This window comes from Ictidomys tridecemlineatus, chromosome 4, assembly GCF_052094955.1.
Source record: "Ictidomys tridecemlineatus isolate mIctTri1 chromosome 4, mIctTri1.hap1, whole genome shotgun sequence".
Lineage (NCBI taxonomy): Eukaryota > Metazoa > Chordata > Mammalia > Rodentia > Sciuridae > Ictidomys > Ictidomys tridecemlineatus.
The window spans coordinates 145598099-146085685 of NC_135480.1; the positions used below are offsets into that span (position 1 = coordinate 145598099).

Sequence of the window (487587 nt, forward strand, 5' to 3'; positions counted from 1 at the left end):
ATGGATTTTCTTACAATACAATCATTATGTTTATTTTATCCTTAATTCCATCCAGTTGGCTACACCTATAATAGTTTGACTTTTGATATCTTTGACTTGGTGATGGTGTGAAAATGACATGAATTCAGTGGAAACTATCACTCAAATTTTGAATTTTGACTTTTTCATGGGTTTGTGATGTACAGTATGCCCCATTCTTACAATACTGGGCAGTGACAGCGAGCCACAGAGGCTGATTTTGAAAATCAACAATTTAGGGAGGAAAAAAGGCAGGAGAGAATTCAAGGCAAATGAAACATTAAATAAACATTAGATTCCTAGTAATTTTGAGGCAGAAGGGGGCCCAAAGATCATCCAGTCCTACTTTTCATCCTTTGCAGCTCTTCCTTGCAACCTGTTCATGGATTTTTTAAATGTACTCCTTACTTGATGAAGCTACCTATTCCAGATACTTAGCTGCTGTTGACATTTACATGCATACACCTCAAAGCAAAATCCAAACAACATACCCACATGAGCAGATGATTCAGGGTATAAGAGCAATCCATCAAGGCAACAGTCCTCACCTACTACAAGGTTGTGGCGTTTGTGATTAGGGTTCCAATGCCTTACAAACATTAACAACTCCAAAATTTTTTAAATGCAAAAGCCTTGAGAGCATTAAAAATTTAGGCAAGTAGCACTATGTTATTTTGGAAAAAAACAGAGGAAGCTAAAAATATGAAAATGGTGATACCCTTACTTTTTATAATATAATTGGTCCTAGAAGGAAAAAATAAATCCTGTATCATGTCAAAATTATTATGATGGTACTCAACACAACATACAGGGCAGAACAGAAAAATGGTTAAGTGTGTGACTAGAGTGGCAATATCAATATTGTATGCCAATATGAGAACACTAGAAATACATTTAGGAACTTAAAGGCTGAGCCTGGTAAGCAGCTTTATTGTAAGCCTGTAGGCTGAAGGTAGTTCAAGCTCAACAGTATCAGTGAGTATTATATGAGCAGGTGCAGACCCCACAGCCACGTTACCTCTCGGCAAATTTGAAGCAAAACTAAAATTGAACTGTGTGATAGAGAGAGCATTACAAATCAGTGAGAAAAAATTAATGTGTTGAGACATCCAGATAAATACTTGGGACCTTCACTCTTCACATCAAAATTAATTCCTTATAAATTTTTTAAAGTGAAAAATAAAATGATAAAAAGGAAAATTTTAAGATTTTCAAAGTGGTAACGAGTTTTCTAATATGACACAACATCTGGAAGTAATAAAAAATTTTACATGAGAAAATATCATCAAAGACTAAGATTATAAAAAATTATAATTCATGTCACAGGTGAAAAACCTCTCTTCATAATATATTAAGCTCTCCTTCTAATCAACAAGAAGAATACCAGCAATTCAATGAAAAATATGAGCAAAATACGTGAACAATTTGCAGAAAAATATAATAGGTCATAATCACATAAAAATGCTCAATCACAAAAAATACAAATTCAAATTAAACTGCATATTATTCTCACCTATAAAACTTGGAGACCTCAAAAATATTATCATACATTCTTATTCATTGATGGTGAGTTGTACATTGGTAAAATTTTTATGGAGGGAAATTTGGTACTATCAATCAAAATTGTAAATGTGCAGTCTTTGACCTAGTAATTCCATTTCTAAGAATTTATCCTTCATATATATTGAGCATATGTATAAGGTTATTTGTTGCTTCATTGTTTATAAGATCAAAGATAGAAAGTCACCTGATTGTCTCTTATTGTCAAACTGCTAAGTGGCTATTTTCAAAATGAGGCAAATATTTATGATCAGATATGAAAACACCATTAAGATATATGGTTAACTGGAAAAAGCAAAGTGTATACAACATTCCTTGATATGAGTTCATAATAGAAAGATAGTCATATTATACATGGAAATAGGTAGATTTTTGCTTATGTATATTCAGATTTTTGCTTGTATATATTTAGAATACCCGAAGGACAGCCAGAAACTAGTAAAAATGGTTGTTTCCTTGGAAGTGTACCTGATGCTGGAGGTTAGAGGTAGGGGAGAGAGAAACTTTTTACTGTAGTGCAGTTTTTTATCTTTTGAATTTACCAGGAATGCTAGTTATTCAAAATAAAGTCAATCAAAAAGTCAATTCCCTCAGAATAAATCTCTTCTTCTCTTACACCTGTTTGTTTTTCTTGCTCTTTTGCTGTCCTTGCATATTTTTATTACTAGCAAAACCATTAGCTCCTTGAGTGCTACAATTCTGTCTCCATCATGATTCCATCCCCAGCATTATCACAGTGTCACAAAAAGGGATTTTTTTTTAATGATGTTTTGAAAGATGATGAAAACCCTTTTCTTGGAATAAATCTGGCCACCTTTAAACAAGGCTGTTAAATACTCTTTCATCCAATCTGGGGATACTGCCTTGAAACATGTCCTTACCATTTAAGAGGATGAAAGAAAGGGAAATGCTGAAACTGACTTAAAGATCTGTCTGGACTCCTGCGCACTGCTGCTAAGGAGAACCCATGTGGGAAAATGTGATTGTGTCCATGGATGAGAAGGAGATTATTTAAACTCTTATAGGATCCATATTCTAGTTAATTCAGTTGATTTCTTCCTGGCACACATATCCTTCACAAGGGCAAGGTTGAGTGACATTTTTATTAGCAATAATCTCTGCCTTCTTCTGATTATCTAGAGATTTAAGACCACATAATCATCCTCCACTTCAGAGTAGGGCAAGAGGAGGAGGGAATAGGCTAAGAGGCCCCAAATCCCTCCTAACACTTGCTTCTTCCCTATCAGCAAGATTAGTCAACCGCGCACTGTTGACTATGCTCAGACCTAGCAGGCCAGGCAGGGCCGAACTGGGCTTTCCAGGGCCTGAGGAGCAGCATTTCTGAGAGCAGGGCCTGGGACCTCAGGGGCACTTGTCCAGGCAGGTCTCTCGGAGACAGTAGCAGTGACCAGGCTAAGGACCCTACGACAATCAGGGTAACAAGCAAGAGATCTGACTCCATCAGCCATGCTGAAACAGACTAACAAGAGGAGAGGGTCTTGGAGCTACAAATCCTGGAGTGCTCTGGAGAGTGAGGACCCTCCAACTACAGGTACCAACCAACACCGCAGGAGCTCCACAGGGATTCGTTCAGGCTCCCACGGCAGCATCACGCCATGGACCGAGGTCAGATATAACTACTACATCGAGGAGGACGATAGTGGCGGGGAGGAGGAGGAAGAGTGGAAGGACAACCTTGCCAAGGAGGACCAGCAGCCAGGAGAGATCACCACTGCACAGCTGGATGGCCATACAGACACTCCAGCCCACTTGTCCATGCTGAACGTGAATGTTGGCGGCCACAGCTACCAGTTAGATTACTGCGAATTGGCCAGCTACCCCAAAACACGCCTGGGCCGCCTGGTCACCTCCACGACCCGCAGCCGCCAGCTGGGCCTGTGTGATGACTATGAGGCAAAGACAGATGAATACTTCTTCGATCGTGATCCAGATGTCTTCCAGCTCGTCTACAATTTCTACACATCAGGGGTTCTGTTAGTGCGAGATGAGCTGTGCCCTCAAAACTTCCTGGAGGAGCTGGGCTATTGGGGCGTGAGACTCAAGTACACACCACGCTGCTGCCGAATCTGCTTCGAGGAGCGACGCGAGGAACTGAGCGAACAGCTCAAGATCCAACGCGAGCTGCGAGCACAGGCTCAGGCGGAGGAGGCTGAAGAGCTCTTCCGCGACATGCGCTTCTGTGGAGCACAGCGGCGCCGCCTCTGGAACTTCATGGAGAAGCCCTTTTCATCTGTGGCTGCTAAGGTCATGGGGGTGGCCTCCAACCTCTTTGTGCTCATCTCAGTGGTGACACTGACACTCAACACCGTGGAGGAGATGCAGCATCAGGCAGAGGAGGGCACAGGTGGCGACCCGGGGTCCATCCTGGAGCACCTGGAGGTGCTGTGTGTAGCGTTCTTCACGCTTGAGTACCTGCTGCGTCTTATCTCCACACCAGACCTGCGGCGCTTTGCGCGCAGTGCCCTCAACCTAGTGGACCTGGTGGCCATACTGCCGCTTTACCTGCAGCTGCTGCTCGAGGGCTTCACTGAGGAGGTTCAGGGGTACAGCAGGGGCTCAACACATGATCAAGACCTAGAGACGGTGGGCCGTGTGGGCAAGGTGGGCCAGGTATTACGCATCATGCGCCTCATGCGTATCTTCCGCATCCTTAAGCTAGCTCGCCACTCCACGGGACTGCGTGCCTTTGGCTTCACGTTGCTCCAGTGCTACCAGCAGGTGGGCTGCCTCCTGCTCTTTATCACGTTGGGCATTTTTACCTTCTCTGCAGCTGTCTACTCCGTGGAGCATGACGTGCCTGGCACCAACTTCACCAGCATCCTTCAAGCCTGGTGGTGGGCCGCGGTGAGTACCATGACCCCTGAGTTTCTCTATTCTCTTTTGTATCCAGACACTACTCTTTTCATCCCATCACAAAATGGGAATTGATGTTAACAAGTTGGAAAGACGTAGACATTTATAGTCTAGTAAGTAACTAAACTTGACTTGGTCTCAAGAATCTTTAAATCCTGATTTAGTCTTAAAATTCTTGACAGGCAGATTTTAAGAAAGATTCATTGTGAGTGTGGGTTGTTTCATTGTCTTCGTTTTTATTAATTACAACCTATGGATCATCCAATATCCTAAATGGTTTATAAAGTTTATGTCAGGGATGTGACAGTTACAATCACCATTTTCTTAAAAAAAAAAAAGGCAAGGTAGGGGAGAAAAATAGGAAATTGCTTCCGTTTTCAAGGGAAGCTGTAGATTTATGCAGAGGAGTGAGATTTGACTAAATCTCTAAAATTCCACTGCTTTTGGTTCTAGTTAAATATATGTGGAAAGAAACATCTAATATGACACTAGTTCTAAGTATACAAAAGTTCTTTCAGAATTACCTATACTTTTTCCATTGTACAGCTAGAGGACAGGTACAGAGAGTTTGGGTGCAGACACACAGCTCTGGGTTCAAAGCTAGAATTAAAACCCTGTGCCCTTTGCACACCCTGCACTATCTCTTCCAAACTTTAGTTACTTTGCATACCTTGCCTATTTGTACAGCTAATGTATTAATTATTTTTTCATTGTTTTCTTTTGTATTTGTCTTTTTATACTATCTTATGCCATTTACTCAAATATCTGTGTTTCTGGTGTTCTTGATGTATCCCTGAAAATAAATGCTAACTAGTTCTTCTCAGCCCAATGAATAAACTAGTATAAATGAGAAAGAACTAGATGTAGTCTTTCCTTATTAGAGTAGTTTGCAATGCCTTTAAAGATAGTAAGCAAATATAAAAAGGAAGCAGATATTTTCAATATTCACTTTGTGTATGTTAGAACCCACAGTCTGGTGTGAAATTCTGAGATGAACCATCACAGGGCTACCAACAGTGTAGTATAACATGATGGAAGATTTAGAGCACTGGGTTCTAGACTCAGATCTGCCAATAATTAACTGTAACCAAATGAACTTCACTCTATCATTCTCTCTGCTCAGTTTCCACATCTCTAAAAGAGGAAGTGAGACTTGTAGAGCTCTGCAGTTCAATGAGTCTTTCTTCCCTTGAAAGCAGAGAGCTTCATATGTATACCGGGACTTACAAGCTTTCTTCAATGACAGGATGACATTAGGCTCTTCTAAATGAGCTTAGCCAAATGCCACTCCTCTGATCATATTCCAAGTGACGAAAGGTCATCCCCATAGTAGATAAACCGTGGGTACAGATGGAGCTCATGGAGAATGATTTGTCCCGAGCAAATGACATTTACTTTGGAGGTAACTAAGGCAGGAAGGCAAAAGAGAAAATCCTCATGATGATATAATACAAGGTTTAGAGTCAAATTTTCAGTTATCTAAATATCTTGGCTCACAGAGGTTGGCATTGGCCCTAAGGGACTCTTTTATATGACATTTAACCCACATGTTTGCTTTAACTTTTTATGTATTAATATAAACATTTTTATTAGTTATGTCATTAATATTGAATTTTTACTTTTAAAATATTTCCAGAAGTGAAAAAACCACTGATCCACTTAATTTCCTGATCTGTTTAAGGTACTCTGAAGTTTAAAACTTTTAGTTATCCCCTTTTATGTTAAACTGAAATCATTTTACTCAAGATAAATGTTTTCCATAATTTTACAATAATAATTGAATTACCATTCAATTTTTATCCATAATAAATTTACCAATTATGCTTTTAACAATATGAGGTTTTTCCTTTTATTTTTTTAGTAGCCATTATCTTTATCAGACACTATTTTCAAGGACTAAATTTTGCACATTCTAACCTTTCCATTTACCAACAGCCTTCATCCACTTTTTGAGATTTATACCAGTATAAATAATTATGTGTTAGATAAATGATAGATAACTTGTGTCTTTTTATTAAGTAAATCTATGAGCACAATAGAAGTAATTCCCCTTGAATTTTAGGACTATTCATTCCCCCAGAGCTGATGTTATTAATCCTGTTCTTTCCTGTACTTCTGATTACCTTGTACATTGTGTACTAAAGGTTCTTATCCTCACAGAGCAAGGAGGAAGGAATGCTGTCAAGATGATATACACAAAGATGGCTTGGTGCAAAGTGAAAAGATACAAAACAATGGGCCAATTCCTCATTTAACCCATAAAAATCCATCTTATTCACTCACTGTGCAAGAAGTTACTGAACACGAATGTGCCAAGTACTATTCCAAGCACTAGGGATACAGAGTGATTGGGGAGGGGATGAAAAGTCTTTTCATCATAAAGCTTGCATTCTAGTGGACAAAGACATCATAAATAAGATGTTGGTGTGTCTTGTGTGGTAGGATCAGCCAGAGAACAATTTGGGTGGTAGAATTTCCCTTTAATGGTATAGTCAGAGAAGGCCTCTTAGAGAAGGTGACATTGAGATAAAACTTGAATGATGAGGAGAAACTCACCTAAATACACATAATGAAATAGATGTCAGAATCTGACCAGTGGAATCCCAAAAGCAACTGTGGATCCAGTGGTCTCCATGTATTTTATTGATCAAACCATCTCATTATTTTAGAAATTTTGAGCACAAACAAGATAAATGTGTATTTCGTTATCTATAAATAAATGATTTATTTCCACAGTAATAATGTCTTAGAAAACACCCCACAGTCCAGAAGCTTAAAACATCAAGCATTCATTTAGCACATCAGTATAAAATTGAGCAGTTTAGTCTGACTTTAACTGGAAGGTTCTTCTCATTTGGTGTCACTTGTTCTCATGTCTGATGGTCAACTGTATGATAGATGGGAGTGGGGAGGCCTGGGCTGCACATCCCTCATATATAGAATAGGAATATGTGCTTGGCTGCGGCAAAGGGCAAGAGGAAGCATACCAGCCCAATCATGAAAGTGCTGTATTGCTTCTGTTCATATTTGCTTAATTTATTTAATTGTTCATATTTGCTCAATCCAAAGCAAATCATATGGCTGTACTCAGTCAAGAGGCCAGGCAGTTTGGCCCAACCAGAAGAGGAAAGCTCTGTGAAGTTAGGTGGCAAAGAGCTTGACTATGGGGCAATATAACAATTAGGCCCAATATTAACGTTATTCTACCTCAGCGGTATATTACTGCTCAAATATATTGCACCCATCAGAAAACATACACTCACAAAATGACAATTTCAAAATGAGGTTTAAAAAAATTATGATTGATATTGTGTTATGCAACTCCAGAACTATATTCCTTGTGGAATCTTTGTCACACATGAAAAACAGATTTTCTAATCCATTCTCCTATGTTTTTTAGAGTTTTCTGGACAACCCCAAACCTGACTTGCTTATAATAATCTTCCCTTTCTCTATGCCAAGGACCCTGAAACTTTCCTCCTTAATTCTACTTGGAGTTTTAGGAATACAGTCATTTTCATTATTGTGAATTCTCCTACAGCTGCAAAACAAATCCCTCATGGGCCCTTTCATCTGCAAAACCTGATGCATGAGGATATAAGATAGACTCGTCTTACTCGTCTGTCAAATGGAGATTATTTGTGAGTACTAATGTAATAAGAAACATATGTAAACTAGCCTGTTCTAAGACTGCAATAAATAGAAGCTACCATATCTGGCTAGTTGGTAGTCTTTATCACACAGAAGCAATAACCTTTGCTGCCAAATTTATTTTGGGGGAAATCAAAACAGAAGTGATTCCTTTTCTACTGGGGAAAAAAAAAGACTGTAAAACATATAAAAGGGTCAGTTGTTCTGTCAAGAGAGAACTTCCCAGTGTGCAGATAAACAGGCCATGCCTGGAACAGCTCCAGCAATTTGGGGGTTCTCTAGGTTGTCTGTGAGTGAGAGATGTATGGAACAGATCAACAAGGACTGTCAACTCTATGATGAAGCTGTAATTATTGGCCTTTTGTGTGGGTATATTTTTAAGTAGAAAAGATCCATTGGACTATCAACAAACCATTTCATTCTGAGCCTTCCAGAGCAAGTTAAAGTTGTAGAAACTTAGGATGTGAACTCATTACTTCAGAAACTTCTGAAAAGAAAATTTATCTCATGCCAAGGGACCAAATAATTGCACCCAGAGATCTTGCTCTGATCTTTCTGTTTCCTCAAATATGTTATCCTTTCCTTGCAAAAAGTTGGCATCTGCAAGATCACTGAAGTTTAATTTAATAGATTGCTTTGAGGAGATTCATTTGGAAAAGTGAACTAGTCAGATTATAGTGTGGAAGACAGAAACCAAGGTGGGTATTTGGTATAGGGAAATAGATACATAGGTATTAAAAGGAAGAGCAAGAATAGCAACTGCAGAGAATAGCTGTTGCCTTAGAGCTAGGAAAACAAATAGGAGTAGGCAGTGTAATCAGAGCTTTGGAGCGCAGAGGAGGGGCACTGTGTAGCTGATGCACAGATTTTTAAGATGGCACTGGAGGTTGGTATGAGAAAAATGCCATAGGTATCTGCTTTTACTGGAGGGATGATAGAAACCAGCAGCAGCAGTTAAGATCCTTCTGACCTCATCCCACCATCCAGGCTCTACCATGTGCCTCCACTTGGTAGAATATAACCAGAAGACAGTAGGTAAGGGAATCCCAGTTACAGAATTACAAAAGTGTATGGAAAGTGTCAGGCCTGGAGTTGAGAGACACCAGGGAATGTCTGGCACAAGAGGGGTTAGAGTTCTCCTAGCTCCTTCAGAAACAGCACAGGAGCTATAAATGGGACAAGGGCTCATAGACAGTTAATGACTTTTGATCTTATGGGTCCCTGATTTAGAAATGGTCCTCTTATACATCTTCAAAATATGCTCTTCCCATTGTCCAGTATAACTTATGTGGAGCCTGATGGAGTTTTAGAGGGCAATGAGAGGTACTGAATAAGCTCAGGATACAGAGGACAGCATACTGGGTACCTTCTTATGGGTAGATTAATAGAGCCCAGACTTGAAATGGTTTTACTTTCATGCACACATGCCTCCTTATTGTGCCACTTATGTACATGTTGGAGTATAACATACAGATGTAAAATATACAGGTGAGTGTTGTTCTCTTCAAGGTGATTGCCCATGAGATCATTCTAACAGTGCTTCCGCTAATCAAAACATTCTTTGAATTCCAATGAGGAATTACCTTCACAGATTGTGACATGTACATTTGCTTCTTTGTAATGGTACTACATATTTGCCTTTCTTGAGGCTGCATTCAGTATTTTAAAATTGTCAAAAGACATTTTGAGTTTAAAATTAGTACCTAGAATTAACCATCAAAGTGGACACAACCTTATATCAAAGTCTTGCCACAAGTATTTTGTGCAAATTATAATCAAAACAGGATTCCAAACATATTTCTTACAACAGTAGCATGGGTAAATATCATCTTTGAAACTGACTGCTTTGAAGGACAACATGCGCTGAAATATATAATAATCTTAGGCAGAAAAGGCCAGTCTTAACCACCTTCAATTCTTTGAGAAAACTAGAAAGCATATTATTTTCAAAAATTAGTTTTATTCCCCGAGGTCACAATTCCTAGATTCATGGTGTCAAGACTTTCTCTATGCCTATTTTTAAAAAACTTTTTACTGGTGCATTATAATTATACATAATAGTGGGATTCAGAGAGAGACATGGTAGCACAGTCCCGTAATCCCAGAGACGCTGGATGCTGACATTGGAGGACTGCAAGTTTGAGGCCAGCTTGGGCAATTTAGCAATATCCTCAACAACTTAACAAGAACCTGTCTCAAAATAAAAAATAAAAATTGGGGATGTAATTCAATGGTAAAGAGCCCTGGATTCAATTCTTAGTCCTGGGGGGTGGGGGGGAGAAAGAATAGAAGGAAGGAAGGAAGGAAAGAGGGAATAAAGGGATGGATGGATGGATGGATGGATAGATTCTCTGTAATATATTCATACATGCATTATAATTTAGTCAATTATTCTTCATTGCTTCCCTTTAACTTCTTTCCCTCCTTTCTCTCCCTGGTCCCCCTTTTCTACTCTGATGGTTTCCCTTATATTATCACCCACCCCACCTCATTTTTTTTTCTTTTTTTTCCTCTAGCTTCTAATATGGGAAAATATACAACTCTTGACTTTCTAAGTCTGGCTTATTTCACTTACCATGTTCTCCAGTTCTATTTTCCTGAACATAACATAATTTTGTTCTTCTTTGTGGCTAACTAAAACTCCATTTGTGTATATATAGCACATTTTCTTTCTCCATTCACCCATTGATGGACATCTAGGCTGATTCCATAATTTGGCTATTGTCAGTTGCGTTGCTATAAACATGGGTGTGCAGGCACCACCTAATTCTTTATGAAGGAAACACATTCCTTTTTCGAAGTAGAAATCCAAATACAGTCGTTGTCAAGTTTTGGAGGAAAATTTGTCCTCATAATGTTTGGCAGGTCAGGGTTGCTGATTAATGAGTAAGCAGCTGGGGGAAAGTCACATTCTGGCTTTGGGGATCCAAAGTTAAGGAAAATATGTATGTTTTCAGCAGAATGATAGTTTTCAGTTTACAGAACGGCAGGGTCAACCAATTTTTCTGGCTATTAAGTTGACTTGCAGACATTTTGGTCATGTTTCCAATCCAACTCCTACTAATGTGAGAAATCACTCCATGAGGTCACCTGGGTCAGTTCTGGGCCTTCAGGGTTTAATGTCCATCTAGGGAGAAATGGTTTGGCATATGGAACCTGGATTTTAAAAGAAGTTCCTACAGCCAAGGAATCTTAATTCCTCCCAGAGCAAGGAACAGATCAGTAATTGAATCAAATTAGCCACAAAATAGACAACACATAAATTAACTGTACATTTTGAAAAAATTCTTGGGAACCAATCGCACACAGCCTCCTAGCAGAAGAGGTCTTTTCTCTAAAATTAGAGAGCCAAGACACAATAGGCACATCAAATATTTATTCGTCTTTAAGCCAATTTTCTTTGCTTTTGACTTTTCACTCAAAGTTCAGCCAAAGAAGAAACAAAACACCAAGAAGTTGGGGCTGGGGCAAAGCAAAGCCAGTGTGGGATTAATCAAAGCTGAAAATAAGCACTGTCTTGATTATTTTCCTTCCTCTGTGTCCTCCCTCTGTCTCCGACGACCCCTACCTCCCCGCACACACATCCTGGATCCTTGGGTGTTGGTTCATTGCAAGGACTCCCAGTTGGATTTTCCTAGATGTTTCATATTCTAAAGCTACCCCCTCCTACCGCTCACCTCTGCACTCAAACTCTCTTTAGCCCTCCTCCAGGGGGTGTGAGTTAATGGTGTCAGTGACAGATGAAAATTACTGCTCAACTCACACACCTGAGTGTTTTTTAACTTTTGATGTGGTCGGTGAGAACACACACACACACACACACACACACACACACACACACACACAAGCATCATCACAGCCTCTCATCACCCTTTTTACCCAGAAGTTAGGAAAAGCAGATTCTCTACAAGAGCCAGAGGGCACCCCTCCCCCTAATCTCCCTCAGCCAGCAATTAGCAGAAGTTAGGGAGGAGCCTGTTTCCACAGCCTGTGGATCTAATGAGCTTAACAGATGTAAAGCTCCTGGTAGAGAGCATACTTGGTCAATGTTGGTCTTTGCCACCCTTCGGCTGGGATGAGCTTTCAGATATGGGGTCCCTTGGATTTGCCTACAAGCCCTAACATTATTATTGCTCACACGTTCTATACCAGGTATTCCTTCATTTCCTGTAACAATCCTGTAAGGTGAGTACTATTCTCCCCATAAGTCAAAAGTAGAAACTGAGGTAGAGAGAGCTTAAATGACTCGCCCAACTCACATGGCTGGGAAGTGGATTCAGACCCAAGAAGTCTAGTGTGGTACCTGTTTCCTTAACCTCAGCTACATCATCCTGCCTCTTCTATGTTTGCTTGTTTTCTTCCCCTACAGGAAAGGCAGCACATCCCTCAGCAGTTCTCTCATCGGAGATGGAGCTCTGAGCCCTGAAACCTCACCGGAGAGCATGCTTTGTCTCACTTTTTTTTTTTTTTAAGTGAGGATTGAACCCAGGGGTACTTTACCACTGAGCTACATCCCAAGCCCCTTTTATTTTTATCTTTAGAGACAGGGTCTTGCTAAGTTGCTGAGGCTGGCCTTGAACTTGAGATCCTCTGGCCCAATGTCAGGATTTGCTGAGATGACAGGAATGTGCCACTGCCCCCTGATACACTTTGTCCTTTTGATGGGCTGGACAGAGCTGTGATTCTTATCAGCTTCATCAGATTTTTCAGCTGACTCATTTCTCCATTTCATCCTTATTGGTCAATCAATCACACTTGTAAGTTCAAACTGACCCTTACATCTTCAAAACAAAAATGGTTTCATTTCTAGGCTAAAGGCCACTTCAGAATGGTCAGTAGGTGAATTTGTATGATTACTGCTATCTCCTGGAATATTGTGGCAACGACTGTACAAATCAATGGAGCAATAAGTACCACCTGGATTTGTGCAAGGCAGAATTTACAACTGTGAGCAACAGCATGGCTTAAGAGGCTTCTAGTAACTTGGCCAACAGTTTAGGGACCACAGGAAGCACATGAAGCATAAAAAAAAATGGGTCCCCAAGGGATTTTTCCCAAGGTTTTCTCTGGCTATACTAACTGATAACTAGTCCCATGGGTATCTGCATTTTAAAACAGAAGCTTGTTAACCTAAATAAATCTCTCATTAGTGGGATTTAAAGCAGTGTGACGAGTGGTAAGAAGAATTTCATGTGGAGTGTGCATAATTTGGGTCTGTGAGGTCTTCCAACAATACCTTCACAAAATAAGAAGTGTTTCTCTGGACACTTGCAATTAAGGTGCCTTCATATAAAATATCTCCATTGAACTATATAACAACTCTGAGAAGTGCTCTAATTGTCTTCATTTTTAAAGATGAAAGGGAGACAATGGAGGCGCTGAATGCCATGATAGTGTGTTGAGTGCTATATATTTATTTTCTAAAATTAGTCTTCATAAGAATCATGGGAGTTAGGTGGTACCATCTAAGTATCTGAATGTTTTGCCCAAGGGGTCTCAGCTGGGAAGAGTCAGAGTCAGAATTTGAACACTGGTTTTTACTGGCTTTAAGTCCAAGCTCATTTCTAATACATTCGTGATCCAGGCCAACCTAGGGAATTCCTATCCTGATGCTGGCCCCAGCTGGGGACAGGGATAAGGAGATAATGACCAGCATTTATTAAGCACATTCTGCACCAGGAACTCAACATATGTTATCTTAAATTCTCTTTACAATAACCCTTTCAAGTAAGTATCTCTACCCCCATGTTATATATGAGTATCTATGGGAATAGTCAGGTTTCAGACCAGAGACTTAGAGCTCCATAGCTTGTATTCTTTCCATGGCATAAGTCCTATTGGCAGACTTTCTGATACCCTCTGAAGCTGGCTCCATAAGAAGCTGTTACATGCCCCTAGGTAACTGCAGGGAGATAGAGGATGCCCTCCTGCCTGTTTCTGTCATTCTCCTCCTTTGTAATACTAACAGTTCCATTCTGCTTTCCCTCCATACAGGTGAGCCTCTCCACTGTGGGCTATGGAGACATGTACCCAGAGACCCTCCTAGGCAGGCTCTTTGCCTTCCTCTGCATTGCTTTCGGAATCATTCTCAATGGGATGCCCATTTCCATCCTCTACAACAAGTTCTCTGACTACTATAGCAAGCTCAAAGCTTATGAATATACCGCCATACGTAGGGAGAGAGGAAACGTGGATTTCATGCAGAGAGCCAGAAAGAAGATGGCTGAGTGTCTGGCTAGAAGCAACACACAGCCCACCCCAAGGCAATAGAATACTTCATAGGATTTATCTCTGGTAGATTCCAGGAATTTTAAGACTTCATTTGCTCCCTTTGTTATTATGAATGGCAGCAAAAGAACATGTGGGGCAGACATACACAAAGGCATTCAGTTCATAAAATTCTATCTCTAGAAATATTCATTTTGGCCAGAATGCCTCATTTTCCTCATGCAACTGAGTTGCATGCAAAAACCTAACTTTTCCAATGATGCTGATGTTGAAAATGGTTTGAAAGGAGCAACATGTTGGATTTGTCTTTTAGCTTCTCTTGGCATCCATATTTTTGGAATTGAGTTCACTTGAGAGAATTTTCTTAAAGAAAATGAAGATGTTTTTGTTCAGTTCAGGGAGACGGAGTGTCACAGCAGGAACTATGTGAGCTTTGGAGGTAGACCAACCTCTCAGTCAAAATCCCAGATCTACCAAACTATATGATTTGAGCCAAGTTACCTTAACCCTCTGAGCCTCAGTCTCTTCAGTTATAAAATATAGGTAATAGCAACTATCTTGAGTATAAATATGTAGATTAGAGACACTTGTAAATGCTCAGTGAATGATAGATGTTTAAGTTGTTGGAGTGGGTATTGTCTAATAAACTCTAGAACAGTGGTTCTCAATTAAAGGCAGTTTTGCCCCGAGGACATGTGGCAATGTCTAGGGATTTTTTTTTTTTATTGTCCATACTGTGAAGGACAGAGAGGGAGGCTTCTGGCATCCAGTAGGTAGAGACGAGACCTAGGGTACTGATGAACACCCTACAATGCACAGGACATCCCCCCAAACAGCAAATTATCGGACCCCCAATGTCAATAATGCCCAATTTAAGGAACTGGTCTAGACATGGTGTGGGAGCCCCAATTTGACCTATGAAATAAGCCCGAGTGTGTTAATTCCCTCTTCTTTTGAAAGGAGCCCCTCATTGTCCTCATAATCTCAGGCTTCTGGCCCTTCTCCTTTCCACAAAAGTGGGAAAAAAATCAAACTTACCTTTTGAGTAATTGCTCTGAGTCAAGACTGAACAAAGGGCCTTTACTCTGTGCTATGTGTCAGCTGGGAAACTAGGACCCACAGTGGGCCACCGTCATTTATCTCCCTGCAATTTTCTCCCTCCATAGGTCTATTGGAAATTGAAGTCTTAAAATTAAAGGCCTGTCTGAACTGAGCACACAGAGATTGCCCCTGTAACTAGAGCTTGCCCTGCTGTCAAATTTGTCTCCGAGTGTGACTGGGCCTATACCTGTGTCATATAAATAAGACTAATAGTTGCTTGTCTTCCAATGACAAGCACTGTCGATTGTATGCATAGTATATAGTATAGTATTTGCCCTTAACATAACCATAAATAAGATATTCTATTCCTTTTTTATTTAGGAAGCAATTTGGCTGCATTCATACAGCTTGTAAATGGTAGAAGTAGATTTCAAGCCTAGATCCATCTTGTCCACAAGGCACTTGCTCTGTCTAAACTTGCTCTCAAATTGCATCAGCATCACCCACAGGGCTGCTTAAAGCAGAATGCTGGATCCACCCTGTACAGGTGTCTCAGGCAATAGGTCCTGGTGGGGCATGAGGATTTGGGTTTGCATTTCTAACAAGTTCCAGGTGATGCCACTGGTCCAAGGGAACTACTTTGAGAGCCACTTTGCATTGCCCCTTCCATGAGACCATGATTATGAAAATAGGATGCAGCTGACAAAACTACCTCTCGATCTTCCTCTTAGCCACATGTTCTCATCATCATAAATGAATTCTCATCTGAAGCTGTACGCAGAAAGGCTACTGTTGCAAGGTTGCTAAATAAGTACAGGTAGCCAAGGCATCTTTGTTTTGTGCTACTACAACAGAATGCTGCAGAGTAGTGTATAAAAAAAAACAAATATGTTTCTCACAGTTCTAGAGGCCAGGAAGTCCAAGATCAAGGTTAAGGGCAGGTTTGCTTGTTGGGAGAGGGCTGTTCTTGGCTTCCAAGACAGTGCCTTACAGTTGCATCCTCCAGAAGAGGAACACTACAATGAACATGCCACAGACAAACTCATCAAATGCTACATGAAGCCTTTTATAAGGCATGAGGGAGGAGCCTTGTGGCCTAATTATCTCTTAAATGTCCAACCTCTTAATACTGTCATATTAGCAACACCTAAATTTTGGAGGAAAGTCCTTTCAAATCTTGGTACCAGATAAATTTAAATTTTGTATAAACCAAAAATACTTTTTAGTAGAAACATGTCCAAATATTGCATATAATATATACTTCTCCTAAAAAAAATATTTATCTGAAATTCAAATTTAACTGGGTCCCCGATATTTTCCTTTCTAGACCTGGCAATTCTATACTATTGCTTTTGATAGACAGTTTCCTTATATGGGTGGAAATTACTCCCAGGTCCTAAACCCCACCCAAACATGAGCCCCTCAGCCAAGGGAGGCTTCTCTTCACTCTTGCCAAATCAAAGAAGGAGGAATTTCAAATCAGTTTTCTTGCCAGAAACAAATTATGCAGTTGCAATGTGCGGGAGATCCAGAGGACAGCTTATATAAATGTCTGTCATACTCAACATGGCAGCTGCCCCTCCTCTCCACCTCCCACTTCCTGCTCCTTCTGTGGTCCTGAGGGGAAGAAGGGTTTATTGATGAAGATGTCTTCTGGGTCTGAGGGGCACAGTGAATAGGAAGGGCCAATTTGCATCACATCTCCCTCTGCTGGAGGCCCAGGAAGAATTTCTCATACCTACCCAACAGAAGAAAATCTCTGAGCAGGAAAAAAAGTAGGGACTAGTAGCAGGAAGGGACAGGAGACGTCCTAATGGCAATGATGGAATTTTTCAGGCCCCCAGGGTAGAGTCTAGTAAATGACAACAGGCCACCTCCTCCCAATCTCACTGGCCACATCTGCTCAGACAGCTGTGTGCTGCCTCCCTAGGGAGTAAGACTGACAGACAGATGAAGTTAAAATAAAAGGAACATTTCATGAGCTTTGCTGTACATTCATGCACAGAGCCAATATTATTTAGTATACTCCTCCAACTGCCCTATGAAGTAGGTTTCAAGGCGGTCACTTACAGAGAATTTGACACATTGAACTTGGTCTGGATTCTAAACCTGACTCTGCCACTTACCATGAGGTTGAACCACATGCATTTGCCATTTTCATCAAAAATGACCAAATACTGGCAATTTCATCTGGTATAGCCTGATAGAGTGTCATAACAATTTCTCTAAACCTGTTTCTCCATTGTTAAAATGGAAATAATAATAGTGTCCTCCTCAGGACTGTGATGGTCATTAAATGACATAAAATATATTTAAAATCTTTAGCTGTTTAGCACATGTTATATACTAAGTAAATATAGATCATCATCATCATCATCATCACCATCATCACTAATATGCTAGCTGCATAAGAAAATCCTACAGGCCCAGAGAGAATTCTGTGTCATTGAGGAGTCTGTGGATGAAGACAGATTTTGAATCTTGTCCTTTGAACACTCTGCTTAAGGATCCAGGTCAATGTGTCCAAAAGAACTCTCCCCAAGTGGAAACATTATGCACTGCCTGATACAGTAAATCCTAGACATCTTTGGCTGCTAACCACTTGAACCGCAGATAATATACTCAGAGATGAATTTTTTATTGAATTTCATTTTTAAGTTTAAACAGGCATTTATGACTAGAGGCTACCATATTGGACAATATGTACATATAGGCCTTTCTTCTGCCTTCATGGAAGTATTTGTTTCTGAGGTCAGGAGAGGTTCTTATCTTTTAAGGTGAAATAAAATGCAAAAAAAAAAAAAAAGAAAGAAGAAAACATAACATGTCCTCCCTCTTGTCCCTCCAGGCTTGGGAGTAGTAATGACCTCCCACTGTTGCTAGTCCCTGAGTATCTTACCAATCCTTGGTGGTTTCCTTTATCCTGACCACACCTCTGTATATACAATCTTTATTAAATTCTCTTCAAGTAAACTCCTTGTGTGTGCCATCTATTTCTTGCTGTGACCCTGATTAATACACTTTGTGCATTTTAAGAAAAAATACGTTGTTTTGCCACCAAAAAGATGACATATGCTTATTTGATAATCATACTTCTCCAACACATAGCCCCAGACTCAGAAACACAGTCCTCAAATTTAGAGGCCAAGAAGCATATCCAGCTCACAGATGATTGGCAGGACAGTGATAATTGGCACCTGTAAGTGCTAATAAGTGATTTTTCCTTCCTGTCAAGGCCTCAGGCTCTGCCCTCTTTAGGAGCTGAGCATATGAGGGTATTGTGTACATAAAATCAATCGGAATAGGTATAAATAGAAACAGAAGTTTGCATGCCCTCAGAGGACATCAAGAAGCCATTTTTGTCAGGCTCCTACCTTCATACAGGTAAAGTGTACTCAAACTTATTTTGAAGGTGATATAACTGAAACCCAGAGAATTTTAAAATGCTCAGATGTACCTGTTTGCCATGCTGCCCTCCCCTTTCCATGTGCGCAACAGCAACCCCATCACTCTTTCCCATTTTTGCCATAGTTCTCTAGCAAACAACATAAATCTGTCAGAATTGACATTCAAGATCTGTTTTCCATTCTGGCATGTGCTCACTGTGTGGACTATTGTCATGCTATCCTTAATAAATACCTACTAAGTTTTAATAAGTGAACCTCAGTTTCTACATTATAATGTGGAGATTATTCACCTCTTGTTGGGAGGATTATCTGAGAGAAAAATGCAAAGTACTACAATATCTATCCTCTATTAAGTGCCCAGTCCATGATACCTCTTATTATTTGTTGTTTTTTTTTTTTTTTATAAAGAGAATGTAGATACTGTCGACCATCCAGAGTGTTTCCTTCTTTGGTGGTCATCAAGGTCCACGGTCATTAGACCATTCAAAAATACTTTAGTTTTCCTGGAATTTATCCATAACCAACAGCTTTTCCTCACCACATTCAAGGGATTTGTGGCCAAGTAAGTTGCTTTAACCAAACAAAAATGAGTAAAAGAGCCATGTATTACTTCTGAGTAGAGGCATTTAATTGATGTTTCTCTACCACAGCCCTCCTGGTTTTTGTGATTGTGGAAACAGATGTCAAGATAGAATAAACATCAGCTAAAAGCTCTGAATAGCAATGATGAGCAGAAGCTCAGGCTGACCCTCATTGGACGTGAAATGTAAATAATAATACAACTTTGTTGCATAAAGCATCATATGTTGGAATTATTTCTTTTTGCAGCCCTAATCTAATCCATTTTGATAAATACCTCTCTCTGCATCAAGATTCAAGGAAAACTGAAACTTCTCTGTCTCATCACAAAAACGTGACCTGAAAGATTTGTATGTCTTAAATGTTCATGTTCCCCAAAGTAATTGTCTACATCTCCTATATAGTGCTGGATAATAATGCTTTCTAAAATGTATGTCGGACCTACTGCATGCCAAGAATTTTGCTGGAGACTTTAGGCAAGTTAATGTGTACACTTAGCAATATGAATGGCATAAAATTCAGGCTCATCCTCATGGTTGTCATCATAATTACACAGTTCTTACGAAAACTCAGGGAGGTAGAGACTGCTAATGTTCCCATTTGACACAAGAGGAAACTAAGGCACAAAGCAGTTATGTAATATGCTCAAGATTTCAGAGGCAGGAAGTAATGCAGCAAGACTGAGCCCAGGTTTGCCTGAACCCAAAGTCTTGTCTTTTCCCCACTGGGTAATGAGGACCACTAAACTCTGTGCAGTACACTTGCATGAGACAGCTCTGCCTCCCACTGGTGGGGCAGGTGCCTCAACATCAAAAGGGTCCCTCTGCTTCCACCACTCACAGCTGGTGTAGACTAATTTGTTGAGAAGGGAGAGAAACGGGGCTCCCCCAGGTCAACTCATCCATGGAAATTAAAATTTGGTATTCAGGAGGAAGATTGTGTTTTTCTACCAGCTTCCAGATTCACTACCAAGAGGGGTTTCTCCCGCCTCCTTCATTTTCTTCAAAATCTCTAGGCTCATGTGTCATTTATTTCTATTTCATAAGTAGCATGGGAAAAGGGGCCAGTGACAAGCTTTCCCTGCTCTGTTCATCCCCCTAGAGCTGCAGAGCCCAAGCAGGGAGGAAGAGAGAGAGCCCAGACGCGGACAGACCTTCCACCCGACCTCCGCACACTAAACTTCCTCCAGGCCATTTATTTCATTAAAGCACAGGATGCTCAAGGGAACCTTGGGAAAGGGGACAATTTCATTTTTCCTATGTCTCGGAAATTAAAAATTCTTTCCAAAAAATAATTTGCTTTGTTCTTTGAGAAAGCTGAGAGGAGAAAAGAGGTCAACAGAGTGAGAGGTAAGAAAATGAAAGACAGAAAAGAAAAAAAGAGAAAAGGTGGGAAAATGTAAAGATACCTAGAAAATGGAAAGACAGATTTAGATGGAGAAGGAAGAAAAGAGAGCAAAAGTAGAAAACCAATGAGGCTGGTTCTGTGCCTTCACTGTAGCCGCAGTTTATCCGAATTTTTATCTTTTTCTAAAATGTTAATTAATACTATATTGAAAGTCACCAGGATAGGACCAATGTATGGCCAAAGTGTTTTAGAGAGTCTCTTCTTTGTGCTTCCACTAGTATCCCCAGAAAAGCCTGGGGATTCCATGATTTCCACACATCTGGATTCATGTCTGTGGTTCATCTTAAATGACATGGGGCACTGACAAGGGGACACTTTCTAGTTCAATTCACTTATGTTCAAAATGCCATTCTTGCCCTTAGATTTTACTCAATAAATGGATAATGGATCCATGCGCCAAACACTCTTCTAGGCACTGGGTTACAATGAGCAAAATCCTCTGCCTTCATAAAACTTCTATTTTAGAGGAATAAATTAAAAGGGAAATATGCAGTATCTTAGCAATAAGCATAACAGAGAAAATATAAACCACAGGAGGAGGATAAGAAATAATGTTATTGGGGTGAGTCACAATTTCAAATACAGAGGTCAGGATGGACCTTATTGTGAACAATGAAACAAATGTTGGAACAAAACTTCCGAGGGGGCGAGGCTTTAACTCTGCAGGCATCTTGGAGAAGCACAAATACAAAGTGCAGATGCTCTGTGAGAGCACACCAAGGCATTCGAACAGTCCCACAGAATGAAGGCTGTCCCATCCACTAGTGACCAGTGCTTAGTGCTTAGTGTGACGAGGAGCAATGAGGTAGCCACAGGTTATGTGGAACAGTAAAGAGATTGGAGGATCAATAGAGTGTAAGCTGTGCAGCAAAAGACTTGTTGAAGTTCAGACATTATGGGAAATGAACTGGAAAAAAAAAAAGTGGTGACCCAAAGGTGGAATGTTTGACACTGACTTCATGGAAGGGTTTCTATTTTCTCAGTGGCACCATCTGGAGACAGACTGTGGGAGTGGCTGAAATAGCGTAGAAGACAAAACTGAAGGGGAGGAGATCAAGGGTATTGGAAATATAACTGAGTAGACTTTAAAATCCCCAAGAATTTGAGAAGAATGCTGTTGGAGAGGGTAACAGAAGCCAAGTCCTATCCTTCCAGGAATGAGAGGGAGAATCTAGAGGTCAGTAGAGGAGTGTGATCAGAAGCAAAAAAATATCTGATGTCTTGCAAACAAAATTGGCTTGGAGCAGTTAGAAGAGGGAAGCAGAATGTCTGGAAGAAGCAATAGGAGCTAGGAGAACAACTACTTTACTCCTGGCCCAGAAAGTAAGGGGCCTTTGGATAGAAATCAACCATTCTTTAAGGGAACTGCAAGGATGGAAGGGACTCGGGGAGAACCAGGTACAAGTTAAGTTCATCATCATTTCACTAGGGAACACAACTAGTATTTAGTGGACAGGTGGGTCAAAGATGCTGTGTGGCATAGAATAGTTTCACAAAGCAGAGCCTGGTGCCATCCAGTAGAATCCTCATTGCAAAACATTAATACAGTTAGGACATGAGACCATTCAACATGCTAAGGAAAGGTTAAGAGTATAAGGGGAGGGGCTGGGATTGTGGCTCATGGTAGAGCACTCACCTAGCATGGGCGGGACCCAAATTCGATCCTCAGCACCACATAAAAATAAAGGCATTGTGTTGTGTCTATCTACACCTAAAAAATAAATATTTTTTTAAAAAAGAGTATAGGGGAATTGCTGATTATTGACACTAGGTTCCAAGGACCACAGTAGAAGAATGATAGAATTTGGGAAGAGTAGGAGTTGGAATCACAAAAGGATGTCAGAATGAAAGTCTGGGAGCTGAGTGACCACCCAGTCCTCCTAGGTTTTGTATGGCGACTTTCCTTGACATGAATGGAGAAGCAGTGAGATGGTTCTGCTGGCCTCAGGGCAGGTGGCAGTAACAGAGCGGTGTGTATAGAAGGTGGGAGGGACATGCTGTGTGGTTCCACCTCACCACACTTGCTGATGGAGACAATAAGTCAAGACAAGGGGCAATATTTCTGCAGTACTCAGAACTTGACATTCCTTCTTAGCCTTGGATACTGGAGGAAAACAGGCCTTCCAAGGGCTTTCCCAAGTCCTCTTGATTCTGCCACATCTAAGCTCTATAATCTTCTGGGCCAGTTCCATAATTTTTTAATGGGGCCCCGTAGGATCTATTTCAAGGATTAGAAAATGTTTGGAAACACCTAGATGATCTAGTCAGTGTGTGCGGTAGGTACTTCCTACTGTGAGGCCCACAGCCTGTGGCTTATACATTTCTGAGTTCAAATTCCAGATCTGCTTCTTCATGCATGAACTAGATAGGACTTTTGCCTCTGTTTCCCTTGTAAGTAGGATTGGAAAAACCATATCAGGTACATAGGACTTTCGTAAATAATCGATGAAAGGCTAACGTAACTAATGTAATGAGCTATTAAGCTTTGCTTTCTTCTTGCTGGAGAAACTCCAACGAATTTATAAAAAGTATATATATTTTTATTTTTCTCTCTACTTCTACTGATTTCTAAAGTGAACCACCTGGCCCCTATGCTTTGGGCTCCCATGTTTCAGGAAAAATTAGGTGTTTCTTTGAGAAATTGTCAGGGCTGCTACTCAGGCCTTTGGGAGGTAGAGAACATTAAAGGATAAGGTGAGATCCTGCCAAACCAGAAGTCCACAGAGACTAGAGTTTGGCATTGACATTGGGCTGTGAGTGACCCAAGCCCAGGAGAAGAGAGTTGAATTCCATAAGATAGAAGGAAAGGAGGCCAAGAATCTTCAAGGAAGTAGCAGGGGCCTGAATGGACTAGAGAGTATGCAGACCTGCTTCTGGGATATTATATACAAAGTCTCCCCTTCTCTCCCAGCCCCAACACTGTGGCTGTTTCTGCAACCTAGAAGTCAAGAGCACCATGTCATATGTAGAGCAAGCATGTGGCATTCCCCCCAACCTCTCATCTTGTTCTTGGCTCAGAGTGCAGCAGGCCACCTGTTCAAGATACAGTCAGATAACTTTTGAGTCAAGGTTGCACAGTTGTCCCTGGAGGTCACCTCACCCTTTCAGCATGAGGTGGTGGCAACATCTTGCAGTTCTGTGCCTTGCCAGACTATGCTGGTAGCTGGGTTGAAGTCCCTTTGCATCTGTTACCTTCTGCTTCCATTTACCCTCAACTCAGCCTCCAATTTCAAACTCTTGCTCTTCCCTCATTCCTTGTGGCTTAGGGTCAATCATTCAGCTAAAACTTTATTAAAGTTCATGAGATTGTTGTGACTCGTATAGATAATTTAAACCCTTGAAATGGTTGTGACAATTAATAGGTGCTAAATAAAAGGAGAAGGTAGTTGTGATAGAACCAGCAGCAGTAATGTTAATATACTCCAGACAACAGATAGTGTGCCCAGAGGCTGGCCCAGCTTTAATCAGACCCTGGGTGGAACACCTACAAGAGAAAGTGTGACATTTATACACATTGGAGTATTACTTAGCACTAAAAAAGAACAAAATCATGGCATTTGCAAGTAAATGGATGGCATTAGAGAAGATTATGCTAAGTGAAGTTAGCCAATCCCCAAAAAACAAATGCCGAATGTTTTCTCTGATATAAGGGAGGGTGACTCAAAGTGTGGGAGGGAGGGAGAGCATGGGAGGAAGATTATTTCTTGAAAGGGAAGAAGGGTGGGAGGGAAAGGGAGGGGGAAGGGAATTAGCAAGGATGGTGGAATGTGATGGTCATCACATGTATGAAGATTTGAATTTGGTGACAACATACCTTATATACAACAGAGATATGAAAAATTGTGGTATATATGTATATTAAGAATTGTAATGCAAAAAAGTACATGTATAATGGCATAATTTGGCGTGAACATGCGTTATATCCAGAGTTATGAAAAATTGTGCTGTATATGGATAATAATGAGTGTAATGCATTCCACTGTTGTCATGTATTTAAAAAATAAATTTAAAAAGTGGCCCAACCACCTCAAAATCACAGTTCTGTTGTTTTGCAAAGACTGCCCTGGCAACATTGAGTTGGTTAGTCCTCTAACTCTCTGCCTTTGTTTCTGTATTTTCAAGTGAGAATGGTCCCATATAGCTTAGGGGAAAATCTTGAAGTTGGAAAGATATTCTCCAAGAACATCCAGCCCAATCCTTTCTCCTCTGCATCCCATTTTAAAGAGAAACCATGGAGGCCAAGAATGTAAAGTAGCTACCTAAGTAGAAACATTTTAAATCTACAATGTAATGAATACTCATTCCAAATCCATGAAAACTTGGTTTTTTATGTTTATTTGTGGAATGTCCCTTTTGCTTGGTTTATTAGTATAGATTAGGAAGATTGCAGGGTAGGTACACAAATCCCAGAAATGTGGTATTCTCTTCCCTTGAGAGGCTTGTGATTTATTGGGAAAATTAAATAAATCCAGGCCAAAAGTATATATATATATATATTTTAAATATACAATGTTTGAGAAATTATCAAAAAAGGTGAAATATCTATATAGTCAAATGATGATAGCCAGCCTACAAGATGGCCCCAAGACACCCATCTCTTGACATTTATACCTGTTATAATTTAGATATTAGATGTCCCTCAAAAACTTGTATGTGAGCCAATGCAAGAACTTTCAGAGATGAAATGATTGGGTTATGAGAGCCTTAACCCAGTCAGTAAATTGTTCCCCTGATAGGGATTAATTGATTAGAAACTAAAGGCAAGTAAGGTATGGCTGGAGGAGGCGGGTCAATGGAAGTGTGCCTTTGGGGTATATATTTTGTATATGGCGAGTGGAGTCTCCCTCTGCTTCTGGATCCGTGTGAGCTGCGTCCCTCCACTACACTCTTCAGCCATGTTGTTCTGCCTCACTGTGAACCTCAAGGAATGGATCCAGCTGTCTATGGACTGAGACCTCTGCAACTGTGAGCCCCCAAATCAACTTTTCCTCCTCTAAAATTGTTTTTGTCTGGTCTTTCAGTCACAGAAGCAAAGAAGCTGACTGAAACAGTGCCCTTGTATGGTCCCCTCCCACCCTGGACCAGGGCTGGTCTGTGTGACCAATAGAAGATAGCAAAAGCCATGGTCTGAGGTTAGGTAATAAAAACTGCACACTTGTTCTAGAGGAAGTCAGCTGCCATGTAACGAGGACATTTGAGAAGCCAGGGGAGAGGTCTATGTACTGAGGTATCCAGTCAACAGTCAGTTAAGAACTGAGCCCTACCCACTACCCCCACGCCATGAGTGAGCCTGGAGGAAGACCCTCCAGCCCTAGAGAACCGCAGGGACAGCTGAGAGCAGCCTCATGGGAAACCCTAAGTCAGAACCACCCAGTTAAATCTGATCTGAATTCTTGCCTCACAGGAAGTATAACACACGTACATTATTTTAAGCTGCTAAGTTTGGGGTGATTTGTTGTATAGAAATACATTGCTAACATCTAAAGATAGACCATCATCACTCTGTGCGATGTGTAATGTGATAATAGAAGAATAGGTAGCAAAGAGTTATGTAGCATCTCCAGCTAGGCATTATGCCTGCATTGGGCTTCAGTTGAGTTTTCTAGGCTTTTCTTGGGCTTTTCCCTTGGGAGACAGAGGGTGACACACACTGAGAAAGAGGATGTAGAACCCTCAGAAGAGCTTATCAAAGTATATTCATGGTTTCTTTCCAAAAGTGAGATCACAAGGCTTATGTGTCCCTGCAGAGATGAGTATGTACATGAATTTCAGGATGCGGTGAGATCCTAGGTCACCTCTGCCTTCCACATGCACCTGAGAGGGAGGAAAGTTCCAAAGATCCCCAACAACAGGTGGGAATAAGACAGTTTCTCTGGAGGAGGGCCTTGAGCAGCTCCCACATGGAAACCCAGCTACTTCTGTGAACCTACTGAAAAATGCCCATAGCACATATGGGGGGCACATCAAGCAAGTCACTGCTCCACCCACAAAATGAAAATAAACTACTCTCTCAAAGAGATATAACAAAGGTCATATGAGGAAATGCTTTTCAAAGTACAGAATACTGTGCAAGTTCTAATTGTAATCATGAAAATTCAAAGTGAGATCTTATATGTAAGTCCTTAGCATAAGGCCAGGCTGGCAGTGTTAGTGGAACAAACAGTGGGGTTTGTTTTTACTGACAGGCGCACTTTCAGCAAAGTGAGAAAGAAGCATGTCAAATAATGGCAGCGAGGGTTGTCTGACTTCTGGCCTGTGTGCAGACGCCTCTTTCTTGCTAGGAAGCCCCATCGATGCCCAACCCACCTCCTGCCTCAGGACTCCCCCACAGGGACAAGAGGGCTCTCTGCAGCTCTGCTAACTACAGACAGGATGTGCATCACAAAGCAGAGGGCAAGTTAGCAACGGATCAGGGGGATTTGACAACTTCCCTTTCCTAGCATCTTGGAGGCTGAGACAGCCTACAGGATAGTGAAGTGATAAGAAACAGGAAGAGTGAACTGGCAGGAAGAGAAAACACAAGTTTCCTTTTATTCCTTTGCCCAGGGTCTGGATGCAGATATTAATCTTCAAGTCTAGGATTAATGGGGCAAGGCAATACACATCTGCAAACAGCTACGTTTCTCTTGCCTTTAAGGTAAGAACCAGAGCTTAAGGTCTTAGGGTTGAAATGCATCCCCCTAAAAGATGCTGAAGTCTTACTCCCCAGGTCTAGGAATGTGACTTTATTTGGGAAGAGGGTCTTGGAAGGTGAACAAGTTAAAACAAAATCATTAGGGTGAGCTCTAATCCACTATGACTGTTTCTATATAAAAATAAGAAATTTAGATAGAGAGGTAGATAGATATGTGTAGGGAGAATGCCATGTGAAAGGGAGAACAGAGGTCAAGATGATAATCTGCAGACCAAGGAATAGCAGAGATTGTCCTCAAAGTCCCAGAAACTTGGAGAGAATCCCGGAACACACCCTTCCCTCGCTACCCTCAGAACCAATCCTGCTGATGGTGATCTTGGACTTCCAGCACCTGAACCCAGAGACAAATTTCTGTTGTTTAAGCCACCCAGTTCATGAAACTTTGTTCCAGCCACCCTCCAAAGAATACATGATCATTAGACGTCATCAGAACAAAACCATGAGTTTGGACAATGGACTTGGACATTTACACCGCACTGCCACTTCCTAGCATCATGATTTGGGCCACTCACTTACCTTATTGAGGCTGAAGTTCTTTATCTGTAAAATGAAAAATTCCTCTAGCTCTTACAGATAGTTGTTGAGAAGCAAAGAAAGTAATAAATGTGAAGCATCCAGTTACAAGGTGGAACTCCTACCACCCATGCAACAGTGGCAGTGGGGTTATGATTAGCAGAGGTAACAGCACATCTAAAATTCCTTCACCCCTTTGATCTACTCCACTGTCACAAGCAAAACAGAAGGACTAACTTCCTGCCAGTCTATGAGGATGCCAAATACTGTGAAAGAAAAGACTTCAAGACACACTTAGCTGCTGCAAAACAAATTGCTACAAACCTAGCAGCCAAAAACAATATGTATTGATTATCTCACAGTTCCTTAGGTCAGAAGTGCCAGGGGATTTGGCTGGGTTCTCTGCTTAGACTTTCACAAGATGGAAATTAAAGTGTCAGCCAGGCTGAGGTCTTACCTAGAAGCTCTATGGATCAACTTATTCCTTGATCTTTAAGGTTGTTTAAAAAATTCAGTTTTTTGCAGTTATAGGTCTAAAATTTCCCTCTTTTTGCCAGCTGTGGATCAGGAACCCCCTCTCTGTTTCTCAAGGTCACAGGACGGCCTTTGACAGGACCCCTCCATCTCCACAATGAAGAACTGTTATCATGTCAAATCTTCCTTATGCTTTGAGTCTTTCTGACTTCTGCCATTGGCTGCTATTAAAGGTTCTGGGGATTAGATTAAGCCCACCTCGATAATCTTCTCGGTTCATGTTCATAACACTTGTTAAAGACAGGAAGGAAGATTCTATTGAAGAAGGGATTATCAAGATAGGTGTATACTACTGGGTGGGGTTGCATAAGGGGAGGGAGATTGAGCTCAATTCTGAATACAAAGAAAACTGGAAATTTATAGAAAGGAACGGTGGATGGAAAATTACTAAGAGGAACCCTTAGTAGTAAGGAGAGATTCTGGCTAAACTAACCTAACAGGATTCTTCTGAAGGCGACCAGGGAGGTCAGACATTACCTAGGGGATAGTAGAAGGTGAGAAATTTGGTCAGATTTGTAGATGATCAGATATCAATGGTAGGAGATTCTAGCTAATTGACTTAGCAGAATTCTTGTTTAAATCAGGCTTTGTAGGACATGGCCCAAGATCAAGCTCAAAGGAGCCTCACCGGAGTTTGGTCAAGGACAGGCTCCTTGTAGAGGTAACACGTCATGGGATTGAAGGGTTGAAGGTCATGGGATCATCTTAAAATTCTGCTTTACATACAGGGTTCTATCCCTGGCTCTGCCAACAAATGGATGAGTAACTCTGGACAAGTTCCTTCTCGTTTCTGAGCCACTAATCCCTTTTAGTTCTAATAGTCTATAACTTTCTCCATGATCAAATCACAGCTTTCACAGAAGGTATGTTCACTTTGAGGATTACAAAGAACTTTAAAAGAAACCTTAGCTCTCCGAAGAATTGTGAAAACTTAATGCAGGGTAATTCAATCTTCAATGCAAATTAGAACATCTAGGAGCCTTAAACTTACTGGTGCTGGGGTCCCACGCTCAGAGATTAAGAACTCCAGGAAAGACATAAAGGAACAAGAAGAACATGTCTTCCCTGTGTGCAAGCGTTCAGAGAGATGGGTGGGAACCTTCTGTTTACATTTCCAGGGTGGTTGAGGGAGTGGCAGTTGGGCTCAAGTGTGCATTATAGTACAAGCCATAATTACAAGTCACATAATTTCAGTTCTTCAGGGTTTCCTATGGTGCCTCTAGTGAGCAAAGGACATAAGTTAGTAGATGCATTTTCTATGAAAGTCAAAGCACTGTGTCCCAAACACCTAGCTCTCTAGGGTGTGCACATCTTGCTCCAAAGCTAAAGTATAGGTTCTTTTTCTTCAAGAAAAAGTGGATGGAATACATCTTTCTAAGTACCTCCATTTATATGTACATGTGCTTGTATGTAAGAATATGTACATATATGTGTGTATTTCATATGCATATATACTTCTTTTTAGAATGTGTATTAACATGTATACATAGAGATAGAAAGATGAAGGATAATATTTCATGCATAACCAGTACGATAGTACATCATTGCTGATTATATTCTCTGTCAAGGTTTTAGTGTACAGATTTTTTTCTTACAGATTTTAATATTATAATATTAAAATATGCTAGGAAGAAATGTGAAAAAGTTTCTAACGGACCAAAAGGTTATTGAGCATCCTTTTAATAGAATTCTAGGTATTTAAAGAACTCTTCCAGGGTTACCGAATTCTAAAGAGGTCTATACCTTTCATTGTCTTTGCCTGTTTTTCAAAATTGTATAGACAGAGACAGAAGTTAACTTCTGTAGGTCTGACAAGATTCTAGTGACTTTCATTAATAGAAATTCAGTCGTTATTGGATAAAGATCCAGTTGGTTATTTTTACTCTGTGGATGTTGACCAGTTTTATACTTATTAAAAAAGTTCCTGCAGTGTTTCCATTACAAAAATTTTCTATAATAATATTTTTAAAAGGCCATTTTTTTCCTTTGAAGAAAGGGGATCTGGGAATGCAGCCTCTAAACAGGGAATTATACCACTGAGGCAGGGTATCAGTGAGGCCTCTTAGAATATGTGAGAGCAGGTCTTTTACAGGAACACAGGGCTCAAATAAAGTTCAACACAAACAAACAGAATGAAGCAATAAGGGAAACATCCCTTTCTTATTTTAAAATTCCCAAAACTCTAGATTTTTTAACCTAATATAGCTGGAACATGTCTATCATGATAAAAACTAACCTTTACTGGGAAGAAGTTCTTTTTGAAAGATATAAAAGATTTTAAAATATCTATATCATGAGCTGACAACTCTGTTAGTGTGGGTTCTCCAGAGAAGCAGAACCACAGAGTGTACATACAGTTATAAGGGGGGACTTACTAGATTGTCTCACAGAATCAGAGACTGGATAGTCCCACAGTGCTTGTCTGCAGGCTGGAGAGCCAAGTGACTGACCAGTCTGCAGGAGCTGGAGTCCGATGATGCAGACCCAGTCCAAAGCAGAAGACCTGGGAGTTCCAGAGAGTTGCTGGGACAGTTCACATTCACAGACTGAAGTCTGATATCCACACCAGCAATGGCAGTAGCAAACATTGTACCCACTCAAGAACGACTGGGGTCCCCAGCCTATGGGACAGTGCCACCCATATTCTTGGAGGGTATTTCCACCGTGGGTCATGCACATACCAGTCATCTCTGGAAACACCCTGTTGGGGCTCAGATATGAGGTGTCCCCCAAAAGCTCATTTGTGAGATAATACAAGAAAATTCAGAGGTGAAATGATTAGATTATGACAGCTATAAATGATTAGATTATGACAGGATTGATTCATTGATATGAATGAATTGGGAGGTAAGTATAGGCAGGTAGGTATGGCTGGAAGAAATAGGTCACTGGGGCTGTGCCTATGGTATTTATATCTTGTCTCCAAAATGAACTCTGTCTCCCTCTCTCTCTCACTTCCTCCCTCTTCCTCTCCCATTCCCTCCTTCTCTCCCTCTCCCTCTTCGTCTTTCTGGTTGCCTCGGGTCCAGAGCTATGGAATTGGCTGATCATGGACTTAACCTTTGAAATCATGAGCTGAAATAAACTTTTCCTCTTCTAAGTTGTTCTTATTGGGTCTTTTGGTCATTGTGAAACAAAGCTAACTAAAACACACCTTCACTGTCACATCCAGACATGTGACTTACCAATTTCCTAGGCATCTTTCAATCCAGTCAAGTTGACAACCAAGATTAACCATCACAACAGCATTTCTCCAAAAATCTGGAAGTCCTTTGATATAAAGTCTACAGAAAGTATTAATTCCTCTAAAGTTGTTGTTTCGGATAAGGACCCCCAGAAAAATTTACAAGGATCCAACCAAAATTGCCATCACTCTGACTCACAGCTTTTAATTGACCCATAGTACATTTTGCCCATTATAATACTAAATTCTCTGCCCAGAAGCATTATTATTCACTAGTTTTGAAAATTTGATATATGACCTCAAACTGAGCATGCTTAAGAATACCCAACTCAAGATTATAGGTCAGTATATAGCCATGGTGGACATCAGTGTGGAGGTTCCTCAAAAAACTAAAAATGGACCCAACATATGATTCAGCTATAACCAATCCTTGGTATTTTACAGAAAAAAAACTAAAGTCAACATGCTATAGCAATATATGCACACCTGTGATTATAGCAGCACAATTTATAATAGCCAAGTTATGAAACCAGCCTAGATGTCTATCAACAGATGAATTGTTACAGAAAATGTGATATATTCACAATGGAGATTTGCTCAGCCATAGAGAATAATGAAATTATGTTATTTACAGGAAAGTGTATGGAATTGGAGAACATCAGGCGAAGGAAAATAAGTCAGATTCAGAAACTCAAAGGTCATATGTTTTCTCCTACATGTGGGAGCGAACAGAAAAAAGGAGAATGGTGGGGAAATCATGAAAATAGAATGCAGACAAGTCAGATAGAGGAAGGAGTCAGGGCAGGGAGGAGGAAGTGAGGAGGTACTGGAGAATAAAATCAATCAAATTATGTTCTATGCATATAGAAATAAGCCATAATGAAATATGATATTCTGAATAATTATAATTATTATTCATTGATAAAAAAGTTTAAAAAGAGTCTGAACACCTCTACATGAATGAGTTTCCCAATAAAAGCCCTTTGCTATCTTTGTTCAGGGAGACAGATTGCTTTAGGACTTATTCCCAGTGTTGTACTTACTTGCTGTAAGTAATAAACTTGTCTTAAGTTTATATCTCCTGGCTTTGCTTTTAGGCTTTGTATTTATCAAGGGGTGAAAAACATGCTTTTTTTGTTATATTAGAAGGTCTTGTATTCTTTAGGCAAGAGTTTGCTTAATTTGAGAACTTTACCTTTTATGAAATATTTTTAGTCTTCCCCTTATAGTTTTCAAACAAGTTTTCCATAAGTGAAATGCTTTTTACCATCTCTCCATCTAAAAATAATTGTGTGTATACCTGTGAATGTATATGTACATGTGTGAGAATTCAAAACAAAATTATGAAGTTAAATTCTGTTACAAATCATCTACAATATTTTCTGTTAAACAATGCTAATATCGGATGATTAATTCCATCAAATCTTTTATTGACAGATAAAAAGAAACTTTTACTACTACTTGCTTAAAATGCCTCAACTTTTTATATAATAAATACTCTTTTCATTTTTCTCTGTTAAGCAAAGTGCAATTTCTATTCATTGTGAAATTTGCATACCTTTAAATAGTATTATTTTTTTCTTAACTGCTTTGGTTGTAGGACTAATTTCTGCATCTTCACCTAATCCTGCATCGATTGTATGCCTTCATTTTAAATTAAAAAACATGCATGTGGGTATATGTATGTGTATCTGTTTAACTAGAAAACGGATTAAATTTTATTATAATAAAAATAAGGAAAACTAGTTGGGTGTGTAGATCAGTGGCAAAGCCCTTGCCTTGCATATGCAAGCCCTAGATTCAATAAGATAATAAGTTTTACAAATTAATCCTGTGTTAGTCATCTTTTTGTTGACATGATCAAAATACCTGAAAACAATAACTTAAAGGAGGAAAGATTTATTTTGGTTTCAGTCCATGGTTGACTGGTTCCATTGCTAAGGGCCTGGGGTGGGCAGAGCACCACCGTGGCAGAGAGGGTAAGGTGAAGTGGAGCTGCTCACCTATGGTAACTGGGAAGCAGAGAGAAAGTTGGGAGGAAGAGGCTGGAGACATGCCATACCCTTCCAAGGCATTCCCCCAGTGACTACCTCCAACTAGGCCTCACTTCCTGCAGCTTACACCACTTCCCATGGTGCCATCGAATTATTAATCTATCAAGTTGGTTGCTGGGGCAACATCTTTAATCCCAAATACTTGGGAGTCTGAGGCACAGAGTATTGCAAATCTAAAGCTAGCCTCAGCAACTTAGGGAGACCCACAGAAACTTAGCAAGACCATGTCTCAAAATGTAAAAATTAAAAAGGACTGGGGATGTAGCTTAGTGCTAAAGCACCCCTTGGTTCAATCACTAATACTGAAAAAAAAATCTATCAATCAATTAATCAGTTGATAAGGTCAGAGCCCTCAAAATCCAATCACTTTCTGAAAGCACTACCTCTAAACATTGCTAGAGTCGGGACTAAGCCTTCGAGACAAGCCTTCCAGACCAAGACTTTTGGGGACATTCCAGATCCAAACCATAACAATTCCCAATCATAATTCACATAAGTATCATTCCATTTCTTGCTGATTGCATAAAATATACAAATGACCTGCATTGCTATACTCAATACATAGAAAAAAAAAACTGAACTGAAGCAAGCTACTGATACTGACTGGTTCAGGGATGTGTTGAAGGGCTATGCCAGAAAAACAATAGGGCCTAGCCCACACACTACAATCCAACAACCATATATTAAGCAATGTTACAATTAAACCCTACTAAAACAATGCATTTGTACTTAATGGGAAAATACGCTGCTTCTGTTAGTAAATTTAAATTAATTAAAACTAAATATAATTTCAAAATTTTATTAAAATTGAAGTTAAATTTTATTTTAATCAAGGCTAAATAAAAGTATCTACATTCCAAGTGCTCACTATCCATGTATGGCTAGTTGCCATTGTATTAAATAGTACAGATTAGAAAGAGGAGAAGAGAGATTTGGGGAGCTGCCAGGAGGTGCCCGAATTTGGGAGGATGGAACAAGTATAGGAGAAATTTTTAAAGTTTGCTGTGTTATAGTCTCCCTTTGCTGTTCCCCCAGGAAAATATAGAGAAAATTTATATGTTTTCCAAAGCCATCAAATAAGTGGTTGCTTTTAATTCAGGCATCTATAACAGACACTATAGACTAGTCAGCTTAAACTAGAGAAATTTATTTTCTCATAGTTCTGAAAGCTAAAAGTTCAGGATCAAAGTGTTAGTAGGGTTGGTTTCTGGTAAGGGCTCTCTCCCTGATTTGCAGTCTTTCTCACTATGTCCTCATATGGCTTTACTTTGTGTGTGTAGACAGTGAACTATTTGGTGTCTCGTTATAACTAGTATAACAACCAAAATAATTAATGAGGGAAAAGTCTGTAAGAAAATATATTGCATATTTCACAATGAATAGCCACAATGGGAATTAGAGTTTCAACTCTGGAATTTTTGAGGACACAAACATTCAGTCTATAACAGCTATTCGAACAAACAGAAACAGTCATAAAATTTTATTTTATTTGCTTAATGTGAAATGTTTTAGGAGTTTTTGTTCTTGAAAGAACTTTGTGGTCTAGAGAGGTGGACCTAATATGAATTTAGCATTTGTTCTATAACAAATTTAATATCTTTTCAGCATAGAGTCAAGCTAACTAATATGTATCCTCTAATCACCACATTAGCAAATTAATTTGATGCAACAGTCTTATATAAAAAAAATACTAGTTAATTTTGTTCATCTCCCTCATCGCTTTTATCCTAAAAGTGATATCTAAGCTCAGGAGAGATTTGTATCACATCATGACATTGTAAGAGACCAGAATAAACGAGCTCAAATGTGCTTCTTTGGCATAAGGTTTATTTGGAATTAATTATTTTAAGAAACAGCAGACAAAGCAGAAGTTCTGAAAACATCGTAAATTTTCTTTTTATAAGGAAAATTGACATCTATAAAGAAAAACTCCTTTTGTAAGAGGATCTCCATTTCTGAATCAGAAAGAGAAAAATGACTCTTGCCGCAGTCTGGCTGGGCACAAAATAACCCAGCCACCACAAAATCCTGGTAGATTCCAACAGCAACTCTTTATTCCCGAACTCTCACCCGCCCTCCACACGCACACACGTTCTGGGAAAATACACTCCCTCCCCCCGGCTCTGCATACCAAATCTCTCAGAACCCATGGGACCTCAAGGAGTGGGCGCCTGAGGCAGCAGGATACATCCTATTCCCAGCAGGATCCACCCTAAACCTGGAGCTGCCCTATTCCCAGCAGGATCCACCCTAAACCCAGAGTCACCCTAATCCAGCAGGATCCACCCTAAACCTGGAGCCGCCCTAATCCCTGAGCAGGGTCACCTTTCAAACCAAAACTCTCAAACATTCATGCAATGTCACTGCAAATGACCTAGGTCCAAGGCAAGCCCATTTCCACAATGGAGAGTCCTCCCTCGAAGCAACATTGGGTAGGCTGACAAAGAAATTGCCATGTGTCATTCCTACTTGGCTATGGCTCTCAGCAGACTTTAATCACAATATCATCTTATTAATGGAAATGACATCAACTTAAATCCTCATAACTGACCTTATTCTTACTTACGTGCTTTTTCTAGTAACTTTCACATGATCTTGCCTCCCTCCATCTTTTTTCCTTTTATTTAGCTGAAGATGATATTTAGGCCTGAATTATAAGCTATTTCTTGGGGCTATTTACTTTCTGTATTTCTCCTAGATGTGTATGAAATTTACATGTAAATAATCTTTTGTTTTTCTCTCTTGTTAATCTGACTTTTTAACAGAGGCCCAAGTTGAGAATTTACAGGGTAGAGGGAAACAATATGTTCCTCACCTTCAGCAGTGGGGAGGGATCGGGTGGGCATCCAGCTCTGTGGTTGTTTCTCCAATAACATCCTCTGCAAAGTGACTCATCCCATCTGTTCTTTGCTCCTCATCTCCTATCTGAAGGGATTCACTGCTCAGGTGCCCTTGTCCTCAGAGCTCCAGTCTGGTTAACATGGGCTGCTCTGTGCTTCTTCATGCCCACCACAGGGCCTTTGGGGCAGTTCATACTCATTTTGGCTGCTGTCTCACACCCTCATAGCATTATGGGAGATTGGATCAAGGGTACAGAATTAGGCTCCTTTTGCCTAAATGTGCCACTGTCTCCATTCTGCTTTGACCAACGCCCTCACACCTGGTGCATTTGCAGCCTCCTTCAAATATACAACAGAAATTGAGATGTTTCCTGTCCTCAGAGATCATCAGTTTTCTGAGTGTTCTTTTTCCCCCTTCAACCTACTTGTTGGGAAGTCTCCACCCAGCCTAGTAGAGAGAATGTTGATTTCCTCTTCAAGAACCTGCAGCAGTTGTTGCTCACCCTGACCTCCCTCATGAAAACCTGTTGAATCATCCTACCTGACCCTAGAAGAGAAAGAGTATCTACTGAAGGGTAAAAATAATGACTTTCATAGGTCTTGGTTGGAATGGAGCCCTGTCAAAAAGATGGATTAACAAGAGAAAAACAATAGAAAAGTATTACCAGGTATTTCTCATATATACATGGGAGACACTCAGAGAATGAGTAATTCTCCATGAGGTGGCTGTGAATTTGAATCAATGTAACATCATTCACAAAGAATAGTAAATTTTTAAGAAGTGACAAAACAATATGTTAGCCACTAACAAGCCCCTAAAAACAATCACATATGCTAGCAGGGGCTGGGGAATAGCTGATGCCCCTCCAAGTGAGTATTAACACTCCTTCAAAATTGGTTTTTGTTGCTTCAGAAAAGGTCCTTCAGAGAAACTTGTAGGGGACCAACCAAATCACCTAGGTGTTCTGACTCACTCTTTTTAGGTGACCCAGAGTAAATTTTGGTCGTTTATCACACTAATCCTCTGCCTAGGATGGGATCCTCTGCATTATTTTTGAACATGTGAAGTGTAGTATACTTAATGCTCAGGAGCATGATCACCTCTATATGCAATGACCCTGCTTTCTTATATTAACATGTATAAGGTTCCTTAATAAAAGCTCCTTGCTTTCTTTCTCTGAGCAGACACTGCTTTGGGAATCATCTCCATCACTATCCTTAACTTGCTGCAAGTAGTAAACCTTGCTTTACATCTTTACTCCTGGTTGTGTTTATTGTTTGTGTTTGCCCTCAACAAGAGTGAACCTATTGCATTCGATTAACAAAGGAAAAAGACTTTGAGTCTCTACAAGTGGCAACTTGGAGAAAAGGCAAATGACCATACGATAAAAGCTAGTGGTGGCTGTCAATGTGGATTCCATACGATAAAAGCTAGTGGTGGCTGTCAATGTGGATTCCTCTGGTACCATTTCCAAGGTCAATGAGGATCTTAAGCTGTCTTTGTTAACCTTGTTCTCCCTGGTAAAGTGGTGGTCTGATTACCTTTTCTACTTGTAAATCTATGTCCTTCTTTTAGGAAATAGAGGGGGAGGGAAAAGGGATCTCCTGCATCTGCTTCTTGTCTTCAGCTGAGTAATCCTTCATATTTTGGGGAGAGCTATTTTGGTTCCCACACTCTAATCCTCTGTTTTGCAGAAAACCTAATTTTGAATCATCACATATTTCCTCATGGGCACCAGCTGTTTTCTGAGTCCTGGGGACCTGGCCTCAACTCCTCTTATTTAATAAGGAAAAGCAAAGAGAAGAGTAGAAAGAACAGTAAAATGGAAGTCTGCACGTCTTCCACTTCCATTCAACACCTGTCAACATTTTGCTACCTTTGTCTTTAGGGCACTCTCACACTCTTTTTTCTCATATGTGGGCACATTACTTTTTTCTTTCTTTTTAAAAAATGTAAAGTCTTAGATTCACATAAAAATTTAGCCGAACCTACAGAGTTCCTATATATCCCTTCACCCCACTCATCCACAATTTTTTCCTATCACTAACATTTACATTTGGTGTTGTACATTTGTTGCAATTGATAAGCCAATATTGATACCTTATTAACTGAAATCCATAGCTTATTGGGGTTCATTTTACTCTTTGTTTTATATAATTTTATGTGTTTTGACAAATACATAATGCCATGCATCCACCATTAGAGTACTGTACTGAATAGAATCATTGCCTTCCAAAATCTCTGTGCTCCATTTATTCATTCCCTTATTCTCCCCCTCTAGCAAGCACAGATATTTTTCATCTCTATAGTTTCATTTTTTCCCCAGAATGTTATATCATTGGAAAAACATAATATGTAGCCTTTCAGAACGGCTTCACTGACTAAGCAATATGCATTTAAATTTCCTCCAAATCTTTTTATGGCTTCCTAGAATATTAGTTTTTATGAATGAAAAATATCCTGTTGTATGGATGTACCATATTCATTCATGTATTGAAGGACATCTTGGTTGCTTCCAGTATGGACAATTAGAAATAAACTGCTATAAGTTTTTGAGTGTAGATTTTTGTGTGAACAAAGTTTTGAACTAGATTAAGTAAATACTTATATGATGGCTGGATGGTAATGGTAAGACTGTCCTTAGCTTTTTAAGAAAGTGTGACACTGTCTTCCAAAGCAACTGTACACTTTTCATGCCCAACAGTGATGAATAAGTTCCTACTGCTTCCCATCCTTGCCAACATTTGGTGTTCTTGGCGGTTTTGATTATAGCAACTCCAGAAGGTGTCTGGTGATATCTCACTGTCATTTGCATTTGAAGTTTCCCCATATTACATTCATAAGATGTGGAGGCCAATGAACATTTTAAGCTGTCCCAGTGGTGAACCCATGCTCTGCCTCGTTGACAGGGGAAGGATGCCTTTCGTCCTTGCAAATCTATGCTCTGCTTCAGTTTCTATTTGTCCCAAACAAGATCCTTCCCATTAAAAAGAAAAAAAAAAAGCCCTACATTCTGAATTTGTCCGTTAGCTTTCTTATGACATCATTTAACCTACTCCTCTCTCACATGTGCTTCTGATAAATTGGAAATTGAATCCAGATACTAGTTCAGATTCAGTTTAAATAAAATACTTTATAGATGATATGCATGTTAAATGTAGGAGTATCATAATAGGAGATATTCAATGGCAGGTTGCCTTGCTACTAATGATACTAAGTTAGATTACTTGGTTAAAGAGGCCAAGAAAAAAGAAAAAGCCTCCTCTTCCTAGCTCTACAACTAATCCTGAAATACGTGTATAAACATAATCAGTGCATACATATAAATCAGTTTGGAGAATGACAAAGCAAACAGAGCAAATATTGGTGAATATGGATGAAGGATGTATAAACTATTCTTGCAATTTTAAGTTTAAAAGCATATATCCTCTCCTTTCCTGCAAAACCCACCACAAATACAGCTGTTCTTATTTTTTTTAAGAGAGAGAGAGAAAGAAAGAGAGAGAGAGAGAGAGGAGAGAGAGAGAGAATATGAATATGAATCTTTTTTTTGTTAGATGGACACAACACAATGCCTTTATTTTTATGTGGTCCTGAGAATCAAACCCGGATCCCACCCATCCTAGGCGAGCACTCTACCGCTGAGCCACAATCCCAGCCCCAGCTGTTCTTATTTATTCTGTTTTCTTACTCTGCTCTGAAACTCTAGTGGCTAGGAAACTGCTCCTAAATGGGAAAACTTGGTTATAATCCTCACATTCGACTAGGAATTACTGACACCAAGATCTCTCTTGTAAAGTTATAGCATGCTTTTAAATTGCAAGAAATTTGAGGTATGATCCTTTTGACATCAAACAAATAGCCTATTCTATTCCCAAAAAGACTTTAGCATCCATTGATAGTCTTTCCCTGACTTAATTGTTACAGTGAAGTGAGCTTTGCTACTAATCATCAAAACCGAGCTTTGAAATTAAAAGGAAAAAAAAAGAATAAGAAGAAAAAACTCCTCTTTCTATGAAAATGCCAGTCTTTTAATATGATATCTATGCCTTTCAAGATCTGATTTTGGAACTCCAGGCCAAGAATTTTAATTCATTCTTAAAAGAACCCAGTATCTGCACTTCCCCGGGGCAGTGAGACTTGGCCTTTGTCCCAGCAGCGGAAAGAATGCAAAACTAAAAGCAGTTATTATGGGTTGGGGTTGTGGCTCAGTGGTAGAGCACTTGCCTCCCATGTGTGAGGCACCAGGTTTGGTCCTCAGCACCACATAAAAATAAATACGTAAGATAAAAGTAGTCACTGAAAAGGAAAAAATGCATCATGGAATATTTCAAATATTATCTTGCTATATGTAAGCATCATCCCTTCCTAATCGTGGTAGTAGAAAGTCATCAATCATTGCTAAAACTAGGGGCCACAGTTTTATGATAAACATAATATTATATAATCTCACAGTATGTCCTTTAAATGAGTTACTAATTTAAAAAGAAAGAAAAGGAAGTAGCTTTAAAGTTGAGGAGGTAGGCCCTCCTTCACCAAATGGTCAAAGTTAGCATTACCAATATTAGAATCAGATTGAAAGCTAGTACTACCTGAGACACTGAGGACACAGAAGCCCTTATGTGCTATTCCAGTCCAAAATGCAAACTCTGAATTTTATTGGGCAAACTCAAGTTGAGGGACATTCTAGAACAACTGGTCTGTGACCTTCAAAAATATCAAGGTCAAGAATGGCAAAGAAATGCTCAACAACTCTCCTGGATTAATGGAAACTAACAGTGTGCTCTGATCTGAATGTTCATTGTTTCCCCCAAAATTCATATGTTGAAATTCTTACCCCAAGATGATGGTGTTATGTGGTAGCATCTTTGGAAAGTAATTAGGTCATGAGAGTAGAATCCTCATGAATAGAATTATTGCCCCTGTAAAAGAGACCCAGGGGATATCACTTCACCACTTCTATCTTGAAAGGACACAATGAAATCAAGATAAGGATTCTCAATAGACACCAAATCTGCCAGTACCTCAATCCTGGCCCCCAGTACTATATTTCTGTCTTTTATGAACTAGCTAGTCTGGGTATTTTATTAGAGTAGCATAAATGACATAAGACAGAAACATAACAACTAACTGTAATATGTGATCCTGAACTAGAAAAAAAAAGATTTAAAGGACATTGAGACAATTGGAATATGGATTGTAGATTACAATCTAATATCATATTCATGTTAAATCTCCTGATTTTGAGAAATGTACTATTATTATGTGAAACAATGTCCTTGATTTAAGGAAAGACACCTAGAAATATTTAGAGATAAAGGGGCAATCTCTACAACTAATTCTGAAACACATGCATAAACATAATCAGTGCATACACATAAATCAGTTTGGAGAATGACAAAGCAAACAGAGCAAATATTGGTGAATATGGATGAAGGATGTATAAACTATTCTTGCAACTTTAAGTTTAAAAGCATATATCCTCTCCCTTCCTGCAAAACTCACCACAAATACCACTGTTCTTATTTCTTCTGCTTTCCTTACTCTGCTCTGAAACTCTGGTGGCTGAAAAACTGCTCCTAAAGTGGGAAAACTTGGTGATAATCCTCACATTCAACTAGCAGTTACCGACATCATGGTTAGAACTTGCCATTCTAGATCTCTGATTTTTTAATCTGCATTAATGTGGATTAGGTCTCTAAGGTTCTAGGATTCATTGGCAAGTTGTCAACAAAGAAACTCTTGGATGTTTTGTTCACTTCATGGGATTTTAATATTCACACTTCCAGATAACCATTATCTCCTAGTCTCCACTCTTTTTTCCCCTACTGCCTCTGTAGCTCCCAGAGTAGGTACAATCTGTTGCTTTTGAGTTTCTCATCCTAAATCGAATGAGGCAAAGGAGTGCAGTTTGCTTCCTGGTCACTAGGAGAACCAATTTTATTTATTACTTGGGTAAAGTAAGGCAGAATACCCAGGACTTCTGCTGCTGTTTGGGGAACCAAAGAGAGGTGGGAAATGGTAGTTATCTGCTAGAGGGAGCTACTGAATCCAAATCATTTCTATCTAGCAACTATTTCCCCATCTCATAATATCCAGGTGGTTCTCATTTATAGGCCTTGTTCAAATTATTAGGCTGAAGGTATCTCTGTTTGAATAAAAATAAGAGAGAAATTAAACTCCTGAAGTTCAGCACCATTGACCATGGCCATAATACTACTTAGCTAAAGAAAACAGAATAAAACCTTTAAAAGCCAGGAGTCAGTAGCATGCTGCCAGATGGAAAAGTGCAGAAGAGATCAACTCTTATCCCAGACCTTTTCATCCCAAAAGCTTTAGTGAAGAATTTACAAAATCCTGAAACTTCTCAGAAATACTCTAAAATATGGAGAGAAGTAAATGAGTGACATATTAATATCTAGTTATTAATGACTAAAAAAATCACAGATTTAGTAGCTTGAAATAACACAAACTTTATATCTTGCAGTTATGGGAATAAAGATGTCTGGAATTGGTTTTGCTAGGCAAAAAGCAAAGTGTCCTCAGTGCTGCACTCCTTCTGGAGGATCCAGGGAAGAATCCAGTTCCTCAGCATTGCCAGCTTCTGGAAGCCACCTGTTTTTCTTGGTGTAGCATACTATAAGAGACATATCATAGATGCTGATGGCCAGAGGCCCACCCAGGTGTCTTATAAGGCACATACTCCATGTTACTTAGCAGTGCTACAGAACCTGCTCTTGGGATTTCCAGAATGGATATATTTTTTATAAACCTTACAACAAAGTTTATCCTTAGAATAGCATAAGCTACCTTCATAAAAGAAACATCTGCTAACTTATCTGGTCTGAATAGAGGAGTAAAAAAGTACCAAGTATAAAGCAACCCCTAATCTCTGACACCCTGTCAGACCTCCTGTATCTGGCCCAGGATACCAACTTGCTCCCACTATCCATCTCCTTAGACCACTTCTAGAATGAGCTGCTTGAGCATCACACAGGGCCTAAGACTTCTTGACATGAATTGGACCAAAGGGGAAAAGTCAACCCTGGTGTAGTTGACTAAGTAGGACCTAGAAGAATGCCTAAACACAATAGCTGGCTCCTGATTCCTTCTCCACCTCCAAAGCCAGTGACATTGTATATTTAAACCTCTCTGCCTCCTGTCTTCCTCTTTCACTTCCAAGAATCCTTCTCATTACCTGGGGTCCACATAGATAATCTAGGATTTTAAGAGCCTTAAAACTACCACAAGTTTGGAGGACTTTCAAAATGGCTGAATAGAGAGGGTTGCTTTCTTGGCTGCTTTGTGGCATGAAACCAGAAAGCAGACAGGCAGCTTCTCAACAAGGTGGGAAAAAAATGTGGGGGGACCTTACTGGAATGTAAAACTTGACATTCAAAGCAGATTAGGGACTCATATGGTTGGATATAATAAGGAAGAATTCCTAGCACAACAGACTCTACTGCAGCCAGAGGCACCAGTCAGAGTGGTACCTCCACAAGCAAACTAGAGGGAGAAAGGAATTAAAGTAACCCACATTTTTAGAAGGTCTGATGTGTGTCTGGTAAGGAGAGTTTAGATTGAAGATTCAGCCCAACTAAACTGAAAGGCGAACTGCACAATATCATTGGGCAGGAAAGAAGCCACTATCTCTACCAGTAGTCTGCAGACAGAGGAACCATTTTGCAGCCATGGCGTGGGGGCCAGCAGCTGAGGGAGCTGATTCCTTGCAACCCCAAGTTTGGCCCGCAATACAGGCCTGGAAAACCCACACTGCACGACACAGAATGTACCTAAGTGACCAGGATAAAATCAAAAGTGAAGAGAGGTTTACACAGGGGACAATTGATTGTAGAAACCCATCCAGCTCCCCTCCAACCCCTCCAGTCTGGCTGCTTTCAGGGCAAGAATTTAAAAGGGAAAGGACAGGAGAGATTGAGATGGAGACTGATCTGAAGACCAGTAAATGTGGGGTCTACAGGTGACCTAGGGGACTAAGAATTTGTTCCTTCACCACATGAGTGGAACCCAGGGGAGATTCCAAGGGAGCAGTCCTCCAGCAAGGGCCAGCAATTGCTGGGCCCTGGAGGTGTACTGATTTAAAATCTCCAGACCAATTGGCATTCAGCAAAAAACCTGGAGCCCATATATGCCTAACCCCCTCCCCCAGAATTTCCACCTATGGGATTACCTCCCTCCAGTAATGCACCCGGATGTTGGGGAATCACATTCCAGATTATCCCACCTAACATTGCTGAGAAGAGAAGCTGAGAATCTTTTGAACTCCAGTGGAAACAATTCTTTTAACTTTTCATGGAGATTGATATCGTGCTCGCTCGCGCTCTCTCTCTCTCTCTCTCTCTCTCTCTCTCTCTCTCTCTCTCTCTCTTCTTTTTTTCTTTTCTCTTTGACCTTAATGGCTCATGGAAATTTACACAAACTCATATTTTTTCTCATTTGTAACATTTTTTTGAAGCCAATTATTTTTTATGAATCAGTTTTTTGAGGTCAAGGATATTTGATTAGTATATTTCAGTTTTGACTTGTAGTCTTTAATTTTTATTTTTAATTTTTAAAAAATTTTACTTCATATATATTTTTCTCTCACCTAATTCCCTTGATTTGCTTTCTCTCTTTTCTTCTGCTAATGGCTAATCTTACTTCTATCTTCTCTCCTCCTCCCTCATAATTGTCACATCCTTTATCATTTCTGTCCTCTCCCTGTTCCCCATTTGAAATTATAAACCCTTTAAAACATGTACTGTTTTTATTGTAGGCAATAACTGATCATATCATTTCTATTTATTGTGACAATTAAGATTATAGACATCATAGCAGGAACTATGTGGTTTAATTCTGTATATTGTTTGCATTAGTTGTTATTATTGTTTGCCCCTAAATGGTGAGGTACTGGAATTTTCAGAGACACTATAAATCCACAGGGTAGAAACTCTACTGCCTTAGATCCATATTGTTAGATGGGTAGACACAAAAATAACATGAGAAAGCAAGGGAACATATCACCCCAAATGAACAAAGATACTTCAATAACAGAATCCATCAACATCACAGTAGAAAAAAAATGTCTGAGAGGAGTTTAGAATATACATAGTTAAATTGATCTGCAAGGTAAAGGATGATACAAGGAGTGAAATCAGAGAGAAAATACAGGACATGAAAGATCACATCAATGAAGACATAGAGATTCTGAAAAAAAAAATCAAGCAGAAATCCTCAAAATGAAGGAAGAAATAAGCCAAATTGAAAATTCAATTAGAAGCATCACCAACAGACTAGATCACTTGAAAGACAGAGTTTCGGGCAATAAAAACAAAATATAGAATCTTGAAAACAAAGTTGACTGTGGAGAAAAGATGGTAAAAGACCATGAACAGAACTTCCAAGAATTATGAGATAACATGAAAAGACCAAATTTAAGATTTTTTGGGATATTGAGTAAAATGAAAGATATGAAAAATTATGCTCTATATGTGTAATATGAATTATAATGCATTGTACTGTCATATACAACAAATTTAAAAAGAAAATTTATTGGGATAGATGAAGGCTTGGAGATACAAACCAAAGAAATGCATAATTCTTTCAAGGAAATAATCTCAGAAAAAATTTCCAAGCATAAAGAATGAAATAGAAAACAAAATGCAGTACACTTATAGGATCCCAAATATACAAAATTACAACAGTCCCACACCAAGGAACATTATTATGAAAATGCCTAACATACAGAATAACCATAGACTTAGAGGCTGCCAGAGAAAAATAACAGGTAACATTTAGAGGGAAATCAATCCCAATCTCAGTTGATTTCTCAATCCAGACCACTAAAGCTACGAGTGATATATACCAAACTCTTGGAATAATATATACAAGACTTTGAAAGAGTATTGAATGATCAAAGGAGAGCAGAGGAAATCAGAGATGAAATAAAAAATACTTAGATGTAAATGAGAATAGTGATACAATACAATATATCAAAATCTCTGAGACACTATGAAAGCAGTGCTAAGAGGAAAGTTCATTACATTGAGCTCTTCTTTAAAAGAATAGAAAGTCAACAGATAAATAGCCTAACATTACATCTCAAAGCTTTAGAAAAAGAAAAAACAAATCAACACCAAAAGCAGTAAAAGACAGGAAATAATTAAAATCAGAGCTGAAACCAATGAAATTAAACAAACAATTCAAAAAAAATCAACAAAACAAAAAGCAGATTCTTTGAAAATATAAATAAAATTGAGAAACCCTTAGCCAACCTAACAAAGAGAGAAAACTCAAATTATTAAAATTCACAATGAAAAAGGAAATATTACAATGGACACTAATAAAATACAGACAGCAATCATAAACTATTTTGAAAATTTACACTCTAATAAAACAGAAAATCTTGAAGACATCAACAAATTTCTAGAGACATATGACCCACCCACACTGAATTAGGAGGACATTGAAAATTTAAACACATCAATTTCAAGCAATGAAATTGAAGATGCTATCAAAAGCCTACCAAAAAAAGAAAAGCCTAGTACCAGATGCATTCTCAGCTGAGTTCTACCAGATCCTCAAAGAAGAACTAACATAATTCCTCCTCAAATTATTCCATGAAATAGCAAAATAGAGAACATGTTCTATGAAGCTAGTTTCATCCTGATGCCAAAACTAGACAAAGAAACACCAAGGAAAGAAAATTTCAGACCAATTACCCCAGTGAACACAGATGCAAAAATTCTTAATAAAATCTTGGCAAAATGCACACAAAAACATATTAAAAAGATAGTGCACCATGATCAAGTGGGATTCATCCCAGAGATGCAAGGTTGGTCCAATATATGGAAATCAATAAATGTATTAATAACATCAATGGACTTAAGTACAAGAATCACATGATTATTTCAATAGATGCAGATAAAAACATTTGACAAAATACAGCACCACTTCACATTCAAAATACTAGAAAAACTAGGGATAGTAGGAACATACCTCAATGTTGTAAAAGCTATATATGCTAAACCCAAAGCCAACATTATTAAATGAAGAAAAACTGAAAGCATTCCCTCTAAAAATTAGAACAAGACAGGGATGCCTTCTTTCACCACTTCTATTCAATATAGGCCTGGAAACTTTAGCCAGAGCAATTGGAAGAAAGAAATTAAAGGGATACAAATAAGAATTCAAAACCATTGCTATTTGATGACATGATTCTGTATTTAGAAGACCCAAAAAACTCCACCAGAAATTTCTAGAATTCATAAATGAATTCATCAAAATAGCAGTATGTAAAATTAACACCCACAAATCAATTGCATTCCTATACATCAATGATGAATCAACTGAAAGAGAAAGTAGGAAAACTACCTATTCACAATAGCTTCAAGAAAAAAATATTTGGGAATCAATCTAATAAAGAGGTGAAAGACCTCTACAATGAAAACAACAGACACTAAAGAAAGAAATTAATGAAGATCTTAGAAGATGGAAAGTTCTCCCATGTTCTTGAATCAGCAGAACGAATATTGTCAAAATGTTTACACTACCAAAAGCACTATACAGATTAAATGCAATTTGTATTAAGGTGCTGATGATGTTTTTCATATAAATAGAAAAAGCAGTCATGAAATTCATTTGGAAAAATAAGAGGCCCAGAATAGCCAAAACAATCCTCATTGAGAAAAGCAAAGCAGGAAGCATCACAATAGCAGATCTTAAATTATACTACAAGGTTATAGTTAGGGGGCAAAAAAAGCATGGTATTGGCACCAAAACTAACATAAAGACCAATGGTACAGAATAGATGATTCAGAGACAAACTCATATAAATACAGTATCTCATCCTAGACAGAGGCACCCTAAACATATATAGGAGAAAAGATAGACTCTTCAACAAATGGTGCTGGGAAAACTGAAAATCCATATGGAAAAAAAATGAAATTAGATCTGTATCTCTCAGCCTGCACAAAACTCAAAGTAGATCAAAGACCTAGGTATTGGGCCAGAGACCCTATGCCTACAAGAAGAAAAAGTAGTGACCCAACACTGCATCATGTCATCCTAGAAACAACATTCCTGAACAAGACTCCTAAAGCACAAGAAGTAAAATCAAGAATCAACGAATGGGTATCAAACTAAAATGCTTCTTCACAACAAAGTAAACAATCAAGAATATGAAGATGGAACCTACAGAATGGGAAAAAATCCTTGCCACCTGACCCTCAGTGCATTAATCTCCATGATATATGCAGAATCAAAAAACCTAACACCAAAACAAACAAACAAAAAAACCAATAACCCAATGGGAAAAAAAAAACTGAACAGACACTTCGCAGAAGAAGAAATATAAATGGTCAACAAATATATGAGAAAATGTTTAACATCACTAGCATTAGAGAAATGCAAATTAAAATTACACTGAGATTTCTCCTCACTTCAGTCAGAATGGCAATTATTAAGAACACAAATAATAATAAATGTTGGCAAGGATGTGAGAGAAAAAGTACACTCATACATTGTTGGTAGAACTGCAAGTTGGTGTAACCTCTATGGAAAGTAGTATGGAGATTCTTCAGAAAACTTGGAATGGAATCACAATATGACCCAGCTATCCCACCCCTCAGCATATAATCAGAGGACTTAAAATCAGCATACTGCAGTGATGCAGTCACATCAATGTTCATAGTAGCTGAATTCACAATAGCTAAACTATGGAATTAGTCTAGGTTCCCTTCAACAAATGAATGGATAAAGAAAACATGATACACACACACTATGTATATATACATATGCACACACACAAAGCAATATTACTCAGCTATAAAGAAGAATAAAATTATGGCATTTGCCAGTAAACAGATGGAACTGGAAGCTATCATGCTGACTGCAATAAGCCAATCCCCCAAAATCAAAGTCCAAATGTTCTCTCTGATATGTGGCTATTGACTCACAATAGTCTGGGGGAGGGAGGGGAGCCTCACCAGATTGGACAGGGTGATGTGATGGGGAAGCAAGGGTAAATAGGAATGGGAAAAACAATAGAATGAATCAGACATAACTTTCTTATGTTCATATATGAGTACACAACCAGTATAACTCCACATTATATACAAGCACAAAAATGGGTTAAACTTTGTGGATATATAATATATCAAAATACATTCTACTGTCATGTATAACTAAAATTACCATAAGTTCTACCGATTAGACCAAGGATATCTTGGTGTGGGGGGGGAATGATATTCTGCCCATCACAATTAGATCTCAGCACTTTCCTCTTCTAATTGAAAGGTTAGTATATTGGCTAAAAGTAGAAATGTGTAAAGGTGACACAACCAAACTGAGTCAAAGGGCAGGGATGCCCTCTGCTAAAAGTGAAGGAGCAAAAGATTTGGAGCCGGAAGGGATCATCCCATAGACTGGGACATATTCTTCACCAAAGCAGGTGAATCTCTGCATGCAGCCTTTCTTATAATACATGAGATCTGTCCTGCTCAGATACTTTAAAAAGGCCACCTGTTGCCTCAGTTAAGTACTTCCCACTCACGACTGCTATGCCCTCTATAAAGCCATGGCTCTTCCATTCTGCCCATTCATTCAGGCTCAGAAAAGTGACTATAATCCCCAAATCATCAGCATTCAAGATTTAACTTGAATGAGTATAAAACTTAGTTTTGTACCCTCTAGGAAGAAGCCAAGATGTAACCTAGACCCACACTAGAGACACAGAATATCTGCACATGTGAACAAAGCAGGGAGAAAAGAACTCCTTGGAAACCAAAGGAAACTACATAAGAGAGAAAGAGGAAATAAGGAAGAAAGGAAGAAGCAAAATTAAATAAGCATTGTATATTATTGTATATTATTTCCATCCTGTGGGTCACCTAATAAGCCAAAGGAAATTCCTCATGATTTATTTTCCCTGCAGAGTAACAGCATGGACATTTATTCACTTAGGTAAGAGTCTCCAAGTAAGAGTCCAAAAATTAGAAAAATGAGATTAAAAGAAAGATTGTAAGGATAAGCAATAAGAGTATAAACACATTAGGAACCAAACCAACTATAGAACAAATAAAGTAGGGGTAGCAAGGAGCCAAACAATACTGAAAGTAAAAGGAAAGACGGGATAATCACAGTGGATATATATTAAGAGAAAGATACTAAATCAATTAGAGAGATACTACTGATATAAAATTAAACAAAGATAATCAATTATTAATATAATTGGTTCCCTGAAATGGAAAATACACAGAGCAAAAAATATATAACAAATATACAAAATACATAAAGAAGATTCTTTGAACCAGTGGAGTACACCATAATTAAAGAAATTCTGGACTTGGTCTACTTAAGTTATCAAAACTCAAAAAAGCAAGCATAGAAGCTGGGCACAGTGGCACATGCCTATATTTCTAGTGCCCTCAGGAGGATGGAAAGTTCAAAGCCAGCCTCAGCAACAGCGAGGAGCTAAGTAACTCAGTGAAACCCTGTCTCTAAAAAATACAAAATAGGGCTGGGGATGTGGCTCAGTGGTTGAATGCCCCTGAGTTCAACCCCTGGTACCAAAACAAAAACAAAACAAAAAAAAAATCAAGCATGTAGATGGAAAAATAAATCATCTACAACGGCTGAAATTCAGCCTGGCTTCAGACTTCTTAACAGAACAGTTTTCATGCTTGAAGACAGGAAAGAGGTTTTATAAAATTTGAGAGGAATGTGTGACCCAGGGGTATTATATCCAGCCAGGATATTATTCAAATATAAAGACAAAATGAAGATATCTTAATATATGAAAGATCTCAGAAAATGCGCCAGCATACGGTAACACAGTAATTACCTGTATTAGCATCCAACTAATGAAGAAAGAATTTAGAAGAACTCAGAAATGAAGCTGCAAAAATAAAAGGATTAAATATGGAATCCAATTAAATACAGAGCTAATTATAAATAGCTGTGGGAATAATGGTTACAGACAAAATATGAATGTTAAAAAGCTAGTCAGTTAATATACATATGCACACATTCCTACAAATACACAGGCCTACATAAACAGACCTAACAAAACCCTGAAGTTTGGAAAAAGGGAGACAGGAAGAATAGGTGTTCAAAGGTTACGTTTTATAATAGAAAGAACTTTAAAAATACCGCTGAAACTCTAATCTTTATCATAATTCCTTTCTAAAATATAATTTTTCAGAAATATTATCTCTTGCAAATGAAAATAAAATTATCCTGAATTCTGATATTTCTTTATTTCAACTTATTCCCATTCTTCTGTTGACTTACTTACACTTTAATCTTTTCCATCTAAAAAGAACACATAGAGCATGATGTCACTTTTTTTTTTTTTACAAAAGCATTCTTACCAGTTGGTCTATCTATCTTTTCTTCAAACTGAACATGTATGTATTTTGAGTATTAATATCAATAATGCATATTTCTGGGTGGCATATTTGAAGTGAAGACTTGTGACATTAGTCTTCACACTTCTATGAATTATTTGCATTCTCTAAAATGAGCACACCTTTTTTAAAAAATCAAAACAATAAAAAATGATTTTTCCTTTAAAAAGAAGAAATGTCAGGAAACAAATGAACTAAAATGTTATCAATGATAAATCTGGGTGGCAGGAATGTGGATGATTATCATTTTATTCTTTAAATTTTTAATTTTAAAAATTTTAAATGAAATATCTGGATAGAGTTAAGAAAAAGAGATTTGGGACCCCAAATCAGTGGCCATTTCCAGCATTTTTCATGAGTAAAGGTCTTAACACAGAGACCCACATCTGGACAGGTGTACCTTCATGGACCACAGGATGTCACCAGATGTTTAAGGTCAGATACCTCACTAAGTTTTGTCTTTGATTTAAGGCTTAAAAAGCAAGTTTTTTTTAAGCATAAATATGATTTTTTATGTGATTTTCCTATGGAGAGGATGAACAGACCAATAAATACTAATCATGCAAGGAAAGAGAACAGGTTTGTTCTATTCACTGTTGTATTCACATCTAATGCGTAGCAGACTCTTGATGCATCTTTACTAAGGGAGTAAACCCAAGATTTTGTCTGCTTGAAAGTTAGATTCATAATATAGATCAGTAAATTGCCATGTGGTTTATGCACTGGGCTCCATGGACTTGGATGTCAGTCTCAGGCTCTCTCCCTCATCTCAGAGAGAATGACCATCTGGATGTGACAAAATTATGACTCACAGTTTACAAAGTCAACAATCCATGATATTTCATGACATGGCCAAGGTTATGTCTCCCTGGAGCCCAGAATTAATCACAAGTTGATGTCCTTCCATAGAGCATTTTTCAAACTGCAAGGCACAGAACCAATGTGCTATGTTTACTTTATTTGTACTTCCTTGTATATATTATGGTTTAAATATTAAGTGTCCCCAAAAGCTCATGTGTGAGACGATTCAAGGTTTAGAGGTGAAATGATTGGATTATGAGAGCCTTAACCTAAATCAGCAAATTAACCCCTTGATATAACTGAGTGGTAACTGAAAGGCAGGTAGAGTGTGGGCTTAAGGAGTTAGGTCTACGGGCATGCCTTGGGGCTTCTTGTCCCTGAAGAGTGGAGTCTCTCTCTACATCTTGGTGCAATGTCCTGAGCCACTTCCCTCCACCATACTCTTCTGCCTCCCCTCGAGCCCCAAGGTGTAGAGCCAGCCTCTTTTGGACTGAGATCTCTGAAACTGTGAGCCCCCAAATAAACATTTCCTCCTCTAATTGTTTTTTTTTTTTTTTTCCGTTCTTTTGGTCTCAGCCACAAAAAGCTGACTACAACAGTTTAGGATAGAATTATTTATTTTGACAATTTTGATTTATCTTTGCTGAAGTAGGAAGCTCCTAGAAGGTGAAAGGCAGTCTATACCACATTCCTTGTTGTTGCTTCTTGGAGTTGCAACATTTGGTTCCCTCACTCAGTAGGTTACTTATGTGACTTTGGTATTTCAGAAACAAAATCAAGAATTATCGGAAGACTTTACCGTACAGGGTTTGTTTCTTTGTTTTTTTTTTTTTAATTTGGAAGTGGAAGAAGTGTGATTATACTGAGAACAAAAGAGGAAGAGGATGAAAGCTGGTGCTTTGAGTTAAGAAGGTAACAATGGCATCATCATCTGCGGGAGAGAGAACACTTCCTGAGCCTAGGAAGAGAGTACCAATCCAGTGTTTCTGGTAGTCACTACCTACACTCAGAGGTCCTAATGGAGTATATCTGCAGGATACTTATAGCACATGGGCTCTAAGCATGCAGCATTAAAGGTCAGAGTGGAACCAGTGAGATGGCCTCCCTGCATCCTCCAGGGAGGAGCGCCTATCAAATGACAGATAATCAGCCTCAACACAGCACCACTGGCAATGACAGTGACCACCACAGACCTACAACCAGGCTCCTTCTGTCACCTGACACCAGGTTTACTAAGGATTCTTGTGTCAAATCATGGGTTGGAGGTCACAGCCCTAATAATGACTTAGGCATCAGACTTCTTATCTACTCTGACGATAGGTTCAGCTTATCTAGGAATTTTTTTTTTCTTACAGTGTCGCTCCCATTTATTTTCACCAAATAGGGAATATCTATGCATATGAACAAGAACTGAAAGGGGGTGTTAATTTGGTAGGACTATAGATGGTTTTCCCTTTTCCACATTTGCTTTAATATTTTTGTACTTTTTTAAATGTTGGAATATCTGGCAAAATAATATAAGCATTTACACTTTGGCCCAGAAATTCTGTTTCTAGGAACCTATCTAAGAGGCAAAAATACAAACATAGGCATCAGGCCACTTATTACAACACTATTTGTGAAGACCAACGAATGGAAATAATAAATGTTCACCCATAAGGTAGTGATTGATTAGGACCATGGTACAACCACTAAATGAAGCACTATGCACTGTGAATCAGAAAGAGAAACATTGTATATATAAACTTTATTGTATACTGTTAACTGAAAAAGAACAAAAATAAGAAAAGTATGCCTGATATGCTACCATTTATATAAGAAAGGGAGAGGAATTATAGATACGGACAAACACATCAAAAGAGAAGAGCAGAAGAATAAATCAGTTTTTTGAATGATTACTTATAAAGTGAAGACAAAAATGGATATACCTTGCTGAAGGTTTAGCTTTATCCATTTAAATATTTTATATAATTTTAGAACAAAGTATCTCAAAATTAGAACAATTTTAAAATTTAAAACCAAAATAAAATAAATCTATGTATCTAGTTGGTATCATAATCCCTGAAAATAATTATTTCCAGTGGCACGGAAACACAGTAATTTGTTTTGTTTTGTTTTTTATTTTTTTATTTTAGTTATACATGACAATAGAATGTATTTTCACAGAATATACATATATAAACTATATCTTATTCTATTAGTTTCCCACTCTTGTACATGATGCAGAGTTACCCTGGTCTTGTATACAAATATAAGGCTAAGAAAGTCATGACCAATTAATTCTACTGTCTTTCCTATTCCCCTCCCTGCATTACTCTTTGTCTAGTCCAATCTATTTCTATTATTCCCCTCCTTAACCTCTCTTGTTTTGGGATAGCATCCACAAATCAGAGAGAACATTCAGCCTTTGGTTTTGGGGATTGACTTATTTCACTTAGCACAATAGTCTCCAGTTCCATCTATTTACCTGAAAATGCCATAATTTAATTCTTCTTATGGCTGAGTAATATTCCATTGTGTATATATACCACATTTTCTTTATTTATTCATCCTGTGAAGGACACCTACATTGTTTCCATAGCTTGGCTATTTTAAATTGAGCTTCTATAAACATTGATGTGGTTGTGTCACTGTAGTAAGCTGATTTGAAGTCTAGACTTCGTATAGACTGAGGATTAGGATAATTGGGTCAAATGGTGGTTCTATTCCAAGGAATTTTCTAAGGAACCTCCCTACTGCTTTCTGTAGTGGTTGCACCAATTTGCAGTTCCACCAACAATGTATGAACGAACCTTTTTTTTCTCACATCCTAACTTACATTTATTGTTGCTTGTATTCTTGATAATTGCCATTATTACTGGAGTTAGATGAAATCACACTGTAGTTTAATTTGTATTTCTCTAATTGCTAGAGATGTTGAATTTTTTCATATATTTTTTAAACATTAGTTTTTCTTCTTCATAGAAGAAGTTCAGTTCCTTAGCCCATTTATTGATTGGGTTATTTTTTTCTGGTGTAAATCACTGTAATTTGATTGCACATTCTTAGTGAAATATATCTGAAGGACAAAAATAATTACAAAAAGATTTAAAATTTTTTCAGTAATCATGTAATTAGTGATAATATTGACATTGTTATTCTGGAACTATTACATATATACTTGTAGGGAAAACAGGTAAGAAATTATATCAAAGACATCAAGAACAAAAATTTTCCTTAAAAGTAAAAAGATATACAAATTTACAATCAGATGTTAAGATAAACCCTATATGCTATAGGTAAATTGATGATATATTTTTCTAAAATAATACATATTACTTAATTCTGTATACTAAAAGAACCTTAAGACAAAGACCAACATGGTAATATTACACACTTTTAAATATAAAACTGTGCATATAATCTATGGTTGCACAGGCTAGTTCATCTCTAAGGACCCTAAGATTCAAAATAATATGTGACTGGGCAACTTGCTATTATATGCTCTGTTTGTCTCTTAAAAAAATAAAATCCAATAGCATTGCAAACCCATATCTCAACCTGCTGTTCCCAGGAAAACAGGATTAAGAAGACAGAAAAAACCTGGCATGGGTACTGCAAACACTTCCTCGGGTCTATTAAAGCACAAGTAACACATGGGGTTGGAATAATCCCCAAATCCCCTGTGAACTCGGTCACTGAAGACAGATATTACCTGGGGGTTCCATCAAGAAGGGCAATGTGTTCATATTCTCAGCTGTTTTTATTAGAGTCTCAACTATCACCCTAACACTGCTTGACCTTGACTTTGAGTCATGCTTCTTTCTAAAGAGCAGAAAGCTCTTTTTACAGCAGATGATAGTCATTGAGAAATACACCTCTGCTACTCAAGAGGAATTGAGGCACGGGAAACACCAAGAATTGTTTTGACTAACAGTTGTCAGGCACTTTGTAGCTGATAAAATATTTTTCATTAGAGAGTTTTGTTCATCTTAAAAAATCATAAACAGGAAGTGATACAGGTAAGGAGTTATGATCAGGCCTTTATTTCTCTGATACCCAGAGAAATAAGTCCTCTTGAGGAACTATATATCAGGAGTCATAAACTCACACATATTTTTTTACATTGTTGTATATGCAAACTAAATTGCTTAAGTTCCTACTACTTGCTACAAATTATTTCAACTAATAAAAACTAGAAAGGGGCAAGGTGTGGTGGCATAAGCCTGTAATCCCAGCGGCTCAGGAGGCTGAGGCAGGAGGATCACAAGTTTGAAGATAGCAAAATCGAAGTGCTAAACAACTCAGTGAGATCCTGTCTCTAAATAAAATACAAAATAGGACTGGGAATGTGGCTCAGTAGCGGAGTGCCCCTGAGTTCAATCTCTGGTACCTATCCCCCCCAAAAAAATAGAAAATACTAGAAAGGGTCTATTACCTTAACTACTTTTCACATGCACACATGCACATGCATACACACAGATATACACACAGAGTCCCACTGGACTAATGGAATTTAAATCCCTCATCATATTACATATTGGAGAATCTTTATGCAAACCTGAGGTAGGAAGTTAGGTGAGTAGGTAGGTAGAAAGGCAAGAGTTAGTGTATCTATTTTATTGATGAGAGAATATTGCTCAGAAAAGTTAATTTGACCTACAATTTTTGCATTTACTCCAATTGTCTCTCTGTATAGGTGCTAGTATTAGGAAAATTTAATCTCAAAATGTTCCACAGAGTTAAATAAAATGAGCACAACATTCATTTGGAAAAATAATTGCTTGAATATAGTCAAGGAATATAAGTAGGAAAAATAGAATAATGATTAAAAGAGGCAGATTCTGTAATCAAATTTAAAGTATTTACAGGACAATAAAGAAACATATTGGTGGAATTGAACAGAGACTTGGGAAATAGAGCCCAGTTTATATGGAAATTTAACATGATACAGTTAGGGATTCAGTTCAATGAGAAGACCATGGATTATTAAATAATCAGTACTGGTATAATTGGTCATCTATTTGGAAGAGAAGAAAAGTAAACTCATGCATGTCTATACACACAAAGAGAGAGAACACTCAGTACCATAAGATTAAAAACCTAACTTAAATATTTGTTGAGTAAATAAATTTATGATAAATTATTTGATACAAAACCTTGCAAAAATATCAGAATGACTACATATGTAGTTTAGAGATAGATAATGCTCTCAATCAAAATTTAAATCTAAATACTCAAAGAGGAATGATAAACTTTTTAAGATAACATATGATAAGATTAATATTTTAAGAAAATATGTTTATAATGCTCACCAAGTAAAACAGGTATCTCAGGTGAATAATGAGTCTTACACATTGTTTAAAAAACTGTTGGGCACAGTGGTACACTTATAATCTCAGTTACTTAGGAGGCTGAGGCAAGAGGATCCAGAATTTGGGGCCAGCTTGGACAACTTAACAAGATCCTGTCTCAAAATAAAAAAATTAAGAGGACTGAGGATATAGCTCGGTGGTAGAGCACCTCTGGGTTCAATTCCTAATACCAGAAAAAAAAGGAAAAAAGACAAATAACCTAAGAGAAAAATAGGAAGCAAAATAGTCTATTCAGAGAAATGCACCTGAAAATTGACAACATATGAGAAAATGCTCAAAGTGAAGGACATGCAAAAATAATAAGCAGTAATATTTCACTTTACATTTGTCAGACTGACAAAAAGCAATTCCATCCATTGCTAGCAGAGGTGTGAGAAAATGAAACTCTTATATTCATATTTTTCTAAGAAAACATGAGTTGTTTCTGAATGTTTAGAAAGCAATCTGGGAACTTCCACTAAAAATTAAACATACATTTCTTTGGTCCAACAACTGTACTTGTGGGATTCTGTCCCATCTAAATAAAACCACTGGTGTGAAGGGGCACATAAAGTGGTTTACTGCAGCATTTTTTTTTCAGTAGGTCTTTCTTTTATTTTAAATTTTTATTGTTGGTTGTTCAAAACATTACATAATCCTTGACAAATCATATTTCACACTTTGATTCAAGTGGGTTATGAACTCCCATTTTTACCCCATATACATATTGCAGCATCACATCGGTTACACATCCACTGTTTTACATATTGCTATACTAGTGTCTGTTGTATTCTGCTGCCTTTCCTATCCTCTACTATCTCCCATCCCCTCCCCTCCCATCTTCTCTCTCTACCCCCTCTACTGTAATTCATTTCTCCCCCTTGTTTTTTCCCCCTTTCCCCTCACTTCCTCTTGTATGTAATTTTGTATAACCATGAGGGTCTCCTTCCATTTCCATGCAATTTCCCTTCTTTTTCCTTTTCCCTCCCACTTCTCACCCCTGTTTAATGTTAATCTTCTTCTCATGCTCTTCCTCCCAACTCTGTTCTTAGTTACTTTCCTTATATCAAAGAAAACATTTGGCATTTGTTTTTTAGGGATTGGCTAGCTTCACTTAGCATAATCTGCTCTAATGCCATCCATTTCCCTGCAAATTCTATGATTTTGTCATTTTTTAATGCAGAGTAATACTCCATTGTGTATAAATGCCACATTTTTTTATCCATTTGTCTATTGAAGGGCATCTAGGTTGGTTCCACAGTCTTGCTATTGTGAATTGTGCTGCTATGAACATCGATGTAGCAGTGTCCCTGTAGCATGCTCTTTTTAGGTCTTTAGGGAATAGACTGAGAAGGGGAATAGCTGGGTCAAATGGTGGTTCCATTCCCAGCTTTCCAAGAAATCTCCATACTGCTTTCCAAATTGGCTGCACCAATTTGCAGTCCCACCAGCAATGTACAAGTGTACCCTTTTCCCCACATCCTCGCCAGCACTTGTTGTTGTTTGACTTCAGAATGACTGCCAATCTTACTGGAGTGAGATGGTATCTTAGGGTGGTTTTGATTTGCATTTCTCTTACTGCTAGAGATGGTGAGCATTTTTTCATGGACTTGTTGATTGATTGTATGTCCTCCTCTGAGAAGCGTCTGTTCAGGTCCTTGGCCCATTTGTTGATTGGGTTATTCGTTTTCTTATTGTTTAATTTTTTGAGTTCTTTGTATACTCTGGATATTAGGGCTCTATCTGAAGTGTGAGGAGTAAAGATTTGTTCCCAGGATGTAGGCTCCCTATTTACCTCTCTTATTGTTTCTTTTGCTGAGAAAAAAACTTTTTAGTTTGAGTAAGTCCCATTTGTTGATTCTTGTTATTAACTTGTTATTCTTGTGCTATGGGTGTCCTATTGAGGAATTTGGAGCCCGACCCCACAATATGTAGATCGGAGCCAACTTTTTCTTCTATCAGATGCAGAGTCTCTGATTTGATATCAAGCTCTTTGATCCATTTTGAGTTAACTTTTGTGCATGGTGAGAGAAAGGGATTCAGTTTCATTTTGTTGCATATGAATTTCCAGTTTTCCCAGCACCATTTGTTGAAGATGCTATCCTTTCTCCATTGCATGTTTTTAGCCCCTTTATCAAATATAAGATAGTTGAAGTTTTGTGGATTGGTTTCTGTGTCCTCTATTCTGTACCAATGGTCCACCCTCCTGTTTTAATACCAGTACCACGCTGTTTTTGTTACTATTGCTCTGTAGTATAGTTTGAGGTCTGGTATCGCTATACTGCCTGATTCACACTTCCTGCTTAGAGTTGTTTTTGCTATTCTGTGTCTTTTATTTTTCCATATGAATTTCATGATTGCTTTATCTATGTCTACAAGAAATGCCGTTGGGATTTTGATTGGCATTGCATTAAATCTATAGAGAACTTTTGGTAATATTGCCATTTTGATGATGTTAGTTCTGCCTATCCATGAACAGGGTATTTTTTCCATCTTCTAAGATCTTCTTCTATTTCTCTCTTTAGGGTTCTGTAGTTTTCATTGTATAAGTCTTTCACCTCTTTTGTTAGGTTGATTCCCAAGTATTTTGTTTTTTTCTGAGGATATTATGAATGGAGTGGTTGTCCTCATTTCCACTTCAGTGGATTTGTCCCTGATATACAAGAATGCCTTTGATTTATGCATGTTGATTTTATATCCTGCCACTTTGCTGAATTCATTTATTAGCTCTAATGGTTTCTTTGTAGACCCTTTTGGGTCTGCTAGGTATAGAATAATGTCATCTTCAAATAGTGACAATTTAAGTTCTTCTTTTCCTATTTTTATGCCTTTAATTTCTTTTGTCTGTCTAATTGCTCTGGCCAGTGTTTTGACAAATATGTTGAACAGAAGTGGTGAGAGAGGGCATCCCTGTCTTGTTCCTGTCTTGAGAGGGAATGCCTTCAATTTTTCTCCATTCAGAATGATGCTAGCCTGAGGCTTAGCATAGATAGCTTTTACAATATTGAGGTATGTTCCTGTTATCCCTAGTTTTTCTAGAGGTTTGAACATAAAGGGATGCTGTACTTTGTCAAATGCTTTTTCTGCATCTATCGAGATGATCATATGGTTGTTATCTTTAAGTCTATTGATGTGGTGAATAACATTTATTGATTTCCATATATTGAACCAGCCTTGCATCCCAGGGATGAATCCTACTTGATCGTGGTGCACAATTTTTTTGATGTTTTTGAATCCGATTCGCCAGAATTTTATCGAGGATTTTTGCATCTAGGTTCATTAGAGATATTGGTCTGTAGTTTTCTTTCTTTGAAGTGTCTTTGTCTGGTTTAGGAATCAGGGTGATGTTGGCCTCGTAGAATGAATTTGGAAGTTCTCCCTCTTTTTCTATTTCCTGAAATAGCTTGAAAAGTATTGGTATTAGTTACTCTTTAAAGGTTTTGTAAAACTCTGCTCTATACCCATCCGGTCCTGGGCTTTTCTTAGTTGGTAGTCTTTTGATGGCTTCTTCTATTTCCTCAATTGATATTGGTCTGTTTAGGTTGTCTATATCCTCCTGACTCAATCTGGGCAGATCATATGACTTAAGAAATTTATCAATGCCTTCACAATCTTCTATTTTATTGGAGTATAAGGATTCAAAATAATTTCTGATTATCTTCTGTATTTCTGAAGTGTCTGTTGTGATATTGCCTTTTTCATCCCTTATGCTAGTAATTTGAGTTCTCTCTCTTCTTCTCTTCGTTAGCGTGGCTAAGGGTCTGTCGATTTTATTTATTTTTTCAAAGAACCAACTTTTAGTTTTGTCAATTTTTTTCAATTGTTTCTTTTGTTTTGATTTCATTAATTTCAGCTCTGATTTTAATTATTTTTTGCCTTCTACTTCTTTTGCTGTTGTTTTGCTCTTCTTTTTCTAGGATTTTGAGATGAAGTATGAGATCATTTATTTGTTGGTTTTTTCTTTTTTTAAGGAATGAACTCCAAGCAATGAATTTTCCTCTTAGAACTGCTTTCAATGTGTCCCATAGATTCCGACATGTTGTGTCTGTGTTTTCATTTATCTCCAAGAATTTTTTAATTTCCTCCTTGATGTCTTCTAAAACCCATTGATCATTCAGTAACCTATTGTTCATTCTCCAAGTGATGCATGATTTTTCCTTCCTTCTTTTATCATTGATTTTCAGTTTCATTTCATTATGATCAGATAAGATGCATGGTATTATCTCTACTCCTTTATACTGGCTAAGAGTTGCCCTGTGACATAATATATGATCTATTTTTGAGAAGGATCCATGTGCTGCTGAGAAAAAAAATGTAACTGCTTGATGTTGGGTGGTATATTCTATATATGTCAATTAAGTCTAGGTTATTAATTGGGTTATTGCGTTCTATAGTTTCCTTATTCAACTTTTGTTTGGAAGATCTGTCCAGTGGTGAGAGAGGTGTGTTGAAGTCTCCCATGATTATTGTATGGTGATCTATTAGACTCTTGAACTTGAGAAGAGTTTGTTTGATGAACATAGCTGCACCATTGTTTGGGGCATATATATTTATGATTGTTATGTCTTGTTGGTGTATGGTTCCCTTGAGCAGTATGTAGTGTTCCTCTTTATCCCTTTTGATTAACTTTGGCTTGAAATCTATTTTATTAGATATGAGTATGGACACTCCTGCTTGTTTCCAAAGTCCATATGAGTGATATTTTTTCCAACCTTTCACCTTCAATCTATGTATGTCTTTTCCTATCAAATGCTTCTCCTGAAGGCAACATATTGTTGGGTCTTGTTTTGTGATCTGTTCTACTAGCCTGTGTCTCTTAATTGGTGAGTTTAAGCCATTAACATTTAGGGTTATTATTGAGATATGGGTTGTTCTTCCAGCCATATTTGTTTTTTTTATGTTACTTAACATGGTTTGTTTTTCATCTTTGATTACTTTTCTCCCCCTTTACTATACTACCTCCCACTGTTGGTTTTCATTGTTATTTTCCTTTTCCTCTTCCTGTAATGTTTTGCTGAGGATGTTTTGAAGAGATGGTTTTCTAGCTGCAAATTCTTTTAACTTTTGTTTATCGTGGAAGGTTTAAATTTCATCTTCCATCCTGAAGCTTAATTTCGCTGGATACACAATTCTTGGTTGGAACCCATTTTCTTTCAGTGTTTGAAATATGTTGTTCCAGGATCTTCTAGCTTTCAGAGTCTGTGTTGAAAGATCAGCTGTTATCCTGATTGGTTTACCCCTAAATGTAATCTGCTTCCTTTCTCTTGTAGCTTTTAAAATTCTCTCCTTATTCTGTATGTTGAGCATCTTCATTATAATGTGTCTAGGTGTGGATCTCTTATGATTGTGCACATTCGGCGTCCTGTAGGCTTCTAGGATTTGGGATTCTGTCTCATTCTTCAAGTCTGGGAAGTTTTCTCATATTATTGCATTAAATAGATTGCTCATTCCTTTGGTTTGGACCTCTATACCTTCCTGTATCCCAATGACTCTTAGGTTTGGTCTCTTTATGTTATTCAATATTTCTTGGATGTTCTGCTCATGGTTTCTTAACACTCTTGCTGAGCTGTCTATGTTCTTTTCAAGTTGAAATACTTTGTCTTCTTTGTCTGATGTTCTATCTTCTAAGTGTTCTACTCTGCTGGTGTTATTCTCAATTGAGTTTTTAAGTTGGTTTATTGCTTCCTGCATTTCTAGGATTTCTGTTTGTTTGTTTTTTATAACCTCTATCTCCCTGTATACTTGATCTTTTGCTTCTTGGATTTGTTTATGTAATTCATTGTTGAAGTGATCTTTCATTGTCTGATTTTGCTGTCTAATGTCTTCCTTGAGACTCCAGATCATCTGAAGCATGTATATCCTGAATTCTTTATCTGACATTCTATCTGCTGCAGATATTACCTCTTCTAACGTTGAGTTGACCTGCATTGCTTGTGGTCCTTTCTTTCCTTGTCTTTTCATACTGCTCGCATTTCTTTCTGCTTGGTGAAACTGTTGTGTTATTGACTTTTCCCCCTATATATTTATATTGCTCTTGTATAGTTGCAAAGTCTCTCTTGAAGGCACGGGTGGTGGCTCTGCCCCTCCTCCAATTGGGACAATGTGCCTACCATGCCAGCAGGCAACTGGGCCTGTTCTGCCAGTCGGTTGCAGGTCTGCCTACCTTGCAGGTGCAGGCAGCAGTTCTGCCCCTCCACGGGCCACTGGGCCTGATCTGTTTGTCGGTTGCAGTTCTGTCTACCTTACAGGCACGGGGGGCGGCTCTGCCCCTCTGCGGGTTGCTGGGCCTGTTCTGTCGGTGGGTCGCAGGTCCGCCTACCTAGCAGGCAAGGGCGGCGGCTCTGCCCCTCCCCCAACCGGGGCGATGCATCAGCAGGCCACTGGGCCTGTTCTGCTGGTGTGTCGCAGGTCCGCCTACCTTGCAGGCGCTGAGGCGGCTCTGCCCCTGCGTGGGTTTCTGGGCCTGTTCTGCCGGTGAGTCGCAGGTCCGCCTACCTAGCAGGTGCTGGGTTGGCTTTTCCCCTGCGCGGTTTGCTGGGCCTGTTCTGCCTGGTGGGTCGCTGGTCCGCCTACCTTGCAGGCGCTGGGGCGGCTCTTTCCCTCTGCAGGCCGCTGGGCCTGTTCTGTCCGTGGTCACAGGTCTGCCTACCTAGCAGGCAAGGGCGGCAGCTCTGCCCCTCCCCCAACCTGGGCGATGCATCTACCACGCTGTCGGGTGCTGGCCCTGTTCTGCTGGTGGGTCGTAGGTCCGCCTACCTTGCAGGTGCTGGGGCAGCTCTTCCCCTGCGGGGTGGCTGGGCCTGTTCTGCAGGTGGGTCACAGCTCCGCCTACCTTGCAGTGCAGCATTTATTTATACAACAAATTTCATTCTGCAGTTACTTTATGCCTGACACTCTTTTTAAAAATGTTTTATTTGTTCCTTTCTTCTTCTTTTTATTCTAATTAGTTATACATGATAGTGAAAAGCATGTTGACCACAACATACATAAATGGAGGATCACTTCTCATTCTTCTGATTTACGTAATGTAGAATCATACTGGTCATGTAATGATATATGCACATAGGGTAATAATGCTTGATTCTTTCTATTATCCTTTCTACCTCTGTGCCCCTCCCCTCCCTTGCCTCTACTCTGCCAAATCCAAAGTACCTCTATTCTTCCTTCACCACCCCCCTTATTTTGAATTAGCATTTGCATATCAGAGAAAACATTCAGCCTTTGGTTTTGGGGGGTTGAGTTATTTTGCTTAGCATGATAGTCTCCAGTTCCATCCATTTACCTGAAAATGCCATAATTCCATTCTTCTTTAAGGCTCAGTAATATTCCATTGTGTATATATACCACAGTTTCTTTATTCATTCATTTCTTGAAGGGCACCTAGGTTGGTTCCATAGTTTACCTATTGTGAATTGAACTACTATAAACCTTGAAGTGGCAGTGTCACTATAGTATGCTGATTTTAAGTCCTTTGGTTGTAGACTGAGGATTGGGATAACTGGGTCAAATGGTGGTTCTATTCCAAGTTTTCTAAGGAATCTCCATACTGCTTTCTGCAGTGGTTGCATCATTTTGCAGTCCCACCAACAATGTATGAATGAACCTTTTTTCTCACATCCTCACCAACATTTATTGTTGCTTGTATTTTTGATAATTGCCATTCTAACTGGAGTGAGATGAAATCTTAGTTTAATTTGCATTTCTCTAATTGATAGAGATGTTTAATATTTTTTCATATATAATTTTTGACCATTTGTATTTCTTCTGTGAAATATCTATTCAGTTCTTTAGCCCATTTATTGATTATGTTATTTGTCTTCTTGGTGTTAAGTTTTTTGAGTTCTTTTTATATCCTGGAGATTAATGTTCTATTTGAGTTACATGTGCAAAAATTTTCTCCCATTCTGTAGGCTCTCTCTTCATATTATTGTTTCCTTTGTTGAGAAGCTTTTTAGTTTGAATCCATCCCATTTATTGATTCTTGATTTTACTAAAATGAAAACTACGGAACACTAAACAAAGAAATTAAAGAAAAACTTAGAAGATGAAAAGATCTCTCATGTTCTTCGATAGGCAGAATTAATATTGTCAAAATGGCCCCGTGCAACAAGTAAAATCAAGAATGAATAAATGGAATGGATTCAAACTATTTGTTCTTTTTAGTTATACATGACAATAGAATGTATTTTGACATATTATGCATACATGAAGTATAACTTCCCATTCTTGTGGCTATACATGACATGTGGAGTTTCACTGATGCCTGGCACGTTTTTAGGAGCTAAAAAATAACAAAAAAGCTAGAGATTCTTAAGTAAATATTATTGGGTGACATGGACAATAAATAATTTTAATAAATAAATAAAGTTGGTGGGTATATTAGAAAAAATATGTGCTTAAAAAACAACCAAGAGTAGAGCAGATAAGGGTAAGAGGAGTTAGGAGTGTTGATATGGGAGAGCAGGTATGAGCTAAAAGTTCAAATAGGTGGATAAATGAGTCAGTTTAGGCTGCTATAACAAATTATGTACTGGGTGGCTTAAAAAACAGCAATCATTTCTCACAGTTCTGGAGACTGGAAAGTCCAAGATCAAGACCAGTCGATTTCACTTCCTGATTTGCAGAAGGCTATCTTTTTTTAAAGTTTTTTTTTTTTTTGTAATTTTGTAGATGGACAGAATGCCTTTTTTTGTTTGTTTGTTTGTTTGTTTGTTTATGTGGCACCCAGGATCAAATTTGGTGCCTCACGCATGCTAGGCAAGCGCTCTACCACTGAGCTACAGCCTCAGCCCAGAAGGCTGTCTTTTTGTGTTCTCACATTGTGGACAGAGAGAAGAAGCAAACTCCTTCCAATCTCTTCTCAAAAGGTCACTATTCCCATCATGTGGGTGCCCATTTATAATCTAATTACTTCCCATAGGCCCCACCTCTGTATTCCATCACATCAGAATTACAGTTTCATGGAAATATTGGAGGGATATAAACATCTCATAGCAGAAGGCCTCACTGAGAAGATAGTTAAGCCAATGCTTGAAGGAGTTGAGGGACATTTGGGTAAAAGAGCTTTCTAGGAGAGGCACACCCAGTGCAAGGCTCCAAGGTCAAGGAACATCCAAGAGACAGCACTGAAGGGACAGAGTGAGTTAAGTGGGAGAGCAGGATGAAGTGAGAGAAGAAATGGATTGTGGGCACAGAGGTGGTATGTAAGATGTGGGACCATTGGAAAGACTTGGGCTTTTTATTTGGTGGTAAAATATGGAGTAACTGCAGGGTCTGGAGCCTCATGATCTGATTTGTCTAATAGGATCATTCTTGCTGCTACTGGAAATAAACCGTAGTTTGTGAGAGAGAATGAATGATGAATGCTCATCAGCAAGGACATGACTGAGCTACACCATTGTCTGGGAAAAATATTATTTGAAGTATTATTGAATAAAATAGCAACATGGAAGAAATCCAGACAGTACCTTTTTAAAAACCAAGCATAATATAACCACAATTAGATACCTCCCTCACCCTGTCAGTGCCTGGGATTGAACTCAGATCTTGCTAGCAAAGTGCATGACCATTATGGTCTACATCCTTACCTCTTTAAAAATTATTTTGATTCAGGGTCTCGATAAGTTGCTGAGTTGCTCAGGCTGGCCTTGAACTTGCAATCTCCCTGCCTCAGCTTCAAAAATAGCTGGAATTGCAGGCAAGTACCACCATGACTGGTTGACAATTACATCTTTATGTCAAATTACATATGTGTGCATGTCACTGTGTGTTTGCCCATACACATTCTCAGAGGAATGGTTCCCTAATCTCTTGTCAAATTTTAGAAAAAATCTGGGAGTGGTGAAGATCTGATGACAGATCCATGGTCAAACAAGTTCAAAGGCATTGAAGTACTCCTGCCTTGGAAGTAGGGAGAGGGTTCTATGTATTTCACACATACAGATACACACACACACACACACACACACACACGGTGAATTTTTTGGTGATCTTCCTAATATTATTTACCTGTAATCAATTACTTTTAAATACTTTGTTTTAACTTGAAAATACCTTGTAAAAACCCTATATTCCAAAATTTTCTTTAAAATTGGGGAGGAATTATGGAATAGTCTGGTCCAGAAGTCACACCTTTTCCTTCCTCGAGACTTTATGAATAACCAGTGGATTCTAAGCCACTTTCCAGACAACCCACTGATAAGGTCAGCAATTAATTTTATCAGTTGTAAATTACTAACATTAAATTACCAACAGGAAAACAAGCCAATATTTTTTATCTCTCCCTCCTCCCTTTCTCTCCCCAGATGCAAGGAATAGAGAGAAAGGTTTGTTCAAAGTGATAGGGAAGCAATTAATTGAAGTGTTTATCAGTAGGCACTGTTTCATTTAGGCTTGTCTAAAAGTGAAAACGATTCCACCACTCCTGTATTGTAGTTAGCTGAATATCTTCACTAGGAAAAGTTGTCAATTAAAGACCAAACGAAGCTCAATGAGTTCAGTAAACTAACTAGTCTTCTTTCTCTTTCCATTGTGATATTGAATCAGAGAAGTAAGACCTTCCAGTCATGCATGAATGATGATATGTTGGAATTCTACAAATCTGGATCAATTTCACATGCCATATTTTACAAGACTTGGTAATGTAGTTAACACATGGCACCTGGATGCAAAACTCAACTCACACTTTTATGTACATCTCATTTCATTCTGAACATAACTCTTGAGATATAGCTAAGGAAGGCATACTCTTTCTACCTACCAAATAAGAAAATCAAAGGCCACAATGGGTTAGCGAGCTCTTTGTTGCTGTGATGAAAATACCTGACAAGAAAAATTAGAAAGAAGAAAAGTTTATTTTGAGTTCATGGTTTCAGTCCATGGTCTACCAACTCCACTGTCTGGGTCTGAGGTGAGGTGGAACATCATGGTGGCAGGGCATGGCAGAGAAAAACTGCTCAACTCCTGGAAGCCAAGAAGTAGAAAGAAAAAGGTAGGCACCAGAGACAAAATATAAATCCTAAAGACACATTCTCAGGGATCTAGTTCTGCTAACCACATCCTACTGCCAACAGTTACTACACAGAGAGTAGTCCTTTGAAATTATTAACCCATCAAATGGACCAACCCACTGATTAGATTGTAGCTCTCATATCTAATCATTTCAGCTCTCAACATTCCTGCATTTTGTCTCACACATGAGCTTTTAGAGAATATCTCATCCAAACCATAACAAGCAATGACTCTCCTTTGAATGTTATAGCCATACCGTTTCCTGGTTTGACAACTCAGAGATTTGGGTGCATAAGTCTTACTTTCGTGTTCTTTTCCCCAAGGACAGTCAAAATAAGAAGATGTGTGAAGTGAAGAACTAGCCACGAAGATGATGCTCATGAACAGGATATTGACTATCAGGGCTACAGAAAAGCTACCAGATTGAATTTGCCAGCTCATGACTTCAAACCTGAGACACAGTTCCTTAAATTGAAAGTTGAAAGAATAAAGAATGACTAAATAAAATGGGAATATTTCCTACTAAGAATTCATTGAGAATGGATTCAGCTGTAGGTGCATATGATCTCAGAGGCCTATGTATTCTTGCACAAAGAGCAGGAATAATCATAGTACACATGAAATTTTAATCCAAGGAGAGAATCCTAGACTTATTCAGGAGAGTGGGTGGGTTGAGGATCTCATCTAAAATGTCACCAGGTAGAAAGCTGAATCATTCATGAGAAATATCTGATAGAAAAAAAAAGGGAGTTGTATGAAATATTAAGAAGGTGTAATCTTATTAGAAAATCTATGGGCTGAAACAGACTGACAAGAAAGGGCATTTGGGTGAAGAACAAGGAAATATAAACAAATTCTTACTGTGGCAGATACTTTTTATTAGAAAAGCTGCAGAAAATATTGAGAGACATACATCTTAAGATTGAGGAAGATTAGAAAAGAACTGTTTATTTAAATAAGGCAGGTCTGTAGACCCATAAGAAACTGCAAATCAGTTAGAAGGAAAATGGATATTGGCAAAGTTATAAAAAATGAAAACCATAAAGGTTAGACAAAATTCCAATTCCAATTGTTCCTGATCTCTTCCAAAATATATATGCAAAATAATCTGTGAAAGTTAACAAAGACAGGATACAGGTAATGTTAAAATTTCAACAGAGTGGGGAAGGACAGATTTCAGAAATTAGAGATCATTGCTACGCAAAAAAAAAAAAAAAAAAAAAAAAAAATTCTAGGAGTATTTAGATAGTGGTTTGCCATTTAGAATGGAAAGCAGTGATATTTTGGAGCCAGCCTAAGAGCAAGGTAGGACAAAGTCACCTTATTTCTTCTTGTGACATAGTGACTGAATTGACAGAGAAGAAGGATGCCAAAGACTTGCCATTAGACTCTGACATACTCACATTATATCAGACAAAGTAGAAACAGGGGTTGGATATTAGTATAAAGAGTTAAATTTGTAGCTTATTGGACTTCCCCCAGAGAATTCTGATTTATGTAGGCACGATAACTTTATAACAGAGGATAGTTATCTCATTGGTGTTCCTGGGTTTGGTTCTAAGTCCAGTCTCAAAAAATTAAAAAAATTATTAATAATAACTTGAACAAAGCCAGAGAAGCAGTGGTGTGTTGAAGCTGGCTTGTAAGAGCTAATATTTACATTTTCGGAAAGTTTGCAAGCAGGTAGACATAATGCTAATAGTTTGTATTATCATGATGGAAGGATTTAGGCTACAGAAATTTAAAAAAACACTACAAACCAGGGATTTTCCTTTCCCCTCACATCAACAATTGATCAATAAACATTTACTAGCATACCACTTCATAGAAAACAGGCATGTTAGTTGGGATTTTTTTGACCAAAACTAAAATTAGTTTAAACAAACAAAAGCCCAGAGATTTGTTGTTTCAAGTAAATTATAAAATATAAACCTTTTGGAGAGGATATGATTTGAATAAACCCCTAGAATAAACATCTATAGCCACATAACAAAAACTTAAAACTATCCTTAGCTCCCAGAAATGTAACCTCTAATCATAAACAAAATTCAAGATTTTCCAGGTCAGCATGACCTAAAAATTCCTAGTCAACAAGCTACAAACAATTAAGTATATGTACCACTGCTACCCTAAAATGAGAGTAAGCTTCAAGTAGTCAATCATGACAAGAACAACGTACTTTATCATTCATGCTTTATAACTTGTGATGTAACTTCTCTGAACTGAGTTTTCTTGTATTGCATCCTGTACTTTCTCTTATTGTGTGACAATAAATTTAACTTTTTAAATATAGTTTTGGTGTCAGAAGTGGGATGCACAAACTTATCCATGAGAAGTCTCAAAGTCAATGAGAAATCATATACTGGTACCCACAGAGCTCATTTGCTTCATTGCTAGTCTGGAGTTCTAGGATAAGTATTTCTCAGGGTCAAGCTCTATCTTTTTGAGATCTATTAGTTATACATAAAAATGATATTCTGCTAATTTCTATATGTTGAAGTTTAGATAAGTTTCCCTTCTCTGGACAACAAAGTGGGAAGGCATCTGGGTTTTCCTGGGTCCCAGAGCAGTGGCTTCTTTGGCCAGACTTCTCATAATTTGAAATCTTAGGAAACTAAAAGTTAGGATGGGTTCTTCCAAGTCTAAAGCATCTGGAAGTCCTATATTTGGAGCTCTGGCTGCTTACATTTTTAAAAACTATAGATGAGGATTTTGTGCCTTCTTGTAAACTTCAGGGACCACTCATCATAGAAAGGGACAAGTCCATTATAGGAAAGAGGCTAGCAAGCCTCTCCAAAATCATAGCATGCATTATTTGACTAGTAATAGAGGCTTCTAAAACAAAATAATTCTATAACTCTTCCTAAAAGAATCTTTAAAGTGCACTAATGAGAAGTTAAAGGTTAAAATTCAGACTGATTCATTGGATGCCCTTGCTAATCCCTCTGTTCCTCTCTACATTTTATTGCCTGATTATTTTGAATACAGTAACACTTTTGATTCTTTGCCCTTTCTTAACTTCTTCAGAAGTAAATGTACTTTAAGATGATATTTAAGTGCAGTGAATGTAGTTTAGTCGTAGAGTGTTTGCCTAGCATGTGCAAGGCCCTGAATTCAGTGCCCAGTCAACTTTCTTTCTCTCTCTCTTTCTTGGCTTCTCTTTCTCTCTCTCTCTCTCTCTCTCTCTCTCTCTCTCTCTCTCTCTCTCTCTCTCTCTCTCTCTCTCACACACACACACACACACACACACACACACACACAGAAACACACATATACACACACACACAGAATAAGATGTAACAAACACCACTCATCAAAACTTAAACTTGGTCTCAAGGCAAACTTTAAGTCATTGTAAAAGATTTTTTCAGATCCTAAAATAATCAAACTAAATTTACAAATAAATTTTATGTCCTTTTTAATGCTTATGCTCCCAGAATCCCTAATTTGCATCAATTTGTCTACACAGAGAGTCAATGCTGGTTGTACTAAAAAAAAAATGACTTTAAAAATAGAGTAGAAGAACCCACCAGAGATTTTGATCCTACCAAATATATCTCTAAGGAAAGAATAAAAAGAGGTAGGAAAATAGGACAAATATTTCTTGAAATCATCATTGAGATTTTCCTTCAAGAGTAGATTGGGTCATAATCCAGTGTCGCAAACAGAAAAAAAAATCTGCATACTATGTCATATGCACTTAGAAGAAATAGTTACACAGCACTCTGATCTTAGTAGCTGATATGATAAAGTGGCCCTGTCATCTCATTTTGTTAATAGACTACTTATAGAGATAAACTATTTATTGAAGAAATACAAACTAGATGGAAATGATTCCCTAAGGAGTTACAACATTTAGTAGAACATTTGCAGAGAGCACTAGAACAGATAAGAAACCATTAATTGAACTTACCACAATTCTAAGATACTTTTCCTAAATTTAAAAGACCTTTACCTATAATTCATAGGATAAAGGTACCTCTTGTTTTGGAAGCAAGACACTGGAAAATGGATTCCTTCTTATTAAAAGTTTGAACTATGTGACTGGCCACAAATGGGAGGCTCCCACCTCCCCTAGGAACTGTCAGTGTTGATGGACCTCTAAGAAAACTCCAAGTAAACTACTTTAAATAATTGCTTTAAATCAGCAAGTTGATAATAACTCAAATTTGTACTTTGTATTGGTTGATACTAAGTAACACACTTTATACCAAACCTTAAATCCATAACAGCCTCAGAAAAATAAAAAAAATTCATTGGTGAGAATGGATTAAAAAAAAATAAGAGTTCCTTTGCTAGAACTCATAACTGTCACTTTTGTCCTACCTCTGAAAGTCATGTTTTTTCTGATATGACAGTGCCCAGGAGATCTCCTAGATCCAGAGACCTGTTTTCTAAACTAGAATGTCAAATAACATTTTCCTTAGAAGAAATAAGTAGAAATTCCAGATTCATCAGACATTGAAGCATTATGTGTTCACCTGGTTCAAATTTATAATACTGATGATACTTAAATTCCATAAAAATATAAATATTATAAATCTCTTAGAAATCCCTGATATTCTACAGACCTCTTTTACAAATGTGGAAAACATTTTTAAATACTAAACTTGTTAAAATTTAGATTGAGCCATGCACAGTGGTGCATGCCTATCATCCCAGCAGCTCAGGAAGTTGAAGCAGGAGGATTGCAAGCTCAGGGCCAATCTCAGCAACTTAGTGAGGCCCTAAGCAACTTAGCAAAAACCTGTCTCAAAATACAAAATAAAAAGAACTGGGAATGTAGCTTACTGGATTCAATTCCTAGAACAACAACAAAAAGATTGATCTTTCAAAACCAACTCTTATGCTTTCTCAGTACTCCTTAAAACCCAAAGCCATAAGGGCTCACTCCTATTGTAGAAGATTTAAATTAATTAGAGGCTTATTATTCCTTGTACCAATCCTTGCAATACTGCTATTCTGCAGTATTGCAAGGATTGGTACAAGGAATAATAAACAGGATGGGAATTTGTGTCAGATCTTGAAGCTATAAATAAAATGGTCATTCCAAAACTTCTTATATTATCTGATGCAAAATACCCTACTGGCAAACATACTAGCTGAATCCAAATGGTTTGCAGTAGAGGACTGAGGTTCTGTTCTCTTTAGCATTCCTGATCAAATATCAGGATTTATTTGGAAAAAAAATCAACAATAAACTTGAACATTAGCACCCCAGACATTATTGAGACTCCTTGACACTTCTCATAGGTTTTATATCAAAATTTTAAAACTCTGCAATTTCACAGAAATTCCATCCTGACTCAATATGCAGATGACTTGATTCTTTGCCTTTCATGAAAAAAGAGCTCAAAAATTGATCTAATATATTACTGAAACAATTGGCTTTTAGGGGCTATAAAGCTTCCTGAGATAAATATCAACTCTTACAGGAAGAGGTGCATCACTGAGATCATGATTTTTCCATAACACGAATCTTTATGTCTGAGGAAACAATAATGCTACTCAAGATTATTCTAAACTAGTGACGATAAGAGATCCCCAAACTTGAAGGAACCTTGTATCCAAATGACCTCTCTGCTCTATGAACTAACTAAAAATAGCACTCAGGAACCTCTTCTTTGGAAAACAATACATGAGAAAGCCTTTACTAAACTTAAAACTGTTTTACAAAATCTTTCCCCCAAAGCTCATGGGTTAGATAATGCAAGAATTTTCAGAGGTAAATGGAGAGCATTAATCTAATCAGTGGATTAATTTGCTGATATGGATTAATTAGGAAGTAATGATAGGCAGTTAGGGTGTGGCTGGAGGAGATGGGTCACCAGGGGGATGCCTTTCCTGTTTATATTTTGTCCCTGGTGAGCAAAGTTCTCTCTTTGCTTCCTGAATACCATGTTCTGAACTGCATTTTTCCTGCAGGCCTTTCCACCATTATGTTCTGCCTCACATTGTTCCCAAAGCAATGGAGTCAGCCATCAATGGACTGAGACCTCTGAGACTGTGAGCTCCAAATAATCTTTTCCCCCTCTAAAATTGTTTTTGTCAAGTCATTTGTTTACAGAGATGGAAAAGCTGACTAAAATAGAAATTTGTACCAAGTAGTGGGGTCATTACTGTGACTAACTTTGGTAAAGATGGCGCCCAGACTGCTTCTCTTCCGGGAGCTCAGGTCCATGACGCACTGAATGGCGCAAAAACCGTCACCTCCAATCCCTGTAAATGGTGCAAACTTTGAGTGGCACAAACTTTGAATGGCGCACCTCCCATCCCTGAAGTGGCCGAACGCTCAGCAAATGAAGAAGTAACAGCACACTCACCTTACTCCTCCTCATCCTGTGTTAAGCCCATAAATATCAACATCCTGTTCCTGTTCCTTCTCTTACTCTCTCTCTCCTTCTCTCACCCTCTCTCTCTCCTCTCTTACTTTCCCCCTCCCCTCTCTCTCTCTTACTCTCTCTCTCTCTCCTCCCTCTCCCCCCTTTCTCTTTCTCTCTCTCCCCCACCCTTCTCTTCTGCGACTGGCTGCTACAGTCCTGCTAATAAAGTCTCGGACAGGTAAATGGTTGTTTTGGCTTGTTGAGTTTACAGAGCTTTTCTATAGTCCTTTACACTAACCTAACCATGTGGTTCAGAAGCCTTTGGAGCTGGTTCATGATGGGATGAATTTTGAAAAAAATTTAGAAATGAAAGCTTTAGAATGTTGTAAATTGAATGGGCAATTCTGGTAAGATCTTTAAAGACCAGAATATTGATAGATCTGTGAAAGGTAAAGAGTAGGCCTATGAGGTTTCAGAGGAAAAGGAGGATTCTACTGGAAACTGGACTAGAAATCATTCATGTTGCATTCTGGCAAGAAGTTGTCTGCATTTTGCCCATGTTCTGATACTTTCTGTAAAGCTAAATTTAAAGGTGATGGACTAATTAATCTGGTGGAGGAAATATCAAGCAGCACAGAATTCAGGTGGTGGCTTGGATATTGCTGTTGACTTTTAGTCAAGTTTACTGTAATAACCAGGAGTAAAAGGCAAAGTATAAAAGTTGAAAAACTTGGAGTTTGGCCAGAAAATTACAAGGAAAACTGGAGTAAGGAAGTTGTATTTGTTAAAGAGATTAGAGTCACTAAAGAAAGGCTGAGTACTTTACCCAGAAACAATAGGAAAGATGGCTTGAGGGCATCTCTTGGATTGGAAGGCCACATCCATCTCTGGCTCAAGGCTATAAAAGTAAAAATTCCTTTGAGAAGAATGGTAAAAAAAAAAACTTCCTATGGGTCATAGGAAGTTTATTTTACCATTCTTAGCCACCTAAGCACTCAGTCAGCTGCAACCATGGTCATAGGAGGCCTGGCTACTGCTCAAGATTGTGGTGGACCTTGGCAGCAACACTGTGGTGCTGGTTCTGCAGGATTACAGGATGCTGGAAATAGGGGGTCACTGAGGCTTCCACCAAGATTTCAAAGGAAGGTCTGGGAGACCAGACAAACTGCAACATGGTCAGAGTCCCTGAAGGCTGCCCTTGAGAGAGTGATATGTAAAAATGCTAGAAGGAAGGCAAAGCTGCAGTGGAGACTCCCAAGATTAAGAGATGCCAGTAATGTAGGACATCTGCCAAAGAAAGTTGCAGGAATTCAATCAGAAATAAGCCAAGAGGGAGGCAATGTAGGCTTCAACCAGCAAGGTCACAGGAGCAGAACTACATAAGCTCTACATAAGAATATCACCATTCCATGTGCCTACATGGAGATTTAGGACTTATTGGTCCAGTTGAATTTTGATCTTCCTTTGTTCCCATCCCTTCTTTCTATGCCCTTATTTCTAACTTTTGGAATGGAAACGTTTACTCTGGCCATTATATATTGGACATTTGTAACTTGCTTGTGATCTTGATTCTCACAAATGAAAATTCACCTTGATTATCAGAAGACATTTTAGACTTGCACTTTTGGGTAATGCGGAAACTGTTAACTACTGGGACTCTGGGGAATGGATCAAATGTATTTTGCATTGTTAGATGAGTTTTCAGGGGGCTAGGGACATCTTATAGATTTATTTGCTCTCATTCATGCCTGTTTATTAGCAACAGACAAAACTATATCTATACCAATAGCAAGTATAACTTTTGGTATGATTTTGATATGTTATGGAATAGGTGATTTTTAACACCAAATGGCATACCTATAAAAAAAAAATGGGCTTCAGGTTGCTGATCTTCTTTCTGTTTTAATATGACCTTCACATAGTGCTATCATAAAAGTTGAAGCTCAAACAGAATATCAAGAAAATGCTAGGGCTAATATTCCTGCTAAGGCTACAACTGAAAAGGCATTTAACATACCAAAACCCTGTAACATGAATAAACTCTATAAAGTTTGTCGAAATCAATCACTTAGGATAATTTGTTTAATAAATAATGAGATGATCCTGAAATGAAATAAGAAGATTGGCATAATAAAAGATATAGGTTTAATTCAAGATGAAGACCCATGTGAGACTTAGATGACTACTGGTTACTTCCAGAGTCCTTAAAACTTCCTTTCCTGAAACTCTTGAATTCAGTAGTGCATCATGGTACTGACATCATGACATAAACAATAAAAAAATACTGGTAGGGATTTTGCTAGATAATTGCCAAAGTGGCTAGACAGGTAATACAATCAACACCTGACTTGTTAAGCCCATAATTCTGGGTTAAGTGACCCTCAAGAAAAACTCTTCCACTTGTAGGACAATTTGAACATTTGTAGATGGATTTCATTCACTCACTCATCAGTATGGGTGTTATGGTTTGAATATGAGATGTCCCCCAAAAGTTCCTGTGTTAATGCAGGAATATTCAGAGGAGAATTAACTATAAGAGCTATAACCTAATTAGTAGATTAATCCATTTTATGGGTTAATAATTTGAAAGGACTACAAATTGAGTGATAACTCTAGGCAGGTGGGGCATGGCTAGAGCTGGTTGGTCACTGGAGGTGTGCCACTGGAGACTATATCTTGCCTCATTGTCTCCTCCCTTTTCCTCTCTGATTCTTGGCCAGCATGAACAGAGCACTACTCCTCTTCTATGCCCTTCCACCATGATGTTCTGCTTTACTGTGGGCCCAGATCAATGAAGTTGGCCAACAACGGTCTAACTCTCTGAAATCATGAGCGAAAATGAACTTCCTCCTTGAAGTTGTTCTTTTCAGGTGTTTTGGTCACAGAACAAAAAGCTGATTATCCACGTGTACTTGTAATAATATGTGTATTTGGGGACACATAGGAGCTTTTCTGTGGTCAAAGGTTGATGCATTTATTATAGTAAAAAAGTTATGATGAAAGTAGAGATCATAATGTCAAGTGACATAAGCCAGACTCAAGAAAAAAAAAAATCTCATGTTTTCCCTCTTATGTGTAATCTAGGGGAAAAGAAAGATGACAAGAAAGAGGAAGGGAGAATATTAGAGAAGAGGAAGGGGAGCTGGGAAAGAAGAAGGGTAGGGCAGGGAAAGAAGGGTACAAGGGGGATAATATCAAAATATTCTATACGTATATACCAATATGCCACAAGAAGAATCAATTATTCTATATAACTAAAATGCACTGATCAAAAATTATTAGAAGATATTTTTTGACTTTGGGGAATCCCAACCAAATTTCCTGTGGTAGAAGAGCTCACTTTACTAGAAAAATTGCAAAATAATTATATATGTTATTCAAACACTATGACATTATCATTGTTCCTATTCATTCTTATGAAAGGCTGAATGTGTGTATAGCATTCAAAAATTAAAATGGGAAAACCTAACTGAAACTCCAAGATCAGCTTGGCCTAAGTGTAACCTTTATCTCATATAATGTGCACCTTTGGGAAAACATAAATTGACTTCTTATGAAATTGTTACTGCATGAACCCATGCACTTAATGATAGAACTACATGTTCATTTAGTTCTTATACACTCTGATATGGCCCAATATTGTGAAGCACAAATTCAATATTTCAACATCCATTCATAACAAGTAAAGAAGCTAAGACCCTCCATCTGATGAAGACTTCGTGTCCCACATAGTAGAATCCAGTCGAGTATTTTGGAAAAGGTATCAATGAAAAAACTGTACTTGAGCCTAGTTGAAAAAGACCTTATTAGGTTCATTTAATCTCTTATACAGCAGTTAAAGTATAGTTTCAAACCATAGGTCTATACTTCTGACCTGAAAAGAGCTCCCTAAGGCTCTTATATTTATCAAACCATCACAGACTTTAAATTAAAAATACCCAAGGGAAAGTTTTCCCTAGCAGGAGAGAATAGACAACATGATATGGACAATTTTTTGCTGAGTAGCACACAACCATACCATTAGACTCCCTTTCATATTTTCAGAACTTATTCTGACTTCCGGTAGTCATTATTTTCCTATTACTTCACAAAGTAACATGAAATATTTGAATTCATATTTTTACTTCTGTTAAGGTCTTTTATGGCTCATAAATTTTGTTACTGGTAACTTATTTCTAGGTATAGAAAACCTTCATGGTACTGGATTCTATCTTTATTATGGTCTCAAACTCTGTACTCAGATCTTTTGGTTTGATTCAGATAATGGAGATCCCAAATGGAATCATGAATAGAAAATGACAATGATGCTATCATGTACACCATTAAGAAACTTACTGAAACCATACTTTGGTTCAGTGGAAACTGGGTAAATGGAATGCCTCTGTGGTGGCATTATATAAGGTAGATAATAGTTTCGTACAGTAGATAAATCAATACTCATGAAATATATGAAAAGATCAATTATCTTTGTTGATAGAATTAATTGCTTATCAAACTCATAAAAAATGTTTTATGTTGCTGCAAAATCATTCAAAATGGCAATGTGCAGATGCCAACATGCAGAAAATAATTGTGATATTCATATTACTTTTGGTTGGGGGTAATGAGATTCACCTTAACACCTTCTATTAATAATATTGGGTTGTTCATTTCATGCTGTGATAATATATACAAAGGTTTTCCACTCAAATTGACTGGATACTGTCGTTTGGGTTATCTCTTACCCCAAATAACAACTTTCTAAATGTTAGTCAAATTTTTAATTTTGGATCATTTGTAGCTAGAATACCACCCCATAAATAAGTTTCTCATGTACTTCAAAACTCAAGAAGTTCTTATTTCATTCTTTTGTTATAGCATTCTTCTCTCTCCTGAGTCACTGAATTAGAAAAAATCTCTTAATAATATATTTTAAACTCTAGAAAAAGTTTTAATTATACCTTAAATTCTCTTTAAGTGATACTATCTGAAGTGAGCAATTTAGCTTCAGGTATACTCCAAAATAGAAGAGTTCTCAACAAAGAGGAGCTTCATGTTTTTGCTAAATAAACATTCTGTTTTATGTCAATAATTCAGGAAATGTAGTCCTGAATCTCAGAAACCTTAAAAGTCAAATCCATATATTCCATCTAATAAGGAAAGCCCAATTGGCTGACCTGTTTAAATGGTTAAAACTTGTTTTCTGAGAATCTTGGCTTGGGGTATTATTCATACTCTTGGTAATCTTGATAATATCCCTTTAAATTGTATTTTGCAAGAGGCTTAAATGCTTGTCAGAAGTCATTGGCTCATCAAATAATCTCCCTGAGAATTGAATGAAAGAAACTACAAAAACTTAAATCATCAGAAAAACAACCACTAGAATTCTAGCATGAAATCTTTACAGGAACACAGAAAAAGAAAATACATGCATAGAATAACAATCGTTAGTCACATTCTTAGTTCAACTGAGAAAATGACCAAAAGCAAGGAGATTGTTAAAGATAAATCTTTTAGAGACCAAGGTTTGAAGATAACCCTAGAACAAACATTCAGTCACATATTTAAAACTGTCCTTATCTCCAAGAATAGCAAGTACTGACCATAAACAAAATTAAATTTTTCCTAGGTCTATGTGAGCCTTCAAACTCCTAGCCAATCAGCTGTAGACAAGTGAGCTTATGTAGCACTGCTACCCAAAAAGGAGTATGAGCTTCAGGTAGTCAATCATGATAAGGAGCAAGGAATGTACTTTGCCATTTGTGCTTTATCAGCTCTGGAACTGTTACACACTGAGCTCCTTATCACTTTTGCTTTGAAGTCTCCTAGACTGAGGCTTACTTTTTCTCTTACTATATGACATCAAGCTTTTTAATTTTTCTAACTTGATTTTTGGCAAACTGAAAAGACCAGGTTAAGTCTGGCTTAAGGAACAGTTGGAAATTAGGCTTGAATGATGTCAAAAAAAACCCAGTTCCTCTCCCTGCCTTTACTATGTTCCTGTTTTCTTCATTCTGTAGTAACTTTCATCACAGCAGCCTTATAACTCTCCTGGAAAAAGGACCCCTCTTTCCCAATAGTTTAAGCAAAAGATCCAGTCACTTTGGTGAGGGGAAAAGAATGCTCTAACTATTCAATCTTGGATCACATTCCCATATCTGGATATAGAGACTGAGAGTAAGGAAGTCTCTGGCCAAGAAAAAAAATTATGATGCCATTATCAGAATGGTAGATGGATGCTAGGGGTCCAAAGACAACATGTGTCCACCAAGTGCATTTCCGTGATCTGTGAAAACAATTGAGGAATTAGAATTCAGCTTGACAAGTATAATCTTAGGACAATTACATTAATGGACACAGAATACAAAATTAAGAAATGCAGCAGCTACGCTATAATCATTTTACCATTTACGGAATACTGTATTCAGTTCTTGCCATTGTATTTTACAAGGGATATTAAATATCCAAGAGAAGGCTGATGAGGGTTTCCTAAAATGGTATTAGAAGATTTTGTGAAGAACAGTTGAAGAACTAAGAGAAAGTTTGTTTTGGAGAAAAGAAGACCTAGAGGATATAGGATTTGTGTTTTCAATTACTGAAAGTGATCACTTCTAACAGAGATCCTATGTGTGACTTTAGATGGGAGAGTCACAGGACCAAGGGCAGATTTAGGCTCAAGATAAGAAACTACCCTTTAATCATGAGGGCTACCCAACAATGGGATGGGTTGACTCGTTTTAAAAATTTTTTTATTTGGTACCAGGGATTGAACCCAGGGGCACTTAGACCTTTTTATTTTTTATTTTGAGATAGCGTCTTACTAGGTTGCTTAAGGCCTCACTATGTTGCTTAAACTGGCTTTGAACTTGCAATCCAACTGCCTTAGCTTCCCCAGCTACTGGCATTAGGGGCATGCACCACCATGCCCAGTAGATGGGTTGACTCTTAAATCAGGGAACTGTCTGTCCCCAAAAATGTTCAAATAAGGTTTGGATGTCAAAACTTCTGGAATGTTGGAAGAGTCTGCTTGGGATATTATATAGTGGAAGAGGATATTACATGAAAGTTACACTTCAAAGTCAAAGGCAAAAATCACATATGGCCAAAATTGCCTTGAAACTTACCTATTAAGTATGGTATATGAATTGTGATTTGGGTCATGTGATATATATGTAAAAATATATAATTAACAATATAAAAATGAATGCAATCTTTTAAATACTATCATCATACATCCCTGTGAAAGGTTGCATGGGATATGCACTGGTCCAAGTCTCCTATTTCACATTCACTTAAGGGCACACATTGATGGAGTGTAACAGGAAATACATTGTTGACAGTACCTCACTCTTTCCAAAGCACATCTAATTGAAAGATCTCATTAATAAAGAATTTAGCTAGCTTTTGTATGCGGTTCCTGGTAAACACTTGGATTTCCCAATCAATAGAAGTGTCTTTGTTAGTCATGAGCCACTTGGAGCACATGAATTTATGGGAAAAGATAAGGTGACTCTGGATGGGAGCTGGTTACCAGAAAGATCTCTGACATAAAAGGGATGAGATATTGGGCCTAACCTCCAGGAAAGTAGAGGCTGGGGACTGAATTCTGTCACATGGCCAATGATCCCATCAGTCCGCCTACATATTGAAACCCCGGTAAGAAGCCTGCACCTTGAACTGAGTGGAACTTGCTAGTTGGTTAACCTATCAATGTGCTGCATGATGATGCACCTTGGCTCCACAGCAGGGTGGTATGAAGTCTATGTTTGGGACCCTCTCACTCGCTCCAGGTTTATTCCTTTGAGACAGTCAGAGACCACAGGGACAAAGGGTAGATACATCCCCAAGGCTTTAACTCATGACCTATTACCCATTAAAATACCACAAAAACCAATTATAGCAGGGATGTAGAGAGACTTCCTTTGATGAAAATCTCTGACTTCAACTGGATCTGCTGGTGCCTGATAGGTAACTAATAGGATAAAGGCTTGACATCCTGTCTTCATGTGCAACTGTCTCTTTTGCCTTAAACTTTGGGTCACATTTCCATTCAACTCAGCATACAGGGATGCTAATCACTTACGGAATGTCTGTTAAAAACTGCTAGTATGAGGTTTATTAGCCTTTTTTTATCCTGGTGCTGAGGCTTGATTTTTTTATGTTACTGGGTAAAGGGGTGCTTTACCACTGAGCTATAACCCTAGTCCATTTTTTTTTTTTTGAGATAAGTTCTTGTTAAGTTGTTAAGGCTGACCTTCCTCCTGCCTCAGCCTCCTGAGTCCCTGGAATGCTTCTGTTTTACTAGTTCTAAATTTATCTAACAACACCCCCTCTCTTCAGACCCAGAAAAACCCCAAAACCCAGGTAAGAGTAACTATGGTATTTTCAAGATTTGCAGGAGCTTTCAGCTTTTACAACATCCTGTTCCAGATCTGCTGGAGCAACTCCTAAAAGTCACAGTTTTACCTTTCACCTTTCAGGAACAGTGGAGCCTCACAAGCAGTTCACCCTATGATACTACAATTCTAAGCAGGAGCAGTCACCTCAGGAAACCAAACTGCAAACCATTCAGAATCAAAACCCTGCAAACTAAAAATGGAGATTGTCCCCTCAAGCCATAAGACTTCTCCAGAGCCACCTGACAATATTAAAATTGAGATAATAATTACTCAGACCATAGGCCACACCAGCAACCTAATAAAAGCCTTGTCCCTTCCTTTATTTGGGGAACAACTTCATATCTCTTTCCCTAGTCTGTCTCCCTTCTCCTTGAGGTAACTCCTCCCCACCCCATCCCCTTTAAAGCTTTGCCTGTGTTTTGTACTTTTTTGGCTTGGTTTCATTTCTATTGCCACTTGTCAGAAGTCTCCAACTCTGGTATATGGTATCACTTTTTGTGGAAATCTCTGAAACTGTAGCCAGATTCAGATGTTGCTGTCATCTGAAGTCAGAGCAGTCTTGCTGTTAGTCATGACCTTGAGCCTGTGGGGTCTGACAATAACTTTGAGTGATTAGCATCAAATTTGTTTGATAATATACCAGTTGGTGTCAGAGCCACTCAAACTTGAAGAAATATGGGATACAACTGTACAGCATTTCCAAACTTCAAAATTTTTATTTTTTAAAGCAAAGAACTAGATAAAATTAATACTTATATCTTGGCATGTACAGAAGTTATTACAGGAACTTAGGCTGCTTTTGCTAAATGCAATGATTTTTCACTTAGGCCTGCAGATATAAATGGGTAACTGAAACGGTACTCTGAAAGGATGACTTCATCTTGAATTGTCTCCTTTATTACTTTAAACTTTGGGTCTGATCCTGCTCAGCTTTTTAGTAGACGTGTTAACATCTACATTTAAGGAGTATTCATTTAAAAACTAGTAATACAAGGTTTATTAGCCCTGAATTTACATAACTTATTTCGTCCCCCTTCAATACTGAGAGATTTGCAGAGACATTTGACTCAGCTTTTATAGCATCCTGTTTTAGACCTCTGGATTGGTATCTGGAGTCTTCAGGAGTTGTGCTACACCTTCCTATAAATCACCCCATAATGAAACTGTGCCCCAAAGCAGAAGTGGTTATTTCATGGGAACTGAATTTCCCCCTTCCAGGTTCATGGTCTAATAAATATCCTGAGCAGCAAGTAGAAATCACCCCCTCAAGCAATAAACACTTCTCTGGAGCTACCTTATAGAATCAGAACTGAAGTACTGATCAACTGGAAAAGCAGTCTGACCAAGACTGCTTATTATGCCTAACTCTCACTCCTTGTCCCAGTTTTTTCTCTATTTAAACCTTAGAAACTCCTGTCAACACCTTGAAGTTTGGGCTGAGATGCTGGCTGCCAACTTGTCTTCCCAGCATGGTCATATAGGTTAAAGTTCTCTTCCTGTTTTGCACCATTACCTTTTCTGTTTGGTTTTTGGAGTGGCCACACGTGGTTTGTTGGGACCACAGAGTAAGGCCTCTGACTTAAGACTCTGGTAACAAGGCTATCCATTGATTGTCTCCTTTGTTGTCTCACTTTATGAAATTTATGCTCAAAAGAAACAAAATGGGAATCCAGAATTTTTGAGCTCATGCAATTTCATATTACTAACTTATGACACCATGGAATCCATCACTAACCAAGGCCTAGTGATGAAACAGCTTGTCCACAGGGAGGTTTGGCAGGCTAGGACAAGAAGGCAGAGCCCCTGACTAAATCAGAACATGGGCTAGGAGACACTGATAATCACAATAAGATGAGCATGCTCATGGCCTAGTGGCTGAAAAGTGTTCAAGATTTTTCCTTTCCTTTTTTTTCAGAGAAACATGAATAAAAAATATCCATTACCAATTCCATAGAAATGTCAGGAGAAGGGAATCTATTTGCAAGATATTTCAGGGCCACAGGGACAATGCATTATTTTCCTAGTTCCTTCAGAAACAGCCCTAACAGCAGCGGTATTCATCCCAAACACAACATCTATTCAAATCCTGCCTGGTACCCCCAGAGATGTTTCCCTGTTCCCTTGACACAGAAGGGCAGAGAATGAATTCTCAAAACAGAATTGGGAACAAAGGTGGAAGGTACAGGGACATTGTCAGCTGAGCATAAGAAAAGACCTTCAGAATGGATGGAGTGTCTTAGGAGACAGATCACTTCCTGTACCAGCAGGGACAAGTCAATCAGAAGATGTGCACATAGGCAAGGAGCAGAGACACCAGATAACATCAATGCCTCTGCAGTTGCGACAGTGTACATTCAAAGAAACTCACTGTACATTCAAAGAAAAGTCAGGGAAAATAATCCCACAAAAGGCTTTTCAGTTGTGTTCTTACTACTGATATTTTTTAACAATAAATCCCACAAGAGTACCTCCTGCATGATGTTATTTAGGGCAGTTAAGGGAGAATCTGGAATTACTGCAATGCAGTTTAAATTCATTATCTAATGCTAATTAAAATGATCTGTTTTGCTGTCACCAAGGAGAATCTTGTTAGGGAAACTGATGAGCTGCATCGAGCTGAGCTATCCCTGGGCTGAGCACAGACACAGGCTCACAGCCCCTCACTTCCCGTGTCACTGATAATTTCAGGCGAGGGAGAATTAACCTGGCAAAACACCCAGCCTCAGGTAGGTTGAGAATCAGCTGGGCACCTGAAGAGCATTCCACTGGGCAGCAGACCTGCCTCTGACCCTCTATGTCAGTCACTTTGGGGCAGCCACCTAACCTCTCTGGGTTGGGCTAAATCAGTCAAACCTTAGATGCACCTTAGATTCATCAAGGGAACTTTTAACAATCCTGTGCCAGATCTGCAAAAGATAACCGAGATAAAAATCTCTGGAGGCAATGTCCAGGTAGAAGTATTTCAGAGTTCTTCAGGTCATTCTAATATGCAGGGAGGGTTGCTCACTACTGCATTTAATGGTCTCTAAGGACCTCCATTCTGTGTTCTTGTGCCCTCCCCATTTCCAAAATGAAGGAAATCATTGGCTTACTTCTCTCTTGCAGTCATTGGTTATGAGTATCTTTGTATATGCCTACCAAATAGTAAGGGTGAGCCTACTATATATTCATTTGCTAAATGAATGGTGCAGAGGATTACAATTCAATATGCAATTCACCTTGGCTTTCTGCTTGACTTTGAGTACCATTTAACCACTTTGCTTTTTACCACTTACCAGAACAGTAAGAGTTATAAAACTTAAATAATGTATTAAATTCATCTTTTAATAACAGTTTATCCCCAAATAGGAGTGACTTAAAGAAATGTGGTCTTGGACGAGGACCATCCACATCTCCAGGGACCTTATAAAAAATGTAAAATCTTGGGCTGCAAACCAGACCTACTGAATCAGAAACTTTGGGGGTACAGAAATCTGTTTAACAAGTCCTTCAGATGATTTAAGAACCACTACCCTAAAAGAATTTGAAAATTAAGACAGTCTAAGGTTGGTATAGCAATTCCATGAAGTTAGGGATCCAGCTGTTTGCTCACCACTTTCACCCCTAGGATACAAACCTATCCACAGGATCCAATAGCTGTTGGAGTTCCAACCATTACATTCAGGTTGAAAAGACAGAAAGAAAGGCATTCAGACTCCTTTAGCAGGACTTTCTGCAAAGCACAATACTTTCTCTTATATCTCACTAGCAAAAAGCATTCTCTGTGGAGAAAGCTGAAAAAAAATCAAGGCTCTGTTTCTGAGGTTTTGAGGTAGTAGTTTCTGCCTTAACTAATCGCCCAACAATAATACAGAAAACTAAACTAACTTGTGAGTGCATTTTATGTGTCTAGTACTGTGTTAAGTGCATGATGCAACACTATTTTGTTTCTCCTTTCCAACTTTATGGCGGATTGATTCTCATTTTATAGATGAAAAATCTGGGACTTGAAGAAGTTGGTTAGTGTGCCTAATGTCACCTAAATAGAAAGTGATGGAGCAGAATTTCAACACAGGCAGTTTATCTCCAGAGCATGCATTTCTTGGACTCTCGGGTATGACACTCTGATGAAAAGTGTTGGTGGAGGAGATGAACATTTTGCTAATGACTGATAGTTTATATCTGTCCTCATTACAAAGAACAAAATTGGTTTCACCATCACTTGGTAAAGTTGAGCTTGCAAAACCACCCCCATTTCACTTCAAATGGCTAGCTTATTCTATGATACATTTTTAAAGCCTTTTTTCCCCCCTCCTTGTATTGAACACTGAACCAAGGGATGCTTTACACTAAGCTACACTTCTAGTCCTTTTTTATTTTGAGACAGGGTTGCTAAGGCTGACCTCAAACTTATGACCCTCTGTCTCAGCTTCCTGAGTTGCTGCCAAGATGTGTTTTCAGATCACTAAACAGGTCTGCAGGGAGCCTACATATCAAGAAGCACAGTGTTAATGCAAGGAAAATCCAGGGTTTCTGGAGACTAAATTTTTAGATAAATTTTCTTTAAAAAATATTAAATTATAAACACAAAATTAGAAAGTGGTCTTTGGAATGCCCAGCAAGGGAGGGACTATGATGTTTAGGATTGTTGGCATCATGGGAAACCTGCCTCCAGCCTAATGTTTCCTTTCCAATACTGTTTGCAGAAAGAAAAAGGACCAAGGACAGGATGCAGGTCACTGCAATCAGGCAATGGAGAACTGTTTATTCTAGGGACAACACTGGAGGTAACAGCGGTCAGTGGTTTCCTTACTTTCATTTTTTTTTTAAAAGAGAGAATTTTTTAATATTTATTTTTTAGTTTTCAGTGGACACAACATCTTTTATTTTTATATGGGGTGCTGAAGATCAAACCTAGCACCCCGCGCATGCCAGGTGAGCACACTACCGCTTGAGCCACATCCCCAGCCCCGTTTGTTGTTTTTAACAGCAGAACCCTGTTACAAAAGGAAGTCTCGCTCTAAATCTGAACACAGTAAACAGATGTAATTGGGGACATTTCAGTTGGAGCCCAGGTGATGGATCAATACCTCCATCTGCTCTGCCCTACGCAGCTCTTGCTGCACCTAGGGGAAAGCCGGGACTTCAAGTCTCTTACGTGAAGTACCACCTGAGATTTTCCAAGCTTTCCTTCTTATGGAGGAAAGACCAAGAAAGATTAAATATCTCGTCTTGGGTCACCATTGGCTTATTGGCTAGGTGATGACTAGAATAGATCTGTTCACTGTATCAAAATTCCCAAGTCAGATTCATAAGCTTTTTATCAGGCTGTCTCTCATTTTATCCCAAATGTAGTATCTATAATATGACAGATTCAAATCATGGTATTACCTGCTGCTATGGGAAAAGTCAGAAAATCTCTCTCACCCTTGCAGCCCAGGTTGGAGAGGGGTGTATACTCCTTCAGCTCTCATTAGCAGAGGCTACTGGCCTGAACTGCCCATCCTTTGTCTCCTTAGTTCATTCTGCACCACTGGCCAAATTCTTGGCATACCCAAGGGAAGGCAAGAGGCAGAATGAAGATAGTGGGTGCATCTGTACCACTGAAAGGGTCATGAAGGTGAAATACATCCATCCCCCAATTCCCAGGACCCACTGGGGAAATCATGACAAAATCTACAGATGCCCAAATTCCTTACATAAAATGGAATAGTATTTGCATATAACAAAGTGCATTCCCTGTTACACTTTAAATCACCTCTAGATTACTCATCTAATGCAAAGTAAATGCTATACAAATTCTTATATTGTACTATTCAGAGGAAAATGACAAGAAAAAAAATCTGTGTAATATTCAGTAAAAACACTTGTTTTTGAATCCCTGCGTAGTTGCATCTACAGAGTTGACTTTATATTTACAAATTACGTATACAGAAGTATGATATCTAATAAATTAAAAAAAGAAAACAGATTTAAAGAGATAGCACATGAAGGACATAGTTATTTTCTGCATTTGATTTTTATTGATGACTTAAACATGGGTTGCAAACTTATTCCTCTTCACTTGCTGAAATTTTATGTCTTACTTTATTTCTGATCTTGGCAGAAATTTGCTTTAGGAAGCTTTTTGAGAAGCTTTTTAACTTGCTGCTCATTTTCACAGAAGTAGCACTACTTTCTGCCCACTTACAACTTACAAAAAACTTTCCTATTGTGTTGTCTGCCTTTTCTTTCACAGCTTTTTCTTGATTCAAGCAATTCTCAACAAAACTGTTTATGGGCAAAATTACTTGATGCTGTCTTCTAGTTAGAGGGGAAGTTCTTCCATCAGTCTCACTTTGCTTAATTATAAAATTTCACTAAAAATTCTCAATCTGGTAAGAGGCCTTAATGTTATGCAGTAACTAAAATTGTACATCTCAAAAGCTTTTCTTAAAGACAAACTAAACTTGAAAATGCAATCTGAACGTAACAAAATAGCTTTCCACAGAATAGTAACATCATGATTGCAGGTGACAACAAAATAGCAACTGGAGTCTGCCTGTCCTACTAACGAAAGAGGCATCACCTAATGTTATCAGTTGAAGTGAACAAATTTCCTGGGTTTTATTGTACTAAAACTTTACAAAACATAATTATATCTAAAGTGCAATATAAAAACAAAAAGCAAGTTTCTAATGTCAAAAGTACAAATATAAACTGAAAGATTTATGTAACTCATTAATGAGAAAACAAGGAAGGTAAAGCTAGTTCAAAGGAAGATAACAACAGAGTAAAATTATACACACAAACACACTCACACATAGACACATTCAATGAAAGATAGACTACAGGAGTAAGAGGTCAAACTTAGATCAACTCCAGGTAATATTCCACTTATGGCCCCTCCCTGCAAAGAAAATTGTCCTGTGGCTCTGCAGATAGTGCTTTAGAATGTCTATATAGTACAAATCTTTTTGTTTGGATTTTACATAATTTTACCTAGTAGTAGAGGTTTTTGCTTGTTGTTCTTTTTGTTGTTTACTCTATAAACCACAACCATGAAATGTGAAAGCAAAACAAGTCAGGGAAGGTCTGGGGATGTGACTCAAGCGGTAGCATGCTACCCTGGCATATGCGAGGTGCTGGATTCAATCCTCAGCACCACATACAAATAAAGATGTTATGTCCGCCAAAAACTAAAAAATAAATATTAAAAAATTCTTTCTCTTAAAAAAAAAAAAAGTCAGGGAATATCTGATCCATCTACAGTCAAAAATCTATGAACTTCTACAAGTTGCCTCACATGTACAATCTTATTTGATTCTGACCTCAGCCCTGAGACTTTCAGGTATTATCCCTACCTCCACAATTAGGAAACTGGAGTTTCTGAAGACTAGGACTTGCCCACATTCCTGGTCAGAACCTGGGCCAAGCTGCAAAGTCAGAACTTCTGAAAGCAAACTCTAGGGGTTTTTCACCTTGCTCTTAACCACTCGCACCGCAGGGAAACCCTGTGCAAATTAGGGACCATAGATGCTTTGTTGTAGATGAAGAAACTGAAAACCAAGATCACCTGCCTAGCAAGTTGGCAGAGTGCAAGTAATTTTCACATTCTCCAAGAGTCCAAGGCTATTTCACTTAAAAATAACCACCCAATTAGCCCATTCTCCTGGCACAGACTCAAATTAAATCTCTGGAGGCCACGACCACTACACAACTGGAAGCCCCCACTTCTTTGCTGTACATAACTTGTTGGACTAGGTAAGTGACCTCAATTTATCCCTTTCTCCTTCCTAAGGAAAAAACCTCCCTCTTTCAAGTCTAGCTCTTGGCCGTCTTCTCAAGCAAGCTGACTTCACAGGAAGGTTTTATGGCAGGGAACAGCTAAAGGTGCTATTCCTGCCAGTCACTTGCATTTTAGGAAACTATTTGGGCTCAAATATATTCAACCTCTGCTTCCTAACCTGTGGGCAGAAGTGACTGCAAGGGGCCTGCAAACCTTTTTTTTTTTTTTGGTATCAGGGATGGAACTCAAAGACACTCGAGCACTTGACCACATCCCCAGCCCTATTTTGTATTTTATTTAGAAACAGGGTCTCACTGAGTTGCTTAGTGCCACGCTTTTGCTGCGGTTGGCTTTGAACTCCCTATATTCCTGCCTCATCTCCCAAGCTGCTGGGATTACAAGTGTGTGCCACTGTGCCAGGCCAAACCTTTCTTAATCCTAGCTAAAAATGACAGCTTAGCTCATGTTTGACTGTGGTATGTATAGGGGTAGGAGCCTTGGAAATATTCAATAGTAAAAACTTGAAGGATCAGAATTTTGATTTACAAGTTGTCATAGGGGCCTTTGGGGTAACCCCCAAATCTCCCATGGTTCTACTTACCCATAGGGAAGTCTGGCCCTGAGAGGCAGTCCTGACTGTGCCAGGCCCAGCTTAGGTACTTACATACAAACTTGTTTAATCTACAAAGATGTGAAATATTATCTTCATCTTATAAATGAGGAAACTGAAGCAGAGAGGTTATGTAACTTGCCCATGAAGCTGGCTATAGAGTGAGGCTTCAAACCATACTCTGTTCCATATAACCTCTCATTTTACCTGATATTCATCTTCCAAAGAAGTGTAATTCATGTGCAAATGTGTTGCAGAAGACAGTTCATCCTAACCTTGCTCACCTCTAAGGAGGGTTCAATAATAAAAACTCTAGAGGGGTGAAAAACAAAGCAGGCTTACACAGACCCTGGAAAACACTTAAAGGAAGGAGAAAGCAGAATATTGTATTTTATCAACTGTAAATACACTTTTAACTCTAAGGTCCACAATTATTTTATGTATCACTAATGAAAAAAGTTGCCAATCAAACAATGGTCATGTTAATATGCCACTGATGTCACATTAATATACCACCTGATTTATTAAAATGTGAAAAAAATATGCAGAAACAAATTTGATGACATGCAGAAACATATAGGCAGGCTGCTCCAGACCAGGGTCTGAGGAGCTTGGGATTCTGGGAGAAGAAACAACATTTTTCACTATTTTTATCAAAGAAGTTCCAGAACCCTCAATGTTCCCCACCAGATCCTGATTTGATGTTATTTATTTATCAGAGTACCATAAATTAACTAATCACTGTGGCTATAGGAATGGTGTTGAGATTAGGAAGACCTGAGTCATGATTCATGGGCTAAGATAAGTCTCCCCCAAATAAGATCAATGTTGAAACATGGGAGAACCACCCCCAGAGAGATGCCAGCCAGAGAAACACATGTCTATTGGATTATTATTACCAGCAGAGTGAATTTGATCAGATCTATATTTAGAACTAGACTTAGATATTGAGCAATAGATAGGGCAGAAAAGTTGTTTTGGTAAGAAAAACCTACATCTTGTCTATTTCCTCAAAAATGCTTTCCTGCTGTTATACTGGTCTTTAAGATTCCCATTACTACCTCCAGCTGAATGCAGCAACAAGGCAGTTACATCTTCACTGCTAGATGTTTCAATCTGAATATGAGTTTTAAACGCAAAAGAATTTCTATCTAAAAGGAAAGTCTGTTTTCAAGCATCTGGAAGTCATTTAAATTTTTAAATACTCATAATGCTTAATTATAGTCATCAAGAGCACAAAGTCAGATGATTCTCATGACCTCAGACTCCTATCACCTTCCATTCAAGTAGTTGTCACGTATCAGGCACTACTAAGAGCTAATCATTTCCTACCAAGTTATGATTAACTCCCTAAAAACTGGGAAGCTTGGGCCAAAATTCTTCCTTCACACATTCTGCAGCTCTGTCTGTCCACTTCCATTCAGCAAAGGCACGGTCCAAGCTTACAATTGGATTAAACATTTTTATAAATGAATGAAACATTTTCATTTTTATGAAAGACTCCAAACACCATTCTTTTATAGGGACAGAAGGAGAAGCATTAGCATTGTATTCCAAGACACCATTTTGAGAATATGTACACAGCAGTGTCTGCACACTTTGGAATGCAGAGCAGCCATCTAGTTACTATTCACAAAAGACAGGTAAGTCAAAGAGCACACTGCACCTCCTGTTTGACTCTGTTCATCTCAAAATCTTAAAAATCAGAGAATAAAGTTTGGAGATTTGGGGTACCTCGGTGGTGTTTCAAATTTAGAAAAAAATGAAGATAATTTTAAGCTTGTTTCCTTAAGTTAAGCAATATGAGAGGCGACAAGAGCTTAAGTGGTAGTATTTTATGTTTGTTTAGTTCATTAGTTTTGGTCTAGAAATAGCTTTTGTTAACTGGCTCCCTTCTAAGCGCAGCAGCTCTGAGAGCTTGTGTTTTCTTAACCATTATTCCAAATACACACACCTCCTAATCCTTACAAGACTTACTCATCTGCTAAATTAAGATATAACTTTTCAAAACTGCCCTGAGAACAAAAACAGAAGTGCCATCTCCTATTTTAAAGCACCAATCCTTTGAGTTTGGATCATATCCTCCAAGGGGTCCTTATTCCAGTATGTGAATGTTTATAATGTCAGACCTACAGGGAAAATGGATCTTCCTTCCTTCCTTCCTTCTAGACATCTGACCCTTGGAAAAAAAGAATGGAGTTGATGCAAAGTGAAGACTATAATAAACTGTTTTCAAATTAAGAATATTCTCAAATCCAATAAGCTCTTCCTTGGAAAACAAGCCCCCAAAACAAACCAGTTCTGTTGTTTTTAGTTTGTTAAAAGTCATTTTTAGACAGTTGCTTAAAAATGGAATATTGTTAAATTTATTTGTTCCTCCCAGAAAAAATCAGACATAACTAAAAAAATTAAAATGATATAAACTCACAGGAACAAAGTAAACAGGAAAGAAGCTATCAGTAGGTGAGCAATGGCAACAGTTATCTGGAAGAACAGAAAGCATTGGGGAAAGTGGCAGAATGGAAAGCTGAATAACCAGTGCATGCAGAGAAGTAAGTCAATTCTCAGCATGATGCACCCGGAATCCCAGGTACAAGATGTGCCACGTCCTGGTGGAGGAATCTGGGGGGCTGGTCCAAACTTTGACCCTCCACACTGGCAGAATCTGGTGGCATATTTTGGGGAATTATGCTGGTCCAACTGCACAAGATGAGAGGACTCCACGTATGAGAAAATGTAAGAGAAACTATAAACTATAATGAAAGCAACTTGATTCATTAAAACTTGCACACTGAGTGCCAAGCAACTGGAACATGGGCTGCAGGTGGTTTGCTCTCAGGAGGGTACAAATACTGACATCTAGAGGACTACAGCAAAACAGCAGGATCCACAGCTAGAAACCCACACAGTACATCCTACAGCAGAGAACAAGAAAAGCCTGCCTCCTTCCCATGAGTTTCAGTGTCTACAACATAAAAGGAGAGCCAGAAACCTCTCCTGCAAAGCCTCAAACACCAAGACAAAAAAAGAAAAAAGAAAAGAGCAGACAACAGAAAAGGAGCAAAGCAAAGTAAAACAAAACAATCAGAAAATATGACATTCCCAGAGACATAAAGATACTGACTACATCCAAGAAATGAGACATTTTACTGGAAGGGCTGGCAGACAAAGGGGAAGAAATAAACACCTCACCCAGAAAGCAAAACAAAAAACCAAAGAAATAAAAAAATAGGAGTAAAGGAGGAAAATTGGAGCTTCAGACCACCATTCAAGATCCAAATACAGGAACTCCTGAAACAAGGACAAATGAAAACTGGGGAGAAAAGGTATGAAAAATCCAAGAAACAATACAAAATCATTTCCCAGGATAGAAGTGCTTGGTTTTTCTAATTAAAAAGTTTACCAAGGGCCCAGCATGAAGAATGAAAAGCAGACATACATGACATACCACACAATCTTGAAATACAAGAAGGCTGATGATTTTAAAAATAGTGTAAATTTGAAGATTAGTCTATCCCTCCCCAAAAGGCCACATATGAAACTGGTAACATGGTACTGCATTTCCGCACATTCTGTGTGCAGATTTGCACACACAAAAAACCCAATGCTTCAAATTATTTTAAAAAATTAATTTAAAGCTAGAATTCTATACCCAGCTAAACTAGATATCTGGGTATGAAAGTAGAATAAACCTTTAGACTTGGAAGGGCTTTACAATGTTACCTCACATGTATTTTTGCATTTGGAATGTATAAGAACCTGTGACCATTCAATTAAATGTGTTGAGCAAGAAAGAAAAATGCATGGCATCAAACAAACCAGAGAAAATGAAGGCAAGGAGCGAGAAGATGCTGCTAGACATACAGCTCATTCTTTAGGACATCCAGAAAGCTGGGGGCAGGGGCGGGGGACAGGTCTCTAACAGGAAATGGAAATGTTAAATTGACTGACATGTAGTATTCAGTTAGATTGCATGCTTTTAGACATAAGTTTCTAAAGATCCAATTCACAATTACCTAAGTGAAAAATGGGGGTCTATTTTCTTATATAACCAGATCTTCATCTAGCACAGCTTCAGCTGATTTATGTAGCAGTTAAATATCATCAAGTTATAGATTATTTCTAGCTCTTGCTCAGTAACTGTTAGCTATCTTTTCTTTTGGTTGCAAGATGTTGCAACAGCTCAGGCACTGGTTGCACTGAAGGGACTCTTCCTGTGGGGCTAGGGTCTTAGAAACCTTTCCCAGGAACACCATCTCTTTCACAGTTCACTGGCTGAGCTCCTTCCTAAATCAATCACTGACTTAAAGAATGCAGCCTCAGGATTAGTTTACACCAGTGCTTTTCTGCACAAAACAAGGGAACAGGTATATAGTTGGGCAAGTAATCTCACATTTATAACCCACTTGAGACACTAGTTGGAAAACATGGAACAGGATAGCTAATCCACATGGAAAGAAATAGAAACAAGGGATCTCACTAGGCTAAAGAAAAGAGGAAAATGGCCATCCTGTAGTCGTTAATGGAGCCTATGAGGGAAGTTTAAGCAATTCTGGTTATAAAAAAAAATAAAAAATTATGTAAATGAAAACAAATGAGACAATGATTTATTCTAGGAAAAATAAAATGGCAGAAGAAATGAAAGTTCACTGCTTGATTCAATATTTAACAATTTTTGTAGATGTAATATCATAAATCTTTTGACTGATGTAGTTCTATTGGGAAGTGAGAGGAAAGGGGAGGATTAGTGGTGGTAAAGTTCTTAATCTGTATTTTTTTACCATAGGAAGCCAGAAGACAACATCTAAAACTGAAAGATTAAAAATAAACACTATAAAAATACGATATTTAGAAACGGCACAGCTAATAACAAACTAGAAGTCATTCTGGAGAGGATAAGACAGGGATATTGAGGAGGGGGTGGAAGAGGTGGCCACTTTTTATGTTTTACAAAAGTGCTTTTTAAATTATTTACGTTATTTTATATTTTTACTTTCAAAGATGAAAAAAAAATAGTCCTGCCCCTAGCCTCTGAATGGGCCCTTTATACGAACATAAATCACAATGTATTAGTAAAAGGCAAGCTGTAATGTAGCCTTCTCGCCATTCATCTCCTCACACAATGCCCAATTCCCCCAGCTGCCCCACCCCATACCCTGAGACTCAGAGGGTGGTAGTCAGGAAGAAAAGTGTGAAAAGTTATAGGTATTCACTCTTCTGTTCTTTGAGAAGAGTTCACACACCCTGGCAGGAGAGAGGGTAATGAAGTCTAGGCAGCTTTATGTTAGGAGTACTACTGGGACCCCACAGTCTGGATAGGAAAGCTGCACTCACTTCTCCAGGAGTGTAAAATGCAGTTGACAGGCATGACTGGGTGTCCTGTTTATCAGACTGCTTGAGACAGAATCAAGACATGTACTGAAAGCAGCATGGCTACATGAGCCCCACTGACCTACCTGCCCTTCTAAGTTCTGCTGTTCAGAGCCAACTATAGTATTAACATTCAGACATGCTTTGCACTCAGACTTCTGCAGTAGAACAATTTTGTATCTTTTTGCCTTTTACTGTATAGACTTTTGACTATTTTAGTGCCAATCCAAAGGTAGAATGTCTTATCACAAGGAGCTTATTTACTTATAAGACCCAAATCCAGAGACAGGGAGATATTCCCAGTGACCCTTACCTTAACACTGTTATCCACTGTGATCCTCTAATTCATCTAGCACATTTCCTGTAATGAGCTTAATTTACCGAAGTAACTTTCAAAGAAAACTTAACATGGAACTCAATCCACAGAATAATTAGAATGCCCTCATTAAAGGGTCCCCCACGGCTTCCTACACTTCAGTTCAAAACCATTAATTCCCATCTAACTGATCCCACCAAAGACACCCGTTGGCTCTTCTTTTCCATATTCTGGCTTGCTTTGGCACCAATGGTCCTCTCAAGTCTCAACTGCTCCAGGAAGCCTAAGTACATGCTCATTAAAGGTGTCTTCTCCCCTGAACCAACTCATTCAACCTCACTTTATACATATTTGGTCCCACCATATAACCACATAGGATTTCTAAACTTTCTAAGTACTGCCACACATTGTGATCTGCTTACTACTCAAAATGAGAGAGCTGTAATTTAAAAAATAAAGACCATTTTTAGAAATAATTTTATATAAACAGATTCTTATACAAAGAAGAAACAAATGTACAGAGCTCCCAAATTACAAAAAGGTGACTCTTGCCATTCTTTTCTGTGCTGGGAAGAGAACAGAGAATGGGAAAAAATTATTCCATTGTTTTTTTTAACTCTTTCCACCTACGTGGTCAGTTTCTCAAGTAGAGTTTCTATTCCTTTGCTTTTACTTTTGTTTTTTTCCAACGTGGGAATCAGGCTTTTCAGCCCAGCTTTGACTTTGTTTGCAACTTCTTGGTCAGAACTCTGCAGAAGACTGAAGACAGAAGAAAAATTAACAATAGTTAATTTAAAAAAAAAAACCCTAGATAATTTGCAATACTACCAGTACCCACAATATAAAATATTTCACTAATGTTGAGATGAATCTTCTAACTATATACACTCTAATTTTTTTTTTGTTCACCAGATGAATAGGGCCAGTAGTCTATATATTCTAAAACCATATAAGAATGTTTTATAATCTTGCAGGTAGAGTCATTCAAGCAAAGACTTAAATGACTCTGATTATCACAGTATTTAATTATATCCTGCCTTAAATTATTCTACATGCCTTCTATCTTTTCTTTACTATCTATATTATAAGCTCAAGAGCAGAGTCCCTGTGTTTTCTTTCCTCTTTTTAATTTTATTTTATTAATCTACTCATCTTCTTTACTCAAGAAAAGAATTAACCCAATTGAATGCATATACAGGAAGCCTAAGTGGGTTCATGAAAGGTAAGAGACAGCGAGCCTTCTCACTGAGCTCTACAACATGCAGTTAAGGAGAAAGAGTTTCACTGCCTGAGTGTGAAATGTTATAACTACACAACTAAAAGCATGATATTTAAATTCTCTAGGATTTAGTTTCCTGATATGTAGAATGGGATTTACAACAGAACCCAGGGTCAGCACACACTCTACCACTGTGTTACACTTAAACCCCTACAGGGTTCTATTTTGAGTGTCAAATTTTCTTGTCACTTAGCAAACAATAAATGTTACCCACTCAATAAAATAATCTGAAACCTTGTTTAAGTGCTCTGCCACCAAAGTGAATAGAGCTTGGAGACTAGTAGCAGTAGGCCCATTCCTTTTACTGGGGCCATGTTATAGGCACCTCACCACAGAACACATGCCCGAGTTTTCTGTTCTTCCCCTGCTTCTTCAGACCACATGTAAATGCTAGCCTCTGAAACATAGTCTAGAAGGAAATTAGTTGGTATTTTCAAAAGTCCCAGAACCCAATAACTTTCATCATGTCAGCAAAGAGGAGGGTCAGTTATTAGCATTAAGCAGCATTCCACTGCTGGTGGGAGACAAGCAATAGCACTACTTGCCATCTGAAAAATTGAAAATGATGAAAAGTGAAGTACCCTTTTAATGGATTTGTGACTCATTTGGTGTTTTAATTTTATTGGCTAAATAGTTACATAATGTATACCACTAATACAAGATAACATTTAACACAGTAAACATGATGACAGGCATTTTATATGCATGGTTTTCATAACAGCTTTAGAATTATTAGTAATCTCATTTTCAATCAAGAAAAACCAAAAAGTTCAATATTTTCCCCAAGGCTACCTATAATCTGGGTCTGGAGGCCAGGCAGCCTATCTAGAGCCGAAGCTCAGCTTCCCTGAGTTATTGTTCTGCTGATATGATTCTCTCTTTCCACTCAAAATAAGTCTTTTTAATTTGCTATAAAAAGGTACAGCACCGAAAAGACAAACATCAATAAACAACTACAACAACGAAACACATCAAGATTTCCAAATCACAAGTTTTAAGTAAAATATAAACAAGTAGGAGATTTTATCAAATAAATAAAATACTGCAATATTCAAAAAATAATAATTGTATTAAGTTACATATAGTTCAACTTCAGTTTAGAACCTCAAGTCTTTCATGTCTTCCTGTACTAGTTCCAAATAGTACTCCACGATAAACCTGTAGTATTCTTATGTATGAAATCTACTCAAGAGGAACTCTAATAAAGTACCTTTATAAATTAATTTCATAGTATCAATGAAATTTCTATTTAATTGAGAGTAATGAAAGAACGTGTCAGTAGGTGTTAACTTTCTGAATGTATGGTAAAGAAATTAATAACAAAAAGTTCGTGTTTCAGCTAGTGAATTTTGACTGTTCAACATCAACTAGAAAATTAACTAACATTAATGAGAAATGAACATAATGATCTACATGAAACACTCATGTACTTGGGGGTACTAATCAACCAGAAAAAAAAAAGGGAGGCTTTTATGAATGTGTGTGTTGAAAGTATATGTGCACAAGATCAAATTATATATTGAAGAAACATTTAACTTTACATCAGTAAAAAATATTGTTAAACTGCAAAGCGAGTACAAATGAATTATGGTAGGAGATTCAATACAGGATTAGTATCTGTTTTCCAAAACCATGGCAGCACAGCAGGAGAAGAATCAAAAGTGACTGCCTCAAAGTAACACACAAATCTTATAAAACAAATGCTTTAAACAGAGGGTTTCATATGGGCACAAAAAGCCTGGAAATTCAATGACCTGTAAATTATTAGAAAAAAATTAGCATACAGATTTTAGAAACAAATGCTTTCCTAATCCATTTAGAATCACTAAAAACAAAGAAAATTACATGTAAAGTCAGGCATGACTTAAAAAAAAACATCAGGTTTGTTAACTGCTTCCTAAGGGACACAAATTACTTACAAAATTTATATATATATATATATATATAAATATAAATTATGTTTTGGTCAAAACCATCATATGATGCCTTGTGAGTGTCATCATTTTGTGATCATCATCATTTTGTGATCTCTGATATCCAAAAGATGGCAGTAAAAGAAATCCTAAGGACAACTGAAAAAGCAACATTTGCTTTCTAATATTTGATCTACTTGTCTAGACTATGGACTAATTAGTAAAGACTAATGCCAGATTACTAGGAACAAGTATTAGAGCTGTGAGGTAAAGGGGAAGGAAGTGTACCTTTGTATGACTGGGTCCTGAGCACAGAAGAAACACGATATACCTACCTGGAAAGAATAATGGCACCTCGATTTATACTAGCCCAGGACTTCAGGTTCTTCATACCAACATGTTCTACCAGTGTTTTTGCAAAACATCCTATAAAGATATACTGAAACTTAGTGAACTTCACTTTTTTTAAGATTTTAAGTTTTCATATTGGGAAAAAAAGCAGTGAAAGACAGCTTCAAATTACTATTCTTATAGGGGGAGTAAGAAGTGGCAGCTCTACTGCTATACTAGTCGCCTCACTAGCTAGAGAGATGTAATTTTCGTCTTAATTCACGCACCACCTTTTTCAGACAGTTCATAGCCGAAACTTTTCATCTGGTAGGGAAAACGTGGCTTAAATACCACATGGAATGTGAATACAGTAAAAAAGGTCAGGTTAAAGACAGGACTAAGAGGGGAATAGTATACAACATTTTAAATACAAGATGCTGTTCTCTTTATAGATGAGTTTCTACAGAACAGCTATAAGGCTTATTTAAAAAGTGCCAAGGACTGGCTTGCCCTTTGGTCACACACATTCAATGCCAAATAAACAGGCAGCTGTCCAAAATTCTCTGATGAGGATAATATTCTTCAGCTTATTCTTTTCTCAAAACTAGAGATTAAAAACCAGGCCTTTTCATTGGGGGTAATGCTATACTATCTGCCAGGAACAGAATGGCATTCAGGGCAATGACCAAGTCTGGTTAAAAATCTGAAGTAGCAGAGGAGGAAAGAGAGAAAGCATGAGGGAGGGTGGGAATGAGGGAAAAAAAAAAAAAAAACTATAGGATTCTCGGACACAAGTTTTTATTCACAGACATCATTTCTAGACACTTAACAAACTTCATATGAACTTACTGGGCCAGTGTAAAGTTCAGTGATGTCAGGAATTATAGAAATTCCACATAAGACGCAAGAAAAGGACAAGTTGCATGGCTTACCTTCTTTTCCATTTTCTTTCATCTTTTTATCTTGTTCTATTAACCATTTCAGAACTAGATGTCCTGCAGGATGTTCTGCAACATGAAGCTACAGGGGATCAAGAAGAGGCTAATTCAAATATCTGTTTTCACCCACACCTTGGCCCAAGATTCAACCTATATAACCACAGGTAGGTAAGGATAAAGTCAAGTTTCAAGTTCCACAAGGCTTAAGAAGTCTTTATCTAGAATATTCTTATAGCTAGAGGCACCAGAGATAGGCTGAAATGAACTTGGTTATGCAAGAATGCAGCCCCTGCAGGGCATGGCACATTTGGCTTCCTGAATTCAAGTCCAAACCACACCACCCAAAACTACACTCAATGGCAATTCTGTAGTTCTGAGGTGAGAATAAACCTCTGAAACAGAATACCACAGCAGAAACACTGAAACCTAATTTTGAATGATGAATGGTGTTTAAATACATGTGACTACAATGATCTGAGCAGGTCAAGAAAAACTGTTTTAGCTCAACTTGACTCCTTTGTAAGGGCCACACCAATCATTTCCATCTGGGGACTCTGCGTATGAAGTATGGGAAACAATAGCACAATCTCCTTACAGAGAAACTTCCGCTACACACTGCTCATTCCCACTTGGTAATATGAACTGCTTCAGGAGGGCAGAGGTCAGGGCTGCACTTCTCCTTCCCAATTCTATGGGTCAAAAGTATGCCATACACTAAATACAAGGCATCATTTTCATTCAGAACCAAATACATATTTGTACAAAACATTTCCAAATGCCAGGCTTTGGTCTAGATGATTAGAGGGAATTAAAGCTGAATACAATATAAATGCTGCTATGGAAAAGGATCTCAACTGTTCACTCAACAGCACCTCCCTTGTCAGCTTTCTTTCCTGCTAACACCTCACCCAGCCACCCGCCTTCTCTAAAGCTCCCTTTTTACTTTCAGGGGATACCTCCTGACTGGTCTGATGCAGTTCTGTTCATCCAAACTGCTTCTGCCAGAGATTGGCCCACAAGTCAATGTGATTTAGTTCTAGCCAATAAAATGTCAAGAAAGACTGGGAACTTGCCAGACCCAAGAGGAAGACTCATTGCTCTTGCTCTTTCCTTCCTGCTTGGGCTCCTGATGTGTGGACTTGGGCTAAGGTTGTGAATGCTAGCAAATGCAATGCAAGAATAGCTGCAAAGATGTTAGAGTGAGCCAGGAAGGTGGAATCTGGCATTGTGAGGCACTACTTTTATTACGGTAATTAACTATCTAACTGCTACCAAGAGGCAACTTATCATTTAAACCAAAACACTCCTTTCTAGAGCAACTACCCATAGTACTAGTTAAAAGTCCTTGGACATAGACTAAAATTCAGATGTTACATTTAGTTCCCATCACATCCTGAACATAATTCAATATGAGAATTGACTTTTACTACTTTAACACCTTGCTTATATGTCTCACCAATGGACACCAGGCTCTAAGGACAAAGACCCTGTCATTTCATCTTTGAATACCTTTTTAAGCATTTAGAACAGATTTATTCAAAGCAAAGAACTTAAGTAATCTATTTTTTTTTTTTAATCTTAAAACTGTAATACTAGGGATAATAATGGAGGGCCACTGTGAGGATTGAGATCAAGGATTTGTAACTCTAGGCGACAGCAGAGGCCACTGACTCAGAAAACAGTAGGTTTACCATAAATACGTTAGAGGCTTTGGGAGCTTATAAACCAGCCCAACACAAAGGCCCAGTATGTCCTGGCCTCTGCCTTCTTCTTCCTCTGCTTGACAATTTCCATTCCCACTCCACCTTCCTATTCTCAAACTGCTGCATTTGTGCTCCCTCAGCCTGGAATCTTCTATTATTTTTTGATGAGCTTCAGGTCTCAGCTTAGCTTTCCCTACCTTCAGAAAACCTTCTTGGAGTAGGTGGCTCTTACAAAATTCCCTAAAACCTGTAGTTGTCCTTCACAGTTTTCACTTAGAATACTAAGATTTTGTTTTTATTCTGTAGCTAACATGAATCATTATACATTTCTAAGAAATACAAGTACTGTAAAGGCATGTCGTTTTGAATTCCCAATTTTCATATGTACTGTCAGTGTGAGGAGGATTAATTGTTGTTAAAACTCTTTGGAGTGATGAACTGACTTGAGTTTTTATAGCCCCCGCAACTTTCGTGCCTCTCTTAAAATAGCACATTACCTCTCCGTCCTTGCCACCAGGATGTAGTTCTGCTGCCGCCAAGCTGGCAATGGCATTCATGGCAGGCTGAACATCTCCAATGGCAGATCCCAGAATATCAGACACCAACACACATGCAGACTTATCTAGCACCACCTCTTGGGCGTGTCCTTGCAGGTAGCTTAACAAAGCTGGAGAAATGGATTCTAAGAGCTCACGACGACGGATCTCTGTGTCTTTCTTACTATAGGAATATGTTGAATGAAGTATTATGGTTAAGAAAATTAGCAAAGGAAATAGTAATCTTATTATCACAAAAACCTTAGGCAATTATTTTCTGTGTCACAATCTATTGTAACTGTTGACAATTCTACTGAGCATATAGACAACAGGTGATTTGAGGCTGGGAAGCTTAGTTTATGCAATACAACAACAACAAAAAAACATTCAAACAAAAGCCCAAACTACCAGACAACAATGGATTATTCCATAAGCTAACACATGCTTAAGACTACTGAATGGACTCTACTACTTTCCTTGGGTACTCAAAACCAGAGTAACAGTAGTTCTGAAAATAAAGCAAACAAAAAACAAACCATGCACCTGAATACCCGCTATGTACCAGGGCTCAGAGGTGTTCTTTTGGCATGACACTTTTATTTCCTTGTCAAGTTAAGAACTTTAAGAATCTGTCAAAATTACTGGATTAAAACAAAATTCACCTTTTGGGTTTTTTCAAGAGATAGAGTAAGAGAGTATGGATGTGTGACTGGAAGTATAGACTACTCTGATTTCATGAACAGTCAAAGAAAGGAAAGAAGGACTCAAAGCATTCTACTAATTTTTACCTGTGTGCATTACCATCTCCTTTTTGCAGAACTTCAATGATTTCTGGTACTGTATGTGCAGGATCTCTTGGACTCAGTAAATACAAAAGGACCTTCCTTCCATATTTGTCATTTACTATGTTTGGCAAGGAACTGATAATTTCCTATAAAATTATAAATTAAAAAAAACCTTTATGTATATCTATAAATTATGGTTGAGATTTGAATGGTAATGAAGAATAGACATATGACTATTTTCCCGTGTATTTAATGGAAAATGGAGTGAGTTCTGAACTGTCACATTAAAACACAAAGAGATTCACGTTTGGAGCATAGAGTCAATTCTCTACTGTCACTAGTATCACTAAACAATCCATTTACATTAACTGACCAAGACCAAGGACTTAAAACCTATTTAAAGTAGTTATCTTCATTCATTATGCCAATATTTCTTAGGCCTATTCCTAGGGACAGTTCTTGCTTGAGTCACTGAGTAGATGGTTAATTTGTAGCTGCACTTAACCATAGCCTCAATGAAGAACATCCTTCTCAGAACTTCTCTGCTGAGACTATGTGAGGGAGATACAAAAACTGTAAAACAGAAAAAAAAAAAAAAGGATAAAAACCTTTAAAGTTAGGTTGCTCGTTCATGGTAAATGAAGACTATTTAATTATTATAGTAAAAAACAAGAACAGAGTGGGAAGGGAAAGTAAATCCAGAAAGACTCCACTGAGTAGTTACAAATTACCCTGTATGGCATTTTCAGTCAATATACACAGGCACAGGAACTTCCTTTTGTAGTGGCTGCAATCGAAGTGACAAAAGCAATGTTGCCCCATCTCAACTGAGGGCCTACGTAAATCTGTAAATCTGATGTTTTCAGAGACAGAAAGTCACTGTTTAAAAATTCCTTTATTCTTGATAGAGAAAACACAAAGAGAGAACATCTGCTTTCCCCCACCCTTAACATTCTTGTTTCTTGTAATAAACTTTAGATGCAAATGCACGTTTCTCAGTACCAAAGATTCTTAGAAGTGGCTGAGGCCAAAGGAAGAATTCAGTTCCATTGGCCATGTTTACAAATGAGGCACTCAGAAGAGAGAAATGACTTGCCAGAGGCCATGTAGAATCATTACTAGGGCCCTGACCAGTCCTAGTACCCTGACTCTAAATCTAGTCTCCTTCAAAGAAATCATACAATCTTTTTTGAAGAGGACTTATTTATAAAATCATATTCAGGTCTGCTCTTTTCCAATTTGTCTATTTATTATGATAAAATTACTAATTTTAGTGCAAGAAGGAAACTAAATTAAGTGAGTTATGAACCATGAGGCCACAATACAGAAAAAGTCAAGATTCCATGGTTGATGATGAAACTCCAGATTTCCATGTATTATGTTCCTTTTTAAAAAAATCCCAAGCTTCCCTCATATTTTTGCATAAAAGTATGTTTCTGATAATTAGTAATAGTAGCTAACATTTGTTAAGTGCCACTAGGAGCCAGACACTGTTGAAAGCTATACATCTATCATGTTAAATGACATTCACCACAGTGCCTATGTTTAACATGACTCCAATCCTCACTTAGCTCTCCTAACTACTTCTCAAGAAGTTTAAGGTCACATCATAATGATTCCTACATAAAACATACAAGTTTCCAGAATAGATTCAATAAATCTAACCACCTCAAAATGGATATATAGTTTCAATCACCCTGAGAAAATGAACTTAAAATTTCCATAATGCAAGGGAAGATGAACCAAAAAAATTTCCAAACTTATTGTAGAATAGGGAGCTTTTTTATATGTGTTTTTGATGACGGCATTCGATGCACCATATGGGCGGGTAGGGGGGACCTCTAGTATATCCTCAGGTATCTGTTTTAAACTTCCATCAACTCGGACAAGAAGATTCGTCTTTTAAAAATCTGCTCTTTAATCTGTTAATTCATTTCAAGATAGGGTTGAGAATGATACAATGGTTGGGTCAATTTCCACAGTCTTAACAAAAACAACAATCCTTTGCTGTCTGTTAAAAATAACAGAAACCTCTAGAGTTAATACCTTTAAAACTTGGGTGACATAAGTGTCAAAATAAAGCATGGGGATATACAGTAAACAACTATAATGGTTACTACTGGACTGACCTAATATATGTGGCTTGGGCAGAAAAAGTTTTGGAACACAGAAGCAAGAACTTCAAGAAACGTATAAAATCCATGCAAAAATATATTCAAGGACTAGACTCTGAATTCACTGATTTTTACTGCCTTTTGGTTCATAATTAACAAATTTAGAATTTAAACTCATGTTTAATTAAAATCTTAAAAATATGTAATATTTATAACACAATTTTGTGAAACTCAAAACATTTACTTAAATATGTAGTATTTAATTCTCCATTTTGCCTTCACGACACTTTTTCCTACCTCTGAAATTATACATATTTGAAAAATACAAAGAAAACAGTATGTGAGTGTTGCAAATCAGAGATTTCTAGATCATTGCCTGGAGAATACCATTAACACAGATAAACAGGTAGGAGATGGCTATGGCATAGCTGATTGTGTGCTTAATTTGATCTCTGAAGTCTTCAAGTCAAGTTAGAAGCCTTTGGCAAATCCTTTGACCTCCCTGCCCATTAATTCCCTTATCTGTAAAGGAAATGATCCACCTACCTGACCCATGGGCTATTACCATGGCAAAACAGAAAACTATTCAAGCTGCTGTAAAAGAATTATTTTCATATTTAAAACACACCACTGAATATATAGCTTCCCCAACTATAGAGATTAAATAAAGCTAGTGGAGTCAAAGGTTTTCACTCTCAACGAGAAATGACAACAATGACAGTTTGATTTTCATTTGGCTTAGCTTATGCTTTATAAGAGTTAACTTAAGAGAAAATACAAGAAGGACCATTTTTTGTAACTTATTTTTCTTATGCTTCAAAAAACAAAGAGCACGGGAAAGAACAAAAGACCTCCCTCCTGTTTCTTGAAGTTCTAGTTTCTTGTGTTCCAAAACTATTTCTACCCAAAGACACCTTTGGTCGGTCTGAACTCCAAGTGTTAGGCCCCTGCCAGACTTCTTGGCACTCTTGTTTTGCCTATTCTCTTTTAAAGAGAAAGGGTAAAGGTCAAAATCAAAGATGCACACAGGAAGGAGAGTTAGAGCATACACATTATTTTCTGTTAAGGACAAAAATGCAAAAAGACATAAATTACTGAGAAGCTGGTATATGTTTCTGTGTGGAGACAAATAGAAATGCAAGCTACATTATCCATAAGAAGCTAAAATCTAGCAGAATTCAAAATAAACTTAAATAATGAATACCAGCTGAAGTGTTGAGAAGATTGTATTACCAGGCAGTCTAAGTGTTTTGTTACCAAAAAAATGGTGTTTTTATATCAAAGTTCATGGTTTGGCTACCCTCAAAACAACAACAACAACAAAAAAAAACAAAAAAAAACAAAAAAAAAACAACCACCAAAAAAACAGCAGGTCCTGTGTAATTGGGCATAGGGTTTCAGTCAGTTCTGAAACACAAAAAGTCCCAGAGACTGGTTGTACGACCATGTGAGTATATTCTATACTACTTGAATGTATCCTTAAAATGCTTAGATGGCACATTTGTGTTATGTGTATTTTATCTTAATTACAAAGAAAACAAAAGCAAAATTGGGAAGGTCTATCACCTTAGAGCTCTCATTATCATAGGCTTAGGTGAGTGGTTGCCATCACTTTGGACAGGGCAGGTGATCTCCTTATTGCTCAGTCCCCTACCTTCTTTCACATACTTGGTCTGCCTTATTCATTTACCAGTTTAGTCAATGGACATTTTATCTGTTTGTGAGCCCTGTGTCAGATCACAATTAACTACTAAGTGAATAGGTAGAAAAACCAAAGAAAACAGTAGTTGACAGGATGGGCAGACCAGATCTGGCTGGGAGATCAAAGACTGATATCTAGTCTTAACAGAAAACAAAGTTTGATTATCAGACTATGATTTTGATGTGACATTTCAGCAAATCCAGATACTCTAACTAGAATGCTTAGCAACATTAAGCTTTCTTGGCTATTTTTAAAAACACTGTACAATACAATATGCAGTGATTTTTTTTTTAGTGGCTGGGTGGAAAATACTAAAACATTCAATGTGTAGTATATTTGTCAACTCAGCAATTCTGGTAAGTGAATGCCTTCACAGACTTTTAACGTATGCAGGAAAATAGACATGATTATTAATGGAATTATCTGCACTAGCAAAAATAAATAAGAATTTAAAAATAGTTTATTCAAAAGAAAAAACTAAACATCTATCACCAGAAAAAGAAAATTACCCATATGTCCATGTTTGATAGAATACTACCTTGCATTAAAAAATAAATGACCAAGGACAAAGGTGGGCAAATTCAGGTCTTGTTCAAATCCACCTTGCAGCCTATTTCTGTATATCCTGCAAAGACTAGATTTTGCACCTTAAAGGGATGTTAAAAAGGAAAACCAAATCAAACAAGAAAATAAGACAGACACCATATAAGACCCATAAAGCCTAAAATAATCACTATCTGGCCATTTACAAAAAAGGCTTGCTGACCCCTGATGATGAAACTCACAACATAGTTCAGTTACAGCCATTAAACAGCAACTGGCTAATGTACTTATTTCCTTTTCACAAAATATTGTTGTCACACCAGGTGTGTCATACCAATGACTTCAGGGTAAGTGGATCAAGTTTTAATAAATACGTATGTTTCAGAAGGTAAAGCAGGTAAGAATCAGTTTGTATCCATTTTGAAAAGTGGAAGGCTATCTGACCAGGCCATGATTTCAACCTGACATTTCTGAAGTCTGAGTACTTTGAATAGAGTGCCTAACAACACTTGGCTTTCTTGGTTATTTTTAAAAAGCACTGCCTTCTGCAACAGGTTTTGTGATGATTGGTGGGGTGGGGAAATGCAAGAGCAATTAGCATTCCAGTTTTATCACCAGCTACACAGTTTAATGATACACAGAGCCTGTTGAGCTTTTGTCAGTTAGAAGCAAGAGATCAGCAGTCAAGCCATGCAAGGAAAGCTGCCCTAAGAGGGACAGTCATCAAGAATGTGAATTAAATAGTTGTGGGAAATGGACTGATAAGCACAAGGAATTGAAACTGTTTTAATAGCAACTCTGAGATTAATCTTTGGAAAAAAATATTTAAAGAGGTGATTCTGGGAAATTCTGAAGGAAGTCTGGTTTCTCCTGAAATCCATTTGGAACAGATATGTAAATTTTAGTTGTGAAAATATTAAACAAAAGCAAACTTTCAATAGCCCAGCCTGTTTCCATTTTTGTGAAACAACTTTATTCATTAGCCAATTCTATGGCCTCACATTTCTGTCACAGGAATGAAAAACAATCATTATTGATTGGAGTCAAAAGGGTAATAAAGCCACAAGGAACATGTCAAAATACTCAGTCTGTGACATGAAAGTCTTGCCAATTTGTTTCTTCCCACAATCCTATCTCAAAGAAAGTCATCACCATCTTAAAATAGTTAAGAACAAAGTTGGAAAATGACAGCAAGGGCATGAGAAATTCACACTGGGACCTAGAGCTGGCATTTAAGAAGAAGAAGAAAAAAAAAAACCTTTTTCTTTTCCAGTGGCTGATATACTTTTTCTATTGCACCCAGTTCTACTGGTGCAAATGGGCTACTAAGAGAGGACACAGCACCACCACCTGACAACAGGTAAACTCTCTAGATAATCCATGTGCTTCTTCTCTTCTGCCAAGAGTACCATGTGTTCCCAGGATTTCTCCAAGATCCCCATAGTTGTGTACCAAACACAAAAGTATGTATAATTTTCAGATGAATAACCTGTGTCTATACAGACTATTTTATTTTTAAAACATTTCCAAGTCTGGTCAGTGCTACCAATGTTGTAATTTCTTATCCCCACCCTTGTAATCTCAATCATACCATATACTCAATATCAACTGCATTCCAAAAATAAAGGAAAAGAAGATACAAGAGGATCATAGAAGCAGAAGTCAGAAAAAGAATAGAGGAATAAAAATAGTTTAGAAATTCAACTTTAACTTTTGGAAAAGAACAGTTTGGTTTTTCTTATGTGCATGTTAAAGTTTAGAGCTAATAAACTGTACTTGAGCATAATCACTTTATGGCCATTAAGCCAGATTAGAGGAATTGCTGAAATGTAAAAATGAAGTTAACATTTTAATTTTAGTCCTAACTTTTAATCTAATTATACAAAAGCTTTCATGAAAGTTTTAACAAGCACCAAGACTAAGTGAGCTTTATGAATTTTCCTTCTCTAACAATTTCAGAACAAATGTATTAGTAAACTGGATAACTGTAGAGAGAGTCCGTCCATAGGAAGAGAGTGTTAAATTGACAAATTACTACCAAAACTAATTTCTGATCAAATCTAAGCACTGCTTTGCTGATTTTTCATTTTTTAATCTCTAATATAGTCTTAAAATACAACAACAATAAAAAAAAACCTATGTTACCCTAATCCAAAACAAAAGTCAAGTCTTAACCACAGTCTTTTAAATATTTTAAATAGTATTAATATCAAGTTACAAGGTTATGATTCATATAGGAAAAGAGCAAATTTCCAAAATAAGACTTAGTTGAGACAACTAAAAAAATACTGGCCAAAGTACAGGTGAAAACTCTTTTTAACACTGCATGTGTGAAATCAAAGTTATATACCCACAACTGGTATATCAATGCAACTTAAATCTAAGACCATCAGAATTACGTACCGAGATGATTATCTGCTTCACAAGCTTAGTATCATCAATACAATCAAATGCAGCCAGTAAAACCAAATGAGAGTATTGGCCCTGTAAAAATTGAAAGGTAGTAAAACTTAAAAAAAATGCAAAGATTTTTCCTCTTACTCCATCTATGGAGTCATTCCATAAAGGCTACCAACAGGGACAATTTACCTAACACAATATGAATAAAAGCCATTCAAATGCACTTTCTTTCTTATCAGGACCTAGTTAATTACATTCTTAAGAAATGATTGATTAAAAAGAAAAAGAAAAAAGAAACAGAAAAGCATATCCTTCATTGCCAAAGAGCCCCAGACTAACCAGGATATAATACCTATCTAAATAGGTATCCTGTTAATAGCTATCTGAAAATCAAACTTAAAAGAAAGTCCAAGTGATAAGATTAAAACTATGTGTGTGTTGGGGGGGCGGGGAGTTATCACACAGAGAATATTAAAATCACACACAAAAATACATAAGCTTACATGTAATTGCACACACACACAATTCATAATACATGACAGAAAATTCTAGAAGGCAAAATACTGTAATGTAATAATCATCTCTAGGATAAAGGATTATAATCGTTTTAATCATGTATTCTCCAATTGTATTTAGATCACAAATTTTCTTAAAATAATCCTCCACAATAAGAATATAAGTAAATACAAAACAAACTATAAAGGTACACTTACTTAATGATATGAGAATAAGGCAAAACTTTTTGCTTTAAAAGAAGTATGGAAGCAAGACCCATGTAAATTCACAATTGTGGCTTTCACAACAATCTCCTCTTGAAATAATACAATTATTTCTGCAATGCTGATTGTCCTCCAAACATTTAAAGAACTCTTACTTTACGTATAAAACCAAACCAAAACACTGTTTTAAAAGCTTGTTGCATATTCTTGTTAGTATCACGGATGATGATATCAATGTTGTATGTGTCTGTCTTAATTAGGGAGAATCAATTTTTTATAATAGCCAGCACAGATTTATAGCAAGGTCTGAGAAACATGACATTGTTTTAATTAGAAACAATGAGGAATTTGCTAAATACACAGATGTAAAAACAAACTGGAGAAAAACACCAAAGATCTAACATATTTATGATCTAAAGATCAACAATCAACTAAAACAGCAAAAAATGAAAGTCCTTTTACAGAATGGCTTAAAAAGTATAATAATGCCTTAATGTTTACAGAGTGGCTTAAAAAGTATAATAATGCCTTAATGGAATAATTAAGGTCAATAATTAAAACAACAAAACACCATTGTCCACTTATCCTATAGACAATGTTGAAAACCTCTGATAACAGACAAGTTGAGGTAAAGCAGGCACACTTTTATGTTGGTGAGAATGCAAAGTGGCTCAACTTTGGAAAACAAAGGTAACAACTACAGATACACATATATTGAAATAAGATGGTCCCTAAGACAAATTAAGTGAAGGAGACAACAAGACATAGTACAAAATCATTAGTTTCAGCTTTCTGAAGTCATACACCCATAAGCTTGACCAAGAGTACAATATTTCTGGGTAAATACAGAAGAAGTCTGTAGAGAATTGAATTTAAAAGGCAGACATACTATCTTTTGAAGGCAAAATTACATTGATCAATGATGATTTCTGTTCAAATTATATGATTAATATGCATAGATGTTATATATATTAACAGTATAAGTGAGCAATAAGCAATTCCATAATCATATTTGGAGGTTTTAACATGTTTTGCTCAGTAGCTAAGAAAACTAAAAAACAAAATAGCAACCAGTAAAAACATTGATTATTCTAAACAACACTATCACCCACCTTGATCTAACAGTTATAGAATACCACAAACAACTTCAAAATAAATTCTTTTTAAGACACAATTAAACAAGTCTCAATGTATTTAAAGGATTAAAATAATAAAGAATACCAAGAAATCCTCAATATTTAGAAATTAAATTACATTTCTAAATAATGGATGGTTCAAATCCATGAATTATATTATTAGCTCATATCATCATTTCAGAGGTTATTTTAAGAGATTAAAAGACATTGGATTATCAATTTCTATTATATCCCAATGTCATAGTAGGATTAGGTTCTCAAAAAAATTAATTGTTGCATTACCTAAAATAACAAAACTATAAAATTAAAACATTCTAATTAACTTGATTACTTAAAAATCTTTTACTACTACTAATACAGTTTAGAACTTTCTATTCATTCTATTTTTACTCAATTCTAATTTAAGTATTCAAATTAAAATGTCATTCGTGAAGATTAAATTACTTAATAATGACTGAGGAATCAGAAAATATTCTTATATTGCAGAAATAGCTCAAGAGAGCGAATACCATATAGAATGCCTTCTGAATGGTTTCAAACTTAACTTTTCTAATCTCCAACCCTATAGAAGACAATAGATAAGTACACAATCACCAAGCATTACCTTTATGTTTGAATTAGGATTTGCTATATTATGAAGTCAGCACACATTATAGTTCCCACTGGATTTTTCATTGAAAAAAGTAGTTGGTCATGAAATATTTTTGATTCATCACTTAATTAGAATTTCACTGATGAATTAAGTCATTAAATATATAACTCAAAAATTAAAATTATATTTACTACCACATATATTCTAGTTATAGTGTCATTCTATAATAACAATGCAGAAAATATCTATAAATATATGCAAACACTAGTTTTGAGGCAATTATTTTGTGTCCACTAATTTCATTATAAGGTTGTCACTACATCTCCAGGGGATTCTAAGGAGCAAAACCACCATGGCTACACTGCAAATTTATTCTAAGAAAAAAAGGAGATGATTCTAATTTTGCAGGTGGTAACAAACACTGATACTAAGTTTCTGAATGGCAACTGACATTACTTACCTATAAATATAAACATAGATACTTTAATCAAGGCAGTAATTTTCACATTTTATTAACATGATTCAACAAATTCATTAATGAGACCTAGTAAATATCAAGTCTTAAAAAAATATCTAGTAAAAATGAGGAACTGACACAATACAATGTTAAATTTAAAAGAGGACTGGGGGGTTTAGGGACCTGGGAATGCAGTTCAGTGAAGAGCCCCTGCCTAAGCATGTTCAAGGTTCTAGGTTCAATCTCCTGCACTTCAACAACAAAACAAAACAAACAAAAAAAGAGGAGAGAGAGAAAAGAGACATGTGGTCCGAATTCTAATTTTTACAAATAATCATTTGAAAATATACATACAAAAGACTATAATAAAACAATTTTCTTGATAATTTTTTTAATTTTTCAATTTTTCTCTAACACATAAATTCATTTTACTACTAAAATTAAAAGAAACATGTACTTTTACTGTACTTACATTAGCCACCTTTTCAACATAAGTCTTCATTGTTTTCACAATCACTTTCCTGTCCTTAAAAAGGAAACATTGCCTCAATGAACCTTTAGTAATAGATTAAACCTATTTCATAGTTAAAATTTTTTATATATTAAGATTTCATTTGAGTGAAATACTTTTCTTTAGTGAAAATAATAATTATGCAAACAGAATGAAAAATTGCAACATACATAATTCCTTTCAGAGTAAATCTTAGACTTACAGTTGACAGTCCATTTAGACATAAAGAGGGAACCCAAAACATGTAAGTTGCAAGCAATACAACCCTACTGAACCAGTTTTTACAGTAAGACCTGAGAGATCTCTTATCCAATGTCTGAAACATCTCTGCAAGAGTATACAGATAGTACCCAATATGCATTTGTTGATAAAAATTAAATGTGCATTAATGAAAAGATAGAATATACAATTATCTTTTGAAGGCATAAATAAGTTATTTCCATTAAAATTCTGTGATTAATATGGATCTTTATCTTTTTTTCAAAGTACTTAACACTCAGAGTAATAACACAAGTGTAACTGTTTACTATCTTATCTCCATCACATATGATCATTAAATGAGAAATAGAGTCTAACAGATACCAAAATCTCTTGTGCTTACTTGCTTGACAGACTCTTTCTTATCTTCAACAAAGCTCAAGGTTTCTACTAAAGCAGAGAAGAAATACTAGGCCTAAAGATGATAAATACCTGTAAAGCCTTGAAACACAACTTGATAATAAGATGCTTATGCATAACTGGGGAAAGACTAGAGGGAACTGACAATCAATGAATAAGCAAGTCCAGCCTGCAGGGAAGACATGGCCCTGACTGACAACATTTACCTTGGGTGTGCCGTGCCACAGACAGTGCATGGCGACTCGGGCACCATCATGTGTGTGTGCCAAGTATACCACTGCTTCTCGGATGGCTTCAATCAGTTCCTAGGGAACAAATGCTGTCAGGGCATTGGTTTATTTTTCCTTCTTTTTGCTGTTTTATCTGTCTACAGAACAGTCAGGCACAGAAAATAAAAGGAAGAGAGCACAGGTAGCAAACAATTTAATTTTAAATTCTGTAGACAATCCGACAAAAACACAACCTCATTCTAGAAACATCCTTTTCTATCAAAGCAGCAAATATTGCTGGCAAGCAATTTTTATTAAACAACATATCTGACTTTTACCAATGTCTATTTAAAAAAAAATGTTACAGGTTATATGGGTAACATAATATATTGTAAATGATTTTCCAAGAAAAAAATGTCTAGAAGGTGGTAGCAATAAGGGAGTTTCAAACAGAACAATGAAAATAAATAAAATGCTCTTCCTTAAGAGACATGTATAAAATAAATAGAATCAAAACTCATTCTAACAAAGACATTTCCCTGTTTTTTTAGTTTATCACTAGATTATCTCCAGAAATCATATTGATTCTTTATCATAAACAAACAGCATTTCCCAAAGAAAAATTAATCTCTATATTATAAAAATTTAGACTAGGTCTTCACCTATAAACGATACTTTTGTAGAAAAATCATTTAGTTTTTTTATGAGGTAGCTTAGCTTAATTTAATCTTTAGCATTTATTTTCAATGTATACAGTTTCTTATTCATATCTTCAAAGTCTAATAAGCACAAGTTGTAAATTTACGAGATCTGGCAGCTAACAGCCGCAGGGCCTCATTTTAGCCTATTCCAACTTTAAACAAAATACAAAGCCTCAAGCCAGGAAATGGAAAGGTAGTTGCCTAATTTCATCAATAAGGAACAAGCAATTTCACTCTGTACTATCTTACAATCCTTTCCCGGGATAAATCTCTAGAACACAGATTTCATCCATCATACCTATCCAGTTAGAAAGTCATGTATGTATTCCAGTTATGCTTCCAATATCCCCAATGATATATTTTTAAGTCTCTCATTTAAAAACTGCCTCCAGTGCCAGAAAAGATCCTTTATTCATTACTTTACATCCCGTTCCAATTTTTTTTGTTCCTAAAACACACTCAACACTAAAAAGATAAATGCTTTCCAGCACTGAATATATTCAAATGATCATTTTGCCAGACAGAACATTCAATCCTATCTCAGGAAACACACAAGTGTGAGATACTGTGTTCTGTGGGAAACAGAAATCTCCCAAAGAGAAGATGCTGCTATGGTCACTTCACAATGAGCTTGGGAGAAACCGACTGTTGAGAAATTATTTTGCGTGCTAATTGAGAGGGTCAAAATTCCTATGAATATGTAATCTGGCATATTTGTTAAAATAAGCCAGATTCATTATTTTAGTTATGCCGTGTAACTGAAAATGAGGACAAAATGGACAATGAGCTCACTGAATGACAAGGCAAGCAAAGTTCAGGAAACTAAATGATGAATTCTCATTTGTATTCACTTCACTAACTTGAAGGGCAGTGCAATTTACCTTCACTCTCTGTTCTTTCTCCTTCTATCATTTAAGGTCCAGGTTTTCATGGGCCATTTAGTTTTACATTAAGTATCTTCCACTAACCTTTTAATATCAGCAAGTTTTTTTTTTTTTTTTTTTTGGTACCGGCACAGTTGAGTTTAAAAACTACCTAAATGCAAAATATTCCTCCCAAGTTACTTTATTTTTAGAAAATCTGGAGGATATCCTCTGGTTTATAATTAAAATATAAAAATTCAATTGTATTAATAAAACTAGAGTCAATTCTATCATTCTTCTAGACAAAAAGTAAAACAATTAGCAAGCTTATTCAAGGGAAGTTTAATGAATCATCTATTCTAAATAAGAAAGCAACTCTAAAATTTCCAAAGAAGTGTGTATATCAAAGCAATGTGTTAAAATATCTACATGACTTTTTTTCTACACTTTGGTTTAAAAACAAAACCAAAGAACTTACTGATCTGAGTTTTGGGGGTGCGTAGGTAAAAAAATCCAAGAATACTTTATGAACCAATGAGTGCTTAATCACAGCTTCTCTGAAAACAGAAAACAAAACAACAACAACAACAAAAAAAAAACCATCAGATCTGGCAAAAAGCCAAACAGAGACAGGCAATCTTGAAACTAAAATAATCTAAATAAGATGGTTTTACTAAATATGAAATTGATTGTATGTTTCAACAGTACTAAGATTTAAAAAAAATTATAATATTGACCTAAGTACAAATTTCAGTGTTTTATCAACAAAGATTATATCATCGTTCAAAATTTGTTCTACCTTTATAAATAACAACTCTATTTGCCTCCCTCAGTTCTGGAAACATGATTGGGAATCCACATTTAGACCTTTTTTTTCTTAAGCTGTTTTCTTTCTGAAAGCACTATTCAAAATACATTAGTTTCACAAAATATTAGCAGAACTGAAACCTGAATGAATCAAACAGTGAGAGAAATAGCAACAACCATATTTTATCAATGCCCCATAGTGTGACATTTGGTGAATTCAGGTAAAAATGGAGGTTGATGTTCAGGCACCAAAAACATAAAGTTCACATACTTTACCCAAACAGATAACAAACTATTCTGCTTTTATGGGCAAAGCACTGTTTTGAGTTCTTTGGAAATATTATCCCATTTAATCTTCATAAAATTTTATGACATATATACTATTAGTATCCCAATTTGACCATATGGATACTCATAGAGAGGTTAAACTGTCTAAGGGGGAGGGGATAGCAGGAGTCACTCATGCAGTCAAGTTACACTCCCAACAATTGTGTTATGTTATCAATTCTAAGAAGGCCATGTACATAGGCTTGTAAGTCTTAAAATCCAATTTAAATAACATTACGTTTGTGAAACTATTCACTATAACATAATAGTCCATAAAACAGTTTTTTGAGAATAAATGTTTTGTGGCCTAAACAAAGTTTATAAACCATTATTATGTTGTCCTTTTACAGGATGCAGTATCAGAAAGAATGATGCCCTTTCATACTAAGACAGGCTCCAAACAAAAGTTTTTACACTTGAATTTAGGTCAGATTAATAATAGTAAAGAGGAAATACCCACCTTTTTTGGGGCAAGGGTTATATAAAACTTTCCTCCTTCAAATATCTTTTTCAAATGTATTAAGAAAATACAAAACATCTTTCTTACTTTTGGGCCATTGGAGTTAGAATCTGTTTCATTTCATCCATAATAAGCTCTAATTTTTCTGGCTGTACCTCCAATACTTTGTCCAGAGTTGGGTGATCCGATGACTGTAACAAAAGAAAAGTCAAACCCCTCTGAAATTAATGTTTCTTCATTTCAAACAAAAAAACCAATTATACCTATTTTCAATAAATTTAAAGTAAATGTAAGGTGTTCCATATGTGCATAACTCAAGCTTTACTGTACACACACTCATGGAATAATTCTTGATCTGATTCTGAGACTGTACAGATGTACAAATGTCTAGTCATCTTTGGTATCCATAAGGAATTGGTCCAGAAACCCTTGTGGACACAAAACACTGAGGATGCTCAAATCTCATGAAATGGCATAGTATTTGTTTATAACCCTCCCCCACATATGTATATGTAGTAATATTTTATATATAAATATATATATAAATAAAAATACATAAAGACCCTTGAGGATCCCTATATTCTTTAAATCATCTTCAGATTACTTATAATTCCTAATACAATGTAAAATGTAAATGCTGTATGAATGGTTGTTACAATTGTTTAGGGAATAATGACAAGGAAAATATCTATGTATATCTAGTATAGATGCATTTTTTAAAACATATTTTCATTCTGTGACTGGTTCACTACTCGGATGCAGAACCCACAGATACAAAGAGCCACGTTAAACCATCAATCATGCCAACCAGCCAACAGACACTTGCTAAGACCTAACATGTCTAATCACAAGATCAAGTAGATCACAAATCTTGCTGTCCTGTTTTTTAGCAGATGCATAGTCCTAAAGTGAGGTATTACGAAAGTAAAACAACAATAAGTTCAACTCAGGAACATAATTGCCTAATGCAGGGAAACCAGTAATCAATCCATATCCCTCAGATAAACATACATTAATGTCTCATGGTTTACAACAGACCTTCTAGCTGTCCTAGTCTTGGATTCAGTCCCTGCACTCTATCCAAAGTGGACTGTCTCTACTCCCCCCCTTCTCTAGACCATCTGGAGAAGGGAAATGAAACATCATGAAGAAAGGTGGGAGAAAGCAATAACAGAGAGTCCAATGCCCTTCAGCCAGAGCTGGATAGAGAGTGGTTCTAAAGCTTGGCTAACTATTAAGAATCTTTGACCTCAGTCTGATTCAGAAATGAAAGTACTTAATTAAGCATTACACACAGAGCATTAGGAATAGAGCAACAAAAGTCGTTTCATTTGAAGATTTAAAGATAACATCTGGAAGAAAAAAATTTAAGTGTGATCACTTGCCCACTATATTAGAGACAAAATCATCTACAAGAAAAGAGACAGTCTATTAAAGGAGCATCCAAAGTAAAAATGCCTTCTGAAAACAAGGCACTAGAAGTTAAGGACAACATACAGAACAAATAAACACAAGAAAAAGCCTTATGGAAACATCACCTTATAAAGCTGAAATGTATTTCCATAGAGTTCCTCGGTCAGCATGTTCCGCTGCTCCAAAATGGCTTTGTCATTGTATGCATACTCCACAATAGCAGATGCTTCTGCGTGACGCAGCATCTTTCTCACATGGCCTTTAAAACTTCTGATTATTTCGGCAATCTGCGGTTTACTCCTAAAAATCATGGGGAAAAAAATAATATGTGTGTGTGTATGAGATAAAAGGAAAAATCTAGATGACAATAAAATATAATTTACTTCTCCTGAGGCTGACTAATCACTCTATGTATGTGTGTGTCTGTGTGTGGGGTGGGATCTCATTAAAAATAAAGAAAAAGCTTATGAGCAGGAAAATCTAATTGCCTTGTATTTCTACTTCAGGCTTTTAAGTGATTTAGTAACCAGACTTTCTAGGACTGACACCTGGCTCAAAAGACCCTGAACAAATTCTTTAACCTCAGCCTTTCCATTCATATAGGTGAAATGATGCTGCTGTGAGGATTAAATGAACTAAGAAGCATCAAGCCCTGTGAGCAGCACATTGTAAGTGTCCAATAAATGTCAGTTCCTATTAAATTGTTGAACTTGAAAAAAAGTAGGGTAGGGGAAAAAAGAAGCAGTAAGTCAAAGATGCAGAAAGATAAGAATAAAACATATTCTAGGATTCTCTTTTAAAACAGGACTTATCCTAATACAATTAAGCTGCTGATAATCATACATTTGTCATGTTACACCTTTTTTCTTGTTGGTTACCACATTCTGGGACATTATTACACCCAAAATGATTGGCCAAGACAAACACTAATTCCACATAAATTTAGGAAATCCTATCTTGACATTTTCTAACCCACTTATCCTATTTCAAGAGTTTACTCATTTGCTGCTCCAACTTTCTACCCTTTAAATACTGCTGATTAATTACAAGTTAATTATTCCATTTCTAATGGAGCTTCAAAACACAAAAATAGTCTCTTAAGAATAGGAACAGCAATACCAAAATCTCATATTAATTTCAATAACTGTTTTCAAGGTGGTATACCTGTAAAACTTCAAAGGCATTGTGGAGGGCTATTAATATGACCACAGACTTCATAAGTAACACTTGAGCACAGTAAAAAATAAGAAAAAATGTATTTTATAAATAACACAACTTACCCATACATGAGAAATTTCTTAACAATATTTCTGGAATATTTAGCTTTACTTAATTCAACCAAGTCACCTGAAAAACAAAATATCCTATAATGATTTGATATCCTCATTTCAGTTTTCCAAAAACAAGGGGAAAAGCTAAATAAATGCACAATTCTATGACTACAACTGTTTGTCTCAGGCAAAGAACAAATAAAAACAACAATGATCCTATAGAGGGTACCTCCACAGAATTATTTTCTAGGAGTCTTAGATATTCCAAGAGAAAACAAGTGAGTTATTTACAATGATAACAACTTCAATATACAGCCAGTACCTCGTAATTCTTCAAAGGCCTGTTTTCTCTGTTCTTCATTACCATGCTGAATGTAACACTGGATCACACGAGTTGAATCATGTGCAAAAGCAATCTGCAGGAAAAACAGTTGGAGTCTTTAGCCTAATTCTCTCTGAAGAGTTGTATTTCTTTCTTATTATTTGTTTTGTTGCTACCTCTTTGAAAATTCCTTGTTAGAAAAAAGTAGCATATTCAAAGATTAAATCAAATTTTTGACTATTTGGGCGTAAAAATACTTATATTAATCATGCAAAACATCATTTGAGGTTTTGTTGCCTATTGTACTTGATAAGTATAATTAATAATGAAACTGAGGCAATGATAATTAACCCATTTTGCAATATGCCTAGCATTATAATTAAATCTACACCAAATAAAAATCATCTAAGGATTATATAGATTTTGTTTTTCTGACAGTTACCTTCCCTAAAAGATGGATATTCCAGTATAAAAACTTTTACTATTTTATGATTTTTACATAAGTGATCTAAGAATGTTTGGCTTTGGGAACCAAAAGTAGATATATAAGATCAATATAAAAGTGTTGCAAAATAAAAAGATGTAAAAACATTGCTACATATAGGCAATCACATTATAAAATTAATCCTATTTTCACATTCTCCAAACCATTCCTTCTTACAGATATTGGCTACATTAGATTGCCATTAAAGAATTCATTGATGAATTTTCCACAATAACATCCACAAAACACCAGTCATGCAAGACTGTTTTGAATATGCTACATTAGTAATCTATTTTCAAAGTGTTGTTTACTTTGTCTATCAAAATTTTTAATGTCAAAAAATTAAACAATGGAGATACATCTCCAACATAGACAAGAGATTTTAAAATTTCTTTAAGGTAGATTTTAGACATCTCTAATAAACCTCGTTTTTAAAAATAAAGTTGTTTACAATAAACCTTGTTTTTAAAAATAAAGTTGTTTACCTTACTATATATACTGAGTATCTACTATCTGACCTATACAAATGCTTTAATAATATTTTCTTATTTAGATTTCAAAACAATTTAAGAATGAGCACTGTTCCTACTTTATAATGAGAAAGGTAAGGTTACAAGAAGTTAAGGAACTTGCTACCCACCCCTGTGACCTTGCGGAAAAAACTACTCTGAGACCCATATGTATCAAATGTACAAAAGGAATAATGACTAAGTTAAATGAAACAATGTGTGCATGCATTAGCACAATTCCTCATAGTAAATAATAGATAAATAGGTTATTATTACTGTCCAAAGGTACAAATGGTTCAATGAACAGAGGTGGAATTTGAGCACCAGACTAACTCCCAAGTACATTACCATGCTACAATGACTTAAGGGTATTTGACAAAGAATTCTGAGTATAAAATATTTATAAACTAAGGATAAAAGACTACAGACAAAGCTGAGGGGCTGGCTATTCCATCCTATGGATCTTACAGAATTAATAAGAAAGAAACAGCTGAAGACTAGACATTTCAAAACATTTCCTCATGCTGTAATGTAGCATGTTAGACCTATGCATATGGGTTGGCAAAGACTATCCCTTCAGTCTCCCCTCAAATTATTGAAATATATTGCCTTATAATCTAAGAATCAATGGAACTTTATTACAAAACAGGATTGAAGAGCAACAATATAAAAATACTTAGACCCCAAGTGACAATGGGTTGCAATTAACACAGGCTCACTAAAAATATTACATGAAATTACCTTTGGGCTATGTGTATATAAAGTGTCTAATGAAACATAAATGAATTCTGTATTCAGACTTGGATTCCATCACCAAGATATCTTCTTATGTATATGCAAATTCCAAAATATGAAAAAAATTAATCCAAAATTATTCTGGTTCTAAGCATTTCAGATAAGAGCTATGCAACCTGTATTAATTCTTATTTAGCCAGTGTTATGAAAGACAGTTGAAATTTTTAGCCAAATAAACTGGAAACAATAAAAAGTTCCCCTGTAATGAATGGTTAACTGCCCTTCCCTAAGAGTGAGACAACTCTGATGGCTTAAAATTGCATGCATGAGTATGCACTACTTACAGTTTTAATTTTCCCTTGGATCAACTTCTGCAAGTCACTCATCAACTTTACTCTTTTTTCTTTGTCACAATCTTTTCTATAAATGAGAAGAGGGAGAACATACAGTTAAATGAAGAACTTATTTTAAACATATAGAATTAAACACCATACGAATATACATTCATCAGGTTTAACATAATTTTCTATTTGAAGGCAGCAAACCTCTGACATTAAAATTACCATTCCAGAGCAGTCAGACAAAAGTAATTTTCTCAGAAGCAGAAACTCATCTCACAAGGTATAATTTTATGGATCAATCTAAATCTTAACAACCAGAACTTTTAGAAGGGAAGAAAATAATAAAATAAGTCTATGATACCAAATACTTACGTATCTCAAAACCTAGCCAATAAGAAAGTATCCTTCATTTCTCAGAAATCCAAGGAAAGATGTCAAATCCATTTTGACTCTCATATATTCCCATAAACATATCTGACACTGTCCTAATGACTCCACACACTTCTGCATAAGCAGACACCCAAACACTGATGCCTCCTACTGGAATGTTACAAGTACTCCCAAATAACATAAGTGCTACATCATTTATTTTAGGACATTTCTAATTATAAGGCATGTTGTTACTTCTCCATATAGCCTCAAAGGGACTAATGAGGATGCTATTAGGTACATTACCTTCTTAAGATCTCCCAAATCTGCTTTGCTCGAACAACAATATCATAGTTGGTTTTGTCACTGAGCTGCCTGCTCTGCTTCAGTTCTTTCTTCTTCTTTTTGAAGTCATCCCATTTAGGTTTCTTAGTTGCTGATTCTAGATGTTATAGAAATTATTTTCAATTACATTTAACATTCTGAGTACCACAAACAAATACAATTTAGATACAAAGGACAATCATTAATCAGGATGATACTCGTTATGGAAGCTAGAAGGTGGGAAATATTTATTTATTTATTTATTCATTGCTGCCTTTTTTGATCAGTTTATATATTTTAAATGTGTTTAAAACCAGTCACTTAATAGCTTTTTATTGATTCTTAATAGGGTACCTGGTGAGAAAAAAAAAGGATATTAAAAAGATTATAAAAACAATTGGTAAATTTTAGCATCTTTTTTTGACTGTAAAATAAAATTCTACTTTAAAACATTAATGTCATTGGACTTTATAATGAGAACACATTGTTTCCATGAAACAAAATTAGTACAATAAAAACAATTAGTCCAAAATAAAACAGGAAAAATCCTAAAAAATTCACTGTTCAAGGGCTGGGGATGTAGATTAGTGGTAGAGTGCTTGCCTAGTGTATGTGAGGATATGTGTTCAATCCCCAACGATACAAACAACCTCTCTTCTGAGTAAAAATGCTTATTAAGTCAACATAATTCTTAAAACACTACTGCCAGATGGGTACAATTATTATCCCCATACCCACTCTTCTGTGTTGAGGAAACAAAGGGTTTAGAAAGTTAATTATGTTATGTGTCCAAGGCCATTCAACCATAGTGGTAGAGACAGTATTCAAATCCAGAGACAACTCTTCACTGCTTTTTACTTATTACAATGCATAATCAAAATTTCTTTTTCTACAAACAGAATGATGCTATAAATGTCGGAATTTAATTTTCTATGATAATTTTTCTTTGGTCTTCAAAATTTGAGTATCTTATTAATTGAACCAAAAATTCAATAAGGCTAAACAAAAAAAAATCTTAACAAAATGGGTATCATTTACATGAAAGTCCTATAGGTAAGACTTTGGAAATTAGTTATTATAAATATCTTTCTCTGATATACTCATTTCAAAAATCTGGAAAATGAAAAAAAAAAATCCCCAGCAATGCTAAAAATCTAGGTAAAACAACAGCTTATTCTTTCTTGCCCCTTTCCCATGTATGGTTTAAATAAATCTTCAAATATTCAGAATCTTTCTGTTTTAACATTATACTCTCAGCACTTTTCAATGAAACTAAATATTCATCAAAAACCTAACTTTCAATGATTATATACAATTTACTACAATGTATTTAATTACTTCCTTTACTATTTGTTTATTCCCTGTCTGGTAATGGAAGATTAGTGGCAATGAAAAGCATATTTACAATTAACAGTAAGGCATCATGTACTACACAGTAGGATAATTACTGATAATTATTAATTTAATTTCACAAACATTTGGGTACTCTTGACATGCCATGCTGGGTTTTCAACAGATATACAAATTCTGAAAATGTCTAGTACCCCATATCTCTATTATTCATATAAAAATATGAGAAAATAAAATCAAGAACTTCATTTAAGACGTTAAGAATATGTCTCTCAAACAGGGCCATAGCACAGCAAGATCTTAATCATAGAATGAATGTATATATATTTCAAATGCAGGTATCAAGAACTTTATTAAGGAGAAGAAGATTTCAGATTTACTACCCAGGCTAGGAAAGAAAAGGAAAAAGAAAAAAGAAGATGGAACAGGAACTATGGGGAGTGGAGGAGATGCAAAGAAAGGTAAACAGAAAAGAAAGAGGCTGGAGTGGGAAAGGAACCTGCAGGCCTGATGAAAAACGAAGAAAGGTAAACAGAAAAGAAAGAGGCTGGAGTGGGAAAGGAACCTGCAGGCCTGATGAAAAACGATGAAATTTCCTTCCACTTCTTCTTTCTCACCTCCCTGTCTTAAGACAACTGTCTCTCTAATGAGCAGCCCTTGGGAATAAATAGCAAAGTCCAAAGATAGAGAACTGACCTGAAAAGGCAGCTCACAGAAAATAAGCAGTTTTAGAATATATTTTGTGTTAGAGAAAAAGACTAAAATGCACCAGAGAAATTCTCATAAAGGTGCAAAGAAGGTATACGTGTGTCTGTACATGTAACCAGCACAGGACAATGCACAATATGGGCATGTTGTACAACAAAGAGCAAAGCCCTGGGTCAGAAATAATCCCTTGAAAATAGTGAGGAAAAAACTAGTAGTCTGTTTTAATGACAAACAAAAGCCCTGTCAACACTTCTACAATGAACACCTCATCCTAAACCAATTAAAATCATGTCATGTGTGCACTACACCCTTTCTGAAGTTGCGACTAGACTTGGGCCATCTAATGGGTTGACTGTATTAGACTGGGCTAAGCTCTGTAAGGGCAGAGTCTATAAATCCCTTGTTCACCAAGGCCTTTTTGCCAAGGATGACACGTAGCTAGGACACAACTGGTTCTTAAAGACCAATTTTTTTGATTAGTTGGGAATCTTTACTGATGATGGTGATCATTCTGCCCCACCTCCTAGCACAAAGATAGAAAACTCAAAATATTTGTTGAATGAATAAATGAATTAAAAAAATAATTTTGGCCTACAGAAAGGAATGTTTTATTTAAGGTTCCACTTAAGGAGCAAGAAGTAAGGTCTCTAGAACTTGTCCAGAGTCCCTGTGCACAATGGTCCAGATGTTACCTCTGGCAAGGAAAGGCTCTGCAAAGATTATGCTAGATGCTGGGTGTGGTGATGCATGCCTACAATCCCAGCGACTTGGGAGGATGAGACTGGAGGATCACAAGTTTGAGCAAGTCTCAATAACCTAGAGGGCCCTCAGCAACTTAGTGAGAACCTGTCTCAAAATAAAACTCAAAGGGCTGGTGATGCAGCTCAGTGAAGCATCCCTGGGTTAAATGCCCAGCACCAAAAAAAAAAAAAAAAAAAGAAAGAAAGAAAGAAAGAAAATAAAAAGGACTGCTAGAGGAAATGGTGCTTACCATCACTTTTATTGTCTGGCTGGAATTTTCTCTTTTTGTTGAATTTATTTGCCTGCTGAAATTTGTTCTTCGGTCCTTTGTCCCCTTGTTGTTTATTCTTGAATTGTTTCACACCCTTTTTCCCAGGTTTTGTAGCACTTTTCTCAAAATTCTTAGATGTGATTTTAGGTCCACTATCCTTAACTTTTGGGGGGAATGCCTTTGAAGAACTAGAATCTAGTGGTGACAACAAATAATTATTACCTTAATTATTCTAGGACAAGATTTCTTTTATCTATTGTATTATATCTGCTACAAAGAATTATATGCTCTCTAGTGGAACATAATTGTCCTACTCACAAGTATACATTTATATACATTTACTCTTCTGAATAGAGTAGAATTTAAATAATCAAACCAGAATGTGAAAACTTCATTCTCTGAATATAAGTTCTTGATACAAAACCTAGGAAGTAGAGAAATGTACAATCAGAACCATCTATACTTCTACTACCGAGAGATAACCACTGCTGTTGGTTTATTATATTTCTTAGTGTTCATCTTTATAGACAATTTTCAATAGTACAATGATATAACAGGTGTCTAAGAATAAAATTAACATGCTTGAAATTTAGAGAGCATATAAATAAAAAATTTAAAATGTCAATTTCTCAAATTTCTAGTTTCCACTGAGAAAAATAATCTTAAAACCTATAATAAAATCATTCGATACAAACATGGAATCAAAAAGCCTGCAAATTAAGTACCAATCAAGTGAAGTGCAAATAGCAACAGCTACACCTTAAGACTGTTACAAGGAAATAAAAGACTTCTCAGTAAACATTAAGTTCACAGCCCTTTTCTATTTCCCAATACTGACACCTGATGGAATAAGAAAGACATCACAATTCACAATTCTGAAGCTTCAAGTATTTGGTTAGTCAACAGTACATATTAACCAACCTCAATTTACCAAACATTAAAATAAAATATATAGTGAATGTGTCTGCATAAAATGAAGCAACAGCAACAATAGCTGTGAGAAGGGGTCTTTCAAGAGTAAAGCACTCCTCAATTATTCTTGCAATTTTATAATTTCTAAATTTCATGAGAAACATGCTAACTCATAAACAATAACACCCATTTCTTCCTATTTCAATCCTAATTCTAGTATATGAATGCAGACTGGAATCTGCTACATCCTTCCATCCCCTCAATTATAATGGTCAAAACAACCACATAAGAAGGATGTTTTGGTACAGCTATCTTACCTCTGGTTTTATGAAATCTGTTTTTTCCTTGCAATGACTTTGTACCCTTTCCTGTGAATTTTTTTTCCCTTTTGACTTCCATCATAGCAACTCTGGAAGACAAAAACCAGAATGAATCACTGAATTGCTTATAATCAAATAAAAGTCGTTTAAGTAGTAATAGCCGTATTTAGTCCTTGAGTTCAGATATAGTATAAATATCACCCAGGTAAAGCACAGGTACCCACACAAGTCTAGCAATTATACAATCACTGTTTCGAAGACTTTAAAAATGACCAAAAGGCCAGGAGTAGTGGTGCATGCCTATAATCCCAGTGACTCTGGAAGCTGAAGGAAGATAATCACAAGTTTAAGGTCAGCCTGTGCAATTTAACAAGACCCCGAGCAACTTAAGACCCTGTATCCAGTACCAAAACCAACCAACCAACCAACCAACAAGATACCAACATAAAGAATAAAAATACACACCCTGGCTATTGTGTTATGTATCTGTAAGCAACATTTAGCAACAGCACTGGTTAAAAACAGAACATTAAATATAACCTGCATTTTATAACCTGAGAAGACTTGTGATGAATTATTGGCAATATTACCATTTGATTTCTTAGTCTCTAACCTTTAGGAAAAAACAACAGGCTGTATTTTTCACATATCAAATATAATGAAAGAAAATAAATGATTCTCTGAAAGATCTCTATGTTCCCAATGTAGTTAAAATAAAGGTTACTGACCAATGTTTGAGATTGTTTTAGAGGCACCTAAGTAACTTACAGTGAACTCCAAAATAAGATTATGTTAAAATATTTATTAATGTTTCATTTAAAAGAATATGTCCAACAGATAACATGTGAAGGAAATCTCACAGTGCACAGGAAAAGGTTCCTGTAATATCAAGAACTAATTTCTCAAGATACTGATAGTGTAAGAAAAACACATTCTGGATTGAAATATATTTGAGAAATATTAAGTCTGTAAGAAAAGGCTTTTCGAATTCTTTAATTTGGTAACATACTATCCATGTTCAGGTAAAAGCTAAAATATGTAGCATTTTCCAAATCTAGTTGAACCACTTTTTCTTGGAGCCATCTTAAGGGAACAGTAAGTTTCCAGGGTATGCTCTAGTTCCAAGAGTAGAAGATGCTGTTCTAATCTAAATTTTACAAATAAGATTCTAAAAATATGGATGGCTCCTGATTTATAGAGCTTCCTCAGGACATGTAGGACTGCAGGGTCACTATCACTTGGCTATCACCATCATACCCATACCAGCATTTCTTAGCTCTTAAGTGCATGTGGTTTTCCAAAAACTCATTAAACATTTTCCCTGTGTATTGTTTTAATTTGTATTTTTAAATAATTTTAGTTTTACAGAGAGTTGAAAAGAGTTCCCACTTATCATTTGCCCAGCTTACCTCAAATTAACATTTTTTTTTACTGTGTTGATTTATCAAAACTAAGAAATAAACATTAACACTACTAATTAAGCTAAACACTACTAATTATGTATTCCACCATTATTCTGTAATATCCTGTTCCAGGATACACTAAATTTAGCCATAATGTCTCCTTTAGTATTTTGCAAAATACGCCTCATTCGGGTTGGACTGATGCTTTCTAATGATTAGGCCGAGTTTACTGATCCCCTCTCAACCTCCAGTGTTGGGGATTGAACCCAAAGCAAATATTCTACCATTAAGCTTCTGCTTCAACCCTTTTTTGAAACAGTCTAAACCTGGACTTAAACCTGGTGATCCTCCTGCCTCAGCCTCACAAAGAAGTACTCTCTTCATAGTACCGTAACAAGAGGCACAAGACATCAATATGACTTATTAGTGATCATGTTAACCTTGACCACTTTGTCAAGTAGTGTTTGCCAAGTTTCTTTAAGGTTAACTATCTTTCACTTTCTTTACTCTATTAGAAGCCATTACGTCTAGCTCAAACTTAAAGAGAAGGAAATTAAGCTCCAGTTCCAAGAGAGGAATAGCAAAGAATTTATAGACATATGTTAAACTACTACAGCAACTAATATTTTGGGCAAGATATTTGAAACTATACAAATATCTGTGTCTTCTTAAAGTTTTGTCCACTAATTTTAGTTTTCCTCATTAATTCAAATTCTCCTAAAGAGAAGATTTGTCATATCTTTTTCATCTATTTATTTATTGGTACGCAGGGGCACTTGACCACTGAACCACATCCCCAGCCCTATTTTGTATTTTATTTAGCGACAGAGTCTCACTGAGTTGCTTAGCAACTCACCTTGCTGAGGCTGACTGAATTTGCTATCCTCCTGTCTCAGCCTCCCAAGCTGCTGGGATTATACATGCATGTACCACCACGCCTGGCTACTTATTTATTCGTATCAATATGGTCTCGGATATTTATTCTATTCCTTAGGTATAACCCAATATCAACATTATTTTATTGCTCAAAAATAGCTGCAGCTTTGGCCAATGGGAAGTATTACAGGTTGCTTCTATCCTTCTGATATGGTCTGCTTTCCTTTTCTTTTTAAGCCTGTCTTTATTTCCTGGCACTTGCTATAGACTCATATTTTCTTTGTCCTTCTTGAAAGTAGCCATTTCTCCATTGAATTCTGGTTCCTTTTATTATGAATGGTATTTAAAAACCAAGAACTAACTGCCAAGTGTTTGCCATTGCTGGGGTCATTTCTTCTAGGTCTTTTCAGCATACAAAACTGGATAATAGATATGCATTTATTAACTCATGTATTCATATATACCTATATTTCTATATTTGTTAAAATAATGTAAAGTTCATAGTAATGTTTCCAACTCTGGTCAAATACCAGAAGTTTTATTCTGGTACTCCCCATTGTTCAATTTTAACTTCTTCCTCTAAGAAGTCGGCTTCCCGGGATCTATAATTTATTTATAAATTTGTTCAACCCTAATATAAATGTAAAGTAGGTTCAATATTCCTAAATTGTATCCCATGAATTAAAAAAATATACTAATTATTGCACTGTTGATGTATAGTTCTTGTCTTTTCCTCATAAATACTGTTTTCTAAAGTCTTTAAATCACCCACCGTCTTCAGTGACATTATAGGTTTATAATAAAATTCATTTCTCATTATCTGCATTCCTCCCCAGAAATGCCAGTTGATTTGTTAACCCTCCAGATAGTCAAGTTCACTTTTCTTTTGTTTTAGTTGTAGATTGACACAATATCTTTATTTTTATTTGTTTATTTTTATGTGATGCTGGGAACTAAACCCAGGGCCTCAAGCGTGCAAGGTAAGCGCCCTACCACTGAGCTACAACACCAGCCCTCAAGTTCACTTTTTTAGTGTACATTTCTGGGGGTTTTAACAAATGGATAGAGCCATGCATCACAGTACCATACAGAACAGTTTCATCACTCTATAAAAGTGCCCTACTGTACAGCCACTCTGTAATCAACACCTGCCCCCTTCCTTGGCTGCTACTAATTAGTCCTTCTGCTGAGGGCCATTGCCAAGTAGGAATGACGCATCGAAATCCTTGCCAGCGTACCCCATGTTAAATGGACTTGCCTTGGAAATTTGCTGTGACCTTGCATGTGTGTTTGAGAAAGGTGACCCTGCTCAATGACCAGGGTGGATCCAGGGTTAGGGTGTATCCTGCAGGTTTGAGGAAGTATCCCGGTCCTTGGGTTTAGGGCGTTCCTGGTTTAAGACAATAGGAGTTTTAGGGAAGTTGGAGGTTGAAGATTATTGCTGCTGGGAGTAGGGCATGCCTGCTGCCTGAGTTCCTGCTGAGTTCTCCTGGAGAGAAAGTATTTAGGACGTGTATTGTGCGGGAGATTGGAAATTTCCCCTGAGCGTGTGTGGAGGCTGGTGTGAGATCGGGAATAAAGAATTGCTGTTGAACCTACAAAGCTGCGTGGTGGTTCGTGATCTTGTGCCAAGCCGAGACATTAGCATTTGGCATCCTTCATCTGTTTTGTCTTTTCTAAAATGTCATACAAATGAAATCAAATAATATGTAACCTTTTGGGTCTTGCTTCTTTCAATTAGCAAAATACATCTGAGTGTTGTACTTTATAACCAATCACATTCCAGTGCCTCTCATAATTATGCCTTTTCCTCTTTCCCTCTATTACCCCATTTAGACTTTTGTTCTCTCTTATATTGTTTTGCCCTTATATCCAATCTGCCGCATTCACTCTGTTTCTTGATTAATCTTCCACTAATACACTGATTTCATAACATTTCAATACTTGCATAGCTTGAAAATTTCCCACTGCTTACAAGGAAAAAAAGTCTCAAACTGGCATTCATAACTACTCAAAATTTGGTTCTAATTCACCCCCAATACTACACAAGAACCAAACTTATTCCCAATTCTTTTTCAGGATCAGAACTTAAAAGGAATTCTTTCTATGAACAGAATCCCCTACCCATCCTACAAATCCAGCTTAAATGACATTTACTTATACATTCTTCATATGGTTTCCCCTCTTTCCTTTTTATTCTATGGATACATTTTATGGCCACATTTTATGGCCTTTTCAAAATTTAACACTTTAAATTTATTCATGGATGTTCTACTTTTCCTCTACAGAAACTTATTGAATACCTACAAACCACTGCTAAAAAGCTGTTGGGCTGAAAAAATACTGGGACAGGGGGACCACGGTGTGGTCTAATGGACAAAAAGCAAAAAAAAAAAAACCAATACACAATGTATTTAAAAGTGCTGCAATATAATTATATACAAAGTGTTAAGGGAGCCAGTGGCTGAGAGCCCAATTCTCCCTTAGCCAAGCAACAGAGATTTCCAGGAGGTAGAGGGATATCTGACTAACTTTTCTTCAGGGCCCTCAGTAGGCCCAGCAATGCATTTTGAAAGTGGTAAACATCTAATATCCAAACTCTACATATTGGCATTCCTCAAGTCTTTTGTCCTCATGAACCCCATTATCTCCACACTTGACCCTAGATGATTTCATCCAATCTCCTTGATTTCAATGCTGAGGACTCTCCAAATCTGTGAATCAAACTATTTACCTGACAATTTTGACCATGTGTTTCACAGGCACCTTATACATAATACCTCCAAAACATAATTTCCTGTATTTCCACTGCAAACCACCCCTATTCTCCCCCCACCTCAGCCAATGACACATAATCTATTCCATAACTCAAGCAAGAAATTTACAATTATTCTTGACATCTTGCTTTCCCTTCCATGTCACAATCCATTAGTAAGTTCTCTTAAATTCCCCGTTAAAATAACTTTAACTCCTGATTTCTCTCTGCTACCACTACTCTTAAATGCAGAACGTCAAAAATGTCCTAATTGGATTTCCAAATTAAATACAATTTCTAACGAAAACCAAGGCTTTTCATGCTTTTTAAAAGCTTCCAATGTTTTCTTCACACAAGAATACAAATAGTATAGAAACAAACGCTTTGCAAAAACTCATGCACCCTTTCTCTTAACTTTATTTTGTTTCACTGTTCTATCTCTCATTTAGGGACAGACCGTAATTGCCTCTGCTTAAAGTACTCTAAGATCTAAGGGCTGTCTCTCGTCCTGCTTTAGTTCTCGGATTAAGCATAACTTCTTGAGACTCCCTTATCCCTCAGCGCCTACAACTGGTCACGGTACATTCAGGTTGTAACCTCAGCACCCAGCACTAATCGAATGCAGAATGGATGTCTGTCAAACATGGTAAGGAAGGCTGACGGGAAATACCACAGGCCAAGACTTTAAATTAAAACTACTTCAGTCTAAATCAGCACTCAGGGTAACAAGGTAGAAAGACAGCTCGTAGCCCTGCCCTCCTCTCCAAGTTCTGCAATCCCAAACTCCCAGCCCACAAAAGGGTCACAGAAAACTGCTCAGCGGGCAAGAGGTCAGCAACCTATGCCCTCGCTAGGCGTCCAGGGACACCCTCCCGACTCCAGCGCGGAGCAAGTGAACCCCTACCCCTAAAAAGAACTCGGGAGTCAGCAACACTCACCCTGCACGTGGGTCAGAAGCAGCTCGCCTAGTCAATTCCCGACCGTCGTTTCCGGTTCCTCGGCTTGCCCCGCCCCCTGGCCCGCCTTTTGTATTCTTCCGCTTTGGGCGCTGGGGTTAAGGGGTGGAGCTTAGCGGGAAACACGAAAATTCCTACTCTTTATTGGTCCGTCTTCGTTACAGCTCATCTCCGGGAGCTAGGGCTGCGCCACACACGGGTTTTGGCCCTTGAAAGGATCCGTCGGGCGGAGGGCGCGTCAGTGGAGTCCGAAAGTGACGTAATTAACCCCGTCGCGTCCGTAACCCGGGAAGATACGGGATTCTCGCGAGGGCTGACGGGTTGTTGAAGACGCGGTCTGACGCTGCTGAGAACAGTGAACTAATCTTAAAATATCTAATCTTTAGAGTGTGTTGATTTACATCTTTTTTGAGTAGTTCAGCTCCGAGTATAGACATATATTTTAGGAGTTGGCTTTGAATTGTAATTCTCCCCCCCTTTTTCCCATTTTCTAGCTGTGTGGCTCTGGGCGAATTGTTAATTTTTTTTTGCTTGGTTTCCTAATCAATAAAATAGAAATGCATCACACATGCAAGACGCTTAAGACAGTGAATGAGTTTGAAAAGCTCTCTATAAATGCTTGCCATTTTAAAAATATTCTCGTGTCTGAATCCTGCATATCCCTTTTCTACTTCAAAAAAACAGAATATTATCCCTATTTTACAGACGAAGAAACGGACAAAACAAACTTATTCGTATCAATTAACAGAACTTTATTCTCTTAACAGTTCTGAAGGCTAGGATTCTGAAATCAAGCTGTTGGCGAGGCCAGGTACCTTTGAAAGCATTAGGGGTGAATTCTTTCTTTCAGCTTCTGGTGTTTCATTGGCTTGTAGTGGTATGACCCCATCTCCATCTGTCTTCAAATGGCCCGCTCTTCTGTGTTTGTGCCTTCTCTTTCTGTTATAAGAACACTTTCATTGGATTTAGGGCCTACCAGAATAATCCAGAATGAACTCCCAGTCCTTAATTTGATATACAAATAAATATAAATATAAAATATTTAATATAAAAATAAATATTTTTTTCCAAATAAGGCCACTTTTACAGGTTCTTATGATCAAAACATGGACCTATCTTTTGGAGACCATGCAACTCACTACAAGTTCCAATGCTTCAATTCTGGAAAATTGAAGTATTGGAATTTGATCCCAGGTGTATAGAGCTCAAGATTTTGCTATCTTCCAATTCATTGTTTCTTGCCTTTGATTCAGCTTGAGACTAAATGAAAGCAATCCCCAAGATTGCTTTCAAGGATGGGTGTCATGCTTACTTCCCAGGCACTTATCCCACTCCTTAGCAATAGATATTTAATAAGTACTTATTGTCTGCTTTGTTACAAGTATCTTTATATTTCACTTTAAGTCTCATCAAAAAATTTTTGAAGTAGGTCTTTTCTCATGAAAAAAGGGGAAACACTATCTTTGATCCTGTGAGCCTGACTAAACTGAACATGGCTGCCTCTGGATTGTGTTTTCTAATCCATTAATTCTTTGGTAAATGCTCAAGAGAAGAGAATATGGAACAAAATTGCAGGAGATCCACCAGCAGTACCTGTGGGTAAATAATGTAATAGTGTAGGATATTAAATACCTTGAAACTTCTGATAAGCAAATTATGGTCTACAACATGTACACTGAGAAAAATAAGATATCATATCCCATCTATGTATGACATATCAAAGTGCATAAATGCATTGTACTGTCATGTATAACTAATTAAAACAAATTTAAAAATTTAAAAATCAAAATACATCCTACATCATTATCCTGGGAAGGAGGTACATTTGTGTCTTCTACTCTACAGAAAGTACCATCCTTAGCCTCGTAGACACACCCAAGTGGGTCCCTTAAAAATAATACACCAAAATCAGACTTTTTATTTGCCTTTCACCAGGGAAAAGAAAAAGTTATATACCCAAAGCCCTAGGTTGTTATTAATAACATTCTTACCAAGTCTTCTGTGCTGTCAAAAATTTGGTTTGGGTAAGGTTGTTGTTATTTTGTTTGTTTGGAGCAAGCAGAAAGTGTCTTGCAGTGTTACAGAATAGCACAAAGAAGATGTATCCTGTAATTTTGATTTTAATCCAGTAGGCCCACCAATTATTCAAATATCTACTGATCTAAATGTAGACCACTATGTGGATTCCTAGAAGCATAAGATGCTCTTCTTGCATGTGGAATACAGTTAGATTTAGAGTAATTAGATTTATATACATCTAAGAAGTTAGTGACAGTACTAGTGCTATGCAATTAAGAGCATTGGCAAGTGGATCTGACTTACAATTCTAAATTTGTGTGGTAACAGAAAATAGAGTTGACTTGTGTGGACCTCAGTTTTTGCATATATAAAATGGGTATAATAATGCTTATCTTTTGGGTTGTTGTATGGCCCCAAAGTGGTAATATACATGAGATTCTTAGTCAATAGTAAATGTTGAATGATTCATGGTAGAGAGAATCAAGATATATCCACTAGAAATGCTTTTGACTACAAGTGATAGAAAGTTCAGCTAATAGTGGCTAGAGCAATTACTTTCTTCACACAACAAAAATTCTGAAGGTAGTTGATCTAATTCAGTGACTCAATAATGTTATCAAAGTCCCAAGATCTTGCAGTTTCTATCTTCAATTACCATCCTCAACATGTTGACTTTTCATTATCACATCTGTTGGTTTCTGACTGCCAGATGTGCTCCTGAGTTTCAGGATTTATATCAGAGATTGGGGCTAGGGAATGAGAAAAGGGATGAAATCTACTTTTTGTCCTCCAATATGGCTCTGTCCTCACTCCAGTAGGAAAAGACCCAGCAGGGACCTCCTTCTATTTCAGTGCCTAGAACTGGCTCACCTGGCCACTTCCAAGATAAAAAGACCATCAGATATAATATTAACCAAAAATTTGGATTACATTCTTTTTAGAGTACTCTGATAAAATTAAAGGTCATTTGGTAAATATTCTTCCATACAGCAGCAGAGATTTAATGTATAACTTAAGCAAACATGGTTTAAAAGTTAAAATAACTGTAATATCCAAGGTGATGGATCTCAATCTTGATAGCATCTCAAATCATCTGTAGATGCTTTTTATAAAGATATTAGTAATTCTCATTATTTTTACGATTGTAAAAATATTGGTATTGGTATTGAGAATTTGGGAAGTTCCCCAGGTCTTGCTAATATGCAGCCAAAATTAAGAGATACTTGTTTAATAAATGGGGTTAAAGTTTTTGATTTGATTTTATAACTAACTTGGGAATTAAATATTGCAACCTCACAACCCCTCTTTTTATTGCAGTCACTAAAATTAAGAATTAAATGTGTAATACACTTTTTTGTGTAAGTATAATGTCTCAGACATAATTGTATCTTTCTTGTTGCTTATAGTTTCCTATTGATGAAATACTATTAGATATTGAAAATTTGAAATATATGCTTCCAAATATATTCTGGAAGATATTTGCTTCTTTTTTCAATTCCTTAGAATTTTGCGCAATTTTCTATTTTTTGTAAAAACAAAATATGTTAGTGTCAGCTCCAACATATTCCCCTCCCCACAATCAGTTCTAATTAGTGTATTTTTAACTAATTAAGGTTGTTTTTCTATTCCCAAATGCATAAGCACATATAAAGGGCATGTTGTTGATATAAAGCATAAATAAGTTTTTTGGCAAAGATTGGGTTTTATTTTCAGGATCTATTAGAATGATAAATCCATGGAAACAGAGCAGTTGCCAACAATTTTTCTCTTAGTAAAAAAGAACTGCTTATGAATAGGGTACATTATGCTTTTTCAATATCATAAATTTGCTAAAAAAATGCAAATGCACTAATATAGTCTAAACATTAATTGAGCATTCGTAATGTTCTGGTTGCTGTCTAGTAAACACAAAATTAACCTCACCCTAATACTCTTTCTTTGGTGACTCGCTTGAGAGCAGCAGAAAAATTGTATGGCCAGGATAAAAGTTTATCTGATTGTAGGTAACAGAGAAACAAAATAAAAATTAGTTAATATCCCTTAAAGTTCACAAATTATCATTTATACATAGCACATTTATATCATACCGTCGTAGTCACGTACAAGCTGTTTTTTGTAATCTAGAACAAGAACAATTAACATGTTTACGGCTTACCTTTTTGTTTAAATTTTACTTTCAGGCTCAATATGAGCGATTTCCTTTGGAAAATAACAATTAGTTTTATCTTGTGATTTCCTTAATTTATGAACAATAAAGACTGCATAACTAAGATATATTTTATTAGGCTAACAAATAAGAAACTTGTCTTTTCAAATATGAAAAGAATAATCAGTATTTTTCTAATTATTCTTCCCATTTTGCTTTTAAATAAACTATAGAAATTTTAATTTGGTCATTAGCATAATGACCTAATCCTACCTATTTACCTACTCAACTTACCTCTTCCTTTTTTAAAAAATATTTTTTTAGTTGTAGATGGACACAATACCTTTATTTTATTTGTTTATTTGTATGTGGTGCTGGGGATTGAACCCAGTGCACACATGGTAGGCAAGTGCTCTACCACTGGCCACAACCTTGGCCTTACTTCTTCCTTTTAAGATTAAGAAAAATATTAACTGACTTATCCAAACTCATTTTATCAGTTTGAGTTCTCCAGAAAGCAAATTCCAAGACAGAATTAAGAGGCCCAGAGATTCATTGTGAGAAAAACGAATGAAGTGCAAGTGGGTAGGGGAAAGGAGTCAGTGGGGAGAGTCTCAGACTGTGATGTGCATCTGACAACTGTGGAGGGAGAGATGAAAGGAAGATGTGTAAAAAGTCTTCAGACTACAGTAAAACTCTCAGAAGGTCTTGGCTCGGCCAGCCTGGAACTCTAGAGTAAAGATTTCCTTTGAGAGGAGGATATTCATACTTGCTAGGAATGACCTCCTTCTACTTCCCCTGCACAGTCATTGGAGGGGAGGAACCCAGGAAGGATATGGCTTCAGTACAGTGCTGCCGTGCAGCTGGAAGTCATGGCAGGTAGAAGCTGCCAGTCAGCTGTTCCTCTCACAGCAGATCTCTCTTGAAAGGAGATTGGAGCAGGTCACACCCAGGGCTGCCAGAGTCCACTCCTCCCCTCTATGCTGGGCAAGCAAATTCCTCCTAAGGGTCATTGAGGATGGCAAGTGGGACCATTTCTACATCTATCCCTCAGTTCCTAGACCCATGTGTGCTTATTAGGACACCTCTGATATTGATTTATTTATTCTTTTCTGGAAGATTGAACCCATTTTTGAAGACTATTGTCTTTAAAATTCAGCTGTATTTTCAGCAGGCCACTACAGTGCTCTACCAGGCCAGCTGCCTCTGGTGACACAATATGTGGTATGACCTGTGAATCTTATGCCCATAGGACCATTCCTGCATCTTCTCTGCTGTGAGCATAAACCCTGTTTGGAAGTTTTATATCTATGGATCAAGTATTTCATGAGCTTCTGTATACTGATGCTGGTGGAGACTCTGTGGGTAGAAAAGGCAAGCCTATACTTGCAGCACTTGGTTCCTACAAGGAGAAACTGCTGTGATTTCCATAATGAAAGGAGTACAATGTCATTAACTTTCCACCAAGTGGCCTGTTGGTCTCTTTGGAAAATAGTTTCATATGAGGGGCTCAGCATTGTTTTCTGTGGTTGGAAGGTTCTACATTTAGAGGAAGCAGCAATTTTATTTGATATGTTAAAGTGAAAGTTTATGCTGTTCATTCCCTGCTTGTACCATTGTGGTCACTACATTCATGTACCCATCATGCCCAACTCTGAAGACTGACTAACACCAACTGGCTGACTTGTCTGCTTAATTATTCAATGTCTCCTCCTCAGCGAACGCTTCTCAATAGATGTTAGCATGTGAAAACGTCTGTTTTGTGTCTACTCTCTTACGACTCCTAGAAGCTTTACTGAAGTGGCCCATCCCTGAATCTTTATAGAGTTTGTCTCCTGCCCTCTGAAACACATGTTTCTTACCAAGGTCTCTTGCAGCCCAGCCATCTCTTTATTGATGTAACAGATCAATGTGATATGCTGTGGGATGTCCAGATGGTCCACATTTCTTTGGACTATATTAAGACAGAGGGTGGGCGAACTAACATAGCCCTAGTGCAAAACTGTAAATGAATGTTGCTGTTCATTCCAAGGAATGTGAACTGTTTCTGATCTTATTTTCCATCTATTTTTTTCATTCACTTTTACCATCTGTGATGGCAACTCGAGCATCTCACCCTTGCTCAGCGCTGGGGCACTGCTTTTATCAGACTTTGGAAGTCACATGACAATGTGTTTGCCCTATCCTTCAGGGACCTCCCTAGGATGCTAAGTCCATGCCCTTAGAATATAACCCCAAGTCAATGTATCCTCGAATGTTCACTTTTACCTGCCAGACCCTTGGTAGAGCACCCTTATAATCCAGTCCCTGGCTACCCTTCTACTTTTAAAAATGCAAGCTGGGCAATTCTTGAAAGTCCTTTGTGGTATAATATCTTTCTCCCTCATCAGTCCTAGCATGCCACTGAGATTTAATCCTAGTTACAGGCCTGGCAACCAGGAAAGTTGATGGGGGCAACACCTGGTCAGAGGAGGGCTTTGCAATGCGGGGATAAGCCTGTGCAACATCTTCCTATTTGGGGGTAGTCTAAATCTTGCAAAGGAGGGAGGAGAAAGCTGTGTGTTCAGGGCAGTCATTAGAGCCATATTCTCTCTATTCCCTATTTCAGTCTTAAGTTTGCCCAACTAGGATGCTGATCTCAGTGCAACATATTACTTTGGCTTAGCATTTAAACTGGAGCTCCATGACTGTAACTCTTGTGCTTGCTCCTCATGTTGTCCTTTATCTTAGAAGGAGTTAGGATCCCATTTCTAAACTATTAAAAATGCCTCTGGCTCTCCCATTAGACTTTAGTCATAAACTGCATCCTGCTTTTCATTATCAGTATGTAGAAAATCATCCACGTCCACTGCCCTTAAATGCATTGAATCCCTCACCCTGTAACTTTCGCATGCCTGAATTGTCACACTGGCAAGAGTGTTCCTTTACAGCAGTTCCTTTACAATGTTCCCCAGGCCATCAATGGTAAAAAATTTAGCAACAGGAAGCAACTTTGTGCTTTGGATCATGTGTGTCTCATGTACCCACACATGGATTATAGTCCCCCTTTCTAGGTGGGTGGGGAATAATCTACTCTCAAAATTCCATCTTACTGCCAACTCTCTAATTGAAAAGTGGGCTACTGACCCAAGTAGCCGTTTCTCAAAAGAAGATATACAAATAGTCAACAAGTATGTGAAAAATGCTCAACATCTCAATCAGGGAAAAGAAACCCCCCAATGGGATAACATCCCATCCTAGTTAGAATGGCTATTATAAAAAAGATGAAAAATAACAACTGGTGGCACAGATGTGGGATGAAGGGATCTCTAACACACCATTGGTGGGAATGCAAATTGGTGCAGTCATTATTGAAAACAGTATGGATTTTCCTGATAAAATTCAAAATCGAACTACTATATGATCCAGAAATCCCATTACTAGATATATGTCCAAAATTAATGAAATTAGTACACTGAAGAGACATCTGCACTTCCATGTGCATTGCAGCACTATTTACAATAGCCAAGATATGCAATCAGCCAAGGCATCCATCAATTTAATGCTGGGTAGAGAAAATGTATATATACACAATGGAATATTATTCAGCTATAAACATTCTGCCATTTGTAGCAACATGGAGGAGCCGAAGACATTATATCAAGGACATTATGTTAAGAAATGTCAGGCATAGAAAGACAAATGCCACCTGTTGATCTCATAGAAATAGATAGTAGAATAGTGGTTACCAAAGTCTGAGAAGGGTGAGGGGAGGAGGGAAAGAGAATGGAGGGTTAATGGGTACAGATTGCAGTTTCACAGGAGGAACGACTTTCAACATTCTATAACACAGTGGGGTAGCTATGGTGGACAACAGTTAATTGTATATTTAAAATTGTTGGTAGAGAAGATTCTGGGTATTCCAAACACATAAAAATAATAAATTGTTTGAGGTGATGGATATACTAATTACTCTGATCATTACACATTATGTACATGTATTGAAATGTTACACTGTACAATTATGTGTCAATTAAAAATAAAAATATATTTTAAAGAAATAATAAAAAATCTCTCAAGGATAAACTATAGACATTCTAAAGAAATGTTGTCATTTTGTATACTCAAAACTTGCACTTTGGTGATACTGGGTGCATCCCAAGATTGGCTCAAACTGTACATGAGAAATAGTTTTGGGTCACTTAGATTTGGGGGTCTTTCTTAACACTATAAGCATCAGATAAACCTGAAATTGCCCAGGATATACTTGAAAATGATCCGAGAGAGTCCATGGGGGCAGGGCAGAGCTCACAGCAGTCCACCCAACAGGTGGAGCATGATCTTCTGAAGGCAGGATATATACGCCTTTCAACCAACAGACATTTGATTTTCTATCCTGTGACTTAGCATCTTTTTAGACACCAAGGATGCTACAATCAACTGAAGAGACAATAATCTCCATCTCAAGGAGATTATATTCTAGCAGCAGGAGGAAGACAACAAAAAATAAGTAAAAAACATAATATGTTAGATGGTGTTAAGTGCTATAGAGAAAATTAAATTGGGAAGGAAGGGATGCAAAGTCTCTGGGCCTAAAATTGAGAGAGTGAGCCCTGTTGGTACCTAGAGAAGCAGTGTTTTAGGCAGCAGGAACAGGTGTAAATGTCCTGAGGTACAGGTGTGTCCCACTTGTTTGAAGAACATGAAGAAGGCCAATGTTGCTGTAGGAGGCAATGAGATTAAAGAGTTACCCATAGGCTTGATCATAGTGTCTTGTAGGATTCTATGAAGAATTTCAATTTTACTCTGACAAGGAAGATATGAAATTTATGATCTGAGTGTGTTTTTACAGGATAATTCTGAGTGCCATGTGGAATGAAGTGAAGAGGGCAAGGTGGAAGAAGAAGGAAAGGAGGTTGTTTAAAAAATCTGAGAGAAAAAGCTTGCGGCTTGGATCTGGAGGAGGAAACAGAAGTTGTGAAAAATGGCCCAGAAGAGACAGAAAAGTAGTGGGACCCAGGTAAGGAACCAGCACCAGCGCTGACGGATCAAGGGCAAGTGGAACAAAATGTGAAAGAAAATCCGTGATCAGTGTGTTAGGAGTTCCATGAGTTTACTGGGATCAACTCCCCTTCAGGCTTCCAGTGGGCAGAGCGATGGTCACCCCACAGCCTTCCTATCTGTGTACACCTTGCCTTTGAAACTATTCAGGCACCATCACAAATCAAAATGCTCTTCTGAGGGAAGAGGGACCTTCCCCACTATAGAATTCTGTGATAATCAGAATTCAAATACTGCCAACCACTGCCCCCTGCTGAACATTTCTAAGAACGAATAATAATAAATAAATAAATGTGTTTCCACAGAACCCAGCTTGAGCATTATCACGCAGTGAATCCGTGAAATATGGAAATTGACAAGACTAAGCACAAGCAGGAGGAAGAAATGGGGAAGATCTCTTCACCAACCCTGGAAATGCCACTGTGATTTGCTGCGACTGTTTCTAATTGCAAGATAAACAGAAGTATGTCCAGGAAGAAGACCATTGGCCACCAGATGGCAGTATTATCCCTGAAATGTCTGATAGTACTGAACCACAGGATTCAAAGTGAGGCATAATTATCTTTTCTAAAGCCAGGTGCCTACAGCTGCAGAGGTAAGGGGTGAGTGTAGTTCTGTCTGTTCTCAGGATTCCCCCACAAAGGATGACTTGAAGGATTCTGTTCTTCCCACACCTCAGTAGTTCAGTACAGGGGTTCTAAGGCCTGTGGCAGTCTGGTGAGGCCTCTGAAGTCCTTCTCACCCTTGTGTTCTTAAATGCATAAAATAGAACGCATTGAATTACAAAAAAAGCCAAACATACTGAAACATGGTTGTTAGAATATTTAAGAAAATGTCAGCAATATATGTGCATCTTTATTAAGGCAGTAATTAATAAAACCCAAGGGCAGGCCTCCTGTCCATTATAATTTTGAAATAACTCTGACAGGATTTCAATATATCTACAATTGTTTATTATGTTGGTGGCCTATGATTTTATTTGATAAACTGCTTCATTTTAGTTAGAGTTTAATAAAAATAAAGACATATTTTTCCCCCTTCTCTCTGCACTCTCTCTGTCTCTCTACTTCCTTCCCTTCCCTGTCCAGTTCATGGATTCGGTCTTTGGACCTCTTGAATATTCCAAGACCCTACGTTCAATGCCTTTTAATGGATCAGTTAAATCAAATGTGGCTTGAGAATGCCTGGACACAGGTCCTTATTTAACTGCAGCCTAACTTCTTCATATGTAAACTAAATGAAAGCCTAGGTGTGAGCATACTTGGGTAATGTGTAGCTTCAGCCAATAACAGCCTCAAAGCTTCATTCAGCACAGGTAACCAACTGGTGGCCCTTGTTCAAATAAGGCAAAGGCTGTTTTATAGTGCAGCAAGCCTCTGGCAACCTCACTTCTGTTTCCTGCATTTCCGTTTTCTGTCTGTTGATGCCCTCTGACCATGTGGCACCCTGTAAGTCTTTAAACCTGTGCAAGTTGTCAGAGTTTCTGGATTCTAGAATCATGAATAAAAGCAACGTAAGACCTTTAAACTAGAATTGTTATAATTCTGTCTTTTGAGACATTTGTCATTCATTTTGCCAGTTGAAGGAAGCAAAGCCTCATTCAAGCTGGCCAGGTTGGAATGGCTTAATTAGAGGGATGTGACACATCCTTTCCCTCTCCATCCCTCTCGGGCCCCAACCCCTCCTGTTCACAGCCACAGCTCCTCCTCCCCCCCTCTTCTGTTCTTGTCATGCCTCTGAAGTGCTAAGGTTTCCTTCCCACATTCTTTTCCTCCAGGCTCCCCTTTCTTCTTTTCTGACTGAAGCCAAAGCCACTTCCTGGAACCTCTTTGCTCCTCCATTTATGCTTTATCCAAAGTCACTCGGTCTCAGGAATACTGCCCAGTCATTTGCCCTTTGCTTCTCTTCTTTATTATCCCTCCAGAGGTGGAGGAAAAAGATGGAAGATGTGGTCATTGTTGAAAGCCAGCCAACTCCAGTAGTTAGAGTCATAGAAAACATGGAGCTTCTGCATCTCTACATTAGATAAAATATCCTTCTTTGTCCCCCATTACTTTCTCTCCCCTACTCTGCTTTATTCCTTTTTAGCTCTTTTCTTTATCTGACATTATTTACTTGTATACTTACCTTGTTATTTTCTGTTTCCCTCACTAACATGCAAGCTTCATAAGACAGGGATTTAGCTTTTTAGTTTCAGTCTCCCTAGTGCCTAGCACAGGGTTGGGAATGTTGTAGGTGATGAATTAATACTTATTAAAGGGATGAAGCAGATTGAAAAGGAACAGTAATGTCAATAATTCTCAAATTTCACTTTTTCAGACTTTTTTTCCCCCTCTATTGTCTTGCATTGAATCTAGAAGTACAAAATCACCATGGGTGGGTTTCATGGGGTGATTTCAATGGAGTGTAATGTTAGTCTGTAAAGGTTATTTCTTAAAAGTTAGAAGAGTGAAAATAGAAAATGAGTTTTGGCAATTGTACAAATAATACAAGATGCATACATATTTTAATTTTCTGTAAATACAGTTTGCCTTTTATGCAAACTAGATAACATTTAATGAAAACAAATGTTTCCTTCTCTTTTTGAATTATTAAAATAACTGAATTTCGTATTGTCTCTTTGAAAAATGCTTTTGTGGGTTATGAGTAAATTTCTATTAAATATTAAATAGAATAGATGTACATACTTAGCTAAACTTACTAGAGAATATGACAAATGATATATAAATATAAATATAGAATGGAGTGAGAGACCTACATATAATTAACTAACTTTCCTTGAAACGGATGAAAATTGGTATTTTTATTATTAATAATTTAATTTTTCATAAATTGTCTTACTTTCTTACAATGTACAAATGAGTAAGGATATTTAATTATTTTTCCTTTGTGCCTCATGGCCCAGGCAAATCAAGGTGTAGTTTACTGAAGAAACATGCAAATGAGATCACTGAACTGATGCTGGTGGGACTTCTGGTACCTACTGGGTACCAGGATACTGGTATCAGTAGAGGGAGCCATGGAGCAGCCAGCAAGGACAAATCCCAGCACAGTTACTGCATCCTGCCCCATTCTCTGCCCTCTAGAATTTACTGGACTAGTTTAGTATATCAAGACCCTGTGTGAGTCCTCTGAAAGATATTTGGGGACTTCACTAATGGTATGCTTTCTGACAATTGGAGAGATGCAGGCTGTTTTAGTCAGCTATTTTTCTAGTGGCAAAAAGACCAAACCAGAATAATTTTAGAGGAGTAAAAGTTAATTTGGGGGCTCACAGTTTTAGAGATCTCAGACCCTGGATAGTAAACACCATTCCTAAAGGCTGGAGGTGAGGTAGAACATGATGGCAGAAGGGTGTGGCAGAGGAGAGAAGCTGGGGACATGGTTCCAGGAAGGAGAGAGAGAGAGAGAGAGAGAGAGAGAGAGAGAGAGAGAGAGAGAGGCCGCAGTCTGGCTGGGCACAAAATAACCGAGCCGCCACAAAGCCTTGTAGGTTCAAACAGCAACTCTTTATTCCTGAACTCTCACCAACACTCTACACGCACTTCCTGGGAACACACTTCCTCCACCAGGCTCTGTGTGCCAATTCTCCTGGAACCCCCGCGAGAACTCAGCCGGAACTCCAAAGTAGCGGGTGCCCAAGGCAGCAGGATCTCCCCAAATCCTGGAGCAGAGTCACCTTTCAACCATTCCCTCTAGCAAAATGCCAGGCATCATTCCGACTAAACTATGGCTCTCAACAGAGAGAGAGAGAGCGCCTTTGCTTCCTCTGCTTAACAAGGACAAAATATATGCCCCAAAGGCAGGCCCCCCAATGACCCATCTCCTCCAGCCACACCCTCCTTGCCTTCAGTTACCATCCAGTTAATCCCTATCAGGGGATTAATTCACTGATTATGTTAAGGCTCTCATAGCCCAGTCATTTCACCTCTAAACCTTTTTATATTATCTTACACATAAGCTTTTTGGCAACACTTAATTTCTAACCATAACACAGCCTAAATGCAAATTAGGTACATTCAGAGCACTTAAAAAATAAATACTGTCCTATCATTAGTTTACAAGCTACATCATCCCATCTTTCTATGAGCAAGCAGTCTTGATCACAGTGGAGTATAAACTTGTTTTCATTGAATGGGTTAATAAGAATCGGAAGGTTGATTTGGGCAACTTTGGGCTGCTTTGAATAAAGAAGTATAATGTCTAGAATAAAATGGATGGTGGGTTTACTCTTCCCTCTGTGCTAGGCATGCTGCCTGGAAAATTGTGCTCAGTTTAGAATATCATGTTTTAAAAGTAGATACAGACAAACTGGACCACCATAGTCAGAGTGGCAAGGATGCTGAAGATGTGGGACATGATATGTATAGAAAGTACAAACAAGACCTGGGGTATTTAGGCTTGAGGAGCAGGGGGAGGAAGGGGAAAAGTATGTTGCTCACATCCTGCAGTTGACAATCAGAAGACTGCATGGTTTGACAGCAGGTAAATTGCATCTAGGAACAAAAAGCAAAAGGGAAACAAGTGGAATTAGGTTCAGCCTTCTGATCAGAGGGTTCAGTCACATGTTCAAAAGTAAAGAAATGTTATTAGGAGGCAGTGAACTCTCATTTGCCCCAAGTGTTCAAGCATAGATAGCCACTAGCACCACTTTTCATGGATTTGGGAAAGAAAACTCAAGGACTGGATGGGTGGTAGATGGGGTACAAATTTATCGCATTGGTGAGAGTCTATTACACAATTTTTACTAAATCCCTAGAAAGATATAGGTAACATGATTTGTGAATCCAAGTTTAGTCAATTAAAAGGACTATTATTCATTCTGATACTATTTACTTCTTGCCATTTCTAAAATTTGAAATAAAAAAAATCAAAGGTCTGCTCAGTGATCTTTAATCATGAGATGCTATGAGTCTAGAATCAAATTATTCAGCATAGTTATTTATGGTAGTATCCTAGAATGGGTTAGCACATGTGAGGCTCTGGTTTGCTTTGCCCACCCTTAATACACTCACTATCAATTTCTGGCTTTTTTTTCACACTTTCATCATTAAATATGTACCCTTAAACATTAAATTTTAGGTTTTGCATGTATTTGGACTTCTTAAAAATGGAACCATGACTACACTGAAATTTCATCTCACTTTAGTAAGAATGACAATTATCAAGAATACAAATAATAAATGCTGGTAAGGGTGTGGGGAAAAATACACCCATACATTGTTGGTGGGACTGCAAATTAGTACAACTACTTTGAAAAGCTGTTTGGAGATTCCTCAGGAAACTAAAGATGGAATCACTATATGACCCAGTTATCCCACTCCTTAGTATTTATTCAAAAGAACTAAAATCAGCATACCATAGCAATATAGCCACATCCATGTTTATAGCAGCACAATTCACAATAGCTCAGTTATGGAACCAGCCCAAGTATTCTTTAGCAGTTATGAATGGATCAAGGAAATGTGGTATATGTACACAATGGAGTTTTACTCAACCACAAAAAAGAATTGAAATTATGGTATTTGCTGGTAAATAGATGGAATTGGAGAACATGCTGCTAGGTGACTCAAACAAGACTTAGAAAGACAAAGGTTGAATGTTTTCTCTCACATGTGGAAAATAACCTGAAATAAAGAAACGAAGAAGTGAAGATAATCCCAGAAAAATAGAAGGGAGATCAATGGAGCAGAGGAAGGGGATTGAGGAATAGGGAGGAGGGACAGGAAAAGAGAGAAATGGTAGAATAAAATTGACCAAACTATCCTATGTACATGTATAAATATACCACAGTGAATTTCATCTTTGTGTCTATTAATAAAGCACTAATTTAAAAAACTCATAAATAGAAGGAAGATCAATAGAATAGAAGAAGGAGACTGGGGTGGAGATGAAGAGAGGGAAAGGGGAAATGAAGTAGAACAAATCATTCCATGCTTGTATGATTATGTCAAAATGAGCCCCAATAATATGTATTACTATAAGGCACTAATAAAAAAGAATCATGAAAAATATGTCCTTTTGTAACTCTCCTCTTTCACTCAACATTTGAAAAAAGAGGGGTCCAGATTGCTGTGTGCAGCTTCTAGTTTGTGGCCTAATTTAGGCAGAGTTTAGCATAATCTATCAATTTAACTTTGATGGACACATTTTCCAGTTAGCTATTTAAAAAATGCTGTCCTGAGCCGCCTATTTCCTGTCTCTTCATGTAGACTAGTGAAGAATTGATCTAAGTTGGATATTTAATGTGAAATACAAGTTTTGTGAAAGTCAAATGTCTTTGCCACAAACAATCGCCATAACCATTATTGCCCAGTAGGGACCCATGATGCGATTTTTTTCAACCTATTAACAAAACCAGGAAACCAACTATCTACAAGCATCAGGTATGTTATTTGAAGTATGAAGAGGTCATTTATCAACATATCACATCTCCCCTCTGCTTCAGATTCATCTGCCCAAATTGGAACTCTTCTTTTTTTTAGTGTCCAGTAGTTTCATTTTTTTCCTTTTAATTGTTCCTTGGAAATAAAGTAGACACACAAACAAAAAATGTGTTAAACATAAATTTGTGTTTTAATGTAGTTTAATGAATAGCTTATGTGACCTCCTATCCATGGGTAACTAATGCCTATGTCAAGAAATACAGGTTTTCAGCACCTGAGAAGTCCTTATGGGTCCTTCCTGATCACATACTTCCCTCCCTATTTTTATGCTCATAGCTTTCTTGTTTTTCTGGTGTCATGTAAGTAGGCATCCCTCAACACTATACCTTAGTTTTTGCAATTTTTAACAGGGATGAGGGCATTGAAGCCAGGGCCTGTGTGTACTAGACAAGTAGCTTGACCACTGAGCTATATGTCCCTCATCCAGTTTCTGACATTTCTGACCTTTATGAAAATAAAATCATAGGAATCACTTTTTTCTAACTTCTTTTGCTCAACATTTAAAAATTATGCACATTGTTGTATATAGCTGTTTGTTGATTTTTAGTGCTGTATGGGATGGCATGATGTACATTTTCCATAATTTATTTCTCAGTTTTTCCTCATTGATCATTTTTCCTAGTCTTTCACATTGTGAGAATGTTGTTCTGTATATCCTTCTCCATTCCTCCTCGTAAATCTATTCTGATATTTTCTAGAAGAAAGATAGCTAAATCCAGAGTAAGACATATCTAAAACTTTACTGATGACATTATTTTCTGATATGCATATACAAATTTATACCCCATCAGTGATTCGTGAGAGCTCGTATTTCACCATTTTCTCAATGCCATCTGATATTCTTAGACATTTTAATTTAGCAAATCTAGAGAGTGGAGAGTGACATCTCCTTGTGGCTTTGGTTTTTTATTTCCCTCTACGTTAGTGAAAATGAGCACATTTTGATTTGTATTCCCTCATTTGTTAAGTGTTTAACTCTTTTGTATATGTTTTTTTAATTCATTTTTCTGCTGAACTGTAATCTTTTTATTTGTATACAGGCATTCTTCATATACTCTGAATAAAAGCCCTTTGTTAGTGTCATGTGCTACAATATTTTTCTCACTTAATGGTTTGCATTTTCATTCCTTATTGGTGTCCTTTGATAAACAAAAGCTTTAATATTTTAAAAGTCTGTTCATTAGTGCTCTCTGTGATCTATTTAATATTTTTATACCTCAAGATTACAAAGATATGCCACTCTGTTGTCTTCTAAGTGATTCATTGTTTTGCTTTTAATATTTAAATCCTTAACCCTCTAAAATTGGTTTTTGAATAGGGTTCAAAGTAGGAATCAAGATGCACCCTTCTTTCCCTCCCTCCCACTGTTCCTTCCTTTTTTTTTCCACTTAAGAATGAATATTCTTAAGTTGTTACAGCACTACTTATTTTAAAAGGCTATTCTTTCTCTATGACTTTGTAGTGATTCTTTAATTATAAATTGTGTGGTCATTTGTGTGTGAAGCTACGTCTGGGTGTTCTGTTCTGTACAACTGGTCTACCTGGCCATCCTTGCAGCACCTCTGTGCCTCAGTGTCTTCAGCAGTTTGATTAGTCTTGACATTGGAGAGAGCAAGTTCTGCCATCGTTCTTCAGGAGTGTCCACACTGCTCTTTGCCCTTTGATTTTCTACCAAATCTTCAGTAATGAAAACACAGATCCACTTAGTTTCTTTTCTTTATCTCCTTTGTCTTCCTACTAATTTTTTGCTCGTCAAAAGTCCTTATACAAATCTATTTTATAATAACAGATCTGCTTATGTAATTCCTCGTACTTTCAAGGTCTGACAAGTTGAATTTTCAAAAATTTACCCTTGAGTTTCTTTCATTAAAAAATAATCTTTCTACATAGCTAATTGATGGTAAAAGAATAGAGAATAACTATCCTCAATGTCATAGCATTTCATTTACAAATGAACTCAATGAATCATTCAAACTAACTTTACATTTTGTGTGGATTTAAATGAGATGACATAAAACAGCAGAGTGACAGACTGCCAACATGCCTACATCTCTATCACACCAATATCAACTTCAGTTTCTTCGTTGAACCTAGTCACGACCTCCTTCTCTTCTCCCAACACCTCCTCCCTTCCCTTTTAACATTTGGTCTCTTTTCTCTATATAGCCAGTGTTTTCGTATCTTTTCTTCTTCAGTTTTCTACCAAGCTTCTATTCCAAGTATCATACTAAAATCCGTATTGCTAACAAAGCTTGCAACTCTCCTAATTCATTTAAACCATCATCAACATTTATAAACTAATATATATATATATATATATATATATATGCTATCTTTACATAAGAATATTGACATTACTTAGCATTAGGGAAAATGGGATAAATTTTGCAGAAGTCTGTGCTATTCTGAGTCAACTTATAAGAATGCTACACTTCAACATATAACTTGAGCATCCCCAAGGAAATACTGATAGAAGAAATTTAGAGATTAAGCATCTTATTCTTTCAAACAATGTCCCCAAAGACAAAAGTGGAATCTCTTAAGCATAAGAAATCCCACCATCCCAAGCAGTAAAGCTTTAAATATAAATTATATTAATGTACCTAATCTTGAAAACATTCTTAGCAACAAGGAGGCAGGAGTGGGGAGGACCCACAGGGGAAGATGTGAATAATGATATATTGATGGTGTCTGAGTAGCGTGTAAGGCTAATAACCATGAATTCTCAGAGCTGCCTCCTTTTGATTAGAAGTACAGTTCTTTCTAAATTCCTCAGACCTACACTGTAGTTTCTAGTAATTAATTTATTCTTTCTGGGTACCTGTGTCAACCAGAACCTTTCTTTCTGCTCCTTCCCAACAAGAATCTAAGTAAAGTGACACAATTCCTGGAAAGAAGCCTAGGTGCCAGAAGATGATCTAGAGGAATCAGGGTTCTTCCTGGTACTATTAGAGTGGTACCACTCAGTGCCACATTTACTCCATGTATTATATTCTCTATTTTAAGAATTAGAGCTTGTATTTAGTTCTTTCTGTTAGTTTTTCTTTGCTGAGACAAAAAAAATTGGATGAGAACAATTTAGAGGAGAAAACATTTATTTTGTCTCATGGTTTCAGAGATTGAGTCCATGGTCAGCCAACTCCATAGCTTTGGGCCTGAGGAGAGGCAGAACGTGACTGAAAAGTCTGGGGAAGGAAAGCTGCTGAGCTCATGGCAGCCAGGAATCAGAGAGAGACCGAGAGAGCTCTGTTTGCCAGGGACAAAATATTAATTCCAAAGGTACAACCCCAGGGACCTACCTGCCTATAGTCACAACCCTGTACAGTAGACCTTTTAAATTATTACTCTGTCACATGGATTAATCCACTGATCATGTTCCAACTCTCATAATCTAGTCACACCACCTCTGAACATTCCTGTATTATCTAAACCATGATGTTGTTTTTTTGATTTCTTGTTATTTGTTCATATACCTAACATATTCCCTTATCACAAGCTTTTTTTATGTTTATTTTTAAATTTTTGTTCCCACAATTCTGCTTTAAATGGAATATGAAGGGCTCATCAGTGTGAGTTCAGATGAGTCGGAGGATATAGGAGGGATGAGTTCCAGAAATGATCCCTGGGTTCTTACAGGACAATCCTTAGTTTTTGTGGTTTGCTCCCCTCTCACCAGACAATTCTCTTAGTCAGGATCATACTTTTAAAATCCTAGGGAGAAGTGCTCTGTGTGTGTGTGTGTGTGTGGGGCTTTTCTCCCTAGGTTGCAGGCCAGCAACAGTTCTGGGATTGGAAGAGGAGGAGAGGAGTGGAAACTGACTGCTCAGAGCCCTGCCTCCTCTTATTCAATTCTCTGCCCCTTTCAGGCAGTGGTGACTGTGCCCATCACTCTTTGGATATTGGCAGAGAACATCTGGACAATTGCAGGGATTTCTGCAGCAAAGGATCAGTTAATGATTGCTCCAAATCACCTAGGAGAGAGGCATGTACAGAATTTAATAAGCTTTCCTCCAACTTTTTTTTTTGCACGATTGCCCCGGGTCACCCTCTTTCTGAGCTGCAGCCATTTATCTGTGCTAGCATAAATCAGCACAGCTTTGTCTCCTTAGGGGTGCCTCGTACTTTTTCTTATTGCTAATTTCTAGAGCCTATGTTTCTTTTTGGTTCCAGAACTTCTCCAGGATTGATTGTGGAGGAAGGCCAGCAGCCTGAATAATTGATTGTTATATCAGATTCCTTGGACTGTTAGAAATTGCCAGAAATTAGGTGGCTTTAAAAAACAGAAATTTTTTCTCTTACAGTTCTCGAGGTCAGGAGTCCAAATATCAAGGTGATAGCAGTACTGGTTTTGTCTCTACTAGTTTCTGTCCTTTGCTGGTAATCCTTGGTGCGCCTTCACTTGCAGATGTACTGCTTTCCTCTCTGTCTCTGTCTTCACATTGCCTTTTTCCTTATGTCAGTGTCGTCTTGTAAGGATATTTGTCATCAGATATACAGCCCTCACAGAAAATCCAAGGTGATCTCATTTGAGGTCCTTAACTCAATTACCTCTGCAAAGATCCTTTTTCTGAACAAGTTCACCTTCACAGTTTCCAGGTGGATGCATCTTTTGCAGGACTGCCATTCAACCTACTTTACAGCCATCTTGGCAGGAGCTGAAACCTCTAAAGGAAGCTGGTTCACCTGTCTCTATTTTCATCAGTTCAACCCAGCAGGGTATTTGTGCATCCTAATACTACCTTTGGCCCTAGTGAGACAAGCATTCTTGAGCTTGGGTGACAAATTCCCCTGGTACCCACCAAAAGGCCCCTCTTCTCTTTAAATTCTCCAGGAGGTCATAAGAACTCTTGTTAAGGAGTCATTTCTCAGCCTGACTTGCAGAAAGCCATGAATTTGTCCCGGGCCCTTTGACCTTCTCTCTCTTCTGTCAACCTTAATAGAGACTTAATAGACATGCTGAGCAGGGCCAGAGTATATAAAAATCTATAAGCCATTAGCCATAGCTATATTAAACTAATAAGAATCAATTCCCACACTTGCCTTCAAAGCATGCTGGGCTTTAAAAGTAACCTGAAAAGTGACAGTCTGCAGCTGAGCTTATGATCAGAGGGGGCTGGCCAGGAGCAGTCAGTTCCCCAGAGCTTACAAATTGTCCAACCCTTAGGAGAAGGCTCTTGGCTTAGCCTTCGGAGGATGATTAATCCAGAGTTGAGGCCATTCCTTAACACCAGAATGAAGGCCCAGGAAGGATTTAACTGGGAATTAGTAATGGCCAAGCTCCTGAAGTAATTGGGCTTTGAAAACCCAGAGTTTTGCTTTTCTAAATGGCTGCAGGTTGCATTATGCCTATTGATCTTCCTGAGCTTTCGCAGCCTGTAAATGATGAGCCTTTTAGAACACTCCATGACTGAAGGGCACACAACTGTGTGAACAGCTCATTTCATATTTTTTTTCAATTCATACAAAAGATGCTGTGGCCCAAGCCCTCTAGGCACCCATCTCAATACATAAATATGCCAATTAAGTTAAATGGAGATCCTGCAGGTTAAAAGTGCCTCATAAAAAAAGGAGGCTTTTTCCAAAACCAGAAAGTTTATCCACAGAGGAAATGCCAAATCATAAAAGTGGGTTTGTGCCAAACCATGAAGGTTAAAAAGAAAGAAAGAAAAAAAAACCCCACTCATGGCTTCTGGGAGCCAAAAGATAGTTTACCCCCAAAGAAAACTGGGAAAAATGCCTTTAAGCTATAAATTCAGAATTGCAAGCATCTGCTAATACTAAATTTTCTTGTTCTTTGTATTTTCCCAGGGAGGGAGTAGGGCAGGGAAGTTAGAGAAAAAATCAGTCCTAAAGTTGAGTTGATAACAAGAGTGTCTCAGTTCCCCACCAAATGTCATCTGGTGGATGTGTGCACAACAGTGTCCAATGTGCTACAGCCTTGCTCCTTCAGTAAATTCATTGCACTCAGGCTCAGCAGGCTGAGCAGGCTCAGCATCAAGACAGAGCCCGTCTGGCCCTGCCCCACATCAAGTTAGTGAAAGTCTGGTTTTGGACAAGATCCCCAGATGATTCTCATGCACATTAAAATGTAGGAAGTCCTACTCTAGAGTAATTGATCAGTCGGGTACTCATTATCCCACCCCTGAGGAACACAGGCTATTTTGATCCAATCAAGAGCACTGAGTGAGTGGAGGTCTCAATCCAGGAAATGGGCTGAAGGAAACAGGTGCATTGGTTTCCATTCAGCCTCCAGTTAACTCGAGGGTGAGAATCTAAGGAGATGCTCCCCTATGGATTGAAATACTCAGACTCAGCATTGTACATCTCTACCCCAAAACTGGTCTACCTGGGTCTTCTTTAACACACATCTTGTTTTAGATCTTGCATAAGTAGTGGACAAACAAAGAGTTTGGCAGTTTTGTGAACTACAGGTGGTAGTAGTTAAAATGATTTTTACTTAAATTTTTTTTTTGTTTTAATTGAGGCAGGGTTAGCTATATTTCCCAGGATGACCTTGAACTCATGATCCTCCTGCCTTGGACTTCCAAGTAGCTGGGATTACAGGTGCATACTACTGGGGTTTTTACCTTACCTTCTTAGCCCTCAGATGTGCTTTATTATTGATTGAACACTGTATAATTCTCCAACTTTTCTTCTACTATTGTTATGGACAAGGCTCATAGATATCAGACCCAGCTATGTCAACATTATCAAAGATGCTTAAGCCAACACCAACCGTCTTCACTTTGCTCCCTCAGCTAATGGGGGCATCTCTGTGGGGGGATCTTCTTCCTGCCGAGGAGGGTGTAAGCCACTTGAAAACGTAAAGCCTAAAATAATTAGTGAAGAACAAAATACAAAGAGAAATGTATTTACAAAAGTGAAGCCCCAGATACACCCAGTTCACACAAGAGCTGGAACTAGACAAAGGAAAGATGGCTCCAGTGGTTTATTTAAGGGGGGTACATCAAAGGCAGGGATAAGGTTTCAAGGGCGGAGTCTTGCTTTGTGATGTTTTATAGTCAGCAGGTTGATTGGCATATTGGCAGGTCACACCCGCCTCGGGTGCTCTGTGGGTCATGGCGGAGCCAGATAGAAATTCACAATGTCCCTGGGCAATTGTCCACTGGTCATTCCCAGATGCCAGATATTTCTATCCACGAGGCTTCAATGTGTGGTGACCCACATGCAACCCATGGATGGCTTGTGATGCTCAGCCATTGCTTCTGTGAGCATTTATTTATCACCTATTTGACATTGTCTCATTGCTCTCAGATTGTGCCCCTCTCCTCTATTTTCTTTTCTTTTCCAAACTTTACAGTTAGTCACCAACAGCTGCCTTCATTTCCTTAAGACCTTACACTCCTTATATCTCCTCCATCTGTCTCTCTATCCCCAACTCTCTAAAGAAAAAAAGTCTCCCAAATCCCACATCTCTTTGCCAAGTGCAAGACAGAGATTCTTGACCATCCATTAGAAGACAGGAACTAAAGAGAATCTTTATCCTATGCCTTCTGTGATCCTGCATTTTATTTGCTCTCTTACCCCTGTAACTTCTTTCTTCCTCTCCTGTCTCAATTTTGTCTGATTGTTTATCTTCTCCAGGAGCAGACTTTTAAGTTTCTATCCACAGACAGATAAGAGCTATTACTTGAGTAGATATAGTGTAGGGCAGGCCATGTGTTGGTCACTTAGCTAATTTATAACATACTTTCAAACAAATTTCTCACTCCTATTTTAAAGATAAGAAACTCAGGGACTGAAAGAGTTAAATAACTTACCTGAGATTCCAGAGCTGGTAGTGGGGATCCAACTGTACCAAAACATAGCTGTCAGGAGTCTGTTGCCCTTGGAGGGGAATTCAGAATAATGAGAGCTGGAAGTACTGGCTAAAGCTTGGGGACTAGGAGTCTTGAATGGGTGATGCACTTGGTGTCAAGGGCTGAAGGAGGCTGACCACAGGCAAAGTCTGTTGGAAGAGTCATAGCCAGCACTGCTAGGCTGAGGCAGTAAGCTGGGGAAGGGCTGCTCTACCAGAGCTGTTACTGAGACAAGGAAGAACAGAAGCCTGAGTTATTCTGTCTGTAAGTTCTTGACCCCAATTTGACAGTTTTCAAGTAGGTATTGTTACCATTTGGTCCTGTATAGTGAACACTACTGAAGGCTTTTTCTATACCTGCATCTGTCTAGGAGTAAAAGGGGTAAAATCACATTCACTTCACTGCACAGTCGTTGATATCAGAAAGACCTATCTCACCGCTGGTTAGGTGGCCTTCCTTGTATAGTGATATATCTCTAAGAACCTCACTTTCTCATCTGTAAAGGGAGATGATGATGACATCTTGCTCATTCACTTGATGCAAATAAACAGTTTATGCTTGAGATGCAATTACCCATCAGAAAGCCTCCCTCAAATGTTTGACAGGCTGGAGGCTGGGAGCAAGGGAATAAGACACAGTTTTTGTTCTCAAGGGCTTCTAGTGGAGTGGGGGAAGTGTAGGGAATAGGTGTTGAATTGGGGAACTTAACTATTTTACCATATTCGTTTCCTGGGATTCCTGTGGGGGAAACATTTATAGGGTAAATGTGTGAGGTGACAGATTCTATCTTTATCACTCTGAATAGCAGAATGAAAAAAAAAGGATGGGAATTGTGGGGAAACAGATTCCAACTCACAAAAATATAGCTTTTTAATAATAAGACTCGTCAAAGGACAATGAAGGAGTGTGTTTCTTACCACTGGGCTTGTACCAGTTAAAGACGAATGGCCCCCAGTAGGAAATGCTGAAGAAAGGAATTCAGAGGAAGGAATGAATGGATCTGAATTTGTGTTGTTTTTGCTCCTACCCATCTGCCCAGCATCTATGCATTAGAGACTCAAGGTCAGAGCATTGTCCTCCTTCTCTTTTCTTTCATCCACTCCCAGTGACCATTCTCTCACTTCTATCTTTGTCTGAGGTTTCTCTCCTGAGCTGCAGATATGTGTGCCCTATTGCTGATTGAACTTGGATGGCTCCAATTCTCCACATCCCAGATGGACCTATGATCCTTCCCCTCAAAACTTGGCCCTTCTCCAATCTGTGAGTAAGGACTCAAAGGCATTTCACGGGCATGTCACTTTCAAAGGAGTTCCCTGCTGGGTTGCAAAGGAAATGTGAGAGAAGGCACTGTCAGTAGAGGGAGATGTCAGATAAGAAAAGAACCTCATAGGCCCTTTCAACATACTTCTAAATCTGTTTTTTCTTTTCTTTTTTTTTTTTTTTAAAAAAAACTCTGAAAAGAAAGGTTTTAAAAATTGTTATTTTTTTTTGAGCTCTGAAAAGATTAATGCTGCTGTTTTATAACCTCTGACAAGTTTTTTTTTCCTCCCTATAGTGAGGCAGTTTCTTTCTGTTAATTTGCCTTATGCAACTGAAACAAATTTTGCATTTGGGTTTTAACATACACAATACTCAAAACCACACACATTCAATCTGGCTTCCTCTGCCTCCTTGCATACAGAAGCCACCCCACAAGGCCCAACCAGAGTCCAAGCAAGATATAACCAGAGGCAGATCTGGACAGGAAGACATAGGCAGACCCAAACCCCAGGTGTAGCAAGACACTCTCTGCCAGTGCTTCTCATTGCTGTAGGCAGTCCTGTAGGCACAGTGTTCTAGCCATAGCAACTTGTGTGGTCAGCCTCTGTCGGATCCATTTTTCTTCATTATTGGATTTCCGTATTATTTTGCACAATTACATTTTGTACTACACAACTATATATAACTTATCCTTTGGAATTAGTTTAAATCTTTTTGTAAATGGATAGGATGGATGAATGGGTGGATGGATAGAGTGTTGGGTGATACTCTTTTCAGCCACCTGAGTAAAAGGGTATTGATAGATCTTTACCATTTCCATTGATTCCAGTTACAATTTCCCTCTCCTCTTCCTCTAATTCAACATCTCTTTGCTCTCCTCTTGCTCTTCCTCTAATTCAACACCTCTTCTTCTCTCTTGCTTCCTATGCCCATTCTGCTTTTCAACTCATCTCTGGTCCAGGACAGGGTTTGGAGTGACTTCAGATTTCACATAATTAGAACTTCCCAGAGGAATCTCCTTAAGCATGTTTCAGAAATGTTAGGTCAGGCTTAATCTCTTTGGTCATGGTTCCTGCGCTCATTCCATTTCCTTGTTCACTCCTGGTCTTCATTCTGGAAAATTCATCTCCACCTTATGTCCAGCCCAGGATGGTAGGAGTCTTGTTTTCTCTGAGAAATGAGACCAATGTTCACCAAGGTATTTGGATACAACCATTTTAAAATGGATACAGCTTCTGGAGGTTGGGAGTCTTGTGCGGAAGACTGTCAGAGAAGAAAGAATCCCAAGAGCTTGCCCCTGGTGAATAGGGTCCCATGCTAGGAAAAGCTAACACTCTAGGAATAAAAGTAATAATGCACACATGCAAAACCTCCATACAATCACATTTCAGTCATACCATTAACCCTCACATGCTCTCACACATTTACTTTCAAAGGGGAGAAAATCTTCAGCAATTAAGCTCTTGTCATTTGAATATGGCTTCATACTAAAAGGGTTCATGCGAAACACAGCCTGGATCAGCCAGTTTCACAGTAGAGCTTAACCACATTTTAAGAAAGAGCACTATCATTCTGTAAATGTGTATTGAGTACCTACAGCATGCAAGGAAACTAAATGGCAAATGGAGTGACAGAGTGGAAACATGCAAGCCAGTCACTGCAGACTCTTTAGGCACAGCACCAAAACAAAAAGATTTATTAAAAATCACAAGATTTTGGCAAAACAAAATCACGAGATATGGTGACTCATGATTGATTTTACATGGCATTCAATGCCATCACATTAATCAGGTTGAATTCTTTTACAATGTACATGGATGTATCATGAGACTCAGCTTCTAAAACAAAAGACAACTATGAGTACTGACTCTTCAGGAAATGTAGGTATCATTAGTTGAGTTCATTGCTGGGCCATCAATAGTTAGAAAAATATTTATTCCTAAGCCACTGGAAGAAGAAGCAGGTCAGAGAGGGAAGCATTAAGCACTCTGGGGAAAAGGGAAAATGCAGAAAAATGAGGGAATCAGCCAAGATGAATGCCAGACAACTTTCCCAAGAATGTGGCCAGAAAAGATACTGGGCATTCTCTTTTGGTTTATTCACAGTTGCTATATTTTAACACAAAGCTAGCTATGCATTACCCATGTTATAAATGAAAAGAAGAAACAGCCTACTCTAGCCCAATAGTGGTTTAGCAGTCCTCAGTCTTGAATACTTCAGGACCTCATTTTGGCTTGACCCTTCTCCCATGAAGAGTCTATCTCAGATTCTTGAGTTGGCAGAGTTTTCATTTCCGCCTCTCTGGGTTTGGCATTGGTAATGCTTCCTCTTCTGTGCTTAGCTTTGTGGTCTGCTTTGACATCCTCTTTTGTGGAAACCTGTCTGTTCCCTCCCTGTTTCTAAGCTTAGGTAGTTAAATATTTCAGTTTTGTTCTCTCCTTGGAGCCACACTCATTGTCTTACATATTTTGACAGCGCACACAAAATTGCTTCACAAACAATAAAGCAATGTACACGTGTTAATTGGTGTAATTACAAGTAGCTGTTCTAAGTATCTCCAGATGACTTCTAATCACAATTCCTGTTATCAGGTCAAATGTGAAATAAAATTGCCCTCCTTGCCTCTGTGATGACTGAGCCATTCAAGCGCAACACTGTTATGACAGCTGGGAATCATCTGAAAATGAGTTTCACTTCACTTGGCATGTCAGATGGTCATTTAAAAACTGGGTTCTATTTTTTTTAATGTTAGAATTGGTTCACATTCAAGAAGCACATGACCCCTCCTAGAGAGGGGCTCAGGCATGCAGCTAAGGGTGAATCTTCAAACCAGGAGCATGGGGACCTGGTGACATGACAAATCCTGATGGAGGCATTGCAAGGATGGTCAGCCAAGAGAGAGGCATTTGCAATACGAAGCCAATTTTGACAGGAGACAGGTGGTGATCTTGGCAGCTGATTAACTTCAGAGCCAGCCAGTCAAAGACCCGTGGGTATGCTGGCAGGAGAGTAGGGCCTTCCCAGAAGTGCTAGAAGGGAGGGGATGATGGCAAGCAAATGCATTGGTAATGGCAAAGTTCCATGGCATCCCTGGGAACTTGGGTAAGAATGCTTAGGCATAAGTGTTGAATCTCCTACCTTTATTCTCCCAGGTTATCTCCTGTCACCTCATAGGTCAATCCACTCAACAGGCATTCCCAGACATATCAGGACTCAATTTGGATTCCATTTATCACATCTACTATGTAATAAACAACTGCTTTCTCCTTAAAATATTTATCATTAATTTGGTGGCTCTTAGGTGAAGCTACAAAAATTCACTTCTCTTCATGCTGTTGAATTCCTGTAGATGTGGAGTAGAATGTAGGGCATAGAGTCAATTTTGCCAAAAGATGGAGAGAGGGACGGATATGTATGCATTTGCATATATACATGGAAGACTGGACAAGAAACTAAATACAGTGGTTTTCTCTGGGGAAGTGAACCGGAAGGCTGGGAAATGGGAGTCCAACCAAGATGTCATTGTTCATACTTTTTAGTTTTTTGGATTTTGAACCATGTGACTGTATTGACAATTCAGAAATTAAATTTAAATGGTTCCCAGCATTGCAAGCATCTGTCACCTTGTTTTTGAGGGTTATTGATGTGAGGGCTCTCACTTTCTTATCATCACCACTCATCATCCTGATAGTCATGCTGTTTGGGGATGCAACATTGTCATTGACTGCTAACAGGTACATAGAGCCTTTCTGGTTTTAGAAGAAAGATTTATTTATCTTCTTTCACCCTTTGTCCCTATCTCTCCTTCGTGTGTGGTTTACTATTACTTTCTGTGGAGAATCTGGTAAGAAGAAATTTGTACTTGTCGTGATCCCAGTCCTAGAGTTCAGATTCAGGAATAGATGTTAGCCCACATATAGTCTATAAGGACCAAGTTGTGGTCCTAAGTCAGCCAGAGTTGGAGAGCATGAGATGCCACACACACTGTGAGGCAGAGATTCTGATACAGGGACTCAGCTACAACACCACATTTCTTACTGTTCCTCACACCAAAACTCTGAGGAAGAGCCATCTAGATACTCAATGTATCTTCTCCCTTTGTCACAACCCCTGATGTGGCTCTTGTTAAGGTCACTGAAAAGTTCTGTGTTAATTATTCCCATGATCAAATCTCTGTACCCAGAATATTTAACCCCAGAGCAACATCTAACACAAATTGTTCGTCTCTCTTTATTGAAACAGTTTCTTCTTTTGTTCCATGTCAATTCAGGCCTCCCACCTTACTGGGTAAAACAGTCTTTCTTGCTGATCCCTTCTCCTTCCTTTATCTTTTTTTTTTCGGGGGGGGGTTAGTGAGAATTGAACTCAGAGTCAAGGACCACTCAACCCCATCCTGAGCCTTATTTTGTATTTTATTTAGAGACAGGGTCTCAGTGAGTTGCTTAGTGCCTCACTTTTACTGAGGCTGGCTTTGAACTCCTGACCCTGAGCTGTTAGGATTATAGGCATGCAACTTCGAACTTTTAAATGGTAGAGTTCTCTGCTCCTGGCTCTCTACACTATCTTCAAAGTAATCTCATGCAGGACTTTGCTTTCATTGCCATCAGTATGGTCTCAACTCTCCAGATAAATCTTCTGAGTTCCAGATGTACATGTCTGTCTGCTCCATAGCCTCACGGATGGCAAATGGTCATCTCAACCTCAGTGCTCACAACTGGACTCTTGATTATCCCTACCAAGCATGCTCTTCCTCTAGTCTTTTATATCTTAGTAAATGGCACCAAATTTCTCAGATCAAAAACCCAGGAGTTGACCTTGATTTTTCTTTCCCTCTCCTATTGACTGCCAATCTATCAGTAAGTACTGCTATTACTGTCTCCAAAATAGATCCTGAATCTCATCACTTCTCAGCATCTTCACTACTAAAAACCTCTTCTCAAGGCCCTATCTCTCATTTGTCCTGTTGCAACAGCCTCATAACTGATTTTCCTGTTTCCATCCTTGCCCACGTACAGCTCAATTAGAAAAAGTAACCAGAGGGAATTGTACACAGGAGAAATCTAAGCATATCACCCTCTGCTTCAAACTTTCAAATTACTGTTTTCTCCACCTGAGTACTTTTTCTATAAACCTTTCCAAAGCTGGATCCTCATCAGTGCAAGTATGAACACTTCCGTGATGTTTCTCTAAGCACTGTTGCTTAAATCCCAACCTCCAAGGCATTCTACATCCCATTTACCAGCTTATTAATAGAGTTCATCATTTTCTAATAACGAAGGGTATGCCAACTCTTCACCAACTGAGAGACTAGAAAGGACATTAGATTTATTTTATTTAGTTCCTGAAGTAAGTTATTTATTACTATCCAGCTTTACTTATGATAAAATTTAGACTTAGGATAAACAAAGTTTCAGTGGTTCTTGTCTTCCCTCTGTGATCTCTTCTCTTAAGAATACAAGGTGCTCAATAAATGATTGCTGGTGAGTATTGACTGATGATTTTTTGTTCCTTTGAGGGTAAGGAACCAGGTCTTCCTGGTGTTCCCAGGGCTTGCATCAGAACAGAGTGCTTGGCAGTCAACAATATGCTGATAGGTAAGCTGATGTGCTAAACAAGATCAAAATTGTGCCCATACTGTTTTGAAATTATAGCTCTGGGGTTCAGGCTTAAGAATATGATAATGACTTTTGGTAAAAGAGGACAACTTTAAAAAATCAGTTGTAGTAAGAGTCCCAACAGGAGATTTCAACAGAGTACATTTTCTTGCTACTTTGAGTGTAGTCCAGCATTATCAGGGAGCTTATTAGAAATGCAGAATCTCAAGAAACACCCCAGGCCTACTGAGTGATGCTCTGTATTTTAATAAGATCTCCCAGTGACTTGTGAACATTAAAATTTAAGTAGTATCTCTCCAGGGACCACTGGAATCTCCATGTCCTGTCCTAGTTGAACATCAACTTCTTTGACCATGAGGACCAAACAGAAAGAGAAGCACACCCATTTCTCATCTGATCATTACTCAGTGGGCCTGGCCATTTGAGTGGCCAGAACAGCCCTCCACAATTGTTTTCAATTTGATTCTTGCCCATCCCTTTCTTAATCCCATGTTCCAAGAAAACTTGGAACATGGGATTCAGATCTCACCTTTGTTAACTTCTCCATTCTTGGTTGAACATGGTCCTGGATTTTTTTTGTCTTGATAAATATATATATATTTTTACTCTAATTTATAGATTTCCTCAACACCTGGGACACAGTGCTAGCTTCCTATGGAGCCTCCAATAAATAATTTACTTTTTTCTCCTCTAAACTGTGTCCTGATAAGTTACCTTTAAGTAGAATATCCATTAATTGACCTTCTTTATTAAGTTATAATAACAGTGATGAATTCTTTTCAATGAGTACTGTATATTGCAAATATTAAATGAATGTATTTTTATTTCTTCCTTAAATCACCACTTTGTTCTTCCTTTCTACATCCTTTTTGATCAAGGGCAAAAGAGGACAAATGCATGAAGAAATGAGTGAGATTTCTTTAGTAAGACAATACACTTATAATTAAATGATAGACTAAAAGTGGATTTTTCAAATTCTTTTCACTTATTAGGGACTCCACCAATCAAGCAGATGTCACTTTATATCTGACAGTTAGATTTTGAGGCAGCTGCCCCTAAGTAGAAGAATGAGATTATAAAGTAGGGAATAAACGGTTGCCCTTTCTACTCTTAAGGAGGGAGAGACTGGTGATGGGGGTGGTCAAACACGTGTCTGTCTTCCTCTATCTTAGAAGCACAGCAGCTTTAGAAAGGATATCAATGTGTAACTAGGAAGAGAAATAAATAATCCATTTCATATGATAATCACAGTGGTAAAGTTTAATGAGCCAGACACTGTGCTAAATGCTTAATATACATCATTTCATTCAATTCTCACAAGAGTTCTATGTATTATTTCACTCAACCCTCACAAGAACCCTATTATTTTTTGTTTTAGCAGATAAAGAAACCGATCATAGAGAAGGTGAGCAACTTACCCAAATTCACTAAACTCGAAAATGGCAGATTGAGAATTCGAACACAGGTGTGTCTAGCCAAAGAGCCCAATCCTTCAGCCACCATGTTATAAGGCCATTTTCAGCAATAGTTGATCAAGAATTTAGATGACTTGCCTCCCTAGAGTCTCTATTTCCTTGACTCCCACCTCCACACTGTCACAACAAAGATCTATCAGTGATGCAAACCCCATTATGTCATTCTTCCATTTTAGAAATGCCAAATGGCTTTATGGTACCTGCCTACAGGATGAAGTCCAAAGTCACTTTGGCATATGTTATGGGGAGGAAAGGTTGAGTGGAGTCAATGGCTTTGTGGTACCTGCCTGCAGGATGAAGTCCAAAGTCACTTTGGCATATGTTATGGGGAGGAAAGGTTGAGTGGAGTCATGAGATGAGCACTTACACAGTGAGCAGCTACCCTCCTCATTGTCCAGTTTCTCCCCCATCCATTAGTTCACCTTATCCTTTGTGTGACACCATTTCTTAAAATGGGGTTTATCTTCTCCACAAATGTATTGTCCAGTTTAAACAAGGTTTAAACCACACACCCAAGCCAGGACATATGATCAGTACAATAACATAGGGTCCCAGGCTTGGAAGGGTTTGTGGTTTCATGCTCTGCCATCACTGTCTTAAAATCCTTAATTTTATCTTTGAATTTGTGTTTGTACGTATGATGGGCCAGGGCAGCACAAACCAGGGGTTTAAGCCTTGGCTCATAGTGTGCTGCCTCTGTGCCACCTTTCTAGAATGCGTTTCATCCACATGTCAAACCTTAGGCTCTGTCTGGCTCCCTTTCCTTTTTCCTGCCCCTTGATTGCTGTGGCAGTCAGGTCATTTTGTGTGAAGGAGCTGGAAGTCTATTGCTGTATTCTGCCCACAGTGGGGTGGGTGTACTGGGCACAGGCACAGGAAAAATCAGGGTTGGCAGGTGTCCTGCTGTATCACAGGATGTGGCAAGACAATGCCAGTCTCTGTAGGGATTGGCAATACTACAATGTGTTCAATATGCAACTCTGTTGGGCCCTCTTGCCCACCCCCATCCAGGCTCTGGGAGGTTGCAATCTCTTGGAAGGTCACTTGTCCACGCAGTTTAGGGCAGCAGTAGGCATACAGAAAGGGAAGCATGACTTACCCACTCCAACAGCAAATCCACATCTTCTTTTTGAACTAAGTCTCGCAAATTATAGGGCCTGCACTATTCTATGGCTCTTTGATGAATTTCTTTGAATGCAGTGTCTCTCTGAATATAGTGGAAATGTCAAGTCATAATAAAAATGTGACATTAATGTTACCTCCAAGGGTGCTGAGTGCAAGACACCAACAATTTAATAAGTTTGAGCTTTTGGAATGACCTATGTTAATGTGTAATTTCATGCTTTTTTTTTTCATGGCAACGGAAGTTTTTAGGAATTCATTTGATTACAAGATCAATGTGAAATGCATTATCTGCCTGCCTTGAGCATGGCAAACTGTTGACCTCTCCAATTAAGTGGACTTGAGAGTGAAAATTAAATTACAATGAATAAATATTTCTTGAACATTTTTTATGTGTAAGTCCCTACACTAGGTCCTGTGGGGGATATGCAGGTATGTGTGTGTGTGTGTGTGTGTGTGTGTGAGAGTATGTGTGTGTGTGTGTGTGTGTGTGGTGTCTCTGTTTGTACAGAATAGCTTTATAATGAGGAATTGGCCCACACAGTGATGGAGGCTGAGAAGTCCCATTATTATCTGCCAGCTGCAGACCCAGGAAAGCCAGTGGTATAATAATTCTAGTTCACCTCCAAGGTTGAGAATCAGAAGAGCAAATCGTATAAATCTTAGAAAAAGGGCAAGAGATGACTCATGTCCCTTCTCAAGAAGGCTGGCAGGAAGCAAAAGGGATGGATTCCTCCACCTTCTTCTATTCAAACCTTCAACAGACTGGATGATGTTTAAGGCAGTCTACTGACTCTACCAGTTCAAATGCTAATCTCCTCTGCAAACACCATCACAGGTCTAACCAGAAATAATGGTTATTCTGGAACCCTTGGGATAGTCAGTCAAGTTGACACAAAATTAACCCCCTCAAAAAAGATGTGCTTCGAAGTCACTAATTTTCAGCTAGAACAGTAACATAATTTTCCGCATAAAATATAATAAATTAACACTTTAATATCAATCCCCATTGGTTCCAAATTCTGTAGCTACAAAGTTGAAATTATTAGTAATTATTAAATACCCTACGGAAATAAACTCTGCCCTAGGATTATATCATTTTATGCAAACATTTACTGAGAACTTACTTAAATTTTCAAAACTTAGATAAAAAACACAAATAGCAATTTTAAACAAATAGTTTAGGAGAAATATTACATATATGGAGATGCATTATTTGAGTAATTAGCAAAAAAGTCAGTTATTCTGCTACACCTCCTTCTAGTATATATCAAATTTGTGCTTCAGCAAAGTTAAAAATCTGTAAATATCACAGATTTTCAGGTTTATTTAAAGAAAAATAATATATCAGTTTTGGGGTCCTTAAATGTCATGGATTCTTCACTTATGCCCACTTTTATAAACTGATAATGGCTTCCTAGAGTGTTGAGCTGAGGCCACATCTGGGTTCAGTGGGAAAAAAGTTCTGGGCTAGATTATGAATGTCTGCCCTGGGTGTAGGTAAAGGCAGCAGTGGCAGCCATATTATATTTCTGTAATTCAAGGTTTATATTTTCTGCCTACCACACTGGAAAGACAAATTGAATAGTGTTAGGCTTTATTTCATAGTTCTACTTACTCTCAACTTCAGGGTAAACTTATTTGTTTAATCAATGTACATTTATTGAGTACTTTCAATGTATTAGCCATATGGTTAGCCTTGTGGGAAATTTAAAAAATGAAGGGAGTTTAAGTGTAATAGAAAAAGATGTGCGTGTGTATGTGTGTTTAGGGTACGAAGTGACAGAATATGGCAAGAAAGGCCTAGAGGAGAAGGGTCTGAGGATATGTTAAGATGGGAAAGCTACTTTTAGTGAGTGTGCAGAAGTCAGCACAGTGTGCCGGAGAGGCTCTACTGATCCGGAGCCTCGCAGTGTTGTCAGCCTGTCTGTGTGGACAGAGGGGAAGACTGTTTCAAACTGAGTGATCAGAATGAGCTCAGTACCAGAGTGGAAGCTGAACGCTCTGAGTGACAGACTGACTGATGAGAATAGGTAGCCACTGTTTATCCCAGCTCTCCCTACAGAGCCAGCGGGTTGCTTGGTGGCCTTCATCAGACTGTGTGCTCATGTGACATCCATTTCCATAAGTGTTGTCTGGGCAGGGGAAAACCTGCTTTTTGGAAAGATCATTTTTCATCCCCATTTGATGTATGAAACATAACAAAAGTCTTAAAGGAGAAGCCTCAGTGGAGTCACACTGTACATTTTGACTGTAAACCTAGAAGAACTGACGAAGGCTTATTATTTATTTATTTATTTATTTATTTATTTTTAACAACTTACAGAACCATCAACTGTTGCCAATTTGAAGGACATTTCTGACATCGCATTATTTCATTACATGAATAAGGCAAAAATTCTTAACACATTGCCCAGCTAGGAACTAGCTTTTATTTGTTGAAAAAATGGGCAAAAGTAGTGAGATTAAAATTGCAAATAGAAGTTCACTTCTAACATGCTTTTATGTCAGTCATCTCTACAGACATACATATGGATGTGAGGTAGAATTTTGTCAAATTTCTTTGAAGATCTTCAAAAATTAAAGCAAAGCTCTTGGCTTCGCTAGAATAATGATACAGCAGTCCCCTTCTAGCCACAGTTTTCCTGTTTGTGGCTTCGTTACCTATAGTCAACTGTAGTCTGGAAATGTAAAATTCTGTATTTTGAAAGAAAGGGAGAGACAGACCATAGTCACATAACTTTTACTATAGGGTATTGTTACAACTGTTCTATTTTATTGTTAGCTATGTTGTCAATCTCTTGTTGTGCCTAAGTTATAAATTAAACCTTTTTATAGGTTTGTGTGTAAAGAAATACCACAGTATATAGACGGTTTGGAACTATACATAGTTTCAGGCATCCTCTGGGGATTATGAAACATGTCCTTTGTAGATAAGGGAGGGGCTACTGTAAAGAGAAAAGAATTTCAAATATGTTTTCCAGGCAAATGCATAAAGTTGTAAAGAGCCAGTCCAAGAATCAGCAAGAAACAGGTTTGTCAATAAAAAATTAGTTTGCAAATTTTAAAGTTATGGAGCAATAAAACAAAACAAATAAATAAATAAGAATAAACATCTTTGAAATGTTTAGAACGCATAAAATGTGAAGTATGACCTTGGAGGATGACAGACTTCACAGACATTCCTTTTACTTATTGCTGGGTTGTTACTATCTTCAAAGCAAACCTACAATAGAGAAAGTGACTCTATAACAGTGAAGTAATGAAGTTCCAACCTGAGACAAAGCTATAAGCAAGCAAGTCAGCTTTCACTTCTCTTTCCTTTCCTCTTCCGCTCCCTTCTCTATTCCCACCCCAATACCTTGCCCTGGAGATTTTTATGGGCAGCCTTAAAATCTATTTTTAGCCACTATATTTAGTAAGTTTGATCAGGCCTAGTTTAAATTCAGTTCTGTGCCAATGATCCAGATTTTTGTTCACTGAAAGAACTTTTCCTTAATTGAAGGCATTCCCTCTAAAAACTGGAACAGGACAGGGATGCCCTCTTTCACCACTTCTATTTAACATAGTTCTTGAAACACTGGCCAGAGGAATTAGACAAAAGAAATTCAAGGGATACATATAGTAAAAGAAGAACTCAAATTGGCACTATTTGCTGATGATATGATTGTATACCTGGAAGACCCTAAAAGTTCCACCAGAAAACTGCTAGAACTAGTAAATAAATTCAGCAATGTAGCAGGATATAAAATCAACACCCATAAATCAAAGGCATTTCTGTAAATCAATGACAAATCCTCAGAAAGGGAAATGAAGAAAATTACCCCATTTTCAATAGCCTCCAAAAAAAAAAAAACCAACTTGGAATCAACTTAACGAAAGATCTGTATAATGAAAATTACAGAACCCTAAAGAAAGAAATCAAAGAAGACCTTAGAAGATGGAAAATGGAAAGATCTACCTTATTCTTGGATAGGCAGAATTAATATTATCAAAATGACCATACTAATAAAAGCACTATACAGATTTAATGCAATTCTGATCAAAATCCCTATGGCATTCCTCATAGAAATAGAAAAGGCAATCATGAAATTCATTTGGAAAAATAAGAGACCCAGAATAGCTAAAGCAATCCTTAGCAGGAAGAGTGAAGCAGGTGACATCACTATACCAGACCTTAAACTATACTGCAGAGCAATAGTAACAAAAACAGAATGGTATTGGCACCACATCAGACTGGTGGACCAGTGGTACAGAATAGAGGACACAGAAACTAACCCACAAAACTACAGTTATCTTATGTTAGACAAAGGTGCCAAGAACATGCATTGGAGAAAAGATAGCCTCTTCATTTCTCTTGGTGCCGGAAATACATATGCAACAAAATGAAATTAAACCCCTATCTCTCACCATGCACAAAACAACTCAAAATGGATCAAGGATTTAGGAATAAAAGCAGAGACCCTGAGTCTAATAGAAGAAAAAGTAGGCCCTAATCTCCATCATGAAGAATTAGGCCCCAACTTTCTTAATAAGACTCCTGAGGCACAAGAATTAAAATCAACAATCAATAAATGGGATGGAGTCAAACTAAAAAGTTTCTTCTCAGCAAAAGAAACAATCTGTGAGGTGAATAAAGAGCCTACATCTTGGGAGCAAATCTTTACCCCTCACACATCAGATATATCATTAGGGTATATAAAGAACTTAAAAAGCTAGACACCGGAAAACAAATAACCCAATCAATAAATTGGCCAAGGACCCGAAGAGACACTTCTCAGAAGATGATATACAATCAATCAACAAACATGAAAAAATGTTCATCATCACTAGCAATTAGAGAATTGCAAATCAAAACTGTTGAGAGCCATGGCCAGGTCAAGATGGTGCCTGGCATTTTGCCAGAAGGGGCGGTTCCTGCTGCCTCTGGTGCCCGCTATTTTTGAGTTCTCTTGGAGTTCCTGTTGAGTTCCAGTTGAGCTCTCTCGGAGTTCCTAGAGAGTTCGCATGGGTTGGTTGAGTTCTGGTTGAGCTTGCGCGGAGTTCCTGGAGGGTCATGTGGGTGGTGTTTGCGTGAGTTCGAAAATAAAGTTCGTTCTTGCTTGAATCTACAAGTGGCTCGACCTCCCGGTTATTTGTGCCCAGCCAGACTGCGGCACAAAACCACTCTAAGATTTCATCTCACTCTAGTCAGAGTGGCAGCTATTATGCATACAAACAACAATAAGTGTTGGCGAGGATGTGGGAGAAAAGGTACACTCATACACTGCTGGTGGGACTGCAAACTGGTGCAGCCAATATGGAAAGCAGTATGGAGGTTTATTAGAAAATTGAGAATGGAACCATCATTTGACCCACCTATCCTTCTCCTCAGTCTATACCCAAAGGAATTAACAACAGCATACTACAGGGACACAGCCACATCAATGTTAATAGCAGCAAAATTCACAATAGCTAAACTGTGAAACCAACCTAGATGCCCTTCAATAGATGAATGGATAAAAAATGTGGCATATATATATATATATACACACACACACACACACACACACACACACACACACACACACAATGGAGTATTATTAAGCAATAAAAGAGAATAAAATCATGGCATTTGCAGATAAATGGATGGAGTTAGAGAAGATAATGCTAAGTGAAGTTAGCCAATCTCAAAAAAACAAATGCTGAATGTTTTCTTTGATATAAGGAGGCTGATTCATAGTGGGATAGGGAGAGGGAGCATCAGAGGAATAGACCAACTCTAGATAGGGCAGAGGTGTAGGAGGGGAAGGGGGGAGCAAGGGGTAATTAATGGTGGTGAAATGTGATGGTCATTATTATTCAAAGTACAGGTATGAAGACCTGAATTGGTGTGAATATACTATGTATACAACCAAAATATGAAAAATTGTGTTCTATATGTATAATAAGAATTGTAATGCATTCCGATGTTATATATAAATAAATAAAAGAACTTTTTTCTTTTCTATAGGTTTATAGCAAAAGATAAACTATGACTTATATTTGCTAGTCAATGGGCTCTTTTACCTTAGGCTCTTTTTCTTACTGTTCTTTCCTAGAAGTCTCTTCATGCACATCTCCTCTTTCCTTACAAGTCTCTATTTTGATGCCACCACTTCTTTTTTCAGAATTACATATAAATGGAATCAGATAGTATGGAGTCTTTTGAATCTGGCTTCCTTCACTGAGAACAATATATTTGAAATGAATATATATTGTTATAATATCAGTTCTTCATTTCTTTTTATTGTGTTATTCCATCACACAAATCTTCTACAAACATTCTCCATATAGAAGTTATTTCAGTTGTTTCCAGTTTTTGGTGATTACAAATAAAATTGTCACAAAATTTCAAATACAGTGTTTAGTGTGAAGGTAAGTTTTTATTCCACCTTTGTAAGACCTAGGTGTGAGATTCCTTGGTCATATGGTAAATATTTACATAAGAAACTGTCAAAGTGTTTCCAAAGTGGCTGTACCAGAATTCCAGAAGCTCCATATCTTCACCAGCACTTTATATTGACAGATTTTTAGAGACTGTTAGCCATTCTAATAGGTATGTAATGCATCTCATTGTGGTTTTAACTTGCATTTGCACAATGATTAATAGGCCTGAGCATCTGTTCATGTGCTTATTTACTATTATGTCATTTTTATTTTGTGCAATATTTGTCCAAATCTTTCATCCTCTTCCCTTTTAATCATTAAGTTGTTTTCTTCTTCTTGGGAAAGTGTTCCATCACATGTTCTTTTTACATTTGGGTCATAATTTTTTTTTCAGATTTGTGATTTACAATAGTTTCATCCAGTGTGTAACTTGTACTCTCATTCTTTTCATGTGTCTTTCAAATATTATAATTTCTCAATTTTGATTATAAGTTATTAATTATATTCCATCAAAACTAATTTATCTCTTTACCCTTTTCCATAGAGTTTTGGGGATCATAGTTAAGGAATCCTCATCTAAATTGAGGCCACAAAGATTTTCTCTGATGTTTTCTTCTAGAAGTTTTATATTTTTAGTTTCAACCTAGGATCTCTTTAAAGCCAATGTTTATAGATATTATGAGATATGCAAGTTCCTCTCTAAATTGTATACTGGTATCAATGATTTTTGCATCATTTTTGGAAGATTTTCACTGAATTCTATTGAATTCTCTTTGCAACTTTGCCAAACATCAATCGACTATCTGCATTAGGATCTGCTTCTGACCTCTATGCTCTTGATGCATATGCCTGATGTTTATGAATATAAGCAGGGTCTTGAGTACTATTGTTTTATAGGAAGGCTTGCAATCAGGTAGATATCATTATGTTTACCTTTTTCAGAAAACTTATTTTCTTATTTGGTTACTGTTTTGATGTCTGCTACGAGACTCTCTTGAAACACAAAATTAGGGAGCTTGTTCCTACCTCATTCTCTGTTATTCTCCAGGACTGAGAACAGAGCCTGACACATGATAAAGGCCTAATAAATTCGTTGGGGGAAAAAGGAGGAATTTAAGACATATTGAAGTTGAGTACAGCAAGAGAATTTAGTATTTGGGGAAAGAAGGATCAACTGTTCTGTGCAAAGCTGTGAACATAATAGAGGATTGGTTTGTGATGCTGGTATGGAAGACAAATGATCTTTGACTATGGCAGTTTGATCATAAGCCTATTTATTTAGGACCTATGATAAGCTCTGTGGGGCTACATAGGATTCACTCATTCATCAAATGGTCACCCAGCACTCATTCTGTAACACTGTTACTGTTACAGGGCTGGGGCCTTCCATAAAACTGAGTCAGCACAGAGCCCCTGCCCCACTTCAAAGCCCAATTCTTGCAATCAGGTCAGAAAGATTTCAGATATGCTGCTCAGAGCAACAGGCATGAGTTTATAGGAAGGGAAAAGGGGAAAAGGAGCACTCTTAGAGGAAAGAGTGGGTCTTCTCAGAGAGGAAAAGGACAACATGTCTCCCCAATTTCATTGTGGGTCCCAGCAAAGTTTCCAGAGTCCCGCTCAGGTCCACTTTTTGATTATTTGAGTGACAGCAGTATGACATCAGACTTTCAAATCCCCACTGCCATGACCATTCTAGGTCACTTTGGCCCATGCTGGCAGATTCTAATTGGAACCCGTTTTTTTCAGAGTTTATGGTCAGGGGGAATTATTCTTATCTCCCTGAGGTCTGTGATCTGATCTGTGTAAGGGTCACAAAAGTCTGCCCTTCAGGGTAACTTGTGGTCTTATTGACATTATTTTGGGCCAACATTTCTCCTGCAGACACCTTGTAGTTTGCTAAGGAATGTAACACATCCTGTGGACTTAAGTCATGCAGGGCTACAGGTCAATTTCTTTTTAAAAGTGAAAGCATGTGGGGATCAACACAGTGGGCCCATTTTAGAGAATTATTTTCTTAATCTATGTTCCCAACACTCACATCTATCTATGCCCTATCATTATCACAGACTGGACTGTGAACAATGGCTTGTACATAAAGTATGAGTGGGGGGGTCACAGTCAAATAATGGAGTTAACCAGGTAGCATAAAAGGGGGGTCCACCCAGGGTTCTTACTGATGTAGGATTTCAAGTCCCCATGGGAAGCTGTGTGCCTCTGCTTCCTTTAAAAGAGACACTAGTTTCCTTCTGGTGTTCCAAGGCTGCATCCGCTGTTCCTGGGTTTGGGATACTGGCGGAGTTTACGGATGAACTCTGCTCTGGGACTCCCAGTAACACTTTACAAGCACCTTCTACCTCTTCTTCATGTCACTTGCTGCAATTGTGATGATATCCTCAATTGGACAGTTAACCATTTGGTGTCCAATTTCCTCCCATTACAGAGTTAGCTTCCTAGAGGCAGCAACTGTCCCAGACCCAGTCAGTGGTACACTCCTGCTGCCTAGCACAATGTGACCCCAGATCCTGTGACAGACCATTGGGGCCTGACTGAGGTCTAAAATCCAATTACCTGAGAGCTTTCCCTTTCTGTTGAAGTGGTTTTGTTCTCTTGTACAATTTTAGAAACAACAGTTAGATCTTTTTTTATTTTCAAATGCTTTACTTAGTATTCAAAATAAAGCGCCCCCCACCCAAGGTATAGAAGAAAAACTTTTATATTTTGTGCAATGGTGAATGTTAATTTTTAGTAACTCATTAATTTGTTGATCTTGAGATATTTTTATTATGTCACTGATGCTCAGATAGTATTGGGGATCAACCAAAAGAAAAAAAAATGAGTCTTCTGCTTTTGTTTTTCAGTAGGGTCCAATGATGTCCTAAAAATGGGCAGAACAGAAAGCAAGTTGAAAAAAAGTAATGTACTTAGGTGCTACTTTCCTAATAATTCCTATGGGTAACATCACTTATTTTACTCTTCTTCCCAATACACACACACACACACACACACACACACACACACACACACACCTCATTTATTGCAACAGGAAGTTAAAGTTGAAATGGGAGATGGAAAAAGGGCATTCCATTATCAAACACTTAGTTGAGCATCCATTCTATGCCAAATTCTTTAAATATTCTGTCATTTATTTGACATCTCCACTAGGATGCTGAAGCCCAGACACCAGGAAAGAGCCCAGTAAAGAAATAGAATCTGGACTTTACAGGAGAATCACCTGTTTAACCCCTCTCCTCTGCTTAATTAATGTTGTGGCTGACTGGGAGGAAAAGAAAAAGGAAAGTCATCTGCCCCTCCTTCCATAGCCTGTCACACGTGACTGGGGGGCTTGACCATCTTACATCATCACTTGACTTCCAACAAGCCCTCCCTCAGACCTTGTTGTTTGTGCCTTTATGCAAACCAGGGTTTGGCCCTTGCCAGGTTTGTCTCCAGGTGGTTTTCTGGTACAAGCCTTGTTCTTGGATGACCAAATGGAGGTGGGACTCAAAAGTTACTAATTTATGGGATGCTTTTCTTTTACAGGTGAATTTTCTAAAACTCTCCAAATAGTCTTATTCTTTTAAAAAATCCAAATGATTATATTTGGAATGAACAACAAGTCATCATCTATTTACCTTACCGAGAGAGTTGGAGAGCAGAGAACAGAAAGAAAGGGAGAAAGAAAGGAAACGAGCGTTTTTTGCACACCAGTTACATGAACTGTTAAGTACCTGGACATGTTATGTAAATTCTCACAATATTCCAGCAACATATGTGTTTTCATCCCACTTTATAGATGAGAACACGGAGGCTTAGGCAGGTTAAATAATTTGTCTCATGAGTCAGCATGCTAAAGAATAATCAGCCTGTTTTCTCTTAACCCCAGATCTGTGCCCCTGGCTTTCTTTAGCAACATCCTGTTAATAAGGATGGGAGAAAGGACTCCTGTCTTTCTTCAGAACTAGAGATCCATACCTCTCATGGGCAATGGCTTTCAGAGTCATATCATGGGTGACAACTTGCACATAACTAATAGCATTGTAGCTTTACCTGTTTTTTTTTTTTCTTCCTTGTATGAGGTCAAAAACACCTCCAAGATCAAAATACTGTTTTCTCATCTCTGCCAAAGAATTCTTGGTTTGGTTTCCTGAGTTTTGTCTTCTCTTCAAACTTTTCAATACTATCAAGACCTAAAGCCTTGAGGAGACATTATAATACGAGGGAAAAGTCTCTTTTTAGTAAGCAAATCAAGAGTAGCAAATATTTTTTTTTATAATTTTTTTTATTGGTTGTTCACAACATTACAAAGCTCTTGACATATCATATTTCATACATTAGATTGAAGTGGGTTATGAACTCCAAATTTTTACCCCAAATGCAAGAGTAGCAAATATTTAATAGTTTTTATTTGTGTAGTTGATTTCATATGTGGATTTTTGATTGGCTTATATTGGGAAGTATAAGAAAAGGAGGTTTTTTTCCTCAGAAACATTTGCTGGGCCCATCTCATTATGGCAAGCTCTTTGTATTGTACAAAATTCTGCATAGCTCCTAATGAGAGGTGTGCCTTCACTTACATGACCTCCATGTCAGATAAGCCTCAAGAACGTAAAGTAAATGGGCTCATGATTTAGGTTTATTGGAATAAGTCATTCCTTAGCGAATGAAAGTCGAAAGGGATCATCTTTAAATTCCATTATTGGCAATTGAGAACAGAGTGCCAGAGAAAGAAAGTGACTTAGCCTGAGGTCACACAGCTCATTATAGCTCAGCTGGGATGGGGATTTACTTCACAGGACCCTCTAAGACTCTTTAGGCATCAGTTTGGGATGTACTGCATTGTTAGATGGGTCATAAAACATCCAAATCCACATCAGAGCCCAAGTCTCCTTAGAGAGGAAGCACTAGCAACACTTTTCTTAGGGAAAGTTGGAATTATTCTGAATCTCTTTACCTTGTTGTAGGGGCAATTGAGATTTTATACACATGAAATGAATGGGAGCATTTCTTACCTAAAGAATGGATTCTTTAAAACGAGGATACTCCCAGATTTGAAGCCTGTTTGGTTCACCAGTGGTGTGATCTGAATGTCACAGCTCTTTCTTCACAAAGAAAAACATGTCCTCTCACCAGGCACTTAGCTATTCACATAGAGAGATAGCATCTTTTAAGTACACTTCCTTCATAAGAATGTGTGTGGCATCTTATATATGTCCATGTTTGTTTACTTGATGTTATTAATGTTGATAGAGGCAATCAAAAGCTTTCTTTATTCATTAGAAGAGTTTGATAGTTATAATTTCTTGATTTAAAATTTACAAAGGTAATGGTACTTCTGTTTGATCAAAGCACTTTTGTATATGTGTGGGGGAGTGAGCTTTACCAACATCAATGACAGAAAATGGCTTTAAGCAACAGAGATGCTTTATGGGTCTTCATTGAAGTACCAAAATGATCCTAATCATGGAAGGATTGGCTGAGCTATATCTCACACTGATGCAGAACAGCTAACAGATGTGATTGATTTTAAGAGGCCCCAGAAGAAGGCTCATGTAATTACAGTGAGAGGAACAGGCTGATAAGAATAAGTAATGAGACATATCCTTGATGACTGATCAGAACAATTCGTGTTTGTAGGAGTTTTATTAGTCATTCTTAATAGTACATATATTTCTCCTGATTATAAAAGTATTACATATTCAGTGTAGAAAAGCTGAAAAAGAGGAGAAAATATAAAGAAAATATTCCATAATGCCACTAGACCAAGATTCTCACAACTAACATAATAGACTATATCCCTTCGTTTTTTCCTATGTATTTATAAATGTAAGTATTTACCAAAATGATGTTTAAGTATTGTTTCTTTCTTTTTAACATAAGAAAGAATTTATCCTATATAATAAGATAATTCTTAAAAATTTTTCAGTGGCATTGAATGGATATAAGCACTGTTTATTTAATAATTACCCACTGTTGGATATTCATATTTTATAATAACATATTATTTCTTGTAAAAGTAAAATTCTAATTTTTTCAACTGAAATGCTGTAAAGGATATTCTGGTAATGCATCTTTATATTTTATCTACAATCATTTTCTTGGGATAAAATCTTAGAGGTGGTCTTACCAGGTTAAATTATATAAACATATTTAAGGTTCCTAACAGTTGGTATTCAAATGTGTTCCAGAGTGTCTACAAAATTACAAAATTCTTCACCTACAAAGTATTAAATTGATAATTTTATTACTTCTTTTCTCATCTTTAATATTTAAATCTTTGATGTAAAAATATTACAAATTATTTTTATACAAATCTCCTTTATTACTAGGCTTCTTTTTAAATTTCAAAAATTAGCAAGTAACATAAAGTCCTCCATTCCCATTCTTAGCCCATAATTGCCAATAGTCAGATCCTATGAAACCATTAATGCAAGTTCTAGATTTGACTAGGGCCCAACTAAAAAAAGAGGAAAATACAGTCACACTTTTAAAAAAACAATCTGTTAAGATATGTCCTTGGATTCTATGCAACTCATTTAATTGTTTAATGTTCAAAAATTGAACTTTTTTAGTTTTAAAATTTTTCTTCTAAGATACTTATACTCTGTAGTTCACTGCTTTTGTGATACTTGAAGATAGAGTGGAGGGGAATTAGGCATAGGGACAATGTGCTCTTTAGAATAGGCTCAAATCTTATTGGAATCACAGAAAGGGTAAGAGATGAGGTCATACTGGATTAGGATGGGCCCCAGATCCATGACTGGTGTCCTTACAAGAAGAGGAGAGGACACACAGAGAAGCACAGAAAAGAAGGCCCTGTGAAGACAGAGGCAGAGACGGGAGTGATGTAGCTCCAAGAAACACCAAGAATTGCCAGACATGGCAAGAAGCTGAAGGACACGAGACAGCTTCCTGTCTTGAGCTCGTGGATGCGTGGCACCACTGACACCTTGCTTTCAGGCACTGGCCTCTGGAACTGTGAGAGGAAAAAATTTCTACTGCTTTAAGACACCTAATTTGTGGCATCTTGCTGTGGAAGCTCTAGAAAACTAAGACAGTTTAATATGCATTACCAAATGCATATTAAACAGTAGTAGATTTACCAGGTAAATGCTAGATTCTAATCCCCAACTAAAAGTTTGGCTATTTGTTATATTTACCTACGAGTAAAATTAATTGTTTAGGTTTTACAAAATTAGAGCTCATTCAGACTTTAATTCCATCCTAAATAATGTGGTACAATATCAGTGAGTAAATGCCAACCACGTGATGGACACACAGGTCTGAGCTAGAAGAATCTAACAGGAACAAAGAAATGTCATTTGGAGCTGTACCACCACAACTTATGACTTCACTGTGCACAAAAACTTCCTTGATACAGCTGATGAAACACAGAGCTGTTGAGAGATTCGATTTGATATGAAGTCCACAGTGAAGCAGTTTAATGATGACCATTAGGAGTAGCACTTGAAGTTTCCAAAGCTTCAATTCTTTGATCAGCACTTCTTACAGTTTTATAAACCACAAAGCTCATCAAACTTCCTTTAAATTCAATCCCCTGCCAAACCTGGGTACAGCAGGCCTTCATAGGGATCCAAAAATTTTAAATAATGTTTCAAAATATTTTGGCACAGGATAACTAGCTGAGCTAGATCCAATAATAGCTCTATTTTTTCATGCATCCTTTTTATTTCTATTTTTTTGTATATCTTACAAAATACATAATACATGAATTTCTGCATAATACACACAGGTCTGTCTATGCATGCATATGTATATGTGTATATGTGTGTATAGATAGCATTTATATGTATGAAAATTATTAAGGTCTGTTATTATTATCGGAGTACATGTACACAATTTAAAAGACATATTTGATACACTGAGGGAGACATAAATTGCTTTTACTCATAGGTGCACATGATTAAAAAAATACCATGAATACCACATCCATGAACTTTAGGGATATAAATTTAATAAAGTTCATAAAAAATATAGGTTCTATTTTATTGCCAGAGCAATAAAATGAATGATAGCTCCAGAATGATGGGAGGCTGTCAAAAATAAAATGCTAACAATACAATCATAAATGGTCCTGGAGGGGAAGAAAAGGGCAGTCATTGTTACACCATGTGGTTGCATAGGGACTTCTCCCAGGAGTTCAGAGTTTAAAAGAATATTTGACAATAAAAGAGGAGGAGATTCTATCCAAGGCATTGCAAAAGGACAACAACCTTGCTACAAAAAAATAGCAGCAAAATACTGACATTCAGGAATCACTGAGGCTTGTAGAAAATATCAGGAATACAAGAATTTTAAAACAAAAATATGTTTTCTTTCAGCGTTTGAAAGAAAAAAGGGATGAAGAAATAGAGCTAAGATTTACTGTGGACTTTGTTGGTGTTAATTATTATATGATGTTTTCTCTTTTAGTATTTATAAGGTCCTGGTGAGATGATGATTATAAATGCTACTTTATAGATGATGAACTGAGGAAACTGAAGATTCTACACAGATTCTTTTTTTTTTATTGTTGGTTGTTCAAAACATTACATAGTTCTTGATATATCATATTTCACATTTTGATTCAAGTGGGTTATGAACTCCCATTTTACCCCATATACAGCTTGCAGAATCACATCAGTTACACTTCCATTGATTTACATATTGATATACTCGTGTCTGTTGTATTCTGCTGCCTTTCCTATCCTCTACTATCCCCCCTCCCCTCCCCTCCCCTCCTCTCCCCTCCCCTCTTCTCTCTCTACCCCCACTACTGTAATTCATTCCTCCCCCTTGTATTATTTTTCCCTTTCCCCTCACTTCCTCTTGTATGTAATTTTGTATAACCCTGAGGGTCTCCTTCCATTTCCATGCAATTTCCCTTCTCTCTCCCTTTCCCTCCCACCTCTCCTCCTTGTTTAATGTTGGTCTTCTTCTCGTGCTCTTCTTCCCTAGTCTGTTCTTAGTTACTCTCCTTATATCAAAGAAGACATTTGGCATTTGTTTTTTAGGGCTTGGCTAGCTTCGCTTAGCATAATCTGCTCTAATGCCATCCATTTCCCACCAAATTCTATGATTTCTACACAGATTCTTTAACTTGCCCAGAGTCACTGATGAGGCAACCTGTGTGTAGAATAGACATGAGCAGAACCAGGATACAGCAGGTTCCAAAGCTTGATCTTCTTTTCACTATACAAGATTGCTGGTCTAATAAAGTTATCTAGTCCTTCCTTTCTTCCTCCCACAAAATACTGCATGTCCATAATATCTTAGCTACTTTCTTTCCCCCCATTTTTTTTTATTGGTACATTATGATTGTACATAATGGGATTTGTTGTTACATATTTGTACATGCACAAAATATAACAACATAATTTGGCCAATATACTCCCCAGCATTTCCCCCTCCCACCTCCTGGTCCTCTTCCTCTATTCCACTGGTCTCCCTTTGATTTATCTGCTTCTTTGAATTGTGTCAGACTAAGTTCTTAATGAGAGAGGAATCATCAGCTCATGACTCTTTCCTTTGGTGAGTCATTGTACAACATCACTCCGTTTCTGAAATATACTAAGTGAGGAAAGATACAGGATAGAATAAGACTGAGTCTTCTTGGGAATTTCACAGATATGTAAATAATAGTGATATAACATCAGAACTACAATGAAGGTTTGAAGGGCTGCAAGAGCCCCAGGAGCCTGAAGCAAGTGTATGAGGTGTGCTGCTGCTGCTTCTTTTTGGGTAATTGTGATTGAACCCAGGGGTGCTCAACCACTGAATCACATCCCCAGCCCTTCTTTTTCTTTTCTTTTTTTTTTCTTTTTTTGAGAAAGGGTTTCACTAAGTTGTTCAGAGCCTTGCTAAGTTTCTGAAGCTGGCTTTGAACTTGAGATCCTCCTTTCCTAATTTCCTGAGCTACTGGGAGTACAGGCAAGCACCACTGCACTTGGCTCCTTCTTGCCTATTAGAGGCAATGAAGAAGAAAGGGTAGAAAAATATGACTGATGAGGATGAAACTCAATATAGTTCAGAAAAATAATGAGAGAATGAGATGATTTAAATTCACTCCCCTAGGTAGACCCTACTTTAAAAATGTAAATATTTGAAGGCAAAAGACTATTATCCTGGTTTGTAAAGCAACAAAAAAAAAAAAAGGCAAAGTCCAAAACTCCAGGCAGATGTTGGCTACTGCTCCTTAGCACTTTTTGGTTTTCCTAGAACTGATCATTAAACAGATGGTTTATGAGGATTTAGAAAGAAAGTTGTAACTTCCAGGATGAACATGGCATAAGTCAGCATTTTCCACTTTTGGTTCTGGAAGCCATCCAAAAATATGGCAAATAGAAAGATACTGCAGACCACAGATCTCATTTTCTTTAAAAATCAAGAGAAATATATAATGTGCAGTCTCCAGCTCATGTGTGAGGGCTATAAAAGCAGTTGAGACTAGTTGTAAACCATATGGAAAAGGGTCCAAAAGAAGTGATAAGGGAGTTAAGGGGAAGCACACCTTAGAAAGGGCTCACAAAAATACATTCCCTGCCCCAATGAGGAGCATTTTCTGAAATACAAAAGATACATTTCTTTATTTGCAACACCTTGGTGCAAGCAGGGATTTAGGCAAAAATGCTCCTGGAACCAGAACACAGTGGAACAACCCAAAGCACACAAGAGGAGCCATTCTTGTGAGACAGTATGAGTCTGTGGCAGCACATAAAGAGAGAAAGTATGAATTGAGGAAAACAGGTAGCACAAAGACTGTCAAATCTCTCCTTCCCACAGGAATTTCTTACTGCAAACAGCTGTCTAGAAAAGTCTCCAATCTTATGATGAACCACCATAACTCCAAGACAATAGGGAAATGGATATTTGTTTTTAGAAAAAGGTAAAGGGTGGGGCAGTAAAATTTACAAACTGGTAAAAAACACATATCAGGTAAATGATCCCATGCACAGATAAAACAAGTGAGTGAAATATACCTTTCCATGGTCTTTTAAAGCCATGACAAAACCCTTTCCTCTACAGAGGATTCAATGACCTTGATGAAAGATCATAATTCAGAAATAACAGTAACTCAAGGAAGGGAACAAGAGGGCTCCCCATGTGCTGAGATGGAAAAGTTTTTGAGATGTATGGTCCAGTGAAAGAACTGAGATATAGAAAACAGATACCGAATGTTACTAGTTATGTTACTGTCTAGGGTTCCTAGGTAACCCAAGGAACAAAGAATTGAAGAACAGGACACAGAGATAGCAAGCAAGAGTAGGTTTTTTTGCAAAAGTGACAGAGATAGAGTTCTCTGGAGACAAGGGGTCCTAGAGCTGGGAATCCAGTCGGGGAGTTTTGGCCTGTTCTTTATGTGGTCTCTGGAATGTCCTCATTTTCTTATCTCCTTCGCTGTCCATCCACTCCTCACTAATATTGATTGGTGCCCCCTCTGTCTGTGTGTCTGTTTAGTTTTTCTATTGGATCCCCTGCTTAGGAGCACAAGTACAGAAGTGTCTGTCTAATTGGGTCCCTTGCTTGTGTTCATGAGAGCTTTTATCAAGAAAGAAGTTGACCTCATCTGAAGACCCTCTCCATGCTCTTTTGTTCTGGCCCTGCCCCTGACCTTCTCACTTGCCATCTTGCTCTGGCTGCCTAAGCCCTTCTACATCTTCCTCAGGTATAAAAGCAGGAGCAAAATAAATAACAAATAATTAATTTCTACCATTACGGCACTTTCTAATTGCATATCCTTAATAAAACTGTGAGGAAATGCAAGAAACAATGAACTATAAGGTGATATAAGTGGCTGTATAATGGGGCAGATGGAAGGACAGGAATGGGATTCACACTGGAAGGAGACTTTTCATTGTATTTTTTTAAATATAGTTTTATTATGAATGGTGTAACTGTATTATAATTTTTTTATGGAGATAGAAAGCCATGACAACTAGAGATCTAGCACAGTCTCATTAAGAGATTAAATGACAAGACCGTGTCCAATTAGTTTCATTGCCTTTTCTTTTTAGGTGGGGTATTGGACTAAACTACGAGAGTAAAACCTGAAATTCAGCTCACCTGGACATCACACTTAACAAATACTGTACTGTATTTCCTATGGCCCAGATGGAGAAATGTGGGCTGCTTTCATGTATTCATGGAATACAGTGGGTGGATTTTGAGCTACTTCCATGACAGATCCAAAGGGTGTGGATTAGTTTAGGTATATTTTGAGGGATGATTATATTCCTTGCCTTTTCCTACTTAATATTTTCAAATAAAAATTTGTCTGTTAAATTTCCCAATGTACAAAATTCTAAGACTCATTAATATGCTATACAAAATAATTTTTTAAATAAAGAAAATATCCATTGGCTCTGGTAAGATTGATATACACCATATGAATGCATGAGTGGACCAAACACAAAGACTTGTATGAAAGCTGACAAAAATCAACTGCCTATTGGAAAAAGGGAGAAATCTGACTTAAACATAGGTCATGTGAAAATGTGATTTTTGGTTTTAATTGACTATCCCAAACTTTTAAATTACATTATTACAATTCAAAATGGCATAATTCCAGCCTATATGATAATTCAAACACATATGCTGTCCTGTATTCTATTTTGGAGAAATGTCTTAAAAGGGGCATTGATAACTGGAGTATTTCACAAGGAGAACTTAGAATTTCAAACTGTTCCAAAATCACTCTTAGAGGAAGGAAGAGTTGAAGAAGTTGGCCTACAGGTCAGGGGAATGGAAGAGCATCTGTCAGAGTTCTCCAAATATTTTTAACAATTTCCCTTTAGAGGTTAGAACTGGCCTGTTTAGTTTGAGTTCAGAAACACAAATAAGACCAATGAAAATAGTTTACAGGAAGTAAGATACAGGATCAATAACATAAATAATTTTTTAATAAGATGGTGAAGATTAGAGATGTTGATAGCCAATGATTGTATAATATATAATAGGTTACTTTACTAATCATTAAAGAAATACAGACCAAAATATTCAAAGCCTACTTTTAAAAAATTATTTTTGGGTATATCAGATTGACAGAAATTAGAGAGACCAATAATATAGTTTAGGGGAAAATTTTGAGAAATGTGTATGCTATTATATTACTAACATGAGAGTAAATTAGTGCAACCATAGATTGTAGAACTTTGACCCAGCATTTCCATTACTAGGCATCTCATTTGAAAATGCCTTCCACTATGCATACTCTATGTTCAAAGATGTTTGCTGCAGAATTTATTTCAATGGCAAAAAGAAAAGAAAATTGAAAACAATCTAGGTATCAACGAACTGGGGTTAAAGACATCATGGATTATCTACGTTCTGGAATAGTATAGATCTATTTAAAAAGAACAGCAACTCTGCTGGTACAGATCTAGAACTTATTACAAAGTGAAATATTAAGTTGCCTGCTAGGGTAATTTTGTAAAAACTACAATAATATTATTTTTTATTTTTTCTACTTAGTTGTACATGACAGCAGAATGCATTTCAATTCATTGTACATAAATGAAACATAACATTTCAATTCTCTGGTTGTATGTGGTATAGAGACTCACCATTTGTGTAATCATACATATATCTAGGGTAATGATGTCCATCTCATTCTGCCATCTTTCCTACACTCATAACCTCTCCCCATTCTCCCCTTTGCCCAATCCAAAGTTCCTCCATTCTTCCTATGCTGCTCCCCACCCCTACAATCACAAATCATCATCCATTAATCAGAGAAAAGATTTGACCTTTAGTTTTTTGGGTGGATTGGCTTACTTCACTTAGCATGATATTCTTAAACTCCATACACTTACCTGCAAATGCCATAATTTTATTCTCTTTTAATGCTGAGTAATATTCCTTTGTGTATATATACTACAGTTTCTTTATCCTTTCATCCATTGATGGGCATCCAGATTGGTTCCACAATTTAGCTATACAATGATATTATTATTTTTTTATATTTGCACAGAAAATCACAGGAAAGTATACTTTAATTGCTTTCAATTTATATGCTAACATGTTAGTTTTTGTAATTAAGAAAATGACTTTTAAAATGAAAGTCAATTTATGAGTTAGGGAGACCTCTATCACTGGAGTGTTTAGCACAGAACCAAGGAACAGTGAGAGGTAGGGACGAAATAAAGCTGAATGTGATGACCTGAGTCCCCCTCAATACTCGGAAGGTCCTGAAAATGTCCTGCTACCCCTCTCTCCTGTGACTCACACAGCAGAACCTCCACTGAGGTGAAAGAAAACAGGACATTTCAAAACTGAGATGAATCCAGGAGATCGCTGCACAGACCTTGTGAAATCCATTACCGTGGAGAGGAGGCCGTCCTTCCCAACACACCACACACTGCCTCTGCAGTGCCTTTCCTCTGCAGCACCGATCCGTTTTATTGTACTAAATTTGGCAGTGTGTGGCTAGACAGATAAGTACAGCCAGGAAGCTTTCATGGGGTTCAATACTTGATAATTCAAGCCTTTGGCGAGTGTTCCCATGAGCTGCTGGATTTCCCTCCTTCCTTAGTGGTCAGCTGGAGGGTGCTGCCCTTGAGTTATCCCCCGCTCCTCTTCCTAGTCACTCAGTGCAAGGATGGATTGGCCCTGCAAGTGTTATCACTGAGGACACCTGTGCCAACCCAGCCAGGCCTTTGGAAAGCTCTGTGTCCATCTGAGGGTGATGCTGGTCTCCTCCAGCTCCACCCTCTCAATACCCAGTCAACAGAGGTGAAATGGCCACTTTTCTTCCCTGCTTACTGTTTATTGGCTACAAACAACATTGTCTCTGAGAGAGTCTCCTCTTCTTTTGCAAAGAGAGGGGCCTGAAGGAGGCAATGTACCTGATGCCAGTGAGTAACGGGGACTACTGACAACCAGATCTTCACCGTGTTTGGCGAGAAAAAAGTTAAAAGCCAATTATCTGCCAGACCCACATTAATGGGTGGGACTGATAAGTGGTTTTATTCTTTTTGACTCATGGAACCCTTTTAGGGTAAGGATAACTCAATTTATTGGGCAATTACTATGTGCTGTGTACCGAATGAAGAGCTGATGTTTATTATCCCATTAAATCTATATAACAGTTCTATGAAGGAAGCCCAGGGAGACAAAATGATACTTCCAAGATCATACAGAAGGGACTGAAGAACTAGGATCCAAATTCATACTCAGCCACCACATCAACTTGTATTTCTGAATCAAAGCTCGGCGGAAGCCCAGTAAGTAACAGGGTTAAATTAGGAATTGACTTGTTTGAAAAATGTGGCAAGGGGAGAAGCCTGGGCTCTGGACTTTTTCTGTCTTGTATCAATCTGTTCAGGGGGCCTGAAAGGCTTTTGGAAGCAAGATAAATTGAAGCAGAGGTCTCTACTGTCCTCCCAGCTTGGACACCATGTGCATGTTTAAATGAAGGTTCCTCACTTCGCAGGAAGAAGCAAGAGCATCTTGCTGTGCTGCTAACACCCCTCACAGTCACCTGTCTGGGGCTAGGCATTGATTGCTGATTATGGCAAGCCAGGGACACATTAAATAAGCTCAAGGCAAAATCCTGAAGGGTCAATTTTTATTTGAAGATTTGTAGGGAAATTTTTTATATAACTGATAAGTAATATAAACCTTTTTATATCAAAATACGGTTAGATATAGTATAGACAAAAATGCTATTTTTTTAACCTTTTTTTTAATAAAGATAGAACATTTAGCTTCAAAGAAACTTCCCCCTTGAAGAAGATCACTTCAAGTTCATCTCTTAGCTTTTAGGAACAAATTCTCTGTGGGATATTACTGGAGAACACAAATGTATAGATTCCTTGAACAAGCATGCTTATATGGAGTAGGAATGATTGGTGCTCATTTCCTTACTTTCTGTTTTCAGCCTGGATAAAAGTTTGTGTGGGTCACCTCCTCCCTGGATCCACCTCATTCCCCTCCCCGGATCCACCTCATTCCCCTCCCCTCAGCTTTATCACAGCCCCAGGGACATTTCTTTCTAAGGGGGAACAATGATGAGGCTGGAAGTTCTTGCAAGGAGTAGAGGGGATACATTGGAAAACATTTTCCTTTTTCTAGGGAGCACATGACGCAGATCAAATATATTTAGTAAATGCAACACACAGGGAAACCTGGGAAGAGAGCTGGGAAGTCAGGGAGAGAACAGAGACTTTGGGGTCATGGGAGAGGTGAATCCCACAAAGGAAACCAAGCATTGACAACTAACTTGTAGGCAGCCTTTCTCCTCTTTCCCCTGCAACTTGAAGATCAGTAGGGGAAAGGAAGTGCAGAGATGAAGATGTTACCTGATGTTGCAATTAGCATTAACCAAGCAGCCTGCCTGCTCAGGAAAGGACTCTGGACTGTGACCCACAGTGGGGGACAGAATAATTCAGGCTATTACTAAGACTTAAGAGGTTGCATGTTGGGGGTGAGTTCTACCTCATCTATTATAGAAAAGACCAAGAAGGTTTACAAAGCACAGACCATCTCTCAGTCTTCCATGGCTCAATCTGATTTGCTTAAGCAATTTTAACTATTTTAGCCAGATTAGATAGGACACTATGGAAACCAATGTGTTTTCATCACATCCAGAAATATGAGAGTGGCATTAATATCAATACTTATTTCCTTGAAAACTGAAGAAACAAGTACTTTTGTTATTGAAATTAATTCTTAAAAGCTGAAATTTTGATGACAAATAGTAGTAAGTGGTGGCACTAGGTTAGGAAAGGGGACGATACATACAGGGACCCAACAAAGGTCAAATAAGAATGCCAGGTCATGGACAAGGCCAGTGGCACCATATGGAACAAAAAGGGATTTCCACTCTGCAAGGTAATTTAAAAAAAGAGACAAACAGAAAAAGGAAAGTTCTTGGAATTATTATACATTTGTGAGATCAAGTGGAGCATTCACAGAATACTTTCTTTTTTCTTAAGTACTTTTTTCCCTTGGCAGTGAGACTGTCTCAGTCTCTGATTAATGCTTGGGTGATGCTGCACATTTGAGCAGCTTATTTTTCTGACAAAACCGTGCAAGGACCACACCACTGTGTTGTAGGGGCCCAGAACCACACAGGCTAAGTGCAGCATCCTGAGTGGGGTTTGACTCTTCAAAAGGAGGATGACTCAAAGCACAGGTGACAACCATCCCTCCAGAAGCCAAACCATGAGCAGTGACAATTCCCATGCACAGATGTTCCGCAGGAAAAAGCTGTTCAGACCTCTAAAAGTAGAGAGAATTAAGAGGGGAACATTGAGCTCAGAAGGTCATGGTCATAGTTCATTTATTTTTCAAGGAGGCAATTTAACTTCCCACAAGGCTCTAGCAAGAGTCACACTGTAGCAGTCTTAGTTTCACAAATGCAGAATAAGCAAGAATAGAAAGGATATTGGAAAAAATATAACAAAATCTAGATGCTGGGTTTGTTTTATCTGTGGAGACTTGAAATACCACTTAAATTCCCTGAACCTCAGTCTCCTCATTTAACTGAAGGATGATAAAATCTATCTTCACAAGATTCTTCATATCAAATGGGGAAAAATGTCTATAGGAATGCTTTGCCAGCTTTAAATCATCTCACAATTAAAAGATGACATTATTGTTCATCATGACAATAGGTTCACTCCAAGAAGATTTACTTTAGTGAGTGTTCCAGAGGTTTTCAAGAGATGTAGTTGCTATTTGCATTCACAGTGCACCCAAAGGCTTAAAACCTCTTTTATCCTGCAGCAATTAGAGTATCTCTACGTTTTCCATTGTATTTGTCACATTAAATTTATTGGTCTTGGACTATAACTATTTCTTTTACTTTTTATTTTATTTTTCAGCCCCTGAAGTAGACTATGAGCTCCTTATAAAACTACTTTTTGTATCTCTGTAAGCATCAACATAGTACTTAGAAGATAGGACCTTTTTTCTTTTTTCCATTTTATTTATTTATTTATTTTAGAAGATAGGATCTTGATAAACACTTGCTGAATTAATGCACCAGTGAATGAAGAACTTCTCTGGAAAGCCAACATAGACATTATCTCAAGTCATTTTGAGGTTCACTTACAGGATGATTTTCAAAAAATTCCATAGGAATCAGGAAATAGGCTAGAGCAGTAAGGGAAGTCAATTTCGCCAGGGGGCTTCGGTAGTTATTATTGTTCTTAACTGCCAGTTGTCTTGCCCTAAGTTTATGGTAGTTCTTTACCATTCCACCGACTTGAGCCCTAAATTTATGGTAGGTCTGTATCATTCCACCCACTTGAGCCCACCTACTACTGCATGATTTGCTCTGACCAATTAAATACAAGCAGAAGTGACTGGTACCAGACCCAGGCAGAAGCTTTCTTTAGGGATGCTCATTCTTTCTCCTCTGAGACCAGCATTGTTACAGACAGAAGCTGCTGTGTCAGCTCAGTTACTGGGTGGCATGATACAAAGTTGAGCTAAATCTTGTACACAATGAATAAACCAGACCAGGGGAGAAAGACACCCATGTTGTCATGAGCCACTAAGTCATTGACAACGATGTCCTCCTCTTCCTCCTCTTCCTCCTCCTCCTCCTCCTCCTCCTCCTCCTCCTCCTCCTCTTCTTCTTCTTCTAACACCTTTATTTTATTTACTTTTATGTGTGCTGAGGATCAGACCCAGTGCCTCACACATTAGGCAAGCTCTCCACTGCTGAGCCACAACCCCATCACCAAGGCTTCTTTATTGTTACTTTGGCATGTTTTAGCCAATCCTAACTGATAAAGAATAATTTATCATTGTGATTTCAAGATGGCTGAATTTTGTTTTTAAGCCAGCTGTAACTACTAATGTGTGATTCTTGCTTCCTCAACAGCTCCAGGCAAATTACATCCTAGTTGGATCATAACTTGCTTATCCAGGGGGAATATATATATATATATATTTATTCCCCCCCAAGGGAGAAAAGAGCAAAATACTAGTGAAAGTTTACCAAAAAGACATTCATATCACCATCTGGGGAAATGGAAACAAGTCAAGGCATGAGTCCTTATTTCAGAGTCTCTTCAAGTAAAGGAAAAGAGGACTAACATTTATTGAGTGTCATCTTTGAAAATGATCCATTGATTACAAGGCATGATACCTGCTATGTAGCAGGCACTCAAATTTTAGCTCTTCTACTTGTCATTATTACATATATGCACTAGTTTGGGTCTCTTCACAGATATTCTCTTACTTGAGAGGAATGAACTAGAGTGGCTAAAAAAGCCTAGATTCAGGAGCTTTCTGAAAAGTTCAAAACCTAAAACTAACAAGCATTAATTCTGTGACCTTGTGCAATTTCTCATTTCCCTTAGCCTTACTTTTTTCATTTGTAAAATAGGGATAACAATATATTATTTATTGTTGTGATAATTAAATAAGTTGTTATATATAAAGGGCTCAGAACAGTATCTGGTTATGTAAGTACAAACTATGTTATTATCATTTAATTTTTATCACTCAATTCCTTTTTATCTCCTATGATATTATTTATCAGTGTGCAATTCTTACTTTATTTTTTTATTTTCAAATTTAGACAAATTCCTGATGCCAAAATTCAAAATCATACAACAATGACCATGTGGCAAAAGGAAACCCATTATTCTGTAGAGATCTATTTAGTATCTAATTTCTACCTTTACTCTCCAAAATCCTCCTTTGGTGACCAAATTGTTGATGCAGTCTTTTTTCATAAGATTATTCCAATTCCCCTTTTAAATATCTTGGTCTAGTCAAACAAATATGCTGCAGTACAAACTGTGTTCATAGCAGCGTGAAATAATCCTTGAGGTGTGTCCCCAAAAGTCATCCCACTGTTTATAGGGTTCAGAAATTCTAGTGCAATTTACCTGGATCCTGCTAGTACAGAATCTCTCAGAAAGCTGCATCTGAGATTTTAACCAAGGCCTTAGTCATCTTAAGGTTGACTTACAGGAGAATCCACTTACAGGAGAATTAATTTTTTTTTTAGCAGTGAGCACAGTTTTCTATTAAGTATGAATACCTCTACACAAGAGAGAGACACAAAAACAAATAAATTTAATGAGCTCAATATATAACATGATAGTGATAAGTGCTACAGGAAAAATAAAACAAGGAAGACAGAGAATAGATTTGTCTTTTTTCTCCCTCCATTCGATTTTCGATATGATGTGGCAAGGAAAAGTTCACTGCAAAGACCTAAAGGAAAAGAGGTAGCAAGTTACTCAGATTTTCTGGGGGAGAGCTCTCTAAGAGGAGAGAATAGCAAGTACAAAGCCCTGACAAAGGTCAATCCATACCTGGCTATGTCTGCCAAACAGAGGAGCAGAACAAGTAGATGACTAGTGAGGAGAATTAATTTCTGTGTTAGCTAGCCTTTTGTCACTGTGACCAAAATACCTGACAAGAAAAAGGTTTCAGAGTTTCAGTTCATGGTTGGCTGGCTCCATTGCTCTGGGCCTGAGGAGGGGCAGAACATCTTGGCTGAAGTGTGGGTTGGGGGAAGGCTGCTCAGCTCATGGCAAGAGGAAGGTGGCAGTGGTGGGGAGAGAACTGTCATTCAATTCTTAAAGCAATCTTATGGAGGAGCCATCATCACCCTCATTTTGCAATAATAAATCTGGTATTGCTGCACCATTCCTGTATGTGACTCACATCTATAAATCTTTCCCCTGTGTGAGCAGCAAATATTAGCATTGAAGTGTTGGGGATGGGAGATGTGAAGAGGACGTTTTGAAAATCAAGAGCAACAATGAGTTGAACAAACCTATGTAGATCTTTATCTTTGGTGTATATAATGATTGCTGCATACTTGGCTGTCCAAGCCACCAAAATCCTAATGTCAAATGTCTCTTAAGGGGAATAAAAATCAAAGATCTTTCTGTAAAGATAAAGTGACCTCAAGCTATTAAGCTGCTTCAACAAGTTCCTGCAGAACACTCTATCTCCAGGCTTTGCAATTTTTGAGGAACAGTCATTCCATTTTAGTTGAAGACAGTTTAGGATGGGTTTCCTTCCACTTACAACTGAAAGAATCTCTGATGATGCAAACAAGTTGTCCAAGGTTTCACAACTAAATGAGGTCACAACTGAAACCCAAATCTAATGAACAGCAATGCTCCTGATCTAGGCTATTACACAGTGTTTCCTCTTCTATTATGCTTTGGGCCACTTGGATGAATAGGGAACTGCAAATTACTGAACAATTCTGAAGGTTGAGTATGTGTATGGGGTAAGGCAGGATAGTGGGAGAATTAGAAATTACCTACTAAAAGGTAGCTAGAAAATCTCCTTGATTTCAACATTATCACTCTATGACAGTTTTCTCAATTGAGAGATTAGAACTAGAAGACTTGAAAATCTGATGTTCTAAGGAGCTCATTCTCCTCTTCTGTGATGGCATATCTCAAAGTCTGGCAGTAGGGTTCATGTGAGGTGAAAGAATGAGTGAGTGAATGAGTTGATACATAACAGATGGAAGAAAGTCTGAGAAAAAGCCTACTTACTACTATTGGTGTCTGAAATGTTCATCTATGGCTGCATCCCCCCAAAATGGACAGGTTGATCTCACAGAAGTACTGCTGATACATAAAAATAGGTAGCACCAAAAATCACTATGCATCTTTTCCCTTACCTGAGACCATAGTCATTCATAGTTATGATGTGCAATGAGGCTGCCTCAGAGGTCTTCTACGTTAGTCCTGGTGTGGGTGTTAGAAGGGGATCTTAGAACATGCCCAAAGCATCTGGTCTGTAGGAAATTTCCTCTAGAAAGTCTGTAGACTTGAACTTGATCTGGAGTGGGGAGAAAGAAGAGGGAAGTCTTTAAGTTGAAGGCAATTACCTGTGGGAGATTACTGAAAATGATATTTGTCGGTAGTGGCCTCGGTGGTCTCATGCCCAGCAAATGTTCTCTTGCTCTGTAGCATGCTGTCCAAGTACCAAAATGCAGTTTCTTTGGCTCTCTCACTATCTCAACCCAGAACATGACTGCGGATCTCCAAAGACTCTCCACACTCCTTCTCTTAGGAAATAAATTTACCTTTTCTGTTCTCCCATAGCCACTGGTCTGCAAGTTCATGATGGCATTTGCTGTGTTGTTACCAGGCAGCAAGTCACAAGTGAGCAAAGGCTGTCTCTGCTGTTGAATCAGAGCCCACTCATTTCAGCTCATCAGAGCCCATTGTACACATCTCTTTCTAATCCCATAGTCAGTGACACTGAACCACTGAAATTGGTGATCACCATAAATAATGTCTTCACAAACTTCCTGCCAACACAAAGGCATAGATGTAAAGCATTTATCAGCACACCACTGGCTCTGACTTACCTTTATGTGCTTACTGCAACTCAGACCATGGCTAGAACATGATTAGTATGTAGGTTCAGCTTGGCTAAAGTTCTTGGGCTGTGGGAGGAAAAGTGGGCCCAATGTCACTACATTGACAGCCCTCAATATGCAAGAGTACACAACCCACTGAACCACTGACAAATAATAATTATTATTTTTTTCTTTTTGTGGTACTGGGGATTGAACCTAAGTTTCCTCTACCACTGAGCTATACCCCCAGCCTTTTCCATTTTGAGACAGGGTCTCTGTAAGTGCCCAGTTTGGTCTTGAATTGCAATTCTCCTGCCTTAGGCTTCCCAGTCACTGATATTGCAGGCATGCATCACTGCACCCTGCTATCACTGAAACAGAGGGCCTGGTACCCTACATGGCCCTGTATGTGGGCACAGGCACCTGTGAGGATGATGGGGAAATGGAAAATCATCTGTCCATATTTCTCCAGCTTCATTACTCATTTCCTAGCCTTCCCCCTCCAGTAAGGGGCTGATGGCAAGCTGGCCCACAGGTAAAGCCAAACAGTGTTGCATATCACTTTATAAAAGCATATATTTGAAAACAACCTTTCTATAATTCTAGGAAAAGTGGTCAAAAACAGAATATTATAGGCTTAACATTCTTTTTTGTATATAGAAGGAGAATGGGAATGTTCTCGGGGAAACAGACATTGTCACAAAAAGTCTAGTTTTGGAAGAAGCAAGAAAGAAGAAGGTAGAGGGAGAGGAGGAGGAGGAGGAAAAAGGGGGAGAGAGAAAGAAAGAGTTTTCTAGAGAGGATCTCAACCTTATTTGTCCTTTAGAATCCCCAGGAAGCTTCTAAAAGTGCAAGTGACTGTATTATGCCCCCAATTGTGACTTATTTGATCTGGTGATAATTCTAGTGCCTGTTTCCCAAGGTCAATGGGTGATTCTATTGCGCATTCAGGGTTAGAGAACTACCTAAGTTAGCTGTTCTAGATTCCTGGCCAAGTAAGTGAAAGAGAAAAACTGCAAGGGCAGCTAGTACAGCCCTCCACCTGGCAGTGACTGAGTTGAAAACTTCTCAATTGCTGAATACAACCTGAGCTCTCAGAGGGGAGGCATCTGTACCATTTGCTTTGTTTGTTCAGTACCAATTAAAACCCAGCAGCCACAATCAGTGTAATGCAAATGGGCATCATTCCTGGGGCAGACTGGAGAGCTGTGGGCAAAGATCCCACTGCCTGGGTTTTAAAAAATTTCTGGCTGGACCATATTTCATATTTCTAATGCCTAGAAATTTCAAACATCCTTCTGTACTGCATCATAAAATAATGAAAGCAGATGGGAGCTGGCATCTCTCTGGGTCTCTTAAGATACACGGTGGGTGGGGGATGGATCAGAAAACTAATCTGTTGACTTGGGAGCTAGGAATATTTTCCATTATATGTGGGTTTTATTTTCCAAGTTAACTTGTGGCCTTTTTATGAGCACACAAGGGAAAAATATGTGTTTTTTTCTCCTGAGTTCATATTTCCAATTCTCATGTTTTTCATGTGGGAATTTCTTCTCATTTACTACTACCACCATCACCAGCACCAACACATGCATGCAACATCTGGAAAGACCTGCAAACACAGTGTAGCAAATAAGCAGTTTTACTACAGATTAAGTTTCCCTTATCCAAAACACTTGGGACCAGAAATATTTCAGATTTTGTTTTTAAAGACTTTGTTTGCATAATACATAATAAGCACAAAGAAAATACAAACACAAAATCAATTTATGTTTCATGCACACTTTATACACAGAGCTAGGAGGTAATTTTATGCAATATTTTTAGTGCATTTGCATTTTGACTGTGAACCCTCACAACACATCAGGTATGGAATTTTCCTCTGGTGGCACCATATCTGTACTCAGAACATTTTGCATTTTGGATTAGGGATGCTCAATCTGTATTAGCTGGTCTCTATGTATCCAGAATATAGAGAATGAAGCAATCCACGTCCCATCACAGTAATGTCCCATCCTGCACACTGCCTGGCTTGGAGAAGTACCTCCAAGAGAAGACCCCCTTACCGCTGGCCTCTCCTGTGTTCTTACTGTATCTTCTCTATTCCCGTTGGTCTCTTGCCTATCCTCCTCCTCTCGCCTCTCTCCTTCAGTTCAGGTCTAGGATCTTTGCTAGAAAGATTGTGGTGCAGCCTCAAGTGTTCTTGTCAGAGTTAGCACAGGTCTCTCAGATTCCAGAAGCAAGCGTTTCTAACACATACCACTATTCCCTTGCTACTGTGGATTCTTGCACACAGCATAACATAGATGTTTTGCTTTGATAAAAGTCTTTGTAACTTCCTTCTACCCTAACAAAAACTACTTATCCTCATGAAACATGCCTCCCTTAAAAAAAGAGAAGAAAGGGAAAAAAGGAAGCAAAGAGGAAAGAAAGATAGATGAGAGACAGAGAGAGGAAGAGAGGAGGGAAGTTGAAGGGAAAGGCGGGGAACCGCTGTTGTGCTGTTCAGTGCTTCAGCTTTGTATCTTAACATACTGTGCTCTACCAGAATGAACCATCAAGGCTATGCCAATTGATGAGTGCAATATGTAACTCTAAGAACTGGAGACACAAGGATCCAAGAAAGTCACACGAGACACAAATGGAACCAAAAATTTAGCATGAGAACGTGATTGGAATAAAGTGTGTGCACAGTAACATTTTGGTAAAAGGGATTGAACTAAGGGGCACTTGACCACTGAGCAACATCCCCAGCCCTATTTTGTATTTTATTTAGGGATAGAGTCTCACTGAGTTGCTTAGGGCCTCATTTTGCTGAGGCTGGCTCTGAACTTGAGATCCTCCTGCCTCAGCCTTCTGAGCCACTGGGATTACCAGGGGGCACCACTGTGCCTGGCTAACAATTTTCTTAATTTATTAAATTAAATAAAATTTTACATAACTGACTAAGAACACTTAGTGTGAGATCTACCCTTAACAAATTTTAAGTGAATAATAGATTACTTTTAATTTTAGGTAGACAGTCATAGATTATTCAGTTTGTGTGGTTGAATCTTTATGCCGGTTGATTAAGTAAACCCTATTTCTCTTTCTCTCTAGTCCCTGGTGACTATCATTCCATGGTTTTTTAAAATTTACTTTTTATTTATTTATTCTGTGGTACCAGGGATTGAACCCAGGGGTACTTAGCCATATCCCCAGACCTTTTTATTTATTTTTTATTTTAAGACAGGGTCTTACCAAGTTGCTTAGGGCCTTGCTAAGTTGCTGAGTCTTGCTTTGAACTTTTGATTCTCCTGACACAGATTCTGAGTTGTGTGAACTGAAATCTGCCCCCACTTTTAATAAAGTCTATGAATTTGACTATTTTTACCTTATACATGTGGAATCGTGCAAAATTTGTCCTTCTGTAACTGGATTATTTATTTTAGCATTATGTCCTTCAGGTTTATCTATGTTGGTATGAATTGCAGGATTTCTTTGTTTTAATTTTAAGACAGAATATAATCTATTATATGTACATACCATATTTAATTTTCACATTCACCTGTTGATGGACATTTAGGTTGTTTTCACATCTTGCCTACTGTGAACAGTGCTGCAATGAACATAGCAATGTTAATATTTTTCAATATTATTTTTAGTATTTTCTGAAAATTCTAATATCTCTAATCTATTCCAAGATCTTGGTTTCAGTTCTTTTGGATAACTACTCAGAGGTGGGAATATAAGATAGTTCTATTTTAATTCTACTTTGAGAAGACTCCATATTGTTTTCCAGAGTAGCTGCATCCTTTTTCATTTCTACTAACAGTGTGCAAAGGTTGAATTTCTCTATATCCTCAAACAATATTTGTGTTCTTCTTTTCTTGATGTTAGCCATCCTAAAGGTGTGAGGTGGTATCTCACTGTGATTTTGATTTGATACAATTTTCTGCAACAGCATGTAGGCATACAACTGTAGAAAGTCATATTTGTATAAAGATGTTTAGTCATTATAACTCTGGTTTTACTGGTTTAAACCAGCAAAGTAATGTGGATTATGCTTTCCATGTGCTTTGGATATATATTTTTTATAGTTACAAAACTATAGAGTTTTTGTTTGTTTATTTGTTTGTTGTATAGAAGATGGGGGAAAAGTGTGCACAATCCTTTAAAAGAAACCAACTTCATATAGTGCCTCTTTTGGAAGAAGTAAGGTGGTAAAATCTATAATTCTGTTAAGAAATTCTTGGAGAATTTCCCCTTTGGTTGGCTTCAGAATTGGATCTATCAATCAGACAAGAATGGTAGACATCTCTCATTTGTTCTATCCAGTGGATAGTTGCTGTTTTATTGGTGGTGGGGTTGGGGTGTGTACCAGGGATTGAACTATTGTTGCTCTTCTGATTGTAACAATTCAAGAGTTTATTCTGGGAAGCATATTTTACTTCTTGAAATTTTGTGGCTTGGTTGGTCTTGATACTGTACTTGGCATGTGGCTCAGTCTCAGCCAGTCAGAGCATCTTATCACCCTATCCTCGGGGAAGGACTTGGTTAAGTATCTGATCAAATGAGAGACAAGTTTAAAACTTTTGTTCAGACTATGGCAAAACACAAGTGAACACTGAGATAAAGGTCATAAATCTAGATTTTCTGAAAAGCACATCACTGCTGGGAGAGAAAAGTCTACTGAAGAATAGAACTGAGACAGTAGGCCTGGCTCCATCCTGCCACAAGCAGACACCCGGTGGAGCCCAGCCTCTGGCAAAGGACCACTTCTTCCAGCCAGCAGACTACTGTGTGAGGTCAGGACTGGCCCAGATCTGCCCACACTGACCTGCATGGGACCCAGGCTCACAGTCGGCCCGAATCCATCCTGCCACCTGCAGATATCAGCCAGAGCCCAGCCTCTAGCACAGGATTAACCCTTCTGACCAACAGACTACATCGGGAGGTCAGTCCTGGATCAGATCTGCCCCCATCAACTTTCTCATGACCCAGGCCCAGGGTAGGTCCAAGTTCTCCTCCCCCACACTTCTCCCATCTGGGAGCCCAAGCCTAACCCACAACCATCTTGGGACACTGCAGTCATTACCATAGCCTTCCATGCAGTAGCCCCAACCTTTTTGACAACAGACAGCAGCTGCATCTCAGAGCAGGCATCCCAAAGACAATGTAAGGACCACCTTTTCAGCCCCATCTCTGTAAGACATTGCATCCATCTTGGGGCACCTCCACTATTATCTCAAGTTACCTCTGCTATTGACATCACCACCTTTAGTTCCAGTAGCATACATTGAGGGACACCAGCAGGGTTTGGAAGCCCACCACCAAGGTTAGGTACAGGCACTCTGCACGGGTACTACAAGAATATAGGGTAGAAACTGTAATATCCCAAAACCACACTGCAATAAAGGAAGACACATAAACAACATGAAAAAACAAGGGAGGAAAGTGCCCCAAACAAATCAGGACACTACAATTAACAGAACACATGGACAGCAAATTTGATGAGATATCAGAGAAGAAGTTCAGAAGATTCATAATTTAAATGATTTGTGAATTAAAGAATGACCTAAAGGATCAAAACAGGCAAAAATTGATCATTCCAACAAAGTGATAAGAAAGCAAATACAGGGAGCAAAAGATTACTTCAAGAAAAAGATAGAGACTCTGAAAAAAAAAACCCAGTCAGAAATCTTTTAATTGAAGGAAACAATAAACCAAATAAAAACTTAATAGAAAGCATAACCAACGGACTAGATCACTTGGAAGAAAGAACATCAGATAATGAAGACAAAGTATACAAACTGGAAAATAAAGTTGATCACACAGTGAAGATAATAAGAAACCATGAACAGAACATCCAAGAATTATGGTCAGCATCAAAAGACCAAATCTAACAGTTATTGGGATAGAGGAAGGCACAGAGTTTTAAATCAAAGGAATGCACAATCTCTTCAATGAGATAATATCAGAAAATTTCCCAAGCATGAAGAACAAATTGGAAAATCAAATACAAGAGGCTTACAGGACATCAAATGTACAAAATTACAACAGATCTACTCCAAGACACATTATAATGAAAATGTAGCATACAGAATAAGGAGAGAATCTTAAAAGTCACAAGAAAGAGAAATCAGATATAGAGGGAGATCAATTCGTATCTCAGCAGATTTTTCAACCCAGACCTTCAAAGCCAGGAGATCATAGAACAACATATACCAAGCTCTGAAAGAAAATGAATGCCAACCAAGAATGTTATATCCAGCAAAACCAAGTTTTAGATTTGATGATGAAATAAAAATCTTCCATGATAAACAAAAGTTAAAAGAATTTACAACTAGAAAGCCTGTACTACAGAACATCCTCAGAAAAATATTCTATGAAGAGGAACTAAAAAGCAATGGTGAAACTCAGCAGAGGGAGGTATTCCACTAAAAGTAAATCTAATCAGAGGAGAAACCAAGTCATGTTAAATACCAAAACTAAGCAAAAATGACTGGGAATACAAATCATGTCTCAATAGTAACCTTGAATGTTAATGGCCCAAACTCACTAATCAAAAGACATAGATTGGCAGATTGGATCAAAAACAAAACAAAACTAAACAAAAACAAAAACAAAAAAGATCCCAAAATATGCTGCCTCCAAGAGACTCATCTCGTAGGAAGACATCCACAGACTGAAGGTGAAGGGTTGGGAAAAATCATACCACTCACATAGACTGTGGAAGCAAGCAAGGGTTTTCATCCTCATATCAAAATAAGTAGACTTCAAGCTAAAGTTAATCAAAAGGGATGAAGAAGGACACTACATACTGTTCAAGGAAATCATACACCAACAAGACTTAACAATTACAAATATATATGCCCCAAATAATTAAGTGTCTATGTTCATCAAGCAAACTCTTCTCAAGTTGAAGAGTCAAATAGACAACAACACAATAATTCTGGGTGATTTAACACACCTCTTTCATCACTGGATAAATCTTCCAAACAAAAGCTGAACAAAGAAAGTATAGAGCTCAATAATATAATCAATAGCTTAGACTTAACTGACACATATAGAATATTTCATCCTTCAATGAGCAAATTCACTTTCTTCTCAGCAGCACATAGATTCTTCTCTAAAATAGACCATATATTATGCCACAAAGCAACTGTAAGCAAATAATTAAAAAAGTAGAGATACTAACGTGCATTTTATCAGATCCTAATGGAATGAAATTGGAAATCAAAGACAAAATAAAAAATAAAAATTTCTCCATCACTTGGAGACTAAACAATATGCTCCTGGGAATAAACAATGGGTCACAGAAGACATCAAGGAGGAGAATAAAAAATTATTAGAGGTGAATGAGAACACAGATGTAATGTATCAAAATCTCTAGGACTATGAAGGCAGTTGGAAGAGGACAGTTCATTGGATTGAGTTCATTCCTTAAAAGAAGAAAAAGTCAACAAATAAATGACTTAACATTGCATCTCAAAGCCCTAGAAAAAGAAGAACAAATCTAGATCAAAAGCAGTAGAAGACAAGAAATAATTAAAGTCAGAGCTGAAATCAATACAATTGAAACAAAAGAAACAATTAAAAAATTGATAGTCCAAAAAAGTTGATTCTTTGAAAAAATAAATAAAATTGACAAACCCTTAGCCCTGCTAATGAAGAGAAGGAAAGAGAAAACTCAAATTACTAACATATGGGATGAAAAAGGAAATATCAAAACAGACACTACAGAAATACAGAAGATGATTAGAAATTATTTGAAAACTTGTACTCCAATAAAATAGAAAATATCAAAGGCATTGACAAATTTCTAGAGTCATATGATTTGCCCAAATTGAATCAGGATGATGTACACAATTTAAACAGATCGATTTCAAGCTACAAAATAGAAGATGCCATCAAAAGTCTGCCAACCAGTGCTGGGGATGTGACTCAAGTGGTAGCATGCTGGCCTGGCATGTGCAGGGTGCTGGGTTTGATCCTCAGCACTACATAAAAATGAAATAAAGATGTTGTGTCCGCTGAGAACTAAAAAATAAATATTGAAAAATATTCTCTCTCTCTCTCTCTCTCTCTCTCTCTCTCTCTCTCTCTCTTTGAATAAAGTCTATCTTTTTAAAACAAAAAAAGTCTGCCAACCAGTTCTTTTTTCGCTTGGTCTCGGCAGCAAGGGAGTGGTAGTGAAGATGAGGCAGAAACACTATTTGGAGGCTGTGGTGTGAAGCCTAGTCGAGAGCTGCCTGGACCAGGCCCGCTATCTCCTCTGGGACTATAGTTTGTCACATGATGACAAGAGCACTTTTGAAGAACAATGTCCATACTTTTTCCAGCTGTTGGTTCTGGATAACTCTAGAGTGCATCTCAAACACAAGCCACATTGACATCCAGAATACAGAAACTTCTTAATTGAGAAGCAAGAAATAATACGCTCAGTTTTAAAGAAGCAAAAATAGTCAAAAAGTATAAAGACTCCAAAAGTGTATTGTTGATTACTTGTAAAACATGCAACAGAATGGTTAAACATCTTGGTAAAAGCAGAAGCTTTTTGAAGAGCAGTCATACCACTCCTACCAGCAAATTCAGCCCCAAGAGACCAGAGAGACAGTCTCAAAGTTCTGCAAGCTTCACCTCTAATATACTTGGCTCCAAAGGCAAGATCCTAGCATTGATTGTCAGAACACCTACATCTGGAGGATCAACACCCCTTTGATCCTCAAAGAGAGTGAAAAAAGGAAAGAAAAAACACTTTTCTCAACTAAAAACGTTGTTTACTCAGAATGAATCCCCCCAATATTCAAAGGTTGACTTCAGAAATTTCTTATCCTCTCTATGAAGTCTTTTGGACTTTAAGAATAAGAATTTTTTCCAATACAATTTCTAAAACTAAGTTAATAATATGAAAAGTTTTTTAAAACTTATTTATTCTTTGAATACATGGAAATTAGGCAGACTTTTCTTGGCATTCTTCAGTGTAATAGGGAAAACATCTCATTAGTGTGAATAACTAAAACATCACAGGTGGCCATTGAGGATCAAAAAATACATGAAAGTTTCTTGTAAATACTAAGGATATATGTGGACATTGAATGATAGTATTTTTTCCTCCTTTAGTTTTAACAGTTTTAATTATGGCATTTTCTTTCAAAATAACATTGAGAGCTTAAAAAAAAAATCTACCAACCAAGAAAAGCCTAGGTCTGGATGGATACACAACCAAGTTCTACAAGACCTTAAAAGAAGAACTAATACCAATAATCTTCAGGAAATAGAAAAAGAGGCAACACTTCCAAACTCATTCTATGAGGCCAGTATAACCCTGATTCCAAAACCAGGCAAAGACACATCAAAAAAGGAAAACTTCAGACCAATATCTTTAATGAATATAGATGCAAAACATCCTCAATAAAATTCTGGCAAATTGAATACAAAAACAAATCAAAAAGATTGTGCACCACGATCAAGTGGGATTCATCCCAGGGATGCAAGGTTGGTTCAACATATGTAAATCAATAAATGTAATTCATCACATCAATAGACTTAAAGATAACAATCATGTGATCATCTCAATAGAAACAGAAAAATCATTTGACAAAATACAGCACCCCTTTATGTTCAAAACAGTAGAAAAACTAGAAATAACAGGAACATATCTCAACATCTTAAAGGCTATCTTTGCTAAGCCCCAGGTCAACATCATTCTAAATGGAGAAAAATTGAAGGCATTCCCTCTAAAAAATGATACAAGGATGCCCTCTTTCACCACTTTTATTTAACAGTTCTCAAAACACTGGCCAGAGCAATTAGACAGATGAAAGAAATTAAAGGAATACACATAGGAAAAGAAAAACTCAAATTGGTACTATCCGAAGATATAATTCTATACCTAGAACCCAAAAAGTTCCACCAGAAAACTTCTATAATTAGTAAATGAATTCAGCAATATAGCAGGATATAAAATCAACACACATTAATCAAATGCATTTTTGTATATCAGACAAATCCTCAGAATGGAAAACTATCTTATTTACAATAGCCTTACAATAAAATATTTGGGAATCAACTTAACAAAAGAGGTGAAAGATCTATATAATGAAAATTACAGAACTCTAAAGAAAGAAATCAAAGAAGACCTTAGAAGATAGAAAGATCTACCTTGCTCTTGGATAGGCAGAATACTATCAAAATGACCATACTACCAAAAGCACTATACAGATTTAATGCAATTCTGATCAAAATCCCAATGACATTCCTCATAAAAATAGAAAAAGCAATCATGAAATTCATCTTGAAAAATAAGAGACCCAGAATAGTTAAACAATCCTTAGCACGAAGAGTGAAAAAGGTGGCAGACCTTAAGCTATACTACAGAGCAATAGTAACAAAAACAGCATGATATTGGCACCAAAACAGATCGGTAATGAATAGAGGACACAGAGACTAATCCACAAAATTACAATTATCTTATATTAGACAAAGGTCCCAATAACATGCATTGGAGATAAGACAGCCTCTTCAACAAATGATGATGGGAAAACTGGAAATTCATATGCAACAAAAATGAAATTAAACCCTTATCTCTCACCATGCACAAAATCAACTCAAAGTGGATGAAGGCCCTAGGAATTAAATCAGAGACTCTGCATCTAATAGAAGAAAAAGTAGGCCCTAATCTCTATCATGTCAGATTAGGCCCCAACTTCTTTAATAAGACTCCCATAGCACAAGAATTAAAATCAAGAATCAATAAATGGGATAGATTCAAACTAAAAAGAAACAATCTGTGAGGTGAATAGAGAGCCTACATCTTGGGAGCAAATTTTTACCCTCCACATATTAGATAGAGCACTAATATCTAGGGTATATAAATAACACAATAAGCTAAGCACCCCAAAACCAAATAATCCAATCAATAAATGGGCCAGGGACCTGAACAGACACTTCTCAGAAGATGATATACTATCAGTCAACAAATACATGAAAAAATGGTCAACATCTCCAGCAATTAGAGAAATGAAAATCAAAACTACTTTAGGATTTTATCTTACTCCAGTTAGAATGGCAGCTATCATGAAGACAAACAACAATATGTAAATAATACATATTATTTACATATTGTTGTTTGTCTTCATGATATACACATGCACTGCTGGTGGGACTGCCAATTGGTGCAGCCAATATGGAAAGCTGTATAGAGATTCCTTGGAAATTGGGAATAGAACCACCATTTGACCCACCTATCCCTCTCCTCAATCTATATCCAAAGGAATTAACAGCATATTACAGGGACACAGCCACATCATTGTTTATGGCAGCACAACTGTGGAACCAACCTGGATGCCCATGAATAGATGAATGAATAAAGAAACTGTGATATATATATATATATATATATATATATATACAATGAAATAATATTCAGCATTAAAAGAGAATAAAATCATGGAATTTGCAGGTAAATGGATGGAGTTAGAGAAAATAATGCTAATTGAAGTCAGCCAATCCCTAAAACACCAAATGCTAGATGTTTTCTCTGATATAAGAAGGCCGATTCATAGGGGATGGGGGGGCATGGGAGGAATAGATGAACTCTAGATATAGCAGAGGGTTGGGTGGGGATGGGAGGAGTGTAGAGTTAGAAATGATGGTGAAAGATGATGGGCATCATTATCCAAAGTACATGTATGAAGACACAAATTGGTGTGAATATACTTTGTATACAACCAGAGATATAAAAAATTGTGCTCTATTTGTATAATATGAATTGTAATACATTCTGCTGTCATATAAAAATTGAAAAAAATAATAAAAATTAAAAAAGAATAGAACTGAGCTGAATAATAGAGAAGAGACCAGGACCAAAAATGAGTTTGTGTCTGAGAAGCTGAATCTACCCTCGTAACTTTCAGATACATTAGTTAAAATGTTTTTCTTAAACCATCTTTTTTTGGGTATTTGATCACTTATAACCAAAGTGTTTTAACTGAAATCAATCAATAAAAAAAGAGTCTGCATGTATATGTACTATGAACAGAATTCTGAAAAAATAGCTCTGTCTAGTTGATTAAGTCCTAATTCTATGAGAACTGAACTATACTTTATAACCAAGAGTTTATAGAAGGAGGTCAGGGGACGGGGAGGTACATGTCTGCAGGATTTGGCCATTCTGTCTGGATATGGCGAGCTCTGGCATCTGTGGATCAGCAAACTGAAATATTGCATACTTGGCCATACAGATCTGTATGTGTATGGGCCCAGATGCAGAATGGTATGGAAGGGCCAGGAGTTTGACATAGGTCATAAATGTTTTTAAATGTCAGTCTAGGAATCAGGCTTATTCTGAGAGTAAAAGCCCAATGGAATTCCTAAGCAGTAGATATAAACAGAAATGCAAAGGAAATATCAAGAATGAAAAATAGACAGTTGAAGGGTGATTTCTAGCCTGAAGTATCATGGAAAAATAAACAATGATAGGGGCACATGAGGGTCCAAGTATGATTGCTTCCGTCTTAGTAGTATCCTTGCAAAAGTTCTTTCTCTGTGACACTTTGTCCCGTACTCTTGACTTTTGATAAAAATTTGGTTTTATCACATTCTAATTTGAGATGTTTTACTTGATCTGCACAGTATTTCTCTGACCCAGTGATTATCAGAACCAAATATATTCTGGGAAAAGACTAAAAGGCTAAGATTTGATCTCTATAAAAGAAATTTTAGCAGAGAATTCAGAGTTGGGGCAGAATTAGCCTACGAACAAACTATCCATAATTTTCACAAAATTCAGTAACTTGTCTCTTCAGTTCAACACATTTTCTTTAAAGAAATATTTCTCAACAGTACCATGGTCAACAAGGCATTCCGGAGACTTAGAGTAGAAAGGAATAAGGCTTTTATTGCCTGTGGCAAAACTCTGCCTACATTTATTTCCCTTCCCTTATCCTTTACAAGCACAGAATTCTGGTTTCTGTAAAGAACAATTGACCACAGGCCATTCACCACTGGCATCCCTGATAGCATTCAATTGGCTCTGCCCTTGTCATGGATGACGGATGCATACCACCCTACTCATAACACTTTGAATGGATTTGTTTGGTGTCACCTCAGATGGCCCAGGTCTTATCTGACTAGAACCCTCAGTCATATGTTCTGTTCCAATGGTGCCAAGGTGCAGGCTTATCTGGCCTTAAATGGGTATAACTCAATAATACCTCTCTGTTCTTGCCCTGGGGCATCCCTGTTAACTCTGGGCATCAGACATGACATTCATTTGGTCTCTACACTTGCAAAACTCAGAAGTGCAGGCTAATTCATTCCTGAGGTATTAACATTGATCACTGGGGAGATAAGAGTCGGCATTTTTTCTCCCATCCTCTATGCATACTGTCCTGAGATGAAGTTCATTTAACCTCTTTACAATGGTCTTGAGATATCAAGTAATCTCTTGTTACCTGATACCATGTGGAGGTCAGCTTGGTAACATACTTACAGTAGCTTTTCTTTCTTCCCTGCCTCACTCTTATCATTATTCGTGTTTTACTGGGATTGTGTTCCTTAGTAAGGTGATAGCTTATAAATTTTGCCTAATACCCTGCTTCCTGGAACACTCAAGCTAAGACTATCGATACTTTATCCATGGTCCTAGAATGCAGATCCTCAAGATGGCATTGCTTATCAGTTTAATGACATTGCCTCATTTTAGGTGGTAAGTGGGCAGTGATAATCATCCACTAGATTCATCACCATTTCTAATCGTCTTGCTGATGGTTAATTAGGATGCTGGAAAGGTGAAAGGCGAAACTTTAGGTAATGTGGTGGCTTTGCTTGAAGTTTGGGGCAATGATAATTTCATGGACTGAGGAGTAGGCAAGCCTTTCTAACAGCATTGGAAATGTCACAAAAAGACAGTTATAATCTCAGAGCATCCAACCCTCAATTTAAGACACACAAATTCAGAGCACCTCTCTAGCAGAATTTAAAGAAATTTCTATCTCCTTAATGCTTCAAGACCTACTGTGCTGAAAGTCAGGTAATTTGACAGTCAAAAGTCACATCCTTGGCAATGAAACTGACCCATCCTGTACTCCAAACAAGACAGGAAAACAGAAACAGTAGAAGCCCCCCAAAGGAACCTAAATGTACAACCTTGAGAGGTGTTTTGTATCAAAGGTGAAGACCTGACAGGGAAAGAAAAGCGTCCTAAGACCTGGAGTGGGATAGTTGGGGGGACAAGACCAGAGAATCTTGGAAATCACTTTCCCATTATCCTGAATCCTGTAGGTTAATAGAAGTAGAATTCTCTACCTTCTTGCTAGAGAAGAACTTGCCTGGACACTGTATAACTTCTCCTCAAGCTTATGCCTAGAGAGATGATTTTGTTCTCCTTCAGTTCTGCCTCGCTGTCACCCATTGCCTCTAGGCTTAGCTCCTCACTGTTGTTGAGCTGATAACACAAGCATAGTCTGAACAATAAATATGATTCTTATTCCAGTAGAAGGCAATTTGTGTGCCTAAAAATCACAGAAGCTAGATAATAGTTTCCACAAAGAATCGGGGAAGATTTTATGAGAGTTGATTGTAAAAGTGCAAGACTAGGAAGGTAGACTATAAGGCAGGACAAGATTCATTGACATGGGCCTCTCATAGGATTCAATGTTTCAGGGAATGACCAGGAATTGGTCCTTATAGTCTGCTGGGATGTTGCTTTGAAGCTTGGTCATCATGATGGCCTGTAGTCAGTGAGATGATGACCCTACTTCTGCAGTACAATATTGAGGAAGGGATCAGAAGGCTCAGAGAGGTGGAAGTGCTAGGTTGTTTGACTATGGGAGACCTAAGAATATTCCACCTGGCAATCTTCACAGTTTATATAAAGCCCAGGAAGCCTTCCTTTCCCAAAGGTAAGAGTGAATGAAAAAGTGAGAGAAGAGTGGCATCTTTGAGAAGCTTAGGATGGCTGTTCTTAAAGAACAAAGATGGCAGAAGGTTGTGCTGCCATTAAATTATGCTCCTAATGATCACAAATTGGAAGGAATTTTAGAATGTCAAAAACAGCAAAGCAGTAATTAACTGTCACAGGCAAGAATGGCAATAATTACTATGTTGAGCAGTATGAGTAGAGTAGCAATCAGGGCACCTTAATCCACAGGGATCTGTGGTAGTTAACAATAGATCTCAGTGTTACCAGAGAGGTGAAGCAGATTAACAGTCAACTAAGATAGTGTTCAATTTGCATAACAACAAAAATTAATAGCTGGTTAGAAGAAGGATGACATCATATTTCACCGTGGAAAGGTTAGGTTTCTCAACCCATCCCCAGATACAAGTGATTTATGAACCCAGAGACCACTGGCCTATGACTGAAGTAGAGACCCAGTCCCTTGAGGAAGGACTTACTGTGCCACCACAAGCACATCCTTCTCCAGATAGACCTGGGTTTCTATTTCAGGGCAACTATGATGGGGGAAAGGAGAAAATGTAGTTTTTTTTTTGAGGAAAGTTATATAATAAAATCTGAGCTGATAGTGATACTGGAAAACTAGAAAACTAGAATAGTAAGTGAAGGCTCATGGAGAACAGGTAACAAATGGAGGTTTGAAAAAAATCCATGTCAGTATCCAGTGGTCTCATATTAACCCTATGGTTAGGTTCCCAGTCCCTGAATATATAATTCAGACTAATATATTCAGAGTCTGATAGAAGCCTTATTATGGTAACCTGACTCCGGAAGAAAGGTATATTAAGGTAGAAAAGCCACAAATAGAGAGCCCATCCCTAAAACTGGAACTTCCCCATCTCCAGGTAGGGGAGATTATCATCTTCAATTTATGGATAAGGAAATCATGTCTCAGAGAGATTAAATTATCTTGGCTAAGGTTTTATGGTTGGAATGACAAAACCAAGAATTGAACAATGTTCAGTCTGACTTTATAGCCTAATTTATCCAGTTCTTAAGTCTTTCCTATTTGGGGGTGGGGTGGGAGAGGCAATTTGTGTGCCTAAAAATTACAAGGAGGGGATTGAACTCAGAGCACTCAATCACTGAGCCACATCCCCAGCCCTATTTTGTATTTTATTTAGAGAAAGGGCCTCACTGAGTTGCTTAGCATCTTGCTTTTGCTGAGGCTGACTTTGAACTCTAAATCCTCCTGCCTCAGCCTCCTGAGCCCCTAGGATTGTAGGCATGTGCCACTGCGCCCAGCAAGTCTTGCCTATTTTGTGGTGCTTTTCTGTTCTTAAACTGGAATATATAAGACAATCTTGTTCAATTTCAGATTTTCTGATAACATTTGGTTACTCCTTTTAATTGATCCTATGTCTGTGCTCTTCTTAATATGAGAATCCTTTTAAAATTTTATTTATTAAAAAAATTGTATTTATACAAAACCCTTGAGCCAATTACTTTCAATAATGCTGATGGTGCCCATCATATACAGAAGGTTTGGAGGTAGGAATGATGATTCTTCACAACTGAGCCTTACCCTCAGGAGGTACTTTCCAGAATTTTACTTGAAGAGAGCCAAAGAATTAGTAGCACATAAGGAAATAAAATTAATAATTTTGTAGGCAACTGCTATTAGCATCAGAATGTAGTAACCTGGTCTACCAGGATTTGTTATTTGGAAGAAATAAGGTTAAATACTTATCACACTGTATACTAAGATGAATTCTAGAGTTAGATGTACATTTTTAAAAAATTTAAGAAAAAATATAAAAGTAGTAGAAGAACTTAACACCAGATGTAGAGTGGAAAAACCCTTTTCAAAATAAAGGACAAGAAAGAAACAATAGATGAAAATACTGGTGGATCTATTTACATAAAAAATTTAAAGTCCCTGTTGTGAAAGCCATCAGAAAGAAAATTACCAGGAAAACTGGAAATTCTGAAGAAAATCTTAATAGATAGAAATGATTACAATCAATCTATTTATTTATCTACTAGTCAACAAAATGTATTGACTAGATGATGGAGATGTGACAGCAAACAAAATAGCCATTCTTGGAGACAGACATAATATGGAAGGTAGCAGTAAGTTCCAGAGGGAACAATGAAGTGAGGAATATGATTAAGGGCTTCCAGGAGGGAAGGCATTTCAGTTTTTAATTGATGGAAGGTTTGGAGCCAAATCCAAAAAGACTTGGGAAAAAAAGATTTGGGAAAACTCCAAAGGACACTGGTTCCCCTCATTTATACTGAGTTGTACTTGATGGATATGGTCCCGGTAAAAGGCGTATTTTAACAGAAGCCACAGCCTGAGTCAAAGGAACAGATGATGAAAAGCGGAACAAGTGGTCTGGGGAGGATGACATCACTTTAGTACAGGGAGGGTTTTGAATGTTTGATGTTGTATAAGCAGTTCCTTGATTTGTCATTTCTGATTTGTGAGTAGTGGTTCTCAACTGGCAGTGATTTTGTCCTCCAAGGGGACCATTTGGCAATGTCTGGAGACTCTGTCAGAATTCTGGAGAGAAGATGCTACTGTCATCTAAGAGCTAAAAGCCAGGTGTGCTGCTAAATGTCATGCAATGTACAGAAAAACCCTTCCTTCAAATCATCTAACCCAAAATATCAATCATTTTAATAACTCTGATTTACTCAAAAGTAAAGAAAGGAAAGAGAAGAGAACCTTACCAAAGTTGGCTCTGGAGTATTCCATGTAGAGAATTTCTTATTAGAAAAAGGGACCAAGTAGATGTCACTGAATGTCAGGAATGTCTCCCTAATGAGCAAAAGACAAAAGACCCAGAATTCAACTTCTATTGTCTTCTGACTGAAGGGTACACTCACCTGATTTCTGTGACTCATGATGTTCTTTAATTTTATTTCAGTTGTTACACAACAGAATAAAATATAATTTTGCCTGAAAGCAAGGATAAAAAAAAGCTAGGGGGCTGGGAATGTAGCTCAGTGGTAGGGTGTTTGCCTAGCATGTGTGAGGCTCTAGGTTCAATCCCTAGACTGCCAAGAAAAATTCATATATATATATATATATGAATTTTAAAGCTATATGATGTTAAAAGCATTTTATCATTGGTAAGATGTTTAAACTGGCATTCCTAACCTGCCTTCTCAGCTACTGACTTCTTTCCTAATAGGTCCTAAGCTTGGAATTCTGGGAGCTTCATTTTACTTATTTATTAATTCTGTTAATTGTTGTAAAAACAACTCAACTTTGAAAAAAAATCAAAATCCCACCCTCCTATTACACTTATTCCCACTCTGAGAGTGTGACCCACCACGATCTTCTTGAGTGTTGTTAGAGTTCATGCTTACATGGATGCTTGCCATCCTCCACTCTGGGAAGTTCTCCTCTGTGCTTTGTTCTTGGCATCTACAGGCACGACAGGAAAAGGAAGTTCTTAGAAGATAAATGAGCATCTAGACCGGCAAGCCTGAAGTCAGTCCTTTCCGAGCAGGTACACCTCATGATGACATCACTATTCTTATAATTTTAGGGAGAATATTTTTCATGGACACTTCCTGAGTTGCACATGAAAGAATGATTAGTAGTTAACTCTATTTCAGAAATGAGAATACCTAGGAAAACCAGAGATGAAGCCATAAAGTAACAACAATATTACCTGAATTTTTGCCATACCCTTCTCTATAGACTTTCCAAGCATTCATTCATTTAATCTTCATAAGAATATAAGTAGGTTCTATTATTGTATCTATTCTATAAATGTGGAAATGAAGATAGTGAAACTCAAGTGTTCAGCCAAGTTCACAGAGCTAATAAGTGGAAGAAAAAAACCCAGGGAGTAGAGTGTCACCTTACAGTCAGTATGGTATACTTTAACTGTGCTTCCCTCTATGTCTGCTAAAATAGAACAGATCATCTTATTTAGGGCATTTTCAGAGGGGGTATAAGCCAAAGCATGATTATAACATTATTCCTCATCCACATATCACACATTGGTGTCAAAACACTAATAAATGCTTAGTGGTTTTTCAATTTTAAGATAGGAGGATGTTACCCTGGAAAGTGATATGTGTCACTGCTTATGTCCATTGGTAGCTTTAGTGAAGGACATTGTGAACTCCAACTCTAACAGGAATTCTAAGAATATCAGAATAAATAGATAGGAGAAAATCACCAAAAGAAAACATTTTTAAAAAAAAAAAAAACTTCCAAAAGCTGAAAAACAATGAGTCTTTTGATTAAGCATGTTAACTGTGAATGCTCAGCACAGGAATCTAAAAAAAAGATTCATACCAAGAACACTAGAAATACAGAGAAGGTACCAAACTTATCCCCAGAAAATCAGGGAACATGAAAGTGTTAGGAGCTGGAATGGTGTTGGACTTCTCAAACCACAATATTAGAAGTCAGAAACAAGCAAGCAAACAGACAAAAGTCCTGAAAATACTGAATAAAATTGTCTTCAAGTGAAATTTTCAACCTAGTCTAATGATATAAAGGCTTGATACAAAGCAAGTTCTCAAGCACCCTTTCCCAGAAGCTGCTAGAGAAGATTCTTTGCTGAAGAGATGTTGTAAAACAAGAAAGGAAGACGAAAGATTGATGATGGAGAGTCAAAGCAACAGCAGCCCAGTGACAGGGCTGGGGAGTAATCAGTGCATGTGTTCTACAGGACAGAGGTTTGCTAGAGGAAGGCATTCACAGGACAAATACCGATGAGCACCTGTCAGGTCCACTGGAGCATGGAAACATCCATGAGTTCAGGAAAACTCCAGAAGAAACAAAATTATATGAGAAATTAAGTAAAATCCTAGCGCATCCTCTTTCTCTACCACCTAACTCAGCACAGAATAACCTTTTCATTATATTATATTGCATCAATATAATGTAAACACTGGTTATTGACTTAACCAAATAATGATCTAGTTCTATCTTCCCTTATTCTAAATTCTGAATCTAGAAGAGCTATGAAAAGCAATAGACTTTTTAAGATTAAAGCTACATCATTCGATGGAAAAATGTGATCTGAATTGACATGAGTCTATTTACAGTCCTTATTTATCCCACTTGCTATCAATATTCATATGTTTTGTTGCAGAAATATAATGTGTTTCATTAGGGAGTGTTGCCTCAGATCCCTCTGGGGGTGTTAAGTAATACATCTTAATATGGTCTATGAACATATTAACTTTTTGAAGTCCTCCAGATTTTGAATTCTGAAATGCATCTGGCCCCAAGGGTTTGGAGAAGGGATTGAGGACCAGTATAAATTTATTGAGAGAATGAAGGCAGGGAGGGTACATCAAGAAGGGAAGGAGCTGCTCTGTATGACAGCTAAATTCTCAAGCAGAGTGTAAAGAATAACAAAATATAATTTTATACAGGAAAATGTAGGCACACAATAGAATAAACAGCAAATAGAATTGGAAGTAGTTCCCATGGGGAACAGTCCAAGGATAGAAAAAAGTGCAACAGAGAGCTACTATTTTCATTATAAGCCTTTTTATTATTATTTGATGTTTTAAACTATGTCTTATTTTGATAGAAAATAAAAAATAATTAAAAAAAAATCAATCACCCTTCCCTCAGGATCACACAGGTTAGAATGCCAATAAAATCAGTATTCATTTCCACTTTTAAAGATACATAACCCAGTATGAAACTTCATATCCATTTCAAGTATTTAGAGTTAGTATCTGGGGGAAAGGATACCCAGATACTAACTCTAAATATTCAGCTTAAAAGAGGCTCAATAGCTACACATTCATTAATCATTAATTATATTTAAAAAATTTCATCATAACAAAAGCACCTAACCATCTAAAAATATATAGGAAAAAAACATAAATATTTTTCCTGGGGACATCAAAGAGGAAACCTAAGCTGCTTTCTTTCTTACTTTCATTTCCAACAGTTCAATTTAATCACATGAACACAAGACTTCCAAGATCATTCCAGGCTGTTTTACAGCAGCATTGCCAATGCAGTTCTTTGCCTGAGCTTATTGATTTATTTTCACATAGGTTTTTTTTTTTCAGTGCCTATTTCTGAACTCCTAAATCTTGAAACATGTAAGAAATTACAGATGCGTTTCAAATTTTACTCATGTCACTTACCGGCATATCCTTTTACTTGGTGTGTATAAGTTGCATTATTGTTTACTATTTTGTCTTCATTGAATATCAAGATAGAGAGACACAATCCTGGCAATTTAAAGTATGTAAAACTAGAGTAAGGACCCAAAACACTCCTGAGAGAAGCCACTTTTAAAATTGGGCGGTTTTCTTCTATGCATGAATTGAAAAACACACTGCTGGAACATGTCCACTTTCTTGGTGAAAAGTAGAAAGTGTTCAGAGAAGTCTGAAGTGTGGAATTCGGTACTAGCCTGGGTTCAAATCCCTTCTGTCACTTATTATGTATTTGTTTTTGACAAGTTACCTTCCCTCTTTGAATCTCAGTTTTCCTTTTTTAAAATATTTCCTCCTTCTAATCCAGGTCTCAATTGTACACTGTTGACATTTGGGGCTGGGTACTTCTACATGTAAAGGTCTGTTCTGTTCATTGAAGGGATTCTATTCACTAGATGCCAGTACTCCAATCCCTGCTGTCATTGTAACAACTGAAAATAATTTCTAGAATATTGAAATGTCCCCTGGAGAAGAAAGCACAGTTACTGAGAACCACCCTGCTAACCACTCATGTCAATTGCAACCATCCATTATTCAGACTTTGCAAAGATATTGTTATTCAAAATCTTAGCACATGCAATCACTCAGTTAAGCACAAATAGAATACTAGATTTACAGTGGTGCCCCCCTTATCCTCATGGGTATGTTGCAAGACCTCATCAGATGCCTGAGACCATTGAAAGAACAAAACCCTACATTTACTATGGTTTTTCCTATAATTAGTTTATAAATTAGGCACAGTTAAAAATTAACAATAACTATAAACTAGAACAATTATAACAATATAATGTAAACAAGTTATATGACTATTTTTTCTCTGCCATTGTATCTCAAAATATCTTATTAGACTGTATTCATCCTTCTTCTTATGTTGATGTGAAATGACACAATGCTTACCTGATGAGATGAAATGAGGTTAATGACATGGGCATTATGATATACCATTAGGTTACCATACAAGGATCATTTGATCCCAAGCACTGCAATACTGCAACAATTGATTGGTTATACAAGACAACTACTAAATGACTAATGGGTGGGTAGTGTACATAGCATAGTTACACTAGACAAAGGGGTGGTTCACATCTTGGGCAGGATGGGGGGTAGCACAAGACTGCATCATGATACTTGGAATTATGCACAATTTAAAACTTGTGAATTATTTATTTTTGGAATTTTCCACTAAGTATTTTCAGACCCTAGCTGACCATGAGTATCTAAGGCCTTGGAAAAATTAAACCATGAATAATGAAGACTACTATAATATTATCTTAATTATTTTCAGTGATCACAGGGAAGATGAAAAATACAGTAGGGAAAGGTTATGTCTAAAAGAACAAACAGACCCCAAAGAATTTTTTACCTTCCAGAAGGCCAATAATTTAAAGAACTTTAGAGATTGTATATAATAAAACATCATTATATGGAAGAGGAAAGCAAAGGCAAAAGTACAAGGGTTATCCTGAGAGATTGCTGAACCTGCCATCTGCACCATATTGAATAATATGAAGCACACCTCTGTCCTTATAACTAGAGACTAGCTAATGTGTTATGAAAGAGTTAAGTTGAGAAAATAAAAATAATTGAGTGTAATAAAAAGTATTTTTATTTTCCTGTATAGAAGCAAATTTAGGGAAGATGAGCAGAATTTTTTTCTGTAGGTGTTAGCCTCTAACTCAGGAATCAGCCACCTAGCCATTTGATTTTAACCTTTTCTGGAGTGATAGTAACTCTCTAGCATCCTTTCTTTGAACAGCTTGATTCCCATTGGTTCAAAGACAATCACATCCACTGCCTCAGGAAGTGAGACTTCTTCAATTCTTCCTGGCAAAACAATGATCTTGTCTGAAAGGTGATTATTTTTCATTAGCTTCTGAGAAAGATAATAGGGTACCAATGTTGTTGCTGTTCAGAACCTTATGAAAAATAAGTTCAACAAATTAGAGGTCATGATAGAAGGGACAAAGGAGCAACATCTTAATTTCTTGAAATGTTTCTAAAGGAAAATAACTTGTTTTTCTTACTGCACAAATATTTAATTGTTTATTATAGATAATTAGAAGAAGATGCAGATAAGAAACAAAAATATGTACAATCCTACCGCATAGAAATGATAACTATTATGTTCTTTTGCATGCTCTTCAGACAAATACATGTGTGTATGTGGGATCTCAAGGCCTGTGTGAGCATGGATACACACGCAAATATACATTTAGTGGGGTTTTCATTAGTGGCTTCAAATTATTTCCTATTATTCTAGTTGCAATAAATATTAAAAAATCTGTATAACAATCTTTCATAAATTATAATCCTGATCCTTGTTAAATTATCCCTGGTCTTTTGAATTCAAAAGTAAATAATATTATTCACTAACCTTTCTTCAGAAGTACATTTTTGTAGTCATGTACTCTTTTTCTTTGATGTATTCTTTCTATTTAGTAACTTTGAACTCTTTTAAAAGAGAAACCCTGAGGAGAAATACATTATTACATTTTAATATATTTCTTATTAATGCCAAATATGAAAGGTGATTTCATTATTACACATATGCCTTTCTACTGCCAAAAAAAAAAGAAAATACTTTTCTAAAAAACATTTTGTATGTGCCAGCAGAAACACATATAGCACATTCCTTTTCAAGTTGTTGCTCCCTGAGACTTTTAGATCTTTGCTTAATGTATTTGTAACTGGGCAGAAGCCTTTAGTTTTTTGTAGCTTGATCCCTCTCCACATCGTAAACACAATGTACTACTATACATTGTCATGATTCGGTTGCACCTTATCGATTTCTCATCACATCTTTAAGTAGTTAGTGCATCTTTCACACCTTATCCTGTCTTCTGGGGCCCTGATCACTGACATGTGCCCTAGAAGTTTACTAAATATTTTCTTTATTTAACTTTTCTTTTGTGGTGCTGGGGGTTTAACCTAGGATCTTATGCATGCTAGGCAAACACTCCACCACTGAACAACACCCCAAGCCCTTAACTTTGTTTTCAAACTCAGTAATCTCTAATCTAAGAAAGAACACTAAAGAGAACTGTTTGAACATATCATCCATTGAGGACATTTATCCACACACAAGGATTCTTGGAATTTCATTCTATCATCATTCCACGTACAGAAGTCAGGTCCATGCGAGTTCTGTTGAGTAAGAGCTTTTCTCTCCACATTTACTTCCCAGGACAATCAATTCACCTACTCAGTTCTATCTATAGTTTTATTGCAGTTGCTTGTCCTGCTACACCTTTAGGTTTCCCCTCTTGCCTGAGTTCCAGCAATCATTTGTATATTTGTAGCAACATATCTGGTCATCTCCTTGAAACAGGGACTGGGGATGTAGCTCAGTGGCAGAGTGTTTGCCTGGAATTATAGAGGCTCTGGTTTAATCCCAAGTACCAGGGGGACAATCAAAAAGAGCCAAACTCAGCTTCTTCTTAAAAATTAATCATTCCTCTAAATTTATCCTAAAGATCCTTGCCAGTTCTTGTACTTCCATGATTCTGTTTTGGGGCATTGTCCTGATGGTGTCATTCCTATAGACAATTAGTTATTACATTTTCTTATTTGTATCTTTCAGATACATCTCATTTCCACCTTTTCTGTTTTGCCTGCATCAACTTGTCTAGTCCCTACTAGCTTCAATTTTAGAATTTAAAAATAACATTTACACAGTGGAAATAATAATTGCAGTGACTACTTCATGAGTTTTTCTGAGACTCAAACAAAGCATATTAAGACCAATAGGAGCATTAAAATTATTACTATTATATTATTAAATAATAATTTTCAATACAAAAGAGAAACAAAGATGAACAAAAATATGAAAATAAAAAATCACTTATAATCCCATTCTTCAGATATAGGCAGAGAATATTTCCTAGACATTTGAGTGTGTGTCAAAACTCAATGCAATAGTACTTCACAATCTTTTTTTTCAGGCAATATGTTTTAGAATTTTCTGAACACTTTTTTTTTAATTCATGGCTTACATTTTGCAAATTAGAAATTTGTTATTCTTGGGTTAGAAGAAGAGATAGCTTGCAGTTTGAGACATTTGTGCTGGTGACACCTTGTGCCACACTAGGGCCTGAAGGACTACAAAGAGAGCAAAGTACATCAATATCTCAGTACCTGGCACATTTATTGTGAAACCTGTCATCTTTCCATGAATTGTTTTATAACATAGTTTTTTAAATTGGCTATATAGCGTTTCATAGATGTGTATTAATTCATGTAATCAATACCCTATTATTGAACATTGAGGTTATTTCAAATTTCTCATTATCATAATAGTGTATCGACAAATAATACTATAATTAAATTTGGGGAGATATTTTCACCATTTCCTTCAAAGTTACAGGAGGTGGAACTTTTGGGTTTCCTGATACACAGTACCCCAATGCCTGCCACACCAGTGTTTCACTTTCTAAATTCTGTTTGTTCATGGCTTTTGAATTTGTCCATATAACACAACATCAGTGTGCAAAACTGCTTCTTTTCACAACACTGTTAACTTAAGACAGGATGTCAGAAGGGTAATTAGAATTTCTGAGTATGGCTGGAGAAACCAATATGATAGAATATTCAAGAGAGCATGAGGTGAATCATACATGCAGAATTTACAGTAAATAGCCTGAGACATGGGAAAGTTCAGGGGGAATCGGACATGTAATGAGGTTTTGGAAAGAGGATGCTTTGAATAATTAAAAGGATCATTTTGCATCCACAGGGAGAAAAAAATGTGAGTCTAATTGTTGTCACTGATGAACAAGAGTGTACTGTGTGCCTGAAAGTGCTAACACAGACCTGCATGAGTAGGTTGATGTATCTTCTGACTTCATCAGTTTGTGACCACAGATGAAGAATCTTAAGATATAGATTCTCAATGTTCCTTTACTACTAATAATTATTTTTCAAAATCATTCTGTATTGGGGATCAAACTCACACATCTGAGACAACTGCTCTATTACTTGGCTATACCCTAGGACTTAAACTGGAGCTGTTTAAAGTCTCCTTTGGTCCTAGCATAGTATGATCGAAAGAAAGAAAAATTTCCTAAAGTATATTCCAGGAGCCCATGAATATAAGAGCTTCATGATCAAATAATTTTGGAACTTCTTTGTAATATATATTCCTCTTACAAATTCAGAGTCATTAGCATATTAATGGCTTTGAGAAATTCTGCAGAAAAGGAAACTGTTGGCTCAGTTAAATCAAAGACATCCAACTTATTTGAATAGTTTGCAAGTTTTTTTTTTCACTGAATATATATTTATCTCCCACAGATAAATCCTTAGGAAACAAAGAAAACAGTTATTTGATAATCCTAGGATTCACTACAACTGCTTGACAAAGACATTTGAAAATAGGATGTACACTCAACCAACAATAGCTTTGACTAATACACAAGAGCAGTCAATTCCAGATGTAAGATACTAGGTTTTGAATCAGTTTTGCCCTCTCCCTTCATCTTTGGTTTACAACATTGTCAGTACATATAATTTTTTGCTACCCTGTCATTTCATGTGCCATTCTTCCAAAACTGCAACCCAGTAGGGAGATTGTCCAGGAATAAATGAACTTGTGTTCCTCCAACTGCTACAGTTTTCCCTGTGTGACCCAGTCCTTTTCCTATGAGTTTGGGATGAAGGATCTTCTCCTCAGATACCATTGAGGCACAAGCAAACTCACATCATATCCCTGTTTTGATCCTGCTTTCTTTTTATTAAATTGGGTTTCGAAAATCTGTGTTAATAGTACTATTAGTGGTGTCAGCTGTTTAAAATACAGTCTCTTTCTCTCCACACACATCTCTCTCTCTCTCTCTCTCTCTCTCTCTCTCTCTCTCTCTCTCTCTCTCTCTCTCTCTCTTGGCAGCAGTAGAATCTATGCTTTCAAGTCTACTGATAGACAGTAATTTTACCAGGTATGCTGTTGTTCTTTTCTCATTTGGGAGGTTTTAAATTGAACTACATATGTTAAAAATATGCTATAAATTTATACCTGTTTGGAAGTCAAATTAGTCTTAGTATGCTATACCATATAGCACTTAATTATCTTCTGTCTCAAAGTAGTGGAAAGAGCAAGAGTTTGGAAAGTGAAAGGGTTGGGTGCTAGTTCTGAATATCATACTCATTAGCTGTGATTATGGCCAAGAAACACAAGTTCTTGGAAATCCATTTCTTCACCTATAATGTGGAATAATAATAATGCCTATTCTTCAGTGTTATCTCAAGACTCAAATTAAATGAGACAGTGCAAAGTAATACATGTCAAAGAAAATACAGATTAAGGAAAACAAGAATTTAAAGAATAGATGACAAAACCATAGAACTGAGACTTAAAGGGAGATTTCAGACCCAAAGAAACAAATCAAGAAGCAAAGTAACATAATTACAGAAAAATACATAACCATTATCCAGGCAGACAATAAATTACATTCACATCATACATAGCTGTTTAAGAAAAACATTTGGCATTGTTCAGTGAAGCTGAAGATGCATTTATTTTATGACTAAGAAATATTATCCTTATTCCCTAGAAATATACATGTACACTAGAGAACATGTACTAATACATGCTTACAATAATATTGATGCTAACAAAACCGTTTATTTAGAATAAACTAGAAGTAACTATTGACAAGGAAATGAATGAGTAACTGATCGTATATCCATTCACTATGAATACTGTTCATGGTATGAATGCTACTTGGCAGTGACAAAAAAGAACTAAAGGAGCATGTTTTAACCTAACTAAATTTCACAAGAATAATTGTAAGGGGAAAAGGGCAAGCTAATAAAGAACGTATACTCTTCCTTTTTATTAAAAGTTTGCACATATCAGGTAAATTGCATTATTTAGGATGTACTAATTTATTTTTTTCCATTTATGTTAAATTCAAGATGGTAATTTGTGGGAGTGAAAGAAGGAGCATGGAATCTGGAAGAGGCATATGAGAATTGCAACATATAGTTATATTATTCTAGATCATAAGCTGGATTTGGAGGATATGGTTGTTTATTCAGTTATTTTTTGTACCTTATATTTACCCCCACTTTTTCTATTTCCACCAAGAATTTTTATTCAAATAATTTTTTTATTGGTGCCTTATAATTATACATAATAGTGGGCTTCGTTGTTACATTTTCATACATGGACATAGCCTTATTTGGTCAATTTCATTTCCTAGTACCTCACCTTTCTCTTACTTGCTCTGGTTTTTTTTTTAATTTCTTACATATATGACAATAATGGAATGCATTACATTCATAATTATCAATTCACAGCATAATTTTTCGTTTTAATCAGCTTTTTAGTCACTGTGACCCAAAGACCTGACAAAAACAATATGGAGAAGGAAAAATTTATTTTGGGCTCATGGTGGTTTCAGAGGTCTCAGGTCTCTATTGATGGCCAAATCCCTTGCTCTGGGCCTGAGATGAGGCAGAACATATTTAGGGAGGGAATAGCAAAGGGAAGCAGCTCAAACTGTGATAGTCTGGAGGCAGAGAACTACTCTTACTAGGAAAAATAAAATAACCCCCCAAATCATGGCGTCAGTGACCTGCTTCCTCCAGTCAGGCTGTACCTGACGACAGTTACCACCTTGTTAATCCATATTGATGGGTTGATCCACTAATTAGGTTAAATCTCTCATCATTGAATTATTTCACCCCTGAAACTTCTTGCATTCCTTTGCACATGAGCTTTTGGGGGACACCTCATATTTAAATCATAACATCCTCCATCTGCATCCCCTCTGTTACTCTATGGGCCTCCCTTCTATTTTCATGATAGCCCCTTTCCTATTTTTTTTCTCTAGTTTCTGTATATGAAAGAAAACATAATATTTGACTTTATGAGTCTATAATGTTTCCTTTAAGTTTCACACATTTCCCTGTAAATCACATCATTTTGTTGTTCTTTATGGTTGAAACAAAACTACCCTAGACTGGTTCCATTTTGGCTATTGAACTGCTATACACATAGGTATGTATGTATTGCTATAGCATGCTGATTTTAGTTCTTTAGTTTAGAAACTGAGGAGTGGTATAGCTGAGCCATATGGTGATTCCATTTATAGTTTTTTGAGGAACCTCCAGAGATTTCTACATAGGTGTACTAATTTATAATCCTACTGATATATACTCCCATTTTGCATATATATATTTGAAGATGAACCCAATACCTTTATTTACTTATTTTTATGTGTTTCTGAGGATTGAACCCAGTGCCTCATATGTACTAAGCAAGCATTCTACCACTGAGCTACAACTCCAGTCTTTGTTAGTAGATTTTATACTAGAAAATGTTAAATTGTGTTACTAATAGAAAGTTTAAGCTAATCAAAATGAATGCCAATAAAAAATAAAAATCTTATACAAGCCAACAGAAAAAAACTCTACTAGATATAGAATACAAGTTAAAAGAAAGTAGCATAATGTTAGTTAAAATCTCATAAGTCTAGAAAACTGGAATAGAAAAATCACTCAAAGATATATTAAAGGAAATTTTCCCTAAAATGAAAAACAATATGCTGATAGAAAGAAAATATATAAATGGATCATAGGAAAATTTTTTATTGTAATTATCATCTGAAAATATATTCTATCAACAATTTTTTATGTATGAAATAAGGAATGAATTTTTTGGGCATCCAGACAGAAATCATCTGAAAGAAAGGTGAAAGAAAATCAGATAGGCACTAGATTCCTCTATAGTCATATTTATGTTAGGAAGGCAACAAGAGAATTCCTATGATATTTAGAAGAAAAAATATAGCTGAAGAAAAATTAAATTCAGAGAGATGCTATTCCTGCATAAGAATAATAACTGGATTTTGTTTTCTATTGTGCAGAGATGAAACCCAGAGCCTTATGCAAACCAGGTGAGTGCTCTAGCACTAAACTGTACTTAATATTACAAGGACATTTCCAACATAAAAGAACTCAGCACATATAACACACATAAGTCTTTCTTCAAAAAATGCTTCACTGGAAAAGGGGGGAAAACATAATTAAAAGACGAATCAAAGGAAATTAGTAATAAGGAAGCTATAACAAAAAGACAGATGGTTGGAAATGAATCCATTTAATTATAGAACAAATACTAAACTATTTCATGACTTTTTATTATATTTGGTCAATTTAAGTGGGAATTACATTATACTTTCACAATATAAAAATGCATGAGCTAGCAAAAAGGGGAAAGAGGAGATTTGAGAGTGCTAATGACTTTATTTCTTTGAAAAGAGAGAATACAGTTTTATAACATGTAGAAAAAATATAATGATTCCAATTTCTTAATGTTTCCCAAAACTTTAGAGGAGTCCTTTAGGAAGTGATTAGTCTGTTGGCAAAAAAATATTTATTTTTAAAGTTTATCAATTTATCTTATCCTCATTTATTTTCCTTCTGTTATATTCAATTAAATTTGATTTAATGCTTTTATTTAAAATGCCACAGATCATATAATCTAATTTTCCTAAAAATATATTTTCTCTACCCACTCTTTTTTAAAATTTATTTATTTTTTATTTATATATGACAGCAGAATGCATTACAATTCTTATTACACATATAGAGTGCTATTTTTCATATCTCTGGTTGTATACATAGTATATTCAAACCAATTCGTGTCTTCATACGCATGCTTTGAGTACTTTGATAATAAAGGTCATCACATTCCACCATCATTCCTAACCCCATGCCTGCTACCATCCCCACCCACTCCTCTGCCCTATCTAGAGTTCATCTATTCCTCCCATGTTTCTTCTCCCTACCCCACTATGAATCAGCCTCCTTATATCAAAGAAAACATTCAGCATTTGCTTTTTGGGATTGGTTAACTTCACTTAGCCTTATCTTCTCCAATGCCATCCATTTACCTGCGAATGCCATGATTTTATTCTCTTTTATTGTTGAGAATATTCCTTGTGTATAAATGCCACATTTTTTTTTCATCCATTCATCTACTGAAGGGCATTTAGGTTGGTTCCACAGTTTAGCTATTGTGAATTGTGCTGCTATAAACATTGATGTGGATGTGTTCCTAGAGTATGCTCTTTTTAATTCCTTTGCATATAGACCAAGGAGAGGGGTAGCTGGGTCAAATGGTGGTTCCATTCCCAATTGTCCCAGAAATCTCCATACTGCTTTCCATATTGGCTGCACCAATTTGCAGTCCCACTAGCAATGTAGGAGTGTACCTCTTTCCCCACATCCTCACCAACACTTATTGTTGTTTGTCTGCTTAATAGCTGCCATTTTGACTGGAGTGAGATGAAATCTTTGAGTAGTTTTGGTTTGCATTTCTCTAAGTGCTAGAGATGTTGAACATTTTCTCATATATTTGTTGATTGATTGTATATCATCTTCTGAGACGTATCTGTACAGGTCCTTGGCCCATTTATTGATTCAGTTATTTATTTTTATTTATTTATTTTTTGGTGTCTACCTTTCTGAGTTATTTATATACCCTAGAGATTAGTGCTCTATCTGATGTGTGAAGGATAAAAATTTGTTCCCAAGATGTAAGCCATTTACACCTCACAGATTGTTTCTTTTGCCAAGAAGAAACTTTTTAGTTTGAGTCCATCCCATTTATTGACTCTTGATTTTAATTCTTGCACCACAGGAGTCTTATTAAGGAAGTAGGGGCCTAATCTGACATGATGGAGATTAAGGCCTATTTTTTCTTCTGTTAGACACAGGGTCTCTGGTTTGATTTCTAAGTCCTTGATCCATTTTGAGTTGAGTTTTGTGCATGGTGAGAGATAGGGGTTTCATTTCATTTTGTTGCATATGGATTTCCAGTTTTCCCAGCACCATTTGTTGAACAGACTATCTTTTCTCCAATGCATGTTTTTTGTGCCTTTGTCTAAAATAAGGTAATTGTAATTTTGTGGGTTAGTTTTTGTGTCCTCTATTCTGTACCATTGGTCTACCAGTCTGTTTTGGTGACAATATCATGCTGTTTTTGTTACTATTGCTCTGTAGTATAGTTTAAAGTCTGATATAGTGATGCTACCTGCTTCACTCTTCCTGCTAAGGATTGCTTTAGCTTTTCTGGATCTCTTATTTTTCCAGATGCATTTCATGATTACTTTTTCTATTTCTATGAGGAATTTCATTGGAATTTTGATCAGAATTGTATTAAATTTGTATAGTGCTTTTGGAAGTACAGTCATTTTGATAATATTAATTCTGCCTATCCAAGAACAAGATAGATCTTTCCATATTCTAAGGTCTTCTTTGACGTCTTTTTTTTCATCATATAGATCTTTTGCTTCTTTTGTTAAGTTGATTCCCAAGTTTTTTTTAGGCTATTGTAAATGGGGTAGTTTTTCTCATTTCCTTATCTGAGAATTTGTCACTGATAAACAGAAATGCCTTTCACTTATGAATGTTAATTTTATATCCTGATACTTCACTGAATTTACTAGTTCCGGAAGTCTTCTGGTGGAACTCTTAGGGTCTTCTAGGTATAGAATCATGTCATCAGCAAATAATGCCAATTTGAGTTCTTCTTTTCCTATGTGTATCTCTTTAATTTCTTTCATCTGTCTAATTGCTCTGGTCAGTATTTAAAGAACTAGATAAATATAAATGGTGAAAGAGGACATCCCTGTCTTGTTCCAGTTTTTAGAGGGAATGCCTTTAATTTTTCTCCATGTAGAATGACGTTGGCCTGGGGCTTAGTATAGATAGCCTTTATGATGTTGAGATATGTTTCTGTTATCCCTAATTTTTCTAGTGGCTTGAATATAAAAGGGTTCTGTATTTTGTCAAATGTTTTTTTTCTGCATCTATTGAGGTGATCACATGATTGTTATCTTTAAGTCTATTGTTGTAATGAATTACATTTATTGATTTCTGTAGGTTGAACCAACCTTGCATTCCTGGGATGAATCCCACTTGATCATGGTGCATGATCTTTTTGATATATTTTTGTATATATTCAATTTGCTAGAATTTTATTGAGAATTTTTGAATCTATGTTCTTTAGAGATATTGATCTGAAGTTTTCTTTTTTTGATGTGTCTTTGCCTGGTTTTGGAATCAGGGTGATACTGGCCTCATAGAATGAGTTTGGAAGTGCTGCCTCTTTTTCTATTTCCTGAAATATATTGAAGAGTTTCGGTATTAGTTCTTCTTTAAAGGTCTTGTAGAACTCAGCTGTGTATCTATCCGGACCTGGGTTTTTCTTCTGATGGCATCTTCTATTTCATCACTTGAAATTGATCTGTTTAAATTGTATATATCATCCTGATTCCATTTGGGCAAATTATGTAACTTTAGAAATTTGTCAATGCCTTTGATATTTTCTATTATTGGAGTATAAGTTTCCAAAATAATTTATATTATTTTCTGTATTTCTGTCTGTTTTGATATTTCCTTTTTCACCACATATGTTAGTGATTCTTTTCCTCTTTTCTTCTCTTCATTAGCATGGCTAAGTGTCTGTCAATTTTATTTATTTTTTCAAACAACCAACTTTTTGTTCTGTCAATTTTTCAGTTGTTTCTTTTGTTTCTATTTCATTGATTTCAGCTCTGATTTTAATTATTTCCTATCTTCTACTGCTTTTGGTGTTTATTTGTTCTTTTTCTAGGGCTTTTAGATATAATGTTAAATCATTTGTTTACTTTTTATTCTTTTAAGGAATGAACTCCATGCAATGAACTTTCCTCTTAGTACTGCCTTCAAAGTGTCCCAGAGATTTTGATACATTGTATCTGTGTTCTCATTCTCCTCTAAGAATTTTTTTAATCTTCTCCTTGGTGTCTCCTGCAACCCCTTGTTCATTCAGTAGCACATTATTTAGTCTCCAGGCATTGGAGTGGACTTTATTTATTATTTTATCATTGATTTCTAATTTCATTCCATTATGATCTGATAGAATGCAGAGTAGTATCTCTACTTTTTTATATTTTCTAAGAGTTGTTTTGTGGCATAATGTATGTTCTATTTTAGTGAAGGATCCATGTGCTGCTGAGAAGAAAGTATATTTTCTCATTTAAGGATAAATATTCTATATATCTCAATTAAGTTTAAGTTATTGATTGTATTATTGAGTTCTATAGTTTCTTTGTTTAGCTTTTGTTTGGAAGAGGTTGTTAAAGTCACTCAAAATTATTGTGTTGTGGTCTATTTGACTCTTGAACTTGAGAAGAGTTTGTTTAATGAACATAGATTCCCCATTGTTTGGGACATATATATTTATAATTGTTAATTCTTGTTGGTATATATTTCCCTTGAGCAGTAAGTACTGCCCTTCTTTATCTATTTTGATTTACTTTAGTTTGAAGTCTACTTTATTTGATACGACGATGGAAATCCCTGCTTGCTTCTACAGTCCATATGAATGGTATCATTTTTCCTGGCCCTTCACCTTCAGTCTGTGGATTTCTTTTCCTATGAGATGAGTCTCTTGGAGGAAGCATACTGTTGGTTCATTTTTTTCTTGGATCCAATCTGCTAGTCTATCTTTTGATTGGTGACTTTAGGCCATTAACTTTCAGGATTATTATTGAAATTATTATTATTATTATTATTATTATTATTATTATTATTATTATTATTATACATTATTTGTATTCCTGGTCATTCTTAAAAATTTTTTGTTATTTAATTCAACTTGGTTTCTCCTCTGGTTAGATTTTCCTTTAGTGTAGTACCTCCTCTGCTGATTTTCTTCATTATTTTTCATTTAGTATTCATGGTATATTTTACTGAGGACGGTCTGTGGTACAGGCTTTCTAGTTATAAGTTATTTTAACTTTTGTTTATTATGGAAGGTTTTTATTTCATCATTAAATCTAAAGCTTAGTTTTGCTGGATATAAGATTCTTGGTTGGCATCCATTTTTTTTTCAGAGCTTGATATATGTTGTTCATGATCTCCTGGCTTTGAGAGACTGGGTTGAAAAATCTGCTGAGATACAAATTGGTCTCCCCCTATATATGACCTAATTCCTTCTCTTGTGGCTTTTAAGATTCTATCTTCATTTTAATGGAAAAACAAATACAAGGGGCTTACAGGACACCAAATATACAATCTTACATCACATCTACATTAAGACAAATGATAATGAAAATGCCTAGCATACAGAATAAGGATAGAATCTTAAAAGCCGCAAGAGAGAGTAATGATCTGTGAAGTAAGGAATGACCTAAGTGAGCAAATACAGGAAAAAATTGATCACTCCAACAAAGAGATAAGAGAGCAAATACAGGTAGCAAAAGATTACTTTAAGAAAGAGATAGAGACTCTGAAAAAAACCCAGAAACCCTTGAAATGAAGGATGCAATAAATCAAATAAAAAACTCAATAGAGGAGCCAGGGGTGGGGCTCAGTGGTAGAGTGCTTGCCTAGCATGCATAAGGCATTGGGTTCAATCCCTGGTACTGCATTAAAAAAAAAAACTTAATAGAAAGCATAACCACAGACTAGATCACTTGGAAGAAAGAACACCAGATAATGAAGACAAAGTGTACAATCTGGAAAATAAAGTTGATCACACAGTGAAGATAGTAAGAAACCATGATCAGAACATCCAAGAATTATGGGATAGTATCAAAAGATCAAATCTAACACTTATTGGGATAAGGAAAGCACAGAGTTTTAAACCAAAGGAATGTGCAATCTCTTCAATGAGATAATATCAGAAAATCTCCCAAGCATGAAGAATAAGAAAAATATTAGTAGAAAATTAGTAGAAGCAGGATCTGAGCAAATATACTTGCCTCTCTATTCTGAGATTTCACTGATACATAGGAAGTGATGCAAATGAGAAAGAAACCTTAACCTGCACATACATTAGAAAGAGGTAGGAAGGGAGGAGAAGTCTTGGGAGAACTCCAAAAAACAGGAAGCAGATTTATAGCACAATATGCTGGACCTCTACATATAAGATATAAGGAAGATTTCCTGTATCAAAGCAGTTTGAGGGAAAAAGCCAAATGTCAAGTTTTGAGTTAGCAAAATGCCAAGATTAGAAGCAGTCCCAGGGGACACTTAACTGAGCTGGTTGATCCCTATCCCTTCCTCAGGAATATGGAATCTGTGAGGGTGGCATACTAGGCTTGCCCCAGGGCTCAAGTTCTTAGCTCTGTTCCTGGTGCTGTGCCTTGGGAGAAATCCTAGTATGGATATTAAAGCTAAAGAGATAAACCAAGATGAGCTTTGGCAATTTGGGGGATTCAATTTTAGACTCTGAGGGGAAAAAAACTATGAGGCACCACCACCCAAAGTTTCATTCCTGAGAATTAAACTCTGATGTGGGAGTAGGGAAGGTCCCTGGAGTGCCATTGAGTTACATATCTCCATGCATTTCATAGGGAAAGTTCCATGTTAACGTATCTTTCCCCATTTAGGCAAAGGCTTTGGCCAGTTCTTTTAAGAATGAAGTCTGTTAGGAGCAGAGGTGCCCATTAGCTTTTTGGACTAAGCAATCCAGTTCTTCATTTATCAACTAAGAACCAGCAACCAAGGATCTGTAGACATTCCTGGAAACTAATGGCATGATAAAACAGAGTTGGGGATGAACAAATAGAACAAATGGCTACAAAAGAAACAGAAAATAACTTTTTTTTAAAAAAAAATTATGAACCTTAAAAACCTAGGGCACATTTTATAGTCATAGACTTGACTTTCATGAAGTGAAGAATAAGGGAGAAATTCAAGATAGCGGAATAGAGGAGATTGTGTTCCTGGCTGATCTGTGGTGAAAAACTAAGAAAGCAGACAGGCAGCTTCTCTGCAAGGTGGGTGAACACACAGGGGCAGGGGGCCTTTACTGGAACCTAAAACTAGACATTCCAAACATACTGGGGACACAGTAGATTGGATATAATAAAATACAGAAAAAAATCCCAGCAGCACAGCTGCTGTCACAGCCAGACTGGAAGCTCCAGCCAGAGTGGTCCCTCCATGAGCACAGTAGAGAGAAAAGGGAATTAAAGGAACCCACAGTTTGGGGAGGTCCAATGTGTGTCTGGATACAGAGCATTTAGAGACCAAGAACAACAAATCTGAAAGATGAGCTTCATGATAGCTGTGTGTGGGGGGGAAAGAAACCACCATCTTTTGAGGTGGTGTGTGGAAGGAACCATTTTGCTGCTATAGCACAAGAGTCAGCAACTAAGAGAGCTGATTCTTGGAAAACCCGGGTCAGACCTGAAATACAGGCCCAGCGAACACATGCTGAACAACACAGAGTATGCTTAAGTGACCAGAAGAAAATCAACTGTGGAGAGAGGTTCACTCAGGGGACAACCAGTCTCAACAATCCAGCTGGCTCTACTCTTCCCCTTCCAATATGATTGCTTGCAGGAACTGCTGGAAGAGATGCATCTGGCCAGGAACTCAGAAGGGCAGAGATAGGAGAAACTGTTTGGAAACTCAACATGAGACCAGGAAACAGAGGTTCTGTAGTGAAGTAGGGAACTAAGAATTGGCTCCCCACCACATGAGTAGAACCCAGGGGAAATCACTGGGGTTATTTCCAGTGTGGACCAGCAAGTACCTGGTGCTAGAGGTGCACTGATTTAAAATCTCTAGACCAAATAACAGAGAAGAGCTTGGAACCCACCTAAGCCTCAACCGTATCTCCAGGAACTCTGCCTATGGGATTACCTCTCTCACTCCAGCAATCCAGATGGTGGAGCATCACACTGACCATGACCCCACCTAAAACTGCTGAGAAGAGAAGCTGAGACTATTTTTAACTCCAATGGAAAGAATTCTTTAACTTTTCATCAAGATTTTTTTCTTTTTGATTTTTTTCACTCTTTAATTGTGACCTTAATAGTATATGGACATTTATACAGTTTCCTATTTTTTAAAATCATCACTAGAATTTTTGAAGCCAGTTATTTTACATGGATTTTTTATTTTTTTTGGTGAATTGGGGTGTTCGATTAGTATATTTTTGTTTTGTAGTCTCTTAATTTTATTATTAATTTTTTTAGAAATTTTTCCTTCATATATATTTTTTCTCCTACCAATCTTTCCTTTGATTCTTTCTTTTCTTCTTCTAACAACCAATCTCTATTGTTCTCTCTTTCACTCATGCTTTAATCTTTTACTTCTGTCTTCTCTCCTCTTCCCTCATAACCATCATATCCTATATTAAGTCTCTTCTCTCCCTGTACACCATTTAAAAATGTGAACCCTTTTGCAAACTTGCTATTTTTATTGTAGGCAATAACTGATTATATAATTTCTGTTTATTGTAATAATTAACATTGCAGATGTCATCATAGGAACTATTTGGTTTAATGCTGTAAATTGTTTGTTATTATTTGTCTCCTCCTAAATAGTAAGGTACTGGAAACCTTCAAGGACACTATAGGTCCACAGGGTAGAAATTCTACTGCCTCAGTTTCTTACTGTTTGATGGATAGTCACACAAACAACATGATAAAGCAAGGGAAAAAATCACCCCAAGTAAACCAAGATACTCCAGTAATAGAATACATCCTCACTGCTGGGGAAGAAATGTCAGAGAACAAGTTTAGAATGTACATAGTTAAACTGATATGCAAAGTAAAGGATGATGTAAGACAGCAAATACAGGCAGCAAACAATCACTTCAATAAAGAGTTAGAAATTCTGGGAAAAAAAAAACCCAGAAATCCTTGAAAAGAAGGAAATAATAAACCAAATTAAAAATTAAATACAAAGCATCACCAACAACTAGACCACTTGGAAGACAGAATCTCAGGCAATGAACACAAAATATATAATCTTGAAAATAAAGTTGACTGCACAATGATGGTAAGAAAGCATGAATTGAACTTCCAAGAATTATGGGTTAACATGAAAGAGCAAATATAAGATATTTCAGGATAGATGAAGTCTGGAGATAGAAACCAAAGGAATGAATAATCTTTTCAATGATATAATAACAGAAAATTTCTCAAATCTAAAGAATGAAATGAAAAGTCAAATACAAGAGGCTTATTATAGGACCCAAAATGTGCAAAAGCACAACAGATCCATATCAAGTCACATTACAATGAAAATGCCTAGCATTCAGAATAAAGGCTGCAGGAGAAATATACATCAGATTACATATAGGGGGAAAACATCTCAGATATCATCTGATTTTTCAACCCAGAATTTCAAAACTAGGACGTCCTGGAATAACATTTATCAATCTCGGAAAGAAAATAGACACCAACCCAAAATTTTATATCCAGCAAACTTAAGCCTCAGATTTGAAGTTGAAATAAAAACATTCCATGATAAACAAAAGTTAAAATAATTCATAACTAGAAAGTCTACTCTACATAACATTCTCAGCAAAACATTCCATGAGGAGGAAATGAAAAAAAAAAAAAAAAGTGAAAACCAGTGAAGGGAATAGTCAAAGGAGAAACTAATTCAAACAAAAAACTAGAAATAAACCAAAATGGCCAGGAACACAAATCATATCTCAATAATAACCTTGAACATTAATGGCCTAAAGTCATTAATCAAAAGATATAGAATGGAAGATTGGATTAAAAACAAGAACCAACAATATGCTGTCTCCAAGAGACTCACCTCCTAGGAAAAGACATCCACAGACTGAAGATGACAAGATGGAAAAAAACAAATCACTTGCATGGATCAGGTAAACAAGCAGGAGTTTCTACTCTCATAACAGATAAAGTGGACTTCAAGCCAAAGTTAATCAGAAGGGACAAGGAAGGACGTTTCATACTTAAGGGAATTCCTTTCGTGCTTAAGGGAATTATAATCAGCGAGTCATAATAACTGTAAATATTTATGCCACAAGCAATGGAGCATCTATGTACATCATTGTACCCTTCTCAATCTCAAGAATCAAATAGACCACAACACAATAATCCTGGGTGACTTTAACACAACTCTCTCACTACTGGACATATCTTCTAAACAAAAACTAGATAAAGAAACTATAGAACTAAACAATACAATCAATAATTTAAACTTAACAGAAATATATAGAAGGGGCTGGGGATGTGGCTCAAGCGGTAGCGCGCTCGCCTGGCATGCGTGCGGCCCGGGTTCGATCCTCAGCACCACATACCAACAAACATGTTGTGTCCGCCGAGAACTAAAAAATAAATATTAAAAATTCTCTCTCTCTCCTCTCTCACTCTCTCTTTTAAAAAAAAAGAAATATATAGAATATTTCATTCATCAATAAGCAAATACATGTTATTCTCAGTAGCACATGGATAATTCACTAAAATAGACCATATCTATGCCACAAAGTAACTCTTAGCAAATACAAAAAAAAAAATAGAGATAATACCCTACATCCTAAGAGATCATAATGGAATGAAATTAGAAATTAACTATAGAATATAAATAGAAACTACTCTAACAATAGGAAACTAAATAATATGCTATTAAATGACAAATGAATACCATAAGAAATCAGAGATGAAATAAAAAAAATATTTAGAGGTAAATGAGACTAGTGATACCACATATCAAGATCTTTGAGACACCATGAAGACAATGCTAAAAGGAAAATTCATTGCATTGAGCTTATACATTAGAAAAATAGAAAGTCAATGAAAAACAGACCTAAGATTACATATCAAAGCCCTAGGAAAAGAAGAACAAATCAAAACCCAAAGTAGTAGAAGGCAGGGAATAGTTAAAACCTGAGCTGAAATCAATGAAATTGAAACAAAAGAAACAATTTAAAAAATTTACAAAACAAAAAGTTGGCTCTTTGAAAATAATAAATAAAATGATAAACCCTGAGCCATGCTAACAAAGAGAGAGAGAAAAAAACACAAATTACTAAAACTTGTGATGAAAAAGGAACTATCACAATGGACACTACTGAAATACAGAAGATAATCACAACTATTATGAAAATTTATACTCCAGTAAAATAGAAAAAAAATCTTAATAACATCAAAAATTTCTAGAAACATATGAACTAACCCACCTGAACCAGAAGGACATACACAATTTGAACAGATCCATCTCAAGCAATGAAATAGAAGACACCATCCAAAGCCTACCGACCAAGAAAAATCCAGGTGTGTTCAAAAAGACACACCAGACAGATTCTCAACCAAGTTCTCTAACACCTTCAAAGAATTAACATCAATATTTCTCAAATTATTCCATGAAATAGAAAAAGAGGAAACCTTTCCAAACTCATTCTTTGAAGCTTGTATCACTCTGATACCAAAACCAAACAGACACATCAAGGAAAGACAACTTCAGACTAATATCCCTGATGAACATAGATGCAAAAATTCTTAATAAAATTCTGGTAAATTGCATACAAAAACATACTAAAAAGATGGTGCACCATGATCAAGTGGGGTCATCCCAGGAATGCAAGCACTATGGAAAGCGTAAGATGGTTCAACCTATGGAAATCAAATTTTTTTTATTGGTTGTTCAAAACATTACATAGTTCTTGACATATCATATTTCATACATTATATTCAAGTGGGTTATGAACTCCCATTTTTACCCCAAATACAGATTGCAGAATCACTTCGGTTACACATCCACATTTTTACATAATGCCATATTAGTAACTGTTGTATTCTGCTACCTTTCCTATCCCCTACTATCCCCCCTCCCCTCCCCTCCCATCTTCTCTCTCTACCCCATCTACTGTAATTCATTTCTCTCCTTGTTTATTTTCCCATTCCCCTCACAACCTCTTATATGTAATTTTGTATAACAATGAGGGTCTCCCTCCATTTCCATGCAATTTCCCTTTTCTCTCCCTTTCCCTCTCACCTCGTGTCTCTGTTTAATGTTAATCTTTTCTTCCTGCTCTTCCTCCCTGCTCTGTTCTTAGTTACTCTTATTACATCAAATGACAAAATCATGGAATTTGCAGGGAAATGGATGGCACTAGAGCAGATTATGCTTAGTGAAGTTAGCCAATCCCTAAAGAACAAATACCAAATGTCTTCTTTGATATAATGAGAGGAAATCAATAAATGTAATACATCATATCAACAGACTTAAAGACATGAAACATATGAACATCTCAGTAAATGTGGAGAAAGCATTTGACAAAATATAGCACCCCTTCATGTTCAAAATACTAGAACAACTAGGGATAGTAGGAACATATCTCAACTTTTTAAAAACTATGTATGCTAAACCCAAGGTCAACATCATTCTAAATGAAGAAAATTTGAAAGAATTCCCTCTAAGAACTGGAACAAGACAAGGATGCCCTCTTTCACCACTTTTATTCAACATCATTTTTGAAACCCTAGCCAGAGCCATTAGACAGAAGGAAGAAATTAAAGGGATACAAATAGGAAAAGAAAAACTCAAACTATCACTATTTGCCAGTGACATGATACTTTATTTAGAAGATCCAAAAAATTCCACCAGAACAGTTCTAGAACTAATAAATGAATTCATCAAAATAGCAGGATATAAAATTAACACCCACAAATCAAATATGTTTATATATACAAGCGATTGTTAAATAAAAAGGGGAAAATGATTCACTGAAAGAGAAATTAGGAAAACTATCCCATTTAAAACAGCCTCAAAAAATATTTGGGAGTCAATGTAACAGAGGTGAAAGACTTTTACAATGAAAACTACAGAACTAATAAAAAAGAAAGAAAGAAACTAAAGAAGATAATTGAAGATGAAAAGATCTTCCTTGCTTTTGGGTAGGCAGAATTAACATTGTCAAAATGACAATACTTCCAAAGCATTATACAGATGTAATACAATTCCGATTAAAATCCCAATAGCATTCTTCATAGAAATAGAAAAGGCAATCATGAAATTTATTTAGAAAAATGAAAAACCCAGAATAGCCAAAGCAATCCTTAGCAAGACGAGTGAAGCAGGAGGCATCACAATATCGGATCTTGAACTACACTACAGAGCCATAGTAATAAAAATGGCATGGTCATGGTATTGTCACCAAAAGAGACATGAAGACCAATGGTACATAATAGAAAGTACAGAGAAAAAAACCCACATAAATACACTTAGTTTATACTAGACAAAGGTGCCAACAAACATACATTGGAGAAAAGGTAGCCTCTTCAAGAAATGGTGCTGTAAAAACGGGAAATCCATATATAGCAAAATGAAATTAAACCCCTATCTCTCACTATGCACAAAAATCAACTCAAAGGGGATCAAAGACTTAGGCACTATAGCAGAGACTGTGTGCCTAATAGAAGAAAAAGTAGGCCTAAATCTTCACTATTTTGGCATAGGATCTGACTTCCTTAACAAAATCTCTAAAGTGCAAGAAGTAAAATTTAGACTCAACAAATGGGAAGAATTCAAACTAAAAATCTTCTTTTCTGCAAAAGAAACAATCAATAACATGAAGAGAGAGCCTACAGTATGAAAAAAATCTTTACCACATGTACATCAGATAGAGCATTAATCTCTAGCCTATATAAAGACCTCAAAAAACTTAACACCAGAAAAGCAAATAACCCAATCAGTTATTGGGCTAAGGAACTGAACAGACACTTCACGGAAGAAGAAATACAACCAATCAACAAATATATGAAAAAAATGTTCAACATCTCTAGCAATTATAGAAATGTAAATCAAAATTACTTTAAGCTTTCATCTCACTCCAGTCAGAATGGCAATTCCCAAGAATACAAGCAACAATATATGTTGGTGAGGATGTGGGGGAAAAGGTACACTCATACATTGCTGGTGGGACTGCAAATTAGTGCAACCACTATGGAAAGTGTAAAGATGGAGATTCCTTAGAAAATTTTGCATGGAACCACCATTTGACCCAGCTATCCCACTCCTCAGTTTATACCCCAAAGACCTATAATCAGCATACTAGAGTGATGCAGCCATATCAATGTCTATAGCAGCTCAATTTACAATAGATAAACTATGGAAACACTCTAGGTGCCCTTCAACAGACGAATGGATAAAGAAAATGTAGTATATACACAGAATGGAATATTATTCAGCCTTGAAGAAGGACAAAATATGACATTTGCAGGTAAATGGATGGAACTGGAGAATATTATGCAAAGTGAAATAAGCCAATCCCAAAGAACCAAAGGCCAAATGTTTTCCCTGATATGTGGATGTTAATTCACAATAAGGTATGGGGGAAAATAGAGGTATTTTGGACTAAACTGAGGATGTGTGAAGGGCAGGAAGGGAAGGAACATGGGGGCAGAAATAATAGTAGAATTAATAGGACATTATGATCCTATGTGCATATATGATTATATGAACTGTGTAACTCTACATAATGTATAACCAGATGAATGAGAAGTTATACTCTATATATAATGTCTCAAAATGCATTCTTTTGTCATGTATAACTAATTAGAACAAATAAAAATAAATAAATAAAAAGAAGAATATGATTACTAGGTCCTGGGAATGTAGCTCAATGGTAGAGCATTTGAGTGGCATGTATGATGCTTGGACTTAATCACCCAAAACATATAATATATATCAGAAATCATAAAAATCCTATATATGTCATAAAATCACACATATCATATATAAATCATATAGATTACAAATTGAAAGAGATAGAAATGATGAAATAACAGTTTAAGATGAATGTAAACATTAAATACAAAGTGGAAAAAATGATTCACTGAACCTAAGGAAGATATTAGTGTTCAGATAATAAGGGTCTAGTAAGTATCGTGCAGATGAATAGTTTAAAAAGTCCTCATTTAGATACATCATGGTAAAATTGGACAACTATAAGGATAAAGAGAAAAATCTCAATTTTTAAAAAATTGAAAAGATCACACTAACCTCAAATGTACCAGAATTATACTGATACCAGAAATCTCACCAGCAAGGAGCATAGAATTAAACAAATTCTAAAGGAAATTATTTGAGACCAGCATTATATATCCAGACAAAAATTCATAAGTTATGAAGAAATATCAAGCATTTTCAGAAAAGAATGTCTCAAGGTTTTTCAATTATTTATGACAAATGACAAAATAAAAGGAATCAACATACAAGGAAAAAATGTAAGAAAAATGGAAAATAGAATTTGTGGCAACTTGAATATGAAGTAAAAGTGAAGAAATCTAAAAAGAAATGAAAATAAAATCATCCATTTTTGACAGGACGTTCTTCTTGGTATGACATGGGACTGAATTTCCTTTCCTATGAGTCCAATGAAACTAACAGGTTCCATAGTGAAAGACACATTTAGCATTATGATATTTAATATGCTTCACAGGGGGAGTTAAATATTCAGAAGCAGCCCACAGACTAAGCATTAAAGACTTGGCAAGTATTGTAAATCTTGACAATCTAGAAATAATGTAACCAAACAAAACTGGGAGTTGTATCCCAAGAAAGAAATTCCTGTTATACTTGGAGTCAATACATCATTCAAAGGTGATAATTATGGGGGAAAATATGGTCATTATGACAAAGTTATCATGGCAATCAGCTGAAAAAATAAAAAGATGTAAGCTCAGAATGGTTAGCATTGGCAAGTATGGTCAGGAGGAGTAGGGGTGTGGGGGGAGATTAGTTTTTATTTTAGACCTTCCTTTATGGTTTGATTCTCCCCTCACACACACATATGGTATTTAAAAGAAAGAAAAGAAAGGGGAAGTAAAGTCAGAATGCCTAAACATATCATTTTATTCCCTCCTTAATGGTCAATTTTCAGGATTTATTTAAACATTTGTAAAAAGCAACATTAACGTTATTGTTTTAAAATATCCAGTGGCTTCAGTTTACTTAAGCAGAAAGCTTAAGTTACATTTGTTTGCTAACTACCTGTTCGGATGCCATCCCTTCATAAACCAGGAAACTAAGTCCTCGAGAGGCACTGTCTAACTGAAGGACATGCCACAGGCAGGGACAGACTTGGGGGAACATGACTCTATTTATCAATGTGGTTGAACTAGTTTGGCTCAAAATTGTTACTGGAGATCTTCACATTATGGGTTTTCTCCTTTCTGAGAAGGGTCTGAAGAGAAAGTCCACATGCTGACTGACTCTATCTCTCTTTCTTCTCCTCCCCAACAGCACACCTGCTTCCTGTCTGTAACCCCAGTGAATTCTTAGCATTGCATTAGGGCCCCCCTTTGGACCCAGTGGTGCTCAGTTATCAGTGTGCAGAAAAGAGGTCTCTCTAAAACTCGGATGCTCAAAGAGTAAATAGGTCCAAGAGGAAAGAGCCAGAGATTTGAGTGCAAAAAAATCTTTGCAAAAAAGAAGAAGGCGGGGCCAGGAGGACAGAGCACAAGCAGAGCGACAAAGAGAATGACAGATGAGAGAGGTGCAAGTGAAAGCCGGGGAAAGAGAGAGGAAGAGAGCTATTTCTTCCTCCCTGTTTGTTTTTGAGATGATTCAAAGGAAGAAGAGTTCAAGAAGTCCAGAAAGCTGCCCTGTGCGGAGCAACGATATGCCCCTTTATCGTTGCAGAAGCTCCAAAGGTTGTCGACAGAAGGAAGTCATATGAAGGTTTTTTGAGGGAAACGCTGCCAAACTCAGAGTCTGGCCACTGGCAAAATACCACACTGGCAACTTGAAAACACAGAGGGCTTTTTCTCTGATGATGTTCCAAACTGCTCAACAACTAGGGAAGAAGAAAATCAAGGAGGCAGACAAGCTGTCTAGGGTTGGAAAGGATGCTGTGACCAACTTACAAAGTGAGCACTAAGAAATCTGTCATGTCCATAGAAGAAATTCCCTAATGTGTACATGTGTGTGCATGCACATGCGTGTACATGCATGTAAACACACACACACACAATCATTGAACATAATCTTGGCCAGTTTATTTTTCCTTTATTGGAAAGTTTTCCCCTGTTTAAGTATCTGACAGCAGGTGCCATGTCTACTTTGCCCATCTGGCAGAGTATCTGGCACATTGAAGATATCCGATCAGTATTTGCTGATTACTTTGCCAAAGGAGACATGGCAGCCACTGGAATTCAGTTTTCCATCTTAGTTTGGGAAGTTGTTTCCAACACGCTGCAGAGTTCAAAGAGAAAACATCAATCTTTGCTCTTCATTCTCTCTGTGCTCTCTAGTAGCAGGTAAATGGAGGGTAAATAGATAAAAGGAATTGCTGGGGCCGTCCTTATGTCTCCCTAAATGCTGCCATATCTGGCAACAGGAAGAGGTAGTTGAAAAATGTCAGGGGAAAAAATTAATTACAAGCAGTCGACTTTAGACTTTAAAATGGGCAAAAAAGTTACTATTCTGTCTAGCACACCTTTCTAAGTAATTCTAGTCTTTCAGTGACTGCAGTCAGTATGGAATTGTGTCTGGTAGAAGAAAATTGCTTACTTCCTTATTTCTAGACCAGTTTTTTTAATCTATTTAAAATTTATACGTATATGTATACACACATTTAAAAATTACATATATATATATGTCAGATTTATATAAATATTATACATGTATATCTTAAAATTCTCCTTTGAATTATTTGAACTACTGAACATATTAACTAATGAGGTCAATAAAATAATTGGCATATTCATTTCATATTTGTATGAGAATCATGATTTTACCCTTTTTGTGACATTATGGATTGAGATGGTTTTACCTTATTAAAAAAAAAAACATTTTAGGGAGATCTAAGATGACAGGCCAGAGGGAGGCAATATTCTGTGTCACACTGTGACCTGGGACTCAAGTAGTAAGAATACAGTTTCTCTGCAAGTGATATTCTGGCCCCCATTCAAGAAGCACTGTGCCTGTCTAGGCTCCAGGTCTCAGCATCAGAGTATATCTACCAACTACTTACCCACGCAGGACTACCTAGTAGTCCTGCGTGGGTAAGTAGTTGGTAGACCAAGTGACCCACAAAGAACTTCTGGCCACCCACCTGAGCAGAAATCACAGAGGCTGCTACCGCGCAGGACACCCAGCAGCTTCCCATTAGTCGAAACTCTGGCAGCCACTCCCGTGTGAACCCCCAGCTACTAACATGGGGCCCCATGGTCACCACCATCTTGGGACTCTGCAGCAGCAGAGACAGTCCTCTACATGCCACCGCCTGCCTGCACCCAGGAACTTCACACAGGCTGTGAAGACAGCTGGAACCAGTCACTGCATGTCATAGAGCTGGTCTCTGAACTCATTATCCAACACCATTGCCCAGCTAACCCCACCTGATTGGACACCCTGTCCTTAAAAGCAGGCACCTCCATCTTGGGCCACCTTCATCACCATCTTCAGGGGGGTGGCAATTCCCAATTTAGAATTCTGGCTGGAGTTCCAGCTCCAGTCTCTAACTCCCTCCTTCCCCCAGCAGCTGCCACCCCTGCACAGTGACACCCTGGTTACCTTTACCACCCTGAGGGCAGAGATACCAGCTAACAACGGAAGACCCCACCTATTGGATGAGAAGGGAAACAGGAAAAAAAGTGATCTCCAACCAAACCAATACCTGTTTCTTCCTTCAAGATTTTTTTCCCTCTCCCTCTCTGTTCTCCCACTCTCACATCCCCAACATATGTAAATCCAAGTACTTTGCATGAATTAGGATTTTGAGGACTGGAATATCTCAATAGTATATTACAGTTGTGTTGTACATTCTTTTTTTCTTGTTTCCCACCAATTTCTACCATTTTAACATTTTTTAATTTTTATTAATATAAATGTGTGTTTGTTTTATGTACTCTACTGTCTTCCCACTTACTTGTCTACCCCAAATTACTTCCTCTCCCTTCTTCTACTCCTAATCTTCCTCTTTAGATTTCTCTTATACACTTCCTAAGATATAACAGCTCTATATCCTCACTTCCTACCTCCTCAGCATATCATCCTACTCCTTACCCCAGGTTCTTTGACCACCATCAGAAACTGTAATGCTTTTACAAACCTACTGAGTATATTGCAGATAACAATTGAATTCACTATTTCTGCATATTGTGACCAAACTGTAAACATCTTAATAGCAAACATTTGTTTTTAGGGTGCATATTATTTATATTGGGATCTGTTAGAATTGTCCTTCACCTCAAAGGAGAGGTATTGGATCCCTACAGGGGCACTATAAGCCTATAGGGTAAAAACAATAATGCCTAGGATCCACAGTGCTAGAAGGGAAGACACACAATCAATATGAAAAGACAATGGAAGAAAGTTCCCCAAACAAATCAAGATACCACATTATTAGAATCCATGTCCAGCACAGCAGAAGAAATTACAGAGAAGGAGTTTACATTGTAGATGATTAAAATGTTCTGTGAATTAAAGGATGATATAAGAGAGCAAGTACAGGCACCAAAAGATAATATTGACAAGGAGCTACATAAACAAATACAGAAGGCAAAAGATTACTTCAATAGGGAGATAGAGGTTCAAAAAAAAAAAACAGAAATCCTTGAAATGAAATAAATAATAAACCAAATTAAAAGTTCAATTGAAAGCATTACCAACAGATGACACCACTTGGAAGACAGGACCTCAGATAATGAAGACAAAATATATAACCTTGAAAAGAATATAGACCACACAGAGAAATGGTAAAAAACCATGAGCAGAACATTCAAGAAATATGGGATAGCATAAAAAGACCAAATTTAAGAGTTATTGAGATAGATGAAGGCATAGAGTTCCAAACCAAAGAAATGAACAATCTATTCAATGAAATAATATCAGAAAATTTTCCAAATATAAAGAGTGAATTGGAAAAACAAATTCAGGAGGCTTACATGATGCCAAATGTACAAAATCACAATAGATTCACATCAAGGTACATTATAATGAAAATGCCTAACATATAGACTAAGGAGAGAATATTAAAAGCCACGAGGAATCAGATTACATAAAAGAATTACATCTGAATAGTATATAACAGTTGTGCTGTATATTCTTTTTTTCTTTTTTCCCACCAATTTCAAAAGGAATCAGATTAATAAAAAGGGAAACCAATTAGATTGTGTGCAGATTTTTCAACCCAGACCCTGAAAGCAAGAAGATTCTGAAACAACATATATCAAGCTATTAATAGCAAACATTTGTTTTTAGGGTGCATATTATTTATCTTGGGAAAGAAAATGGAAGCCAACCAAGAATCATATATCCAACAAGATTAAGCTTTAGATTTGATGATTTATTTCATTTTTACTTCAAACCTTCCACGATAAACAAATGTTAAAAGAATTCACACCTAGAAAGCCTGCACTACAGAACATACTTGGCAAAATATTCCATGAAGAGGAATTGAAAAACAACAATGAAAATCGGCAAAGAGAGGTATTACATTAAAGGAAAATCTAATCAAAGGATAAACCAAGTCAAGTTAAATAAAAAAAAATAAACAAAAACAACTGGGAATACAACTTATGGCTCAATAATAACCTTGAGTGTTAATGGCCTAAACTCACCAATCAAAAGCCAGAGATTGGCATATTGGATTTAACAAAACACCCAACAATGTGCTTCCTCCAAGAGACTCATCTTATAGGAAAAGACACCCACAGACTGAAAGTGAAAGGTAGGGAAAAATCATACCACTTACATGCCCTGTGGGAGAAAGCAGGGTTTTCCATCATATCAACTAAAGTAGACTTCAAGCCAAATTTAATCAAAAGGATAAAGAAGTCTATTTCATACTGATTAAAGGAACCATTCATCAACAACACATAACAATTATAAATTTATATGCCCCAAACAATGGAGCATCTATGTTCATCAAACAAACTCTTCTGAAGTTCAAGAGTCAAATAGACCACAACACAATAATTCTGGGTGACTTTAACACACCTCTTTCAACACTGTATAGATCATCCAAGCAAAAGCTGAACAAAGAAACTATAGAACTCAATAATAAAATCAATAACTTAGACTGAATTGACTTATATAGGATATTTCATCCTTCAAGGAGAGAATACACTTTCTTCTCATCAGCACATGGATCCTTCACTAAAATAGACCATACATTATACCACAAAGCAACTCTTAGCAAATATAAAAAAGTACAGATACTACTCTGCATTCTATCAGATCATAATGGAATGAAATTAGAAATCAATGATACAATAAGAAATAAAAGCTACTCCAATACCTGGAGACTAAATAATATGCTGCTATATGAACAATGGGTTGAAAAAGACATCAAGGAAATTAAAAAATTCTTAGAGGAGAATGAGAACACAGATACAATGTATCAAAATCTCTGGGACACTTTGAAGGCAGTACTAAGAGCAAAGTTCATTGCATGGATTTCATTCCTTAAAAGAAGGAAAAAGTCAACAAATAAATGACTTAACATTACATCTCAAAGCCCTATAAAAAGAACAAATCAACACCAAGAGCAATAGAAGACATAAAATAATTAAAAATCAGAGCTGAAATCAATGAAATTGAAATAAAAGAAACAATTGAAAAAACTGACAAAACAAAAAGTTGGTTATTTGAAAAAATAAATAAAATTGATAAACTGTTAGCGGTGCTAATGAAGAGAAGAGAGAAAACTCAAATTATTAAAATCCATGATGAAATATTATGACAGACACTACAGAAATTCAGAAGATAATTAGAAATTATTTTGAAAACTTGCATTCCAATGAAATAGAAAATGTTGAAGGTATTGATAAATTTCTAAAGTCATATGATTTGCCCAAATTGAATCAGGATGATATACACAATTTAAACAGACCAATATCAAGTGACAAAATTGAAGACACCATCAGAAGCCTACCAACCAAGAAAAGTCCATGACTGAATGAATACACAGCCAAGTTCTACAAGACCTTTAAATAAGAACTAATACCAATACTCTTCAATTTATTTCAGGAAATAAAAAAAAAAGAGGCAGCACTTCCAAACTCACTCTATGAGGCCAACATCACCCTGATTCCAAAACCAGGCAAAGACACATCAAAGAAAGAAAACTTTAGACTAATATCTCTAATGAACATAGATGCAAAAATTCTTAATAATATAAACTCTGGGAAATCAAATGCAAAACATATCAAAAAGATAGTGCACCATGATCAAGTGGAGTTAATCCCAGGGATGCTCCTTGCATATAGTTTCAACATATAGAAATCAATAAATGTAATTCATCACATCAATAGACTCAAAGATAAGAAACATATGATCATCTCAATAGTTGCAGAAAAAGCATTTGACAAAATACAGCATTCCTTCACATTCAAAACACTTGAAAAATTAGGGATAACATGAACATATCTCAACATCATAAAGGCTATCTATGCTAAGCTCCAGGTCAACATCATTAGAAATGGAGAAAAATTGAAAGCATTCCTTCTAAAACCTGGAACAAGAAAGGGATGCTCTCTTTCACCACTTCTATTTAACAGTTCTCAAAACACTGGCCAGAACAATTAGACATATGAAAGAAATTACAGGAATACACATAGGAAAAGAAGAACTCAAATTAGCACAATTTGACAACGATATGATTCTACACCTAGAAGACCCAAAAATTCCACCAGAAAACTTCTAGAACTAGTAAATAAATTCAGCAAAGAAGCAGGATACAAAATCAACAACCATAAATCAAAGGCATTTTTGTATATCCTAGACAAATCCTCCGAAAGGGAAACAAGGAAAACTACCCCATTTACAGTATCCTAAGAAAGAAAGAAAGAGAGAGAGAGGGAGAGAGAAAACCCTTGGGAATCAACCTAACAAAAGAGGCAAAAGACCTCCATAACAAAAACTGCAGAACACTAAAGAAAGAAATTAAAAATACTTTAGAAGATGAAAATATCTACCTTGTTCTTGGATAGGCAGAATTAATATTGTCAAATAGACCATACTGCCAAAAGCATTATACAGATTTAATGCAATTCTGCTCAAAATTCCAATGACATTCCTCATAGAAATAGAAAAAGCAGTCATGAAATTCATCTAAAAAAACAAGAGACCCATAATAGCTAAAGCAATCCTTAGCAAGAAGAGTGAAGCAGGTGACATCACTATACCAGACCTTAGACTATATTACAGAGCAATAGTAACAAAAACAGCATGGTATTGGCACCAAAACAGATTGGTAGACCAATGGTACAGAATAGAGGACACAGAGACTAACCCATATAATTACGTTACCTTATATTAGACTAAGTTGCCAAAAACATACATACATCGGAGAAAAGATAGCCTCTTCAACAAATGGTGCTGGGAAAACTGGAAATCCATATGCAACAAAAATGAAATTAAACCCCTATCTCTCACCATGCACAAAACTCAACTCAAAGTGGATCAAGGACCTAGGAATTAAACCAGAGACCCTGTTTCTAATAGAAGAAAAAGTAGGCCCTAATTTCCATCCTATTGGATTAGGCCCCTACTTCCATAATAAGACTCCTATAGAGCAATAATTACAATTAAAATTTAATAAATGGTATGGATTCAAACTAAAAAGTTTCTTTTCAGCAAAAGAAACAATCCGTGAGGGCTGGGATGTAGCTCAGTGGCAAAGCATCTGCCTTGCATTTGCAAAGCCCTGGGTTCAACCCCCAGTTCTAAAAAAGACAACAAAAAAGAACCCCACCAAGAAACAATCAGTGAGGTGAACAGAGAGCCTACATCTTGGGAGCAAATATTTCCCGATTGCACATCAGATACAACACTAATCTCTAGGGTATATAAAGAATTCAACAAGCTAATCAAAAAAACAAATAACCCAATCAATAAATGGCCAAGGACATGAACAAACACTTCTCAGAAGATGATATACAATCAATCAACAAATATATATTAAAAATTCAACATTTCTAGAAATTAGAGAAATACAAATCAAAATGCCTCTAAAATTTCATCTCACTCCAGTCAGAATGGCAGCTATTATGAATACAAAGAACAATAAGTGTTGGTGAGAATGTGGGGAAAAAGGCACACTCATACACTGCTGGTGGGACTGCAAATTGGTGCAGCCAATATGTATGGAAAGCAGTATGGGAATTTCTCGGAAAACTTGGCATGGACCACCACCATTTGACTGAGCTATCCTGCTCCTTGGTCTATATCCAAATAACTTAAAAACAGCATACTACAGGGACACAGGCACATCAATGTTTATTGCAGCACAACTCACAATAGCTAAACTTTGGAACAAAACTAGATGCCCTTCAGTAGATGGATTAAAAATATGTGGTATTTTAAATGGAATATTACTCAGTAATTAAAGAGAATAAAATCATGGCATTTGTAGGTAAATGGATGGAGCTGGAGTGAAGTAAGCCAATCCCCCCAAAACCAAATGCTGAATGTTTTCTCTAAAATAAGGAAGCCGATTCATAATGGGGTTGGGAGGGGAAGCAAGGGAAGATTAGATGAACTCTAGATAGGGTAAAGGGTGAGAGTGGAAAGGAGGGGGAAGGAGGTAGAAAGGACGATGAAATGAGGTGGACATCATTATCCTAAGTACATGTATGAAGACACAAATGGTGTGAATATACTTTGCATACAACCAGAGATATGAAAAATTGTGCTCTATATGTGTAATATGAACTATAATACATTATGCAGTCATATATAACAGATTAGAATAAAAAATATATATAAACTAAAAAAACAGTTTATAGTATTTTAGTAAAAGATTTTCAAGTTTTGGTTTGGGGATTTAATTTATTCTGTTTCCTTAGCACCTACTTCATGGGTTGCTCTGAGAATTAGTGACATGATGCATTCAAGTGATTACCCAGATGCTAGCTATTATTCCTTCTTTAATTCCATTTTCCTAGGGTATGTGAGTGGGACTATAGTAATAAATTTCCAGCAGGACATGGGGTGTGAATATAGACATTTGGTCAGATTGTCTTGCAGTGATTCTCCTTGACCCTAAGTCCTCCTTTCTACTCTTACCCCAGAAAACCCAAAATATTTATTCCTTGTATAGAAATTCATACATGCTGATCCAACATCCCTTACTGCCTTTTATCTTACTAATAAAATTCTTATATTACTGGGAGCAATAATGTTTCAACTAAAATACATTTTATAGGGTATCTTGCAGCTAAGTGTGGCTAAGTTCTAGCCTATGAAATGTAAGCATAACTGTTAGGAGGGACTTCTAAGAATGTATCTTTGAAATATTTCTTAATAGGGAAAGAAAAAGCTAGGAAAAAGCATTTTTGAGTCCTCCCCTTATAATTATTATTGCTACAATATGGATTTGTTGACTAGAGTTACAACAGCCATTTAGACTTTGGGGTCACCTTGGGGTGATGGGGAGACACAAGGAGGATCCTGGGGCCCAATGAATTTTATGGAGTAACTACACTGCCTTAGTGACACCCTTCAGATTTATGAGAGATAAAAAAAAGTTCTTGTGTGTTAAGAGGCAGTGTGAAATTGGGCCTTTTATTAACATTCAGTTGAACCAGTAGACAAATGTTGTGTTCTATCCAGCCCAATGAGCCTTTCAACCATGATAGACTTAACAGAATGGTGTGGTCTGAGAACTTAGACCAGTATCTAACCCTTTTGCTTTGGATAACTGGATTACTTGGTTACTCATGGGCTTCAAGTAGTATGTGGTACCAGGGGACTTGTGTATTAAAGTGAGGAGTCTCCTCTTCTATCTACACCTCCCTTTGATACAAATGTGTTTCTTTACTGAGGGTCTTTTCTCATTCAAGGGAAATTTTCAGATTATAAAGGACTATGAATCTCCAGAATAATCAGGAGTTTTAGAGAAAGGCTAAATATTAGTATATAATAAAAATTTATTTTGGATTTGTCTCCTCTGGGCATGTAAATCAATAGTACAGTGTTATGTAATTCTATAACTATAGTTATAGCTAGGTTATATGATTACACAATTAAATGATTATATTTTGTAGCCTTGCCTTTGATAAAGTCAATGATAACATGAGATTTTTACCTTTCAAAAAGTGTATTCCTTTATTATTTCTACCACACAACACTGTGAGGCATTATGGTCATCTCTGCTATATAGACAGGAAAACTGAAATTCATATCGACTAATTCTATCAAGGTTTCCAGTTTCTTTTTGTAATAGGTGATTAAGGGAGCTCTTGACTAATCAGGATTTTTTTGGTAGCCAAAGTAATTTTTAAATTCTCATTGAAGGATCTGTTGAAGTTAGAGGTTTTAATATATAAAAATTATTTTCAAATTATATTATTGATTTCAACAGTTTCAAAGTTAAAGAAAGAATATAAGTAAAATGGTTATAGGCTGGAACAAAATAAGGAGCTTTGTAGGAAAAAAAATTAAAGTGGCTATGAATTAATTCTGACAAGCAATATTTTGACAATTTAAATATGAAGAAATTAGGGTTATTTGGATTTTATTTTTCACCAAATGTCGTATGAGTATAAAATCTGTCCCAGGCTTTGCCAAACATCAAATATTTCATCTTTCAAACGGTTTCTCCTCAAATGTGAGATTTTGCTCATTAGCCTGGCTGTGCAGGCAACCAGTGACTTGATAAAATATAGAAGCCCAGTCTGCAACCAGTTTTGCAGAGCTCCCAAGAGATAGGAGCTAGTCAAATAGAATTGTTTCTCTCTACTGAGGGCTGATATGTTGCATGTGCCACAAAAATGTCACTATAGCATTCTGGTGACCAGTACAGTAGAGGAATGGGAACATAGGGAGGGAGAAAGGGAGAGAAAGGGAACATTCTGGGAATTAAGTGGGACAAATTATATTCCATGCATGTGTGATTATATCAAAATGAATCCTAATATTATGGATAACTATAATGCACTAACATTTTTTAAAAGATCAGCGGGTCTTAGCATCTGGGTCAGAGTGTGTGCCTCTTCTCCATGCCACTGCCTTGAGTTGCAGAGTTTGTTCAGCAAGAACTTACACATTCATATTCCCTTCTGCTTCAGAGAAATATCAAGCCATGAGTTAGGCAGAATGACCCAGATCACTCCACCCTTACAAAGCATCTTTCTTCCAAGGTGATCCAAAAACCACTCATTGACTCAGTCAAGTTTGCCAAAGAAATTTTATTGCTCATCAGTCTTAGCTGACTTGTTACCTCAAGTGACTGGCTGACATATTCCTGGAAGATTCTTCGTTATCAATGACTCAGTCATCCAGCTGGGAAGCCCAGAGTTAAAGTTGAAATTCAGATATACTTTTCACTATTATAGTTCCTTCTCAGAATTTTTGTTTTATTCCAAACTTCACAGACACACATGCACAATTGTGATGGACAGTCTTTAATGTTATACATAAAGATACTTCTTTTCTGACAGACGCCATGGACACTGCTACCACGGAGGCCGCTGTAGCTGACATTGCTGCTACCACCCAGAGGTTGACTAGAGGTCTTCTCTCTGGGCAGTGCTACCACCTCACCCCCACTTCTGCCACTGTCCCACTACAGCTGCTGCTGACCCACAGCCAGCTGCCACCATCTCCCACCACTGCCACTGCCACTACTACCTTCCAGAGGTCCACTGCCAGAGAGGCCACAGGTTTGGTTGCATGTGGCCACATCCATCTTGGGACTCTGGCCAGGGCCTGGAGGTACAGAAGGCCACTGGTTTGCCACCACTGCCACCTCAGGGTGTAGTCACCTCTGTCTGGGGATTCCGGCCAGGACCTAGAGGTCTAGTGTTGGGGTGCCTATGGATTTGGCTGTCCCTGAGGTCTTCTTGCCATGAGTGCAGGTGCCCCCATATTGCTGCCGTTTCACAGGGTCACTCCTTTGTGAGCATATCCCTGGTGTTCTCTCTGGAAATTGCAGCAGCATCGAGATCTTAGGAATGCAAATCTGTGGTTAGTGACTGGGTCTGAGAGGGCTGGTCCCATGAGAAGTTGGAGATAGGACTGAGAAACTTTTGAATGCTGACAGAGACAGCTGTTCATTTTCCATCAAGATTCATTTTTTAAAAATTTTTATTCTCAAACATCTCTACCATATTTGGAACAAGGTAGTTTTTATCTATCAGTTTGTTGAGGATAGTAATATATGAATGGTGTTTTGCAGTTTCTTGTATTCTTATATTTTTTAATATTTTTTTCATTGCATGTATTCGTCTTCTCACTTGTCTATTTTCCTGGATTCTCTTTCTACCTTTTCTCCAATCAATAGCCACTCTCTGTTGGTTCCTCTTCCACTCTTCCTGTGGATTTTTGCTTCTGGCTTCTCTCTTCCTCCCTCATAAACATCACACCCTTCACTACTTATGTTCTCTCATTATCTACCATTTGAAATTGTAAACCATTTTAGCCAACTTTCAATTTATATTGTAGGCAGTGATTGAACTCATCATTTCTGCTTATTGCAAGAAAGCAGTGGATGCCTTAGTGGGGGCTATTAGGTTTAAGACTATACATTGTTCACACTGGGTGCTGTTGATATTGGATTACCCCTTAAAGGCTAGGTTCTGGAAACCTTCAGGGACAATATAAGTCTATAGGGTAGAATCTGTATTGCCTCAAATCCATAGTGCTAGATGGGAAAACACACAAACAACATGAAAAAATAAGAGAACAAAGTGCCCCAAACAAATTCCAGGAAGGAGTTTAGAATGCACATAGTTAAACTGATGAACATAGTTCAACTGTGAAGTAAAGGATGATATAAAGAGTGAAATCAAAGAGAAAATACAGAAAGTGAAAAAGCAAATAACCCAATCAATAAATGGGCTAAGGAACTGAACAGATACCTCACAGAAGAAGAAATACAATCAATCAATCAATATATGAAAAATGTTCAATATCTCTAGTAATTAGGGAAATGTAACTCAAAACTATGCTAAGATTTCATCTCCAGTCAGAATGGCAATCATCAAGAATATAGGCAACAATAAATGTTTTGGTGAGGATGTGGGGAAAAAGGTATAGTCATAACATTGCTGGTGAGACTGCAAATTCGTGCAACCGCTATAGAAAACAGTATGGAGATTCCTGAGAAAACTTGGACTGGAACCACCATTTGACTCAGCTATCCCACTTTGGATTTATACCCAAAGGACTTAAAATCAGCATACTTCAGTAATACAGCCACATGTTTATAGCATCACAATTAACAATAGCTAAACTATGGAACCAACCTAGGTGCCCTTGAACTGATAAAGAAAATGTCGTGTATATATTCTGTGGAATATTATTAAGTTTTAAAGAAGAATGAAATTATGGCATTTGCTGATAAATAGATGGAGTTGGATAAAAATCATGCTAAGCGAAATAAGCCAATCCCCAAAAAACAAAAGCCAAATGTTTTCTTTGATATATGTATGATAATTCACAAATAAGAGGGGCACTAGGGAAAATAGAGTTACTTTAGGTAGAGGGGAGTGAAGGTAGGGGAGGGGGCATGGGGATAGGAAGGATAGTAGAATGAAACAGACATAATTACCTTATGTACCTATATGACTGAATGACAGATGTGTCTCTACAACATGTACAAACAATAAAATGAGAAATTATACCCCATTTCTGTATGGTACATCAAAGTGCATAAATGTATTCCTCTGTCATGTATAACCAATAAGAACAAATAAAAATTATTATAAAATAAATAAATAAAATTTAATTCATACGATGAATCACAGTTGAAACTGTAAACAAATCTGAATTTTTTAACATAACAATTTGGAAATTTGGAACTTGAAAATAATTTATGAACCTGAACCACACTGGTAAGTATTTGATTTCCCATTATTTCAGTTTTATAAATCTATAAGTTTTATTTTTTAAAAAAGATACTTGTTTCCTGAGCCATAAGAATCAAGATAATTTCCTTGAATTAAGAAATAGGGCTGACTTTACCCATTCCTTGTTTCAAGTGATTCACATGTAGAACAAAATTAGGGTGTCATTTCAGCTTTGGGTGCAGTTTTAGATAAGATACAGATATTGGCACTGAGCTCCAAAAGAGAAGTTAAATGGTACATGTCATGGACTAAAGTGAAAGGAACTATTTAGCTTAGAGATATAAGAGTGAGGGTCGAAAGGTTTATAAAATGTGGAAGAGAAAGTGAAAACACAGAAAAGTCCTCAAAGACCCCAGTCATAGCTCAACAACTTCATTGTACAAAGGAGAAATTTGAGACCCAGAGAAATGATATGAATTGTGAATTTCAGGAAAGCCATGAGTTGAGCCCACTATCCCCCATGCAAGCATTTTCTCATTCCTGCGCTTGGACTCCCTCATGAAGATGACCTCCACTTTGTTGGAACAAGAGGCTGATCCAAGTTGCTCTATCAGTCAGGACCCAGAATGTCTCATATATGTGCTGAATGAACAACTGCACATTGTTTTCTTGTCCTTGCTTTGTGCAGAATAATTCAACCACCTTTTCCATCATTGACTACTATTCAGACCAGCTGAGGAATCCTCATGCTGATTTATTAGTCTCTGCTGGGCTGTGTTCCACACGATTTTCAAGCAAAGGAGAGAAAAGATTTCCATCAGCTAGGAAGTTGCGTGAAGCGCAGAGGTTAAAACAACATCTTCCCTGAATAATACATTTAAAAAGTCACCCAAAGCATGTTATTCAATCTGGCACCCAGATTTAAAGATTGCCAGATGGCCTACCCAGGCCTCTGAGGAAGAAATATCACAGTGCTCTTCCCTTCTTTTTCTTTCCTTGTGCAGATAAGATCACAACTGAAGAGAGAACTGCACATTCAATTATGCCAATAACTCAAGCTAAGATGCTCAGGCTGAATTCTCCCTGTATACCTGAAGACAAAACAGCATTTGCATCTGTAATACCAAGTTTCCCGAGCCTTTCAAAGAAACAGGGAACCTCAGGGAGAGACTAAGAAAGAGGAGGGGTTTTAAGTTCCTCCCAGGGCAAGCCTTTGGGATCTAAGTATATGAATGGCATGATAAAGCCCAATCTACTAAATACACTATCTCACAAATGCAGGCTGACTTTCAATTTCAGGCAGTCCCAGTATCACTCTGCCTTATATTTGCTTTAATCAATTCAGTTCAAAGATTACGCATCAGTCACAAAGTGCTCTGTTATATCTTGTATTGCATATGATAAAATTCCATGGCAAATATGACCAAACACAGTCCTCATTAACAGTAGGTTAGTGAAGGAGAAAGACACAGGCCGTCAAAAGTGCCAGCTACTGCCAGTGCAGGGCATTCGGGTGTCCTTAAGTGTTATTTCATTGCACAACAACCTTATGTGGTAAGCTAGTATTATTCTGTTTTATAAATGTGGAACTTAAAATTAGGTAACCTTCCAAGAGTCACTGTTATGGGTTGAATTGTGTCCCCTCAAAATTCATATATTGAAGTCCTTATTCCTAGGACCTCAGATGTGACCTTATTTAGAAATAGAGCTGTTGTAGATGTTATTAGTTAAGTCATACAGGAGTAAGGTGGGCCCTGATGCAACATGACTAATGTTCTTACAATGGGGAGAGTTGTAGACAGGCATGCACATAGGAACACAGAGATCAAGGTGATGCATCAGAAGCTGATAATGCCAAAAATGCCAGCACATTCCAGGAGTTAGGAGAGGCATGGGGCATTCTTTTACCTAGCCCTCAGAAAGAATCGACCTTGCCAACATCCTGATCTCAGACTTCCAGTCTCCTGAGCTGTGAGACAATAAATTTCTATTTAGGACCCTCAGTTTGTGGTACTTTGTTACAGTGGGCCTAGCAAACTAAAGCAGGACTCCGCAAGCCAATAAAAAGTGAGGCCAGAATCTGAATCCAAGCCGTCTGCACCAGAGTCTGTGTTCTTCACTGTTTCACTAGAGCACTTCCCAACATCAGACACTGAGCTCTTCCCTATACAGAAGACAGGACAGACACAAGAATGGACATATAGAGATTCTAACCTATAGAAGGACTCTGACCTACCTAATTCAAATGTTCACAGAAGAGGCATTTGTTGAGAACAACTCTGGGGGCTGAAAAAGCACAGAGATGTGTATCTCCTCTCATGGAACTTAATCCAGTTGGATCTCTGAACAGCCAAACCGAAATACACTGAGTTAGGAAGGCTTTACAGCAGCAGTGACATGTTAGTAAAATCTGGAAGGATATGTGGGAGCTGAGCGAGTAACAATGAGGAGAATAAGGCTTTGAACAGAGAAAGCAGTGGATCTACTATTACAGAATCATGAACTAGAGGCCAGAGGCAAGAAGATTGAGGAAATATAGATTCTGAGTCAATGCTGTAAGACTGGGTTGATGCCCATTTGATTTATGCTGCAAACATCTAGACAGCAGCCGGGGGCTAGAGCCTGCTAAATTTCCTGGCCCAGACTGCCCTCCTGTTGACATTTTGACTGGTCATTCCTCATTGCATCTCTCTGGCTGCCAAAGCCATAGATCTAAACCTTAGCTCCTGAGGACCATCTCAATCCTGCTAAGGTTTTCACCTCAGCCTGTGGAGGACTCCTTGGCTTTGTGATTGTTGTTTGAGGAATCTATTTCTTCCCTCTAGTTCAATGTATCTGACAGCGAGAAACCTGAATCAGTCAAGCCTGCCCTGGGTTAGGCAGGTAGGGCAGGTGAAGGGGCCAGGCTACTAGTCTGGGTAAGGGCAGGGAGGCAGGCCGATATGGGTTGTTTTGTGTGCCCGTGAAATTCACATGTTGAAGTCCTAAACCCCCAGTACCCCAGAATGTGACTGTATTCAGGGACAGAACCTTTAAAACAATAACTAAAAACAAAATGAGGGCTTTAGTGAAGGCTCTAATTAAATATGAGTGGTTTCCTTATGAGAGACAAAGGACATAAACAGTTACAGAAGAAAGAGCTTGTGAAGACACAGGGGGATAACCGCCATCGGCAAGATAAGCAGAGAGGCCACAGAAGAATCAAGATGCTTTGATCTTGGACTTTTCCAGCCTCCAGAACTGGAGAAAAGAAATTTCTGTGGGTGAAGCCACACCTAGTCCGTGGTACTGTCATGACAGGCATATCCAACGAATCCACCAGGGATACAGGAAAGCAAAGGGAGGCTTTTTATCAGGGAATCCTCTCTGCTGCTGAGACAGCTCTGGTTCCTGGAATGAAGTAAAGACCAAGAGACGGGTCCTTCTAGGTGCCAGTCCTGGATTAAAGCCCCAGCTGATTGAGGCTTTTGGAAGGGGGAGGGCTCTTGAGAGATGGGTCCCCTGTGTGTTAGTCAGCATGTTTCCACTATGACCAAAATACTTGGCCGGAACAACTTAGAGAAGGAAAAGTTTATTTTGAGCTCATGGTCTTGGGATTCACACCATGGTGGGCCTACTCCCCTGCTCTGGGCCCAAGGTGAGTCAGAACATCATGGAGGAAGGGCATGATGGAGGATTGCTGCCCTGTTGGTGGTAGAAGGAAGCAGAGAGACAGGGAAGGGGCCAAAGGGAAGATGAACCCTTTTAAGGCACAACCCTGGTGACCCACCTTCTCCAGCCACACTCCACTTGCCTACAGTTACCACCCAGTCAGCCCATTCAAACTAGTATGAACTGGTTAGGTTGCAGCTCTCACAATCCGACCACTTCACCTCCAAACCTTCCCGCTTTAACACAGGAACTTTTGGGAGATATCTCATATCCGAACCCTGACACTATATCTCGGTCCTTCCTCTCTTGCGTTTAGGACTATGTCACAAACGGGCTATGATTTCGAATCCCACCCCCAACACATGCACATACGTGCTCTCCTTTTCTTAAAAGCTGTCATCTACCTTAGAGTTCAAGGTTGAAAAGTGCCTTGGTGACTGAAAAGATCAAATTAATTAGCACAAGAGTAAGTCAGTTGATGGATCACTCAGGGAAATCTTCCCAGCAGAAAAGCAGGCAGCATTGGGGGCTGGAAGCAGAAGTAGGGCCCACAAGGATGATGGATGTGGTATCTGTGTGTACACACATGTGTATATTTATGTACGTGCCTGTGTGTGTGCACCTGCACATATGGCTGTGTGTGGGTACATTACTATAAGAATGGTGCCTAAAAACACAGAAGATTTATAAAAACTGCTTAACATTGTTTTATTTACCTTCAGCAGGATCCTTTTAGAAGCATTTTAGTTGCACTCACACGTGTGAGCCACTGGACTTCCAAGGATTTATGAAGATTTCTTTTGTGACTTCATTATGAAGAAACTTCTTTCCCAAGGGGTCCATTCATCAAGAAATCACTGCAATGTGCTTTCTGCCTTTGGCCTTGCCACAAAAGCCCTTTCAAACAAATTGTGCACAGCTGCAATACAGAGCATGCTGCCTGGAGCACACAAATTAAATTAAACATCATTCAGTAAGTATGAGAAATAGGCTGTCAAGGCATCAGAAGGAAAAGTGAAAAATTCAGGCAAATTGTCCCAATCCTTTCTCGATGTAATCTGCATATTTGGAGTTACTGGGATCTGGATGGAGGGGGACATTTCTCCAAGATAGGAGCTGTATCTTATTCTTTTAGAATACCCCATAGCATCAAGCCAAGGACATAACAGTACTCAGAAAATAATGTATTGTGGAATTTTTCACATTATAGCTGTATAGTTGTTATCTTGATGATACAGCCTCATTCCTAGGTAATAAGCACCACTTCTAGGTTCAATACTAAACAGTTTCTGTCATTGCCTTACTCAATTTGCTGGTAACCTCTTGCGTATTTATTGCAACTTTACTTTCACCTAACCAAGTGTGTGGAACAATAGTTGCCCTAGTAGATAATGTGGCTTTTCATCAAACCTGAAAGGAATAATAGCAGTAATTAGCATTTGGATAATGCTTTACAGTTTACAAAAGGTTTTCAGATGCTTTATCTTATTTAGAGTGAGTCAGGCATGTGTTTGATCTCTCTGTCAATTTTGCCTGTGCAGTATCTGTTCTTCCTCTGAGAAATTCTGAAAAGTTCTTTTCCATAATTCTGATCATGTGATTCTGGTGATGCTGCCAGTGACAGCTACCTTTCCCAGTCCTAGCCATAGACGTGGGCATGGGACCCAGTCCAGGCAATCATAGTTATCGTTCCCATTCCTCTGATAATAATGATTGGAAGAATAGGCAGATAAGCTAATCAAAATTCTCCCAAGAAGTTTTTTTCAGAATACACTGGAGGAGAAGATTGCTTTCTGAGTTATGGATCTGGAAGGATGTGATCCAGAGATTGTCAGTGACCTTCTTATAAGTAGACGGACTTTCTATAGTAAAAGAAGGAATCCAACATAGACAGAAGGAAATTGAGCCATGGTAGGGTAGGGGAGATGAGGAGGAGGAAAAGAGAAAGGGAGATGGAGAAGAAGGAACAGAGGGAGATAGAAAATGAGAGACAGAGAGCCTCATTTTAGTGTTTACTCACTCTTTCTCTGAAATGCCTGATTATACGAGCTGATAAATTCCTTTTTTTTTATTAAACCAACGTGAGTTATACTTCTGATTTTCAACTTAAAGACAGACTAATAGACTTTACAAAATTGGACTGAGTTTTTGAAGATGAAGAAACCAAAACTGTTTACTCACTGCTACAATATTCTTTTCCCTTCCACCAGGTGAAATTATACTCTCTTGTCCCCCCACCCACATCATGGCTACAGGATTTACTTTCGTCAATAAAATAAGCCATATCCATGGACACACATATCGGCTGAAAGTAAACTTTTGTTACTGTAACAGAACCTTGCCAATCCTACAATATCACCTATGTTAAGTGCTATTCCAATATCCACATAGGCTGTTTGATTTAAAATTCTATAATTCTTAATTACACTATGCTGGGAAGCTTTTAGCAAATCTAAACTCTCTGAGTTTTCCAGAACATGCTAAAAAATAAAAATCTTTTCAAAAAAACAAACAAGAAAACTGGGGTCTCGTGGAAAACCAGGATGACTGATATAAACTGAAATAATTACAGTGAAAATAACTAATATCAGTGTCCTCTAAAAGGTAACCTGTAAGGCCTGGGATGTCTTTGTTCACTGTTTTGTCCTCAGAAGTTGGCACTATGCCTAGCACATTTAATGTTCAATAAATATTTGTTCAAGGCTACAGGGAATAATTACTATCATCCAGACAATACTTAAATGCTTTACCATATTCATTTTATTCATTTACTAAATAGAAATGTACTATGCACTTGTTAAGAGCCAGGCACAGTTGTAAACACTGGGAACAAAACAGACCCGTTTCCTGCTCTCCTGTCACTCAATGCTACAGAAAGGTTTCTTGTCTCAACCATACTGACAGTAAATGATCTTCTGTTATGGGGACTGTCCTAAGCATATTAGGGTGCTCAGTTGAGTCCCTGTCCTCTACGCCTTCTGTCAGCATGACAAAAAATGTTTTCAGACATTGTCAACTGTCCCCCTGTCAAGGTCACCCAACTGAGAACCATAGGGCTCATAGTAGAAAATATACAAGCGGGCTATTGATTTGACATGTGTTCAGTATAAAAGTATCATTAATAAAAATAAAGCAAGATAAAGGAAAATAAGATTATCTAAAAGGAGGAGATTCTTTAGCTAGAGTGATCAGGACAGACCTTCTAAGTTGATACGTAAAAAGAACGGAATGGAGAGGGTGCCTGCTTTTTAGCTATCTGGGGGATGAATTTTCCGATAAGAGAAAATTAGAGCAAGGACTACGAAGTGGAAATGTGCATTGTTTTTGAGAAGAGCAAGGGCAGAAAAACTGGAGAAAAGTGAGGTAGAGGAGGCATGGTAGGAAACAGAAGCAATGAGAGGCAACAGAGAATGCCCTTGCAGGCTACCATAAGGGCTCTGAGTTTTATCCAGAGTGGCATGAGAATACACTGAAAAACTCCAGAAGAGAAGCATTAGGTTCTAAACCATACTTTAAAAGAATTTCCATGGCTGCAGCATGGCAAACAGTGTAAGATGGATGAGGATAGAAGCAAAATGAATTCAGAGGCTGCTCTGGCATTCTGGATAAAACATGGCTTCACTCGGAGGAGAGTGGTGGAAGGCATGAACATAACTGGATTCTACATAGATTTTGAAAATAGAGTTTTTACTTGATTTGATGTGTTGGAGATGGATAAAGAGGGAAAGGAGTCAATGATAAGATGCATTGTTATTGTGCTCATTGTGCACATCAGGAAGACATGTGCAGAGTTTAAGTAGCTTTTGCAAAACCATATAGTTACTGAATGCCAAGTCAGGCTTATCCCAGACACAGATTTCAGAGCTTGTAGTCTTAATCTATACAGTCATCCTTCAATAACCACAGGTGACTGGTTCCAGGACCATTTGCAAATTCCAAGATTTGCAGTTGTTCAACTGTCTTTTAAAAAATGGTGTAGTGTGCATATAACTTGTGGACATTCTCCTGTGTACTTTAAACCATCTCTAGATTACTTACATTACCCCATACAATGTAAAAAGTTGTCATGCTGTATTTTTAAATTTGTATTATTTTTACTGTATTGTTTTTGTTAATATTTTTGATCCACAATTAGTTGATTCTAGGATGCAAAACCTACGGATATTGAGAGTTGATGGAATTATATTGCCAATTGCAGGCCTGGCGACCTATGTAGGGATGGCCAGGCTAGTAAACTGAGGTGCCCTGGTCATCCATTTTCTTTCTACATAGCATCCTATCCATTGTTCTGGGGGCTCTAAAATACCCAGTGGAGTAGGAAACTAGCTCTTAGTTTTATGGGGTTAACAGACACAACAGAAAAGTAGGAGTTAAAAAGTAGACTCATCTTCAAGGCTATGGAATTAAGAGAATGTACCAGGATATGGGTGGTGAAGAAGTAAGCTCAGCCTTCTGAGACTATGTGGTCAATAGAAATACCAAAACCTAGAGATAGATAAGACAAAAATCTAAAATCAAACCCACAGAGATAGGATAATAGTCTGCCTAATTCTGAAAATAATATTAGGAATTCTTCCAGATAAAGAGCAACTGCACATATAAGGGACAAACACATGCATGGGATATTCACTATGGTAACCTACAGTTGGTTCACTTTATTATCATCATAAAAAGCACACTCCAGACTGAAGGCTTATGATAACGGGATATGTGTCATATAAAGAGGCATAACGAAAAAGAGACCAGGTGCAGCTAAAACCCGACCTCCACATGTGATGACATCAAGAGACTGGGTCTCTGTTATCTCTAGATGCCATAAAATCTGTACTCCTTTGCACTTTGAGCCAGCCTGACACTCTCAGTCACAGTTGTGTGTTCTCTTTTGCATATTTGAATCTAATAGTGTAGTACCTCTAGAAATCAAATTCTCCCCCTTCCCAGGGGTTTGTGTTTTCAATTTTGTTTTGTTTTCTCTTCCATTGTTTAAGGTCATCTCTATGCTGAGAATCAAGATCTTCTTTCACTAGGCACAAGTGGTTTCTTTCTAATGTCTCCTCTGTATACAGTTGCTTTTGAGTGCCCCAATCTTTAAAGTTTGTCTGCCAAAAAGGAAAAGAGAAAAATTAAAAGTGGAGATGTAGGATTGAGAGTAGGATAACAGCTCTTTAAATTCCCTAGAAGTATCCGAGGAGAAGGAGCTGAAGCCCCCAGAAAAGAGCCTTGTTCCTGTTATATTGTGCATCTGCCTGATTCTTCTGGTAGAAAGTCTAAGAACCCACTGAGCAGGAGACACCAAGGCATGCCCATGTACCTGGATACAATGACAAGCAAACAGTGAGAAAGTGCAAGAGTTGGCGCTTCTCATCACTAGCTCTTAGACTCATTTTGATTAAAAAAAAAAAGCAGACATTTAACTCTCAAGACAGCTGAAAAAAATACAAAATTACCAAGAACACTTATTTGAGAGATATATTTACACCAAATATCTTTAAGAACCAGCTGCACCTCAAGGGTATATATTGTGCTGGAAAAAAGCATCAGGATTTGACAGACATTTAAACGACTTATCATTTGAAATACAAAGAGAAATTTTGACAATTTTTAAAAGCAATGTTATATATTATGCAATCTAGTCCATCACAAAATTTACCCAAACTTAATAAGCTATGTTTGAGTTTTCTTACATACTTCCAAAAAAGAAAAGCCAGAAGTCAGTGAGGAATATTTGATTTCCCTGCTGTGATAAAATGGTTGAAATAATACATTAAAACATTGTGATAAAAACTAAAGTGAATTCATTTGTCAGAAATATTATTGCTAACACAGAGAAAATATTGACAATTTTAAAAAACAATTTGGAAAAAAAATGTTATGTGGGCGGTTTGCTACCTATATTTGTATCAAATGTGGATCTTCCTAACATAGATTACATTTTATTCTAGGTGGTATTACTGTAACAGATATGAGAAAGACAGCTCTGCTGTGAACCAGGTAAAGGAATGATGTCCTAGGAAAAGATCACATGACCTTCATGGGAATCATGGAGAAACTGTGTAGCCGTGAGCACTAATCAAGCCATGATTTTGATGGACATTTTGGAAATTCACAAAAGGGTAGTTTTTAGATAAGCTCCACATGTTCCCAGCGTCCTGTTATTAGAGATGAGTAGTTTTCATGGGATTGTTGAATGAGGTTAATTTTTATGTAAGAAGATTCTGGGGAAAAGTTGGAGTAGGAAGGACCAGAAATCCAATCTCACAGACAATAACTGCACAGTTAGACTTCTGTCTTGTGTAATTATGTTGGAATTCTGTAGTCCACTGAAGTTCTGTAATGGTTAAGGGAAGACTTGGATGGTAAACTGTGGTTAATTTTGATCATTTTCCTTCCTTAGCTCAGCAATCACTACCCATTCCCCATCCCAAAGAGGCCTGCACATGGCCTGGGGAACCCAGATGGACAATAGGGACCCTGTCTCCCAACATCAGAGTTCTGTGTGATGGTCGCTTCTTGTTGCTTCTTGATGCAGACAGTTATGCAGTCTCTGTGGCACATCCTCCACAGATATTTGTTGTAAGCTGTTTCTCCTCAGATATGTCTAGGGAATATAAAGAACTGATATCCTACTCTCAACCCCACATCTCCACTTTTAATTCTTCTCTTTTCTTTTTTGGCAGTCAGACTTTAAAGATTGGGGCCTCAAAAAGCAACTGCGGACAGAGGGAAAATAAGAAAGACACCGCATGTGCCCAGTGAAAGGTGTAGCTCTGAGAAAATCTGGGTCTCAGCATAGAGATAACCTTAAACAATGAAAGAGAAAACAAAACAAAATTGAAAACACAAAGCCCCGGGGAAGGGTGAGAATCTAATTTCTAGAGGTACCATACTATTAGATTCAAATATGTAATTTTTCAAGAAAAAACAACAAAATCACAGTCATATGAAACAAAAAAAAGTATGGCCCTTGTTTCAAAGTAAAGAAATAAGCCAACAGAAACGGTTTCTGAGGAAAACCATATAGCAAACATATAATACAAACACTTTAAAACTACTGTACTAAAGATGCCCAAAGAAATAAAGAAGACATGGATAAAGTTGAGAAAAACAAAGTAAGAACAAAATAGAAATATTAATATAGAGACAGACAACTAAAGGAAACCAGAAAGAAATTCTAAATCTCAAAAGTACAATAACTGAAACGAGAAAAAAAATTAGAGGACTCTAAAGTAGAATTTGGTAAGGGAGAAGGAATCAGTGAATTTCAAGATAGGACAACTGAAATTATTGAGTCTGAGGAGCTAAAAATAATGAAAAAGTTTAGGGATCCTAAGGGACCTGTGGGGCACCATTGCATGATCATGTGTTGTGTGGGATTCCCAGAAGGAAGAGAGAAAAAGGAGAAAAGATAATAACTAAAGAGATAATTGCAGAAAAGTTCCGTATTTGATGAAAGACATGAATATAAACATTCAAGAAGATCAGAATACTCTCAGAAGGATGAACTCAAAGACACATTAACACAGTTGAATAACAAGGAGAGAATTTTGAAAGCAGCAAGAGAGAAATAACTTATCACGCAGGATCCTTAGTAAAATTATAAGCAGCTTTCTTTTTTAATTTTTTTTATTGGTTGTTCAAAACATTACAAAGCTCTTGACATATTATATTTCATACATTAGATTCAAGTGGGTTATGAACTCCCATTTTTACCCCAAATACAGATTGCAGAATCACATTGGTTACACATCCACATTTTTACATAATGCCCTATTAGTAACTGTTGTATTCTGCTACCTTTCCTATCCTCTACTATCTCCCCTCCCCTCCCCTCCTATCTTCTCTCTCTACCCCATCTACTGTAATTCATTTCTCTCCTTGTTTATTTTTCCATTCCCCTCACAACCTCTTATATGTAATTTTGTATAGCAGTGAGGGTCTCCCTCAATTTCCATGCAATTTCCCTTTTCTCTCCCTTTCCCTCCCACCTCATGTCTCTGTTTAATGTTAATCTCTTCTTCCTGCTCTTCCTCCCTGTTCTGTTCTTAGTTGCCCTCATTATATCAAAGAAGACATTTGGTATTTGATTTTAGGGATTGGCTAGCTTCACTAAGCATAATCTGCTCTAGTGCCATCTATTTCCCTGCAAATTCCATGATTTTGTCATTTTTTAGTGCTGCATAATACTCCATGGTGTATAAATGCCACATTTTTTTTATCCATTCATCTATTGAAGGGTCTCTGGGTTGGTTCCACAGTCTAGCTATTATGAATTGTGCTGCTATGAACATCGATGTGGCAGTATCCCTGTAGTATGCTCTTTTAAGGTCTTCAGGGAATAGTCCGAGAAGGGCAATAGCTGGGTCAAATGGTGGTTCCATTCCCAGCTTTCCCAGGAATCTCCATACTGCTTTCCAAATTGGCTGCACCAATTTGCAGTCCCACCAGCAATGTACAAGTGTACCCTTTTCTCCACATCCTCGCCAGCACATGTTGTTGTTTGACTTCATGGTGGCTGCCAATCTTACTGGAGTGAGATGGTATCTTAGGGTGCTTTTGATTTGCATTTCTCTGACTGCTAGAGATGGTGAGCATTTTTTCATGTACTTGTTGATTGATTGTATGTCCTCCTCTAAGAAGTGTCTGTTCAGGTCCTTGGCCCATTTGTTGATTGGCTTATTTGTTATCTTATTGTCTAATTTTTTGAGTTCTTTGTATACTCTGGATATTAGGGCTCTATCTGAAGTGTGAAGAGTAAAAATTTGTTCCCATGATGTAGGCTCCCTATTTACCTTTCTTATTGTTTCTCTTGCTGAGAAAAAAACTTTTTAGTTTAAGTAAGTCCCATTTGTTGATTCTTGTTTTTAACTCTTGTGCTATGGGTGTCCTATTAAGGAATTTGGAGCCTGACCCCACAATATGTAGATCGGAGCCAACTTTTTCTTCTATCAGACGCAGAGTCTCTGATTGGATATCAAGCTCCTTGATCTATTTTGAGTTGACTTTTGTGCATGGTGAGAGATGGGGATTCAGTTTCATTTTGTTGCATATGGATTTCCAGTTTTCCCAGCACCATTTGTTGAAGATGCTATCCTTCCTCCATTGCATGCTTTTAGCCCCTTTATATAAGCAGCTTTCTTATCAGAGGCTTTTCAAGTAAGAAATTTGGTAAAAATGGTGTGATAAAAAGATAAAAAAAACATTATCAACCAAGGATTCTATATCCAGGAAAACTATCCTTAAAAAACTGTGGATAAATTAAATTAAGACATTCCCAGATAAACCACAACTGAAAGAATCTGTTACTACTCATCTGTCCTACAAAATACTCTCAATGAGTCAAGTAGGTTGAAACAAAAAGACAATAAATGATGACCTAAATTTGTATGAAGAAAAAAAAATCTCAGTATACATAAATATATGTACAATTAATTCTAAAAGCTAGTATTTTTGCAACTATGGCTTGTAACTTCATTTTTGGGTTTGACATGATTTAAAAGACAAATGAATTCCAAAAAAAATGAACTGAGGTACAGAAAATTATAAGTTATACAGAAAAACAGATAGCAAAATGACCAAGTTTCCTTCTGATCAGTAATTATTTTGAATATAAATGAACTGCATTCTCCAATCAGAAGAGATTGCGGGATGAATGGTTTAAAAAACTGACATGCTTCAACTATATGCTGTGTATAACAGACTCATTTGCTATCCAAAGACACACATAGGTTTAAAGTAAAAAGATAGAAAGATATTACAAGTAAATAGTAAGCAAAGGAGAGCATCGGTGGCTATGTTAATATCTGACAAAATAAGTTTTAAATTTAAAAACTTTTAAGGACATCGTATTATCAATAAGATATTCAATAGCAAGAAGATAGAAATATTACAAACATTTACATGCCAATAACTGATCTTAAAAGTAAATTGAGTAAAACATATCAATATGATTGTTAGAGAAATATGCATTTCTACAATAATAGCTGGAGATTTTAATACCATATTCTTACTAATGGTTAGAACAACCAGACAGAGAGGTAAGGAAGTAGAGGAAACAAGAAATACAGTTAATGAACTAGGTCTGCTGGTAAAATATAGGACACTTTACCCAATAATAAGATATACAGAGTTCTTGCTAGGTGTGATGGCAATCCCAGCATCTTGGGAGGCTGAAGCAGGAGAATCTCAAGTTCAGAGCCAGCCTCAGCAATGGTGGTGTGCTAAGCAACTCATTCAAACCCTGTCTCTAAATAAAATACAAAATAGGGCTTGGGATGTGGCTCAGTGGTCAAGTGCCCCTGAATTCAATCCCGGTATCCCCCCACCAAAAAAAAAATAAATAAAGATATACAGAATTCTCAAGCACACCCAAAACATTCTCCAGGATACATAGTATGTTAGATAACAGGTCCAGTTACATTTAAAATGAGAGATATAGCACAAGGTATCTTGTCCAAACAAAATGTGAAATTAGAAATCAACAAAAAAAGGAATTCAGAAAAAAATCTGAAAGTGTGTAAATTAAAAAAAAACACACACACACACTTTTAAATAACCAATGTATCAATGAGGAAATCACAGAAAAAAATAAGAAAACACTTAAAGCATGCAACACATCAAAACTTATGAAAGAGTAGTAAGGTGAAAACAAAAAAGATCTTAAGTCAACAACCTAAGAATGACAAAGAACTAGAAAAATAAGAATGAACTACACACAAACCTGGTAGAAGAAAAGAATTAATATAGATTGAGGTAGAGAGAAATGATATACAGAAGAGAAAAACAAAAGAGAAATATCACTAACCAAAAAGTGTGGGTTTTTTTTTTTTGGAAAGATCAGTGAACCTGACAAACCTTCAGCTAAAATTACTAAGAAGAAAAAAAAAGAACAGACTCAAATAACTAAAATTAGCAATTAAAGTAGTTATATAACTACCAATTCTATGGGAATAAAAAGAATTATAAGAGAGTACGATGCAAATGTGTAAATCAACCAATTGCATAACCCAAATGAAATGGAAAAACTCCTAGAAATATGAAAGCAACCTGCTGTGGTTTGATGAATCCCTTCCATAGTTCAGGTGTTGCCAACGTGACAGCATTAGGAGGTGAGAACTTTAGGAGATGAGAAACCATGAGGCTCCTCCCTCATGAGTGGGATTAAAGTCCTTGCATACCCATACAAGTTTAGGTGAGCTGGCCCTCCACTTTATGCCATATGAAGACACAGTGTTCCTCCTCTCTGGAGGACACAACCCGCACCAGGCACCCAAATCTGTTGGCTCTTTGATCTTGGAATTGCCAGACTCTGGAACTGTGAGCAATGAATTTCTGTTCTTTATAAATCCCCAGTCTCATGTATTTTCTTAACAGCAGAAAATAGACTACCACATAGCCCAAGTGTCCCTTAATAGACAAGACGGATAAGCTTGATGTGGTGAATATATACAATGGAGTATTATTCAGCCTTAAAAAGGAAGGTGTTTCTGGCACTTGCTATAACATGGCTGACCTTGAGGATACCATGACAAGTAAAATAAGTTAATCACAAAAATACAAATACTGTTTTATTTCCCTTATCATGGCACCTTGGATAGTCAAAATCATAGAGACAGAAAGTAGAGTGTCTGTTGGTAGGGGCTGGAAAGATGAAATGTGGAGTTGTTTGTTGCTTAGTGAGTACAGTTTTTATTTTGCAAGATGAAGAGTTCTGGAGCTGGATGGTGGGGATGGTTATACAACAATATGAATGTCCTGAATGTCACCTCACTGTACACTTTAACATGATTAAGATGGTAAATTTTATGTTATGCATGTTCTACAATACAAAATTTTAAAAGCCTTTAAGAGACAGTATACTGTTTATAGTTCTTTTTATAATGTGGAGATGTCCTTGAAAATCTTTTCAGCAGTTGGCCTTTACTGATTATTTCATAGCAGAGTACTTAGAAGAGGTTCTCTACTCACAAATCAATCAAGGAATTTTCTTACTAAAGACAAGAGTCACAATTTGCTGAAATTTTCTGTGATGACAAGTAGTTGTCAGAACTATTCTACTCTGGATGTATTTCTGAAAAAATAAACTTAATTTTCCCTTCCAAGGTAATAATGGCTTTTAGTAACGAATGAGAAAGGAATTTTAAAAAAAAAACCTCATGCTATGGAGAGAACATTTTAAAAGTGGTTCTTAGGGATATCTCATGGCTATATAGTTTTATTGCTAAAAACATTACAAAGAATCTCATATCTGCAAAATTTTTAAAACTTGATAACATAATTTCATAATGTGTTAAAAAATCTTCCAAAAGAAGTCTTTAAAAATTTAAACCTTTTTCTTAAAAATGTTAAAGTGCAACAACTTCTGATTAGTTTGTAAGATCTTCTGATTGACATAAAGAGAAAGAAATGTATTAGCTGAATTTCAAATGCTTTGCATAATGACAGATAGATTGGAAACTGAGAACCATGATTTATTTAGCTCAACACACTCTGGGTTTCTTCCATTTGAATTTACATATCACAGTGTTTGTTTCTGGCTGCAACAGTTCTCATAGGCACATACTGAAATAAACTTAATATGCAACCAAAGCTTTAAATCACATCATCACCAAACATTAAGTCAGTATCTTAATAACACTATAGTTTCTGTGTGTCATTTGTAAAAAAAAGTTAGTAGATTAAAAATAGTTTATTTTATCCTTATATTTCACCTCTTTCCACTCTTTCCAGTTTTAAAATATTATTGTACAAATGTTTTCAGCACAATGCTCTCTAGAAGTTTATTCTTGTTTTGTAAAATGACATTTATTGAGGTATGATTTGCATGCAATGAAACACACTAATTTTTAGAATATAGTTTGATATATATATATATATATACAGATATAATTTGACATATAGTTACATGGATATATGTTTACATGGATGTATACATGTATGTATGTGTGCACATATATCTACATCTATATATCTATATCCATATATCAATACAAAAAGAAAGAGGAAAATATCATCACCCTCAAACTTCTTTTATGCCTCTCTATACAACTAATTCCAACTCCCTTTGCCCTGGTAAATCCATCATTCCCCCATGTCAAGCAACTGCTGATCTACTTTTGGTGGCAGATTGTTTTGCCTGTTTTAGAATTCATACACAAGGATATGCTCTTTTGGCTTCTTCCAATCATAAGATCATAAGATTCCATCATGCCATTATGTACAGGAGTAGCACATTCATTTTTATTTCTTAGTGCTATGCCACTGTTTGGGTATATCACAATAGGCTCATCCTTTCATTTGTTAATAGAAATCTGTGTTGTTCCCTGGTATTCAGGTAAAAATCTTGTGTGACATATATTTCCTTTTCTCTTAGGGAAACAACAAGGAGTAAAATTTCACTCCCCTGGATCACAGGGGAGTGCATGTTTCACTTTGTGAGATGCTGCTCAGATACTTTTTAAAGTTTTATCATTTTACATTTCTACCTGCAATGCATGAGAGTTCTGCTGACCCCACATCCCTGTCTACTTGCTTCTTGCCAATCTTTAAAATTTTAGCTATTTGTGGGCATACAGTGGCACCTCATCACTTTTTCTCTGGAATACTTTCTAAAAAACATAAAGTGTGAGTGCAGTAATGCACACAAAGCTTCCAAAATAAGTTATTACATATATATTGGCAGAATAGTCCCAAACATTTGGTGATCACTCCATACAACCAAAATCGTTCAGATGTAATACATAGAATAATGACCAGGTCACTACTTTAAGCTAGTTACTGCAAGTTACTAGCGCTAGTTACTACAAGTTGCTTTTCATACGCTACATCACAGAAGTTTTGAGGTTTCAAATGCTATATTTTTAACAAGAGTGAGGGAGGAGAAAACAATTTTTCTTTGCTCACTAGTGAGGAGACCACGCAGAGCATCTTCCCTCCAGAGGGCATAGCTTCTTGTACAACTTCGGCCACAACCTGGACTGAAGTTCATGTGCACCCAAGAAGGTAACCCTAAAGGAAAACCCATTTTCCCTGCCACCCTTGCCCCAAGAGGCAGCTGGGCCTCCAGCAGTTTCTTGGTCACTTTATTTGCAATTCACAGGACACCCATCTGTCATTTCACAGCCTGTCAGCAGAAAAGCAACAATGAAAATACCAAGAAACCTCAGCAGTAACTTGGCTGCAAGCAGGTGAGAGGCCCAGTAATATGTACAGAGTGATGGTTTAATCAGAGAATCATGTGCTATTATTGCTTCTGCCTGAGAGGAACAGACTGTTTTTTTTTTCTTTTCTTTTCAAGAAAGCTCTCTTCAGATAGCTATTAGGTTGTTGAATGAGAAACGGCACAAAAGAAATGCCGGCTCCTTGTGGTCTTTCAGATCATTAAAAAGTAACCCAGGTGGCAAAACTAGTTATCATTTCCTCAGCTGTATTAGATGAAAGAGTAAGATTGGACACCAATCTGAGGCTCCATGATGGCAACACTGTGGGCCTCAAGCAAAAGAGGATTCATCAAGCCTCTGGAAAGTGAGGAGTCAAAGTGATTACTTGGCATTGTGCAGAGACGCCCACTGTTGATGTGGCTGATTCTGCTCTTAAGACGTTGGTCTGGTCTTGAAGAGTCTCGTGCAGGCAAACCCACTGATGGTGTTTTTTTCCTTTCTCGTGGTACCTCCAACACAATGGCGCTCTTGAGCTACTCAGAGCTGGCTGGGAAATGTAGAGTTGGGGGTGGTGTATGGCAAATTCACTGCCAGAGTGAAGGAGCTTGAAGACACTGTTAGCCTCAGAAAGTAATCCGCCGCCTGAATGCTATTTGGTTCTATTTCCAGGAGAGCTCAAATGATGCTACTCTCATCTGGCCCGTCTAAATGACAGTGTGTCCTACCTTCCCTGCTCTCTTGCCAAGAAAATGTGTAGCCTAATCACAGTTCTCCCAAAATGTGGAGTTGCTGTGGTAGAAAATTTGTTTAGATCAATAAGCATTTTCTGCAAACAGGCTGCTTCTCTCCTCTAAGGCCCAGAATAAAACTGGCTCATAAATAGGGTTCTCCTGCAACAGCACAGTAAGGATTTCCAGAAGCAGATGGGTAAAAAGAGGAACTAAAAGAGGAAGGGGTGTCCTGGGAGTAAAGACTTCAGCTTGAGGAACATAGATCTCAAAATTGCAAAATAAGCTAAGAAGACACTTGAATTATGGTTTGAAAGTTGATAATGGCAGTCACTATGGCAGAAGTAGCATTTGTATTGCTACAACAAAATGCCTGAGACTGAGTAGTTTATAAAGAACAGAAATTTATCTGTCACAATACTAGAGGTTGGGAAGTACAAGATTCAAGTGCTGGCAGCTGCAGTGTTTGGTAAAATCCTCTTGCTCATGGATGGTGCTGTCTCGGGGTCCTTATGTGGAAGAAGGAACACTGGGTCCTCATGTGTTAGAGGAGTGAAAGTTAGTTTCCGAAAGGCTGGAATCTTTGCCTTCATGCCATCAGGACTCAGTCACTTCCCCAAAGCTGTTTCCTACCTCTTAATGCGACCACAGTAGGAATTGTTTCAAAACATGAATTTGGGGGGATGTTTAGACCATAGCAAGAGGAAAGGGATATGGGTTTAGACACTCATTAACTCTCTAGGGCCTCTCAGAAAACTGAGGAAACTGGACATTAGGTCAACAGGATTCTTTTGATCTCCAGACCCTTTTCAAATGAAATTTGATCTAGAATCCCTGTGAGTGGACTCACTTTAGATGCTTGGGGAAAACGGACTCACTGCTGCTATTCAAGCTCCCCTCTCTCTCTCAGTCCCTAATGGGTCTCCACGGTGCACCTTGCAAATCATCAAGGTAAGTCAAAGGGGCTTGTTTCACCTCTAAGGTTCCATAATCCCAGTGGTTCTCAAAAGTGTGATCTTCTAATCAGAAGCACCAATATCACTAATACTTAGTACAAATGCAAATTCTCAGGCCACTGCCCATACCTACTGAATCGGACACTAGGATGGGACCCAGAAATCTGGCTCAAAGGCCCTTATATGGGTTCCGATGCATCCCCTTTGAGAGATACTGCACTGCTCCTGAAGAGGCTGGGTTCCCTCTGGACAGTCACCAATACTGGGTCCACCTGACAAGAACCTGAGCAAGAGAAGAATCAATGGGGAAAAGGGATTAGGAATAGCTATAAATTTCTCCTGAAAATCTGCTACCAGAGAGCTGCTAACATAGTGCCCTGCCAAGTTGGCAGAACCTTCTAGAAGAGTTGGGAAACAAGTACAGCCTCAGACATCTTGCAATATTTTGGTTTTTAAAGGAGTAATAGAAGGAATTTTTCAAAAATTCAATTGCAACAATATGATCTTTTAAAAAATGTGCTCTGACTCGCCCCCTGCTTCCCTCTGTGGCCTGGTAATCCCCCTTCCATAAAATCTGCTTGTCTGATTGATATAGACATGGGTGAAATGGTGGCTCTATAATGATCCTGATGATGACCAAGATGGGAATAATAACAACAGCTAGAGAATGTCAGGCACTGTGCTAAATTTCATGTGGATTTTCTCATTTAATCCTCATAATATCTTCATGAGGGACTATTACAATCTATAATCTTAGAGACAAAGAAAATGAGGGAGACAAGGTCGGATGACTTATGTGGTAGGCAGAATAATGATTTTCCAAAGGTGTCTACAACCTGATCCCTGAAAACTGTGCCTATGTTGCCTCACGTGGCAAGGGGACTTTACAGATGTAATTAAGTTAAAGATATTGAAATGGGGAAATTATACTGTATTATCCAGGTGAGCCCAATATCATCATCACGAGAGTCTTTGTGAGAGGGAGGGTCAGAGGCAGTGGAGGGGAAATGATGAGAATCCTTTATGAAGAAAGAAACTTTCCTGGCTCACAAGTTTGGAGGTGGTGAAGTCCAAAGGCATGGCCATGCAACCGGCAAGGACTTTTGAGCTGTGTTATCTCATAGAGGAAAGCAGAAGAAAAGAGAACAAGTATGCAAGAGACTGGGAGCTAGTGAGCTCATACTTACAAGAGCTTGCCCTGGAGAGAACTTACTCCTAGGACAATAGCATTAATCCATGCACAAGAGCTCTGCCCTCATTGACCCGGTCAACTCTTAAAAGTCCCCAAGTCTTAACATTATCACATTGGCATGAACTTTTCAACACAAACGTATCCACACTGTGACACTCATCAATCGCCAGTCCAAACATGAGGATGATTCTTATTTCTTTGAATAGTATTTTGCACCAAACAGGGTGGCATTTTTACATGGGCTACTTTACACTGCTCCTGGCATAATTTTTCAATGGAGGAAGCTTCTTGGATTGCAGAACTGCCTCCCTGTTTAAGTGTTTCACTGGGAGAAAGATGACTGTTCTACTGGCTCTTGGATGAACTCTCTATAGGAGCAGGTGGTCCAGCTTCTTGTCAAACACAGTCACCTCCTCACCCCCAAAGGAACCATGAGTTTCTGCTTGGACATTCCAGAGGAAGCAGCTAGGAATTGCTCCCCCAAGCCATGTACCATCTTCATGACCTGACTTTTTGCTTATCTGTAAGGTGGGGACAGTATTATCTGTTCTGTGCACCACACTGGCTCTTCCTGAAGATGTATGAGTTATGGATGAGGAAATGCTTCCTAAATTCTAAAACTTCAGCTATGCCAAATGCTTATTATTGTTTCCTTAACAGATTCCTTATTGCCACCTTTTAACTTCATTGTCACTACAAAAATAAAAAGTGTTGACAGGCTGGGTGAAATTTTGTGACTCAGGCATTTGGCGTCTGTGGGAGAGTGAGGAGGAAATAAAAGTTAGCAATTGGAGGCACTGAAAGCAATTAGGAAAAACTCTATCTTAACAAGTCGAACTCATGCTAAATTCATATTTAAAAAAGCATCGAAGTACAAGCTTTGCTCACATTTAAGATTAAAAATTAAGGGGTTGGAGATGTAGTTCAGTGGTAGAGCACTTACCTAGCATGCCCGAGGCCCTGGGCTTAATCCCCAGCACCAAATAAATAAACAATTAGAAGAAGTCTTTCAATAATTGCCCTTTAAAGCTTCTTTTTAAGAGATTATCAACACATTTAAGGTGGGGAATCATGGGAACCTAAGAGTTTCAAAAAATTTATTGTTGGCAGTAGGAGGTGAAAAAATGAAAAGTGGTACATTTTGTTTCTTCTCCTTCAGGATCAAATTCAATTCACATCTCTTTTCTAAAGCCTTACCTAACCAGCTCAGACAAGATGAAGTTTTCTTTGCATTGGCATGGCATGTTTCATGTCTGCCATTCATACACATTTGGCTCTCACTATTTTGTGTCAAGAATTTCACTTCTTTGAAAACCAATTGGATTACAAGATGCTCCTGGGAAATGATTATGTCTGATATGGGCTCTGTTTCCTCATGGAGCTTAGAATAGTACAGATCACATAAGATCAGGTGAAGTATTTGGTTTCTAAAAGATTCTGCTCACAACTAAAGGAACCATAAAAAGTGTTGACAGCCACATTGCCATGTGGCTTCTCCTAAGCTTTGGGAGTCATCTACTTTCTCCATCACTTTAACTCCCCAACTTGTATTTACCTGTCATCTTTATCTTCCATCAGCTTCCTGTCTGTAGCCCAAAGTCAGGATACTGGATCTTGATCCTGTAGCACATGATGTGGCATATCACAGCGGTCCTTCCTTTAGGACTAACACACTCATTCCCCCAGCTGCTGGGTATGTTGTTGGGTGTTGGGTCTGAGCTGAGTCATGTTCTAGGAACTCCCATCAACCCAAGAGCCACCTCACCCGTGGTTGCAATGCTTCCTGAGGGCATACACACAAAAACTGTGGAATATATTACTGTCTGCTTCAAGGTGACTCGACTCTGCAGGGCCACCCAGCTCAGACTCTGTGGGATCAGCTGTCCTTTAGAATGACTGAGTTGCAGCTTACCTCCTCCCTCTGCCTAATCCTATGCAGCTTCCTTCACTATTCCACCACTGAGGTTGCTGAAAGTCCTCCCTGATAAACTTTCTGCGTACAAACCTCTGCATCACAATCTGTCTCCTAGGGAACCTGCTCTATGATAGATTCGACACATAAACAAAAACAAGGGAAGCATGATGTCCACAGAAAGGAGATTGAGGAGGCATTACCTCACCTCAAGCTCAGCCAGGCTAATGTAGCCCATGGCTGCCAATACCAAGCAGTGAACATACCCATCTTTCTGGCCATCACATGCCAGATAGGTGAGTTTTGGCCACATCAACCTCTCTCTCCATCAGTACTTCCCAATAAAATTTTCTGAGATGATGGAAAAGATGTTCTATTTAAATGCCATTTAATATAATAGTTATTAGCCACTTGTGGCCACTGAGCAGAGGAAATGACTATATACTAGGGAATTGAATTTTTATTGTTAATTTATATTTACATTTATATAGCCACATATATGTAAGGCTACCATATTGGGCAGAGCAGTTCTCGATTATGAATCCAACTGGTCTGCCAGGCAGCATGTCATAGTAGTTCTAATTCCTCTTGCCTTTACTGTCAACACCCCATGATCCAGAAACATCTGATCTGAGTTCCCAAAAGGCATCCTAATGAGACATATCTAGGGACTGTGTACTAGGAAAGTCCAACGAAGCAGCCCAATAATGATTATGGACATTGTTCAATGTGCACACCGGAGAACTTGGTTGCAAGTTTAAGTTGATGAGAGAACATCATCTAGTCATGACTGCCTGCCTTCACCGTCTACCATCCTGCTGGACCTTCAAGGAAGGAGTTTACCATCCAGGTGGAAAGACAAGACATGTACCTGAGTACAATTTTAAATTAAGGAACACTCCCTCTCCTTAACTTGTATAAATTTGATTCTTACTTTTTCTTTTCCATTTTGTCCTATATGATCTGGGAGCCTTAGCATTGTGTTTCAAATATAAGGAAAGAAAAAAAAAAAGAGCAAGACATAGCTGCCAGCTTTGAATGGGCAGGTTCAGAGCTTGGATGCCCACGGGAGCCCTTTAGTTCTGTCCTTTTCATTGGAAGGGAATGTTCTCTTATTACTGACCCAGAAATGTCATGTTGGGTTCAGGGTGAGGCACCTTGGAAAGCTGATGACCACTCTAACAAATGCCTCGGCACGTATGCCTTGCACACAAGGAGTCACTCACATGGTCTTGCCTGCTGAGGACCCATCCTTACAAAATCAGGATGAGCCCCCAAGTACAACTGAAATTGAATTCAATACAATTTGAAAATATTCTGTTTACAGAAAGCCCAGAAGCCTGGTGTGGGAAGATGAATCCAGGGACAGGCAATGGTAGTTAAATTTGTACATTTTTCTTTCTTGTTGCAATTTTATCTTTTCTGAGCAATTTAATGAAGACTCCAGAGGAAAGAATTAAATGTCTGCTGGTTCAATTACCAAATAATGAAAAGGGCGAAAGGAGCACCATGTACTGTGTCCTGAGCTGCTATATCAGCCTATTCTTAGAGAGAAAATCATTTCTTTGCTGTTCACAATCACATTTTGCCACCCACAAACCAGTGTTGGTGGAAGAGGCAGAAACCAGGAGCTGGTACAAATCCTCCTCCAGAAGGTGAAAGGGCTTCCGCCCAAGGAGGAAGCTTAATGACACTCACAGCAGGAGTCAGGGGCACATGCAGGCCATGGTCTTCATCACAAAGAAAATCAGGAAAAATTCCAACCATCCTGGACCATACCTAATTAGCCTGTCCTTAGAACAACAGGCACAGAAAGACTGGGGGACAAAAGAGACCAATCATCAAGGACTTCAAGGACTCCCTGCCATCCCTAACAGCAGCAGGCAAGCCACCCCACCCCTAACTCACCCCAGCTGTACACAGAAAAGAAAGATTAACACAGACATCCTTACAAGCTGTAGTACTTTGGGATTCATTTGAACATTAGTTTGGGTTGTGGGGTTTTTTAAAAGTCAAATTTAAAAATTTTAGTTGATACAAGATTCTACTTATTTATGGAATATGGGTAATATTTAAATACCCGTACACAGTATATAACGATCAGATCAGGACAATTGGCATGTCCATCACCTAACACATTTATTCTTTCTTCATGTTGGAGATATTCAATATCCTCTCTTCAAGCTATTTTGAAATATGAAATTAGTTGTGGCCAACCAGAGTTATCTACTGTGCTGTAGAACTTTAGAAGTCATTACTCCTAGCCATCTTCATCCTCATACCCCTTGAGCATTGTCTCTCCATCCTCCTTTAGCTCCCCCCATCGAATATAGGATTTAATTATTTAAAATTAAATCTTCCTGGAAATACTGCACAAGAGAAGATGCAGGTATATACAGACATCTCTCACCTCAATGCTTTTAGTGACAGTCTGTCCATTCATGCTTGTACCTCCCCTAACACCACTAAGAAACACTAACATTGAAAGATTCAATGGACAAGTCATTGTACAACTTCTTGTTCACCTTTAAGTTCTTCAGTTCATATATAGTCACATTTTGAGCAAATCACACATATTTAGATAAAGATGATAATGTATATAACTCACCCATAGAAAAAAGTATATGTGTATGTAAATCTACATACATAAATGCATGTATATAGGAATCCACATATGGGTGTATATGAATTACCCATAGAAATGTACATTCAGCTTTATATATGAACATATACACATATTCATGCATATACATTATGGTGAGAGAGTGGACAAGAACCAGTGAAAGTGGCTATGGTAAAATATAAACAGGTGAATCTAAGGAAAAGGGAGTTTGAGTAGTCTTTGGACTATTTTTTGGTTGTTGTTGTTTTATTTATCTGTAAGTTTGAAATTGTTCCCATGTAAAAAGTTTAACATTTTTGCTTTTTCCATTTTCTTCCCTTTTGTATTGGCTACTTGCAAGAGAGCTTTGTAAGTGTACAGCAGCCACTTTGAGTAAAATGGTCCATGGGGGCAAGCTCATCTCATCGGAGGACACCAAGCCTGTTGATGTACTTAACTAAATTAAGAATTGTCTTGAGGAATCCAGAAATGTTCTGGAATACAGAGAGTTTTGGAATGACTCCTCCCAGGGTATACTGGCAATAACTAAGAGTTTATGCTTGGATCAGAGAAAGAGTTATGGTAAAGGAATGCAAGACTATCTCTAGTTAATTTTTTCCTCTCTCTCTTTCTCTCAGCATACTACAACATGGTATATTAGATTTTTTTTTTTTTGGCACTGAGGATTGAATCCAGGGGTACACATGCCCTACACTGGGGATTAAATCCAGGTGTACACACACACTACAACCCAACAATTTCGCTCCTAGGCACATGCCCAAGAAACTCTGGCCATGATACAGTGTGGATTGTGTACTCAGAGGTACTTTACCACTGAGCCACATCTTCAGTCCTTATTTATTTATTTATTTATTTATTTATTTATTTATTTATTTATTTATATTAAGACAGGTTCTCCCTAAGTTCCTGAGGGCCTTGTTAAGTTGCTGAGACTGGCCTCATACTTGAGTTCCTCCTGCCTCAGCCTCCCAAATTACCAGGATTACAGGTATGTGTCACCATGGCCAACAGGATATTAGATTTTCAAGGTTTTAAAAATAACTATATACAGTATCTTAAATGACTTTTTTTGTTTGTTTGTTTTGTTTTGAGACAGGGTCTCACTAAGTTGCTGAGACTGGCCTAAACTTGTGATCCTCCTTTCTCAGTCTCCCAAACTGCTGGGATTACAAGTATGTACCACTACATCTGGTTTAAATCACTTTAAAAATAAATGAGAAAACACACTACATGTAAGAAAGAAAAGCCCTTGAATTATTTATTTCATTCTTGGGGAGGAGACAGCTCTGATATAAGATGAAATAAGATCAACTTCTTATTGGAATAGAAACTCTTTGATATAGGAAAAGACCTTAATTGCTGCAGTTCCTCCTGTATTGCCTCCCAGTGTGCCTATAGGATTCAACTGTATGAATATATACATGAATGAATAAGCACCATCTAAGACAAATATCTAAACTCAACTCCTCGTCCTTAAGGAAGCATTTAAAGATTTGAGTAGTGACCTTTACGTTATAAGGTTCTCTCTACAAAAGTTTACATTCTCTAATATTGTTTTTAAAGAATTCCACAGCTAAAGTTTACTAGGACCATTAGGAAAGAGACGACATATGGTACAAACCGGAAGAAGATACTTGCAACATTTATGACGCTCAGGTTTTAGATCTAGAATATCAAATTCATTCCTGCAAATGGATCAGAATTAATTTTTAAAAATTGTCAGAAAAACATGAACAGGCATTTTACAGAAAAGAGAGCACAAACAACCAAAAGCTGGTAAATATGCTTAAAGTCATGAGTAATGGAGAATACAAATGAAAATGACAAATATCACGTCATAAACACCAGACAGGCAAAAGTTCCTCCGTTTAACAATGTCAGCGTCCTGACAATGACATCAAACAGTGGTACTCTCATACACTGCTAGAGGGAGTAAAAATTGTTACAACCACTTTGGAAAATATTTGGCATTATATAGAAAAGCAGATGATACACATGCCCTACAACCCAACAATTTCATTCCTAGGGATATGCCCAAGAAACTCTGGCCATGATGCAGTGTGGATTGTGTGGAAGAATATTCACAACAGCACTGTTAAATGGAAGCCCTCCAAAGTCTGTCAACAGCATTGTAGTTGTATACTAACCAGAGGGTTGCAATGGGACACTGTGTAGCTTTGAAAATAGAGACAGAACAGCTGGAAGTAAAAGAAGAAACAAAACATTAAAAATAAATAGACAGCAGTATCAACAAAGATGATTCTCCAAGAACATAATGTTGGATGAACAACACACATTAGGCATGGGATTCCATTATGGAAAGTTCACAAACGGCTTGCTTTTAGGAATAGAAACATATGGTAACAGTACAAAGAACAAGAGAATGATAAACAAAAATTCAAGATAGAGGTAACCTCTATTCAGGGCAGAGTGGTACTGCAATCAGGGCGAGGCACACGGGCCTTTGAAGGAAACACTAATATTCTTTCTTTAATTTTTTTTCCTGGGTTTGGAATTAAACATTTAGCCTTGTACAAATCAGGCAAGCACTTTACCACTAAGCTACATCCCCAGCCCAATAGTTTGTTTCTTAAAAGAGGTAGTGTGTTGTTTTTCTTAAAATGTATGCATTTTACAAATATTTTTTTTGTGTAGCTAATAGATAATAAAACAACCTTTAAGGATTAAGCAAATGATTGAAAATATTTTCTTCAGAACATGTTGGAAGAAGGAAAGAATTGCAACAACCTTCTAGACATCAAACCCAGCCGTTTTCCTTCCAAAAGACCACAACCAGTTTGCCTGTTCCTTGCTGGGTCCCTCCTTGCTCACTTACTCCCAAACCAATAATTAGTCAGAACTACCAGTTACCCAGAAGTGGAGGAAAGTTTCATGATGCTTGCTTGAAACAGCAGCCACACTTTCCTCTCTGTCATCCTGGCCCTTGTGAAAACTCAGGCCTCCTCCAGTTGTGAATGACAAGCACGTTTTCCCATTCCCATGCTTCAGACACACCCAATCTCTGTAGCTTTGATTGGGTAATCGTATCTAAATATTGCTGAAAGCCATTATTACCTGACTCTTCACTCTGACTTATTTTCAAATATTTGTACATATTTCATAAGGATAATGCAGCAAATATTTAAAACAAAGTATTTCCAATCTGAACCTGAAATTTGAAAAAGCTCCTTGAAGCAGACACCTGTCTGTTCCTCCAACTACAACCCTGTAGCCACAGCCTTTTATGAAAACCTGAAAGTGAAATCTGAAATGAATGGTGCAGCTATGTCAGCATAGATCTTTAAAAGAAAAAAAAAATATATATATATAAAATAAATCTAGTTCCAGTGAATCTGACTTCTCTCCCAGTAGGTCAATGAAGATAATAAATTATTCATTCCCCCTCCACTGCACCATCTGCCATGCAGTGGGTGAGAAGGTGTTGCTATACCTTTCATCAGTAAAATTTGAAAAATAATTGTTTTCTATCAGCTGATACAGGGAAGTCAGGCTCTAACAGCACTAATGTTCTTATAGGAAAAAATTAGAGATTAGTTAAAAAAAAGAAAAAAGTATTTGACATGACTTACCTGGAACAGTCAGTTCATCACTAGGTACCCTAAAGCATAATGAACACTTATTTAGCAGCTACCTTAAAAATACAACCCCTTACATCAATATATTGTGCCACTGAGCTGGCTTCAATATAAACTCTCCAAACTCCAGCAGGTATAGCAACAATGACAGTATTCCTGATCTACTCCAACATCTAGCACAACCTGGAAGGAAAGAAGACAAACAGGAACTTGGCTATCAACTCAAGGCAACTTTGTCACCGAGGTTGGACTTCACTGAAATATGTTTTGATGCCCATGGTTCTATCTTACTGAAGTTGTAAATCTGTGTAAGATTTGTGTTATGCGCCCATTAAATGGGGTTAATAATAGCCTCTCTCTAAGGTTGGCTGTAGGGATGAAATAGTACAGTATGTATGCAAAGCACTTGGTAAATAGTGTGATATGTATGCAAAGCACTTAGCCCCTAATTGGTGTTCCTCAAGTCAATGCTATGATTATTTCAGTTTCTTTGTAACAAGGGTTGCTTTTAGGATGCTTAGCGCCAAGAACAGCAGTGACCCCCAGGAGCTCACTCCACCAAACCATCTCACAATTTTTGGAATGATATACATATGTTTAGAAATAACTGATGATAAAGTCTTTAAAAAATCAAATTTCTAAGGAGAACAAGAAGGTAGTAAGGTAGTGACTGATGAAAATATTTCTTCCAGACTCTGTGTTTAGACCTAGAACTTAAATTAAAAAAAAATTCCAATTACCAGCACAAAGAGGCCAACGCTTGAGCCCATATGCTGAGAGACATGGACATTCATACTGGATACCTCTCTCCCAACACTGTTGATGTGGAAGCCTGAATCTCAGTTCGGTCACTGAAAGTCAAGTTACCGTATTTCTGATTCATCAGTAACTTTATTCTTAGCAGTTCTGGCACTAGTTTTGAACAAGGCCTTATATTTGGCTTTAAATTCTCATAAAACTATATATGAGTACATGGCATTATTATGTCCACTTGATAGATTTTTTTAAAAACATGAAAATCAGGGACATTGAACAATCAGTCCAAGTTCACCTAGCAGGAAGTAGAGAAGACAAGAGCTGAATCTGAACATTTCTGAGGTTCCTGACTTACCATATCATAGGTTGCTGACTTACATTCATCCTCTATGAAGCTGACCTTTCAACACCACGATACCAAGAGGCAGTCTCACAAGGAAACAAACTAGTATTTCTTGTTGGAAAACTTAGGAAAGTTAAAAAATTTTTGATAGTAGGAAAAAATTTCCCCCCAAACGGAAATATCAAGAGGCTTTGCGTCTCTGTGGGGGGGGGGTCTTAATCGCAATATCATGCTGTGCTGACAGACGCTGTGCCATGATTCTAGGAGAACAGGCTGCTAGCAATGGGTTTGCAGTGTTCACTTATATTAATTCTAGAGCTGTGGCTGTACCCCATATGGCTTCCTAGAGTTTGAGTAATTAGGTGCATTATCCATTTAAAATGTCACCCAGACTCCAAAATAGGCTGTCAGGCTGTCTGTACTTTAAAAATACCAATATTCTCTTCTTCTTGTCTTACCTAGGGTTATGGATTAAATATGAGGTGTCCCCCCAAACGCTTACATGTGAGACATTGGAAGAAGGTTCAGAGGTGAAATGATTGGGTTATGGGAACCTTACCCTAATTAGTGCATTGATTCACTGATAGGGATCAACTGGGTGGTAATCCTAGGAAGGTAGGGTTTAGATGGAGGAGGTGGGTCACTGGGGTCGTGATTTGGGGGTTTATATTCTGTCATGGTGAGGAAAGCGCTACCTATCTCGCTCCCTCTCTTTCTCTTCCCCTGCCCCCTCCCTTCCTGGAGCAATGACATGAGCCACTTTCCTTCACCGCACTCTTCCACCATGATATTCTGCCTCACTTTAGACCCTGAGAAATAGAGCCAGCTGTCTCTGGATTGAGAGCTGAATCTGTAAGCACCAAAATAATCTTTTCCTCCTCTAATTGCTCTTCTCATATCTTTTGATCACAGCAGCAGAAAAGATGACTAAAACACTTAGGAAATGCAGCATCTTCCCTTGGCCACAGACCATTGCAAGAGTGCTCATGACTACCATTTGGGTTGCATAGTCTAATAAGTTGGAAAGTACAATCAGTGGCCCCAAACAAAAAAACACTATGTTCAGAAGCCCGCCCCAGAGCCTTCTTCAATAGAACTTAGGTTCAAAGTTCATCCCAACCAAAATATAAATGCAAAATCAGGAGAAAGTGGAAATTGCACCTGGATGTTCGCTCTGGTGACCGATGCCCTATATATGTGTCAATGGAGCTTTTTGTCTATTTACCAGGGTGACGGGAAGCACAATTTTGAACATTATTCTTCAGTGATCTGCAGACTAAAACCCAAGGAAATATTTTACCTTTAGGAGAGAGACTGGGAAAGGGAACGAAGAGAAAGAGAAAAGGGACAGAGATGGAGAGGAGCCTGACATGGTTAAGATTTTTACCAAATTGGTCCATTTGGTAAGAAAAAATTTTAATAGACCCAGAATATATCTAGAGAAAAAGTGAAAAATTACAAACTAAGGTAATTTTCTAAATTTGTTGAGTCAAAATACCTTTATTATATGGCTATTTTTTTTAAAAAAAGGATAAGTATTGAAAAATAATCTGATCTTTGCTAGCATTATCCAGATAATTCTGTCTGCTTCTTGCTGATGTATCTATTAAGAAACTTAACAAGTGAATGTTCAGTCATGTGACTGAGAAGAGAGAGTGGGGAGGTACAGGACATTGTGTGCCGCAGTCTGGCTGGGCACAATTCAGGAGCCACTTGTCAAAAGAAACTAACTTTATTTTTAGAACTTCAAATGCCAAACAAAACAGCTCCTCAGGAAAAAACCCTCAGAGCCCAACTGCCACCACCGTCTTCCATAAGCCTCTCACCCCCACACCAGCCTCTCAACCTCCCACAATCCTCCTGCTCTTGAGGCCGATTGGCTGGGTTGCATGGGCGGAGCCAAAGAAGTCCCCCAATGAGCAGCTCCGTGGAGGAGCAAATCAGCTAGATGTTGCTGGGGCCGCTGTGAGCCAATCATCAGCTGGCAGTCTGAAGGGCAGGGAAACAGCCCAATGAACATCACTGCAGAGGAGCCAATCAGCTAGATGTTGCTGGGGCCACTGTGAGCCAATCATCAGCCGACAGCTGGAAGTTTGCTGGCAGCTGGAAGTTTGCTGGGGCCCCTTTGGCTGTGGCTCTCAACAATTGTGCCTTACCTATAAAGGTCATGGAACTTTGAAAATAATGCCATGGAGGGCCAAGGATAAATTCAGTGGTGAAAAACTATAGTCAAAGAAAATGTTTAGGCTCCAAGGAAATATACTGACTGAGCTCTTTCCAACTGGGGTTTCCAAGCCTGCAGGAGGATAGAGGATGTAAACACAGATCATTGTATTACACTTTCTTACACAGCACTACAGAAAGGCTTGGAACTCCCTCTAATTATATTTCTTCATTCTCACAGAACATTATATGGAGCTCATTTTTTCTTCTACCATTAGTAAATGTTCGCAGAATTGGGTATATTGGAGGACCTTGGCAGATGTTAAGTTTTCTTCCCTCCCTAAAAAAAAAAAAAACTTCTCCTTACACAGAAACAAAAGAGAGTCATAAAATCCCCTTGAATTTGTGCAGAAGTTTAAGTTTTCAAAAGATGTGCCCTTCACACCATTACGGCTCTCTTTTGGGGTAGCAAAAGATTAAAGGGCAGATGATGAAAAACAATATATATGATCATAAAAGAAGCAATATCTCTGAGTCAGCACTTCAGGAAAATTAACTCAGAGAATACAGGACATGGCATGAGCAAGAAATAAATTGTATTATGATCAACCACTAAGATTTAGGGATTGTTTGTTTTAATAATTGGCATAAAACATTCATTTCCCTTGAGTAATATTCTCTCCTCTCCTTTTTCTACCTAGAAACTCATCCTTCTAGATCCATCTCAGATTCTTTCCCTGGATTCCCTATTCAGTCTAGACAAGATTCTCTGTCACCTTCCGTGCAGCTCTCTACATACCACACTTGTGATGCAAGTATCACAGGATACTGCTAAGTACTCCACTACTTAGCCTATGAGCTTCCCTAAGACAGGAATCATATCATTTATCTCTCGACACCCAGCTGGCACTGTGGGAATTACAAAAGCAAAACAAAACAAAAAAACATGAATATCTGTTGGCTAAAGGGGATTAAGGAGATGACCCAGGAATGGAAGTTTCCTAATTCTAACATCACTTTGAAGTATTTCTGGAAAAGTTCTATGACTTTTGTCAGTCATTTGGACTCTGGGAATGTTCTCAAATCACAAGTAGTACCCAAAGAAGATGAGCTCAGGAGACCCTTGCTTCATTCAAAATATGTACCCTGAATAGTTTCACTCAATATTCCTTGCCATCTGCATCTGGCCTGTTTGTTGTTTCTTGGTCAAGTTACCTCACAGATTCTTTTTCCTCCTTTCCACTTGTTTTCTCTTCATGATCTGTACGCTTCCTTTTTAACCACGATCTGAATTTGAACATGATCACTCTTCTGAATAACTGAGGGAGTTATCTGCCAAATCTTCCTGCTCTGACACAGGGCTCCTTGGAAGATTGCATGTTTGTTCCTGCCACAGGATCTTTGTACGTGCTAATCCCTTTCCTGGGGTGCTCCCCACTATAAATTCTGTGCTATCAGTCTATGATCATTTTTTAAACCACCTCAGTGCTTATTGTGTCATGCATTTTCTATTTTATCCTCCAAATCTATTCTCCACTCTTCATCCTGCTCTTCAACAGGAGCCTGGCCTACATGGACTGCATCAGTGAACTGTCTTGCCATTGGACTCTGGTTGGAATCAGTCAAGAGCAATACCAACAGGCAGTCAGAGAGTGAGGACGGTGAGGCTAGATGATTTCTTCCCCAAGCTTTCTCCTTTCTGGGTCTTTACAGATTTATTATGGTTTCTTCTACCCAAAGTCACAGGTCTTGTTGGGATCCTGTTTCCCGTGGGTCTAACACATTGTAGAGATACTCACAAAATCTTTGTTAAAGAATTGAATAAATGAAAATCTATTTTGCTTCTGAAAACAGGAAAAAGATTTCCAGTCCAAGACTATATGGCTACAACTCTTCTCTACAGTTTCCAGTAATCTACTTTAGCCTAGGGTGGTAACAGGTCCCCACTCTTGTTAGCACAGGGTGCATGGCCATCTCTTGTTGGTCGGTTCCTTTAACTCTGCACCTAGCTTTTGAAAGAGTCGATGCTATTTGATTCTACTGAAACCCTGCCATGGGTGCTCTCTCCCTTTTGCAGCGCCCCTTGCTGATCCACCAACTCACCCTTCACCTACAGACCTCTCTACCCAGAAGCCTCTCCTGGTCTTTGCTCCTCTCCCAGTCTTAAGTCCTCCTGCTGTCTGCTTCCTATTCACCACCTTCTTATATTCTTCCTTTGGAACACTCATCATATCATGGTTATGAGTTTTCACTCAATGAATAATTATTTGATTAATGTCTACTCTTACCTCTGGATAGCAATCTTCATTAAAGGAGAGACCTCATCTGTTTCTCGTTCATTACTGAAATGCTGACACATAGCACAAGGTCTGACATGTTGCAGAGGTACTCACTGAATCTCTGTTGAATGACCTGAATAAATGAAACTGTCTGTCACTTCTGAAAAGAGGGAACAGATTCATGATCCAGAAAATATGATACACAGAAAATGTGTCACCTCCATGAGAAGGCACCTTGTGCCACCAGGTCCTCTCTAATCTAGTGATTTTAAGAATCTTTCAAAGCATGACTTTATTTTGACATTGACATATTATCATTGCATTACAATCCAGTTATCTCTGTGCACCATGTTCCTCCAGAGAGGGAATTCATCCTAGGCTGCCCTCTGCATACATAGGTAGCAACTACAGATATAGCTATTTTTTCAAACTAATATGAGGCAGCACCAGAAAATGGTGTGAAATTCCAAGCAAGACCAATAGGGAATAGTCAACAGTTGATCTGCATAATAGTGCCAAATATTCTGTGAATTTGTTGGCAAATAAAACTTTAAAAAGAAAGGGTCATCATTTTGCTTGTTCAGATGATTTTAATTATCACATACTCTTATGGTTTCCTGGGGTAGTGAGGAAGGGATCCTGCAAAATGTTGAAACACAAATGATACAACTCCAAGTAGGTTCAAGTGTATTTTTTATTTACTAGCTTAAAATGAATACGGAATATTCAAGCCCTTATGAAAACTTGAACCAAACTACCATGAAAAAGAGTAAAAATAAGGTAAATGTCTACCAGTTGTTGAATATTTATCCTATCCTATGCCTTTCTGGTAGGCACTGCCTTATTTACATGTGATGACACCTATAATATGGAGACTGCTGTTTTCCCATATTGTAGATAAAGAGGCTGAGAATCAGAGGAAGTTGTAGTCAGGCATTTAATAAATGGCAGATATAAGATTTTTAAAATTATCTAATTCTACCCTATGATCTTACCACCCCTTTCACTTCAATTCTGTTATTCTTTGTATTGTTCAGAACATGATGTTATTGCCTTATTTTCTATCCCAGCTATTAGTAATTGTTTTCAAATACTGAAGTTCTTGTTATCCCATAGTTAACACGTCATGGGATTCTAGTTATTATTTATTATTTCTTTACATGCTGGCACATATAAATGGCTGCTCTGGATTGCAATATGCCAATGACCATTGTTGTATATACTATATTCCTAAATACTGTGACCTACCCTCTGTACACTTCCAAAATCACCTCTCCTTCCAGAGACCATTCTATTCTATCTGTAGTCACCCCTGTTAGAGAGCCCAAAGTTAGACCTCACCTGTGCTCTTGCACATACTTTACCATCACTGTTAGCCACCATGGACTGCCTACCTCCATGAACTGACCCAACACTTTCAGCATCCAAATTATAGGCTGCCAGGTTAACTGAGCAGTTTCTAGACAGTAACAGAACAAGGAAACTGCAGTCTTTTGCAACCCATCATATCTCCTACTAAGCATTTCAACCGTCCTGCGATCATTTATGACATCCACTTATGTTCTTTGCAGCTAGGACTTCAGTTTTGTTCAAATAATTAGAGGTTTGCAGGAGAATTCTTCAGCAATCATTTCTTATAAGACAGAACTCTACTCTTGTTGTGCAGTGGAAATTCCTTTTACCTAGAGGGCTGCCTGTGTTAATAAAGCATCATTAATGCTTATAAGCACCTGTGTTTTATTCTGCCTGATCCTCTGGCAGGGGACAGATAAATTGTATCCACCACTTTACCAGTTCTACAACTGTTTTCCTTTATGATAAAGGAATATATGAAGTTGACCACTTTTAGATCATGTTTAGCCCCTATACAGGTGCTACTAACAGATTCTGACACAATTGCTGAGCTCTAAACCCTAAGCACTGATGTGTTCATCAGACATTTATTATTTCTGTTTTGTGACAAGCACTTCTAGGGGCTGGAAATGTAAAGATGAGTAGAGCTTGACTGTTTGGTAGAAGAAAAGAGCCATGTAGATAGAGACATATAAGAAAGAGTACAATGATGAGTTACCATGGTGATGACAGAATTATACAAAGGGCACGGTGTGAGTACGAAGAAGGGATGTCTCCTATACCTAGGGGTCTGGGAAGAGTTTACCAAGGTGACCTGGGGAACGAAAATTGAAGTGAGTCCATGTTGAGCAACTTGAATGGACAGGGAGGCAGGAGAGTTTGGAAGTACAAACAAAGTCAGTCCCATTTTTGCCTCAGGAGCATGATGTGAGTACTGGAGGAAGAAGCAGAGGCATGGTTGATCCATGAACATGGCAAGGGTGAAAACCCAGAGACACTGGCAGATGCATGATCACAGACTCTTGTGTATAAACATTTTGATCCTTATGCAAAGAAGGATTATCAAAGTACTTTAACAGAAGAATTATTTCAAAATTGCATTTCAGTAATTCCATGAGTGGCATGGAATGGATTACCACAAGATCACAGATAGCAGACATTGGCAGTTCCTAATCAACATCAGTCCCCTCTCTTCCCTCCTTCCATTAAGAACTTCAGTTTCACTAAGTATTTACCCTCCTCCATCCTCAGTTGTAAGGAGGGGATACTTTAATCGAGGGCAATAATTAGGTGATTTCATTCCTCCCTGTTCCCAATGATAGGTTTAGACATAGGTGATTGTAATGTGCTAATGAGGCCTGATGGAAAGTCTGCTGGGAAAGATTTCATCCCTTTTAAATAACTTACTTCCTGAGTTTGGTTAAATTTGGATATGATGCTCAGAGTAATTGGATTAAAACGCCATAGAGTTACACTACTTTAGACTGTTTAAGCCAATTTAAGATGGGATTTTCTCCTTCATGAATTCAAAGTGATCTCAACTTGTTCCATCAGGAAAAGTAGTTGGAAAACTTTTGCATAATTCCAGAAAAGATGCTAAGAATGAGAACTAAGAATTAGCTGCAAGACAGAAAGAAGTGGAAGGATTGAAAAATGCCAAGAATCTAAAGACTTTAATAGAATCTAAAGGACTTGAATACTGGAAAGGAGAAGATAAAGTCCAGACTGTCTCCTAGGTTGTTGTTTTGTGTAGCTGGTTATAATACATTCTGTTTTTGCATCACACAAGAATGAAGCACATGCCTTGCTATCTGGCCAGAGGAGTCCTAGAAATTGCTTGCATTGATTTGCAAATCCTAAATCTTGTTTCATTGCTAATGTTGTTGCTGCTATTGTCACTACAGCCACTACTACCTGAAGAACCTGTTGCAATGGCTTCTCCTAGTCCCACATATTGTTCCTGGGCACAGCAAAACAGAGCACACCTCATCTATGCCACATACTTCTTACCATTTAGTTTCCTTGCTAGGCAGGAGCAAGCACTGTAGCAAACACATGGCACTCATGTAGGGGCACCCTTGAAGGACAAGGAAGCTAAATGGCATGCTTTAACCAATGGGAGGTGGCAGCAAATAAATTGGATAAATAAAAAGGATCAATTGTTCCTCTTTTCTCTCTCTGGATGAACTATTTGAGAAGGACTTTTGAAAATGTCCTCTTAAACTAAGCAGATTTTCATAAAGCTTTAGCCCTCTCAGTAATTGCTCTCCCTCTTTTCCTGCCTCACTCTTCTTTTTTTTTTCCTGCTCCTGCTTTATTGAAATTTCAGTCCCAGCACAGAAATAAAAGTGCCCTTACAGAAATCTTTGCCCCATGCTCTGTGATTTAGGGACCCTACACTAAGAAATTAGTGGTAGTTATTAAAGAAAATTAACATGTTTTTCCTGTGATTTTTCCTATTGTGGGTTTCTGGATCTTCTCAAATCTAAACCTAAACCACACGATGAAGCTGATTAACTGTGTCAATACCTCAAATAAGGATTATTAGGGAAAAAAAAGAATTTAGGTAAAAGTTTCAAATTCATCAGATCTCAATTTCTGGTTCAGTGTCAGGAAAAAAAAAAAAGTTCCAGTACAACATTTTGAAGAATTTATTGACTGATTGTTTTGTCCAATTTAACTGCTTTTTAATGACCTAGTCTCTATATAGCTTATTTACATCTTGGAAGTCACAAATTAAAACAAAGTCATGTACTTTAGAAGTTACTGTTACACAGAGTCTTCTATATTGGCCTTTAAAAAATGAGTAGCTTCCCTAGATTGGCTCTTTTATGACATTCTTTATGATTTAGTGTAAGATTTGGAATTTCAACCCTAGGAAATTTCTAGGAATATGCCAGTTCCAATAAAACCATGTAAGTAAGATATAAATCCTTCAACACCTTTTTTCTTTCCCAGTCCCTTTCCATGCCTAACTGGTACACTCAGAATATCACCTCAGCAACTGTCTCATTGTAATAAATTTGTAAAAGTGATACCTGATGTGATAGTTATTTGTGCCATTTCTGATTCTCAGAGGTACATGGTAGAATAGCAATTCCTTGCCCTTTTGAAATTAGGAGTCACCATACGACTTGTGTTAGTCCATGTAACAGAGTAATGTGGTATGATTCTCCATGTTCTCTGTTTCTCTCTGCAACAGGAACTAGTGATGTTTCACATGGAGGCCATTCCTTCAGCCTGGGTCCTAGAGAAGAATGACAGAAAGCAGAGCCTCTAGACAACTCACAATGGACATGTGACATGAGTGAGAAATAAAGCTCTGTTGGTTTAAGCCACTGAGATCTATGAGTTGGTTGGTACAGCAGCATAACCTAGTCTATCCTGTACCACAGCCTGGGGGAATCACATTTTGAAGCTCTGATGATTTCTGATTCTGATTCCCTAGTTATTTGAACAGCCTTCTGGAGCTGTGCTCAAACTCTCCATACTCACTGGACTCCTATAGCCACCATATAAATGATGCTCATCCTGATTTAAAATTAATTGCAAAAAAGATTAAGGTCACATGTCATCATATCAAAAGGAACTGGGATAGGGTTTGAGCATAGACATATTTACTAGAAATTTACTTAATGCCTTGTATTCTAAGGCCCTCAGCTTCCTTTTTCCCAATTACTCCCAAATCAAGTCTGAGATCATTGCTTGTTCAGGCTTGTAGGCTCTCCTTAAAAATTGCACTTCACTTTCATACCAAACAAAAGCATTTTCTCTTGTTAACTCTAGAATCTTCCTCCACTAAGCTTTCAGGAAGAGATTCTATTCAAGCACAGAACCCTGCACACATATTATTTACTTCATACTCATAATCAGAAAATCCATGCAGAGGGTCTCCTGTGGGCTTCAGGTACCAAAGAAAATCAGTTTAAACTTAGTCCCATTTTGTACCTGTTACTTATCTCTATTCTGGAGCATTCACCCCAGGGATAAGTTTTGTGATAGATACCTGAACGTGAACCTGGCCTCTCCACTGTATTAAAGAATGTCCATTATTCAAAAATCCATGTCTATTCAAAACATATGACCTTACTTGTAAATAGAGTCCTTCCAGATATAATCAAGTTACAATAGCCCTATTAGATGAGAGTGGGCCCTTTGTCCAATATGACTAGGTCACTAAGAGAAGAGAGAAATTTACCCAGACATGAAACACACATGGAGAATGTCAGGTAGCAAAGGAGGTAGAGATTTTAAGTGATGTGTTTTATAAGTCAAGGAACATCAAGGATTGCCAGCAGCCACCAGAAGCTAGGAAGAGGCAAAAGAAGATCCTCACTTGGAAGTTTCAGAACAGCAAGTCCCTGAAGATATCTCAGTTTGGCATTTCTGGTCACCAGAACTGTGAGACCATTGATTTCTGTTGTACTAAGCTACCCAGTCTCTCATAACTTGTTATGGCAGCCTTAGAAAACTAAAATAGCTTTCAAACCCAAGTCATAGAAAAAAAGGCAATGCACACACAGGTGTGTGCATGCATGTACATAGACACAAACGCATTCTAACAGAGACTGTTTTTCGTCATTATATCCTGCCCCCCATCACATACATTCCCAAAATCACATAGATAAATAATATATATATTTATCAATATGTATATGGTCTCTCTGTCAAAATCATGGTTTCTCTGTCCAAATCATCCTGCAGTACAATTTTGATACAGACAAACTTGAGTTTGCACATATCTCATACCACTTAGTAGTATGTATCCTAGGGCAAGTTAATTAAATTTTTGTGGCTCTGGTCCTTAATATCTACCTAACAATATGTATTACTTTTGTTTGCTGCATAGTATTGTGAGCATTTGCCACTCTCTGTGCCAGTGAATATCTGCACTCCCTTCCCATCTTTGGAGAATGGTCCACCTCTACATCCTGAGGCAGTACAAGCCTCCTGCTGGGGAATGAATGTATCAGATGCTCTTTTCCAGCACACTTGCAGGTAAAGCACAGGCATGACCCAGGCCCCGCTAAAAAGATGCACCTTGCATGGGAAACTCAGAGTATAAAGCTGCAGAGATTGCACAGAACCCACTCTGGTAAGGTCATGGATACTTCCAGATGGCAAAAAAGCAGCAGAGCAGAAGTTCTAAGGACAGCACTCCAGACTAGTATTGGGTGAAAGGCTGGGCACATTGCAGAGTCTATGTCTGGCTGCACTGCTGTCTTCCTGTGATCAACTCTGCATACGTTTGGAAGTTATTTTGGTTATGTAGCCTCCAAGCATAGTTATCTGACGTTCCTGTATCCTTTTAGGAATTTTTTTTTCTTTTTCTTAAATTAGCAGAGTTGGTTTCTGATGCTGGCAGCCAAGAACCCTAACACAGAGGGATTAAATGAGATAGGATATGCAAAGCAGCTAACAGGAATCATGAGTCATTTCCTTCTCTCCCTATTTCCCTCCTCAGCTCTGAACAAGGATTCTGCTACCACTGGGTTAAGAATGATTCTCAGGATGAGAGGTAGAGGGTTAGAAGCAATGGAAGGAAGCAAGAACTTGCAGACAGGACTATATGGCAGATCTGTGCTACAACCCCGATTCTGGTCAACAATTAAGGCCAAGCCTCATGAGTGTGGCAGGTTAACTCAAGGTGTGTGGTACTTTAAAGTGAGAGGAGAATTTCAGAACAGGATAAGAAATGGGCCTTAGGGCTTTTGGGCAAAGTGATGATAAGCTCATGCCAAATAAAATCAGAAGAGCCGAAGCTCAAGCTCGGCAAATCTGCATATCAGCTGACAGTCTAAACAGGTTGCTCTGCATGTTTGTTGTTATTTATGTTTTCTTTAAGCCTCCAAGTCCCTAAATCCCTTCTGCCTAAGCCAACCCCACATTTGGATGCACTAAGCAGCTGTTACAACTGGGGATTCTCTCCTCGGTGAAAATGCTGATTTGAAAAAATAATAAGCTCTCAGCTCCTGCTTACTCTCACAAGTTTCCAGCAACTGGTGCCCTGACAAATGAAGTGTCAAAACATTTCCAAATTAAAACCCCACAGCTCATACAACCCCACTCCCTCAGCAGGACGGACTTTCCCTGCTTGTACCCAGCACACACTTGAAGAAACTAAAAATAGCCAGATGGCAATTAACAGAAACTCCAAGGAGGGGAGATAGGGTGGGTTCCAGCAGGGTCAGTTTCCTGGACAGATTCCAAATGGAATTCTCAGCCAGCAGTACTCTGGCCAAGAAAGGATTTTCATTAAAACTGCATGAAGAAGGAAGGCTAAAAAAAAATGAGATTAGGAAGACTAAAAGTTATAGTCGAGGTAGAAACTACAGTTCTTTGCTCAAGATCATCTTCAAGAATAACACTGGCTAATGTGTACCGTGTTCATATTGCAGGCCATGAACTAAATGCTTCATATGCATTTTCTCATCTTGGACTGACAAGGACTCTAGGAAGTAACTATTAGTTCTATTATCATCGTCCTCTTACAGATAAAGAAAGCAAAGCCCAGAGACAGTAGATAACTTACACAAGATCTCAAGACAATCAGGATAAAGGTCCAGCACAGGTGCATGGCAAGTGGCCAGGTTGGGATTTTAACAGCTCTTTGGCTCCAGAACTCAGGAACATAAGTGCTGTGCAATGCTACCTCATAACGTTGGTGGGGTGTATTAAGTAACCAAATGTTTTCATCTCACCCTTAGGTCTGGGGAAACAAAAGTCTCCCTTAGCAGTTTCAGTCTACCTTCCCATGGGTGATGTGTGTGGACTCTGAAGGCAGACTAAGTCTTAACTTGGCCTTTTCATTTCTATTTATATAACAGCAGGTAAATAATTTTCAGGCCCGAATGCTCTCATCTCTAGAAAAGCAATAATATTAGTAATTATCACACAAAATTGTAATGAAGGTAAGAGGAAGAATTATGGAAAGCCCATAGCTTGATGCTAGTGCTAAGCTCCTTAGCAAGTAGTGGCCATTGGTATTGAGCATTCTAAACTCTTGCCCTTTCAGGTAGTCAATACTGATGCTCTTTTAGGAGGCTGATTTCAAGGAGAAAGAATACAAGGGTTTAGTGAAAAGGTAGCATCTAGAACAGTCTTTGGTAGGATGGAAGCAAACAAAAGAGAAATGAAAACATTTTAGATTTGTGATATATTTCAAGTTAGTCTGACCAACCATCTCAGGGGATTCCAGGGACTCCAAAATGGAGACAGTTTGCTCCTTCAGTTTTCAGAGGGAAGGGGATAGTCACTCCCAAGAGAGGAGGGCAGTAATGGAGGCAAAGAGTGGCTATCTATCTTTCCTCTTTTTTCCCCATAGTAGGAGTGACTCATCTGATGGGAACACTGAAACAAAAATGAGCAATCACAGCCCCCCAGTGCAGGCTCTGGGCCAGCTTGCTTGCCCCTACTCAAGCGTGAGCCTTGATCCTCCATTGAAAAGTCTTACCTGGTGAACTCTGAAATCCTCTGGAAGACCAGGTGTTCTGCATACAAGTGGGTGAGATTCTTCAGTTTAGGGGAAAAAGGAAAAGGAAGCTTTATTTGGCCCTAGGTCTAAGTCCCATTCTCAAACAGCAATACCAACAACAAAACTAACCTCATGAGTTCTATCTGACCTCTATGACAATTTCTAAACGGGTTCATAACTCAAAGGGGGAAAGGGATAGAACTAATTATTAACCATGTGATTAATTATCACCTTTATAAGCCCCAACAGATGAATGCCTATTTTACTTTTTGGCACATAAACCCTATTCAGGCAGGCAGAAGAGGGTATTTTGTAGAATCTCAACTCTTTTAGAGCTGAGAGTGACGTTAAAGATGATTTGGTCCAATACCTTCACCGCTACAGATGAAAAGATGCAGAAATAAAATAGCCAAGAAACATAATCCAGGAGAAAGACTTTCATTATGCAAATTAGTAATGAGATTAATGATCTTTAGAAGCTATAATCAGAGTTTAAAGTGGATTATAGATAAAATAGAAAATAGATTATAGAGATTATAGATTAAAACTAGGTTCCTCAAAGGGAAAGAAGTTTCCCTAAATAAAATCATCACTTCTGCCCAGAAGTGATAATCTTATTTAGGGAAACTTTGTTTCCTTTGAAGTTGAAGAAGACAACAGCTCAGGGTTGACATGTTTTTTTTTTTAATTGAAAAAAATATACCGTAATTGAACAAGCATGCTTGCCCACAATCTTGGAGAACAAATAAAATGAAAAACTAAACAAGCCTTTCCCCTCCACCCTTCTCCTGCCCATCTTTCACAATCAGATTCTTTGCCTAGGAATGTGTACTTCATAGCTGTCACCCAGGCATGCTCCGCTGACAAATCCTGCACCCAGATACCTCATGACCTATGACAGATGAGAACTTTTGGTCAAACATGGCTATCTCTGGTCTCACCTGTTCTCTTACCTAATGCCCTCACCCACCAGAGTACCTAGAAGAAACTTGTAGAAAGGGTCCAGTCCTGGCTAAATCAGAGGAGGCCCATGTCCTTCTTACTCTGTACTGAATATAGCCACAAAATTTGGACACAATGCATGGATCAACTACTTGATGATTCTGAAAAGTAAATAGTAGCATGCAGACTGGGGAAGAAGACTAATTGAAATCTTGCCAAACCATATTTTTTCCTTCCCATAAATCCTGTCCTGAGTTCAACACCCCAGAAATGCACTAGGGTACAGATCAAGGGAGCTCCTGGAAATGCCCCCTAGTTCTGGCTCTAGAAGAGGGAAAGGGAATTCCTAATTCTTGGAGTGTGGAAATCCTATTTTCCCTCCCTCCTTTTTGTTCTCTCTTCTCTCCGCCTTCCCCTCCTCCTGCCTTCCTTCCCTCCCCACCTCCTCCACCCCCACAGCGATGCTGCATTAGTGGCAGCATCAGCCTGTGGGAGCCAAAGCTACAATGCAGGAGAACCCATCTCTCCATTCAGTGTCACTGTTGTTCCCAAAGGCTGGGACTATACCCCAGTGCTTTTTCTCTCTCCACTCTGCCTGGCCAGTATGTAGGAAAAGTCATGGAAGAACACAGCACAGTGAGCTTTTTAACAAGTGACTAAAAAATACAGGGAGGCAGAGAGTATCAAGATCTTGGGAAGGAAGAAGCTTAGCAAGGCAACACACACAGCTTCTTGTATAAATTCTTGGGTTCACTTTCAACCTGTACATGCTTTGATCTGACAATAATGAGCACACCAAAACTTGGATACCTCCACTTAGGTGCCAGACTGACCACTATGTGACATATAAGATGGAGAGATCCAAAGAGCACAGCCAATATCTCGAAAACTGATCTGACAGAAGAAGCAGAGCCCTCCAAAGATAACTATGGGAGAAAACTTGTGGTCTGAACCTAACCAGCCTAACTGTCTGCTGAAAAAAAATTGCCATAGGTTATAAATAAGACCTAGAGTTTCATAATGCAATATTCAGAATGTTCAGTGTACAATCCAGAATCTCTTAGCACATAATGAATCAGGAAAATCTCAGTTCCCATGGGAAAAGTATCAACTGAAGATAACATTGCAATGACATAGAGGTTAGAATTATCTGACAGAGACATTGGAGCAGCTCTTATAAATAGTTCCAACCAGCAATCATGAACACTGCTGACTTCAATGGAAAACTAGAAATTCTTAGTCAAGAACTAAATGATATAGAGAAGAACCAAATGGAAATTTTGGAATTAAAAAATATAGTAACCAACATAAAAAACATCATTGATTGAACATCATTGAACTTAATAGCAGAAGGGAGACAACAGAAAAGGAAGCAGTGGGCTAGTCAACTTCTAGCTGGAGACCTACGGGTTGCTACTTTTCCATGCATCTTTTTTCTCTATTTTGATTATTGTCGTACAACTAACCACAGCAAAATTTAGTGATGTAAGGAAAAGAAAAATAGAGAAAAAAGAGAAGGAAAGGAAATTTAGTGGCGCAAAGTAGAAATAAATTCGAAGCAGTTTCTCTATAGTCTTGCTTGTATCTGTTCATGTTCCTGCATTTGGTTGAAGGTTGTTTGGACTCCGAGGTCCCAGATGGCCTCACTCTCAAGTCTGGCTGGCTGGAGTGACTCGGGTCTCCAACATGTGACCTCTTAATTGCAGTAGGTAATACTGAGCTTCTTCAGAGTGCAGTGGTCTCAGGTTTCCAAGATGGGTGAGAGCAGATGCCACAAGCTTGTTAAGGCCTGGGCCTGTGGAACTCATATTGCCTCTCTAATATTCTACTGGTCAAAGCAAGTCACAAGGCCAGCACAGAGTTAAGGGGTTAAAAAAATCAGATTGCCTTTGGATGAGAAGGGCAGCTACATGACTTGAAAAGTGGTATATATGTAAGGGAGGCATGAATCATCAGGACTGTTATCTCAATATTGTGCCACACCTCCTGGGAAATTCATATGGCAAAGTTCAAACACCATGGTTATACAATTATTATGGCAACAGAATTGACTGATGCCCAGTGAAGTTTACTCCTTTGCCTACAATTACATAGTTAGTTAAAGGAGAAATATGAAACTGGTTTTCACAACTGCTGATTCCCCTGACCAGTATTTTTGCCTCTGAGATGAGCTGTTTAGCCTTAAAAAAAAAAAAACACTTTGGCTTTTTAACTGGTAGAAGAATAATGGACAATAGTTGTTTAATATGTGAGTAGTCATTTATCATTCAGATCCGTTTTGTGAAGGAAGTAAATGCATACACATGTGAAGCCTATGAGAAAATTAAAGTGGAGTGCCTCATGAAGAGCTGTTCATTAGATGTCAATAAAGCTCCTAACCTGTTCCATGAACCAATGCTTAGTACATTCAGTCTCTTGAGTTCTTGGCACTCAAAGCTTAATTTTTTTTATTGAGGTAAAAATTGATATAACATCAAATTAACTATCTTCAAGTGTCCAATTTAGTATCATTTAGTACATTCATTATGCTGGGCAACCATTACCTCTACCTAGTTCCAAAATATTTTCAACACTCCAAAAGGAAAGAAATTCTGTCCCTGCTAAGCAGTCACTCCCCTTCTCTCCTCCCCTCCCACCTGGCCACAGCCCTGGCAACCATTAGTGTGCTTTTTACCTCTATGGATTTATCTGTTTTACAGAAATGGAATCCCCTGACATTTGTGACTACCTGCTCTCACATTGAGTTTCATCCATGTTGAAACATGTATCAGCTTTTCATTCTTGTTAAGGGACAATATGAATAATATTACACTATTTCATTGCTTGGGCAGACTATATTTTGTTTATACATTCATAATTTGTTTATACATCATCATCAAGTTTTACTTTTGGTTATTTTGAGTAGTGCTGCTATGAACATTTATGTACAAGAATTTGCTTGATATCCGTTTTCAGTTCTTTGGGTATATAACTAGGAGTGGAACTTCTGGGCCACATGGCAATTCTGTTAAAGCTCCATTTTGATTCTAGTCTTAAAGAGATTTCTTAAAACAACATGAGATTAATCTGTTGCCACCATTACCTTGTCTCTAAAATTTTGGAGGATTACTGTGTGGTAAGTAGCTGTCCTCATAAAATCTTGCATCATTTTCTGCTACTGAGAAATACAGCCATAAAACTGTTGGAGAAAGAAAGGTAGGGGGTCAACAACTAACAAGGAAGCGCCTCCATTTAAATCTGGTTCTCACAGCCACCATGGTCAGTTAGATCTATACTTTAATATTTGGGGAAAATGAGAATGAGAGTGACATGGGGGTCTGTGATAACCGTATTTGTGAGCTATATAATTCTAAGTACAATCCACATTTCTGAATTCCTGTTCCATACAATAGATTTATGCCTAGATATTTGTGGGTTCTTAAAGTGCAGGCTATGAGACAACACAAATCAATAATGGCATCACATAGAGAAAGGATCAACGTGTAAGGGATGGCATTTCTTGGTGAGCCCCATCCACCTCAAGAGGAAAACAGAACATGGATACAAATCTTAGATGGTGGGGGAGGCAGAAGGTAGTGATGATAATCCTGATAGAAATGGAGACAAGCCAATTGGGTGGTACAGTTCATATAAACCCATAAACACTGGCAGATAAATATCATCAATGCAATTGTCACCATTTTGTAGTTTTCCATATGCCAGGTACCATGCTAATGGCTTCACAGACATCATTTCCTCAAATTAAATAATCAGAATTAGATGAATTATGTTTTTCTGCTGAGGAAACTGAGGCTTAAAAAGATACAACAACTTGCTCAAGTCTTGACAAATTAATAAATGGCATAGTAGGGATTTAAATCTAGGTGGTGATGCTGCTGTTGTTGCTGCAGCTGCTACTGGTCTGGGGACCTTGCATGGAGAACCATGCAGGAGAAAATCAACATGTCCTTACCACCCAACATGTCCTTACCACCCAACCTGCCCAGGTGTGTTCACAGGCATATGTCACCTTGAAACAAATCAATTCATTCCACACAGAACAACTTTCCTTACCTGGAAGGAAGTATTGTGCAGCAGATACCTCCTCTGCCTGCTGGCTGAACACCAAGAATTCCTTTTTCTGACTCCAACACCTTTTCAAGGTATTTGAAAATGCACTGAATTCTACAAGGAGAAAAGGCAGATCCATTTCTTCACCTAAGAAACCACAGAACTCACCATTGCACTGTGTAAAAAAATTTTTCAACTGTGAAAATCTGAGAAGATGAAAACAGCACATTCATTCCCAAACATATGCATGATAAGGAATGGCAAGGTGGGAATGGGTTCTATTCCAAGGGTTGATACCCTTATTTACTCCTGTCATACATATTTGCATAATGGGACACAGACAGAAACTGAGCTCTTCCAACTCTCCTGGTACTATCTTTGCATAGCTCACAGATATACATTCAGTGTTTGCTCTGGGGAATGTGATAAGAAAAATATGTATCTGTGAATAAGAAAAGAGTAAGTGAGTATGTGTGTGTGTGTGTGTGTGTGTGTGTGTGTGTGTGTGTCCTTATTCTATCATTAACATGACATTTTTTCTCTCATTTCATTTTATATTCTCTAGCCATAGAAAGAAAGGTAAAATAACTGGAGATGTGTGCATATAAGGGAATGCATTCTATTATTTGAGGAAAAATATGCAGAAGTAAAGGCTGAAATAATTCCAGAGTGATATTATTGACAACACAACATGTACAATTACTAAATTCTGTCACTTATGCCTCAGAAATCTCTCTCAACTACTGCCAATAACAACTAATGATCTGCACCATCTGTGACCACCACAGGCATTGTTATCTGGTCTCCCCTTACAGTTCATGATTGGGTCCCTAATGCTCACAAACTCTTGGTTCATGATAAGCTCCAACCCATCACATTCTAGACCCCACCTCTCACATTCCCATCCGTCCCTGCTGCAGTACCTTCTAATATTATCAACTGTCTCTTCTCCTGCACACACAAGACCTGCAGCATGCCCTCTGTATCTTACCAGGTTGAACCCTCACAAACTCCCACATCAACCAGGTCCAGGCAAGACCTTTTGAATTTGTACCCCTTATTTCTTCTGTGAGATGATCTTTGGACATCAAACATCCATTTCCCAGACTCTGTTCAGCTAGCCTTTTCTTGCCACCACACTCTGAAACACCACAGGCAGGTTAAGTTGTTGCAATGCAGTGGGTTTCAACACTCACTCATAGACCAGAATAAAAGGGGAAGATTTTTTTCTGCCTGCGGATACTAAACCCTCACTCTAGACCAGGTAATTCAGTATGGGATGTGGAGACAAGGCATCTCTTGTTTCTCAAAAGCCTCCAGAGTTCTCATGCAGGACCAAAGATGAGAATCTTCACTCTAACTTCATGCTCTCACATTTTATATTTTACTGAATTTATCAGTTTTTAAAAATCTCCAACTCTCTGCCTAAATCAAGCTCTCTTAAGGCATTGTTTAGATGTTCATGACTTATTTGTCTCTAGTCTCCAGAGCAAAGCACAGCATAGCAGACACTCAGTAAATAGGTCTGAAATGTAAATGCAGCACGTGTAGATAAATGACTAATAAATTTGATGAAACTATTTCTAATTGATGAGGCCCTGGGAATCTCCCACAAAGAGACAGGTAGACTGAAAAAGTATTTTGGTGGAGAACATGAAAACAGGTGTAAGTACTGCCTGCACAGAGAAACTTCATCTACTACAAAGACCCTAGAGATGGATACAGGGAGGAATCCCTAGTAGAAATAAAATCAGGATTGGATTTCCAGTGCACTGAACACTCATTTTCTCACTAGTTTGCAAGGGCTCTTCCCAGCCAAATAACTGTCACCTGGCTAGTGTTTCCATGTGCACATCTTTTCTATGGAAACAGGATTGTTCTTTGGTTATAAATTTATCTCCATTATGAAATTTTCTGACAACTGTTTATCTTTTGCAATTATACCCTTATAAAGGAAGGGATGAAAATAATGATTTAAAAATAACTATAAAATTAACACCTGGTATATATGAAATTTTTAGAAAATATAACAAATAAAAAGAAAAAATTAAGAATTATCCTATTATAGAAATTGTTATTGTAAACATTTTGTGTATGTTCATGTGTGTGTGTGTGTGTGTGTGTGAGAGAGAGAGAGAGAGAGAGAGAGAGAGAGAGAGTGTAAGATTCCTCTTTCTAACAAAATTGCACCATGGTATTTTCAACTAGTTCTTTTCATTTATGATACTGGGGGTAATTTCTCAGGTCAGTAAGTAGTCTCAACCTCTAGATATCCCATAATTTAATCAATTCCCTGTGGTTGGATTCCCAAGCTTCACTGCAGTTTTACTGTATCAGAATGGTAGAGCTCAGCATCTGTATTTTTCACTATATACCTGGTGATTCTGGTGACGAGACAGTTTTGAGAACTCCAGTTAATAGACTATCACAACATTCATACAATCAGAATTCCACAGTACAGTAAAAGAGATCCTATTCCTTGACAACATCTTCCCACATAGAAAATCAATAAGTTAATCAATATTTCTATTTTCATGTATATTCTTATTTTGACTGTTTTGTTATTAAAGAAACTAGTCTAATCATACAAAATTTAGAAACACAGAAAATAAAACCAAGAAGAAAAAAATTCTCAAATATGACCACTAATAATGTTTTGGGACTCTCCTGGGAATTTTTTAATGTATTTATTTCTATCTTCATATTACTTACAACAATAGTATTGTATTCTACTGTCTTGTGACCTGGTTTATCCCTGAATAATACATTATTAACTTTTTGTGTGTCAACACTTTTCACACAGAATCACTCGACTATGCAAAACGCTACAAAAGCCCCTTAATTGTGCTGCCATTTTGCTCATTTCTCCAATTTGTTCTCAGAGGCAACATTAGAGACTAAACAAACCTTAATATTCTTACCATATTCTTCAAATTCTGGACATAATTATTTGCTTATCAAATTCTACTTGGGGTTGAAAATATCAAGTCTGTTAAACTCTAATTTTCTGTATTTGCATTTTTCTCTCTTAAAAAGAATTGGACAATATTTACACAGCTCTAGTCTCCTGGCTCCTCTCCAGTTCTCTCTGTGTTCTCAGAGACTGCCAGCAGTGGTTCTTGTCACCCATCTGTGAGTTCTTTGAGTCCTGGGCATCTCTGTTGTTTGGGCTTTCAAAGCCCATGGTAAATTAATTTGTTCAACAAATAGTCTTTTGAATATTCTCTACAGTTGTAGGTTTACATCCTTTAGGGGAAATTTGAGTTTTTAATAGAGACAAAAATAATGGTTGCCTAATTTAGTGAATAAGAAGGTATGGCAAGCTGAAAAGTATTAGTTTTCATTTAAAATAATGGGTTTTGACAATTACAGTGACACAGCTGTTCTTCTATATAGCTCATCGCGTGTATCCAAAGAAAAATGAAGAAGGGAGACCCCAATGAAGTTATATGAACTGCTTACAAAATAAATAATAATCTGTATGTATCAGCTCTACTGTGTTTGATATATTTTTAAAAATCAGTCCTATCATATTATCTACTGTCTCAAAGTGCTTTGGCTGTCATAGAAAACATCACAGATGAAGAGACTTAAAGAACAAAAATTTATTTTCTCATAGTCTTAAAGGGTAGGAAGTCTAAGATCAAGGTACCAATTAGGTTTTGGCAAAGTCTCTCTTCCTGGGTTGCCACCTTTTCCTGTGTCTTCTCTGTGGCAGAGAGAAAGCACCAAGCTTTCTGGTATTTCTTCCTGTGAGGGCACTAATCCCATAAGACCTGTGACCTCATAGAACTGTAATTACTTCCATATTCTAATAGAGCCACACATGGGGGGTTAGGGTTTCAACATAGGAATCTGAGGCAACACAATTCAGTCCATAGCACACACTGTTTTCAGACTTTTTATAATCCTGGCACAGGGATCATATTTGATAAACCAAAAATCAGAGCCTCTTTGTGGTTTAGAAAATCAGGAGCCTCCTGGCAAGTCCAGGAATCGTCCTCTATTTACCCTACCCCTCGAAAATTCTGTTAGGAAGAAGGCTTTCTTCACAACTCACCTTCACTTTTATTTTAATGGTCAAATGTGTGTAAATAAGTAAAAATATTTTCACATCACGCATAAATAAGCAAAAAATATAGAACTCTTCAAAAAGAAAAGAACTTTAATTATTGATTTTTTTTCCACCATCCTCTCAGCCTCTGTGGGGGGAAATAAAAAGAATGAACTCTGGACAACCCCTAAAGAAAAGAGGCAGCTGTCACCCAAACACCCATCCTCTTCCCTTCCCCAGTTCTCAAAACTGAAGGGCATTGACTCTAGGTAAGAGGAGTGAAAGGATCTTCACATTCAGCCTGTTGCTTTGCCTTTGGAGAACATTTTGGTAATGGATCCATTTTTAGCAGGGAAGAGTGCCGGGAGGTCTTTGGATCTGCAGGCACTCTGTGTTTGAAGAACACAGTTATTTCTGCATAGCCAGAATGCGAGGAGAGGAAAGAACCCTCAGCTTTTTGGAATACCATCAAGTCTGACGGGATGTTCATATTTGTACATGGGCTCCATCAGCTGCTCAGGGCAGAAGTGAGAAGGGGAAGGGGAAGAATGGCTGCTCTGGAATAAAGAGTTCCTGTAAGTCAGGGCAGTGGGCAAGTGGACATCATACTTAAGGACCAGGGCTCACTCTCAATGACTAGTAATAGCCAGGTCCCTCTGAATAGAGCATGCATCACTAGTAAAATGACAACTTTCAAAGAACACATCTGCCCACTCTGTTCTGGGGTGACCTATGGAGTGTCCTTTTAACCCTTCACCCTGCAAACCATCAAGTTTTGTTGTTTTTCACCACAAATCCATACATAAAATTTTCTCTATCATGTAGGTATTTAATCAAGGACATGGAAGCTCCGTGCTACAACCCTAATTCCAATTACTCTCCTCTGATTCTGACATTCTTCCTGAAAAGCCATTATTTTTTCAGTATTAGTACCTAGATACACCCATAGATTAATACGGACTGCTCAGGTGCAACATTGCTTTCTGCTGTTACTTCTACAAGACCAGATTGAAGGGATTTGTTTTTGTTTGCTTGCTTCTCTTAAATAGCTGCTATTTACAAGCGATACTGTCTGTGAGGCTTTCCATACGGAGAGTTTATTTACCAAGATACTAGCATCTCTCTATGCCAGGAAAGGGTAATACCTGTCTGACTACCTCAGCTGTTCTGGCCACATGTCTCAAAACTCTACCAGAAAGTACACAACTGACAATATGATAGTCATGGTATAGATTTTTTTTTTCCAAGAGAGAGAGAGAGAGAATTTTTTAATATTTATTTTTCAGTTTTTTGGCGGACACAACATCTTTGTTTGTATGTGGTGCTGAGGATCGAACCCGGGCCGCACGCATGCCAGGCGAGCGCGCTACCGCTTGAGCCACATCCCCAGCCCAGATTTTTTTAAGAATAATGTTGGATTCTAGATATTGTTGTAGAACTGTTTCTGGGCTATCTTGAATAATTTACAGATAGCCTACTCCACTTCCTGCTAGTCCATCAGCTCAGGTTTGTCAAATTAAGTTGTTTTTGCTGGGCATCCAAAGAAGGAAAAGATATCTCTATGTTCTTCTGAAATCGGTATTCAAAGGATAGAGCAATGCCAACCACTGCCCCATGTAATTTTCCTTCCCTGGGATTCATGGACTAGGCATTTCCCCCTCTGGGATGGATCGGCTTGGGGTAGACATGCTGATTCCCCGTATCCACTGAACAGAGGTGGAGAAGTGAGATTGTCTCTCTGGATTTCATTCACACGGGATAGATGTGATATCAACAGCTGTCAAGCTATCTTCCTCTGTGTGTCAGCCCTTTATCAGTTCTCTGCATAACATATGGTATCAAAATTACTACTTTGTCTAGTTACTTATTTTTCCTGTCTTACCCAATAGAATGTAAAAGTGAAAAGACCCAAATGAGGGTATAAAGATTGATTCACCATTCAGTCCTAGTGCTTAATCCAATATCTGGCATTTAGTAAATATCCAATTAATATCATTGAATAATTGAGTAAATAAATGAAAGAACACATTCTTTCTTTTTAATCTTCCTCCCCTCTCTTCTTTCTCTTTCTTCTTTTTTTCTACATCTTCTTTCTTCTCTTCTTTCCTCCTGTTCCTTCTTTCGCCTGCCTTCGTCTTTCTTCTCCTCTCTGACTCTTCTCCCTCCACCTCCATTTCCCCCTCTTTTTCCTTCTTTTTCTTGGATCCATTTCTACTCCTACTTCCTGACTCATCTGGTTCTCCAAGAGCAATTACTTGAGAATTAGGGGTTCTTTCTCACAGATTTATTTCTTCCCTAATCAGAGGTGTGCAAACTTAATTATTTGGGTTCAGTCATTCCATTTACTTAGAGAGAAATAGTTCAATTAATCATCGCTAATTAGACTTGCTGCCAGAACCAAATTATCTTTGATCCATCATGCGTTTTAAATCTATTCACTATTCATTATCTGAACTCCTAAATATCTCAAAATATTTTTGCTTTGCTTTGTTTTTCATGGATAGAAACATAATATTTGAACAAGGCAGTTCCCATGCCTGCTCCACCCCAACTCCCATAGAGAGAAACAACTGAGTTTTAAGACATTTCTCATACAGATATACTGTGTATATGTATTTCCAGAAAAAGGCATAGAAATAGATGGTGATATTGAAATGGGATGGTGAAATGAATACATGTGTATATGCAGGAGATTGTGCCCTTTAGTGAAATTCAGTGCAGCAAGGCTCCTCTTGTGACTCATACAAGCATATTTACTTAGTAGAATAGCAAAAGATTTAAATATAAAGCAGGTTCTCTGAGTACCTCCCAAAACAATATTATTATAAGGCACTGTATATTTCTATTCCATACAGGTAAAAAAAAACTGGAAAAATAGATAGCTTCACCAAATTTCAAGCTAATTTTTCCCTTTTAGTGCTTTTTTCTCCTCTAAACAAAAACTTGTCAGCATTCTTTTAAAGTGATTATCAAAAATCAACCTCTCTTAAAACAAAGGTACTTGGGAGCTCTAAGAAACTGAATATATTATTTGGGTTTGTTTTTGTCTCCGATCCTTACAATTAGCAACCTAACCTATAGTTCATAATTTATGTAACACATACAAAAACTGTTTTTGTCCAAACAAAAGATAGGTGCAAAGTGCTAGGAAGAATTCCTGGGAAATATATATGCAAAAACAAAGAGGTTCTTATCTTGTTAAATCAGAGGCATTCTTCATGTATATCTTTAAAATCAATGATGCACTTATTGGAATGACCCACAGTGACCTAAATAGTAGCAAAAGAGTAAGCCTCACCATCCAGGAAGGAAATAAAGGTTTTGCATGTGTTTGAATAATGAATTGGGTTCCTAATCCCCATGGATCCTAGTACTTTGGTTCTGACATTCACAAGGAAAGGCCAATATTTAAGAACTTTCTAACCTCCAATAAACAGGTAAGTCTAAGGTCAGCCTTGAACAGAGGGATAATTGACCACACCAGAAAAGAAACAGATTCTAAGAAAACAATTTTTTTCTTTTGACAATATTTTTTTACTCAAGTCTAATTCTTCATGGCTCACAAAACTGAAAAACACAGGATTAAAATTCCATATTTTAGAATAGCTGTGTCCACAAGTTCCAATATTTTTAGGACTTGATGTCTCTCATTTCTGTATTTCTGTTTTAGTTTCATACTTGGGCAGGCTTCCTCCTCATACAACAAAATAAACTTAAGCAACCAAGAACCATACTGCTGGGTTGTGGCTCAGTGGTAAAGCATGTGCCTTGCATGTATGAGGCACTGGGTTCAATCCTTGGCACCACATAAAAATACATAAAGATATTGTGTCCATCTACAATGAAGAAGAAGAAGAAGAAGAAGAAGAAGAAGAAGAAGAAGAAGAAGAAGAAGAGGAGGAGGAGGAGGAGGAGGAGGAGGAGGAGGAGGAAGAACAACTACAACTACTATACCACTATCAGCACAGCAACTTTAATCCTTCCAAAATATTTCAACAAAAGTTCCAGATTAAGTCTGTTGAACCAACTTAAATTACAGACTCCTCTCTGTATCTCTGCAGCAATGCATATGGACAAGGATTAATGCCAATAAATAGACTTGAATCAATTTGTCTAAACCTAAAAGAAAATTGAATTATGTTATCAGAAGAAAGGAGAGTAGATTCCAGGTAAGCAAAATCACAGTTGACTACTACTGAAAGAGGTAGAAACATGAAATACTAATCTCACCAGAGTGAGTAGGAGTCAGAAAATCTGTCTTCAGGATGCTGAGACATGGAAAACAGACACTCAGCTTCTTGGCTTCTGAAATTTTGGATTAGGTTAAACCCAGATTTTGCTTCCAGCATCAGATCACTGTTGTAAAAAGCCACTACAAAGCATCTAACTAACCTAACATTTTTGGTTCTGTAACATGTTGAATATCTGACGTTGCCACCCGGCACCTATCCCACTTCCCTATCTACACTCCCTAAGGATATCTGGCACTGCTCATGGTTCCTAATGATCTGTTTACACCTCAGGACTTGAGCTAACCAGTGGATGAGTTAAGAATGAGCTGCTGACCCAAGGGCAACCCAGCCTGAACCAACAGAACAAGGCACTATAATCCAACAGGGTAGGCTCTGGGACTCCAAAGGGGCAGTGGGTGATGCTGTGTCTTGATTTTACTGGGACCCCTCAGTTTATTCCTGCTGTCCTAGATAAATTATTAATCCCACTCCCTTTCACAACTTAAGAGCTTTGTTTTGAATGATAAGCTTTTGAGTCATCCTGGCTAAAAAGTTATATAGTCCTGGGGCCCGTGGGGGCAAGGGCAAGAGAAAGAGGTAACTGAGAGATGGGATGAGGAAAAGTGAAGGGAGCTGGAAAAGGGATACCTGCTTCCAGGTGACATTTGATTAGAGTAGCTGTCCCTTTCTGAATTCAACTTCTTTATACAAGTAGCCTTGACTCAAACAGAAATTCCCCCATTTGCAACAATGTTTTGTTTTGTGTTCCAAGTCACTGCTAGTTACATTGGGATTACTCATTTTTGTTTGTTCGCTTTTGTTTTTAGCTAAGTTTTCCTTGTTTTTATGTTTTATCCACCTCAAGTGCTTTTTAAATCTGCACCATGCTTTTCTCTCCTCTAGAAGCGAGTCAGTCTATTTGCAATTGAGCCCATCTCTACTGTTGTTCTTTAACCTATCACAGGAAGGCCATCCCTTATTCATATTATTCAGGGTCAAGAATGAATTCCACAAAACCACCGAGACCTTTGAAGATCACCAGACTTGCAGAAAGACAAATGGTACCTCTGTTCACTCAGTGAGATCAGAATGCACCTTCTAGTGCATTGAACATATATTCAGAGGGACTAATGTTTTTATATGGCAATGTGAGATATTATTCAATTACCAGCCATAGCTTCCTAAGGCTTCGGTAAGCCTCCCAGCAACTAAAGCAGCACAGGGGAACACCAAATGGGCAAAAAGGCATGTTTGCAATTTGATTAGATTCACAGGTTTTTTTAATATTTAATTTTTTAATATTTACTTTTTAGCTGAAATTGGACACCATAACTTTATTTAATTAATTTATTTTTATGTGGTGCTAAGGATGGAACCCAGGGCCCCACACATGCTAGGTGAATGCTCTAACGCTGAGCCACAATCCCAGCCCAAGATTTACAGTTTTAAAAATGATATTTGGCAACTAAAATCAAGATTTTTATGACTGCCTATGTCATGCTCTGTACATTACCCAACAGATAACTTGGGGGAAGTGCTAGTATATAACCCAGTATAAATTATTTCAGAAATAAAATAGCAGCATGCACTTTCACTATATAAAGCTTGGGGTACTTTGTTTGGCCAAGTGAAAACTGCATAATAGATTGATCTAAAAATCTCTCTGGGCTTTCTCTTTATACATTACCCATAAATGAATAAGACAAAAACACTCACAAACTCAGTTGAAAAATTCTGCACCTGTTGCAAGGCTGAAGAGAGAGAGTGTGTTTTGTACTTGGAACACTTGAGATTTCAAGTCCCATAAAAAAACCAGTTTGAATGACAAGTAGCTGCCTTGTCAGTTTTGCAATATAACTTTTAAGATACAGTTCTCTTCCCAGGCACGATCTTAACAATAATAGTATATAGAAGCATCACCTAAATCTATTGAAGAAATTAATCTTTAATTTTTTTGTTTCTTTTTTCCTTTGGAGAGAAATATGCAGTGAAGTACATCTATAACAATTAGCTAAAAGCATAGATATGTATGTGTCATCTTAGTTGCTTTGTTTTTCTGTTTTCTCTTTCATATTTACTAAGTGATTCACTGGAAAAAAAATTGAGAGATGTTAAATCCTGTCTATAGGAATGTTTTCATTTGGTCAGAAATAATCCAATAAAATGTGGACTTCTGCCACATGGCTCACTTGAGTCTGAATTGCTTTGTGGCAAAAATTCACGTGAAAGAAGTAACTACTGCTACCTTTTGGAAGGGTATGAGATCTCCAGTCACCCTAGTTGTCCCCATTCTCTTTTAGTTGCAGCTATCTTACTGCATGCATTTCTATGAACCACCAGAGTTCTGTAGGCATTTGAATCTGTACCTCTCATATACTTAAGGCCCATTCAGTGGACAGCAAATCTGCAACTTAAAATATCAAGGACTTCCCTTCTATTTCTAAGCACCATGAAATCATAGCCAAACTTATTCATTATATTTTCTTTTCAGCCAACTAATAGTTTTCTTTTAAGCTTGTAGGGAACATTGTTGAGTCTCTTGGCAATGACCTTTTTTTGGCCAGTGTGCAGATACTTCTGGGGTTGGGATAGGGGGTTCAAAGGCTAGTGCTGTTAGATAAGTTCTGGCACATCAGTCAGTGTCATTCCCAAAGAGCATGTTGTTTTATGCACATGTTACTGTTGATTGGCCCACAGTGAGATTTCAACTGTGAAGGTGAACTTTTTCAGACCATTTACCTCCCATAACATTTCCCTACAACCAGCAATGACCTGGGGCCCCCAGTGTATGGCAGTCAGTATCAGGGTGATTCCATTCCAAGAGGATTCTAGAACATAGTGAACCTTCATTCTACATAGTGAACCTTCCCTAACAAAACAATCTAACCATACATTCCTGTGATAAGCAAATAACAAATCCAGCAACCAGCAGATTCAACAATAGTTGAATTAATGCTTCCTGCTTGACATCTACCTGCACTCTCATTATATTTGGGATAACATAAATCCAAAATCAGAAGAATTAAATCTAAAGACATTGGTTATCCTTCAATATTTTCATAACTATGATCAGTAGTTCTTTTTCTGTATATGGCTTAACTGAAGTTTTAGCTGTGACCCACCCTAGAAAGTGTCAAATCTAGGATCCTTTGATACATTGTTGGCAAGAAATGTTCTCTTACTGGGAATGCAGCTCCTGAATGAGTGTCAAACCTAGAACCAGAACCCCTGATACTTTGGTTTGAAGGCATGTTCTAAGTCTTATTGGCAATCCACATGGAAAATTTTCTTCAGAACTAAATGCTAAGAGAAGCTTTGTTTAATATATTCTACCCACCTACCACTGCTTCACCCCTTGTGGACATTGGGAATCTCATCAACTGATTGTGATTCTTCTTTTGCTTATATGCCAAGATGCTCAAAGAAAAACCATGATTTAGCAACAATGTTTAAGGGTCCTCTAATATGCAGATTTGTTTTCCCCTTGGCCTCAGCCTTCTGTGCTTCCCTGATCTTGAACTTTATTTGTATTTTATTATATAGATGTATGAGGGAATTCAAATCTCGGTGGTAAAAGATGGGAGATTGGATGCATGGATGGGTGGATAGACAGATGGATAGAAAGACTGATCAATTGAGTCCATCTACACTAAATCAAGATTTAACAAAGACTGATTGGGTCACACCGCAATTTTCTGCCTCACTTCCACACAATAACCCACCCTCCTCTGAACAACAAACACAAGGACTTTGGAAGCAACAGCCTTGGTCCCATATGCTGAAAGCAGATGGGCGCTGCACTGTCTTCACAGTAGCAGCTGTCCAGGAACCAAAGTGAAGAGGAGGAGGCTGGGGGAGGAGCAGGAGGGGAGAGAAACACAAAAGAACAACCAGGAGTAGAGAAGAGAGAGCTCCTGCTGCCAGTCTCAGCCAGGGTCAGAAGCAAGCAAATACACACACCCAGTGCTCCAATTATAATATAATATTTCATATTTATGGTGCCACTGAATGCAATACCCACTACAGAGAGGAATTATGATCTACACTGGAGAGAGAAATGGTTTGCTCAAAGTCAAACCAGCCAGACCTGTGTACATTCCAGTACCCACGTCTGCATTCCAGAAAGCTGTAAGTGCCAAAACGTAGGATGTCCCTATGTTCTGCCTCAGAATAAGCTATGTGGGTACCAATAAAGGAAGTCTAAGAAGGAAAGAAGCAAAGACAAAGTTAAAATGTGACACATCCACGCAACATAATTAATGGAGAAATGGCTTCAGCTCCAACCAGAGAGATCAGCTAGGTGAGAAAGTTTTTTTGGTCCCCAGCATAACTAAATCATGACAGTGAAAGGCTCTCTGTATGCAACTACAAACATTCTTTCTTTGGGGATTACTTCTTGAGAACTAGTTACCTATTAGTTATCTAGGCTAGCAAAGTTTTCCTAGAATTTTTAAAACATTTTATAGCTGAATTTTCTTTGCCCTTATAAGCCCCATGTCTATCAATTTTGCAATGTGTGATTTATCAGAGCAAAGAAATACAGATACAAAGTTCATATAAAATATTGTACTTTAAAATTGTTTCTGTGCTGTCTATGCACAGGTACATATACCGTGTACAAAGACACAAATGAGTGTCAAAAGATACAGTGTAGAAGTGTGTCAGGCTGAGAGCTCATATTCAACCAAATCCTCCTGCCTGGCATCCAAGCCTGGATCTACCATTGTGGCTTTAGACAGATAACTGCCTCTAGTTTTGCCTGCTGCAAATGAGTATAATACCTATGTCCTAGGGTTATTATGGAAATATATGTTTATGTCTATCCATGCATGCATGGGCACATGCATATGCACACACAAAAGCATATACATGCTGTGTGTGTGTGTGTGTGTGTGTGTGTGTGTGTTAAGTGTTAGCTTTGGTTAGAAATTCTGTTTTATTTGCTAAAGGAAAGTGAATAGACATAGGTGTGAATTTTATCCAAGTGGCTCTAGGGTTCCTCTCCACTGGGGCTCTTTCTTTCACAATTACCCAAGGGTAAGATGGCCCTTTCTGAGTTTTTTTTTTTCCCCCTTTGAGGTCTAGCATTGAAATTCATACCCACACTATGGAAGGACGCCAAGAAAGCCAGCTTTTCTTGGAAGGCTGCGTGCTCAGAACAACCTGAGCCAAGGGGGCCAGAGTGCTGGCGGTGAGTCAGCTCCTTATTAAAAAGCATTTATGGATCACCCGCTGTGTGCTAGGCACAGGAGTAGGGGCTGTGGAGGGGGCCTACCAACAAAATTAGAAGTGAAGCTTCCACCCTCAAGGAATATGTGATGAGAGAGAGGAGAAAGAAGAGTGAGATTGACACACAGGAGAACTACTACAAAGTAACACATTGTTAATACACAAAATGGTGAGGGATAATTTGTATTCAAAGATGCAAGGAGATGGAGCACTGAGTATTCCATCAGAGAAGGCTGCTTACAGGAGGTAAACTGTGAGCCAAGGGTAGCAGGAGGCATTTGGACAGGGAGAGAGGAAGGAGGAGGGTATTGGCTTGAAGCAAAGCCTCCAGCAGGGAGATTTTTGAGTCACAGTGCTGTGGGGATGTGGCCTGGTTTTCCAACGTACAGGGATTTGGAGTCACAGAAAAATTAAAGATTAATAAAAAAGCCATTCAATGACATAATATTAAATATGAGTTAGTATTTGTCTTTTTAGGCACCTGGTAGTCTGAGTGGATTTTTGAGAGGGGTCTAATGGCAATTTCAGAAATTTTATGTGGTTTGAGCTTTGACTCTGCCATGGACCAAATTTTTATGTGAATTGCTTGAGTCTATCAAAATTCATTAGGTTGCAAACCATATAGGGGAAAGAAGCCTATTTGTGCCTTTGTTCTCCATTTTCCAGGATAGTAACTGCCATATTGTAGGAGGCAATCTTACTTAGTAATTAAAAGAGTTAATATATATGCAAATATATAACAGTATATATATATATATACATATATATATATTTATATATACACACACACACACACACACACACACACACACACTTTGTGGGAGGATCTAACACAAAAGAATCTCCATAAAACTATGCTATCCTTTTATTCTTCCTCCCCTTCATTCCTCCTTCTTTATTACTAAGGCAGTGATTAGTCTGTTTTCCATTGCTATAACAAAATACCTGAGGCTGAATAATATATAATTGTCTACGTAGCTCAAAGTTTTAGAGGTTGAAAATCCACGATTAGGTGACTCCATTTGTTCAGTCTCAGGTGAGACCACATGGTGGGAGGCATGATGTGTGCAAATTTCCTGTAAGACAGGAAACCAGAGAGTGCAGAAGGACCAATCCTGCCTTCTTATTTTATTTTTGAAACTGGAGATTAAACTCAGGGCCACTTTACCACTGAGCTACATTCCAAGTCTTTTTACTTTTTATTTTGAGACAGGGTCTCACTAAGTTGCTAAGGGTCCCACTAATAGCTGAGGGCCTCTAACTTGTGGTCCTCCTGCCTCATCCCCCCAAGTTGTTAGAATCGCAAATGTGTGTCACCACACCTGGCTCAGTCCTGCTCTTAATTTATAATAATTCACTCCCATGGGAACAGGTTGCAGTCCCTTCCTAGGATACAACCCTCAATGACCTAACACTCTGCACTAAGCCCCACCTCTTAAAGGTCCCCCACCACCTCCAAACATCATCACAAGGAGGACTAAGCTTCCAACACAAGAACCCTCAGGAGGCCCATGCCAGGCAACATCATTCAGAATGCATCAGAGCCTCAAATGGGGCCTGACCACTGGGCTGAGTCAACTGAGTATAGCTACATGGGCTCTGCCCTGCCTCTGGTTCATCACACTCACAAAGACCCTGAAGAGGACACTGTTCCTCCGAATGCGTTACATGGCACCCCTGCACAGGAAAGCTTTTCATGCCATGTCTAACGTGGAAGTTCTTTTCATTCTTCAAAATTCTAGATTAACCTCAAAAACCCTTCCCGCCATCCTAGCATAAGACAGATCAAAGAGTAGACAGAGAAGAAAGAAACTATAGCAGCGCAAAAACAAGAGAAGTAATTCCCAAAGTAACTTGTGGCAGCAGCAGGCATTTTTAAACTACATTAGAATTAAAGGATCTTCCTAAAGGGTTTGCAAAAAAGGAATGGAAAGATCACCACTTTGAAAAGGTGAACTTGAGTAACTATAGTCAAAGAGATAGCTCTGCAATTGGCATAAAATACCTAATGTGAGAGTTTGAGATATCAACCTGGCACGGGATAGCACAGGATATGAGCAACTTGGGACTCAAGGTGATGCAGGTTCATGAGGACTTCAGCAAACACACTGCATAGGATCCTAAGGAACTTATCCAGTTTTTTTTTTTTTCTGGAGATGAGATGAGCTCTTAGCATCTAAACATCACTTTTTATTGTTATAGTCTCAGAAGTATGTTCTGTGATTTATATATTGTATCAAAGGAAACAATTTAGAAAACTATATGCCATTAAAGCATTTGAAGGTCCAAGTGATTTATGAAAAGTCATGTTATCTTCTGTTTTTAAGGGCTAAGTTAAAGAATTCTGTAATAAAAGACAGGGATAGGGGCTGGGGATATGGTTCAAGTGGTAGTGTGCTCACCTGGCATGCATGAGGCACTGGGTTCAATCATCAGTACCACATAGAAATAAGATAAAGTTATATAAAAAAATTGTCCTACAAATGTGAAATAAATTTAAAAAAAAGACAGGGATATAGTCTGCATGGTCCCCAGGTGATAAGTTCAGTTAGGATTCTGCTTGGTGGCCCAACTAGACAGAACAAGTAATCTTACACAGAAAGGTAAGAATAAAATTTATTTTTAAGTGGAAATTAAAATAATGCAAACACATCAAACATAAATTAACCACATTTCTCATGTCATTCACAAATAACTCATCAACAAACTGTACACACTTTATTGGAATACCTTCCAGTTAACAGAAATTCACCAAAGATAAGGTGCTTTCTTCCATAAGCTCCACTGGGCTGCTTTGCACAAGGTGGCAAGTGGAAGACTGATCTCTGTGGCCTCCATGGGACTGTGAGCAAGGGCAACAGTGAAGCTGGACTTGAAACAGAAGTGTGGGAACTGGCCTCACTGTGACGGTCCTGGGTAGATCTGCTCCCACTTTCAGCAAACATGCTGAGCATCCCCAAGGCCCCCCAAAGCAATAGCACAACAGCAAGATGACAAACTGACACTGCTGTGCCTCTCGTGGACAAGACCAGTCCACTGTGTGAGACAGTTACTGCAGTGTGTGGTCACTTCTCTGCTGGACTCCAAGCTAGCTCCTGCAGGGTGCACCTGTGTCTGGTTAATTTTCACATCTTCTGTAGTGCCTTGTTCAGTTCTGTGCCCATAGTGGAGTCTCACAGTATGCAGGGCCATGTACATTACATCCATTATTTCATCTCACCAACCAGCAGCCTTCTGTCATATGCCTTGAACTATTGCTACCTCACAAATGAAGAAAGTGAGGCAGATGACACTAAATTACACAGCTAATTGGGGGACAGTATGAGGATTTGTACCCTCAAAGAGCCATGCTTTTAACTACCACCGTATCCTGCTTCTAGATCAGAGGTTGTCAAAGCACAGCCCACAGGCCAAATGCAACCCACTGCCTATTTCTGTATAGCCTCTGAGCTGAGAATAATTTTTACATGGTTCAAAGAAAAATTAAAGAAAGAATTATATTTTATGCCAAAAAATTATATGAAATTCAAATTTCAGTGTCCATAAATAAAACTTTATGGGAGCACAGCCAGGCTTGTTTGCTCCTGTACTGTCTATGGCTGCTACAGTGGCAGAGTTGTATAGACATGGCAAAGCCCAAGGACCATGGAGCCTAACATGTTTACTATGCAGCCCTTCATAGAAATAGTTTTCTCCCCTCTGCTTTAGATACAGAAAAGCTAAGAGGCAGAACACCTGTTTCTCTGCTCAGCTGTTCAGACAGATGACACAAAAGGTCAGAGAAATCTTAGAGCAAGAAGTTCCGGGTCAGGGGGCTGGGGATGTGGCTCAAGCGGTAGCGTGCTCACCTAGCATGTGCAGGATGCTGGGTTTGATCCTCAGCACCACATAAAAATAAAATAAAGATGTTGTGTCCACCAAAAACTAAAAAATAAATATTTAAAAAATTCTCTCTCTCTCTCTCTCTCTCTCTCTCTCTCTCTCTCTCTCTCTCTCTCTCTTCTCTCTCTAAAAAAAAAAAGAAGAAGAATTTCTGGGTCAGTTTGAAGCACATACATTCCAAAGTCCATGACAACAGCCTGGTCACACCTGTAACCAAAGAGGATGGTAGCACCAGACATTTGGCTCAGGCCACTTGTTGGAAGCAGGGGTAGAGTTAATGGTAGTTTTAAAGGTCATTGAGGAAGCTCAATAAGCCACTGATTGATTTGAACAACTTGCAAGCAATCTGGATCCTGTGGTGGACTGGGCTCTGCCGATGATGTGAAAATCACATTTAGCTTTGAGTCAGTGACCTTGTTTCTCATGGAGTCCTCGATAGAGCAGCCAACAAGTTTCATAATTGACAGATCCGAGCATCCCTGTGCTCTGCTAGGACTGCTAGATGAGCAATGCCATAACCACGAAACCAACAGCAGGAGAGGGGGAGAGAGGAGAAAATCCAGTGCCTGCGCAGTCCATCTGCAGTATTTGAAGGACCCAGTTGAGCCTTCTCTCTGCCCAGCCAAGAGAACCCAGAGGAAGCAGCCAAAGGGACCAACAAGGTGAGAACCAGGCCTGGGCTAGGGACAGGGGCTAAGGAAAGGAGAGAAGATGGTCACCATTTGCTCCCTTGTTTCGTGAACCTCTGCCAGATGATCAAGGCAAAGGACACACATGTCCAACTAGAGAATGGGGCAAAGTGTCTACCACACCATTTGCTACCAGATGCCCCTTACAGAAAGTCACAAATTACTATGACCCTACCACAATTCAGTGTAACAGCTACCCCCCGAATGGGAAGAAAGAGGAAAAGACAGAAGAAACCATATGCTTAGAAGATAAAGGGATACAATAAATAAAGTATAAGCTTTGGTACCAGAATCTCCAGACTTCTCTGACACCTCTACTTGACATAATTTTTCAGATTCTTGGTGAACTCCTCTATAAAATGAATGAATGACATTAACTTGTGAGCTGTGTATTCGGTCTGAGTCAGGATTGGGTCAGTCTACCTATATATAACAAAAAAGCAAATAATGGTATCTTTTAAAAGTTAGGAATTTACTTATCTCTCATATAAAATAAGTCCAGGGTTATGCAATTCAGAGATCGTGCAGCAGGTCCACAGTCATAAAGACACAGGTACTATGTGCCTTCTCCTTTGATGTGGGTAGAGCGTACTTTTTATCCTCAGGGTGCCTTTTTGTCTCAAAGTGACTGCCTCAGCTCTAGTAATTATGTTTGTATTCCAGGCTGCAAGAAGTTGAAAGGGGAATAGATAAAGAGGTATACCTCCTATCCAGAATTTTCCCAGAAACTCTACCCAGGAACTTCATTTAACATCATTATTTTCAAGGATGACTGAAAGATATAGATTTTTAGCTAACCCTGGTAATATAGTACTTCTATTAGAGAGGAAAGAGAAAATAGAACAGGGAGGCGACTAGCAGTCTTGGCCACTTGGCCAAAGGTTGAGGCTGTTCCCAAATGACCTAATGTGTATGAAAGGACACTATAAAGTTACAGAGGGATTTTTTAACAAATTTCACAGTCTGTGGCTTCTCTGACAACTCCCTTCATGATTCAGCCCCAAACTGCCAGGTCATCATCCCTGGAGACCTCCCTAGAGCTACAGGTTGGGCTTACATCCCTTTGCTGGGCTCCCATAGTGCCCTAGGGACTATCACACTGCCTGATATCTTGAAATAGCAGCTCTATGTCTTAATCTTTCCCTTTAGACTTGTGTAAGCAATACAATAGCTACCAGCCACACACAGAAATGGAGCCCAGGTGGTTGGTCCAATGATACATGCTGTTAATTATTAAATAAAGTGCACTAGATTTCAAAAACATAGCAAAAATAATAGAAACATCTCCTTAATAACCTTCTATACTGGTAACATGTCTAAATGACATACTGGATGTCCTGGGTTAAATGAAATGTGTTTAAAATCAATTTCATCTGTTTCTTTTGGCTTTTGTAAAAATGTGGATCCCTGTGGCTTGCACCTGTGGCTCACATCCAATTTCTAGGTCAGTGCTGCTCCAGGGAGTCAGCTCCTGGAGGACAGGCACTAGGTCTCATTGATTTTTCAGTCCCTAGCATCTGCATGGTGACTGTTTGACAGGAGTTGGTTGGGCAAAGTCATAGATACGATGAAAGCCTTAATAACAACATGGAAAGGCAAAAGTGATGTGGAAGAATCCAAATGAGCCAACTTAAAGCCTTGAGAAAACCTGCAGAGAACCAGTACATCCCATCACATAGGGGCTGTGCACAACCCTGGAATTACATGGACCACGGTTCCAATCCTGATGCTGCTGTTGACTAGAAAATGGCTTTGATAAGGGAGGTTCACCTTGACCCTTGGTTTCTTCATCTATAAGCCAAAGACGACCTCATCAGCTTTTAAGGAGAGATGGTAAGATGCTTGGCACAGTTCCTGAGGCATAATGTTTGATCAATAAATATCAGCTGTTTATTTTATTAGCTTTTATAGGCTTATTGTGAAGGAAAAATGATTTTTAAAAAGTTGCCCAAAGCCAGCCAGCACTGAGGCATTTCCCTGCTGAATATTAAAACTGAATTTTTAATCTGTGATGACAAAAATAATTTGAGCTGGCAGATGGCAGAGTGTTGTCACCCACTTTGTTGCTTGTAATTGAATGGATTATACATAAATATCATCGAATTCTTCCCTTGTCTGGAAAAGCACCTGACTCCAGCTCTGCTGCAATGGTTGTGTGTATTGACATGGCCATACATCCTGGTGCTATGGCACAGCAGTGCAGGCAGCGGGATGGGCTGCACTGGCCACATCTGAGAGGACAGGCAGGTTACACCTCATAACAAATAATCCCCAGTGTTCACAGCTTAGGAAAATATTTTCTTCTCATTTAACCTATAAGCCCTTCATCGATCGCTGCAAGGATTTCACTTCATGCTATCCTCACAAATAAGCTCAAAGACCCAAGCCAAGAAGGGCTTAAGATCATGAAAGCAAGAAAACAGGACATGGTAATTCCTGCAATGGCTTGTAAGACCTTTAGCAAGAAGTTAACACTTCTCTCTCCCTTATATTCATTGGCCAAAGCAAACCATTCATCCATGCCTAACTTCAGGGGAGCAGGGAAGTTGCAATTCTATGGTAAAACTGGAAGCAAACTGAAATGGCTATCTGTGAATAGTACTGACTACCACTGCCAGGGTGGATGGGCTCTGGATGGCAGACACCCAGTGTCACAAGGTCATGGTCTGGTATGCTACAAAATCTCCCTCCATTTGTTATCAAGAGAGCACAATGAAATGCAAATTTAAATGATGTGTTTTTTTTTTAAAGCCAAATCAGTAAAATAATGTTTTAAACCACAACATCCAATTTTTGTAAGGCTTCAGAGAAACACTACATTTAAATAATGCCTGAGTCACCATAAATCACAAAACAGAACATGTGTTTTGGTAAGTAATTTAGCTGTATGTAGTAAAGCAAGAAAAAAGATCATCTCCTTTGGCATATTTGTTCAATTTTTGATATTGGTCTGAATGAAACCATCTAAAGGTATAGGCCTGGATATTTATGTATCTGTACTATAAAAAGTATTGCTATTAATAATTATAATGGCAAAAAATATTCTAATAGAATAACAGTGGAAACTATTTAAATGTTCTATCACAGAGGACATTAAGCAAAGTATAGGAATTTACTTGGGAATATTATTTATTTATTTTAAATGATGCTTATAAAATATAAAACATATAGAAAATGTTTATGATAGTTTTAAGTGTGAGTAGAAGGATATAAAATAACATGCAAATAAAGTTCACAAGTATTTAAAAATGTATACAAAACATAAACGTTAAAAAATAATTAAACTGGCTGGGGATGTGGCTCAAGCGGTAGCGCACTCTCCTGGCATGTGTGTGGCCCGGATTCCATCCTCAGCACCACATACAAAGATGTTGTGTCCACCGAAAACTAAAAAATAAATATTAAAATTCTCTCTCTCCTCTCTCTCTCTCTCTCTCTCTCTCTCTCTCTCTTTAAAAAAAATAATTAAACCACAATGTTAACAAAAGTTGTATTAACATTATATTTTTTCAAATATAGGGAAAGTAAATCTTAACATGGAATCTGAGCAAACTAAAAACTCTTTGCAATAGAAAGGAGTTCTCTAAAGTGGCTACTTGAGCAGAATTCTCATTTAGAAAATGATCTTGATAGACCCAGCCTGATTTTCTCTTCAAATAGGGAACCATCTTGCCACAAAGCCACGAAAAGATAATTTGGGCTTACTATAAATTACTGCAAATTCTGAACTTGCTTGGAATGCCTGCCCATGCCTTGAACTCACCCATGTCTGGCTCTCTCTGACCAGATAGCAGCTCTCTCTGAAACTTTAGTGATGCCTCATATATCTTGGCCTTCTCTGGCCAGATAAGGACCCTCTCTGAGGCTCTAATGACCTTCATAAATTCTGATGTCAGGGCCAGCAAAAATGTAAACTAGCATTTGTGTAATGCTCGTCAGAGTTTTGTTATCTGTAACCCCCCTTTGTGTAACTTTCTGGGCTATAACCCTGGGCTGCAGGAAAGCTGCAGGGCTATCTTGTTCCCGTGGTTTTTGGTGGAGAGAGGCAGCCCAGCCAGTAGAAATAATAAGCTTGCTTTAATTTGATTTTAATTGGAGTCAGTGGTCTTTTCTTGCATCCTGGTCTAACAATCTCTCCATGCTAACACAAATTTACAACAGTGCCTGCTGATGGATAGGTGTTCAAAAACATTTTTGCACAAGTAAATGAAAAAAGAAAAATAATAATCAAAAGTTGAACTGAGAACATGGAAGCAGGAGGCTCACCTCTCTAAGAGCCCTGACTAGGTAACACCCATCAGTGATGAGACAAGTAGTTTTTATGTCTAGGAATAGCAGCCTTCCAGGATCATCTCTGTATGAACAAGAAAGTTCTAGCAGTTAAGAGATAAAAGAACATTCTTTTCTTCCTTATGTCATCACTCAGGAATCTCCTCTTGATATCTTGTCCCATTCAACTATCCTTCTTGGATTTTACCCCTCCCAACTTTGAGAACGGTCCTTCCTAGGCATGGTCCTGAGTTGCTATTTCAAAGAGTGGGTGTTTTTGCTCAACCAAAAGGAAGGCAATGCTGAACTTACTGTAACTGTAAGCAAATGGCAGTAAGTTGTTCTCAATTCAACTTTTGATTATCCTTTTTTCTTTTTCTTCCATTTACTTGTGCAAAAGTGTTTTTGAGTACCTACCATCAGCAGGCACTGTTGTAAATTTGTGTCAGCATGAAGAGATCATTTTCTAAATGCAAATTCTGCTCAAGTAGAATCATTTAATGAAATCATTTAATGAAAAGCCCGCAAAGGCCTGAATCTAGGTCTCCTTATGGAACACAGGCCTTTTGTAATTTAAATATGTAGGGCTGACACATGTGGTTGTACAGAGTGTGTACTGCATGACCCTTAGACTACATTATCTAAAGCATTATAAATTTATTACTGTTATAATTCTTCAGCAAACAGCAGTGCGTTGTACTTCTCTAATGAAATCGGTATATCATGATAACTTTGTGACAGATGAAAGAAAAATTGTCTTAAGGGGGATTTTTTTCTTCTCTAATTTGGATAAAGTCCCACATGGATCATGGTAACTCCAAAGGATTCCTGATAAGTACACACCTTGGTCCTTGCATTTTCCTGCATGGCTATTTTAGAAAAGGGTGGCACACTCAAGTCATTACGGTCAGACCGGCTCAGAAAATAGGGTCAAGCATGTAGCATCTTTAGCAAGTAGAGGGAACTGACAAACACTAGAGTGGAGAGTGCAGGCCTCTTCCAGATGCCTTCAAATTTAATTTAAAAATAAAATTACACTGTCAATCAAATGTAACTCATTTTCTGCTGAACTCATCCCTCTGGTCGTCAATTTGCAAATTCTCATTCTGGGTCAAATAAATGATAAAAAAAAAAAACAGACAAGCTGAAGCTTATTTCTTATGTCTTAGTTTTCCTCTTTATTTATAGCAGATAAAACTGATAAAAATCTCAAAAGGTACTCAAGAAAGATGTTTTCAACCAAGGGTGACTTTGCTCCACAGGGGAATCTGGCAATGTTGGAGAACATTTGGTTGTCACAACTTTGTAGGGAACAGTGCTACTGGTATCTAGTGGATAGGAGCCAGGGTGATGCTCAACATCCTTCAGTGCACAAGAGAGCCCACCATGACAGAGCGTTATCCAGACTAAAATACCAACAATGCCTAGGGCAGGAAAACCTGATCTAAATAGTTGTGTGCACATTAAAAGATGGGAAAAACTGGAGACTTTGGCTTTGTGAGAATAAATCCCTCCACAGCTATAGATAAGGGTGGAACAAATGGAAAGGATCAGGCAATTTCTGGACTTACTACAATGAAAGGGGCTACCCAAGAGTTAAGTAAAGAACTGTAGGCAGCCCTAGGCCATTGCATCTCCACATTCTGGGCACCCCTGGAAGTAGGACATTACCCCCAGCCATCTTTTCTTCTTGTCCGTCTACTTGTATAATGTACAACCTCTAGTGCAGGCTACAGGAACCATTACTGCACCTGTGACTTACAGGGACATTGTTTCATTAGCACATGAACACTGGAGAACGTGTTTTGGCATCTTAAATTCTTTTTTTCACAGGAACATTTTCTGCACAGCATTATTTTTGCTGCAGAATAAGGATGTTATAATATCTCTTGTTTGTAAAGAGGTGGTATGCCAAGCTTTTGGTATACTATTTTTCTTATAGATGACCTGAACATACACCTCTTGCAAACTACTTCAATGGAGAAACAATTTCTCAATTTCAAACTCTAAGAAACCCACTTTAACTCCATTCTTGTGTAAGACTGGCTTTGACTACACTTCCCAATCTGGAGATCCAATAAATGGGGTGTCAATGATTTCTTTATAAAAGTTTGATACAGCATACTTATATGGTCAATGGGTTCAGAATAATACAATGAAATCTGACATGCCATGAACCAACTTGTTTTAAGAGCATCACCACCTTACCTAGGAACCATAAGGAAATTTTTCCTATAAATCGAAGATGAGAAGGTTTGGAGGCACATCTGGTGGTATAGTTTAGATAGAGGTGTCCCTTAAAAACTCCTGTGTTAATTTAGGAATATTCAAGGTAAAATGATTGGATTGTGAGAGCTGTAACCTAATCAGTCCATCTTAGTTTAAATGGACTAACTGGATGGTAACTATAGGGTAGGTGTGGTGTGACTAGAGGAGTTGGGTCACAGGGGGCCGCTGGGGTGCCCTGAAGAGCTCATCTTCCCTGTGGCCCTCCCCCACACACCCCACTTCCTGTCCACCATGAACTGAACAGCTTCTTCCACCACTTTGTGCCATGATGTTTTGCCTTGTGTCTAGAGCAGTGGAATTGACCAATCATAGACTGAACTGCTTAAACAGTAAGCCAAAATAACGTTTTCCCCTCTAAGTTGATCTTGTCAGTTAATTTGTTCATAGCTGCAAAACCTATCACATCTGGTAACAAAGTGCTCAAAAAATAGAAAAGCGGTGAAAGCAAATAGTATATCCCTAGTTCCCAATGCACTGCCTGAAGCTCTGGAGGTTTAAAATGCTGAATAAATATTGTTTTTGTTTTTAGCTAAGTGATAGATGGTCTAAAGTGTTTTCTAATTAGAAATTTTATCTCAACTAAAAGTTTTTTTTAATTACTCAAAGAAGTTAATATTTTTTAAACAGCTGTATGGTGTTCCAAATCACCTATAGTTTAAATATGAATATTTTTCTTGTTTTCAGTATTTTCCTGCTAAAAACAATGATTTACTGCTAACGTGGTTTAAGTTCACTTCATTTTGCCCACTTATGAATATATTAATTGATTAAACTCCTAGAATGAGATCAGAAAGATATACCTTTCTATTTTGAAATTTATTTCCAAGCTATCCTCCACCTCATGGGCTGTAAGATAATGCCTGTTTCCCACACCATAATCAACACTTTATGTTAACAGTTTCTTTATGCATTATTTTAAATGATATTTTCTCTGAAACATTTTCTTTTATATTAACTTATATTATATAAGTTCCTTTGATACCTCTAAGACAAGTAAAGTATTTGAAAGCCCTTTAAAAATAAGAATACAAATATTAATGCCCAGCCCAACTTGTTCTATTATATGTAATTAAGCTCTGCTTTGTCTACAAGCTATTAGTCAAGTGCAGCAAAACCTAAACTGTAAAGTATTTGAAATTATTTTACTCTACCACTCACTCTAGCCTCCTGCTTGTCAGTACCATAATTTTAAGAGGGTATTTTGAAGCTGCTCCAAAAGTCTTGATCATGCACCTTAGATGGCCAGCAGACTAATCAAACTGCAGATAAATTATCTGTTTCCTTGTAAAACCTGATACTCCAAATTGTATTTTTACAAACTTTTCAAACATATGATTTTTTAAAAACATTTATTATGAAAACAGACAAAAAGTGGATTAATAAGAAAGAATTCTGTTGCCTAGGCAATCAGCGGCCACCATCTTGGAGAGCGGAAGTATCCACCGCCACTCTCTGACAGATTGCAACAATAAAACAGGTGTGTGTCACTCAGCTCATCCCCCATACATCGGGGAATTCGCATAAAATCTCTCCTAGGCTTTCCGGGGGAGGAAGTATCAGAGTGACCCTGCATAAAGACTAGGGGAAAACTAGAGATACCTGACCTTCAACTCCCCCTCCCATCAGCAGCCAAAACGAAACCTGTCTAGCCAGCGCTGGGGGAGGGGCAAGCAGAAAAAATCAAAACAATAGAGTACCGGGGATCCCAATAGCCAACTGGGCGACTGGAGATCTGGGCTGACTGATTCGCGCGGCCTGCCTCATGGCTACAGAAGGCGGGGCGCTGCAGAGAAGCGATTAATTAGCAAGCAGGGAGAAAAGTGTCTGCGATTCTGTGGAATCCTGCCAGATGAGCCCGCACTGACCCCCCGGCTGAGTACGGGATTTCAGAGGGGGAAGGAAGCGGTACAGTTCTATCCCCCACAACAGAAATAAAACAATAGAGTGCTGGGGTTCCCAATAGCCACCCTCCACACCCAACAAACGGCAGGCCCAGAGTACAGTTTGAACTGCCAACAGCCATCACTCAGGGGAAATCTGGTCTAGCAGGAGAAACCAAGACTAGCAGGAGTAACCAGGGGACTAGAGACCAGGCCCTTGCAACTGGGCGGCTGGAAACTGCAGGTCCGCCGGCAACAGTTCACCCACTGCCCACGTAACTGGGCTGTAGGAGAACTCCCACCCGCCGGCTACTGACCATGCGACTGGGTGGCTAGAGATCGCCCGCCCACCAGCGACAGCCGGCCTGCTGCCCACTCAACTGGGCGGCTGGAGTCCACCCCCCAGCCAGCGACCAATCACCCGCCCGCTGCCTGTGATACTGGGCGGCTGGAGACCGCCCACCTGCCGCAACCAGGAGCTGAAACCAAACAGAGACAGTCCAGTCACACCCCCCCATTAGGACACCTTGGCAAGGAGCCTGGGGCCCGTCATAGCAGAGTAGTGACGTCACTAGAGCTCGGTCGTCGGAATTCCTTCCCAGTGGAATCCACATTAGCAGGAATAGTTTAACAACACAAATGAGAGGTAACAGAGTAATATAGAACCAAAACAAATCTATAGAAGAGACCAGAAACACGGCAATCAAATAGAGCTGGAAAGTAACGTGAACAACACGAGAAAACAAGGGAAAAAAGGAGTACAAACAATGCAGGACAACTTAATTCTACAGGAGGACATAGAAACATCAGAAGCAGGGATAGGGAAAGAACTCAAGGCATACCTAACTCAAATGGAAAGGAATATTAGAGAAGACATGATACAGCAAGTCCAAGCAATAAAAGTATATTTTGAAAATGAATGAAACAAACAAATTCAAATGGCAAAGAACGAGCTCTACCAGGAGATAGAGATCTTAAAAAAAAAATCAAACAATAATCCTAGAATTGCAGGAAACTATAAACCAAATTAAAAACTCAAATGAGAATATTACAAATAGACTTGATCAAGTAGAAGTCAGAACATCAGATAATGAAGCCGAGGTTTATCAACTTGAAAAGAATATAGTCAACACAGAAAAGATGCTTAAATCCCATGAGCAATCTATTCAAGAGATATGGGATGTCATAAAAAACCCCCAAATTTGAGAGTCATTGGGATAATAGAAGGCACAGAGATTCAAACCAAAGGAATGGACAGCATATTAAATGAAATAATTCTAGAAAACTTCCCAGAGATGAAAGATGGAATGGATTGCCAAATCCTGGAAGCCTACAGGACCCCAAATATTCAAAACCATAATATACCAACTCCAAGACATATAATTATGAAGATAGCCAACATACAGAACAAGGAGAGAATATTAAAAGCTACGAGAGAAAAGAGGTAGATTGCATTCAGGGATAAACCAATTAGGTTAACGACTGATTTCTCATCACAGACTTTGAAATCGAGAAGATCCTGGAACAATGTATTTCAAACTCTGAAAAATAATGGAATCCAACCAAGAATACTGTATCCAGCAAAATTAAGCTTCAGATTTGACAATGAAATTAAAATCTTTCACAATAAACAAAAGCTAAAAGAATTCGCAGCAAGAAAGCCAGCACTGCAAAACATTTTGAGCAAAATACTACAAGAAGAGGAATTGAAAAATAGTGCCCAAAACTAACAGCAGGAGGTATCTCAGTAAAGGGGGAGGAAAATAACCAAAAAGTAAAACTAGCCAAACTAAAATAAATAAATAAAGAAGCATGACTGGAAGTACAAATCATCTCAATTGTAACCTTAAATGTCAATGGCCTAAACTCACCAATCAAGAGACATAGGCTAGTAACCTGGATCAAAAAAACAAATCCAACAATATGCTGTCTTCAGGAGACTCATATGATAGGAAAAGACATACACAGGATGAAGGTAAAAGGTTGGAAAAAATCATACCACTCACATGGCCCTCGGAAGCAAGCAGGAATGGCCATACTCATATTGAATAAAATCAACTTCAAACCTAAGTTAATTAAGAAGGATAAAGAAGGACACTATATACTGTTAAAAGGGACTATTCACCAACAAGACATAACAATTATCAATTTGTATGCACCAAACAATGGAGCTGCAATGTACATAAAACAAACGCTCCTCAGTTCAAGAGTCAAATAGACCATAACACAATAATTACGGGTGACTTCAACACACCGCTCTCGCCATTAGACAGATCCTCTAGACAAAAACTGAATAAAGAAATTATAGAACTCAACAGCACAATCAATAACCTAGACCTAACCGACATATATAGAATATACCAACCATCATCAAGTGGATACACGTTCTTCTCAGCAGCACATGGATCCTACTCAAAGATAGACCATATATTATGCCATAAGGCAACTCTTAGTAAATATAAAGGTGTGGAGATAATACCATGCACCATATCTGATCATAATGGAATGAAATTGGAAATCAATGATAAAAGAAGGAAGGAAAAATCCTACATCACATGGAAAATGAACAATATGTTACTGAATGATCAATGGGTTACAGAAGACATAAAGGAGGAGATGAAAAAATTCTTAGAGACAAATGATAATACAGACACAACATACCAGAATCTATGGGATACAATGAAAGCAGTTTTAAGAGGGAAATTCATTTCTTGGAGTTCTTCCTCAAAAAAAGAAAAAACCAACAAATAAATGAACTCACACTACACCTCAAAAACCTAGAAAAGGAAGAACAAAACAACAGCAAATGTAGTAGAAGACAAGAAATAATTAAAATTAGAGCAGAAATCAACGAAATTGAAACAAAAAAAAAAACACTGAAAAAATTGGTTGGTTCAAAAAAAAACCATTGAAAAAAAGTTGGATCTTTGAAAAAATAAATAAGATAAACAGGCCCTTAGCCATGCTAAGGAAAAGAAGAAGAGAGAGAACTCAAATTAATAACATATGGGATGAAAAAGACAATATCACAACAGACACTACAGAAATACAGAAGATAATTAGAAAGTATTTTGAAACCCTATATTCCAATAAAATAGAAGATAGTGAAGATATTGATAAATTTCTTAAGGCATATGATCTGCCCAGATTGAGACAGGAAGACACACACAATTTAAACAGACCAATAACAAAGGAAGAAATAGAAGAAGCCATCAAAAGACTACCAACCAAGAAAAGCCCTGGACCGAATGGGTATACAGCGGAGTTCTACAAAACCTTCAAAGAAGAATTAGTACCAATACCTTTCAAGGTATTTCAAGAAATAGAAAAAGAAGGAGCTCTTCCAAATTCATTCTATGAGGCCAACATCACTCTGATCCCGAAACCAGACAAAGACACTTCAAAGAAAGAAAACTACAGACCAATATCTCTAATGAACTTGGATGCAAAAATTCTCAATAAAATTCTGGCGAATCAAATACAAAAACATATCAAAAAACTTGTGCACCATGATCAAGTAGGATTCATCCCTGGGATGCAAGCTGGTTCAATATATGGAAATCAATAAATACTATTCACCACATCAATAGACTTAAACACAAGAACCATATGATCATCTCAATAGATGCAGAAAAAGCATTTGACAAAGTACAGCATCCCTTTATGTTCAAAACACTAGAAAAACTAGGGATAACAGGAACTTACCTCAACATTGTAAAAGCTATATGTGCTAAACCTCAGGCTAGCATCATCCTAAACGGAGAAGAACTGAAGGCATTCCCTCTAAAATCTGGAACAAGACAGGGATGCTCTCTATCACCACTTCTATTCAATTTAGTTCTCAAAATACTAGCCAGAGCAATTAGACAGACAAAAGAAATTAAAGGCATAAAAATAGGAAAAGAAGAAATTAAATTATCTCTATTTGTGGATGACATAATAATATACTTAACAGACCCAAAAGGGTCTACAAAGAAGCTGCTAGAGGTAATAAATGAATTCAGCAAAGTGGCAGGTTATAAAATCAACACGCAAAAATCAAAGGCTTTCCTGTATATCAGCAACAAAACCTCTGAAATGGAAATAAGGAACACCACTCCATTCAAAATATCCTCAAAGAAAATAAGATACTTGGAAATCAACCTAACAAAAGAGGTGAAAAATTTATACAATGAAAACTACAGAACCCTAAAGAGAGAGATAGAGGAAGATCTCAGAAGATGGAAAAATGTACCCTGTTCATGGATAGGCAGAACTAACATCATCAAAATGTTGATATTACCCAAAGTTCTCTACAGGTTTAATGCGATGCCAATCAAAATCCCAACAGCATTTCTTGTAGAAATAGATAAAGCAATCATGAAATTCATATGAAAAAACAAAAGACCCAGAATAGCAAAAGCAATTCTAAGCAGGAAGTGTGAATCTGGAGGTATAGCGATACCAGAGTTCAAACAGTACTACAAAGCAATAGTAACAAAAACAGCATGGTATTGGTACCAAAGCAGGCAGGTGGAACAATGGTACAGAATAGAGGACACAGAGACGAATCCACAAAGTTACAACTATCTTATATTTGATAAAGGGGCTAAAAACATGCAATGGAGGAAGGATAGCATCTTCAACAAATGGTGCTGGGAAAATTGGAAATCCATATGCAACAAAATGAAACTGAATCCCTTCCTTTCGCCATCCACAAAAGTTAACTCAAAATGGATCAAGGAGCTAGATATCAAATCAGAGACACTGCATCTGATAGAAGAAAAAGTTGGCTATGATCTACATATTGTGGGGTCGGGCTCCAAATTCCTTAATAGGATGCCCATAGCCCAAGAGTTAATAACAAGAATAAACAAATGGGACTTACTTAAACCAAAAAGTTTTTTCTCCGCAAGAGAAACAATAAAAGAGGTAAATAGAGAGACTACATCCTGGGAACAAATTTTTACCCCTCACACCTCAGATAGAGCCCTAATATCCTGAATGTACAAAGAATTCAAAAAATTAAACAGTAAGATAACAAATAACTCAATCAACAAATGGGCCAAGGACCTGAACAGACACTTCTCAGAGGAGGACATACAATCATTCAACAAGTACATGAAAAAATGCTCACCATCTCTAGCAATCAGAGAAATGCAAATCAAAAGCACCCTAAGATACCATCTCACTCCAGTAAGACTGGCAGCAATTATGAAGTCAAACAACAATAAGTATTGGTGAGGATGTGGGGGAAAGGGTACACTTGTACACTGCTGGTGGGACTGCAAATTGGTGAGGCCAATTTGGAAAGCAGTATGGAGATTCCTGGGAAATCTGGGAATGGATCCACCATTTGACCCAGCTATCACCCTTCTTGGACTATTCCCTGAGGACCTTAAAAGAGTGCACTATAGGGATACGGCCACATCAATGATTATAGCGGCACAATTCACAATAGCTAGACTGTGGAACCAACCTAGATGCCCTTCAATAGATGAATGGATAAAAAAATGTGGCATCTATACACCATGGAGTATTATGCAGCACTAAGAAATGACAAAATCATAGAATTTGCAGGGAAATGGATGGCATTAGAGCAAATTATGCTAAGTGAAGCTAGCCAAGCCCTAAAAAACAAATGCTAAATGTCTTCTTTGATGTAAAAAGAGCATCAAAGAACTGAACAGGAAGGAAGAGCATGAGGAACAGACTAACAGTAAACAAAGACGAATGGGGGGAGAGAAAGGGAGAGAGAAGGGAAAGCATATGGAAATGGTAGGAGACCTTCAATGATACACAAAATTATAAGAGGTTGTGAGGGGCAAGGGGGAGGGAAAAAAGGGGAGAGAATTGAACAACAACATAGGAGGTAGAGAGGGAAGATGGGAGGGGAGGGGAGGGGGGATAGTAGGGGATAGGAATGGTAGCAGAATACAACAGTCACTAATATTCCATTATGTAAAAATGTGAGTGTATAACAGATGTGATTCTGCAATCTGTATTTGGGGTAAAAATGGGAGTTCAAAACCCAATTGAGTCAAATGTATGAAAGATGATATATCATGAGCTCTGTAATGTTTTGAACAATCATTAAAAAAAAAGAATTCTGTTGCCAAGATGCAGAATTTGTTAAGTTCTTTGGATCTTAAGATCAAAAAGATAAGATGTTGATCTTAATTCATTGCTACTACTTCATATCTTTTGTTTCTTTGGACATTTTAAAGCAAATTCCAGACATTGTGTCATTTTATTCATATTTATAAATATTTCACTGGGATGCAGGTATTTTATGCATGTTCATTAGAAAACAGGGACCCAATTATAAGGAGGCTATTATAATAAATGCTGAGAGCAGAGAAGCATGGAGTAGCATGCTCTAGCTAGGTTTAAGTGAAATGTTTGTTTTTGGTGTAATAAAAACAAAATTGAAAAATGGTTCCTAGAGCCGCCGCATGCGCCTGCATGGTAGGCAGACCCACAACCCGGAGAAGGGGCCCAGCGGCCCGCCTGCGCGGTAGACAGACCACCCCAGCTTGAGGAAGAGCCCAGCCTCCTGCCTGCACGTTAGGCAGACCACGCGACCCGGAGAAGGGGCTCAGCAGCCCGCCTGTGCAGTAGACAGGCCTCCCCAGTTGGAGGAGCCTAGCCTCCCGCCTGTGCAGTAGACAGACTACCCCAACTGGAGGAGGGGCCCTGCCACCTGCCTGTGTGGTCACCTGACCGAGCTCTTGACAAACATAAGGTTTCCCCAACACCCCCACCTCATCAAACACCTTTTGAAGAAAACTGATGAAACCCATCTTGGAAAATCCCACCAACCCTTAAAACCTACCTGGTGTGGCTACCAGCTCGGTTCTGCAGCGGATCAGGCACCTGGTTTACATCTCAGAGAATAAGAGTAGAGAGGGCATAGGTGGAAGCTCAAGTCCTCTCACACTGACTACCACCACCATCCTGAACTCAGAGACTCAAGCTAGGAAAGGACAACACCACCAACTGGAAGAAATGAAAACAGAGTTCTGAGAGACTTTTTTTTCTTCCTTTTTTTCTCTTCTCTCTCTCTTTTCATCCATTCATCCAGTCTCCTCTACCCTTCCCCCTCTGGTCCTCGCAACCTCAACATATGTGAAACCAAAAATTGTGCATGAAAAAGGTCTTTAACAACTGAATCACCAGAATAATACACTATAGAGGAATTGCATATGCCCCACCTCCCTCCCCGCTTTTTATTTATTTTCTTTTTTCTCTTATTTTCTTTTCCCCCCGCTCTCTTTTTTCTCTTCCTTTCCTTGTTATTTGTTTTCCACCCTCTTACTCCCTCTATCCCATTTGCAACCCCCTAAATTTTACTATTCATAAGTAGGGTAATCTTATAAATATAGATAGGAATTTGAATCTATACATTCTTCCATAAATTACCCATCTGTTTGTTACAGCTCTCCAAAGTTAGATTAACCCCATACCCCCACTCCTTTCCCCCTAAACATAACGTCCTACACCTGAAATTCAGTTTTCTTCAAGCTACCAGAAATGGTATGCCTTTCATGAAACTAATGACTATATTTGTAAACGATAATCGAAACCAACATTTGTAGACATAGAGTCTAGCTATAAATGTAGTAATAAGGAAAACGTGTGCTTAGATGATGTACTATTGATATTGAGAACTGTTAACATTATCTTTCTCCACAAAAGGGAGACTTTGCAACAATAAAAGAGCAATATAAATATATAGGGGGAAAATTCAATAACACAGCAGTTTCACAATGCAGAAAGAAACGTGAGCAGTATGAAAAGACAAGGAAAGAAAGGACCACAAGCAATGCAGGTCAACTCAACTTTAGAAGAGGTAATATCTGCAGCAGATGGAATGTCAGATAAAGAATTCAGGATATACATGCTTCAGATGATCTGGAGTCTCAAGGAAGATATTAGACAGCAAAATCAGACAACGAAAGATCACTTTGACAATGAATTACATAAACAAATCCAAGAAGCAAAAGATCAACTATACAGGGAGATAGAGATTATAAAAATCAAACAAAAGAAATCCTAGAAATGCAGGAAGCAATAAACCAAATTAAAAACTCAAATGAGAGTACTACCAGCAAAGTAGAACACTTAGAAGATAGAACATCAGACAATGAAGACAAAGTATTTCAACTAGAAAAGAACATAGACAGCTCAGTGAGACTGTTAAGAAACCATGAGCAGAACATCCATGAAATTTGGGATAACATAAAGAGACCAAACTTAAGAGTTATTGGAATAAAGGAAATAGAGTTCCAAACCAAAGGAATGAGCAATCTGTTCAACAAAATAATACGAGAAAACTTCCCAGACTTGAAGAATGAAACAGAATCCCAAATCCTAGAAGCCTACAGGACACCGAATGTGCAAATTCATAAGAGATCCACACCTAGACACATTATGATGAAGATGCCCAACATACAAAATAAGGAGAGAGTCTTAAAAGCTACAAGAGACAGGAAGCAGATTACATTTAGGGGTAAACCAATCAGGATAACAGCTGATCTTTCAACACAGACTCTGAAAGGTAGAAGATCCTGGAACAACATATTTCAAATGCTGAAAGAAAATGGGTTCCAATCCAGAATTGTGTATCCAGTGAAATAAAGCTTCAGGATGGAAGATGAAATTAAAACCTTCCATGATAAACAAAAGTTAAAAGAATTTACAGCTTTTCAAAACATCCTTGGCAAAACATTACAGGAAGAGGAAATAAAGAATAACAATGAAAGCCAACAGCGGGAGGTAGTACAGTAAAGGGAAAAAATAATCAAAGAGGAAAAAAAAACCATATTAAGTAACATAAATAAACAAATATGGCTGGAAGTACAATCCATATCTCAATAATACAATCCATATCTCAATAATAACCCTAAATGTTAATGGCTTAAACTCACCAATCAAGAGACACAGCCTAGTAGAATGGATCAAAAATAAAAGATCCAACAATATGCTGCCTACAGGAGATGCATTTGATAGGAAAAGACCTACAAAAAACAAAACATGTTTCACCTGAGATCTAGAAACTTCACTTCTATATATATGTCCAATGGAAATATGTATATTGCATTAAAATGTATGTACAAGAGTGCTCATAACATCATCATTTATAATAGCCAAATGGTGTAAACAACCAAATGCTTATCAGAAGTAAAGTGTATAAACAAATTGTGTTATTCTCATGCAAAAAAAAATGGTCCTAGAATCGTGGAGTTTTTGATTTTTGTTTTGTGAGTCATTACCTGAAGGAAAACTTTGCATGTACTCAATGGAAAATCAGCATTCACTTTGGAAAGGGACATAAAATATACACAATCCAGTTATAGTGGATAATCACAATCCTCTTCTTCAATAACAATAAAACAAATAGGCCAAAGGTCACTAAGGATCAATCATCCTGACTCACCTGATATTTAGAGAATACTTTACCCAACAGCCACAAAATTCACATTGTTTTCAAGGACACACAGATCATCTACCAGGATAGACCATATTGTGGGCCATAAACAGACTCTAACAAAGTTGAACCCACTGATACCATACAAACCATGTTCTCAGAGCACAAAAAAAATTAAACTAAAAATTATAAAAAACTAATATCTGGGAAATCCCCATGTATTTGGAAACTAGTCACTCACAAATAATCCATGTATCAAAAAAGAAATCCATAGGTAGCAGAAAAGAAAAAATAACAATAAAAATTAGAAAGCACTAGACTCTATGGCAAGGAAAACATAACCTACCAAAACTGACTAGATGCTCTCAGAGCAGCATGTAGAAGAAAATATACAGCATTAAATGTGTATATGAGAAAAAAAAGAAAGAACTCGAGTGAATGATTTAAGTCACCTTAAAAAATTAAAAGAGTAGTCAAATAAAGTAGAAAAGAAAGAATAAAGGTGAGAGCAAGAATCTGTAAGAGAAAAAATGAAGAAAAATGAACAAAAACTAAGTTGTTTCATTGAAAAGATCAAATAAGTTGATAAGTCTTTAGCTAAACTAAGAAAAAATAGACAAGGTAAGGCTTATTACCAATATAAAATGAGAGGGAGCATCATTACAGATCACATCTGCATAATGGAATATTATGAACACCTTAACAGCATCTAATTTGAGAACCCAGACAAATGGACAATTCCATGAACGACACCATCATTAAAGCACACTCAAGAACTAATAGGCACTTAAAACAGATTTTTATATATTAAAGAAGTTGGTTTTGTAGTTAAGAAATTCCCACAAAGAAAACTCAAGTTCCATTTGACTTTAGCCATTGTTCCACTGGATATTTGAGGAAATGACACCAATTCTAGGAAACACATCCCAGCTCAATTTATAAGGCCAGAAATATTCATAAAATTAGAAAATCTAACCCAGCTACAGGTATACAGTATAAAGCATGACAACGGTCTTTATCTCAGAAATTCAAGGTTGTTTTAATACTCAAAAATCAATAATTTAATTCACCATATTAACAACTAAAAATAAAAATGATGTAATCAAGCCCATAGAATTAGGGAAAGCATTTTTCAAAACATACATTCAAGATAGAAATTATCAGGAAATTAGGAACAGAAAGAACTGTCCTCACCCTAATAAAGGCCATCTACATAAAACCCTCCAGTTAACATGGTGAACCTGAATGTTTTCACTTCGATCATGGACCTAGCAAAGACATTCATTCACATCTACACAACACTGCACTAGAAGTCCTAATTGCTGCAATAGGGCAAGACAGAAAGGAAGGTGAGGAAGAGGGAAGAATAGAGGGAGGGAAGGATTGAAGGATATTCATATAAAAAAAGAAGTACAACTGTCTCAAATCATGGATCACATACCTGAATGTATTTGTTTACATGTATTTATGAAGAAAATACCAGGACAATACAATAAAAAATCTTACAAGAATTGAATGAGGGCTGGGGATGTGACTCAAGTGGTAGCACGCTCACCTGGCATGCATGTGGCCTGGGTTCGATCCTCAGTACTACATACAAAGATGTTGTGTCCACCAAAAACTAAAAAATAAATATTAAAAATTAAAAAATTCTCTCTCTCTCTCTCTCTCTCTCTCTCTCTCTCTCTCTCTCTCTCTCTCTCTCTCTCTTCTTTTTAAAAAAGAATTGAATGATTTAGCTAGGTGGCAGTATATAAAGCTTTACCCAAAAATATAAAAACTATCCAAAGCAATGGATAATGGAATGGATACTAAGTTTGGGATGGGGAGGCTATTGATAAGCAGCAGGATATTTGCATAATCTCAAAGTGTCTTTTGCACAGATTGCTTATTAGTAACATATAACAAAGGAAGAATTGTAACTTTACAGTGGATTAAATGGAAAACACCTTGATATTGAGATCAAGATTACTATTTTCAATTAAAGGTAGTGCCCCTGGATATAATGCCCTGGGAAGCACACCATAGCACTTGGGTAGCTGTCTACCTGGAGTTGTTTCCTCTTGAAAAAATCAGTTGTCTACCTGATTTTTTCAAGAGGAAACAAAAGAAAAATTCCAACTGGAAAATATGCTATTAAATAACTAGTCCATACTCTTTGAAATATCTCTGTCATGAAAGGAAGAAGACTGAAGAACTATTACAAATTAAAGAACTATTCCAAATTAATGTTATATCATTATAACATTAATTATATGTAAATATATACAGAGAGATGAATCAATTGTAACAAACTATTAAAAATTAATATCCATTTAAACTTAGAAATTTTGTTATATTAATGCAACTGTTATATAACTTCCAAATTTTTTCAACCTAAAAGTTTTAAAATGATGGAGAAAACTTCCCATGACTCATAAGCCTCCATAATAACATCTGCTAGTGTATTTTTTTAAATTGTTCTAATCAGTTATACATGACAGTAGAATGCATTTTGCCACATTGTACACATTTGGAGCAACTTAAACAGCATCTAATTTGAGAACCCAGACAATTCCATGAAAGACACAACCATTAAAGCACACTGGGTCAAATGTTGGTTCCATTCCAAGTTTTCTAAGGAATCTTCATAATGCTTTCCATGTGATTGCACCAATTTGCAGTCTCACCTGCAATGTATGAATATACCTTTTTCCCCACATCCTTGCCAACACTTATTATTGCTGTATTCTTGATGATTGCCATTCTGACAGAAGTGAGATAAATCCTAGAGTAGATCTGATTTGCATTTCTCTAATAACTAGAGATGATGAACATTTTTTCATATGTTTGTTGATCGATTGTATTTCTTCTTCTCTGAAGTGTCTAGTCAGTTCCTTAGCCCATTTATTAATCTAGTTATTTGGGGGTTTTTTGGTGTTAAGTTTTTGTATTTTTTATATATCCTGGAGATTAGTGCTCTATCTGAGGTGCATGTGGTAAAGATTTTCTCCCATTCTGTAGGCTCTCTCTTCACATTATTAATTGTTTACTTTGCTAAGAAGAAGATTTTTAGTTTGAGTCCATCCCATTTATTGATTTTTGATTTTACTTCTTGCACTTTAGGAGTCTGATTAAGGAAATAAGATCCTAGGCTGACATGATAAAAATTTTGGTCTACTTTTTCTTATATATATACACACACACACACACACACACACACACACACATACATACATACATACATACATTGATGGACTGTTTTTTATATGTGGTGCTGAGAATTGAACCCAATGCCTCACACATGCTAGTCAAGCACTCTATCACTGAACCACAACCCTAGCCCCTACTTTTTCTTCTATTAGGCACAGGGTCTCTGTTCAAGTGTCTAAGTCTTTGATCCACTTTGAGTTGAATTTTGTGCAAGGTGAGAGAGTTTTAATTTCATTTTGCTGCATATGTATTTCCAGTTTTCCCAGCACCATTTCTTGAATAGACTCTTTTCTCTAATGTATGTATTTGGTGCCTTTGTCTAGTATAAGATAACCATATTTATGTGAGTTAATTTCTGTGTCTTCTATTCTGTACCACTGGTATACATATCTATTTGGTGCCAACACCATGCCATTTTTGTTACTATTGCTCTGTAGTGTAGTTTAAAATCTGGTATTGTGATGCCTCTTGCCTCACTCTTCTGGCTAAGGATTTCTTTGGCTATTCTGGGTTTCTTGTTTTTCCAAATGAATTTCATGATTGCTTTTTCTAGTTTTATGAAGAATCTCATTGAGATTTTCATAGGAATTGCATTAAATCTGTATATTGCTTTTGGAAGTATGGCCATTTTGACAATATTAATTCCGCCTATTCAAGAATATGGAAGATTTTTCTATATTATAAGGTCTCCTTCAATTTATTTTTTCAGTGTTCTGTAGAGGTCTTTCAATATTTTTGTTAGATTGATATTCAAGTATTTTATTTTATTTGAGGCTATTGTGAATGAGGTAGTTTCCTAATTTGTCTTTCAGAGGATTCATCACTGATGTATAGAAATGCATTTGATTTTTATGGGTGTTTATTTTATATCCTGCTATTTTGCTGAATTCATTTATGAGCTCTAGGAATTTTCTCGTGGAATTTTTTTGATTTCTAAATATAGAATCATGTCATCAGCAAATAGTGATAGTTTGAGTTCTTTTTTTCCCTATTCATAGCCCTTTAATTTCTTTCTTCTGTTTATTCCCCTACTAAAGTTTCAAGGATTGTTTTGAATAGAATTGGTAAAAGAGAGCATCCCTGTCTTGTTTCAGATTTTAGAGAGAATGCTTTCAATTTTTCTCTGTTTAGAATGATGTTGACCTTGGGCTTAGCATATATAGCTTTTATGATGTTAGTATATGTTCCTACTATCCCTAGTTTTTCTAATGTTTTGAACATAAAGAGATGATGTATTTTGTCAAATGCTTTTTCTGCATCTATTGAGACAATCACACGATTCTTATCTTTAAGTCTGTTGATGTGATGAATTATGTTTATTGATTTTGATATGCTGTATGAACCTTGCATCCTGGAGATGAATGCCACTTGATCATGGTGCACTATCTTTTTAATGTTTTGTATGTAATTTGCCAGAATTTTATTGAGAATATTTCCATCTATATTCATCATGGATATTGGGCTGAAGTTTTCTTTCCTTTATGTGCCTTTGTCTGGACTTGATATCAGGGTGATAGAAACCTCATAGAATGAATTTGGGAGGATTCCCTCCTTTTTTATTTCCTGGAATAATTTGAAGAGTATTGATATTATTTCTTCTATGAAAATCTTGTAGAACTCAGCTGAAAATCCATTTGGTCCCGGCTTTTCTTGATTGGTAGGTTTTGATGGTATCTTCTATTTCATTGCTTGAAATTAATCTGTTTAAATTGTGTATGTTTTCTTGATTTAGTTTGGGTAGTTCATATGTCTCTAGAAACTTGTAATTCTTTAAGATTTTCTATTTTACTGGAATATAAACTTTCAAAATAGTTTCTAATTATGTTCTGTGTTTCAGTAGTGTCTGTCATGATATCTCCTTTTTCATCACAAATTTTAGTGATTTGGGTTTTCTCTTTCTCTTTGTAAACTTGGTTAAGGGTTTATCAATTTTATTTATTTTTTCATGAATCAAAATTTTGCTTTGTCAATTTTTTGAATTGTTTCTTTTGTTTCAATTTCATCGATTTCAGCTCTAATTTTAATTATTTCTTGTCTTCTACTGCTTTGGTGTTAATTTTTTCTTCTTTTTCTAGAGCTTTGAGATATAATGTTAGATCATTTATTTGTTGACTTTTTATTCTTTTAATGAATGAGCTCAATTCAATGAACTTTACTCTTAACACTGCCTTTATAGTACCCCAGGGATTTTGATATGTTATATGGTGTTCTCATTTACTTTATTTTATTTTATTTTTTTATTGGTTGTTCAAAACATTACAAAGCTCATGACATATCATCTTCCATACATTTGATTCGAGTGGGTTATGAATTCCCATTTTTTACCCCAAATACAAGTTGCAGAATCACATTGGTTACACATCCACATTTTTACATAATACCATATTAATGACTGTTGTATTTTGCTACCTTTCCTATCCCCTACTATCCCCCCTCCCCTTCCCTCTCATTTTCCCTCTCTACCCCATCTGCTGTTGTTTAATTCTCTCCCTTGTTTTTCTTATTTTTTATTTCCTCCCTGATTTCTTCTGCTATCCATTCATCATTCAACAGCATGTTATTTAGTCTCCAGGTGTTAGCAAAGCTTCTATCTTTTATTATTTTGTTGTTGCAGTTTCATTCCATTATGATCTGACAAAATGTAGATCATAATAAACAAAAGTTAAAGAATAAAATATAAACTATCTTTCATGTTTGCTAAGAATTGTTTTGTGGTATAACATATGGTCTACTTTAGAGAAGGGCCCATGTGCTGGTAAGGAGAAAGTATATTTTTTTGTTGATGGACAAAATATTCTATGTATGTCCATTAAGTCTAAATTATTGATTGTATTTAGTTCCTTAGTTTCTTTGTTTAGTTTTTTTTCTGGAAAACCTATCCAATGGTGAAAAGGTGTGTTATAGTCACTGAATATTATTGTTTTATGGTCTATTTAATTCTTGAAATTGAGAAGGGTTGTTTGATGTACATAGATGCTTAGTTGGTTAGGGCATAAATATTTGCAATTGTTATGTCTTGTTTATGTGATTCCTGTACACAGTAAGAAATGTCCTTATTTATACCACTGACTAACTTTGGCTTGAAGTCCACTTTGTCTGATAGGAGAATGGAAAACTCTGCTTGTCTACACAGTCCATGTGAGTGATATGTTTTTTCCCAACCTTTTCCTTCAGTCTGTGGATGTGTTTTCCTATGAGAAGAGTCTCTTGAAGACAGAATATTGTTGGATCTTTTTTAAAAATCCAATCTGTCAGTCTATGTCTTTTGATTGATGAGTTTAGGCCACTAACGTTCAGGGTTTTTATTGAGAGATTATTTGTATTCCAGTTCATTTTGGTTTATTTTTGGTTTTTAACTTGACTTAGTTTCTCTTTTAGTGTAGTTCCTCCATTTTCTGTTTTTATTGTTTTTTTTCCATTTCATCATCATGAAATATATTGCTGAGAATGTTCTGTAGTGTAGGTTTTCCAGTTGTGAATTCTTTCAACTTTTGTTTGTCATAGGAAAGTTTTTATTTCATCTTCAAGTATGAAGTTAGTTTTGCTGGTTATAAAATTCTCTGTTTTCATCAATTTTCTTTCAGAGTTTGATATATGCTATTCCAGGACCTCCTGGCATTGAGGATCTGAATTGAGAAATCAGCTGAGATCTGAATTGGTTTTCCCCTATATGTAACTTGATATTTTTCTCTCGTAGCCTTTGAAATTTTATCCTTATTTTGTGTGTTTGTTATTCTCGTTATAATGTGCCTTGGGGTGGGTCTGCTATAATTCTGTACATTTGGTGTCCTATAAACTTCTTGTAGTTGATTTTCCATTTTATTCTTTAGATTTGGGAAATTTTGACACCCTCTTCCAGTCTTCCCACTCACTGTAGCTGGCCCCTTCTGTCCCCATGCATATCAGGACTCATTGAGCTGGAGAGAGCCCAATTTTCTCCAGTTTCTACAACCTGTACTCCCCCCAGGGAAGAGCCCTTAGGCTCAGACTTTCCACAGGCTTGCCAGGCCCAGACTGCCTTATGCAGATGCTGCAATCGGACAGTCCTGGGCTTCAGATGCCCTAGGCTCTGCCTTGCTGCAGTCCCAAGATCTCAATACCTTTCCAACTTGCACAGAGACCACCACTGATGTACTCACACAAAGGAGTGACACTCCAATGAGGCAGCCAGATAGTGGCCACTAGAATACCCAGCAAGAAGACCTCAGGTGCAACCAAACCTGCAGGTACCCCAACATTATATCTCCAGGCCCTGCCCAGTGTCCCAAGATAGTGGCAACTGTGTGTAACCAAACCTGTGGGTACCGTGACAATAGACTTCCAGGCAGCAACAGGCAGCTGGTGCTCCCCAGGCAGTCTGTGGGTGGTCTGCAGGCCAATGGCTGGTGCTGGGTGAATGGATATCAGGCAGCAGGTGATAGGCACGCAAAAGGAAGGCAAATGGGCAACTGGTGGGCAGTTGGTGGCAGTTAGGAGTGATGTGTATGCAAAAGGCAGGCAATATACTGGAAAAGGGTTGGTAAGTGTAGAGACAAATGGGGGCAGACAAAAAAAAGGGGATCTGTAGTAGCAAGGGCTGTTTCACAACATTGATAAAAGCTGGCTTTCCCTTTTTCATGATATCATCCTGGTTAATAATGTAAGTTTTCTGCAACAACCAATTCAATGAAGGATGAAGAGGCAATTTAAAAACTGCAGAAAGAGCATGGGCCTTGCATTTTATTTTATTTTCAAATATTTAATTTTTAGTTGTAGTTGGACACAATACCTTTATTTTATTTATTTTTATGGGTGCTAAGGATTGAACGAGAGCCTTGCACATGCTAGATGAGTGCCCTACCACTGAGCTACGACCCCAGGCCCCTTGCATTTTATTTTTGTCACTTGCACAATTGCCGGGCATAGAGGAGCACATATGTAATCCCAGTGGCTCGGGAGGCTGAGGTAGGAGGATCAAAAGTTCAAAACTAGCCTCAGAAACTTAGTGAGGCCCTAAGCAACTCAGCGAGACTCTGTCTCTAAATAAAATACAAAAAGGGTTGGGGATGTGACTCAGTGGTCGAGTGCTCAATATTTCTGAGTCTTAGCATCCTGTTTGAAAATGGGAATAGAGTATAAAAACTACCAATCTCACAGGGCTGCTATGAGGATCACAACAAGAGAGGGTATACATATGTACCTTTAAAAATTCTATTAAAAAGATGTAATTCCCAGACCATGTCAGTCCTCAGCTATGAATCCACCAAAGCCTCTCATCTCCCTTAGAAATGAAGTCCTCACCAGGGCCTCCAGGCCTCTCCTGACCTGGCCGCCCACTCTCTGATCTCCCCTGCTGCTCTCATCCAGTCTCCAAACGTGTCCTGTCTTAGGCTCCTTGTAGTTCCATCTTCTCTGTCTGGACCACACTCAGCTCAGACCACACAGGGATCCTTCCCAGCCCCATGAAAGTTTTCTACTCAAGTGTCATCTTGTCAATGAGGCTTTTCCTGAAAAATTGCCTACAGACAGCATGATCCTGAGTCATTCTCTGCTGCTCATCCTGTTTCATTTTTCTTTTTAGAGCTCACCCACAAAACTCACTATATATCCACTTATTTATTGTCAATGTCCCTTCCTTAAAATGCACCTATATAACCGAGAAGACTTCTCTTTGCTCAGGACTTACTTATATTTAGCACATAAGTAAGTACTTGGAGGATGAAGAGGGAGTTATCCTTGCATAGTATCTAGTAATGTTTCACAGGTATTACCATCAGTCTATCAATTAAATGCTTTTTTGAAAAAAAAAAGATATTTCAATTTATTAAACATCCCTGTCTAAAATACAGTGAATAAAAACAATGTATTTTACTTTTAAAATTTCAGTCATGTTTGGGATTACAGCAAATCATCTGACCTATGACCAAATCAAACTTGGGAATCACTACATCACAATTCTGCAGAAGGAAAGCAGGGAAGAAATCCCCTTCACAGAGACATACTTGGATATTTGACCATTTCTTTCCTGGTGGTGCCACCTAATTCTCAGCACAGGTCAACTCCCCGGTAAAGTTGATTTTTTTTTTCTTACCCAAGTTACAGACATTTGGCAGCTGTTCCTTCACTTCTAAATATAACATAAGAGCCTCACATTTCAAACTCCACATCCTCTTATTCTGGGAAAGCAGAGCACATCTTGAAAACTCAGCAATTGTGTCTGATAGGCAGTGACACAGCCGACAGCCTCTGTCAACACTCGGGCTGATAAATGACAATCAAGATCCCACTGCTGCCTGGGACCTGGGCCATGTGGGACCTTCTATGTCACATCCTAAGATAAGCCTCATCCTAGTTTTCACTATCGAAGACAGGAATTTCTTGTTTTTATTAAACCTGACCCAAATGTAACCCAATCAGTATTGGAAATTATCATATTTGACCTACAAACAGAGCCTCTCTCTTTATCTGGGAGGCAGTCATGAAATCAGGTCTCCTTCATATACGTTTTATTATTGTAGATAAAACCCCACTCAGTACTCAAGAAATGTTGATTAGGCTTTTCTCTTTGACTTTTAACATGCAAGTCCCACACAGACTTATCTACTACCAGGGCTGAGCAGGCAAGCACTGTGTGAGAAATGTACCATATCCATCCCTTATGCCCAGGCCTGTCTTCCTTGGCTTCCGGGTGAGTTTCTGGGGTGAGGGAGTGATCTTATACTCTCTGCATCTCTAAGTTATTTCTGGCTTATTTCTATCTGGAAATCTATTTTTCATTTGTGCCTCAAACCTCCTATTGAATTATTTTTGTCAAATGGATGTCTAGGGCTGAGGATGTGGCTCAAGTGGTAGTGCGCTCACCTAGCACGTATGAGGCACTGGGCTTGATTCTCAGCACCACATAAAAACAAAATAAAGATTTTGTGTCCACCTAAAACTAAAAAATAAATATTTTTTAAAAATGGATGCCTATTTCCCTCTAATCTATGGAAAATGTGAAGAGGCTGGTGTTTATCCTCATTCAGTGTTGTCTGTCTATAGTTTCCAGGATAATTTGAATGACTGAGGCACCTACTTCTCTATAAGAGTCAGATCAAGAGGCTACAGTTACCAAAGACGTGAGGCCTGTCTCAAATACGTTTTATTATTGTAGATAAAACCCCACTCAGTACTCAAGAAATGTTGACTAGGTTTTTCTTTTTGAACTTGTGGGTCCCACTGAGATGCCCACATAGACTTATCCACCATCAGGGCTGAGCAGGTAGCACTGTGTGAGAAATGTACCTTATCCATCCCTTATGCTTTAGGCCATCCCTTAGGCCTCACAAAGACATGAAGCCTGCTATGTAATATGTACATGAATTACTAAGAAAGTTTACTGTGGCACATTTGCATTACTGATATTAGCTTCTCCTAGGTATAAAAAAAAAATTGTAAATTGCTTTTTCATGTCTGTCTTTCCTGCAAAGATTGTCAGTTTGTGTGCTTGTGCCTGATTTCCTTGACCCATGAACATAGGTTGAACATCCCCAGTCCAAATATCTGATGTGGCACTAACAATTTAGACTTTTAGAGCATTTAAGATTCATAAATTGGATTAGGGAGGATCAATCAGTAAAGTCTATGTAAACTTTCTCAAGTCAGAAAACCTCCAAAATCTGAAACACTTACTGTCTCAAACTTTTCAGATTAGCTATACTCAATAGGTACTACCCTTTTCTCTGTGTTTGTGTTTTCATAAATGAGAAAATCTTCTTCCTCTTTTTCACAAAGCAAAAGAGGTGGGAGACATTGCTTTGTGGGTCTCTTACTATGATTCATACATGTCTTACTGGGATGCCAAGAACATGAGGCTCAACTCTCTGCATGGACTATCTCAGACCTGTGTACACAAGCAACTCTGAGGGATGCAATAATATCTTCATCTGGAACAAAGAGCAGATTTGCTTAAGCTTCCTATAAAATGGTGGATTCCTGAGCAAAGTGTTCCTTTCCTATTATGTAACAGACTACATGTGAAGGCCCCATCTGACCCTCCACATCTACCTGTGGAAACTTGGACTCAAAAACCTGACAATATGCTGACACTCTGGCTACTGAGTATATATAGTTTATATAAACTGAGAATAAAGTTTATATGTCTGACCCAGGACTCTTGTGTTTATTGTGGTCATCCATAGCACAGCAGCAATCTAACTTATTACCCCTCAAATAGAATAAAGTCTGCAGCTTTTCCCAATTCTTTAAAAAAGAAAAGAAAAGAAAAATTGGATTTTTATTATGGTCTATAACTGCAGCCCTTTGTGAGTGTGATTAGTATTGGGGGGCATACCTTGAGACTATGGAAAGAAAAAGAAATATACCATTTATACAGGAATACCAAAGTCAAAAAGCAGATCTGACATTAAAGGGAAGAAAGACTTATTTTATGAATGGGAATCTCTTTTTCCTGGTTAGAAGATGTGTCAGTCTTCTGGGTTGTATAACAGTGGCACAAATGAGCTATAATTTGCATTAGAATGAGAATACAGAAGAAAAGGCATTGTTCACTGCTTCTGGATTTTCATGGCTGCCCATTAGCTATTACTCAAGAAATCAGAAGTAGTCTGAAAGCATGAACTTCTTTCTCTTGAAAAAAAAATAATAGAGAAATCTTCTGCTTATAACTATGACACATTAGCTGCCACCACACTTTCCCTCCCCCTGACACAAGAAATCTGGAAAAAAAAATATAAAATTATAGTTTCCAGACAATGGAGAATGAAACTGCGGTCCCTGAAAGAAAGAAAAACAGGGAGGATGGTGTTGGGAATACCACAGTTTTCTGCCTTGAGTCCTCATCCAGACTGCAGCCCAGCATGTGAGAAAACAGAATGGTCCGGTTTACCTGAAGATACAGAGATCATCATTCAGAAAGGGTGAAGATGCTTCTGAAATTCCTAAAGTGGATTATTGGAGAGAAACAATCTACTTGGAGAAAGAGCTAAAATATAAATATGTGTGTGTGCATGTGTGTGTGTGTGTGTGTGTGTGTGTGTATGTGTGTGTGTGTGTATCTGCATAGAGCTCCCTTTTTTGAATTCTCAGATGAATAAATTATGTAACACAGAGTTCTACAAAATGTACAAAGATTAACCACTGTGCTGGAAAACAACTATTAGGGAGATTCAAGCTGAACAGTTCCCAGAGACAACACAAGGTGGTGAGATCATCTGTCAACTAACTAGAGTGCAGAGACCTGTTGCAGAATACAACAAAAATCAGAGTGGTCACATCTCAGTGGCAGTTCTAGATTAGACCTCGAGCAAGTACTTCTCAGCCATAGCAAACTAAAACAAGCCTCAAGAGCACTGAACTGACCTACAACTAGTCAATCTGAACAAACCTCAATGCTCCATAAAGGAAAGCAACAAAACAAGACAGCACATTAAGAATGTCCCACTTCAGTAACCAGAAGCTACATGGAACATTCTCAAGTACATGTCGATTAAAATACTTTTCAATATCCCAGGGTTCAAGTAAGTAGTTGGAGTATATTTTGAACTGCATGTTAATGAAGATGCAACATATAAAATTTTGGCTACATAAGAAAAGACATATTTAATGGGAAATGCATATCTTTAAGAAATTATTTTGGAAAACAATAGAGAATTAAGTTAATGACCTTCACCTAGAACAAAAGGGCTAAGTAAGCCCAAAAAAGGTAGAAGAAAGAAAACCATAAAGAAAATTCAATGAAATAGGACACAGATAAATAATAGATACAGATAAAATACTGTAAAAAAGCTGATTTGTTGAAAATATTGATAAAATTAATAAACCTTTAGTTAGGTTGATCAAGAAAATAATTCACCAAATTTATAGAATATGACAATCTCTATAAATTCAGAAAAATATTTGATAAAATTTAATGCTCGATAGTAATACAAATTTCTACCAAACTAAGAATGAAAGAGAATTTCCTTGATCTAATGAAGGGAATCCACTACAAATATTACACATTATGCCTAATGGTGACATATTAGACTTTTCTGTACAATCAAGAAAATAACAAGGACAAATATTCTTTTCAGGCCTATGCAATGTTATAGTAGAGGTCATAAAAAAAGCAAGGTATCAAGAAAAACAAAAAGGCATAAAGATCAAAAAGAAGAATTAAAGTTGAAACTACAAATTTTGTTAAGGATGTGGAGCAATCAGAACTCTCATCTGTCATTGGTGGGAGTGTAAAATGGTTCAATCATTTTGGTAAAATATATATTTCTTATAAAACTAAACATTTACTTACCCTATGGCTCATAAATTTTATTCTGAGGTATCGAGCCAAAAGAAATGAAAAATACATAGGCATACAATGAACTTGGCATGAAAATATTTTTAGAAGCTTTGTTCATAATAGCCAAAACCTGGAACAGCCTCAATGTCCATCAAAATGAGAATTGATAAATTATGACTATTACTTAGTAAAAACAAACAAGGCTACTAATATGTGTCACAACATAAACGAATCTTGAGATGTGCTAAATGATCTTCTATATATGTTGACTATATATCAAAGAGTATATATAGAATAATTCCACTTATAGAAAATTTTAGAAAAGACAATACTTATCTGGCTAAGCAGAGGAGAATCTGTACCATTGGCAAAGTTTCACATCGTTTTGGATTGCTCACATCGTCATGATTTGACATCAGAAGTGAGAGAACCATTTGCATCTTGGTGAGGAAACGACAACAGTCATCTAAAGCAGACCCAGGTCTTTGTTGGCCAAATCTTTATAAGACTGGAAATTTTCCAGAGGGCATTTCAGTACATGTTTAATATTTCTAGTTATACTTCAGTTCAGTTTTCTGTTATTTGACTTCTGCTACTCAGAGTCTAACAATGCTTATCAAATGTTCTAAGACAAAAAACAGGATGAAATCATTCACAAGATGAAAATCTCATTCCTCCATCAACCTCAACTTCAAGGAGAATCAACAACAGAAGCAAATATCTGGCTAATCTCTGGTTGATTTTCTTGCAGCTTTGGCAATGAAAGCTAAGAATAAGTACTGCTCTATTTAGACCAACTTCTCTAGCCAGGCATGATTTCAAAGAAGTTCCAATGCCAGTTTTACATGGCTTTGTCAATGGGTGACAACTCAAATCCAGAAACACATTTCTGAATGCTGACCAATGATTGGGAGATGAATGTTAACCAATGAGATTCACTTTTCAAAGACCTAGGCATTAGACCAGAGACCCTGCACCAACAGAAGAAAAAGGAGACCCACATCTTCACCATGTTAGCTTAGGAACTGACTTCCTCAATAAGACACCTTAAAAGCAAGAAGTAAAATCAAGAATCAATAAAAAATGGGATGGATTCAAACTAAAAAGCTTCTTCTCAGCAAAAGAAATAATCAGTAACATGAAGAGAGAGCCTACAAAATGGGAGAAAATCTTTACCACATGTACCTCAGGATAATAAGGATCTCCAGGATAAATAAGGAACTCATAAAACTTAACACCAAAAAATCAACCCAATAAATAAATGTGCAAAGGACCTCAACAGACAATTCGTAGAAGGGATACAATCAATAAACAAATATATGAAATATGTTCATCATTACTAGCAATTAGAGAAATGCAAATTAAACTACTCTAGGATTTTATCTCACTCCTATCAGAATGGCAATTATCAAGAATACAAGTAACAATAAATGTTGGTGAGGATGTAGAGAAATAGGTACACTCATACATTGCTGGTGGAATAGCAAATAGGTGCAACCACTGTGGAAAGCAGTATGGAGATTCCTTAGAAAACCTGGAACAGAATCACCATTTAAGGGTTTGGAGTGGAAGGGAGAGGGAATGGGGTTATAAATGATGGTGGAATGTGATGATCATTATTATCCAAAGTACATGCATGAAGACACGAATTGGTGTGAATATACTTTGTATACAACCAGATATATGAAAAATTGTGCTCTATATGAGTAATAAGAATTGTAATGCATTCCGCTGTCATATATAAATTACAAAAAAAGTAAAACAAAAAACACCGTTTATCTCACTCCTTGGCATATACCCATAGGACTTAAAATCAGCATAATACAGTTACGTTGCCAACATTAATGTTTATAGCAGTTCAATTCATGGTAGCTAAGCTATGGAACCAACCTAGGTGCCCTTTAACAGATGAACGGAAAAAGAAAACGTGGTACACCATGGAATATTACTCAGCCTTAAAAAATTAAATTATGAGGGCTGGGGTTGTGGCTCAATGGTAAAGTGCTCGCCTAGCATGCATGAGGTCACTGGGTTCGATCCTCAGCACCATATAAATGTAAAAATAAAAATATTGTGTCCACCTAAAACTAAAATTTTTTAATTAAATTATGAAATTTTTGCCAGTAAATGGATGGAACTGGAGACTATCATGCTAATCAAAATATGCCAATCCCCCCAAAAAACAAATGCCAAATATTTTCTCTGATATGGGGATGCTAACTCACTATAGGCAGGGGGAAGAGAAGAGTGGAGGTTCAAATTGGACAGGGGAATGAAGGAAGGGAGGGGGATGGGAATGAGAAAGAAAGTAAATTGAATTGGACATCACTTTCCTATGTTCATATATGAATACACGACCAATGTAACTCCACATCATGCACAACCACAAGAATGGGAAGTTATACTCTGTATATGTATGATATGTCAAAATATACTGTACTATCACATATAACTAAACAGAACAAATAATGTCCATCTCACTACACCTTTTTTCCACCCTCATACCCTCTCCCCTCTCATCATTCCCCTCTGCATAATCTAAAGTTCCTCCATTCTCTCCCTGCCCCACCGCCATTACGGATCAGCATCCACATATCAGAGAAAACATTTGGCCTTTGTTTTTTGGGGATTGACTTATTTCACTTAGCATCATATTCTCCAACTCCATCCATTTGCCTGCAAATGCCATAATTTCATTCTTTTTTGAGGCTGAGTAATATTCCATTGTGTGTGTGTGTGTGTGTGTGTGTGTGTGTGTATTATGGATTCTTTATCCATTCATCTATTGAAGCAAGCCCCCCATTTCTAAATTTTTGATATAATGCCTCCTGCAACATATATGAACATGAAGAACAGATATGAAAGAAATGAATCTATCTAATCATAGCCAAATAGGAATTCTCAGCATGTGGGTTAGTGCAGGGCTCAGAAGTGACTCCTTTTGCCTCCTGCCTCTGTGTCCAGGGATCCATACCCCACAACTTTTTATTTTATTTTATTTTTTAATGTCTTGACTCATCCCAGAAGTGTGCAGGTAATGTCTCTCTGGGAAATTCCTGAGGACCTAATATATGCCAAAGATATCACAATGAATTTCCATTTTAAGTATTATTGCTGCCAATGTTTGCAGGTAAAGGTAAGGCAGAGAGCTTAGCCCCAATATGCATAACTAATAAGTAGCAGAAATGGAATTCCAATCCAGATATTTGACTTCATAGCCTAAGGCCCAATGTCTGTCCTATAACATGTTGATAGAAGTGTGATAAAAAGGAAGCTCATGTACTTGGAAACAAAGTCACTAATCTTCCTGTTATAGGTTAGACAGGCTTTTTGCATTGGGGCAGCTGTCCTGTGTGGATAGAGCAATGTACTTGGAGTTTTGCTTTCATCTTCAAAGTCAAACTGGGGAATTTCAATTACCTAATAACATTCAGTTATATTTATATATAAATGGTGAAGATTAATAATGGTATAATTTCTAAAAATATTATTAAAACACTGAGACTATTATTATTTCTCTCACTTTAAAACAGATTTTAATTCCTATCCTTAATATTCTCCATTCTCCCTTACAAAGTCAAATATATAAAGTATATTAACTTAAAAACACAACTGCATGTACCATTCTATTGTTATAAAGTATATGCACTCACACACACATTTAAAACATGAACACACATGATACACAGAATTAAGATGAATAAATATTTTCAAATATTTCCATCCATTAGTTCAAATGAATGCATACTTCACAAATATTTTTCACAAAATGTCCTGGCTGGTTAAATAGTGCAGATGTTTGGAAAACATTTCCTTGGCATCAAACATGATTGCAGGTTTAGTTAGTACAGCCCAGTCAATATCTTAGAGGCATTAGTACCTCCTTGAAGAGAGGTAATCCTGGGTATGGATACAAAAGAAGGGACTTTGGGCCACTTTTAAATATGTTTTCTTAAGCTCACAGGAAATGCGTTTTTACCAAATTAGAAGTCTTAGTGTCTAACTCCAGGTTTTGATCTTGGTCAGCTTCTAAGCTTCAACCCTCCCTGTGGCCCTGGGGCCTCACTTCTGAGACAGCCAGTAAGAAAAGCTGGGTGTTTCCTTTTTATTCAGTTAATTCCCTGCCTGGGTGCAGGGAATCTCAAAGGAATTCTATCTCACTAACCTTGTTCTTTCTCAGCCTTGGGGAATGGTTTAAGAAACCTGCCCTGCTCTCCCCAGAGATCTGAGTTTACTAAGAAACCTTCTTGTAGCCTCTCAGTGTTCATGGAATCATCAGTAGATATCTGAACAAACTTTGGGGTAAGGTGTGTCCATTTGCCTCTGCAGGACCATAACAATTGGATAAAGATAGGTGCTACCAGGGGCATTAGTTCCAACAGCAACACCATTAGCACCAGTAGCAACATAGAAGGTAAAAGTGGTAAACAAGTGATGGGTGGGTCAGGTCCCTTGGTTCCCTCAGGCTTGAAAGCAGGGTCATTAATAGGTAAGACTCTGAAGTTCTTAGAGAATGTGAAGATGGGGAGAGACATTAAGAGTGCATATACTAATGTGTTTAGAAAGAGCCTCAAATGATGAAATGGCAAAATGGAGGTGAGGTGGCCATCCTTAAACCTCATCTCAGTGAAACTAATTGCATCATTATATGAAAGTCACTTGAGAGAGGAGAAGAAGGAAACTGAAAACATTTGGTTTCTCATGCCTATATATCCCAGTGACTGCACAGCACACATTATTTAAGCAGTTTGTGTGAGTCAAGTCATAATATTTCCACATTACAGATAAGTCTTCAAGGGCAGATGCTAACTGAAGCATTGTGCAGAGAAGAGTTCCAGATCTTCTTTACCCTCCTGTTGTGCTGAAGCTTATCTGACCCTTAAAGATAATCTAGCTAAATTTTACAGATGGGGAAACTGAGTCTCAAGGAGGCAAAGTGACTTTGCTTAGATAAAAAAAACAATATATGATGGAAGAATGACTGGAAAGAGTGGCAGTCTGTGCTAGTCTCTCTCCATCCATGACCACCTCAGTTGGCTTGGCTTTATATTTACAAAGACCTAAACTATGACAGAATCCATTCTTTATCAAAGCTTCAGTCCACTTTTTATTTTTAAATTGAAAATACTATTAAAACTATTTTAAAAGATCATATGCAGTTGTAAAAAAAATGTGTTTTAGTACACACTTTAACTAATATCCCCCAGTGCTAACATTTTGCAAAACTATGTCACATTATCAAAACCAGGATACTGACAGCGATACAATCCACCAGGCATATGCAGATTTCTCTAGCTTTACTTGTACTCACACATACATGCCTCTGTGCATATGTGTGTGTTTTATTACATGTATGTTTGTGTATGCACAACTATTAAAATACTGAACATTTCTTTCAGCACAAATATCTTCATGTTGCCCTTTATAACTCTGTCACTTCCTTCCCAACCCAACTCCCTTCCTGAAGACCTGGCAACCATTAATCTGTTCATTTCTCAAAATGTGTCATTTCAAAAATACTATATAAATGGAGTCACCCAGTATATAACAATTTAGAACTGGCTTTTTCACTTGTCAAAATTCCCTGGAGAGTTATCCAAGTTGTTGAATATATCCACAGTTCCTTTCTACTTCTAAGCAGTATCCCATGAATAGAAGATATTACAGTTCGTTGAACCATTAAAATATTGAACAATTTCTGTGACAACCACTTCTACTATGGTGCTATTACTAATAAAATTGTTATGGATATTCATGCAAAATTTGTGTGAAAATAAGTTTTCCTGGTATACATTCCCAAGGATTCAACTGATGCATTATACAGTAGTTGCACATACAGCTTTAACAAAAACTGCCAAATTGGTTTCTAGAGTGACTATGTTATTTAACATTCCCCCTGAAAAATGGATAAATGATCCAATTTCTCCACATCATCCTCAGTATTTGGTGTTGTCACTGTTTTTTATTTTAGATATTCTGAGAGTTGTATAGTAATTTCACAGATCTAATTTGTATTTCTCTAATGGCTAACAGTGTAGAATATCTTTTCACTAGCCTATTTGTCTGAATTTTTGCTCATGTATTTTACCCCTTTTTGAACTGGATCTTTTTTATTTAGTTTTTTACTGTTGAGGTTTAAGAGCTCTTCACATATTCTAGATATTGGCTCATTGTCAGATACGTAGTATGAAAATATTCTCTCTTACTTTTATATAGCTTGATTTCTAATCTCGACAGGAGCTTCCATAGAGGAAAAGATTTTAATTTTGAGGAGGTCTAATTAGTCACTTTTCCTCTTATAAATCATCTTTTTGGCATCAAGCCTAAGAATATTTTGCTTGAGTCCATTGACCCTTCCCATTCTGAGGTTTCACTGCTCCCCATCTGGACAGTCTTGGTAGTCTCCCCACTGTTACCCCACGTTCATTGAACATGAACTCATACTGCAAACTTCTGCAGTACAAATGATGAAGCATAGGTGCTATCATTGAAATACTCCGCTCACACCCACAAGATTCCCCACTGACTACTACAGTGTTATGGTTTGGATGTGGGGTGTCCCTGGAAAGCTCACATGTGAAGCATGCAAGAAGGTTAGAGGAGAAATTATCATGTTATGAGAACCTTAACCCAATCAGTGAATTAATTCCCTGATGGGATTAACTGCATGGTAACTGAAGGCAGGTAGGGTGTGGCGGGAGGAGATAGGTAATTGGGGGCATGCCTTTGGGGTATATATTTTGTATCTGGTGAGTGGACTCTCTCTCTGCTTCTGACCATCAAGTGAGCTGCTTTCCTCTGCCACACTCTTCCATCCTGATGTTCTGCCTCACCTCAAGCCCCAGGAATAGAGCCAGCCTTCGGTGGACTGAGACCTCTGAAACTGTGAGCTTCCAAATAAAATTTTCATTCCCTAAAATTGTTCTTGTCAGGTCTTTTAATCAAAGCAACTAAAAAGCTGACTAAAACATATGATGAGTCTCTTCTGCCTGCCGTTGTAATCCCCTGGACCACTTGTACTGCTTTGCCCCACCAACCCCCTAAATATGTGCCATACTTCAACCAAACTACCTACCAGTTGCTCTCCAGAAAGGACTTGTAATAGTGGTTGTAGGCACATGAACCAGAAGAGAGGGGCTTCAGAGTGATGTTTAAAGTTGCCTTTCTTCACATAAAAATACTACATAATTTATCAATGCTTATTTCAAAAGCTACCACCTCCACAGAGCCTTTCATGGTTGACCCCACCAACATGCTTTATTTTTCTCATGCTAACTCTATAGAACTTCAAGCCTCTCTTACACTGCTTATATAAATCTCTCATTTGTACCCTAGTTTTGTCCATTCTGCAAAATATTAGTCTGTTTGAGGACAGGAATTCTGTCTTCTCTTTGATTCCCCTAAAGGACTTGGTGCACAGCTAGGAACAACAAACATTGAGTTGACAGCAACCACATCAGCATTGCTCCAGTTCAGATTATGGCCTCTTAGTTATATCTCTCTTAAAACAAAGTAAAAGGGCAAACACCTCATCTTTCCAGCCTCCAGATCAGCTTCAAGAATTTTTTACCACTTCTTCTTTTTTTTCATATTCTTTCCTCCACACATGACTACAGCAAAAAGAAAAAAAACAAATAAACACTGAAACTGATTCCATACTGAAATTTTAAACACCTCTGTGACCAATATGTTCAAGTTGAAAGGAAGTAACTTTTCATTCTGCCTTTAATGAAATAGCATGACACTTCCCTAACAGCTTGTCTGGGAACCTACTGCTCATTCCAAATTGCTCGTGATGCTTGGCATAGCAATTCTTTAGCTCCCCTTGAAATTTCTCAAGGTAGAAAACTGACTAGTATCAGAGAGGCCATGGTTGCTAAGACCTACAGGGAAAGGAGTAGTAGAACATTTATTTTTAAATTTCCTCCTTTCTATCAAATGCATGGCTGTTGTTTCCAGTACATAGAATATGATTGATAAACACTTACCTGAATCATCACAGTCAAGGAAGCTTTGTTAGCTTCCTAAACCACATTAATAATCATGAGAATGAAATTTCAGAGCATTACAGAGAACAAAGTGTCAATCAAAAACATGGTGCTTTTTCACTTGAATTTTTTTTCAATTCTGGCAACTGATTTGTATTTTTTTGATTTGTAAAAACCAATTGTTTCACAGTTTGATCTGAGATCAAGAAATAGTTCACTTCCTTGTTTTTGTAGAGGAATATAAAATTCTTTTCCATGATGAGGTAGCATCTGTTAAATTTAAATTTAATTTCATTGTGCATGTCTCTTTAAAGTAAACAAGTAGTATAGAATCTATAACCTATCTGGGTAAAAATTTTTACAAAGTATCTGAGTTCTTCTTGCAACTTCTAGCAATTCTAAACTACCCTCTTCTAGATACCACTTGAGCAGAATGACTCCAGTGTGGATTTTACAGCTATAACAACAAAAAGTGGGAGCTGCCAATGAAAAAGAATAAAAAATAACAACTTGGTTGTCAAGAGCTATTCTAGAGATTAAATTTTGTTGTCACCCTGTAGCAGATGTGGGGAACCAGGCATCTGGAGGCCTTAGTTTGGATATTCATTCACACACACACACACATATATAACTAACATTTATGAGCATCTGCTACATGCCACTCACTGTTGACTGGCACTAAGGGAAGATTCAAAAATAAATAAACTGTAGCAACAGCCTTGAAAGAGCTCACAGTGCTAGAAGAGATCTGTTCAAAGTGCTATGGTACTGCAGAAGAATGAGCAACTAATTTTGCCTATGACACCTCTCATAGGAAATATTACATAGGGTCAAAGTGAAGGAGGGAAAGAAAAAGATTTTCTTTTTTATTGGTTGTTCAAAAAATTACAAGGGTCTTGACATATCATATGTCATACATTAGATTCAAGTGGGTTATGAACTCCCATTTTTACCCCAAATACAGATTGCAGAATCACATCGGTTACACATCCACATTTTTACATAATGCCATATTAGTAACTATTGTATTCGGCTACCTTTCCTATCCCCTACTATCCCCCCTCCCCTCCCATCCCCTCCCATCTTCTCTCTCTACCCCATCTACTGTAATTCATTTCTCTCCTTGTTTTTTTCCCTTTCCCCTCACTTCCTCTTGTATGTAATTTTGTATAACAATGAGGGTCTCCCTCCATTTCCATGCAATTTCCCTTTTCTCTCCCTTTCCCTCCCACCTCATGTCTCTGTTTAATGTTAATCTTTTCCTCCTGGTCTTCCTCCCTGCTCTGTTCTTAGTTGCTCTCATTATATCAAAGAAGACATTTGGCATTTGTTTTTTAGGGATTGGCTAGCTTCACTAAGCATAATCTACACTAGTGCCATCCATTTCCCTGAAAATTCCAAGATTTTGTCATGTTTTAGTGCTGCATAATACTCCATTGTGTATAAATGCCACATTTTTTTATCCATTCATCTATTGAAGGGCATCTGGGTTGGTTATACAGTCTAGCTATTGTGAATTGTGCTGCTATGAACATCGATGTGGCAGTATCCCTGTAGTATGCTCTTTTAAGGTCTTCAGGGAATAGTCCCAGAAGGGCAATAGCAGGGTCAAATGGTGGTTCCATTCCCAGCTTTCCCAGGAATCTCCATACTGCTTTCCAAATTGGCCATACCAATTTGCAGTCCCACCAGCAATGTACAAGTGTACCCTTTTTCCCACATCCTCGCCAGCACTTGTTGTTGTTTGACTTCATAATGGCTGCCAATCTTACTGGAGTGAGAGGGTATCTTAGGGTGCTTTTGATTTGCATTTCTCTGACTGCTAGAGATGGTGAGCATTTTTTCATGTACTTGTTGATTGATTGTATGTCCTCCTCTGAGAAGTGTCTGTTCAGGTCCTTGGCCCATTTGTTGATTGGGTTATTTGTTATCTTATTGTTTAATTTTTTGAGTTCTTTGTATATTCTGAATATTAGGGCTCTATCTGAAGTGTGAGGAGTAAAAATTTGTTCCCAGGATGTAGGCTCCCTATTTACCTCTCTTATTGTTTCTCTTTCTGAGAAAAAACTTTTTAGTTAAAGTAAGTCCCATTTGTTGATTCTTGTTATTAACTCTTGTGCTATGGGTGTCCTATTAAGAAATTTAGAACCCGAACCCACATGTAGATTGGAGCCAACTTTTTCTTCTATCAGACGCAGAGTCGCTGATTTGATATCAAGCTCCTTGATCCATTTTGAGTTAACTTTTGTGCATGGCGAGAGGAAGGGATTCAGTTTCATTTTGTTGCATATGGATTTCCAGTTTTCCCAGCACCACTTGTTGAAGATGCTATCCTTCCTCCATTGCATGCTTTTAGCTACTTTATCAAATATAAGATAGTTGTAACTTTGTGGATTAGTCTCTGTGTACTCTTCTCTATACCATTGGTCCACCTGCCTGTTTTGGTACCAGTACCATGCTGTTTTTGTTACTATTGCTCTGTAATATAGTTTGAAATCTGGTATCGCTATACCACCTGATTCACACTTCCTGCTTAGAGTTGCTTTTGCTATTCTGGGTCTTTTATTTTTCCAGATGAATTTCGTGGTTGCTTTATCTATTTCTACAAGAAATGCCATTGGGATTTTGATTGGTATTGCATTAAACCTACAGAGAACTTTTGGTAATATTGCCATTTTGATGATGTTAGTTCTGCCTATCCATGAACAGGGTATATTTTTCCATCTTCTAAGATCTTCTTCTTTCTCTCTCTTTAGAGTTCTGTAGTTTTCATTGTATAAATCTTTCACCTCTTTTGTTAGGTTGATTCCCAAGTATTTTATTTTTTTTTGAGGATATTGTGAATGGGGTGTTTTTCCTCATTTTCGTTTCAGAAGTTTTGTCGCTGATATACAGAAATGTCTTTGATTTATGCATGTTGATTTTATATCCTGCCACTTTGCTGAATTCATTTATTAGTTCTAGTAGTTTTTTTGTAGACCCTTTTGGGTCTTCTAGGTATACAATCATGTCAACTGCAAATAGTGATAATTTAAGTTCTTATTTTCCTATTTTTATGCCTTTAATTTATTTTGTCTGTCTAATTGCCCTGGCCAGTGTTTCAAGAACTATATTGAAGAGAAGTGGTGATAGAGGGCATCCCTGTCTTGTTCCAGATTTTAGAGGGAATGCCTTCAATTTTTCTCCATTCCAAATGATGCTAGCCTGAGGCTTAGCATAGATAGCTTTTACAATGTTGAGGTAAGTTATTGTTATCCCTAATTTTTCTAATGTTTTGAACATAAAAGAATGCTGTACTCTGTCAAATGCTTTTTCTGCATCTATTGAGATGACCGTATGGTTCTTACTTTAAGTCTATTGATGTGGTGAATAACATTTATAGATTTCCGTATATTGAACAATCCTTGCATCCCAGGGATGAATCCTACTTGATCATGGTGCACAATTTTTTGATGTGTTTTTGTATCCGATTCGCCATAATTTTATTGAGGATTTTTGCATCTAGGTTCATTAGACATATTGGCCTGTAGTTTTCTTTCTTTGAGGTGTCCTTGTCTGGTTTCGGAATCAGGGTGGTGTTGGCCTCATAGAATGAAGAGCTCCCTCTTTTTCTATTTCCTGAAATAACTTGAAAATTATTGGTATTAACTCTTCTTTAAAGGTTTTGTAAAACTCCACTGTATACCCATCTGGTCCTGGGCTTTTCTTGGTTGGTAGTCTTTTGATTGCTTCTTCTATTTCATCCATTGATATTGGTCTGTTCAAATTGTGTGTATCCTCCTGACTCAGTCTGGGCAAATCATATGACTTAAGAAATTTATGGATGTCTTCACTATCTTCTATTTTATTGGAATATAGGTTTTCAAAATAATTCCTAATTATCTTCTGTGTTTCTGTAGTATCTGTTGTGATGTTGCCTTTTTCATCCCGTATGTTAGTAATTTGAGTTCTCTCTCTTCTTCTCTTCATTAACATGGCTAAGGGTCTGGCGATCTTATTTATTTTTTTGAAGAACCAACTTTTAGTTTTGTTAATTTTTTCAATAGTTTCTTTTGTTTCAATTTCTTTGATTTCTGCTCTGATTTTAATTATTTAAAATTTTAATTATTTAATTATTTAAAATCTTACCTTGTGATACATTTTCTGTTGTTTTTCTCTTCCTTTTCTAGGGCTTTGAGATGAAGTGTGAGCTCATTTATATGTTGGTTTTTCCTTTTTTTGAGGAATGACCTCCAGGCGATGAATTTCCCTCTTGAAACTGCTTTCATTGTGTCCCATAGATTCCGATATGTTGTGTCTGTATTTTCATTTATCTCTAAGAATTTTTTGATTTTCTCCTTTAGGTCTTCTGTAACCCATTGATCATTCAGTAACATATTTTTCATTTTCCATGTGATGTACAATTTTTCCTGCCTTCTTTTATCATTGATTTCCAGTTTCATTCCATTATGATCAGATAAAATGCATGGTATTATCTCCACCCCTTTATATTTACTGAGGGTTGCCCTATGGCATAATATATGGTCTATTTTTGAGAAGGATCCATGTGCTGCTGAGAAAAACATATATCCACTTGATGATAGTTGATATATTCTATATATGTCAGTTAAGTCTAGGTTATTGATTGTGATATTGAGTTCTATAGTTTCTTTACTTAACTTTTGTTTCGAGGATCTGTCCAATGGTGAGAGAGGTGTGTTGAAGTCACCCATAATTATTGTGTTGGGGTCTATTTGATTCTTGAACTTGAGGAGAATTTGTTTTATGAACGTTGCAGCACCATTATTTGGTGCATAAATATTGATAATTGTTATGTCTTGTGGTGAATGGTTCCTTTTAACAGTATATAATGTCCTTCCTTATCCCTTTTGATTAACTTAGTCTTGAAGTCGATTTTATTTGATATGAGGATGGTCACCCCTGCTTGCTTATGAGGACCATGTGTGTGGTTTATTTTTTCCCAACATTTCACCCTCAGCTTGTGTATGTCTTTTCCAATCAGTTTTGTCTCCTGGAGGCAGCATATTGTTGGATTTGTTTTTTTAATCCATGTTACCAGCCTATGTCGCTTTATTGGAGAGTTTAAGCCATTAACGTTTAGAGTTACTGTTGATATATGGTTTGTACTTCCAGCCATGTTTGATTATTTATCTATTTTAAATTTAGTTTGTTTCTCCATGATTTGCTTTCCCCCCCCACCCTCTGTCTTTACTGAGGCACTTCCCACTGTTGGTTTTGGTTATTGTTTTTCATTTCTTCCTCGTGTAGTGTTTTGCTCAAGATGCTTTGCAATGCTGGTTTTCTGGCTGCAAATTCTTTTAACTTTTGTTTATCATGAAAGATTTTTATTTTGTTGTCGTACCAGAAGCTTAATTTTGCTGGATACAAAATTCTTGGTTGGCATCCATTGTCTTTCAGTGTTTGAAATATGTTGTTCCAGGATCTTCTTGCTTTCAGCGTCTGTGATGAAAAATCCGTTGTTAATCTTATTGGTTTACTCCTGAATGTAATCTTTCTCTTTTCTCTTGTAGCTTTTAATATTTTCTCTTTGTTCTGTGTATTGGATATCTTCATAACACTGTGTCTTGGCGTTGGTCTACTGTGATTTTGTATGCTCGGTGTCCTGTATGCATCTACAATTTGTATATCCGTTTCCTTTTTTATTTCTGGAAAGTTTTCTATAATTATTTCATTCAGCAGGTTGCTCATTCCCTTGGTTTGAACCTCTATACCTTCCTCTATCCAGATCACTCTTAAGTTTGCTTTTTTATGTTATCCCATAACTCTTGGATGTTTTTCTTGTGATTTTTTACCAGACTTTCTGAGTTGGCTAGACTCTTTTCAAGATGATATATTTTGTCTTCATTATCTGACATTCTGGCTTCTACTTGCTCCACTCTGTTAGTGATACTCTCATTTGAGTTTTTAATTTGGTTTATAGTTTCCTTCATTTCTAGAATTATTGTTTGATTTTTTATAATCTCTATCTCCTGATAAAGATGCTTAATTTCTTCTTTTATCTGTTTATGTAATTCATTTTCACTTTTTGAATTTGCTGTCTCATATCCTCTTTAAGATTCCATTCCATCTGTCTAAGGTATTCCTTGAGTTCTTTATTTGACCATTCTTCTGATGCCTCTAGTTCCTCCTGAGTATTTAGGCTGTCCTGCATTGTTTTTACTCCTTTTCTTCCTTGCTTTTTCATGCTGCTCATGTTACTTCTTATTCTGTTTGACTGCTGAGTTACTGTTTACTCTTATAAATTTATTTGATGCTGTCGCTGGTGGTTTCAATGAAGTTATCTCTTCCGCCGCATTCTGGTGACATCATTTCTCTGCCATGGTGGTATCCCATGTAAATGGCGACCGTCCGTTCCCTTTGCCGGGTGACCAATGCAATGTGTGGGTCCTGACTGGCTCTCCAAAGCCCCGTTTCAATCCTGTGGCCACTGCCTATGAAGGCTCGGTTGGCATTAACCTCCATAGGTTCAGAAAGGCCGACCAGTTGTTTCAGGGGGATCGTTTAGTGCTGAGTCATAGCAGTTTGTCTGTGAGAAGCAGGCGAACGGGAGCTTGAATTCAGCCGATCCAGGCTCGATGTGAGTTCTGAGAGGCCCAGACTGTTCACCCCAGATCCACGTCAGCTCAGCATTGCCTAGTGATCCTGAGCAAACAACATTTAGATGGTTTAAGGCTCCCTATGCCTGCGCAGCTGAAGAGGTCAGAGACTTGATCTCTCTGCACCCGCCACCATGTTGGATCTCCCAAGAAAAGGATTTTCAAGGGGGAAGGAAAGAAGTGGAGAAAGGTTAGTGCATGAACAAATCTGGGACTAAGTCATAGTTCTCATGGATTTTGCAGGTGTGGTAATTAGGGTTTAGGTATCAATCTTGGCAAAGAGATTGGAGCAGGAATTTTAAAAGAAATGGGAGAAGTGAGCATGTAGTTACCTGTGTTTGGCCTTTTTTTTTAATACAAGGGATTGAACCCAGCATGCTTAACCACTGACCCTCATCCCCTGTCCTTTTTTGTTTTTTGTTTTGTTTTATTTTGTTTTGAGACAGGTCTCGCTAAGTTCCTTAGGGTCTCGTTAAATAGCTGAGACCGGCCGGCTTCAAACTTTCCATCCTCCTGCCTCAGCCTCCAAGCCACTGGGATTACAGCTGTGCACTGCCATGCCTGGCCGTTCGAACATTTTCAAATCCTTTACCTTGGGTTGGGTTGAGGATGTAGCTCGGTGGTAGAGGGGCTGAGGGGCTTGCCTAGCATGCACCAATGCCTGGATTAGCTCCCCATTTCTGTTTACTGTGAACAAAGAATGGGATTAGAGTCCTTATAAAAGAGGAAAAGGGACTTTTTTTTTTACCCTTTGTTTCACATAAGAATACAGCAAAAAGGTACTATCTTTAAGGAATGAGCCCTCAGACACTGGATATGCCAGTACCTTGATCTTAGACTTATCAGACTATGGAAATGTGAGTGATAAATTTATTATTTCTAAATCATGCAGTTTATGCTAAGATAACCAAAGTCGAGGTTCAAACTGAGCAGTCTCCAGGCCTCACACTTTTAGTCCCTCCTCTAGTCATTAATACATATGTCACAATAATATAGTAAATGAAAATAGTGATTCCTTTTATCAAAGCATAAAATAAATGAGCAAGGGGGGAAAACAGATTTTTACAGAAAACATCTTAGCCATCTAGGGTAAATCTTAAGAATATTTTTATTCATCCAAAACAAATTATTGGGCTTAAATCTGAAATCCATTTCAAGTCAAATGAAATGAATAAGTTTACAAAAGTCTCTATTAACTTACATTGTCCTCAGAGTACTAGCTAATATAAGAAGGCATGAAAATAAACACAAGGTCTAATATTGGTAAGGAAATGGTTTCATTGTAAATCAGAAAGAATCAAGAGAATCAATTTTAACTGCTTCATACTAATAATGGATTCAAAAGGGTAATTTTTTATAAAATAATGTTATTATACAGCTCTATGTATCTTCAAAAAACTATTAAAACTCCAAAGAATACTATTTAGACAATTCTGACAAGAATTTCTCTCTCTCTCTCTCTCTCTCTCTCTCTCTCTCTCTCTCTCTCTCTCCCCCCCCCCCCGTGTGTGTGTGTGTGTGTGTGTGTGTGTGTGTGTGTATGTGTGTAAATTGCCCTGTGAATCTAAATTTTGTTCCAAAAAATCAGAAAGAAAAAAAATGATTTTTTATTTTGGGAAGGAGTGAATAAGATGTAAGCTACAGTATTCTCAGAAATTAAAAATGTGAGTTGTGTAGCACAACAGTATGAAGACAGATGAACAGAGATTAAAACCAGGAAAAAGTTTTCTAAAAATTTATTATTTGGTAAAGGAGTCATTTCAACTGAATATTGGAAGGTTTGCTTTTTGGGTAAATTATGTAGAAAAAAGAGTTGAAAAAGTTTAGTTTCATTTAAAAAGAGGAAACCTACCCTTCTGGGTTTTTTCATTCTGCTATCTGGAAAGCAGATGTGATGAGTGGCTATTTTGTAATCATTAATATGAGCAGAGCTGAGTAGCAAAATAGTAGCTGAGAGGAAGCTAGATACCTGAAAATTTTCTAGAGCCAACACTGGACTAGAAACTACTGGACTTATTTTATGCAAGAAAAAAGTAGACTTCAATTTCTTTTTGACACTATTATTTGGGAGTTTCTTATTATATGTTGTTGAGCTGAATCCTAACTGAAGCAGATTCCTAGCTAAAGTCAAACCCAAATAGACTTTGGCTTTTTTAAAGAATAAATAGCCATTTACAAAATCCAAATTAGTGGAATAAATTTCTCAAATTCTAAAAAAGAGTTGTCTTTAGTGTAAATGCAAAGACAAAATGTATAAAGAAAAACTGACCAGGTAAGAATTCAACATTTTTTTTTTAAATTAGAAAAAAATATGAATCTGGGGTAAATACTTACACAGAATATGTTCAAAATATATTATCTTCATGAATAAAAACTTTGTTTAAATCAATAAAAGTTCCCAAGTAAATGGATAAATAATATTAACAGGCAGTTCCCAAGGAAGAATTACAATTGGCTTGATAGCATGTAAATCATATAAGAACATCGGCATTCAGGGAATTAAATTAAACCAAGATATCATTTTGCCTATAAAACTGTCAGCTATTTCAATGTCCAAGATTAATGGGTACCTTCATACAGTATTGGTGGGGAAATCATCATTACAGCTTTGTCTGTAAAGCAATTTCTTTATACCTGGCAAAAATCTTAACTCTATTCAACACAGTTGACCATATCACTCCTTTTATAGAAATCAGTCCTTAGGAAAACATTAGTCATGGGTCAAGGCATCGGTTTAAACATTTTCCTGTAAAAATACATATAAGAGTAAAAAATTGAAGCAACTTAAATGTTCAAATAGAAGACTAATCAAAGATGGTCTTCACATGAAAGAATATCATTCAACCATTAGATTCAGTTAAAGAAACAAAAAGAAAAAAAGAAAAACAAATACCATGAGAAAATATTGCAATAATATAATTAAACAAAAAAAATGACAAAATATCTTCAGGGCTGTTTTAATTCACTTTTTCAATGTTGTGATCAAAATACCTGACAAGAACAACTTAGAGGATGGAGAGTTTATTTTGGATTATGGTTTCAGAATTGAGTCCATTGTTAGCCACCTCCACTGCTCTCTGGGTAGGATATGAGATGGAATGAGATAGAATATTGCCTTGGAAGTCACTGGTGGAAGAAAGCTGCTCAACTCATGGTAGTCAGGACATCGGGGAGGAGGACTTGCTGCAAGAAAGATGAACCCTTCCAAGGCATGTCCCCAGTGACCCACCTCTTCCAGCCACGCCCCACCTACATACAGTTCTCACCCAGGTAGTCCATTCAAAGTAGGATGGACCGATTAGGTTGCAGTTCTCATAATCTAATCATTTTACCTCTGAATATTTGTATAGTTAACATAATCTCCATCAACAGATGAAAGTATAAACAAATGTGGTGGTTATATAAAATGGAATATTTAGAGGACAATCCTACCATTTGCAATATTATGAATGAAGCTAGAGGACATTATGTTAAATAAAATAAGCCAGTCACAGAAAGACCAATACTGCATGATTCAGTTTATGTGAGCTATATAAAATTACAGAATGCACAGGAGAGGATAGAGAAGAGAATAATGATTGGCAAGAGCTAAAGGGAGGCAGAAATGGGAATTGTAGCTTAATGGGTATGAGATTTCAGTTATGCAAGATAAGTTCTAGAGATCTGCTGTACAACACAATACCTATGGCTAACAATGGCATTGTGACATTTAAAATATGTTAAGAGGACAAATCTCATGTTAAATGTTCTTACCAAAAAACAAATACAACAAAAACACACAAGAACATATGGAGACTTTTAGAGGTGAAGGATATGTTTAGTACCTTAATTGTGGTGATGATATCATGGGTGAATACATATGTCCAGACTCATCAAAATCTATATATTAAATATGTGCAACTTTTCAAATATAGCAATTATACCTTAATAAAGGATTAAAAAGAATTGAGCTTCCATCTTTTCCTAAAACCACTTCTCCAATGCCATTTCAGTGGAAAGGACATGAAGTGATGGGATAGCTAAAATTGCAAATGAACTGCCTTTTCCAAAAGCAAGATATCTACCCAGGCAGTAAAACTGAGTCACATTAAGGAAAGAATCTCTTCTGTAAGCATGAAGTATTCAACTGATATTACTGAATCCATGACCCACATTCATCTCAGGAGAGAGGAAATTAACTCTGATTGACATATAAATAAGTGCTACCACTGAATTCACCCTGATGAAAATTATTTGCCAGAGGAACCTTTTCAAAGCACTTAAACCAAAAACTAATCACTTCACTGCAGTGTGCACCGGGTCAGATCCAAAGAGAACCTTCATGCTATTCATTATGAATGGCAATAAAGCCATTCGCAGGGAGACAGAAGGGAGAGAAAATAAGCAGAACCCCAAATATAAGTGATTTTGGAGACGCTTAAGGCAGCTGGATCATGGGGTGCTGGACATCAAGTTGAATGCTGCTGACTAGTCACACCAGGGAAGCCAGAAAACTTCAGGCAGGGCGATTCAGGCCTTAATAGTGAACTCTCAGAGACAGAGGAGCCACAACCATCCTGTGGCGCCCCCTAAAGAAAGTTATCAATGAAATGAGAGAATACACAGCACACTGCCTCACACCACTCACTCCTCCATCTGAGACCTCTCCACACCCACGACCGCTGTGCTAGTTCAGGCTCTCATTACTCAGCTATGCATGCGCCAAAGCATCCCTCTCTTTCTCACTGCCCAAGTTTCTTGGTGCACCATTAACCCTTCATGTTGCCCCCAGAGACGGTGGAGCTAATCTTATGGTTTTAGAGACAAACAGTTCTAAGCTCAACTACTGCACTCAGACTTTCACTTAGTATCTAAGTGGGCTTGGTAAAGCATGCAACCACTTTGAGCCTCAGTTTCCTCAAAAGAAAAATAGTTTTGATAACCCTTCATGGAGGTTGAGAGGATCCTTTGTAGTTGAATTAGGAGGCACCAGCATGGTGGCCATAAAGACTAGTGGTCAGTATCCTTCCATGGTTCCTCTTTGCCTATCAAAATGTTTTCCATATTGGATTTCTTAGAATAGTATTTCAATGTGATGTTAAGTAGTGTTTCCAGGAAAAACAAAAGAGTTTACTAGGTAATGGATTTGAGAATTCTGGATTCAATCATATTAAATAAGGTTATTCTTTGTTTCAGCACTTCTCAGAGCTTAGAGTAAAATATGATTCTGAGAGGCAGATATGTTATACTTGATAAACTTACTTGCCACAAAATCCTTTTATCAGAGAGCCATTTTCAGGAACAAAATTTTGTCAAAGACACTTGGGTAAATGTTAATCTATAAGAAGGATGTTCAAATGACTAGGCAGAGCATTCAAGAGCAGCCTAACTTTTCAGACTGAGTTCCCACCATCCACCTCTCATTTTAGCCCTACCTAACTACCTGTTGTTCCCACAATAAATCGGCAATTTCCACATCCAGGACTGGATTTGTGAGACTTCCTCCACACTTCTCACCCCCTCCTCATTCACTCATGCCTTCTGTCTTCTATTTATTCAACTTGTAGTCCACGTGCTGTAGAGTGATTTTAATTCAAATCAGGACAAACTGCTCATCAAAAATATTTAAAGTTATCTTGAAATGCTAAATAGGCATTTACAATCTGACTTTTTGACTATTTTGTCTTGATATGCCTCTGCTCCAACCATAGTATCTCACTCAATGAAGATTTGCTGACAAAAGAATGAAAATCCATCACTATCACTATCCTTTAATAAATAACAATACTGCCAATGTAGTCTAAAGTCATTTCAGGCTGCTATAACTAAGTACCACAGACTGGGTATTGCCATAAACAACGGAAATGTATTTCTCACAGTTCTAGAGGATGGGGAATCCAAGGTCAAGGTTCTGGTGGATTCAGTGCCTGGTGAGGACCCACTTTGTGATTCATAGATAGCCCTCTTCTTACTGGGTCTTCACATGGCAGAAGGTGCAAGGGAGATCTTTAGGGTCTCTTTTAAAAGGGCACTTATCTCATTCATGAGAGCTCCACACTCATGCCCTAGTCACCTCCCAATAGCACCCCTCCTAAAGCCATCACATTGGGAGTTAGCTTTCAATATACCAAGTTGGAGAAGACACCAACATTCAGTCTGTGGTGAACCTCTTCACTTTTTTTTAACTTATTGCTCTTTATGCAACTTTGCAATCATCTTCAATTCTATCTAACAAGCAGCAAAGAATTAATTCCTACAAAAATCTGACATTCACAGGACATTTCTGACATTATAATGAGGGGACTGAGATTTAATCAACTCAGGCACTTTTCCTCAAAGCAGAGAAGCTAGTATTAGGAGCCAGTCATCTCATTTGACCCCCAAACTGTGCTTGTTCCATGTGAAATGTGTGCCTTACCTAACCACACTCCCACTACCTCCCTAACTGTGGAAATAACTCCATTTTTAAAGCAATAACTGTAGCCTGGCCTCAAGTTGAGAAGGTCTCAGAAGCTCAGATGGCTATTAAGTAAAACAAAAATGTATTCTTGAAATTCAAAGGAAAAGGACTTCACTACAATCACCATGATGTGCCTCAGGTTAAGCCCAATACAAATGAAAATCCAAACATAGAATCTCTCCATCATCTGATATCCACTTCAAAAACTCTAAACACCATTCTGACATGGACAACTTTATCAAGTAAATAATGATAATAGTAACATTAATAACAATGGTATTGCAACATTAGCAGCAACAAAATTCACCATTGATTGAATGACTCTTCTGTGCTGAGAAGTTCACACATTTCAGTTTCATTAATTCTTATGATCATTCTGCAAGGTCACTACCACTTTGCAGATGAGAAAATTGGGGCTAAATGAGGGAAAGCAACTTGCTCAAGGCTATCATTGGTAAATTGTGGGATCCGGATTTACCCCCCAAGTCTGGTTTATGCCAGATCTCATGCTCTTCTGATCTTGCAACATTATCTCATATCTGTTTAAAATTCATTTACTGTATAATTCATTATACTTTGACATTTATTAAACATCTACCAGGAAGGCTATGGTAGGCAATGAGAATGTGATGATGAATATGGTATAATCCTGGCTCTCAGAAAATTCATAGTTTCATCGGCAAGACACGGCTACTACATAAGATTGGGCAGGCCATGCCCCCACACCTTTATTAAAGAACATTAATCAACTTTAGGCTGAGTGACAATGCAGGCCCAAGAAAGACACATCCTCATACAACCATCAAAGTAAGTGCTCTGGCAAAGAGCCTCAGCTAATATCTTTAACCCAAAGAAGAGTCTAACTAGAAATGTGAAGGCAGAGAGAAATCTAGCTGAGAGATCTACTTCTGGGCAGGAGACATAGTTCTACTCACTCATGTGCTGGTCCAACTTTATGTGGCTGGGTTCAACAAAGGCCTGTGACCACTACAAAAAGGAATGATCATAGGCTCCTGCAGTGAAGCTCTGCACATCAAAATGCATACAAGAAATCATTTCTTTCACAAAGATGTTTAGCAAAGAGAATTGTGTAGTTAAATCTTCAGGGACAGGAAAAATTGAGCCGTTCACTAGAAATGAAGATAGAGAAATAATGTATGTTTTATACTCTAACTTTTCTGGAAGAAAAATTCAAAAGAAAAGGCAAAGCTATAAAGAAATCTTCCTCCTCCCTCAGCATGAAGTCCCCTCCCCTTTCAGAAGATGCTTTTATACAGTGAATTCCAGCATGCCTCTCTTCTAAAAATGGGGAACATAGGGAGGGGAGAGGAGGGTTTGGTTATTGTGAAGAAAGGGAAACTCGTCAATTTGCTTGATATTCATTTATTCATTAATGAGGAGGAATACCCAGACACTCTGTAAAATTCAAAATGCAGAAAATTATATGCAAAGTAAGTCTCCAGTTAAAATAAGTACCCCTCTTGCTTTTAACCCTTGAATCCTAGCTCCTCTCCCCAAAGGTAACCCACTGCCATCAGAGAGATTCACTATGCACATACAAATACATGGAAGATATCCACTGGGTTTAACATTAGCTCCTTTATGCAATTTATCACATTAAAAAGGATACCTGTGTTTTGTACCTTGAACGTTTTTTTAAAAAAACTTAAAAATGTATCATGACAATTATTCTGTATCAGTCCACATAGAACTGTCTCTTTCTTTCCTATGTCTATACCACATTCCCTCATAGGGCTATCTCACTATTTTTCATATAATTTGTTATTTCAAGAAAAACTGCAATGACTATTACATTAAACACATTATTGTGCATGTGTGTCTTTTCTCTTTCTCTCTAGCTTATTTTACTTTTTCTCTTGTTTCTATAATTTTGCCATATTAAATGTTGGAGCTTACATATTTTTTATTTTTTCTGCTTAGGATTTATGGGATTATTGAATATGTAGGTCATCTTTCAAAAGTTCTTGAAAATAACTAGCCACTTATCTCTTCTTCAAAAATACGTCTCTTTTATTCTTCTTTTCCTAGAGATCCTAAAGTCTAGAGTTACTTTACCATCTCCCCCAAAACATGTTAGAAAACACACTAGATACAACTGAAGAAAGAAAGAGATGAAAACATAACTTGAGCAATCTTTTAAAATGCACCAAAGAAAGACCAGAACCTAAATCATGACAGCAGTTAGAAGACTAAGAACAGAGAAAGAAGGTCTGACATATGCCTAATGTGAGTTCTACAAGAAGAGAATAGAAAGAATAGGGGAAGAGTAATATCTGAAAATAGAATAGATGAGAATTGTCTAAACCTAATGGAAAATAAGAATCATCACCCACTTATCACTTGTGTCATTAACAAGATAAACAGATTTGATCTTCAGATACATTGTGGTGAAACTTCTGAATACCAAGTCCAAGAGAAAATAATGAGAACAGAGGAAAGAACAAATCAACTATAAAGCAACAAAAATTATACTAGCATTGCCAAGAGAATGGAAGCTGTTCCTATTGTAAACAATTTTCAGAATAATACATTTTTAAAAATTACTTTTTACTTAGGAAGATAACTGTATAGTTACACAATACGGAATCTATTCTTTACCAAAAAAAAAGACTCCAAGCCAAAGTTTAAATTTTATAACGTTATTTTTATGAGATTACTGACTTTAAAGCTGTATAAGGCACTAAAGATCATCTCACCCAACTAGCTAATTTAATTAATGAGTGCTTAAGTGCTTGGAGTAAACTGATTTGTCCAAGACCATGTAGGTAGTTATTAGCTGAACTGGGTCTAGAAATTTAACACCTTACACTCCTTACTTACAAACAGAAATCTGCAAAGTTAGAATTCTCTTTAATTGGTTACATATGCTTCAAAATACTATTCAAAAGCCTTAAATTATTTGCCAATTTATATACATATAAATTGCTCCTTAAATACCATCTTGCATACACAAGGAATAATGTCCACAAATTAGAGAACAAATCTAACAAGTCAGAGTTTCCAAAACTCTCAGCCAATCAAAAGAAGCTCTTGTGTAGTTCTGTAGCTTCTAGCAGAACACTCCACACAGACTGGTCTTTCCTACTCAGTCTAAGAGACTGCAGATGTCTCTCTTTCATATGCTGTAATAATTTCATTGCCCAGCCTACTAAAGTTGTGTTGGTTTATTGTAGTTGTATAATTTCTGCACAAGAGAAATCTAAGAACACACTATCCCCCTCCTTGTTACTTTTAGGGGGTCAGTGAACCCTTTGAAGGTCAAGATTTTGGATGTTAGCATGGATAGTTAACACACTAAACCAAATGTATCTGAGAAAATTAAGACAAAGATATTTGTTTACTAAGTAAATGAATACTGAATTGCAGAACTCAAATAGCTTGTTGTCCAAATTTGTTTACTATCACTCAAAGTGTACTTTATGCACTACAAGCCTTAGCAACACTTGCAAGCAGGCTAGAAATGTGGATTCTGAGGCCAATTTCAGATACTGAATCAAAATGTGTCTTCTTAGGATCCCAGGATGCCTCCTATGAATAAGAACGCTGGAGAAGATGGCTATGCCATCCAAATGCACTGGTGGCCTCTCAAATTTTTTATGCCACACTACACATTTTTCTTTCTTATTCCTTTATAGTAATTCATTCCTTTATAGCACATGTGTCTATATTTTTAGCTCCTTTGCTTTTGAAAAACAGAATTCCCAGAACTTAATAGTATACCTCAAAATTCCCAGAACTGAATAGTAGACCCACCAGACATTCAACATTCTCTGCCCCATCTGTTAGCCCTATTGAATTGGGCTTAATTCAATAATTGCTTCAATTATGTTTAAGAAATATATAATTTAATGTTTTTGCTATTTTGTGTGCATAAAGACAAACATAGGAAACAATTTAATCAGTTATTGAATAAACTCAGCTCTACCCTACCATGATAATGGAAGACTTAGGAGGCATTATCAAGTTTCCTCAATGGTATTAAAGGTTTTTTAAGAAGTGCAAGTGTAGCTGATGTTCTATTTTTCAAGATGGATACTAAATAGATAACCCATCTAGAATTTTAACACATAACATTTTCAATATTCTTTCCCATTTAGGGAGAAACTAAGAAATGTTTTTGTGATGCCCTTTTAATGCATGCAGCAGACTTGCCTTAGAACTTTCTAAGAAATCTGAGTTTTGAAAGAAGTGTAAGGGTGACAATATAACTATCTCAGGGGACCTCCATGGTCAAATAATACTTTTGCCCCACATTTTCACTGTATAAAGGAATCAAGAATTCCTTTACAAAAGATATCACAAGTCTTAATCTGATACAGTACTTGCATTTCCACCATGGTCACAAGAGGATGCTTATATGTTTAGTTCAGTGTGTTTTTATAGAACATAGTGCAAATTTTCAAACAATCTTAATTACTTCATAACCTTAGAAAACACAAATAATGGAGGTGATTTATTATATTTATTATGTTATATATTTATTATTATATATATTATATTTATTATAATTGCATTTCTACCTCTTCTCTTACTTTAGATGTAAATGGCTATTTTAAAAAAAACCTTTGAGCTGGAGATGTGGCTCAAGTGGTAGCGGGCTCGCCTGGCATGCACGGGGTGCTGAGTTTGATCCTCAGTACCACATAAAAATAAAATAAAGATGTTGTGTCCACCAAAAACTAAAAAAAAAAATGTATATATATATTTTTAAAAACTTTGGCTGTGTAATATTTGTATACATTTTCCAGGACCAATACTAAAATCAATAACCATAAAAAGCAGACCAAATGTATTTGACAGTTTTTCTTCAAGAAACAATCAAACTTAAGATAAATTAAAATCTGGAAAATAAACTGCAATATAAAGCTAAAGGGTCAAATATTTAAAGACCAACAAAGTGTTAAGCAACAATTTGTCTATCAAATATGTGAAGATATTTTTCATTGTTTTGATGAGTGTCAGTTAAGATGTAGAGAAATAGCACTAAAATACAATGACAGTGTAAATGGTCGAATATTTTTTAAGGGCAATTTGGATATATACCAAAAGCTTTTAAAATAATCATGCCATTTGACTCAGTAATTTCAGTTTGGTGAGTTTATCCTTACAGCATTAAAAATGTGTGTGGAAAGATTTAATTGCAATTCTATTCATCACAGTGCTGCTTGCACTTTTGAAAAACTGGAAATTTTTAAATGTCAAGCAATAGGGGATTAATTAAATAGATTATGGTTCATCCACATAAAGGAACACCATGAAATTATGAAAAATGTTGCCATGGATAGTAGTCCTTTATGTATTTTAAGAGTACAAAATTATTTATATGAGCCTTATTTTATAAGAAAAAAATATATACACATGAGCATTAAAGCTGTGCGTGAGTATGTATGTGTGCATGTGTGTGTGTGTGTGTGTTTAAATAATAGGTAAAATTATGGATTGCCTTCTGCTTATTTCCACTTTTTATTTTCCAATAATTAATATGCATTATGTTTTTAGTAAGAAAAGACAATAAAAGTTATTTTTACACAGAGAAGAGAGAAAAAGCATAAATCTCATATGCTTTGAATTGGTAATAATAACTTAGTGCTATACTGAGTTGAAAGCCAAAGAAAATGAATCACATGTATTCATAAGACCATAAGGATTCTGCACTCTCGGGAATTATTAGAATGCATTTGACACTGAATTTGTTAAGTGCATCATAAAAAATGAGAGCATCAAGGCTGAATGTTCCCAGCTTCCCACATTTCCCTTAAAAATTCTTGTAGATTTCCAAAGAAATGAGTGTAAATTCATAAATAGTATGGTATATGTGCATATCTACCAGACTATTATTCAAAAACATCATGCTGTATCCTAAGTTGTGTTTCTGACCTAGCTACCTGCTTTTTTCTTTTTTTCTCTCTCTATCCCTTACTCTTTCATTCTGTCGCCCGTCCTTCCTTTCTTCCTTCTTTCCTTCCTTCCTTTATTTCCTTCCTGCATAGTGATCATGAATTTATCACACCCTTGAAATAAATATCTCATTCTTTATAGAAAAAACATCTTTACCACATATTTTATGTTCATGATCCTTAGTGATGCATTATATTAAGTAGATTAGACTCTTTAAGCAATAATATCCTTTTTAACTGGCAAGTAAAATGGTACACATTTATGGTTTTCACTACAATGTTTTGATATATAAATACATTGTGGAATGCTGAAAGAAGCTATTTATTTTATGCATTATCTCACCATAACTATCATTTTCTTGTGTGTGGTGAGAACACTTCAAATCTATTCTGCAATTTTCATGTATACATTATATTTTTTTCACTACAGTCACCTTGATTACAATAAATCTCTTGAACTTATTCCTAACTGAAATTGCCCAGTATCCTCTTGATCTCCTCAACTTCCAGTCTCTGATTACTACCATTTTGGTCTGTGTTTCTATGAGTTTGTTTTCTTAATCTTTTATTTGTTAAATTCTGCGGATAAATCCTGAATTTATACTTGCACACAGATGAGAGATTCTGCATGCTTGGCCACTCACAGATTGTCATTGTGTTAGTCCGTTTTCCATCGTGATAATAAAATACCAGACATAATCAACTTACAAAGAGAAAAGATTTATTTTGGCTCATATATTTGGAGTTTCTAGTCCATGATAAGTGGAGCCCATTGCTTTGGGCCTGTGGTGAAGCAGCACACCATGGCAAGAGCATGTGGAACCAAAACTGTTCACTTCATGACCAGGAAGCAAAAGACAGGAAGAAGGGAGTCAGAGCTGCACAATTCCCTTAAAGGGCATGTCCCAAATAACCTAGAGACTACCTCCTAGGCCCCACATATTAAAGGTACTGGAACTTTTCAAGTGTCTCCCTAGAACCAGGTTTTTAATATATGGGTCTTTGGAGTTCATTCAAGACCCAAATTATAGCAGCCAACCTCTGAAGTGTTATAGGCCAAAAATATCTGTGCTGTATTTTTTTTCTCCTCTGCTATATTTCTAACTTAAAGTTTCTATCACTGTGACATATTATAAAGACACAGCTTTTCAGACTAGATCCTCAACATTGAAATGCTCTGCTCTATAATATATGTAAATATAAAAATGCATTATTAAAAATGTGCTTTATATATATATATTTAAAGTAGTATTTGACCAAAAAAGTTATTAATGGAAATGTTGGATATATTCACCATCAAATTATCAAACCAGTTAAGTTTTTAAACTTAGATCTCCTTAATATATTGGGCACTCATTTATGTAAGTAGATTAAATATGTCCTAACTGCACCATAGTCACAATTCTGGGAAAAGTTTCTTTTTATAAAGAGCACTTAAATCACTCTTGAGAGATAATGTAAATCATGAAATAATAATTATTCTCTATAATGGACCTACAAATAGAGCCTCAATTTATTAGCTTCTCTGTAATATATGTTCTGGATTTTAACTTACTTTATCAAACTGATCTTTGGTCCTTCACTTGTACGACACAAAAATTCATCAGAACGCTCATAGGCAGAAGTGCAGTTTTAAAAAGCAAGCTTTAAGGGGGTGTCATTAATGTGCCAGACCCTGCTAAGAAAGAAGATGGCATGGTTTAGATATTAGGTATCCTCCAAAAGCTTATGTGTGAGACAACAAGAAAGTTTAGAGGTGAAATGATTGGGTCATGAGAACCGCAAACTAATCAGTGTGTTAATCCCCTGATAGCAATTACCTGATTGGTGACTATAAGCAGGTAGGTGAGTCATTGCCAGCATGTGTTGGGGTATATATTTTGTGAGCTGAGCTGAGGCTCCCTCTCTGCTTCCTGGTACCATGTCTGGAGCAGCTTCCCTCCACAATGTTTTGCCTCATTTGGGGCTTCCAAGAATGGAGTTGGTAGTCCATAGACCAAGACCTCTGAAACTGTGAGCCCCAAAATAAACTTTTCCTCCTTTAATTATTCTTGTCAGGTCTTCTAGTCATAGCAGCAAAAAAAAAAAAAAGCTGAATAAAACAGAGAGTAACTGCCAGTGAGCAGGAAGAGGTTCTGCTCTTCAGGTGTTCAAGGTGCGTATCAGGATTGCAATATGAATGTCATTACGTTGACAGTGGACTCAGAGGAAGACCTGCCCAGGCACAGGGAGGATAACAGGCAATCCAAGGGACTTCCAGGAGTTGATTCTAAATAGACGCTTACAAGATGAGTAAACAGGAGTGAGAATGAAAGCAGGCACTAAGCCATGAAAGAGCAAGCTTTGTGGGGAAAACAACATCACAAAGTACGTATCCAGGAAGGACAGCAGGAACATCATGCGTCATGCTCATCTGTTAGGCTTTAGATGAAGGAGCAGAAATCATTCTAGCTAGATTGAACAAAAGAGATTTAATAAAGTAAAATATGGCTTGACAAATCATTGGAAGGGTTACACAAGCAACTCTGAAAGAGTCATCCCAACAACCTCTACCCACCCACCCAAATGCTCCTCCAGTGGAGCTGCCAAGGTCAGAAACCAGAGTATCTGGAAGTAGCCACTGTAGTTGCTGATTCCAGGTCCACACACCTTCACATCCAGTCCTTTATCTCAACACCTTGAAACTAAAGACAAGACTCTGGGAACCCTGCTGCCTCTATCATTGGAAATCATATTAAATCCAAAAATCAAAAGGCTTTCATGTTAGGACAGAAATTATGCCTGTATACCATCTCTGACTTTTCAAAACTCTCCCAGGTCCATCTGCTTGGTGGAAACTCAGGCTCTAGCATCAATCTTGTTAGTAGTCCAAACTCTGATATTTTTAATTGGTGCATCATAATTATACATAGTATCGAGATTCATTGTACCATATTTATACATGCACATAATTTGATCAGTCTCATTCCCCAGAACCTTCCCTTCTTCCCTTCCACCTTCCTCCTGCTTGTTCTACTCTACTGATCCTCCTATCATCATTATCATTATTATATTTTGATTAGTACAAAATAATTATAATGTAAGTGGAAAAATTTATAATTTTTACAACATCATGTTATTACACCTGGGTTTCACCAATAATTTTTTATATTTGAGATATAATACACATAGGATAAAATTGAGAATGTATAACTTAGAGGCTTTATTTACAAGTTTTCCATCATTATCACTATATCATTATCATCATTATTCCAGACTATTTCATCTGCTCAAAAAGTAATTCCATACCCATTAATGGAATTACTCATCCTCCTACCCCCTACCTTCGGCATGCTACTAATTTGGACATTTGGGACTATTTTGGACATTTAGCATAAGTGTAATAACATAATTAATATTATATAATACACCTTTTGTGTCTGCTTTTTAAATTTAGCATATTTTGAAAGCCCATCCATGTCACAGAATGTATCAGTGCCTCATTTTTAATAGCTTTATAATATTTCAGTCTACGAGTACAGCACAATTTTACCATTCATCATTCATCAGTGTTTTCCACTGATCAGTTGGGGTTGCTCCTATTTTTCAGCAATCATGAATAGTATTGAACATTCTTACATGAAGTTTTGTTAGAATATATATTTTCCTTGGTATATATCTAGGAGTTGAATTGCTAGATCAGGTGGCTACTCTGTTTAACTATTTGAAGAACTGCCAAACTTTTTGTCGTACCACCTTTTATTCCAACCAGCAATGTATGAAGCTTTCAATTTCCCCACACCCTCTCCAACACTTATGACTATTATTACTTTATTGTTATTACTATTGCTATCCTGGTGGGCATGAAGTGGTATCTCAGATTTTGATTTGCATCTCTGTAATGACTAGTGATGCTGAGCATCTTTTCATATATCATTGCCAATTTTATATATTTGGAGAAATGGCCATTCAAGGGAACCTTTTTAGTTTTGAACAAGTCCAATTTATCTTTAGCAGTTTGTACTTCATGCATCAAACTTAAGAATCTGTTACTTAATCTAAGGTCATAAAGACTTATTCCTGTTTATTTCTAAAAGTTTGACATTTTAATGATCATACAGGTTTCTGATTAATTTTGAATTTATTTTTTGCTATGGTGAGGGGTTCTAAATTCATTATTTTGCATGTGGATATCCAGTTGTTCCAGTATTATTTGCCAAAAAAGTTTTTCCTATCCCGCATTGAATTAATTTGTCATCCTTGTCAAAATTTGACTATATAGAAGTATGGGTTTGTTTCTGGACTCCTAATTATAATCCATTGTCTATCCTTATGCTAGTATCACAGTCTTAATTATTCTAACTTTGTATTGTTTTAAAATCTGGAAATTTGAGTCCTCCAATTTTGTTTTTTCTTTTAAAGAGTTATCTTGCTTTTTCTGGGTTCCCTGAATTTTCATATGAATTTTATAATCATCTTATGCATTACTGGAAAAGACACAAATTTTTATAGGGATTACAATGACTCTGTAAATTAATTTCGAGAATGTTGTTAATTTAATCATAGTAAATCTTCTAATCTATGAACATAGGATATCTTTCATTTACTTATGTCACTTTTTAATACCTTTATTCTATTTATTTATTTTTACATGGTGCTGAGGATTGAACCCAGTGCCTCACACATGCTAGGCAAGCACTCTACCACTGAGCCAAAACCATAGCACCTTATGTCTTATTAATTATTTCAAAGATGTTTTATAGTTTGGGGTATATAAATTCTACACCTTTTTTTCTAAATTTGTTCCTAAATATCTTATTCTTTTATTCAAACAGTTCAGAATTTTTAATTTCACTTTTTAATGGTTCATGGCTAGTACCTAAAAATGCAACTGATTTGTATGTGATGACTGTGTATCCTACGTCTTTCTGAACTTCATTATTAGCTCTAATATTGGTGTGTGTGTGTGTGTGTGTGTGTGTGTGTGTGTGTGTGTGTGTGCATGTGTTTAGGGGGTTCTTAGAATTGGGTATGTGTGTGTGTATAAATAAATAAATATATATATATAATATATATACATATATTATATATAGAGAGGGGGGGGAATTTACTTCACATTCAATCTGATACCTCTGATTTTATATTATGTTTAAATGCCCTAGATAGACTCTCTAATACCATATTGAATAGAATGATAAAAGCAGACATCCTTGTCTCATTTTTGATCTTTGGGAGGAGTTTTTCATTGTTTTACCATTAAGTATGACAAAGGCTCTGGTTACCAAGAATTTTAAGTATTAGATTGAAGAGTTATGAAATTGGAAATATGGAGATGCAGGTTAATAACTTGGAGGTTTGTTTTCTCTATAAACCACATTGTGGTTTGTGTCTGCAGTGCTTTTCAGTGTATTGTGTCTCTCCGAACCTGCTCTCTCTTCAAGGAAGAAGTAGTTCCTAACCTTCTGTTTCCAGGGAGATTACTTCTCGCCTAGCCCATTGCCCCACATCTCCAGAAAGACTGAGAAATCACCGTATAGTCCCAGCCCCTAAGAAAACAACATTTCCCAAGAGAACATTCCTCATCTCGTTGCTACCACACTAACAGGAACAAAAGAAAACACTGACTCACTGGCCCCATGTCTTCCAACTGCCTGTCCATTTTCTTCACGTTCAAGATTTATCTCACTGTGCTTCATATTCCTGCAACTTTACAGATTATCAGAGTTGCCTATCTCCCCAGACTCATTAATTTGACCCAGTATCTCATAATTTCTGGTTCTCCAGCACCTCCCACTGGACACCTGGTCTTTTCTTCCATAACCACCATCATTTTTCTGAAGTTCCTTTTATCTTTTAGAACAGATTTCTGGCTGACTTTGGATGAGGTCCTATGTCCTGCAGGTCTTTCCATTGAATGCTATTGTTTTCTGACAAATTTAATATATTACTTATCTATAGCTACATATCAAATTATCACAAACTTAATGTTAAAACAATAGAAGTTTATTTATTAGCTCACACTTCTGTAGATAGAGGCCTTTTTCTTCATGACTAGCTTCTTTTCTCTATACAGACATGAGCTTAAACCTGACCCTCCTTGGCCATTGCTTCTGCAGTAGTTTCTCAGTCACTCCTTCTCACATGACCTTATTTTAAGCCTCTACATACCTTTATCATCATCTGGTACTTTTATGACTTAGTGTATTATACACTCACCATTACCATATTTGTTTAGCACTTTTATTACCCGTATAACCTTATAAACTTTATTATTATGCCTATTATTGTTCTCAGTTGAATATCTCATTTTTCCCCTAACAATCTAACACTTGAAAACAATAAATTGGTGCTTTCTAATTTTTTTTTAGATTCATTTTATTGCCTAAAACTTCAATGGCTTCAAAAAAGTCTGCTCGCCTTATCATAGACACATCTGGCCATTTATCTAATCAGCATACCATTAACTCTAAATTCAAAAAAAAATATTTCCCCTTACTGCCAATTTGCTGTAATAATGTAACAGTTGAGTAAATGTTCAGACTTAATTGATAAAATGCTTATATGCATGTAAAAATTCAGATTTAAAAAGAATTATCAGTCCATTAATGAGGAAATCAGCAATTCCACAATATAGCAATGTTGTAATAAAGCAAAATGATTAGCCTAAGCACATATTTGAACATTTTCAAACATGTATTATTTAGACAGATTATAAACAGCATTTTTGTCTTTTAGTAACTAATAATCCATTTTCCCTTCCCTGAGGAGTATCACAAGGCATCTCTTTTCCTCAAGAATCATGAGAGCTTGCATATTGATCATATTGTGATGTTTCAGAATATCCTTAGGTTTCACTCATGGATAAATGGATGTATGGATAGATAGATAGACAGATAGATAGATAGATAGATAGATAGATAGATAGATAAACGTCAAGAGAATGAAAAGAAAAAGCATAGACTGGAGAAAATATTTGTAGAAATCATATCTGTTAAAGAACTGTTATCCAAATATACAAAATTCTCATTAAAAACAGTAAGAAAATAAACAACCTTAAAATACTAGCTAAATACCTTAAATACAGTACCAAAAAAAATAAAGAGATGACTAATAAACACAGTAAAAGATGCTCCTACATCATATGTTATCAGGGAAATGCAAATTAAAATAAGATGCCACCGCACATCTAATAGAATACCCAAAATCCAAAACACTGATAACACCCAGTGTTGCTTTGGATGGGGAGCAACAGGTAATCTTAGTCACCACTGATGATAATTCGAATTGGTACAACTACTTTGAAAGGCAGTTTGGTGATTTTTTTTACAAAACAAATGTTTTCTTAGCATATGATCCAGTTATTACTCCCCGTAAGTATTTATTCAAAGGAGTAAAAACGTATCCACACAAAACCTGCATACGGATGTTTATGGAAACTTTATATATAATTTCCAAAACTTGAAAATAACCAAGATGCCCTTTGGTAGGTGAATGGATAGCCTATAGTATATGAGACAAGGGAATACACCCAGTGCTACAAAGAATGATTTACAAAGCCAAGAAAAGACACATAGAAAATCTAAATGCATATTACTAAGGGAAGGAAGACAGTATGAAAGGATTACTGTAGAAGTCCAACAATATGACCTTCTATAAAAGGCAAAACTGTGGAAATCAGTAAAAAATGCCCATGATTTCCAGGGGTTTGTGTGTAGTAATATGGATAGGGAGAGCATGGAGCATTTTTAGTGCAGTGAAAATACTCTGTATGATACTATAATGGTGGATACAGGTTATTGAACATTTTTTCAAACCCATAGAATGTACAACACCAACAGTAACCCTGATACAAACTATGGGCAATAATGTATCAATGCAGTTTCATAAGTTGTAATCAAGGTACCATTCTGGCTGGAGATGTTGACAATCAGGGAGGCTATGCATATTTGAGGGCAGGTGGCCTAAGGGAACTCTCTCTAACCTAAATTCAATTTTTCTGCAGACCTGAAATTGCTCTAAAAGAAAGTCTTTAAAATAAAAATGAAAAGCCTGTCATCTTAATGAATTACACAACTAGGATATAAGTGGTAGCTACTGAATATTTTTCTTTCTTCTGAAATGCAGTTCTAAGCATGGTAAAACAACATAAAATAATAATAAAACACTTTAATGACATCATGTATGGAATAACAGTAGTTAGAATACATCCACATCATAAATAGATAGATAGATAGATAGATAGATAGATAGATAGATAGATAGATAGATAGACAGATAGATAGATAACTATCTCTACAGTTAGGGAATGCAGTGCAATGCTTGCTATAGATTTATGATGCAAACTCTTTACCATAATAATGGGATTTAAAATTATAGTTTTATATTTTTATAACAAGTAGTATTAAATTTGTTAACTCAACTTTCAGTATGCATACATATTTTCTTCCTTTAGTCCTAATTAATAACTAAGTGCTAGATTTTATTCATAGGTGTTTTTGGTTAAATTATCCCTGCCTTTTCTTTGATAACTGACTCAAATATTGTTGACTACTGTTAGACTAAGCCACTGTAATTCATTATTAGCACAAAAGGCCAATATATGCAAACAAGACCAAAAGTTCCCTTTGCTTAAGAAGATTAGTCAGTGTGTATTCACATCTTTACACCTATGGAAGGTTAACCTATAGGTGCTTTGCTCTTTTACAACCAGTTGCTTCCTAACATCATGAAAATGAATACAGAGTCTTAGGAAGTAGATCAAAATGCTCTAAATGTGGAATAGTTTTGATATCACTGTAATTATCTCTTTCCTAAGGATTTGATAAAATTCTCCCAAGTTACTAACTGGATCCAATAAAAAATGATATTTAAAAAATCCTTCAGATTATACATATTTTTATTGATTTGGGATACACTTTCTGAATTGTATGCTGATTTTTTTACTTTAGAAAACTGTAAATCAGTGTTTCTCCATCAGTGCTTTAACATAAAGAAGGAAGAAGGTGGAGGAGAATGTGAGGAGGTAAATACATGGTCACCTCACTTCAAACCATTTATTGAGAAGCTAAACAAATAAATGCAAGAGTATCTGACATTTTATGTTTTCCTGTGACTATTCTTGTTAGTATAAAACTTCAAACTAATTATGAATTAAAAGTTATTTGCTCTCAGTGTATACCAGTGGTCCTTTGTGTGTGTGGTTTTATTTTTTAAAATTTGTATTGGTGCATTATAATTACATAAAACAATGGATTCACTGTTATGTATTCATACATGCACATTATACGACAATATAATTTGTAGACCACTGGTTTCTGATATTCATTCAGTTACTTGCAGGCAGTCACAGTTCTGAGGAATGAATTTCATTAATTCTTTCCCACATATTAAGATGCTTCTTATAACTTGTTTTCTTTTAAATTTTAAAATCATGCCCCTTATAAAGTAAATGGACTTATATTTTTCCTAACTATCATCAAGGTGGGCTTTAACAAGAAACTAGTTTGAATGTTTATAATAAAAATTTTTATTCAGTATCTTGTCTAATTCAGTCACTTGGGTTAACATCTCACAAATCATTAATCTTTGAATATATACTAGAAGTCTGCTTTGCTCAAATAGACTCCTGAATGAATGAGTTATGAGTGAGGTAGGATTTGGTTGCATCTACTGTAATAATTTTTCTAGACTAAAACTTCCTTGGTCATGCTACATGGAGTAGAACCCTTGGTCTTGTGGTACACACATTGACCGTTAGCACAGATGGAAATTTTTTCTTATGATAATATTGATCCTACCTTAGGTATCTAGCCTCAACCCATTACTTCACAATTCACTTGCAGGTAGAATAGGTGTGCATGTGTACATGAAATAGGGTAAGACCAGTTCTGATTAGGCATACAACCTTCTCCTTATCACCATTTTCATAAGACAATGTCCATTACCTGCCTAGTTCAGTTGATAGTTAAACCATGGAACTCCTCATTCAACTGTGATATGAATGGCTGTACAAGAGGCACTATCCAGAAACCTAATTCTGAACTTTCTGCCATCCAATAGATATCATAAAACCGAGCCAAGAACAATATTTATGCACTATTGGCTTCCAGCCTTGATATCATAATATATCCCAATCATCAGGAAGATGTCTATCAAATGTCCTCTTTCCTTTTAGACCCCTGTTGTTCTGCTCACTATTCCCTCCATCTGTTATTCTGTGAGGCCTGTGAATTGATTGTTTTTCCATCTTCATGTTGTGGCTGGAAAACTTCAGCTTAGCTGAGCTGCACCTTAGCAAGTGCATAGCACAGCACCACATTTTTTGCCCTTGTGTAATGCTGGGGTCATTTTTTATCTTTACCTTTAGCTTCTTTCTTTCCTGTTATAGTTTAGTTCTCTTACTGTGTCTTATTCGAACCTCTGTAAGTATCATGAAATTAATTTTGGAATAGGTTGGAAAATATAAAATAAGTAGCTTGCCTTCTTTTCTCTGAAATGACCTCTCTAATCCTCACCCTCCCATCAGATGTCGAGTGGACTTTCCCACACACACTTTATCATATCACTGCCCTCCTAAAAACTCTGATCTCTATTATATATGGAACTGGTTTCAAATTCATTGGCATGGGGCAACCAAGATCTTTTTCTCTTAATGTGACGTAGGAGTTAAGACTTTGAAGCCTGCCTTCACCAATTATCACATACTGGTAACTGAAAAAAAAAATTGCTTTGCACCTAATATTCCTCATCTGTGGAAAGGTAATAATAGTAACTACTACAAAGGATGAAAAGAGCTGTTACCTATGGAACTAATAGTTTCTGAGATATTCAAAAATACAGTGTTATGTATTTATACTGTATGTTTTTTCATCTTTACTCCCTTCCCCATTAATTCTGATCTGTCCATAACAAACTACTTGGAGTTACCTATGGTTCCATCAATATTAAATAATTCCTACAGCATTCCATGTTACTCCCCTAGCCTTACCTACCTGTTATAGTAGGTGAATTTCTCTTTTTATAAATCCAACCCTAGTGTTTAACCTTTCCAAATATATAAATGCTTCCTTATCCCTTTGTTCCACTTGACCTCCTGGTCTGGGGAGCCAAACTTTTCTCCCACTGCTTTACTTTCTTAAGTATTTGTATTACAGACCTTTGCTTACTTTTTCCACTATGTATGGATCTATTGGCCTCTCTTACTAAACTTGGAGCTGTCAGAGACTAGAGACTGTGACCTAAATACAATTATATCTCCAGTAGCTTGCACTAGGACTTGCACAGAGTAAGTTATTGATAAATATTTGATAAACTATGAATGAGTGAATGAATAATGAACAAATGAATTAGCAACCAAATAAAGTATGACACTCTATCAGGAATGAAGATGTGAACAAAAGAAGAATTCAAGAAAAGAAAAAATGGGAGTAATGATTAATAGGGGGATCAAAAAGCAGATGGTTTTCATGAGCCATACAAAATACACTGAGATTTATGAAGATCAAATGAATAGCAATGCACATTTTGTTTCAAAGGTAAAGCATTTATAAATGAAATTGCCATATTGGTTAAGTGTCTGCTCCTAAATAAACTTAATGTACATCTTTTTAGATTATGTACATTGTAAGAGCTCTTCATATATTAAAAATGTTAGTCCTTTGAAAACCACTTAAAATTACATGCTTAAAATATTAGGAAATGTTCTCATAGGAAGATTTTATGGTTAACTATATATAATCAACTCATCTTCATAAAATATTCATATTACTGCAGTTCTCAGTGTGATATGATCACTTTGCATTTACCCTGAGGCACAGATGTCCTTGCTCCTCATGTCAAGTCAGCTTCTTCAAGGGAGATACCAGAGGCTACAAATGTTGCCCATGGCCAGGACTCATTGAGATCAGTGTTCATCATGACCTTGAGAATGACTGTCTACCTATACATTTTCTTAAAATTTCTCTCTCAATAAGTCCATTGAAACATCTGTCAAAAATAGAAGACAAATTAGTGGTTTCCAGTGGCAAGGGTGAATTGTTACAGACTTTCCTATTGGGGTGCTGAAAAAGAATTAGACAATGGTGATGATTATTTGACACTGGGAATGTACTAAATGTGGCTGAATTTTAGATTTTAAAATGGCTAGTATGATGATTGCTATGTGAATTTTACTACAATAAAAAATGTACCTCAGACTACCACGGGAGGTCAAGCCCAAGGCCCAGATCCACCCACACTGGCCTGTGTGGGACCCAGGATCACAGTAGGCCAAGTCCAACCCTCCACCAGCAGGTCAGACACAACGCAGGAGCCTAGCCTCTGGAGCAGGACTGCCCCTTCCAACCAGCAGATTTCCAGGGGAGCCAAGATCCAGCCCAGACCATCCACACCAGCTCACAGGGGAACCAGGCTCACAGCAGGACCAGGCCAACTTTTCTACAGGTGGGGTAGATACCACCAGAGCCTATCTTTTGGCACAGGACCACCCTTTCCAACAGCAGACTACCGCAGGAGGTCCAGCCCAGCGGCCCAGATTCACCCACACCAACTCGTGGCAGGACCCAGGTCCAGGATACAGTAGTATACATCGAAGGACACCAGCAGGTTCTGGAAGCCCAATATCAAGGTAAGGTACAGACAATCTGCATGGGTACTACAAGAATATAGGGAAGAAACTGTAATATCTCAAATCTACACTGCAAGAAAGGAAGTTACATAGACAACATGAAAAAACAAGAGAGGAAAGTGCTCCAAACCAACCAGGACACTATAATAACAGAATACATGGACAGAGAAGTTGAGAGAAAGAGTTCAGAAGGTTCATCTTAGATCAAATAAGATGATCTAAAAATTAAAGAATGACCTAAATGAGCAAATACAGGCAAAAAATTATCACTCCAACAATGAGATAACAGCAAATACAGGTAGCAAAAGATTACTTCAAGGGAGAGATAGAGATTGAAAAAAAAACAACAGGCAGAAATCCTTGAAATGAAGGATATAATAAATCAAATTAAAAACTCAATAGAAAGCATAACCAACAAACTAGATCATTTGGAAGAAAGAACATCAGATAATGAACACAAAGTATACAATCTGGAAAATAAAGTTGATCATACAGTGAAGATATTAAGAAACCATGAACAGAACATCCAAGAATTATGGGGCAGCATCAAAAGACCAAATCTAAGAGCTATTGGAATAGAATAAGACACAGAGTTTCAAACCAAAGGAATACACAATCTCTTCAATGAGATAATATCAGAAAATTCCCCAAGCATGAAGAACAAATTGGAAAACCAAATACAAGAGGCTTACAGGACACCAAATGTAGAAAATTACAACAGATCTACACCAAGACACATTATAATGAAAATGCCTAGCATACAGAATAAGGATAGAATCTCAAAAGCCTCAAGAGAGAAGAATCAGATCACAAATAGGGGGAGACCAATTTGTATCTCAGCAGATTTTTGAACCCAGACCCTCAAAGCCAGGATATCGTAGAACAACATATACCAAGCTCTGAAAGAAAATGGATTCCAACCAAGAATCTTATATCCTGCAAAAACAAGCTTTAGATTTGATGATGAAATAAAAACCTTCCATGATTAAAAAAAAGTTAAAAGAATTTACAACAAGAAAGCCTGCACTACAGAACATCCTCAACAAAATATTCCAAGAAGAGGAAATGAAAACAATGATAGAAATCAGCAGAGGGAGGTATTACACTAAAGGAAAATCTAATCAGAGGAGAAACCAATTCAAATTAAATACCAAAAATGCTGAGAATACAAATCATGTCTCAATAATAACCCTGAATGCTAATGGCCTAACTCACAATTAAAAGACATAGATCAGCAGATTGGATCAAAAAATAAAAAAGACCTAACAATATGCTGCCTCCAATAGACTCCTCTCATAAGAAAAGATATCCACAGACTGAAGGTGAAGGGTTGGGAAAAATTAAACCACTCATATGGACTGCAGAAGCAAGTAGGGGTTTCCATTCTCATATCAAACAAAATAGACTTCAAACTAAAGTCAATTAAAAAGGATAAAGAAGGACACTACATACTGCTCAATGGAAACATATACCAACAAGACTTAACTATTATAAATCTATATGCCCTAACAAGGAAATATCTACATTCATCAGACAAACTCTTCTCAAGTTCAAGAGTCAAACAGACCACAACACAAAATATATCATCTTGAAAATAATGTAGACAGCACAGCAAAAATGATAAGAAACCACGAGCAGAACATCGAAGAAATATGGGATAGTATAAAAAGAACAATTTAAGAGTTATTTGGATAGAGAAAGGCATAGAGGTCCAAACCAAAGGAATGAGCAATCTGTTCAATGAAATAATATCAGAAAACTTTCTAGACATGAAGAATGAAATGGAAATTCAAATTCAAGAAGTCTACAGGACACCAAATGTGCAAAATCACAACAGATCCACACCAAGACACATTATAATGAAAATGCCTAACATACAGAATAAGGAGAGAATTTTAAAAGCCATAAAAGAAAGGAATCAGATTACATATAGGGGTAAACCAATTAGGATAACAGCAGATTTTTCAACACAGATCCTGAAAGCTAGAAGATTCTGGAACAACATATCTCAAGCTCTGAAAGATAATGGGTGCCAACCAAGAATCTTGTATCCAGCAAAATTAAGCTTCAAAATTGAAGATGAAATAAAACCTTCCATGATAAACAAACGTTAAAAGAATTTATAGCTAGAAAACCGGAACTACAAAACCTCCTTGACAAAATATTTCATAAAGAGGAAATGAAAAATAACAATGAAAACCAGCAGAGGGAGGTAGTACACTAAAGGAAAAACTAATCAGAAGAAAACCAATTCAACTTAAATAACAAAAATAAACAAATATGGCTGGAAATACAAACCATATCTCAATAGTATTAATGGCTTAAATATTAATGGCTTAAACTCACCAATCAAAGGACATAGGATAGCAGATTGGATTTTTAAAAAATGATCCAAAAATATGCTGCTTACAGGAGACTCATCTGTTAGGAAAACACATACACAGACTGAAGGTGAAAGGTTGGGAAAAATCATCACATGAACTGTGGAAGCAATCAGGGGTTTCCATCCTCAAATCAAATAGTGGAAGGAGGCAGTCATCATTATACAAAATTCATGTATGAAGATGTGAATTTGGTGTCAACATACCTTATATACAAACAGAGATTTGATAAATTGTGGTATAAAGGTGTATCAAGAATTGCAATGCAAAAAATTATGAATGTAATGCACTCCTCTATTGTGATGTATGTAAGAAACAATAAAAAAATTTAAAAACCAAATAACCTATTTAATAAATGGGCCAAACACCTGAATAGACACTTCGAAGAAGATGATATACAATCAACAAATACATGAAAGAAATGTTCACTATCCCTAGCAATTAGAGAAATGCAAATCATAGCCACTCGAAGATTTTATCTCATTCCAGTCAGAATGGTAGCTATTAAGAATAAAAACAACAATAAGTGTTGGTGAAGATGTGGGGGAAAAGGCATACTCATACACTGCTGGTGGGACTGCAAATTGTTGCAGCCAATATGGAAAACAGCATGGAGATTTCTTGGAAAATTGCGAATGGAACCACCATTTGACCCAGCTATCCCTCTCCTCTGTCTATATGCAAAGGACTTAAAAACAACATCCTACATCAATGTTTGTAGCAGCACAATTCACAATAGCTAAACTGTGGAACCAACCTAGATGCCCTTCAATAGATGAATGGTTAAAAAATGTGACATATATACATAATGGAATATTACTCAGCAATGAAAGAGAATAAAATTTTTTTAAAAATTTACCTTACTTTACTGGAACAAAATCTATCAAAATAAAAGCTTCCCTATTCGATTGAAAAATCAAAAATTTCCTGAAAGCACATATTTGAGAGGGAAGAAGACAATGTGGGAAGAAGAAGGAGAAATAAATCTTGGATCAGATGGTCATGATCATATATTGGCCAAGTCAAATGACCTGATTTGGGTTATTAGAGTGATCACATTTTAAGAAATCAGTTATTGAAACAAAAAGTCCACATCACTTGTGTTAGTAAGCTTTCCGTCATTCTGATCAAATACCTAAGATAAACAACTGAAAGCAGGAAAGGTTTATCTTGGCCCATGGTGTCTGAGGTCTTAGTCCCTGGTCACTTGTCCTTGTGGCTCTGGGCTTGTGGTAGCACAGAACCTCATGGTGAAAGCATATGGCTGTGGAAGAAGCCTGTTCACCTCACGTCAGCAGGAAAGCAAAGAAAGAGGGAAGGCACTGAGCTGCTCCACCTCTTAAAGCTTCCATCACCTACCAAACAGCACCACAGGCTGGTGGCCAAGTGATTAACACATTGACTGTTAGGGACACCCAAAAATCATTTAAAATTTATAACATTGTAAGGGAAAAAAAATCAATCAGAATATCATTATATACTTATTTCTTTGTTTTTTTTTTCTGTATTCAAATATACTGTGGAATGGTAAAAATGCTTTTTTTGACAGCCAAAATGCTTTAAAAATTCACTCATTTGTTATCAAGAAAAAGTTCTGAAAATGCTTCTCCTTATATGTTGTATTCTAAGCAAATGCAAAATATAACACAGAAAAGAAACATGAACAAACCACAAATATACAGATTAATGAGTTTTCCTAAGTTATACATATATGCATGGAGTATGCATATGTGTAAACTGCCACCAGTTTTCTGAAATAGTTGCATCAATTTTCACTCTCATCAGGAGTGTATGAGAGGTCCAGCTGCTTCAAATTCTTACTATTGTATGTCAGCTTTTTAAATTTTATCCATTCTGGAGTACATATAATGATATATTTTTGAGGCTTATTTTTCCATTCCCCTAATAACTGGTGAGACTGATGTTTGTAGCTCGTATTTATTAGCCATGTGAACCTTCTCCTTTATGAATGACCTATTGACGTGTCTGTTCATTTATCTATTGAGCGGTCTGCCTTTTTATTATTGATTTGTGGAAATCCTTTACATAGTGCAGATAAAAGAACTTTACTGGACACCTCCCATACCACGCACTGTCATGACTAGCAACATGCCCCACCATCACCTGAAGCTTGGTGGATGCAACCTTTGACTTTTTTAACCCAAGCTCATGTGTCTCTTTACATGAGAGCTTTTGGCTCAGAAATATGCTCAAACCATGATCAGGGTCGGATAGAAGTGCCAGGGATTTAATACCCCTAGAAGCAGCTCCCCACAGATGTGGGCAGTGAGTGGAGGGTAGCTAATTTGGCTTCCTCAGTCCTTGGTGAGAGGATTCTGAGGCATGTCCACTCTAAGCTCCCAGAGGATCCTGGGAACTGAGCCCCGGTCACCTCAGGTACCTCAGTGAGTTTCCTCCTTTCTCTGACTCATTTCCCTCATTTTTGTTTGTTTTGTTTTCACTTACCAATAAACTACTTTCACCCAGTCTTTATTCCAGGTCGGCTTTTAGAAAAACCTGCACTGTGGCCACATGCTTTTGCAATCTCTTAGGAGAGTCCTTTGGTGAATAAAATTTTAATACACATCTCTATGCAGTTTAACAGCAGTAAAATTCTTAAGTTTAGTTGCCAGTTTTCCCACTAAACTTGCTTCACTTCTTCAGTTATCAAAACTCCTTTTTTTCCCCAAAGAGTTTTCCACATTGACATTCTGTGCTCATTCTCCATTCACAGCTACCAGCACATTACAGCAGAGACACACCATCACTGATCAGCAGAAATGTAGGTTGGCCGGTTTAGAAAAGATGGTTTAAGTGTCTGTGCCAAACAAACAGTTACAGAAGATACAGTTACTGCTCCCTGACCAAGGCCTTTTATCCTCCTGCTGTGAAGTCCCATCATCAGACTACGGATGATCAGCTGTTCATTGTGTGTACAGATAAAACCGACTAGCTAGAGTATTGCTTCTATCAGAGTCCACTTCACTAGAGGATGGTGACTTGTCATCTAAACTCAGTAGGGCTGATTCACATGTCTGAGGATAACACAGAAAGTTCTAGAAGTTTCTTGGTGTTCAGGGAGTTGTGTCAATAATGAATAGCAACTGGACATTGCAAATGCATTCACCAGATTTCACTGTGAAGTCAGAGCATTATAATTTGAAAATAATGATTTTTTTCAATGACTTGAAAGAATAGAATAAAAGTTTTTAGATTGTATTTATATAGCATAGAAAGTAAACTTGGGGTACTTAATTCAAGATGAAAGTCAAAACTAGAGAAAGACTCTACAGGAAATATCATGAATTATTCATATTGTATGTTTTTTAAAATTTGTATCCCCAGAATCCAGCACTAGCCCAGCATAAAATAGAATTCAAAAATATTTTGAGTGAGTTAATAAAAACATAAATAATGCAACATGTTAAATATGTTAATTATCTGGTATCTAAAAATATGTCCTATATATGAAAGTAAAGGTCTAAGAACTGAACATTTGAGAGTAGCTGTTACTTCCAATATTATTTTTCTGAAAATGATTATGACTAGGTAAAATATTTGTGCTATTGGATAAGGTTTAAACTTTAATATTAATTATCTTCTCAAAACCACAAAACTAGGAGATCCAACATGGTGGCGGGCAGGGAGCTTACCTCTTCAGCTGCACGGGCATAGGGAGTCGTAAACCGTCTAAATGCTGTTTGCTCAGGATCACTAGGCAATGCTGAGCTGACGTGGATCTTGGGCGATCAGTCTGGGCCTCTCAGAACACACAGATCTCAGCCTGGATCCACTGAATTCAAGCTCCCGTTCGCCTGCTTCTCGCAGACAAACCGCAGTGACTCAGTACTAAACAATCCCGCTGAAACAACTGGTCGGCCCTTCTGAACCTATGGAGGTTAATGCCAACCGAGCCTTCATAGGCAGTGGCCACAGGATTGAGACGGGGCTTGGGAGAGCCAGTCAGGACCCACCTGTTGCATTGGTCACCAGCACAGGGAAACGAACGGTCACCATTTGCATGGGATACCGCCATGGCAGAGAATTGATGTCACCAGACTGCAGCGGAGGAGATAATATCATTGAAACCTGCGGCTACAGGTGTGTAATCCCCTAGCCTTCCCTCTCCACACAGCGAGGAAACCTCAAGGGCCCCTCCCAGCTCTCCCATAAGGACCCCACCTAGCTCTCCCGTGAGCAGGATACCCAGACCAAGGGAATCAGGAGTAGCGCAGGATCCACAGCACGGAACTCCCGGCTACCGCTCCCACCAGTGCTGACAACTGAGGTCTCTTGCACCAGCTACTGGGGGCGTGGCTACCAGAGGGCAAGCAAAATTCGCTGAGGGTTCTCAGCCCCAAGCTCTACAAACTTAGGGTCTGAAGGAATGGCAAACAGGGAGAGTGTGCCCAGTCGTTCATGAAAATAGGGCTCCTGGGAGCAGCAGACCTGGCGTGTAGCCAGTATTGTGGTGAGCATCACCGGTGAGCAGGACCTGGCTTGAGGAAAAGTGGGGAAGTGACTAGACACAAGAGAAGGCCCTAGGTACTTAGGATTGGAAACCCACCCAGTCTGGGAGGAGGAGTTGCTGCAGAGTGATTGGTTCCCGTGTATTGACAGGAGAAACTTGGTCCAGTGGGCACAGCTCCACCTACTGGAAGAGAAGTTAATCAAACTCTAAGACTGCATTTATTAATTTTTTTTTCAATTTAGGTTTTTTCATTTTCATTTTTTTGTTGTTTTTAAATTTTTTTATTATATTCTTAATTTTAATTTAATTTAATTTTTTTAATTTTTTTCTATTTTTTTCTTTTGTATTTTCATTTCTTTTCAATTTCCTTATTCCCCTTTCCTTGAATTCTACCTGCTTACTCTCATTCTCTTTAGTAACTTCTTCCCTTCCATTTCTAATACCTTTCCTCCCAAGCATCAAATAAATTTATAGGAGTAAACAGTAACTCAGCAGTCAAACAGAACAAGAAGTAACATGAGCACCATGAAAAAGCAAGGAATAAAAGGAGTACAAACAATGCAGGACAGCCTAAATATTCAGGAGGAACTAGAGGCATCAGAAAAATGGTCAAACAAAGAACTCAAGGAATACTTTAGACAGATGGAATGGAACCTTAAAGAGGATATGAGACAGCAAATTCAAACAGTGAAAGAACACATTGAAAATGAATTACATAAACAGATAAAAGAAGAAGTTAAGCATCTTTATCAGGAGATAGAGATTATAAAAAAATCAAACAATAATTCTAGAAATGAAAGAAACTATAAACCAATTAAAGCCTCAAATAAGAGTATCACTAACAGAGTGGAACAAGTAGAAACCAGAATGTCAGATAATGAAGACAAAACATATCATCTTGAAAAGAGTCTAGCCAACTCAGAAAGGCTGGTAAAAAATCATGAGAAAAACATCCAGGAGATATGGGAAAACATAAAAAAACCAAACTTAAGAGTCATTGGGATAGAGGAAGGTATAGAGGTTCAAACCAAGGAAATGAGCAACCTGCTAAATGAAATAATTATAAAAAAAATTCTAGAAATAAAAATGGAAACGGATATACAAATTGAAGATGCATACAGGACACCGAGCACATAAAATGACAGTAGACCAACACCAAGAAACATTGTTATGAAGATATCCAATATAAAGAACAAAGAGAAAATATTAAAAGCTACAAGAGAAAGGAGGCAGATTACATTCAGGGGTAAACCAATAAGATCAACAACAGATTTTTCATCACAGACGCTGAAAGCGAGAAGATCCTGGAACAACATATTTCAAACACTGAAAGACAATGGATACCAACCAAGAATTTTGTATCCAGCAAAATTAAGCTTCTGGTACGACAACAAAATAAAGATCTTTCATGATAAACAAAAGTTAAAAGAATTTGCAGCCAGAAAACCAGCATTGCAAAGCATCTTGAGCAAAACACTACACGAGGAATAAATGAAAAGCAATAACCAAAACCATCAGTGGGAAGTGCCTCAGTAAAGATAGAGGGCGGGGGGAAAGCTAATCATGGAGAAACAAACTAAATTTAAAAAAAAAAAAAAAGATAAATAATCAAACATGGCTGGAAGTACAAACCATGTATCAATAGTAACTCTAAATGTTAATGGCTTAAACTCTCCAATAAAGCGACATAGGCTGGTAGTATGGATTAAAAAAACAAATCCAACAATATGCTGCCTCCAGGAGACACATCTGATCGGAAACGACATACACAGGCTGAAGGTGAAAGGTTGGGAAAAAATATACCACGCACACGGTCCTCATAAGCAAGCAGGGTTGGCCATCCTCATATCGAATAAAATTGACTTCAAGACCTTAAAAGAGCGTACTACAGGGATACTGCCACATCGATGTTCATAGCAGCACAATTCACAATAGCTAGACTGTGGAACCAACCCAGATGCCCTTCAATAGATGAATGGATAAAAAAATGTGGCATTTATACACAATGGAGTATTATGCAGCACTAAAAAAATGACAAAATCATGGAATTTGCAGGGAAATGGATAGCTGTAGAGCAGATTATGCTAAGTGAAGCTAGCCAATCCCTAAAAAACAAATGCCAAATGTCTTCTTTGATATAATGAGAGCAACTAAGAACAGAACAGGGAGGAAAAGATTAACATTAAACAGAGACGTGAGGTGGGAGGGAAAGGGAGAGTAAAGGGAAATTGCATGGAAATGGAAGGAGACCCTCATTGTTATACAATTACATATAAGAGGTTGTAAGGGGAATGGGAAAAAAACAAGGAGAGAAATGAATTACAGTAGATGGGTAGAGAGAGAAGATGGGAGGGGAGGGGAGGGGGGATAGTAGGGGATAGGAAAGGTAGCAGAATACAACAGTTACTAATAGGGCATTATGTAAAAATGTGGATGTGTAACCGATGTGATTCTGCAATCTGTATTTGGGGTAAAAATGGGAGTTCATAACCCACTTGAATCTAATGTATGAAATATGATATGTCAAGAGCTTTGTAATGTTTTGAACAACCAATAAAAAAACTAATTTAAATTATATTAATTATATATTCCCTGCGCTATAACACAATGCCTTCTGCAACTATTTACTCAACATGTATGTATTGATTGTGTTCTGCATACCATACATTGGGATAAGTACTGGGGATAAAGCAACTTTCAAAATACTCATGGTTTAGTTGGACAGATAAAGTAACATAAATAATACATCATGATGGAAGTACTATATGAAGGAAAAATAGATGTGCAATGAGATATTATAATAACAGACTTGATTGAGTGTAATACAGAACACAGCACTCAATACACACTTATTGAACATCTACTACATGCACATTAGTTGCCCTAAAAGGAGGCTAGTGATAGAAAAGACAAGACTGTTGCCCTCTGGAGGGCTACAGTAATGAACCAGACAGACAGAGGATGAATTTGAGAGGTATTAGAGAGTCATGGCAGGGCACATATTGACTATAATTATTAAATCATTAAGATCATAGACTTTGAAGGCAAACTTTCTGAGTTCAAGTTGCATTCTAACCCTTTATGAGTACCATTGGTATATTGCTTAACTTCTCTGAGAATGACAATAGTTGTAAGGATTGAAAGAACAACTAAATATAAAGCCCTTGGACAAGGCATGGTAGATTGTAAGCTCTCAAATTTTGGCTGCCACTATGATTGTACTGAATTATGAATGCCAGGTTACGTAAGAGTGGGATTTCCATAGCAAACAAGCTCGGATGACGACAGTATGATGTTAATAAGAGCCAGGTCATGCATTTGAACCCTCAATAAGTGAATGTCTTTTCATTCCTTCACATACTGTCATAGGCTTTAATTCTTGCTAGCTGCCATATAAATACATAATAACTGTTCACAAAGAGCTCTGTGCAATTAAAAGTCAATGAGACATGACAAACATATTTATGAACTATAATAAAATTCTAGGAACAGGCCTTTAAAAAGGAGACATATTGGGAATAATACATTATTATGAGAGGCATGACCATGAAGATGCAGAAAGTATTTTTTTCTTTTCCACCATTAGAATACTTTCATTTATGTTCCCATGTTTGCAGAAGCACTGAATAAATTAAATGGAACTTGTGAACATCAGTAAAAATAAACAAATTAATGGAAAAAGCACCAATCCACAATAGCATGTTGTCCCATCAATTATATAACCTAAAAATCTACATGGTTGCACTCTTGATAACAACTGGCCAACCTCCTAAAGAAGGGGCATTGTGTGCCACTTTCAGAGCTTCTAGCCTGGTGGGCCTCAGTCCATGCCACACAGGGGAAGGAAACTTTTGAAGAACAAAAGGATATAATTTAGGGGTGATTGCAGCTGCCAGACAGTGAAGGGATAATCCTAGAAAGAAGAGAGCTAGAGAAAGAGGGCCAATTTTGTGGATCAACTCCATGCAAATATCTGTTGACAGATAAAACACACCTATATGAGACAGGAATTAAATATTCTAGTTGAAGTAAAATACACTAAACAGAGATTTAGGCTTCTAAATCTTCAGTTTGAGATTAACCAAGTTACTTGCCTTTTTTAAAAAAAAAAAGTCTTTTTTGAAAGAATGATAAAAAATTTAGAGTCTCTAAGTAATAAAACTTTACAATGTTCAGGATATGACAAAAAATTATTTCATTCATAACATAACCCACTTTTAAAAGTCAACAGAAAATGTCCCTAAGATGATCCAGATGAGCAAATAGCAGATAAGAATTTTAATTTTTTAAAAGAACTATTCTGATTTTCCTTACTAATCTTTTTCACATGCGTATGTATTGGACACCCATTAATTTTTTTCTTTTTCTTTTTCTTTGTGGTTGTGGGGCTCAAACCCAGGGCCTTGTGCATACTGGCCCAACTCTCAATCTCTTGAGCTATATCCTCAGCCCTAGACAAGAATTTTAAAGCAATGTTTTGTATATGCTCAATGACACAAGTGCAATTAATTCAAAGAAAATTCAGATATGTAGTAACTCTTGAAAGAAAGGAAATTCTACATATAAAAATAAAATACCTGGAATAAGTAATTTACAGAATAAGTGATTTGTAGAACATCTACATGGATCAAAATTACTCAGTGTGAAGAAAATATATTTTATAAGTTTTGTAAAAATTCTCAGTGACCCATGGGAACCTATGAAAAGATAGATTACACACATTGAGTCTCAGAAAGAAGATAGAGAAAAAAAACAGTAGAGAAGGTACTTAAAGAAAATGGCTACAAATATATAAATACAAATGTACATAGAGTACCAATAAGCATAAGTAAGTTGGTGTAGATTTTCTGATATCAGAAAATAATGTATTTCCCTTCTTATTAGTTGCTCATGACAATACAATGATCTTGACATATCATACATTTGAATCAAATGGGGTATGAATTCATATTTTTCCTAGTGTACAGGTTGCAGAATCAAGAAAATAATATATTTCAAGAAATAAAAAAATTACTAGAGGCAAAGGAAATCTTTTCATAATGATAACTGGATCATTTCATCAGAAGACAAACAATCATAAAAATGCATGTTCCTAAAAACAAAGTTTCAAAATACATAAACATAAAACTGACAAAAATAATAGACAAAGAATCAGAAGAATACATGATTTAAACAATGCTGTCAAGTAACTTGACATAATTGATGTCATAGAATACTCACCCAGAAAATGTTGAATACATATTCTTTTCAAGTGTACAAAGTACATTCACAAAGAGAGACCATATCATAAGATGCAACTGAGGTCTCAAAACTTCTAAATGTTGTAATGTCATATTGAATATACTCTCTGATTAAGATAGAAATTAAAATAGAAATCTATTGGGTCTGCGTTCACTCCTCAATTCAATATTTTGATGAAATGGACAAATTTCAAGAAAAATCATCATTCAAGAAAGTTAAATTACACTACATGGATATACTACTAAATATCTGCCAGATTGTCTAAAATTAAAGACTGACAACACCACAGGTGAAATTGGGAAGCCCTGGTGACAAGAATGCAGACTGTTATACATCTCAGAAAAGCCCTGACCATTTCTTAAAAATTCAACACATGCATATTCTATAACCTAGGATTCCCAACCCTACATTTTTTTGCCAAGAGAAATGAAAATACATTTCCACAAAAAGACGTCTGTAGGATTATTTATAACAGCCTTAGTCAGAATAGCCAGAAACTAGAAAGCGCCCAGGTGTCCACCCATAGAAATGAATAAACAGGTATATTAATATGACAGCATATGACCCAGCTTTAGGAAGAAACTATTAATTTTCAAAACAGAATGGATGAAAGTTGAATACACTATACTGTGTAACAGAAGGTTTAAACAAAAGAGTGCATATGTATGTTTCCATGTGGAAGACAGCAAAACCAACCCAAGGGGGAAACATCAGAACAGTGGTTGACTAGGGCAAAGAGCAGGTCCAGGATGGAGAATCTCTCTGGGGTGATGGTCATGTACTCTAGCATGTTAGGGCTTAGGTGACGTGGATAGAGGCTTTTATACACCTTGTGGATGGTAACACTAAGATTCACACATTTCATTTCATGTAAGTTTTACCTCAAAAAAAACCCCACAAATATTGAGCTTTATGGTACACACACAGAAAAAAGTTAGGGGGAAGTATACTGATGTCTACAAATTATCTTAGTTCTTATGTAGAGTTTTTTTTTTTCAAAACACTTATTCCCTTAAGCATAATAAACCAATATATGTGAATATAAATAGTATATATTTATAATCATTATTATATTTTCCTAAATTACAAAATTTGTTTTAAGTATTCCTTAGATTTTTGAAACTCCCTTCTATAGCTTGCTTAATTGAAGACAGTTGGATTCTTGTATTTGCTTCTGTATTAAATCTGTTGCTATATCACGTATCAGGTAGCCTTTGGGAAAACCCAAGGTACACTTGGGTTAATTGTGGAGATGCAAATCCAAAAGCTGCTAAGTTGCTCAGAAAGCTGGAGATCCAATCCAATTCCAAAGGGTAGGGATTGGGGGGTGTGGGAGGGTAGAATTCCTTGTGATAGGAAGTGAGTCTTTATCTTATGAAGACCTGCAGCTGACTGGATGAAGCCCATCCATGTTATGAGTAATCTGTATTGCTCACTGATTTATGAGCTTTGTTGTGTTTTTTAGTAAACAAAATAATTATATTTATGATGTATAGCTTGATGCCTTGAAATCTAAGTACTCTGAGGAATGGCTATATCACACACATATTTATCAATTTTTGGTAATGAGAACTTTTAAAATCTACTCTTGGCAATTGTCAAGAATACAATATGCTGTTGTTGACTGTAGTCACCACATTGCACACCAGCTCATTCTTTCTCTGTAACAGAAGCTTTGTATCCTTTGAACAGCATTCTTCGAGCCCCACCATGTCCCCTGGCTTTCAATTCCACATAGAAGTGAGATCATGCAGCATTTGTCTCTCTCTAGCTTATTTCATTTAACATAATGTCCTCCAGGTTCATCCATATTGTTCAAATGATAAAATTTCTTTTTTTTTTAAGAGAGAGAGAGAGAGAGAAGAGAGAGAGAATTTTTTAATATTTATTTTTCAGTTTTTGGTGGATACAACATCTTTTATTTCATTTTATGTGGTGCTGAGGATGGAACCCAACGCCCCCGCGCATGCCAGGCGAGTACGTTACCGCTTGAGCCACATTCCCAGCCCAATAAAATTTCTTTTTAAAGACTGAATAGCATTACATTGTATATCTATACCAAATGTTTATTATCTGCTCATCGGTTGATAGATACTTAGTTTAATTCCACATCTTGGCTATTGTGAATAGTGCTCCGATGACCGTGGGAGTCCAGATCTCTCTTTTATATACTGATGGCCTTGTCTTTGGATTATAGAGACCCTTGAGTGGGATGGCTGGATCATATGATAGCTCTATTTTAAACTTTTGAGAAAACTCTGAATTGTTTTTCATAATGGTTATACTTTACAACTTACTTGAAAATGATTCACAAAAGAAAATGGTAAAATGAAGGATAAAGGAGTGTATTTTTAAATAGATAAGTGATAAAGCAAATTTTGGAAAATATTAATGATAGAATCTAGGTATTTGTTATATGGATGTTCACTCACAATATAAAATTTTCATATTAAAATGATTGTGAGGAAAAGGGGGACTGATTGGAAATTTAGGTGAAAATATTTGAAAGGTTTCTAACTTTAAAAATTGAGGATTTGTGGTCATCATCGCTATTTATTTAATAGAGTCAAAACATATTAATCTGGAGTAAAACCTAAAATATGCATTTTCAAATAACTGTGTTTATATTATCTTATATTTTTATTAAAACTGTCAGAATATTCAATCTGTATCTATTAATAGAAGACAATTTTGAAAGGGATATTTTGAAATGCAGTTATGAATTGATTTTGAATAATTACCTTTAAAACAGATAACTATTTACCTCCATTCAAACTTCTCATGTCAGTATGCGACAAGTTCTAATCAACTGGGAAACTTAATGGCTTTCTGTTTTGAATTGTTTTGAATAAAGCAATCCTCCTATTCAACTGTTTTTTAGAAAGAGAAGCAAAGAAAATAAATTTAAATAGCAAAATTTGTGGTAAAGCAGACTTTCTAAGTGGCAATTCTAGTTACTAATAACACTACCAAGAAGAAATGCAAAATTTCTGCCTCTTTAGATTTTTACATAATACAGATTATGGATATCTTGGAACTGTTTCATTAGGGATATGGGAATGACATGATTATTTCTGCATGAGTCCATCAGATGTAATCTTTAGTTCTTTAGAATAAAAGATAGCATAGAACAGGGATAAAAAATACATGGCAACTTACTTACTCAAGTCAGACCATATTTATCCATCAGGGTACTCCCTTCACCTACCCAAAGCAGTCTCAGAATTCTTCTCAATCCAGTACCAAGCAGGCATTCTTACAGCTCAAAGCTGACATAGGAGAAGAAGCTTGGTGATCTTATCCCATGTCTAGGTGTCTGTAGTTTATGGATGTGGTAATCACGTTACTATTGACTACAAACAAATTAAATCTATCACATAACTGAACTTAGTTGACTATAAAGCACTCTATTTAGAAACATAGGCTGAGTTGTTAAGTAATTTTCAGATTCTGAGGTTGAAAAATACTCTGGTAGAATCAGAATAATGCTTATACTCTTTTTTTTATTTCTTACATACATGACAATAGTGGAATGCATTACATTCATAATTATCCCTTCACAGCACAATTTTTCATAACTCTGTAAATAAAGTATGTTCACACCAAATTATGCCATTATATATGAAACTCTCTTTTTGCATTACAATTCTTAATACACCTTTATACCACAATTTATCATATCTCTGTACATAAGGTATGCTAACACCAGATTCACATCTTCATACATGTATTTTGTATAATGATGACCATCATGTTCCATCATCCTTGCTATTCCCCTTCCCCCTCCCTTTCCCTCCCACCCCTCTTCCCTATCTAGAGGTAATCTTCCTCCCATGCTCTCCCTCCCTTCCCCACTTTGAGTCACCCTCTTTATATTAGAGAAAACATTCAGCATTTGTTTTAGGGGGATTGGCTGCCTTCACTTAGCATTATCTTCTCTAATGCCATCCATTTACCTGCAAATACCATGATCTTATTCTTTTTTAGTGCTGAGTAAAATTCCATTGTGTATAAATGCCACATTTTTTAATCCATTCATCCACTGGAGGACATCTAGGTTATACTTTTAACAAATAAATATGTGTAACATTGAAAGTAATATTCACAAAGAAGTCAAAATTTCAAAACATATAATATCACATTTTGTTTAGTGATTAATGTTTTATCTTATTCACAAAAGATTTTGAATGTCTTTAAGAAGTCTATAGTAGGAGAAGTTTTATTTGCTTATTCATTCTCTTTTGTGTAGTTCTCTTTTTTTGTTTTGTTTTTGGTACTGGGGATTGAACCCAGAAGTGCTTTACCACTAAGCCACACCCCCAGCCTTTTTTATTTTTTATTTTTGAGAGAGGTTTTCACTATATTGCTGAGGCTGGCCCCTAACTTAAGGATTCTCCTGCCTCAGCCCGCCTAGTCTCTTGATTACAGGCGAGTGACACTATGTGTTTCTTAATGAAGAACTTCTGGTTAAAGATGGTGGAGCCAAGTTATTTTAATTAAATTTGCCTCCATATAAACCTATAGGATATAGGAAATACAGTAAAAGGACAGAAGATAAATTTTTACTCTAACTAAAATAGGACAGGATAATTAAATTCAAGAAACAATTATATTATTCTAACTTCTGGGTCCTGCTTTGTTTGAAATTTCATTTAGGTAATTTTGTATAATGGTTATTTTTACTTATTGCAATTTAAGATGTATTTCTAATATTTACAACAAAAAGGATTAACAAAAAGTATATTGATATTCTAATGAAATACATATATAACTTGATAAAATAAAATTGAGGTCTGGGGGCATAACTCAGTAGAGTATGTGCTTAGCATGCACTAGATCCTAGGTTCAATTTCCTTTTTTTCAAGGAAAAAAAGGAGAGAGAATTAGAACAAAGTGAGAGAGCAAAAATAACTTCTAACAGAATTGCATGCTTCATAAAGTACTCTGTTTTATATGTGGTACTCAAAACAAATCAATAAGAACGATTTTACTAATATCTCTCTTTACAGATAAGTAATTGAGACACACCTACACACCTAGGTGTCCTTCAATAGACAAATGGATAAAGAAAATGTGATATAATTTTAATGGAATACCACTAAGCTTTAAAGAAAAATGAAATTATGGCATTTATCAGTAAGTGGATGGAGTTGGAGAATATAATGCTAAGTGAAATAAGCTATTCCCAAAAAACCCAAGGCCGAATATTTTCTCTAATACATGGATGCTAATTCACAATAAGGGAGGAGACAATAGAGAAGAATAGAATTACTTTAGATCAGGTGAAGGGAGGGAAGAGGAGTGGAGGGGTTGTGGGATTGGAAGGATAATAGAACAAAACAGACATTATTACTGTATGTATATATGTGACTTCATGTCCAATGTGATTCTACAATATGCACACTCAGGAAAATGAGAAATAATATTCCTTCTATGTATGATATATCAAAGTGCACATTCTACTGTCATGTATGACTAATTAAAACAAATTTAATTTTTTTTAATTTGAGTAATTTCTCAACCCAAGGTCACAAATAATAAATGGGGACACTAGTTTTTGAACCTAAGCTTAAGAGAGAAAAGAAAAACTGAGGGCTGGGAAGAAATTCAGTGGTAGAGTGCTTTTTAGCACTGATTGAATCCCCAGAAAAAAGGAAAAGAAAAACTGAAATATCTACATGTTTTGCTGTGGAAAACTGAGACACCTCAGTAGGATCCTTGCCCAAAGAAAAGGACACCCACCTTCACAGAGGGAGGACCACAGACATTAGCAATAGAGCAGTGGAGAGAGCCACTCACTACCAGAAGCAGCAGGGCCTGCTCTTCTTTCAAAGAGAACACAATTGTGATTTTTTTCCTGGAAATTTTTCAAAACAGGCATCATAAATCATGAAAAATGTAACTTCCTGATGAACACACTAAGATACATTATTTAAGAAATCAACCCCTAGGCAAGTCCTTCAGTTAACCTTCCATATAGTTGTGAGATATAAACCAATTAAACAACACAAAACACTTGTTAAAAATAATTACTTTGGCTGAGGAGTAGTTGGTTGTGGGCCCTAACAGGTCCTGACAATAATTAGATATCTAGCAGATCCAGCTGTCAATTAAGTTCAATTCTTAATTGTGGGGGGAAAATACTCATATCCCTTATATTTTTCTTTTCTTCTTAAGGGGTTGTGATCTAAAATTTGTTTGACATTTCTAGGATCAAGTTAAAAATAAGAGAATTAACCAAACTTTTCTCCTAGTTTTGCAGCATGCAGTATTAATATTTTCTTTGTCAGAAGATTCTTCCCTGCTCATTCTGTAAGATCTGTGTAAACATCTGTAGACAAAGATTTTATTGAGGTTAAACAGGTTAGTTACTTATTGTACCAATGTCAACAAACAGAAGAAAGAGCAATAAAAAAATACAGAAAGTATTATGTTGTTCCTGAATTGTTTCTTCATAAGGTTATGGAAAGCATATTAGTGATATTTTGTGTGCTAACTCTATCTAAATCCCATTTGCTTTTTTTCCCTTCTACTTTAGTTGATTTTAAGTACTTAAAATTTTTATCTTATTATGGTAAAACTACTCAACATGATATATATCTCATAACAGATTTTGAACACAGATATGTTCAGCCATTGCTAGAGTTTATTTCAAATTGCTTGATTGCAGAAGAAGCAGACAGGATTTACCTTTCTATGTCTGACTTATTTCACTTTGCATAATTTCCTCAGGGTTCATCCATGTTATACCATGTATCAGAATTTCTTTTTTAAAGCTAAATAGTATTCCATTACATGCATTTACTACATTGTCTTCATTCGTCTGTCAATGAACATTGACAGAAATAACTTAATAGATAAGTTATTTCCACATCTTCACTATTATGAATAATACTTCAGTTTAAAAAATACACACACACACACACACACACACTCACAGGTGAGATGGTAAACCTTATGACACTTATATTTTTAACACAGTGCCACACACCTGTAATCCCAGAGGCTCTAGAGGCTGGGACAGAAGGATTGAGAGTTCAAAGCCAGCTTTAACAAAAGTGAGACAGAAGGCACTAAGCAACTCAGTGAGACCCTGTCTCTAAATAAAATACAAAATAGGGCTGGGGATGTGGCTCAATGGCTGAGTGTCCTTGAGTTCAATGCCCAGTACCCCCACCCACTAAAGAAACAGCTGACCATATATGAGATGATTTAGGTTCTCTGTTCTGCACCATTTGTCTATTATGTCTGTCTTTATACCAGTAACATCTGTTTTGATTATGGTAGCTTTGTTACATATTTTGAAATTAAGAAGTATGACACCTTCAACTTTGTTCTTCTTTGTCAAAATTGATTTGGCTATTCTTGGACTTTTGTGATTCCATATGAATTTGAGAATTGTTATTCTATTACATTTTGCACACAAAATGTCTCTGGAATTTTAATATGGATTACACTAAATCTGTATACTACATATACTTTAACAATATTAGATCTTTCAATTTATAAACATGGGATATCTTCCCATTCATCTTTTTAAAATTAATTCTTCCATGATCAGAAAGCATATTTTATATGGCTTCAACATTATTATAAGTTAAAATTTATTTTGTGACCTAATGTGCTCTATCTTTGAGAAAGACTGCTGTGTACTTGAAAAGAATGGGCATTCTGTTGGTGAGTCATCCATATTCTCTTTTGATTTCCATTTACCCTATTTTTTTCCATTCTTTTACTTTCACTGTATGTGTGTCCTTAAATCTAAAGTGAGTTTCCGAAGACAGCATATAGCATCTCAAGATGGGGAAGGTCAGTCCTGAATATAAGTTAAAACATTTAACAAAGTCATAAAAAGAGAAGAAGGTTTTCTGAAAGGAATCCATAATGGAGGCAGGTATAATCAGCAGGCTTCCCTCTGAATCCTAGAATCCCCAACTGACTGAGACCAACTCAAACATCACATTTCTTTATGTTCCAGGTTTTTTGATTAATTCTGATTTATTTTTCATGGGAAATCTGTAATTCAAATTTCTAAGATTATATTTGGAGAATTTTATTATCAGTAACTCATCTTACAACTGGCACAGGGATAATATTTGACACAGTTTGTATCACTGGAACCGTGTGGTATTTCTAAGATCTTGCTCGTAGGCAAAAAGAGTTCAGAACACGAAAATGTTGTTCTGGCTCTTTACCCACGTCATCCACATTAGGCTGAGTATGTATAATTGAGTTGAGTGAATGTGACAGAATTACTGGTAAGAAAAATTAAAGCATTTAATCATATGAACAGATCTACTCTTAGCTCTGCTACTTTGAATGAACAAGGTAATTCTCTGTAAAGATAATTTTCTCTTTGTAAAACAGGGATATTGTTTGTACTTCCTCTCCTTAGGGGATTTGCACAAGCTTGCAAAGCAAAACACAGGAGGAAAGCACACAGATATTTCAGCAACATTGTTACATGAAGATGAAAGAATTCAAAAAACTTTGCCTGATAACAGCCTTCCATATATAAATTTGTGGATTACCTCATATTGTGTAGGCATGACAAGGTTATTGACATTGTAGAGGCACACTAAAAATTCTTTCTCATTGTAAGAAAATATTGACGAAAAATTTTCTACTCCCTATTTGCCCTGATTTGGTATTAACACACAAAATGTGGAAATTCACATGTTCTTACAAATTAATATACCAGTGTCCACCTTTATTAATCCTTTACTAGATATCATATGACAAAAAGTTTCCTTCAGCCAGGCCCCGTGCTGCAAGCCTGTAATCTCAGCAGATAGAGGGATGAGACAGGAGGATATAACATGAGTTCAAAAGTAGCCACAGCAATAGCAAGGCACTAAGCAACTCAGTGAGACCCTGTCTCTAAATTTAAAAAAAAAAAATGTGTGATGTGACTCAGTGATTGAGTACCTCTGAGTTTAATCCCTGATACCAAAAAAAAAAAAAAGATTTCCTTGGAACTACTTTTCATCTCAGAAAATATGAATGGGTTGCTATAGATTTTAGAAGCTAAATAAATCTTTAATATTATGAAACTCTAGGATCAGAACTTTGTTAACAAATGTATTAAAATTTCTGTCTTACAAACATATGAGTTGTGCACTTGAGTGATAAAAAGCTATGATCATATTTTTATTCCCTTAAAAAATATTTATTCAAAACATACTATTGTCCAAATAAACATATCTAATCCTTTAAATCAAATACAATTACCATATTTTCTCAATAAGTAGTGAATTAGAAAAACCTTAAGCGATATGGTGTAATTCTTACTGCCTATGGTATAATATTTTAATAACATGTTGGAAATTCAAACAAAAGATTACTGTAAGAGAATTTGAAGAAGACAAAAAAATCATCTTTCTAAAGCACATTCTCAGTTTGAAAATAGAAAAAGGCATTACTAGAAAATGAACCCCCTCATCAATAACAGGAAAAGAAAATCATTATTCTATTGCAAGCTTACTAAAAGGGAAAAAAAAGGTACCAACATCATTTTTCACATAATAGAGAAAGCTTGAGATTTTCATATGGAACAGAATTATCAGCGATTATCTGATCAGTGGTATATTATTTTTTTACACTAATTGCATCAACCTTCTTCATCACTCTCCTAGAAACCATTTGGCATTCTTATTCATAACAAGTCATGATTAATTTTGTTTTGAGAATTATTTCTATAATTTTCTAGGACTATTCATATCACTGAATAGAATTAGATATCATAAAGCAAGAATGGGTATTGTCAGGTGATCCTAGTCTACTCCATCATAGGCCAACTACATGGTGCAATTAAAGTGAACAGAGCATTCCAAAGGAGCAATTTTCAGCCAAAGGATTATTAGATGATCTTGGGACCATCTTTCTACTTTCCACAGTTAAAATTCTAAGTGTGGACAACTTTGCAAACATTTTAAGTTGTTATTTGATGAAACATTTATACAACTTACACAAATAAATTATCCTGATTTAGGGAGCCACAAAAATGCAAATTATTAGAATCAGCTAAGAGGAACTCAGTAAGATCTACAATATATAAAAAAGAAATGAAACAAAATAAATCAGGTCAGACTATGTGCCAGGAAAAGATCCTAGAACCCCCATATAAGGCATTACAAACTTACTTTATTACAACAAAATATTCATTACATTTTATAAGTTTAAGTAAAGAGAGGAAAAAATTGTATTGGGCCTGTGAACTTACTCTGCAGCGCGCGCGCGTGCACACACACACACACACACACACACACACACACACACACACTCACACACAAAATCTTGGTAAGTAAAGGTAACCAAAATAACTCACCTTTCTAAAAAAGATTCACTGTTAGAAAAACTATAATTCAACACTGCAAGTTTTCCATAAGATTTTTTCAATGATATTACCTATTTTAAAGAAAGCAGACTGTTACAAGAAGGGTACAGGCTAAGATACATTTTAAAAGCCTTCTGAATGAAACTAAACTCTTATCACTCTCCCTGCACAAAAACCAAACCAAAATGGATCAAAGACTTAGGAATTAGACCAGAAACTATGCAACTCCTAGAAGAAAACCTAAGGTCAACACTCCAGCATATAGACACTGGCAATGACTCTCTCAATAGACCCCCAAAACTCAGGAAATAATGTGTAGAGTTAATAAATAGCATAACATCAAATTTAAAAGCTTCTGCACACCAAAGGGAATAGTTGGAAATACAAAAAGAGAACCTAGAGAATGAGAGATAATCTTTGCTAGTTACTCTTCTCACAGAGGATTAAGATCTAGAATATAAAGAACTAAAAATAATAATAATAATAAAAACATTAGTAAGCAGGCAAATGAACTAAACAGACACTTCTTAAAAGAAATTGTAACTGGCCAAAAAATATATTTTAAAATGTTCAACATCTGTAGCATTAGGGAAATGTAATTCAAAAATACACTGAGATTTCATTTTACAGCAGTCAGAATGACAGCCATCAAGAATAAAAACAATATTAATTCTGCCTATCCAAGAACAAGGTAGGTCTTCCCATTTTCTTTTTCTTTTTTTTAATTTTTATTGGTTGTTCACAACATTACACAGCTCTTGACATATCATATGTCATACATTAGATTCAAGTGGGTTATGAACTCCAAATTTTTACCCCAAATGCAGATTGCAGAATCATGTCAGTTACACATCCACAACTTTACATGATGCCATATTAGTAACTGTTGTATTCTGCTACCTTTCCTATCCTCTACTCTCCCCCATCCCTTCCCCTCACATCTTCTCTCTCTACCCAATCTACTGTAATTCATTTCTCTCCTTGTTGATTTTCCCATTCCCCTCACAACCTCTTATATGTAATTTTGTATAGCAATGAGGGTCTCCTTCCATTTCCATGCAATTTCCCTTTTCTCTCCCTTTTCCTCCCACCTCATGTCTCTGTTTAATGTTAATCTTTTCTTCCTGCTCTTCCTCCCTGTTCTGTTCTTAGTTGCTCTCATTTTATCAAAAAAGACATTTGGTATTTGTTTTTTAGGGATTGGCTAGTTTCACTAAGCATAATCTGCTCTAGTGCCATCCATTTCCCTGAAAATTCCAAGATTTTGTCAATTTTTAGCGCTGCATAATACTCCATGGTGTATAAATGCCACATTTTTTTTAATCCATTCATCTATTGAAGGGCATCTGGGTTGGTTCCACAGTCTAGCTATTGTGAATTGTGCTGCTATGAACATCAATGTGGCAGTATTCCTGTAGTACGCTTTTTTAAGGTCTTCAGGGAATAGTCCGAGAAGGGCAATAGCTGGGTCAAATGGTGATTCCATTCCCAGCTTTCCCAGGAATCTCCATACTGCTTTCCAAATTGGCCGCACCAATTTGCAGTCCCACCAGCAATGTACAAGAGTACCCTTTTCCCCACATCCTCGCCAGCACTTCTTGTTTGACTTCATAATGGCTGCCAATCTTACTGGAGTGAGATGGTATCTTAGGGTGGTTTTGATTTGCATTTCTCTGACTGCTAGAGATGGTGAGCATTTTTTCAGGTACTTGTTTATTGATTGTATGTCCTCCTCTGAGAAGTATCTGCTCAGGTCCTTGGCCCATTTGTTTATTGAGTTATTTGTTGTCATATTGTCTAATTTTTTGAGTTCTTTGTATACTCTGGGTATTAGGGCTCTATCTGAAGTGTGAGGAGTAAAAATTTGTTCCCAGGATGTAGGCTCCCTATTTACCTCTCTTATTGTTTCTCTTGCTGAGAAAAAACTTTTTAGTTTAAGTAAGTCCAATTGGTTGATCCTTGTTATTAACTCTTGGGCTATGGGTGTCCTATTAAGGAATTTGGAGCCCGACCCCACAATATGTAGATCAGAGCCAACTTTTTCTTCTATCAGACGAAGAGTCTCTGATTTAATATCAAGCTCCTGGATCCATTTTGAGTTAAATTTGTGCATGGAGAGAGGAGGGTATTTAGTTTCATTTTGTTGCATATGGATTTCCAGTTTTCCCAACACCATTTGTTGAAGATGCTATGCTTCCTCCATTGCATGCTTTTAGCCCCTTTATCAAATATGAGATAGTTGTAACTTTGTGGATTAGTCTCTGTGTCCTCTATTCTATACCATTGGTCCACCTGCCTGTTTTGGTACCAGTACCATGCTGTTTTTGTTACTATTGCTCTGTAATATAGTTTGAAATCTGGTATCGCTATACCGCCTGATTCACACTTCCTGCTTAGAGTTGCTTTTGCTATTCTGGGTCTTTTATTTTTCCATGTTAATTTCATGATTGCTTTATCTATTTCTACAAGAAATGTGGTTGGGATTTTGATTGGCATTGCATTAAACCTATAGAGAACTTTTGGTAATATCGCCATTTTAATGATGTTAGTTCTGCCTATCCATGAACAGGGTATATTTTTCCATCTTCTAAGATCTTCTTCTACTTCTCTCTTTAGGGTTCTGTAGTTTTCATTGTATAAATCTTTCATGTCTTTTGTTAGGTTGATTCCCAAGTATTTTATTTATTTTTTATTTTTTGAGGAAATTCTGATTGGAGTGTTTTTCTTCATTTACGTTTCAGAAGATTTGTCGCTGATATACAGAAATGTCTTTGATTTATGCATGTTCATTTTATATCCTGCCACTTTGCTGAATTCATTTATTAGTTCTAGTAGTTTTTTTGTAGACTCTTTTGGGTCTTCTAGGTATAGAATCATGTCAACCGCAAATAATGATAATTTAAGTTCTTCTTTTCCTATTTTTATGCCTTTAATTTCTATTGTCTGTCTAATTGCTCTGGCCAGTGTTTCCAGAACTATATTGAATAGAAGTGGTGAGAGAGGGCATTCCTGTCTTGTTCTAGATTTTAGAGGGAATGCCTTCAATTTTTCTCCATTCAGAATGATGCTAGCCTGAGGCTTAGTATAGATAGCTTTTACAACGTCAAGGTAAGTTCCTGTATTCCCTAGTTTTTCTAATGTTTTGAACATAAAGGGATGCTGTACTTTGTCGAATGCTTTTTCTGTGTCTATCGAGATGATCATATGGTTGTTATCTTTGAGTCTATTGATGTGGTGAATAACATTTATTGATTTCCATATAGTGAACCATCCTTGCATCCCAGGGATGAATCCCACTTGATCATGGTGCACAATTTTTTTTTAAGGTGCCTTTGTATCCAATTTGCCAGAATTTTATTGAACATTTTTGCATCTAGGTTCATCAGAGATATTGGTCTGTAGTTTTCTTTCTTTGAGGTGTCTTTGTCTGGTTTCAGAATCAGGGTGATGTTGGCCTCATAGAATGAATTTGGAAGAGCTCCCTCTTTTTCTATTTCCTGAAATAACTTGAAAAGTATTGGCATTAATTCTTAATTCTTCTTAAAGGTTTTGTAAAATTCCGCTGTATACCCATCTGGTCCTGGACTTTTCTTGGTTTGTAGTCTTTTGATTGCTTCTTCTATTTCATCCATTGATATTGGTCTGTTCAAATTGTGTGTATCTTCCTGACTCAGTCTGGGCAAATCAGATGACTTAAGAAATTTATCGATGTCTTCACTATCTTCTATTTTATTAGAATATAGGTTTTCAAAATAATTCCTAATTATCTTCTGGGTTTCTGTAGTATCTGTTGTGATGTTGCTTTTTCATCCCGTATGTTAGTAATTTGAGTTCTCTCTCTTCTTCTCTTCATTAGCATGGCTAAGGGTCTGTCGATCTTATTTATTTTTTCGAAGAACCAACTTTTAGTTTTGTCAATTTTTTCAATAGTTTCTTTTGTTTCCATTTCATTGATTTCCGCTCTGATTTTAATTATTTCTCGCCTTTTGCTACATTTGTTGTTGTTTTGCTCTTCCTTTTGATTGTTGAACTTGAGGAGAATTTGTTTTATGAATGTCGCAGCACCATTATTCGGTGCATAAATATTGATAATTGTTATGTCTTGTTGGTGAATGGTTCCTTTTAACAGTATATAACGTCCTTCCTTATCCCTTTTGATTAACTTAGTCTTAAAGTTGATTTTATTCGATATGAGGATGGCCACCCCTGCTTGCTTACAAGGACCGTGTGCATGGTATATTTTTTCCCAACCTTTCACCTTCAGCCTGTGTATGTCTTTTCCAATCAGATGTGTCTCCTTGAGGCAGCATATTGTTGGATTTGGTTTTTTAATCCATGTTACCAGCCTATGTCGCTTTATTGGAGAGTGTAAGCCATTAACGTTTAGAGTTACTATTGATATATGGTTTGACTTCCAGCCATGTTTGATTATTTATCTTTTTTTTTCCCTAATTTAGTTTGTTTCTCCATGATTAGCTTTCCTCTCATCCTGTGTCTTTACCAAGGCACTTCCCACTGATGGTTTTGTCTATTGTTTTTCATTTCTTCCTTGTGTAGTGTTTTGCTCAAGACGCTTTGCAAAGCTGGTTTTCTGGCTGCAAATTCTTTTAGCTTTTGTTTATCATGAAAGATTTTTATTTCATTGTCATACCTGAAGCTTAATTTTGCTGGATACAAAATTCTTGGTTGGCATCCATTATCTTTCAGTATTTGAAATACATTGTTCCAGGATCTTCTTGCTTTCAGTGTCTGTGATTAAAAATCCATTGTTAACCTTATTGGTTTACCCCTGAATGTAATCTGCCTCCTTTCTCTTGTAGCTTTTAATATTTTCTCTTTGTTTTGTATATTGGATATCTTCATAACACTGTGTCTTGGCGTTGGTCTACTGTGATTTTGTGTGCTCGGTGTCCTGTATGCATCTACAATTTGTATATTCATTTCCTTTTTTATTTCTGAAAAGTTTTCTGTAATTATTTCATTCAGCAGGTTACTCATCCCCTTGGTTTGAATCTCTGTGCCTTCCTCTATCCTGATGACTCTTAAATTTGGTTTTTTAATGTTATCCCATATCTCTTGGATGTTTTTCTCGTGATTTTTTACCAGCCTTTCTGAGTTGGCTAAACTCTTTTCAAGATGATATATTTTGTCTTCATTCTCTGACGTTCTGGCTTCTACTTGCTCCACTCTGTTAGTGATATTCTCATTTGAGTTTTTAATTTGGTTTATAGCTTCTTTCATTTCTAGAATTTTTGTTTGATTTTTTTATAATCTCTATCTCCTGATAAAGATGCTTAACTTCTTCTTTTATCTGTTTATGTAATTCATTTTCAATGTATTCTTTCACTGTTTGAATTTGCTGTCTCATATCCTCTTTAAGGTTCCATTCCATCTGTCTAAGGTATTCCTTGAGTTCCTTATATGACCATTTTTCTGATGGCTCTAGGTCCTCCTGAATATTTAGGCTGTCCTGCATTGTTTGTACTTCTTTTCTTCCTTGCTTTTTCATGGTGCTCATGTTACTTCTTGTTCTGTTTGACTGCTAAGTTACTGTTTACTCCTATAAATTTATTTGATGCTTGGGAGAAAAGGTATTAGAAGGGAAGGGAAGAAGTCACTAAAGAGAATGAGAGTAAGCAGATAGAATTCAAAGAAGGGGGAATAAGAGAATTGAAAAGAAATGAAAAGACAAATAATAATTTAAAAAAATGAAAATTAAAATTAATAAAATAAAAATAAAAAATAATATAATAAAAAATGTTTAAATATTAAAAAATATTTGCAGAACAACAAAAACAAAAAAAATGAAAATGAAAAAAAAAACACAAATTAAAAATAAAATTAATAATTGCAGTCTTAGAGTTTGATTAACTTCTCTTCCAGTAGGTGGAGCTGTGCACACTGGGCCAAGCTTCTCCTCTCAATAGGCTGGAACCAATCACTGTGCAGCAGCTCTTCCTCCCAGACTGGGCGAGTCTCCAATCCTGGGTGCCTAGGGCCTTCTCTTGTGTCTAGACACTTCCCCTCTTTTCCTCAAGCCAGGCCCTGCTCACTGGTGACGCTCACCACAATACTGGCTACACGCCAGGTCTGTTGCTCCTGGGAGCTCTGTTTTCATGAAAGCCTGGGCACACTCTCCCTGTTTGCCATTCCCTTGGACCCTAAGTTTGTAGAACTTGGGGCTGAGAACCCTCAGCAAATTTGCTTGCCCTCCGGTAGCCATGCCCCCAGTAGGTGGTGCAAGGGACCTCAGTTGTTAGCACTGGTGGGAGTGGTAGCCCGGAGTCCCACGCCGCGAGTCCCACGCCACATCTGATTCCCTCGGTCTGGCAATCGCGCTCACGGGAGAGCTGAAAGGGGGGAGGGGGGAGGGTCCCTTAAGGTTTCCCCCACTGTGTGGAGAGGGAAGGCTAGGGGATTACACACCTGCTACCACTGGTTTCAATGAATTTATCTACTCCGCCGCGTTTTGGTGACGTCAGTTCTCTGCCATGGTGGTATCCCATACAAATGGTGACAGTTCGTTCCCTTTGCCGGGTGACCAATGCAACCGGTGGGTCCTGTCTGTCTCTCCCAAGCCCCATTTCAATCCTGTGGCCGCTGCCTATGCAGGCTCGGTTGGCATTTACTTCCGTAGGATCAGAAGGGCCGACCAGTTGTTTCGGAGGGATCGTTAGTGCTGAGTCATAGTGGTTTGACTGCGAGAAGCAGGCGAACGAGAGCTTGAATTCAGCAGATCCTGGCTCGGTGTGTGTTCTGAGAGGCCTGGACTGTTAGCCCCAGATCCACATCAGCTCAGCATTGCCTTGTGATCCTGAGCAAAAAGCATTTAGATTGTTTATGACTCCCTATGCCCACGCAGCTGAAGAGGTCAGAGACTTGATCTCTCCACGCCTGCCGCCATGTTGGATCTCCCTCCATTTTCTAATGTCATCTTTAATTTCTTTCTTTAGCATTCTGTAGTTTTCACTGTACAGGTATTTCACCTCTTTCATTAAGTTGATTCCTAGGTATTTTTTTAATGTATTTATTTTTTGAGGTTAATGTAAATGGGGTTGTTTTTCTCCCTTACCTTTCAGAGGATTTCATACAGACATGCCTTTCATTTATGTCAAAATGACCATTCTACCAAAAGTACTATTCAGATATAATGCAATTCCAATCAAAATCTCAATGACATTCCTCATAGAAAAAGAAGTCATGAAACTCATCTGGAAAACTAAAAGATGCCGAATAAACAAAGCAATTCTCAGCAAGAAGAGTAAAGCAGGTGGCATCACCATACCAGACCTTAAACTATATAGAGAAATAGTAACAAAAAACAGCATGGTATTGGCAACAAAACAGACTGGTAGACCAGTGGTACTGGAGAGGACACAGAGACAAATCCATAACTACAATTATCTTATATTAGACAAAGATGCCAAAACCATACATTGGAGAAAAGATAGCCTCTTCAACAAATGGTGCTGGGAAAACTTGAAATTCATGTGCAACAAATGAAATGAAAGCCCTATCTCTCACCATGCACAAAACTCAAAACTCAATTCAAAAATGGATCAAGGACCTAGGAATTAAACCAGATACTCTGTATCTAATAGAAGAAAAAGTGGGCCCAAATTTCCATTATGTCAGTCTAGGCACCAATTTCCTTAATAAGACTCATATAGCACAAGAATTAAAAACAATAATCAATAAATGAAATGGATTCAAAGTAAAAAGCTTCTTCTCAACCAAAGAAATAATCAGTGAGGTAAAGAGAGAGCCTACATTTTGGGAGCAAATTTTTACCCCTCACACATCAGATAGAGTCTAATTCTCTAGGGTATATAAAGAACTCAAAAAGCTAAGCACACACACACACAAAAACAACCCAATAAATAAATGGGCCAAAGACTTGAACAGACACTTCTCAGAAGATGATATGAAATCAACAAATATATGAAAAAATTTCATCATCATTAGCAATTAGAGAAAAGCAAGTCAAATCCACTTTAAGATTTCATGTCATTCCAGTCAGAATGGCAGCAACAAACAACAATAAGTGTTGGCAAGGATATGGGGGGAAAGGTACACTCTTACACTGCTGGTGGGACTATAAATTGGTGCAGCCAATATGTAAAGCAGTATGGAGATTTCTTGGAAAATTGGTAATGGAACCACCATTTGATCCAGCTATCCCACTCCTCAGTCTATACTCAAAGGACTTAAAACCAGCTTACTACAGGGACACAGCCACATCAATGTTTATAGCAGCACAATTCACAATAGCTAAACTGTGGAACCAACCTGGATGCCCATGAATAGATGGATGGATAAAGAAATTTTACATACATACACGCACACACAATGGAATATTATTCAGCATTAAAAGAGAATAAAATCATGATATTTTCAGGTAAATGGTTGAAACTGGAGAATTTAATACTAAGTGAAATTAGCCCATCCCAAAAAACCAAAGGCCACATGTTTTCTCTGATATTAGATACTGATTCATAATGGGGGTTGGGAGAAAGCATGGGAGAAATAAACTTTGGATAGGGCAAACAGGAGGAGGGGAAGGGAGGGGGCTTGGGGGTCGAAAAGATGGTGTAATTCAATGGACATCATTACCCTAAGTTCATGTGTGAAGACACGAATGATGTGGCTCTACCATGTGTACAACCAGAGAAATGAAAAATTGTGCTCTATATGTGTATTATTAATTGAAATGCATTCTGCTGTCATGTATAACAAATCAGAACAAATAAATTTTTAAAATAAAAAAAGACTAGGCATGGAACCACCATATGACCTCAGTATTCAGCCTAAAGAATCAAAGTCATCATTCTATAGTGATACATAAATACCCATGTTTATAGCAGCACAATAACAATAGTCAAATGGTGGAGCCAGATTAGGTGTCCATCAACAGAAGAATGGATAAAAAAAATGTGATATACATACACACACACACACACAATGAAGTTTTCTTCAGCCATAAACAAAAATGAAATTATGTCTTTGTAGAAAAGTGGATGGAACTTAAGACCATTATGTTAAGCAAAATAAGTCAATCTCAGAAGGTCAAGGTTCATACATTTTCTCTCATATATGGAAGATAGAGAAGATAAAGGAAAAGGATAATGGGGCAATGAGGATCTTATAAAAATCAAAAGGAGACCAGTAGAGGAAAGGGATCAAGAAGTGAGAGGAGCGGGAAGTGCTAGGGAGTGATATTGCCCAAATTATATTGTTATATTGTGTGCATGTAAAAATGCATTAGAAAAAAATTCCATCATTATGTACAATAATAATGCACCAAAAATATGGAAAGAGAAAAAATGTGAAAATTGCAAACATAAAAACTAACTTAAAAATTTTTATGGGTTTAACCTTAAATTAGTCTATACTTATTTTGCTATATGATAGGAAGGTTATAATAGCAGAAAAATTTTCTCTATCAAAATAATATCTTCCCCCATGGGTGACAATAGCAACTTTTATCATATAAATACTAAATTTGATTTCTGGGCTATTTACTACTTTAGAAGTAGTACAAAACAATTTTAATTTGTTACAACACAGTTTAGTAACTGATAGAGAAAATTCTCACTTAAAAAAATAAAAACCTGAGCTGGGGTTTTGCCTCAGTGGTAGAGCGCTTGCCTAGATCTAAGGTTTGATCCTTAAAACCACATAAAAAATAAATAAAATAGTGCTTTTGGAAGTATGGTCATTTTGATAATAATAATTCTGCCTATCTTTCCATCTTCTAAGGTCTTCTTTGACTTCTTTCTTTAGGGTTCTGTAATTTTCGTTATATAGATTTTTCACCTCTTTTGTTAAGTTGATTCCCAAGTATTTTTTTTTGAGGCTATTATAAATGGTGTAGTTTTCCCCATTTCCCTTTCTGAGCATTTGTCACTGATTTCATCTCATTCCAGTCAGGTTGGCAGCTATTATGCATACAAACAACAATAAGTGTTGGTGAGGATGTGGGAAAAAAGGTACACTCATACACTACTGGTGGGACTGCAAATTGGTGTAGCCAATATGAAAAGCAGTATGGAGGTTTCTTAGAAAATTGGGAATAGAACCACCATTTGACCCAACTATTCCTCTCCTCAGTCTATATCCAAAGAACTTAAAAACCGAATAGTATAGAGACACAGCCACATCACTGTTTACAGCAGCACAATTCACAATAGATAAACTGTGGAACCAACCTAGATGCCCTTCAATAGATAAATGGATAAAAAAGTGGCGTATATATACACATTGTAATATTACTCCACAATAAAAAAGAATAAAATCATGGCATTTGCAGGTAAATGGATGGAGTTAGAGAAGATAAAACTAAATGAAGTTAGCCAATCCCCAAAAAACAAATGTTGAATGTTTTCTCTGATATAAGGAGGCTGATTCATAATGGGATAGGGAGAGGAAGCATGGGAGGAATAGACGAACACTAGATAGGGCAGAGTTGTTGGAGAAGAAGGGAGGGGACATGGGGTTATAAATGATGGTGGAATGTGATGATCATTATTATCCAATAAAGACACAAATTGGTATGAATATACTTTGTACAGAACCAGAGATATGAAAAAATTGTGCTCTATATGTGCAATAAGAATTGTAATGCATTCCACTGTCACATATAAAAATTTTTAAAAAAATTTAAAAACAAACAAACAAAAGATATTGTGTCCATCTACAACTAAAAAAAATAAAAATAAATAAAACATAAAAACTTATTCCTATTGTTCATCCTTTCATATAAATTTTGGAATCATTCTATTAAATTAAACAGAGCCTCCAAAAAATTTAATTGAGATCTTTATTGAAATTGCATTAACAGTATTTAGTAATTCTGAAACTCAATTGTATTCCTAAGTGACTCAATATGGCATTGTTAATGAATCATAAACACACTCAACTCATTTCTAAGATGCTTCCAACACCCAGGTGGAAATTACAGAATTTATAATTAATTATGGATTGAATTGTGGGATCCAATAAAATATCATGTTAATTAATTTATTTTTTATAGAAGTCAAATGTTATTGTTTTCTTTATCTTTAATAATTATATAATTGCAGATGTAAGAATATATTTAAAACCCATAAATATGTCAGACAAAAGTCAGAATATATAATTTTCCAAACATTTGAAGATAAAATAATATCAATTAGCTCTTCTATCCATTGAAGACATACCAGGTACTATTTAATCCTCAGATCCACTCCATAAAATGGGAATTGTTATCCACAAATTACAACTGTGGGTAAAACAACAGCAAGTCACAAAACAACAGATTGAGGATTTTTATCTACACTCACTTGATTCCATGGGGATGTACCATACCCTCCATACCTATTCCTTTCTACCGTAGTGCCCCACAGTACCCACTTTAATATCCATGTGTGTGAAATTGCAGGTCTGATTCTAGGATATCAGTTTTTTATCATACAACAATTTTTAAATTATAGTTTGGAATAAGCATTAATAACAATGAATTTTTCCAATGCTGAACATGCTACCCTGACACCCTCCAAAAAAACTCTTTTGACCTCAACCCAAAACAGCAGAGGCACCAGCCGCCCTAAATAGTGGTGTCTTTCCTATGCTTATCAGTGCTTAAAGCTTCTCATATTTCATCAAATAGGCTGTTGGGTGAAGATGCTGTTTTAGTCATTTTTACTGGTAGGACCACAATACCTGACAAGAAAAATAGAGAGGAGGAAAAGTTTATTTAGGGATCACAGTTTCAGATCATAGATGCCTGACTCCATTGCTCTGGGACAAGGAAGGGTAGAAAATCATTGCAGAAGTGTGTGGCAAAGAAAAGCAGCTGAGAACAAATCAGGAAGCAGAGAGAGCATTCTGCTCACCAGGGACAAAATATACATCCCATAGAAACATCCCCAGCACCCTTCTCCTCCAGCCACACCCTATCTACCTGAAATCACCATCCAGTTAATTCCAGTGGATTAATGTATTGATTAGGTTTGGGCCCTTATAACCTAATCATTGCACTTCTAAGCTTTCTTGCATTATTTCACATGTGAGTTTTGGGGGACATCTCATATATAAACAATAACTAATGCCTAACTTTAAATATATTTTAAAAGAATCCTCATTTTCCCTAGTTTAAAATCAGAAAAATGTATGCTGAATTTTTTAATACAATAGCATACAATTGCTCAGAATGATATTTTGACAAGGTTTGCTTTAGCACAGAAAACTGTTATGCTACAGGACACTGATTTCACAAACTTTTCACAAACAAAATAAATATTTTTTTTGGAAAAAAGTCTTAAAACAAAGAAGCGTGGGGGCCTAGGGATGAAGGCTCAGTGGTAGAGGTCTGGCCTAGCACAAGCAAGGCTGTGGTTTGATTTCAAAATAAAACAAAAAACAAAGAGACTTTGAGAAACAAAATATTAATAGTGATTATCCTATGGAGTTGTTTGGTTTTTGTCTGCCTTACACCTTTACAGTTTCCTTTTTTTTTCTTTATATAATAAGTTTACAGGACTTGTCCACTAAGAAGAAAACAAACACCTTTGTGTTGAAAATGAATATAAGTCAGTGCTTTAAAACTTTAAGAGACTATTTGCGTATATATACATAAAATAAAAATAATTAGTAAACAACATGTTTTCAAAAAGTTGAAGAAATCACTATACATTGAAGCTTAGATGTAAAGTAGGAAGAAGATGCTGGGCAGAATACAGAGTAGTGGAAATTGTAGTTGTCCCTCAGCATTCAAGAGGGATTTTTTCCCAGGACCCCTGTAGATACCAAACTCCACAGATGCCCAAGACCCTTACAAAAAAATGGTGTACAATTTGCATCTAACCTACTCACATCCTCCTGTATAATTTAAATCATCTCTAGATGGTTTTTATTGACGTAATACAAAATAAATGCTATTCAAATAGGTCTTATACTATATGGCTCAGGGAATAATGAGCCAAAAAAAGTCTGTATGTGTTTAATATAGATGTGATGTTTTTGTTTTTCTGAACATTTTTGATCCATGGTTTGTTGAACATGAGGATGCAGAACCCATGAATATGGAGGGCCAACTGTATTCATTTATGATTCACATTCCACCTTACTATTGATGAAAATTTAAGACTGGTTATAATCTTCAATGAGGTCAAAAGAGGGAAATCTTCTGACAAACCTCCTTAGAAAGAATAAGTGAACTTGGTATATATCAGGCACAATGCTTTAATGATGTGCTATTTTACTGCATCCCTGTGAATACCTGCCCCTCTTACAGCTGCATGGAGTTCTGAGTCAAGGCAATGTTAAATACTGACAGTATTCTGAAAGCAGTAATTATGCTGGGCCTTAAAAACAACCCTGCATTGATACTTGACATCACTTGAACTCACCTATTCACTTTACTTCCTTGTTAGAAAGGCTGAAAAACAATGTCTAATGAATCCTTTTCTCACACCATTGGTCTGCAAGCACTCAAAGAAGGAAATAAAGACTTCAGGCTTCCCACCTGCTTTCAGGGATAACAAAGGAAAGAGCTTGAGTATTCTCTACTGCGGAATCACTAAACATAATTGACAGCAGTGGCCATGCATTCCTTAGTTAAGGACTTGTGGGCCAGGCCACACTGTCACTCCATGAGGACAGAGGCATTAGCAATAAACCATGAAGATACCAGCCCAAACCAAAAGCTCTCAGAAAATAATGGTAACCTTCATGAGGTGTCCGTGACATCTCATTGGACCTGCATATGAATTAATCTTAAAAAAAAACCTGATGTACACATTATAGTTAGAACTATTACAAAAATCTGCTATATTAGACTAAAATAGCATTCTTGTTACAGGAAAAAAAAACTTTTCCATGTAATTTATAATTTCTCTAAACTACCAAGTAGAAGTTAGCTAAGGAAATTTCCTAAGCAATATAAATTAGCCTCATGAGACTTTGGATAAGTAATTTTACCTCTCAAGCCTCAATTTCTTCAAATTGAACTCTGGGATGATAATGGTGATGAAGCTTTTCTCACGGAGGTTGTTGTGAGGCCTGAGTTAAATAAAAGGACCTAAGAGCAGCTATTAGAACAATCCCAATGTGTGGTTTGGTAACCACAGCATACAGGTGCAGTTACAAAGATGTGCTAGGCTATACTCTTGAGACAGGACATTTCATTTCTCTCTTTAATGCAGAGACCATTATAACCAACTACTGGAATGCCACTCAGTATATTTCAAAACAAGCAGAGAGCTAGCTTAAATCCAGCAATCCTGCAAAAATAGTGTAAATTACTAGTAAATTGCCAAGGGACCCACCCAGGCAAATAGAGGAGACCATAGAACCCAGAGGCACCGCTCCCTAACAAGCAGCTTGAACATTCAGCCAGGATAATATGCTTAAAATGAATGGAGGTCAAATGAGTAACGCAATTTTTAAAATGCTAATAGGAAAATGAGAAGCGAATGTATGAACTTGTCAGAACAGACAAGCTGCATAATGTTTCCCAATCCCTGCACTGGAAGCACAATCATATCAAGGGTGTTGCTTAATCAAATGATTCTCGGAAAAGGAAATCCATCACCCATGCAACTGTATCCAACAAACTAAAAACATTCAGCAAATGAGTTCTTCTGGCCATCTCTTTGTAAAGGTCTTTGTTGCTCCATAAAATCCCACACATTTTTGTGAGAGTGTGTCCAGTGAAAGGCTGTCCCACTGACTGTCCCATTAAAGTCCTAAAGTAGGACACTAGGAAAATTGATGAATTACAGCTCTTGTTCTTTGTTTGTCAAGATGTTCTGCCTTGATGAAACCACTAGCAACTGTAAGTGCTGCATACTGTGAATTTCCATAAATAGCCTCATTTTAATTTCACACCTTATATAAGTTTCAGATCTAAAACCTAGACCCTCCTACGTCTACTCTGGTTCTTCTGTTAGTTCCCATGAATCAATCCGCAGCTAGCCTACCCAGTCATTCTCCTTCAAGCTAACGCAGTTAATGGATAAATATATTTGAAAAATCACAGAATATTAATGCCCCTCATGACCCAATGATAAAATAAAACAGAGAGGTCCAGGCCTTTGACGAAAGTTACACAGCAGATTAATTTCTAGATGAATAACTGATACTAGGAATAAGTACTTGGATCCTTTTTTTCAATACTAGTGGTTTCAAATGGTATTTAAAGAAACAGCTGTTCTCCATTATTTTTAAGTGAAATCTTGCATGTAAGTGCAAGTTTAAACCATTTAAATGGAAGATTTCATTTAAACTTATGTAACAGTCTCCAACCTGTGTAACAGTCAGAAATACCTGCTGAAGGCCAGAGTGGAGAATGATCAACCCAGCCCCTCCTTCCACTCTTCCTGCATATTTTACCTGCCCTCATGCATCACTAACTCTGGCCTAGATGACATCTCTGCAAAACTCTGGGATTTACTAGAGCAGAATCAGAAAAACCTTGTAAATATCATCACAGCACTTGTTTCTTCTGAATTAATGTGCTCCTTGTGTCTTCTCAATCAGGCTGTATCTTCTGTGATCACTGGGTGTACCTCTGGAGCCTGGAATCCTAGACGCATATCCTTGGTTCCTCCTCCTTTCTTCTTGCTACTGCATGTGTGCAACCTATTTCTCCGTTTTTTGGGTTTTTTTTTTTTTTTTTTTTTTTGCTTTTGGTAATAGCCATGGAAGGCTCAATTAAGGGCTCTGATGTCTTAGCAAGCCTATTTTATCTTAAAATGGATCAAAGCAAACAAAAACAGATTTACTAATTCAATCTTCCGATCCTGTTTTATAGTTGGCCCCTTCTTAACTTGGCAGTCTGTTGGAAAGAATTTTTAAAAATGAGAAATGTTCCTTTTGAGGGTTTCATCATTCTGCTAGTGATGTGAGTGAACCCATTCTCCAGAGGCATGAGCAGTCTGAACATTGCTAACAGGTATATCCAAAACCAAGATGCATCCTCACAGTAGGCTCATAAAAGACAAGACATTGAAAAGCCATTCAAGGAAGCTGGCAGAAAATAGAGACAGAAAGAATATTCACAATTTTTGACTGCCTTTATTTTCACAAATCCTATAAGCTCAGAGCCCAAATTCCCCACATTATAGTATTTATAGGACATAAATACCACTCCTTGCTCCCTGGAATACATTCTTTCCCCTCTTTACTCAGTGCATCTCACTGACATTGGGGAAATGACAGTTTTTACTGGATGGTGGTGTCCTGCACATTGCAGAACATCTACAGGCTTCCTCCACTCACTAATGGCCGAGAAGGTCACTCCTCAGTCTATGACAATTAGAAATGTTCCTGGAAAGAAAAAAATTGATTTTTCAACATCTGCTAGGAATGTGGAATCATCTCTGACTGAGAACCAATCCTATTTGTCACCTTCTTGTTTTTCTTCTCTTCCTGCGTTCCCCAAGTGTAGGCCAGGTGGCCCTTCTCAAATCCCTATAACACCTTTGTGTTTCTCCAGCTCTGATCTGGATGCAGTGTATCAGTATTACCCTTTTGCACATCTGTCCCCACTGATCTCCCCATCTATGCATATCTAAATGGCTATCATCATACCTAAACCTTATGTCCTACTAAACACTCAGTTAATACCAGTACAGAAAAATAAAATGAACAAAATAAAGGACACATGCAGAAACCTTGGTCTATACTAAGGGAATGTGAATAAGTTTAGAGGCATCTTTGGAACTTCTTGACTCTGTGAAACTACCCCAAGTTTGTTATTTTGAAGAAATTTTATGAAATTACTTTTCTCCTTTAGAAGAGCTTATGTTATTAGCTTCTGACTGCTTAAAAATTTCTTTGCTAGCATCCATTAATAAGGAAAAAATATATCCCACGACTAATGATAAATCCATCCAAACTGAATAGTTATATAGTACCTACAATATTGTGTAGTCAAATTGGTTGCTAAATGGCAGGTGGGCGGGGAGCATATTTTACCTTTTGTACCTGGGGCGAATTCCAGATACAAACTCCAGGAACAAGGTGTAAATGTGTGAAGCAGTAGGCAGGGTGTTTAAATTCTAAGAGATACATCTAAAACATAGACCCAGAGAATCATCCAGGGGCCCCTTATTGTATGATGTTTCCACACATGTCAACTTATTTAACCCTTTAGGAAGTGATACTATTACTTTCTCCATTTTACAGGTCCTAAAAGAGAGGCTCACAGAGATTAAGCAATCATCCCAGAGTGACAAAATTTATAAGAGGCAGAGTCAGGATTCAGGTTCAGGTCTGTCTGATACACACCCAAGTTCTGAGTCACCATACTCAACCACCATCCTCCTCAAGGTAGGGTTAGATCCTCTTCCCACAAAATCAAAGATTCTTAAACATAAGTTAATATATTATATCATGCTTCAAAGTCACATGTCATGTGATCTTCTTGTGTTCCTGTCCTCCCATTATGGCAGTTTACAATCAAGAGGAAAAGATTTAGGAAAGAAGACATTGTTTGATACTTACAATACATGGGTTATGTGCTTTACAGAGAAATCTCATTTAATCCAAATAAAAATATCTGTGTTTTCAGATAGGGAAATAAGATTCCAAGGTGAAGTCACTTATCAAATTTTCTCTTTCTCTGAAGTCACACAATAAACAAAGACTGGGATTCCTATGGAAAATACCCTATCCCCATTTCATACTAATAGTACATAGTTTTTTAAATAAAGAAAATATTAGAAAAGTTTTGGTTTTCCAAAATTTGCAAAAATATTGTCCCAGGTCACATTAACAAAATACCAAAACATCAAATAAAATCACCAATTTCTATTAGAACAGTCACCTTAGCTGCTACTGAAAACCGAATGACAGTAACTTTTCCACAGAAAAAGAGAAAGAGAGACTTTCACTAAAATTATTTCTGTGTGTTTTTTTAATAGAACTAAGAAAAAAATCTAGAAGGGGGGGTCATCTTCAAATGAATTCTTGCCCATCAGCCAACACTCAAGAAAACTTCCATGATTGATAATTATATTGATTTATTCAAATAAAGATGTAGCTCTCATCTGGCTGTATTTCATTCTTTATAAAAGTCTTTTCTAATCAGTAAAGATTAGTTACAATATGTTTTGTATCAGTAATTATAAAACCACCATGGTATTTAGTACATTTCATTATATTTTCAAGCACCAACCTCTCAGGTTATTAAATTAGACATGCTGCCACTGGGAAATCTGGCAATTTTTCCTAATTAACAATGACAAAGGGAGATAAAAGGAAATATTGCTTCATGGTTCAAATGTATTCAGAATGTAATGTTTTCTAAGAGCCACTATGATTGGCGGACACACACACACACACCACACACACACACACACACACACACACACACACACACACACACACGGGCTCCACCTTCACTGAACTGCAAAAAGCAGGTACTCAAAAAGTATTTTAGATGACATCTCTCATTTTTTCCCTCTTTGTGCTTGGGATGCTATTTTAACACAATTGCAATAAAATGATCATTGAAGGAAACATTATAAGTTATATGTGGTCACTGATGAAATCAATAAAGTCTCTTAAATAACAGTTTCAACCAAACAAATTATGCACAATTTTTGCCTTCACAACTCAATGGTGCTTGAAATGAAATCTTTTCATACCCTCTATGAAATATGTGTTAGAAGTAGTCAGTGAGTTGAAAGAAAGGTTTTTGTCCCTGAGATTCCCTGCTAGTGCACATCCACCTCAATTTAAGGAATCAAGAGGTGCTGGATAGATACATTTAGGTGTCAGATAATGTTTCTTAGCCTGAAGACCAGTGAGTGCTACCTACTGAATCCTCAAGCCTTTAAAGTAGGTTAAGGAATGGAGAAAAAGAAAATATTCTATGTATAGATATTTTAAAACTGTATCAGAGTTCTCAGAAACTTCAAAGTAAGAATTTCAAAAGAAATTAGAGGAGCAATCTTTTAATTTCCCTTCTATGTCTTTGTCAAAACAGAAAGTCTTTCATAAGAATATTACCAAAATAAATATGAACAAGAACTGATACAAGGAACTATTTACACTAAGTCATGGGAATCATAGATTTTTTCCTAGAAGTAATAGTGATGGCTAATAGTTACCATAGTGCTCTGTGCTAGGAACTGCTTTAATTTTTTCATACAAACTCATCAATCCTCATTTTACCTTTGGGAAAACTGAGGCACAAATAGTTTGCTAAGTTACACAGAAGTAAGTTCTAGTCACGTTACAAAGCCAGGCAGTATGGTCTCACGGTCTTGAGGCTGCAAAAGTTTAGCTCAGCCCACAGGACCCATGCTACTGGCACCTGTTACTGCCCAACATCATCTGTCTTCTCCACCTTGCTCCTCACCCATAGCCACACATACTTCTTTTAGACCATCCTATGCCAGCCACAGATTCTCCACACATACTCTTTTCTCTCCTCCTATTCAATTTGGGTTCATGTGTCATTTTTCCCAGAAGCAGTCTTTCTTGACCTCCTTGATGACCTATTGACCTAATAGAGGTTGTTTTAGCACCATGCCATCCTCCTTCACAGAACAAGATTATACTTATCTGCATAACTGCATGATTAATGTCAGTTTCCTGCACTAATCAATCAGCTATCCATGATGCCAGGAACTGGATCAGCTTTGGTGTCTCCACCAGTGCCCAGTGCATAGTCCATACTGAGCAAACTTGTGGGAGGAAGAGATAGACTAGAAAAGCCTCTGAACAGTCTTACCAATTGGCTTTTCTGCATTTGAAGAATGAAAATTGTTAACATGTAAAACTGCTAAAGGAGAGGGGCGGTGCCAGAAAATGGAGGTTAGAGAAGGCAGGAGCATGGACGACATTCATCCATTTAGCTAACATTTCTCCCTACTAAGTATCAAGAAAAGTATAAGTAATGATAAGGACATTTCTGTAAGGAAATAATTCTGTTAGGAGTAATAAAACAGATGCAATGCATTTCAAGGCTACATACCAAGGAAGGAAGATAGAGGAACGGGCCAACTGTACATGGGTTATAGGTAGGAATGCTGCCAGCTGCAAAGGCATCTCTAGATAACTCTAGGAGGCAAATGCATTTTTCAAGCTAGATAAAAAGAAGTACATAAAGCTTGAGTTTCAAGGTAATAGATAGTTGAGACAGTTCAATGTCCCACTGATTATAAAGGTCTTGGAAATGCAGGAGTCTATAGGAAAGCTGGGAATTAGTGGGAGAGTCAGAGGTTAAGCAGTGGCCCAATCACGAAGGAAATTATATGCCCTGAATAACAGTTTTGACATTTTCCTATGACCAATGAGGAAATTTTCAATAGTTACAAATATGGGACACAGATAATAAAACAGCATTGATTGTTCTTCTGTGCCTAACACATTATCTCAGCTTCACAAATCCTTCCTGCCCTTGCCATCATCACAGCACTGAACAAGGCTCTCTGTTATCTCTGCAGTGGGTCCCTCAGGGTTTCCTTCCTTTTCATGGCTTCAGCAGTCACCTGCATGGAGCTGACTCTGCAGACACTATCTTCAGTCCCGTGCCCTCCCTGAGTATTCCTCCAAGCTTCTCACTTTCAACTGGGCATTTCACTTTTGGTTTAATCATTTCCTAACCTTCCTAGGTTCCACCTCTATTAATATAGCATTTTTATATTTTATATTTTTACTTTCCAGCCTCTATTAATATGACTTTGCTCAAGATTGAGACCTCAAATTCTCGTCTCTCTTGTTAGAAAAGTGAAAAATGACATTTATGAATATTAGAAGATTCTTGCTGTTAACAAGGTAGAGACGAAGTTTAAGTGGGAATTGGGGTGGGCACTAGAAAGGGTACTGTAATCTATCTATCTTTGCTTGCCCTTGCAGAGCTCCTCAAAAGCAAACTATACTCTGGGGTAGACTCTTAGATTCAGATGTGTGGATTGTACACGGTACATAGGATCCCAGCAAGGTGTTTCACAGGGGCTGAAATCCAAGCCACGTATGAGTTAACCAATCTTTAGTATCTGTCCGGAGAAGATGCCTTTCTATGTTGATAATATCTCTGCTTTTCAAAGTCTAAGAGGCAATCAAAGTTTACAACAAATCTGGAACCACCCAACAGATATGCAGAAGGAAGAAAAGGAAAGATCATTTTGCCCAGGAGCAAATGCCCTGAAGTTGTCTGTATGTCTGTCAACTGAACAGTGGTCCCTAAGCTGACTGCCCACTCCACATCCACATACGAATGAATCTTGATGATAAACACACTCTGCCATTTTACAGAGAGCCTATTGTCAGGCTTCTTATTGAAGACTAAAAGTGTCAGGGAATGCGGGACCAGTGGAAGGAAACTCACATCAGCTTATAGAACAATCATTAGACAAAAGCATAGAAAACCCCTGCCAGTCCAAGCACTGATCAACCTAATCTTTTTAAAAAAATCTATAAACAACTAAGAATTATCTCTTTAAGGAAGACCAATGGCATGAAACAAAGCAACCTAGAGAAATAAACAGACAACTGATACCAGAAGAAATAGCAATAATTTAGGAAACAAATATATATATATTAGGAGATTTAATATCTTCAGAGAATTAAAGAGTATGGCAACAAATGTTATGAATGGCTAAATCTAGTTATAAGATACTATGTATACTATGTATTGTACTCAATGTTTTACTCTGTTTAAAATTTTTTAGTTTAGGCATAAATCTAACTAAAGATTAAGACAGTATGTTATTGACAAAGAATAGACTGGTAAATCAATGAAACCAAAAAGAGAGCTCAGAAATATACCCACATAAATATAGTCAACTTATCTTAGAAAAGGAGGCAATCCAAAAACAAAAAGACAATCTTTTCAACAAATAGTGTTAGAACAACAGGACGTCCATATGCCAAAAAATAACAAAATAAAAATCTAGACACAGACCTTTTACCATCATAATTAACTCAAAATGCATCATGGACCTATTGTAAAGTACAAAATAATAAAACCCCTATAAGATAACATAGAAGAGGTACTGCTATAAAAAAATTATAAAGATAGCTAAATTTTGTTGAAAATTTGCTATGATACCAAGAAAAGACTCTATGGCCAGGCACAGTGGTACCTGCCTGTAATCCCAGTTGCTTGGGAGGCTGAGGCTGGAGGATCACAAATTCAAAGCCAGCTTCAGCAACTTAGCAAAATCCTTAGCAACTCAGAGAGACACTGTCTCAAAAGAAAAAAATAAAAAGGGATGTAGCTCAGTGGTTAAGTGTCCCTGGGTTTAGTCCCTGGTAGTAGTAGTAATAACAACAACAACAACAACAACATAGGAGAAGAATTCAAATGACCTTGAGTTTAGGGATGACATTTTGGATACTACACCAAAGACCTAGTACAAAAAAGAAAGAACTAATAAGCTAAACTTCTTTAAACTTAGATATTTCTGCTCCCTGAAAGCCACTGTCAAGAGAATGAAAGGGAAAAAAGCCACAGATAGAAAAATATTTGCAAAAGACAAATTTGATAAAGGACCATTATCAAAGATACAGAAAGAACTCTTAAAACTCAATAGTAAACAACAACAATCTGGTTAAAAAATGGGCAAAAGACCTTAACAGACATCTCCCCAAAGATATATAGATCTCAAATAATCACACAAAAAGAAGTTTAATATCAAATCATCAAAGATATACTAATTAAAACAAGGAGACATTGTATTAGAATGGCCAAAATTCAAAACACTGACAAGAGTAAATGCTGGTGAGAGTGGGGAGAAACAAGAACTGTCAGTCATTGTTGTTAGAAATGCAAAATGTTACAATCACTATGGAAAGCTGAGTAGCACTTTCATACAAAAGTAAGCATACTCGTATATACTATCCGGCAATAACACTCCTTGATATTTATCCAAAGGAGTTTGAAAACTTATGTCCATACAAAACCCTGCACTTAGCTTTCTTCATAATTGCAAAATCTTGGAAGCAACCAAGATGTCCTTTAGTAGGTAAATAGGTAAACTGTGGTACTTCAGTCAACATAATGTCATTCAGCACTAAAAAGCAATGAGTTATCAAGTCATGGAGGATACTGGAGCAAAATGAAGTGCATATTACTAAATGAAAACAGTCAATCTGAAGAGGCTACATCCTGTACCATTCGGATTATAGGACATAGTAGAAAAAGCAAAGGTATGAGAAGAGTAAAAAGCTCAGTGTTAGCTGGGTGTAGTGGAGCATGCCTGTAATCCAAGTGGCCCAGAAGGTTGAGGCAGCAGCATCACAAGTTCAAAGCCAGTTTCAGCAACTTAGTGAGGCCCTAAGTAACTGAGCAAAACCCTGTCTCAAAATATAAAATTAAAAAGAAAATTAAAAGGGCTGGGGATGATGCTCAGTAGTTAAGCACCTCTGGGTTCAATCCTTAGCAATAAAAATAAAAAATAAAAAAAATAAAGAACCAGCTCAGAGGTCAGGGAGCAGACAAGGTTAAATTGGAATGTAGCATTTAAGATTTTTAGGGCACTAAATCTACTATGTAGGATTCATGTCACTGTACATTTGTCTAAACATAGAATGTACAACAACAAGAACTATTAGTCATTGTTGGCAGAAATGCAAAATGGTACAATCACTATGGAAGGCTGCATAGCACTTTTGTACAAAAGTAAGCATACTCATATAAACTATCTAGCAATAACACTCCTTGATGTTTATTCAAAGGAGTTTGAAAACTTATGCCTCAAAAGTGAATCTTTATTTAAAATGTGAACTTCGGTTAATAATGATATGGCAGCATGGGTTCAGTAATTGTAACAAGTATACCTCTCTGGTGTGGGATGCTAGTGATGAGGGAGACTGAGCACATTTAGAGGTAGGGATGTATGGGAAACCCTACCTTGAACTCAGTTTTTACTGGGAACCTAAATACTCTCTAAAAAAATAAAATCTACAGAAGTTAGCCAGAAAAAGGATATTGCATCTATAAAACAAGGATAAGCTATCATAATTCAGAAATGGAAAACAAGCAAGAATTCTGAAGTGGAATGAGGTCATTACTATGATGAACAAACCTAAAAAAAATGAAACAACACCAATTTCTGAGGAAGACAAATTTTAACACAAAAATAACAACAGATTCAGACTCACTATTGTGTGGTTTCAGAATACCAAGCACAGAGAGGAAAAATAAAACTGCTATAGAGATTAAAAAACAAAACTAACAAAGGGTAAAAAAAAACAGATTACTTAATAAGGAGGAAATATCTATACCAAACTAGGAACAAACTTCTCAATAGAGATGCTATCAAGAGCCAACACTCTGAACAACAAACTGGGTAACACAGAAAAGTCAAGCACAAAATCATAAAAAAATTCCATGTGAGGCATTAGGGTGATTGTGAAGATTTAAAGAGCCTGGAACACTGTCTGCTTTTTCAATTCCTATTTAAGATGGACATATTGTGAAATGAGCTTACATAAGGTGGTAATAAATGTTCCTTTTAAAAATATTTTCTCTTTTCATACTTTTCATCCTAGGAAGCCTCAATACAGTAGCAGGTGTATTTTATACAAATGACCGAAAAGTAACAATATAAGTATGCCTCACATCTTGATCTCCATCTGTTTCCCTGATAGAAAATTAAACAGCCTTGCAGCAGATAATCCTTTCACAAATATTCTTTCAGATGGCCTCTGAGCATGGCATATTCCTTGGAGCCCTATATCTCTTAAAGTTAGAATGACCTCTTCAGGCTCCGCTCTTAGGACATCAGTGTTTTTCCAACACAGACTCTGACTCTGTATTCTGCCAGCTGACTATGAAATTCACTTGACTACAGTGAAATCTGGCCTTCATGAGGAGTTCAGGAGTTAACTGTTACTGAAAAAAAAAGTCTGTGGGAGGAACAGTCTGTCATGGTTAATGATATGATTTATTGCAATTACAGAAAACTACCCTGATTGTTCAAATTGCGGTCTGTAGGCCTCAGCCAGATTAAATGCCAGGCTGCGACTAGCACAGGGGAGGTAATCAAATAATTGCCTGTGCTAAATAACACTGTTCTTAATTTACACAGCAAACTTTTTAAAGTATAAATTGATATGACATGATTGAGAGAAACAAAACACCAGGATTTTAAAAAATTAAATTATGCAACCAAAAAGGATCTATGTTAGCTGGCCCAAGCTGATTTTTAGGACAAATTTTCTTCAAAGATATTGAAGTTTAGTTGCCTGTATATGCCAGAGGCAACGATTTCATAAAACCCAAGATCTAGTTTGTATGAACTACAACACCTGCCATTTGCAAAGCCTCCCCCAAAAGCTCATCATTTAAGAAATTTGAGGGAAGGAAAAAAAATTTGCAAAAATTGGAGGGGGAAAGAAAAAAAAGAAGAAGCAATCTAGAGGTATTGTATATGTTCCAGTGAGCTATTATGCACTCAGAAAATATCTTCCTGAACCGACAGATTGAAGGAGAGGGAGGGACAGCCCACTGGGAAGTCTGTCAACCGCCAACAATTAATTTGTTCTAGTTAAAATAAAAAAGAATTTGGTCATCTGTATTGTCAGTAATAGATACGGTGATCAAACAGTCCTCTGTGGTTAAACAATTATGGATATCCTTCTTTTAAGTCCCCAAAGAAAATGGCACAAAGGATAATAATAGTTAATATGGTGTGCTTGCTATGTGCATTATCTTCTAGAGACTCTATGAGATTGCTTTTTACATAACCCATTATCATCCCAAGCACATTCAGACTCAGGCATTTCCAAGCAACTTCTAAAGGGTATACATTAATTACAGCTCACAATGAGGGCATCAGAATCATAAAAGACTTTATTGCATCCTACCAAGAAGCATGAAATTGAGCTTTGCACTGATGTTTAGAGATGGACTAGGCTTCGATTTCGCCTCTGCTGAATTTACACTCCACTTCAGAAAAAGAATGGACAGGGAGAGGTGCCACAAATACTCACTAATGGCTCACCAGAGAATATACACAGACTCCACTGAAACTCTGAAAATATATACATATAACTTGGGCACACAAAAATGGGTTAAAGTGAATGAAGAATTCTGAGATGTAGATTGCATTGGATTAAGGTTCACTAGCCCAGAAAAATATCATATTTGGCATTGTTAAAAACTAGAAAGAGATGTGAAACGTTAGAGGACAGGGTATAAATGAAAATGACCTAATGTGTTTTGTAATGCTGGCCATGGAATGGGGGAATGAGGCTTGCCAACATCAGAGCACATTGCTCCGAGAAGCAATAACTGAAGCAGTAGTGCATCTGAAGGCAAATGCACAAGAGCGATGGCTAACAGGGACCAAAACTAGAATCAAAGTTTTCCAAAAACAGATAAATAGATAAATAAATAAATGACAAAAAGTAGAAACCAAGAAAAACATATTATAGTATGGAAGCTAGGACATTTGAGAAACTATTTTAGTACATTTTGCATTGCTGTAACAAAACACCGGGGGCTGGTTACTTTATAAAGAAAAAGAGCTTATTTAGGTCACCATTCCAGAGACTAGATTGGGTGACCTCATCTGGGAAAGGTCTGCTAGGTCCCAACATGACAGATAAAATCACATAGCAGGAACATGTACAAAAGATCACATGGTGAGAGAGGAAGTAAGAGACCCAGGAGGAGCCAGGCTCGCTAATGTAATAACCTAGTCTTGTTGGCACTAATCCATTCCCTCAAGACCTAATGCAGTCTCTCAAGAAAAACATGAGGGCAGAACCCTCATGACCCCAAATGCCTATGAAAAGCCCTACCACCTCAATACCACTACATTGGGGAATTAAGCTTCAATGTGAATTTTGGTGGGAGCAGAGTACATTCAGAACATAGCAGGAGTGAAAAAAAAATGCCTGATTGACTTTAATAATCTTGCTGGCTGTGAACAGTCCTAGAAGGCTACACTTTTCCCTTTCCCAGCAAGGTATTTAATTTGGCATCTATTTGTTTTCTTTTTGTCCTCCTCCTCCTCCTCCCTAAACTGCACATTCAGTGCAAATGGGAACTCCATGGACGACAAAAAAAGGAAGCCCTGGTCATTTTTAGAAAGTGTCTGGGGTGAAAATTTGAGTTTGGTGACTTTTCTCAGAAATGTATCTTGTTCTGAAAAAGTTTGCTGATTATTTCTTCATCTTTATTTAATTCAGCAATATTGATTTGTCTCTAAAAGGATTTATTTCTGGTGTGTGTGTGTGTGTGCGCACTGGCTTATCAGTTACAGCTTCTCTATTTTTACTATTCATTCATTACTTAAAACACTGCCATATAATTTATTAATGAATACTGTGATTTTTAAAAGAATGCTACCAGTGGGAAATAACTCAGAGTAAATATTGAGATTCTCTGCACATAGTTGGAACAAAAGAAAGAAAAAAGAGAAAAACAAAATCTTCCCATATCAAAGAAACTTATCACGTCCAGTTTATGTCAACAATGAGCTTGTTAATATGAGTGGTACATGTGTTTAGTTCCAGGGCTAATATTGATGAATAAGCCACAATACCTGAGATTGGAATGTAGAAAGCCGCAGGAGAGCATTGCTCTAGTGCTGAAACAGTACTACATAAAGGGGTCAAAGAATTGAGGTTGCAAAGCAACCAGGGGAACTGTGTTTAAGAGGGTGACAACCCCCTCTAGGAACAGATGGAAGACACCCATTGTTTCATTCTTGGAAAACGGTGGCTGAAAGAGGTGTAAACCTGCAACACAGGAAGGAAAACAAAACTGAAAATCGATGGAATTTTTAAAAGGCTGAAGTTGCGCCAGCACACCAATTGTGAGGCCAGGAGAACCCCAGACACACGTGGAACCCTTCCCCTCTCCCCAACTGTTTTCCATGGGTCTCCACTGGGTGCTGATGAGAAAGATGGAAGAAAGGCCAGGTCCTGTTCTGATGGCTTAGCATGCAGAGCCAGGCAAGGCACAGGAGGAGCAGGGTTCCCTAGGGAGGCCATCTGTGTTGGGGGCCTTGCAGGAGCGCAGGTTTGTGATTGACAGCTTCCGGGACACAGGGGCAAACTCATCTGCACTCTGAATTTTACACTAAGGTGAAACAAAAGCCAAATGCCCCTAAGCAGGGAGGAACAAGAAACAAGTAAACTCAGAATGTGACCCTTGTTTGATTGGAACAAACATCTGCCTCCCAGAAGAGGGACAGAAAACATCTCAGGCAAAAGTGACCTGTCACTAGGGGAAGGATAGAAGACCTATCCCTCATCCTACATTAATGTTAAATAAAAGCAGTTGCCATGGGAAAAGGAGCAAGAAGCCTACTCATGCTAAGATCCTATAATGAAATAAAGCAGAAGTTTGCTTCTGCTGCGGAAGCTCGCATATACAGAGGATCACACACCAACATAAGGTCCTGTTAGGCCATGCTGAGGCTAGAGACAGGGAAATTGCCTGTCATGTCATGGACTGAGAAGAAAGGAGAGATTGTCTGCCACTGGAGGAAGAAAGAAATGCTCAGGAAGTCCTGCTCCTAGAGCTCAGGTCCCCAAAGTCAGCCTCAGACTAAGACTGCAGCGGGAGTTCTGAAAATGACTGCTCCTCACACTGTACCATAAGCCCTGCAATGAGTCACGGCAACAGTCATGCAGAGGAGCACCCTAGTGACACAGGAAGAAAGCTGAAGCCCAGAGCATAGCAAGGCAAAAATAAATAAATAAATAAAAGTAAAAAAGACCCATTTCAAGACAAAAGTATTAGTGAAACCAGATCCAAAGATGACCCAAATATTGGAACTATTGGCCAGTTTAATTTAACTATGATTAAAACATTAAAGGCTCTAATGCAAAAGGTAAGTGACAAGCACAAACAGCTGGCACATTTCTGAAGAGAGAGAAAAACTGTCTAAAAGAATCAAATGGAAATATTAGAAATGAAAACATAATGCAGATGAAGAATAAATAACCTTGAGGGGATAATAGCAGACACAGCATTAGGAAGAATAACGGACTATAAAGCGGGATCAGTAGACATTATTCAAATCGAAATATGAATAAAAAATTAAATGGAGGAAATAATGGAACAGAATGTGCAAAAGCAGAGACAATAACAGTAGACCCCGCAAGTGTATAGCCTGAGTTCAAAACAAAAAGAGGGAAAGAGTCCAGAAGATATTTTTGAAAGGATAATGGGTAAGATTTTTTCACAGATCCAATAAGCTCAAAAAATTCTAAGAATGAATATAAATGAAAACACACTTAGGCATATCGTAGTCAAACTGATACAAATCAAAGATACAATTGAGAAAGTAGACAGAGATTTAAAAATGCACTGCAGAGTGTGAAACAAAGACAAGAATATAGCAGATATGTTATTAGAAACTATGCAGGCAAAAATCTTTGAAGAGACATCCTTAAAGTACTAAATGAAATATTAAGATTTATTACCACATATTTATGTTTTTCAACCAACAAAAATGTATTTTAAAAATGAAGACACATTAAGGTTTTTTTTAGACCAACAAAAGCGGAGAAAATTTATAGCCAGCACACCTATAATATTAAAGGAATCATTAAAGAAAATTCTTCAAGCAGAAAGAAAATACTAGAGGAAATTTAATCCAACATATAGAATTAACAGCACTGGAATTTTTTTTTAAGATGAAGGACAAACAAAAACATTTAAAGTATCTGTTTTAAAAGATAATTAACTGGGCTGGAGATATAGCTCAGTTGGTAGAGTGCTTACCTCACATGCACAAGACCTTGGGTTCAATTCCCAGCATCACAAAAAAAAAGATAATTAACTGTTTTCATGGCTAGAAAGGACAGCAACAAGCCTTGTCATTGGAAAAAGCAAGATGAAGATAAACCAGACAACAAAGGGTGATCTACTGGCAGTTGGCCATTGCCAGCTAAAGGGATCTTGACCACAAACCCTTAGGCTCCCATTAATATTGTCACTAATCTATTTTTTTAAAAGATTATTACTAATCACTGCTTCTAGCCAAAATAAGTTGACAGAGATTGGACTATATTCCCAAATAAAGCAACTAAAAAAGAATCAAAAACAATTCTCAAGAAATTCTCATTCTACAAAGAACAAAGTTCAGTGAGACTGGGAAACAAACTAGGGTGGTCTGTGATTGCCAAGCTTGCTGCCTGGAGTCTCAGGGCTGCAGTCAGGGAGGAGCTCCGGCCAGACTTGGCAAGCTCCCTGACCACGAGGTGGAGCCTCAGAGTCCAGAGAGGCTGCAGCATATGAGTTCATAGTCTAGATTCCAGAAAGGAGAAATCTACAGAAAGAGAGCCAAAGACATCTCTAGAAGGCTGCCCAGGTGTTTGCAGGGTAGTGGTTCATGCATGCATTTGAGAAAACTGCGTTAGGCTCAGGAGAGAGCCACCCAAAAGGATTAAAGGAAACTGGAGAACCTCACAATTCATGGGACCTTGAGCAGAGCATTCAGTGACATCTTGTCTTGACAGTAGACTACAATTAGTCCTACTCTAAACTTCTTGTGAGTATAACTAACAAATTCCAAAAAACACTCAAGAATCATTATAGGAACACAAAAGTACCCACATAAGTAAAATGCGTTATCAATAATGTGTGTGTGTGTGTGCACGCACACGCGTGTACATAAATAATGGAGGCAGAGGGAAAATATGGAATTCAATAAAAAAAATTATCAGGCATAAAAAGAAGTAGGACAATATAAGGATAAAAATCAATCAAGGCCAATTCAAAACTGATGCAAATGTTAGAATGGGCAGACAAGGACATTGAAACAGTTACCATAACCGCGTTCCATAGGTTCAAAAGCCCCAGCCTTTCTCAGCAGCTTATGATTGTCATCAAGAGATGAAGGCTTTCCTTCCCTCAGAGCTGCCATACCCACGGTGATTGCCACCTTCAGGCTTATGTGTTACAACCCAAATTGGCTACTGCAGTTCTAATCCTAATGAAACAGAAATAACATCCAAAGCAGGAAGAAAAAGTCACAAATAAGGTCCTTCCTTCTAAATGGATTTTCATTTAATTAGAAAATAAATTATTTTTTCCAGAAGTATTTAAATATCTTGCTGGCCAAAACTTGGTCACATGCTGCAATGGTTTGGACGTGATTTGTCCTGAAAGGTTCATGTGCTAGAAGCTCAATCCCCAATCCAACCACACTGAAAGATGGTAGAATCTTTCACAGGTGAGACCTAGTAGGTGGTTTCTGGGTCATGACCATCTTTGGAGAGAATTAACACTGGTCTCCCAAAGTGGGTTAAATCTCTCAGGAGTAGGTTAGTTTCCATGAGAGCAGGCCTTGTCTCCTACCCCAGTCTCTTGCTTCCTCTTTCACCATATGATCTCTTCCACACCTGCTCTGGTCATTTTCTACTGTTCTCAAATCTTCTTTTTCCTTGTTAACAATTTTGATCATGCTCCTCCATGACTCCCTAGCATTAAGCACGTATCCACATAGATCATGCAGGCCAAGCCTATACTACAAATAATCCACATGTTTGTAGAATGCCCTGTGATCCTCCCCAAACACAGGAAGATAAAGGCTCATGAGGAGCAGTCTGGAAGCCATCTCTCACTCATTTCTCTCTCTTCCTTGGGATGCTGTCAAGAGAATTGTGTTCTGCCTCTGGTTCCCAGTAGGTATGAGGCTCCGGCCCCACCCTTCTGAGGGTGTAGCTGCACACTATAAAACTGTGTGCTGATGTTGGTTCCTCCGCTCCAGGGCATCCTGCAACTCACATGGTGCTCATCAGGCCCCTTTTGTTTGGGTGACTTCCTTTCTGATACACAGACCAAGGACCTGGAAAGCTGGCACCTTTGGGTACTCTGCTTTTAACTGCATATGTAAGGAATAAACTGTCTGAAACTATTAAAGTCCTCATTATATCCTATAAGTCACAGAAGTCAGTCTTGGCCTTGACTTTGTCTGCTGTGGCATAGAAAATACCAGGAAAATCTGCTATATCCAGTGCAGTTCAAAGGCACAGAGAGATTTCACAAGATTCAATTTAGCGCCCCCTAAGAACAACACTTGTGCAATATAAGCCAGGACTGGAAAACAACAGCCCATTGGTGAATGCCCTCAAATGCCTTGGTTTTATATATCTTATGAACTAAAATGGACTTAACAGTTAAAAACAGCTGAGAAATGCATACACACATACACACCAAAAAAATAAAAAAAAAAAACAGAGCTTGATGTGTTCCAGAAAGCCTGAAGTATTTACTCTCTCAGCCCTGAGAGCTTAACTAACACATCAGCTAGTAAGTAGCACAGCATTTGCAAGCTGTCTCCAACTTGCTCTACGGTCCAACCCTCCTTTAAATCTTTTGCAGTATTTGTTGCACGACTATCTAGTTTAAATTATTTGTCCACAAAACAACTATTTTCACATTCAAAAAATTTCCAGTAGAGAAAAATTCTTTAAATTTAGAAATTAGCTACTTGGTTATTTTACTAAGGGCAGCACTTCAGTGTGGGGAGAATAAATTTCCAAATTAGCCAATCCTGATTTCAAATGTTTATGAAGGAGGATAATATGTTCTCCTCTGTAGATGCTATATCTTATGTACTCTTGTCTCCTGAGTTTTGATGAATTCTAACCATTTTCTTCTTGCCAAAGGAAGTGGAGGTAGTAAAAAATATCAAAACTGCCATCTTAACATATATAATCCACTCATCAAAAAATTTATTAAATACCTATCATACATCACACTTTGCAACAGATGAGTGGTTTAGGTATCTCAGAATTCTTCATGTCCATTTTTACCTTGTCTGCTGCTGTCATAAATGAGATTCTGTTCTACTTACTTGGAATATTTAGCTTCAAATCCAGCCCCATGTGGTTCTAGGACACAGAGCTACAAAATAAAATGCCTCCAGTACTAGACAGATAACTTTATAGCTAAAGCTGAGATACAGGAACAGGGACAGTGAGGAGAGATATGGCCTATGGTAAGAAGGGGGAAGCATTCTCTTGACACAAGGGAACACAAGCCTAGGGCATGAGTGGCTGAGGTTTTTAAGAAAAAACAGAAATCTGGGTTTTCATGTGAAATCTATCCCATTGCTTAAGGTAAGCTGAACTTGTATTTGATGGGTCAAAACCACCTCTACAAGGTAGCCTGCCAATGTAGATGTAAAATCTCTGCAGGATTGATAAATTAGTTTTATTTGAACAGTCTAAAAATGGCCATGCTTTCTTGGGTCCTTTCTTTTTATTCTTTTCTTTTTAAAATTGAGATAATGATAGATTCCTATGTAGTTGTAAAAAAATAATGATAATGAAGAATGAACTCATCTATTCTATACCCAGTGTCATCCCCTGATAATATCTGGAAAAAACGATTGAACATTAGGACAACCTGAATTTTTTTCTCTTAAGGTTTATCATTGCATTACATTGCATTGATGTGCTCCAGAAAGCCTGAAATATTTACTATCTCAGCCTCCAAGAGCTTAACTAACACATCAGCTACTAAGTAGCACAGGCATTAATATCCAGAAAAACAACCGACCATTAGGACAACTTGAAATTTTTTTGTTGTTGTTTTAAAGTTTATCATTGCATTACATTGTATTGATATGCTCCAAAATGTAAGTGAAAACTAGATAAATAGGTAGACAGGAATACTTTTGTCTTGTTTAGATGAATTACAACATAATTACGATACATATTTTCTTCTCTTTACTTTTTCACTGGACAGTATACTATCCCTACACTTCCCTCCCTATAGCTGTCTGTGTGTGTATGTGTGTGTGTGTGTGTGTGTGTGTGCGCGCACGCACGCACGCTCATATTCTTCATATTATCCATGCCTATTTGTATCTGCACAGTATTTCTCTTTATTGATGCTCTGCAGTTTATTCAACCACTTATTTCTATATGACTTTGGCCATTTCTAATTTTTTGCTATTATGAATAATGGTGCAAAGAATAGCTGTGACTATTCTTTTCAAATTGGTGCCACTGTGTCTTTAGGATAGATTCCTTGAATTAGGTAAATGCCTATAGCATATCATTTTACATTTCCCTAGCAATATGTGGGAGGACTATTTTCCCCATAGCCTTGCCAACAAAGTACATTGGAACTTTTTCTAAAGTTGAATGGTGATAAATGGCATTTCAGTTTAATTTTAATTGGCATTTCTCTAATTTTGCTCAAAGTTGAGACTTTATTCACATGGATAGGATCCAACGACATCTGTTTTATCTGTGGACAGTGTATTCATATTTCTATCACATTTTCCCATGTTGTTGGCCTCTTTTTCCTCCACTTCAGCACCTCTTGACATTAGAAAAAGTATCTGTAGTTTAAACTAAAAGATTTTGCTCCCAAATTTTCAACAGTCTGGAGTTTGTTTTACCTTGGAAGAAAAATTTTAACAAATCAAATGCATCAATCTAATTCCTTACTGCATCTGAAAACATGAGTCTTTCAAAGTATTCCAATAGTATAGAGATATTGGTCCATTTTCTTCCTAATATTTTATGGCTTCCATTTTTATAATTAGTTTGTGAATTTAATCTGGTGGACATATAAGGAATGGATCCTATTTTATTATTTTCCTTATGTCAATCCGAATATTCCAACACCACTTAACTTTCTTCAATTATTTGAGCTGTCATCTTACAAAGTATCAAATGAATATATGAAATTGGTGTATCATAGATTTTTCTGGTCTTTCACTTTGGCCTATTGAAAAATACAAACCTCCTATGATTTGTTAATGCTCTCCAGTACACAGGACTGGTCTGGTATGCTGGTCTCCTACCTATCTATTTATCTAAAGATTATTGATTTAAAAAATGGAATGCATTACAATTCTTATTACACATATACAGCACAACTTTTCATATCTCTTGTTGTATATAAAGTATGCTCACACCAATTCGTGTCTTCATACATGTACTTTGGATAATGATATCTATCATATTCCATCATCCTTGCTAATCCCCTGCCCCCTCCTTTCCCCTCCCACCCCTCTGCTCTGCTCTATCTAGAATTCATCTATTCCGCCCATGCTCCGCCTCACTACCCCATTATGAATCAGCCTGCTTATATCAGAGAAAACATTCCGCATTTGTTCTTTTGGGACTGGCTAACTTCACTTAGCATTATCTTCTCCAACGCCATGCATTTACCTGCAAATGCCATGGTTTTGTTCTTTTTTAATACTGAGTGAAATTCCATTGTGTATATATGCCACATTATTTTTATCCATTCATCCATTGAAGGGCATCTAGGTTGGCTCCACAGTTTAGCCATTGTGAAATGTGCTGCTAGAAACATTGATGTAGCTGTGTCCATGTGGTATACTGTTTTTAAGTCCTTTGGGTATAGACTGGGGAGTAGGATAGCTGGATCAAATGGTAGTTCCATTCCCAGATTTCCAAAAATCTCCATACTGCTTTCCATACTGATTGCAATAATTTTCAGTCCCACCAGCAATGTATGAGTGTACCTTTTTCCCTACATCCTCACCAAAACTTACTGTTGTCTTCATAATAGCTGCCATTCTGGCTGAAGTGAGATGATATTTTAAAGTAGTTTTGATTTGCATTTCTCTAATTGCTAGAGATGATGAACATTTTTTCATATATTTGTTGATTGATTGTACCTCTTCTGAGAAGAATCTTTTCAGGTCTTTGGCCCATTTGTTGGTTGGGTTATTTGTTTTTGTTTTTGTTTGTTTGTGGTGTTTAGCTTTTTGAGTTCTTTATATACCCTAGAGATAAGTGTTCTATCTGTATGTGAGGGTAGGATGTAGGCTCTCTCTTCACCTTACAGATTCTTTCTTTGGCTGAGAATTAGTTTGATTCCATCCCATTTACTGATTCTTGTGCTATGGGAGTCTTATTAAGGAAGTTGGGGCCTAATTCCACATGCTGAAGATTAGGGCCTACTTTGTCTTCTATTAGATGCAGAGTCTCTGGTTTAATTCTTAGGTCTTTGATCCACTTTGAGTTGAGTTTTGTGCCTGATGAGAGATAGGGGTTTCATTTCATTTTGCTGTATATGGATTTCCAGTTTTCCCAGCATCATTTGTTGAAAAGGCTATCTTTTCTCCAATGCATGTCCAATTAGTCTCTGTGTACTCTATTATGTACCATTGGTCTACTAGTCTGTTTTGGTACAAATACCATAGTGTTTTTGTTACTATTACTCTGTAGTATATTTTAAGGTCTGGTATAGTGATGCCACCTGCTTCACTCTTCCTGCTAAGGATTTCTTTAGTTATTCTGGGTCTCTTATTTTTCTAGATGAATTTCATGATTGCTTTTTCTGTTTTTATAAGGAATGGCATTGGTATTTTGATCAGAATTGAATTCAATCTGTATAGTGCTTTTGGTAGTATGGTCATTTTGATAATATTAATTCTGCATATCCAAGAGCAAGGTAGATCTTTCCATCTTCTAAGGCCTTCTTTGATTTCTCTCTTTAGGGTTCTGTAGTTTTCATTGTATAGATCTTTCACCTCTTTCGTTAAGTTGATGCCAAGTATCTTATTTTTTTTTGAGGTTATCATTAATTGGGTAGTTTTCCCTCATTTCCTTCTCAGAGGCTTTGTCACTGATATACATAAAGGCCTTTGATTTATGGGTGTTGATTTTATATCCTGCTACATTGCTGAATTCATTTACTAGTTCTAAAAGTTTTCTGGTGGAGCTTTTTGCATCTTCTAGGTATAGAATCCTATTGTCAGCAAATAGTGCTAACTTAAGTTCTTCTTTTCCTATACAGATACCTTTAATTTATTTCATCTGTATAATTGCTCTGGCCAGTGTTTCAAAAACTATATTGAATAGAAGTGGTGAAAGAGGGCATCCCTGTCTTGTTCCAGTTTTTAGAGGGAATGCCTTTATTTTTTTCTCCATTAGAATGATGTTGGTCTGAGGCTTAGCAGAGATAGCCTTTACAATGTTGAGATATGTTCCTGTTATCCCTATTTTTTCTAGTGTTTTGAACATGAAGGGGTGCTGTATATTGTCAAATGCTTTTTATGCATCTATTGAGATGATCATATGATTCTTATCTTTTGAGTTTATTGATGTTTATTGCAATGAATTACATTTATTGATTTCCATATGTTGAACCAACCTTGTATCCCTGGGATGAATCCCACTTGATCATGGTGCACAATTTTTTCATACGTTTTTGTATTTGATTTGCCAGAATTTTATTGAGAATTTTTGCATCTATGGTCATTCGAGATATTGGTCTGAAGTTTTCTTTCTTTGATGTGTCTTTGCCTGGTTTGGGGATCAGGGTGATATTGTCCTCATAGAATGAGTTTGGAAGTTCTCCCTCTTTTTTATTTCCTGAAATAAATTGAAGAGTATTGGTATTAGTTCTTCTTTAAACGTCTTGTAGAACTCAGCTGTGTATCCATCCAGTCCTGGGCTTTTCTTGATTGGTAGGCTTCTGATGGCATCTTCTATTTCATCACTTGATATTGGTCTGTTTAAATTATGTATATCTTCCTGCTTCAATCTGGGTAGATTGTATACTTCAGAATATTTGTCAATGTCTTCACTGTATTCTATTTTATTGGAATGTAAGTTTTCAAAATAATTCCTAATTATCCTCTGTATTTCTGTAGTTTCTGTTGTGATATTACCTTTTTCCATCAAATATGCTGGTAATTTGAGTTTTCTCTCTCCTTCTCTTCATTAGCGTAGATAAGGGTCTATCCATTTTATTTATTTTTTTAAATAACAAACTTTTAGTTTTGTCATTTTTTTCAATTTCTTTTGTTTTGATTTCATTGATTTAGGTCTAATTTTAATTATTTCTTGCTTTCTATTGCTTTTGCTGCTTATTTGTTCTTCTAGGGCTTTGAGATATAGTATGAGGTCATTTATTTGTTGACTTTTTCTTCTTTTAAGGAATGAACTCCATGCAATGAATTTTCCTCTTAGTACTGCTTTCATAGTATCCACGTGATTTTGTTGTGTCTGTGTTCTCATTTACCTCTAAGAATTTTTTCCTCCTTGATGTATTCTGTAACCCATGTTCATTCAGTAACATATTGCTTAGTCTCCAGGTGATGGAGAAATTTTTATTTTTTATTTTGTCATTGATTTCCAATTTCATTCCATTATGATATGATAAAATGCATGGTAGTATCTCTACTTTTTTGTATTTGCTAACAGTTGCTTGGTGGCATATTATATGGTCCATTTTAGAGAAAGATCCATGTGCTGCTGAGAAGAAAGTGTATCTATTTGATGTAGGTTTAAATATTCTATATATGTCGGTTAAGTCTAAGTTATTGATTGTGTATTGAGTTCTATAGTTTCTTTACTCAACTTTTGTTTGGAAGATCTATCCAGTGGTGAGAGAGGTTTGTTAAAGTTACCCAAGGTTACTTTGTAGTGGTCAATTTGACTCTTGAACTTGAGAAGAATTTGTTTGATGAACATAGATGCACCATTGTTTGGGGCATATATATTTATGATTGTTATGTCTTATTGGTGTATGGTTCCCTTGAGCAGTATTAATGTCCATCTTTATACCTTTTGATTAACTTTGGCTTGAAGTCTATTTGATTCAAGGATAAAAACCCCTGCTTGCTTCTGCAGTCCATTTGAGTGGTATGATTTTTCCCAATCTTTCACCCTCAGTCTGTGTATGTTTTTTCCTAACAGATGAGTCTCCTGTAAGCAGCATATTGTTGGATATTTTTTAATCCAGTCTGCTAGCCTATGTCTTTTGATTGGTGAGTTGAAGACATTAACATTCAGGGTTACTATTGAGACATGGTTTGTATTTCCAGCTATATTTGTTTATTTTTGTTATTTAACTTGACTTGATTTTCTTCTTTGATTAGTTTTTTCTTTAGGGTAATAACTCCCTCTTCTGATTTTTATTGTTGTTTTTTGTTTCCTCTTCATGGCATATTTTGCCAAGGATGTTTTGTAGTGCCAGTTTTCTAGCTACAAATTCTTTTAACTTTTGTTTATCATGAAAGGTTTTTATTTCATCTTCAAATCTAAAGCTTAATTTTGCTGGATAAAAGATTCTTGATTGGCACCCATTTTCTATCAGAGTTTGATATATGATGTTCCAGGATCTTCTAGCTTTCAGGGTCTGTGTTGAAAAATCTTCTGTTATCCTAATTGGTTTTCCCCTATATGTAATCTGATTCCTTGCTCTTGTGGCTTTTAAAATCCTCTCCTTATTCTGTATGTTGGGCATTTTCATTATAATGTGTCTTGGTGTGGACCTGTTATGATTTTGTATGTTTCACATCCTGTAGGCTTTTTGAATCTGGATTTCCAATTCATTCTTCATGTTTGGAAAGTTTTATGATATTATTTCATTGAATAGATTGTTCATTCCTTTGGTTTGTACCTCTATGCCTTCCTCTATCCCAATAACTCTTAAATTTGGTCTTTTTATGCTATCCCATATTTCTTGAATGTTCTGCTCATGGTTTCTTACCATTATCCCTGTGTGGTCTATGTTCTTTTCAAGATTATATATTGTATCTTCATTGTCAGATGTCCTATTTCCAAGTGATCTACTCTGTTGGTGATGCTTTTATTTGAGCTTTTAATTTGGTTTATTGTTTCTTTCATTTGAAGAATTTCTGTTTGGTTTTTTTTAGAACCTCTATCTCCCTGTTGAGGTAATCTTTTGCTTCTTGGATTTGTTTATGTAGCTCCTTGTCAAAGTGATCTTTCACTGCTTGTAATTGCTCTCTTATATCTTCCTTGTGTTCATAGAACATTTTAACCATGTATATCCTGAACTCTTTCTCTGTCATTTTTTATGCTATGGCTGCCAAAGATTCTAATGATGTGTTGTCTTGATTTGTTTGTGGTACTTTCTTCCCTTGTCTTTTCATGTTGCTCATGTGTCTTTTTTTCCAGCTGTGTGGTTCTGGGGTGTTATTGTTTTTACCCTATAGGTTTGCAGTGCTCTTGTAGGGTTCCAAGATTCCTCCTGGTACCTGGCCAGATGGAGATCCAATCTGAAAACTTCCCCCACCAGATATGGAGAGAAAGGTTATCCAAGATGGAGTCAGTCTGCTTCCAGTTCCAGGGTGTCTGGTGAGGTGGGGGGAATGGAGTTGTGCTGTGGGTAGGTAGTACCCTAGTGACCTGGGTGGGATCATTGCACAGTCTGGAATTCTGCAGAGATGATGATAGCTGATAGCTGATAGCTAAGCTGCTTGAGAGCCGTGAGTAGGCTAGAACTGCAGGTTTTGGGTTTCAGAAGCCAGGGGTCCAGAGTCCTGCTCGAATGCTGAGGCTCTGGGCCCTGCATGGAGGTCACAGTCCTGGTGATTTCGATGGAAATCAGCTGTATAGGGGTCCTCTTAGACTCTATGAGATGCAATATTTAAACTAGGTGTGATCTGGTCACTGAGCGACACAGGATGCTGCCTCCCTCTGGCCCGCCATCTTGGAGTCTCCATCTCTCTAAATATTTTTTTTGCTGAATCTTGATTACTTTCCCTTGGAGTGAGCTTTATAATTAATCTACCTATCTCCAGGGGCAAAAAAAAAAGATCTGTGTTAAATTTATACATTACATTAGTGAGAACCAACTGCCTTCTGTTGCTATCTTCCTAAAGGGAACACAACCACCTGCATCTTTCCTTTTAATCAAGGCTATCATTTTTATCTTTCAAAACAGTATTACAGAATTCCACCTACAGGTTTCCATGTATAACCTGCTAGGTTTTCAGGCAGATACTTTATTTTCTTTTTTAATATCATAAGTGAAGTCTTCTCTTTTATTTATCATTTAACTGGTTTATATAAATATTGGCAACTGATTTATTTATTTATGTTTTCAAATTTGTTACATATGTAGCAGAATGCATTTCAATTCATAATACACATATAGAGCACAAGTTCTCACATCTCTGGCTGTACACAAAGTATTTTTAAGCTGTGTAAGCTGCTTTCTAATGAAATTGTTATTGCTGTTCTTCCATCAATTTTACTGTGTTTCAAATATATAGAGATGTTTTTACCTCTTCATTTATAATTATTATTTTTATAACAGTTTTCTCATTGAAATTGTTTGGCAGATACCTTAAACACCATGCTGGAGAGCAGTAGAAATAGTGAGCCTCTCCTTGTCCTGTTTCTAATTTTAACAGGTAAGTCTCTCATTATTCTTCTTTTACTTTCTTTTGTATTGAAACACAGTAAGAACATACAAAGCAATAGGGATTTGTTCTCTTTTAATAAGTGTGTTGTTGGATTTTGTCAAATCCCTTTACTACAGCTGTAGAAATCATATCAGTTTTTCCTCTTTGGCTCCATGAAAATAACAAATTACTGAATTTTCCAATATTTTAGAATAAAATTTTGTGGTCATTTTGAAAAAAATTATGTGGGAGTGTGTTTACTGATTTTATTTAAGCATCTTAAATAATTTAAGATTTAAATAACTAAGATTTAAGAATTTTGATATCAATATTCATATCTGAGATTGGTCTATAAAATTTAATGCGACCTTTATCTGTTTGGGGATCAATGATAAGTGTTTCTTATTAAAAAAATTGGAAGGTGTTCTTTTCTCTGTTTTGGAAAAGTTTCAGTAATCTTAATATTATCTGCTTTTTAAAAGTTTCATAACATCCCTGGGCCTAATTCTTTCATTGGGGAAACCCTTTAAATATTTCTTCTATTGTCTTCTATGATAATTGATTTTTTAGAGTTTCTGCCTCTAATAGGGTCAATTTTGTATGCTGAATTTAAGAGATTTACTTCTTAATTAACATTCATTTTGATTCCCAGAAATAGTGCAAAGTAATCTCATAAATTCTTCAAAATTTCCTCTTAATATTTATTCTCATCAATTTTAGTTTCCTGGTATTTGTGCTTCCTCCATTTTTTTCTATATTAGGTAATCATTTTTCTTCTTTGTTGATTTTTCTTAATAAGAATTTGAAAATGTATTCAATTTTTCAGCTTACTAATTCCTTAACTGTTACTTTTTACCATATTTCTTTTGGTTTGTTACTTTTATAACTTTTGAGTTGAATATTTATTTCCATTGTATTCTTTTTATTAATATGATAATTTAATTTCATATGTTTCCCTTGATTACTATTTGATTGATTGCCCACAATGACATGCCCTATTTTCATTATTTTTAATACATTTAAATTTTTTGTTTTGTATTTTCCTATGACTCAAGAGTTAATAATAGATTATTTTTTATTTTGTCTGTTTTAAAATTTTCAGAAAGCAGAGCCTGTTTTCAAAGTTTTGTTTCTAATTTCTATTTTTATGCTATGACATTTAAGCACTTTTGGTAGTGATGCTAAAAAGGTGCTATCAAAGTGAACTTGGGATCTCCATTTCCACAGGAGAAAAAAGAAACAAAACAAGGAGCTCTACAAGATGGGAGGAAAAGAGTTAAGAATCCAGGCTTTTTAATAGATCATAGAACTATAATGGGAATTCAAAAGTGAAAATTACAAATTGCAAATTTTGCTAACTCAAATGCCTAATGACCAAAAAGGTATGCAAGTGATCAAAGATAACTGGAGGAGAAAAAGAACATACAATGATAAATAACAGAATTCTGGCCTTAAGCTCAAAGAAATATGACAGACATGGGAAGACAACAGAGCCAAAGGGATTGAGGCAACCTAGAAAACAGTCTTATCTACCATGGACAGTTTTTTTCCCCCCTTGGCCACACAGAATTTCAGGGCCAACATGGTAAATCTCACAATTTTTAATAAGAATCCTCTCCCCACAAAAAAATCCATATTGTAATACTATATCTTTCAATTTTAAAATGGTAGCCATTAGTTCAATTATAATTTTTAAACATTTGTTTAAAAGAAAGCTCAAGTTCTTGAGATTAGTCAGTTTGAGATTTCAAAGATGGTGCATTTCTGGTGAGTAATAAATTGTAGAATGTGGCCCAGGTAGTGCATGGCTCAAATGAAATTAAAGGTTAACATTATGGAGGTTACCAAGGATGATGAGAATATGTTAACTGTTCTAGGAAAACCATGAACAGGTACAACTGTCTTTAGGAAGAGATAATATGGTCATAGAGGCCTCACTAGGGGTTATTGCTGAAGGTGGAGATAGCAAGTCTGATAGATTTTTAGCTGACCGCAAAAGGAAATATGGGTCAGGGTGTGAAGTTGTATTATTAACCACACAACTCTGATCCAGTTTCTAAATAAGACACAGGAGTACTCTGTAGGGCCCGTGAGAATCACTACATCAAGTTGTTTTAGTGACCTAATATAGAAGTCTACTAAATAGTAATACCAAATTGATCTAAATTAAATTAAAACATTTATTCATTCCTAATCATTTGGTCACTCTATAACTCTCCACTTTCCCTAAAGATAATCAAATTCAATTCAGAGTTCTTTCCATTCTCTCAGCAGCTGGGATATCCAAGCTCCTCATTTAGAGGAGCTAGTGTTTTAGTCAGATTTTTCACACTATGACTAAAGGACCTGACCACAACAACTGTAGAGGAGGAAAAGTTTATTTAAAGGTTCATGGGTTCAGAGGTCTCAGTCCATATACAGCCGTCTCCATTTTGGTGGAAGATGATGGCAGAGGGAAGCAGCTCACATGATGATTAGAAAGCAGACAGATCTCCACTCACCAGATACAAATATACCACAAAGCCACACCCCCAGTGCCCCACCTCCTCCAGTCATGAACTTGAATGGGCAATTACCTCTCAATTAATCCCATCAGGTGATTAATTCACTGTTTGGGTTAAAGCTCTCACAACCAATCCTTTCCCTTCTAAACCCTCTCTCATTATTTCACACCTGAGTTTTCAGGGGATACCTCACATCCAAACCATAACAGTTAGGAAGTGTTTCTCATGTATTATTATACTATGGGCCCTTTTGGGAATCTGATAAAGCCTAATGGGTCTCTTCTCAGAATAACACTTATAATGCATAAAATATATAAAATTATTAATAAAATTAATATTTAAATGCAGTTTTCAGGACATAATAATATGTGTGCTTTCTTTTTTAGGAAATCAGAAGATTATCTACAGTTCTTATACTTACCCTAATTTTGAAGCAATGATATACATATATTTTGAGGCTGCTACAATTGTAATATGGTAGGAAAATATCTATAATTTTATTAATGATAAAGTGAATGCTGCTACCACTGTGGTTTGTTGTCTACATTCAAAATTGAAGAAAATATTAACTTCAAGCTAGAAGTCAGTGAAACTAAAGAAATATTTTTTGCCCATTCAAGTTCATGATTGCTTGGAATTATACCCATGGTTTGTTTATGTGTCTACAGATCTAAACTTATGAACCTCTGAGAGGTGAACTTTTTCCATTTTCCTACCTGTATGGGATTCTGGTCTCCTTTATTAGAGAATGAATATCCATCATTGTCTCCAGATGGCAGCCCACATAAGTAAAACACTAAATCCTTTAATTTAACTTTGTTGTTGCAGAACTAATCTATCTATGCCAGAGAATGTAAACAGTCTACATAGCTTCTCTCTCTCTCTCTCTCTCTCTCTCTCTCTCACACACACACACACACACACACACACACACACACAAACTACTGGGAATTGAACACTTTACCTCTAGATACATCTCTAGTCCTTTGAATTTTTTATTTTGAGTCAAGGTCTCACTAAGTTGCTCAGGCCAACCTTGAACTTGCAATTCTCCTGCCTCATCCCCCTGAGTTGCTGTAACTATAGGCATGCACCACTATGTCAGGCTAGGCTATGTATTTTTGATACATTTCTTAAAGTTCCATTTCATACGTGTGCGCGCATGCATCATGAAGGTAATTCCATAAAATATTTTTAATATTTTTGAGTAAAAAATAAGGTTTGAATACACTGAATTAGTCAGAAGTTAGGTGCAAAAATTTCCACTCGTGGCATTATGTAGCTACTCAAAAAGTTTCAGATTTGGAGTGGTTCAGATTTCAGTAATTACATTAGGAATGTAATCGAGGAGGTAGGAAAGATGGTAAAATAGCATGAGGCAGCATTTCTCTTAGCTTGGCTATCCAGAACTCAAACAGCAGGAACTATGTCTCTCTCAGGCTTAGAGTGAAAAACCTTGAGACTGGAGAAGCAGTCTGCTTTATCAGAACCACAGACTGCTTGACTCATTAATTGGATATTTTTTAAAAAAAAAAATACACCTCTCCACCAGAGTCTAAAAATCATCTGTGATCCAGGAGCCTTCTTGGGACTGCAGTGTGTCAGAGCCTACAGAAACTAAAACCCAGACCTATAAATTTGCAGCTAGGTCTGTGTGGGCCTATCTGAGCCTACCTATGGAAAGTCAAGCATTTCCCTGGGGGAACACGGTTAGAGAGGCTGGAGAGCGCTGGGCTCACCCAATCTCCATGAGTCCAGAAACACATGGGGACTGATGGGGCTGGCTACTGAGGGTTGGAAGGTTGAAAAAGGGAGTGAGGGCATCTTACTCTCAACTTGGTCCAGCAGCACCCCCAGGTTCCCTGGGCCAATCAACCCAGTATTCTGGGTCTTGGCACCAGTCTGGACCATCAAACTCCAGACAACACCACCTATTGGCTGAGGAGGGGAGGTGAGAAACTTTTGAACTCCAATGAAAACAACTGTTCAATTTTCTATCAAGATCCTTTTTTCCCCCTCCTTCCCCATGCCCTACCCCTCACATCTCTACCATTTTTTAAACAAAATATTTTTCATTAATCAGTTAATTGAGGACTGGGATGTCTGAATAGTGCATTACATTTTGTTGTGTATTCTTTTATTTTTACTTTTTCTTTTTAATTTTTAAAAAATTTTATATATATATTTCCCTGTTATCTGTTTTCCTGGATTCTCATTCTCCTTTTTTTCCTCCTGCTAACTGCCAACCTCTATTAATTCCTCTTTCACTCTTCCTATAATGTTTTACTTCTATCTTTTCTACTCCTTCCTCACAAACATCACATCCTACACCACTTTCTGTTTTGTCCATCATTTAAAATTTTAAACTCCTTTGCAAACCTACTATTTATATTGTAAACAATAATTGAACTCATTATTTCCGTCTATTGAAAAAAACCTGTTGATTTCTTAATAAGAGCTATTAGGTTTAAGGCTATTTATTGTTTGTATTTGAGTGCTGTTAATATTGGTCTCCCCCTTGAAGGTGAAGTACTAGAATCCATTGACAATAGAGTAGAAAAAAAGTCAAAGGAGTTTAGAATGTACATGGTTAAACTGATAACATAAAGGATGATGTAAGGAGTGAAATCAGAGATAAATTTCAGAAGGTGAAAGATCACTTCAATTGTGAGATCGAGATTCTGAAAGAAATCAAGCAGAAATTCTTGAAATGAAGGAATCAATAAACCAAATTAAATTCAATGGAAAGTATCACCGATAGATTAGACCACTTAGAAGATGGAACCTCAGGCAATGAACACAAAATATATAATTTTTAAAAGAAAGTAGACCGAGAAGATGATAATAAATCATGTACAGGACTTCCAAGAATTATGGAATAACATTAAAAGACCAAATTTAAGACATATCAGGATAGATGAAGGCATGGAGATACAAACCAAAGGAATGTACAAACTTTTCCATGAAATAATATTAGAAAATTTCCCAAACCTAAAGAACAAAATGGAAAATCAAATATAAAAGGCTTATAGGTCACCAAATGTACAAAATTACAACATATCAACACCAAGGCACATTATACTGAAATTATCTGTTAGGCAATTTCTATCTGTATAAAATAAGAATAGAGTTTAAAGGCAGTGAGAGAAACATCAGGTTATGTAGAGGGGAAAACCAATTTGGATCTCAGCTGATTTCTCAACCCAGACCTTCAAAGCTAGGAGGTCCTAGATCCTGAAATAAATTGGATGCCAACCAAGATTTATATTCAGGAAAAATTAAGCTTCAAATTTGAAATTAAAATAAAAACCTTCCATGATAAACAAAAGATAAAAGAAGCCTGCACTACAGAACATTCTCAACAATATATTTCATGAAGATGAAATAAAAAAAAGTAAAAACCAGAAAAGGTAGGATCTACACTAAAAGAATAGTCAATAAAAGGAGAAACTAAGTCAAATTAAAAACCCCAAATAAACCAAAATGACCCAGAATACAAATCATTTCTCAATAATAACCTTGAATGTTAATAGCCTAAACTCATTAATCAAAAGACATAGGCTGTTAGATTGGATTAAAAAACAAGAATCAGCACTCAAGCACTCACCTAGCACATGCTGGGTGCTGCATTTGATCCTCAGCACCACATAAAAATAAAATAAAGGTATTATGTCCAATTACAACTAAAACAAAATATTAAAAAACAAAACAAAACAAGAATCAACAATATGGTGTATCCAAGAGACTCACCTCATAAGCAAAGACTTCTACAGGCTAAGGTGAAAGGGTAGGGGGAAAAATCACATGGATCACATAAACAAGCTGGTTTTTCCATCCTCATATCAGATAAAGTGGACTTCAAGTCAAAGTTAATCAGAATGGACAAAGAAAGACATTTCATACTGTTTTAGGGAATTATACATGAGCAAGACATAACAATTATAAATATTTATTTCCCAAACAATGGAGCATTTACATACACCAGACAAATCTTTCTCAATTTCAAGAATCAAACAGACCACAAAAAATAATTCTGGGTAACTTTAACACACCTCTCTCACTACTGGATAGATCCTCCAAAAAAAACTAAACAATGAATCTATAGAACTAACTTATACAATCAATAATTTAGACTTAACAAGCATATACAGAATAATTCATCCATCAATGAGCAAATAAACTTTTTTTCTCAGCAGCACATAGATCCTTCTCTAAAATATACCATATCTTATGCCACAAAGCAACTCTTAGCAAATATTAAAAAACTAGAGGTACTACCCTGCATTCTATGAAATCATAACGGATTGAAGTTAGAAATCAATGATAAAATAAAAAATAAAAGCCATGCTAACACCTGGAGACTAAATAATATGATATTAATGACAAATGGATAGCAGGAGAAATCAGGGATGAAATGAAAAATACTCAAAGGTAAATGAAAACAATAATACAACAGATCAAAATCTCTGGAACACTATAAAGGCAGTGCTAAGAGGAAAGTTTATTGCATTGACCTATTTCATTAAAAGAATAGAAAGTCAATGAATAAATTATCTAATATTACCTTTCAAAGCCCTAGAAAAAGAAGAAGAAATCAACACCAAAAAAAGGTAGAAGACAGGAAATAATTAAAGTCAGAGCTGAAATCAATAGAATTGAAACAAAAAATTTCAAAAAATTTTAAAAACAAGAATAAGGGGCTGGGGTTGTAGCTCAGCAGTCAAGCACTCACCTAGCAAAGTTGGTTTTTTGAAAAAATATACAAAATTGATAAATCCTTAGCCATGCTAACAAAGAGAGAGAAAACTCAAATTACTAAAATTCATGATGAAAAAGGAATATCACAACAAACAATACTGAAATACAGAAGATAATTAGAAACTATTTTGTATATTTATACTCCAATAAAATAGGAAATCTTAAAGACATCAAAAAAGTTTTATAGAGATATATGACCTACCCAAACTGAACCAGGAGGACATACACAATTTAAACAGATCAATTTTCAAGCAATGAAATAGAAGATGCCATCAAAAGCCTACCAACCAAAAAAAAATCAGTACCAGCATTTTCTCATCAAAGTTCTATAAGACCTTAAAAGAAGAATTAACACCAATACTCCTCAAATTATTCCATGAAATAGAAAAGGAGAGAAACCTTCCAAACTCATTCTATAAGGCCAGTATCACTTTGAGACCAAAACAAAGACACATCAAGGAAAGAAAACTTCAGACCAATATCCCTGAAGAACATAGATGCAAAAAGTCTCAATAAAATTCTGGCAAATCACATACAAAAATATATTTAAAAGATAGTATAAACACAATCAAGTGGGGTTCACCTCAGGGATGCAAGGTTGGTTCAAAATACAGAAATCAATAAAGATAATTCATCACATCAATAGACTTAATACATAATCATCTTAATAGATGCAGAAGAAAACATTTGACAAAATACCGCACCCCTTTATGGTCAAAATATTAGAAAAACTAGGGATAGCAGGAACATACCTCAACATTGTAAAAGCTATGTATGCTAAATCCAAGGCCAACCTTATTCTAAATCGAGAAAAATTGAAAGCATTCCCTCTAAAAACTCAAACAAAACAAGGATGCTCTCTTTCACCACTTCTATTCAACATTGTCCTTGAAATTCTATCCACTACATTTGGACAGATGAAAGAAGTTAAAAGGATACAAATAGAAAAAGAAGAACTCAAACTATCATTATTTGCTAATGACATGATTCTATATTTAAAGGACCCAAAAAATTCCACCAAAATACTTCTAGAACTCCTGAATGAATTTAGCATAGTATCAGGTTACAAAATCAACACCCATAAGTCAAATGTGCTCCTATATGTCAGCAATGAATCCAGTCAAAGAGAAATTAGGAAAACTACCCCATTCACAATAGCCTCAAAGCAAAAAAACAAAACAAAACAAAACAAAAAAAAAACTTGGAAATCAATCTAACAAAAGAGGTGAAAGACCTCTACAGTAAAAACTACAGAACACTAAAGAAAGAAATTGAAGAAGACCTTAGAAGATAGGAAGATCTTCCATACTCTTGGATAGGCAGAATTAAACTGTCAAAATATCAAAATGCCAAAAGCATTTTAGAGATTTAATGCAATTTCTATTAAAATCCCAGTGCCCTTCAACAGATGAATGGATAAAGACCTAGGTACTAGAACAGAGACCCTGAGCCCAACAGAAGACAAAGTAGGCCCACATCTTTACCATGTCAGCTAGGAACCGACTAACAAGACTCCTACAGCACAAGAAGGAAAATTAAGAATCAATAAGTGGGATGAATTCAAACTAAAAAGCTTTTTCACAGTGAAGAAAGCAATCAATAATATGAAGAGAGAGCCTACAGAATGGGAGAAAATCTTTACCCCATGAACTTCAGATAGAGTATTAATCTCCAGGATATATAAAGAACTCAAAAAACTTGACACCAAAAAAAAAAACCAAAAAATAAATAACCCAATCAATAAATAGAATAAGGTACTGAAGAGGCACATCACAGAAGAAACACAATTGATCAACAAATATATGAAAAATGTTCAATATCTCTAGCAATTAGAGAAATGCAAATCAAAGCTACTCTTAAGATTCACCTCACTCTGTCAGAATGGCAATTATCAGGAATACAAGCAATAGTAAATGTTGGAGAGGATGTGGGGAAAAAGACACACTCATTCATTGCTGGTGAACTGCAAATTGGCGCAACCATTATGGAAAGCCATATGGAGATTCCTCAGAAAAATTGGCATGGAACCACCATTTGACCAAGGTGTCCCACTCCTCGGTCTATACCCAAAGGACTTAAAATCAGCATACTACAGTGATGCAGCCACATCAATGTGGCTAAAATATGGAACCAACCTAGATGCCCTTTAACAGATGAATGGATAAAGAAAATATGGCTTATATACACAATAGAATATTACTCAACCTTAAATAAGAATGAAATTATAGCATTTACAGATAAATAGATGGAGCTGGAGAATATCGTGTTAAGCAAAATAAGCCAATAACCCAAAACTAAATGGCAAATGTTTTCTCAGATATGTTGGTGTTAATTCACAATAAGGTAGGGTCTAGTGAAGAATAGAGGTACTTTGGTTTGGACAAAGGGGAGTGAAAGGAGGGGAAGGGGTTTGAGGGTAGGAAGGATAATAGAAAGAATGGGACATTATTACCCTATGTGCATATAAGATTACAAATCCAGTGTGATTCTATATCATGTACAACCAAACGAATGAGAAGTTATACTCTATTTATGTATGATGTGTTAAAAATATTCTACTGTCATGTATAATTAGAACAAAAAAATTTTAAAGGAATGTGATAGAGCCATATTACAACTTAACATGTAATAGAACCACTCTTAATCTTAGATCTTCTCATGTTCCCATCTCTGACTATTCTTCCCTAACATGTTGATTTATGATTATTTTGCTTACTAAAAGAGGCTATTTTCAACAAAAGAATCCAAACATTGGGGCTGGACTAGTAGCTTAACAGCAGAGTACTTGCCTCGCATGTGTGAAGCACTGGGGTCTATTCTCAGCAACTTATGTAAATAAATAAATAAAATAAAGGTCCATCAGCAATTAAAAAATATTTTTTTTAAAAAAAGAATCCAAATATTTATTCAGTACAATGTTTGGAACACATACTAGATGATTCAAGTTCCTCACTAGTGAATACACAGATATCCAAACCCAGTCATCACTTCTGTCTCTGATTTATGCCTAATTGGTGCCTGTTGCCTGACATGTGACATCCACTCATGACTTCCACTAGGTCAGGATTTCTATGACACAGTCCACATTTTAAATCATCCCACCACCTCTATTTTTATCTTCAGTAAAAAGCTTTCATGTCATAATTAAATCTTGGGTTTATATGTTCCTATAAAGAACAGCTTCACTCCCTTTAGAAGATATCATTTTCCTTAAATAAGACACCTTTCCCAGTATAGTCATAAGTGTAGTGATTTATAATTTTCAAACTTCTTGGAAAGAACTCAGAAAAACCTAATGAGAAATAACTATCTAGCTCAAAAGAGCAGTCTTCCCAATATACCACGAAGTCTCATCTTAAACATAAGTATGGATTTAGTTCATATGGTCTGAAATGATTCAGTTCATTCTCTTGTACTAAAAATTGTTAATATAAACATTTTTCCTACATTCCGAAAATTTTTTAGTGTCTGTCTCCAAGAAACTTATATTTATTATTATGATAAATCCTAGTCTGAGCAAATAATTCTTGGATTTCCAAGCTATGGTTAGCTATGGTCAGCAGGTGATAGACAACGGTGTGGTCAGGAGGTATACACCAAGGTATGGAGGAATATTGACCTATATTGTAATTCAACCTCAAAGAAATATAATAGGACTGTCTGTACTACACTGAGAAAATGTAACACAAACTCAGCTGGGAGGCCTTGGCTCTGTCTATTCAAGAACAAGGGGTTCAAACTTGAAAGAGTGGATTATCATGATATTTAATAAAAAAAAAATAACCACAAGCACATGACTTCAGAACAGGATGTAGCTGTTCTGTAGATTCTTTTCCTGTGTCTGCTGGAAAAACGATCATCAACTGCAGGGCTTAAAGTAACACAAATTCCTTCACAGCTCTGGTGGCCAGAAGCTGCAGATCCAAGTTTCAGTAAGGCTGCATCCTCTGGAGATTCCAGTGAGAGTTCACTCTACCTCCTCCAGCTTCTGGTGACTCTCATCACCAACTAAGGGCCCCAACGCTTCACTCTCTCTCTCCCAGGCCACACTACCCCCTCTTTTCTCTGTAATATCCCTGTGCTTTTAAGGACATAATGATGGGACTCAGGGCTTACTCAGATCATCCAAGATAACCTCCTCCCAACAAAATCCTTAAATTAATTCTGCCTTTTTCTATATAAAGGAATATCCACAGGTTATGGAGATCAGGCCAAGGATATAGCATGTTGGATACCTCCACCAGCCCACTATATAAACTATGAAATATGAATAGGTTAGATTGGGTTTTGGGTTTGCTTTTCTTTTTTTTATTAGTTGCTCAAGACAATACAATGATCTTGACATATCATAAATTTGATTCAAATGAGGTATGAATTCTTATTTTTCCACGTGTACGGATTGCAGGATCACACTGGTTATACAGCCGCGTTTATACATACAACAATACTAGTGTCTGTTGTATTCTGCTGCCCTTCCTATCCCCCCTCCCCTCGCCTCTCATCACCTCTCTCTACCCAATCTACTGTGACACATTTCTCTCTCTCTCTCTCTCTCTCTCTCTCTCTCTCTCTTCCATAAGAAAGCAACTAACAATCTCCCAAAAGTTGGGTTATTATCTTAATGGAAAATTATTATCATATATTATGCCTTTGTTTAGGGTAGTCTTTACCAGTTTATGGATTGTGAAATATACATTTATATATTAAAACTAAACATAAAGACACAGCGTTTTCTGCATACATATGTTTGATCCTTATTCCTATAGACTGTGTCATTTACAATATTAACAATAGGTCTAACAAGAAAAAAATTAATATTATTCCAAATTTCTATGGTGACTTCTTTTTAACTTATGAAAATCATACAATCCAAGATAAAACAAAGCTCATTCTATTTAAGCTAACTTCACACATTGTGAGTTAATTTTTACTTGCAAATATTCTAATATAGTTTAAAGAAATGTTATCTGAAGTTAGACATTTCCTAAGGCAGAGCTCAAAACTAACTTAAAAACTTTAAAAATGTTGTAATTTTAGTCAATGTTCTTTGAGTTATTATTATCTTAGTTATTTTCTTCTATCTTTAAGTCAGAATTAAAAGTGTTCATACCAAAGAGTGATAACCTAAGAACCTGAATCTATCTGCTACACCACAAGACCAGAATGTTTGTGTCAGCAAGCTCCCCCGGGCCCCACACTGATTTTAGAAAGCAATTTCATCCCTCACCTATCATTGGATCATAAGCCTCACACTTTTGGTTTATAATACATAGAGAACTTTTTTTTTCCTCTCCTAGAACCACTGGGTCTTTCTCCTTTAACATAAATTCTTTTCTGACAAGAAGATAACTAAAACAAGAGCTCATGGAGTTTTTATTTCCTCAGAGAATCTTAGTGTGATTATGTTATTCATTTGAAACACAGTGGTTTGTTTCTCTATTTGCATTTTGATTTAGGTTTTCTTCACGTGCTTTGATTTTATTCATACTAGAAATATAAAACATTAATATAGTTCCAAAAGTCAGTACAAACACATTTTCCCCCACATTTTTCACTGGTGCATTATAGTTATACATGCTGGTGGGATTTGTTGTTACATATTCGTACATGCACACAATACACACACTATGACAATATAATTTGACCAATAGCCCTCCTCAGAATTTTCCCTCTCCCTCCCCCAAAACACACATTTTTAGAAAATGTCAATTGACTCCTGTCTCCAATTACTTCTATGCTTTCCATGCCTTCCTGCCTGCTGCATTTAGAAAACCAATGTCATTATTCTCTAATTTATCCTTCGTTCCTTTCTATTGGGTATACATCTTCAGGTGCACATATTTTTCTTATTTTCCCTTCTTTCTTGTACAAGTAGTGGCTTATATTATTTTCCAATTTTTCTTTTTCACTTATCCTAGACATTTCTCCACCATAGTCCATGGAGATGGTCATTTATTTTTACAACTGCATAATTCTTCACTGTGTACATGAAATAGTTTATTCAATTTCCAGGATTTCAGCATTTAGCCAGTTTCTAGTATTGTGCAATGATGAATACTAGTTCTATGACTTAACTTGAAATATGTATTTTTATATTATTAAAAGGATACTTCTCGGGCAAATTCCTCAAAGTGGAATTGCTAGATTGAAAGGTAAACACATATTAGTTTTTTTAGATGCTGTCAACTTTAGATGCTGTCTCCATAAAAACTGTCCTAATTTGCATTTCTACCATCCATCTGTCTGTCTCTTCATGTTTTAGTTTATTATAGAGGCTTTGTGGTATGTTTCAGTAGGTAGTCGAGCACTCTTCATGTATAGCTGTTCTTCGTATTGTTTTCCTGGCTATTTATTTTTCCATGTAAACTCTGATACCAACATATATAATTCTTTTTTTTTTCAAAAAACAGATTTGGGGTATTGTATTAGGCTTTTGTTAAGCTTATAAGTAAATATAGGGAGAACTGACATCTTTAAGATGTGTGCCATCCTTTCCACAAACAGGGAAAAGAACCCTTCAATTTATTTACATTTTTTTTTTTGCCCTTTAGAAATGTCTTGAAGATTCTTTCATTTTATTTCTGCAAATTTTTTTCTTGAATTAATTTTCAATATTTAATCTTCTAAATATTGAAAATCTAATTTTCAATATTTAATATTAGTATTTAAATGGACTTTCTCTACCATTATGGCATCAAACTGGTTACTGTATCTGAAGATCAGTAATTTCCTTATGTTGATTTTATACTCTGCTACTTTACTGAATTCTTTTTTATGATTTGAAAAACTTTTGCCATTGTTTCTCATGTTTTTAGTAGTTTTTTTAATATCTTTTTTTTACTTGTAGAAGAACACAATACCTTTACTTTATTTATTTATTTTTTATATGGTTCTGGGGATTGAACCCAGTGCCTCATGCATGCTAGGCAAGTGTTCAACCACTGAGCCACAACCCCAGCGCTTTTAATACTTTATTTTTAATCATTGTTTCTCATGTTTTGGGATTGAACTCAATCAAGTATCTAATAAGAGACTTTGTTGAACCTGTGCATTGGCGAACACTTGTTATCCCAACAACTCTAGAGGCTGAGGCAGGAGGATTGCAAGTTCAATACAAGCCTCAGGAACATAGCCAGGCCTTAAGCAACTTTATGAGACTCTGTCTCAAAATAAAAAGGTCTGGGGATATATCTCAGTGACAAAATGCCCAGGGTTCAATTCCCATTAACAAAAAAAAAAAGTGGGGAGGGTTAGGGAAATAACTCAGTAGCAGAATACCTTAGGGCTCAATCCTCTGTACTGCAAAAGACAGAGAAAGAGACTTTTGTTGAATAGAAAATGTGACATTTACTAATTGTTCTTTGAAGGTTTTATAAAAAGATGGACATGAGCTCCAGAGTCTTTCAAACCTCCACTATTATTGTGTTATTGTGTCTCAATTCCTCTCTGTCATATATATCTTATTCCATTCATATTGTATAATTGAGATCTTTAATAGAAATTTCATTTCTGCATTTAAGAGAAGGTGTTCTCCATAGAAATAATAGAATGGCCAAGTTAAGGAATGTAGGGGCAATAACATCCTTTTCATAAGTTTAGGTCCTCTTAGGTCTACCAACTACTGACAACCATCTCTGGGTTTCTTAGGTCAAATAGTCAAGAGTAAGAATCATAATTTAATTACTGGTTAAGTGTAATATTGGCAACTCATAGAAAGATGCTCATTAAGTAAATTGTGAGTGAATAACTATCAGAAATAAAAATGACCGTGGCCTTCCTTACTCTTCATACCCGACAATGACAATGCTATTTGGGAAAGGTGTATGTCAAGGCTGCCATTCAGGATGAAACAACATTCAGTGTATGCTGCTTGGGATCTAAGTCCCATGGGGAAATTCTCTTCTCTGGTTTCCTAAGGAATTCATTTTGTTAAAAATTGTAGAAACTTTTTGAGAGATGGGTGTTATCTACAAATTGTAAATATGTTTTGTCTCATGTGAATTGAGCTAAAGTCATAGCAGCACATTTAGAAAAGAATCGAGGTGGGGGGAATAATGGGGGAAAAACTAGAAATTACTTTCAAAACATGAAGTGATGCTTTGTTGAAGTAGACATTGCAAATTAGCTCTACTGCTTCTCTTCATTTGTCATGTTATTGCTTTAAAGTTCAGGCACATGTTCTAATTAGGAAGAATTTGCTCCAAGAGGAATAAAATTAACTAATAAAAGCAAAGAGGAACTTGATTAATTTATAAGAAAGGTTACAGACAAATTAGCTCACTGTAATAATGTCTGAGTAAATCTTAGAAAAAAATTTTAGATCCATATTTCTCAAGGAAAAAGTATTCTTTTTGCCCTGGAAGCTGCTTAACTATATGTTTCAGTCAGCTTTTTCACTATGTGACTAAAAGATCTGACCAGAATACTTTTAAGGGAGGAAGAGTTTATTTGGGGGCTCACAGTTTCAGAGGTCTCAGTCTACTGGCTCCATTTTCCAGGGCTTCAAGTGAGACTGAACATCACAGCAGAATAGTGTGACACGGGAAAGTGACTCACATGATGATCAGAAGGCAGAGAGAGAGACTCCTCTCACCAGATACAAATATATACCCCTAATGTCCCACCTCTTCTAGCCACACCCTACCTTCAGTTACCACTCAGTTAATCCCATCAGGTGATTGGTTCACTGATTGGGTTAAGGCTTTCTTAAACCAATCATTTTTTTTTCTCAGAACTTTCCTGCATTGTCTCACACGTGAGCTTTTGGGAAACACCTCACATTCAAACCATAACACTACACTCTCCAGAGTTAGGCCCACCTGTGAACATACTAGAAATACACAAAGATCAAGATACAATTTCAGACCACGAGGTTGATCAGAAATAGCCACATCAGAATTTGGGGAAATGCTTAAAAAAAAAAAAAAGGCAGTACCACATAGATGCCTCAGTACCAGGTAATGTATCATGGTTCCAACTAGAATGTTAAGGATTCAAAGGCTTTGGTGGGGGTAGGAGGTAGGAAGCTCTGTTGTCAGTGAAACAGAAGAAAGCACAACTATTCCTGTGAGTCAAAAATAAAAATCATATGAATTGGCTACCAGAATGCAGCCCAAGTATTCTCAAACAAGATGGTAAAATGAGCAGATAACTGGGCATTGGGGGACTGAGCTCCAGCCCTGACTCTACACACTGGCTAGGGGTCTGTACATCTCTTCCACCTCCCTGAACTGGGGTTTCTCCTAATGCTGTTGTTCTATGAATTAAAAAGTCAATATTAATTGAGAACTTCTCTTTTGTTGATAATCCTGAAATTTAAGAAATCAGAATTCATATCCTAAAGGGTTTTCCATCTGTGGAAACAGAATACTAAAATTACCTTTTCTGAGGATGAAGAAAATATGAAATTAAAAATGAGCATCCTTGTAAGGAAAACAAGCCAGCCTCACCAGCGGGAAGTTCATGAAGCAATTCCAAGAGCTTTTTGTTTTCCAAGCACAGAGAAGCATGATGACAGTTCTGACTCCAAGCAGCTGGGTTTCTGGCTCTACTTTGCTCTTTCTTCCTAACATCTTAGGCCAGTTGCTGAATTTGGCCTCAGTCTTTTTTAAAATGTGTCAGAATATTTCATAAAAATTTATAATATTTACAAGTATCTTGGGATCCACCTGTGGCATCACTAGTTGGGCTGGGTTAGGCCAAGAGCATGCACATGACATAGATTCACTTTCCTTTTCCAATTATGAACTTTCATTAATTTTGATCTTCTGACACACAAGGTCTAAGACATATATATTCTCTGAAATCTATAGAGGGTTCATTTTCATGTCTTTTAAAGTGTAGGTTCTAAATCAATGTTTGTAAATGTCAACGTTGGTGAAATATGTTTTAGATAATTACTTTTAGATAAAGCCATAAAACATAGGTAGTACATAAAATAGTAACATCCATGGAATGTACAAACTCAATGTGCTTCCTTTCTTCTGACTTTCCTTTCTTCTTCACTCTTTCTTTCACCTTCTCCATCTTGTACTAATTCCTTTGTTTCACTTTATAAAGTTTCACTGTAATTTTCAGTCTTTGAAATAGCAGATCAGTCTGTCTGCCCGTGAGAGACTTAATAAAAATATTTCCAACAGTGTCTGCTCCTTAAGTACAAGACAAAAAAAATCTATCTTCAATTCAGCCCTTTCACATGAAGAAGAAAAGCCAGCTAAGCCTCCACAGGAAGAGATGAAGCTGTGGTGAAATAAAGCTGACAACAAATTAAATAGAAATCACCACAACAAGGTCTTCCCTCTTCATAAATAGGGACTCTTCCATGCAGCTATCCAAAATTCAGTAAAGGACTTGGAAGCCAAAAGCACACTGGAGCTGATTTTCTGTTCCAGGAATCATTGTTGTTTCTCCTGAGAAATGTCTATAGACTTATAAATGCATTTTTTTAGTTCTGCCCTTCAAGTGCAAACACTCTAAGGGGTTCAGGGAAGACTGAATCTGATAATTTTCAAAAGAATAATTTCCATGTAGAGTTTAGCAATGAATCCTTAGAAGCACAAAATATATTTCATTTATTTATTTGTGCTCAATTAGGCCTGCAGGAAGTTCAGCACAAACAAATGATATTGATGCTTTCTGAATGGCACTAGAATACAAGCTTCACAAATGTGATGACTTTCCTTTGCTCCCTGCTTGTTTTAGTGAGCTTTTTGTTGGGCAAGCCCATGTGATAAGGAACTAGGGTGCCAGCCAACAGCAAGTAAAGAATTTGGACCTTTAGGGACACTCGCTGATGAACTAAACTAAGCCAACACCTACAGACGTGGGTTTAGAAAAGGATTTTTTGACTAGTTTTTGTGTAAGATTTCAGCAGTACTCAGAGCCTCGAATGCAGCTCCTGAGGAACCCTGAAGCAAAAGACCCAGCCAAGCTATGTGTAGAATTCTGACCACAGAAACTATTGAGATAATAAATGTGTATTCATTTAAGCCACGAAGCCCAGGGTTATTTGTTACACAGCAATAGATAACTAATGTATTGCCTCAGTTCCTTTAATAGAGCCTGGGTCTTAGTAGATGTGCAATAAATGCAAATTGTATGAATCAATAAGTGAAATTAACTCCTGTCCCTAACACGGGGAGAGTTCCTGAGGAACATTAGCAAGCTGTGCATCACAGAGCTGCAGTGCACAACACAGCTGGGTGAATAAATCCAATTTTCTACAACAAACACTCTAACAAATGCAATTTTCTAAAACAAACATATAGTAAGTAAATACAATTTCCCATAAGCAACATGTTAAACAAGCTTTTCAGTCATTATAATAGCCTCAAGGTTGACCTACATTTCCTCAGAGATAACAATAAACTTTCCATACTTAAAAACAAAATATCACTGGAGACCTTTTAACTTTTCTCAGCAAAGAGACTGACCAGGAGAACTTAATCGCACCGTGACAGCATTCCAAATACATACCACTCTAACAGTCCTTTCACCTCACCTGCTCCATGATCTCTATTTTTTCTCCCTTTATGGTTTCTAATTGGAAAACATACTTCAGCCTCACTCACATTCTCAGAAGAATTTGGGTCAACCTCTTCCCTTCCTCTCAAGGTTTCTCATTAAATATTCTTATGCTTTTTGGCCTGTGATTCTAAGTCCAATTTTAACCAAGGATAATTTTTTTTAAATACTTGTATTTATCATTACAAGTTGTGAAAGTTGCTACAGGAGGAAAAGTGCTAGGATACATGGAATGGATATAGCAGAAGCTAGGGATGCTCAGCATAATGCAAAGTCCTTTCTGAGAATGTAACCTTCAAATTTTGAGCTAAAGGATGAAAAGGACCCAAATATATATAGGGTTGGGATAAGTGAATGAACACTTATCAGCTGTGCAAGCAGAAGGAACAAGGAAGCAAAAGGAGGTCCTGAGTAAATATTCTTCTGCAGAGTTGGAATTGCAGCCCATGGGCCATATTGCAAACATGAAAGAAGTGTAAAAAACTGACATAGGGACTTAGGATAAGGAGAGAAAAATATGCAATCTTAAGTGAAACACCCACAACCCATTGAAATACAGAATCTAGCCACTGAGATGCAGAAAAAACAGTTGCAAACCTTGACCTGTGCCCTTGTAAAATGAGGGAAATACACAGTGCAGAAAAACTTGGGGAAAATTGGGCAGCTCCACTCTGGATCCACCTCCAGTCTGGCCCCTGATACAGCCCTTACAGCCCTTCTATAAGTATAGGACCCTCAGCACAAGTCTCCATACAGCCCACATTCTCCCTTGAATGTGTACCTAGCTTCTTAAATAAACCTCTGTCTATGCCTTTGTCTGGCTTGTGCTGAAATTCTTTTCTGTCACATATACCAAGAACCCTGTGGGTCCTGAGTTACCTATAATTTCCTTGCTTAGCCATCTTAAGTGACAGCCATCATTCTAAGGAAAAAAATTTCACTTTCCTACCCAAGGGCATTACTGAGAAAGGGTCACCACCAGTCCCTCCTGCCATACAAGTCCTGGAACCCAAGCCTGTTTTGCCTCTCTCTCCTATAAAGAGGTGGCCTTTATTTGTCAGTTCAGGAATCAGAGCCAGGGGGTCCTAACGTGGGTGGTTAGGGGTTAGGTTGGTATGAGGGAGTGGTGAGACTCTCAGAAAAGCCCTTGGGCAGAAGAGTGAGAAACTTTTTCCTTAAAATGGTGGCTGTCACTTAACATGGCCATCCATATGCTAAGCAATGACCTTACAATCATAAAATATCTTTTTCTAACAGGGTCATCAGAAATCCAGCACTGAGAAAGTATTCTGATGCTTTTTGGATAGTACTAGAATACAAGCTCCATGAAAGAGGCAACTTTACAACTGCACATAAAAATACCTTGGCATTATTTGTACTTGATAATTTTGACTCCATTTACTTTTGAAATTAATAGAAGTCATTTTGCATTTTCACTTTTCAATGTTCTGTTTATTATTTTTTTTTTTTGCAAAATCTTACAAGGTAAAAATTACAACAGCTTCCAAGAGTGAAAATTAAGACTCAATAAGTTTGTTATAACTTCCAAGGCCACAAACTAGTAAATGGGGGAATCTGATCTAATTGATCAAACACCTGGCCATCATAGTTCTCATAAAATGCCAAAGCCAATGTCTCGGCTTGGCACCAGAATCACGAGCCACCACACAGCTTCGTAGGTTCAAACAGCAATTCTTTATTCCCGCTCTCACACCGCCTCCACACAGGTCCAGGGGCAATCGCGTTCTGCCATCTGCCCCCACAATTCACCTACTCCACGAGGCTATCTCCAAATCCCATTTCAATCTCACGAGAACTCAACGGGAACAAGCAGCAGGAACACCCTAATCCCAGCAATAATCTTCAATCTCCAACTTCCCTAAAACCCATTGTCTTAAACTGGCAACGCCTTAAACTCAAGGAGCCGGTTACTTCCTCAAACCTGATCAGCTCTAAACCTGGATCCGCCTTGGTCCTTGAGCAAGGTCACCTTATTAAAGCATGCATGCAATGTCCCATCGAATGTCCTCTAAGCAGCATGGGGTACGCTTGGCAAGGAAATTTCGATGCATCATTCCTACTTGGTAATGGCCCTCAGCAATAAAACAGAGGTGACAGTGGTATGAAGCAATTAACAAGAAGGTTGTGTGGGCTGGGGATGTGGCTCAAGCGGTAGCGCGCTCGCCTGGCATGCGTGCAGCCCGGGTTTGATCCTCAGCACCACATACCAACAAAGATGTTGTGTCCGCCGAGAACTAAAAAATAAATATTAAAAATTCTCTCTCTTTCTCTCTCTCTCTCTCTCTCTCTCTCTCTCTCTCTCTCTCTCTCTCTCTCTCTCCTCTCTCTCTCTCTTAAAAAAAAACAAGAAGGTTGTGTATAATTTGATTTCAATGGCTAGATTGGAGGATAGAAAAATCTCAAATCAGTCTCAGATATACCAAGAGTGAATTGTCAGTTGCTTTGATCTCTCGATAAAGTTTCTAAAGAGTTTAGAATCTTTCAAAAATTCAGCTTTCTCCAAACACAATCAAACAATGCTTCCTAATTCTATGGGCAAACCCAACTTTGGGTTTGTGGCTTAAAGTTGAACTTTACTACAAGTTAAACAGTGTGTAACCAAACGTAAGAAGATATTATGGAAAAAGGGAAGTACTGAGGTTTTGAAGACACTATCCATGGGACCAATAGACCAAAACCATGTCACTATTATCTAGCTTCCAGGATTTGGTGAAGTTAGAGATAATGCGAACACTGAGGAGTATCTTCTCTAAATAGAGATAAATATTATGATTTCATAGCAGTCTGGGAAACCCAGAGTTCTCTCAAACCTAAGAAAAAGACCCCATTCTAGGATGTAAGTTCATTCCTCTGAGCAAAGGGTTTGTTTTCCACTAATATGCAATTGCACTGGGAAAACCAGTTCAATGTGGATCAGCAATCTTCAGGGTAAAACGCTGGCTGAAATGGAGAGGGAAATGGGCTGTGTCCCCTTGCACTGGGAATTTTCAAGGAAGGAAAATCATGGAGGTTGGGGGAGGATAGTGATGACAGAATGTGCACTTTTCACGTCTGTGCTTCAGATTGTCAGGTGCACATCATCTGTGACCGGAAAATGTGGAAGAAGGGATTTTCATTGTCCGAATGATTCTGATCTTATATATTTTTTATATATGACAGCAGAATGCATTACAATTCTTATTACACATATAGAGCACAATTTTTCATATCTCTGGTTGTATACATAGTATATTCACACCAACTCATGTCTTCATACATGTACTTTGAATAATAATGGTCATCACATTCCACCATCATTAATAACCCTATGCCCCTTCCTTCCCCTCCCACCCCTCTGCCCTATCTAGAGTTTGTCTATTCCTCCCATGCTCCTGCTCCCTATTCCACTACAAGTCTGACATTTTGAAATAATATTCTTTCAAATATCCTGTGTAAGTCTAGAGATACAAAATACAGCATGAGGTCTATGGCTAATAATATTGCATACTAAAAAACAAATAGATAATCATGACAGATATTTTATATATATATATTTATCAAGATATCATGTTGTACATCATAACTATATACAACAAAATATTACTTGAGAAAATACCATGTGTCCCATGACAACACAAAGCAGAAACATGTCAATCAATAGCGTTTTATTTTCTTGCCTCAATAGCTTGTGCTTCAAATATTAACTCTTAAAATTAGGGGATAATAAATCATACTATCTACAACTTCCTCAAGATTTGCAAGCCTCATTTCTCTTCCAAGTGGCATTTACTCTAAATATTAATCAGTAAACTGCCCATCTCTGAACTGGCTTATCAGTATTGAGTATAGAACCACAACTTAGTGTGTCTACTGAAAATGGGGAAAGAAAGGAAATCCAGAGGGTCTTTATTTGGCAATAATAATAATAATAATAATAATAATAATAATAATAATAATAAGGCTTTTCCTCTATTTTTCACTTCTATATCTTTAGACTCAGCCATACAGGGCTTTGTGTGTGTGTGTGTGTGTGTGTGTGTTTTATTACTTATCCATTCAAGGTACCATTCCTGCCTGAAGAAGGAAGAAATGCTTTCTTTTCACTGATAAGTATCCCATAATATTCCATAAGGCTGGAACACAAAATCAACTCTATCTGAAAGTCTCAGTTCAGTTGCACCAAACATCTTCTTAGAAAGCTACAATGAAACCATGAAAGCATTGCTCTTGGTAAATAAACAATGACTTGTTCGTCATTGGATGGATCTGGAGACTATCAAGCTAAGTGAAATAAGCCAATCCCCTAAAACCAAAAGCCAAATGTTATCTCTCTATGCAGATGCTAACACAAAATAAAGGGTGGGAAGGAATAGAAATTCATTGGATTAGACAAAAGGAAACAAAGGGGAGGCAGGAAGAATAGAAAAGACAGTGGAATGAATCAGACATAACTTTCCTATATTCATAAATAAATACATATCATGTACAACCACAAGAAGGGGATCCTGTTAGAATAAGTTATACTCCATGTAATATATACTATGTCAAAATACATTCTAGTGTCTAAAAAGAACAAATGTTAAAAATGAAAAAAGTTACTTAGCAGGATACGGGTTATATTCTACACCTTTTAATGACTCTATGGAGCAGTGATACAATGTAAGTAGTTGCTGGGACTAAGCAGTAGTAGGTCAGGTCTCACCTGAATGTCAGGAGCAGTCTCCTGTTTGGAACTACTGTGACAAAGATGAGCGCAGTGTTTCCCAGATAGTGTGGGTAGAGAAAAGAGCCAGTTCTGGGAATTTGAGAGTGTTAGTCCAGGAGGACTGTCATTTCTGTATTTTTTTTCCTGCGAGTTCATGTGAGAGGAGTTCTGCCAGCAGTGTAGCACGGTTGTTCAGTAACTGAAGGTTGTTTCAGTAACTGGGTGTGGGCATGTTGGCATTTACTGACAAGGGTCCAGAGGGCTAACCATTCTGCAGTGTTCTTCACAATGAAGATCCTTCTTGGCACAAGTGCTGGCCATGCCTCGTGGAGAAATACTGTGCTCCAGTAAACAATCCTGATCTCTTTCACCTCCATTCCATCTCCTTGGGGTTCTCTGCTTGATGCACTAGGAGACAGAACTCCTCCAGCCCAGTCTCCTCTTGCTTCCTGGACCCTCCATCTGCACACCCTAGAGGTGTTTTCTAGGGTAGGCCTACATGTTAGTTTGTTTGGTGGGGAGGTTTGGAGGAGTGGAGACAAGCCCAAACCAGTAGTGAAAAATCAGAAGTCTATTGTTGTTCACATGGAAATCTGTGCTCCCCAATCAGCTATCTCAGTCATTGTGATGGAGAAGGCTGTCATTATAGTCCTTCCAAAATTGTGTGTGAGTGTGTGTGTGTGTGTGTGTGTGTGTGTGTGTGTGTGTCACAGTTACCTGGTTAATCTAACTGTGGCAGTTTTGAACATTGTCTCCAACTTCTCTGGCACTTCAATAAACAATGGAACATGATAGAGCAAATAGTAGTTGATTTCCACAGCTGGGTCAAAGAAAAGCAATATAGCTTCTGCCTTGTATGCTAGAAAACTTCACTTGGGAACACTGAGTCTCCATAGAAAGCAGCCATGGAGTGAGGAATCCACATCAGGAAGAAATAAAATCATGTGAAAGAGGACATGGGCAGGATTCCCTACTGTCAGTCCTGGTCTTTCAGCCACCCCAACTGTATCAGGTAGGGTTCTCCAGAAGGAAAAGGACCCATCTCTTTTATGTGCATATAAAGAAATTTAAGGAATGGGTTTAATAACTATGGAAATTGGTAAATCCAAAATCTGCAGCACAGACCAGCATGCTGGACACCTAAGAAGAGTCAACATTGCAGTTCAAAGCCTATAGCCATCTGTTGGCAGAATTCCTGTTCGCCAGGAGAAGGTTATCCTTGTTCTATTAAAGTCTTCCACTGATTGAATAAGGTCCTCGCATGTAGGGCAAACTACTTCACTCCACGTCCACAGATTTAAATGTTAATCTCATCTAAAAAAACAATCGTACAGAAACACCAAGAATAACCACATGTCTGGGCATCATGGCCCAGTCATAGTGTCACACACACATAAATACTAACCAACACACCAGCCCAAGTACAAACCCAGGTGTGTGAAACCTTCTTGAATCCCTAAGACCAGCCCAGCTACCAGCTGAATGCCAATGAGTGACCTCAAGCAATGCCACAAAGAACTAGGGAAAGCCCTGACTTGCTCTCTCAGGAGCAGCAATTTGAATTATGGTCTCTGATTCTCTGGGGGACAGGAGCATGCTGCTGCTGGGAACTCCTGGTGCAAAGACACAAGTTGAGACTGCCCCATTGCTATGGTGACACCCTATTCAAAGGAGGTTCTGTGCTATCAGTCTTGAATCAGTCTGAATTTTGACACCAGCTCCAGGGATAAAGAATTATGAAGGCAAGTTGATAATTATAATCGGGCTGTCCAGAATATCAACCTTGGTCCTGTGTACTTTGAAGAAATTTTCTTACAAAAAATCCTTTTGATGTTAAAACCTATACAATAAGTGTGCTGAGCTGGCTCTGGATCGTTATATCGCCATCAGAGTGTAAGGAACCATCAGGCCCCAGCTTTTTCTCTTTTTTTCCAATCCCCATCACCCCTTTCTGGTTTCTGAATTAACAGTAGTGCATGGTTCCTAACATTCAGAATCTGGAATCTGTAAATGACTTTTAAAAGACCGAGCTATGAGGCAGCTTGTTAGGCTGCTGTAATAACTGAAACACTAACTCACAGGATGCCCCCTCCACCATGATGGCTCAACTGCCTGGTCCTCTCAAGCACACCAACTCCTTCCTGCCACACTTTCTACCTGTAATATTTTCCTCACTCTGAATTTATCTTGCAGTGTCTTTGGTTATTGTCTTCCTCCAATGAAAACATTAGTTCTATAAGGATAGATCCATATCTAGCTCATTTGTTGCTCACACCATGATGGGTTAAGAATGTGTTCAACAGACATTTGTTGAAGTAATGAATATTTCTTCTTGGGTGACTGATTTCAGACTCCTGTCTACAGGCCTCAACTCACTTACTCTGTTATCACAGAATGTAATGAAGAGCGATTAGAATTCCCAGGCCATATAAAGAATGTATTTCTCTGGTTTTTCTTCTGCTATTTTTCCCTCTCTAATGAGAAGAACATTCACTAGGGAACAAAAATCCTACCATTCTTGTACAATCCTCACAGCCAAAACAAATGCCCCAAAAATTTCATTTTATTTTTATACTTTATGGTTTTGGGGCCTATATATATTTTTTTTTCTAACTCTTCCAGATTAATCAAAAGAAATGTTCTCTCTTCTTTCATAGGGATGTGGCACACCCTTAGCTTTTATGTTAATACAATGTCAGCTCTTAATTGCCTTTTTAAGAACATTTTCACAAAAATACAGCCTTACTAACTCTCAGAACTGTAAGAAAATTGTTGTTGGGGGGAAAAGAAAGTAAATCTATTATCCATAATAATAGCTAACATTTATTGAATTCTTAATATATGTCAGGCCTTGTCCCAAGCATGATACATATTTATTCCTCAGAATACATCTTATCCTTATTTTATAGATAAGTAAACCAAAGCTTAATTAGGTGACTAATTCAATAAATGCAGCATATCTGAAAATAGAAGGAAGATCAGTGGAGTAGAGAATGGGGAAAGAATGGAAAGTAAGAAGGATGGGAAAAGGGAGGATTAAAGTGACCAGATTATGCTATGTACATATATGAATATACCACAGTGAATTTCATCTTTATGTATATCCATAAAGCACAAATTTTTTAAAATACTATAAACAAATAGAAGGAAAATCAGTAAAGAAAGGAAAAGGAGGAGGGAGGTGGAGAGAGGAAGAGGAAGTACTGGAGACTGAAGTTAAGCCAATTATACTCCATGTATCTATGATTATGTCAACTTGAATCACAATATTATGTATAACTGTAATGCACTAATAAAAATGTTTAAAAGTTGTAGGATATCTAATAAGATGTAGAGCCAGGATATGAATACAGGCAGAGTTACTTCAGAGTCTACTTGATGAAAAACAAATTTTAGACACAAGCTAGGAAACTATAAGGTTTCTTAATGTACATCACTTATACCCATTCTAAAGTCTATTCTAATAGATTTGGACCAATCTTCAACCCAGGAGAAATCTAGCCAACCAGAATTCTGCTATTAAGTGTATGATGTTTGAGTACACCCAAGTCTTTCTTCTAATAGTTCATTAGAATTTCTTCTTCAGCTTGCTCTGCCAAGCTACAACCCACAGGGTCCAGTTAGTGACACAGTAAAATGAACTCCAGAATAGTTTCTTTCTAAAAGTTTTCCTCAAAAAGGTACCAAGGGTACCAAGGATTAATAACTGCATTTATCCATAGAACGCATCTTACAATTGGAGAATGAGTTCTCTGCTTCCTTGTTAGTGAATCTTTTCAAAGGAATTTAGTAAAAATCTTGTGACCATGATTGCCTGCCTTAGCTTTAATTATTCTTTCCATTTCCACTAGTCTAGCTTGGGTTCCATTTGTGCATAGTCCTCTGTGCAAGCTAATCATGTTCTCTTATTATTAGGCATTGGGTAACATGTTGGGAGTCTATAACCTCAGTCACCTTGAACCTCAAATATTTTTTAACACACATTTGTGGGAAAGAAAATCATAGGATATCAAGTAACATGCAAACGTTAAAGGTGCTCTTTTGTGTTCCTATGTTGTAAATATCTATAGATTAAACAAATTTATTATATTAGGTGAATGGATCTCTTCTTTGCACCTTGAGTTTCAGAATTCCCTGAAAAAAACACTTGAAAGCTTCTCTTTTTTCTCTCTTGCATTTAAGAGAAATCAAGGAGCCACTGAGTCAGGTATTGATCCCTTGCCAAGCCTCAAGTTTCCTAAGAAACTAATCAAATGATAATTAATACACCTACTCCAGCCTATGATAAATGGAGAACATACATCCCAGAACTTTCTTTCATTACACAACAAATATTTATCAAGTGCCTACTATATGCTTAACATTGTTCAAAGGCCTTGGAGATAACAGCAGTGAACCTGTATCTTACTTCATAATGAGAAGCAGGAATACAATACCTGAGTTATTTGAAATTATCACTAGAAACAATTCATAACACAGAACCCTTTAAACGCCACCCAGACTCTAGAAATTAGAAGCAGAAGGAACCCCAGAAGTCTCCTATCTTGGCTTCCTGGCTTGCTTATACTTCCTATTTGGAGGTATGAGCTGGAGTCAGGGGGTATGAACCCCCTCATACTTACTTGCAAAGTTTTGTGCATTTTCCAGAGTCAAAGAATTCCTAGCATATTCACCACTTTCAGATCCCACAGGATGCTTGTACTTCCTGGGTGAAAGTTATATTTTTAATCAAAGGATAATGCCGTATGGACACTTCAATGGCTGCAGAGCCAGTTAGACTGATGTGTGTCCACTCAGTCCTTCCTGACCATTGTAACTTCACCTACAGAAAGCTTCCGTGTAAGCACAAAGTGGCCCACTGCCTTGGAACCAGAGTTCCAAGACATCAGTTCCCGGTCTGTTCTAAACGGATTAAAGAGAAAAAAAATGCCTTGTGTCAGCCCCACACTTGTCCCAGAGACTTCTGCCTGCAGCTACAAAATTATCTGAGCACAACGAGGACACAACTAGGCCTATTTGTGTCCTTTCTGGACCGAAGGAAGAAGTGGTCCTGCATTTACTGTCGCCAGATAGGGATTTCCAGAGGGCTCATTCCTATGTGCTCTCACTCCGACGTGTACACATCAGGTGAACACACCTGAATTCTATACATGCGCGCTGAGTGGGCACAACGCACTACCAAACACGCATAGCAAGCGCACACATCCGCAACCCTATCTATACACACGCGCCGGGCGCACACACGTGCACTCCCACACAAGTGCGCCAAGCGCACCCTCCTGCATCTTTGTAGGCGCTGAGTGAATATCTGCACCCCCATACACACCCACGTCCATATTCACACGCACTAGGCGCGCCCACCCCTACTTCTATATCAGAATTCCGCGCATAAGGGGCGCAAGTTCAGAGCAGGACTCGGCTGCGTGGGTGGCGCCCAAGTACTTCACCTTCGCATCCTCCGCCTCCCCTGCCGCGTGCACTTCCAGCCGCAGAGATTTCAGGTTAGGGGACGAAAGCTGCCCAGGTGGGAAGAGCTGATCCTCGGTCACGAAGCACAGTTACTGCCAGCCGACTAGGTCGCAGGCCAGAGCTGGGGCCACATCCAGGGTCCCAAAGCCTCTTCCCGGGAGTCCTAATGATGCCTCCTTCTCGCTGTTCCCGACACCAAGAAACTGCTAGGGGAAAGGGGAGGGACTTGGAAGCGTAGGCCACCTTTCCCCGTCCCATTGTAAGTTCAATCTTCGACCTCTGAGCGGTCCACCGGCTTGTGCTGGCATTTGTCACCCTACACATCACGCCCCAGGTCTCCCGGGGAAGCGCTCTGGAAAGCTGCGACCCCGTACCACACAGGAACGCGCTGTAGACAGACAGAAGGGCTCAGCCACCCCGCGGGGCGGTAGCTCTAAACACACAAGTTTGGAAAGCGCAAGAGGCACCTGAAGGCAATTGAGGTTCGGCAGCAGAAGGGTGACACCTGCTGTTCGCTGAGACTGCTCGGCCCAGTGGGTGTCCGTTGGAAAAGGTCTTGGCCAGGGGCTCTCTACTTGGTGGGACTTTCTCTAGGTGTGGTTTCCGGGGGCAACTGGCACCCACTTGTGGGGATCGCCCCAAGTACTGGATTCTTTCCTCTCTGATAGTGTCTGCAGAGCAGTAGCGATGCAGTGGGGAATCCCAGAGACTCTCTCTCCTGTGGACTAGATTCAGAGGCTCAATTAAGATTGACTAGATGACTACTTTCTTACTATCAGGCCTTGGCCATAGACTGGAAGTACTTGTATTCGGCCACAAACCTTTTGGGGGAGTCAAGGCCCCTTCTCTTCAAATTGCATGACTCTTAAGAAATGACTAATTTCTGTGATTGTTCTACACAACTTGTGATGTAGACCAGAGAAACCCTACCCCTTAACAAATTTGCATCATCTGAAGGAGACATGAGCAGATAACTACAAGGAAGTAGGTGGTAGCTGGGATGACAAAGCAAATTATAATTATGACATCTAACAGAATGCTTATTACCTGCCTGGCATGTTCCAAGCTCATTACATACTTAATTCATTTACTCCTCCCCACCACCCTGTAAGAAAGAGACTACTATTATTATATAATATTATTATCATCTCCCTTTTTGCTAACAAGGAATCAGG

General features: G+C 37.2%; 2 protein-coding genes, 2 long non-coding RNA genes and 1 pseudogene across 11 annotated transcripts; 3 read left to right on the forward strand and 2 right to left on the reverse strand.

Moving 5' to 3' along the window:
- Nucleotides 1-2757: 2757 nt before the first annotated feature.
- Nucleotides 2758-18345, forward strand: Kcnv2 (potassium voltage-gated channel modifier subfamily V member 2). 2 transcript variants are annotated; one of them, XR_013438105.1, is made up of 3 exons: nucleotides 2758-4443; nucleotides 7994-8093; nucleotides 14098-14190. XR_013438105.1 is itself a non-coding variant. In XM_005324074.4 (2 exons), the coding sequence occupies exons 1-2, from the start codon at nucleotides 3046-3048 to the stop codon at nucleotides 14371-14373; spliced, it is 1674 nt and encodes a 557-aa protein (XP_005324131.2). In that variant the 5' UTR covers nucleotides 2761-3045; the 3' UTR covers nucleotides 14374-18345. The 2 variants fall into 2 exon arrangements, 1 of the variants encoding a protein (XP_005324131.2); XM_005324074.4 differs by lacking the exon at nucleotides 7994-8093 and having other exon boundaries at nucleotides 2761-4443; nucleotides 14098-18345.
- A 79998-nt stretch (nucleotides 18346-98343) lies between these two features.
- On the reverse strand, nucleotides 98344-135719 carry Pum3 (pumilio RNA binding family member 3). 6 transcript variants are annotated; one of them, XM_078047588.1, is made up of 19 exons: nucleotides 135566-135719; nucleotides 129591-129682; nucleotides 128738-128785; nucleotides 128341-128556; nucleotides 125274-125409; nucleotides 124602-124677; nucleotides 122530-122623; nucleotides 122217-122283; nucleotides 121062-121236; nucleotides 119611-119714; nucleotides 118408-118486; nucleotides 116363-116461; nucleotides 115500-115553; nucleotides 112127-112207; nucleotides 105368-105510; nucleotides 104541-104763; nucleotides 102335-102422; nucleotides 101361-101407; nucleotides 98344-98639 (listed from the first exon to the last, which is right to left on the reverse strand). In XM_078047588.1, exons 2-19 carry the CDS (start codon nucleotides 129673-129675, stop codon nucleotides 98622-98624), a joined length of 1833 nt encoding a protein of 610 aa, XP_077903714.1. In that variant the 5' UTR covers nucleotides 129676-129682; nucleotides 135566-135719; the 3' UTR covers nucleotides 98344-98621. The 6 variants fall into 6 exon arrangements, with proteins under 6 accessions (XP_077903714.1, XP_077903712.1, XP_077903715.1 ...); XM_078047586.1 differs by lacking the exon at nucleotides 101361-101407 and adding an exon at nucleotides 101408-101498 and having other exon boundaries at nucleotides 135566-135718; XM_078047587.1 differs by having other exon boundaries at nucleotides 98543-98639; nucleotides 101361-101498; nucleotides 135566-135718.
- A 71-nt stretch (nucleotides 135720-135790) lies between these two features.
- LOC110598016 (uncharacterized) lies at nucleotides 135791-147400 on the forward strand. Its single transcript, XR_005733928.2, has 3 exons — nucleotides 135791-135970; nucleotides 144580-144747; nucleotides 145094-147400. It is a non-coding gene; the product is annotated as an uncharacterized LOC110598016 (long non-coding RNA).
- A 31552-nt stretch (nucleotides 147401-178952) lies between these two features.
- LOC120889804 (uncharacterized) lies at nucleotides 178953-486838 on the reverse strand. 2 transcript variants are annotated; one of them, XR_013438107.1, is made up of 4 exons: nucleotides 486391-486838; nucleotides 196545-196705; nucleotides 179944-180072; nucleotides 178953-179128 (listed from the first exon to the last, which is right to left on the reverse strand). It is a non-coding gene; the product is annotated as an uncharacterized LOC120889804 (long non-coding RNA). The 2 variants fall into 2 exon arrangements; XR_005733930.2 differs by lacking the exons at nucleotides 178953-179128; nucleotides 179944-180072 and adding an exon at nucleotides 194946-195109.
- LOC101957427 (UPF0711 protein C18orf21 pseudogene) lies at nucleotides 205412-206058 on the forward strand (annotated as a pseudogene).
- Nucleotides 486839-487587: the final 749 nt, after the last annotated feature.

Coding starts and splice junctions, on each gene's coding strand:
- Pum3 (XM_078047586.1), bottom strand. CDS start 129,675: ATGATGGAAGTCAAAAGGGAAAAAAAATTCACAGGAAAGGGTACAAAG. Junction 122,624..124,601: donor TCCAAGGGAAAATTAAAACT/GTAAGTAGTGCA, acceptor TTTTTCCTGCAG/ATTGCTTTTGCACATGATTC. Junction 119,715..121,061: donor ATACATTTCAGCTTTATAAG/GTGATGTTTCCA, acceptor CTTTTGTTACAG/TCATCGGATCACCCAACTCT.
- Kcnv2 (XM_005324074.4), top strand. CDS start 3,046: ATGCTGAAACAGACTAACAAGAGGAGAGGGTCTTGGAGCTACAAATCC. Junction 4,444..14,097: donor AAGCCTGGTGGTGGGCCGCG/GTGAGTACCATG, acceptor CCCTCCATACAG/GTGAGCCTCTCCACTGTGGG.